Source organism: Notolabrus celidotus, chromosome 9 (genome assembly GCF_009762535.1).
Source record: "Notolabrus celidotus isolate fNotCel1 chromosome 9, fNotCel1.pri, whole genome shotgun sequence".
In the NCBI taxonomy this organism is placed as follows: Eukaryota; Metazoa; Chordata; class Actinopteri; order Labriformes; family Labridae; genus Notolabrus; species Notolabrus celidotus.
The window spans coordinates 32,667,843-33,229,167 of record NC_048280.1 but is presented as its reverse complement, the minus strand read 5'-3'; the positions used below and the strand labels follow the sequence as shown (position 1 = coordinate 33,229,167).

The window sequence follows — 561,325 nt, the reverse complement described above, 5'->3', positions numbered from 1 at the left end:
CACCCAGGGTATTTACAGTTGTGCTAATAAGTTTACATACCCTGGCAGAATTTGTAATTTTTTTGGCAATTTTTCAGAGAATATGAAAGATAAGAGAAAAACTTTTTTTCACTCATGGTTAGTGGTTGGTTGAAGCAAATTATTATCAAACAACTGTGTTTATTCTTTTTATATCATAATGACAACAGAAACTACCCAAGAAATCATAAATTCTTGCCAGGGTATTTATACTTATGAGCACAACTGTATCTTGTCCATCAGCTCCTAATAACTTTGAGACAATCTCTATTCCATCAAAGCAGGGCTGGATTAGTACCCCCAGGGGCCCCTGGACACTGAGGCGTATGTACCCCTCACATGCAGGCACACACTGGCACACACGCATGCGCACACCATAGACTATATAAAATATGGACGTAGTATCCATGGTCACCCATCTGTTCCTGAGAGCTGTTTTGAGGCCAATTGACGGCAGCAGCCATATTGGAAATGCAGAACTCAACCAGGCAGAGTGTGACGTAGTGTGAGCCTCCTAGCCAACAGTTATGTGTTCCCATCCAGGCCAAGTCAGTCATGTCCTTATTTGGGCAAAAACTCATAATCTTAATATCTTCTGAACTGTCACGTTTGAAAAAAATTCACCCCCTAGACAGTGTGTGCTGATAGAGAGATTAGCTTCATAGGGCCAAGCCGTTTTTTGAACCAGGCTGTAAACATGTTTATTAATGCTGCAAAAATCGTCTTTTTCCCATTCATGTCTATGTGGTTTCCTGTGTTTCTGCAGCCAGCCTCAAGCGGATTCTCAATGAACTGCAGTTTATAACACTTCCACATGGGCTTCATCGTTTGAGACCGGAGGTTGCCGCTTGGCGCACACACACCACACAGGCAACCGTTAGCTAGCTGCTCATCCTCCATCTCTTCACTTTGTTCGGCTTGTTGGAAAAAGCTACTTATAAGCGGGACAATTTTTATTAACACATACTGTATAAACCCTTTTTGTTGAAAACTGGTTCACCCATCTACGTTCCAGCTCTCACCTATGGTCACGAGCTGTGGGTAGTGACCGAAAGAAAGAGATCGCGAATACAAGCGGCCAAAATGAGCTTTCTCCACAGGGTGGCTGGGCTCGGCCTTAGAGATAGAGTCAGGAGCTCAGACATCCGGGAGAGGCTCAAAGTAGAGCCGCTGCTCCTCTGGATCAAGAGGAGCCAGATGAGGTGGTTCGGGCATCTGGTCAGGATGCCTCCCGGACTTCTCCCTGGGGAGGTTTTTCTGGCATGTCCGACTGGGAGGAGGCCAAGGGGAAGGCCCAGGACACGCTGGCGAGACTATGTCTCTCAGCTGGCCTGGGAGCGCCTCGGTATCCTCCCAGAAGAGCTGGTGGAAGTGGCCGGGGAGAGGAGTGTCTGGGCTTCCCTGCTGAGGCTGCTGCCCCCGCCACCCGGACCCGGATAAGCGGAAGAAGATGGATGGATGGATGGATGGATGGATGGATGGATGGATGGATGGATGGATGGATGGATGGATGGATGGATGGATGGTTCACCCATGGTATTTATCTTGTCCATCAGATTTGATAACTTTGAGACAATAATCTCTATTCCACCAAAGCAGGGCCAGATTAGTACCCCCAGGGGCCCCTGGGCACTGAGGCTCATGTACCCCTCACATGCAGGCATGCACTGGCACTCAGGCATGCATGCGCACACCATAGGAAAGCTACTTATTTGCAGGACAATTTTTATACTGTCTTTCTCTTCTTTTTCTTTTCATTTCTTTCTCTGACCAAACCCTGATTGGTTTGGTAAGCTGTTGCTGAACATAGTTATGCTTCAGCAATGCCCTCTTTTACTCTGACAAACATTCACACATCTTAACCATAGACTGTATAAAATATGGACGTAGTGTCCGTGACTTCACCCATCTGTTTCTGAAGCGCTGTTTTGAGGCCAATCGTTGGCAGGAGCCATATTGTTTCTGTCCAGCGATTGTGACGTAAAGAGGCGGGCTTTGAGCCTCCTAGCCAACAGCTACAATGTTCCCGCCTGTCAATCAAGTCAGCTGTGCCTCTCATTGGAAGACTCACAATCTTAATATCTTCGAAATTTCTGCTGTAAAGATCGGCTTCTTCCCATTCATGTGTATGGGGTTTCCGGTACTTCCGGAGCCAGCCTCAAGCGGATCCTCGATGAACTGCAGTTTTTAACACTTCCGCGTTGGACTCATATTTTTAGAGCGGAGGTTGCTGCTTGATCTTAACTGATAGTGGGTCAGGTAAAATCAATTAAATTTTTAATACAGACTTTTCATGAGAAACACATTTATTACAACCTATAAAGTGCATTGAAGTTTGTTAATTAGTCATCACTTTTTTTAGCCATCTGATAGGATGGAAATGCACCTTTTTTCCCCCACTTCCATCGCAGAGGGCGCTTACATGCTCAGGGGCCCCTGGGCATGTGCCCCTATTGCCGTTATGGTAGATCTGGGGCTGAATATAAGCATAATCACTGCTCATTGAAAACTGGTTCACTCAGGGTATTTATCTTGTCAGCCAGCTCCTCATAACTTTTAGACATTAATCTCTATTCCACCAAAGGGATATTCATTTCTTATTGATGCTGTATCCCTTCTTGTATTATTGTGATGCTTCTTAGAAACTCTGTAGTATCTGAAATTAAGTTGTTGGGGTCCGTTTGTCCGATAAAAGGTGCAATAATGACACTGATTCTTGATATAAGGGATGAAACATGCCCTACAAACAAAATGTATTGATGTCAAAGAATAAAAAAGTAAATTGTGTTAAAACTTGTTAAAAGTATGTAAGGATTGAGGACATATTTCATTAATTTCCTATTAAGAGATAAGTATTTGTGCAGAGTGTTAAATGAGAGGTAAATGTGGAAATGTAGCCTGTCTTCTTTATGTTTTGAAACGCCTGTAAATAAATAAAAGTTCATATCAAATGAGAGACAAGGGTCAAAAACATACCAAACACATAAAGTGAGCTTTGTAAAAAAAAATTCCATGAAATACTGGATATAAATTATGTGTCTGTCACTATCCATCAACTCTGTCAGAATTTAAGAACTTTGAATAAATCAGTCAGCTCTCACCTGAGGACCACCTGTCCACTTCTGTTCCTGGCTGATGCAGGGGCAGGACTTTAGGTCTTCTAAGTCCTACATGTTTTAATATCTTAAATGATTTGTCTTTTTCTCCTCATATACGTGCAATATTCATATTTTTCTATGTATCATTGTTTATGTATGCTGCTCCTTGCAGTCTAAATGTGAGTGTGTCTTATTATTGTGGCTGTAAATCTGAGACCTGGACCAGAGAAACAACATTTAGTTCCACCTCATGTGACAATAAAAAACCTTGATTCCCTGATGTTGAAAGCAGACACGGCTTTGACACTTCAATACACTGTTACCGTCTTTATAACCTTAGTGTATTACATATTTATAAGTCCTGATTTTCTGTACAAACACAGCAGGGGTCCATCAAATGCAGTCATGAAAACAGAGTGGCAAATTTCTCCAGGTTAAAATATTTCTCACCGACTTATTGTCATTGGATACTCTACATGAGGAGCAGAAAGTGTTCCCACCAACCTGTTATCAAATGTTTTCCTGTCATCACTCTAAAAATAGATCTCATTACACTCTAATAAACACTGCCACATTTCCTACAGTCAATGCTAATTCATTTTAAGACCTCCGTCTTCTTCCTCTGCCAACTTCATTAAAACAGCTTCATTGTTTGGCTGAAGTCCAAATAGCATTTTGATCTCACTCTCAGCATCGTGTCAGAGATCAGACACGTTCAGCTGGGCGTTTGAATGAATGTCTGATATTTCACCTTCAGATTAGTCCTCAGATGATTTAGTTCATTCTTTTTGTTTGCTCTGAGATGTGTGCTGCAGGATTCAGCATGTTGTTGACCCTTGTATCATCATTCATGTCAGCTTCACACTGATTTGTGTGTTTGTTAGCAGCCTGTATAACTTAAACAGGCCCTGCTTTTCAGAGAGTCTTATAAGATAGCAACTCTGAGAAACATGGGCATGGGAGGCAGAAGTCCTGGGGTTGCGGCAGCATCCCCTAAAACCAGACTTCATGAACCCCCAAGCTTACAAAAATGTGTCATCCTGGTTAAGCTGAGGGGGTATATGTGTGCACATGATTTGTGTACTCCTTGTGAGTGATGTGACTCAAGGAAGGAAGGAGCATTTCTCCTTGTCGCAAACTATGATGAGCATGTCAAAGTCTCTTACTGTGCACACTTCTCTAATTTCATGATCATCATCAGTATTGTTTCACTTGATGTTAAAGTGTAAGATGTTGTAAACCCAGTATGATCTGCTGTTAGTAGTTATTGAACATGAATAATCCCTGCTATCTAAGTTACTGCAAAAACTACAAATGTTGTGCAGCATAAGTTTGACATCATCATGGACTGACTTTGTATGAGCTCTCACGATCACCAGAAGAGTTGGTGAAAGGCTCTTCTTGTAAACTCTTACAGGGCCTTTAATGTAGGTGTTGCAACTTTTCAGTAGTGTAAACTAAAATGTATTCTTTTATTAGATTGAAATTGCAGTTTTAGCCTCATTTGAGCTCTTTCATTTATCCCAAGTTGAATTAAAAATGTGCCATTTATCTGATTTCAGTTAAAGTAGTCTGCTGCAATTAAATCAGCTGCAGCACGTACACACTGTGAGTGCTATTTCACTGCTCTAAGACATTTTACACAAGTTTTTTTGCATTATTTTGCTCATATATAACTGGAGGTATTTCCCATTAATGTTTCAAATATACACTACCAGTCAAAAGTTTGGAAACACCTTCTCATTCAAGGGTTTGTATTTATTTTAATTATTTCAAACACTGTAGATTAATACTAAAGACATAAAAAATATGAAAGAACATATTTTATTTTATTTATTTATTTATTTTATTATTTTATTTTATCATATTATATTATATTATTAGTATGATACCGCATTATATTACATTAAATTATATGAGCTATATTATTATTATTATTATTATTATAATTCATTACAACTGACCATGTTACTATTATATTGTACTTTTTTCTATTCTCTTTGTCTGCATACACAGACATATGACATAGCCAAATACACTACCAGTCAAAATTTTGGAAACACCTTCTCATTCAAGGGTTTGTATTTATTCTAATTATTGTAAACACTGTAGATTAATACTGAAGACATCAAAACTATGAAAGAACATATATGGAATTATTTAATGAACAAAAAAAGTGTTAAACAAAGCAGAATATGTTTTAGATTTTAGATTCTGTAAAGTAGCCCCCTTTTTCCTTCATGACAGCTTTGCAAACTCTTGGTATTCTCTCAGTCTGCTTCATGAAGTGGTCTCCTGGAATGGTTTCTAATGAACATGAGCCTTGTCAAGAGTTCATTTGTAGAATGACTTGCCTTCTTAATGTGTTTGAGACCATCAGTTGTGTTGTTCAGAGGTAGGGTTAGTACACAATGGATAGTCCTATTTGACTACTGTTGTAATCCAGATTATGGCAAAACCAGGTTATTTCATAGTTTTGATGTCTTCAGTATTAATCTACAATGTTGAAAATAATTGAAATAAATAAAAAAACATTGAATGAGAAGGTGTGTCCAAACTTTTGACTGGTAGTGTGCAGTAGAAGAAAAACTGAGGGAAGGAACCTGCAAACTGATTTCTGCAAGCCATATCTCTCAAATGCATCATGAAACAATCATGACCATCTCTTCGGGTTGTTATGCGACTGAAATGTTAATTAATACTCTAGTTAAGAGATACTATTTGGCAACATCCTCGCAATGAATAAAAATAGTAATTTACCTGGATAATTTCTAGGTGTAAATGTTGAGTTTTCACCCAGAACATGGTCCACACATCTGAAAACTTAATTTAATAGAGAAGCCCGCCATGATTTAAAGCTCGATGGAACTTCCTGGTTGATGATAACACTTAAATGTTGTGCTTATTGTCACCAGAGTTTCACTTCTGCAGCACTGTAAGCCCTCTTTAAACTCTGTAAATGTTGAATTCACTTTAATTAAAGGTAATGAAGTGTTGAGTTTGTCATGCAGTTGTTTGTTCTTCACCTCCCTCATCACAGCCTCCCTCCAGTCAACACATACACACAGGACGATTAAATATAACCCATCTTCTTTTACTCTCTTTCAGTATTTACACATGAGCATTTTACAACAATATTACTTTAGATTTATGGCTTTTTAACCATCTTTTACCTATATCAAAAATATACAAAAATAAAACTGCATCTGTTTCTTCCACGTCTCACAGCTCTGTCATCAGTCCTTTGCTGTTTCTGTGTGTTAGGAAGAGGTACGTGATTTCCTGTTCCGCTTCGCACGACGTGTGGACGGAAATCTGATGAACTCAAAGTGTTTGCTTTGGTCCGTGTTGGGGAAGGGAGGCGGGCCCGTGTGCAGCCTCTTGATGAAGTGGACCTCTCTCTGGTTCTCCCTCGTCCTCGAGGCTTTGATGGGCCTCCCTTTCCGGGTGAAAGCCACATACCAGCCCTCATACTTGGCATTCTGAAAGGCTGTGTAATTGTTTTCCAGAACTTTCTCTGTGAAGATACAGTCCCTGCTCCGGCCGTTGGGCTGCACATGGAGACACAAGAGATTTCTTTGGTTAGTACAGAAGGAAACATGCGTTACAGTTCAAGAAAACACGAAACAAACAGGTTTCTATCTATTTATATATCCTGCTTAAACTGTGTATTTCAGACAAAGTGCCACAGAAATGGGGAGGGTCAAGGGTTCAGAAAAGAGTATATTCTCCAGTTTATGTTGTTATGTTGTTCATAAAAATACCATAGACTGTATAAAATATGGACGTAGTATCTGTGACGTCACCCATCTGTTTCTGAAGCACTGTTTTGAGGCCAATCGGTGGCGGCAGCCATATTGCTGCTGTCGAGCGAGTGTGACGTAAAGAGGCGGGCTTTGAGCCTCCTAGCTAACAGCTACAGTGTTCCTGCCTGTCAATCAAATCAGCTGTGCCTCTCATTGGAAGACTTGTGATCTCAATGTCTTTGAAATTGACGTGTTAGAATACAAATCCCCCCCCTCCCGTACAGAGTGTGTGCCGATGGAGAAAAGAGCTATCCAGACTACACTTGTTTTTTGTACCAGGCTGCAAACATGTTTATTTCTGCTGTAAAGATTGGCTTTTTTGAATTGGTGTGTATGTGGTATCCGGTACTTCTGGAGCCAGCCTCAAGCGGATCCTTGATGAACTGCAGTTTTTAGCACTTCCACATTGGACTCATATTTTTAGACCAGAGGTTGCCGCTTGAAAATGACCAATCTTGGCAAAAAAATCACAGATCACTAAAATGGAGAGCATGAGTTCCTTTAACATATGTGCTCCTAACAGTTTCGAGAAATGATCAGGAGCTCTGTCCCTGAGAGTCTCAGGGTTACTCATTAACACAGTTCCCTCACATCTCTAGGTCTTTCGAGGGACAACAGGATCAGGTCGGGACGTGAGGTCAAAACGCATTCTGCAACAGTTTAATGTTTACGATCTGATGGCAGACAAAGCTACAGAGGTCTACACTATGATGACTGCGCATGAATGAAGAGATGAGAGACGTCTTCACTGTTCTCGTCTAGAAAATTATTCTCCTTTTCTAACCACAGACCTTTTTATTCATCTCATCACTCACTCACTTGAGGTTAATTTTCCTGAATGCTTCCTGCTGTGCTCACTCTGACTTCCTGTGGACATTTTACTAGAAACAGGAAAAGTCAGTGTGAAAAATCAGCTGTGTGTGTTCAGACATAGAGCTCACCCTAAAAATCTCAGAGGGTATTCAGGAGTTTTTTGCACATGTGAATAAAGCTTACATTGCACCGGTGTGACTACGTAAGTTACCCATAAGGCTACTTGTTAATGTATTTCTATATTGTCTACTATTTTCAGTGCAGACCAGTGTCTAGTCAGCTGTGTTACTCCGATTTATGTCCTGCAGACGATATAAAAAGGGTTAAAAACTTCAGGGCCGGTGCACCCTCTACTGGACAAACTTTGTCATGACACCCTTTCTTAATCACATGAACCACTGTTGGCTGCATTGGGGGGGAAAAAAAGTCAGTTCTGCTCTCCATCAAACAGCTGTTTTACCAAATCTATTCATCTCAATTCAACAAACTGACAAAGTTTTTTATACCACCAGAGGAATCTGCAGCTTTTATACACGGAAAACAAGATGTTAATTTGAGTTACGAGGAATACAGCACACCCGTATTCCAAAATTTTGACAATGACTAATGTTTGCAATCATTACAAATTCTTGAAACGCAGAAACAAAAACACGTTGACGCCCTCTATGTCCTGTCTGACATCAAGCTTTGAAGTTTCTTCTTCCTCTCACAAAACAACCGTCATGGATTTGTTAACTTCCAATATCTCGGTTAGGTCTCAGACAAGATCCAAGTTCAGCTGCTATAAGAACAAAACCCCTTTATTGTATTCTCTCTCACACACTGCTGCTGTTTCTTGTTGCCATCTTTAAATTGACGATTGGTTTTTCCTCCTAAAAAACAACCTGATGTCACCGTGATGACAAACAGATTTATGACTCCTCATGTCAGCCACATCTGTGAATCCTTCTTTTCCATTTCCATGGAGGAAGTTAGAGCGTTGACTTATGACCAAACACGCAGGCAGTGCATGATGGGAGGGAACTTTCCCCTCATCGCTATCAGCCAATCAGACTGAGCGACCATCAGTCAGTGCTCTGAGGATTCCTTGTTTCCAGCACATCATGTCCTGGGATGACGGACGAGTAATGAGAAGACAATGACAGTGGAGTGAAGGCTCGGTGTGGGAGCTGCCCTGTTTGTTTTAGTGGACGTGAGATCTGATAAAGAGAGGGCGTGTGCAGGCTCACACACTGAAGAGCCGTGTTTCTTTCCAGTGTCATGAAAGTCTTTTTCTCACTCCTTGAGCTGACATGGTTTTAAACACCTGTCTCAACTGTTAAATCAGAGACAGGAGCCCTGAGAGCCACATGGGGAATGTGTTCACTTCTTTAAATCTGAATAGATACGTTTGGTCTTCTTTTTTTATAACTTGAGACCTTTATGAAGAGAACTCATTCATTTAAATATCATGTGTTAAACAAAAAAAAGGTTCCAGCAGGTGGAAAACAGCTGAACGCTTCTTCATGTTTCTTTAACAGATTCAAAATGAGCATATTAAGCAACTTAAAAGGTCAATCTAATAGTTAAATTTAAATTATGTGAAGGATGGATGTATATTCAGTATTTGGGAAACAGCGTGTGTGGTTTTGTTTTTTTGTTTACTTGTCACTTCTTATATGTTTGTTTAACGGTGTCTTTTTTTTTGTTTACCCTCTGTCTTTGTCAACATACTATGTCTATGTTACACATGTGAGTGTATGTTCATGTAAGATGGATTTTTTTAATGTCTTGTCTTAAAATATATAAGAACTGTTGAACACAAAATGAGCATTTTAAAAATAAATCTGGTCATTTTCTTCTGATTTTGTTATTGTAATACTCACTTTGGCCACAAGGGGGTGAAATGCACAACTACCCCAAGTCCTGAGAAAGGATTCCAGGCTTCATCTTTTTTAACATTATTTATCCAGCCTGTCCAAACACAACTTTTACTAAGTTTATAATTCAAAAAGCTGTTAAAAATTAAGAAATAAAGAATTTCTTTATAAAAATGTCAGAATTTTTATCTTAAACTCAAATAACACATCTCTTTTTTGTTATTCTTTAACTGTAAATGTGCTTTAAACACAACTTTATACAAATTTTACAAATTAAACAGCCATAAAAAAACGAAGAAAGAAAGAATTAGTTTTAAAAAGTGTCAGAATTTTGATCTCAAACTCAAATAACACATCTCTTTTTTGTTATGCTTTAACATTGAATGTGCATTAAACACAACTTTCCCAAAAGTAACACAGATAAATAAAAGTCTAGCACTTTAGAAGTCCAACTTTATTCTTAAATTGTCCTTCAGATTATAACAGATTTATATTTCTTACCTGACTCTCAGAGCTCCCGTACTGATCAGGTCGGACTTACATTCTTTCTGTTCATTTAAGTTTACTCTTAGAGTCTCCTGCCTTGCGAAAACCTTTCTATGTAAGCTAAATGTATCTGCAACCTCTTTTTTAGTCTCACACAAATTAAATAAAGGAATGTTTTTAATGTACCTTTCCAACCAGTTTCCCTTTCCGGTTCATGCAGAGGTAGCGTCCACTCTCTGCTCCTCTTATCCTCACTCGACTGCCGAACGTGTCCGTCTCCACGAAGAGGCGAGCTGCGAGGAAAAAACAAGAGAGAAGAGGGTCAAAAAGCTGAAGGAAGACGGAACTCTGAGACATCCAACACATACTCATCACTGACTGTGTTAAGGTGTTTTTGAAATGTTGAGCTCAGACCTTCATCACAACATTTACACTCAAATTTTAGCTTCATCACACATCGTCAGATAAAAACAGAACATGATGTCATTGGATTTTTGTATTAAAGCTCATCTGCATTTGATACAGTGATGTCTACTTGAATACTCCTCCTGGCTCCTTTACTGTTATGACTTCTTCTTGTCCACAGGCTGTTTCATTTAAATTGTTCTGAGTATTTTTTTATTAGGATGCTCTGTTTATAGTTGATTTGTTTTTAAAGGAGTTTGCATGTCTTTTTTTTTTTTTTTTTTGCAGATGCATTTAAAAATGGCAAATAAGCTGAATCTTGAATCTTAAAATCTACGTCTGCACAAAACAGTCTGTCGACATATTTCAAAATCAAGTTTTCAAGTCAAGTCAAACTTTATTTATATAGCACATTTTAAAACAAAGTGCTGTACAAGCTTAGAAACACAATCAATAAAAACAAATAGTTAAAATAATTTAAAAGAGTAGATATCAAAAAATGTCACGATCTCCCCTGAAACTGCAGACAGATGTTACAAACTGTGGGCTTCATGAGGTAAACCTCTTGACATTAACCCTCTAACACCAAATGATTACCCAAACGTTATCACTTCACACTAAAGAGCAGAATAAACATCCTCAATTGAATTTGTCATGCAGTTAAATGATGCTTATTGGCATCACAACAGCTTTGTGTATTGGAGCTCAGGAGACAAAGACCTTGTCCTAATCAGCCGTTAGTTTGCCAGACAATGTCTTCATGGATGCAGCAGGGAGTGAATTAACATACAGGTCTGAGAGCAGCTCTCAGAGGGAGGGATGAGCGGGCTGCAGGTTAAAGGGATGGAGCGGCCTGAGGACGCTTGAGCCCAGCAGGAGCTGAGAGGTTAGAATGATTTTCACTTAATCCCTCTAATAAATACCTTCACGTGTTAATCTACTGTGCAGCTAAAAAATGAAAAAGGTTGACTCAGATTTTACATGAAGACAAATAAAGAGGATAATTCCTTGTTTGATTTAGCCTAAAAAAATGTAGTTTATTTGCATATTACATCTCTTCTGATCCACGTTCACAAAACTCATCATCTTTTTTGGGGTAAAGCTCAAACTTCAAACTTTAAATCAACACAGATTTTTTTTAATTATCCATAAATTGCACGCAAAAAATACCCATACATTCATATTATTTGAGTTGGGCTTATGAAAGTGTTAAAAAAGTTACACTATCAATATTTAATCAACACTTTACATTAAAGTATTGTTGAGGTACATTTTGGACACATGCAGACCTAGATATTCTGAGTCCTTAACTTTATGAGGATATAATTGAATTAACTATTTTGTTCTTATGATGTTGGGATCTTTGTCTGCAGCTGAATCACATCACATTATTTCAGTTTACTGAGAAATCCTGAGTCATGATCGTGCTTTAACTTCCTGCTGACACATCTACATACACATGAATTAAAACTCTTAACTTTCTTTCATTTAAATATTATTCATGATGGTACATTTTCTTGTATTACTTCAATATATCCACTTATTGTAGACCATCTTTTTATGAAGAGTTGTGGACATAGCTACCATTGTTGGTGCTGTAATGCGTTTATGTTGGCATGCTGTGATCACAGCGCCCTCTATGGGTTGTATAAATAAGGACGTCATGCACTCTACTGCTACCATGTCTGTCAGACTTCAATGAGACAAAGTCCTGATACATGTCGGTTCACATGATCGTTTCGGCCTCCTTGTTTTTAGTCTGCACTGCTTTATATCGAGGAAAATGTAAATATGTAATAAAGTGAGCATCAGAGGAATTGATTCTTAATCTACTCAGAGAAATAAATTCTACAATCTGCTACTGTCAATCACAACAGCTCTGCTGCAACACAATGCAGATTTTTTTTTACATACATAAAAGCTTAGAACCAACTTTTAGCAATGGGGGAAAACAAAGAACAATTAAAATACTAAATTAATTGAAATGTACAAAAAAAAGTGCGTGCTTAAAGTTAATGAACACATTTTCACAACAGCACAGCAGGTTTGTGAATAAAGTCATGTTCTGAAATGATTGTATCTGGACTTCAACGCCTTTAATTTACTGTTGCTTTGACATTCAGTTAAATTGTGCTCTAATATTCTACTTTTCAGACTAAGTTTTACATAATTGGACACTTTTTTTTTTACCTGAAGAAGAGCAAAAACATGTCCTTCCAAAGTCCGAGGATTGCAAAATAAAAGCGGCAACATGAGAGGAGATTAAAAGTGTTTCTACTGGTTTAATAATTTGGCAGTCAGGGAGTTTTCAGAGGTTTGGAGGATTTCATAAGATTAAATGTTGAATTTTTCTTCTTATTCTTTAAAGATCAGTAGTTGCGCCATATGCAAGAAAATAAATAAATAAATAATAGATCTGAGGCATGTCCAAACATGTTGGAGTTCAATATCCCTCTGTGTCGTTTGTAGGACGGTCAGTCCAGAACAAGATGATCGAGCCTCTTTGTGAGGCGCAACTGCTGGATGTAAAGGAGCACAGATAAGTAGGAATCAGCGGGTTAGCTCTTACCGTACATGTTTCCGTCCTCAGCTGTGGCCGTCACCCTCTTGCCCTGAATCTGGACGTGTTTCCCGCTGGTGCGGCTGTAGAGCTGGTACACCCTGACCTGTCTGCGGCTCAGCTGGTCCGTCACTGCGCCCTGCGTCCTCACATACTGCTTAAAATTAGGAGACGGGTGATTCTCCCCCTTTTTTTATGCAAAGGGAAAAATGAAATGTATAATTTTTTTCTTTCTAATCTGGAAATTTGGGATCAAGACACAAACTGAGAGCCGATTTCATAACAGGTTATGAGTGGAGTTTGCCCCTAAAACTTTTAAACAGACAGACTTAATAATAGGCGCTGTGTTATTCCAGCTTTTGTGTCTAGTCCTACTTTTAAAACACTCCTATGATACTGAAGTAAGGAAAGTTGTGTGCGCTTACCTGAGCATGGCACCACAGCACGAAAAAATGAAACGATCTGCAGGAGTGAACAATAAATGCATCATGAGTTGTCAGTTAAAGAAGTCATATATACAAATGATATTTTCATATTCATGTAATCAGTCTCCTTACATGTAAATACAGCGCTGGTTTATTCCATACATCCTCTTTTTTATTTCATCCGATCAGATAAATCCCAGAAGGATGCGGTAAATAAATCCAGCGGAGCTCCCACAGTGTCGCATATGCTCCCCTGACCTGTCCATCCACACCAGGAGAGTCTCTAAAGGAACTTATATCCCCTCACTTTGGTTAAAAACCTGATCCAGCTGATTGATGAGAGGTGAACACATATTCAGGAGATCCGCGCTGCAGTGCGTAAAAATCAGATCCATCCTGATCTCTTAAAAAAAAAGCTGTTTTAGATTTTCTCCCACATCTCCGGGTGTAAACTGAGAGGATCCCCGGCTCCGTGAGGGTCTGATGGGTTTAGTCCAGGTTTTGAAAAGCCCTCTGTGTCCTCGGGATCAGGCTGCTCACTGGTTAAATGTAGAAAGAAAGAGTCCCCTCCCTGAAATGTGCAGCCTGTGGTGGGTGGGCACAGGAACACGACCCCTAATGATGATTTAACAGGGAGAGGCCGATGTGTGATAGAACACTTCAATCACTTCATTTCAGATGAGCCAAACGACAAATTAATAAATCTAAAAAGATAAAGTAAGAAGAAAAGTTTAAGGTCACTCAAGAACTGTTCCTGCGTCTGAGCGTAACGTCGATCATTACTGCAGCATTGTATTTAAAGGTCAGATGCTTAATGGCACCTTATGGGTGTGGCAATTAGGTGTTAAAGAGACCTCCACCCCCCTTCCCCCTCACGTCCCTTTTATCTTATGTTAACTGGTCACACTTCCAGCTCATGTTAAAGGAGGCCGAAACAAATCATACAGACAAAAGGCCTGTTTCATCTCCACATTAGAAGCAATCAACATCCTGAAGATGAGCAGGAGACCGTCTTTCCTCTTTCTCTGACAACATTTAATTAACACAGAGGAGGAAAAAAAAGAGTACTTGTTTAGATGTGTCTGTTCTTTGGTATCTGCTGAGTTCAGATGAATCATGGTCTTATTTTGAGACATATAGGGGTCATTGGGACATTGGGGTCATTTAAAAACAACACATGTATGATTCAATGAGAATGCAGCCTGGAGCTGGCACCGAGGCAGACCCAGCCAGCATGTCAATGTAGGCCCCATGTGGGTTACAGTTGGGTTACATGGGTAAGGGGTGGGCATGGGCTTCAACTGGGAATAATGTGTGGGTCCCATATGGATTATGTAGTATAGGACCCACATGGGAAGCCTGTGTGGGCTGACCATGCAGGACCCATACAGAGCCTATGTGGGTCATGTAGGCATAGTCTAGACCTGGGCAGAATTATCTGGGACCCATATAGTTTAACACATATCGGCCCCACATGGGCAGCCTGTGTGGGCTGCCCAAGTGAGGCCAATATGTAGCCTATGTGGGTTCAGCAGACATAGGCTAGAACTGGGTATTATTAGATGGGACCTATATGGGTTTAGTTATATGGGTCCCAAATCACAAGCCCTCATGGGCTGCCCATTCAAGACCCATACAGAGCCTATGTGGGTCATGTAGGCATAGGCTAGAACTGGGCAGAATTATCTGGGACCCATATGGGTGAAGGTATATGGGTCCCAAATCACAAGCCCTCATGGGCTGCCCATTCGAGACCCATGCAGAGCCTATGTGGCTTAAGCTGACATAGGCTAGAACTTGGTTTCAGTACATGGGACCCATATGAGTTTAGTTATATGGGTCCCAAATCACAAGCCCTCATGGGCTGCCCATTCGAGACCCATACAGGCCTATGTGGCTTAAGCTGACATAGGCTAGAAACTTGGTTTCAGTACATGGGACCCATATGAGTTTAGTTATATGGGTCCCAAATCACAAGCCCTCATGGGCTGCCCATTCGAGACCCATACAGAGCCTATGTGGGTTAAGCAGACATCGGGTAGAACTGGGTAACATTACATGGGACCTATATGGGTTAAGTGATACGGGTCCCAAATCACAAGCCCTCATGGGCTGCGCATTCAAGACCCATACAGAGCCTATGTAGCTTAAGCAGACATAGGGTAGAACTGGGTATCATTACATGGGACCCATATGGGCTTAGTTATATGGTCCCAAATCACAAGCCCTCATGGGCTGCCTATGTGGGTTAAGCAGACAAATTGCAAGCAAATTAATGGGACCAAAAAGATAGTTTAAAGACTGTGGCATCAGTCTGCAACATAACAAAATTAAAAATATGCTAAGCGAGTCTGAATAGTTTCTTAATAAACTGTACAAAAAAACTCTCACTTTTTGAATGCCCATGATCCTTTTCCTTTATCTTCCTTAGGGTTGACAAATGTAGTGAAAAGTAGATTTCTGAATTAAAAAATACTTGAGTAAAACAATAAAGACTAATTTGGAACATTATAAATACAAGTATATGACCACTTCTTCTCCCCGGGCACTTCCCTGTCTCTCTCAACTGGACTGTGTGTGCCTGAAGGTCAGATAATCCCTGCTATATCTTATCTTAGACAGACAGACAGACAGACAGACAGACAGACAGACAGACAGACAGACAGACAGACAGACAGACAGACAGACAGACAGACAGACAGACAGACAGACCACAAAGTGTATGAAGACCAAATTGGAGAAAAATAAAAAGATAAATATTTTTCTTAAAATCTTTGATTACTTGTATTTCTTTAATTCACTCTATATGATTTTTTTTTAAGGAAAAGAGTGCTTTAACTTTGTGCTTTAATTACTTATTTGCATAAACTTTATTTCTTATCTGCTTACACAAACATTTCAATTAATTGAAGTTTTTAAATTCAAGTAAATTGAAGTTAAGTTATTAAGATACATTTATTGTAAGTAAATACATTTCTTGATGACCTAGATACATTTTTTTATTTTCCAGAAATGTATACCTTTTAAAAAAAATAATAGTCCAATATTTTATTCTTTCTTCTAAAGTATAGGTTTCAGTATCAGTATCAGTTTACTAACATCAAAAGATACCCAAATTGTATGAAATTTAAAAAAAATAAGAAAAAAGAAAGAAAAGAGACAGAAAAGAAAAGTATTGCCTATTTCTACATCCTACATGTGAAGCACTTAAAAGTATTCCTCCATTTCACTAAGTAGTGCCAGACCGAAACCTTTTGTGTGGTGAAATGTCATCACGTCTGGTGAAGGTGATGGAGGGGAGGCTGTGTATTGTGGCTACATCTGGGAGAAATCGGATCAGCCCATCCGAGCTGAGGCATCTGATTTTTCTCAATGCCTACATAATGTTTGCTTGAGTTTGGTTTTGGTTCTGTTCTATGGATATGTTTGCGTTTTTTTGTTAATTTATGCAATAAAAAAGTTTGATTAAAATACTAAACAAAAGTAAGAATGCTTTTGTAACAGAATAAATTCACAAAATTAGGCAATTTTAAGGCTTCTCATAAAAAAAAAACTGTATGTAAAAGGGTTTTCAAAACAAACTGTTAGTTTTTGCAAAGTTACAATATACGGCTACAAAAGATCCGACGAAAAAGTCGGCTCTTCTTTGTGAGCCAAATCAAAAGAGCCGGCTCTCTGAAAAGAGCCGCACTTCCCATCACTACTAGTTTGGTCCATGGTTTGGTCACACAGGCCTGACAACCCTGGCGGATGGATAATTTTGAAAAGACGCATTTCAGCGCGAATCTTGGCATCTACCTCATTCTTCCCTTTTCGTTTGCAGAGATATCCTTGCAAAAGGTAAGACAAATTGTTAAACTATTTTGAACAACTGGTTTTCCCGTATTATGGTCCATGTTATCGTTGCTTGATTTATGTGTGACATTAAGTTTATTATGTTCAGGAGGATCGGAGTTAGATGTGGCATGGTAAGCTAGCTGGCTGAACAGTCTGGCCTTACAGGTGGTGCAGCTAGCAGGTAACATTAGCCACGTAGACCGCGCGGGTTTTTGTAAAGTTGAGAGGATAATGTAATTGAGATAACGACACTATTTCTTGTTTAGTTCCAAATGAGTATCTGAAATAAAGATGAGATGAGGGACGGGTGGTTGACTCCATAGCTTGATTAACGCACGTCGGTGCCAAGGGCAAGATGCCTATTGAGAGGCTGATTCTGGTCTGTAGGTGTCTGACAGTGGGCTATAGCTGCTGGAGTGGTGCAGCGGGAAAGTGTTATTCAAAGGCTGTGCAGAAATTAAAGGCTGTCTGCGCTAAATCTGTCCGTGGAAATAGATTTCCACAGCAGATATCCTCGTTATAACAAGACTGACCTAGCAACGCATGTTTGTATTCATTTGTGCTGTGAAATTACACAGATGCACGATGTTGATATAAAGCCCAAAACCCACAGGATCCGTGCTGGGTGCGTTCCGTCAGCATCCCGTCCCGGCTCTGCCAGGCAGCGCTCGTCGTTGCGCAGATGCCCGCTGGAAGTGTGTTTGCAGCGTAGAAGCAGCGTAGCGCATCCCATGGCAGCTGGGCTCAGTATACAGAAAACAACATACAACAGGTTGATTTGCCTTTCTGTGATCTATTTCCTGCTAAATTTTGATATTATTCTGTGACCGTTGTGCTTCTACTGTATGTGAACAAGCAACAGTGTTTTTAAAATTTCGTTTTTCCAGGTTTATTCCTGTTTAGTAATGTAAACTATGTTCTACTTTACCTGTACCTTCAGACAGAGTTAACAGCTTTAAGTCCTGTTATGGTTGACATGGATCAGGGATAGACCATGGGGTTGTTCTATGTTAATGATAAATCCATAACCAGGGAGTATTTCTCATCTGCCTTAACTAATTAACAGTCAGGAGTCCACATATGGTGTTTTATTTTGGAATTCACCGGATGACATGGGCCTCTTCCACGCTTGACTTCCTGTCTGATGCTGTCTGCTCTGTGGAAGCATCAAAGATAGACTCAGGGTGATGCTGTATTGATTAGAATGGGAACGTCTTTACTGCGTAGCATGCAACGTTGACAGAGCGCACTCAACATCCTGTGGGTAAAAAAATAAAAATAAATTTATATATATATGTGCGTGTGTGTGTATATATATATATATATATATATATATATATATATATAAAAAGAAAGAAAGAAAAAATACATAAAAATAGGACTCAAAAATTTAATATAAGGTGGAAATAAATACAATAATATAAAAATACAATAAATATCAATAAATAGATAAATAAAAGGGCTCTGCGCTCATATTTATTTATTTGCTGAAGACACTGTCAGCATGAAATGCAGGGAGGCGGTCCGAAGTGTGTCTTGGGTTGATCAGCATGTGAGTGCAGAGATCTACTTTGCATGAAGTCATGAAAGTCTGCCCTGTGTAGGCTCACATCAGCCTGGTCTGTCCACGATGAATGCTAAACTAAATGAATGCTTAAGTTTTGTGAATATGATGCCTTAGAACTGTTCATTCTCTTCATTAACTAGTTGTTAATCTATTTTGTTTCAGATCCAAAAATGGATTACCACAGTAGCTCGCGGACTAAACGGAGACGAATTAAAGCAAGAGTTGCGGAGCACTTGCGGATGTTCGAACATTATGGTCTCAAAAATAGTGTCTCATCAAATCCAGGCCATGTCATCGAACCAGAAAGCCATATTCAAATGGAAGTGTTGGATTTGCAGGATTTTCAATATGAAAGTGACCAAGAACCGGATTATGACATGTTATCCAGTGACAGCAATGAAGAATTTGATTCTGAGGGTTGCATTGAAGAAACTGACCCTTGCACTGATGTCAAAAGGAAGTTGGCTGATTGGGCAGCAAGTCGCAACATTTCACACAGTGCCCTGTCAGAACTACTACAAATTTTAGTGCAGTGCGGCCTGGATCTTCCCAAAGATCCAAGGACTCTTTTATCAACTTCAAAAACATGTGAAGTCAAAGACATTGGAGATGGGTGTTATCATCATTTTGGGATATCAAATGCTCTAACTACATTGCTATCACAGCAATCTCAACCTTCAGTTGAGTCTCTAACTCTTCGTGTCAACATTGATGGATTGCCCCTCTTCCGAAGCTCAAAAATGGAGTTATGGCCTATTTTGGCCAAAGTCAAAGAAATTCCAGGATGTAATGTTATTATCATTGGTCTGTATGCAGGTCCTACAAAGCCTAATTCTGTTGAGGAATACCTGAAGGACTTCATCCAGGACCTGAAGCATGTAACTCAGGTGGGTTTACATTACAATGGAATACATTACAAGATTGCACTTCCTGATGCCTTTATCTGTGATGCCCCTGCCCGTGCCTTCTTAAAACGTACCAAGGGTCATTCAGGTTACAGCTCCTGTGAACGCTGTACCGAGCATGGAGTTCGAACAGAGAACAGGGTTGTATTTCCAGATCTGGCTGCACCACTGAGAACAGATGAACAGTTTGAACATATGGCAGATGAGGAACATCATCATGGTGTTTCACCCCTACAAGAGCTAGGCATGGGAATGGTGTCATGCTTTGTTCTTGACTACATGCATCTAGTTTGCCTAGGAAATGTGCGAAAACTTGTGAGTCTGTGGATCAAAGGACCATTACGGTGTAGGGTTTCTGCAGCCACCATTGCAGTTATCTCCAGCCACTTAAAAATAATCAGAGGACATCTGCCGAGGAATTTTGCTCGAAAACCACGGTCACTCATGGAATACAGTCAGTGGAAGGCCACAGAATTCAGACAGTTTCTGTTGTACACAGGCCCCGTGGTTCTTAAAGGACGTTTACCTCCAAGACTATACAAGAACTTTATGTTGCTGTCTGTAGCAATAAGAATTCTTCTTAGCCCAGCTTTGTGTAGCAAATACTGTGATTATGCGGACAAACTATTGAAATGTTATGTGACCAATTTTGCAAAGATTTATGGAACAGAGCACATTGTGTACAACACCCACTCTTTAATTCATCTGGCTGATGATGCAAGGAAGTTTGGTCCCCTAGACAATGTTTCATGTTTTCCTTTCGAAAATTATCTGGGAACATTAAAGAGGCTGGTAAGAAGACCACAAAACCCTGTCCAACAAGTTGTTCGACGCTTAGGTGAAAAACCCAGCTGTCCTCAAGGAAAGATCAAGGAAATGAGGAACAAGCCTCAACCACCACATGCATGTGGTCCAACTCTCTCAAACTTTCCTTCTTGTATACAGTACAAAAGGTACATATACGAGGGAAACATTATATCTTGCTCTCAAGGCAACAACTGCTTTGATGTTGAGGCCAAAGTTGCTGTTGTGAAGAACATTGTGGAGTCTGCAGCATCTGGAGAAGTGTATGCTGTGTGCCAGTTTTACGAGCGACAAGGATGCTTTTACAATTATCCTATTGACGTTTCTTGTATGGGGATCAGAAAGGTGACACAGCTCACTGACAGGCTTCATGGCGTGCTTCTGACTGACTTGACAAAAAAACTGATACTGCTTCCTGTTCAAGATGAAAAAGTGGCTTTTCCCCAGTTACACGACTGTTGATCTACCTAATATTAACTTTGCAGCATGCCCCTCTTCAGCATTGTGGAGTTCAGAGAGGAAGTGTCAAGTGAAGGAAGGGCTCTTGTGGATATTATTCCATCATGTTGGTTCACTGATGAGGACAAGACGGACTGTTTTTGGCCAGCAGGCCACAATCTTAATATCACCAAGGCAGTGAAACAGCGGCAAAGACCAGATGCTTCATGGGGGACATACAGTGTGCGTGCACTTGGACATGCAGGTAAAGAAAAGGGTTTTTTGGTTGTGGATGGCAGGGGGTAGGTGTAACAATTTAGCTGTAACCATATGTTTTGTTTTGTTTTTGTCACTTGACAGACACATATGAGGATGCTCGACGCAAGCTTGCACGAGCAGAGGCTACTTCTGATCTTCAAACAGACAACGATGTACCAAAGAAGAGACAAAGAAGGTAAGTGTACTTAAACACATCAAGTAAAGCACTAGAACTAAATGTCTGTCTAAGAAACTATATTCTCAGAGGCTTATACATTTTTGAGTACACCCCAGGTTCAATAGTCCTATTTATTTTGTAAGGATAGGAAGATTCCAAGACTGATTCCTTTACCTGAGCTTTGGGTATGGTATCTTCTAGTGGTGTAAAGGTAGGACTTCATACTGTACCAATTTGGTGCAGGTCTCTCGATACGGTACAGACATGTACCGAATAGGTACATGTTGAACAAAGCTCATACACAGATGGAAAACCAGAGAACAACTCACTGTCACACTGTCCTGGCAACCACACTGTTCAGGGTTCAGTTCAGAAGTGGTACAGTTCTATACATGCGTACTCAGACCTTTTTAGGGGGGGTCAGGGGCATGGTCCCCTGTAAGAAAATTTAGTACATTTAAAAGTAATAACATCAATCTTTTGAGAGTGAAATTAAAGGGCTAAACCTATGAAACAAATTTGTGCTCTAATTTTGAATGGTTTCCTGGTCTGACCTGAAAGATTTTAATGATACAAGCCTTAAAAAGCTGTGATTAATATCAGAAAGCTTTATTTAGCCTTTAATGCATGTTCAAGTTTGTATCCATAATAACAGACTCATTGTCTGCTTAAGTCTTTTGACCTGCATGACCATCTCTGATTTTAACTGAAACAAATTTCCACCAAAAAATTGTCTGTCACACCCTTTATTCCCGTTTATGCTGGGATTGTGTTTAAATCTGTTATTGCATTATTTATTAACTATTATATTATTCACATACTATTACTATAGATAATTTATTATAAGTAATACTTAATTTAATTTCTGGGTTAAGTTCACATTATACATGGATCAAAATTTTGTTTTTCCTCTTTGCCTAATATATGTATTTTTAAAGATAAATTTGAGTGTAAATGAATCCCAAAGTCAAAGCTGACTCCGCCCACTTACATTTTTGAAAAATACACACAAAATTAGCAATTTGGTACTGAGAGGAGGGAGGGGGAAAAGGACAGGTATTTTCAGATGAGATGGGAGTGACAGTGATGTCCCCTTGCCAGAAAGTGACAAATGGGGCTTTTCCATTACACAATGCTGCTCAGCCTGACTGCAGCCCAGCCCAGCAGAGGATTTTCTTTTTCATGTATGGCAGCATGGTTCGAAATAACTGGGCCTGATGTGAAAACGCCCTAAGTTGGACTGAAATTAAACTAAATGTTTTGAAAGAAGACATTGATTAAACTGAACTGAAGAGCATGAAAAAGACTTTTTGAGCAAAAAAGGATTTTAATTTATTTTGTCATTGTGAAATAATTTAATCTATGTTCATTTATTTTGTTGAAATTTTCATACAATTTTGAATAACCTTATCCAAGTCTCCTTGGTATGAATATTTATCAAATTTGTTCTTCCTCTTTTAGATTCTAAAGTTTTCTGAGTTAAATTAACCTTATTATTTCTAATGTTTGTTATGAGTTTATCCTGAACTAAAGTTGAAAGGTTAACTTGTGCTACATGACCTTGAGCACAATTGAACATGATGGGTCCCTGTCGACCCAGAAGTTTACGTTCTGCAGTGATAGCACCCCAGACCTGACTATCCTCCATACTTCATAGGTCCCTTCACCTTAGTTCCCTCTTCTCTTCACCCACACACTGGGTGCGTCTCAAAGCTCTTATCTTCCATCCTCGCATCGTTCACTCGCGTCTTAGCCCCGCCCACCAGAGATGCAAGGAAATGAAACGAGAGGAGAGAGGAAACGAGGAGATTTGTATTAAGAGAAATGAGACGTCCTTTCCTCCGGAGCGTCAAGTGAAGCGACGTCGGTTTGTGATGACGGCTCTAACAGCTGTTTGTGTCTGCACACATGTTCACTGTAATAACTCTGATCAATATAAACAGTAACAGAGCTCTGTCTCTGTGTTTACCTGTTTAACACACACCTGCACATGAAGAGAATCAGCTCTCTGTTTATTCTGTCCTGAAGCATCACGGATCGATTCACCGGTAAAATGCCTCATTATTAAATTATTTATTATTTTAAGAGAAAATATAAACCATGCACCTCTTTTCAAACCCCGTGCTCATTAATGATCAGCCTGATATGAACCTTTATTAACATGACGGGAAATATAACAAGTGTTTTTACTAACAGACAAACTTTACTGTCAGACTTTAATTCTCTTCATGAAGAAAACCAGAACAAACGGGGAAACTAACAGGAGAAATAACTGACCATGAATATATCTATTCTATCTATGATATTAGATGTTATGTCTCTATTTAATCAGACAGTGAATCTGAAATAAACAATCAGATATAAAACTCAGGAGTGATCCTGTTATTTTGATTTTATGTTCAGTATTTCGTGTTTGAAACTCACATCAAACACTTTTTAATCTCAGCTCATCACACACAGACGGATGTTTATGATCTGTTTCAGGGCACCCTTAGTGACTGTTTTAAGGTCCATCTTTTCATTATTATTAAACTCAGCTGAAGTTAAGTTTCAGTTAAGTCCGAGCCGCTGCAGCGTCCAATCAGTGAGAGGTATTTGTTAAGGGGGCGTGTCTGTCAGAGAAAAGACTTCCGTGAAGTCTGCTCCCGTGTCTCCTCGATTATCCCTCCTCCGATCAGTCTCCTCCGTCCTCACTCCTCTCTCCTCCAGCAGCGTTAGGAGCTTTGGGACGCAATTTAAAATGGCGGGTCAGTAACTACTTCCGGTTTGGCAGAGGAGAGAGGAGACTGCAGTTAAGAGCTTTGAGACGCACCCACTGTCCCTGCTTAGCCTGGGTCACAGCCTTAGTGCACCTTACTACCTCCTTCTGTCTATGTACCAGCTCCACTACCAGCCTCCTTCTACCTTTGGGACATGCTTTGTTCCATGCTGGTTGGCCTGAGCTTCCTCCCTGGGAGTCCAGACTCATCAGTAATTTCTAATCTTTCCTCTCCATATTTTCTAAATTGCTCCACCTGTTTACTATTATTAAGGTCCTCAATGTACCATCAGACAAAGACAATGAATTATAACAATTCAACTGATTCCTAAGTTATCAATGCAGCTGACAAAGAATAATCTGCCTTTTATTTATTTGGCATAAGACTTTTAAGACTCATACTTGTGGATAACACCGATAACACCAAGTGAAACGCCTATCAGATACAAATTGACCACATTTTCTTACTATAACCTGACTTTGTTCAGCTGTGTACTTTGATGCTGCGAGTTAATTAGTATTGTTAATTCAACAAATGGGAACAAAAACAGATGGGATGGAATGCAATGCAGTATTTGCATTATGTTAATGTATGTACGCCTAGCACTGTCTTGATAACATTTGAGTAACTTCTCTTTACTTTTATCTTAATGTAGGCGATCCATGAGAGCCCCACCCCTTGAATCAAGTGAAGAGGAATCCGATACATGTGGTGACGATGAAGTGCCTCCCTCTCCTCCCATTGAATTTGGTAGCCATTTTAAAGCATATAAGCCAATTGTAAGTGCGAGAGTAACCAGTCACGATGCTTACTCAGGAAGCACTAGTACACCATACAGAGTAAATGACTATAGTTCCACCCCGACTCTGCAAAGCCCCAGTGCCACCCCGACTCTGCAAAGCCCCAGTGCTACCCCGACTCTGCAAAGCCCCAGTGCTACCCCGACTCTGAGAAGCCCCAGTGCTACCCCGACTCTGAGAAGCCCCAGTGCCACCCCGACTCTGAGAAGCCCCAGTGCTACCCCGACTCTGAGAAGCCCCAGTGCTACCCCGACTCTGAGAAGCCCCAGTGCTACCCCGACTCTGAGAAGCCCCAGTGCCACCCCAACTCTGAGAAGTCCCAGTGCCACCCCGAGTCTGAGAAGCCCCAGTGCCACTCCAACTCTGAGAAGTCCGAGTGCCACTCCAACTCTGAGAAGCCCGAGTGCCACTCCAACTCTGAGAAGCCCGAGTGCCACTCCAACTCTGAGAAGCCCGAGTGCCACCTCATGTGTGAGCAGTGCCAGTAGCGCCTCCTCAAGTCTTAACAGTGCCAGTAGCCTTGGAGAAGCCATGTGTATAACATTGCTAACTTTACTTGAGGAAGTGAAGGACACACAGAGAGTGCATAGCAAAATGCTTAACACTTTGCTGAAGCAAAGAGAGGCTTCGACGTTGTCAGAACCACCACAGGGAGCAGTGTTTCCGTTAACAACTATTGATGATGTCCAGGCCATGAACGAGAAGCTGTCAGACTTGGAGTTCATGTCAAGGGTTGTAAGTTCAAGTCTCATTAACTTTTTACTGTATTTGCACTTGCTTCTTGTCAGTCACTTGTCAGTAACTCATCTATCAGCTGCTGGTTGCACGTATCATCTATCACAGTGGTTCCCAACCTTTTTTCCTTGGAGCCCCCCCTCCCCGATTTTATTTTATTTATTTTTTGAATAAATTACACACAAAAAAATTAAAAATTGCAGGTGCATTTAGAATTTTTTTATAATTTAATTTAATGAGATCAAAATATTTCAATGTTAATTTTATTTTCTGTATAGCGCCAGATCAAAGCACAAGTAATTTAAGGTTACCTCTCTTATAGATCAGGGCTATACTTTGTTCTTTTGTTTAACAGACTAAATAGCCTTATGTTATTTATCTTATTTACATGACTTATCTACATCGTTGTGCGTTCATATTTTCCTCTGCTCTCTGTATCGCGCACAACAGAGTTCAGCCCCGATGCGCACACAGAAACACAAAAACGTGCATGCACACACACACACACACACACACACACACACACAGACAGATGAGCACACTCCGTTTAGTGGATATAGAGTCAAGAAAATAATTTCACATCCAGCACAAGAAATGCAGAAAAAGATCTCTCGGTGAAACGACAACAGTGTCCGACAAGTCTGTCCTCATCGTTTATGATGTTGCTTGTGCTGTCATGGTCACAGAGTTTCAGAATTTACAGAGATGTGGTTACTAAATAGCGTCATATTTTATGTGGACAAAATTTGGACAAAAATATATTTCTAAATGGGTTTATTAATATTTTATCTATTAATTGTGCTATTATGATTTTTTTTTTTAATCTAACGTACAAATATAACAACCTCATAGCCTCAGATCATTCAAAGTCTGCCTTTTTCTTTTTCATGACATTCTTTCTTTTTTTTTTTTTTACTAAACCTGTATCCCATGGAGAGGAAGACAGAGAGGCATGGGGAAATGAGGATTTGGGGGGCATAGACAGAGGGTAATAAAGAAGAATTATGAAATGGTAGTATCATCCAACTGTTCAGTAACCATAGAATTTATTTTCTGTAACTTTCATTATGTATTCTCAGGTTGCCATGGTTGGAGAAATTGGAGGTTCTTCGATAGATGACGCAACCCGAAGAATGATGGCGTTTATAATGTCACCTGACCTGGCACTGCAATACAACCTCTTTGGACGTCATGGGAAGAAACCCTTCAGGGAGCTACGTCTATTTGATCTTGTTTACGGTAGTTCTCTTTAAAATTAAGTATCTAATAGGATGGACACTTTATGTCCAAGGTTTGAAAAATGATTTAAATGTTAGGTTAAAAGTTTATATTCAAAATTTAATTGGCTTTCAGACTCCAGATATTGATTTTATAAATGCATTTGGCCATGTAAATTGGTTTGCTGTGTGATCAAGCAACTTGACCAAATTCAGTACTCTGTACAAGATTAGGTCCTTACAATGCTGATTTTGACAGCTATTAAAAATGTAGGTGGCTTTCACAATAGAGGCCTGGTCAGTTTATATCAAATGCATTTTTTTTCATGGATTTAATGACTTGAATGCATTGAATTAAACTTATAAAAATCCAAAATACAGGGCTTTATAGACTACCCTATGATGTCATTGTGATTTCAAATGGTAGTTATTGTATTTCATATTATGATGCATGTCAATTTTTAGTTGCCTTGAGTCTATTGCTCTGATTATCTAAGAGAAAATAGATAATTAATTGTTTGTCTGTCAGAATTACTAGGTTGATACTTTTTTCATTTATTTCTAGGAGCACTGAAGAAGAACATCCTTACAAAGGACATAAACCACAAGGATGCGGAGAAGGCTTTCTCAAAATGGTTTACAGGAGCTCGGGACAGAGGGGGCAAGCGGGCCGTCAGAGCACAGAGGGAGTTCAACAGAAGGGGTGAAACACAGGCTCTTCAGTCTCAAGATGAGACACAAATCCAATAGAGGTCAACGATCTGGTACTGGAGGTAAAAGTCTATATACGGACAATTGTTTGTATACGGATTTAAAAAAATGTCAGTTGAGGGTTTGATTGGCAAATTTATTTTCAAAAACTAGAGCTAAAAAAAAGTGGGTGGGCAGCGTTGTGACTGTCCTCCTGTGTGAAGATTTGTGTGGGTTTTTTTGTTCAAAGTTGGCAATGTTCGTTTTCTGTTCAACCTTGTCACTCTTTTGTACCATCTGTTCTCAACATATGCAGTTTGTGCATTCACTAGTTACAGTGGGGTAGTTTAACTCAGACGGTGATGATGACACTGACTCATAGTCCGCAAGTTGTTCTGCCTATATAGCCCAAAACCTCTTATTCACACTGTTTTAAGTCAAACCAAAGCTCTACAAGGTTGAAATTTATACTTTTTTTAAAAGAACAGTGAAGACCTAACTATGGTAAAAGTAGTTAAAAATAGTTCCCATGCCTGCCATTGTGGTTTCTGTTATGTATTCCATGATATTTTGAGCAGTAAAGCGAAAGCAGCCATTTGCAATGCTTACAATGCCCAATGTTTATGCAGTAAAATGGCTAGTTTTTCATGATGGGACAGTTTATATTAAATTCAAGTTTGTTTTAAACACATCTGTGTGTCATAGTTTTCTTGTGAATTTTAGCACCGTTTTTTTTAAAGTGCATTATTTTACATTTTTGCCATTGTTTCAGGCTAGGAATCTGCTGACCTGCACCTGATGCAGGTAGTGCTGAAAATTCTCATACAAACCAACTTTCTAGTCTGTACAAATATCTTTAGTTTTACACAAAAGTACAAAAAATGGGTATCTGTTACTGAATACTGACTTAATTAACATGAATTTGTATTGAAAAGAAAATCTTGTACTTAGCATTTTATGACCTGACTTAAATATTTTCTTTGGTGTTTAGGGACCCACATGTAGAGCAGTATGGGAAACCCTAGCCAAATCAACATGGAACCCATTTTGAAACTCTGTTGGCCCCCTCCTTGAGGCTCAGTGAGATCTTTATTTCCAGGCAGTATTTGGGGCCTATATGGGTCTTATATCAATTGCCCAGATAGGCCCCATGTAGAGCTCGGTTAGATCGCAGTTGAGGCCCGTATAGACAATCCTAGGTGGGGCCTCCGTGAAACCTGCAGAGAAACCCACTTAGAACCTATTTTTCAACCCACTTGAGCCCCACACAAGGCCCAGTGAGATATTTGTTCAGGCAGAGATGGGCCCTCTATGATTCCCATATGAATTGCACTGATAGGTCCCATGTCAAGCCCAAGTAGATCCCACTTTAGACCCATATGGGCGATTTAAAGGTGGGGCCTCTATGGAACCTGCGGACAAACCCACTCTATACCCATATTTGCAGCCCACTTGGGCACCACGCAAGGTCCAGTGAGATATTCCTTCAGATAGAGATGGGGCCTATATGGGACCCATATGAAATGCCCAGAGAGGCCCCATGTAAAGCCCGGATAGATTCCACTTGAAGCCCATATGGGCAATTACAGGTGGGGCTTCTATGGAACCCGCGGACAAACCCACTTGGGACCCTTATTTGCAGCCCACATATAATCTATCTGGGGCCCACATGGAAATGCTGGCTGGGGACTTATATTGTAAATATTAAAGGCTAACAAACTAAGAGAGATCACAACAGGAGTCACATCTCTTTACAAACTTCTAACCAATCATGTTCAACAAAAACCTCTCTTAATGGAAGAAGTCACTATGACTACATGACACAGTTTACAGCGTTTATTTTAAATATACACCATTTAGATAAATATTTGATCCATACTGAAAAGTAAGGGATGGCATAAAGTAAGCTGCTGGTTATGAAAAGTGGAATCCATACTTCAATGATACAAGACCCTGGGGTTAAGTGTAGAAATGCATATTTAAAATATCTGTTACAGTTTTCACACATAAAAAGAGGGAGAATTACATTTAAGGAATGGGAAGTGAGCCATAGGAGAGATTATCAAGACAAAGATGTAAAAGAGAGTCTCAAAACGGCTCATTATAACAACTGAATCACAAATATGAGACATTAAACGACTATTAAGACCAACTAAACGACCAAAGTGAGATGTAAAGTGATGAAAGACACACAAACAACAACAGGATGTCAAATGAAAAAGAAACTCAAAATGACGACAAGTTTCAAAACAACAAGAAAGGACGCAAAAATAATGAAAGAAAGACATAACAGAGATACAACACAGTCACAAAGAGACATGAGAGGAACATGGAATGTATAACACAACTAAAATAAACACAAAACCACCACTGAAAAAAAAACATGAATGAAGATGAAGCTAAACAATTTTCAATCAAGAGACAACAAACAGATTTCATGGAGGAACAAAAATACACAAAACACCTTAAAAGTAACACAAAATGACACAAGAGAGGGGACATGGCTGCAAAGAGACTTCCTTCAAGTGTTTCAGAAGAACAACAAATACATTTTTTGTAACACTTTACAATAATGGTACACACTTTTTTGTTTAGCAAATTAATGTTTACATGTTAAAGTTTGTATCATGATGAAATCCTGTTTGAATTCATGTAAGATGCAGCATTAGTTCCTGTTACTCATGATGAACTAAAAATCAATCAAATGACTTCAGGTGATGACTACATGTTTAATATCATGATTGAAATTAAACATTAGTCATAGTAACTTGATTATTAGTTCATGATGAGTAACAGGAACTAATGCTGCATCCTACATGAATTCAAACAGGAGTGCATCATGATACAGGAAGTGAGCATTCATTTGCTAAAAAAAATGTGTACCATTATTGTGAAGTGTTACCAAAATGTCTTTAACTACACTTGAAGGAAGTCTCTTTGCAGCCATGTCCCCTCTCTTGTGTGATTGTATGTATTTATTTAACCAGGTTGGTCCCATTGAGATCAAAGATCCCTTTTTTTTTAGGGAGACCTGGGCATTTTGTTTCTTTTAAGGTGTTTTGTGTATTTTTGGGCCTCCATGAAATCATTTTTTTGTCTTTTGATTGAAGTTTTTAGCTTCATCTTCATTCCAATGTTTTGTGTATTTTGTGTTTCTTTTTATTTGTGTTGTACATTTTCTGTTCCTGTCATGTCTCTTTGTGATAAAGTGAAATTTGGTAAATCAAGTGGATGTTCTGAAACGAATGAATCAGGACTTTAACACCTTTATTTTATTTCTGCTGTAACATTCAAATAGATTAGGCTCTAATATTCTACTTTTTAGACTTAGTTTTGAATAATTGTACCCTCGTATTTTTCCTGAAGAAGAGCAAAGACATGTCCACCCAAAGTCAGAGGATTTCAAAATAAAAGCAGCAACATGAGAGGAGATTAAAAGTGATCCTTACGGTTTAATAATTTGGCAGTCAGGGAGTTTTCAGAGGTTACAAGGATTTCTTAAGATTAATTCAGGTAACGACAACATGTTTAGGATCGTGACTAAAATTAAACATGCAATCATTACCTGAAGTCTTAGTAACTTGATTTTTAGATCATGAGGAACTAAGGGTGCATCTTACATGAATTCAAACATAAATTAATCGTGAGTCATGCATTGATGTAACATGAAGTAAGCATTCATTTGGTGCTACCAAAATGTGCTTTTGGTTCCTCTGCAACACTTTAAGGAAGTCTCTTTGCAGACATGTCCCCTCTCTTGTGTGATTTTGTTTCTTTTGAGGTGTATTTTTGGTCCTCCATGAAATCTGCTTTTGTTTAATGTTCCTCATATGTCTCTCTTGTTTTGTCCTTTTTTTTTGATGTTTTGAAACTTGTTGTCATCCTACATTTCTTTTTCATTCGACATCATTTTGTTATTTGTGTGTCTTTCATCCCTTTAAATCTAACTTTGGTCATTTAGTTTGTCTTAATAGTTGTTCAATGTCACATTTTGTGTTACATATCTGTGTTCCTGTTGTTCTAATAAGTCATTTTGAGACTCTTTTTACATCTTTTTCTCTTTAATCTCTCCTTTTGCTCACTTCCCATTCCTTAAATGTATTTTTCCCTCTTTCAATGTGTGCATTGTATCTCTATGATTGTTAAGCTCACTTGTTTTAACTACAAATGAAGGGCCACTTCAAATTAAAGCTCCTTGGTCCCCTGTACCTTGTGGAGTCCGTTGGCAGGGTAGGGTCTATGTCCATGAACAACAGTGTAACCTGAAGCTTCAAGTGCCTTCACATCTTACCCTTCTCACGTTCTCTTGACCCCTCCAGCACCTCCGTCACCCCCGTCCTGGGCAATAAAGTGATAAAATGCAGCAGTTAGGCACCTCTGACATGTTGATCTGCTTCTGACAAGAGCGGCATCTGATTCCACTCGTCCACGTCACCTCTTACAGTAAGACACTCCGTCAGCTCGTCAATCCATCAATCGCTGCTCCTCCTGTATCACAACAAGCCGATGCCGTTTGAGGCTAAACACGCAGCAGAGATGTGAGGGAGCCACGTCATGATTTGCAGCATGATGCATGGTGTGTTTATCTGCATGTTCACACGCTAATGATGATGCATTATCCAATAAAAGTTTCAGCTCAAAGAGAGGTATATCATTTATTTCTGCTCTGTCTGAGGAGACTTCAGAGATCTCTGGTGGAGAAGATCTCAGGTGTTGGAATATAGAAAGAAGGGAATCAAGGAAAGGAAATGTTGTAAGTCTAGACCCCCTTTAAGCACTTAAACAGTTTGATCAGATCTAAAGTTAGCTGTGCTCTAATCTCTACTTGCAGGTTCTATTTATGAGGCAGGACTCTTGTACTTGTACAGTTATAGTCTGAGTGCTATCAACCAATCAGGCTTTGGTGTCTGCAGGAAAAACAGTCTGTAGGGAGAGCAAAAGCAGGCTGAACACAAACCAGTGTAATGACATCCCAGCTCGCTTCATTGGTAATCTGAGGAGGATTTCTTTCTCTCTATAAACAGATATCTGCATGAAGAGCAGCTAACAATCTCTTCTAGATCAAACATTTACACTGAGACACAAATCTGCTTGATGCTGTGTCACTAAAGGCAATCAGCATTTAGATTTCCTGGCGTCCTGGAATGCATCACAAATGATGGATCCCACCTCCATTCAACAAACAAACATTTGGAATGTAGTTTTCTTCTCCTCTTGAGGACAGACCTGACAAAGCTTAACGTTTTTCTGACTAATCTGCATCATGATGTTGTTGTTTCAGCAAACTTAAGAGATGAAAATCACAGGAGCATTAGTTTCTGTTTCAGGTTCATACCACTGAAGGAATCCAGAGGGAAGCCTCTGTGTGGCTTATTGTTTACAGTGAAACTGAGACCTAACAGAGACCGATGATCAGGCGCTTCACCAGAGATGTCATGAACCAAGTAATGATGGCATTTTTATCTCGAGGGCAGAATTTCACCCTGAGCCGAATACAAATGTCTAAGTGGAGCATAGTTATCGTCTGAGAAGTTGGCGTTGGCGTTCTCAGAGGCATGTATCGTTGACAGACATTAGTTGGTGGGTTTTGAGACTTGTTGTGTTCACACATACAAAGGTAATTTAGAGACAGGAGTAGATCAAACGTTTTGTCTATTCTAATCCCACAAATTTATTAAATATCAACTGTTACAAAATCTGTTGACTGTGGTGCTGAAGTTTTTCAACTATGAGATCTTCTGGCTTCCTGACATGAAACAATGAATGGTTGCTCGAAACTCCATCAACAAAACATGTATTTTAAGAGTTGTTTGCATGTTTCATATCACTGACAGAGCTGAAATGGTTTGACTGATAACCTTTGAAAAACCTGCATCCCTGTGCAGTTATTGGAGCATCCCTTTGTCCCGTTTATTGAGATTAAATATCAAAAACATCAGCTGTAGTTTAGATGTTCTCTTTGTTCCTTGTCTCTCTGAGCACTTTGATCACTGACAGAAGCTGTTACCATCTTCTGAACATACTCCTTCTTTGGGCTTCCTGCTGTTTTTCTCTACAAGTGTAAACTTCAGATCAACATCAGTAGTAGGGATAAAATGAACTGAGGCATGGTTTGACGTGAAACATTTTGTAGATGTCTCTGGGTACAGAACAGACTTGAGCTTGCTAAAATACCTGAGGCTGTGCAGCTTGATCTTCTTCATGTGTCCCTGAGGCAGCCCGTCAGGCACCCGGGCTGCAGGTACGACCTCAAGCTGAGGAAGACCTGGATGATGACAGAAATGCAGACTCCAACACAGTCAATGTAAGGATTTCGCTGCCATAGCCATATTGTACACTTCTTAGTGGGGACTCAGTGGAAACATTGAGAAGGTCTGATTTGGATGGCTGTCATTGGTAAAGAGCGGGTCAAACAGAGCAGAGTTTTTACCATAGACTGTATGAATAATGGATGTAGTATCCGTGATGTCACCCATCTGTTCCTGAGGGCTGTTTTGAAGCCAATCGACGGCGGGAGCCATATTGGAAATTTTGAACCGTATCAAAAAGAGTGTGACGTAAAGAGTCGGGGTTTGAGCCTTCTAGCCAACAGCTACGTGTTCCCGCCTGTCAGTCAAGTCAGTCATGTCCTTATTTGGGCAAAACCATCGACTGTGTAAAATATGGACGTAGTATCTGTGACGTCACCCATCTGTTCCTGAGAGCTGTTTTGAAGCCAATCAACGGCGGCAGCCATTTTGGAAATGCGGAACTCAACCAGGCAGAGTGTGACGTAGTGTGAGCCTCCTAGCCAACAGCTATGTGTTCCCGACTGGGAGTCAAGTCAGTCATGTCCTTATTTGGGCAAAAACTTGGAATCATAATATCCTCTGAACCGTCACATTAGAAGAAAAATCACCCCCCGTACAGTGTGTGCCGATAGAGAGATTAGCTTTGTAGGGACCAAGCCGTTTTTTAAACCAGGCTGTAAACATGTTTATTAATGCTGTAAAGATGGTCTTCTTTGAATGGGTGTGTATGTGGTTTCCAGTGTTTCTGCAGCCAGCCTCAAGTGGACGCTTGATGAACTGCAGTTTATAACACTTCCGCATGGGCTTCATATTTTGAGACAGGAGGTTGCCGCTTGGTTTTTACCCATGACACAAGAAGTTTGAGTTCTGAGTGTGGCAACATCTTTACTCAGAAGACTTGATGTTAAAGCTTTATGACAAGAAGGAAACACCAGATGCCAAAAACAGTTTGTGACAGGCATCATGTGAAACCTGGGATGAGAACAGATGCACATTTGTATGATGACGCATCAAAGCTACACGAAACAGATTTCTAAGAGTCGATAACTTTGTGCTGATTTAAGTTATTATAATTTGTGTCCTCACCAGGGTTTATCTTGCTGTGGGTTGTATTATAAGTTCATTTTCAAGTAATTTTCTGTGCATGAATATTCTGTGTGGTGAAAGGCAAGAGCACTAACCATGCCCTGAACGCCCCTATGATACTGAGGATCATTCCTGTAGTTATATTTGAATTAGTCTTCATCCTCTAATTTAGTTTTTCTGATGCCAGCAGAAGCAGAAGCAGTGAATGTTTGACTCTTCTTTAATTTGTCACACACTTCAATCGAGTGTTGACACATCCTCAAACCTCAAATCAGTATTTTTTATCTTCATTTCTATCCCTCGTGATCTTTGGCACGTTGAAAACATTTTCTCACTTGACATCATACTTTTGATCCGTTGCCAAGTTTCCCGACACTTGAAAACAGTGGAACTTGTTTCCCATAGAGCTCGGCCTCCTCGGGGCGACTGTAGTTGCAGTGACAAGTGAAAGGGGAACTGGTGGTCTCCAAACAGCTCTGACCACATCGTAAAAATCTCTGCCATAAAGAGCAACTGGCCACTCTTTCTGACCCTGCAAAAATAGAGGCAAGGGTTCAGAAAGTGGGTGGTCCCCTTTATGAATGATCAAAAGAAGAGAAGAGTTTTTTTTTTTTTTTTTAAAAAGGGGAAAAAGGGAGGAGGATTCACTTGGACGAGCAGCCTGCTCCTCCTCAGCAGCAGCAGCAGCAGCAGCGGGGCTCTTCTTGTCCTACACCACCCAAACCCTCGATCAGGTCAGTCTGGAGCGCTCCCACTTGACTGATTCAGCAGCCTGGGAATGTGAGCGGTCATCTGTGAATGCACTTTACTTTTTCATGTGGATGAATGCTGAATTTATACACTGAGAGGTGAAAATGTACAACTCTGTGCTTCTTACTGAAGCTGCTGACCCTTAGGTATCGCCCTGCCATTTGCAAGCTGACCATTTGAGCTTGCCAAATTTGACACAGCTGACGCAGGCAATAAATTTGAACTAGTTTCCCCACCCCCCCCTTATCCATAATGAGTGCTGCCCTGCAAAGCCTTTGAACACACACAAACACACTCATACACACATACCAGCAACCCTAATGAGATAATCACAGGATCAAGCTGTCTTTTAATATGAAGGACAATCTACAAAACCTGCAGAAGTGTGAAGAGGCACAACTATGTCTACCATCGCAGTACGTGTGAATATCTGAGAGGATATGTAAGAGTTATAGGTGACAGACAACATTGTCAGGGTGACCAGACTGTGCAAATCCCCTTCAGTCCTCGAGCGCTGCGATGTCCGACAGGTGATACCCGAGCTGCTGATCCGTGATTAACACCCGCCAGTCGCAGACAGGCGCTGACTGCTTCATCTACAGGCCAAGAAACTGGGAACATGTCGGACTTCAAAACTAATAAAGTGACTCACACAAGTGGCCTTCTGAGAGCCGCAGAGACTCAGCGAGGAGGGGGTGGTGGTGGGGGGTTACGAGGGGTGGTGGTAATGAAAATAGCCGGACATCCAGCTACGGCGAGGCTTCAGAGTCAGACAGGGCCCAGCATCTGTGTTATTTTTAAGGAGCAAAATGTCACTGAGCAATGAACATGCTCAAGGCGCATATCTAACAGGGTTAGATGCAAGGTCACGCCGAAGCCAGATCGCTTTCTGAAGACAGACGCTGTTGTAAATGGTAGTGACACACATGCTGCTGCTTTGAAGTCGTAACTGAAGATCCTGAGAAATTCATTGTTAGCTTTTAATTGATTGTGCTGGTATGTGCAACCTCGGAGGTTTGCACAAAGTCACAAACTCTCTCAGGACACCCAGCATACAGAACTCTGTCCTCAGTTTACTTTCTGCATTGAGTGAATTGATAATAAAGGTACATTTTAATATTTCTCAACCTGTTTTTTATTCTTAGATATGTATTTGTGTTTTTAGATAATAGATTACATGCAGGCCTGCTGGTCGTACCTAAGGTCTCTGAAAGTAATGTGGGAGGTAGAACCTTCAGTTATCAGGCCCCTTTCCTTTGGAATCATGTATCAGTCAGGCTCCGGGAGGCAGACACCCTCTCTACTTTTAAGAGTAGGCTTCAAACTTTCCTTTGTGATAAAGCTTATAGTTAGAGCTGGATCAGGCTTGGACCAGCTCTTAGTTATGCTGCTATAGGCTTAGACTGCTGGGGGAACTGGCGCACTGACATCCTTTCTCACCCCTTCCCCCCAACCCCCTCATCACTTACTTTAACTCTCCCTGTCCCATTAAAGTTCCTAACCATAGACCTTTCTGGAGTCCCTGAGCTCCATTGTCTTGTAGGTTCCCCTGAGCTGCTGTAGACGTCCTCCTGCTGTGGACGTTCCAGACTCCAGCTGATACGGACGTGCTGGACTCCAGTGACGCTAGCTACTACTACGTCTCATCACTATCACCGCTCCCTCTCTCTCTTATTCTCCTCTATCCCTCTTTCCAGACCAAACTCAGTCGAGGCAGTTGGCTGTCTAACATGAGTCTGTAAGAGAACAGATCATTAAAACTCCTGTTAGTAGTTTTTCAAGTTAGAAACAGACAGAAATTAAGTATGTTGTCTTTTTATGCTCAGAAAAATACATATTTTTTCAGGCCCAGGACCCTGCTGCAGGATGGATGTCAGACTAAGTGATTAACAGTGTGGTATTAACAGGTAGAAGTATATATTTTCATGGTTTTAGTTTTTTTTCTGATTTTCTAAATATCTCACCCAAGCTGGTGCAAGTCTGAAGCCTCTTTTCCAAGTGCACAGCACTCAAGAACATTTCCAGGAGGCCTGCATGTGTGAATGATAAAAGCCTAATTTGATAACTTTGGTTGAAGATTTTTTTTCCTGACATCCTCCTGAAGTCAATGTGAGGGTGAGTGGATGTGTGAACACAGCAGGTAAAAGTCTGGAATAATTAAAATACGCTCACATTCAGCAGAGATTGTGTAATATATCTTAGTTTAGAATCCCACTAATAGTATTATGTACTGCTCAAAGTTTAGTGATTTTGAAGAGACTCAATAATGGTCAGATATTAAGACAAGTCTTCACTGAAACAAGATGTAAGCCACATCACTGAACCCATAAGAAGCCCTCCTGAATCTGTGACCAGAGAAAAAAGCATGCAAACAATTTGACCTCTGCACACTCGCATTGGAAACTGGCCATTTATTAGAAATTAGTTATGGATGAAGAAACATGTGACCTCCTGCTCCCTGAGGACACATCAGGCCATTATATTTGACTGGTTTGGGATTTCAAGGACTGGTTGATGGCCATTTCCAAGATTTATTCTGTCATCAGTTGACGGCAGGACCACAGACATATGCCGCTGATGTCACTGGGCCCTGCAGTCAAAACACGTCTCACACCCCAAAGGAATTCCTCAGAGATACCCTTTTAGAAAAGAGACACAACGTGTGGACACATCTGAAGTCAGGAGGAAGGTTTCTCTGCCCTCCACACCAGTAGTGAAATTCTTGTGTGGAGAGGAGCAGAAAGAGGGAACCAAACATAGAATTTTAATGTTACAAAAAGAGTTTATCCTGTTAGCCTTTAACAAGAAGATATTACACAGGAATTCAAGTTTCAAATTGATGATGTTTCGACCATTCATGATTATTTTTATGGTGATCTGAAGAAAAAACCCAGAAAGGTTTGTGGGTAACACTTTATATCAACTACACACTTTTAAGCATTAGTTAAGCATTAATTAAGCATTAATTAATACTTAACTCATCATCTGTAAAGCATTGTTCATACATTAATACTCATTTATATATCATGTACAAACACAGTTATAAATGTTTTATTATTCATGAATATGACTATCTATAATGTGTTAACTAACTCTTTGTTCATACTTTATAAATGATGGATTCACCAATTACAAATGAGCTATTATGGTCATTATAAACCAGTTATAAACACATTTACGGGTTATGATTCTAACATTTAGTAAGAGTTAGTAAACACCTTATTACATAGCAAATTATGATTAATCTAGGTAATAAGGTGCTGCTGGTCTTAAATCACATTAATGAATTCTTTGTAAAGCATATAAAGTCCTCACTTTAGATCAGCTCACAAAACCATGAACAAGCAGCTTATAAGTCCTTTGTGACTACCTTAATTAATCATAATTTGCTATGTAATAAGGTGTTCACTAACCCTTACTAAATGTTAGAATCATAACCTGTAAATGTGTTTATAACTGGTTTATAATGACCATAATAGCTCATTTGTATTTGGTGAATTTATAAAGTATGAACAAAGAGTTAGTTAACACATTATAGAGAGTCATATTCATGAATAATAAAACATTTATAACTGTGTTTTTACATGATATATAAATGAGTATTAATGTATGAACAATGCTTTACAGATGATGAGTTAAGTATTAATTAATGCTTAATTAATGCTTAAAAGTGTGTAGTTAATATAAAGTGTTACCGGTTTGGGTTTTTACTTTTGACATATTTCTACACTGTGGCTTCCTTCTCTGTCTTAAGACCAGCCTGAGCTTCACACAGGGGGTCTGTTAAGACTGCTGTGTAACACACCAATAATAATGATAAAACTTCTGGAAAACTTTTCAGAATAAAAGCCTGATCTTTTGTTTCTGTTGGGAGGCTTAGTTTTTTTTTTCACAATGCTTTTATTTTGAAGTTCTCAGGACAGTTATTATGTGAAAGAAGTCTGCTGCAAAGCTCTTTATTCCAGTTTCTGCTGGACTTAAGTTAAAGGAAGTTTTTCATACATCACATGAGCCATAGGTAAGCTATGTTCAAATAACATCAGCTTACTTGTTGTGCAATCTCTCTCTCATGCCTTTAACATCAGACTTCCACCAAATCTGTGTCCAGTCCATCTCCGATCCGTGGTGGTCCAGCTCTGTGCTCTCTCATCCGTCAACCACCGGTTGCATCTTCAGAACTGAGCACGGTGCAGGACCACCGGATAGCTGGAGTCACAAGACCGTGTAATAACTGAATCAATGATTCTCCTCATCCTCTCCTCATCCATGTTGTCTTTCTGGTCCTCTGAAAACCTCTGACCTGTTGACTCCAGGCCTGGCTCCGCTCATCATGACGGTTTGTTGTTGTAGTTAAGTGAAATACGATCTGGTGATAACACAGAGTCTTTGATTCTGAAAATCAACTGGATGTTTTCATTTTGTTTTGGTGAAACCTGACTTCCTGTCCCGCTCCATCTGCTCTGTTGAGATTGATGTGTCATGCTCCGACATCCGGTTTTGCATATCTGAGACACAGCTGGAACACAACGGAATGGATCCAGTGGAAGTTAACACATTGACTAGAATAGAAACCTATCAGACCTGGTGCTGTGACGGATCAGAGACAGACCGGACACTGATCTGGTTAAATTTGTCTGTAATGCCGAGGTATGACTACACAAACTTTTCATGTGTTACATCAGTCACCGTGTCAGATTAGGCAATCACAGAGCAACAAATTCATGCCGTGACATTACCTGTTACCTGATCAGTCATCATAACCAACATGGTGATGTTGCTTAAGAGCTATTTGGCATTGTGTCTCTCTTTTCAGCCGAGGTTGCCCCTCGAACAAACGTCATATAGGCAGGGATGTCGCTTCCAGAGCTTGAGTACCTTTTCCTCTGTCTCATATCTCGCAGCACAAACTTCATCATTTTTCTTTTGTGCTTGCAGATCACTCAAAATCCAACATGCTAGACTTTCTGGTCAGAGGTCATGAGGTGTCCCAGATGTGGCTTTGATTGCCGTTCACTATGATGGACTTCACACACGAAACAATGAATTCTCAAAGCTGACACATCAACGACCTCGACATAAGTTATATTCTTTTCATTGTAGTAACAGTCTTTTAATACTCCTCAGTGTAAACATATGAGAGAACAACATCCCTTTATTTTCAGTTCATCCTCAGGTCTTTGTTTGATGATATTTGGCCCTATTCTACTAAAATGTGAGCGACCTTAAATGTAGTCTATCTTGTTAACAATGCTGACCTCACCACATCTCAATTTCAAGCTAACGTCTATTTTATATTTCAGTAGGATGGGGGATTATTTCTACTAAATCAGTTAACAGTGAATGTCTGCAGTGGGAGAGAAACATCCCTCTGTCTGCAGGGAAGAGGAAAAACGAAACGTATTCCTCTTGATTTTTCTACATCTGCCTGTGCTGATTGGTTCCAGCCTGGCATGGGGTGAAGTGCCAAACATTTCACCCCTGGGTGCAGATTTACACACTGTCACTCATGTTTTCTGGCAGCTCCTGAAAGTTTGACTCAAAACAGAATAAAAGCATGCACTGAACGAAAAGGTGCATTCAATTCCATCTTCTAGAGGTAAATTCAATACACAAGGAATCATTTTAAGTCCTTAGACCCTAAATTTTAAATCTGATAACCCCAGTTCCTCAAGTGAACACTGAAGGTCTAACTAATTGCAGCTCAGTAAAAGAAAACAGCAAGAGCACGATCAGGACTTTGAAACTGAATGCGATGGCGTGGGCAAGGGAGAGTTTGTTTCCATATCTGGAGACATGAGCAGAGCTTCAGTCGGGCAGCAGGGAGGAGAACCAAGCAAGAAAACGACAGTGCTTTGTTTCCCCCTATCGTTAAACTGACCTCCTCAGGCCTTGGGGCATCTTTTGGTACGGACATGACCTTGCCTTCCCCTACAGGCTCTTAAACACCCACGAACCAAAAGCTCCTGTGATTAAGGAGTCAACACCAACTCTTCCCTGTGCCAGGACATCCACATTTTTCAACCCGACCATTCCTGGATATTTTCCCGCCATGTAGGTTTTGCAGAAGTAAGTGACCTGACATGGGAGCATATCAAGAAATATTTGGAAAACTGATAGCAATGGGAAGGGTCTATAATGTTTAAATATGGGGCCAATGCAAGGGACACGTAAGAGGATGAATAAAACATCAGAGACTGAAGAATGAATCGTTTTAAGGAGGAGAACGGTCAGCCAATCAGTGTGCAGATCCTCTGGTGACGTATGATGTGACGTACGGACTGATGGACATTCATTCATGTGGAGTATATCGGACAAAATTCATTATATTTCCAGGAACTCTGTGACTCTACCTGTTTTTATGTGATCAGGAATAAACAGGAGCTCACTGTGAGGAAAGAGAGGGAGGAGGATTATCTGCTAACTTGTGAAAACCTTTGTCTGTCACTTGATTCCAGCTATGGGTTGTACTTCAAAGTTAGCACTACCCCTTTTTACATAACCGGCCAACTCGACCTTGTTTGATGGCAACAGACTGGAGTGGCTTTTGAAAAGAAGCCTACGGTGGCCCTGAAGGGAAAAAAGCAACAAGATTTCAGGAAAAACGACGACGTTATATACCAAATGGTATATTGAAAAAGACCTACAAAAACGAGCTCATCCAAGCAGTCCCGTGGAGTTTGGTACCTTGGTATCCAAGGTATAAGGCGGTATGCTCCTGGTGTCTATGGGTCAAAGTGACCCGCCACTGTCTTGGGTCAAAACGGCCCACCACTGAGTTCAATCCTCCTGTCGTCATCATGTCAAAGTGACCCACCACTGAGTTTAATCCTCATGTTGTCTGCATGTCAAAGTGACCTGCCTTTGAGTCTCGTCCCCGTGTTGTCTTTGGGTCAGAATGGAGGATTGTTGTGGTGAATGACAAAACTGTTTACTTTCACGGTCTATTGAAACCTAGTAAGATCCATACCAGCATAGGCGCCGATCAAGCACCAACCTCCGGTCTAAAAATAGGAGTCCAATGCGGAAGTGTTAAAAACTGCAGATCATCAAGGATCCGCTTGAGGCTGGAGGAACCGGAAACCACATACAAATTCAAAAAGCCGATCTTTACAGCAGAAATAAACATGTTTACAGCCTGGTACAAAAAAACAGTGTAGTCTGGATAGCTCATTTCTCTATCGGCACACACTGTACGGGGGGTGAATTTTTTTCTAACGCGGCAATTCCGAAGATATTGAGATTACGAGTCTTCTAATGAGAGGCACAGCTGTCCTAATTGATAGGTGGGAACACTGTAGCTGTTGGCTAGGAGGCTCAAAGCCCGCCTCTTTAAATCACACTCGCTCGACAGCAGCAATATGGCTGCCGCCGCCGCCGATTGGCAAAAAAAAGCTCTTCAGAAACAGGTGGGTGGCGTCACGGATCCTACATCCATATTTTATACAGTCTATGGCGCCGATTTATGTTTATGCTGGTGGTAATGAAAAGACCTACAAAAGAGAGCTCCTCCAAAGAACCCCCCTGGTGTTGAGGATAGACCTTAAAGCTGGGGTTGGTAATCAGATTTAGATACACTTTTTGTTATACTGGTTAAAATGATCTTTATGTCCTGATGGCAATCAATACATAATGTGTTCTTAAAAAAGAGTGAAGAAAAGCTGCTATCTACAGCCGGAGTAAACCTGGGAAAACACCAACCAATCACTGTTTTTTGGGTGCGAAAATTTTAAACCATTCAAATCCCGTCCTGCCGTTCTGTCCGCCTCCTGTTTGTACATTTCCCCAGCGTGCACTCTGAGTCCTCGTCCCCTGCCTCCGCTTCCCCTGACTCTATTTACTGCCCCTCTCGCTCGACCTCGGGCCTGTCCCCTCTGACCCGATGAGGTGCTTTGCTCAGGACTGTAGTCCGGATCAGAGTCTAAGAAGCTCTCACCACGGGGGCTCTGACAAGCAGAAGAATGAATGACATTTAGTAAGTCCTACAGAAAATGTAGATGTACTGTAGCGTCTGTTCAGATGCTGTAGGGATGACGAGCCGAGTGGTGAACACATTGATCTTTAATAACCGGTCACTGTCGGCCGTGGTCACGACAACCATCAAAGCAACAATCAATGTTTGAATGAATGAAGAACTTCTCCTCTTGTCTCTCCTCTCTCCAGCTCGCACTCTCTACACCTCTCCTGATGCCTTCACTGACTGTCAACACTGTAGGAATTAAGAACATCTACACTGAACACGTTTAACAAACAGTAGAGCTGTTACAGTTTTATTTGTGTTCTAACTTTTCTCCTGATATTGTGTCACCAGTACACCAGTACTCGCCTTGGAGGAGCTCCAAGGGAGGAGGGGAGGGGTTAGACGGAGTTCTGGGTAAATGCTACATTCAAATTCATGCTAGTTTTCTGAGACCACCAACCCCAGCTTTAATGCCTTTCAATCTGATGGTTCTGGGTTTAAATTCCACTAAGGGTTTCCCAATGTGAGATGGATATGAAACACTTTCCTCACAATCACTTACCAGCAGTGACTTAAGCAGAGCTTGTGTTATAAAGTTTGTATTTTGCAAAGCAGTCAGGAGTACATACTCTGCTTCAACTGTGTCTTTCAAAGTGTGTCAATATCAATAAATTCACAGAGTCTCGTGTTTTTCTTCAGCCTGTTTTCTGTGTTTTTTTATTTGCGTTTTTTACATTTAATATGAGCCCCTTCTCATTTCGATCCACTTGTTTCAGCCACTGGAGTCAAATTTCATTCCTATTCTAGTTTGTGTTTAGGATTGTTGCAAGTGTTTTCAAATTTGTAGGTGGCCACCGTGATGTGATTGCGACTTCTGTCCCTTTTGACCTCGATCCTCTCATCCCCAAATGGTCACTTCTAGCCCTGTTCAACCCAGGGCTTCATAACGGTAGTCCACAGACCAGTACATGAAGGCGGGGTGGCTGTTTCAACTTCTTATATAGAGTTTTTTTGGGGGAGGAGGAGGAGGAGGAGGAGGAGGGTGCAGCTTTTTGCCTTCATTTTGACAGCCTGCGAGAGACAGGAAATGTGGGGATAGAGGAGGAACTGACACACTGACGCACCGGCTGCCTGCTCCACCAACCTACCCAAGCTGGCGCCCCATGTAGAGCCTTTCTTACATCATCTTATAAATACATTTCTCAACTAATGTGAGAATCTGTTTGTTTCACATCAATTTACTTCGACGAGAGTAAAATCCTCCAAACTTGGTGAGCGTTAGAATAAATCCTATCACAGCAGCCATGATTAGATGTTGTCCCGCGGTCCTGCATTAGCCCCTCGACAGCGGGCGGTGGGCCCCCGTCCCAGCTGGTGTGCTGCAGTGGAAAGGCTTGATGTGAGGCTGCAGCAGCTGTCTGCTCCCTCCGCCCCTTCCTGCTCTGATCTCTGCTCTGCAGTTCACACCTGATCAACAGCGACTGCACTTCACACAGGAATTTTCCATTTTCTATTTTCTGTCACCCTCGACCCCCCTCCCCCCCCTCCTCACCACCACACAACAGTCCCCAGACCGATGGCAAGACAAGCGGTCCCCTACAGCGCAGTGGCTGGCGACAGCAACAACAACACCAGGCAGTGACACAACAGAACGCCTGGTATTTCAGTCCATGACTCAGTGTCTGCAGAGGGAACAGAGGGTAACTGGTGCTCTATTTAACTACAGCCTCCAACGTTAGTCTGATGACAGACAGCGATAATCACCCAGGAGGTGTCTGTACAGGGAGATAAGGGATATCATTAAAAGTGCTGTTATTAGCCCTTTAACATCTGTATATCATAAACATAATGACTAGTTACACATACTTTGACATTCTTAATTAATTACCTGTTAGCTGTTAGTACCTCAAACTCTGCTAATAAGCCTAATCAACCATCAAACAACAAATAAAGTAACTACTGTACTGTAAAGTATATAATGTAAAAATGCATTTTTGTAGTACTTGTGTAAATGTAAGTACTGTAAAAATGACACAATTAAAGGGATATTTCATTTTTCTGAAGTGGGTTTTATGAATTTTATGTCACTAGTAATTCTAGCCACAATGAATGCTGCTCAGCTCAGCCCCTTTAGTGAAAATCTCCAGAGAGAAACAGCACACAGGCTAGGCTACAGAATTCTGCAGACGTTCTTCGTACTTGGGATTTTTTCAGCACTTTACTTTGCCACCAGAAAGCCCATTTGTTTTGGCGCAAACTGCAGACGCAACACAGACGTGCTCTTGCGCCTGGTGGTAAAGGGAAGTGCTGAAGAATCCGTGGTAGAGCGTACACAGAAGTGCGTGGGTCGGAGTCTTCAAAATTAGCTTCATTACGTGGCAGAACTGACTCCGTCTGCAGAAATCTGCAGCCTAGCTTGGATGCAGTTTCTCCCTGCCACTTAAAAAAACGGAAATATCCCTTTTAGAAGGAAGAGGTTATCCCTGAAGCTAATATTTTCATTACGGGTTTTTTGTTGCTTACGCCTCCATGGTCCTCTGTTGAAGACTGTTTAAAGGTGACATATCATGCAAAACTGACTTTTTAATGGTTCTCTACCTGAAATATGTTTCCCTGGCATGTCTACAAACCCCCAGAGAATAAAAAAAATCCATTCTGCCCCTGTTCTGATTTCTCCACCTTTCTGTAAATGTGTGTGAAACGAGCCGTTTCAGACTTCCGTGTTTTTGTTACGTAACAACAATATCCGGTCTGTCACGGAGTCAGAGCTTGGAGCTTGTTCAGCCCATAGACTGTATAAAATAATACTGAATCCCTCCTCCGTTTTTCATTACCTGCACATATGTGTGCTAACAAGGAGCTTAGGAAGGAGGCATGCTAGTTGTAGGCTGTCTTAATAAACACAAAGGTCGGTTTTACTCCCCACGTCTGCAGATTTGAAGATCTAGTGGATGATTTTTATTTATCATGGATAAGTGCTAGCGCTAGTTAGCATAGCTACATAGCTACATGTTGTAGCTGTAGCTGTGTACCAAGACACACGTCGACATACTGACAAATAAAACAACAAGAAACACTAAATCTGTGACCAATGGTTCAGAAAGGTCCTGCTGCCTTTCTGGCAGAGGTCGGTTTTACTCCCCACATCTGCAGATTTGAAGATCTAGTGGATGATTTTTATTTATCATGGATAAGTGCTAGCGCTAGTTAGCATAGCCACATAGCTACATGTTCGTAGCTGTGTACCAAGACACATGTCGACATACTGATAAATAAAACAACAAGAAACACTAAATCTGTGACCAATCCTTCAGAAAGGTCCTGCTACAGGCGCCTCTCCATCAGCATCAGATTCAGAGGGTTGAAGTAACGTGATGTCTGAGCAGCCGGGTATATTCAGCCAACATGTAAACATTAGATCAACGTGCTGGAGAGCCGAGGCACATCCACTTCCTGAGGGGGCGTGGTCAGAGAGAAAACAGAGTGTTCTGAGGAGGACTGAAGAAGAGGGTTTTTCAGGCATGCCAAAATCTGATTTCAAAGTGTTTTTTTGAGCATAAACTTTAAAGACATGTTTTGGGGACCTCTTAGACCAATATATATTGATGAAAAAAGCGTGATACGTCACCTTTAAGTTTAGAAAAGAGCAGCATTGATAATTTCTTGTACCCGTCTGGGAAAGAGAGCTCTCTTCTTTTGTGTTACAAATCGGCAGCAACAGTTTTTTGTTGAACATACAGGTGTTTTAACCTGATTGTGAATGTCTGATGGTAAACTCAAGCTACACCCAAGCTTTATCTATATTTAGCCTAGTATCCACTCAACTCTAATATTGTGTTCAGGCAGGACGTGAAATAAAATGATTTGTTCACTTTTATCGAGCTTATTTGAATGACAGAAAATGTCATTTCGTGCAAATAACTTGCTCCATTCTCAAGTCAAATCGCAAGCACACGAGTACCAAAAGACCTGAGGGCGGTTAAGCTAATCCTACATTGCTAATACAACCATTAGCTGGAATCAAGTGACAGACAGGTTTTCACAACTCACCTCCTCACTCACTTTTCTCCAAGGGAACTCCTTTTTATTCCTGTCATGATCAAAAAAGTAAATAAAACAAGGGGTGTTATATGGGTCGGGACAGACTCGACAGTTTTTCCTCCATTTACCAGTTGAGTGAACCTTCGCCGGTCTGTTCTTCACATCTTACATCTCCATGCTGATTTGCCATTGCAGTGCATTCATTTGTTTCCACTCTCTTTAAAATGCAAATGAAACAAGTAGAGCGCTGAACCCATTGCAAACTCATGTCATTAGTGAGCACCATGCAATTCCCCTCATTTGCGTTGCCTGACAGGAAGTAGCATCATTTTACATTGACTTTACATGTAACTCATTCACGAGAAGAACTATATTCTTATCTGGTGTGAACTAACAGAAGTTGTGTTAAAAGTGAATTTTATATTTCCACATGATTGAAATCAAGCTTGGAAAATAACTATCATAGAGTTTATTAGGGATGTTCTGAGTCAACAAAGATCCTAGTCATTGAAATGGAAATAAAGGACTAACTGAAAACAGTGTCAGAGTCTGAGGGTAAATTATGCCAAATCGGTGTAGCTAACATTAGCAGAGCTAGCATCACTATCCTTCAGTCCTCCTAGCAGGTTAAAGTCCACATGCCTGTGCTGGTTGCTCATTGCTCTGGTGGAGTGGTTGTATGTTAGTTTAACCAGACACAGCCTACATACAACTTTATCTACATTTATTAGATCAGCATACTGACAAACCACGCCATGCTCTGACATCTGTCACCTGTGCATGTTTACATCCAGGTAGTAGAGCCCTGGTTAGTGGCGTTGGCTACGCTACAATTTGGACACAACACATGACCAGCATTTCAGGCCCACAATAATAAAAATGGTGTTGTGCAGTGAAAACATCAGATTTTAAATAGTTATAGATTCAGAACAAAAGCTAAGCGGGCTTAATGAGACACCTTTCCATCCTCAGTGAGGTGTGTCAGTATATAAAGGGCCGTTGACCGCCCTCTTACCTGGCTGTGACCTCTACAGGAGCTGCCATCGACCTGGGTCGATCTCTCCTCACATCTCGTCTCCACCAGCCGCTCGTTCCTCTGAACTCTAAAGCTGGGGACAGATGAATAAAGCCACTCAGAGAGGAATCAGTCACATGTTACTGAGACATAATGACATAAACAAACAAGAACTGTGTGGCGTTACCCTCAGACAGGAGGAGGGAAAACCGCCATCACTTAGCAGAGGAGGTGACAAGAAGATCAGGACTCAACTCATTTCTATTTATGTAGCACCTTTTATACATTCAAGCATGAAGCCCAAAGTGCTTCACAAAATAACAGAGACAGAAAACAGCAATAGATGAAATGATAAAAGACTACAAGGAGAGAGTGGAAGGTAATATGAAATACTTAAAAATAAAATAATTACATTAAAATCAATAAAATGAAATCAGAGAAATATCAGAAGAATAAAATAAAATAATTACATTAAAATCAATAAAATGAAATCAGAGAAATATCAGAAGAATAAAATAAAATAATTACATTAAAATCAATAAAATGAAATCAGAGAAATATCAGAAGAATAAAATAAAATAATTACATCAAAATCAATATAATGAAATAAAAAAAATCCTACAGATCAGATAAATAAAATAATAAATAAATATGTAATAAATACAATCATTACAATAGAATTAAAAAAGATGAATACCATAAAAATAAAATAATATAGAAATGATGCTTATAATGCAGTCCAGGGCTCAAATGAAATGAATCCAATTTAAAAGCCAGATTAAAAAGGCAAGTCTTAAGTTTACTTTTAAAAACACCCACACATACACATCTATATATCTGCTGAGCACAACCTCAGTCTTTCATTGGTCAACCCAATGGTCCACAACTCAAAGACTCTTCATGAACTGTCAGAAATAACAAAAAAGCCACAAATTCTCCCATTTGAGAAGCCAGAGATGGAAAGGTTTGATATTCCTACTTTAAAAATCAGTAAAACCATTCATTGCTTTTTCACAGGTCTATTTAACTTAAACCCCGTGAAGCGTCTTACCTGTGCAGGAGGAGGGGTGGGTTCAGGTGGTCACGGAGGAGGCAGAGTAACAGGACACTTTTAAAGACAGCACTTAAACACTTAAAAGAAAAAAAACACAAGTGCGTCTCTTGTTTCTGCTCACCTGTGAAGCCGCAGCATCGAGCCTGGGGCGAGTCTCAACAGGCCCTGAGGCTCTGGAGGAGCAGTGTGTGAGCGGGGCCATCACATCACCCCTCTGTTCTCTCCATTGGGCTCCAACAGGCCGCGTTAGTGCTGCCAGAAGCCTGGATCTCACTTGAGTCGTCAGCGGTCAAGTGGCCTCTATCTGAGCGCGCCCTGATAACAGCGTTTGATCTCCTTTGCTCGATGAGAAAGCAAACAGTGGTCGGGGTCAAAGACGTTTGCAGTAATGCCATTAGCCCCCTCGGCGGGGTCACAAAAGCATGAGCTGATAGAGGAATGGCAGTGGAGCTTCAAAAAGGTATTAGCACTATCATGCGGTAAATAATTGCCTTTTAATTACTCTGTAATTGAGGAGAGTTGGTTCTCATGATAAACATGACACCTCCTGAGGGAAAGGGTTCATTAACATAGCTGCTGAGAGAAAAGAGTTAAAGCTCTCATGTGGAAACCAAAATGTCCTTATTCAATAGAAAGAGATAAAACCAACACGGTCACAGAACAGCTTGAATTCACTTTTTTTTCTGGTGCAACTTGGCACAACTTGCAAATTAGTGGATTTAAACTATTTGCATTTAGGTTTCTCACTTGGGATATTTTATGGAGGTTGAAAAAGCTCTAGATTCTGCTGCACAAGTAGTCAGAGTGATGGACATTTTTGGATCACTGCTGCACTCACCAGTGTCGCTTCTCCCTCGTAGACCAATCATGACGTAAATATAGGCAACAACATTTGAAGAGGAGAAACCAATCCTGGCGCTTTTTAAGGGTTGAATTTCTGCGTCCAGAGCTGCTTCCCCCTGTTTTTATGTTTTTTCCTTGAATAAAAGTAAATATTAAGCACACAGAGTCATTTCAAATAGCCATTGGTCACTACACAGGGAAGAGGAATGGCTGTAATGTAGCGGCAGTAAGTGCTCATTAGAAAAGCTGTAGATTTGAGGTCATGGGCGCTGCTAGGGTGAGAAATGCTGTCAGTGGACACAGGCCCTCGTTGATGATTTCTTCAGGTTTACTTAATCGCATAATCACCTTTCAACACGATACATCAAGGTAATCATTCCTCATTGTTTATTCCACATAAGTACAGACCTCACTGGATTACATCTGTATTTAAATCTGTGTTTTATTACAATTTGTTGTACACTGCAAAAACTCAAAATCTTACCAAGTGAAATTGTCTCATTTTTAGTCAAAATGTCTTCTCCAACTTGATTTAAGATACATTTACTTAATAAGTAACATTTGAGCAAGATAGAGGGACTTGTTTTAAGACATCTTAAATATCTTGTTCAGTCAAACAATCTTGAAATGATCTTGTTTTGAGTTTTAATTTAGAAGAAACAAGGTTTATTTAACATTTCACACATTTTTCAAGCTGAGATCTTATTTGTAGAAGACGGATAATCTTGATTTAAGACAAACCTTTTACTGGATTTAAGTAAATGCATTTTATTGGAGAATCTATCAGAAAACAGCTCCATTCATAAAAGAAAGAAAGAATGAAAGGAAAAGGAATGAAAGAAAGAAAGAAAGAAAGAAAGAAAGAAAGAAAGAAAGGAAAAAGGAAGGAAAGAAAGAAAGAAGGAAGGAATGAAAGGAAAAAGGAATAAAGGAAAGAAAGAAGGAATGAAAGGAAAAATGAATGAAAGAGAAAGAATGAACAAGAGACAGAAAGAAAAACAGGAAAGAAAGAAAGAAAGAAAGAAAGAAAGAAAGAATGAAAGGAAAAGGAATAAAAGAAAGAAAGAAGGAAAGAAAGAAAGAAAGAAAGAATGAAAGGAAAAAGGAAAGAAAGAAAGAAAAGTTGTTGTTTTTAAGGGTGTGTTACAGTTTTCAGACAGTTTCTTCTAAATCAGATCAAAATATTCATCCTCAAACTACATGCACACAATGAAACACCTCCTTTAGAGCAGAGCTGGCTTATCCTAAAGAACAACATGACTGAATATTAGTATATCCAGCTCACTATGAGAAGACATTATATCTCAACATGAGACAATTAAACTTTGTCATCTTATTTCAATTACAAGATAATCTTAAACCTAGAGAAGTGCCGCTATAATACAACTCAAATTAAGGTGAATATATCTCAAATGAAGAAGTTGACATGAAATTTATTAGTGCAGAAATACTAATTGTTAGCATTCCTGTCTTTTTCTGAGACACTAAGCTTTAAAATACTGGTCAAATATTGCTTAAAATATGTTTTCCCTGCTAATTTTAAGATCACAGTTTTTTAAATATTCCGTCTTATTTTAAGACATTTACCAAGCAAATTTTCACTTCTTCTATTGGCAGATTTTTTGCTTATTTCAAGGTAAAAGTACCTTGAAATAAGTTTGGAGGGGCATTCTTTCCAGTGTAAGTGCAGCATACGTAGAGCATATTTTGATCTTGATTTTAAAGCTTTTTCTATATTTTAGTGGTGGCGTGTTTTGGCAGACCAAGTTCCCTTATCAAATAAAACTCCCTATCATGAGTAGCCCTTCTTCAGAGGAAGCATAATACAGAACAAAGACATTTGAAGGAAGCAGTTCACCTCCTGGAGCTCTTTTGGTTGAATCAAACAGCTATAAGGCTGCAGAGGGTGTATGAAGCAGTTGCTGAATGACATGCATTTAGTTTTTTTTAATTGCTGTATGATAAGTGAGAAACGTCTGCTTCTAATGGGACTGTCTCAATAGTTGTTATTTAGCCATGAAGAAGAGTTTTTGAGCTGATGGTCCATCTAAAGATGTGGTGAAGGTCAAACATCTTGTGTTTCAAACTTGTCATATTCCATATTTTCTGCTTTTGTGTCATGTTAACTACACGTTTATTACTTTAGAGCTGTTTGTTTTGTTTTCCAGACCCAACTTGGTCGAGGCATGATGGCTGTCTAACATGAGTCTGGTTCTGCTCGAGGTTTCTGCCTGTTAAAGGAAGTTTGTCCTCTCCACTGTAACTAGCTAAATACTGCGATGTGCAATGCTCATGGTGGATTAAGGTGGGGTCAGACTGAGACTTATCCTGTCTTGGTGTTGTGTCTCTGTTCATTATTTGACACAGAGTGGTCTAGACCTCCTATGTTTGTGAAAGCGTCATGAGATAACATTTGTTGTGATTTGGCGCTATACAAATAAAGATTGATTGATTTGTTGAAATGTGGACAAAGTTTAAGGACGTCAGTCATTTTGGGTAATCCAGTGAGGCAGTTTATTTTAAAAGAATTCATACTTTGAACACTTCAATGATCACACATCATGGAATTAAACATTACTGTAGAAACTTTCCGTCTTTATTGGGACTCTGAGAGTTTCTGAAGTCTTAAAAGATGCTGATGCAGTCATTAAAACCCACAGTGGTTTAGTTAACCAGGATGTCCTGATGGAAATGTTCCTGCAGGGATTGAAGCCGGAGAATCGTCTCCCAGCGAGGCTCTCAGGTTCAGACAGGAGGCATCAGCAGACTGAGGCAGCAGACTGAGGCAGCAGTCAACAGCAGCGCAGAGATAAAGCCTGAGATCTGACAGCGGATACGGTTACATGTCACTTCTGATAGCTCCCAGCATTCCTGAGAAAATGTCTGCTGCCTGTACCTCACTTCAGCACTCCCCCACCCTCACCCTCACCCTCCTCCTCCTTCTCCTCCTCCCCTCTCAGGTTGACAGGCTGAGCAGCAGACTCAGGGGTCCACAGCAGGGTGTGTGTGAGTGTGTGAGTGTGTGTGTATGTGTGGGGGCAGTGATGGACAGGCATCACCCCCCTCCCCATAGCTCCCAGTATAGCTCCAGTCACACTCCAGTTCAAACAGAGGGAGCTCCCGGCTCTCAGTGAGGCTGGGTGCAGACAGAACCAGACACCCACTCCTGACACTGTTTGTCTTTTACACCAAAGAAGAAGAAGAAGAAGATGAATGAGCAGAGCAGCTACTCCATCATGGCTGTTTGAGGGAGTTAACAGCCATCATGTAAATAAAATACTTAAAGAGTTCTGTGGATTTTACTGCTGATTAAGAACAAGAAACGTACAGGTGCTCAAATTTAAAATTTAAATCTGACTTTTTGTGACTTCTGTTTCTCCAGATGTTAGCGAGATATGCAGAAAAACCAAATGCCTTTGTGTCAACTTTCATGCTGTGCCTCAGTATAGTGGATAATCTTTCAAGTAGAAGGTTAGCAGTTGGATCCCAGGTCCCATCCCATTATACTGAAGTGTCATTGGGCAAGACCCTGAACCCCAAAACTGCCCTCATTGGCTGTGCCGGCAGGGTGTGAATGGGAATCGTCGATACTGATGGACGCTTCTCATAGTGTATGAATGTGGTGTGAACTGTTGAATGTGACTTGTAGTGTGAAAGCTCTTTGAGTGTTAAACACAGTCCATTTACCCTAAAGGAAGACTCTCCTCCAGTATTCATAATACACTTTCAGTTGCATATCTAAGAAGGAGCGTGGAGGATAAGTGCTGCCCCTCTGTCAAATCATCATGTGTGTACCAAGTTACCCATGTCCTATAAGTCCACAGTCCTGTAGTGGACTGTCCTGCTGGACTTGGGCACACAGCGTCTCCTCCTTGGACTGCAGAGTTAACTTTAGCTGCAGAGTAACAAGTCAGGAGTCCTTTTAAATTTCTGGTGCACGTCAGGCTACAGCAACGGTTCAACATAGGAGTTTAAACCAGGCTTTCCTCAGTAGGGCAATACCATAGATTATATATAAAATATGGACATAGCATCCGTGACGTCACCCACCTGTTACTCAGAGCTGTTTTGAAGCCAATCTATGGCGGCAGCCATATTGGCAATGCGGAACTCAACCAGGTAGGGTGTGACGTAGTGTGAGCCTCCTAGCCAACAGCTATGTGTTCCCGACAGGGAGTCACGTCAGTCATGTCCTTATTTGGGCAACAACTCTAAATCTTAATATCTTCTGAACTGTCGCGTTAGAAAAAAAATTCAGCCCCCGTACAGTGTGTGCCGATAGAGAGATTAGCTTCATAGGGCCAAGCTGTTTTTGGAACCAGGCTGTAAGATAAGATATACTTTATTGGTCCCCCATTGGGGGAAATTCTTTTGTTACAGCAGCTAACAACACGGGACAGGGGAATACAACACTGTACTAACATAGTTAATGATAGCAATGACAAGGATAAAATATAATTAAATGAAATAAAGAAGAAGAAGAAAGAGAGAAGAAAGGTACTTTATTAATCCCCAGGGGGGAAATTAATTTTTTTCACTCATGCTATTTTTGGTCATGCTACACATACAGTTTTTTTGGTATATACATACAAATGCACACACATGCAGTGGACATGCTTAGGGAGAGATGTAATGAAGATACTGCCGTCAACCAGCGCACCCAGGGCAGTTGGGTGGGCCACCAGTCCACTTGCCAAACTTCGTCCATACTGGGACTTGAAACCGGCGACCCTTCGGTTCCCAAGCCAAGTCCCTATGGACTGAGCTACTGCCGCCCCATAAAATAAAATAAAATAAAATAAAATAAAATAAAATAGAATAAATAAAATAAAATAAAATAAAATAGAACAAAATAAAATAGAATAAATAAAATAAAATAAAATAAAATAGAATAAATAAAATAAAATAAAGTAAAGTAAAGTAAAATAAAATAAAGTAAAATGAAATAAAAGATGGCAACTATCACAGATATATACAAACTATGTACACTTCTATCTGATAAATAGATAAGGTAAGTTATTGCATGATAAAAAATGCACCAGGTTATTTAAAAACAACCATAAAAAGTATGAAGAACAGTGTGATTCAGATGGATACAGTAGTTGTTTGTGAATGTGCCAAGTCACATAGTAACTTCCATGCAGTGGAATGAAAGATGAGAACAGATGATTAACGGGACACAGCAGTGCTGGTGTTAAACAGTCTGATTGTAGATAGGATGAAGCTGCAGGGTGGGAGTCTCAGTCTGCTGCTGAAGGAAAACATTTTTATTGATGCTGCAAAGACCGTCTTTTTCCCATTCATGTCTATGTGGTTTCCGGTGTTTCTGCAGTCAGCCTCAAGTTGATTCTCGATGTATTGCAGTTTATAACACTTCTGCATGGGCTTCATCGTTTGAGACCGGAGGTTGCCGCTTGGGCATTACTCACAACACTGGACTTCACGGTTGCACGCTAGCTTTAAGAGTTTGTCACGTTTGATTTCAGTGTCAGGTAAGATGAGTAAAAATCTTGTCATGGTTCAAAATTCCAAGAAAATCTCCTACAGTAATAGGTGGTTTAATCTAGCAACTTTTGGTAGTTATTATCAGCTGGTTAATTGTGATCCAGCATTTAATGCACGGCTAACACAACCCAGAAACACAAAACCAGCACACTGTATCAGCACAGAAGGCTGTAACACACTCACAGGAAGAAAAATGTTACCGCTCCATCATTACTCACATCTGAGAGGCACACTGTCTTTAGAAAAAGTGCAGGAAAGGGGAGAAAAATGCAGGACAGTGGTGAAATCCCACACACACGCGCACACACACACACACACACACACACACACACACAGACACACACACACACACACACACACACACACACACACCCTGTTTAACACATTCCGGAAGCAGCCGATGAATGACATCCTGTGAGGTACTGTATCCGCCAGGCCAACCCACCCACTGCAGATTCTGACCGCCTCAATACACAAGTGCACCTGAACCGTGAAAGGAAGGTGAAAATTAAGTCTACTCGGGGGCATTAAAAAAAAATCCTGCGGCTTATCTCCCGGCTGGAACGATGCCTTCCCCTATCTGACACACGAGGAGGCAGGGAAGCCGCGCTGAATGGGAAACAACATGGCCCTCCCTTTACAAAGGCCTGTTAGAAACAATTAGTCCTGAGTGCCGGGTTTTGATTTGACCGTGTAATTGCCGGTTCAGGGTTGAGAGAGTGTGTGAGGTGGGCTGGGAAGGCCGGGGAGCTGTGAAGGCCCAGGGGGAGAGCCGCTGTCACACAATAGCTGCCTTTATTTCACATTCAGCTTCTACAAAGTGGGTGTGCTCAAAAGATTTAATCCCACATTCAGACCTGACAAGAAAAGTCATTCATATTGAAAAGGTGGGTACAACACTGTTTCAGGTGCCCCCCGTCTGCTTCCCAACCCCCCGGATGAAGAGGAGAAATCACTGAAGTATAGTACAGTTTTTCCTTCTTCATATGAAGCAGGTAGCAGAGGAATCTGATCCCGCTCAGGCTCACCTCACCGGCACTCCTTTCAGTGGCTTTTCCACAGAGGCCAAATTGAGCAGGATCCCATTCCTGCAGCAGGATGTGTGAGTGATGAGTGGCTGACACAAATAACAGTAGACCATGCATGTAAAAGGATGGGACTGTGCTACAGGATTACAGGAGCCTCATCCACACTGGTTTGAGCCTCATACTTTCACCTCCTAACACAACCCCCCTCTTCTGTTTCAAGAAGTCCGTCCTCACATACCAAATCCCCCCTACTCTTAAATATCACCTGCTTTCTGCTCCTTTAATCACCTCAGTGGGCATTCCTTCATGCAGTTTACAGCAGGCTGTCGTGCTCAGGTAAAAGGGAAAACATTCTTTCAATCAAACATGAAGCAGTCTATGCAAGCTGCAACTACGTCTGAGGAACACTGTACCACAGGGAGCATTTCACTTAAACCTGCTCCCATTGTTGCTTTTCAAATGAAGTGTGGAAACAGCAGCTTTGTGTCAAGGACTCAAAATGCCTGCACAACCGTCCACTGTCCTCTGATTGTAAGGCATTTTTGTCATTTTTTTAAATCAACAGTTACATTTAACTCTGCAGACACATGCAGATATCTGCAACAAGATTATAAGGAATCTCAAAGGGAGCGAGGATTAGGTAGATATGAAGCAAGTCTCAAAGTAAGAAGAGAAACAAGAAGAGTTCAACATAAAATGTAAGAACATTCATCATACTTTAATGTCACAACTTTCATTTCTACTTTTCAAGGATCCTGTGTTAAAGCTAGAGTTGGTAGTCATGGACAACTAGCATGACTTTGAATGTAGCATTTCCTCAGAACTCCGTCTAACCCCTCCCCCCCTCCCTTCAGAGCTCCTCCAAAACGAGGCCCCCGCTCACATGCACGAGCGGTAAGAAACACCAAAACATTATCCTAGTGAAAGTTAAAAACACAAACAAACATGAAATGTACACTTTGAAGGAGGCGGGTAGAACGGCAGGACGGGATTTGATTGGTTTCATAGTTTGGCTCCTGATGGCAGGGATTGGTTGGTGTTTTCCCAGGTTTACTCCGGCTGTAGATAGCAGCTTTTTCTTTTTTAAGAACACATTATGTATTGATGCCATTGGAACATAAAGATCATTTTAACCAGTATAACAAAAAGTGTATCTAAATCTGACTACCAACCCCAGCTTCAACACCAGGAGTGCCGTTACCTCCACCTTGTTAGGACGGCTGAAGGACAAAAACATTCAGCTGTCATATTCAAAATCAGAAGTCTAGTTTCTAAGACACAATGAACCAAATATTAGTTGATTTATTCCCCATGTAAGTACTTTCCTTATGAGGTAATGGTCCTAATCTACTTTCAAGTCTCCAGCAACACAGCGTGGTGTCATTTTCTAAACCTTTTCAGTACCACTCTATTGATGCGATGGCGTTTCTGACGGCTGTAGTCTTGCCCGTACTTCTTGTTTTTGTTTCTGGGGTTACGTTTTTGTGGTGTAGAGTGTGTGCAGGAAGCAAAGTCAAAAGGGAATAATAAAAGCAGAGCATGATTGTTACCTTTCCTTGTACTTCATTTTTACCTTATCAGGGGAACTTATGTTTATGATATATTTATTGTGAGTTAGTCAGTTAGCAAGATATCTGAAAAATGTTTAAAACGAAGGCCATGCCGGACCCTCTGACTGCTCTGTTCGGTCTCCTGCTGACAGAAAATGTACCCTCAACTGTTCATCGCGTCTTTGCCTTCACCACCTTACTGGCCAGGCGCTCGATCTTTTTAAATGGAAACTCCCAGAGGAAACTTTTACTGCTCAAGGCTTTCTCTTCTAAGTCTCCAGAGACCAAATTGAGATTCTCACTTCATCCTCATTCATGTTTCAAATTGTTCTCATTAGTTTCTCATTAGTTTCTCCTAAAATTCACTAGGAGAAATAGTTGAGACCATGACATGAGTCTTATTTGAGACGTAAATGAGAGATCTCATTAATGGCTCATTTTCTTTAAATATATTTTTGGCCTTTTTGCCTTTATTTGACAGGACAGCTGAAGAGAGACAGGAAATGTGGGGAGTAGTGAGCGGGGGAAGACATGCAGGAAATGGTCGACCGGCCGGGAATTGAACCGGCGACCCCTGCTACGAGAACTGTACCCTCTGTATGTGGGGCGCTTAGACCACTAGGCCACCAGTGCCCAAAAGAGTCCACCCCTTTAATTGTAATAATCTGGATAAATCTGGTCAGCCCTTTTGCAGCCCATATTTTAAATAAATGGTCGGTCATACCTGTTGTATGAAATCTCTATCTTTTGTAATTTTCTCTCAAATCCACTAAATCTTTGTGAAGTTGTTTTGTTCCAAACAGACTTGTAAAGGAAGGACCATACTGTGAAGTGAAAGAAGAGATCATTTCACATCTAAATAGCTGATCTTGAAGTGGTTCAAATGTTTTAATGAGAATTGTAACTTTGTGGACAATTACATTGAAATCTTAATTTTGCAGGGCACTATAAATGTTGATGAAAAGATGAGCTCAGGCTCTTTCTTTGCTCCATCTGAGCTCAACTTGAGACACAAAAACTGAGTCTGACAAAAACACATGGATGAGGTTAGATTGAGACAATTGAGAGAGCTCCCTGATTCCTCCACCTGAGCTCAAAAGGAGTCACAACACTTGAGAAATACCTGAGAATCATTTCAAATTTGGACCAGATCTCCTTTTGAACTGAAAGGGAGACTAAGCTGAGACTCTTTACAACTTTTTTTTCTGGAGGCAAGAATGAGAAACAGGAGACATAAGCTATAGTCTCATTTTGCTTTCAAACAGATCTCATTGTTGTCTAGGAGACATAAATGAAACACTTTTGAGATCTCCTCTCTAAATTTATTTTCCTATGGGCTTGTATCTCCCCCGACTCACAATAAATGGTTACAGGACGTCTTGCACTGTTTGAAATTGGAGAAATGAAGGTGCTCACAGAAAAGGTCTCCAACATCCTTCAACAAGACTTGGGGCCCCCTAATAAACCTTATAAGAGACAAGCTCTCTATCACTCCTGATGATAATGGAGACACAGTGTGAGCAGAGTTAAGTGCTGGAGAGAGAACCCCCCCCCCCCCCCCCCCCCCCGTTTGCTTATTTGTTTATTTAATTTTATTTATTTATCTACCTACCTTGTTATTAATTTTACTAACTTTTGAACTGTGTGTACTTATACTTATGTTTATTCTGTGTCTACTTGTATTTTTTACTAGTATCTATAACGGGACGGTCGCTAATGGACAACTACCTTAAAAGCTGGGAGGGTGAGGGTTGGATTTCTTTTCTATTGTCTTGTCTGTCCTGTTTTTCTGTTTAATTGGGGATTTTTGTTCTATTCTACAAAGTTACAATGTCATTTAGCAGACGCTTTTATCCAAAGCGACGTACATACGAGAACAAGAACAACACAAGCAAAGATCTAGACAAGAGGAAACAATATCAGTAAGAGTAACAAAGTGCTTCAAGTCCATTTGGGTGCAGGTACTGCCAAGCAGTGTAAAGGCAATGCACACTATTCTATGCAGATACTCTGCCTTATCTCACTCTTGTGTGACATGTTTTTGTACTGTTTGCAAAAATCTAATAAAAAGATATGGGAAAAAAAATGAAGGCCGTGGATCACGTCATCTTCCAGATTCTTACTTGTTTATCTTATGTGCACCAAAAATAAACCACAGGGGACTGGAATAATTTTCTGCCACTAACGCTTTAAAGTGGAAATTTAACATTGTCAATTTATCTTTAAAAAAATCAAAGATCACATCGTGAACAAAAAATTATAATAAACGTTTCTTGAAGTTTTCATTTTATTCAAACTAATACTTTGTTCTGTTGAAGAGCAGAACATTTGAAGGAAGTTCATTGCTGTGCAAAAAAAGTGATGCATAGTGTACCAACACTTTCCAGTTTTCATCTGTCTTGGAGCTCCTTGTGCACAAGAGTTTGATCTCATTTAAAGTCAGATAGAAAAGAGAGAAAGTGATGCTCCAGCGTGGGGACATCTACAGCTGACAAGTCATGACCTTGTTCAGTCTTCAGGGCACTGGAAGGCTCTTTTGATTAAGTAGCCACTGAAGGTTAGCGCTGACTCTCTGAACGCCCATAATTTTCTTCATTAAAGTCTCATTCTCTTCAAAATCTTACGCTTCAAATACAACACTTTCTTATGTTGTTAACAGCATCAGTTACATTGATACCATGCCACACATCCACAACATAACATTTAGAGAACGAGAACTATAACCTGTGGAAGCAGCGTAATCATGGCTTCTCTTGGTCTCTGTGAGGAATGACCATGTCTTTGTCTATTGCAGAATCAGCAGCTTTTATCGCTCTTTCAGTCTGAAACGCCTCCACACATCCCCTCGCTCCCTCTGAGCTGATGCCAGAGATCTATAAAGTTTAGGACTGACAGGTTCCTGCTAAACTCTTTTATTGACTTACTGTTGTTATGTCTGATTTCACGTGTTTAAAATGACCAAACTCTTCCCTAAGTGGTCATAAAGTCTCCTGTCGTTTACAACCACAGAGCAAACTTGTTTCATGCCTGGTTTGCTGACTGTTATTAAATGAATATCCAATTAACTCTTCATTGTTACTTGAGTCTCTCAGCAGGCCGTGTGCACCCAAAGATTGTGCTGCCACACTCACATTCATCAGAGCAGACCCTAAACTTCTCCATTGCCCAGATCAACAGAGAAGGTCACTTCAAAGCAGGGACTGAGTCAGGGGGGCAACAGAAGCCTGGGACCGACAAATGCACCAGTTGTAAAACTTAACTAGGTGTGAATGCCCTCTGCGTGCCCTGACGCTCCAGCATGCAGGAGCAGCCTGTGGAAGATCTTAGGGACGGTGGTACGCTGCAAAAAATGTGGATTCTTCAGTTTTCAGTCAGAGTGAAGCGCTTCAGATGAACTGTCTGTCGACTCGTCCAATAAACAAGCCTTTGTTCTTTTAACTGAGTACTCTGAAGCTGTGTCTGTATATTGGAAGCCGGGCTAAGTGGATGTTAACTGATCAGAGGAAATGCTCAATGATCACAGTTAATCATCAGTTTACACCTCAAACGACACAATACACAAGTACTCTGAAGTCCATTGTTGTCTCTGAGGGGTGAAACTCTGCAGATACACGTCCACAGGGGGACGGCTGGTCAGGGTTTCATTTTTTAAATCAAATATCTCTGTTTTCATCCTGTGTTGACATTTTGATTTTCCATACCCACAAAAATATAAAGTTACAATGCGATATGAACAAAAAACAGTACAGGATATGATATGAAATGTAGGGATATGATGTGAAATGATACATTATGGCATGAAATGATACCATTGTATAAAAGATAATTCAAAATGATGCAGTTTGATACAAAAACAATAGAAAATGATACGATACAAATAATATTACATGATACAAAATGATAAAAAAGGAGGATATAAAACAGAACACTGTAATCTGATAAAAAACGTCATTTTATATGACCCTATTCGACACAATATGAAATTAGTAGATATAATGCTGATATGATAAATAGAAAACTGTGATGGAAGAATGAGGAATGACAAACCCAGGCTACCCACTTTAAGGACTACGGCTTCTGTACTCATGACTTCACTGCTGAGCTAAACCAGCGCCCCTCAAATCCTTTTATTTACCAGGCTACCAGACTTCTTCAGTTCTGCCAAACATTACCAGTCAAAAGTTTGGACACACCTTCTCATTCAATGGTTTTAATTTATTTTAATTATTTTCAACATTGTAGATTAATACTGAAGACATCAAAACTATGAAATAATCTGGTTTTGCCATAATCTGGATTACAACAGTAGTCAAATAGGGCTATCCATTGTGTACTAACCCTACCTCTGAACAACACAACTGATGCTCTCAAACACATTAAGAAGGCAAGTCATTCTACAAATGAACTCTTGACAAGGCTCATGTTCATTAGAAACCATTCCAGGAGACCACTTCGTGAAGCAGACTGAGAGAATACCAAGAGTGTGCAAAGCTGTCATGAAGGAAAAAGGGGGCTACTTTACAGAATCTAAAATATAAAACAGATTCTGCTTTGTTTAACACTTTTTTGTTCATTCAATAATTCCATATATGTTCTTTCATAGTTTTGATGTCTTCAGTATTAATCTACAGTGTTTACAATAATTAGAATAAATACAAACCCTTGAATGAGAAGGTGTTTCTAAACTTTGGCTGGTAGTGTATATTTTGTATGTTATATTTCTTTTATGTGGACCTCAGTAAGAGTAGCTGCTGCATTAGTGGCAGCTTATGGGGACCTGAATGAAGGAATAAAGAAATGTGATGGACAAATTAACAATAAGTGAAGTCACAAATGTAGTTAATCACTTTTATAGTAAGTTAATCCAGGTTTCTTGAGTTGTTGATGTTTTTCAGTTGAATGCTTGCAAAGGATTAACATTTATACTTTTCTGCATTGTGATAGCTTGCTAAAATATATAAATACTATGAGTGAGGTCCAGCATCTTTTCTCTTTATGTATCACATCAATAAAAAGATGAAAAGATGTGAATGTTTTTTCACTCTCTGATTTGAGATAAACACAAGATACTTGTGCTGAAAGAAAGGATGAGTGCTCAGTGAAGAAACCCAACCCACTATGCCATTAGTAGCCTACCCCATGGCTCCTGATGTCCCCCAAAAGACATGTCCCCCCTAAAGTTATATATTTTTGGTCTTTTTACACCTTAATTTATAGAGGAGAGGACAATGGATATTGTAGTAGAGTAGGAGAGAGAGGGGGAATGACATGTGGGAAAGAGGCCGCAGGCTGGAATTGCACCCGGACTCCCCGCTACATGGGCGCACAATTCAACCATTAGTCTAAATCTGCGCCCGTCCTTTCAAAGTTTTGATGTCTCCAGTATAAATCTACAGTGTTTCAAATAATTAAAATAAATACAAACCCTTGAATAAGAAGATGTTTCCAAACGTTTGACTCGTAGTGTAGATTAAAGCATTTTATGACGGGCTATGAGAGGGTATCATCCGCTTTTGGAGACTGCCTCAAGTGGACACTCGAGAAACTGCATCTGTTTGCACTCATGCATTGGCTTATTTTTTTGCATGACGATGTCCTAACTGTAATCATAAAGTAAAAAGTAGAAACTTTGGTAAAGCAGCTACTGTATGTAGAAGACGACAACAGGAAAGGTCCTGCTAAGAGACAGCACAATGTAAGCTGCAATGTTAGCCATCCCTCCTTGATGTTATCACACTCAGGGTTGTCTTTGTTGATCTTTTGTTGTGTGCTATCTGGGAATATGTCTAAAGGAGGAATACCTACAAAGCAAAAGAAGATGAAAAACAACAGAATTCAATGTATGGAAAAATCGATGCAACCTCATCCAAGTCGAACATTAGGATCTATGATTTCATGCAACAGTGTGTGTGTTCATTGCATCATTTATGAGATAGCTATTTTGTCTTTTTTAATTACCATGGGATGGAACATGTGATTGGCAAAATGGCCTCCAAGGTTTTAGTTCATAGATATAGATTATAAAACATAGCTGAGGATTGTTTGAGCACTGCATGCATACTCTTAAATCTCAACCAGGACTAAACACACAGAAATACTCAGAATATGCTGGTATGCAACTTTTGAAATAGCCCTGTAAGTGTAAACTATATTAAAGGTATGGTTCTTTGATGCTACATGTCACCACTGACTCTCTAACAGCAGCCATGGGTTAAAATGACACACAGAGTTGGACTCTTTTTACAGCGTGCAAGCTCTTTGGGGGAGGAGCGAGTGTTTGGAGAGGAAACATCAGGTGGCTGCTTGGACCTCTGGGCCTGGACTCTTCTGATTTATCTGTGCATTTCAGAATTATGTTGTCGACCTCTTCACCTCGCTGCCATTTGTGTCACCCCCCAAGTTCTGTTCAGGCAATCACCCCCTCCCCCTGATCCCCCACCAACCACACAGGAGCCCACCACAAGCTGCAGTGTCATCTATAGTTCGGTGCACACAGGGTCAGAAATCATAGCAGTGATATTTGTACTTTTCTATACTGTGGGTCTCTGCTCTAAGATCAAGGTTCTTCTTTAAGGTTCTTCCTCAGAGGCTCATTCTGTGGATTTTAACTTCTTTAAAATACTTTGACTGAAAATACAACACGATCATGGTCAGGGTTTATTTTGCCTCTTTACCTGCTCTATGACTGAACAGCAGTGTGAAGGGTTTAATACTGCAGCTCAGCACAGATAGAAGACCTAACTTCAACATCAATGTATGAAACTGAATGTTGTCATTAAGTCTCAGTAGAAAGAATTTAGTTTCTGTGTGATTCATATTGTCTTAAAGTGATGTCAGGTTCTGAATTCTTCCAGCAGGATGGGATGAACTGAAACATGAGCTTCATGGAGCTGCACATAATGAAATCTAGATTCTTTAAGGAGGGCTGGCAAACAGACAGTTTCATGTTCTGCTGATACCGTCTGGCAGAAATGAGAGTACAGCACCATCTAGTGGAAGGAAAGTGTGCAGAGATAATTCAAACACTTTCTGACCACACTTTAACAAAACAAAGCCAAGACAACCAAAACAAGGAAAACTATTCAATCATTTATTTGAGAGATAACAATCACAGAGAAATATCTTGTCACAGATTAATAACATTAATAGATTTAACATGTATAGCAGCGAGAAAATAACAGTAGTCAAACATTAAGTCCTCTTTAAAATAAATCCTTATACTTTGTGTTTTCTTTCATGTTTCTAAATAGAGCTGCATGTCCAGTTTGGTTAGGTATAGTAGAGTGTGCAGTTGTTGGCATTTCAATTATCAAAAGTTGGGAAAGGTGCAAAAAAAAAAATGCTCAATGCACAAAAGCTGCAGTTCCTCAACTATCCACTTGAGGCTGGCTCTAAAATTTAAGAAATCCTCATTAACACCCATTGAAATGCCAATTTCTACAGCACATATAAACCTGTTTGCAGCTTGGTGCTTTGTGGCTGGTTTCTCATAGAAAATGTGAAATATTCTTTTTACAACACATCTGTTTGATAATATTGAGGCTACAGTCATGCATTAATCTGGAAAGTCAGGTGTGCCCCGCCTCAACTCCTCCTCTCTGCCAAAATTGGGTTAAGTCAGTGTTGACTGCCATCGTTGGGTTACATAACACTTCTTCAGAGATGAATAAGTCACACCATTGACACTACACCCATGTTCGGTCTTTGGTTATGAACATAGACTGTATAAATAATGGACGTAGTATCCGTGGCGTCACCCATCTGTTTCTGAAGCACTGTTTTGAAGCAAATCGTCGGCGGGAGGCCATATTGGTAATGCTGAACTCAACCAAGATTAGTGTGAGGTAAGGAGGCGGGGTTTGAGCCTCCTAGCCAACAGCTATGTGTTCCCACCTGTCGATCAAGTCAGTCATGTCCTTATTTGGGCAAATCGTAATCTTAATATCTTCTGAAATGTCACGTTAGAAAAAAAAAATTCACCCCCCATACAGTGTGTGCCGATAGAGAAATGAGTTACGTAGACCCAACCTTGTTTTTTGGACCAGGCTGTAAACATGTTTATTTCTGCTGTAAAGATCGTCTTCTTTGAATGGGTGTGTATGTGGTTTCCGGTGTTTCTGCAGCCAGCCTCTAGTGGATGCTCGAGGAATTGCAGTTTATCACACTTTCGCATGGGCTTCATATTTTGAGACCGGAGGTTGCCGCTTGGTTATGAAGCAAAAAGATGGCGGCCGCCATGTTGGAAATGATGACAGCAGTTTTTCCTGTCACAAGCAGCTGCAACACACCCCACTATCAGTCAAATCAAACACACACCTAATTTTGAAATCTTATGCTTAACCTCTAACATGGTTTCATCAGAGTGGATAATATATAATAAAATTATCCCCCAGCACAGTTTATACAAATAAAGACATGAGCTGCACGGACTTAAACCATTTGTGCACCAGACTGTAAACATAGAAATGGACATGTCAACAGGGGTGTTACTGGAGATTCCTTCACTTCTGAAGGCAGCCTCTGGTGGACACTTGAGGAACTGCAGTTTTTGCACATGCACACTCTTTGTTTTATAACAGGAGAGTTTGAATCTTCTATGAGGAACTTGTGGTTTGTAATGATTTTGGAGTCCCTGTTGACAAAGTAGTTTTTTGTTGTGTGTGTGTGTGTGTGTGTGTGTGTGTGTGTGTGTGTGTGTGTGTGTGTGTGTGTGTGTGTGTGTGTGTGTGTGTGTGCGCGTGCCCACTCACCCACAATCTTTGCTGTAAAAAAGTAAAACAAAAGGCTGTTTTGGCAGAATGCTGCAAACCCTCCAGTCAGACACTACCCTGTGTCAGTGGTTTGAGGCATTGATGGTAATAATGAAACCCTCGGTCTTGCCACTGTCTGGTTTGCTTAGGTCATGCAGAAGCATCAGTATTCATTTCAAGATGCAAGGAAGTAAAAAGTCCTCACAGAAGTTTATCAGTTCCTTCTACTTTTAATTATGCATCCCAGGGTAAATGCATGCACAAACCCTTACTTCCACCTGAGCTGCATGATAAATAGATCTTTTAGGATCTGATGCTGTGTTTTTAGGATCCTGCTGAATTTCTGATTATTTACACACTTCAGGTCTCAATGGATCCTAGAAGAGGAGGATGATGACTTTGATCTCAAACATATCCAATACCCTCTGCAGACAAAATAAAGAGAAAATGCGACTCACTGGTTCTTCACATACTTTGTGTTAATGCTGTCCAGTGAAGTAACACCAGGTTCACCGGTCAAATATGTTACTTAAGGATATTCGAGAACACATTTAGCCCTCTGAGCTCTGTTTTTAAAAAAAAGTCTTGCACACCATGTATCCTGTGTTATCCCATATAATGGTATAACTCCGGATCAATAGCTCCTTATATGAACGGTAGCCTACTTAGATTTCACTTGTGCTTGCAGCGGGTACCGGAGCGTGCGTGTGGGTGGGAGTGTGTGTGGGTGCGTGCCGTGCAGGCTGAGAGGAAGCAAAATACGTTACCATGCAAATGAGTTAGACCAATCAAAAGCGGAGACCAAACCCACAGCTGTCAGCTTTTTAGTGCGCGCTCTGTATCCTTGTGGGTTTCTTTACTGAGTATAAAGTGCTCGATCCACGCGCCTTTACGCAGAGCTGCATCCGTGCGCACAGAACGTGTTGTATCCAGCCATGGGTCTCCGATGTGTCCAATTCATCCCTGCGGTGGTGCTGCTGATTCTGGCAATAGTTGGAATCATGCTGGTGGTGCTACCTACTACAGAGACAGAGGTCCCTCCTTCACACATGGTAAGAATTTCTGCAACTTCTCACAGTAGACGCGTGCTAAAGATGTGATCTGTCTGCGTGCAGATTAAGGTAGGGCACGGATGCACCTGCCATGTTCAAAAATATAGAATGTTGCTGTTTAATATGGGGTACCGTTTGTAAAGTTGTGCACACTGAAAATATCAGCAACAGTTCCCCACACTTGGCTCCTAAAGGTCATAAAAAGGTAGTGTGCATTTTTAAAAGTCACTTTTTAATTCACATTTAGAGCAATATGTGTGATATTTATCACATTTAATTTGTCATGACAAATATATTGAAGATAAAATGACTTTTAAATCTTAATTTTGAATATAAATCTATTTGTTAAATGTTAAATAAGAATCTAAATGCTTAATATTAAATGTTAAATGTTGCTCTGTGATCCTAGATATTTAGCTTTTATGCAAATGCATAATGCCGCCCAGAGGAAGTACCAAAATAAATCCTTCACAAACTCTGATATACAAACCATATCTGTCAATACTGTCTCCTATGATTACCAGCCAAACTGCCCGCCATCCACAAAGTGTGCTGATTCAGAAAATATTGTTTAGGCAGTTTTAGAGGCTATTCAGAGATTCACAACACTCAGAGACAGAACTGACCCGGTCTATGGTACAGACAAGGTAACTTGGTATTGCTAAGTCTGCATCGCTTTATGAAGCTTTTATTTGGTATTTCCACTAGGCGGCTGAGTGAATTTGAATAGAAGCAAAATATTTAGGATCGCAGAGCAACAATTAACATTTATATTAACATTAAAATTTTAGATTTAACATTCAACATTTATATTTAACATTTGACCATAGACTGTATAATGAATGGACGTGATATCAGTGATGTCACCCATCTGTTTCTGAAGCACTGTCTTGAAGCCGATCGTCAGCAGGAACCATATTGGAAATGCTGAACTCAACCGTGCTGCTGGCGAGATAGTGTGAGGTAAAGAGACGGGCTTTGAGCCTCATCGCTAACAGCTATGTGTTCCCACCATAGACTGTATGAAATATGGATGTAGTATCCGTGGACCGTGACGTCACCCATCTGTTCCTGAGAGCTGTTTTGAAGCCAATCGACGGCAGCAGCCATATTGGAAATGCGGAACTCAACCAGGCAGAGTGTGACGTAGTGTGAGCCTCCTAGCCAATAGCTATGTGTTCCCAACCAGGAGTGACGTCAGTCATGTCCTTATTTGGGAAAAAACTCGGAATCATAATATCTTCTGAACTGAACGCTGTAAAAAAAATTCACACCTGTAAAGTGTGTGCTGAGAGAGATTAGCTTCGTAGGGCCAAGCCGTTTTTTGAACCAGGCTGTAAACATGTTTATTAAAGGTGACATAGCACGCTTTTTTCATCAATATATATTGGTCTAAGAGGTCCCCAAAACATGTCTTTAAAGTTTATGCTCAAAAAAACACTTTGAAATCAGATTTTGGCATGCCTGAAAAGCACTCTTCTTCAGCCCTCCTCAGAACACTCTGTTTTCCCTCTGACCACGCCCCCTCAGAAAGTGGATGTGCCCTTGGCTCTCCGGCACGTTGATCTAATGTTTACATGTTGGCTGAATATACAGGGCTGCTCACAGATCGCGTAACTTCAACCCTCTGAATCTGATCCAGAATCTGATCCTGACGGAGAGGCGCCTGCAGCAAGACCTTTCTGAACCATTGGTCACAGATTTAGTGTTTCTTGTTGTTTTATTTGTCAGTATGTCGACGTGTGTCTTGGTACACAGCTACGAACATGTAGCTATGTGGCTATGCTAACTAGCGCTAGCACTTATCCATGATAAATAAAAATCATCCACTAGATCTTCAAATCTGCAGACGTGGGGAGTAAAACCGACCTCTGCCAGAAAGGCAGCAGGACCTTTCTGAACCATTGGTCACAGATTTAGTGTTTCTTGTTGTTGTATTTGTCAGTATGTCGACGTGTGTCTTGGTACACAGCTACAGCTACGACATGCAGCTATGTGGCTATGCTAACTAGCACTAGCACTTTTCCATGAAAAATAAAAATCATCCACTAGATCTTCAAATCTGCAGACGTGGGGAGTAAAACCGACCTTTGTGTTTATTAAGACAGCCTACAACTAGCATGCCTCCCTCCTAAGCTCCTTGTTAGCACACATGTGTGCAGGGAATGAAAAACAGAGGAGGGGTTGAGTTGTATTTTATACAGTCTATGGGCTGAACAAGCTCCGAGCTGTGACTTCTGTCACAGACCGGATGGCGTTGTGACGTATGAAAAACACTGAAAACTGAAACGGCTGGTTTCAGCACACATTTACAGAAAGATGGAGAAATCAGAACAGGGGCAGAATGGATTTTTTTCATTCTCGGGGGGTTTGTAGACATGCCAGGGAAACATATTTCAGGTAGAGAACCATTAAAAAGGCGATTTTGCATGATATGTCACCTTTAATGCTGCAAGGATTGTCTTTTTCCCATTCATGTCTATGTGGTTTCTGGTGTTTCTGCAGCCAGCCTCTAGTGGACGCTCAATGAACTGCAGTTTATAACACTTCCGCATGGGCTTCATCGTTTGAGACCGGAGGTTGCTGCTTGCATTTGACATATATATTTAGATTTAACATTTGACATATATACTTAGATTTAACAGTGATTGAAACTCAAATCTGTTCATCACAACAGAACCAGGCCGTATTTTGAACCAGGATGTAAACATGTTTATTTCTGCTGTAAAGATCGTCTTCTTTGAATGGGTGTGTATGTGGTTTCTGGTGTCTCTGCAGCCAGCCTCTAGTGGACGCTTGATGAGCTGCAGTTTTTAACACTTCCGCATGGGCTTCATCGTTTGAGACCGGAGGTTGCCGCTTGCATTTGACATATATATTTACATTTAACATTTGACATATATACTTAGATTTAACAGTGATTGAAACTCAAATATGTTCGTCACAACAGAACTAAATGTGAAAAAGGTCACATATGATGCTCTAAATGTGATAAAAGAAAGTGACTTTTAAAAATTCACACTGTTTTTATGACGTTGTGGAGCTAATTGTGGTGGATGGTTGCTGTTTTATTTTCAGTGTGCACATTTTACAGACGGCGCCCCATAGTTTAATGTTACAGATAATGTCCTCATTATTTTATTTGTGCATGCATATTTGTTCCCTGTGGTTGTCACTGATGTTCGAGCTGTGGTCTGTCGGAGTTTGATCTCCTGTGAGCGTGACATGAATTGAAATCCGCGGTTCAGTTGAGGTTGACGTTGTTCTAGGTTAGTTATTTGTTGTCTGATTGTAGAGTTACTAATCTGTCTTGAGGACGTTCCTTCTTTTTCTACTCCTTAACCAATATGTAGGCTACTCTCAACCCTTTGCAAAATTGTGATTAAATGTGGAATTAGAAATATAAAAATGCATGTTTTCTTGCACCACGTTTGAGATGTCATCTGATGAATGCAGCAAACCTCTTTCATCCCTTAGCATCTTTTACTTCTCCCCAAGCTCCCTTTATATGGACACAAAGATAAAACATGATGAGTGAAATACAGCAAAGAACAAGAAGACAAGGGTTTGTATGAGGTTGACTTAAAAGAGGTTTTCAAGGCTTAAAGGAGAGGGTTTTTAAAACAGAACATTTACATCCTGATTATTTCTCCTATTTGTTTTGTTTATTCCTGTACCTATAGACGGTGAGTAGACAATGAGACAAGTTTGCCGTCACCTTCTTTGTAGAGCCACTTAATTAACTCGTCATTAAGGGCAAACAGAGGAATAATAACATGTTACAACACTGACATTTTTCAGATTGCTTTGGCAGCAGTTTGTTAATCCCTGAAGGCACACCCTCCTTTTTCTTCTATTGACTGACTCTAAATGGGATCATAATTTACAGATTGAACATCATGCTGAATCAAATAAGACTTGTAATAGATATAAAGACCATAAATTCAATGGCAAAGTGTTTACCAAAGGGGTAAATCAGCTGAGAACAAGGAGTATTTTTATTAATTACTTTACAACCTGACCTCTGTGTGCAGCCAGTGGAGTCGCCCCCTGCTGGCCGTAAGAAGCAGTGCAGGTTAAAGACCTCCCTTGTGCTTTAACATCACTTTTAAACTCATGAGGGCTACATCAACTTCTTCTAAATTCAGTCTGCACTAATTTACTGTTTCCACACCACGTTTCATTGGGAGCTTGTATTACATTGTAAGATATATAAAGTAGTTATTCTGCTTCCATAATCACAGATCACATTTAAAACAGACAGGTAAGAATAAAAGAGGACACATTTACCTGCAGCTTCTTATCTCAGTCCAAATAGTCAGAATCTCCTCTGCTGTCATCGTGCATGTTGACATTTGTCATAAAGCTGTCACAATCTGAGCCTCTTATTGTCCTGATGTGAACTTAGTCATAAGTGAATCAGCTGAAGTCTTAAACTGAGATGTGACCACACTGCCTGACACGCCAACCTCAAAGGTTAAGCGCTATAAAACAGAGGAAGTTATGAAACACACAGACAAGAGAGTGAGACAAAACACACAGTTTGTATTAGAGAGACTCTTCCTACGTATACATGATTCAGGTGCTCTTCCTTTTTTTATGTTCCTTTTTGAAGCTGCATAGTTTGATCTGCTGTTACCTGCACTGGATAATATGTGAATAAACTGAGAGGCTTTGAAGATGAAAATAGCGCACAAAGGGCGGCAAAGTCAACACTGCTGCATGAGCTAAGACACATTGAACAATCAGACAATGTTGTAAGAGTAAATCTGTGACTAAGACTGCAGGTTCTTAGTATAGTAATGAATAATGTTTGCAGAAGGTCTCTGAGCAAGCCAACTAAGGATGCTTTTCTATGCCTGTCACACTGCCCCGTATCCCGGAGTTCGATCCAACCCTGCAGTCAACCTTCCTGTATTAGGTTGTTTTAGCTGCTTTTTGAATGTTTTAGGTTTATTTTTCTTGTTTTAAATAAATAAATCATAAGGTTTTCCAATGACCAATACAGTCTGTATTACCAGAAGGTCAAGAAGTCCAGTGACATTTGTATTGAATATCCACCATCCAAGATCCAGGGTTAGGGTTAGGAACACAGGTTGAGTGGTTACAGTTAGGGATATAGTCCACTGACAAATACCAAGGGTTAGGGTTGGGCATAAAGTCTGAGTGGTTAGGGTTAGGGTACGGGTTTGGGCAAGGTTAGTGCTTAAAAATTAAGATTTGAAAACCAAAGAAGAGAAAAAACTGAAGTGAGAAGAAACACAAAAACAACAAAACAAACAAACAAAAGTATTCCTAATTTTGGACCTATATGTCAAACAGGAAGGGAGGAGTCTAAGAATATCAATCCATCCATTCTCCTCTGATTATCCAGGCTAAGCGAGTTTCCCCAGACTTCCCTCCTCCATGGGAATCTGGGCGTTCCCAGACCAGATCAGAGGATTTGTCCCTCCATCTTGCTCTTGGTGTACCTCAGGGTCTCCTCTCAATTGAACATGCCCAGAAAATCTCCAATGGGAGGATCTTTACCAGATGTATGAACTACCTTTACCTTTCCATTTGGAGTGGCTGCTCTACTCCAAGTAGTCTGAGCTCCTCACACTGAGACTGAGCCTATAGCCGCCCTTCATAGGAAACTCATTTCAGTCGCTTGTACCAATGGTGTCATTCTTTTGGTCACTACCCAAAGCTCATGACCACAGGTGAAAGTCAAACTGTATGGCTGGTAAAGCCAAAGCTTTGCCTACAAGCTCTTAACCATACGCTGCACCAACCTGCCTTTCAACCTCACGATCCATGTTACCCTCACTTGTGAATAAGACCCTGAGTCCTTGCTTCTCCCTTGGTTCCTCTCCATTAAGAATCTTCATGAGGATAGGATTGATACAAAATTAGACCTGTTTTTTTGTGTTCACACATATTTTATTGTGCAACCTAAAAATAGTTTAAGGCATTAATGAGTGCGAACAGAAGCTGCAAAGTGCAAAGTTAGTTAGCAGGGTGTCGATTTTTAAGCCACACTCTGCCAGTAACCCAGCAAAGAGCAAATGAGTGAGAGTTCATGCAAGTAGAATAAAATCTTCAGGGAAATGTGTTGAATTTGACACTTGTACTTACAGGTGCAGCTGTTTTGTTTCTTTTTACCCCTTGTGAGGTCATCTTTAGCCAATTAATAAACCACCTTTTCAAACTGCATTTTTAAATCCTCACTAAAGGACTGGAGGCATGCTGTGCTGCAGGTTTTAGTTATTTCTGACATTTGACTCCTCTCTCTGTTCTAGTATGGAATCGTTCTGGATGCAGGCTCATCCCACACCTCCATGTACATCTACAAATGGCCGGCTGACAAGCAAAACGACACAGGCATAGTTATCCAGCACGGCGAGTGTCATGCCAAAGGTGAGTGTGAGATGAGGCTGACATTACACACGCTGCATCACCTTGAGAAGAAAGTTTCCCTGGTACTGTGCTGCAGAAACAGATGGGACAGGAAAATGTACAGTATGTGCAAATGTCAAACTGTGCAGTTACATTTGAGTTCAGGCTGAAGCATGTGGAATGGATGCTGAAAGGAGAGCTGTTTTAAAAGTGACTGTATTCTGCCTCACTTAGTTTTGGTAAAGTGAACTTTTGCTGAAAGTAGTCAGCTGTCCAAAGCTCTGGTTTATTCCCACAGTGTTAGAGGAGACAAGCTTTCTTTTATTTGAATGAAGCTAGTTAATGTCAATCAGACTTGCACATGTCTAAAAGGGTGGCTCAGCAGAGCAAATTAAACCCCTCCTTAAATATAAGAGTGTATTTTTGCTGCCTGAGATCAGCTAGAGTAAATTCATCGGTGATGTTCATTCTTACCTTCAAAAAAGACAATTTCACCAACTAATTTACATATTCAGACATTTCTCACAGCAAAAGAATGACTGATAGTTGCCTTGTGGAAAGTATTCACTGTGCCTGTATCTCATACAGCCAGGGGCATTGCAAGGAACCCTGACCCTAACCCTAATACTAACCCTAACCCCAATCCTAACCTTAATGCTAACACCAACCCTAACCCTAACCCTAATCACAACCCTAACCCTATAACCCTAACCCAAACATAACTCTAACCCTAACCCTAATCACAACCCTAACCCTAACCCTAACCCAAACATAACTCTAGCCCTAACCCAAACCCGAACCCTAATCCTAACCCTGACCCTAACCCTAAACCTAATCCTAACCCTAATCCTAAACCTAACCCTAACCCTAACCCTAATCATAACCCTAACCCTAACCCAAATGATAACCCTAACCCCAACCCTAACTCTAATCCTAACCCTGAAATCAGATCAGTCCATCCAAGCTGAGGCATCTGATTTTTCCCAATGCCAACCCAAACTGAGGACAGTCTGTTTGCTTTGGTTCTGGTTCTGTTTGCTCGAGTTTGGTCCTGGTTCTGGTTCTGTTTGCTTGAGTTGGTTCTGGTTCTGTTTGCTTAAGTTTGTTTCTGGTTCTGTTTGCTTGAGTTTGGTTCTGGTTCTGCCAGCTCGAGTTTGGTCCTGGTCCGGTTCTGGTTCGGTTTTTGTCAAGTTCTGGTTTGGTTCTGGTTTGGTTCTGGTTCTGTTTGCTTGAGTTTGGTTCTGGTTCTGTTTGCTTGAGTTTGGTTGTGGTTCTGTTTCTGTTTGCTTGAGTTGGTTCTGGTTCTGTTTGCTTAGGTTTGGTTCAGGTTCTGTTTGCTTGATTTTGATTCTTGTTATGTTTGCTTGTGTTTGGTTCTGGTTCTGTTTGCTTGAGTTGCTTCTGGTTCTGTTTGCTTAAGTTTGGTTCTGGTTCTGTTTGCTTGAGTTTGGTTCTGGTTCTGCCAGCTCGAGTTTGGTCCTGGTTCGGTCCTGGTCCGGTTCTGGTTCGGTTCTTGTCCAGTTCTGGTTCGGTTCTGGTGCGGTTCTGGTGCGGTTCTGGTGCGGTTCTGGTGCGGTTCTGATCGATTTGCTCGAGTTTGGTCCTGGTTCTGGTTCTGATTGCTTGAGTTGGTTCTGGTTCTGTTTGCTTGAGTTGGTTCTGGTTCTGTTTGCTTGAGTTTGGTTGTGGTTCTGTTTCTGTTTGCTTGAGTTGGTTCTGGTTCTGTTTGCTTAGGTTTGGTTCAGGTTCTGTTTGCTTGATTTTGATTCTTGTTATGTTTGCTTGTGTTTGGTTCTGGTTCTGTTTGCTTGAGTTGCTTCTGGTTCTGTTTGCTTAATTTTGGTTCTGGTTCTGTTTGCTTGAGTTTGGTTCTGGTTCTGTTTGCTTGAGTTTGGTTCTGGTTCTGCCAGCTCGAGTTTGGTCCTGGTTCGGTCCTGGTCCGGTTCTGGTTCGGTTCTTGTCCAGTTCTGGTTCGGTTCTGGTGCCATTCTGGTGCGGTTCTGGTGCGGTTCTGATCGATTTGCTCGAATTTGGTCCTGGTTCTGGTTCTGATTGCTTGAGTTGGTTCTGGTTCTGTTTGCTTGAGTTTGGTTCTGGTTCTGTTTATGTTTGCTTGAGTTGGTTCTGGTTCTGTTTGCTTGAGTTGGTTCTGGTTCTGTTTGCTTGAGTTTGGTTCTGGTTCTGGTTCTGTTTGCTTAAGTTTGGTTGTGGTTCTGTTTGCTTGATTTTGATTATTGTAATGTTTGCTTGAGTTTGGTTCTGGTTCTGTTAACTCGAGTTTGGTCCTGGTTTGGTTCTGGTCCGGTTCTGGTTCGGTTCTTGTCCAGTTCTGGTTTGGTTCTGGTTCAGTTCTGGTTTGGTTCTGGTGCGGTTCTGATCGGTTTGCTTGAGTTTGGTTCTGGTTCTGTTTGCTTAAATTTAGTTCTGTTTCTAATCTGAACCCTAACCCTAACCTTAATCTTAACCCTCATCCTAAACCTAACCCCAATCATAACCCTAACCCTAATCCTAACCCTAACTCTAACCCGAGCCACCAAATGGTATCATAACAATGGTGTATATCCTGTTTTGTAAAGCACAATTTTATAATTTATTAGAAATTTATTCAAATTATTTCACGGACCCCCACGCTATGGGAACAACTGCTCTAAGCTACACACTGTACCTTTAACTCTTGACATGTAAACAGGTGCAGCAGATTATTTTGTAAAGTGTTGAGAAAAATCTAGAAAATGGAGAGTAATAATATAAATCTGTTGCAGTTTAAATTAAAGAATAAAGGATAAATCAAACCAGGCAGCTTTTTACTAAATGCAACGCTCCACATGTTTAGCAGAGGAGAGAGGGTTCTCAAAGAAAAGCATATTTATTCAGTCAGTTTCACTTTGTGTGTGACTGCTTCTTCATTTCAGGCCCATCGAGGCCCCCTGTGTCTTATTTTGCAGCGCCCATGCAGACAGAGCTTCCTTTAAGGCTGCAGGCTAAAGGCTGAGAGGTCTCCTTCAAAGTTCTGTATTATTGCACATTTGAACATCATTGCTCGCCACTAAAACACAGATAAATGTAACTCTTGTAAAACTGCATGCTCTTGAAAAGTATGAGGACAAGGTATAATAGTAGAATGATTTTCTTTAAGGTACATATACGAGTCATTGCATTAAGAATGTACAACAAAGCTTTAGATGGCAGCAGTCCTGTTCAGCAGCTTTATAAAAACTGGTCAAATATGAATAAAAATACATTCAAATGTACAGTATTCATATCTGCAGATGCATGAAAATAGAGTTATGTAAGAATGAAATGAATATAGATTAGAGAATAGTAATGTGGAGTCCTCAGCAGTGCTGACTGGCCTGTGGTTGGTTGCTGCCTCTTTAGCAGCGCTGTTGTGAACTTGTTTTTGGTTTCACACACAGCTCTGCGGTGATTCTCTCTCTCCTAACAGAGCTCTGTCAACTTGAGGGATGCAGACTGCATGCTGACATCAGTCTGATTAGCTGCACCTGTATGCTTAGCTCGTATGATAGCTCAAACTCAAAGTACTTGTACCATGATGTTGTGAATCTGTTTGATGTGAAGTGCAGATTGATTTTGACTGATCAACATGGTCCACTGAGGGTTTTTTTTAAATGGGAAATGGGCTTTTTAAAAGTGCGTTTGGGACCTTAAGTGCATCATGATGAGTGCATCAATGCTGACAGCCCTCGTTGTTTTTTATGATATTTTAGCATTTTGAAAATAAAGTAAAAAAAGTTAAGAATAAAATAGATATCTTTCTCTTTTGATCCAAACTTATCTTCCTCTGGTGTAATCTCCCTGGTATTAAAAATGAAAGTGTTACTTAATTTTTTGAAATTATGCTTATTCTCAAAAAGCTTTCTCTTCCTTCTTGCTTTTAGTTTGTCTTATGTTTGGCCTTCCTTCTTTTCCATAGTTTATTTCTTAAAATAGTGTGAGTTGAATCAGTCCTGGTTTGTGTAACCGATGCTTCAGAGTGTTATGAAATAATCAGACCATGTAAGTGTCACAGCTCAGCAGTTTCCTGCAGTTTGCCACATGTATCCTGATACTTTTTAAACTGCTGGACTGAAGCTGAAAACCAAAGTACACATATCCTGATGTGCCCTGTGCAGTGGCATACTCAGGCTGTTTGACGGGCAGGGGCAAAAACTCCAAAAAGAGAACCGCCTTTCAAACCCCTGATACACACAGTTTAGGATGGACTATTTTGAAATTTTATTTGGGGGGCATCTGGAGGGCACTGTTTCATGCTTTTTCCACTCAAAGGGAACCAGAGTAGGCAATTTCTAATGTTGTATCTGCTACATCGAATACAAGAGGACACTTAAGCACAGTTTCTTTCGTACATGACTCCCCCCCCCCCCCCCCCCCCCCCCCCCCAGGTACACCACCTGCCCTGTGCATAGGACCATAGAGGTGGAAACTTAAAATTATGTTTATAAGTGAATAAATATAAATGCAAAAAAAAATGTACAACAGTTTGGTAAGATGTCAATGTAGCTTTGAGATTTTTTTTAAGATTATTTTATTGGTTTTTAAATCTCTTCATGATTTTGCTCCTTCTTATTTATCAGACTTGCTTTTATCATATGAGCCAGTGAGAGCCCTCATGTCTTCAGGTAGTGGACTTTTAATTGTACCAAAAATAGAACAAAGATTCCCAGTGAAGCAGCTTTTTATCAGATCTGAGGGCTGCACAGAGTATCAACATTTTGAAAAGGAGACTCAAGACCGACCTTTTTGGTCTCGCTTTTAACTGAGTCTTCCCCATCTTACTGTACTTATTGCTTTTTTATCTAGTTAAAATTCTATTCAATTTTAAGTCATATACTGTATAATTTTAAATTAATATATATATATATATATATACTGTATAATTTTAAATAATATATATATATATATATATATATATATATACTGTATAATTTTAAATTAATATATATATATATATATATACTGTATAATTTTAAATTTATATATATATATATATATACTGTATAATTTTAAACTTATCTATATATATATATATATATATATATATATATATATACTGTATAATTTTAGATTTACATATATATATATATATATATATATATATATATATAATATTTAATTTATTTTTCATTTGTATTTATTTTTACATTTATTTTGGATTTTAATGATTTAATTAGTTATTAATTAGATCTTGTGATTTTTACAGATGACCTCTCAGCTAAACTGTATTTACTTTTAGTGAAGCATCAGTTTCTTTTACTGGTTTAATCTTTGAGAGTTTTATTTTCTTATTAATTCATTTTATTTTTTAGACTTGACTACCCATCATCAGTTTTAACATCTTATTTTACCTTCAGTCTTTCCTCATTAAGATATCATGACAGCGTTTCCTCAGTTCGTCAGCTTCTTCATTATGTATTTATTATTATTATTATTATTATTATTATTTATTTATTTATTTTATTTTTTTATATATATATATATATCATGTTCTTATGGATTGTGGGGTGGGGCTGAGGTTAGGAATTTGGAGTCTTCTCCTTCGTGTATTTTTAATTTATTCTATTTTAGTCTTCCTATTATTATTTTTAGGTACAGCAATTTCATTGTATGAAAAGTGCTGATTGATTGATAGCCTCTATAAGAGAATACATTAACATGAGACTAATGAGTGACAGTATAGTGCATGGCAGGAGCAGTAATATCGCTGCATGGTGTTTGGTAATAGTACAAACCAAAAATGGGCTTTCTGACAGCAAAGTAAAGCACTGAACACTCACACCCGCATCAGTGTTTAGATCTAAGTTTCTTAGAATGAGTTAAATCACATGTGAGTACTTATCCTGTCTGCAGCGGCTGATAGCCTCTGTGTCTGTTCTCTGACAGGGCCAAACTGACCAAGATCATCCATGGGTAATAGACAGGCTATTGACAAGTACCTCATTCAATCCCACTTCTAAAACAAAGAAACTGTCCCCTCAAGGAGCATTAATGACAATAAAACCATAACAATAATCCAATGATAGCAGAATGTCTGAAAATTAACCTCTTAATTTCAAAACCATGCAAATTAATGTGTGGTGCTCCCACTGTCTTTTGATTTCCTTTATTATAAAACTTAGTGATTCAGTTTTCATAAACCGTGTTAAGTACCAAAATACCCCCAAAGGTAATTCAGAAGATAGGTCTTTCTGTAGTTGACCTCCTGACTCTTTGACCCCACACTGTCCTGGTTCTCAATGATGTTCTCACTCTGACTTCCACGACACCTTCCTGTTGAACTTCACCCAATGAATTAACAGAACTAAAGCCATTTCAACATGTTCTTCTTGTGTAAGACCTTTGTTTCTTAGGGTCTACTTCCTCAGCTGACAGTTCGTGCCATCTTAGTCAATACCATCTGTTCCTCTAATCGCCCGGGTTTGTTTTCAGAGACTCCTTAGAGACGTAAACTGGAGCTTCACTCCGGTACAATATTTAGAAAAAAAGAAGTCCAGGTCAAGGTCAAATCAAGTTTGTATTGAGAATAACTACTTTCTCTTCTCTGTTTTCTCTTTCTCCTTCAAGGTGGAGGGATATCAAGCTATGCTGGTGTTCGCGGAGGTGCAGCAAAAAGTCTGGAGGCCTGTATGGAACAAGCTACGAAACAGATCCCCAGCTTCAGACACAAGCAGACTCCTCTCTATCTGGGAGCCACTGCAGGGATGAGGCTCTTGAGGTCAGTGATAACTCCCATTAAGACAGGATATCTTACGTATAAGACAACCACTCTGCTCACCAAGTATGCATTAATGCATTAAGACAGACCTTAGAAGGATCTAACATTGTTACAACCTCCATTTAACTCCGGCCACTTTTTTTATAGCATAGTCAATGGCTCAGAGTCCAGGCGGGTTCTGAAGGAAGTGGAAACCAAGCTGAAGTCTTATCCTTTCAAGTTCAAAGAGGCCACCATCCTGAGCGGACAGGAGGAGGGCGCGTATGGATGGGTCACGGTTAACTACCTACTGGAGAACTTTGTCAAGGTGAGATCTGACTGCTCTGTTTCAAATCCATAGACTGTATAAATAATGGACGTAGTATCTGTGACGTCACCCATCTGTTTCTGAAGCGCTGTTTTGGGCCAATTGGTGGCGGCGGCCATATTGCAACTGCCGAGCTATTGTGACGTAGAGAGGCGGGCTTTGCGCCTCCTAGCCAACAATTACAGTGTTCCCACCTGACAATCAAGTCAGCTGGGCCTCTCATTGGAAGACTTGTAATCTAAACATCTTTGAAATTGCCGTGTTAGAAAAATTTTAGTCTCTCAGCTAAAAGAAATATGTTTAACTCTGACAGCTAATAGTGAGTTGTTTGTCCCCTCAGCAAGCAGACAGTTCATTGATCCTTAAGCCATTTTCTTTCAGTAAAAACAAGATACTTTAATACACACCAATCAATGAAAACATGGTAAAAAAATGCAGGTTGAAACTGAACCATGCAAAGAGGAAACCATGTATAAACATGGTCCAGGAACACCAGAGACTTCTCTGGACCTGAGCCCATTGAAGATGGCCTGAGGTGAATTGGAAAACTGTTCCGTGGTCTGATGAATCAAAATCTGACATTCTTTTTGGAAATCATGGACCTCCTTTTTGAAACATGTTTAAAATTACTTTATAATTCTGATAAAGCAACAGCGATGTATATTTTAACATAATGTCGTCTTTGCACTATTTTGAATTTAATAGAGGGTTTAAATGATTTGCAAACCATCAAATTCTGTTTTAAGAATGTAACACAGCGTCCAAACTTTTTGGAATTGGGGTTGTATAAAAAAAAATCAGCACTCAATAAAAAAAGGCATTTGAAAGGGTGCCAGTGCCTCTCTGCGTCTTACACAAAGGAAACATGTTGTTTGCATTAGCGTTGACTCAAATTGGATCATCTGGCCAGTTTGGGAAAAGGGTGAAAAACTTTAACCACAGAAAGTTGGACATTCACTTATTTTTTACATTAGATATTAGCTCTGTCTTTATGCAACAATTGTAAATGTATGCAGGGGCTCATTTACTTCCTTCAAATGAACTAAAGGAAAAACTGAAGCTGTTATCTCAGGTTGCCAAGAAGCCCTTAAACAAGTCAAGGCCCACGTTAAGAACTTGAGAGTGAAATTATACCTTAGCATTTCAAAAAGATGAAAACAGTTTCTTTCTGCCTCAATCTATCTAAATATTAAAACCCATCCACTCATTTTGAGTCTTGCAGTTGTTCTGAAATTCTGCTGCCAGGCTTCTGATTGGTTCCCAGAAGAGAGATCATATAACTACTGTTAAATCCTCTCTTCACTGACCTCCAGTCTGCATCAGGATTGATAAGGCCTCACTGTTTGCACTGCTTTAAAACCCTGAATGGCTTTTCAGCAGATTTGTAACTCAGAAGTGACTGAGCTTTTCAATCTTCAGTTGGATCTGACCTTAAACCTACCTCTAGATGTTGGCTGATGATCATAGACTGCATGAAAGCTCTATTCTTATAGTCCTCCATACTCAAAAGCTCTCTTGGCTTGTTAATGCTCACTATCCAAACTGTGACAGCTTTCCTCTGCGTTGTTCACTGTGTGGCTGGTGGTGTGCTCTAAAGCGAATCATGTTGATGCATTTAGGTAAGAGTGTTTAACGCTGATCTAATGTGCTGCGTTAGGGTCCATTTCAACGCACCATCAGGCCGTGTTTGCACGTGTGTAAGTGCTTATGGTCCGATGTATTTCTGGTAACTACCGCAGAGCTCGAGTTTCCATTAAGACCACAAGCATGAGGACGTTTCTATTCCAGATGATATAGTTAATGAGGCTGTTGGTTTGTGGTAACATTGTATGCTCAATTGATTTTAGATGATTTGGTGGTTTATTTCATTTCCTATGTTAAAGAAATGTTCCTGTTAGAGGTGGAGGGCAGCCCACACAGCAGCTGAGTGATGCAGCACTCATGTCAGTGTTAGAGGTGCAGGCAGCATGGGTTCATATAATTTTCATGTAGATACTGTCGGGTAAGCAGGAAGGCAACAAACCAGTGACAGGAAACAGAGTTATACGTTGATGCTTCCAGGTATGAGTGAGAAGCAAGACAGCGATGAAGGAACAGGCAAAGAAACAAAGACAAAGGTCATGAAGGTGGGGATAGTTATCAGGGGGTATCAGGTAAGAGCAGCCCTGATTAAAGTGGAGACAGGTGTGTAGGTGGGAGTGGGAGAGTAGGTCCAGTTGCACTATGGGGAGAAGGTAGAGAACATAGACATATAAAGAGTAGACGCCGCATCGACCGCTACTACCTATTGGCCTGGACAAGCCGTGGGGCCGCCATCTTGGTCCGGTCACCCGCTCCACTCAGTGTAATCTGTTTGGCAGGCGCAATTCAGTGTCAGTGCATTAATCAATCATAACTTGCTGAATACTAAACTGATTTTCATGCAGGGTTTTTTTTTTCTGCAAACATCATACATGTAGGTATGATACAGGACACATGGTTCGGTGTATTTTAATATTCATAGTGGGCTTAACAGTAATAGAATATTCTGATATGTGATATATGTGATGTAAGATAGGTAACTATTTTGCTGCACAGTGCTCTGGCATCTTGAAGTCTCTGCTGCTTCAGTTTACGTTTACAGGTAGGATCATGGGTAGGATGACTGGACCAAGATGGCGACCGTGTTTCTTGCGCCCATGCAGCCAATAGGGCGTCTACTCTTTATAAGTCTATGGTAGAGGAGGAACAGGAGGAACAGGAGGAACAGGAGGAACAGGAGGAACAGGAGGAACAGGAGGAACAGGAGGAACAGGAGGAACAGGAGGAACAGGAGGAACAGGAGGAACAGGAGGAACAGGAGGAACAGGAGGAACAGGAGGAACAGGAGGAACAGGAGGAACAGGAGGAGTAGAGTGATAATCAATAGAGCAGTAAAACTGAGTGAAAGACAAACATCAGGGTTTTAATATAAGATTTCTGTAGCTTGATGAATCAAAAGTTCTGATGAAAGAATCATTTATGATAATCATATCTGTGCTCTTATCATCATTGATTAAGAAAACATTGAGTGTAGCGTTCTTTCAGGCAGGCAGTGAAATCAAGCTCTGCCCACAGTAGGGAGAGTGGGGTAAAGTGAGACATTTTTTACATTTGTTCCCCTCTAAGCGAGATAAAATGATATATCAGTTAGATTTACACATTTCCCTTTAATTCAGGATGTTTCCTAGCAATGGAAATTATGAGAATGTATTCAGGATGAAGGGCAGTGAAAATATGATTGTTTTTAAAAAAGTGGTCTTGTGTCTCAGTTTTCCCCAGCTTAGGGGTAAACTGAGACAGGCCAGAGAAATCAAGGGGGTAAACTGATCCACTTCCTTTTTCCACTCTGAAACAACCATAATAACACATGTTGTAACAGTTAGAATCCTGACAGCTAGCTTGACAACCACACATTCCAGAACTAATGTCGGACAGTAACAGAATCATGGGGTTTGGTCAATTAAGCACATTTTTTTCTAAACACTTGAAAGTAACTCTGAACAAAATCAAATACAACGTAATATAATTCAAAATGTTTTAATTAACATTCAAATGACAGATAGAACCTCTTAGATTAGAACACAGTCTGGGGGTCAGAACACAGGACCCTTAGGGCCAGTTAGTGTCTGGGGGTCAGAGCAAAGGGCAATCAGAACCAGCTAGAACAGCCTGGGACTCAGAACACAGGACTAGGCCCACCTAGATTAGAAGACAGAGAGATGGCGACGTGCTAGGAAGCTGCCAAACCAATCTTCACCTAAAGTAGACAATTCATTATTATTAGATTTAGGTTTTTGGCAAGATCAGTTGGCCTTAGTTAACCTACATAATCATGTGATCTCTTGCACACCCTAGCCTACCTGCACATTGTGTCTTTGTCCAATTGGCAGGGACAGGGATATTGTTTTTCTCTGCGTATTCAAATGCCAGTTGACGGCACTTAAAGCTGGGGTTGGTAGTCTCGGAAAACTAGCAGGAATTTGAATGTAGCATTTCCTCAGGACTCCGTCTAACCCCTCCCCTCCTCCCTCAGAGCTCCTCCAAAACAACGCCCCCCTGCTCACATGCACGAGCGCCGCTGACTTGCGACCATATGATGGTGACTGATTCAAAACCGGTCCTCACCAAAATATTATCATAGTGAAAGTTAGAAACACAAACAAACATGGCTGCTGTTAGTACTCACAACTGTCATGCTAGCATTATCCAGTTGTCCTGGTGACACGATATCAGGAGAAAAGTTATAACACATATATAATACTGTAACAGCTCTACTGTTTGTTGAACGTGTTCAGTGTAGATGTTCTTAATTCCTACAGTGTTGACAGTCAGTGAAGGCATCAGGAGAGGTGTAGAGTGTGAGAGCGGGAGAGAGGAGAGACAAGAGGAGAAGTTCTTCATTCATTCAAACATTGATTGTTGTTTTGTTGGTTGTCGTGATCACGGCCGACAGTGACCGATTACAACTAAATGTATTCACGACTCGGCTCGTCATCACTACAGCGTCCGGACTGATGCTACAGTACATCTACATTTTCTGTAGGACTTACTAAATGTCATTAATTCTTCTGCTTGTCAGAGCCCCCGTGGTGAGAGCCTTTTAGACTCTGATCCGGACTACAGTCCTGAGCAAAGCACCTCATCGGGTCAGAGGGGACAGGCCCGAGGTCGAGCGAGAGGGGCAGTAAATAGAGTCAGGGGAAGCAGAGGCAGGAGACGGGGATGGAGAGTGCACGCCGGGGAAATGTACGCGCAGGAGGAGGGCAGAACAGCAGGACGGGATTTGAATGGTTTAAAATTTTGGTACCCAAAAAAGGCTGATTGGTTGGTGTTTTCCCAGGTTTACTCCGGCTGTAGATAGCAGCTTTTCTTCCTTCTTTTTTAAGAACACATTATGTATTGATTACCATCAGGACATAAAGATCATTTTAACCAGTATAACAAAAAGTTTATCTAAATCTGACTACCAACCCCAGCTTTAACTGGAGGAAGGCCATGGAACTGTTCAGCTAGCTGTTTCAAGTGTTTGGCAAGCTCCTCCTCCATCTCATCTATAAATATTCTCTTTGCCTCTGCTACTGCACCCCAGGCTACTAATTTTACTTCTCCTTCCTCTTTTTTCTTTATGAATGTTAGGAGGCTTGACTTGTCAATATTTCTATCCCTTGCAGCTGCTCTTATAGACTCCCTTCCTTCCTTGACCTCAGCGGCTGCACTCTCCATCTCCTCAAGGGGTGTTTTGCCCCAGGTTGTCTTCCTGGTGTATTGCCTTGGTATGATGGCTTTTCTACAATGTTTATGACATAAAAAATAAAACATATGTAATGTAATATTACATTCAAATATGTTTAAGACTAAACATAACTTGTGCCTCATGGTGGGGTAAAGTGAGATACTGTCTCACTTTACCCCACATCATTTGTCTCACTTTACCCCACTGCCACAATTTTAGAAAAAACGACCTCTCTTAGCAATTCAAGCTAATCTTCAGCTAGCATCACATGGTTTTAAATGTTGGTAGTTCATCAACATGTATGATATAAGTTGTTCTACCTGAATCAATTTGCTTTGGCACAACAGTTGATCAAGTTGACAGCAAGAAAATTTACTTTTATATGCAAAGAAATATTTTTGTGAAAAAAACATGCTTACCACAGCACCATGAGGTCCTCTCCTTTATGGCCAAGGGGAAATGGGAGGGGCTTGAAAACGTAATGGTCACATGACCACAAATGTGTTCCGTTGCCTAGATACAGGGGGTGTCTCACATTACCCGATGTCTCACATTACCCCACTCTCCCCTACATCAGCTGCTCTTCCCTTCAGCCTGCCTTCTCTTCCTGTTTCCCCTGCAAACCACTTCACCACCTCCACCTCCACCCCAGCTCCTCTTTTCTGCTGTGTCTGATTCCACCAGTGCCATACATATGGTCTCTGATGCTTGCTCTGTTCTGTACCCCGGGGGTCTTTGCTGCTGCTCTCCCTGCCTTAGCTTTTCATGAATGCACATGAAAGAGAGGGGAGGTGTTCTCTCCCAACGTCAGACTTTGGCATTCCATGTAGGAAAGTGGAGCTCTCAGAAAAGAGCCATACCACCAAATATAACTTATCACATTCAAATAATAATTCTTCTGACAGGATAAGTCCTGAACAAACTATCACAATTCAAATTTCTCCAGGTTCTGCCATTACACCATGTGTGGTGTGTGGAGTAAACTACAAATCTCTGCATGTTGTTTATCTTAAAACATCCTTCTTTATTGCCACCAGCAAGTGAGCTGTTGTTTAACTGCTAGAGGTCAGAGGTCACCCATAGGGTCTCCAACTGTCCCGTATTAGCAGGGACATTCCATATATTGGCCTAAATCAGTTTGTCATACAGGACCTCATTTGTCCCATATACTGACTGTTAACTCTTGTAAATACAGCAGACTGCACTCTACAGATCCTAGATCAGATAAAACTGCAGGCTCCATAACACCTCTTCAGAAACAAATGTATTTCACTGTCTATGTTTTATAGAGTCTTTAACTGGGACAGACCTTAGCTTAGCATATTAGCATGCTGAAATGTTAGCTGGGTCTCAGGAATGGGTGAGGGAATGAGAAACATCCGGATTCATCATGAATCCATGGAGTCAGTGATGCTTTGAGCCGAGTACTGTTCACCAGGGAGTCAGAAGATCAGCAACATCATGCAAAATGATCGGGAGTGGAGAATTGATGTCCACTGAACTTTCACTGGGAGTGAATGTGTGTCAGTCTCTGTTGTCCTTCATTGGTTCATATCTTCATGTCTCTACTCCTCCTTCCAGTACGGTTTCGTCGGGCGTTGGCTGAATCCCGGCAGAGCCACAATCGGCGCCTTGGATTTGGGAGGGGCTTCCACTCAGATCACCTTCCAGACCTCAGACCCGGTGGAGGACAAAGCCAATGGGATGGAGCTGAAGCTGTACGGACAGACCTATACACTGTACACCCAGAGCTTCCTCTGCTACGGACAGGACCAGTTCCTCAGGAAACTCCTGGCTTATCTCATCATGGTAATGTTAAAACCTGTTAACTCTAACTCGAAGGGTTGTATGATTTCTGTCTCATGGATTATCTTCTCCTCCACCATCTGAGTGGTCAGAGGTCAAAATCAGCTGAATAATAGCACAGACGCTTGGAACTTTCCAACAAGCTGCCATAAACTCCCTTAAAGGAATAGTTTTATATTTCAGGGAATGATCTAAGCTGATTTCTTTCTGAGAGCATGGTGAGAGGATCGATATCACTCTCCTGTCTTTCCTTTGAATAAACCAATAATGTATAAGTTGATTATTCATCTCCTCTGAAGTAGCTCGTAAAGTTCATATAAACATGTTTCTGTGCAGGAAGCTAAAGCAGAGGATTTGATGCAGATATTGATCGGTGTTCAGAGGAACAAAGAGTTGAATATGAGAACATTCAATCCAAAAACAAACCGACAGCTCCTCTACACCTGCTGCTGAGTCATCAGAGCTGTCACATGATACAAACGTTCTTTGTTGTTCTTTTTGTTCTCCTCACTTTTTTGCTTGTAAATACCCTGCACTGCACTAAGGCCGGCACCAATACAAATTTCACCTCTGACTACGCCTGTGGGTTTTTCGAAACGTCAGTGAAGAAGAGAACCTCGCAAGAACCGCTTATCCCGTTTGGGGTAACGGGAGCTGGAGCCAATTCCAGCTGACTTCGGGTGGAAGGCAGAGTACACCCTGGACAGGTCGCCAACCTATCACAGGGCAAACACAGAGAGACAGACAACCATTCACACACACACTCACACCTACAGGCAATTTGGAGTGACCAATTCACCTGGTGAGCATTATATTTGGACTGTGGGAGGAAGCCAGAGTATAGAACCTGCGCATGCACAGGGAGAACATGCAAACACACAGAACCAGGAACCTTCTCGCTCTGAGGCACTGCGCTACCAACCAAACCCCTGTGCAGCCCCAAGTTTTTATTATAGACTTTTAAAAATACCTTATTAATACATTTGCAGTGCTTCTTTTTCTACTCTGTAACTACACAAAGCTAAAAGAGAACAGCCTTTCTTATTATAAATAACTGTATTAAGGATAGCATAGCATTAAATACATTTGCATGTAAATCTAGTGCAGGCTGTTGACTCCTCAGTCACCTTGGAGCGCACTCTGTTGGACAAACTGTGTGGTGACACCACGATTCATTCACCTCGGGCATTGTTTTCTGCAGAGTGTGATCTTTGTGAAGAAGCGTTTCATATAAACTGAACTTCTCCCTCACATGTTTCACTTCTATGTTGTTGTTTTGTTTTTGCTTCCTTCAGACTCAAGGTGTGAAGTCCAAGGTGAACCATCCCTGCTATCCACAAAACTTCAACACTACCGTCATGCTGGGGCCGGACGTCTTTGACTCCCCGTGCACTAAGGGGTACAGACCGACCAAGTTTAACCCCCTGATGTCTGTGTCGGTTGTGGGCACAGGAGACTACCAGAGCTGCCTGGACAACGTCACAAAGATGTTCTCCTTCAACAACTGCTCCTTCTCCAAGTGCTCCTTTGAGGGAGTCTTCCAGCCCAACCTGAAAGGAAGCTTCATGGTGAGGGAGGATTTAGACCGAGGCAGGGACGAAAAATCGCGCATCAGTGCAGGATTGTTTTTACATTTTAACTTTACAATGGTTGTTTGTTTTTTTGCATTCTTGTCTTTGTGGATTTTTTAAAATCAGTGTGAAGGTTTTTTATGTCAAGATACTGTTTAAGTTGCAATGTTTCCTATTCCTTCACAGCAGATTAAGAACAAATTTCACCTGTAAAGTCAACACTAAACGTAACTCAGGCGTCAGATTTTGTTTTGATCAAACTTAGAATCATTTTAAGGATTTATTTTCTAAAATCTGTTAATAAAGCTCTGTTAAATTCTTAAAAACCATCCAAAAAGCAATGTTTTTCAATACGTTTAGTCTTTCAATCAAGAGTAAATAAGAGGCTTATCATTCCTACAACTTTTTTTTACTTTGAAAATATTTTGATATTGGTTTTCAAAATGTTTAAATCCCAATTATTTCAAGTTTAAGTTGATGCAGACTATGGGAGCTAAAATAAAAATCTCTCGTCATTTTCAAATTAATTTCAATCTCATATTGAACAATCCTTCGTGTACACCAGTTGCACAACTCGAATGTCAATATGAGTTGACACAGGATTTTGTCGCAATTATCTCATGACATCCATCATTGGTGCCTGAGAGATACAGATCAAGAGGATGTGAACAAGATAACTTTGAGGAAACATTGCTACATGATGTCAGCAGCCTTACTCAACTCCATCAGATGCTAACTGACCTGTTGTACATGTGGTCATTGTTCACCATGTTGCAGTGTGCATGGATACAGGGAAGCATGTAACAGTTCATCCACCATTATGGACTCCAGTCGGTATAAAAAGTGGTCCCAGCTGCCAAGGAGTCACAGAATGTTATTTGGAACATTGAAAGCTTTGCAATCCTACTTTTATTGACAGAATGGAGGATTCTGGCACAAATTCACCTTCTTCCAAGGTGCATAGAGATGAAAAGGAAGTCTTAAAGGGTCAAAACTCCAGCAACACTTGAAGTATAAAGAAAAACTTTATTCTTAGACTGACGCCTTTGTGCTTGTGGCCTTCATCAGGGTTATGATCTTGCTTTTATTGAAAGCCACGCCCTAATTCTCATCTTTTTTTCTTTACACCAAAACTGAGCATCATGATGAAATGAAGAAGACTGAAGGGTTGACATTTAGAGCAAAAACTGTCTCAGAAAATGCTCACCAAGGTAATAAATCAGCTGAGCGGTAGGCTTGTCCCTCGTAGACCTCTTTCATAGAACATGGACTTTTGATTTCTTCCCATTGAATTCTGAAGAGGTTATAAAGCCAAAAGATGACGGTCAGAATCAGAATCAGAATCAGCTTTATTGGCCAGGTATGCTTGAACACACAAGGAATTTGACTTTGGTAAACTGTGCTCTCTTTGTACAAGGCATAAGAATAAGACATACAAATAAAATAAAATAATAACAATAACATCAGCTATAAATACAAAAGAACAACAAATAGGCATGACTAATATGTACAGGCTAAAATAATATAATAAAAGTGCAGTGGTGAGTAGCAGAGGTAGTTTTTACATTTTAAAAAATAGTAGTTAAATAATACAAAAAATAGAAATATGGAATTCTGCTTGGAGAATTGTTGCATAGTGTATTTACAGAGAGTATTGATCCAACAGGTATGACACTGTTATGGTTTAGTGTTCATCAGAGTGACAGCCTGGGGGATGGAGGTGCACAGAACAGACTGGATGATGGAGATGTAGAACATGATCAGCAGCTCTTGGGGCAGGTTGAACTTCCTGAGCTGACGCAGGAAGTACATCCTCTGCTGGGCCTTTTTTCTGATTGTGTCTATGTGGGAGGTCCACCTCAGGTCCCGGGAGATAGTGGATCCCAGGAACCTGAAAGAGTCCACAGTAGACACAGTTCTGTTCGGGGGGGGGGGGGGCTTCCACTGTCATCTCTACCGTCAACATGTTGACTAAAATATACTAAAATAAACCAGACTTTCGGTCGACCTCGACACAGGCAAAGAGAATGAGCTGAAGCAGGCCTTAAACCCAAAACCAGACCAAAGCAGTGTTTTATTACGAGGGTGTAAGCATGTGTTTCTCTGCTGTAAAAAGGGAGGCCTCAAGTGGTCACTCGATGAACTGCAGTTTTTTGCACTTCTGCATTGGCTTCATTTTTCTACACCAAAGGTTGCTGCTTGTCTTCTTTACAAGCAGGCATTTTTTCAACTTGTGACATCAACCTCTGCTGGCCACTGTAAAGAATGCAGGCGTAAAGCACGAAACCTTTTCTCTGCTTTTGAAATCAGGAGGCTAAATATATATTTTATACACACTCATTGCACTCAAGGTTGAAATGACAAATATGCCAAACTGTAGGCTTCAACAAGCTGATGTTTGAAAGCATCCACTTCCTCTGTCAGTCAATGATTTCAGCACAAACTAAAAAGCTGCAGCTCCAGCTCAGGAAAAGAATGTGTGTCTCTGGACTGACTCAGTGTCTCCTCTCCACAGGCTTTCTCTGCCTTCTTCTTCACTCACAGCTACATCAACCGCCTCACCAACATCTCCCTCACGTCTCCTAATCGAATGAAGGAGGCAATCCGACTCGTCTGCAACATGAGCATCTCTGAGGTAAAGTCAGGCACGCTTGCACCCTGAGGAGAGAACATTTTATAAAAAGATTCTCAGTACGCACAATCTGTACCGGAAGCCTAACCCCTCATGAATTCAAATGCTTAAGATGTCATACAAATGGCAAATGGGACACACTTGTCTTTTTTACATCAGCTCACCTGCCCAGACCTTGCACAGAAATTTAACCAGAAGACTGGCAGGAAAAATGTGGGGTAAAGTCAAAATGAGAATTCCTCCCGCGTGCAGTTCAGCTCAAAAAGTTGGTGACCCTTTAAGGAGTTTTCTACTGTTTAAAAATAATATCCCAATACAAACTTTGCTGAATCGATTTTAACCCACCCTTATATGTATCGATTTTTTACCGCCTTGTCAAATACCCTTACATCCCTAGTAACAGATATTCCTAATGAAATTTGCAAGGTTGCATACCAACCTCTTGTCTACTCTGAGCTATGAAAGACTGGCATGCATACCGTCTGTACTCAGCCTCACACCCGATGGAGAGGCCGGAGCGAGTCTTGCAGCTTTATTTTGAGCTATTTGGAGTTCAGACTGATTTTTTTTGGCTGCACTCGATCAGACTGGGGAGCAGTAATCAAGATGAGATACAACTAGTGCCTGTGTCACCAGCAATGTAGTGGCAGGGGTGAAAAAAGGGGAAGATAAAAGATATCCCATAACCCGTTTTCTTAATGTTACCAATATGTTGCTCCCATGTTAGCTGCTCATTGAGTGTACATCCATGCTTGCTTTGTTTCCATGTAGGAACTTTATTGAACACTGCTTCAGTATACAAACATTTGTTTATCACACTAATTCACATTGAACACTGGCTCCCCCCTGAAGACTCTGCACTGATATGGATGGAGGAAAAGTGCACTATTGGCTGTTGCGCTCACGCACTGATGATTTCAGAGTGGGACGGTACCACACACTCACACACTTGCCGAGCCTAACGCGCCTCAAAGTCTTCGTCTTCTCACTCCTCTTCCTCTTCATCGCCCTCCTCTTCTTTGCACTGGGGTACATGTTGATTGTCTACAGGAACACGAGATCCAAAGAAGGCATGGTGTAAGAGGGAGAATCACACGCCTCCTGCTCCTCTCACATTAAGCACAATTTGATCTGAAACTCTCTCAAAAAGAAGACTGCATGAACATGTTCTAAAACGCGCCTCAAAGTCTGTGAGTTGGTGAGTGTGGAGATCAGGTGAAGTGAGGTGAACCTCTAACCTGATGTGTCATCCCTTTATTTTTACCCACAGCTGAGTGAGAAGACGAAGCAGCAAGAGAAGCACATGAAGAACGTCTGTGCCGTCGCCAATTTCGTCCAGGTGCTCTTGACGGAGGGATATGGCTTCGATGAGCGCTCACTGCCAACCATCACTTTTCAGAAAAAGGTCAGAGTAATAGAAACTATTCAAACACTGTTGATCATCATTTTCTGCTCTGAATCCCTCACAGCAGGATGTTTGTGCATGCAGTAGTTCTTTCCCTTTACCTGGTCTCGTGTGTCTGCAGGCTGGAGGAGCGTCTGTCGGCTGGGCTCTGGGCTACATGCTGAGTCTGAGCAGTATGGTACCAGCGGAGAGACTTGCACTGATGAAGGCTGTGCCCTCAGGACCCTGGGCTGGCGTCCTCTTCCTCTTCATAGCCCTCCTCTTCTTTGCACTGGGGTACATGTTGATTGTCTACAGGAACACAAGATCCAAAGAAGGCATGGTGTAAGAGGGAGAATCACACGCCTCCTGCTCCTCTCACATTAAGCACAATTTGATCTGAAACTCTCTCAAAAAGAAGACTGCATGAACATGTTCTAAAATGTAATCAAAGTATTATCATGTCCTGCATCAATTTGTCGTGTCAATCTCAAAACCCTCTCCTTGTTTCTGAGACACACATCTCTCTGTGTCATAGTTTTATGTAAATGCTTTGGACTGCTTGTTTTCGATTACAGCCAAACTGATCCCTTAAGGTGCATTTCGACCAAGAGTTCTGGGATCTTTTAGGCCCCAGAACTACATTACCCTGAACTAAAAGGTTCCTGTGCCCCCATTGTTGTCTGCGTTTTGACCGTGGGCTGAAGTCCTAAGTATATCGTGCAAATCAGGCCAGTGACATATGGAGAAAAAAAAATGTATTAAATAATATTTTGAAATCTTACTAAAAAACTGTGTTTCAACAACTGTGTAAACTCCACAAACACTGTTACGTTCAGCCGAAAGTCCCAGGACCTTTGAAAAGTACCACCCCCAAAGCAGGGGCTTTTCAGGGGGAGATTAACTACCCCTGAACTAAATTTAGAGCCTGGTTCCTCCGGTTGAAACGCATGTAGTTCAGGGGTAAAGTCCCTAGTTCCGGGGTAAAGTTCCTGCGGTTGAAAAACGCCTTTAGTTGACAACGTAAAGGTTTGCCTGTTTCCTCCAAGAATGTTCAGTCAGCTTCAGGTGCCCTCAGTAATTATTAGTCTTAATGGTTCAGTCTTTCTCTTCCACATGTCTTGTTACTTCTTTGTAATTAGACTGAAAATGTACCTTTAAATGCAGAATCTTAGCCAGGTATGAAGTGTGTCGTTTACACTTACAACCTTTTTTTTGTAATCAGTAATATCTGAATGTGTTTTTGTAACCTCTGTTTCTTTTGTCCAGTGTTTTTTGTAACATTTGATCTTTGCAAATTTTATTTTTTTACTTTTTTTTGAAGAACATAGAGTCTTTAATGTGCTGTAAAAATAAATTTGACTTGACTTTTCATCCTGTTATGAAAACATAAAGGAATTACCTCATCATTTTCTTCTTGTGACATGATTTAGTTTACATGACTAAGTGTCTGGCTGCACGGTGGTGGAGTGGGTAGCGCTGTTGCCTCACAGCTAGAAGGTTCCAGGTTAGACTCCCCGGCCGGGCGGGTGCCTTTCTTTGTGGAGTTTGCATGTTCTCCCCATGCATGCGTGGGTTCTCTCCGGGTACTCTGGCTTCCTCCCACAATCTATAAACATGCTCAGGTTGATTGATCACTCTAAATTGCCCGTAGGTGTGAGTGTGTGCATGAATGGTTGTCTGTCTCTCTGTGTTAGCCCTGGTTGGCGACCTGTCCAGGGTGTACCCTGCCTTCCACCCGAAGCCAGCTGGGATAGGCTCCAGCCCCCCGTGACCCCTAACGGGATAAGCGGTCAAGATAATGGATGGATGGATTAAGTGTCTTTCAGGAAATCTCAACTGCAACAAAAGATGCCTGATTTAAGAAAAATGTAAGAAATTGAACTGAGACCCTCACTGTGGTTACTGATTTTTTCATTTCATGTCATACCTTTATTTATTCTCAAAATGACATTGATGTTTCCCTTATTTCCAATGTAATTGAGATTAGAGGCATATTAAAAAAAACAATAAACAAACATGTGTAATCATTCACAAAACAACATTTATTTTATGAAAACTGCAACTCAGAACTAAAACAATACCTTTTAATTTTTTTATCTTACTGACTAAATTTTACATCCATGAAAATAAATTTAGCACCAGAGAAAAAAATAGTAAACGTAATAGTGAACTCCAACACTAGGCTACATAAACACACGTTTGCCCTTAAATGAAAAGTAGTATTAGACCATCTCTGTTTGCAATAAAGGGAAAATAGACTTCCACATGGTCATGTTTTGATCATTATCATTCATCAGCACATCACAGTTAATATCTGACTTGGATGGTACTTGTTATTGGAGATTTCAAGTAGTCTTTTTTTCACATCAACCTGGTTAGATTATTGCAACGCCCTGTATGCAAGGCTGTCGGAAGAATCTGTATGGCCTTAGCTCATTCAGAACGCAGCAGATAGAATCCTGACACACACAAGAACATTCAAACATATCACCCCTGTTCTCAACACATTCCACTGGCTCCCTGTTCAACACAGAATCACTTTCCAAATCCTATTATTAGTCCATAAAGCACTCGATAGTTCAGCTCTACAGTACATTTCTGACTTGCTCACAGGCTATAACCCGACCCGCACCCTTAGGTCACCAGGTGGAAGACTTTTAAGTGTACCCAGAGACAGATCAAAGTCTGGTGAAGGGGGCTTTAGTTACTATGGTCCTTCTCTCAAGAGCAAACTGCCTGCTGACCTGAGGTCTACCACAACTGTCTCTACTTTAAAACAAAACCCTCAAAACATAATGATTTTCCAGAGCGTATGAATAATATGATGACTGATGTGACTGCTGCATGTGTGGCAACACTATAGCTCTTTGTTTGATTTCTGTGTCTGATAGGTGTTGGGTGTATCTATTGTTTTTTTTTTAACGTTTTTATTCTCAATGGTAAGCACATGGAGCTTATGTGTAATGAAATGTGCTTCATAAATAAAATTGGTAATGCTATTATATATTTTATGATGAAGGTTATTACCATAGACTGTATATAAAATGGACGTCATCTCACTCGGCTCGAAGTGAGGCCGCCACAAAAACATGCCCCCCCTAGTGGCTGGCTGCAGGAGAGGTCAAAAACTTTGTGTCCCTCATTCATTTGAATGGGGGAGCAGTCAAACTTTAAAAAATAAATACACAGCATACGAATGTTTCTCACATCCGTATGCTGTGGTGATGTGTAGTTGGTATTTGACTGTTTTGTGTTCAAGTCCTCTTTTTTCTGAAAAGTTTATTTTTCGTTAGTTATTAGACGTTAAAAAACACGGTTTTACTTCCGGGTTTGCTTTGATTGACAGCCGCTGTAGAGAGAAACTCCGTAGGACCTCGGGATGGTACGCTGCAGGGTGGAGCTTGTCACCGTGGAAACACACAAATTCCTTACTGAGCAGACTGGCTGCAGAAAATTTACAACATGGCAGCGTTCTGGAACGGGACAGTTTGGCTTCAAAACCGGAAAATGGGAAAAGGCGGAGCGACACTGTCCATTATATACTGTCTATGCTTATTACAGGTCAGCTGTAAGGGCAAAAAAGTAAGACTTATTTTTTTCTTGTATTTTTAAAATAAAGTTGAAATTTCAAAAAACAATTCAAGCTTTTAGTGTAGGCTATTTGACGCTTTTTTTTTTCACTTGAATGAGAAAAATCTTCTTCTGTTTGTTTTCTTACAGTTAAAACCATAGACTGTAAATAAAAATGGACAGTGTTGCTCCACCTCTTCCTGTTGTACGGTTCTGAAGCCAAAAAATCTCACTCCTGGGCACCGCCATTGTGCAGCCAGAGCCTGTGAAGCCACTGTCACAAGCTCCGCCCTACAGCGTAGAGTCACAAGACGCTGTGTGTCCTTTGAAGTTTCCCTCTACGGCGGCTGTGAATCAAAGGAAACAGGAAGTAAAACCCCGTTTTTTGAACTCTAATAACTAACGAAAAAGAAACTTTTCAGAAAAAAGAGGCCTTGAACGCAAAACACTCAGATACTAACTACATATAACCACAGCATGTGAGAAACATTCGTACAACGTGTATTTATTTAGACAGATTATTTGACCTATACTGTAGCCAGCCACCAGGGGGCAGACGCTCTGCTGAAAGCTTCACCACCAGGGCCATGTCCGGCACGCTTGGTTAAAATACACAAAGTAAGAATTTAGTCGTGATATTTTTAGTTTATTGTCACAATTTCAACTATTTCTTAAATTCAAAACATACATGAATAGAGCCAAAAAGAAAAAAATCTCCATTTACCTTAAATTGATTAACGTATTGATTTATTTCATTTCTATTGAAGAGGATTAGGGCCATTGAAAAAAATAAATACAATTAAGGACCAATATATTTTTTTATTATGTTCTGATATTAAAGTCAGAACACTGAGATTAAAGTCAGAATTCTGAGAAAAAGTTAGAATTCTGAGAAAAAGTTAGAATCATGAAATTAAAGTCAGAAATCTGCCTTTTTCTCATAATAATAATAATAATAAAATATATTGGACCTTAATTTTTTTTTTCAGTGGATTAAAGTCAGAATTCTGCTTTTTTTTTTCTCGGAGCCAATTAAAAAAATGTATTTTTTATAGTGACCCTCAACCTCTTCCGTAAATTCCTAACACCACGAAGTCTGCTCGCATCAACCTTTTTATGGTCCATAAGCCGGAACCTTTCTGTGGCTGGTGTACCCCGCGGACTGTTTACGAAGTCGGACCAACGGATATCTGCTAGTTGACAGGGAAAAGTAAAATGTGTTTGTGTGTTGTGTAGTGATCGAGCATCTCTCTAGACTCTGTTTTACTCCGCGGGTTGTTTCTTCTCTCCTGAATCTTTGAGTTGATGATCAAAAAGAAAATGTTCGCGGGGCTTCCGGAGCTCGGGATCTCTAACGGAGAGGATCTGAAGGAAACTCTCACGAACTGCACAGAGCCTCTCAAAGCCATCGACCAGTTCCAGGTGAGATGTTTGTTTGGTATCTGGATACCAGCTGATCATTTGTGCAACAATATGGAGCTCTGAGTAACTTCTTAATGCACCGAAATGTTCCCTCCAAACGAGGAAGGTTACTGAAATAAGCCTGCAGAAACAATGGTACTCTGTTTATCTGCTGGATCCAACATCCTCCTCCTTATTTATACAGCAAGTATGGATTATTAAGGGTTAAACATTGACTTTAAACCTACATCACAGTCTAATACAGGTTGATTATTTTTATTTAGGCCCCATATTTGCATAGAAGACGCTGCCTACTCATTACAGTAGGGTAAATAACACTGAGGCAATAAAGTGCAGTATTCACCACATTTACACTTTTCTTATCTGGATGTCACAATATCTTTGAGATATGTTTTCAGAGGTATGAGCACTGACAGTGATCAGTCTGCATGTTTGTGACTAAATGATTTAGTTCGGGTTAAAGTTTGTTTGTTGAAGAAAACAGGAAGTTTTCGTTGAAATGTATGTATTAATTCATTTTGTGCTACAGAATTCTTTGTTATTATTAGTACAATCTAAAAGTTCAAACAGTACTTGACCTTGCACATTCAGAGCTGCACAAATAAAGCAACAATAATAATAATAATAATAATAATAATATTAATAATATTAATAATAATAAAATAATGCATGAAAAACTTAAAAATCAACTTTATTTATTAAGCACTTTTAAAATCAGAGTTAAAAATGTCTTTCTAAATGAAAAAATATATTAAATTTGTGGAATACTTTTAGAAAATTTAAGAATTAAAACAGAACATCAGGAATTAAGCAACATAAGAGACACAAAAAGACAGAGAATGAGAAGTAAGTAAAAAAGTTAGACCACGGAAGATGAGAAAGAATAAAACAGATTTAAAAAAACACTAAAACCAACAACAATAGAATATAGAAGATAGATAGATAGATAGATAGATAGATAGATAGATAGATAGATAGATAGATAGATAGATAGATCCCCATTTGGGGAACTTTGTTTCTTCCAGCAGCTTACAACACAGGACAAGAGAATACAACAATGTGCTTACATAGTTAAACAAAAATAAATAAACAATAATAATAATAACAATAATTATAAAAAATATATACAAAATAATAATAATATTAATAATAATGAAATAATACATGATATACTTAAAAATTAACTTTATTTATAAAGCACTTTAAATTCAGAGTTAAAAAATGTTTTTATAAATATAAAATATATTGAATTTGTGGAATACTTTTAGGAAATTTAAGAAATGAAAACAGAATGTTATGAATTAAGCAACATAAGAGACGCAAAAAGACAGAATAAGAAGTAAGTTAAAAAGTTAGCCCACGAAAAATGAGAAGGAATAAAACAGGTTTAAAAAACACTAAGCCAACAACAATAGAATATAGATAGATAGATAGATAGATAGATAGATAGATAGATAGATAGATAGATAGATAGATAGACTTTATTGATCCTCATTTGGGGAAATTTGTTTGTTCCAGCAGCTTACAACACAGGACAGGAGAATACAACAATGTGCTTACATAGTTAATAAAATAAATAATATTAATAATAATCCATCCATCCATTATCTTGACCGCTCATCCCGTTAGGGGTCAAGGGGGGGCTGGAGCCTATCCCAGCTGGCTTCGGGCGGAAGGCAGGGTACACCCTGGACAGGTCTCCAACCTATCACAGGGCTAACACAGAGAGACAGACAACCAGTCACGCACACACTCACACCTACGGGCAATTTAGAGTGATCAATCAACCTGAGCATGTTTTTGGATTGTGGGAGGAAGCTGGAGTACCTGGAGAGAACCCACGCATGCACATGCAAACTCCACACAGAGAGGAACCTGCCCAGCCGGGGATTAGAACCAGGAACCTTCTAGCTGTGAGGCAACAGCTACCCACTATACCACCATGCAGCCCATAATAATAATAATAATAATAATAATAATAATAATAATAATAATAAAAATAAAAATAATATTAATAATAAACGTAGTAAAAAAATAATAATAATAATAATTATTATAACAATAATGAATAATGATACAAAATAATGATAGTAATAATAATGATAATAATACATAATAATAGTAATAATGATAAGATGAATATAAAATCAAATATAGTAAATATAAGAGATATATCCACTGTGTACACTTCTCTTCTTCTATCTTATGAATGGATAGTAAGGTATGTTACTGCAGGGAGAAAATTGCACCAGGTTTTTATGAACACACACAGTATGAAAAACACACAGAGCGATTTAAATATGAGACATTTAATAATAAGTGATTCAGTAGAGCTCGCTGTGTGTTGGAAAGAAGAAACACCTTGCACCTTTTTCATATAGTGTGAAGAAAAGCTGCTCTCTGACTCTCTGATGCTTCACTCTCTGCAGATGGAAAATGGCATCCTGCTGCCGACCCTGCAGTCTGCTCTCCCCTTCCTCGACCTCCACGGGACGCCTCGCCTCGAGTTCCATCAGTCCGTGTTCGACGAGCTGCGAGACAAGCTGATGGAGAGAGTGGCCACCATCGCCGAGGGGAAAGAGGAGGACAGGTTTGTCATCATTTTTACTGTTTCGACTCTCAGAAATGTGGTCTGTCATCCCCAGCATGGATGCTTCAGTTTCTTCTTCCTCCTTCAGATACAACAAACTTGAAGAGCTGCTGGAGAAAAGTTTCCCTCTCGTCAAAATGCCATCCATTCAGCCCGTGGTGATGCAGGTGCTCAAACATCTACCCAAGGTAAGTGTAGGAGAGGCTGTTTCTTTCCTTTTAGAAACACATCACAGCAGAGTCTGCAGTTTAAACAGCAACAATCATTTAAAGTGGACCACCCCAAGCGTGCATCAGTGGAGCATCTGAATGCATCAGCTGATTTTGCCTGATGATCATGAGTCAGGGCCGGACTGTGCTGCTCTGGTTTCAGGGGTCCATTCACAAAGTATTTAACAAACTCTCAGTGCTCCACACTGTTCACTGCAGGCCGCCAGTCTCTCTCATGGCCGCTGGGATAAATAAGACTCTCTGTTTGTGTGGACGCTGGATGATCTAGGACAGGATACACTCATTCAGGACATCTCGCTTTTATCAGCACTGCTGCATGACACCTTGCTGAGATTATAACCTGAGATTGAAAGAGATCAGAGCCAGGTGGCTGTGACGGCTCCATGCTGTAGTTTTCTAAATCAAAGTTACAATTGATCGTCATGTTTGAGCGCTGACCTTGAACTAAAGCTCAAATTAATTCTGTTGAGGTGAGTTAATGGGTACGTAATTAAAGTTCAAAGTTAAACGTTTGAGCTGGGAAACCCATCTTATCATGAAGTGAGGAGAAGATCTGCTAATCTGTCCTGGATGAGAGCTTTAAGGATAACTCTCTGGGAGTCTTAGGTGTTGTGTGATTCAGAGCAGATGATGTTTATCACTCGCTCCCTCCTGCAGGTGCCGGAGAAGAAACTGAAGATGGTGATGGCGGATAAAGAGCTGTACAAGGTGTGTGCTGTGGAGGTGAAGAGGCAGATCTGGCAGGACAACCAGGCTCTCTTTGGGGACGAGGTCTCTCCTCTTCTGAAGCAGTACATCGTGGAGAAGGAGGCGGCTCTGTTCAGCAGCGACCTCTCCATCCTGCACAACTTCTTCAGCCCTTCTCCCAAAACACGACGTCAAGGCGAGGTGGGTCAGCGTCAGTAAATGAGACGTGTAGTAAACATGAAGCTGAGGGTTTGAGGTCTGACTCTAAGCTTTCTCTCTCTGTAGGTGGTTCTGAAGTTGACACAGATGATTGGGAAGAACGTGAAGCTGTACGACATGGTGCTGCAGTTCTTACGGACACTCTTCCTGAGAACGAGAAACGTGCACTACTGCACGCTGAGAGCCGAGCTGCTGATGTCTCTGCACGACCTGGACATCAGTGAGATCTGCTCCGTGGACCCCTGTCACAAGGTGAGAACACTAGCAGCGGTGGTGGATCAGAGCAGACGCTGTGTCACCTGTCTTTGACTTTGTGTTTAATGTCTCTGCCGTGTGTATCCACAGTTCACCTGGTGTTTAGACGCCTGCATCCGAGAGAAGTTTGTGGACGGGAAACGAGCCCGAGAGCTGCAGGGTTTCCTGGACGGAGTGAAGAAAGGACAGGAGCAGGTGCTGGGGTGAGAAAAACATGGCTTCATTAAAAGAAAAGAGAGATGTTGATCTCTGCTGAATGTATTAAATCAATCTTTGTGACATTCTAGAGACCTCTCCATGATCCTGTGTGACCCGTTCGCCTGTAACACACTGGTGCTGAGCATCATGAGGAACCTGCAGGAGCTGCTGAGTCAGGACAGTTTGCCCAGGGTGAGCATGCAGTGCACCATGAGACACGATCACACTGATGCTGCTGTGCATTCTTCATACTGACACCTGGTGGCAGTGACGGGCAAGAAAGTTGACGACAGGTGGAGCAGGCATGTTCTCTCTGAAGTGTAAGAGTTTGACCACCAGTGAGGTTTACAGCCGAGAAAATCAGGCATCTAGAAGGAATAAGAAAGCTGATCCAGAACCCACAATTTATCTGACCGGTCAGCAGGAAAATGAAGCACAACAAACAATAAACTTAACCTATATGTGTGATTATTTGAAAAGGGAGAACAAAGGCAAACAGCAGCACCGAAAAGTGGACTCTGCCATGCCACTCCGTAGCTAGTGGCATGCCGCGCCATGCCGCTGCACATTCTCTATCCACATGTCTCTCCTAAAGCAGCGGCAGGTGCCATTCTCTATCAACATGTCAGGGCCTAAGCTGCTTTTCTTGTGATCCATCTTCAAACAGTCTTACATGATCATGTTTGAAAACTGTCAAATATTGTCTTTTGACTTCACTTCTCCAAAATTCAGTACAAAATCAATGAAAAGGGAACAAACTAAAGACTGACCAAGTAATGTTAATGAAGTGTTCTAAGAGCCAACAGTATCTTGTCTCTAATGTGCTAAAGATGGGAGATCACTGTGGAGGAACCTGGCACAGACGATCAGTTTTTCGGCTGTGTATTCTGAAAACAACAGAGACAGTAGAGGTCTCTCACAGACTCCTGAAACAGCTGCTCAAACATGTGAAGAACAAAGACTTAGACCGGGGGTGTCAAACTCATTTCAGTTCAGGGGCCACACACAGCCCAAATTGATCTGAAGTGGGCCGGACCAGCAAAATCATAACATAATATGTTTGTATGGTGTTTTTTGTGAGTCTTTGATGAGTCTCACAGTGGGCTTTTGCTCTTTAAGCACTGAGACCTGCTGCGAACACACCAAACACACAAGTTATCCATTCACCTGACACCAAATTTAATGTTTACTGCAAAAGAACAGATAGATTATAATAAGGAAGAAGGTAAAGTTGACTAGTTTGGACTCCTCAGTTCCAGCATGAACAGTTTGCTTGCTGGACAGTGTTGTATGCAGCGGTGTAGTGCTAGTGTTAGTAGTTAGTGGATCATCTTATAGTGCCCAAAAAAATCTTTATGAATCTCAATCAGATTATGCAAACAGCAAGTCATTTATTTTATCACTTTGAGAAAAAAAAGTCCTGAAAAAAAAAAAACGCTTTTCAGCTTCTGGTTCACTCAGTCAGCACCATTGACTGTATACAATATGCTGCTCGACTGCTGTCAAGCTATTGTGATGTAAAGAGGCTGGCTGACTAGCCAACAACTACTGTGTTCCCGCCTGTCAGTCAAGTCAGCTGTGCCTCTCATTGGAAGACTCATAATCTCAATATCTTCCAAATTGCTGCATTAGCAAAAAACTCACCCCTACAGTGTGTGCCGATAGAGAAATGAGCTATCCAGACTACACTCGTCTTTTGTACCAGGCTGTAAACATGTTTATTTCTACTGTAAAGATCGTCTTGAGCCAGCCTCAAGCGGATCCCCAATGAACTGCAGTTTTTAGCACTTCCACATTGGACTCATATTTTAAAGACCAGAGGTTGCTGCCTGATCTCAATTGAATTTTGCAAACAGCAAGTAATCTATCTTCTCACTTTAAGAAAAAAAGCATTGTTCAGGTTTTGGTTTACTCCAGGTAAAGAGTCTGGGTGTCATCCTCGACAGCTCATCCTCGACAGCTCATCCTCGACAGCTCACTTTCTTTCAACTCTCACATCAATAGCATAACCCGGTCTGCATATTTCCATCTCCGCAACATCAACCGTCTCCGCCCCTCTCTCACCCCTCACACCACTGCCATCCTGGTCCACAGTCTCGTCACTTCCCGTATCGATTATTGTAATTCACTCCTCTTCGGTGCCCCTCACAATCCTTCCATAAACTTAAACTGGTCCAAAACTCTGCAGCCCGCATCATCACCAGAACCCCCTCCTTTCACCACATCACCCCTGTCCTCCAGCAGCTCCACTGGCTCCCGGTCAAACTCAGAATCAATTTCAAAATCCTCCTTTACACATTCAAGGCCATCCACAACCTCTCCCCCCCCGTACCTGTCTGATCTCCTCCACATTGTCACCCCCTCTCGCTCCCTCAGGTCCTCCTCCTCCCTCCACCTCTCTGTGCCCCCTGCCCGTCTCAGCACCATGGGGAGCAGAGCTTTCAGTCGCTCTGCTCCCCAACTCTGGAACTCACACCCACCAGACATCCGAAACTCCGACTCACTACCCCCCTTCAAATCAGAACTGAAAACCCATCTGTTTCAAACTGCATTCACTGCTTAATTTCCACTGCTTCATTTTAACTTGGTGTTACTTTGTTGTTGTTTTTGTTTTTATTTAGTTTATCGTGTTGTCTTATTTATTGTGTTTTATTCTGTCTGTAAAGCGACCTTGAGTGTTTTGAAAGGCGCTTCTAAATAAAATGTATTATTATTATTATTATTATGATTTTATGTGACCCCCCCCAGAGGACAAATCTGAAATAGTAGTTACTTTCATTGAAAAATTCCAGTTAATGTGTTCTCTGTAATTTCTTCACTTTGCAAAGTGGTTCCGTGGGCCAGATTTGAACCATTGGCGGGCCGGTTTTGGCCCGCGGGCCGCATGTTTGACACCCCTGACTTAGACTTTGTCCACAGGGGGGTCGCCAACAGAAGTTTGAACATCTAAAAGGAGAAGTTCTCCCTCACTTCCACTCAAACTCCACCCACAGGAAGTAACGTGTTTGTTGTGTTTGTGAGCAGGACAGTTCGGACCTGATGCTGCAGCTGAGGATGCTCTCGCTGGGTCAGGGGGCGTGGGACATGATTGACAGCCAGGTCTTTAAAGAGCCTCGTTTGGTAAGTCCCCTCTGATGTCTCAGTCCGTCAGTTCATCGGGGTTATTAAAGGTCAGAAGTGAAGATGTATCCTCTGAATAAAACAAATGTGTGTGTGTGCTCTCAGGATCTGGAGGTTGTGACCCGCTTCCTGCCCGCCATGATGTCAGTGGTGGTGGATGATCACATCTTCACGGTGGAGCAGAAGCTTCCCAGTGAGGAGAAGAGCTCTCAGTCGTACCCCACCACCCTGCCGGACGCCTTCAACAGGTAAATAACAGCCTGCAGGTGGAGGGAGGCTGACGGGAGGTCACATGACTGTCTCAGAGTGTCATCACAGAGAGGAGTAAACGTGTTCCTCTCCTCAGGTACCTGCAGGAGAACAGAGTGGCCTGTGAGATGGGTCTCTACTACGTCCTCCATATCGCCAAACTGAGGAACAAGAACGCCTTGCAGAGGTTACTGCCTGCTCTCGGTGAGTCAGCATCACGTGAATGAGCTCTCAGGGCCACCGTAGTGTTGGTGTTTCATATCGGGGCAATGAGATAGTAAGACAAATGAATCCACATGCATGTGAAAGATAACCCAGAGGAGTTGTGTGTGTGTGCTGCTGCCTCACAGTGGAGACCTACAATGACATGGCCTTTGGAGACATCTTCCTGCACCTGCTGACCGGACACCTCACGCTGCTCTCGGACGAGTTCGGATCAGAAGAGTTCTGTTCAGTGGTCTTCGATAGCTTCCTTCTGACTTCTTACTCCAGGTGAGCTCAGAGCAGCCGGTCCTCAGTGCAGTCTGCTTTAAGTGGTCTCCCATCATCGTTTTACAGAAGTGAACATTAAAGTCTGCATCCCGTGTCCTCACACGTTGTCTGAATGTCTTCCAGTAAAGAGAACGTCCACCGACACGCTCTCCGCATGCTGCTGCATCTACACCACAAAGTTCTGCCGTCCTGCCTGGAGACTCTGCTGAAAACTCTCGAACCTCCTAAGCAGGTGAGCTCAGCTGTGATTTTAACCAAGCTGCACTCGTAGTGACTAGTTGAATCCGCTCGTGTTGATGTCTGTGAGAGGATTCACACGGGATCAGAATAGTCTCATGTTTACTCGACTTTACCGATACTGTTTCCTAAATACGACGTCAGGGCTCTGCAGGCTTTCACTTAATAACATATGGTATGATCCTTCACTGTCATCAAAGTGAGACGAGCCTCTTGCCTCTGAAATACTGAGCTTTCATAAATCTTCACTTTAAAAAAGCAGCTGAAACCACAGAGAAGCTTTATGAGACTCTCATTACGACAGGACCGCTCTATTAGGTGAAAGTTGGAGGTTATACGCTGCTGAATTTAAGCTCAAAGAGTCATGGATGGAGCAGATATAGTGGATAAAGATCACAAACAGCCTCCTTCAGATCAGCAGGTCAAACTGTTCTGAGTAAAGAGCTTGTTTTGAAGTTTGTGACGTGGGTCAGTAGATTTTAAAGCAACTCGCACAACTTCAGATTAAAATGTCATCTTAAAGGTGACATCACGCTTTTTTCATCAATATATATTGGTCTAAGAGGTCCCCAAAACATGTCTTTAAAGTTTATGCTCAAAAAAACACTTTGAAATCAGATTTTGGCATGCCTGAAAAACCCTCTTCTTCAGTCCTCCTCAGAACACTCTGTTTTCTCTCTGACCACGCCCCCTCAGGAAGTGGATGTGCCTCGGCTCTCCAGCACGTTGATCTAATGTTTACATGTTGGCTGAATATACACGACTGCTCAGAGATCACGTTACTTCAACCCTCTGAATCTGATCCAGAATCTGATCCTGATGGAGAGGCGCCTGTAGCAGGACCATATGAAGGATTGGTCATAGATTTAGTGTTTCTTGTTGTTTAATTTATCAGTATGTCGACGTGTGTCTTGGTACACAGCTACTAACATGTAGCTATGTGGCTATGCTAACGAGCGCTAGCACTTATCCATGACAAATAAAAATCATCCACTAGATCTTCAAATCTGCAGGCGTGGGGAGTAAAACCGACCTCTGCCAGAAAGGCAGCAGGACCTTTTCTGAAGGATTGGTCACAGATTTAGTGTTTCTTGTTGTTTTATTTGTCAGTATGTAGACGTGTGTCTTGGTACACAGCTACAGCTACAGCTATGAACATGTAGCTATGTGGCTATGCTAATTATCGCTAGCACTTATCCATGACAAATAAAAATCATCCACTAGATCTTCAAATCTGCAGACGTGGGGAGTAAAACCGACCTCTGCCAGAAAGGCAGCGGGACCTTTTCTGAAGGATTGGTCACAGATTCAGTGTTTCTTGTTGTTTTATTTGTCAGTATGTAGACTTGTGTCTTGGTACACAGCTACAGCTACGACATGTGGCTATGCTAACTAGCGCTAGCACTTATCCATGATAAATAAAAATCATCCACTAGATCTTCAAATCTGCAGACGTGGGGAGTAAAACCGACCTTTGTGTTTATTAAGACAGCCTACAACTAGCAGGCCTCCCTCCTAAGCTCCTTGTTAGCACACATTTGTGCAGGTAATGAAAAACGGGGGAGGGATTCAGTATTATTTTATACAGTCTATGGGCTGAACAAGCTCCGAGCTCTGACTCCGTGACAGACCGGATATTGTTGTTACGTAACAAAAACACGGAAGTCTGAAACGGCTCGTTTCAGCACACATTTACAGAAAGGTGTAGAAATCAAAACAGGGGCAGAATGGATTTTTTTCATTCTCGGGGGGTTTGTAGACATGCCAGGGACACATATTTCAGGTAGAGAACCATTAAAAAGTCAATTTTGCATGATATGTCACCTTTAACTTGTTTACCGCACTGTGCAGCACTTTGCTAAACTTGATTGTTTTGGGTTTTTTTAAATGTGCTTTATAAATAATGTGGATTTGATTGGATCATTTAAAAACAAGATAAAAAGACCCAGAAATGAACTTGGCAGAACTTGGAGTGCACATTGAAGAGGTTCACGCCTCAGAGCATCCGGACAAATTCACAGAATGAGTGACCTCATATATCCGTCAAACAAGCCGCGCACGGCCGCAGCTGTCAGGGCAATATGAGGAAGTGACTTTGACGTCAGTTCAGGGGAAGAATGTCAGGGTTTTCAAGTCAAATAGAGGGTGGGTGTAGATGCTGCTCAGAGCAAAGACAGGGAGTGAGGACCATGAAGAACCAGAGTCTGTGAGCAGATCTCAAACCAGCCCTAGAGATGAAGTACAACCCTGCAAAATCTCCAAACAAAACAAGTGTGTTTGTCTTGTTTCTCGAAAAAAATGTCTCATTTAACTTCATGTATTATTTATTTAATTTAATATAAGCCATGTTAAACAGACAAGTCCAGAAAAATGAGGCCTGATTTGCAGAAAACCTGCCAGTGGTGTCAAAAAATAATTTTAAGTTTGTAGAGAGAAGACATTTTTCTGGACTTTTCAGTTTAAAGTGTCTTATATTAAATCTAATAAAACTTTTTCTTTTCTAGAAACAAGACAGACACACCAGCTTAGTTAGAGTTTAGCAGATATTTCCCAAGTGTACACGCCTTGAGTCTGTGTGTGTAACTGTGTGTAACTGTGTGTACTGACACTGCGTGTGATTGTGTCTCTGGTGACCACAGAGCAGCGAGCCGGTGAAGGAGCTCTACACTCAGCTGACGGAGAAGCTGGAGGCCCAAAAGAAGAGCCCGCCACCTCCGGAGGAAGCCCCATCCCTGGATCTGGGACTGCACCCAGTGACCGTCCCCACCACCGCCTCCACCCCGACCACGCCTCTCTGAGACACGTGCAGAAAGAACGACAGGACGGAGCGTTGAAAACAGCCAGCGCGTGGATCTCTCCAGAAAGACTGGACGTTTGTTTGATGAATCTTTAGATGTTTGTCTCTGACCGTGTAGGCCAGCAGACGAATACTTTTCTTCACTTTTCATTTCATAACTTTGCTTTCTGATGTTACATTCGAGTTTCTCAAACTGTAAATAAACTCTTATTTGGAAAAAGACAGTGTTCTTATTGAGTTTCAGGAAAGCCACATTGAGGTACAGACTCTGTCACCAGGGTGACTCTTAACAAGAGGTCTGGTTTCTGTAGACCACATTGACTAACTCTTGAGGCACTCGCACGATGAGAAGTGTGAAACAGAAACAGTCAGTGTGTGTGTTTAACCGGACTGCGCTCACACACACACACGGACGACGACTTCAACACTGCTGGTAAGACCTGCTGATCCTCTAATGAGCGTTTAAATGAACTTTAACCTGCTTTATCCTCACATTAGGGTCTATGTGTGCAGTTTTTAAGATATATCTGCATACCTCACACACCAGAAATTATCATGATGATATTTAAGGGGTTAACATAGTCAGATTTTGTTCATAATGATGAGCTGTTTTACATTAAAATGCAATAGGCAAGGCAATGCGAGGCAGCTTCATTTGTATAGCATATTTCATAAACAAGGGCAACTCAATGCTTTACATTAAAACATTAAAAGCATTGGAAACATTCAGACAAACATTAAAGAGCACAATTAAAATGACAAATATAATTAAACAGAAAAGAAAAGGAAAATTAGAAATATTTTAAAAGGTAAGATTAAAATTTGCATTTAAAACAAGTCAAAATTTTAAAGTTATTTATCTATTGTTGTTATTATCATTTGTTTATTTTGTATTTTTGTGTTAATCCTACAATCTTATTTTTATTAATATTATTTTGTATTTTTGTATGTACTTATTTGTAATTTTGTACTATCTATTTATTTATTGCCTTTTCAAAATAACAGCACTGCAAAGAAGGTTAGAGAAGCAGTTCTCTGTTTGAAACCCACAGAGCAGCAGGAAGGAGATTATAAACAAGGTTTCCTCTTTAGTTCATGAAACTGCACCAACTTTCCCTCATTCACAGGCTTTACATGTATGAAACCCCAAAGTGTTCAGTATCTATAAATAAATGAAAACATGAATGAATGAAAATAACAGCGTAATCATGGTGCCTGTGTACGGCTTGTTTTACCAGCAGAAGATAGAGGATTGAACAGCTTTGTGCTGCAGCTAACAGTGGCCAAGTGGCCTCTCCTTTAAGCAGCTGTTGAGCCGGAAGTCTACAATGCGAGACATTTGATGGACTAGGTGTTTGCCTCTGAGTCTGATGTCTGCATTGTTGTTTTGTGATGCTGGATGAGTCTAATAAAAACGGAAAAAAAGAAAAAAAGTTCAAATGAGCTAAGATAGGAAGGCAGTGGCAAATAAAAAAGTCTTAATCTTTGATTAAAAAGAGGTGAGAGTTGGAGCAGACCTACAGCTTTCAGGGAGTGTATTCCAGATATGTGGTGCATAATGACTAAACGCTGCTTCACCATGTTTCGTTCTGACTCTAGGGACTGAAAGCAGACCAGTACCTGATGACATCAGATGTCCAGATGGTTCATACAGTAGCAGCAGATCAGCAATGTATTTTGGGCCTAAACCATTCAGTGCTTTATAAACCATCAGCAGGATTTTAAAGTCTATTCTCTGACAGACAGGAAGCCAGTGTAGGGATCTAAGAACTGGAGTGATGTGGTCTACTTTTTTGGTCCTTGTTAGGACTCGAGCAGCAACATTCTGTATCAGCAGCAGTTGTCTGATGGACTTTTTAGGGAGTCCTGTAAAGACCCCGTTACAGTAGTCTAGTCTGCTAAAGACAAATGCATGGATGAGTTTTTCTGCATCCTGCTGAGACATAAGTCCTTTAATCCTTGATATATTCTTAAGGTGATAGTAGGTTGACTTTGTAACTGTCTTAATGTGGCTGCTTAAATGAAGGTCTGATTCTAAGACTACACCAAGGAAAAATAGAAACTCTTGCATCGAGCTCTGTTCATGGAGGTGTGTATTTAGGAGAGATTTGAAAGTGGATTTTCTTGCTCGATGTCTCAGTTGGATCTGTGTTTATGAGTCAGAGGATAGCAGCGTCTGATCTCTGCTCTCTTCATCTCTTCTTACCTGTTTCAAGGATCTTCTGACAAACTCAGGGAGAGAAGATCTGAGTGGTTTGTGAGTTAACGCTGAGAGAGTAGAGATAGAGGAGTCAGCTCTGAGAACCGGGCGGTGTATTTGTGAGAGTATTGTATAGTGAGATCAGCAGACAAAAATACTTCACAGGTGTGTGTGTGTGTGTGTGTGTGTGTGTGTGTGTGTGTGTGTGTGTGTGTGTGTGTGTGTGTGTGTGTGTGTGTGTGTGTGTGTGTGTGTGTGTGTGTGTGTGTGTGTGACATTGACAGGAAACCTGGATTAGGGGTAGTTGGTACTCTGAGTCTCTGTTCGTGCATTATCACTCAGTTAATTTCTCAGTTCCTCAGTAGTACTAGTTTCAAGTTTCAAGTTTCAAGTCTTGTTTTAAAAGGAGAGCTCTGACATTTTCACACGGAAGTTTCGTTTCCATGTTAGAGTAGGTACTAATAATTGTGTTAGCTTTATGTTAGGAAGAAGCCCTCTATGTTGTCTTCAGGGTGATCTCACTTTCATCTTCAGTGACTAATCTTGGAATGAGGCTGTGAGTTCAAACACAAGAAGCTATTTACAGACCAGGGTGGGTCTGTGTAGTTTCTGGACTGAGTAAGATCACAGTATCTTCCTCAGGGGGATATCCTCTATCCCCAGATGTCTGCTCTTGTCATCTGCTCACCTTTCACTTATTGGTCAGGATGTATGATATTACAATTTTGCTGCTGTGTGATATGCCGATCTGTCTCTGATATAGACAGCCAGTGATGTGTCTGCTCTGTTTCCACTTCAAAATACTTCCACATAGCTGACATGTTGAAGCTCATCGTTCATGCTCATGAGCTGTCATCATCTGTGCATGACTGACCGGCCGTTCGTATCAGAAATGTTCTTATCTGTCAATATCTGTGTGAAATTGAAAATGTGCTCACCGAGCAGAGGTCTCAGTACAGCTTGGTGGTCTACATGATGGGTCATCTAAGTTTTGTTGTTTCTGCCTCTCTGCTGTTGCATATCGTCTGAAAGCAGGACGAATGGTCAGTGATTTATTGTGTGACTGATATTTAGAGAGTTCATCAGGGAGGGGATGACATAGATTTGTGGACTGGCTCAGGTGTGGAGCTTTGATGTAGTTAACTTTTATGTGTTAATGATAAAACATCTAGAAGAAAAGTAGATCATCAGCACAGGGATACCAGCTGTGGCGGCTCTGGGGAGGGGCCAACAGGGGTCAGCGCCCCTGTAAAACTGAACCTGGCCCCCCCTGTGGCCCCCCGTCCACACCAAAATAATATAATACAACAAAAAAAGCTTTGGTACCGCGCTGATGTTACAGGCGGAACACATGTGTGTGGCACTTGGTTCCAGTCCTTTAGAGTGCTAAGGGACTCATGTTGAGTGTACAGTCATGGCCAAAAGTTTTGAGAATGACACGAATATTACATTTTCACAAAGTCTGCTGCTTCAGGGTTTTTAGGTGTTTTTGTCAGATGTTTCTATGGTATAATGAAATACAATTAGAAGCATTTCATAAGTATCAAAAGCTTTTATTGAGAATTACACAGAATTCATGCAATAAGTCAATATTTGCAGTGTTGACCCTTCTTTTTCAAGACCTCTGCAATTCTCCCTGGCATGCTGTCAATCAACTTCTGGACCAAATCCTGACTGATGGCAGTCCATTCTTGCATAATCAATGCTTGGAGTTTGTCAGAATTTGTGGGTTTTTGATTGTCCACCCGCCTCTTGAGGATTGACCACAAGTTCTCAATGGGATTAAGATCTGGGGAGTTTCCTGGCCAAGGGCCCAAAATCTTAATGTTTTGTTCCCCGAGCCATTTTGTTATGACTTTTGCTTTATGGCAAGGTGCTCCATCATGCTGGAAAAGGCATTCTTCATCACCAAACTGCCCTTGGATGGTTGGGAGAAGTTGCTCTCGGAGGACGTTCTGGTACCATTCTTTATTCATGGCTGTGTTTTTAGGCAAGATTGTGAGAGAGCCCACTCCCTTGACCGAAAATCAACCCCACACATGAATGGTCTCAGGATGCTTCACTGTTGGCAAGAGACAGGACTGATGGTAGCGCTCACCTCGTCTTCTCTGAACAAGCCTTCCTCCAGAGATGCCCCAAACAATCGGAAAGGGGATTCATCAGAGAAAATGACTTCACCCCAGTCCTCAGCAGTCCAGTCCCTGTACCTTCTGCAGAATATCAGTCTGTCCCTGATGTTTTTACTGGAGAGAAGTGGCTTCTTTGCTGCCCTCCTTGACACCAGGCCTTCCTCCAAAAGTCTTCGCCTCACTGTGCGTGCAGATGCACTCACAACTGCCTGCTGCCATTCCTGAGCAAGCTCTGCACTGGTGGTGGCCCGATCCTGCAGCTGTAACACCTTCAGGAGACGGTCCTGGCGCTTGCTGGACTTTCTTGGGCGCCCTGGAGCCTGTTTGGCAACAATTGAACCTCTCTCCTTGCAGTTCTTGATAATTCGATAGGCGGTTGACTGAGGTGCAATCTTACTCGCTGCTATAAACTTCCCTGTTAGGCCCTTTTTGTGCAATGCAATGATGGCTGCACGTGTTTCCTTGCAGGTAGCCATGGCTAACAGATGAGGAACAAAGCTGGTCCTTTTGTGGCAGGGCTGAAATGCAGTGGAAATGTGTTTTTGGTGATAAAGTTCATTTTCAAGGCAAAGAGGGACTTTGCAATTAATTGCAGTTGAGCTGATCACTCCTCATAACATTCTGGAGTATATGCAAATTGCCATTATAAAAACTGAAACAGCAGACTTTGTGAAAATTAATAGTTGTGTCATTCTCAAAACTTTTGGCCATGACTGTAAACATCCAAACAGCTGCTGTCAGTCTGCATGTTGATCTAGTACACAGTAGTATATATGTCTAGTATATAGGGATGCACTAATGTTTTGCCAGGTTGTTCTCAGCCGGTCCCTGCTCTTCTCAGTCTCTTTTGCCTGTGTTGAATGTGTCCCTCTGACAACACCCTTGGCCCCAGCCTGGCACCCCCCAGTAAAATTGGTCTAGAACCGCCACTGGTCACCAGCCATCGACTGATCTGCACTTCCTCAACAACCATGATCTGCCGGTTATAAAATGATGAGGTTGGTCTGACCACTGTGAGAAAGTGTTGTATAAGATGTGCTGTGCATATTTATAGACTTATTGAGATCAAACATCTCAGTTCCTCAAGAAGAGGAGATGATCTCATTGGTTTTACTTTTTTAACTTAAATTAAAAATACAGTTTAAATGTCTGATATGTTGCATTTTAACTTCCTTTAGTAATTACTATTAAGAAGTACCTCATACAACCACACTTATAACATTTACTGAGAATGAATATGTTGAAAGAAGAGGTCCATTGACACCAGGTCACTAAACTACCCATATCAAATCAAAGACTTGAGTTAAATTTTAAGTTAACACAAATAAACATCAGGTTTAATAGATCTGATCCAGAAGAGCTGTGATCAGCATAAACACAAAGAGATAAAGAGTCGTGTGTAACGTTCATGGTGGTCAGGCTGATTGAGGATCAGATCACGTAGCCAGTCAGAGGAAGCAAGTGAAGGAAAGAAGGAAACTTCCTTCACTGAGCTCAATAAAAGCAGCAGCACCTTGTTGGTCTGAGCTTGTTGGTACAAACACTTCACAGCAGCAGCGTCAAACAACGACCAAATACAGGTGCAGCTCAAAAGAAATTAGAATAACGTGAAAAAGCTCAATATTTTTTGAAACTCATATATCATATTTATTCAATACACATAGAGTGACATATTTCCAGCCTTTATTTCTTGTAATTTTGATGATTATGGCTCACAGATAATGAAAATGAAAATTCAGTGTCTCAGAAAATTAGAATATTACATAAGATCAATAAAAAGACGCTATTTTAAACATTCATTCCTATGCATCCAATACTTGGCTGGGCCTCCTTTTGCATGAATTACTGCATCAATGCGGTGCGGCATGGAGGTGATCCGATGAGTAGCAATGGAAGACATCTAATGCAGCCCCCGGGGAGGAGAGTCTCCAGTTTGGGGCCTCAGAATTTGATCTCTGCTTTTTGCAGACAATGTGGTTCTGTTGGCTTCTTCAAGCTGGGACCTCCAGCAGGCATTGGGGCGGTTTGCAGCTGAGTGCGAAACAGCTGGGATGAGAGTCCGCACCTCCAAGTCTGTGACCGTGAAAACGGTGGATTGCTCTCTCTTGTTGGGGAGTGAGTCCTTGCCCCAAGTTAGGGAGCTGAAGTATCTTGGGGTCTTGTTCATGAGTGGGGATAAAATGGATCATGAGATAGACAGGCAGATTGGTGCTGTATCAGCAGTTATGCGGGCTAGGTCCCGGAGCAATGTGGTGAAGAGGGAACTGAGCTGGAAGGCAAAGCTTTCAATTTACAAGTCGGTCTTCGTTTCAACCATCACCTATGGTCCTGACTGAAAGAATGAGGTCACGCATCCAAGTGGACGAAATGATTTTCCTCAGCCTTAGAGATAGAGTCAGGAGCTTTGAGTAGAGCTGCTGCTCCTTTTGCATTGAAAGGAGTCAGTTGAGGTGGTTCTGGCATTTGATAAGGATGCCTCCTGGACGCCTCCCTTTAAAGTTGTTCTGGGCACTTCCAATTGGGAGCTGCTGCTAGTGCATAGAACAACAATGTTTTATACAGTCTGTGCTGAAAACCTTTTTGATACTGTGTCTCTGTTGGTCTAATTCATGATTCTGATGTTCACAGTTTTCTCTCTTCCCTCCAGACAGACAGTAGGAGAGAAGAAGACCTCTAAGGAGATGGAGTCTCAGGGTTTTTCCTCTCAGTCTAGGAACAGCAGCAATGACTCAGATTCTTGCCTTCGGGAGAGCCAGCACGTGTCCATCCCCATCCTCATGTGCCTCGTCTTCTTCCTGGGCTTCCTCCTCAACATCTTCAGCCTCTGGGTCTTCTGCTGTCGGTTTCCCTGCTGGACCTCTGGAGCAATCCTTCAGTTCCACCTGGCTCTCAGTGGCGCCATCGCCACCCCGGTCACTCCGATGATGGCAGTGTACTTCGTGAAGGGCAACAACTGGATCTTTGGTCGCTTTCTGTGCCAAGTCAAGATCGCCTTGTTCAGCTCTCACGTATATGGCAGCATCATGTTCCTCACTCTCATCAGCATCCATCGCTACGTAGCTGTGGTGCGCTATAACAGACGCTCCTGCATGAAACAGAAGCAGTTTGTCAGGCGGCTGTGTGCAGGAGTGTGGTTTGTGCTTCTGATCCAGTCCCTGATCTATGCTTTCACCCTTCCTACGAGTAAAACGGGCTCTAAAAATCAATGCCTCTCCATCCACCAGAAGAAACTGACAAACTCCTACTTTGTCATTAACTTCATCCTCTTCATCTTTGGCTTTCTACTCCCCTTCATTGTGTCGGCTGTTTGCTATGGCCGCCTGGCAATCACCTTAACTCGCCTCAACATCAGCTCAGCTAAAGGTCAGAGAGTGAAGGAGAAGTCTGAGAGGATGATCGCCGTGTGTCTGCTGATATTCGGGGTGTGCTTCCTGCCTTTGAACGTGACAAGAACCGTGGCTGTGGTGCTGATAAAGTACTTTCAACGACAGTGCCATGTTCTCCTGCAGGCTGAGACGGCATACTACACATCCTGGATCTTAGTGGGAGTGAGGAGCTGTCTGGATCCTCTGCTGTACTGTTTTGGTTCACAAAAGTTTAGAGATGCTTTGCAGTCTTTCAGGGTTGGGCAGGTAGACCGTCCCAACAGAAGTGATTCAGAAATGACTCCAAATCAGTAACACTTTACACACACAGTTCAGATACTCAACTTACTGTTTACCTTTTCTTTTATTATCTGTTTTTATAATACTGTGGCCTGTTGCACCAGCTCTGCATAAGTCCTGTCCTAAGTTAGGGTGTTAAGTCCTCACTGAGCAAAACGTTGAACAGTTTGTTTGTAACTTAAGTTATGTCACTGTTTGGTTGCACCATGGAGACTTAAAGGTGCAGTGTGTAGAAATGGGAATATTAGAGACATCTAGTGGTCAGATGCTGGAATGAAGTCCTTTGACCATGGACGTGGAGGACGAATTGCTCTCCTGAGAATGGCAGTTAGTTATCCAACATTGTTTTACTGTCAGACAAAAGACTGAAAGACGTTATTAAACTATTAGGACATCCTCAGGTCTCACATCAAGTCTACAAGCTTGTGCATTTTGCAACATATTTACCTTCATACTTACCAACCACTCCATTGCAGCCCACTACGACACTTAACCTTCCAACAAGTGAACAGGTAAATACACTGTTTGAAGGTTTACGGAAACAAACACATTATTTGTTTCTTAAGCCGTTTGATCTGAAGTCTGACACATGACGTAGGTTTTTCCTGGAGACATGATGCTTTTTCATCAATCTCAACTCAATGGTGTGTTTAAGTGCTTACTCCCATTAGCCCCTCAAAAGCTAATGGCTAATAATAACATAAGATATGTAAAATACGACAACAGCAACATAAAGGTAAGTTAAATATGACAAAGCATTTCGATTTGGTGATCATTTATCAATAGAGTAAAATAACAACAACAAAAGTATAACAACATACTGTACATCAACATAACAGTACTCTAATATTGTGCAGATGAACAGTGGAAAACAAAAGTACCAGTTAAGATCAGAGTGATCGTAGATTTTTGATTCATGTTATCTAACGCAGATAACATGCTTTCAACAAATAACACCTGGTAAAACTCTCTGCTTCTCCTCACCCTTCAATGATCCCATCTTTGAATACAGAGCACCATGACACCTCAGTCTTTTATGGAGGACTTCACACCGACTCAGAGCTAGGCGTCAAATTTAAAGGTGACATATCATGCAAAATCGACTTTTTAATGGTTCTCTACCTGAAATATGTGTCCCTGGCATGTCTACAAACCCCCCGAGAATGAAAAAAATCCATTCTGCCCCTGTTCTGATTTCTCCACCTTTCTGTAAATGTGTGTGAAACCAGACGTTTCAGACTTCCGTGTTTTTGTTACGTAACAACAATATCCGGTCTGTCACGGAGTCAGAGCTCGGAGCTTGTTCAGCCCATAGACTGTATAAAATAATACTGAATCCCCCCTCCGTTTTTCATTCCCTGCACACGTGTGTGCTAACAAGGAGCTTAGGAGGGAGGCATGCTAGTTGTAGGCTGTCTTAATAAACACAAAGGTCGGTTTTACTCCCCACGTCTGCAGATTTGAAGATCTAGTGGAGGATTTGTATTTGTCATGGAAAAGTGCTAGAGCTAATTAGCATAGCTACATAGCTACATGTTCGTAGCTGTAGCTGTAGCTGTGTACCAAGACACACGTCAACATACTGACAAATAAAACAACAAGTAACACAGAATCTGTGACCAATCCTTCAGAAAAGGTCCTGCTGCCTTTCTGGCAGAGGTCGGTTTTACTCCCCACGTCTGCAGATTTGAAGATCTAGTGGATGATTTTTATTTATCATGGATAAGTGCTAGCGCTAGTTAGCATAGCCACATAGCTACATGTTCGTAGCTGTGTACCAAGACACACGTCTACATACTGACAAATAAAACAACAAGAAACACAAAATCTGTGACTAATGGTTCAGAAAGGTCCTGCTACAGGCGCCTCTCCATCAGGCTCAGATTCTGGATCAGATTCAGAGGGTTGAAGTAACGCGGGTCTGTGAGCAGCCGTGTATATTCAGCCAACATGTAAACATTAGATCAACGTGCCGGAGAGCCGAGGGCACATCCACTTCCTGAGGGGGCGTGGTCAGAAAGAAAACCAACCGTTCTGAGGAGGGCTGAAGAAGAGGGTTTTTCAGGCATGCCAAAATCTGATTTCAAAGTGTTTTTTTGAGCATAAACTTTAAAGACATGTTTTGGGGACCTCTTAGACCAAGATATATTGATGAAAAAAGCGTGATATGTCACCTTTAAGATGTAACTTGCGCTTATGTTGGAACGATCTCAGCTGGTGCAACGCCCAAAATATTAGTAGTGTGTAAACTCCATCTTAAATCAGAAATTATGTTCACACTAGGCTACATTTGAACAAACTCAGAGTTGGTGCAACCCAGCACTGTTCTGCTTACTCAACTACCACAGACGAGGACGTCTCAGTCCAAAACTCTCTGGATAAATGAGCCAAGATGTCCTCTTCTATGTGTCAGCCATTTATAATGTTTGACCAGCAACTTGTTCGTACTGTAGGTAGCTTGACTTCAAACTGTCAAACTGTCATCAAACAATAGCATTATCAGAGTTATATTTTAATCATAGCTACTCATTTAATTAGCTCTTTAAAAAGATGTGTTCCTGCAAACAACTGGAGCCGAAGTGTGTGAGGGTCAAATACAAAGAAAAAAAAATAGTGATAGTTGTTCATCAGTTATTAAGTGAAAAAGTGGAAAAGTTATGACGTTACATCTTCACTTGTTCTGACGGTTATTTGAGGGGGAGGTAAAAACTTACTGCAGATACTAAATATTTCATAGCATGCATACAATATTAGAATTACTTGAAAATTGGACTACTACAGCATCCAAGGGGGCACTTTAGCGCGTTTTCTTTCGGACATGATTTTTTCAGGACAAAATAAATATGAAAATGATCACACATATTTCTCTAAATGTGATTTCAAAAAGTGAATTTTAAAAATTCACACTGTTTTTAAGACGTTTGAGAGCTAAAGATGGAAGTTTGGTTTGTTGTTTCCATAAGAGAGGTATTTAAAAGTGTTGACTCAGAGTATTGTTATGATTTTATTATTCATTTAAGTGAAAGTGTAAAATATCTATTTCATAAAACATTTAAAGTTTTGTTTGCATAATACATGTTAGTCTGAGCTGAATTCCTTTGGTGGATGTAAATGATGTTTTTCAATCATTTTATTCAGTGTGAGATAAAAAAGACTTAAAAGTGTTCACATTAACAAACTTTTATTAAACATGCACTGACTCTGAAAATAAATGTATGTAATGAAATAAGTCCCAAAGAGAACATCCTGAGCTCTTTGACAGGGGACTCTGTCACTTAGAATAATTAAATATATAAATGAAGTCAAACTTGAGTATTTCAAATAAAAGTTTGTGTCAGTCTGATAAAAATACAGCTCAGAGAAGAAATTTAATTCCTTCAGTTTGTCCAATAAAGAAGGTATTCAGCCTGTCTTCTGACTTTGACTTCTGACACTGATTGTGATGAGTAAACTACGGTGGCCCTGAAGTGCAAATCACAACTGCATATCAGAAAACACTACAGCAAATCAGAAAACACAACGGCATTAACCAAACTGGAAGAAGAAGGTACCCTCTGGGGACATGACTCGTCACTGATTGGACTGAGTGAACCTACTTCTTCTGGTGCCGTTGTGTTTTCTGTTTTGCCGTTGTGTTTTTTGATTTGCCGTTGTGTTTTTTGATTTGCCGTTTTGTTTTCTGATTTGCACTTCAGGGCCACCGTAGTAAGCCATCTCCAGCATCCACCAGACTCAGTTTAAGACCAGGTTCACATTAAGTCTTTGAAATAAGACGTTAAAAGAAGATTGTGTGAAGTTGTGATAAATCTGAGGCAGACTCCTCAAAGTTCAGTAATCATTGTTCTCCGGCTCTCTCACCTGTTCCAAGGTGTTTCTGTGATTTCACTACTTTTTCATTCTTTAAACAACAGATCATGTGAAAATAATAATACAACTTTAATGAAAATGTACACAGTCAATCAATAAATGAGGTGAACAGATCATTATAAGAGCTTGTGGTGGATTTCAGAAGACGCAAGCCCCCTCCTCCCACACTAGTGAACATCCAGGGAACGGACGTTGAGATTGTGAAATCTCACAAGTACCTGGGTGTTCACCTGAACAATAAACTGGACTGGTCAGACAACTCAAATGCACTCTACAAGAAGGGACAAAGCAGACTCTTTCTGCTCAGGAGACTCAGGTCTTTTGGTGTGGAGGGGGCTCTTCTGAAGTCCTTCTTTGACTCTGTGGTGGCATCAGCCATCTTCTTTGGAGTGGTCTGCTGGGGAAGCGGCATCTCGGCTGCTGACAGGAAGAAGCTGAACAGACTGGTGAAGAAGGCCAGCTCTGTCCTGGGCTGCCCACTGGACCCTGTGGAGGTGGTGGCTGACAGGAGGATGATAGCAAAGCTCTCTTCTCTGATGGACAACACGTCAGTGACAGACTTCTTCACCAGCAGTGTCTCACAGAGAGATACCACAGGTCTGTTCTTCCTGCAGTGGTCAGACTCTATAACCAAATATATATATATTTTACTTCTTTCATTTTAATTGCTAATAACTTTTTAATAATTGATATTTTATAGGCTCTTGTTTGCTTTATATTTTTTGCACTGTCTACTTGCTACTGTGACACTTGAATTGCCCCGTTGTGGGACGAGTAAAGGACTATCTTATCTTATCTTATTACGACTGTCACGCACACGCTCACGCACGTGCGTAAGTCATTGTCATGGTAAGAACGGCTATATAAGGCCCTCAGCCCATTCTGAATCCCCTTTTGCATTTGACCTTGGAAACAAGTTGCTGCAAAACTCTGCTGTGAGAAACTCACTTTTGGAAAGAGACTCCTTTTTGGACAAACTAACTCTCCGGATCGATCATCGACTGTGGTAACCGGACGAGTCTGAATATGGCCCACAGGAGACCACCTCTTCACCCGGACCCCCTGCTGCTGGGAGCCGAGCAGCTTGACCCTGACCTTGACCCTGCAGGTAGGTCTACTTTTACCTGTGTCCTTATTTTATCTTTATATATTTGATTCATTAAGGATGCGTGGGTTTACCTTGATCAGTAAATCAAACACTGTAAAGCTTCATGGGTGCAGAAATCTGAGAGAGTTTTGTAAATGAAAAGAGGATTTCACACTGTGTTCATATTTCTGTTGGAGATGATTCCAACTTCGGACAAGTAGACTTTCACTCCACGATTTTTTTAGGGTAAAAAAAAAATATTTTTGAATTTCTCAAATCTCACGGGAAAGAGTGTGAAGGTGTGAACAGTTAGTGTAGTGGTTTAAAACTCTTGGATTTTGTTTCCAGGAAGTTCAAAGTTTCTACTTTTTCACTGAATTTTCAGATAGAATGTTGACTCCATCAAACTTTCTTTAAAAAATGCTAAAATGTATTTCGTTGATCTCCATGGAGACGATGGAACTCTGAGCTGTGAACGTCATGACATCAGGACGCAGGGCTCGTTCGTGTGTGTGTGTATGTGGGCCTGGAATCGACTGATGTCACTGTTAAAGCTTCATTATTGATCCGGAGCTGATCCAGAAACATGTAGTCCGTTTAGTGGGTTTATCTTCTTTAATGAATTCATGTTTTGAGATATTCCTGAAAATAAACCCAGAGATTCATGTTGCTGTGATGAAGTTATGTGAAACACGTGAGCGATGTCTGACTGCTTTGGACTTTAACTGATCTGTAGTGTTAAATCATCACACATCATGTTATTGACGTGTTGGTTTATTATTATTATTTATGTTATTAGAGTGTTTTATTTTGAAGGGGAATAGAGGGATTTAAGATGCAGCTGTCTGGATGAGCGCGCCCTGCGTCCAGCACGCGCCGTGACAGCAGCCTGTAAACTAGAACACAGATGAGTTTGAACTGTGTGATCTGCACAGAGGTCACTGTGGTGATACTGGAGGAGCATGCTGTTGCCTGAGCATGGTGTAACTGTTGACTGTATTGTAATGTATCCATTATTCGCCGTGCGTAATGACGCATGGAGGGCAAAGCGCATGTTTCGCAGCTTATTGTAAAATATGAAGATATTCCTCCGTATGAACAATAAAGGCCTTGATATAGTTCAGTTGTACAGGTGCTTCATTTACCTGAGCACCTCTTCAGCTTCATATTAAAACGTTGTAAAACATTCAATCTCCTTTTGAGGATCATTGTGAACAAAGAGAAAGTTTCTTTTTAAGAAATACTTTCACCTGAGTTCATTCAAAATATTCATTTGTGACTTTTGTAAATATGTTTTGTGAATATGTGCATTAGTTGTACTAAGTCCATGTGGATGATATTTTTCTAACCTTTACTCAGTTTGTCATTTATGTAAAACAAATCTTCATCATTAAAGGAGATGTGAAAATATGAAACCATGTTCTCAAACGCTCTGACTCTTTCTCAACAGATGACGTGGTCTTCATCAACGAGCGTCCTGGACATATCATGGTTTTGAACGACGATCCAGGTGATGATGTTCCAAACTTCATCAACCCTGATTATGATGATGATGATGATGATGATGATGATGATGATGATGATGATGATGATGATGATGATGATGATGATGATGATGATGATGATGGTTTTGATGATGATGATGATGATGATGATGTGGTTTTTGTTGCAGGTGGAGAGCCAGGCATTCCCCAATACGTCATCGATGACATCAACGAGATTCTCTGACTGTTAGCGGAGCAGGACACTGACGACACTGACGACACTGACGACACTGACGACACTGACGACTGGAGCGACGGAGACAGTGACGACTCTGGCTACGACTCCATGACTGAGGCTGAAGATGAGGAAGATGAGGAAGAGGAACCCCTCGAGGAGGTGCTCCCACCAGATGGCTTCTGGATGAGATGGCGCCAGGTGTCTCCTCCCGTCCCTGTTGGTCCTCCTGTCCCCGCTGGTCCTCCTACCGGTCCCCCAGTCTGTCCTCCTGCCGGTCGTTCCGCTGGTCCCCCCACTGGTCCTCCCCCTGGTCCTTCTTCTGGTCCTCCAGGTCCATCCTTCATCCCTCAGAGTCCAGAAGAGTGTGTCCCCTCGACCTCAGGCCTCGGCTCCACCTGGAAGAGGAGCAGGGAGGAGAGCAGCACGGAGCAGGTAAGTACGAAGAGGAAGAGGACGAGCGATGAAGACCTCCCCGAAGACTCGGCTCCTTCAACGTCCGGCCTCGGCTCCAGCACTAACGGGAAGTTCTGGCACGGTCCTTCTCGGTTCACAGGATGGAGCGAGGACACGGACTCTGACTCTGACTCTGACTGAGACTAAGACTTTGTTTGTTGCAGGAAGGGAGAGTATACACACACACGTGTGCACACACACATACACACACACGTGTGCACACACACATACACACACACACGTGTACACACACACACACACACACTTAATCACTGACAGTACAATAACTGCTCTGATTGTTGATTTAATGAAATGTAGATGTCTGCAGAAGAGGTGAGTAGCTTAAATGTCAGCGTTTCCAATGTTCTTCAAATCTTCAGTGAATCTTCTGCCTCCTGGACGCCTCCCTTTAGAGGTGTTCTGGGCACTTTCATTCTAGTGCAGGGGTGTCAAACATGCGGCCCACGGGTCAAAACCGGCCCGCCAGAGGTTCCAATCCGGCCCGCAGAACGACTTTGCAAAGTGAAAATTTACAGAGAAGACAATGCAATTTTGAAATAAAAGTAACTACTATTTCAAATTTGTCCTCTGGAGGTCGCATAAAATCAAAGTGCTGACGGAGCACACCTGAATGGCGCTTTTTTTTTCCTGGACTTTTTTTCTCAAAGTAAGGAAATAGATGACTTGCTGTTTGCATAATCCAGTTGAGATTCATAAAGACTTGTTCGAGCACTATAAGATGATCAACTAACTAATAACACTAGCACTACACCTCTGCATACAAACTGTTACTGTTGGAGCTGAGAGGTCCAAAATAGTAAACTTAAGCTTCATTATTATAATCTATCTGTTCTTTTGCTGTAAACATTACACTCTGTGTCAGGTGAATGGGTAACCTGTGTGTTTGGTGTGTTAGCAGCAGGTTTCAGGGCTTAAAGAAAAAAATATTCTGCCCACTATGAGACTCATCATTGCAAAAAATACAACAACTGTTTTTGTAGAAAGATAGTTCATTAAGTGTGAACATTTTCATGTACTTGTATTTTTTTGCACTACAACAAAGGGAAAAATTTAGAGTTGTCATTATTTATAGGTTATTATGTTTAATTTTACTGGTCCGGCCCACTTCAGATCAACTTGTGCTGTATGTGGCCCCTGAACTGAAATTAGTTTGACGCCCCTGTTCTAGTGAATATTTATCAGACCATTTGTGCTGGAAACTGAATTATAAAAAAAGGACAACACAAAACAATGTATTTCTATATTATTGATTATACTACATCATTAACTTATTAAAATAACATAATGAACTACATGTGCATCCAGAGCACACTTTTCTACATTTTACACATTTAAGGGGCTTCCAGGACACTTTTTTGTGTTTGTTTTTTTTTTTTGTTTTGTTTTTTTACATTTGATGGACATTGAGAGGGCACTTGTGGGGCATCCTGAGTGCACTTTCATGCATTTTCCTCTGAAAGGGCACCATATAAGGCAACTTTTAATGTTCTATCTACTACAGTATCCAAGGGGGCACTCTAGCGCATTTTCTTCCATACATGATGGCACCAAGTGGGGCAATCGCCCCCCCGAGTGTACCACTGACTGTATTTGCCGTCTTTCAGCCCACCTGCCTCCTATCAGTGTGCAAGACTTAAAAACTACAACAAAGTGCAAGTAGGGATATTTTGAATTTTAGTGTTGGGTTTGAAGGAAGAATATGATAATACCTCAGCTCAAGTAAGTCTCAATAAGTCAAAAAGCAATAAGTGGCATTAAGTCATTAAAGATCAGTCTTAAAAATAAAAAAGGTACTTTTAAAATAAGAACAGAAACTATTCAGCTCTGCCAGAGAGAGAAACACATCAGAGTTTTTACAGATTTATTGAAACTCAGAACATTCAAAACAATAAATAAATAAAACGTTGACTTTCTGCATGTTTGATGCATTCAACATGATGAAGAGACATGTATCCACAAAACTCTTGGATTAAGATAAATAATGTGAACAACATCAACCGAAGGGTTTTTGTATTTTTGTACAGAAAAAAAAAAAAAAAATCAGACAAAGACGAGACGATTGGGGAAAACATGACTACCAAACATCCAGCAGAGAAGATTCATATCAAACAGGATCATCTCTTAAAGCTTCTGTGAGGAGTGTTTGGTTAGAAAGAATCAAATGAACAGTGATACCTCTCTATGAGCTAAAAAAGCAAACAGATCCATCAAAGACAAAATGAAACGTTTCTCTGTTCTAAATGTAAAAGCTGTAAACCGCTGGCTCGCTGAAGAAACAGACTTTCTCTACACTAATTATTCACAGTGAGTGATTTGTTTGACTGTTTTAAGGAAGCATGATGATGTAAGCCCCACTTACAATATACAGGGTAAAATAAACAAAGATGTAAGAGTTCCAGCTTTGTCCACAGGGGGCGCCAAACTCCACACAAACAGAAAGTTCCTCACAGGAGCTTTAAAGGAAGTTGAGGTATGGTGAGCCATTTACTCATTACAGCTGTTATTTATCTAATCTAATTGTAGACTAGTATGAATGTTAATTGAAGGCTACAACATTCTTAATTTGTTGCAAATATATTTCCACATTCAATTTTAACTGTGAGCATCTGCTTCAAATCAACACAAGAGCCTGATCTGCTGTGGACTGGACCCACCTGAGGGAGCTTTGGTGCTACATCTGGAAGTTAAATGTGTCTTCAGGTTAGAGGAAAGGCTGGGACATCAATCTAGGAACTCCTGCAGCAAGTTCACTCCTGAGCATGCCTCGACTACTAAATATGTCACCATGCAGAGCAATGTATCAGCGCCCATCACGGCCGTATTTCAACTTCTTTGTTTGTTATTTACAATGGAAGGAGATGGAAGCACGCCGTCTTTATTAATATCCAGTCAATTGGCGAGTTCAGGTATTTCTTCATGATAAAAGGACTCAAGCCTGAAGTCTGAAAACTAAAAACACCTCACCATGAGAAATGAAAACCATCTTTCCAAAGCAAACATCTACTCAGTCTAAAATATTCAAAATGAACATGAATTTCAAAAGATGATTCCACATGTTCATCAAATAAACACATCCTCAGGTTAGTTATTGACAGGCTTTTAAAACAATGAGAAAACATCAGACCAGATCAGATGGTTAGTTTTGCACTCATTTTATACATAAAAAGTGACATCACAGACGCCATTGAAGGGATTTCTACATAACTCCCAACTAAAAACAGGGTTCCTGTACAAAGACTAGCAAATAAAATGAAGCATTATCCCCTCCTCTGTCCTCTCATTCAAAGTGCTAAAAGTAAAAAAAAAAAAAAAGGCGTTAAAAAATGGAGACTAAATGGAGATTGGTTAAGTGAGGGTCCTTGTTCACAGGGCAGGAGAGAAATAAAATAAAATCCTGATCTTTAACTTTTTAAAAAAGGCTCGGCACTGATTCACAGTTGGGGATCTAAAATAACCAACTGTGTGTTAAAGTAGATCGCTGTTTCTTGCAACCATTTTTGCCAATTTAGTTACAACTTTCTAAAACAGTAGGATTTTTGCACAGGTACATTTTGGCAACATGGTGCATGATCTGCTGTTTGAATTGACCGTCATCCTGGAGGAGATTCTCTGGTCCTTCTTCTCTGTGTTCATGTGTTGCAGCTCTGGTCATAAGTAGGAGGAGCCTCTGTAACACACAGACACACACTCTTTTAATTATTTATTCAAATTTCATTATCTTAGGTATGGGGCCTTATGAGAGATCTATATGTCTCATTATTGTTATTGAAACTCAAGGTTATGACCTCCTCTCTGTTGGTTTCACAGGTTCTTAGACAAAGCTCTTTAAAAGGGACAATCTACTGCAGGCTGCTGTTGGTTGTGTTGGATTGTATGTTTATCTTATTAAATTCATTATTGCATCATTTGACTGACATCTCCATCTAGTCTAAATCACATCCAGAGTCTGGATGGTTCAGAGTGAGCATGTGCACCTAACCGTGAGGATAAGACATCTCCATCTAGTCTAAATCATATCCAGAGTCTGGATGGTCCGGAGTGAGCATGTGCAAACTAACCTTGAGGATAAGACATCTCCATCTAGTCTAAATCACATCCAGAGTCTGGATGGTCCAGATTGAGCATGTGCAAACTTACCTTGAGGATAACACATCTCCATCTAGTCTAAAACATATCCAGAGTCTGGATGGTCCGGAGTGAGCATGTGCAAACTAACCTTGAGGATAAGACGAGTTGCTGTAGTCTGGAGGCAGGATGTGTGCTGATGGCATGGCGTCGGCCCCTGCAGGGGGGTACGGTGCTGAGGCCCCTGTTGACCCACCAGGCACTGCACCAGGACCGTTTTGCTGCTGGTTCGGGAAGAAAAGGCCGGGGGCGTAGCTGAAAGCGTTAGGGGACACCAGCTGAGACTGGCGCTTGTTGGGGTAGCCATCGTTCATGTGACTCCCCCCCTCGGCCCCCTGCGGGTAATCAACCGGAGGGGCACTGGGGGAGTTATGGGAGGACATTCTGGGGCGAGGGGTGGGACGGGGAGCAGGTTTAGGGGCAGGGCGAGGTGGCAGTGAGGGCATGGTGTCAGAGGTGGAGGTGTTGGGGGTGGCTTCGGGGATAGCTACGGGAGCTGGTGTAGCCTCAGGTGTGGAGGAGGAAGAAGGAGCTGATCTTTTGGAAGGGCGCATTTTCTTGTCCAGGGCGACGTTCCCGATGTGGATGGGTAAAGTCAACATGACGTCTGGAGACTTTAGACTGACCTGATGAACCAAAGGAGAGGACAAAGTTAGTGATGGTCACATTTCATGGAGGAACAAACTTTCAGTGCAACTTCATCTGGATACTATTGTGTTTTTCATAGTAGAAAACAAAACCTAAAATATTTTTGTGCAACTTTCTCAGGACAAGTTTGGTTTGGAGATAATTGTGCGAAACTGAAAGTTTTGTGCTCAGCTTCAGTAGAGTGGGTTTACATAACTCAGCCTGTAGGAATCTAGTTAGAAGAGGCACATTATGCATTTACTTATTTATATTTATAACCTTTACTTAACCAGGAAATGCTCATTGAGATTAAAAATCTCTTTTCCCAAAGAGTCCTGGCCAAGATAGGTAGCAGCACAGTTGCAAAGTTACAACAGACATAAATACAAATAGCAGACGCATACAACAACTACACAACATATACCTCTAGAAAAACAGCATGAGTGACATTTAAACTAAACATCTGCAGACATATATCAGCCTCCAAGTCGTTTAAGGACAGCTTCAAAGCGTTCAAAGTTATCAGACCACAAAGTTTCAAATCCTTCTGTAAGGCGTTCCAGGTCGAGGGAGCAGCAAACCTGAAGGCCTTTTTTCCAAGTTCAGTCCTGACCCTTGGAACAGACAGTAATAAAAGATCCTGAGATCGAAGTCTAGGAGTTCCTGAGTTCTTTGGCACAATGTAGGTACATCACAAGAGCAGGCATGAAAACTCAGGGGCTTATTTAGACACGAGACACACAACAGCAAGATGTACTAATATAAGGAAGGAGGTGTATGAGTGGATGAGGCCACGTTGAGTCACAAGATGACAATAACACGACCAAATCATGATTACATGAGCACAAAGATACACAGCCGATCATCATTTCTTACCTTGACATAATATTCAATCTTTATCAGATCACAGCCAACGAGGGACGACTGAGGAAGAGGAGGAATGATGATCTGCTCCTTCCACTCCACCTCCTTACCAGCCTTCACCACCCCGCCCTCCACCTCTGCTATTGACCTCAAATCATGGACAGGCCTCTTCATCTCGTAGGTCACTCTCTGATGATGAACACAGGTGGATTTGTGTGAAGATAAGCATTTTCAGGCATTTATTTATCCCCTTTCAACAGAGTGTATAATCAAACAGTGTATTGATCCATTGGTATTGTGAAAAATTTGATCCTGTTTTGCGCCACATCTTAATTTATTTTTTAAGGAGAACTACGCAGAGTAGAACAGAAACATTTGTTCCACACCTGCATGTTTAATAATTCCAAAAACATAAACGTAACCTCATGTTGAAAGGTGTGATACCAAACTCTCAGAGCAATCTAAAGTTTGACCTGAGCAGCAGTATTTGAGACCAGATTAAACTGGCATATTGGTCACATCTTCAGCAACAGCAACAGCAACCAAACTCAACGAACGAAAACCTTTTTTATTACCTTGTAATTCTCAGATCTGGCTGAAACCACAACACACGCTTGGTTTGGGACTTCAGTAAGAGTACAAAACAGACTAATGCATTCCTGTGTTTTTCGTTAGCACGCAATCTGTGGCATTTTAACCATACAAACAAAAAACTCTGAATCGGCTACTGTCTATCGGGGATATGTGTTTTCACGGTAAATCAGCATTGAAGGACTTCTGGCTAAGACTTCAAAGTCCAGTTAACAGCCTGACTTTGTGTTTGGATCAAAATCAAAGTGAAATTTCATCCTGCCTAAAGCACCCATTCATCTGTTTCTAGTGAGTCTCAGTTTCAGTGTGAAGAGTAAGTTCCAAAGAGGCTTCACTCTGCCTTACTTCAGCGGTATGAACCTGAAACAGAAACTGATGTTCTTGTGATTAACGGGTTTTAAGTTTCCTGAAATAACAACATCACGAGGCAGATTAGTCCAAAGTCAAGCTTTGTCAGCTCTGTCCTCAAGAGAAGGGGTTCCTAAAGTGTGGGTCGGGACCCCCTGGGCGGTTGTGAGACACAAATGGGGGGTTGTGAGATGTCTTCAAAGAATGTTTTTTTTTTCTAAGTTATCTAAAAATAGTAAATTATACCGATTATAGTAAAAAATATCAACATAAGTAGTAGCTAAATTTGAAATAAAACCTTGAAAATAGAAAATGTAATGAGTTTTCTGCCTTTCTTTGTTGCCACATGACTCCTAAGTTTAGGGTTAGTGAACAGTTAATTATCAAAAGCATCAGTAGCAGTAGGTTAATTCATAACAACACAGGAAACAGACACATGCTCATATAGGTAGGCTGATTTTCTGAAGACCAGCTAAATGAAGCCACATTAAATCACTTTGAGGGACAGTGGGGGTCCTGAGTCTTTGGCACCTATATCTTGGGGGTCGCGAGCTGAAAAGTTTGGGAAACCCTGCTCAAGAGGAGACAAAAACTACTTTTACAAATGTTTGTTTGTTGAATGGAGATGGGATCCATCATTTCTGATGCATTTGAGGAAGTCAGGAAATCTTAACGCTGATTGTCTTTTGCCACACAGCATCAATGTAGTGTAATGTTTGATCTAGAACAGATTGTTAGCTGCTCTTCATGCAGATATCTGTTTATAGAGAGAAATAAATCCTCCTCAGATTACCAACGAAGCAAGCTGGGATGTAATTACGCTGGATTGTGCTCCTCCTGCATTTGCTCTCCATACAGAGACACTGTTTTTCCAGCAGACACCAAAGCCTGCTGACCCCTGATTGGCCAAAAAGAGGTATAAAATAATCCAACCAATCAGCTCTACATAGACTTCAGCTGCTTTTGACTAACTTGTTGAGCTTCACAGATGCTTATTGTATTAAGTTTACACAGTGAGAGGCGAGGTTGTTGTTAAATGTAGTGCTATTGTAACAAGCAACGTTGACAGCAAATATTGAAATATTGCAAAGATAACTAAGCACACAATTTTTTCAGAGCAGAAGAAGCAGAAAATATTCAGATAAAATATAAAAACATTTGTATAAATAAATGCAGATATAGTTTAAACATTAAGTTGTATTTTAATGGGAGATTTAGAGGATTCTTTATGTTTGGAGGAAGTTCTTTGACACCGTGTAAGCCTGAAAATTACCTGCAGGTTCTCAGGTGTTGTTAAACAAGCTGTAAAAAGTGTTTACCTGCATCAAGCTGGCGGCCATGATGCCTGTGTTCTTCCCGGATTGGTTGTGCATGGAGGCCGTCACCTGGATGATCTGGCCAGGTGTGTAACCCCTCATGTCCGACTGAGCCTTCAGGACCATGGTGCCTGTTTTCATCAGCATGTAGCTGAACTGCTGAGTCACTGCAGACGAGCTGGTTCCCTGCAGGAAGGAGGTGAATTATGAAAGTCAGTGCACCGGTCTGATACCTAAAGCAATTAGCCATCCAAAATGTGACTAGTTTCAGGTATATCATCTTGTGGTATGAGGATTTACTCTGGGGGTGGGGATCAGTATCTGGAATCTTGACCATGACCTCTGTGATTTTCTTGTAAGTGGACTAAGAAGTGCCTTATACCTGCATTCTTTCTGATGGTCGCCAGGGGTTTTCACTAGTGTGAGAAAGTCTGATTGTATAAAAGTCTACCAAAAAAAATCCCCCCCTTCTTCTTCTTGAGTCAATCAGTCAGCAGACATACCCTCAATGTGTTTATGTTTATGACCTCAATCTAGTTTAATGTCTTCTTTAACACAGCATGATGTTTACTGTTTTAATTACCATCCCATTGAGAGGACAGTGGACAATTAGGCACAACATGCTTCAGGGTGTGGCTACCTTGTTACGGACAAGTCATCACCACTATACAAACATAATGATGTGTATCCACCCTCTTGTTTAATTCAATTCAAACACCAAATAACAAGTAGTGACGCAAATTGCCGAAATTAAGGCTTCGGGAAGTAGTCTTCACTGAGGCCACACCCCCTTCCCGTACACAGTCTACTTAATGAATCAGAGAGAAAAGGGGTGGTCATGGTTTGGGACTAACATCTCTATCCCTCATTATTCTAAACGTGCTACAATAAATTATGAACCTGCATAAAGTCCATCGCCTCAGCTAAATAACAACCATAATATGTAGCCTCTATGGTGATCACTCATTCACTCTCCTGTCAGTGTCTTGGAAGCCGCCGCTTGGGGGACCATGGTGACAGCTGTTTGATGTCTCTGTTGCATTAATAATGACTACTTTTAAGTCTGCAGGGTAGCTCTGAAGGTGTCTTGGCAAACTTGGCTCCAGACGATCACTGTGTCTCTCCATCCCTCATCCTCCTGGCTTTGTCTTTGTGAGTGACAGCTGGCCTCAATCATGAGGGATACACTCACTTAACAGGTAAGTGGCGCCATCTACTGTGGCGAACTGATATTGGCACTCAAAAGTCTAGACCAGGGGTGTCAAACATGCGGCCCACGGGCCAAAACCGGCCCGCCAGAGGTTCCAATCTGGCCCGCGGAATGACTTTGCAAAGTGAAAAAACTACAGAGAAGACATTAACTGCCATTTTTCAATAAAAGTAACAACTATTTCAAATTTGTCCTCTGTAGTTTGCATAAAAGCATTGTGCTGCGGGGGGTCCATAATAGTCATCTTTACCTTCTTCATTATTATAATCTCTCTGTTCTTTTGCAGTAAACATTACTCTCTGTGTCAGGTGAATGGGTAACCTGTGTGTTTGGTGTGTTCGCAGCAGGTTTCAGGGCTTTAAGAGTAAAATATTTGGCCCCACTATGAGACTCATCATGGCAATAAATACAAGAGCTGTTTTTGTAGAAAGATAATTCATTAAATGTGAACATTTTCAGAATATACTTCTACTTTTTTGCACTAAAACAAAGGGAAACATTTAGAGTTGTTGTTACTTATAGGTCATTATGTTGTGATTTTACTGGTCCGGCCCACTTCAGATCAATTTTGGCTGTATGTGGCCCCTGAACTGAAATGAGTTTGACGCCCCTGGTCTAGACCCTGATTATAGACTGATCCCACTTTTTCACATTTGTTTAAGGTAAAAGAAATACCAAGTCTTTATTCTGTTCTCACCCAGATGTCTGGCACTTCATTCAGGTTCAGAAGTCGCAGCATGTAGAAAGGTTTCTCTACGTTGTAGTCCTTTGAAAACCGTGGCGTGTCGATGAACGACCTCACTCTGTAAATGGTCCGACCATAGTTTCCTTCAAAAGATGTCGGAGCAGTGTCTGTGGGAAAAAAATGAAATATGCATTAGTTTGATTGCACAATGACAAACCAATACAAATTACTAGAGGACAATTATGCAAAGGAATGTTTGGCAGACACCTGGGCTTTTGTGTAATCATGAACGTCCTCAGAGAATAAAGAGTGACAACAACCAGCAGCCACAAAAAACGTTTCTATTTAAAGTTTCCTAAACCTGACGTACTACCTGCTACTTCTCAGACCTTTTATTCTAACGTATGAACAAAACTTAAGAGAGTTTGCTGACACATCTACTGTCACTCTCATGGTGGAAAACCTGCAAACACGTCAAGTGATATCTTTAAAATCACAAGACTAAACAGACCGGTTGAGCTGCTTTTGAGTTTCAGTGTTGTTCCACTCATCAGACCGCAAACAAGGCTTCACCTGGAGAGGAGAAGTGGCCAGGTAAAGGGTAAACACAAGGACTGGCTGTCTTCTATTGTGCATGAAAGCACACCACAAGTAATGATGGAAACATTGTGTGGATTGAAAGAGAGGAACAAGGTGAACACTTGCCCTACAATCATGACTGTGCCAAAATTAAAGCAGGTGATTAGTCTTTGTGTGGAATACTGGACTTAAAATACCTTTAAGAGCATCACAGTGCCAGAACCGGTTATTAATCCGATTACCGTAACACACAAAGACAGTTTCTTCAACTTTTGCAATACTGTTTAAAGTTTTCAGATTATACTTCACGATCAAATACCTCAGCATCTAGGAAAAACAGAGACATGTTTTCAAACTGCATTCTTGTTGTTTTACTGTCGACCTAAAATTTCCTGGGACGTCATCAGGGAGTGTCTCAACATTGCACTGTTATGACTGAGTGGAACAAAGTGACAGCAGCAGCTTACATCACTCTGGACATCAGGTGACATTAAATCCTCACGGAAATCTTGAGGGGAATCAGCAGCGTGAGAGAAACATGAGAGACACGAACACATCTCTTATTTTATTTAAATGCTACTTTGACCGTATTCCCACGGTGCCGGTTTCCCCTGACATGATTATGATACATACATAACGATGACGTAGTGCGCATGCAGTTTGGCAACAGTAAAGGATAACTGTGTGAAGCTACACAAGGGGTTTAAATATCAAAGATGGCTATTTGGTACCCAAGCAAAATCATTTTGACGAATGAAAAACAACCTCTAGATCCATTTGGTATCAGGGTGTGGATAGAAGACGTTAACAAGTGGTCAATCCAAAGCCCGGACCTCCTTTGGTCGCACCTCCTGCCAGTTTTCAGCTGCAAATGACTGGAATCACCTGCAACAATCCCTAAAGCTGACCTCTCTCATTCCACTCGCCACTTTCAAAAAACTTAAAGGTGACATATCATGCAAAATGGACTTTTAAAAAAAAATCCATTCTGCCCCTGTTCTGATTTCTCTACCTTTCTGTAAATGTGTGTGAAACGAGCCGTTTCAGACTTCCGTGTTTTTGTTACGTAACAACAATATCCGGTCTGTCACGGAGTCAGAGCTCGGAGCTTGTTCAGCCCATAGACTGTATAAAATAATACTGAATCCCTCCCCCGTTTTTCATTACCTGCACACATGTGTGCTAACAAGGAGCTTAGGAGGGAGGCATGTTGTAGGCTGTCTTAATAAACTCAAAGGTCGGTTTGACTCCCCACGTCTGCAGATTTGAAGATCTAGTGGATGATTTTTATTTGTCATGGATAAGTGCTAGCGCTAATTAGCATAGCCACATAGCTACATGTTCATAGCTGTAGCTGTAGCTGTGTACCAAGACACACGTCGACATACTGACAAATAAAACAACAAGAAACACTAAATCTGTGACCAATGGTTCAGAAAGGTCCTGCTACAGGCGCCTCTCCGTCAGGATCAGATTCTGGATCAGATTCAGAGGGTTGAAGTAACGTGATCTCTGAGCAGCCGTTTATATTCAGCCAACATGTAAACATTAGATCAACGTGCTGGAGAGCCGAGGCACATCCACTTCCTGAGGGGGCGTGGTCAGAGGGAAAACAGAGTGTTCTGAGGAGGACTGAAGAAGAGGGCATTTCAGGCATGCCAAAATCTGATTTCAAAGTGTTTTTTTGAGCATAAACTTTAAAGACATGTTTTGGGGACCTCTTAGACCAATATATATTGATGAAAAAAGCGTGATATGTCACCTTTAATACATCCCATAACTCAACATCTCTGCACTTGCTTTTAAATTGCTTTTAAGTTGTTCACTGCTGTCATATTTTTGTATTGTACTGTTCTGTCTCTAGGTTTCTCTGTATGTCCTCTCTGTTTTTTGTTTTGTCTTTTATTTATTGTCATGCCACCTGTGTTGCCTTCTCGGCCAGGTCGTTATTGCAAATGAGAATTGGTTCTCAATTAACTCACCTGGTTAAATAAAAATAAATAATCGATCAAAAGCTGTCCCATTTCAAAGGCTCAAGTATGATTTTTGAATACTTGAATAATCATTCATTTATAAAAAAAGCATATATATATATATATTTTTTTTTCAAACGAGGAATGAATGAATTGAAGAGGTGCGATGAGTCTCATTAGGCAGAACATGACTTCAGAATCACACTACCAAAAGCTACAGTGTGATGTTTACAACATGATAGCGAATGAGGAACAGGGACCTGAACTGTTACAGTATTTGCTTCTGCATCAATGCTACATATACACAGACATCTCCACTGTTCTCATCTTGAAAGTAACTCATGACTCTTTCTTCAGCCTCAGATATTTCTACTCATTTCGCGTATGTCACTCTTACAGGTTCACATGACATCAACATCATCACCTCTGCCCTCCCTCCCTCGCTCACTGAGAACATTCCACAGTGTTTCCTTCATTCTCACATCAGCTCATCATGACCTCTTGCAGAAATGTTACTAAGTGGCTGGCAGGGAAATATTTTGATAACGTTGCCATGAAAAAAGTGTCTGATTGTGTTCAAGCAGCCAAACGTAAGAGTTCAGGAAGTTTGAAGGAGGTTTGAGCGACTGTGAAGAGAAATGAGTCTCACTTATCAGCCTTGCTCTGATGAATGACAAGTTTATGGTCCCAGTCTCCACTTTAAGTTTTCAGGACAACATTTTGTAACTTACAGTTCACTTTAAAGCAAAATAGATGATGCAGCAGACAATGCTTATGGGCTTGTAAACCTGTGATCCATAGTCTCTAAATGTCTCAGTCAGTGATTAGCTGACCAAAAAGAGGCTTAAACAAAGACTTTAAGTTCTTCAGTGTGAGCATTTTGATCAAAGCTTTCTTTGCAAGCCAAACCCAACATACTGAACTGAATTTTGCAGTTATCATTGATTACAGAAGCACTTTGCTATCCAAACTACAGCAGCTGTTGTTGAAGAAGCATGTGCAGTGCACACCCTTGCTCCTCTACAAATCCCCTGTTATCTTAATATTCTGGCTGTCACTTAAGTCTCCCAAAACCAAGCTTCCAGCAGCAAAGATGCAAAACTCAAAGCTTCAGAACATCTGTGTATTAACCAGTGTAGCTCCAGGATGACTTTTTTGACACTGCAAGGTCAGATACTGGCCTATCAGCAAGATTTATGTGCTGAAAAACAAATCAAAACTACAATATCTGATGGGATTTCATTGGAACTTTGAATGTTAGGTTCAAACAAATATTGGAAATCGGTGCAATGTTGTACTGGACTGAGCACCAGTGGATGATGGGATAAGAGTCCCCAGCACTGAGCTGTAAGCAAATGAGGGTAAATATCGACACGCCAGGACTCGTCCGTCGGGTTGGGAGCTGCCGGGAGACGACACACACAAACAGAAGAAAGAATGAGAGCGACAGGAGTTAATCCCATCACTCCATGCTCTTACCTGGTATGAGAAACTTGAAGGGGAAAGTGTGTTCTCCCAGTTTCAGGGTTCCTGTACAGGAAACAAAGAGCACAGATAACATCCGTCAGTGGAAACAGGAACAATCGCTCTGCTGTGTCCCACCAGGCTGATCTGCCTCGGGGCTGTGTGCACAATCCACAGTGGAAAATGGGAACCTTCACTTCCACAGTCTTTATGCTTCAGTTCTTTTTTCCACAGAACTTCAACTTTTCACAACGTAAAGGGAAAATATGTTGTTTCAGGTTCTTGCGTGTGTGTGTGGTTTTTGTCACATTGTGCATTGATACAATTCCTATTTAGAAAAACAAACATAAAAGTAATTTCTCTGATGTGTGACTTGATATTTGGCTCCATAGGATTAGCTGTAAACTGCACCTGAACCATACTTATTGCAGCTTAGATCACAGCGTTTGGTTCAGTTTAGCTTCACCTGTACGTACCTTTGTCTGCGACAGAGACGGTGCTGTTGAAGTACTGCTCCTCCATGGTCCAGGCCGTGTCATTGACCTTACTGGTGATGCCACAGAATCCATTGCAGTTCACTTTGATAGCTGCAGATAAAACACACAGACATGAGATTGGAGCGTTTCACCAGCTGCAGCACGAAACACAAGGCATAAGCAAATGATGTGGCTCGGTGGAGACATTTAACCCAGATACCAAAAAACATTGGGGCATTGTGTGAAGAGTAAAGGAAAGAGATTGTGATTGATGTTATACGCAAATGATTGAAATTATGTAATATTTAACGGACACTATAACAAAGACAACAAATCAAATACAGAACTGGGAAAGTTTCAGAGCTTTTGTAAAACTGAACAACCAGTCTGGATTTGATGCCAGCAGCATGTTTGAAAAAAGTTGGTACAGTGGTCATAAAAGACTAGAAATGCTGTGAAATGGACCAGGTGTAGTATGTCATGATTATTGAGGTTAACAGGTTAGTAACATGAGCGGGTATAAACAGAGTACAACGAGAAGCTGAGTCTCTCAGAGGTAAAGATGCAGGGGTGTTCACCAGAAGGAGAAAGATGGAGCTGGCATGAATTCTCTACAGTACAAAAAATCATAAAAAGATTCAGAGTCTGGAGACACCACTGTAGGAAAGGGACAAGGAACAAAACCAATACTGGATGGACCTGATCTCCAGGCCCTCAGGCAGCACTGCATTAAAAACAAGCATGACTCTGTAGTGGAAATCACTGCATTAAAAACAGGCATGTCTGTAGTGGATGTCACTGCATTGAAAACAGACATGACTCTGTAGTGGAAGACACTGCATTAAAAACAGACATGACTCTGTAGTGGAAGTCACTGCATTTAAAACAGACATGACTCTGTAGTGGAAGTCACTGCATTAAAAACAGACATGACTCTGTAGTGGAAGTCACTGCATTTAAAACAGACATGACTCTGTAGTGGAAGTCACTGCATTAAAAACAGACATGACTCTGTAGTGGAAGTCACTGCATTTAAATCAGACATGACTCTGTAGTGGAAGTCACTGCATTAAAAACAGACATGACTCTGTAGTGGAAGTCACTGTATTAAAAACAGACATGACTCTGTAGTGGAAGTCACTGCATTAAAAACAGACATGACTCTGTAGTGGAAGTCACTGCATTAAAAACAGACATGACTCTGTAGTGGAAGTCACTGCATTAAAAACAGACATGACTCTGTAGTGGAAGTCACTGCATTTAAATCAGACATGACTCTGTAGTGGAAGTCACTGTATTAAAAACAGACATGACTCTGTAGTGGAAGTCACTGCATTAAAAACAGACATGACTCTGTAGTGGAAGTCACTGCATTAAAAACAGACATGACTGCAGTGGAAGTCACTGTATTAAAAACAGACATGACTGTAGTGGATGTCACTGCATTAAAAACAGACATGACTGTAGTGGAAGTCACTGAATTAAAACAGACATGACTCTGTAGTGGAAGTCACTGCATTAAAAACAGACATGACTGTAGTGGAAGTCACTGCATTAAAAACAGACATGACTCTGTAGTGGAATCACTGCATTAAAAACAGACATGACTCTGTAGTGGAAGTCACTGCATTAAAAACAGACATGACTCTGCAGTGGAAGTCACTGCATTAAAAACAGACATGACTGTAGTGGAAGTCACTGCATTAAAAAAAGACATGACTCTGTAGTGGAAGTCACTGCATTAAAAACAGACATGACTCTGTAGTGGAAGTCACTGCATTAAAAACAGACATGACTCTGTAGTGGAAGTCACTGCATTTAAATCAGACATGACTCTGTAGTGGAAGTCACTGCATTAAAAACAGACATGACTCTGTAGTGGAAGACACTGCATTAAAAACAGACATGACTCTGTAGTGGAAGTCACTGCATTTAAAACAGACATGACTCTGTAGTGGAAGTCACTGCATTAAAAACAGACATGACTCTGTAGTGGAAGTCACTGCATTTAAAACAGACATGACTCTGTAGTGGAAGTCACTGCATTAAAAACAGACATGACTCTGTAGTGGAAGTCACTGCATTTAAATCAGACATGACTCTGTAGTGGAAGTCACTGCATTAAAAACAGACATGACTCTGTAGTGGAAGTCACTGTATTAAAAACAGACATGACTCTGTAGTGGAAGTCACTGCATTAAAAACAGACATGACTCTGTAGTGGAAGTCACTGCATTAAAAACAGACATGACTCTGTAGTGGAAGTCACTGCATTAAAAACAGACATGACTCTGTAGTGGAAGTCACTGCATTTAAATCAGACATGACTCTGTAGTGGAAGTCACTGTATTAAAAACAGACATGACTCTGTAGTGGAAGTCACTGCATTAAAAACAGACATGACTCTGTAGTGGAAGTCACTGCATTAAAAACAGACATGACTGCAGTGGAAGTCACTGTATTAAAAACAGACATGACTGTAGTGGATGTCACTGCATTAAAAACAGACATGACTGTAGTGGAAGTCACTGAATTAAAACAGACATGACTCTGTAGTGGAAGTCACTGCATTAAAAACAGACATGACTGTAGTGGAAGTCACTGCATTAAAAACAGACATGACTCTGTAGTGGAATCACTGCATTAAAAACAGACATGACTCTGTAGTGGAAGTCACTGCATTAAAAACAGACATGACTCTGCAGTGGAAGTCACTGCATTAAAAACAGACATGACTGTAGTGGAAGTCACTGCATTAAAAAAAGACATGACTCTGTAGTGGAAGTCACTGCATTAAAAACAGACATGACTCTGTAGTGGAAGTCACTGCATTAAAAACAGACATGACTCTGTAGTGGAAGTCACTGCATTTAAATCAGACATGACTCTGTAGTGGAAGTCACTGCATTAAAAACAGACATGACTCTGTAGTGGAAGTCACTGTATTAAAAACAGACATGACTCTGTAGTGGAAGTCACTGCATTAAAAACAGACATGACTCTGTAGTGGAAGTCACTGCATTAAAAACAGACATGACTCTGTAGTGGAAGTCACTGCATTTAAAACAGACATGACTCTGTAGTGGAAGTCACTGCATTTAAATCAGACATGACTCTGTAGTGGAAGTCACTGTATTAAAAACAGACATGACTCTGTAGTGGAAGTCACTGCATTAAAAACAGACATGACTCTGTAGTGGAAGTCACTGCATTAAAAACAGACATGACTGCAGTGGAAGTCACTGTATTAAAAACAGACATGACTGTAGTGGATGTCACTGCATTAAAAACAGACATGACTGTAGTGGAAGTCACTGAATTAAAACAGACATGACTCTGTAGTGGAAGTCACTGCATTAAAAACAGACATGACTGTAGTGGAAGTCACTGCATTAAAAACAGACATGACTCTGTAGTGGAAGTCACTGCATTAAAAACAGACATGACTCTGCAGTGGAAGTCACTGCATTAAAAACAGACATGACTGTAGTGGAAGTCACTGCATTAAAAAAAGACATGACTCTGTAGTGGAAGTCACTGCATTAAAAACAGACATGACTCTGCAGTGGAAGTCACTGCATTAAAAACAGACATGACTCTGTAGTGGAAGTCACTGCATTAAAAATAGACACCATAGTGTAGTGGACATCCCTGCATGGACAACTCTTGTCTGAAGAGGAGATGGACCACCCGGCTTGTTATCAGCTCACAGTATAAAGCCATCATCCACTGCACTGGAGCACACCTTTATAATCTAATTAAGTTTTGGAGCAACATTATGCTGGCAAGTAGATTGCATTTTTTAAGGGAGGGACTTGTTTATTTTTCAGGAAGGCAATGCCAAACTACACCCTGCACGTATTACAACAGCATGGCTCTGCAGTAGAGGAGTCCACGTTCTAAACTGGCCTGCCCATCTGAAGTCCTTACTTAACCTCTTAAGCAGTCAAATAAACAAGACAACAACCAGTCTGTCTTAAGTTTTTGGATTAAAGTACACGTCTGTTTCCTACAGCACAACATTTTATGAGATTATGGCAAAGTAAGTGATTGTTCTCTGTGAAAGAGAAACATGAGAGCCATGAGAAAAATGGTGAAAGGGAAGCTGAGATTATTGAAGGCTGAGAAAATTGCAGATTAAAAGGAAACAAACATCAAATTTTACATTTGTGGTTGGGAAAAAAAATCTTTGGATTTCATGAAAAAGTTCCCTCCCAAAGAAACGTAATACTTGAGCACTGTCTGGATGTCAAAAACAGAGCTTCCTGTTGTGGAGACTTAACTTAACTAAAAAAATCTACTTTATTCTCAAAATGCAGAACAAAGACATATTTTTGCTCTTCTTATTTTTGCTTTGCACGTACACTAATACTCAGCTGCAGGAAAATCATGAAATTAAACTCACTAAGAGAGTTCAAAGCTTCAGAGAAAGGAGATGTGACCAATAGTGAAGAAAAATGTTCTGAAGGCATCCATCTTTCCTCACAACATCTCAGCGTTTTAACCCTCAGTTTAAATAGAAAGTTAAGTTTATAGTCATCATGAGAAGCACCCAGTCACTGGTGTCATCTTATAAACTGTTACAAACCCTGTAAGGCAAGGCAAGGCAGCTTTATTTGTACAGCGCATTTCATACACGAGGGCAACTCAATGTGCTTTACATTAAAACATTAAAAGCATTAGAAACATTCAGACAGGCATAAAAGAACATAATTAAAATGACAAATATAATAAAACAGAAAAGAAAAGGAAAATTAGAAATATATTAAAAATTACATTAAAATTTTAATTTAAAGTGGATTAAAATAAGCTAAGATAGGAAGGCAGTGTCAAATAAAAAGGTCTTGGTCTTTGATTTAAAAGAGGTGAGAGTTGGAGCAGACCTACAGCTTTCAGGGAGTGTGTTCCAGATATGTGGTGCATAATGACTAAACGCTGCTTCACCATGTTTCGTTCTGACTCTAGGGACTGAAAGCAGACCAGTACCTGATGACCTCAGAGGTCGAGGTGGTTCATACAGTAGTAACAGATCAGCAATGTATTTTGGGCCTAAACCATTCAGTGCTTTATAAACCATCAGCAGGATTTTAAAGTCTATTCTCTGACAGACAGCAAGCCAGTGTAGGGATCTAAGAACTGGAGTGATGTGGTCTACTTTTTTGGTCCTTGTTAGGACTCGAGCAGCAGCATTCTGTATGAGCTGCAGTCGTCTGATGGACTTTTTAGGGAGTCCTGTAAAGACCCCGTTACAGCAGTCTAGTCTGCTAAAGATAAATGCATGGACCAGTTGTTGTTGTTGTTCTTATGCTTGCATTTATTTGATTATACTAAACAGTGAACTTTAACCTCTCCGATTCTGGTTGCACAGTAATCTATTTTCAAAAGTGTTAAGATTTTGCAGCTGTATTCAGGCCAAGAAAGTCAAGTCGAGAAAAAAAAAATTAAAGTTCAGGATTAGGGAAGGAATCTGCAAATTTAATTAGCTTTTGAAGATCGGCTGTTTTTATGCTGGGGATTCCAACAGTCAATGATTTGTTCCAAAATATGTCTGTACAACATGATCAAAATCATGTGAGCAGCTGAAATTACCCCACTGACCATGAGACTGAAGAAAACCAGCCTTTATCAGGGAGAAACAAACTGCTGACAGAAAGTGTAAAAGACTTTTTGATCTGAAATATCTCTGGTGTTAAATAATGAAGATGTCCATTCAATGGAAAGAAAGTCCAAACCAAATCCAACCGACAAAGACAAAAAAAGTCTACGTTTATCCAAAATAAATGCTTTAACATCCACTCCGAAACATTTTGCTAGTTCAAATAAACACCAAACTCCTCTGTCAGCCCACATCACACACACTTTGACGTGTGAGGAGCAGACTTTATATACAGAAAAACATGTATTAAAGTTGTGTTTTATGCTATTTGTTGTAACTTCTTTTACCATTTGTCCATAGGAGACTTTACTCTACATCCTTTGCTTCTTCTCTGTTCTCTTATCTCTTACACACCTGCAACTCTCCCCTCTGAACCAAAACAGCAGCCCATCCTCCCTCTTACCACTTCTCTGTGACTGCTGTGTGTCTGCTCTGTTAGAATATTTGTGGGCAGTTTATTTTAAAAGTAGTCCGAAAATGCAACTTGGACAATTCTTTCACGTCAGCTAAATCCTCTTTTGGATGAGGCTTGTTGTTTATGAAGAAACTGTGAGTAAGGCTGTCAAAGTTTGATACTTCAATACTCTTCACGTTCTTCAGGACGACACAATATTTTTGTGTGTGTGTGTGTGTGTGTGTGTGTGTGTGTGTGTGTGTGTGTGTGTGTGCAACAGTATCAGAAAGCAGTGAAGTTTGCAAAACAAAGTTCTACAGTCATATTTTTCACTGCAGTTTGGACTTGTTGAGAGCAAAAGAGAGAAGGAGGGGCAAGAACCAGGGCAGGATCAGACATAAAGTGAGGGCGGGAGCGCTTTTAAAAGGAAACAAAGCAGAATTAAGACATTATTATCTGATTGATTCACAGTGGTTATAGTTTTAAGAACTTCCTAACATGTCTGCACAAACATGCAGGGTTCCGTTTGCTGCTGAAGTTGAGCACCGCCCTGCCTGCTGTGTCTCTGCTCCGCCCTTTGTCACAGCCAATACACCGCTAACTCCTCTTAAGGCCAAATTCCACCAGATCCGTGTCCGCTCCGTCTCCGATCCGTCACGGCACCGGATCTGATAGGTTTCTATTCTAGTCAATGTGTTAACTTCCACTGGATCCGCTCCGTTGCATTACGGCTGCGTCTCTGATCCGGCAGGTCGAAACGCAACAGTTCAGATATGCAAGACTTCTATTTTTGCTGGATGCCGGAGCACCACGCATAAATTCAGCACAGAGCAGATGGAGCGGGACAGGACGTCAGGCGCCAAAACAACATGAAAACCCGGTTAATTTTCAGAATAAAACACTGTGTTGTCGTTAGATTGTTTGATGAAAAAAACGTCATTTTGAGTGGAGCCAGGCCTGGAGTCAACAAGTCAGGTTTTCAGAGACCAATAAAGACAACATGGAGGGGGAGAGGAGGAGGAGATGCCTTGATTCAGTGATTGCCGTGGGAAAACCTAGGTCACAGGACTCCAGCTGTCCGGCAGTCCTGCTCCGTGCTGCGTTCCGAAAACACAACCAGTGGGTGTTGACGGACGAGAGCGAAAAGAACCGGACCGCTGTGGATGTGGTGGAAGTCCTGTGTCAGGCAGATATCATCCTGGCGTTATGTCAAAGCAGGGGTAATGATATTGTTGGATCTTATATTGAAGTTTAAAATTCTGGTATTGTGACAACTATAGAAGCTGACAGATTAATACTGAAAGAAACTCAGAAAAAAAAACATTTAAAACACGGCACAAGAGGGATCAGATTTAACTTCAGTCGTCGCTCAACAATCAATGCATTCCACCCTGATTACCAGCACAGTATGCGTCAGACGCAAGCGACAACCTCCACTATTAAAAAATTGATGACAAAATGGAAGTGAAAAAACTGCAGTTCCTCAATTGTCCACTTGAGGCAGACTCCAAAAGCAAATGAATCAAGAGCCTTTTTTTTTTTTTTACAGCTAAATCAAATGTTTACAGCCTGCTTCAAAATTATGACTTTTGGTATGTTGCTTATATATTCATTTAAACACAATGTCAAATTTTTCCCCTCAAAATAATTCCCTGTAATGACATAGTGAGATTTATTGAAAACTTAAACCACTTCAGGAAACGTATAGAAAAAAAGGTCGAGGGTGAAGCGACTTGAAGCAAATGTAACTGACTTGTCAACATTGTAAAGTGTCTTGAGAGTTGGTATTCTATAAATTGAAGATTGATTATCAAATTGTAGTGATGTTAAAAGATATGTTTGTGCTGTAGTAGTAGCCACACTGCAGTAAAGTCTAGCTAGCTTGTTAGGACAGGTGGGTCCATCAAACTTGCTGTCAGCTCCACCTCTTTGTCTATTTCCAGGTTGCTCAAAAGTTAGCATGAGTCGGCATTTCCAACATGGCGTCCACCAACATTGGCCTTCAAACGGCTCTCTAACAATCAATGGTTGCCATCAGAAAGACCATATCCATGTTTCATGCAGTTTAGAGTCAGAGTGAGGGGAGTTCACCTCCTGGCTCATTGATTCGCAGACGATAAAAGGACAAATGTTGAATGGTTGGCAGATACACCTGGGCAGGCCTCCAAGGTGTAGTCTCTGTGTGGGAAACACTGATTCCAGATCAGCGTCTTGACTGCTGGACTCATTAATATTCAAGCTGCATTTTAAGGTGAAACCAGATACTGGTGTGAGTGCCAGATCGGCTCCATCTGACACCTTTGAAACTGTATCATCATGCTCATTAGCTGGAAACAATGATTGATTTTTAATTTGATGTGATGTAAGTGTTTGCTCAGTCATAAACATGTCTCTTGTGTTTCATAACCGATCAGTGACTCAAACTGTTGCCTAGTGAGAGAGTTTGTTTCCTGGGACGCGGCCCCGCTGTGAAGCTGACGGTCGGACCGGCTCTACCTGAAGAGGAATGCAAACAGACTGGAGGCTCCGCAAACGTTCAAACAGAAACTCTGCTGAACACATGAAAGCTGCTCTCAGCAAGTCGACACACACAAAGAGAGAGAGAGAGAGAGAGTGAGAGAAAGAGAGAGAGAGAGCACCTGAGAGTGATCTGAAGGAGAAAGGGTCACTTCATGGGCATTGAGGCTGCATCACAATAACAGAACAAAAAGATCTGGAGTTTTTCTAACGACGTGGCTCAGGAGTTCTGGGGGTTTTGGTCACGCCATTTCTTATTCTGACTGCTACTTTTTCATTTGTCAAATTCAAGCTTTTGATAGCCTAAAGTTCAAAGATAATTTGGATGAGATGCTCTGAAAGAGTTGCTCACTTTTCCTGTTTGACCTCATTAAGTTTCAGTTTTTTGGCTCGTGTGATTTCCTACCCTTCTTCATGGAAGCATTGAGTTTGAGAAGTGAATACAATCAAAGTAATACTCTTTTGTTAACTAGTCTCTACCACCAAAATAGTGTTAAATACAGCAGGTTCATAAATGCAGCCAAGACTTTAACTGGAACACTCAATCTTTATTTGTTTGGCGCCAAATCACAACAAGCATTATCTCAAGACGCTTTTACAAACATAGGAGGTCTAGACCACTCTATGTCAAATTATGAACAGAGACCCAACACCAAGACAGGGTAAGACTCAGTCTGACCCCACCTTAATCCATCATGAGCATTGCACATTGCAGTATTTAGCTAGTTACAGCGGCGAGGAAAAACTTCCTTTTAACAGGCAGAAACCTCAAGCAGGACCAGACTCATGTTAGATAGCCATCATGCCTCGACCGAGTTGGGTCTTGAAAGACAGATAGAGGGGAGTAAGAGAGAGAGGTGATAGTGATGAGACGAGTAGTAGAAGCTGTTGCCGCTGGAGTCCAGAACGTCCACAGCAGGAGGACGTCTACGGCAGCTCAGAGGGAACAACAAGAAGCCATACCAGCCCAGTTAGCTAACCTCTATTCAGGAGTTATTTTAAAATGTCTGTCTTTGCTTTAATTGTTTGGGATGGGCCTAAATCCTTAATTTGATGCTTACAGTCTCTTCAATCCTCAGCGGCCTGTTTACTAAATACAAAGTGACACACAGATAAAAAAAAATCAAAAACAAGCCGTCACTCTCTTTTGTTTTATTCTCATCTTTTACAAATTAACTGATCTTATGCGATCTTTGAGACTGGTTCTTCTAAGCTATGATCTAGCTGCATTTAGTCTAAAGCAAATTCACATATCCCCAAAAGTGTTTGGTGTTAGGATGTTATCAGGAGCAGAGGAGATTTGTATCATACAAAGAACTGAACTCCTTCTTGTGAAATGGATCTCTCATCTTCTTAACCCTCGTCATGTAATGACTCAAAGAACTTGATTCCAGCTCTTAAAAGGTCAAAGTGAGCTTCCTCTGTGAGTTTGAGGGCTCAGAGAAACAAAAAAGGAGCTCACAATAAGCTGCTGCGTTTTCACTGTGAGTTGTTTTGATAGCAGCGTGAGTAAATTCCCATCTCTGAAATTTCCAGGAGGTCTTCGAATGTTTGTGGAGCCGTTTCTTTCCCATGCACAAAATAATGTCTCAGGTTAGAAAACTGGGAGTCTTTCAATGTCAGAAACATTAAGAATATTTGTGAACTGTGTTTAAAATTTGAGGGTTCGAATGATTAATAAAACATAAACATTATAGCCTTTCTTTTCTCTAACATTCTTACTGATCAGACAACAATTTAACCTGTAAATATTTTGATCAGGGCTGCCTTTGAAACCTTGAGGATAAGCTGTGTCATTGTAAACATGACAGGCTACAAAACAGGTCTAAAACTGACGAGTCATTGTTTGGTGTGTGAGCTGAATGATCTGCAGATGTTTTCTCCTCTTTAAAATAAGAACCAGGGTCTGAACTTGTGAATACACACAGAAAAATACAATCTCTTCACAGAGTCGATGGGGTTCCGGGAGCTGAGCTGCTGCTCACTCGGGTTGATTCATTCTGATTAAATCATAAAATGAAAGCACTTTTTTCTTGATGTCTGGCCAGTCTTGCTCTGAGGAAAAGCTCTGATAAACTTGAGTCTCACAGGTGAAGCTCATGTGGCGAATAGAGGAGCTTGACCTCAAACTTGGCTCTACACAATGGGGTGGCTGACTGTACTTTCTCACTCTGTAGTCCATTTAATTGTGCCTTAAATTCTGAGTCATGTCCAGCTCTTGTTTACTTGATGAGTTAATTGTTTGAGTCACTTTAAAACCAAAGAAGAAAAACATTTACTGGTCTTTCAAAAGAGGAAACGCAGCTGATTTCACACACAAAGACTTTTACAGTGTTCTCCAGGTTTTATAGTCAAATACTGAAGCAGCAGTTCACTATAATCGTCCTTTTGTCCTTTTGTCCCAGTAAGAGCTGTTGTCAGTCAACACCTGTTTGCTATCTCATCCACCATCTCCAACAACATGTGTCATATTTCAAAATAAACTATCTCCAACGTCTCTCTGACCACTTTACAAAGAGACACAATGCAGATCAACAAAAGACTGAAGGCATTAGAGTGCAAGTGCAGTGACCACAGAGGCATGGAGGGATCAAACCTGACAAAGAGCTACAGTAGACTCAACACTAGGTCACAGTATGAGGAGCTGAAGAAGATCATATCATCTCAATATTTCCTGATTCAGAATATTTGAACATTTCAGACCCAACTCAGTCGAGGCATGATGGCTGTCTAACATGAGTCTGGTTCTGCCTGAGGTTTCTGCCTGTTAAAAGGAAGTTTTTCCTCACCACTGTAACTAGCTAAATACTGCGATGTGCAATGCTCATGATGGATTAAGGTGGGGTCAGACTGAGTCTTACCCTGTCTTGGTGTTGGGTCTCTGTTCATAATTTGACATAGTGTGGTCTAGACCTCCTATGTTTGTAAAAGCGTCTTGAGATAACGTTTGTTGTGATTTGGCGCTATACAAATAAAGATTGATTGATTGATTGATTGATTGATTGATTGATTGATTGATTGATTGAACATATTTATTAAGAGTTTTGTCCCTTTTTTTAGAGTCATACATTAAGTGTTTGTTTCACAGACTGATCTGTCATTTCCATTACTCACAATATTTTGTATTTCTCTATTTTTGTAAGCCAATTTAATAAATGGGTCATTGACAAATAAGCCTCAAAAAAAGTTGTTTTTTTAAGTATTTCCAGAATGGTCGCAAGGCATATTTTTGTGTCTGGAATAATGTGTTCTAACAAGGCTTGTACGGCTTTTTTAAATGTTTAAATATTTTTTTTTACCCTTTTCTTAACTTGAACACCAAATAAAAAATGTCAGTTGGCGCAACCAGATATTTGTCAAAATATATGTACTTACCTATCATTTCTTCTAACTGAAAGTTTTAGGAAGTATCCCTTAGAGTTCTGGACTCCTGCTGATATGGACGTGCTGGACTCCAGCGGCAACAGCTTCTACTACTCGTCTCATCACTATCACCTCTCTCTCTTACTCCCCTCTATCCCTCTTTCCAGACCCAACTCGGTTGAGGCATGATGGCTGTCTAACATGAGTCTGGTCCTGCCTGAGGTTTCTGCCTGTTGCCACTGTGACTAGCTAAATACTGCGAGGTGCAATGCTCATGATGGATTAAGGTGGGGTCAGACTGAGTCTTACCCTGTCTTGAATTTGGGTCTATGTTCATAATTTGACATAGAGTGGTCTAGACCTCCTATGTTTGTAAAAGCGCCTTGAGATAACGTTTGTTGTGATTTGGCGCTATACAAATAATGATTGATTGATTGATTAGAGTGGTTACAGTGCTTTACAAATTTGTATTTTGTGAGTATATTTTTTATTTACAATATAATAGGATTTTTGCATTCTATTGGCCAGGTATGAAATATCATTTTACAGTTTTAGGTTGGTTGTACCACCTGACATGGAAAGTGTTACCATCCACCTATAAGTTGATTAAAGCTTTTTTAATATTATTTAAGAGACATCTACAAACCTTTTAACTCAGCCATGACAATTAGTAAGGTCCTCTGAATTATTTAATATGTTGAAGTCCATTATAACTCCTTACTTTCAAAATAAAAGCTCCATGAGTACGGTGGCGACACCCTGACATTTGAGAACAAGCAAATTGCCGGACAAAAGTTTTTAAATAATCTTAGGTGCCTTTAAACTATTGATATTTATGAAATTATGTTTAGTTCAAAGCTCTTATATGTAAAATCATGCCATGGTGTTTTAATTTGAATTTATTATTATTATTAAAATGCATTTTAAGTCAGTTCACTTGCTCGGACAGTTGCGCCACCTGACATTTTCAGGGTTTGAGATACTTCAAAATAAAATAAATCTCAATATTTGAAATGTACTGAAATTGTATTTAAAATAAGCAGGTTTTATAGAATTAATTGATGTATGTCTTAAAAATAACAAATTATTTCAAAAGAAAATAATGGATTCAGACACAAAAATATGCACGTCATGTCAATGACCCAAATAAATACAAGTTTCATTGGTCTACCTCCCTGCCATATTTTATCATCTGCCAGTAATGAGTGGAGTCACGGCCAAATCATCCAATTCAGTTCAAATTACACAACTTTATTGATGCCTCGAGGACAAATAGTTGGAGAAACTCTTGCAGAGAAAACACAGATAACCAGAGATCTACTAACAATACATTTTAAAATGAGCTAAACTCTAAAACTTATACTGAGGAATACATAAGCAAATGTAATAAGAACTATTAAAGGGTCTGTCTTTTTAAAATGATAGAAACTCCATGAAGAGAAATGAAGTCTAATGAGCATTTAGTGATCTACCTGCAGAGGGGATGGAAGACTTAGAGTAATGATTAGTTTCACAAGCAGGTTTTCTGTGCAGATTTGGCGAAAATTTACATAAATTAAAGGATTATCCTATTTATCTTTTAATTGGATGATAAACTTCCTATTACTTGTAGAGAAAAATGAAACGTCAGATACAATCAGCACTATATTTTTTTTTTGTATGTACAACTGAATCTCTCTGAAACCCAGAATCAGTCCACAGGATAGTTTAATCTGTCGTGCGTAATGCCATAAAAAGTCCACTAGCACCAACATATAGTCTAAGTGAATTTAAAATAGGTCAGAATATAATCCATAGCGGGAACGGCCTGGGTTCAGCTACTCAATATGCAATCTCTGGGGTTAGATGAGACCGCTTACTTCCTTGTTAGCGCGGCGACCTTTTCCCACCAGGTGCGCACAAACAACCCTCGAAAGAACCCAGTCTTACCTTTACACAGCAGCGCCTGGGCCAGTTTAATCCTCACGGTCCCGGAGATGGACTCTCCCGGGCTGTAAACCTCTTTGTTATTATCAAACGTGATCTCGAACTCCTGAAGTTTCCCCATGTTTCCCCTGATCCTCACAGCTAAGACTAAGGCACAGCTCACCTGAGCGCACAGCCTAACAACAAGCACGTTTACGACTCCGCGGCCCCGCCCCTTTCACGTGACGTCAGTGGTTTCTCCAGAGAGGAAAATAAAGGTACAGTAAGGGAAAGTCATGGGTTAAAAGTTACCATTGACGGTTTTATAAACCTATACTCTTTGTGGTTCCCAGCTCCTCATTATATTCCCAATAAAACTGTAAGTCTCATTTTTGTTTAACATGGTTCTTCATACCAGCAAACTTTCTTTATTGAAGTTTTTGTCAGTCTCTTTAAACCTGAAGTTATGATACACCCATAATGTTGAGCTTTTTGTGGTGTCGTGATAATGAGCTTAAAGAATAACTCCCATTTTCCTGACCTACAAAGAAAAAATGATCTTCTAATCTGACCAACAAATTCTTTTCAGATGCATCACCATGTCACATCAGTTTTGACCTCGACAGACGAGTAAAGTTAGGATGAGTCAGACCAGGAATGTAGCTTTTGGACATATTTGTCAGCTCTCTAAGCTAAAACCAACTGTACCTTTGAAATGTAATTGGATTTTATTTTTAAAAGAAAGAGAAAATGTGTGATTTCTAAAACAAACTTATGATGTATTAGAGCCATCTTATAAAAAAGTCATAGAGGTTCATTTGAGTTATTTATTTCTCTTAAAAAAAATCTTTGACGACTTTAAATATGTACAACCTCAATTCAAACACACTGTGTACTTTGGTGAACCCAGGAGACCAGTTTCTGGAGTTGGAAGTGAGATGTCTCTTTCTTGCCTGATAGAGGATTTCAACTGTTCAACAGTTCAGGGTCTCCTTTGTTGTATTTTTAGTTTCATGATGCTCCAAATGTTTTCAATGGATGATAAGTCAGGACTGCAGGAAGGCCAGTTTAGCACCTGGACTCTTCTACTACAGAGCCATGCTGTTGTAATACGTGCAGAATGTGGTTTGGCGTTGTCTTTCTGAAATATGTAAGGTCTTCCTGAAGAAGTCATTGTCTGGATGGCAGCATATGTTGCTCTTAAACCTGTATATATAGTTCAGCACTAATGGAGCCTTCACAGATGTGTAAGGTCCCCATGTCATGGACTCTTATGATCCCCATACCATCAGGGATGCTGACTTTGAGCTGTGAGCTGATAACAAGCTGGGTGGTCCCTCTCCTCTTTTAGAGTGGAGGACACAGCGTCCATGATTTCCAAAAAGAATGTCAGATTTTGATTCATCAGACCACAGGGCAGCTTTCCACTTCCCCTCAGTCCAGAGAAGTCTCTGGTGTTTCTTAATCGGGTTTATATGGTTTCCTCTCTGCATGGTTCAGTTTTAACCTGCATGTGTGGATGCAGTGATGAACTGTGTTTACAGACAATAGAGTGGAAGTGATTTTGAGCCCATGCAGTGATTTCCACTACAGAGTCATGTCTGTTTTTAATGCAGATGCTGATCAGTCATCCAGTCTTTTGTTTTTGTTCAGGGATGTCTCCAGACTCTCTGAATCTTTAAATGATCTTGCGTACTGGATGGGGGATAGGAGTATGAAGTTTTTCCGGAGCATGTCAATTAAATGACCCAGATCCAACTAGTATTAATCCCTTACAAAGCAGCTTATGTGATATGTCAACAACTATTAACAGGTGTAGAGTTTTCTGCTCCTCACAAACAGTGCTGAGAGATGAGGATGACAGTGCAGAGATGATGGCTGGTAAAAGATGTGTTACATGTAGGTCACTGAAAACTCAACACTACCAAGCATGTTTCTTTTTTAAGGAGAGAAAAGATTGATTGTGTGGCTTCATGAATATCTGTTCATATCAGAAATGTTCGTAGATGTTCGTCTCTGTGTATAGCTTCTGCAGGGACAGCTTAAAGTTGGTGTTTATTGCACTTTTGCAGATTCACATGGTTTATGTATTTCTTTTGTGGGATTGCCTCATTGATGGCTTCATGTCACAATAGTGGCCTATGCATTTCTATGCATGTTGAAGTAACCCCTGACCTCAAGAGCCAGAAGTACATGCAGAGCCTCCAAAGACTTCTACACAGTGTCTTCTCACTGTATATCTCTGTAACAGTAGAAGAAAACTAACTACAGGAACTGCCAGAGAGTCACAATCAATGGAATAATAATCTAAGAGGTTCAGTGATGGTAATCTCCGCTATAATACATGTTTATATTATTATTTTTATTTTCATAGCTTTTAGATAAAGGTATTACTCTAACATGTTTTTGCATTACAAGTGACAACAGTTTATCTATAACCATCTGAAAGGTAATTTTTGAAGTATTTCTTCAAGAAGGTTTCATTACTTCTTTCATAATGAGTATAATTGATTCTATCCATGATAGAGCCATTCGTTTTTACGTCGGTCCTGGCCGTGAATAGAAGTACGGGATGGGAGTATCCAAATTTCAGACACAAATGTGAAACGCTTCTTTGTGAAGTTGTCTGAACAGAGACTCACAAAATGATATTTGATTAGGATACTTTTTATTTCCATCCTTGGACCGATGAGTTGACATCTTCATATCATTTTAATAACATACCATTCATTTATTTTACAACAGTAATGTTCAGGAGTTTAAAAGGAAAATGTTTCTTATGTATAGAGAAAAACAGATGCATGGTGTAAACTAAAACAACAAACGTATTCATTTGTTTCGTATATCTAACTAAAAGACAATGATTCCTCTGAGCACAGTTACATTCAGGGATGCTACCATGAGCTTCACAGAGTGACATGTTTGACCCCACTGCAGATAACATCCCATAACAGAGGAACCTGCCTTTGCACAGCAGCACAGGAAAAGAAATACTGTTAATGCAAAGAATTGCTGAGCATGCAATATTTCTTAATTGATTAATCCCCAGTATAATCAATAGAATACTCAATCAGAATAATCAATTACTGCATCCCTGATTGTGTCCAATAATACTTTCAGAGTTATTTTGTTCAACTAATTCTAATATTGTACGCAAACATTTAATATCTGCTGCATACGTTTTTACCTTCCCTTCAAATAACAGTCAGAACAAGGCAAGGCAAGGCAAGGCAGCTTTATTTGTATAGCGCATTTCATACACGAGGGCAACTCAATGTGCTTTACATTAACACATTAAAAGCATTGGAGACATTCAGACAAGCATAAAAGAACACAATTAAAATGACAAATATGATAAAACAGAAAAGAAAAGGAAAATTAGAAATATATTAAAAATTACATTAAAATTGTAATTTAAAGTGGGTTAAAATAATCTAAGATAGGAAGGCAGTGGCAAATAAAAAAGTCTTAGTCTTTGATTTAAAAGAGGTGAGAGTTGGAGCAGACCTGCAGCTTTCAGGGAGTGTGTTCCAGATATGTGGTGCATAATGACTAAACGCTGCTTCACCATGTTTACTTCTGACTCTAGATACTGAAAGCAGACCAGTACCTGATGACCTCAGAGGTCGAGGTGGTTCATAAAGTAGTAGCAGATCAGCAATGTATTTTGGGCCTAAACCATTCAGTGCTTTATAAACCATCAGCAGGATTTTAAAGTCTATTCTCTGACAGACAGGAAGCCAGTGTAGAGATCTAAGAACTGGAGTAATGTGGTCTACTTTTTTGGTCCTTGTTAGGACTCGAGCAGCAGCATTCTGTATGAGCTGCAGCCGTCTGATGGACTTTTTAGGGAGTCCTGTAAAGACCCCGTTACAGTAGTCTAGTCTGCTAAAGATAAATGCATGGACCAGTTTTTCTGCATCCTGCTGAGACATAAGTCCTTTAATCCTTGATATATTCTTAAGGTGATAGTAGGCTGACTTTGTAATTGTCTTAATGTGGCTGCTGAAGTTAAGGTCTGAGTCTATGACTACACCAAGGTTTCTGGCTTGGTTTGAACATTTCATCATTGCAGATTGGAGCTGAGCAGTAACCTTTAACCTTTCTTCCTTGGCTCCAAAAACAATCATTAACAAGTGAAGATAACTTCATAACTTTTCTACTTTTTGACTTAATAATTGATTTACTCCCATCAATATTTTTAGTTTCTTTGCATTTGACTGTCACACACTTCGGCTCCAGTTGCTTGCAGGAACACATCTTTTTAAAGAGCAATTACAGTTTAAATGAGTAGCTATGATTAAAATATAGCTCTGATAATGTTATTGTTTGATGACAGTGTCGTGTCTTAACAGCCCGTGATGTGTAGATGTAGAATGAACCTCGTGACACTGGCCAGCTTGAATAGTAATTCGATTTATTACAATCAAACAGCATCAGCATCAGTAACAAGCATCGCGACTGCTTGGAGGACGACCGGGCCAGATGAAGTCGCCCCCCTTCTGTCTCCACGTTCTGGCTTAAATACTATGAAGGTGTACTCAAATTAGAATGAGGGTGTCCTTCAAACATATACAAATATGGACTCTTCAACACAAGTTTCAAGTTAGCTGCTATTTGACTCCATTTATGGACGCCTTGTTCTAAGTATTGACAGAGACGTCAACTGTCACTGTCAATCATATATTTGCCTATATCAAAGGTGATCTTTTTTAGGCCCTCCCTAGAGACTTCTGGAGCCTACTATTGTAACTCATTCTTGTGGGCCCCTGGACTTATTTTAAACAACACAGACTAGCAACATATACTTAATCTTATGTGGTTGAATATCAGATACTTCAACAGCTTGAATATTTTTAGTCAAACTACTTACAGCACAAACTCAATTTTTGCATCTCAAGTTGCTGGTCAAATGTTATAAATGGCTGACACATAGAAGTGGACATCTTGGCTCATTTATCCAGAGAGTTTTGGACCGAGACGTTCTCGTCAGTGGTAGTTGAGTAAGCAGAACAGCAGTTTAAAAACAGATAATAAAAGAAAAGGTAAACAGTATGTTGAGTATCTGAACTGTGTGTGTAAAGTGTTACTGATTTGGAGTCATTTCTGAATCACTTCTGCTGGGACGGTCTACCTGCCCAACCCTGAAAGACGGCAAAGCATCTCTAAAATTTTGTGAACCAAAACAGTACAGCAGAGGATCCAGACAGCTCCTCACTCCCACTAAAATCCAGGATGTGTAGTATGCCGTCTGAGCCTGCAGGAGAACATGGCACTGTCGTGGGAAGTACTTTATGAGCACCACAGCCACGGTTCTTGTCACGTTCAGAGGCAGGAAGCACACCCCGAATATCAGCAGACACACGGCGATCATCCTCTCAGACTTCTCCTTCACTTGCTGACCTTTAGCTGAGCTGATGTTGAGGCGAGTTAAGGTGATTGCCAGGCGGCCATAGCAAACAGCCGACACAATGAAAGGGAGTAGAAAGCCAAAGATGAAGAGGATGAAGTTAACGACAATGTAGGAGTTTGTCAGGTTCTTCTGGTGGATGGAGAGGCATTGATTTTTAGAGTCGTCGTTACTGGTAAGAAATGAGAAAGCTGATCCAATCAGGGACTGGATCAGAAGCACAAACCACACTCCTGCACACAGCCGCCTGACAAACTGCTTCTGTTTCATGCAGGAGCGTCTGTTATAGCGCACCACAGCTACGTAGCGATGGATGCTGATGAGAGTGAGGAACATGATGCTGCCGTATATGTGAGAGCTGAACAAGGCAATCTTGACTTGGCACAGAAAGCGACCAAAGATCCAGTTGTTGCCCTTCACCAAGTACTCTGCCATCATCGGAGTGACCGGGGTGGCGATGGCTCCACTGAGAGCCAGGTGGAACTGAAGGATTGCTCCAGAGGTCCAGCAGGGCAACCGACAGCAGAAGACCCAGAGGCTGAAGATGTTGAGGAAGAAGCCCAGGAAGAAGACGAGGCACAAGAGGATGGGGATGGACACGTGCTGGCTCTCCGGAAGGCAAGAATCTGAGTCATTGCTGCTGTTCCCAGACTGAGAGGAAAAACCCTGAGACTCCATCTCCTTAGAGGTCTTCTTCTCTCCTACACCTGTCAGGAGGGAAGAGAGAAAACTGTGAACATCAGCATCATAAATAAGACCAACAGAGACACAGTATCAAAAATGCTTTCAGCACAGACTGTATAAAACATTGTTGTTCTATGCACCAGGGGCATCTCCCTGCTTGTAGGGCGTGCCCAGAACAACTTTAGAGGGAGGCGTCCAGGAGGCATCCTTATCAAATGCCTGAACCGCCTTAACTGACTCCTTTCAATGCGAAAGAGCAGCAGCTCTACTCTGAGCTCCTTCGGGATGTCCAAGCTCCTAACCCCATGTCTAAGGCTGAGCCCAGCCCCTCTTTGAAGGAAACTCATTTCAGCCAAAGGATCCATAGGTGAGGCTAGGACCGTGTCATCAGTGTGGTCAGTGTGGTCAGTTTGGTCAGTGTCATCAGTGTTGTCAGTGCCGTCGCTGTCGTCAGTGTCGTCGCTGTGGTCAGTGTCGTAAGTGTTGTCAGTGTCACACATGAAGCCAGCAGAGAGAAGTGAGGAAAGGAGTGATGTGATGTTGTCTGTTAAAACCAGTAAGAAGCCGAGCTGCTTCGTTCTGGACCAGTTGGTGGCGAGATAGTTATTTATGGGTGATGAGACCTTTGATTGACTAATAAAGAGACTGTTAATGGTGGTTTCAGTGCAAAGAACTCGGAATAGTCTGATTATTTATTCACAGGTCAGATGTATGCTCCTCTAGGAGTGACACACACATCTGTTCCTCAAAGATCAAACTTCGATTTTGTACTCTCTGACTTTTCACTCGTGTCATCATCAAGTCAGATATCATTCTCATATCATTACATCCTTCAGACTGCTGCTAAATTCACTGAATGCATGCCTCAATATAGTGTCCTCTGTTTCTACTGTTGTTTTTGACAGCTTTCCCATAATGTAACTTATAGGCAACTTGAGTTTAAAGCCATTTCTCAAAACCAATGAAAAACAGATAAAACACTGAAGTATTATTTCAGCATAAACAAGAATCCTTCTCTTCACTTCTTCAGACTCTGACTGCTGCACAAAATGAATTCATAAGTGGTTGATCGCTTTGTTTTCTGCACCAAAGCTACCATACTGAAGACAGAAACTGATCCCGATCCAGACTAAAATAACTGATTTAAGACTTACTACAATGAGTACAGCAAAGAACCTCTCTTTTTGCTAATGGGCATCATTTAGTGTATCTAAAAAATCATTGTTTTTAATCCTTTTTTTTTGACATATTTCAAAGTAAAGGGAGAGAAATGTAACTGTATCATCATAAATAAATGATCACAAACAAATATAGAATCATCTCTGTGCGAGGTCACAGTCAGGTATGAGCTCTGCCATGAACATTGATATGAATGTTTCTTTTTAGCATATATGTTTTTCATGCAATATTTGGTTTGTTTGTAACTCTGACTATTGATGTGATTTTAATTGTACCTCACATTTAAACCACATTTCCTTTATTTTGATTCATTTTATCGATGTTATATTGTATTTCAATAGAAAACACTTCATCATTAGGATAAAAATAATCTGAGTATATTAACTCCAAAAATATCATCATGATAATTTCTGATGTATGAGGTATGCACACATATCTTCATAAACTGCACACATAATTCCTGATGTGAGGATAAAGCAGGTTAAAGTTAATTTAAATGCTCATTAGAGGATCAACAGATCTTACCAGCAGTGTTGAAGTCGTCGTGTGTGTGTGTGTGTGTGTGTGCACAGCCCGGTTAAACACACACTGACTGTTTCTGTTTCACATGTCTCATGGTGAGACTGCCCGAACAGTTACTGAATGTGGTCTGTAGAAACCAGACTTTATTTTAGAGTCAGTAAGGTGCAGGGCCGTGGCACAATGCGAAGAAGAATAAATAAGAAAATGTGTTTATCTATCACTTTATTACTTTATCTGAAAGAAAAGGATATCATTTTCGTGGCATTAATTAGCAATGTTACAAAATAAGCCAAGGGAACATAACTAGATCAAAAAGGCCCTATTTTCTTGTTCCCTCCTTGACCCTTGCACATCATAACACTGCTGCACATTTCCTGCTCCTTACCTGCTCATTGTGCAGGGGGAGGCAAGGCAAGATATCAGTGAGTGACACTTTACAGATCCAGCCTGTAAAAAAAACCTAAAAAAACAAAGCCATCAGGGGGAAGAAGGAGAAAAGCAGAGGAGGAACAACGTGAAAAGACAGAGGTAGTTTGACAAAGTTACCGATTATTTATGTTTCATCACTCCAAATCAACAGATGGAGTTAATGTTATTTCCACTGTATTTTTACACGGGGAAGGTTTTTCATGTGTTAAGAAAATAACAAGTGAGGTTTCTGCTTTCTCCACCTCTGCAAAAACAATCAATCAATCAAGCTTTATTTATATAACACATACAACTCAAATGCCACCCAAAGTGCTTTACAGTGATTGTAAACAAGAAAGAAGCAGACATAAAACAAGGGCAAGACATATTAAAAAACAAAAATAAATAAAGACTAATGCACAGCAACAACAATTAAATATGTTTAATTAAAATGAGTTAAAGCATCAAATCAACAATAAGAAAATAAATAGTTAAAATAAATAAATTAAAAAGGGTAAGGATAAGAGTTGAAGATAAAATTAAGGCTAAAAAATATCAGTAAAACTGAGTAGATACATTAAACAATAAATGAATAAATAAATACAAATAAAATAAACAGTTAAAATTAATAAAATAATAAAACAACACTAAAATCAATATAAAAGTAAAAAGTAAGTAATAAAATTGTTAAACCCTACATAAAAGCCAGACTGCATAAATGTGTTTTTAGTTTACGTTGAAGACTCTCAACATCTCTAGCTCCTCTCAGCAGGCAAGTAGTGCTCCATCAGGGTCCTCTGCTCTCTCTACCTCTGCACAGGCAAGTGGCAAAATGGCTAAACCATTAGACCCTGCAGACTGGCCATCTGTTTTAACTGATACAATAAAAACAGAGTTTGTTCAAAGAGGACCAGACCAAATAAAAAATTAGGTTCACATTTTCAAAAGAGCAAGATGGGAGAGGGTATCAACATCAGAAGAGTCTTGATCAACAGAAAAACTTCAAGAAGCCTGCCGATGTTTTTAAAAAATCATGCCTTGTACTGCTTCTGCTGCAAAATGTTTTCTCAGAGAGATTTTAAACTGGTTAGAGAAAGTCTAAGAGACTGGAAAAATGCTAGAAACTTGCTCAAGACCCACAAGGCTGGCCAGGAACATACTACACACATGGGAACATGGAAGGATTTGGAGGTCCGACTTGCAAAGGGACTAACAATTGACAAACAAGAGATGGCACGAGCTGAGGCAGAGAGGAACAGGTGGCGTGAAGTTGTCACAAGATCAGTGGGAATAATTCAGTCTGAACGAAACATAGCCTTAAGGGGGTCCACAGACACCTTGAACAAATCGGACAACAACTATTTTCTTAAACAGGTGGAACTTATGGCCACATTTGATCCAGTAATGAAGCAGCATGTTGCCAGGGTGCAAAGTGGAGCAGGCAGTCGTGCACATAACTTGGCAAACAAGCTCAGAGATTCCATTAGCACAGCAATTCTAGAAAAATAAGTGGAGATAGAAGTGTCAAAGTATTTCTCCATTATTGTGGATTGCACCCCTGACCTGAGCCAGAAGGAACAGCTCTGTTATTTTGAGGATTGTGTCCCTTGATAACATTACAGAAATCAAAGAACAGTTCACTCACAGGCTTTCTTGTGGCAGAGGAGTCAACAGGCAAAGGTTTGTCAACACTTATCCTTGAGAGGCCGGAGGAACTTAACATCCCCTTTAAGGACTGCAGAGGACAGTCTTAAGACAACGATGCCAACATGAAGGGAAGGAACAAAGGTGTTCAGGCCGGGCTGCTTCAACAAAACTCAAGAGCCTTTTATGTACCATGTGGGCAAGACTTTAAGGTGGTTTTGACATGTCTCACGAGGATGTTCCATCTATAGAGGGAGGCTGCAAAGAGTTTAAATAGTTTTGTTAAATGCCCAAAATAGCCAACGGCATCTGGTGAGCTCTTAACAGCATCAGCTACTACCAGACTTAAAGGGATATTTCAGTGTTTTTAAAGTGGGGCTGTCTGAGTTTTAAATCACTAGGAAGTGTTCTAGACATAATGGATGTAGCTAAGTTCGGCTCCTGTGATGAGAAACTCAGCAGGCAAGCTAGGCTACAGATTTCAGATTTCAGCAGACAGGGCCACGTAATTAAACTAATTTTGAAAGACTCCAACCTGAGCACTCATCTCGGTTTAGGTGTACGCTCTACTTGTGGTTTCTTCAGCACTTCACTTTGCCACCAGAAAACCTGTTGGTGTTTGCACTATTTGTTGACACATCACAGACGTGCTCTTTCACCTGCAGCACAGTTTCTCATTACAGGGACCGAGCTGAGCAGCATCCGTTGTGGCTAGTACACTTACTAGTGACTTAATGCTAGGGTTGGAAGTGAAAGTTATAATTACAAACAAACATTAAATGTATGCGCAGGAGGCGGGCAGAATGGCAGGATGGGATTTGATTGGTTTCATAATTTGTATCCTGATGGCAGGGATTGGTTGGTTTTTTCCCAGGTTTACTCCGGCTGTAGCTGGCGACTTTTTTTCACTCTTTTTTAAAGGCACTATGAGGAGTTTTTAACTGGCTGAGAAACAGACTGAACCTGATACTGATGCCTCTTTATGACAATCAAAAGCAAACAAAACCACCTACAACAACACTGATACCTTCTCTGTTGTCATTTTTAATGCCTGACACTGATCTGAGGGGGGTAGGTGTCAGAACAGATGATTGACATCTCGCTTTAGAAACATCCTTTTTTGGCAGTTTTCATTGCAAATAATCACATTGTGCGATACATCTAAATGTTAAAAGACAACAGGATGAGGCTATTGTCTGAAGACACTTATTTTGCATGTACAGGACAAGAGATAAGAGGTATCACTTTGACCACAAGGGGGGGGGGGGGGGGGGGGGGGGGGGCAGAATCGATACAAGCTAAAAGTTCCTCACAGCAGCTTTAAGAACACATTATGTATTGATTGCCATCGGGACATAAAGATAATTTTAACCAGTATAACAAAAAGTGGATCTAATCTGGCTACCAACCCCAGCTTTAATACTCATACAACCTCACTTCAAAAACACTGAAATATAAGTCTGGTAGTAGCGGATGCTGTTAAGAGTTCACCAGATGCCGTTGGCTATTTGGGGCATTTAACAAGACTATTCAAACTCTATATATGGAACAACCTCATGAGACATGTCAAAACCACCTTAAAGTCTTTGTCAGAGTTTAGGTGAGAAAGCCACATCAAGAGCAAAGAGGAAGTAAGATATCAGGCTGGGCAAATCAGACAGGCCCTTCTGGAGGTGAGAGACAGTGCATCAGACCCTGTGGTGAAAGTCGAGGCTCAGTCTTTGGTTGAGGAGATTGTCTCAAACCTCATTTCTATCTGCACGGTCATATGGTATGACATTCAACATGCAGCTGGATGTGGCTGTTGATCTCCTCAAGATAACCAGAGATTCTCTCACCAACTACAGAGGCACTGGATTTTCTGATGCGCAGACAGCTGCAATGGGGACGTGCAAGCAGATGAATGGGGAGGCCGTGTTTAAACAGAAGTGTGTGAGAACCACAATAGGGCACATTGTGTATGAATGTCCAGATGAGCCTGTTACTGATGCACTTAGAATGAGTTATTATTTTGTCATTAGCTGATCTTGTTTAATTTTGGATTTTGGGGTTTTTGTCTGTCTGTTTCCTCTTTGATGTTGTAGATGTACCTTGTGTTTCATGCCTTGGTTCCTCCCTGTGTTTATTCTGTGTAAGTTCTAAGTTATCCTTTGTCTTCCTCGTGTTATTAGTGATCCATGTCTTGTGTTTTAGTCTAGACTTGTGTTTCCTGTTTTATTTTGTAGTTCCCGATCCCTGTGTTTCCAGTTTAGTTTTACTTCCGGCTCTTGTGTGTTTCCCTCCTTTTTGATTAGCCTGATTAGTTTCACCTGTGTCCACACCTGAGTTAATTACTCTGTGTATTCAGTTCCTCTGTTTCCCTTCCTGTGTGGAATTGTGTCTTCCCTGTGTGTTGCTTTTTCCCAGTGTTTATTGTGTTTTCTGTGTTTTTTGGGGGGGATTCAGTTTTCTGAACATTTCAGTCAGTTTTCTTTGTACTTTTTTATCTTTTGTTTATTAAAACCTTTTTACTTTAAATCTGCACATGGGTCCTCCTTCCAGTTTTCCCTTAAGGATGTAACTTTTTATTATGGCAGCAAGAGCGACACAAGTTTTATTTGGAAAAATTCACATTCATAAGATGTATTGATTCAAACTCCTCCTTTCCCCTTTTTTGATTGAATTCAACTCCCTTTATCCTTCTTAAAACAGACTTTTATTGCAGAGCCTTTTCTAATAACCATGTAAAATATATATTTTAAAAGAACTGTATTCCTCTAGAGATCTTTTAAGTTACATTTATCTCTTTTAAAATATGTTTTATCTCTTAACAGTTTTATTGAGTTTTCCATTAACTTCACCATAATGTATTTTGTTTGCAGCACACATTGCAGTTAAACAAATACAAAAACAGAGAACAGCTGCTGCAGTTTTTTGGTTACAGTATTTAAGGTTGCCATCCCTAACCTAGCCTTTTGAAAAGTGCTCTATGAACAAAATTATTATTAATTATTATTATAACTTATTATAAGTCCCTGGCCCTGAGAGATAATGAAAAAAGTATTATGTTTTTCGTAAAAACACCCTGTTTAATGAATTGAAAACCATGCTGGTATGACTTTTAAAAAAAAATGTATTTATTGTAACAGATATTTGCTTAGTTTTATTCTTTTTTAACCCTCCTTTTATGTTGCGGGTCAAATTGACCCTTTTTAAAGTCCGTTTAGGCAATATGTGCCTTCCAAACTAGCTAAATACAGCATACAAATCTGGGCAGCATGTGACAGAAGAGGTGTCGTGTTAATTCATCAACATCACTTCTTAAAAAGAAAAAAAATAGAAAGGTAACATAAAATAAACAAAAATCTAAGTCATGTTAAACTATTGTATTTCTATTTAGGTCTTTCTAATATACATTAAAACAAGTTTTAACATGAATTTTCATGAAAAACAAGTGAGTTGTCCTCATTGAACCATGATCTGTGAGAATTAAAGAACACCATTGCACTAAATATTGATTTAAATGGTCAGTAATGGAGTTGATAATTATATTTAAAAACATGTTTATTGGGATTTTTTGGGGTTCTGACTCTTTTGGATGATTGAATATGCTTAGGGTCAAATTTGACCCAGGAACATTATTGCTGTTCCAGAGAAACAAACATAACAGAAGGGTTTAAACAGTGTATTGTGGTTGTAACTAATTTTCAATGTTTTTTTATTCATTTTGAAATGTTTTTTTGTTATTGTTGTAGTGTATTGCACTCTCTATTTGTTACTGCTTTGTGTTATTTTTCAACATCTCTCAAGAGTTATGTGATCTTGTATGCCTATTTGATATGTAACATGTAAATTAGCATGGTTAAATAAAGTAAAAGAAAAGAAAGTAGGCTTGAATATTTAAATGAACACATCTGTCATTTTTATTCACTCCCCTCTCCATCAAGCTCCAAACCGCACAAGTTTATCTGTAGAGGGGCCCCACCTTCAGGAAACCACTAAATATCTATAGATTTGGTTGTACAAAATACAGCTTACCCATAAATTCATATAAATTAACAATTGCATCATATAATTCTTGATGTGATGGTATTAATTTTAAATCCAAACTGGTTATTGTACACCTATATCCATTTGAGTACTTTTTTCCTGACAACAAAATGTAGGTACTACTTACCAAGAATGATTTATAAGACTGACATTATATATGAGTCTGTTGTTATTATTATGCTCTAAGATGCTTTCACCACTGTAGTTATCTGTGTCAATAAGAAAGAGAGAGGTCAAAGTAAGATATTCAGTCGTCTATAAAGATTATTCATATTACCTGTGGCTCCATCGTCACATCAGTCTGGATTATGATCATCCAGAAGCCATGACAGCTTATTCTCAGGTGGTCTGTGTTGGTACCTCTGACTGCTAATATCTGTGTTGATGGATATGATTGGTTGTGTTGATTTTGACACAGCTGTTCACAAGTAAAATCATTTCACTGCTGCCATCTGCTGATGAAGCACTAAACTGTTTTACTCATTACACTTAATAAATAAAAAATAATGATGAAGTATATATGTTCTTTAAAAAAAAGATTTGTTTATGTATGCTTCTTACTTGTTTAATATGACATTATTTTGACTTTCAGTGAATAATTGAATCTGTGTTTGTTGGCTCTCCTGAGACCCAGCCTATTAATTCATGTTGTCTGTATGGACACTTGTTTTTGGTCTGTACCTTTTGACTCATTTGAGCTACCCTACTAAGTCTTTGTGTGCTAAATAAATGACATCCTGGCCTTTCCAATCATATCTCATGGTTTTGGGTGGGATAAGGGGAATTTGTTTTCATGCTGAGACAAAAAGGAGACTGCAGCAAAACGCACATGCCAAGAAAAGAGAAAAGGTAAGTCAATTATTGTTAAGATATCTATTTTTATACCTATGGTAATCATATATTTTCTTGTTTATGAACATGTCAGGAAGAATAACATGGGATCAGAGTTCAGTTGAACTTTTTGTTATAAAATATAAGTGATGTGTATATACGGACATCTCCTTATCATGCGATGGATGGATGGATGGATGGATCTCTCACCCATCTTGTATCATTATGCAACACTTCAATTAAAAAAAGTAAAGAAATAGTAGTTACCAACTTATCACATTTACAATGGTCCAAACTTTTATTTGTCTTTGTGAAATTCATTTAAAGACATTTGCTTATGATGAGAACTATATCCTCAATGCACTTTGGAAAATAGCCCAGAGACAAGTTTCTACTTCATACATGAGTTAAACCATAAAAACTCTCAGCTTTGGATATATCTAAGACCCAAAACTCCTCCTCCTCCAGTCGGACTTCAAAACAGAAACAGAAACAGACCAAGACAGACCAGAGCTCCACTCTGTTTATGACTCAGCACAGATAAACCAGGAAACCGTTTTTCTCTCCACACACACGTACACATGCAAAACAGAGGAGAAGTCACTGTGAGGAATTATTAAAAGACAACGTCCACAGAGGGAGGACAGCTCCAGGAGGGAATCCAGGAAAAACTGGACTACTTTTACTTCAACCAGTGACTGACTGCAGACTGTACAGAGCTTTAGAAAACACACATGTCAAAGTAAGTTAGAGTAAACTCTGAGGAGGAGGGAGTGGAGCCTCACCTGTCTGACCTGTTTGAACTGTCTGCCTGTCGGGACTTTTGCTTCAATCAGAGAAAAAATGGCTTCTTTTTCAGAGGACGATCTGTGCTGTTCTGTCTGCCATGACATCTTCAAACATCCTGTGATTCTGTCATGTAGCCACAGCTTCTGTAAAGCCTGTCTGCAGAGCTGGTGGACAGAGAAACAGACCCAGGAGTGTCCAGTCTGTAAAAGCCCTTCAAAGTTTGAACCTCCTTGTAACTTGGTGTTAAAGAACCTGTGTGAGGCCTTCTTACTGCAGAGAGTTCAGAGAGCTTCATCAGACTCTGAGGCTCTCTGCAGTCTGCACTCTGAGAAACTCAGACTGTTCTGTCTGGATCATCAGCAGCCAGCGTGTCTTGTCTGCAGAGACTCTAAAAAACACACCAACCACACATTCAGACCTATCGATGAAGCTGCTCCAGATCTCAGGGACCAGCTCCAGGAATCCCTGAAACCCTTAGAGGAGAAACTGCAGCGGTTTAAAAAAGTCAAACAAGACTGGAATAAAACAGGAAAACACATCAAGGCCCAGACTGCAGACACAGAGAGGAAAATAAAGAAGCAGTTTATGAAGCTTCACCAATTTCTAGAAGAGGAAGAGGAGACCAGAATCTCTGCACTGAGGGAGGAAGAGGAGCAGAAGAGTCAGAAGATGAAGAAGGAGATGGAGGTTGTGAGCAGAGAGATAGCAGCTCTTTCAGACACAGTCAGAGCCACAGAGGAGGAGCTGAGAGCTGCAGACGTCTCATTCCTGAAAAACTACAAGGCTGCAGTGGAAAGAGTCCAGCAGGGCCCCCTGCTGGAGGATCCACAGCTGCCCTCAGGAGCTCTGATAGATGTGGCTAAACACCTGGGCAACTTGAGCTTCAACATCTGGAACAAGGTAAAGGACATTGTCTCCTACAGTCCTGTGATTCTGGACCCAAACACTGCTGGTTCAGAACTCATCCTGTCTGAAGATCTGACCTGTGTGAGAGAAGAAGAGGTGATACAGCAGCTTCCTGATAATCCAGAGAGGATTCATTACAGCTGTTCTGTCCTGGGCTCTGAGGGCTTTAACTCAGGGACTCACAGCTGGGACGTCGAGGTTGGACAGAGCATGTGGTGGGAAGTGGGTGTGTGTGAGGAGACTGCAGACAGGAAGAGAAACATTCACTCTGGATTATGGAGCATAAGGTTTCTTAATGATGAATACAGAGCATTCACCCTATCAGGTGAGGGTGTTGGTCTGTCAGTGAGAGGACGTCCTCAGAGGATCAGAGTTCATCTGGACTGGAACAGAGGAAAGCTGTCATTCTCTGATCTTGACACCAACACACACATACACACCTTCACACACACTTTCACTCACAAGATGTTTCCATACGTTTATATTAATCAACATCTTCTGAAGATATTACCAGTGAAGGTCTCTGTATCAGTGAAACAGAGAAGGTAGATGATGAGGATGATGATGATGACGATGTTGATGATGTTGATGATGATGTTGACAAGGATGAGGATGTTGATGTTGTTGATGATGATGACGATGATGATGATGTTGACAAGGATGAGGATGTTGATGTTGTTGATGATGATGATGATGTTGATGATGTTGACGATGACGATGTTGATGATGACAATGATGATGACAACGATGATGATGACGATGATGTTGATGATAATGTCGATGATGATGATGTTTTTGGAGATGATGATGATGATGATGATGATGATGATGATGATGATGTTGCAGGGAAGATGATGATGTTGTTGTTGATGATGATGATGATGATGTTGATGATGATGATGTTGATGATGATGATGTTGATGATGATGATGTTGATGATGATGATGATGATGATGGTGATGATGATGATGTTGATGATGATGATGTTGATGATGATGATGCTGTTGATGATGATGATGATGATGTTGATGATGATGATGATGTTGTTGTTGATGATGATGATGATGATGATGATGATGTTGATGATGTTGATGATGATGATGTTGATGATGATGATGATGATGATGTTGACGATGAAGATGATGATGTTGATGATGATGATGTTGATGATGATGATGTTGATGATGATGATGATGTTGATGATGATGATGTTGACGATGAAGATGATGATGTTGATGATAATGATGATGATGTTGATGATGATGATGATGATGTTGATGATGATGATGTTGATGATGATGATGATGATGATGATGATGTTGATGATGATGATGTTGACGATGAAGATGATGATGTTGATGATAATGATGATGATGTTGATGATGATGATGTTGATGTTGATGATGATGATGTTGACGATGATGTTGATGATGTTGATGTTGATGATGATGAAGTCAGTTCAGTCTCTCATGTCGTTCTGATCTCATTTTTCCAGCTTCAGGATCAAAAGATAAAACTTGTCTTAGTTTCAGTCACAGAAGTGGATTTTCTCCCTCTCTCTCCTTTTGTAATCAGGTTCTCAGATATTTTGTTTCAGGAGCTGAAGTTTCTACAAATCTGTGCTCTTCTCAGATCAATGAAGGTGAATGGAGTTGTTGTTTCCTCTGCTCAAAGTGTAAATATGGACATTAATATGTGTATTTAGAAAGGTTTTGCATGGAGCTCTTTTCAAACAGCATGTAGACAGCTTTTGTGTGATGGATTTAAAGAGCTGATTGTTCGCTGTGTGAGGAAATCATAACGATGATAAGTCAATGAGTAAGTGTAATAAAAGGCTGTGATTATAAAAAAAACACATTAAGTGACTCCATGCTGGCTGTTCTTCTTCACAGAGTTAATTTTCTTTATTCAGATGCATTTAGATTTAAAACAGATTAAATGTTGGATGAATGAGCAAAGAGTGGATATCAGCAACATTTTAAAGCTTTTATGAGCAACTGGATAGACATTCACTTGGTATGTTTGTATGTATGGCTGCTCTTGGTAAATGTGGTAAATGGACTTGTACTTAAAGTGCTTTTCTAGTCTTTCAGACCACTCAAAGCACTTTTACTCTGTTTGTGTTGTTTGCCGCCTGTCTCGGCTGGGAGATTCTTGAAAAAGAGATTTTGGAGCTCAGTGAGTTTTTCTCCTGGTGAAATAAAGGTTGAATCAAAATAAAATTAAAAAGCAAAATCAATGAAATCATCTCCCCTTCTTGATGAACTGAGATGTTTGTTATTGATAAGTCTATGAATACATGCAGCACATCTCATACAACACTTCCTCACCGTGGTAAGACCAACCTTATCAATAACCTGCTAACTATCCTCAGCGGCTGGTCGTGGTTGAAGAGGAAGCACAGATCAGTCGATGGGAGGTTTTTTTTCTTCTAAATATTTGATCAATAACACATAAAAGTTAACCACATCAAAGCATCTCTTGTTTGTCTTGTCTTGTATGTACCATGTGGCGCCCACGCTCAAAAGGGATATTTCAGTGTTTTTGAAGTGGGGTTGTATGAGTTTTAAGCATTGACTGTATATAAAATGGATGATATCTCCCTCGGCTCGAAGTGATGCTGCCACAAAAACTGCTCCCCTTAGTGGCTGGCTGCAGTATAGGTCAAAAACTCTGTCTTACTAATGTTTCTCACATCCGTATGCTGTGTTGACATGTAGTAATTATTTGAGTGTTTTGTGTTCAAGGCATCTTTATAGTTTCTTTTTCATTAGGTATTAGAGGTAAAAAAAAAAGGGTTTACTTTGATTGACAGCTGCCGTAGAGAGAAACTCTGTAGGACCTCGGGATGGTACGCTGTAGGGTGGAGCTTGTTACCAGGGAAACACACAAATTCCCTACTGTGCAGACTCTGGCTGCAGAGAATGAAGATGTCAGCTTTCTGGAACGGGATATTTTGGCTTCAAAACCTTCCAATGGCAAAAGGTGGAGTGACGCCGTCCATTATATATACAGTCTATGGTTTTAAGTCACTAATAAGTCACTAGTAATAACGGATGCTGCACAGCTCATTCTATACACTTTTAATTTACTGCTCCAATAAGTTTTTAATTTGAATGAAAAAATATTAGAGGACAATTAGGAAGAAAAACCCCTCAGGCTCCATTCAAAATGTGGTTGTTTGATGGAGAGTTGCAGTCAGTTCAGAGCTCGGATAGAGTTTTGATAGTTTGGATACTAGAGTTTGGATAGCGTTTATATAGTTTGGAGAGTTTAGAGAGAGAGAGAGAGAGAGAGAGAGAGAGAGAGAGAGAGAGAGAGAGAGAGAGAGAGAGAGAGAGAGAGTTTGAAGATTTAGGAATGAGAAGAGGACAGGTAAGACGGAGCCAACTAGAAAGAGGAGAATTCCGTGCTGACTTAGTGTGAGACTGGTGCAGACTTGGCCTAATGGTTAAGTTGCACGCCCTTGAAATATATGGCTCGGGTTCAAGCTTAGCTTGCAGCTTTCTTACCACATTTTCCCCCCACTTTTTTCCCACTCTCCCAGTTTCAACACTGTCCTCTCCTCTATAAAATAAAAGGTGTAAAAGCCCCAAAAAATATAACTTAAAAAAAAGAAAGAGGAGGATTTCCCCTGTGTGGGAACATTTTGATATTTTGGCTTCAAAACCTTCCAATGGCAAAAGGTGGAGCAACGCCGTCCATTATATATACAGTCTATGGTTTTAAGTCACTAATGAGTCATTAGTAATAACGGATCCTGCACAGCTCATTCTAAATACACTTTTAATTTACTGCTCCAATAAGTTTTGAATTTGAATGAAAAATATTAGAAGACAATTAGGAAGAAAGACAATTAGGAAGAAAAACAAACAATAAAACTAGGGCGAGGGTTGAAATATAAGGTGTTTAAAAACGGACAAATTGAAATATTATTTTCCATTATGTTTAATGGTTGATGTTCCAAAAGTGTCACAAGGGTTCACTGTCCTCAACTTCCGTGTACGCTTCAATTGCGTCTGATAGTCTGAGAAAAGACTTCTATCTCTGTTATTAATCGTCGATATTTAATTTCTCGAGGTTTGTAATGAGCTGAGAAATCAATCTACATGTAGAAATAAAATCAGCTGGTGTGGTCGCCGTTTCAGCTTACAAAACAACAACAACCAGCTCACTCCTGAAGTTTGTAAAGTGATGTACCCGGACCCTGAACGCAGCACACACAGAGCGAGTCACGTGGGTCTGCTACTTTGGGGCGGAAGTGGAAACAGTCGTTTTCCGATCTCATCCCTCCTCACCTCCTCACCGAGTAGAGCTGCAGACTGGAACTGGTAGGATGCACTTTTACACATTTCACTTGTCCTAAAGATGTCTTTATAACTTCCAGCAGCGTTTATAAGCGGCTCGGTTCGTGTCACATGACTTTCTGATGAGACTGAAGCTCCAAAGCGCTGAAGCTTTATCCCTTCTTCCAACTTTAAACCTCATTATTATGCAAATACGCGCTAACTAACTTTGTTTTGAACCTTTCCTCCCTAAACAGGAATGAACGTGTTGTAATGTGGCTTTTATCTGGAAACAAAATCAGTTATTAAAGAGAAGAGTAAACTTGTTCAAACTCCTCCTCAGGTGCAGCTAAACACCCTGAGAAATAAGCCTCCTTCAGGTCCAACCATGGATCCCAGTGGTGCCAGTAAGGGTCCCGGATCAGGCAGGAGACCCTCCAGTCCCTCCATAGGGACATCCAAGGGTGCACCTCATCGGAGTGTTCAGAAGCCCAGGGCGAAGATAACCCCCTTCCACAGCTCACCCATACTCAGCAAACACCCAGGCTTGTTTCTGGACACCCCTGGTGGTCTGGCTGCACCACCTGTCAGAGAGAGACCACCTGCTGCTGGGATCTCCAAGCAGCCTGGTCCAGGTTCAGGTTCAGGCTCCGCACTGGCCACAACGAGAGAAAAAGTTCAGCCGAGCCGTCCTGTCGTGAAGGTAAACTGATAAACTCATGAAGGCACTGAAGGCTGTTCATCGCCTCCCCATTCATGATGCAGATAATGCTTCTTTTTAATCCCTTGCTCTGTGACCAGGAAATAATCTGTGGGAGGGAACTTCCCTGAGAGTCACATGGTAGAGACAATGTTGATGCAAAAATCTACTTTGTCTCGACTAATCTGTCTCTCCAGCGCAGCATCCTGTGGTGTGAATCATTTTAGTTTACTGAATGCTTTAAAAATGTAATCTAAATGCCTCCACAGCCTGCTGCTAAGAAGGCTTCAAAGTCCGGCCTGACGAAGTCAAAGAAGTCTGGACCTCCATCGAACACAGAGCATCGCCACAACCAGAAAGGTAAGAAGAGAGGAGTGCCCCCCGCTTCAAAACCTCACTCAGGTGAGTTTTTAGTCTCTCTTCAACTTGATCAAAAGTTTCAGTTTCTGTTTAACTTTGTTTTTTAAACTCAGCCAGTGTTTGTTTTTAGCTGGGGAGTCTGTTATGAGGCTGTGATCTCACACTGAGGGTCACTCTTAATAATCATGTCTTGGTGTTAGTTGTTTAAAGCTCCTGTGAGGAGTTTTTATCTGTTTATGAAACAGACTGAAAGTCAACTTGATGACGTACAAAAGCAAACCTGATCATAAGTAACAAGACGGTCTGTTTCTTTGTTGTTATCTTCAAAGTCTGAGACAGCTGCTGCAGGGTAGAAGTCAAGTGAAGCATAGGTTTTCAATAAATGAAACACTGAGCTGTTAAAAAATATCAGGGTGAGATTTTTGTGAAAAGCACAATAGTTTTGACGTCTTCAGTATTAATCTACAATGTTGAAAATAATTAAAATGAATAAAAACCATTGAATAAGAAGGTGTGTCCAAACCTTTGACTGGTAGTGTATTTAGGCACAAACTAACAGCATGTATTTACTCTTGTTGTCTCTACTAGTCATTTACTAACATTGAAGTATGTCACAGATGTTAAAATCCTGTGTGTACCTGTTTGGTATTGAAAAAGAAGATAGATGTCCTTAGTCACAATTTAAGGCACTCCTGCACACTGTCCAAAAAAACATCATTTGCAATGTTTCTATATCAAGTTATTCCAAATATCTTCAATTTTGACAGACTTTCATTGAGTACCAACAAAAGTAAAAAAAGCTTCATTGAAATCCAGAGACTACTTCTGAAAACATGTCACAACACAGTCACGGTCTTGGACTTTGGGGTGGGCACCTGGGATGGCATGCCACCTCTCTGGACATGCCCCTGCCGGCACTGACTCTTCGGCTCCATCTAATCTCTCTCTTTCTGTGTTTTTCTCAGCAGTGAAGAGGAAGAAGAGGAAGATGGGGATGTATAACCTGGTCCCCAAGAAGAAGACCAAAACCCTCAAACAGCCGGAGAAGGCAGGTTCATCACCTATTTATGAACATCTGTGTGTCTGTACTGTATTTTATATATATATAAGTTAAGATAAGATAAGATAGAATAGTCCTTTAATTTAAGTGTCATAGTAGCAAAGTAGACAGTGCAAAAGAGTATAAAGCAAACACGAGCCTATAAAATATAAATTATTAAAAAGTTATTAGCAATTAAAATTAAAGAGGTAAATAAAAGCATTTCTTATAACATATATATATATACATATATTATTGGTTATAGAGTCTGACCACTGCAGGAAGAAAAGACCTGTGGTATCTCTCTGTGAGACACTGCGGGTGAAGAAGTCTGTCACTGAACGAGCTACTTCGTGTTGTTATGGTCTCCTTGAGGGGGTGTGACGTGTTGTCCATCAGAGAAGATATCACCCTCCTGTCAGCCACCACCTCCACAGGGTCAAGTGGGCAGCCCAGGACAGAGCTGGCCTTCTTCACCAGTCTGTTCAGCTTCTTCCTGTCAGCAGCAGAGATGCTGCTTCCCCAGCAGACCACTCCAAAGAATATGGCTGATGCCACCACAGAGTCAAAGAAGGACTTCAGAAGAGCCCCCTCCACACCAAAAGACCTGAGTCTCCTGCTTTGTCCCTTCTTGTAGAGTGCGTTGCAGTTGTCTGACCAGTCCAGTTTGTTGTTTAGGTGAACACCCAGGTACTTGTGAGATTTCACAATCTCAATGTCCGTTCCCTGGATGTTCGCTGGTGTGGGAGGAGGGAGCTTGCGTCTTCTTTCCTGCGTTGAGATGGAGTTGGTTTCTCTGGCACCAGACTTCAAAATCCTGCGTCAGTTCTCTGTACTCCCTATATATGTTTTCCAAACATGAACATACCAACTTTAGGTGACAAACTTACACCAGAGGTCCTCAAAGTCAGTGTCAAGTTTCTGTCTCTGGAAGTAGAATAGTCTTCACTTTCCTCTCTCCTCTCGATCCAGAAACATGTCCTTCCTTTATTCTAAGAATGACACCCCGAGTATTCATGAGTTCAGACATTGGCCTCAAACATGTCTGACTAATGATTTCCCTTTGTTTCCATCAGAAAGAGGACCAAGCAGCCAGTCAGGTGAAGAAGGACGGAGCTGCAGCAGATGAGAACCCTGCGACTTCACCAGAGGCTGTAAAGGTTGTCAGAAATGAAGCCGTGATGGGGGAGGAGCCTGAAAACAACAGCCATGTTGAATACACAGAGCTGGCTTTGGACTGTCTGGACCTGAAGGCTCAGGAGGAGCTCCTCTCACCTCCGCTGTCAGGTGACTGATCTGTTTTCAGAGGATCATGTGAAGTCATCCTGTCCCTCTGTTCTTCCACAGAGAGTGGAATGTGATCTGTTATATCCATCAGCTGTTTGGTGTGATGTGTCTGCAGGTGCAGGGATGGGAGATGAGATGGCAGAAACAGACCTGGTGGAGGAGCTGCCTCTGTGCTGCTGTCGTATGGAGACTCCTTACAGCGGAGGAAGTCTGTCAGCGATGGATAACACCTGCATGGCCACAGAGAGCACAAACGGAGCGGTAAACATGATGTGACGTTTTCATGTTGGCCCTATTATTACACATTATTTGTTTTTTAAAAGATGATTGATGGACAGCTCTGTTGACCAATGAGAGGAGGAACAGTGAGAAGAAATGTAACAAACACTAACACAAGAGTCAGTAAACTTTCAAAAACTGTGAGTGTCTGCTTCAAATCCACACAATACTCTGTTCTGCTGTGGACTGGACCCACCTGAGGGATCCTTGATGTAAAGTTGGACATGTTGACACAGGGCTCTGTGAGACATTTAGTGGACACTGGAGGAATCTGCAGTTTTGGTGCTTTCAGCCAATCAGCTGCAGCGAGGTCATTTTTCAGTGTGTGTTGTTTTTGTTTTCTCGCCACAGCTGAGTCGTTGTCAGAGGAGAGTGATGAAGCAGGAAATGATGAGACCCTCTAACCAGGTCTGCCTCCTGGTTCTGTGTGAGGACCACAGAGCCGGCATGGTCAAGCACCAGTGTTGCCCCGGCTGTGGACTGTTCTGCAGGACGGTGAGTGGACACACAGAAGGCTGACATTAGTGCATACTCTACCTTGTTCATGTTTTTTTTCAGTGGACTTGATGAGGATCTCGCTGGTAAAATATGTCATGTTTTAGTAATTGGCCTGAAAAAAATGTATATAGGAATTTAATTCTTAGTATAAATAAAGAATATTTACAATCGCCCATGTATTTATCTTGAATGTATCGTATTGATGTGCGTGGCTGAATGAAATTCAATCTACACAGTTTTTGCACTTAACATAAACGTAAAACTAACAGGGTTTCCCATTATTGGCCTTAAGCTACATAAAGATGATCTAAGTCAGTCTAAGTCTAACCATGGACCTCATTGTAAAGTAATCCTGCGTCCACAGGGAATCTTCATGGAGTGCAGACCGTACGGCAGCATCTCCCACCGCTTCCACCGTGACTGCGCCTCCCTCCTGAAGGACGTCAGGTTCTGTCCTCACTGCGGAGAGGACGCCACTGGAGCAATAGAAGTCACCGTCCCGAAACCTGATCCGTCTCCCTCTGTACCCAGATCCAATCCTGGCCCGTCACTTCCAGCCGTGCCCACTGTGGCCACCCTGCCGTCCCTATCCAACACTCCCGCTGTGCCACAGGTGCTCCGGGCTAAGAAGACCGTGGAGCCGCAGAGAGGCAGAGAGGACAGCCCGAGCAGGTATCACACCACAAACGCCTCTTTGATACAGATGTGAGGAAACAGGAAGTAGTTATTCACAAGGAATGATTTTATATCTCTGGTTCTTCAGGTTGAGGAGTGAAACTGTGTGTGCTGCTGACAGACCCACTAAAGAGTCCCTGGAGACCATCCTGACAGCTCTGGATGATGAGAAGTGAGTTCACTCTGAAATACTTTGGTATCAGATGCCAAAGCAGTGGGCTGTGGCATGACCTTTTGCACTTCTTTAAATAATAAATTGAGACTTTTTATTGCGTTCCAGTCTGAAGCCAAAGAAAGTGAAGTACCCGACTAGACAGCTGTACATCTCTGCCAAACAGGGAGAGCTCAAGAAGGTCATCCACCTCCTCGGTAACTGCACTTTCATATTATTTGACATAAAACAGTTTTAATAAATGAAACTCAATGTCGGTTTTCATCATTGGATGTAACCTTCTTTTCTTCTTGCAGTCGATGGGAAGGATCCTAACTTATTGATGGAAGGCCAAAACAAAGTTACCCCTCTTCATGCAGCGGCTGCTGAGGGTCACCAGGAGATCTGCCACATGCTGGTGCAGGTGAGGAAGAGTTACAGGGGGGTTTGAGAGTAGGAATAAGTCCTCAAAAGCCATGACCTGCAGGTTTTGTTCTTCTTTTATGCCTTGGTGTAATTTTGTTGACTTTTTTTTGGCTTTGAGAACAACTGCCTCTAAAACATGTTTTAAACCATGACCCCATGTTTTGGAGACAAAATGTAAAAAGCTGTGAGACCGACCTTTATGGCTGCAGCGTAGGTTCAAAGGGGGAAAACCTCTTCTGGAAGGATGTCCACTAAGAGATAGGGATGTAAGGATATATCACAAGACGGTAAAAAATCAATACAAATAAGGGTGGATTAAAATCAATTCAACAAAATTTGTATTGCGAAATTATTTTTAAACAGTAGAGGGCGCTATCTGCATTTCAATCCGCTTGTTCAACATCACTAAGTCTCTTGCGCTGCTCTCTCGTCACTCGCTGAGTCGAGCAGAACAGACATGGCGGCAGCAGGTGAAGAAAGCATTTTGGCTTTCCCTGATATTCCTGAAGAAAATCATGTGGGAATTTGGGAATCCTTCACTGTCCATTTCTCTATAATTGTTCTGAAATTTTCCAACAAGATTTTTTGTACGGTCAATTTTAGTTTATTTGCAAGGTGCTGAAAAAAAGTGTGCAGTGGTTTTATTTGAGTTACAACACACCTTAAAAATGAAAAAGGATTACTTTGTTTACAAAGAAATATAAGATTAAAGTATATACTGCAATTGTCCATATCTGAGAATTGAAATAAAATTATAGTTATTTAAATTTTGAGTTCAATCCAGTTTTCCCATAAAATCATTAAGGTCTGCCAGGTCTGTCCGGCATCCTCCCCCGCCACCTGATCCAACTCACCACCAAGTGGTGATCAGTTGACAGCTCTGCTCCTCTCTTCACCCGAGTGTCCAGAACATACGGCCGCAGATCAGCCCACACGACTACAAAGTCGATCAGGGATCTGCGACCTAGGGTGTCCTGGTGCCACGTGCACTTATGAACACCCTTATACTGAACATGGTGTTCGTAATGGACAAACTGTGACTAGCACAGAAGTCCAGCAACTGAACACCGCTCAAGTTCAGATCAGGCAGGCTGCTCCTCCCAATCACGCCCCTACAGGTTTGCCAACGTGAGCATTGAAGTCCCCCAGTAGGACAATGGAGTCCCCAGTCGGGGCGCCTTCCAGCACCCGTCCCAAAGACTCCAAAAAGGGTGGGTACTCTGAACTGCAGTTCAGTGCATAAGCACAAACAACAGTCAGGACCCGTTCCCCGACCCGAAGGCGCAGGAAAACAACCCTTTTCGTCCACTGGGGAAAACTCCAACACACAGGCAGAGAGCTGGGGAGCTATGAGCAAGCCCACGTCCTCTTTGTTTACAAAGAAATATAAGAGTAAAGATATATATTGCAACTGTCCATATCTAAGAATTGAAATAAAATAATAGTTATTTAAATTTTGAGTACAATCCAGTTTTCTTGAAAATCGTGAGTGAATCGTATCGTGAACCACAAATCGAGTTGGAATCGACTCGTGGGTTGAGTATCCTTACATCCCTACTAAGAGGGCTTGTTGTGTCTGACAGGCTCAGAGTTTCACCCTAAATATCTGAAGACTCAGAGGAACAGACGTTGTCAAAAGCCATTTTTACACCGCCTGTTCAAGACGGGGCTGCAAAGGCTCCATCGCCCCTGGTTCTCAGGCACATCCAGGAGCAGCTGATTGGTTGACCTCAGTCTAGCTGTAGTATGGACACAGGGACACTTAATCCATTAAGAGCCTTTAAGGTCAACAGCATCATTTTGAAATGGGTCCTGTGATGGACAGGAGGCCAGCAAAGGGAGAGCAGCACAGGTGTGATGTGGTCTTTGTGTTTCCAGTCAGGAGGCGAGCAGCAGCTCTCTGAGCAAGCTGCAGACGTTGAATAGATGACTGGTCTAAGCCCACACATCAAGAATTACAACAGCCAGAGCGAGATGTTTTATACATAGATCTTTGGGAGAGAAATAGACCTTTACTTTAGCCATGAGACTTGATTGAAAGAAGCTGGAAACATCAAGACTCTACTAGAAGAGAGAGTACAAGTGCAGGTTGTCTAAATATCAAGACCTGATAAGTAATACTGGTATATCATATCCTATTCTGTGTTATTGTACCTTAGTGAATTGTGATGTAGTGTAGTTTATAATCACATTTAATGATTTGTTACTCAGGCTGGAGCTAACCTCGACACGTTCGACGAGGAGCAGAGGACCCCTCTGATGGCTGCCAGTGAGAACAACCACCTAGACACAGTGAAGTACCTGCTGAGAGCTGGAGCGTCTGTCAGCCACAAGGTGTGTCCTCCTCACACACTCGCCTGCCCTGTTAGATCTTGTCAGACAGCGTTCACTCGTCCTGTCAGTCTGATGTGAACACATGTCAAACTCTGCTTCTTCATCCATCACTCAGTCCAGTCTCACTCGATCACCTGCTGCCTCTGCTCTGTCCTTCTTTACTGCTCTGTAATTTAAAGATCACAGCGATGATGGTGTTCATTTACCTCAAGAAAAACATGGAGTTGGTGTGTGATGTAGCAGCTCGATGATAGGAGAGATACTGTACTGATGTGAGGGCCTTTGTGCTGGGAATAACATTTAAAAATGATTAAAGCAGCTTAAGTCACACTTCAGTGTCAGAAGGAAATAACCCTTATAGAAGCAGAGAGTGTAAGAGATAAGGATTACCTGTGAGGACACATTAACTGCTCATCCTCTGAACAAGTAGAAACATTGAATTGTCCTTTAAAAGTTTAAAGTAATTCTCCAGAGAGTTTGAGTTATTTGCTTTGACTCTGTCTCTTCAGCCTAGCTGTTTGACTCCAGAAACAGATGAACCACTCTTTCTTTCGTACCTGGACAGAGGTGGCAGTAGTGCAGTGTTGTTCATTGAATCATGTTGTCATCTCAGGATATCATGGGTTTCACCTGTCTGCATCTGGCTGCTAAACTGGGACATTATGACATAGTCCATCACCTGCTCTCCAAGGCATCCAAACACATCAACAGTCAGGTAACGTCACACAGGACTCCAAAGAACACGTATTTTACCCGGATGGTTTTGCTCGCTGTCAAGCTCAGTGTTTCTCTTCACTCAGGAGATCGCTCTGACACCAAAATACAAGGTGACTTATTTTTGATGATCTTTTCTGGGTCATCATCTTAAGCCTGCTGCATTGATGTGAACATACAGACCTCCTATTAGAGTAAATACTTGACAGACATAATACAGATCATGTAGATTAGTAATGATTATATTTCAAAGTCAATTAAGTGGAACATATTTTCCATTATAACAGAAAAAGTCAAAACATCTGAGGTCAGATGAAGATGCAGTTGCAGCTGTAATGGATGATCACAAACAAAATCCAAGTCGTATTAGTTTTTTGTAACAATAAGCTGTGAGCTCTCCTGTAGGTTTAATCTTGGGGTTATTCTAAAGATAAAAATCTAAACCACTTCTTCATTTTCTAATCTCAGAACCCATAAGCTGTCATCTCATGACTGTATGTGCCTCTGGCAATGATGGAAAACTATTTGGGAAATCTGGTGAAGCCAGTAATAATAATAATAATAATAATAATAATATTATCCAGCCCTCTGAGTAGGGGAGAACGGGGTTGGTTGTCACACTTTTTACTGTTTTGATGATTGCTCATCATCAAAACATCTTTCAATAGTCATTCCTATATTAAACTGAAGCTTAAGGTGTTGGCTTGAAATGTGTATCCCTCTCATTTTCCAACTCATTGTAACAAAGAGGCAATTAACTATCAAAGACACCCTGAGACATTGTGACAACCAACCCCATCACGGGGATGGTTGTCACACTCTATGGGGTTGGTTGACACACACTATGGGGTTGGTTGTCACACACTATGGGGATGGTTGTCACACACTATGGGGATGGTTGTCACACTCTATGGGGATGGTTGTCGCACACTATGGGGTTGGTTGTCACACTCTATGGGGATGGTTGACACACACTATGGGGTTGGTTGTCACACACTATGGGGATGGTTGTCACACACTATGGGGTTGGTTGTCACACACTATGGGGTTGGTTGTCACACACTATGGGGTTGGTTGTCTCACACACTATGGGGTTGGTTGTCGCACACTATGGGGTTGGTTGTCACACTATGGGGTTGGTTGTCACACACTATGGGTTTGGTTGTCACACACTATGGGGTTGGTTGTCACACTATGGGGTTGGTTGTCACACTATGGGGTTGGTTGTCACACACTTTGGGTGGTTGGTTGTCACACACTACGGGGTTGGTTGTCACACACTATGGGGATGGTTGTCACACACTATGGGTGGTTGGTTGTCACACACTACGGGGTTGGTTGTCACACACTATGGGGTTGGTTGTCACACACTATGGGTGGTTGGTTGTCACACACTACGGGGTTGGTTGTCAAACACTATGGGGATGGTTGTCACACACTATGGGGATGGTTGTCATATCCTATGGGGATGGTTGTCACACTATGGGGATGGTTGTCACACACTATGGGGTTGGTTGTCACACACTATGGGGATGGTTGTCACACACTATGGGGTTGGTTGTCACACTATGGGGATGGTTGTCACACACTATGGGGATGGTTGTCACACACTATGGGGATGGTTGTCACACACTATGGGGATGGTTGTCACACACTATGGGGATGGTTGTCACACACTATGGGGTTGGTTGTCACACACTATGGGGATGGTTGTCACAAACTACGGGGTTGGTTGTCACACACTATGGGGTTGGTTGTCACACTGGGGATGGTTGTCACACACTATGGGGTTGGTTGTCACACTATGGGGATGGTTGTCACACACTATGGGGTTGGTTGTCACACACTATGGGGATAGTTGCCACACACTATGGGGTTGGTTGTCACACACTATGGGGTTGGTTGTCACACTATGGGGTTGGTTGTCACACTATGGGGTTGGTTGTCACACACTATGGGGTTGGTTGTCACACACTATGGGGTTGGTTGTCACACACTATGGGGTTGGTTGTCACACTATGGGGATGGTTGTCACACACTATGGGTGGTTGGTTGTCACACACTATGGGGATGGTTGTCACACACTACGGGGTTGGTTGTCACACACTATGGGGTTGGTTGTCACACACTATGGGGTTGGTTGTCACACACTATGGGGTTGGTTGTCACACTGGGGATGGTTGTCACACACTATGGGGTTGGTTGTCACACTATGGGGATGGTTGTCACACACTATGGGGTTGGTTGTCACACACTATGGGGATAGTTGCCACACACTATGGGGTTGGTTGTCACACACTATGGGGTTGGTTGTCACACTATGGGGTTGGTTGTCACACTATGGGGTTGGTTGTCACACACTATGGGGTTGGTTGTCACACACTATGGGGTTGGTTGTCACACACTATGGGGTTGGTTGTCACACTATGGGGATGGTTGTCACACACTATGGGTGGTTGGTTGTCACACACTATGGGGATGGTTGTCACACACTACGGGGTTGGTTGTCACACACTATGGGGTTGGTTGTCACACACTATGGGGTTGGTTGTCACACACTATGGGGTTGGTTGTCACACTGGGGATGGTTGTCACACACTATGGGGTTGGTTGTCACACTATGGGGATGGTTGTCACACACTATGGGGTTGGTTGTCACACACTATGGGGATAGTTGCCACACACTATGGGGTTGGTTGTCACACACTATGGGGTTGGTTGTCACACTATGGGGTTGGTTGTCACACTATGGGGTTGGTTGTCACACACTATGGGGTTGGTTGTCACACACTATGGGGTTGGTTGTCACACACTATGGGGTTGGTTGTCACACTATGGGGATGGTTGTCACACACTATGGGTGGTTGGTTGTCACACACTATGGGGATGGTTGTCACACACTACGGGGTTGGTTGTCACACACTATGGGGTTGGTTGTCACACACTATGGGGTTGGTTGTCACACACTATGGGGTTGGTTGTCACACACTATGGGGTTGGTTGTCACAATGGTATTTTAATGGGAAAAATCTTCTAAAAAAGGGAAGAAGGCAGAACTAAATTTGAAAGTTTAATTACACTGACAAGTGATAGGCCTACATAACTTAATGCATTTTAACATAAAATGAGCAAGGACCATGAACAGGAAACACATCTTTAGGCCAGCCTATATAACAACATAAAGAACAAAACAAATAGGCCTAACAATAATGGCCGACTCAACTAGGCTACATGCAGTCACTCTCTGAGTTACAGTGATGGCAAATGTAGGGTCTGCACACTCCAACTCATTTAACTATACATGATTTTGCCAACATAGAGGTTGGTTGTTACATGTGGCAACCAACCCCAAAGAGAAGTTGACGACCAACCCAAACTGGATTTTTTTGCTAGCATCAAGGCTAACAACCATCTAACAACTACTTAGCTTGCTATTAAGACTCTAAACTATAGCTTTCCCCTCACACTTGTACCTGTAAGGGTAACACTTGTTTTGTTATAAACCCATCGTTTAAAAGCCTAGAAGAAAAATACTGAGGAGCTGAATATTTACAATTTGACATGAAAAACACAAAAAGTCCTCTCACCTCAAGTTCAGCTGTCTTACTCCAGAGAAGACTATGTAGGTGAACTCTGATCCTAATTCTGGAAATGTCCATACCACATTTTGAGAGACAGCGCCCTCTGGTGGCAAGATATATTGAGTGTGCCAACCAACCCGTTTGACAACCAACCCTGTTCTCCCCTACAGATAATTTGTTTTATGTAGAATCAGTTCAAATAGTTTCTGGTTTTGGTTTCTGATCCACAAGTGGCAAAACATCCCGATGTGAGCCGACAAGATTGCACATCAGACACACGTCACTCTAAAGCAGGATGTAAGGCTCGCCTCCGGGATGAAATACTGTTCTTTTGAGTCCTAGATTCACACTGCCTCATTCACTTACTGCTGCTGACAGCTTTTCTATGCATGAAAAGGTGTTAGTGTGATTCTCTGCAGCAGGTTTACAGCTTGTGTCTCTGCAGGACGACGGGGGATGGACTCCCATCACCTGGGCCATCGAGTACAAGCACAAGGAGCTGGTCCACCTGCTGCTGAGCAAGGGGGCCGACGTTAACATAAGAGACAAGGTCAGTGCACGCAACGCACCGTTCACTTTGACACCACACACCATTACACACTGGTTTTCACACTTATTACAGCCCTGCAGCTCGGCTCTCTGATGAGTGTGATCTCTGTGGACGCATGGTATTTTTAACCTCTTAACTGAGTGAGATTATGAAGACTACATCAGAAGATCAGATGGAGTGTCACCTTCTGCCAGGAGAGGAGGAGACTGCACTCCTTTTATGTGGTGGTTAAAATCAGAGGTGATTTCATCCTAGACAGGAAGTCACAGTGTCACCAAGTCCTCAGACCTGGAGTCCAGGTCAAGTCTCAAGTCCCCAGCATTCAAGTCTGAGTGAAGTCACAAAAGAAGAATCATAGTCGAGTCCTCATTACCTGAGGTTACATGGGACTTCCACCAGATCCTTGTCCGGTCCGTCTCTGATCCACTGCGGTCCGATGCAGGCCCGCCAGACAGCTGGAGTCATGTGACCCAGAAAAGAACTTTAGATTTTATGATCAGCTTGGAGGTCTTTACCAAATTCAATGAGTATAAATTCAATAAAAAAACACTCTGCTTGAGAGTTCATGTTTTTTAAGGTGTGTGCGTTTAGATCAAGTTGTAGATCTTCTAATTAAATGCTGATTAAAGGGGACATATCACGCTTTTTTCATCAATATATATTGGTCTAAGAGGTCCCCAAAACATGTCTTTAAAGTTTATGCTCAAAAAAACACTTTGAAATCAGATTTTGGCATGCCTGAAAAGTCCTCTTCTTCATTCCTCATCAGAACACTCTGTTTTCCCTCTGACCACGCCCCCTCCGGAAGTGGATATGCCTCGCTCTCCAACACGTTGATCTAATGTTTACATGTTGGCTGAATATACACGGCTGCTCAGAGATCGCGTTACTTCAACCCTCTGAATCTGATCCTGACGGAGAGGCGCCTGTAGCAGGACCTTTCTGAAGGATTGGTCATAGATTTAGTGTTTCTTGTTGTTTTATTTATCAGTATGTCGACGTGTGTCTTGGTACACAGCTACGAACATGTAGCTATGTGGCTATGCTAACTAGCGCTAGCACTTATCCATGATAAATAAAAATCATCCACTAGATCTTCAAATCTGCAGACGTGGGGAGTAAAACCGACCTCTGCCAGAAAGGCAGCAGGACCTTTTATGAACGATTGGTCACAGATTTAGTGTTTCTTATTGTTTTATTTGTCAGTATGTCGACGTGTGTCTTGGTACACAGCTACAGCTACAGCTACAGCTACAGCTACAGCTACAGCTATGAACATATAGCTATATGGCTATGCTAATTAGCGCTAGCACTTATCCATGACAAATAAAAATCATCCACTATATCTGCAGACGTGGGGAGTAAAACCGACCTTTGTGTTTATTAAGACAGCCTACAACTAGCATGCCTCCCTCCTAAGCTCCTTGTTACCACACATTTGTGCAGGTAATGATAAACGGAGGAGGGGATTCAGTATTATTTTATACAGTCTATGGGCTGAACAAGCTCCGAGCTCTGACTCCATGACAGACCGGATATTGTTGTTACGTAACAAAAACACGGAAGTCTGAAACGGCTGGTTTCACACACATTTACAGAAAGGTGGAGAAATCAAAACAGGGGCAGAATGGATTTTTTTCATTCTCGGGGGGGTTTGTAGACATGCCAGGGACACATATTTCAGGTAAAGAACCATTAAAAAGTCCATTTTGCATGATATGTCACCTTTAATTAAATCCCTGGCTGATCTTAGCCGTCATCTCTATGACTGGAACCAGCAGGGAGTTAATAACACAGTGCTTATTTGTGAGTGCGTAGAACAAAAAAACATCATGCCTGTAGCTCATAAAGTCCCTCCTCTCTCTGAACATGACGCTTTTTCTGCAGGAGGAGAACGTTTGTCTTCACTGGGCGGCGCTGGCGGGCTGTGATGACGTGGCTCAGGCTCTGCTGGAGGCTCGGTGTGACCTCGGCGCCATCAACGCTCACGGTGACTCACCGCTTCATGTCGCTGCCAGAGAGAACCACCTGGAGTGTGTGATGTGAGTCTGGAGAGGATCATAAAAATGTCCTGACCCTTCACTCACTTTTGAACCTCAGCTGTCAGGCTGGAATCATTTGTTTCAACCCTTGTCTCTGTAAAATGTTTCCTTTGTGTTTCATTTTGAATGGTGCATTCACTGACTGACCAAGAGCACAAGAAAGTCAGCTCTCTGTGTGAAGACAGTGGGAAGCAGCAGCAGCAGCCAGGGGTTGGTTTCTCATTTCTGCAGATGTCAGTGAAGTTATTTCGTGCACAGCAGGACTTAATGATGAGATCTAAGTTTTAATTCACTCCTCAAAGTCATGGCTGGATCTAAGAGGCATAAAGTCCTATATAAACTAAATCCAAAGATACATAACCCTTGGATTATGTCATTTTGTGACAGCGTAAGAATAGAGTTAAACTCCATCCATCCATCCATCCATCCATCCATCCATCCATCCATCCATCCATCCATCCATCCATTACCTTGACCGCGTATCCCGTTTCGGGGTCACGGGGGGCTGTAGCCAATCCCAGCTGACATCAGCCGGAGGGCAGGGTAGGGTACACCCCGGACAGGTCGCCAACCTATCACAGGGCTAACACAGAGAGACAGACAACCATTCATGCACGCACTCACACCTACAGGCAATTTAGAATGACCAATTAACCTGGTGAGCATGTTTTTGGACTGATGGAGGAAGTCGGATTACCTGGAGAGAACCCACGCATGCATGGTGAGAACATGCAAACTCTACACTGAAAGGCAACTGCCCGACCGGGGACTTGAACCAGGAACCTTCTCGCTATGAGGCAACAGTGCTACCCACTGCACCACCGTGCACCCTTGAACTCTTTTTTGGACATGGCTACCTCCATGAAAGTCAGTGACAGTGTCACCATGTCCTCAGACCTGGAGTCCAGGTCAAGTCTCAAGTCCCCAGCATTCAAGTCTGAGTGAAGTCACAAAAGAAGAATCATAGTCGAGTCCTCATTACCTGAGGTTACATGGGACTTCCACCAGATCCTTGTCCGGTCCGTCTCTGTCATTTTGTGACAGCGTCAGAATAGAGTTGAACTCCATCCATCCATCCATCCATCCATCCATCCATCCATCCATCCATCCATCCATCCATCCATCCATCCATCCATCCATCCATCCATCCATCCATCCATCCATCCATCCATCCATCCATCCATCCATCCATTACCTTGACCGCGTATCCCGTTTCGGGGTCACGGGGGGCTGTAGCCAATCCCAGCTGACATCAGCCGGAGGGCAGGGTAGGGTACACCCCGGACAGGTCGCCAACCTATCACAGGGCTAACACAGAGAGACAGACAACCATTCATGCACGCACTCACACCTACAGGCAATTTAGAATGACCAATTAACCTGGTGAGCATGTTTTTGGACTGATGGAGGAAGTCGGATTACCTGGAGAGAACCCACGCATGCATGGTGAGAACATGCAAACTCTACACTGAAAGGCAACTGCCCGACCGGGGACTTGAACCAGGAACCTTCTCGCTATGAGGCAACAGTGCTACCCACTGCACCACCGTGCACCCTTGAACTCTTTTTTGGACATGGCTACCTCCATGAAAGTCAGTGACAGTGTCACCATGTCCTCAGACCTGGAGTCCAGGTCAAGTCTCAAGTCCCCAGCATTCAAGTCTGAGTGAAGTCACAAAAGAAGAATCATAGTCGAGTCCTCATTACCTGAGGTTACATGGGACTTCCACCAGATCCTTGTCCGGTCCGTCTCTGTCATTTTGTGACAGCGTCAGAATAGAGTTGAACTCCATCCATCCATCCATCCATCCATCCATCCATCCATCCATCCATCCATCCATCCATCCATCCATCCATCCATCCATCCATCCATCCATCCATCCATCCATCCATCCATCCATCCATCCATCCATCCATCCATCCATCCATCCATCCATCCATCCATCCATCCATCCATCCATCCATCCATCCATCCATCCATCCATCAATCTATCAATCTGTCCTTCCATTACCATGACCGCTTATCCCGTTTCGGGGTCACGGGGGGCTGGAGCCAATCCCAGCTGACATCGGATGGAGGGCAGGGTACACCCTGGACAGTTCGCCAACCTTCAAGGGTGCACGGTGGTGCAGTGCTACTCACTGCACCACCGTGCACCCTTGAACTCTTTTTTGGACATTGCTACCTCCATGAAAGTCAGTGATTCAAATCATCTGTCCAGTAGATGTGCATCACTAGTTATTTTTCATCCTAATTTGTGCCTTTTGTTAGCTGTTTCATTGCACACACAACAATCTTCGCTTTCTAAACAATGATCATTCAATGTGATTATCGCTCAGTAGATTTTTTTAACCATGAGCTAAAACTCAAATACCTGCAGACAGAGATCAATCTTCAAACACACACAGGGATTTAAACTTGTTTAGAGAAGAGGAAAAATAAAGTTCTGACAGCCATCAAGCAGCCCTGAGCTCAACTTCTGGATAAACCTCAACACCAACTTTAAACCAGATCTAACTTTAAAGTTGGCCCTCACTGACTTTGTGTCTGAATGAGAGAAAACGTTGACACTGCTGGTTTAATGTTGCGCGGTTGGAGCGATGGGGTCGTTCAAGACTTGTAACAGGCCTGCCAGGTGATTGGATCACAAGTGGACAGCTCTGGGCACGAGCGTTCGCCTCCGTATGTGGCCAGAGTGATCAGATCTCAGTCCATCCTCTGGCAGCACTGAGTGTGTTTACACCCGTAGTTCACGTGTAATCCAGTCACCAAGGATGGACTTGACGTTGGATATGAACAGGGTCTTCTACAGTCATACAACTTCACATCCAACATCATGTTAAAGAATCATATAGTTTGAGTTTAAAGTTTGCCCAAGTTTTCACATACTTCTGGTGTCTCAACAACCTGGATAATCCAGTCCAGAAATATCTGCAGGATATTGGTTTCAGCCTCAGCGTCCCCTTATTACTCATCCTCTGATGATCCGCTTTATTGTGTTTTTAAGCTCACCGTGTTATCTCTGCGCCTCAGACGTCTTTACTTCCTTCCTGTGCAGGTTGTTTCTGTCTCGAGGAGCTGACGTCAACCAGAAGAACAGGGAGGGGGCGACGCCTCTGGACTGCTGCGCCCACAGCTCCAAAGTGTGGACGGCCCTCAACACCAACAAGAAGCTGACGGACGCGAGGAGAGGGCGAGACTGTCAGGGGGAGAGGGTGCTCAGCAGGTAGACTGTGACGCTGCTGTGTGTGTGTGTGTTCATATTAATGTTGATTCTTTAATATTACACATATATATATATATACAGTATATATATACATACTGTTATTTGTTTGCTGTCTGCTCTCTTCTCTGTTTGATTTTGATTGGAACTGTTCCTCTGTGGGTTCACACCTCTCTCCACGTCTGTCTTATGAAACACTTTAAACTGAAGAAACAAACAGAAAGCGCAATCACTCTGAAGAAGAGGATGCTTTTATGTTTCCATACATGAATCAAGGCTCTGCTTAAACTAGCTAGCTTTGAAAGCATGGTGTCGTGTTTGTTGTCTGAGTATTATTGACCTGTTACGTTTGAGCAGGTTTGGTAAGAAGCAGAAGAAGCAGTCTGAGGAAATCCTCCTCCTTTTGCTCTCCATACAAACACATTCTGTGATGAAGCAACAAACCAAACTCTTTAAAATTCATCCTGACAAAGCAGTGTTAATTTTGGCTTCTATTTTAGATTTAGTATTAGTCTTAGTCTTTAGAGGAAAATGCGAGTTGCCTTTAATTTTTGCCAGAACATTTTCTCTCTTTAAAATAATTCATGTAGTCGCTCAGATATCGGTATCAGGGTCTGTTTGAGTTGTGGTTCATTCAAACTCAAAATGAATTATTCTAATATTTTGATTTATATTTTTTTAAGTTTTTTTTCTGAAAATACACTTTCTCAACTGAAGTGAAAATATTGAAGATTTGTATGATATTCTATGTCGTTGAGATGCCCCTGTACTCATTATAACAGATATCTTTGAATGAGTGCAGATAACAATCTGATCTGATCTTTGATGTTGTCTCAGTACTTCAACTATATTATGTGTCCCATTGTAGACGGCATCATGAACAGAGGAGAGAGTCTATCGCTGGGTGTTGGCTGAAGTTTGGTGACTCACTGTTGGATTATTGTCTGAACAGAATGAGAAGCACCACTTGGAGCCCAGTTGAAGTCTTCAATTACAAAATCTTTTCAAAACAGACTTTTAAAAACATGGACTGTTAGCAGATATTTGAATTTCAATGTATTAAACACAAGAAAGGGGAATGAAGCAGAGACTTAAGGTGTTGATAGGAGTGTTTTTTCACTTTGGACTGAGCCACGAGAGGATTAGATTAAGATATCTGACTGGATGTAATCTGAAAATCTGGTTGTTCAGTCTGAAAAAGAGGTTAATGAAATCGAGCCAGAGCAGACAATCCAGTCTTGTTATCTTTATGAAACCTCCAGTTTGTGTTGTCAACACCTTTGAATATGATCAAGATAACTTTGATCCTGACGTCAGCAGAGGGCTGGATTCAGACCGGTTTACAAGAACTAAATGTTAGAAGATTATCAAATGAAACATTCCTAAAATAATGTTGATATCTTGACATTTTTTGTGTTAATGTTTTGCACAGGAATTAATGATAACAGTTGATGAAGTAATGTTTACATGTTTAAGAAATAATGTTGTCTTTAGAAAAAAATCCACCAAACAGCATCAATATGAAATATGAAGAAGAGGTTCTTTCAGGTGCCCCCTGTGGACAAACCATGTGGCTTGTGTTCCCATCTAGTTTAAGATAGATCAAGTTTAAGCTGAACGAGGAGTTTGAAGAGACTAGATTCCCATCTAAAGAACAGGTAGTCTGCCTTTGGTCATCCAGAAGTCTGCACCTGGATCAGGATGATCAGATTCATCAATTCATGTTTTGTTTGCGATCCACATCCAAAAAACACAGGACTTCTACCTGATTCGTATCCGGTCCATCTCTGATCCGCTGTAGTCTGGCTCCGCGCCCTCTCGTCCGTCAACACCCAGCGGTTGCGTTTTCAGAACGCAGCACGGAGCAGGACCGCCAGACAGCTGGAGTCATGTGATCGAGGTTTTCCCACGGTAATCCCTGAATCAAGGATTCTCCTCCTCCTCCTCTCCTCATCCATGTTGTCTTTCTGGTCCTCTGAAAACCTCTGACCTGTTGACTCCAGGCCTGGCTCCACTCATCATGACAGTTTGTTGTTGTAGTTAAGTGAAATACGATATGGTGATAACACAGAGTGTTTTATTCTGAAAATTAACTGGATGTTTTCATTTTGTTTTGGTGCCTGACTTCCTGTCCCGCTCCATCTGCTCTGCATCCAGCAAAAATAGAAGTCTTGCGTATCTGATCCGACCTGCTGGATCAGAGGCGCATCCGGAACGTAACAGAGCAGATCCAGTGGAAGTTAACACATTGACTAGTATAGAAACATTTGGCCAGAAGGTGGATTGCCCGGCCGTGGATAGCAAAAAGTAGATTTCCAAATCTGGATTATTCTTATCCAAATGAAAGAACCCTGGTTTAGTCTTTGTGCTAAGCTAGGCTAACCACATCCTCACACTTACTCTCTTCTCAACACCCAGACATGACGAATAAGTCTTTCATTCTGTCCTCCACCTTTCTGCTCAACAACTCTTCCTTCCACATGGTGAGATCAGATTTTAAAACTCTCTTTTCTTCCTCTCTCAGGGACATTTCTCACGGCTACGAAGCTGTTCCCATCACCTGCGTCAACGGTGTCGACAGCGAGCCGTGTCCTGAAAACTTTAAATACATCCCAGACAGCTGTGTCACCTCCCCGCTGAACATAGACAAGGACATCACTCACTTACAGGTGAGACTTCAGGTGTCTGTGAATTTTATTACTGTGCTCTGAAGAGGCCGGGACATGACACACATTTAATATCCCTTCCTGTTTATTTAGAGAAGAACTTTGATGATATTCCATATTTTCATTATTGTCTGCAAATCCCATGTGCGGAGGCGAAACAACAACGAAGACTGTGTCCCGTTAACAAGTATCTTGTGTGAATCCCCAACCTGACGCACCTCCATCCTACAGCGCTGTACAGATCCTGTGCTAAAAGCTGCAAAGCCCCTCAGCCTGATTCATGGACCATTCAGAGCCTTTTGGTCAGTGATAATCAAGAAGACCAGAGTCAATCAGCGTAATCGCTGCACTGTATTATTTGGGCATTACTGTACTCAAAGCATGCAGGAGCAGCAGTATGGCAGGCTGTAAACTCTCAAAGGTGTCCTGACTGGTAGCTGGATTATCCAGAGAGCACAAGTTTTAATTAAAACATGCAAAAACAGGAAGTAAAGCAGCTCCTCTTTAAAGTTCAGTCTCTCTCTGATGATCTGTGATGAGACTTTATGGTCTGCAAGCTGCAATTCAGTCATTACAGTTGCTCTATACACAATAAGTTATACAAATACAACAATAAGCTCTGTAGAAAACAAATACATGGTTGAAGTCCCCAGAGATCAGGAAGAGGGCATTCTGGTGGTCTGTCTGGAGTCTGGCTCTGGCAGCGTTGAGAACGTTGGACGCCGTAGTCGGGTTGGCAGAGGGGGGATGTAAACAGTTACCAGTATGACGTGAGATCAATCAATCAATCAATCAATCAATCAATCTTTATTTGTATAGCGCTCAATCACAACAAACGTTATCTCAAGACGCTTTTACAAACATAGGAGGTCTAGACCACTCTATGTCAAATTATGAACAGAGTCCCAACACCAAGACAGGATAAGACTCAGTCTGACCCCACCTTAATCCACCATGAGCATTGCACATCGCAGTGTTTAGCTAGTTACAGTGGAGAGGAAAAACTTCCTTTTAACAGGCAGAAACCTCGAGCAGGACCAGACTCATGTTAGACACACATCTGCCTCGACCGAGTTGGGTCTGGAAAGAGGGATAGAGGAGAATAAGAGAGAGAGGGAGCGGTGATAGCGATGAGACGAGTAGTAGTAGCTGTTGCCGCTGGAGTCCAGCATGTCCACAGCAGGAGGACGTCTACGGCAGCTCAGAGGAACCTACGAGACAAGGGAGCTCAGGGACTCCAGAAAGGTCTATGATTAGAAACTTTAATGGGACAGGAAGAGATAAAGTAAGTGATGGAGAGTTGGGGAGGGGGTGATATAGGATCCCAGTGTGTCAGTCTAAGTCTATAGCAGCATAAATAAGAGCTGGTCCAAGCCTGATCTAGCTCTAACTATAAGCTTTATCAAAAAGGAAAGTTTGAAGCCTACTCTTAAAAGTAGGGAGGGTGTCTGCCTCCTGGACCCTGACTAGTAGATGATTCCAAAGGAGAGGTGCCTGATAACTGAAGGTTCTACCTCCCATACTACTTTTAGGGACGTTAGGTACGATGAGCAGGCCTGCATGTTGGGAGCGTAGTGTTCCAGAGGGGTAATAGGGCAGTATGAGCTCTTCGATCTCCCTGTGCAGATATGGTCAGAGTCCCACAGTGCTCTCGGTGCTATCCTGGTCAATCGGACAGTCTGGAAGCCGTCAATGGAGATATTGTGGTTCCTCCTGTTAGCTCGCCCATCTTATTATCCAGAGATCTCACTTTTCCCATGATGAGAGGGGAGAGACACAGCTTCTATCTCCTCTCCATAAACCTCGGTCTTCTCCTCCCACTTAACTCTATGCCTCCTCTGCCTCTATGCGTCCTAAATCTCCAGAGTTCTGCAGGAACATCCAGCGTTTAAAGTTTATGGTTAAAAAAGCTTTAAGTTACTCGGAGCAATGAGAAAGTTGTTCACACAGGAAGTGTTTTAATGCCAAGCTGACAGGTTGAGAATGAAAACTCTGATGAATGTGGTTCATACAGTCAGGATGTGAGACTTGTTGAGGCTGTTAGAAGAAGGAAAAGGAACAGTCAAAGCTCTATCAGAATGCAGAATCTACCCGGACTGAAGAAACGTAGACTTTATTTTTCAATTGGGATGGGTGTCTCTATCTTTTGTTATTTTGCAGAAGCTGTGCAGCTCATCCTGTTCAGAGGATTATTTGGGAACAGACTTTAAAAGTGTATCAAAGGGATGCATCACGATTCTGAGTTCATTGACTGTGAGTCAGAACACTTTTCAGCTGTGTCATTGCACACAGAGCAACGCTTTCCAATTTACAAACCCTGTCACAAAAGGACAGAACCATAAAATGGGCTGTTACAGAGACAGAGGGCAGCGTGACTCCAGTCTGTCTGCTGCTCTCCTGCTCTCCTGCTCTCTGCTGCAGGTCTCAGACCTCTTCTAAACCAGACCATACAGACTTTCTGTAGTTGTCCTCTGTGATTGTCTGCAGACTCTCTCAGTGCTGTGTGTGGGTTTAATAACTGAATATGAGCTGGACCAAACTGAGCTGTCTCTGACTGTGGGGAAATCTGATGTTTTGGCGTCATAGATGACAAAGAAACGTGCATCTCACAGGTAAAACATGAGAGTCATGCAGACGAAAGAGAGGCGTTGATTTGAAGCTCTGATGAAGAAGTCGATTGTTTTGTTAAAGCTCCTGTGAGGGGTCCTGAAACAGACTGAAAATGACAGTGATGCCTGTGAAGACCTACAGTAGCAGACAAGACCACCAGCTATAAGATGAGGAACATCCATGTTATAGTTTTTAATGCCTGAAACACTCTGAGGGGGGAGGTGTCAGACCTGAAGGAACAGCTTTTCTCTACTTATTCTGCTGCAAACATTCACAGCGAGAGATAGCTTTGACTCTTAACAGAGGGCAGGAGGAGGTTTAACTACTCCCACATGAACGCGACAAGATCAGCAAAGAGATTATAAGTTTGGCTTTGTCCACAAGGGGGCGCCAAAATCTGCACAAACAGAAAGTTCCTTACAGGAGCTTTAATTTAAAACATTTGCTGAGGAAAATATAAACCCATGCTGCTTTAAAGCTGGGGTTGGTAGTCTCGGAAAACTAGCATGAATTTGAATGTAGCATGTCTTCAGGACTCCGTCTAACCCCTCCCCCCCTCCCCTCGGAGCTCCTCCAAAACGACGCCCCCCGCTCACATGAACGAGCGCCGCTGATTCTCGACCATATGATGGTGACTGATTCAAAACCGGTCCTCACCAAAACATTCTCATAGTGAAAGTTAAAAACACAAACAAACATGGCTGCTGTTAGTACTCACAACTGTCATGCTAGCATTATCCAGTTGTACTGGTGACACGATATCAGGAGAAAAGTTATAACACATATAATACTGTGACAACTCTGTTTGTTAAACGTGTTCAGTGTAGATGTTCTTAATTCCTACAGTGTTGACAGTCAGTGAAGGCATCAGGAGAGGTGTAGAGTGTGCAAGCGGGAGAGAGGAGAGACAAGAGGAGAAGTTCTTCATTCATTCAAACATTGATTGTTGCTTTGTTGGTTGACGTGGTTACGGCCGACAGTGACCGGTTATTAAAGATCAACGTGTTCACCAATCGGCTCGTCATCCCTACAGCGTCCGGACGGACGCTACAGTACATCTACATTTCTGTAGGACTTACTGAATGTCATTCATTCTTCTGCTTGTCAGAGCCCCCGTGGTGAGAGCTTTTTAGACTCTGATCCGGACTACAGTCCTGAGCAAAACACCTCATCAGGTCAGAGGGGACAGGCCCGAGGTCGTGTGAGAGGGGCAGTCAGTAGAGTCAGGGGAAGCAGAGGCAGGGGACGGGGAGTGGGGAAATGTACGCGCAGAAGGCGGGCAGAACGGCAGGACAGGATTTGATTGGTTTAAATGTTGGGACCCAAAAACGGTGATTGGTTGGTGTTTTCCCAGGTTTACTCCGGCTGTAGATAGCAGCTTTTTTTGGTTCTTTTTTAAGAACACATTATGTATTGATTACCATCGGGACATAAAGATCATTTTAACCAGTATAACAAAAAGTGGATCTAAATCTGACTACCAACCCCAGCTTTAAGAAATCAGTTCATGCATTCATTTCAACGACATTAGATCACTGCAGTGCCCTGTATGTGGAGATATCTGGACAATCAGCAGGACCATAGAATGCACATCAATCTGAACCCACATTTTGATTCTGTCACTGACCTGTAAGCAGATGCTGCATTATTAAAATTTACTGCATAGAAATAATGACTCTTGTTGTTGATGATCTGTTGAGGTTAAGGATACTGCATCTGCTGAAGGCAAGCTGCATCCCTCCAGATTCATCAGTCGTCGAAATTTGTTTCATGAGAAATCTGTTACTTCCCTCTTAACACAGAAAAGCACAAGTTGTAAACACAGAGTGACACGTGCAGCTTCTTCATTGATGAGGAAGTTTGGCTGCAACATGCAGATATGTTTGAATGAGTTAGAGTTAGGGACCAGTCGGGGTCTGATACCCTGATAGAACAAATCCTAAAGTCATGCCTGTGAATATGATGTCATTCAGAGGTCTGCACACTCTGATGACTCTTCATGCTGTTTGTGTTAAAGAAGAAACCGTGAGATTGCACCAGTCTCTTTCTTTGACACGGTGCTGCTGCAAACTTCCACTTCAGACTAAGCTGAGCTGGAAACATAAATATGTAACGGTCTCACCGCTGTGACTTCCTCTAAAAGTGAATATGAGGAACTGCTCTTAAATCTGCTCACAGGAGGAACTTCTGTCCGCCAAATATTCAAGATAATTTGATTTTAACTCCAGAGAAAAGAGAGTGAGCGACTCCAAAAAGGACTCCTGTTTCTGTTTGACTGAGGCTGTCTTATTTGATCTAAAATGTTTCAGTCTTTAAACATAAAAGTTAAGAAACGCCTCAACAGCTGACTTGTAATATCTCTCTGATTGTACCTTTCAGCACTGCAGCTGCACAGACGACTGCTCCTCCAGTACGTGTGTGTGTGGTCAGCTCAGTCTGCGATGTTGGTATGACAGCGTAAGTGGACACAAACACAAACTGCAAACACAATCAAGATTCATTTTGATTCATTGAAAACACTCAGCGGCTTCAACTCAAGACAGTTCAGTGGAAAATTTAATTAAATTGCATTCATGTCTAAAAGTTTTCACACTGTTGAACCTCCAGGTCGAGACTTCTAACTCTTGAACACATTTTCTGACTGACTCTGTCTCCGTCTCTTTGTGTTTTTTCCGTGCAGGAGGGTCGACTCCCTCTGGACTTCTGTCAACGCGAGCCCCCGGTCCTGTTCGAGTGTAACCACGCCTGCTCCTGCTGGAGGACCTGCAGGAACCGAGTGGTCCAGAACGGACTGAGGTGAGCAGTTCCACTTGCTCAGGTGTCGCCCGTGGCTCTTTAGTCCTCTCTAGTATGCTGCTTCATTTCCTCTAACAGAATCCCCTCAGGTACCTCCTGGGAAAGATAGAAAGTATGATGCAGCAGAAAAACCTGGTTGAGTCTGCAGCAGAGGCGATGGAAATCAGCAGATGTAGCTTTAATGTAGCTTCAGGAGAGGAGATTAGGAAACAGTAATGCTGCTGTCTGTGGGAGGAAAGTGAGAGCAGGTATAAAACGTTAAAGTAAAACTCTTTGAAGTTATAAAACAGCTGCATCAGCGCTTAACCGCTCCAAACTCTCTGTAGTGTCCACAAACCAAATCAAGACTTTGATTCACACCTAACAAACTACTACTGATGGGTCTGCTGCTAACAATTGATCACATCTGTCTTTCACCCAGTGCTTGATGCAGATCATAGTCTCAATGTTAGATGCACATTGTACTGTTTAAAAGCGGACTTATCAATGCATAACAGAGGTTGTTGAATCTTGATCCTGTGGGGACATGGGGATAACTGTCATCAGGGAGAGGTTGGGTTAAGAATCAGGAATAAAACGTCAGTTTTGAAGTATAAATCAAGCTGCAACATCTGGTCCTAAATATGAAGTTCATTGCGGAAGTGTTAAAAACTGCAGTTCCTCGAGTGTCCACTTGAGGCTGGCTGCAGAAACACCAGAAACCACATACACACCCATTCAAAGAGACGATCTTTACAGCAGAAATAAACATGTTTACAGCCTGGTTCAAAAATAGAGTGTAGTCTGGATAGCTCATTTCTCTATCGGCACACACTGTACAGGAGATGAATTTTTTCATAACACAGCAATTTTGAAGATATTAGGATTACGAGTTTTCCATAATGAGAGGCACAGCTGACTTGATTGACAGGCGGGAACACTGTAGCCGTTGGCTAGGAGGCTCAAAGCCCGCCTCTTTACGTCACACTAGCTCGACAGCAGTTAAGTTGAGTTCAACATTTCCAATATGGCTGCCTCCGCTGATTGGCCTCAAAACAGCGCTTCAGACACAGATGGGTGACGTCATGGATACTACATCCATTATTTATACAGTGCATGTTAGAAATATGAAGATTATTTAGTGACAAATGTCATGCCAAAATGATGCACACATAATTCTGTGGTGTTGTCACGCAAATCACGGACACTGACTTCAAAACAGAACTGTGGTTTCATACAGAGAACAATTCTGTAGAAGATTTCTTTACGTCCTAGATATATACATATATAGATATATTTTAAAGTTATATTTTTTGGCCTTTTTGCCTTTACCTTGTAGGACAGCTGAAGAGAGACAGGAAATGTGGGGAGTAGAGAGAGGGGGAGGACATGCAGGAAATAGTCGACCGGTCGGGAATCGAGCCGGCGACCCCTGCGACGAGGACTGTAGCCTCTGTACGTGGGGCGCTTAGACCGCTAGGCCACCAGCCCCCCACGGCTAGATATTTTAGTCATGTGTTTGACTAGCTTCACTTTATTTCTTGCAGAAAGCTTATAGGTTTGATTATCACAAAGCTTCATCAGATCCAGGTCAAACTATTTGGCAGATACTGCAAAGCTGACTTTTTTTTTGTGTCCTTTAGAGGTTGAAACATTGTGTTTTCTCCTCTCCAGGGTCCGGCTGCAGCTCTTCAGGACTCAGAAGATGGGCTGGGGAGTCAGAGCCGTGCAGGACGTCCCTCAGGGAGCCTTCATTTGCGAGTGAGGACACGCTGCCGTAAGATAAAAATGACTGAATTGAGTGTTTCACAGCTGAAAGTACTGAAGGAAAAACCTTAATCCTTCCACAGGTACGTCGGGGAGATCATCTCTGACTCTGAGGCCGACAAGAGAGAGAACGACGCCTTCCTCTTCACCCTCGACAACAAGGTGAGAAACTGTTTCCTCAGGTGGTTCAAGCTGTGACAGGAGATTACATGTTGGTGTTGGGACATAACTGCACACGTCCACACATTCACAGGTGTTTACCAACTTTTCTCTGAGGGAGGAGGAGAAATGACATCAACTCAGAGAGCTGGGCTTCATACCCACATGATGTTCTTGTTGTCTGAATATTGTTTCTATTTCAGTATTGACACCAGTATGGAGCCACAAATGTTAACACTGATATGTTGAATTTGTAGAATGATTTGCAAATATGTTGACCAATTTGTCAAAGTGCACACAGTGATAAAGGCTAAAAAGGTATTTTTGATCCTCTAGCAGAAAACACACGCATCATCAGTTTCTCTGAGGAGGGTCTCTCTGTGGGGTCTTACAGGAGACTTTTGCTTCAGTTTTTCAAGCAAGATCCACAAATGTGTGTGTGGCGAGGGTTCGTTTGCCCTGACCTCAGGCACGACGGCTCATCATGCGTATTGCTAGGTATCCCAGCATGCTTTGTGCACACTTAAAGGGATATTTCAGTTTTTTTGAAGTGGGATCGTATGAGTTACAGTACACTCATGCTCCTGTTAGCCACAATGAGTGCCGGTGAGCTCTTCCCCTTTAATGAGTAAATCCCCAGAGGACCGACAGGTAAGCTAGGCTACAATTCTCTGCAGACAGGACCTCCTATTTCACGTAATTTTGCTTAAGTTAAGAAAAGATGGTCCAGGAACTCATCACGGTGCAAATGCATGCACCAGTAGAAAAAATTGGAGCTCTTCAGTTTGCCTTCAGTCTTTGTTTTGGCACTATTTTCAGACGCGTGTTCGGTTATGGAAAACTCGTAATCTTAACATCTTCGGAATTGCAGCGTTATGAAAAAATTCATCTCCTGTACAGTGTGTGCCGATAGAGAAATGAGCTATCCAGACTACACTCGTTTTTTGAACCAGGCTGTAAACATGTTTATTTCTGCTGTAAAGATCGTCTTCATTGAATGGGTGACCGGTGTTCTTCCGCTGCATGAGCAGTTGATCCAAACAGCTGATCGGCGTGTATCCGTGCTCATGCAGCGGAAGAACACCGGTCTGTGAGGTGCGTCTGAAAATAGTGCCAAAACAAAGAGGGTTTCTGACGGCAAACTGAATAGCTCCAATTTTTTCTACTGGTTCATGCATTTTCATCGTGATGAGTGCCTGGACCATATTTTCTCAACTTTAGTGAAATTACATGAAATAGGAGGACCCGTCTGCAGAGAATTGTAGCCTAGCTTACCGGCCATTCCTCTGGGAATTTTCTCATTAAAGGAGAAGAGCACACCGGCACGCATTGTGGCTTGCAGGAGCAATAGTGTACTGTAGCCTAACTCATACGACCCCACTTCAAAAAAACTGAAATATCCCTTTTAAGCTTGATTTATACTTCTGCGTTGAATCAACGGCGTAGCCTACGCTGGAAGTCCACGTAACTTCTGTACCTACGCTGAGGCCTACGCACGTAGCTGACGCACATCTCCTCCAAAATGTAACTATGCTAACCCTAACCCAACCTGTCCACTTTCAAAACACTCAATAAAACCCTCCTATTTAGAACTGCTTTTAATGTATGATTGCTTTTAAATGTATTTCATGCTTTTCATTCATGTTTTTATTAATCTGTTGTTTTACATGATGTTTTTGTCCTCTGTGCAGCGTCTTTGAGTATTCAGAAAAGCTCTTTTAATTAAAATGTATTATTATTATTATTATTATTATTATTATTATTAGTTTAACTTTGTATAAGCTGGCAAGAACATTTAAGTCATGTGACTAGTTTCAAACCCAAAGAAAGGCTCAGAGCTCTGCACCGAGAACACTTCAGAGTCCAGAGAATGTAAACAATGGGGCAAAAATTCAAACGTCACTCAAAAACAAATATAGTACATGTCTCATGCAAACAGAAAAAAAAATGTATTAGAAATAAAAGTGCTGTTACGTTTGGCCATAGGGTGGTGCTGCAGAGTTGATCATCCAGGCTCTGCTCAGCTGTTGATGCTGTCTCTCCTCTGCAGCGTCATTCATGCTTTCACAGACTGTCGTTCATATAATGATGGAAGCACAGCAGACATGTAGACAGAGGAGTTCAGACATCACACATCAGACCTATTCTTCCCCCACACGCCTTGTCTTTATGATCAAGAAGCACACAAGAGATCGGGTGTGCTTTGTGAGATTCATGCAGCCAGCAGCTGCCAGACGACCCGAGGCTCAGATTGTTTCATTCACCGATAACACATCACAGATCCCACAAAGATAGAGCTTATTTATGAAGAGGTTCATGCTGTACCCAGACACAGCTCTTAAATCACTCCTTTAACGCCACCACACTCCATAGAGAGAACTGAAATCTTACCTCGCAGGACTCCCGGTCTACCAGGTTGTTTGTTCCCCCCTCAGACTTAAGGGGTGAAACCAGGTCAACCCCACAGAGAACACGTGACTGTGACTCTCTGTCTGCAGGTGGAGGACGTTCACTGCATCGACGCCAGACTCTTTGGCAACATCGGACGCTTCATCAATCACCTGTGTGAGCCCAACCTGCTGGCTGTGAGGGTGTTCACCATGCACCAGGATCTACGCCTCCCCAGAATCGCCTTCTTCTCCAGCAGGCCAATCAAAGCTGGAGACCAGATAGGGTGAGTGAAGGAGAGGGGTGTAACCTCAGGCCTGATGACTCGACATAAATGAGCAAAGAGGAGTTGGAACAAAGGAGAGTAATTTTCTTTTACATGTTGCATGTCATGGGGCAGTAGTTTGGTTCAGTTGGTAGGGCAGACACTCATCTACAGATCCTTTAGACCTCCGGCCTCAGCCATTTAATGCAAGTCCACCCCTGAGCTCATCTCCCCACATATCCTGCTTCTCTTCATCCCTCCTGAGTGCAAAGGCAAAAATGGTATTATAGTTGTTGAAGCCAAAGTTAATATATCAAGAATTAGGTTGAAATTTTGAAGCCAAACACCAAAAAATAAATAAACTTAGAGTGTAAGATCACAGAAAACAAAAAACTAAAGGAGGGAAAGTTTTTGATATAATGACTTAAAGCTGGGGTTGGTAGTCTCGGAAAACTAGCATGAATTTGAATGTAGCATGTATTCAGGACTCTGTCTAACCCCTCCCCCCCTTCCCCTTTGAGCTCCTCCAAAATGACGTCCATGCTCACATGCAGGAGTGCCGCTGATTCTCGACCATATGATGGTGACTGATTCAAAACCGGTCCTCACCAAAACATTCTCATAGTGAAAGTTAAAAACACAAACAAACATGGCTGCTGTTAGTACTCACAACTGTCATGCTAGCATTATCCAGTTGTACTGGTGACACGATATCAGGAGAAAAGTTATAACACACATATAATACTGTAACAGCTCTACTGTTTGTTAAACCTCTTCAGTGTAGATGTTCTTAATTCCTACAGTGTTGACAGTCAGTGAAGGCATCAGGAGAGGTGTAGAGTCTGTGAGTGGGAGAGAGGAGAGACAAGAGGAGAAGTTCTTCATTCATTCAAACATTGATTGTTGTTTTGTTGGTTGGTGTGATCACGGCCGACAGTGACCGGTTATTAAAACTCAACGTGTTCACCAATCGGCTCGTCATCCCTACAGCGTCTGGAAGGACGCTACAGTACATCTACATTTTCTGTAGGACTTACTAAATGTCATTAATTCTTCTGCTTGTCAGAGTCCCCGTGTTGAGAGCTTTTTAGACTCTGATCCGGACTACAGTCCTGAGCAAAGCACCTCATCAGGTCAGAGGGGACAGGCCCGAGGTCGAGCAAGAGGGGCAGTCAGTAGAGTCAGGGGAAGCAGAGGCAGGGGACGGGGACTCGGAGTGAACGCCGGGGAAATGTACGCGCAGGAGGCGGGCAGAACAGCAGGACGGGATTTGATTGGTTTAAAAATTTGGGACCAAAAAACTGTGATTGGTTGGTGTTTTCCCAGGTTTCCTCCGACTGTAGATAGCAGCTTTTTTTCACTCTTTTTTAAGAACACATTATGTATTGATTACCATCAGGACATAAAGATCATTTTCAGTGTATCTAAATCTGAATACCAACCCCAGCTTTAAAGCTCCTGTGAGCATGACGGCTGATTATTGATACATCCAGGAGTAGTAGTTCTAATTGTATTAAACTCAACTTAACAACATACAAGGGGATATCAGAGGAGCAGAGCGTCTCCTGCAATGAAACAAGGAACGTGGATCATCAACAGAGGTTGCAGAAGCGTTCTGCCCATCAGCCTGTCCTGCTTTCAGAAGATACTCAGTTTTCATGATCAATGAGCTCAGAGTCCTGATACTCCTGTTCATGTGGTGCTGATGTGCTTAAAGAGTGAATATTCAGTTATTTATGAGAACTGTAATATAGTTTAACTTCACAAGATGCTCCAAGTTCCTTGTTTTAGTTCCAGAAGCTGCAGACTGCTCTTCAGATCTGTCCCGTTCAAAATAACATGCAGACTAAATTTAAGACTTTATTTTCCCAGAAATGTACAACTTTAGTCTTGAGAAATCTCGTAAATATAGGAGGTTATCCTCGTACCTTTACAAAAGAATCCCAAAATGATTGAATTGAATCGATGAGGTGGCCCTGATATTCTTGTATTTGAATCATTGAATCCTTGAATCTACATTCCAACCCTCACCTATGGTCATGAGCTGTGGGTCATGACCGAAAGAGTAAGATCTCGGATACAAGCGGCTGAGATGAGTTTCCTCCTAAGGGTGTCTGGGTTCAGCCTTAGAGAGAGGATCAGGATCTCGGACATCCGGAGGGAGCTCGGAGTAGAGCCCCTGCTCCTTCGGGCCGAAAGGAGTCAGCTGAGGTGGTTCGGGCATCTGATAAGGATGCCTCCCGGACGCCTCCCTTTAGAGGTGTTCCAGGCATGTCCAACTGGGAGAAGACCCAGAACTCGGTGTAGGGATTACATATCCTGCCTGGTCTCGGATCGCCTTAGGATTCCCCAGGAGGAGTTGGAAGTGTTGCTGGGGAGAGGGATGTATGGGTCAATTTTGCTTTGACTGCCATCTCCGCGACCCGACCCTTGATAAGCGGAAGAAAATGGATGGATAGATGGATGGATCCTTGAATCTTGTGAGGGTTTTTGGTGGATTTTGGCAACCCCTATGAACTAATCTGATTTCCCCTCATTTCTTTGCTTGTAAAGTGCATAAAGGAAATCTTCCTCCTAGTCCTTCAACCCGTCACTATGATGCTGTCTTTGAAATAGAAAAGGTAAATTAATGGATGAACTTCTCCTCCTCTCCAGGTTTGACTACGGCGATCACTTCTGGAGGGTAAAGAGCAAGTTCTTCAGCTGCCACTGTGGATCTCTGAAGTGTCGCCACTCAGCTGCCGGCAGATAGAAACTCCCCCGTCTCTCTAACAGGACTGTTTTTTTTAGCTGTGACTTTTTCCAAAGGTTGAATCTCTGCCTGTGACGAGGTAAACACGTGAGATACGATTTATTTATACATCCAACACAGATAGTTTTTTAAATGTAGTTTGCCACCAGCCATGAATCCTTGCTGTGAGAGTCAGTTTAACAATCCTGGACTCAACCTTTAGTACTGCAAAGTATTACACGTGTAGATTAATGAAGTATGTTTTTGGTAGTTAGTTCTCTGCGTTTGTGCTTTTACTACATGTCTGATTAGTAATTAAACACATTTTTAAAGCTTCAGTCTGTCGTGTTTTTATGGCTGTCTTGGTCTCAGTTCACGTTTATCCTAAATGTGTTGAAGGGGTTTGACGTCTGTCATTCAATCAATCAATCAAGCTTTATTTATATAGCACATTTCATACAAATCAAATGCAACCCAAAGTGCTTTACAGTGATAGAAAAACAAGAAGCAGAAGTAAAACAATGGCAAGACATATTAAGGGAAAATAATAATAATGATAATAATGAAAATATTACTAATAAAAATAAAAATAGAAATAGAATAAAATAGAGACTAAAATAGAGACCAATGCACACAAACAATAAAATACGTGTTATTAAAATAAGTGAAAGCATCAAAATTAATTAAGAATACAAATAGTTAAACTAGTTTTTAAAGGGGTAAGGATAAGAGTTGAAAATAAAACTAAGGCTAAAAATATCAATAAAAATTGAGTAGATAAATAAAATAAATTAATGAATGAATAGACAAATAAAAATAGAATAAGATAACAGTTAAAATTGCTAAAATAATAAAGCAGCATTTAAATCAATATTACAGTGAAAGGTAAGTAATAAAATTGTTAAACCCTACATAAAAGCCAGACTGAATAAATATGTTTTCAGTTTAAGTTTAAAAGTCTCAATATCTCCATCAGCTCCACTCAGTTCCATTGGTGCTGAGTACTTCCACACATTCTATTGTAGCTTCATAAGGTGTGTACTTATAATAATAATAATAATAATAATAATAATAATAATAATAATAATAATAACTTTATTCATATAGCACCTTTAAATACAAATGTTTCCAAAGTTATCAGACTAACAAAGCATGGTTAGAGTAACAAAGTAAACCGTTTGACAGACACGGAGGAGGAATTTTAACAATGCAAAACAAAATACAAAGTGAGGTTAAAAAGAATATATTAAACAGAATGAAGTGATGTGACAATAGACCAATAAATCATTGTTAAAGAGGTTTTTCAAACATAAATAAAATAAATGAATAAAAATGGATAAGTAAATAAAAACATTAAAAGGACAATAAAAGAGGTTTTCAGAATAAGAGGACGACATCACATCGGGAAAATTACAAAGAGTGAAAAGGGTAAATAATAAATAAAAAATAAAAATAAATTAAAACAATAAATAATCAAAGAAAATAATCAAATAATATTAAAAACAATTAATTAGTTGCATAAAAACTAAAAATAATGATAAAATAAAAGTAAAAACGGTTGATGAAGGATGAAGTCACATAAAAGCAAGTCTGTAAAAATGTGTTTTAAGAAGAGATTTAAAAGATGTCACTCTGCGTGGTTTATCTCCTCAGGGAGGTCATTCCAAAGTCGAGGAGCTCTGATGGAGAAAGCTTGATCCTCTTTATTTTAGATAAGCTATCACTATTACCTCTACCTGGCTGATTGGGACCCCTGACTGCCACAGGTTTTGGGAGTTCAGTTTAACACCCCAGAAAGTGTTTGTTGATTTAAGTGTTTTTTTGTTTTTTTTTGTGATTACATTTTACTTTATTGATATTTGCATGCAGGTTGTTAAAAGCAATATAGTGACCAGCACAAGTAGCAACATCATGCATGTGCAAAAAGATACACTTATACTAAAAAGGAAGGGGAGTAAAAACATAATAATAATAATAATAATAATAATTATTATTATTATTATTATTATTATTATAAGACTATTTTAATAAATCATAATAATAAAGAACTTAAACCCAGAGTTTTGCAGAAATCAGTTGCCAGTTGATTTAATTGTTTAATATTTTTAATCTATTTTTATTTTTATTTATTTTTGTGATTTTTTAAAAATATTATTACAATATATTTTTTACCTTCAGTTTTAAAAAGACCTCATGAAAAATAACAGATCACATTTTACTAGAATGTAATCATCTTTCAGTGATATGAATTAATTTCTTTGTGATATATGTATCAATAATTTGTGTTTTCCTTTCACACAATGTAATTTCCAGCACAAATGGTTGCATAAATATTCACCTGAATGTAGGGAATTAAGTGTTAGATGTTCAACTTTTTTCATTTTAATTTTAAATTAACCCTTAAATGTGAGCATCAGGTTTGAGAGGGAGTGCTCTATCTGTGTTCCTCTTCTATTTCCCTCGCCCCTGCCCGAGGACACCACTGATCATTCTTATGTTTAATTCATGTGTGATCAAAAGTGATTAAATGCAAGTGTATCTCGCTCAAACCGGACACTCAGAGTTGGCAGCCCTGAATGAGGTAAAGTATATTTTTAAAGTGCCATATAGTTTAATCAATGTGTTAAAAAGTCATCAGACAGCTTTTTTGATCTTATACAGTTTTTAGTTTCACCTTACTTGTAAATTTTGTGCAGACATATATTTAGAATAGTATGTACTTTTTTAAACCCAGAAGGGAAATTCAGTTGTCTGGCAGATAAGATTATAAAAATCACATAACACAAGTAATTCAGGTGTCTGTCAGCTCATCTTCCATTGGCTAGAGAGTTGGGATGCCTAATGTCTGCAGGGATGAATGATTTTCTGTATCTCTCAGTCCTGCAGCGCACAGAGATGAGCCGTCCACTGCTGCTGTTTCTCTGATCCACAAAGAAGTTGTGAAGTGGATGATCTGTGTAATTTAGAATGACCTCTATCTTCTTCTGTGTGCATCTCTCCACCACAGCCCCCAGTGAGTCCAACCTGGTTCCAATCACAGTGCCAGCTCTTTTCACTAGTTTGTCCAGTCGCCTCACATCCTTGTGTTTTACACTGCTTCCCCAGCAGACTGCAGCAGAGAAGAACACACTTGCCACCACAGACTGATGAAACATCTGCAGCACCTTTCTGCAGATGTCTAAGGATCTGAGCCTCCTTAAGAAAAAGAGGCAGCTCAGCCCCTTCCTGTAGAGTGCATCTGTGTTAAGGGACCAGTCCAACTTGTTGTCCAGGTGTACACCTAGATAATTGTAGGTTGGCACCACCTCGATGTCCACCCCCTCAAATGTTAACTAGCTGACGGCAGAGCCTGGATCTTCAGAAATCTACTATCATTTCCTTTGTCTTTGAGGAGTTCAGTAGGAGGCAGTTTGTGTGACTCCAGTCACTAAAGATCCCTGTATTCAGATTCCTGTCCATTCCGGATACACGCCACAATAGCAGCAGCATCTGAGTATTTCTGGATGTGGCAGGACTCAGAGTTGTATTTGAAGTCCACTGTGTCCAGTGTGAACAGGAATGGAGCCAGAACAGTCCCTTGTGGAGCTCCTGTGCTGCTCATTATTGTCCCAGAGACACAGATCCCCGACCTGACAAACTGTGGCCTTTCTGTGAGATGATCTGTGATCCAGGAGACAAAGGAGGGGTCCGCTCCTATCTCTTTGAGCATGTCTCTGAGCATGATGGCCTGGATGGTGTTAAATGCGCTTGAAAAATGAAAGAACATTATTGTATTTAATATTACATTTTTTAAAGATTAATGCCTTAATTGTATTTTTTTACACTACAACAAACACCTCCTTGTATTTCAATTCCATCTCATCCTTTGAGTAATCTTACACTACATCTTTGTTTGTTGTTCTTTGACCGGAAGTAGTTTTATTTTGTAAATCCACATATAAAGAACATAGTACTTGTGATGCTCATATTTGTTGACTGTTTCTAGAAGTCTCTGTATCACTCCGTGTACTTTAGTTCCTCATTGTGGCCGGCTTCCTCTCACTCTCTCTCTCTCCTCCTCCTCCTCCTCCTCCCTGTTGCTATGGAAACAGGGCCGGTCCAGGTGGAGCCACTGACTGGCGTCTCCTCGGTCACGTGGTTCTCCTCTCTGAATAAGGAGCGGTGGAGAAAGTAGAGTCTACATTCAGCGGCTCGTTACCGGACTGAGCTGCAGCTGCTGCCGCTGCTGCTGTGATTGTTTTTCTTCTTTAACAACAGAAAGAAAACGGGGTCTGGTCTCTGAACCGGACCGGGGGACCACTCACCGAAGAGAGTCTTCATGGGGGGACAGAAATAATCTTTGTGGACGGTCTGAGGGGGAGAATATATGTTGACTCCCTCCTGATTTTGTAACAGCTGAGTTAAATTGTTATTTCTAAGAAGGCGCTTCACGGAGCTTGGACTTCAAGCAGTAACCAGGATCTTCCTTCTGAAGGGGGACTGATGGGGCACTGAACCGGAGGGGAAAAATGATGCATCATGGAGTCTGATCACTTAAACTTTTAGCAACAATTTTCACATGTGACAGCATGGGGACCAGCAGAGCCGAAGAGCTGACAGACTAATGAAAACCACCTCCCTGTCCGTGTCTGGACCCGTGTGAATGTTTGACTCTCCTGTTGGCGGACCGTACACGCACCTAAAGGACTCGGGGGACGGGACGACAGTGTGTGTTGTGATGCTTCTTCTTCTTCTTCATTTGTTTTCTGGTGTCAGTTTTGGTTTCTCCTCCAGAAAGATCTGTACTCTCCCGGAATGGCTCGCTTTGAAGACGAACTGTCCAGCCGCTATGGAGGCAGCTGTCCCGCGGGCCCGGCCAGAGGGGCCATCCGGCCGCCGGGGCCTCCGGGGGTCCAGGGGATGTACAAGCAGACGCTGGCCCAGAGAGCCCGGACCATGGCTATTTACAACCCCATCCCAGTCAAACAGAGCTGCCTCACCGTCAACCGCTCTCTGTTCATCTTCAGTGAGGATAACATCATACGGAAATATGCCAAAAAGATCACCGAATGGCCATATCCTTACACAGCGTGCATGTCTCTCCATCCTGCACATCCTCATGCATGCAGAACTCCCATGAAAAATAACTCCATTCCATTCCCCATGCATGCACGCAGGGTATGCATGAATCTTTTTAGACTGTGTGCCTTCTCCAGTAAGTCTAAAACACTGGAGCAGTATTTCGGCACACATATAAAGGTAAAAACCAGAGTTTATATCAACTAAATGTAGAAGTTCCACAGTTGGTTCTCCTGTTGTTTGCACAGCCTTCAGCACGGAGGTAAGGGCGGAAGCGACAGGGGGTTTTCTGCAGAATGAAAATGGGTTTCTGCACAGATTTCACTGTTGGCAGGCAAGTTCTCCTGAAAGAGAGATTTTATTAATGAAGTTCAGGACGTGTTGCTGTGCGTTAATTTAAGTTAACAGATGCGTCTTCAATCACAGCAGATTCTTGTTTTTTTTGCTGTAGATATTTCTGTGGTAAGCCTCTGGGTCATAACGTCCTGCATCCACTGCACTCCTGAATTTATGAATCAGGTTTAAATAGACTGTAGAGCATGTGAGGTGCCATGGTTCCGTTTCTATTGTGCAGGCTCGACTTGGTGAACAATGGTCTGGCTGACTTCTCATTGCAGTAGCCTGTTGTCTGCAGAGGGTGCTGTCCATGGTGCTGAACTCCCTGCAAACAGCAGGCTGGCTTCAGCATCCAGGCACACTGGCAAACTGCATGGGTGTGACAGCAAACAAACAAGCCGGAGCAATGAAACGAAGCAGGCAGGACGCAGGCTTGAAATGAGCTGCTGGTGCATATTTAATGGATTTGCTGTGAATGATCATGAGAGCGGGGATGATGCCACCTGTTGCCTTTTGCCTCACCAACAGAATAGTCCCTCACTGCTGCATTTTTTGGACACTTTGTAAGGAAAATGCACCTCCTACATAAATGTTGGTGTTGCAATTAATTCAAATTATATGTGTAATTGCCTCCATTACTTCAGTCACTGGTTGGTTAACCCTGGTGCTGAGCAGACATTTATCATACTGTCATGTCACAGTGCATTACAGAGCCTGGCTTTATCCTGATGCACAGCAATAATGCACTGCTGCAGGAAGAGCTATCGCGCCCCCAGCAGCTGGAGACCAGCAGTCGGCACCTCCTGGCATAGCTGGAACAGTCCTGAGGGGATGATGGAGTGCTCAGTGCTAATGACACAACAGTGGTGCACTGCAAGGAGGGAAGGTATCTAATAACCTGTACAAATCTGTGCATCATTTCAGGGAATAGAGCTCTCCTCCTCAGTGCTGCAGACATGTTGTTGCAAAGCTATGACGGCCCCCATGGGCTCTGACTGGCAGAATGCTGGTTCTTTATCTGACAGGTAGAGAGGAGATTTGTGAAGTTGTTCCTATGATTCATGGAGGATTGCATTAGAATTTAAATAGCTTCTCAGCAGCTTTATGCATATTAAGGAGCAGTTTGTTTGACATCAGGAGTACTAGTCACCGCTAAAAACAGGTTTCAGTAATGCCTTTTTGCGTGATCTTGCCAAAATCTTACACAAAACAACCCTCTGTGATGTCATGAGGGTTTTCTCAGCCTGGGCTTGTGACTTAAAATATTTAACAGGAAGTCTGCATTATAAATCAGGTCTGTGGCACTTGAAAGAAGTTAGTATTAATGAGTTGGGGAGGCCGGGGGCTGATGGGGGAGAATGTTCTAATGAAAGACGCTCTGGGAAATGTAGCATCCTGTGATTGGGAGGTCTGACGGGTTCAAGGGCTTCAACTGTCTCTGAATTTTCTCAGTTGAACAGATTTTGCTGTTCAGTACAAGGATGAGGCAATGCTCATTCATTCTTTCAGTTCACTGACACACCAGACTCATTTTTCAGCCGACATGGGTTCCATGTTTTTTTCTGGGAGAGTTACTTCTGCACTCAGCCAGGCGTTTTATACATTTTGAGCTTTTTAAGATATATTTTTTTAAGTGTTTCAAGTCCCATGCAATATGCAGTGTGGACTGAGGGGTACAGTAAGTCTACATGAGAAAATTCTTCTCTGTTGATCTTAATCTCTAGTTTCTAGTTTCCTTTTGATACAGTACGTTTTTACTTTCTTTATATTAAAGTCCCCTTTTAGAGAGAAATAGACCAGAAAGCAGAAGACGCATCGCACTGTAAACCTGAACAAGTTGAAATTACTGAAAATGTCTATTGTAAGTGATTACATAAGAGTTTTAAGTAGCAGAAAACTGACATTATAAAACATGATTTCAGTTTACTCAATTGTTTTTTAATTTTTTTTAATTTTCAAGTTTCCCCAACTCAAATTTATTAGTTACATTTCTTTACATTTTTAATTCATACATACTAGATGAAACTGAGTCCATCTTATGGTTAGTTTAGTTTGTTCCTTGTGTTTCATGCCTTGGTTCCTCCCCGTGTTTATTCTGTATTACTTATCCTTTGTCTCTCTTCAGTGTTTAGTGATCCATGTCTCTTGTTGTGTTGTCTTAGTCTACTCTTGTGTTTCCTGTTTTATTTTGTAGTTCTGAATCCTTGTGTCTCCAGTTTAGTTTTACATTATGCCCTCACTGTAAACCTGAACAGTACTTCTAACTCAAAACCAGCTGTTCAGTTGAACCAACAATTAATTATTGAGTTATGAGAACTATTAATGTTGTTTTAATTATATGTGGATCGATTTTATTGAGTTAATATCCATGCCAACTTTTGAGTGTCAACGTCACCACGTAAGTCTTCACACACTAGAAAAAACACAGTGGCTGTGCTTCACAAAGCAGAAAAACTAAACTGGAGACACAATGATTCAGCACTACAAAATGAAATAGGAAACACAAGACTAGACTAAGACAACACAACAAGAGACATGGATCACTAAAGACTCAAGAGAGACAAAGGATAACTAATACAGAATAAACATAGGGAGGAACCAAGGCATTAAACACAGAGAAAAACTAAACTAACCAAACCATGACATGGACTCAGTTTCATCTAGTGTATATGAATTAAAAATATAAGAACTGTAACTAATACATTTGAGTTGGGGAAACTTGAAAATATAAAATAAGACCACACCTGTGTGATGACTTGATGACTGTGTATTTAGTTCCTCTGGTTCCCCTGTCCCTTGTTGGATCATTGTTGGTCCTCCCTGTACTGGTACAGCGGTTTGGCGTTGTCTTTCCTTGTTACTTGCTTCGTGAAGCACAGCCATTGTGGTTTTTGAAGTGTGTGAAGACTTACTTGGTGACGTCATACGCAACATCCCTCTGTACACTCAAAAGTTGTTATTAGGACATGGATATTAACTGAATAAAATTGACCCCTTTATAATTAAAACAACATTAATCGTTTGGATAACTCAATAATTCATTGTTGGTTCATCTAAATAGCTGATTTTGAGAGCTGTACCCTTAATGGCTATGAGTTAGAAGAACTGTTCAGGATTAGATACCAGTTCTTATCAAGTTACTACCTCAACAACCTGTCAAAAACTCATGGCTTCAAAACGTTGGTCCAGAAAAGAACAGATGACGGCTCAGTGAGTCTGTTCCTTTCTGGGCCAACGTCTATACAGTCTTTGTTTTTGTTTTTTGTGACGTTGCAGAAAAAAGCTCTTCCTCTCCCAAATGTGAAGCATGCTGCTCAAAGAGAATCTGCTCTCACACATGGCTGATGTGTTTGTTAAAGTTTGAGGATGTTCTGTGTTCTGTGACCCTGTTTTTGTTTCCCCCTTCTTCATCTTTCCTTTCTTTGCTTTATGTTCATTCATTTAACAGCGTGGCTCATGTTACATGTGTTACAACCTTTCCTGAAGTCTTCCTTAACTCCTCTCTCACTCCATTTGAGTACATGATCCTGGCCACCATCATAGCAAACTGCATCGTGCTGGCTTTGGAGCAACACCTACCTGCCTCAGACAAAACCCCGATGTCAGAGCGTCTGGTGAGTGACTGCATGACTGCTTTTCTCTTTCTCACTGTGCAGCTTTTCATATCTCATACAGCAGAGTCACACTGCATCACTGTGAGACTCTCCTTTGGAATCAGTCTGACCAAACTGAGCATTTTGATATTTATGATGAATAACTTCTGCTTAACCCAATCTTTACCTTAACAGCACGACTGCGTAAATATCTATATCTCCTGAGGTACAGGTAGCATCCCTACCCTGAAGCTCTGCAGGTTAAGCAGAGCCCTACAGAGCTGCTTTGATCCCCCTCTTGTATCATCACCTCAGGTTACCCCTGCTGTGCCCTCCCCCCGCCCCACTCTGTTGTTAAATCTTTCCATTAGAGGAGCGAGTGCTGTTAGGCCTTCTGTCCAATCAAAAAGCCGGCAGCGACAGGGGCAGGGCTGTTATAAGAAAGAAGTGTCAACCCCCTGAGGCCTGAGCATCCCAGCTGCCCACTTTCATTGATCCGTCTCCCTGAGATGGGCTGAAACTCAGACTGACAGATAAACCACAGAATCCACGATGATACCAAGTGATCAGATGTGTCATCAGGTCTATGTCGCTGATTTATAATAAAATCCCTCAGCCTCTCCGTCTCGATGTAACAATTATCCTACCCATAACCATTCAGGAGACAATCGAGCATTTACTGACTCTTGTCAGGGAGCTGCAGCTGAAAATAACAATTATTTTATAACAATTATTGATCCACCTGTCAATTATTTTCTCTGAGTCAGATAATTGTTTTAGAAAAATCATTCCTCAGAACGAGATGTGATCGCCTGATATTGTTTATTTCAACATAAAGATGACTTTCCTTTAAAACCCTCCTTCTAATGTAACAGAAGAAGTCATCTTTAATGTTGTCTTTACTCATAGAAATGCTTAAAATAGTCTAAAATGATTAATCATATCAGAGAGGACGGGATGAAAGTGTCAGAGATATAAAGATTCAAAGCCATTAAATGCAGCTTTAGCTACTCAGCTCGTTTTTAGATTCAGCCAGAGCAGAAGTATACTCCGATTCAACACAAAGCTTTGAGTGTGATGCATTATGAGAATTAAACCACTCCAGTAAGTTCATGTCTCAAAAACCTGACATGCTTTGAAGACACTTTTTTAAAGATGAACACTGCAGGAAAAAGGAAGTTGAGAACCAGAAATGATCAAAATCAACCATCAAGATCTGTTCATGTCAGGACTTTGAATATGACTGCTTGATGACGACATTTTAAAAGGTTTTTTTTTCACATTAAATCGACAATTTTGATAACAGATGAAAAAACAGGCTTGGCCAGGATAGGATAAGAAATGCTTCAAGGGGAACCACAATTTTAAAAGCCCTCTTAAGAATGTGTGTGTTGATTTTGGCGCCCCCCCCTGTGGACAAAGTGATACCTCTGACATCTTCACTGATCTTGTACATATTTAAGTCATGACAAAAAAATCTTATCCTTCTTTCTTTTACTTTTCAGCTGTATCAGTCTTAAAACTTAAATAGCGGTCGCAGGCCCAAAAAATGTCAAATCAAGTCAAGCTTTCTTTATAAAGCACATTTAAAACAACCTCAGTTGACCAAAGCTCTGTACAGTTATTAAAATACAATATAATCGTACACAATATAACAATAAATTAAAACAATAAAAGAATAGTAAGAGCTCAATTTAGGAATTAAAAAGAGTAAATAAGTAAGAAGCCAAGGATTCTTGTTTAGCTGGGACTGAACGCCAAGGAGAAAAGATGGGTTTTCAGCAGTGTTTTAAAGTGCTCAATAGACTGTGCAGCTCTAACCTTGAAAGGTAGGCTGTCCCACAGCTTTGGGGCCACCACTGAGAAGGCTCTGTCCCCTCGAGTAGAGAGTCTGGACTGAGGTACTGCCAGGAGCAGCTGGTTTGATGACCTAAGTGCTCTGGAAGTACTGTGAGGCTGTACAAGGTCTGATAAATAAGACGGTGCCAGACCATTTAAACACTTTAAAACACTGAATAAAACCTTGAACTGGATCCTAAAGTTAACAGGCAACCACTGCAAAGATGCAAGGACTGGACTGATGTGATCATGCTGTTTCTTTCCAGTCAGCAGGCGGGCGGCTGCATTTTTGGTGACCTGTAGACGGCGCAATGCTGACTGGTCGAGACCAACAAACAAAGAGTTACAGTAATCTAAGCCTGAAGTAACAAAGGTGTGAATAACTCTCCTGAAATCATTTCTGGGAAGATAAGCCTTCACTTTTGTTAAAAGTCTTAGCTGAAAGAAGCCTGTTTAACAATAGAGCTTATCTGCTTGTCAAACTTAAAGTCACTGTCCAAAATAACACAGAGGTTCCTTGCAAAAGGGTGACAGTAATGTTAAAATATAGTAAGTGTCCATCTTTAGCTTATGGTCTGGTTAGCTTTTGTACGTCAAGAAGAGATGGCACAGTTAATTCTAGTCTGTTTTATAGTCACTTTAAAACTCTTCATATGAGCTTTAATATAAATGTAACTTAATTCATATTCAATCCTGTCAGAATTCTATTTTGCAGAATCATTTGCTTACCATACATCACCCTGTTCTTGACACGTGGTGACAGTTTTTTTGCTCCAGCTTGAGCAGCAGGCACAAGATGCATGGACAAGTACTTCCTCTAAAGCATTTTCACAGCGACAGAATGACTTTGTTAAAGTCTTACATTATAGATAGAATCTCTACACTGTTAAAACCAAAAAGCTGTGAAAACTCCAATTTCAAGGCAACTGTCTGCACTAGTTTTTTTAATTATAACTAGGCTAACTAGAAATCTTACATTTGAGCCAATTGATTAGTTTTGTTGAGATAACTTATGATTCATATGTAGTGTAACTTAAGGTTTTGAGTTCTACATACTAAGAAGTGAAAGTTGTGCCAACTTATAATTTTTTGTTCAGAAAATGTCCCTTTGTTGCTGCACGTTAGGTAGCTAGCTAATGTTCAAGGCTCAAGAATAAAAAAATACAATTTTTCATTATTACAATTACCTTAGATGCATATGTAATTTAATCTTTTCCCTGATTATAGTTCATAGGAGTTGTTGATGCTGCACTCTTCATGGATAGCAGGTCCAAAAAGTCTGCAAGCCAGTTATGTATATTGAAGCAGTCCTGTTTTCGAATTTTCCAGTTCATAAGTACTGTCCTTATTACAAACATAAAAAGCTAGAACAACAATGTGTTGGGTTGCTCTAGGCTGTATGTTGTCCATCATATTTCCAAGTATGCAAACAACAGGGCGTTGAGGGACATGAACATTCATTAACATCTTTAAAGTTATATTTTTTGGGCCTTTTTGCCTTTATCTTGTAAGGCAAGGCAAGGCAAGGCAGCTTTATTTGTATAGCGCATTTCATACACGAGGGCAACTCAATGTGCTTTACATTAACACATTAAAAGCATTGGAGACATTCAGACAGGCATAAAAGAACACAATTAAAATGAAAAATATGATAAAACAGAAAAGAAAAGGAAAATTAGAAATATATTAAAAATTACATTAAAATTTTAATTTAAAGTGGGTTAAAATAATCTAAGATAGGAAGGCAGTGTTAAATAAAAAAGTCTTACTCTTTGATTTAAAAGAGATGAGAGTTGAAGCAGACCTGCAGCTTTCAGGGAGTGTGTTCCAGATATATGGTGCATAATGACTGAACGCTGCTTCACCATGTTTCGTTCTGACTCTAGGAACTGAAAGCAGCTGTAGGACAGCTGAAGAGAGACAGGAAATGTGGGGAGTAGAGAGTGGGGGAAGACATGCAGGAAATGGTCGACTGGCCGGGAATCGAACCAGCCACCCCTGCGACGAGGACTGTGGCCTCTGCATGTGGGGCGCTTAGACCGCTAGGCCACCAGCGCCCCAATCATTAACAACTTTAAAGTATCAATTAAAGTCTCAGCAGCTGCTTCTTGTTAAAAACATTTATCTTTTGTTTTATCAGGAAGGTCTTATCTTCAGGGATCTTATCTTTATTATTAACTCACAGGATAACAACCTTTATCCTGCCAGTAGTAAAACTTTTAGTGGATATATTTGGATCATGGAATTCCCAAACTCTACAGATCATTTAGAGCCCAAAATATTTTTAAAAGAAAAAAGACACATTTTTCAAGACTGTAATTCTTATTTGGGTCATTTCATCCGTGTCCTCCAGCAGAAAAGGCCTTAAATATATTTAATATGTTTGTTAATATTAATCTGAAGTGTGTTCAGTGTGAAATTAAAGCTTTGATCACAGTTCTGTTTCCAAACCGAGCTCCTGACTCCCTCAGTGTCCTCAGTAGTGGTTTACTCTGATGATTCTCCATCGTTGGAAGTGATCACAGGAAACTGAAGCCCCTGAAGCTGCCTTTAAAAATCATGAGTTATTGAGGTTTGACGTTGACGAGCCATATCTGTTTTTATTGACTCGTCGGTAATCCCCTGTCTTCTCTTTCTGCTTTCTTCACTACAGGATGACACAGAGCCCTACTTTATTGGAATATTTTGTTTTGAGGCTGGCATCAAGATCATCGCTCTGGGCTTTGCCTTTCACAAAGGCTCCTACCTGCGTAATGGCTGGAATGTAATGGACTTTGTGGTGGTCCTAACAGGGTGAGTAGCACCGGCCTAATGGCTTCTACAGCTGCTAACTGACAGAGCTGATGGGCAGCAGCGATTAATGATGGGAGGGGAGAGCTCTGCTGTGCGTGCGTGTGTGTATGTGTGTGTGTGGGCCGTGTTTCTAATGATCAGGAAAACCAAGCCATTCCAGATGGCAGGGTGTTTTCTTCCTGTCTTGATAAAGTGGTGTTGTCTAAAGTCGTTGTGCAGAAAACAGTGAAAAAGGAAGAGTTTACATAGAGAGGTTTAAAGTTTGTGTTACCTTATCATGCATTCAGAACACATACAAACATATCAGATTGAAGCTTTTTTTAATTGAGATGATTTTCAGTATCTGGTAGTGTGGGTTAGAGCTTGTTTCTGCTTTCACGCTGATATCACCCTCTGGTTTCAAGTTTGACATTTTGTGGGTTTACATTTTGGCTTCTGAGGAGCCAGAAGTGACCATATTTAAGATAAGATAAGATATACTTCATTGGTCCCCCATTGGGGGAAATTCTTTTGTTACAGCAGCTTACAACACGGGACAGTGGAATACAACAATGTACTAGTATAGTTAAAAAATATAAGAACAATAATAATAGCAATGATAAAGGTAAAACAGAATGTAATAAAATAAAATACAATAGAATAAATAAAATAAATAAAAATAAAATAGAATAGAATAAAATAAATTAAAATAGAATAAAACAAAATAAAATAGAATAAAATAAAGTAAAATAAAATAAAACAAAATAAAATAGAATAAGATAAAATAAAATAAAATAAAATAGAATACATTTTGGCAACTATTACAGATGTATACACACTATGTACACTTCTATCTGATAAATAGATAAGGTAAGTAATTTGGACGAGGTGTGGAGCTGGACAGGCCCTTAAACATTCCCTACATTAAGTTAGACGTTTAACATCTCCATCATGTCCAAAATAAACCTCACAATGTGTTGAAGAAGACTTAAAACTTGAGAGTGAGAACTTATAAGAACGTGTTAAACGAGGGAAATCAACCAGTGGAGTCGCCCCCTGCTGGCTGTTGAAACAAACTAAAACCCACACAAGCTCGTCCTGAGCACTCTGAGTTTTTCATTTATTCCTGTTCCAAAGCAAACATTTGACTTCCTCACACCTTTTTCCAATCTTCTCAGGGAATAAAACTTAATGACAGACTTATTTCTGAATAACTTGAACCAGAAAACATGAAAACATGTCTGAACTGAGTAAATACAAACTGTGGACAGCTGTCATGGCCCTAGAGTTTTCCATTTTGGGCGTTGACCTGTAGATCTGACTGAGCAGGACTTGGTTTGGCAGTTCTGTTTGTATTGCACATGTCCGACACAATATTGACATTTAGTCTGTGCTGTAAAAATTCCCAGCAGGCTTGCTTAACCGGTTGTAAGCTCCTCTTTCATGCTATGGTCTGAGATCGTCTGTGGAGTAAACACAGAGCATCCCTTGGCAGTGGAGGAGAAAGCGAGTGCAGGAGTAAGGCTCTTGGTGCTGGGGGATGGAGAGATGGAGAGCAGGGCGAGTGTTGTGATGGGGGTTGTTGGGGGAGGGCTGGTGTGGTGATGGAGGATGCTGTTATGCTGCAGAGAGTCCCCGGACACCTGCTGGTTCCACCGGGGGCCGCCCGGCCTCTCTTACATAATGATACAGAGATTTATTTGGCCTCTCTGTTGGGGCTGGTGTCAGGAACCACACTGCAATAAACAGATCCTCCACCAATTCCCAAACCCCTCATCAACGCCCCCGCCCCTCCCGCTGCAAGTCACTGGGAGTCTCTGAGCCTTTGTTTCTGTTTGCTGAATATAATAGAGAGCAGTCAGTGGAAAATGTAATGAATGTCATGCAGCAGGATGAGTCTGGTTTCTCTGGAATGACGCAGACATCTGTCTGCATTTGTGCGTGCATACAAACCCACAGGAGTTCAGTTTTCTTTATAAATGTTTCATCCCCTCCCCACCAAACATGAGTGCCATGTCTGTTAGAATGAGGCTTTAGGATTTCAGATGCTCAAGTCGCTTTTTTAGCTTCAGGCAGCAACAGATTTTTTTTTAATCTCTCCAGCATAGAAAAAATTAAACTTGCAGATGTACAACTTTTTAAAGTCCTCCAAAACTTACATTTTTATTACAGTAATCATTTTGTTCTCCTGAGACCAGGCTGCTGTTTGGTATGCAGTTTGACTTTCTCCTGGCTGTTTTTATAACAGATAACAACCAAACTTTTATCATGAAACAACTCTAACAGAAAGGTCTCAGCTGGGACCAATAAGACGGAATAAGAGTACAACACAGTGAGTATACTGTGTGTGTGTGACACTGAATGAATGAGTTCATCTCAATGCAGCACAAACACTTCAAACATGTCTGTGATGAGGTTGTTTCCTCCACACCTGTATTCTCTCCAATTACTGCTTCAACACACTTGTCTGCTCTTGACTTAGAAACATGTCCATGATACATATCTGTTTTGTAGTCTCCGTGATGTCACCCATCTGTTTCTGAAGCACCGTTTTGAAGCCGATCACAGACGGGTGCCATATTGGAAATGCTGAACTCAACCTAACGTCTGTCGAGCTAGTGTGAGGTAAAGAGGCGGGGCTTTAGACTCCTTGCTTACAGCTACAGGGTGTCCACCTGTCAATCTCGTACGTTTAATATCTTCAAAAATAAAAGTTATAAAATAATTCCCCCCCTGTACAGTGTGTGCCGAGAGAGAAATGAGCTTTTCAGACCCAAACTGTTTTTTGAACCAGGCTGTAAACATGTTTATTTCTGCTGTAAAGGTCAGGCTTTTTTGAATGGGTGTGTATGTGGTTTCTGCAGCCAGCCTCAAGTGGACGCTCGATTAACTGCAGTTTATAACACTTATGGCTTATTTATACTTCTGCATTGCCCCTATGCAGTAGGGATGCACCAATCCGATCCTGGTATTGGATATCCGCTACATCGCACTCAAAAAGCTAGATCGGATATCCGTGACAAGGGGCCGATATATAGTGCCAATCCATATGGCAGATCTATTCATCTCAGTTCTATGATTTTCTGTGCTTACAACAGCCATGTGCGTCTCCTACGTCATCAGAGACGGCCGGTCTGTGCATTTTAGCCCAGTGGAGCATGATGGAGGATAACAACAGAGACTCTGCAGTTTAGGTGCATGTCACGCTTCTTTTGCTAACAACTCCGCCGGAAACTCGCAACATGTGCAGCGCTAATGTTTCCACGCATGTTAGTCGCGCTGAAAACATTAATGGGAGCCCAAAGGAAGAAGTTTACGTGAGCTGTAGCCGACTGGAAAGAAGCAAGAAACCTTCTATTAATGGATTCAAAGTGTGAAAAAACGAAGAGGTTATTGGATTGAATTGTTCCGGGTCCTTGAAATGAAAGGATTCCAGCCTTTGGTTTGGCACTTGGAACCCAGGTACAGTTCACCATCAAGTCAGGAAACCCTGAAGTTGCCAAAACATGATTCCATCCTCACATTAAAGCTGGGGTTGGTAATCAGATCTAGATACACTTTTTGTTATACTGGTTAAAATGATCTTTATGTCCTGATGGTAATCAATACATAATGTGTTCTTATGAGTAAACCTGGGAAAACACCAACCAATCACCGTTTTTGGGCCCCCAACTTTTTAAACCAATCAAATCATGTCCTGCCATTCTGCCCGCGTACATTCTGCCCGCGTACATACTCCTGCGCGTACATTTCCCCGGCGCTCACTCCTCGTCCCCGTCTCCTGCCTCTGCTTCCCCTGACTCTACTTACTGCCCCTCTCGCTCGACCTCGGGCCTGTTCCCTCTGACCCGATGAGGTGCTTTGCTCAGGACTGTAGTCCGGATCAGAGTCTAAAAAGCTCTCCCCACGGGGACTCTGACAAGCAAAAAAATTAATGACATTCAGTAAATCCTACAGAAAATGTAGATGTACTGTAGCGTCCTTCCAGACGCTGTAGGGATGACGAGCCGATTGGTGAACACGTTGATCTTTAATAACCGGTCACTGTCGGCCGTGATCACGTCAACCAACAAAGCAACAATCAATGTTTGAATGAATGAAGAACTTCTCCTCTTGTCTCTCCTCTCTCCTGCTCACACACTCTACACCTCTCCTGATGCCTTCACTGACTGTCAACACTGTAGGAATTAAGAACATCTACACTGGTACAACAGGTTTAACAAACAGTAGAGTTGTTACAGTATTATATATGTGTTATAACTTTTCTCCTGATATCGTGTCACCAGTACAACTGGATAATGCTAGAATGACAGTTGTGAGTACTAACAGCAGCCATGTTTGTTTGTGTATGATAATGTTTTGAGGTGAGGACCGGTTTTGAATCAGTCACCATCATATGATCGAGAATCAGCGACGCTCATGCATGTGAGCGGGGGCGTCGTTTTTGAGGAAGGGGGGGAGGGGTTAGACGGAGTCCTGAAGAAATGCTACATTCAAATTCATGCAAGTTTTCCAAGACTACCAACCCCAGCTTTAAGGAATAGAAATTGTTAAATCAATACCAGGATCGGATCGGCTAGTATCATAATCGGCAGATACCAAAGCCCAGGTATCGATATCGGTATCAAGACCTAAAAAGTAGGATCGGTGCATCCCTACTACACAGCAGGGGCTGACACAGACATGAGCACCACATACCTGTGCGTCGATGTGTCCGTGTCGCGCAGCAATTCTCCTCCTAAACACTAGAGGGCAGTGTGGTCTCTCTGATAGTCGGTCGCCTCCTTCCGGCCCCGCTACGATCTCTGTTTACTTTTCCACAGAGATTCAGAGCGTGTTATGTTAATCTACATCTGATACATGTTGCTGTTTATCATACAGACATGATTACATGAAGAATAGAGATGAGGAGATGAAAGGAGGAGTAGTGGCTATTTCAAGACCGTAGGTTGCCGCCTGGTTTTCACTAATAATCATAATAATAATAGATTAGAGAAAATGTGTTACATTTCTGAAAAACAATGTCTCTGTTGAATCCTTCCATGTTTGTGTGATTCATTTTAGTCAAAGGAGTAATGCTAACAGAAGCAACTACAGGAGCCAGAAACATTTCTTCTTCTTCTGTGTTTCTGTACGTATGCATAAGCCAGATAAGTTGCATGTATGTTGGTGTGTGTGTGTGTGTGTGTGCAGCATGTAATCAACACCTGAGCCTGCTGAGTGTGGAGGTGAGGGTTATTGACGGGTTGTCAGGGCTTGTATGAAGCCACAGTGTGTCCTCTTTCAGTGTGTTTGTGTGTGTGCGTGTATGTGTGGGTGTGTGTGGACAGAAGCAGCCCGGGCTGGTCTGATTGAATTGGGGTGGAGCAGGCTGACATGATAACTGTAATTGAAGGACATGGTGGTGGACGGAGGCCATTACAGCTGAGGTCTGGACATCTTATCACACTGCACTGTCGGGGTGGACAATGTTGTACATATCAGTTTGCTCATATCCAACACACACACACAGAGCCTGACACACTTACACATGCATGAACACACAAGCACACACACACACATGCCAACAAATCCTGTCTCATGATGATGTCCATTTCCTGCAGGATGTGCTGTGTAGAAACCCGCAGCAATTAGGCATCAGTGATGACTCAGATGATCTGTGCCTTCAGCTCATTTGGAGGAGACTCAGAGCCATCAATCAGCTCCGCAACATGTTAGAGGATTCACATTATCTCAATGTTACAGGGGAAATGAGGTTGATCGTCAAAAACTATCACTCTAAAGTACCATGAGAGTCTAACTAACCTCTCTTACATGACTCCTCCATGTGTTGTTATTTTACTGCAGCAGCATAAAGGACCACACTGTATGAGTTTTCACCTGGCTGTGTGAGAGTGTTTATTATCAAATAGGGCGTGATGTGCTTCCAGTGTAGTCAAGGATGGTTTGTGTTGGAGGAAAAACAATGACCATAGTGTTTATGTGGAAGCTGCAGAATTCACAAAGTCTTTCATGTGCACTTGGATGCAGTCAGTTAGTTTAGAGGTAACTGTGAGGTCAGCTAGCATAACGCTGAAGAGAGAAAACCCTTCATCGAAGAGGAAAGACAGAAATTAAATATAAATATCAACATGTCTTAGAGTCATTTTAAGGATCCTACAATTTAAAATCCGTTAATTAACACCCAAGGATCCTGGAAGTAAAGAAGTCAGTTTGTTACCATGTAGCCATTAAAGGTGACATATCATGCAAAATTTACGTTTTAATGGTTCTCTACCTGAAATATGTTTCCCTGGCATGTCTACAAACCCCCTGAAAATGAAAAGAATCCCTTCTGCCCCTGTTCTGATTTCTCCACCTTTCTGTAAATGTGTGCTGAAACCACCCGTTTCAGTTTTCAGTGTTTTTCATACGTCACAACGACATCCGGTCTGTAACTGAAGTCAGAGCTCAGAGCTTGTTCAGCCCACAGACTGTATAAAATACAACTCAACCCCTCCTCCGTTTTTCATTACCTGCACACATGTGTGCTAGCAAGGAGCTTAGGAGGGAGGCATGCTAGTTGTAGGCCGTCTTAATAAACACAAAGGTCGGTTTTACTCCCCACGTCTGCAGATTTGAAGATCAAGTGGATGATTTTTATTTATCATGGATAAGTGCTAGCGCTAGTTAGCATAGCCACATAGCTACATGTTCGTAGCTGTTTACCAAGACACACGTTGACATGCTGACAAATAAAACAACAAGAAACACTAAATCTGTGACTATCCTTCAGAAAGGTCCTGCTGCAGGCGCCTCTCCATCAGGATCAGATTCTGGATCAGATTAAGAGGGTTGTAACGCGGTCTGTGAGCAGCCAACATGTAAACATTAGATCAACTTGCTGGACAGCCGGGGCCACATCCACTTCCTGAGGGGGCGTGGTCAGAGAGCTCATTCTCATTTAAAGGCACAGACACAGAAAACAGCCTGTTCTGAGCAGGGCTGAAAAAGAGGGGTTTACAGGCAGACCAAAATCTGATTTCAAAGTGTTTTTATGAGCATAAACTTTAAAGACATGTTTTGGGGACCTCTAGACTAATATATTTTGATGAAAAAGAACATAATATGTCATCTTTAAAGAGGGGCTGTTCTGCTAATTTCAGGCTCCATATAGTCCCTCTGATTCCTCTGTAGCAGCTTCACATGACGTACAGCTCAAACACTCTTTCCTTATCTCAGGCTGCCATCTTTGAATCCCTTCATTTCATCCTCTGTCTGAAATGCTTCATTCCGGCTACTGTCTCTTTAAGACACCCCGCCCCAGCATTCCAGGGCTCAGCTTTCAAGTAGCAGCCTTCACTGTTACCATGCAAAAAAAATGTGTTTCTCTCTTTAAAGTAAAAAAATTGCACTTTTGAGGAGATTCACCAACTAATGATGTCACGATTTGAGCAAATCTCGTTGATATCGCTTAAGTCACATGTGACTTCTTGAATGAGCCATTCAGAGCAGCCTGGGATTACTCCAACACACGTTAACCCCACAATTTGAGGCTTTGCTTACTATTAGTACTTACATGCAACATTTGTAATTAATGTTTCTCTTTAAAAAGCACCAATTTAAATCTTGGACCTTGAATGAGCAGTGCTGTTATCTGACACTCTGTATATTTACCAGCCTTTTTTATGTAACAGTGAAATAAGCTCTCTGGCGACATCTTCCTCCCGTCACATGACCCTTTATTTCTGTCTTATCTCAGTCCAGTTTTAGGTTTCTGTACATCATGAATTTTCAGTATTAATACAAGATGTACAATTATTTCAACTGTCCTCCTTCTTCCTGTTCTGAATGTATTTCTGACTCTGACTTCCTACTTCTTCAGTCAGTATTTCCATGGCTTTCCCAGAATGCCTTTTCGTGAATCCCAAGAAAGCGTGGTGAACTCTGCCGGGGATTCATCTGTTATTTATACACACAAGAGGAGGAGAGAGAGTTACAGTCACGGCATAGTAACAGGAGGAGAGAGAGAGAGAGAGAGAGAGAGAGAGAGAGAGAGAGAGAGAGAGAGTTTCCACAGAGAGAGGGATTTTCTCCTCTGCTGTAATGTCTTCTCCGGGACAGGCCTCTGCCCCGCTGTAATGAAACAATATTTTTTTACATTTATTTTCACAGCAGATGTTCACATGGTGTAGACTTTAGACTGCTTTATATCTCAGGAGCAGAATGACACAACATGACATCCTCAACAGCCAAATATCATTCAAGAGTGAAGGGAAGAGACAGTCGTCCAAAACTGCACAGAGCTTTGACATCCAAGCTAAAGTCTGCTGCCATCAGAGAGAGAGGGAGAGAGAGGGAGGGAGAGAGGGAGAGATGGAGAGAGAGAGAGACAGAGAGAGAGAGAGAGAGAGAGAGAGAGAGAGAGAGAGAGAGAGAGAGAGAGAGAGAGAGAGAGAGAGAGAGAGAGAGAGAGAGAGAGAGACTGTGATTATTCTGTCTTCATGGCTGTGTCCAGACATTTTGATTGGGGTGGCTCAACTGGAACACATTTTCTGCAGGGGTGGCAAGAAGCTAGTCTGCATACAAGTGATGCTTTAATCATAGCTCATGTAAAAGTACTACAGGAGATGCAAATGTAATCATTTAGCCCACGCAATGTGATTTATCAAACCTGAAGCAGATAGCGGGCGGTCTTTTTGCGTCTATATTTAGCACGTTTGAAAGGCAGGTGCAAACTGGCACAGCGTTACGCACACATGGCTGCGGTCACTGTAAAGCTCATCATAACATCGCTTTACAACATGCCCGCAAAAGCTGGGCTAACAAGCATTACTACATGTTTTAGTCAATCAAACCAAGAGAACAAAATAATAATAATAATAAAACAACACAAATTCAAAGCAGTTCAGCACCACGGATAGCGACCGCATCATTCTGACACCCACTTTAACTTTTTCATATAATGAGAGCACAGTAGGTCACTGTATCAACAGATATAAAGTTTAGTAAAATTGGCACAGCGGCCCACATCTTTACATACAAACAAAAAATCAATATGAAGTACTCGGCCTACTCACCACTGTTTGGACGAGCCTTAAGCTCCACGGACTTATGGCAGGCATTAGCCTGCCATAAGTTGTAGGCAAGTTTATTTGATTTATTTGATTTATTTGTAAAGGGACCATGTACAATATTTAATATAAATATCACTATTTGATGCATTGTACCAGAGTTAGCTTAAAGCTAATTTACATCTGCAGTCCCTTGGCAGGTCACAATTAAAGCATCACATTGTTAAAAACAGTCGCACAGATGCATGCGCACGCACACACGCACACACACACACACACACACACACACACACACACACACACACACACACACACACACACAAACAATACTGTATATCATGTTAAAAGTATTGAATCAGTGGTTGCAGTGTTGAGTGTCCTTTAGCAGACCTTTCAGTTTGGTTTTGAAGCTGCTGAGAGATTCACTGTTCTTAATATCCTCTGGTAAGGTGTTCCACTGAGTTGTGGCGTTCACAGAAAAAGTTGACTGCCCAAAGGCAGTACGGCGAAAAGGTACATTGCAATTTCTAAACAAAGATATTCTTGTTGATTTAATGGAGTCCTCTGAGCGGAAGTTAAACTTACGCAGTGGAGGCGGGGCCAAACCAATTAAAATCTTATACACAAGACACACATTTGAAAACAATTTAAAATTCTCAAAGCTCAAAAGATGATGTTTCTCCAGTTTCCTGCAGTGGTGATATTGCATTGATTTTTTTGTCCAGTATTTTTAAGGTTTGTTTATACAGAGAGTGAAGTGGTTTAATGACCGTCTCCCCAGCCTGACCCCAGCATGTGATACAATATGACATATGGGAACGGATCATAGTATGCATAAAAGTCTTGGCTGCATCCACTGAAAGACAGCTTCTTATGTATAGCTATAGCTTATGCGATCATTGACACGTTCACACACGTAGAGCTGTGTGTCTGCGTGTGTGTGTGAGTGAGTGTGAGAAGCCTTGGAGCCCTCACTCAGTGTCAAATAGCAGAGCCTCTGAAACAGAAGCTGAAGCCAGCATGTCGGAGTCTGCTGGTGATCAGCGATAAAGCTGCTGTTGTTGAATTCAATGAAGTTCATAATGTTACGTTTTTGAAAGCACTGCAGTCAATAAGTCTAACTTATAAAGAGCAGAGACTGTGTTCCTGCTGGTTTCACTCCTCTGACACTCTCCATGGCTCATCATGTTCTTACAAAGAGAGACTGCAGAGTTTTTAATAACACATACGTTTTTTAATCACCAATGAAGTGCATCTCATACATTGTCATTAACGAGCGGCAGCCTTTTTATGCACTTCGTCTGCGTTATTACACTGCCTGGCACTTCGCAAAAGTGAACTATAGTTGGGCCTAAGTTATGAATACGCTATGTTGCACCCAAGATTGGAAAAACATCAGGGTATGTCAGCGTTTTAGAGGCATTTTGATACGTCAGGAAAAAGCTGGCTACATAGTCAAGGTGTGACAAGGCCATAAGCTCAAAAAAAAATAACACAACATAGAAACATGAATCTTCTGAGCTCAGTTTTAAGGACCTGTAAAGAAGTCACATTTTCAAAGTCACATTTTAAAGTAAAACCAAAAAGATAGTGAGTTCATTGAATTGCACAGAAAGTTACTGTAGCAGCTTGTTGTAAACATGAGCTGTATTCACACAGGTGCCAAACTCCAACACACACAAGTTGAGCTGCATGTGTGAACACAAACAGACACAATCTTCACCCCAACTTCACCCAGGCTTTATTCTGCCAACTTCCTAATAAAATTATCTTCAAGAAGTGAGGGTGAGCTGATGTGAGAACGCAGCAGGACATAATCAGTAAATTAATTTAAGCATGCAAGGTTGCAGAAGGAGAATCATTGCAGGAGAGATGTCTGCACATCCTTCCATTGGCATAAATGTAAAGACTTTCATCACACTGCAGGTCTCTGTTTTTGCTAATTCTCCATCATGGTGGAAACTGTGGCTTCCACTGTGTGCTTTGGATGTCATGTCCTGTCTCCTGAGACTCTCCCCACCCCAAACCACCACCACCACCACCTCCCCATGTCCAACAGGAAAGACTTCACACTGCGGGAGACGAGTGTGAACAAGCAGCTTCACAGGATATCAAGGGCAGAGCTCCAGCTGCTGACAAGTTCAAGAGTGGAGAAGTGAGAGATGTAATAGACTTTATAAAACATAGACATAGTCTCAGTGCTATCACTCATTGGCAGTGTTGGGAGTAACGCGCAACAAAAGTAACGCAATTATAGTAATGTATTACTTTTTGCTGTAAGGCCGTAATATAATGCATTACTAATCCAATTTCAGTAATATATATTTTTTTAAGTTATATTTTTTGGCCTTTTTGCCTTTATTGTATAGGACAGCTGAAGAGAGACAGGAAATGTGGGGAGCAGAGAGCGGGGGAAGACATGCAGGAGATGGTCAACCGGCCAGGAATCGAACCTGCAACCCCTGAGACGAGGACTGTAGCCTCTATATGTGGGGCGCTTAGACAGCAAGGCCACTAGATCCCCAAATTTCGGTAATATTATGCTCGTTACAAATGTCAGTAACGCATGTTACAACTCATTTCTGAGGTTGGTGCTGGTACCATCGACAGAAAACGGAATCTTCTATAACCGTTTGTCTAAAATCATAATCATAGAGGTTTACTGTAAAAGTCAGACGCTCCATGAGCAACTTAGCTTTCCGGTGGTACTCTGTGTGTTTCTGCGACACCCAGTGTTTTCTGTGCATCTGAGAAGATCAGTGTATTTTCAGAGACTACCCGGATCCCGTCTGTCCAAAACTGAAGGTAATCCATGATGATTTATGGACACATTTGATTGAAATATGATTATTCCTACAGTTCACAGAGCTAATTTAAAGCTGCCATGTTTGTTTGGACTGTCAACCAATCAATGGCTGTGTCTGTGACCAGAAATCAAATAAACCTTGGGACTCTCTAAGACCAATAAGAGATATGGGCGGGCTGGTACAGCCCACTCATACGTAGGAGAGGGGAAAAAAAAGGACGTTTTACCTGAAGTTAAGTTTAAATATTTACAATATCTTTATCATAACTTACCAGACTTTGACTTTGTCTGCTTTTGTGATCCTGACGGTCATTATTACTTATTGTATTGCACAATGAGCCTTCACTGTGCCTATTATATTAAGCTGTTAGCAGCCTTATGGCCTACACAGTCATCATGCTATACCACATCACCCTTCACTGGATTTATAACCAGCTGCATTAAACTATAAATTAGCATTTTAGAATGCTAGAATATGTCTGCAGTTATTTTGGTGAAAGTAACTCAAAAGTAGAGACAGTAATGTAGTAATGTAACTAATTACTTTCAAATGACAGTAATATATAATGTATTACATTTTAGATTGTTTTGTCTTTTAGTTATTGTCATGCCACCTGTGTTGCCTTCTCGCCAAGGTCGTTATTGCAAATGAGAATTGGTTCTTAATTAACTCACCTGGTTAAATAAAGGTGAAATAAATAAATAAATTAATAAGTAACTTGCCCAAACACTGCTCATTGGTTTCTAAAGAGGCGTTATGAAGCCCAAAGAGGTCTGGAAACCAGCCGAGTGGTAGAAGAAGCCTTAGTAGCTTCAAAGCGCCTACCTGTCAATCAAAGCAGCCACACCCCTAACCAAGCCACTGATTCCTAACTCTTATGGCCCTTTTCCACTACACAGTTCCAGCCCTACTCGATTCGACTCGGCTCGACTCGACTCTACTCTGTTTGGGTACCTTCTCCACCAGCCTGAGTACCGACTCATGGTGGGCGGGGTCGTCATAACACAGCTGCTTGAAACCGCGTTCACGTCATTTTGAACGCTACACAAACACAACAATCACAAACAATGGAGGACATGGAGGCAATGGTGTACTTGCTGCTTGGTCTGTGGCTTTTATGTCGCAGGCCGAGTGAGAGAGGAAAGCAAAAGAAGAGCAAGAGTATGTGATGTACTGATGTCGTTTTTAAAAAAAATGGTGGGTTTGATTCCTGTGTTGGGAGTCGCACTCATGACTCTTTGGTGACGACATTCTCTGACCAATCAGTGGCCGGCAGTCTGTCGACGTCACCTTTTAGTATCGGCTCAGCTCGCTTGGAACCAGAGCAGAGCAGGTACAAAAAGCTGGTATCTCACACAAGGTACCGCGCACGTGGAAATGCAACACAAACCGAGTAGAGTCGAGTCAAGTAGAGTAGAGCTAAGACGGGCCTGGGGGCCATTAGTCTTAATAATACATTTTATTTATATAGTGCTTTTCAAAAATTCAAAGACACTGTACAATTGTTAAAATCAATACAAAGAAAATAAACAAATAACAAATAACACAGGTCAAACAAAACAACACAACAGTACAATCACAAATGAAAAGCTAACTTAAAAAGGTGAGTTTTTAAAAGAGATTTGAAAGCTGGAGGGTCAGAGCAGTTTTGTATATGGGAGGGGAGTGAGTTCCAGAGGGTGGGGGCGGCTACTGAGAAGGCTCTGTCCCCCCAGGTTTGGTGCTTGGTTCTGTGAGGTGGGGACAGGAGGTTGGCGTGTGAGGAGCGCAGGTTACGGGAAGGAGTGTAATGGTGGAGGAGGTCAGTGAAGTAGGAAGGGGCCTGGTGGTGGAGGGCTTTGTGGGTGAGGAGGAGGATTTTAAACTGTATGCGGTAGGGGACGGGGAGCCAATGAAGATGTTGGAGGACGGGGGTGATGTGATCACGGGAGCGGGTGCAGGTGAGGAGGCGTGCAGCAGAGTTTTGAATGTATTGCAGTTTATGGAGGACTTTGGATGATGTGCCGTACAGGATGCTGTTACAGTAATCTAAACGGGATGTGATGAATGCGTGGATAAGGGTTTCTGCGGCAGAGAAAGAGAGGAATGGACGGAGGCGGGCGATGTTTCGGAGGTGGAAGAAGGCCGTTTTAGTGAGCTGGGTGACGTGGTGTTGAAAAGAAAGGTTGCTGTCAAAAATGATTCCAAGGTTACGGATGTGAGGTGCAGGAGATAGAGTAGAGTTATTTAAAGTGAGAGTGAAATTTGGAATGGGATTTGTGAGGGACTTGGGGCCAATGATTATGAGGTCGTAGTTCAGTGATAGGAAGTTGGTATGCATCCATGTTTTTCTTGATATGAACAAAGCGGATGAGTTATGAAAAAAAGTCTAGACCCTGCACAGTTGGCACAAATCAATAAGTGAGACCAAACACAACTTGTTTTTAAAGGAAAGTGTCATACTTTGATGATGGGGAGTAACATAAAGATTACTGTAACCAGGAGGTTTCAAGAGAGTCTGACCTGGACTCTGACATCAGAAAGACTAAGGCATAATGGTGATGGGAGTGGGATGTCAGGTCCCTGCCTCAGGACACTTGAGTCCAGGCTCTGTGTAGGCAGACAAATACTTTCAGTTCCTGATACCACTCCTTGTAGGTGCTGCTTCACAGCAGGCACAGACTCTGTTGAAATCTTCCAAAGCAAAGACTCACAGTGAGTACTAAAACTGACTGTCAGGAGAAAGCAGACTTTTTCATCAGAACTGCTGCCTACACATGTTCAGGACTAAACCAGACAAGAGATCCGACACACACGTTTGTCCACAAGAGGCGCCAAATGTAACGCAACAGCAGATGAAGCTGGAGGATTAAAAATCAATCTACAAGATCACAGGTGACAAGACGCTGCTCTGTCCTGAAATATAATCGAAGCTCAGTGTATGCACTGTCACACAGTGTGTATGTAACCTGAATAATGTGTGTGTGTGTGTGAGGCAGTTCAGACCGCCTCATTTTAACACCATCACCATTTTGAACATGCCATCAATTGATCCGGTGCACATACGTGTCTGCTCTCATGGACATCTTTCTCCAGCGGCTAATCAGATCACATGTAGGTCTGCATGGACAGCAGGGTCTGGAGTCAGGTCCTGTAGGCCGGGCTCGGCCTCTTCCTGTTCCAATAAGATGTAGGGAGTTGCTAATAAGAGCATATATCTTCCTCGCCGTGCTCCCACCCAGATCAATAGTGTATCGAGCTGAAGCAGAGGGAATAGATTCACTTCAACTCTCCTCTTTATACCCGGCTGGATCAAAGCAGCTGCTGCTGGATCTCTGCAGAGGCTCGCTCGCACAGAGCAGCCTCCCTCCTGTCACACACACATGAACACACAGAGCAGGAGATCGCTGCTCAGGAGTAGCTGTTATATGTTTTAGAGCCTCATAGCAGCATCAATGTCTTTGAAGGATTTATAGTTCTGACCTCAAAATAAAGAATCAAATATGTTTGATTGTGTATTTGTGTAAGTCTCCTGTAAGGCCACATTTCAGCATTTGAACCTCAAAACATAAAGTTAGCATCTTTCAAATGAGGAGGAAGTCAAGTGTTTTAGGTTGAGTCCTAAATCAAGATCCCAGATGAAGTGCACACATGAGGAGGTAATTTAGCCGTCTGCCAGTGGATACTTTTCGTCTGATCATCTGTTTATTTCCTTGTTTTATGTCTTGCCCGTTCTCAAGCTTGGAGCTTGGAATTCATGCTTGGCAAGTTATTAATTTGGGTGGATAAAGTTTTACTCTGAGTAACCTAAAGGGAGAGTTCAGACTCCGTGGAGATGTTTTAGAGCAAGGTTATGTGAGGTATATATATCAATAATAAGTGTGTTACATACAGCAGATGAAGGACAGCCCTGTTCCTGTGTGGAGGAGCTGTCCTGAGCTCAAACATGGAAAATAATCAATGTACTGTACCTCTGTGCACGGGGGGAAAGTACCTGACTGTAATGTTTTAAACTTCAATCAAACTTTTGGTGCATGACAGTCTGTCACATTGAGCTGAATTGGAGATGTGAGCACCAGTCTCTGTTGTCTCTGCTTCAGAAACTCTACAGGGAGCTTCTTGAAAGTCCTCCTCAGCACACCTAACATCTCTTAAGATACGTTGTGAATCACTTTTATCTTTACAGAGATGTAGTCTTTCCTTTCAGGGGAAAACGCCATGATTTTTATGATTTTCTCAGAAGAAGGAGATCGTCTTTGTACCGGGAAGCTTTGTGAAAACGCCCACTGTTACCATAAAGCTTTTACTGTGCTGTGCTGAGTGATGGTGGCCTCAGACAGCTGTGGCTAGCTGCACTGAGTATATACAATTTTCCTCGAATGCTACACAGAGTGATCACTTTCTGGGGATGACATAGACAAAAAAAAAATCCTCCTATAAGCCAGACAGACTCTCACTCTCTAAAGAGCTCCCGACCATCAGGAGAGAGCAGAACACACATCCATGAGTGAAAAACTCACCTGACAGCAGCAGAAGTTTTCCTTCCCCCTCTCTCTCTCTCTGTTGGCCCGTCTAACTCCCAGAAGTTATTTCTCTGGCTCATAAAAATCTGTCTCCAGCATTTTATATCTCCTGTGAAGGTCACTCATTTTTATTTGCTGGTTTTGGTTGGAAACAGTCGTGCAGTTTCACAAACACTGACAGAGGAAGGACATGTCTGACAGCAAGAGGTAGCAGAACTGGCACTTTTCTTAATTTGACTAAAATACGTTTTCTGTGAAAGTTTCAGACGGAGAAACTCTTCAACACGGGCTTTGCTAGCTAAAGGAGCTAAACGTCTATGAACAGGATTTAATCCTTCACTGCTCTTTGAGGACTAAAGAGTTAAACCGTGTGCAAAGTTACATTAAAGGTATATTTCAGTGTTTTTGAAGTGGCATTGTATGAGTTTTATGCGTAGACTGTATGAATAATGGACGTAGTATCCGTGACACCACCCATCTGTTTCTGAAGGGCTGGTTTGAGGCCAATCGGCGGCGGCAGCCATATTGGAAATGTTGAACTCAACATAACTTCTGTCAAGCGAGTGTGGCGTAAAGAGGCGGACTTTGAGCCTTGTCGCTAACAGCTACAGTGTTCCCGCCTGTCAGTCGAGTCAGCTGTGCCTCTCATAATGTAAAACTCGTAATCTTAATATCTTCGAAATTGCAGCGTTATGAAAAATTTCACCCCCCATACAGTGTGTGCCGATCGAGAAATGAGCTATCCAGACTACACTCAGAATCAGAATCAGAATCAGAATCAGCTTTATTCGCCAAGTATGCTTGAACACACAAGGAATTTGACTTTGGTAAACTGTGCTCTCTTTGTACAAGGCATAAGAATAGGAATAAGAATAAGAACTACAATAAAAAATAAAATAAAAATATAATAACAATAACCTTAGCTATAAATACAAAGAAACAACAAATAGGCATGACTAATATGTACAGGCTAAAATAATATGATAAAGTGCAGTGGTGAGTTGCAGAGGTAGTTTAACATTATAAAATATAGTAGTTAAATAATACAAAAAATAGAAATATGGAATTCTGCTTGAGAATTGTTGCATTGTGTATCTACATGTATATTTACAGAGAGTATTTATCTGACAGGTATGACACTGTTATGGTTTAGTGTTCATCAGAGTGACAGCCTGGGGGAAGAAGCTGTTCTTATGGCGGGTTGTTTTGGCGCACAGTGATCTGTAGCGCCTGCTGGAGGGGAGGAGTTTAAAGAATTTGTGTCCAGGGTGTGAGGGGTCAGCAGTGATGCTACCTGCCCGTTTCCTGGCCCGGGACCGGTACAAGTCCTGGATGGGGGGCAGGTCGACACCGATGATTTTTTCTGCAGTCCTTATAGTCCGTTGCAGTCTGTGTTTGTCTAGTTTGGTTGCTGAGCCAAACCAGACAGTGATGGAGATACACAGAACAGACTGGATGATGGAGGTGTAGAACATGATCAGCAGCTCCTGGGGCAGGTTGAACTTCCTGAGCTGACGCAGGAAGTACATCCTCTGCTGGGCCTTTTTTCTGATTGTGTCTATGTGGAAGGTCCACTTCAGGTCGCAGGAAATAGTGGATCCCAGGAACCTGAAAGAGTCCACAGTAGACACAGTGCTGTTCAGGATGGTGAGGGGGGGGAGTGGAGGGGGGCTTCTCCTGAAGTCCACTGTCATCTCTACCGTCTTGAGCGGGTTCAGCTCCAGATGGTTCTGACTACACCAGAGAGCCAGCTGTTCCACCTCCTGTCTGTAAGCAGACTCGTCTCCGTCCTGGATGAGACCGATGACGGTGGTGTCGTCTGCGAACTTCAGGAGTTTCACCGAGGGGTCCCCTGAGGTGCAGTCATTGGTGTAGAGGGAGAAGAGCAGTGGGGAGAGAACACATCCCTGTGGGGCGCCAGTGCTGATGGTCCGGGTGCTGGATTTGATGCTCCCCAGCCTCACCTGCTGTCTCCTGTCCGTCAGGAAGTTGGTGATCCACTGACAGATGGAGGCCGGCTCGTTTTTTGAACCAGGCTGTAAACATGTTTATTTCTGCTGTAAAGATTGTCTTCTTTGAATTGGTGTGTATGTGGTTTCTGGTACTTCCAGAGCCAGCCTCTAGTGGACACTCTATGAACTGCAGTTTTTAACACTCCCGCATTGGCTTCAACTCTCGCGACCGGAGGTTGCCACTTGGTTTTATGTCACTAGTAATTGTACAAACCACAATCAAAGCAGCTAGCTCGGCCTCTGTCATGAGAAACTGCAGGAGAAACAGCACGCAAGCTAGGCTACAGATCTCTGCAGACCGGGTCAGTCCTACCAGGTAAATTAGCTAATTTCAAAAGATTCTGACCTGAGCACTAACCCCTGTTTACTTGTGATTTTATTCAGCACTTCACTTTGACACCAGTAGTGTTCATTTCGTTAACGAAAATTATGACAAAACGACTATTTTTTCATGACAAAAACGAGACTAAGACAGACGCGCTAAAGTGCATCACTGATAATAAAAACTCTGACGAACGTAGGTTTAGATTTCGTTGATGAGACAATGACGAGATGAAAACATTAGTGGCGGACTGCCGGACATTCAGAATCCATGTTTCCCCCGCTGTGCGACTTTAAAGATGGCGTGATGACTTCCTGTGACAGGCTGAGTTATTATCTGAGGGGCTCAGTGTTAGCTTGGTCTCTACCTGCAGCAGGTGTGCTTTATGAACCAGCTCTCCTCGCCTCCATGCATCTGTCTCATCTTCATTGAGGATTTTTACCCCCGGTGTGCGTTAGTGACAAAGACACAACCGGGGGACGTCTGTTTACTATTTGACGTTGTTGCCGCTCTCACTGTAAAAAGCTCTGCGTCCACAGCTTGATTTAATCCAGTTTGGTGAAACATCAGACACATTTAGTAAGTTTGGATCAACTCCTCGTCATCAAAGATGCAGATGCATTTCAGAGTGCCGTGAACTGACTGACTGTCCAGTGCTTCTGTCGCTGCGAGGTGCATTCAGGGACCATTGTAAAAGTGCAATACGGCCCTTACATTGTGTCCATGGCATTTTTATTTGAATCAAGAGAATCAAAATATCTTTTTTTTATCATATCTTTTCTTTTTACTTTTTAGCAGGCTAAATCATTAAACTTCAATTATTTAACCAACTTAAGTAAAATTTGTTGCTGAATAATTTTCAAATTGCGTCAACTAATTGCTGATTTGGAGCCATGTTTCTTTCCACCTCGGATTTCAAAAAAATAATATTCAATATTTTCTTCAGAATAAGGTAATTAAAAAAACGGTCCGTCAGACAGAAGTTGCACAGAGTGAAAAGACAAAGTCTGGGTCCCAGAAAAGGAAGGAAAGAAAGGAGAGAGAGGAGAGAGAGAAGAAAGGGCGACAGTATGTCACCCAGGAAAGGTTGGTATAGTCTTTGAGTGGTTAAAATCAACCTGTTTGCTAGTTTCATGTCCACAATGAGATGAACTACACTTTAGCTAATTATACTAAATGGGTTTCCCCGCCCTCCCTACCAGACTCAGCAGATGATATGTCAGCAGGTACACTGTCTCCACACAACTCCCCACAACCCAATGAACAAGAAGGTGGATGTAGCAGGCTAAATCATTAAACTTAAGATATTACACAAAAGTGTTAAAAGAGTGAAATATTGACTATTTGAACACTTGGTTACCCTGATACTGATATCTGATCGACTACATGAATTATTTTAAAGAGAGAAATTATATAGGCAAAAATCAAAGACTAAAATGTGACTAAAACTAGACTACGACTAAAAAGGGCTGAAAAGACTCACATGTGACTAAAACTAACAGGCATTTTCGTCTAAAGACTAAGACTAAGACTAAATCTAAAATAGCCGCCAAAATTAACACTAGACACTAGAAACGCCAATTCATTTTTGCATTATTTGCGGACACAACACAGACGTGCTCCTCCGCCTGCAGCGCACTGATCAGCTGTTCAGGTCTGCAGCTTCAAAGTCACAAAAATACAAACAAACTTGATAACGAGTGATTCTGATAAAGCCAATGTCATGCCTTTTGCTGCAGACACATGTGGACACCTTTTATGAGCTGGAGTTTACAGAGGAAAAGGCAATTCAATACACCGGAGGAAAAGTGGAGAAACTTCTGAGCTGGTTTTATTGGGACCCTGGAGCTCACATCATGGCACTGGGGCTGTGACGGGTAACTTTAAACGTCTGCTCACCTTTTGTAAGGTAGCTAACAAATCAACACATGACCTCATCACTTGAAAGTTGTCTTTATCAAAGAAAAGTAGGATTAAAAAGGAGAGCTGTATGAGACTCATCTTTACCTCAGAGGGGGATGGTCTTCATCTTTGAAAAACACTACCTAACATGAAAGCTCCTCACTGTGCCTTTAATTTGAACACATCACAACCCCAATGCAGTCTGTGCTTGTTTCCCATGTTTGTGAGATCAGCTGATTATTTTCTATAATTGCATTTCAGTAGCAGTCTGAGCTCTTGAACTTTCCTTCATCGTCCCTCAGAAATATATACATGATACATCCTTCATGTAAAAGCAGTCTGAGCTGTTTTAGTTCTGTGGATGGAGTGTGATTGGTGTGATGTAAGAGAATAAGATCTCAGAAGTTTCCTGATTTGGGTGTTCAGTTTCGTGTTGAGAGCGGAGGAGAAATCTAAATGTTTGTACTCCTCTGAACCCCTCAGTCTGTTTCCTCCACTCTCTGTTGTCTCAGATGTGCTGTGGAGTAGCACCGCCTCAGCACAGACGTATTGATGGGATTATGATAAGAGCTGGTTTGTGTGCTGGCTGTGTAAATGCCTTGTGCTCTGCAGAGGATGGTGGCTCTCTCTGGCAGCATCCACACCTCCCCGTGATTTGACACCAGGGACTGCCGGCTCTCTGCTGGATCACGCTCTGTTACTACCATCAGCATGGGAGCCTGTATGCTACACACAAAGAGCTGCAGAGCCTTTGTAGCTCCAAAGTGAGAGGAGGGAAACCCAAAGAGAAAACACTGAAGAACTGGATCATAATGAGAGCTTAGGCAAACACCAGGGACCGCTGCTAAATCAATATTTTTAGTTCCATTTTAAAACTGAACGTCTAAAAATACTTGAGTTGACTTGAATTTTAAAGTAGGAGGACTTAAAATTCCCTCTCTCTGCTCTGTTGAAATCTCTTGCACTCTGAGGAGGAGGAGGTGGCACACCCTGAGTGACTGTGATCTGCATTTGAGAACCAGAAGAGGAACAGTGTATTTGTTTGTGGACAGCCGAAGGCTCACTGACTGTAATATGAAGCTATTGTTGGCACCTTTACTCATGCTTGGCTGCTGGAAACTCTTGCCACACAATTAAATCCTAATGCTATACAATAAAACTGTGCAGCACAGTCTCTATAAATAATCTGTGTGACAGGGATGGAGTGTGTTTTTTCTTTTTGAAGCATTCAAAGTTAATAATGTGTTTAAGGAGGCCTGTTGTTGCACAGTCTAAAGCAGGATCCTATTATTTTAATAAGCAATATTTACACTTAAAATATAAAATAAATTCAGCATATTTTGAGTTCAAAGTAACTTTAAGAAATAAAATAAATTGGCTCCTTCTCTAATTTTTCCATGTTTTAATGTATCCTCTATGCATATTACTGCAGGTAGTCCTTTTCTTCTCATACTTGAGGGTGAAATGCTGCCAGACTTCAGAAGTTTCAGTATGTGCTGGTGTTACATCAGCTGCTGCTTTTTTTCTTTGTTGTATTTGCCTCTCACTTTCAGTTGCTGTTTCACTCAGCACCAGAAAATAATGTTCACGGCACGAAAACCAAGCAATTACTTAACCAACTAAAGTAAAATTTGTTGCAACTAATTGTTGCATCCCTTGAGGAAACAAACTTTTAAAATCCAGTAACTTAGAAAAAGTGACGCAAATTTGGAGCCATGTTACTTTCCACCTCGGATTTCAAAGTTCAGATTTCATTTCTTTTCTGGCTTCTATTGGAGAAAGATTTGAGATGCCATTTGATGCATTATTGAAATCTCAGAAGTAGCAGACATGACTGAGTCCAGTTTTGAAGACGAAGGGCTGCTGAGACTTTTATTAAAGGCACTATGAGGAGTTTTTAACTGGCTGAGAAACAGACTGAAACTGATACTGATGCCTCTTTATGACCCTCAAAAGCAAACAAGACCATCTACAACAACACTGATACCTTCTCTGTTGTCATTTTAATGTCTAAAACTGCTCTGAGGGGGTAGGTGTCAGAACAGATGATGGACATCTCGTTTTGGAAACACCCTTTTTTGGCTGTTTTCATGGCAAATAATCACATTGTAAGATGAGTCTGAATGGTTAAAGACAACAGGATGAGTTTATTGTCTGAAGACACTTATTTTGCATGTACAGGACAAGAGATAAGAGGTATCACTTTGTCCACAAGGGGGCGCCAGAATCGATACAAGCTAAAAGTTCCTCACAGCAGCTTTAACAATGACTTAAAGAGAGAAAAACTATTATCATTTGGCTCTTTAATGAAGATTTAGCTGATGTATTAAGAATCAGAAATGTGAAGAAGAACAAAGTCTTATCTTCAGTAATATTGGCCTGTTGGCTGTATGATTAGTTTTTCGTCAGTGGTCATTAGGATGATTCTGAGGGCCCATGACTGACAGGGGGACGGAAAATAATAATAATTAAAAAAAATCAGAATTGATTTGATTTGATGACTTTATTTCGAACATGTGAAAGTAAAAATACAAAAAAAAGCATTCAAGTAGAAAGGAAGAAAGAGTTATACAAACATACAAGAAAAAAAAATCAATATTAGCAAGCAGTGAAACAATTTACTTTACATGTGCGAAAATAATATTTAATATTTTCTTCAGAATAAGGTAATTAAAAAAACGGTCTGTCAGACAGAAGTTGCACAGAGTGCAAAGACAAACTGTGGGACCCAGAAAAGGAGGGAAAGAAAGGAGAGAGAAGAAAGGGCGGCAGTATGTCACCCAGGAAAGGTTGGTATAGTCTTTGAGTGGTTAAAATCAACCTGTTTGCTAGTTTGATGTCCACAATGAGATGAACTACGCTTTAGCTAATTATACTAAATGGGTTTCCCCGCCCTCCCTACCAGACTCAGCAGCTGATAAGTCAGCAGGTACACTGTCTCCACACAACTCCCCACAACCCAATGAACAAGAAGGTAAGCAAGGTAGAATGTCAATTAGCATTATTGAAGGGGGTCTGTGGGAATCTCTTATTTCTCTCTCTATCTGTTCTATTACAATAGCCTATAAAAACAAAGCTACAGCTAAGCCATGAAAATATAATAAAAGAAGGGGCAAATCAGTCACCTTGTGTGCAGGGAATCCTTCATGTTTGCCAGTCATACAGTAAATATTTGACTCCAAGAGGCAAGACAGCTGAAAATGTAGAGTTATGTAAAGCTTTGACTGGGTCGAGTGGATCCTGGAGATGTGGTTACAGCAGTTGCACACAGTCCTCGTGGCCTTTGGTGTTGGGGCCCAATGTGGTATTTTTTCATGGGGCCCATAATCCCTGGCGGCTCCCCTGTGCGGCACCATGACTCAGCAGACTCTTACAGTAATTTCATGGACAGTCTTCTGCAGAGTATTTTGGGATCAGCAGTGAAGGAAACAGTTTCATTTATTTATTCTCCTGTCTGCAGGCTGAACACTGACGGCAGGTGTTGTGGCTCCTCGCTTGGAGCCGCTCGGCTGGCTGAAAGAAGCTGCAGCGTTATCAGAATGTGGACTTTGGACATTGTGATGATAGCTCTGTGGTCAGGACTAATGCACACAGCCAGACTGTGGCGTATGTACAGTGAGCTCCTCTCTAATCAGCCTCTCTCTGAAGAGAAAGGCTGGAGCAAATGAATGAATAATTGATTAGGTTTCACTGTGGATGAATTAGCCCAGTTAGAGAGTGCATTTTATCCACTTTGATGAGCACTGTAAGCTCAGTAATGCTACAGTATACTGAGCCTGAAGCATAATATACATTCTACTATAAATAACCTTTTAAAATCTCTTATCTGACCTTTGAGCTGGAAGAGGCTTTAGATATTTCTTTTTATAGCACCCAGAAAATGAACCGTCATTGTCAGACAATTCAACAAGACGTCAGTAGATTAAAAAAAGTCTGGTTAATAGAGTTTTCGTTGACCTGTTCATCACAGGAAGCAATACAGGAAACTTCTGGAAGCAGCTTCTTGTTTGTTTTCTGCAGTGTTAGCAGAGCGGCTGAGCCTTTCCAATTTTTGATGTCTCGTAGGTAAATGCAGGTGAAGCATATGGTCACAGCATGTGTAGGTAATAAAAAGCATGACCCCGTGCTGAGGTCACAATGAAGTGAGCATTTTTTTCCATGTGAAATAACAAGGAGATTGATTCTGTGGCTATAACCCATTGGTTTCTGGGAAGGCGTTATGAAGCTCAAAGATGGCGGTTGCCTTATTGGAAATGCTGACTAATTACAGAAACCAGCAAAGAGATGAAGCTGAGGTCATAAACCTGTTAGTCTGAGGCTGTGAACACATTTATTTCTGCTGAAAAATAAACATTTTGACATTGACTTTAATGGACGCAGTATCTGTGACGTCACCCATCTGTTCCTGAGCGCTGTTTTGAATCATCAGCGGGTGCCATATTGTAAATGCTGAACAGTGTTAGGTAAAGAGGTGTGCCTTAAGCCTTTTCACTAACAGTTTCAGGGTGCTTGCCTGTCATTCAAGTCAGCCATTTCCTTATTTGGGCAAAACTTGAAAGTTTAACATCTTTGAAAATACCAAGTTATAAAAAAAGTCACCCCTGTACAGTGTAGCTGATAGAGCAATGAGCTATTCAGACCTGAACTGTTTTTTGAACCAGGCTGTAAACATTTTTTTCTGCTGTAAAGATGGTCTTCTTTGAATGGGTGTGTATGTGGTTTCCTGTGTATCCGAGGACTGAGGAGGACTCTGTTCTCTGTGTCCTTGCTGAACATGACATTATGAGAGAAAGAGTATGACCTTTACTTAAAGTTTGGACTCAGAGGTAGCAGGTAGTCCCAAGGTGCTTTTCAACTGCAGGAACTTTCCCCAGGAGCCTGGACAATTTTGAGGAACTACAGGCTTTTCAACCACAGGAACCAAGTTCGAATTTCACCTGTTGGGTAGATAATCTCGCTCCTGAAAAATTCCTGCTTGGCGGTGTGGTGGCGTGGCCCGGCGTGAGGTGATCGTCCAGCGGAGCAGTGACCAGAAATGAGGCTTCGAACTCAGTATAAAAGTTTACACACAACGTTTATTCATGCAGCATGAGAGAGAAGTTACAGCGTACTCAAGGAGCATCTGAAGTTCTCTGTCCGATTAGAGAAGCATTCAGTTAGTTATACATCTCTCCGTGCCCTGGGGAGGAGGGAAGCGTGTGGTTTGCAGTTAAGGGTAAAAGGTGTCGATTAGAGCAATAGCACACGGGAACAATAGAGACATACATCAGTCTTGTGACCTATAAGCCACAATGCATAGAAGACTCTAAATGTGCACACATCAGCACATGTGGTTATTCATTTAGCATAAAACGCGTGGCATTGGTAGCCAGAAATCCCCTAAGCTTACATATAACCGTAATTAAAAGCACGAGCTAACATTTCCTGTGCTTGCAAAGCAACTCAGCAAAGATGAACTACCACATCCTGGCTGACTGACCTTGTGATACAGAGGCGAATAGATCTGACCTCGGTCAAACATGTCATACAAAAAGAAAACATATGAATATAACTGTTAAGAGAGAATACATGAATATAACAAGAAAAATACATGAGTATAATAAGGAAATTAAGCGAGATTCCACAGCGGGTAGTTCTTTTCAAAGGTCTGGGAACTTTGGGGGGGCGGAGCCAACAATGCTTGACGTTTCTGATTGGTTGAGTAACCGCAGTGTTCTCATTTTACCCTCCTTCCACAACAACATCACACAACTTTGATTCACTTTACAGTCGTCTTCTCTGAGCCTACCTCAAATGTGTCTCTCTATCAGCTCCCGGTGTTACAGTTTTAAAAGTGACCCCGTTAACTGGAGACCTTTAGCTGAAGGTGTGAGTGTTTGTGGAGTTTACACAGCTGTTGGAACACAGAAGGAGTCCTCAGGAATGCTTCCTAGTTTAGTTTTTATTTAAAGATCACCTAAAGACGTTTGTGAGGGACGCATTCTGCTGAAATTGGTTAGTTAACAGAGTCTCTCTGTAAACTGAAACACCGGGTCAATCTCTGCCATGGCTTTTACAATTGATTAAGATTTAAATAAATTTTAAAGCCATGCTGAAATGGCATTGCTGTTCGCACTTGTCTCCTTTTAAATGTTGATTCAGTGAAAGTGAAAAGTTGAATCTCCTCCATGCTAACAGGCTAACTGGAGTGAAGCTCTTTACAGTGCCGGCCTCTCTGTCTTGTTCGATGGTGTCATATTTGTTGCATGGCCTACATCTTTATCTGTACTGCCCTCTACTGGTCTGGCAGTGTAGTGAAATTACTTTTTTCCCACCCTGACGTCTCTGGCATGACTTGCATGATCTCCACTGGACTTCAGGCCTTGGTGGAAACGTAGACAACAATGGGCTACAGGAACCATTTAGTTTTCCTGGAAGAGAACAAAAAGTTCCTGGAACTTCTGGTCAAAAAGCACCTCTAGTGAATCCATTGGAGTCTGAACTAGAGATTAGATGACAGAAATGCTCTCGAGCAGCCAATAAGCTCATAATGCTAAACTAGCTGCTCCTGTTTCTGCTCTGTTGTGTATGTTTCTTCTTGTGAATTTCCACCAGGAGCATGATGGGAAATAATTGCAACAGGTAATGATAATAATAATAATTCATAGAATTGATATAGTGCTTTTCTAAGTACTCTAAGTCGCTTTACATAAGGTAAAACTTGAAGATTAAACATATAAATAAAACAAAACAGGGACAGAGGTGGGGCAGGGGGAGAGGTCATGTGTTGCATGCTTTTTGGAACAGGAAGGTCTTGAGGTGGTTTTTGAATGATTGAAGTGAGTCAGAGTTGCGGATGTGTGGAGGGAGAGAGTTCCAGCGATTGCAAAGGCTCTGTCCCCCAAGATGCTGTGCTTGGACTTGGTGATGGGGGACAGGAGGTTGGCATCTGATGATCTGAGGCGGCGAGATGAGGAGAGGTGTTTGAGGAGGTCGGACAGGTAAGAGGGGGCGAGGTTGTTGAGGGCTTTGTAGGTGATGAGCAGGATCTTGAAGTGGATTCGGTGCTGAAGGATGGGTGTGATGTGGGCTCTGGAGCAGGAGTGGGTGAGTAATTGGGCAGCTGAATTTTGGACATATTGAATTTTTTGAGGTCGGTGGAGGGACGGCCGTAGAGGAAGCTGTTGCAATAGTCAAGTCGGGAGGTTATAAAGGCGTGGATGAGGGTTTCTGCAGCAGAGGAGGAGAGAGAAGATCTGAGCCGTGCAATGTTGTGGAGGTGAAAAAAGGATACTTTGGTGACGTTTCTGATGTGAGGTTTGAAGAAAAGGGTGGGGTCGAGGGTGATGCCAAGGTTACGGACTACTGGGGAGGGTGTGACTGTGTGGTTGTCAATCAATCAATCAATCAAGCTTTATTTATATAGCACCTTTCATACAAATAAAATGCAACCCAAAGTGCTTTACAGCGATTGAAAACAAGAAAGAAGCAGAAATGAGACAATGCTAAGACATTTTAGTGGAAGATAATAATAATGATAATAATAAAACTAATAAAAATACAAATTAAAAATAAGAACAACATAAAAATAAAATAAAATAGAGACCAATGCACACCAAAATAAAATATGTGTAATTAAAATAAGTTAAAGCATCAAAATTAAGAAATAAAAATAGTTAAAATAAATAGATTTAAAAGGTAAGGATAAGAGTTGAAAAATAAAACTAAGGCTGAAAAATATCAATAAAACTGAGTGGATAAATAAAATTAAATAAATGAATGAATAAATACATAAAAATAGAATAAGATAACAGTTAAAATTACTAAAATAATAAAGCAACATTTAAATCAATATTCTAATAAAAGGTAGGTAATAAAATTGTTAAACCCTACATAAAAGCCAGACTGAATAAATATGTTTTTAGTTTACGTTTAAAAGTCTCAATATCTCCATCAGCTCCTCTCAGATCCTCCGGCAGGCTGTTCCATAGTTTGGGAGCGTAGTGGCTGAAAGCAGCGTCACCAAATGTTTTAGTTCTGCTCTTAGGAACAGCTAAAAGAGAGGAGCCGGAGGATCTGAGAGACCTACCTGGTTTATATACTAAAAGCATCTCTGAGATGTAGTCTGGTGCAAGGCCATGCAGTGCCTTAAAAACTAGTAAAATAATTTTAAAATCAATACGAAAAGCAACAGGCAGCCAATGTAAAGATTTTAAAATAGGCGTAATGTGTGCTCTCCCTCTGGTCCTCGTTAAAACTCTAGCTGCTGCATTTTGTATTAACTGCAGTTTGTTAATTGTGTTCTTTGGAAGACCAGAAAGGAGAGCATTGCAGTAGTCCAGCCTGCTGGTTATAAAAGCGTGCATTAGTCTCTCTGTGTTGCTCAGAGAGAGAAACGGCCTCACCCTAGAAATGTTCTTTAAATGATAAAAGGCTGTTTTGGTGATAAAACGAACATGTGGTTTAAAATTAAAATCAGAATCAAATAAAACACCTAGGTTTCTGGCTTCTTGGCTTTGATTAAGTCCATGAACATTTAGTGTGGAGGCCAGTTTCTCTCTCTGAGCCTACGTCAATGCGTAGTGAGAAGTTCTGGGTGGAGGGGAGGAGGGATTTTGGGGCCAATTAGAATGATTTCAGATTTACTGCAGTTGAGTTTTAGGAAATTGTTACTCATCCAATGTTTGAGGTAAATCTTTAAGTCTGTGGGTAAAATTTCTAAAGATAAAGAGGGTGTAAATATGATTATTCCATATCTTGTAGTTTTTTGACATGAACTGTTTGTATTCACTTTTAAACACTAACATATCACATGTGCTAAAAACTATACGTCTGTAAACACTCAGAGAGTGCTTTATGTTTGCACAGTGACTGATTCTGACTAAGAGCTCACAAATCATTGAACACAGACTGAAACTGATAACCCAGACGACATTATCAGGGATGTTTTATTATCCTTGATATGCCTTAGTGAGTATAAAACATGTTTTACAAGCTGGTTCCATCCTTTGTCTCTTAAATGTGTGGATTGTCTCTTTAAATCACTTAAGGTAAATCATGCCCATGCCTCATTTGTCATTTATGTAGCTTAGTTATCAGTGAATCAGTTTAAATTGATACTGTTCTGCACAGCATGCTGGATAACTTATGATTTGGAGAGGATGATTTTGTGGCGTCTGAAAGTGTCTCAGATTCTCAGTAATGATTGTGTCTTCTCATCTTGCCCTGCTGACAGCTCATAATGAAGCAGGCATGTGTGTAAGAGATGTGATGAAACTTCTAAATAAAAACGGTCAGTACTTTGGGATTATTTGGAGCATAAAACAGGGAACTGGACATACAGTGGGATCCAGGATCAATGCAGCCTCCGTCAGCTCCAGTCCTCCAGTAGTGGTATCAGCTTCCTGAAACCCACATCAGTCAAACTCTGCGTTTGCTGTGCTCAGCTCAGCAGTGAGGAGACCCGTTGGGGATTGAGGTGCTCGACTGGCAGCCGTGACTCTTTGAGCCATTTGTTTAAATGGACGTTATTCTCAGGAAGTGGAGGATTGTGCTGGGAAATGTGCGTCTAACTCCCTCACCTCGACCTACCGGGAACAAAGAGTGTGGAGAGGTGACCGGAACAGAACAGAAACCGTGTCAGGACACTTTCTGTTAATGCCGGCCACATTTCCTGTTCAGACACTCAGTGGAAATGTGGATACTGGGTTGTTTACGACATGTGGCACAGCTGCATCTTCTATCTGTAGACTATATTCACATGGTGTCCGTTTTCATGTGACATCAGGATCAGGGTGGAAGATCAAATGTCATCATGTTCTGGGAAGACATATTTGACAAATTGTTTCAATTCAAGCATTGACACGTTGTTAAACACAAACACAGATAATCTGATATTTCTAAATGTATGAAGGAACACCACCTTCAGCTCAACCTGTCTAAAACTGAGCCTCTTGTCAACCCAGCCAGTCCCTCCCTACAACCACGGATCGATGTCCAGCTTGGATCAACAGAACTTAATTCTGGCTGCATACTGTGTAATGATTGTCAACAAGCTGCCCTTTAAGGTTCACGTGGCCTCCATTGCTCAGTCCCCCTATAGTTTAACACCTGGGGGATCAGATCTTACCTGTGAGAGCATGAGGCACAGTTTCTGGTACAGGCTCTCGTGATATTACACATTGACTACTGCAGCTCCTGACTGGCATGCATCTCTGCAGAGATTCAGATTGAGCAGCTCCACTGATGATTATGGTGAAGAAATGTCACTGAGCTTTTCTTCCATGAGGAGGAGGAAACTATGATTACTTACTTGACAGACAGGTGCTTCTACTTCAGGTGTTTTTAAATCTGTAGTGTTTTTTCCTCCATAAAGCTCTCAGGCCTCACCGGGAAAACCCCCCACAGAGTCTTGTGTTCAGTATTGATATAACAAAAATGTGTCCATAGGTCTTTTTTTTTTATTCCTTCACTTTGTACGGGCCGCTGGTTGTTATGATCATTTTTCCAGATGTCAGCAGGAGCTTTGTTAGGCTTATGATAAGCTAGCTAATTGCTAGCTAGTTTTGGCTTACCAACCAGGGTTGCCACCTTGGGTTTGTGAAAAAAAGGGACCAATTGTTTGGGGCGGAGGGCTCGGACAATATTATTACCAGTTCAGAGCATAGACTGTATAAAATATGGACATAGTATCCGTGACCACACCCATCTGTTTCTGAAGAGCTGTTTGAGGCAAATCGTCGGCGGCAGCCATATTGCTTCTGTCGAGCCAGTGTGACGTAAAGAGGCGGGCTTTGAGCCTCCTAGCCAACAGCTGGAGCGTTCCTGCAGGCAGCTGTACCTCTCATTGGAAGACTCGCGATCTCAATATCTTCAAAAATGCCGCATTAGCAAAAAATTCACCCCCCTCACAGTGAGAGCACATCGAGAAATGAGCTATCCAGATTACACTTGTCTTTTGTATCAGGCTGTAAACATGTTTATTTCTGCTGTAAAGATCGGCTTTTTCCCATTCATGTGTATGTGACTTCCGGTACTTCCGGAGCCAGCCTCAAGCCGGTCACCCATCTGTTCCTGAGAGCTGTTTTGAAGCCAATCGACGGCGGCAGCCATATTGGAAATGCAGAACTCAACCAGGTAGAGTGTGACGTAGTGTGAGCCTCCTAGCCAACAGCTATGTGTTCCCGACAGGGAGTCACCTCAGTCATGTCCTTATTTGGGCAAAACTCGTAATCTTAATATCTTCTGAACCATCACGTTAGAAAAAAATTCACCCCCTGTACAGTGTGTGCCGATAAGAGAGATTAGCTTCATGGGCCAAGCTGTTTTTTGAACCAGGCTGTAAACATGTTTATTAATGCTGCAAAGATCGTCTTTTTCCCATTCATGTCTATGTGGTTTCCGGTGTTTCTGCAGCCAGCCTCTGGTGGATTTTCGATGTATTGCAGTTTATAACACATCAGCATGGGCTTCATTGTTTGAGACCGGAGGTTGCTGCTTGGCCTGATCTCATCTTTATCCAACATGAGCAGAGCACTTTGCAGGGATTTCCAATGCGTTTTTCCCTTCATATATTACAGAGATTTTCACCGGACACAAAATGCATGTGGCGGAAAAATTGTCTCCCTGGGTCGGCTGTACCCATTCAACCTCTGGCAGTGTTGCAGAGTCAGGATTGTAACTGGTATATGTTTTTTTTTCATGTATTGCTCCATCTCCTTCCTCGTCAGTCGTCTCTCCTCCCCTTTCTCAGCGTGGAGTACGTTGGTCAGTTCATCATGCTGTCTCTCTTCGGTCAAGTTTTGATCACAGCTTGAGCCGCTTTGAGCAGTATGGCGGGTGCGTGTGACACACGTATAGACAGGAAGAAAACAGAGACAGTTTTTAATAGACGCAGAAGCACGGGGGACCTTTCTAGACTACAGAACAAAGGAAATCAACTAATTATACAATTAACAACATACACCAGTTAAAGTTAACCAGAGCTGACTGTTTCGTCTCCTCATTACTCGTCAGGACTTTATGAACTGACAACACCGTTTTTGTTGTCAGTTCATGTATGTTATCATCTCTATTTATCCATGAAAAACAAGCACGTCTATAAATACTTGTCATAAACATTGTTGTTGACACTGCATAGCCTGTGTCTGTCTGAAAGATGGTCTTTCCCATAATAGTAACACAATGTTCAGTGTTTTTATTCAGAAAATACACTTTGAACACCCATTTATAATAAATATAGCGGTGTGGATGTACAGTATCTAAGGTGGGCGGTGAGAGTCATTGTTATCTGTGTTTGAAAACAGGCTTCAGTCACTCAGGTGTACAGTGACTCTCACTAATGAGGCAGAAACAACCACAGTGATTGAACTTTGGACCCTCTCAGAGCACACGTGGGACATTTCTCCTCTGTGTTCCCTTGTTACCATGAGGGGAGGAAACTGCTGCCACTTAGGATAACGGAGCTCAGCCTTCTTCTGCTCGTCGAACACGTCGTCAGAGCAGAGAGAGGCCGACAGACAATCTCTGCACTGATGTGTTTTCTTTTTTGCACCGATGTGTCTGAGACAGCCGATCGATGGGCCGGGGAAGGTGTCTCACCCCCTCCCTCTCTCTCCATCATCAGTACCAGCTCCTCTAGGGATCAGATTGATCTGAGAGGAGCTGGTTGTCAGGGGGGTCGGGACCCTGCAGGCGTCCGGGCGCTGCTGTCTCCACTCAGCAGCTAGCTGTGTCTCTCTGCGAGCTACCGTGCTCACGCTTTCATCTGCAGGGGAAGCAGGCAGAGAGCATGCATGCCAATCAGTATCTTAGCTGCAGAGCCTGAATGAGTGTGTGTGTGTATGTGTGTGTGTGTGTGTACAGAGGGATCAGATGAACCAGGCAGCTAATGCACGCTGGCTGTGTGAGAGGGCCACACCCTGATTGGAAGTCTTGAATAGGCTCTTTCCAGAATTGGTTATTTTGGCCCATTCAGCCATGTTATCTCTTTGTCTGGATGCCAGACAGTGATGAGTGTTTTTTATTGAGCGTGGCCTGTCATTATGTTAAGCTGATGTCCATTACATGAATACTGGCTTCGGCCCCAAGCTCTAACTGAACTCATAGCATTGATTTGCACTTACTGTCCATCACAGAGACCATCCAGTCTCAGTTTATAGCAGCAGTGAAAATAAGAATTAAAAAAGCAGTGTGACGTTTAACTGGGGATAAAATGTTGTCCTGTGAGCTTCAGTGACTCTAAAGGCTGGCACACATTACAGGATTCTTCAAACCTTCACACATTTATGGCCCTTTTCCACTATACAGTTCCAGCCCTACTCGACTCGGCTCTACTCGACTTGACTCTATCGGTTTGGGTACCTTCTCCACCAGCCTGAGTACCGTCTCATGGTGGGGGGGGGGAGGCAATGGTGTACTTGCTGCTTGGTCTGTGGCCTCTATGTCACAGATCGAGCGAGAGAGGAAAGCTAAATAAGAGCAAAAGAGTACTAATGTCGTTTTTTTAAAAAATGGCGGGTTTGATTCCTGTGTTCGGCGTCACGCTCATGACTCTTCGGTGACAACATTCTCTGACCAATCAGTGGCCGGCAGTCCGTCGACGTCACCTTTTAGTATCGGCTCAGCTCGCTTGGAACCAGAGCAGAGCAGGTACGGAAAACTGGTATCTGACACGAGGTACTGCGCCCGTGGAAACGCAACACAAACCGAGTAGAGTCCGGTCAAGTCGAGTAGAGTAGGGCTAAGACGGGAGGTGGAAAAGGGCCAAATGAGAGCTTATCTCACTCTCATCTTATTCTCAGAATTGGAGCTCGACTCCTTCAGCAGACAACCCCACACAGTTTTTAAACTCATCCTCTCCAGTCTTTATTAACATTTACATGATGTCTCTTTGGGCTGCAGGGTTTGTTCTTGCATTAGCATTATGATGATCTCATCTCTCACTACTCCTCATTATTTTGTAGTAAAGGGAGCATGTGCATATTTATAACCAGTGGTTATGATTATTCGGCTGTACTTTGTTTACAAGTTGTTTTGATTTATTTTCCTATCAGCACATCATTTGAAACAACACGTTTTGTGAAGCACTCATTTCATATTGCATCGTACCTAAACTATAAGCTGCTCATGTTGCTGAGTAGTTCATGTGCTCAGATGTGTGTGATGGAGCACAGTGGTGTTTGCTGTATGATGTCAGATCGCGTTTCGGCTGAAGGTGGCCCAACCTGATGAACAGGTTTGTGTTGTTTGACTCCTGGGCTGCTCTCTCCATCCGTCTCCATATAAATGAATCAGGTTGTTTCCTTATGGAGGGCTGTTTTGTGATTTAGACAAGCTAGCAGTGATGTGTGGAGATGCTTTTTCATTTATAATCTTAATATTCTGAATCTATCTTTTTCTCTTTTCTCTGATGTGATGTCGTCCTCAAGCGTTCCGGACACGGCCCTGGTGGTGAGGCTTTCAGCAGTGTGTCTGCCCCTTAGTGGCTGGCTGCAGTATAGTTCAAAAAATCTGTCCATTCATTTGAATGGAGGAGCAGTCAAACTTTAAAGAATAAATACACATCGTACGAATGTTTCTCACATCCGTATGCTGTGGTGATATGTAGTTAGTATTTGACTGTTTTGTGTCCAAGGCCTCATTTTTCTGAAAAGTTTATTTTTCGTTAGTTTAAAAAACGGGGTTTTACTTCCTGTTTCCTTTGATTCACAGCCGCTGTAGAGGGAAACTTCAAAGGACACACAGCGTCTTGTGACGCTACGCTGTAGGGCGGAGCTTGTTACAGTGGCTTCACAGGCTCTGGCTGCACAATGGCTGCGCCCGGGAGCGGGATTTTTTGGCTTCAGAACCGTACAACAGGAAGAGGCAGAGCAACGCTGTTCATTTTTTTACAGTCCATGGTCGTCTTCTCAAAACCTTCTTATTGTCCTTTTTTAAAACCTCTATAATGATGATTTATTGGTCTACAGTTTCATCTCTTTATTCTGTTTATTTATTTATTTATTTTTTAATTATTTTTATTACCATTTTTAAAATGTTCTACACTCCTCTTTGTCTGTTAAAGGTTAAAGTTGAAAAAGGAGTTTTGAAAGAGCTAAACACCAGATCCAAAGACAGCACTGATTCATTCCAACAAGAGCTGCTTGAGTTTCTAGCTGCAGGAGTGTTTATCTTGCCGGGCTGTTTGACTTTAATCATGAACATTTTCCAGACTATGAATTTATTTTGTCAGTTTGGAAAAACTTTGAAACAAATGCAACTAAAGCCCCATGCATCAGAACGTAATTGAAAAATATGAGTGGGAATTTCAACTCGCGATACCATACGAGAGACGAGACAAGAGTACTACTACTCATCACTATCATCTCTCTCTCTCTTCATCTCCCTTTATCCCTCTCTCCAACACGGTCTCAGCAGATGTGTGTCTAACATGAGTCTGGTCCTGCTGGAGGTTTCTGCCTGTTAAAGGAAGTTTGTCCTTGCCACTGTAACTTGCTAAATGCTGCAAAGTGCTCTGCTCATGGTGGTTTAAGATGAGATCAGACCAAGCAGCAACCTCCGGTCTCAAACTATGAAGCTCATGTGGAAGTGTTATAAACTGCAATACATTGGCTATTAGGTACCCTCAGGATATCACATCATATCATATGGCTAAAGCAGCGGGTCAGTCCTCAGTTCTCTTGCTGCTGGATCTCAGGGTCTGCCCTCCAGTGGTTCAAGTCCTACCTCACAGGGAGATCTTTTAGAGTATCATGGAGAGGAGAAGTGTCCAATATGCATGGCTTATCAACCGGGGGAACCTCAAGGGTCAGTGCTTGGTCCCCTCCTGGTATCAATATACACCACATCACTTGGTGCAGTGATCCGCTCCCATGGCTTTCCCTATCACTGCTATGCAGATGATACACAGCTTTTCCTGTCTTTCCCACCTGACGACACAACTGTCTCAGCTCGGATCTCATCCTGCCTTGCTGACATTTCTAAATGGATGAGGGAACGTCACCTACAGCTCAACCTGTCCAAGACTGAGCTTATTATCATTCCAGCCAGTCCCACTATGGACCCATAGATCAATATCCAGTTTGGATCACAAAACCACATGCCCACTAAGTCTGCCCGAAATCTGGGTGTCATGATCGATGACCAGCTAACCTTCAAGGTTTGTGTTGCCTCGATTGCTCGGTCCTGCCGTTTTTCCCTCTATAACATCAAGAGGATTAGACCCTACCTGACAGAACACGCAACACAGCTTCTGGTTCAGGGTCTTGTAATGTCACGCATTGACTACTGCAACTTCACAGTTAAACCTCTGCAAATGATCCAGAACGCAGCAGCACGTCTGGTATTCAACCAGCCTAAGACAGCTCATGTCACTCCCCTGCTCATTTTGCTACACTGGCTTCCAGTTGCAGCTCGGATCAGATACAAAACTCTAATAATGACTTACAAAGCAGTTACCAAAACCGCTACAGTTTACCTGGAACCCCTCATCCTCATTTTTTCTAACGTGACGGTTCAGAAGATATTAAGATTCTGAGTTTTTGCCCAAATAAGGACATAACTGACGTGACTCCCGGTCGGGAACACATAGATGTTGGCTAGGAGGCTCAAACTACGTCACACTCTGCCTGGTTCAGTTCTGCATTTCCAATATGGCTGCTACAGTTGATTGGCTTCAAAACAGCTCTCAGGAACAGATGGGTGACGTCACAGATACCACGTCCATATTTTATACAGTCTATGGATCAGACTGAGTCCTGTCTGTAAGATGGGACTGGATCTTTTCCTGTCTTGATGTTGGGTCTTTGTTAATAATAGAACATGGAGTACGGTCTAGATCTGCTGTGTTAGGAAAGAGTCTTGAGACAATGTTTGTTGGGATTTAGCGCTTTATAAATAAAGATTGATTGATTGAGACGAGACGAGACGAGACGAGACACCATATGAGATGAGAAGATATAAGACAATATAATATAATGTGATATCCTGAGGGTACCTAGTGTCATGAGTACCATCACAGGAAGTCATGGAGTCATGCTGTGAGTTTAACTGGTTTAAATGTAGAGATCAGTATCATTTTAAAACAAGAATATTCATTATTGGCACCAGCATTACAGTAATTGTATTGTATGAGTCAGGACAATCATATTCAGTCAGTCATGTTTTGTCTTGACTGTAAAATAAAGAGTAAAAGTGTTCCTGTCCTCTCTTTTTAAACCAAGCTCTATGTGCATTTCTTTCTGCAGAACCACAAGTAGCCTCAGGGCGATCAAGGAAGCAGAGCTGTTCACAGGTATAAACTATGCATGTTGTTCTCAGAGGCGCTGCTACCTGAACTCTAATGTCTGTAAAATATCAGGCTCACAAGGACAATGCTTACCTGCTGGTTTTAAGCAGGTGCATTGTCTTCTGTGTTTACCTCTCCTGTTCGGCCGGTTATCATGCTTACATATGTTAATTCATCCTAAAAAACAAAGCACAGCTGAGGGCAGCAGGAGTGGGATTAAGTTCAAGTAAACAAAGAACTATTATTTCATTAAACATTTCACAGAATGATCCTCTAAATGACTGCAGAGTAAGGTCCCTTTAAAGGTGAGGTGGTCCATTCAGACCGCCCGCTCTGGTTTACATTACACAGATTCACACATCAGAGTAGTGTGAGAGCGGCTGTCAGACATCTCACATCAGGCTAATTATAAAGCTGCTTTAGGCTACAACAAAGACGCAGTTTAGAAGCAATTTGCCCTTTCAGTAGCTAACAAAGGGGAGGATTAGCTAGGACAAAGCGGGCTCATTTGTGCCACATCAACATTTACATACAGTAAATGTCAGATGGTGTTGAAATTTTGCTCGACAGCTGAGGGAGAAAGACATAGACTGTATAAATAATGAACGTAGTATCCGTGACGTCACCCATCTGTTCCTGTTTTGAAGCCAATCGTTGGCGGGAGCCATATTGGTATTCGTGACACTGGCTTACTTGCATAGTAATACGTTTATTACAAGAATCAAAACCAGTATTGAAAAAGCAACCAGAATGCTTGGGAGAACAGCTCTGCAAATCTGCTGACTCCCAGAAGGCTGTTAAACAACAACCTTTATAGGTCTGAGAGCCAGTGACATAGCCTCATACAGAGTACATACTTATCTTAACATCTGGTCTTTTATTGTACTGTCCTTCAGCTCTGCTGACTTATTTAAGGTGACATATTATGCTCTTTTTCATCAAAATATATTGGTCTAAGAGGTCCCCAAAACATGTCTTTAAAGTTTAATGCTCAAAAAAACACTTTGAAATCAGATTTTGGTCTCCCTTTAAACCCCTCTTTTTCAGCCCTGCTCAGAACAGGCTGTTTTCTGTGTCTGTGCCTTTAAATGAGAATGAGCTCTCTGACCACGCCCCCTCAGGAAGTGGATGTGCCCTTGGCTGTCCAGCACGTTGATCAAATGTTTACATGTTGGCTGCTCACAGACCCGCGTTACTTCAACCCTCTGAATCTGATCCAGAATCTGATCCTGATGGAGAGGCGCCTGCAGCAGGACCTTTCTGAACGATTGGTCACAGATTTAGTGTTTCTTGTTGTTTTATTTGTCAGTATGTCGACGTGTGTCTTGGTACACAGCTATGGACATGTAGCTATGTGGCTATGCTAACTAGCGCTAGCACTTTTCCATGATAAATAAAAATCATCCACTAGATCTTCAAATCTGCAGACGTGGAGAGTAAAATCGACCTTTGTGTTTATTAAGACAGCCTACAACTAGCATGCCTCCCTCCTAAGCTCCTTGTTAGCACACGTGTGCAGGGAATGAAAAACAGAGGAGGGGTTGAGTTGTATTTTATACAGTCTATGGGCTGAGCAAGCTCCGAGCTCTGACTTCAGTTACAGACCGGATGTCGTTTTGATGTATAAAACACTGAAAACTGAAACGGCTGGTTTCAGCACACATTTACAGAAAGGTGGAGAAATCAGAACAGGGGAAGAATAAATTTGTTTCATTTTCAGGGGGTTTGTAGACATGCCAGGGACACATATTTCAGGTAGAGAACCATTAAAAAGTCCATTTTGCACGATATGTCACCTTTAAGGGTCGCAAAAACTTGTCCTTGCAAGTCACAAAACAGGAAAGGGGTCTCTATCTAAATGTATATGAGAGTCTGAAACAACATAGTCTTCTCCTTGACTTGTTTTATGTCAGATACTTCAGCGGGAAATACAATGCCGCCGAGCAGACCAATCACAAGGCTTGTGGTCTGCGTCGATTCTACGGGTAGTTACAATTTGGAGGAGGTGCGCTTCAACTATGTGCGTAGGCCTCTGCGTAGCTATGGGAGCTACGCAGAGGCCTACGGCTTAGGCTACACCGTCGATTCGATGCAACAGTATAAATCAGCCTTAGTGTGAGGTAAAGAGGCGGGGTTTGAGCCTCCTAGCCAACAGCTACAGTGTTCCCGCCTGTCAATTAAGTCAGACATGTCCTTATTTGAGCAAAAACTCCTAATCTTAATATCTTCTGAACCGTTGTGTGTGAAAAAATTCCCCCCTGTACAGTGTGTGCCGATAGAGAGATTAGCTACGTAGACCCAAGGGTTTTTTTTGTACCAGGCTGTAAACATGTTTATTTCTGCTGCAAAGATCGTCTTCTTTGAATTGGTGTGTATGTGGTTTCTGGTGTTTCTGCAGCCAGACTCAAGCAGATTGTCAATGAACTGCAGTTGATAACACTTCCGCATGGGCTTCATATTTTGAGACCGGAGGTTGCCGCTTGGAGAAAGATGAGCACATTGCATTAAGCTATTGATGAGTTTCACACACATGTAGCACGGCGGTAACATAGCTGAGCTCACACATGTAAAAACTGTGAATTAGAGCAGTTTTCCGTTTTCCCATTGCTCCCTCTTCATCCCCCAGCCTCATTAAAGATTCATTTGTTGCCATGGCACTGAGTTGGGATGATATAGGCTCAGTTATTGTACATTTTGCAGCTCCTCTGTACATGAACAATCTCTGGGTATTTTTCATTAACTACAAGCAGCACCTCTCCATGTGTGCTAACAGAAAGCGCCTGGTGAATTGGGAGTTCACAAATACAGCAGAGAATACACACACACGCACAGAAACACACACACACACACACACACACACACACACACACACACACACACACACACACACACACACACACAGAAGCACACACACTCACTACTCTCACACATAACCTCTCTTCAGAAGATGAGATCACAGAGCTGCTATGAAAGCCTCTCCACTCAGGTCAGGTGAGCTTAACAAAGCTAAATAATCATGCAGGAAAAGTCAAGAGCCCTCCTGATTTTATGAAAGGTAGTTCTCGTGAAGCAGAGCCGATGTCAGGCACTGAGCCTCGATGGAGGAACGATGCTGCATAATAGAGTCACACAGTTATTTATCTTCATGTCATCATGCTGTCTCAGTGGAGGAGACTGCAAGTTGAAGGCAAGAGCTGAAAACAGCCTCTCTGTTCACTCCGGCTGTTTATTGTCTGCTTCTGACTATTTTCAGGAGTTTCATCATGTGATGTGGAATATTTTTGGTCAGATTGTGGATTGTTGTTCTCCTTATAGTCTGAGCACTTGGATTCAATAGGCAGATAAGTCAGACAGGGAATGCAGTTTGAAACAGATGAGTTTTAAGTTTGGATTTGAACAGGGGTAGTGAATCAGAGTTTCGGATGTCTGTTGGGAGTGAGTTCCAGAGTTGGGGAGCAGAGCGACTGAAAGCTGAGACGGGCAGAGGGGGCACAGAGAGGTGGAGGGAGGAGGAAGACCTTTAGGGAGCGAGAGGGGGTGACAATGTGGAGGAGATCAGACAGATACAGGGGGTGAGGTTGTGAATGGCCTTGAATGTGTACAGGAGGATTTTGAATTTGACTCTGAGTTTGACCGGGAGCCAGTGAAGCTCCTGGAGGACGGGGGTGATGTGGTGAAAGGAGTGGGTTCTGGTAATGATGCGGGCTGTAGAGTTTTGGACCAGCTGAATTTTATGGAGGGATTTGTGAGGGACACCGAAGAGGAGTGAATTACAGTAGTCAATACGGGAGGTGACGAGGCTGGGGACCAGGGTAGCAGTGGTGTGAGGGGTGAGAGAGGGGCGGAGACGGTTGATGTTGCGGATATGGAAGTATGCAGACCGGGTTATGTTATTGATGTGAGAGTGGAAAGAAAGTGAGTTATCGAAGATGACACCCAGACTCTTTACCTGAGGGGAGGGGGACACTGTTGAACTGTCTGTGGTGAGGGAGAAACTGTTGGCTTTGGATAGGGTGGATTTGAGGACGATATCCATATACATACTAGAAAAAGACACATTTCCAGCAGACTTCAGAGGAAATAACATTTATTTTTGTTAGGGGAGTTTTTCTTCTGGACAACATTTTTTCAACTGAGCCGGCCGTTAGTTACTAGAGCCTGGCAGCCGATGGTAAAGATGGTGGCAGCAACAAAAAAGTAACACGACTGAAACCAGTGAATAGGTTATAAAGCCCGCCTCCTTCAACATGGATCAAACTGTCAAATCTAAGTTCACCTCAAATAAATGTTCCTCAAGCCTGGTTTCTGTCATTTAAGTCGGTTCATATCATGTTGATTTAGGTCTCAGGGAGTTTTAACAAAGCGCCAACCTCCAGTCTCAAAGTATGAAGCCCATGTGGAAGTGTTATAAACTGCAATACATCGAGCAGAAACACCAGAACCCACATACACACCCATTCAAAAAAGACAATATTTACAGCATTAATAAACATGTTTACAGCATGGTTCAAAAAACAAATTTTGCTAATTTCTCTATCAGCACCAATATGGCTGCCGCCGTCGATTGGCTTCCAAACAGCTCTCAGGAACAGATGGGTGACGTCACGGACACTACGTCCATATTTTATACAGTCTATGATCGGCACACACTGTACGGGGGGGGTGAATTGACTGACAGGCTGGAACACATAGCTGTTCGCTAGGAGGCTCAAACCCCGCCTCTTTACGTCACACTCTTTTGGATGAGTTCAGCATTACCAATATGGCTGGGTTTCAAAACAGCGCTCAGGAACCGATGGGTGATGTTGGAGATACTAAGTCCATTATTTGTACAGTCTATGGTTTTAACTTGTCAGTTAATGCTAAACAAAGGGGACTGTCACATCATGGTTGCAGCTCTGTTGTCCAATGAGGCTCATTCAGCACTGTCTCCACTGGATTATCAGGGTAGAGGAGGAACGGTGAGAGGAAACGTATCAAACACTAATGGTGCGTTCACACCAAACGCCATTTTTTTTCTTGAACAAATTCCATAAAAAGTCAATGTATAGATGCAAATTCACACCAGGCGACACGATTGAAGCGACACCCGACTAGATTGACGCAAATTTCGCATCTATCTTGTCTTCATGCAAACTCAAAATATTCAACTTTTTAAAACAAATTCACATAAGAATCTGTTGAGAGAGCTCTGAGTTGTTATCTGTAAGTTAAACATTAGCAGAGAGGTTGGCTCCAAAACATTAGCACCAGATGTCTGCCCACGTTGCAGCGGGACGTGGCTTCATTTTTGTACATCAGGAAGAAGTGGAGATGCGTCGTCCATCTTTACATGCAGTCAGTGTCTCTTTCCAATGACTAGCTGATATTGTCTTGTAGCTCTGATTCTGTCAAAACGTCGACTTTTCAGTGAATGCTTATCTACATTGTGTATGTTGAGAAATGTACAGAACCACACAGACTCTCTCTCTCTGAGCCCGTGTGGGTCTCCTGACTGTTTGTCTCTAATGAGATCAGTGGAGCCTCCTTTGTTTCTATGGCGACACCTCCAGTCATCTCCGCTGTGGTTTCCCATCGCTGAGCATCCCTATCGCTCTCCTCCCCTTCCTTCCTCCCTCCCTCTCTGTGTATTCTCCTTTCTCCTCTCGTCTGATCGTCAACCTCTCCGCTCCTCTGTCAGGTCTACACAGCTCTACCTCCATCATCAGGCTATTACAGGGGCAGGGGGGAGCTGAATGAGAGAGTCTGTGCTGAAGGAGGCGACATGAACGTGGAGAAGTTTAGATGTTGTTGTGAGAGCGTCCAGAGATGAAAACAGTATTAACCCTGTGTCATTTTGGATGGTTGTTACTGCCACCATGGGGTAGTCGATCAAAACGATGATGTGCTGAATGCACCAAAGGAGCAACACAGACGGCTGGAGCCCTGTCAGAGGGTGTGCAGCAGTTCTGCAGGAGCCCTCTGAGCCCTCCTGTTGACGAGTCTCAGAGCTGAAAGTGACACATGTGGAAGAAAGACGGGGCTGGTCTTTGGACAGGTGATTCTGTTTGTTTTAGCATCAACAAAAACATGGAAATCACACTAATTAATCCAAGATTATGATTTATTGTATGGGTGGAAATGATTTTTTCCACATTGACGAACAAAAAAAAATGTAATTCTTCATTAAGAGTGCTTCTCTTTTGTTAATTCAATCAAGCTTTATTTCTTGAGCACCTTTCATACAGATCAAATGCCACAGATGGCCTTCCAAATCGTGTTTCTAACACTGAGATGTCTCTGCTGGAGTTCACCAATGTGTTTATTTCCCTCCTCCACTAAAACCTCCAACTCCATGACTTCAAACTTCATTTATCCCTTAAGACCACTCTGCTCTCTCAAACTCTCCATGGTGACAGCCGATAGCACACGCAAAATCCTCGTAAAATAGGGCGGTCCGCACCACTTTTGCACTCGTTATCATTTGCGCACGCAGTCTTAGTAGATCACCCGCAACACGCCCAGAAATAACACGAGCAAAATTATTATTTGCACACGCAAATTAGCACTCGTTATTTGGGATCTTAGTAGATCAGGCCCTTTGAGCTTTAGGAGCAGATTTTGTCTCCTGGCACACCCCCAGCAGCAGGGTATTATATTGTAGTACACTGAGGTCTTAGGTGATCAGACTGGGCATGGTTCAAGTTTACGTCCTGCTAGCTAACATGGATAAAAGCTGAAACAATGTAGCTGTTCCTGGTAAAAGAAGGACAGAGCAGATCATAATTAGGTCTGTTGTTTTGGCCTTCAGGTGTTTCTGTAACACAAATTGGAAAGTTGTAAAATAACTATGATATATTTTCTGTAATTGCCGCAGTTAAAGGCCGCCTGAAGGAAGATGCAGCTCGTTTACATCTCCTCATTAATGGCTTTGTGAATAATGTTTCTGCAGTCTGTCTCACATTCTGGCTAGGCTTGCTTCTAATACTCTGTTTAATTCCCCTTATCATTCCTCGATTACACCTCTTACTGTCTCTTTCTTGGCAGAAGAGTTTTCAGGGGATTGAAAGAAGTGGAGTCAGAGCAGAGTAACAGTTGTAATCTGATTTGTCACCCAGTCTGAACCCTAGAAACCCTGCTCACCTCCTCACTGCTGCTGCTGGATGATATTTTCTTGGGACCAAGCCAAGTCCAAGTATGGTGCTGTCATGAATATTCAATAGAATAAGAAATGTCAGGGTCAGTCAGATGTGGAGTGCAGCTTTGAGCGTTCAACTCTGCTTAAATCACAACACTACTTCAGGCTGGATCTGAGGATCCACGGGTGTAAATACATAATTCACTCAGTGTTCAGTGATGGAGAAAGGATAGTTTCTTACAAAAGGACTGTGATGATTATACTACTGCTGATGAAGGCTGTCAAAGCTTTCAATACTGTGATACTTTCCAATATCACATCCTTAAAAACAATACGGCGTCCATTTTTTAACGTTTGATAGAATCCAAATGCGCCAAAGCTTGAAAATACAAAACCTGATCCAAAGTCACATTTTTTATAACAAGTAGAAGAAGGAAAGAGAGAGAGGGAGCAGTGGGGTCTATCGACATCAGGATATATAACACTGAAATAAGAAGTAACAATAATGTAACGTATCATAATGTAACTTAACTCAACTCAACTGAATACAAAGTAACTTAACATAACGTAACATAACGTAACATAACATAATGCCGCAAAATTTAACAACATAACTTAACATAACATAACGTTACATAACGGAATATATTGTGTCATAACAAAACATAATGTTACATAACATAATATATCATAACGTAATATATCGTAACGGAATATATCGTAACATATCAAAACAAAAGGTAACATAATGTAATGTAATGCAATGTAACAAAACTAGATGCACTATAATGTAGCACAACATAACGTAATGCAACATAATATTATGTAATGTAACATAATCTAATCTAATGCAACATTACATAACGTAATGTTATATAACGTGACATATTGTATCATGACTAAATATATGTTAACATAACATATCGTAACGTAACATCCTAGTCTACGTAATACAGTATAATGTAGCATGACATAACTTAACCCAACATAAGATTATGTAAAGTAACTTAACATAATGAAATGTAGTGCAAAGTTATATAATGTGACATAACTTGACATTACGTAATGTAACATTATGTAACGTAACATAATGTAATGTAACTCAACACCGTAACTTGATGCAACTTAAGATAAAGTAATGTAACGTAATGCAACGTTTTTACATGTAACAGAACCAGAACCAAACTTAAGCAAACAGAACCAGAACTAAACTCAAGCAAACAGAGCCAGAACCAAACTCAAGCAAACAGAACCAGAACCAAACTCAAGCAAACAGAGCCAGAACCAAACTCAAGCAAACAGAGCCAGAACCAAACTCAAGCAAACAGAACCAGAACCAACTCAAGTAAGTAGAAACAAGAACCAAACTCAAGCAAACAGAACCAGAACCAACTCAAGTAAGTAGAAACAAGAACCAAACTCAAGCAAACAGAACCAGAACCAACTCAAGTAAGTAGAAACAAGAACCAAACTCAAGCAAACAGAACCAGAACCAACTTAAGTAAGTAGAAACAAGAACCAAACTCAAGCAAACAGAGCCAGAACCAAACTCAAGCAAATAGAACCAGAACCAAACTCAAGCAAACGGAACCAGAACCAACTCAAGCAAACATAACCAGAACCAAACTTAATCAAACAGAACCAGAACCAACTCAAGCAAACAGAACCAGAACTTAACTAAAGCAAAAGGAACCAGAACCAACTCAAGTAAACAGAACCAGAACCAAACTCAAGCAAACAGAACCAGAACCAAACTTAAGCAAACAGAACCAGAGCCAACTCAAGCAAACATAACCAGAACCAAACTCAATCAAACAGAACCAGAACCAACTCAAGCAAACAGAACCAGAACTAAACTCGAGCAAACAGAACCAGAACCAACTCAAGCAAACAGGACCAGAACTAAACTCAAGCAAACAGAACCAGAACCAACTCAAGCAAACAGAACCAGAACTAAACTCAAGCAAACAGAACCAGAACCAACTCAAGTAAACAGAAACAAGAACCAATCTCAAGCAAACAGAACCAGAACCAACTCAAGCAAACCCAACCAGAACTTAACCCAAGCAAACAGAACCAGAACCAACTCAAGTAAACAGAAACAAGAACCAAACTCAAGCAAATAGAACCAGAACCGAACTCAAGCAAACAGAAACAAGAACCAAACTCAAGCAAACAGAACCAGAACCAACTCAAGTAAACAGAAACAAGAACCAAACTCAAGCAAATAGAACCAGAACCGAACTCAAGCAAACAGAACCAGAACCATCTCAAGCAAAGAGAACCAGAACCAAACTCAAGCAAACAGAACCAGAAACATTATTAATGTCCTCAGTTCAGGTTTGCATTGAGAAAATTCAGATGCCTCAGCTTGGATGGGCTGATCTGATTTCTCCTCTCAGTGAGTATTTGCCCGGTCTTCGAGAAGACTCTCTCGGAAGGAACAGATGTAGCCACGATACACAGCCTCCCCTCCATCACCTGTATCCTATATCCTCACATGTGATTGGCCGCATGGCCGCCATGCTAACCAATCAAAACAAAGTTCTGCTGTGAGCAGAGCTGGGGCTGAGCACTGAGAGAGCTAAGCAGCAAAAGGAAAAAACTGGGACTGAGGCTCTCTTTCGATGCGAGCCGGCTCTTCTGATTCACTATAAAGTATCGGCTCTCAGAGCCACAGCTTTTGATCATGACACATCACTAGTGGACGGATTACAGATTATCTTGACCTAAAGACACATACATGCTGAGCCGTGTGTTTCAACTGAACCATGTACAGATCAGAGTATTCCCCACTGCGCTGGCCTGCTATGGTGTTTAAAGAACAGCCCTACATGTGCCCTCTTGATGAATGGGTTTCTGTCGGTCTCCAACTTTATAAAACTGCACATACTCTGTGTGAAGTGGGGCACAGTGGACAACATTAACACACAAGTAGTTGCATTGTTAGCTGTAAATTTTACCTTAGTGTCTTTGATTCTTTTGATGAATTTTCTTCATGCCTTTAAACCTGTATGTCATGAAGGTTGGCTTATATGAAGTCAGCATTCAGTTTAGTTGAACTTGAGTTTGACTGATTCACTTCTGTTCGGCTGTGATCACTCTCATGCTGTGCTGGGTCTGTCTTCAGTCAACGTGTATTTTCTTAACCAAAGTTAAGGACAATCACTCTTTGGTGTGTGTATGAAGTTCCATTAGTTCTAACCTAACACTTGACTTGCCTTCCTCTGCATCTGATACAGACAAATTCAAAAATGTGTAGCGTCTGTTTAAGGTTTTCTTCTTTTCTGACTCATGCTCTGACTCTATATTGAGCCACGTTTTTGTGTTTTCTTGCAAAGTGCTGACTCAAGAAAATCTAAGTTGAGGTAACACATCATGGGGAGTCATGTCTTTTGATATCACATGGAGCTTAAACTTTAGTCTCCTTGTTGAAAGCCCCACATTGTTGGACTCATCCCTTGTAACATGAGCTTCACAAATGACTGTACCTTCTTTTATACTGATATGAAAACGCACATGAAATAAGAACAGTCTGCTTCAATTCAGAGCAGGGGAGAGGACATGGCTGGTCTACGACCTGACTGCATGGAGAAAAAGTGAGCTGGGCTCAATCCAAAGATGTGAATCACACCGATCTGAAGCTGCTTAGATTACATAAAGGGATTGTATATCTGCTGAGCAACACCTAGTGTCTGTGTGGACCACAGACTGAAGAGTGGATATAGCTACTGTGACATCCCTCTTTGGCTTGTTGACTGCTATTAAGAGGCCTCATGTTTTCTATTTTGGCAGTCACTTTCTTGTTTTAACTTAAGGAAGGGTTAAAAAGTCAGCCTATAAGATGGCTAACAAGTGTTGTGGTAGGGAAAAGATCTACAACCACCCAAGCAAGCTTAAATTAGAAGAAACATGCTGCAAATTCAGAAAGGAGGCCAATCTCCTGTCCCCTATCACCAGGACCAAGCACACAGCCACAGTCGTTTTCATGCCTTATTTTGCTCTAAATGGGACCTTGATTTATACCATAAACTCTCACAGCTAAATTAGATGGTAAATCAAATGAGTGGTAGGGACAGTTATCTAAAGACTTACATACAGGCTTGTTATCAATCAATCAATCAATCAATCAATCAATTAAACAATCAATTAAACAATCAATTAAACAATCAATTAAACAATCAATCAATCAATCAAGCTTTATTTATAACAAATTTCATACAAATCAAATGCAGTTCAAAGTGCTTTACAGCGATTGAAAACAAGAAAGTAGGAAAATTAAAATAATGGCAAAATATTAAAAAACAAAAATTGATTTTGAAGTAGAGACTAATGCTCAACAACAACAACAACAACAATTCCAACAATAAAATATATGTCCTGAAAAATAAGTTTAAGGATCAAAATAACAAAAATAATATAAATAGTTCAAATAAATAATTAAACAGTGAGGATAAAAGTTAAAGATAAATAAAGGGGCTAAAAATATCATTAAATCTGAGTAGGCAGATAATAAAAAAAATGTTCAAAATGAATAAAATGATAAAAGAACATTTAAATAAATATAAAACATTACAGTCATTAAAAAAATGCAATCTGTCTGTAAGGATTAATGCAGATTTAAGGCACTTTAACATGACCTTTATTTTGAAAATCTTCATGTCACTTTATATACTGTCTGTGTTCTTATCAGTGACCTTAATGCACTCCTGAGCTGTGTGTGTCTGTCTGCATATATCTTCCTTTTCATTTCAGCATGCATGGAATAGTAACACCGCGATAATGCAGCACAGAAATGTAGAGAATAGATGCACCGAGATGAAATAAAAGCAGGATGATACCAAAGTAAGGATTTTTTATAGCGTCATACATGATGTCAGCAAAGAGTTTGCCTGAACCATCTTTCCTGAGGACGAGCTTCTTCTCCCTCCATGTGTTTCCTGACTCACAGCAGAATCATGCAGGCCCTTTATTTTCATGCCCAGTGTCTTTTTTACAGTGAGATCATAAATTATACACACGTTGAGGCTCTTTGCTCAGTTGCACTCATCCTTCACCTCACTGCACAGACTTAGAGCTCAGGATGTTCACACGACTGCAGCTGATGCCTCTCCATCTCTCCTTCATCTCAGATCAGTTTGAGCTGATGTCTTTCACGCCCATCGCTCTTAAATCCCTTTATTTGAATCAGTTAATGCTACACATGCTCATCATTTTCAGTAATTCAGTGACAAACTGTGGAAAGCTTTAGTGTTTCCTCTTCTGAACACCTGCCGTCTGGTAGTTCTCTCGTGGGAAACGATTCATTTGAGTGTATTTGGTTTGTTTGGGATTCATCATAAGTCTTTGTTGAGCCAGAGCAAGTTAAGCTCCGTCTTCATGCTTGTAAATGGATTTACATGTAAGGCGGCTTGTTGCATCAGAGCTACCCAAATCTACTTACACCAAAGTCTGCATGAATGAGTGTTAATCCAGGCCTTTAAAGGGAAATTACTACGTGTCACATCAGGGTGGTGTGAGACTCGTTATGTTTACAGACAGTGTCGTCAAAATCCTTTCATATTCTATTAATTACCATCTATGGAAATTAACATTTCTGTTGTAAGAGGCATATCTTTTTTAAAGTACCATCTCCTCATCATTGGATGCAGCTGGGTTTGTTCTCTCACAGGTTTTATGAATGAATATTGTGAGATTTGTTATTCCAGCCAATCAAGAAGCCGCTGTTTGATTTGACTTTAAAGGTGACATATCACGCTTTTTTCATCAATATATATTGGTCTAAGAGGTCCCCAAAACATGTCTTTAAAGTTTATGCTAAAAAAAACACTTTGAAATCAGATTTTGGTCTGCCTGAAAAGCCCTCTTCTTCAGTCCTCCTCAGATAACTCTGTTTTCTCTCTGACCACGCCCCCTCAGGAAGTGGATGTGCCTCGACTGTCCAGCACGTTGATCTAATGTTTACATGTTGGCTGAATATACACGGCTGCTCAGAGATCACGTTACTTCAACCCTCTGAATCTGATCCAGAATCTGATCCTGACGGAGAGGCGCCTGTAGCAGGACCTTTCTGAAGGATTGGTCATAGATTTAGTGTTTCTTGTTGTTTTATTTATCAGTATGTAGACGTGTGTCTTGGTACACAGCTACGAACATGTAGCTATGTGACTATGCTAACTAGCGCTAGCACTTATCCATGATAAATAAAAATCATCCACTAGATCTTCAAATCTGCAGACGTGGGGAGTAAAACCGACCTCTGCCAGAAAGGCAGCAGGACCTTTCTGAAGGATTGGTCACAGATTTTGTGTTTCTTGTTGTTTTATTTGTCAGTATGTAGACGTGTGTCTTGGTACACAGCTACAGCTACAGCTATGAACATGTAGCTATGTGGCTATGCTAATTAGCTCTAGCACTTATCCATGACAAATAAAAAACATCCACTAGATCTTCAAATCTGCAGACGTGTGGAGTAAAACCGACCTCTGCCAGAAAGGCAGCGGGACCTTTTCTGAAGGATTGGTCACAGATTCTGTGTTTCTTGTTGTTGTATTTGTCAGTATGTAGACGTGTGTCTTGGTACACAGCTATGAACATGTAGCTATGTAGCTATGCTAACTAGCGCTAGCACTTATCCATGACAAATAAAAATCATCCACTAGATCTTCAAATCTGCAGACGTGGGGAGTAAAACCGACCTTTGTGTTTATTAAGACAGCCTACAACTAGCATGCCTCCCTCCTAAGCTCCTTGTTAGCACACATTTGTGCAGGTAATAAAAAACGGGGGAGGGATTCAGTATTATTTTATACAGTCTATGGGCTGAACAAGCTCTGAGCTCTGACTCCGTGACAGACCGGATATTGTTGTTACGTAACAAAAACCCGGAAGTCTGAAACGGCTCGTTTCAGCACACATTTACAGAAAGGTGGAGAAATCAAAACAGGGGCAGAATGGATTTTTTTCATTCTCGGGGGGTTTGTAGACATGCCAGGGAAACATATTTCAGGTAGAGAACCATTAAAAAGTCCATTTTGCATGATATGTCACCTTTAACTTACCTTGGACAAAGTGGTCACCACACACATGGGCATAATCCAACTCCGCTCCTCCTGACCATAAACACAGGTTTGCTATCCACTGTTTCCTCGTTTTTCAGAGTTTTTTTTTGCATTTTCCCCCTTGAGAACCACTACCTTTTGGACACGATAAACACTTGTCGACTTCTCTCTTTTATCGGTCAGGGAAACCGTAAAAAACGCAAACCGTTGGCATTTTCCTGTGTTTATGTGTCTGCGCAGACATGTGTCTGCTGCAAATCACTTCCTGACCCCATCTGCATTTCGCGCCACTGCCACGCAATGGAAATTACATCATATGCAAACAACCTATAAACAGGAATATTCAGCTAACATGACGTGGTGTCTCAGGTTTGCACATCCACTCAAAAATGTGCAGTGTTCTTGCAGCTGTGGATGCCTGTGTGCTCTGCCTGCTTATGAATGTCAGTGAGTGATAGTTTAATGCGGCTGAGCTTAATGCCTCCACCTGTCATAATTGTCTGTTTTCCTCTGCACCTGACTTCACCTACTGCAGCCTGATGCTGCTGGAGCTCCCAGGCTGTGCAGGATGAGAGCTGTGTGTGTGTGATAATCTTTTCCACAGTTCTCTAATTCAGCCTGAGTGTGTGCTGCCCGTCTGTGTCACTGGATACAGGCACAGTCAGGTGTGTGTGTGTGATGAGTGTTTTCCCACACAGCAGTGATTACAGAGTCAGTGAACCTCTCCTGGAATGCAAATAACAGACTTGTAATTCACGTAGGATGAGTTGTTGGACAAACTGGCAATGAAACGGACAAAAAGGAGCATATTAGGCACTTATATGTCAGAGCCAGACTGGTGTGTGTGTGTGTGTGGTCCCACTAAAAACCTCCTCTAATGGAGTGTGAAGGATCCACTCTTTCTCTTCAAGTGGTGTAATAGACACTTTAGACTGTGATGAAGCAGTTCAGCATGAATGAATGAAGCTTTCAGCTCTGATGTTGGCATCAAATCCCGAAACTCTGCACCGAGCGCAAACACAGACACAGTCCCAGAAACTCTCCAAACCTCCTGAAGATGTAGACTTATAAAAAATGTCACCTGCTTCGTGACAGGCAGTAAGGATCATATTCACACCGCAGCCATCTTCTGTGTGACGACATCATGCTCGGGATGGGCCTCAAAGTGCTCCACCATAAAAAATGAAACAGGCAAAACAGAGTGTTGGCAAGAAGACATTAGATACTGACAAACACGTAAAACCAGACATAGACAGATCAAATAAAGGCGAGTGTAAACATGAGGGTCTTTGAGAATGTCCGTCCACAGCTCTCAGATCCAGAGGGAGACAGTTTCAGGGTTTAGGAGAGTCAGTCTCAATCGCTCAGTCTGCTTTAGTTTTTGGTCTGAGAAACAACCAGCAAACCCTGATCTGACGTCCTCAGAGTCCTGCTGGAGTTATACTGCTTCAGCACCACTTTGATATAGTGATCAGCCATGCAGCGCTCTGTACACACTGACAAAAGCCTTATACTGGGTTACACATATCGCAGGTCTTTTCTTCCTGCAGTGGTCAGACTATATAACCAATAATGTATATATATATATATATATATATATATATATATATATATATATATATATATATATATATATATGTATATATATATATATATATATATATATATATGTTGTAAGATATGCTTATTTTTTACCTCTTTAATTTTAATTTTAATTGCTAATAGCTTTTTAATAATTGTTACTTTATAGGCTCTTGTTTGCTTTATATTTATTTATTTATCTATTTCTACTTTGCTACTGTGACACTTAAATTTCCCCATTGTGGGACGAGAAAAGGACTATCTTCTCTTCTCCCTTCTTCTTCTTCTTGGAATTGATTGGAAACCAGTGCAAAGACAGGAGGATGTGTGTAGAGTGGGACCTTTTACTGTAGATGATTCTTTCAGCAGCTGAGCAACAGCATGTTGGACCACTTGTGGGTGGTCCAGTGATGCATTGCTATGACATGTGAAAAAGAGAGTTAGAGATATCTGTAGCTCAGCCTTGAGCACCACAGATCTGAGTTCGAGTTAACTGGCGATAAGAGGAACAAACAAACTGGTCCAGACTCAAGTCCTGACCCACGTGGACACCAAGATTACGCAGGGCAGGTTTGAAAGCAGAGGCTAGAAAAGTGAAGACTTCTCTTCACTTCTGGAACAAGATCAGGAGCAGAGATGAAAACCTCTGTGTGAATAAAAGTATCTACATCAATGCTTTGATGCAGTTCACAGTCCAGTGGACTGACGACTTAGAGACACATTGCATGTTACAAGCAAGCGGCAACCTCCAGTCTCAAATCAAAATATGAAGCCCATGCGGAAGTGTTATAAACTGCAGTTCCTTGAGCGTCCCCTAGAGGCTGGCTGCAGAAACACAGGAAACCACATGCACACAAAATCAAGAAAGCCGATCTTTACAGCAGAAATAAACATGTTTACAGCCTGGTACAAAAAACGATTCAAGGGGGGTGAATTTTTTCATAACGCAGCAATTTCAAAGATATTAAGATTGCAAGTTTTCCATTACGAGAGGCACAGCTGACTTGATTGACAGGCGGGAACACTGTAGCTGTTGGCGAGCCCGCCTCTTTTTGTCACACTCACTCAACAGCAGTTACAGTGGTGGAAAAAAGTTTTTGGACACCCCATGCATTTGTGATATAGTGCATTGAGAATCACTCTTAGGTCTTCAAGTGCAATTTCATTTAGTACAGTCACAGCCAGGTTTATTTATTTTTGGTTCAGTTTTGAACACATTCTCTGTTATTTGTTGACTTTGATACCGTCAATGTTGAGAACTGACATATTGAAACTGTCAAGAATTTAGCTTTGTTAGTTTTTCTTGTAAACAAAAAAATTTAATTTGTATTTCTTTATGTCTGTCTAATGCTTTAAACACAAAAAATATATATTTTTCCACAAATATTTCATGACAATATTTGAGATTGTGTCAAATTTAAAGGGTGTCCCAAAACTTTTTTTCCACCACTGTGTGTTGAGTTCAACATTTCCAATATGGCTGCCACCGCCGATTGGCCTCAAAACAGCGCTTCAGAAACAGATGGGTGACGTCACGAATACTACATCCATTATTTATACAGTCTATGACCAGGCATCATTCCAAATTGAAAACATATTCAATAACTCATTGGCTACAAACAGAACACAGCTAACATTAGCATTCAGCCTCTTTCTGACTAACATTTACATTTGAAAGTCAAGAAAGAAAGGTGAAACGTTTGCACTAATCTGTTATTTTATTAGATGAATACTTGAAGTATGCTATTGTAGATTTAACCAGACATTTTGACCTCAGGTTAGTGAGTTCAAAATAGAATGTTCACAGCACTGCTACAGCAGCAATATAATCCTCAATCCAGTTGCTGTTTCTTTTTGGAATCTTTCTTGGGAATCATTTTTTGATTCATTTAAAGGAAAAATATGTGAAGTTAGTTTGAAGATCTTGAAATTATGCTTTAACTTTGACTGTCAGTTCACACAGTCCTCTCTCTCTCTCTCTCTCTCTCTCTCTCTCTCTCTCTCTTTTATGTTCTGTCTGTTTGCACAGCGCTCCCTGAGAGAGTGATCTGTGATGTCTGTCTTCATTGTGTTGTGTTGTCTGGTTCTTCCTCTCTTGTCCGACAGGAATAAGAGTTGTACAGTTCCTCTCTGGTTCATGGCTGAAGAGAGAGTAGAGGTTTCAATCGATGAGACGTTGGAGATATTTCTCTCTTTAAACTGAGGTTCTGTCTGCTTTCTAGTTGTCTGAGTTCAGGATTTCACAGCAGCCGTGATGAAGTATCTTAATTTGCCTGCAGAGGTTTTCCCCGGCTATGTTACACGTTATTTCCTGAGCATGCTGTTTTGAATATTTGAGTTTTAAGAGCTTTTGTATGAGAATAAAAAATGTTATCTCTAAAGCCTGATCCCCTGATGGTTACTAATTCTACAAAGGGTCCTTATTGTTGATCATTTTACGGCACAGAGCTCATCTCTCATTTTGGCAGCTGGTGAATGATCACATTTGTCCCTTCATTTCAAAAAGCAATGGAACATTTTGAGCTGAGATAACAATTTAATCATAAAAGAATATTCTTATTTTAATGAGGAGTTATAATTTAATTATAATAATCTTCCCTGGTAACTGATAATCCTATCAGCAGTTTTGGTCCTCCTCTCACTCAGGAACTATCCCGTCCAATTTTCCATTCGGATGATTTTACTAATTAAAATTTGCTCAATTGAAATGATCATCAGGGAATAACATGATAAAATGAAAGCATACTTTAAAGAAGACGGTTAACTGTGTGTCTTTACCTTATTCATAGTAAAAGAACTGACTCCTCACATAACCCCGGTGAATCAGACTAATCAAGAAGAGCTGTTCTTATTGTGCCTTCAGACGAGACAAGAGGAAAAGAAACGAGGACATGACAGAAAGAACTTCACTTTTCAAGAAGTGAGCCAATCATCTGCTGATTCATGAACCCCTTGACCTTTTTACCGAAACCATCTTGGTTTGCTGGAGTTGCTGGTGACCATATTTGGATGAAAGAGTGAATGCGTTTTGTCACTATCCTAGTTCCAGTACTCCATGTTAGTCCTACTCAGTTTAAAGGTGACATATCACGCTTTTTTCATCAATATATATTGGTCTAAGAGGTCCCCAAAACATGTCTTTGAAGTTTATGAAATCACTTTGAAATCAGATTTTGGCATGCCTGGATAACCCTCTTCTTCAGTCCTCCTCAGAACACTCTGTTTTCCCTCTGACCACGCCCCCTCAGGAAGTGGATGTGCCTCGGCTCTCCAGCACGTTGATCTAATGTTTACATGTTGGCTGAATATACACGGCTGCTCAGAGATCACGTTACTTCAACCCTCTGAATCTGATCCAGAATCTGATCCTGACGGAGAGGTGCCTGTAACAGGACCTTTCTGAAGGATTGGTCACAGATTTAGTGTTTCTTGTTGTTTTATTTATCAGTATGTAGACATGTGTCTTGGTACACAGCTACGAACATGTAGCTATGTGGCTATGCTAACTAGCGCTAACACTTATCCATGATAAATAAAAATCATCCACTAGATCTTCAAATCTGCAGACGTGGGGAGTAAAACCGACCTCTGCCAGAAAGGCAACAGGACCTTTTCTGAAGGATTGGTCACAGATTCTGTGTTTCTTGTTGTTTTATTTGTCAGTATGTCGACGTGTGTCTTGGTACACAGCTACAGCTACAGCTATGAACATGTAGCTATGTGGCTATGCTAATTAGTGCTAGCACTTATCCATGACAAATAAAAATCATCCACTAGATCTTCAAATCTGCAGATGTGGGGAGTAAAACCGACCTCTGCCAGAAAGGCAGTGGGACCTTTTCTGAAGGATTGGTCACAGATTTTGTGTTTCTTGTTGTTTTATTTGTCAGTATGTAGACGTGTGTCTTGGTACACAGCTACAGCTACGACATGTAGCTATGTAGCTATGCTAACTAGCGCTAGCATTTATCCATGATAAATAAAAATCATCCACTAGATCTTCAAATCTGCAGACGTGGGGAGTAAAACCGACCTTTGTGTTTATTAAGACAGCCGACAACTAGCATGCCTCCCTCCTAAGCTCCTTGTTAGCACACATTTGTGCAGGGAATGATAAACGGAGGAGGGGATTCAGTATTATTTTATACAGTCTATGGGCTGAACAAGCTCCGAGCTCTGACTCCGTGACAGACCGGATATTGTTGTTACGTAACAAAAACACGGAAGTCTGAAACGGCTCGTTTCACACACATTTACAGAAAGGTGGAGAAATCAGAACAGGGGCAGAATGGATTCTTTTCATTCTCGGGGGGTTTGTAGACATGCCAGGGACACATATGTCAGGTAAAGAACCATTAAAAAGTCAATTTTGCATGATATGTCACCTTTAACAAGATAACACAGCTCATCGGAACATTAACCCTTTCCATGTTTGGCCATGTTAAATAAATTATTTTTCTAAGTAATTCTAAGTGTTTTATTATCTTTAGACTCGTTCACAGGATTAAATTCAAAGTCCTATTTAACTAACTTTGAAATTAATACTAATAATAATGATAATAATAATACTTTTATTTTTATAGCACTTTTCAACACTTTTTTTTTTGCTTCACAAAAACAATAAAAACAGACAATAGAAGGAGAGAGGCAATGAAAGCAAAACTGACAGTAAAAGCAGAGAGGTAAAACGTTAAAAATAAAAATACATTCACAAAATAAAAGCTTTACTATAAAGGTGTGTCTTGAGTAGTGAAATAAAATGAGGGACTGACTCTGCAAGTCTGATTTAGTCTCTCAAGAACATCCCCAACTATCAACTCATCGTACAATTAATAAGAAAGCAAATGTGTGTGACCTGCTTCACCACATCTCTCTGCTGACAGAAAGTAAAACTAGGAGTGCGTTCAATGGATCTTTTGGGGCCCATGTTGATAACCTGCTTCTGATGGTCGACAATGATAAGATTACTGATCATTTTTACATGTTTGTGTTTTAAATGTGTAGTTTCTGCACACCTGAGGGTAAAAAGGCCCTCAATAGGCTCTAACTGGAGCCACTATAGTTAACATTAAAACAAAGATCATGCCTGACTCTTCACTTGTCATTTATTAAGTTACTGTGAACCGGAGCTCTCTTGAGCTGCAGTATTGGTTCTTCATGGTAAAGTCTTCATGCAGCCACTGAGCCGTCATTCTCAGCATCCTCACTGGACTAACGTCAGAAGTCAAAATGCCTGTGGTCAAACTTCTGCCCCTGACGTTGTTGTGGATCAGACTGTGAATGTGTGTAGAGATCACATCATACAGGGCAGGTAGAGATAAGTCTGCAGAGTAGACTTAGGATAGTGTTCCAAATATTAGCTCCTTGGTCTACTACCTGGAGGAAGGTGATCATCGGGTGCTGTTAACTCACTCATTTTATCATTCACTGCGTTAGCTTTGGATCATCTGATCATCATGCTATATTGATACGAATGCTAGCTGCAGTTCTTTATTGACGACCTTTTAGGTGACACACGTTTTGTTTTTTGAAACTTAGAGACTTTCTTCCCCTCTCTGAATACTTGCAGCCAGGGCGTAAAATTAACTACCCCCAAGCGCCAATGGCGGGTAAAAAATGTGTTTGGTGTGTAAAACAAAAACACACACCCGCCAGTGGCTGATGTTTTTTTTTTTTGTATTGCCTGTGAGGTTTTGTTTTCATACTTTCGCCTATTTCTGCCGACTGTCAGGCTATTTTGACTAGTGGTGCAACGTGATCCGTAGGGATGCCACAGTTTGACACGGGCGTGGTCCTCGGATTGGTTGATGAAAAAAAAGAAAAGTTGCGCGTGTTCACGTGATGACCGCACGTTCAATCCACACTCACTCGTCAAGTGCAGCGGTAGTCATGGCAAGTTAAGGAGCAGAGGAACTTGAAAAACCTCCTGCATCTTTTAAGTCACATGTGTGGGAGCATTTTGGGTTTCCCTGTGAAATACAGTGAATGCTGAATGTGCTTGAGCCACGTAATGAAATTCTGTCACGCACCCACTAGACCAGAGGCCCTCAATCGGCGGCCGCCTATTTGTGGCCCCCGAACTGTTATTCTTTCACTCTGTGTTTTGGTCGGGTCACCATGTGTTTTCTGGGACCTTTCTCCATGTCAACGATACACAGACAGGCTGTTACTGGGTCACTTAGAGTCCAATGCTGCGAGTGCAATTTTTAACTTCCACTTTCATTAATGGAGCAGTTCATATATTGGCACTTTGCCAGCTGTAGGACCCTAGAATGCACGAAAACGGTGTGTTCCAGGTTTGCAGCTCAAAGAAAAGTGGACGGTAAAAATCAGCGATTGAAAGAAGAATGGAGTGAAACTTTTGATGTTCCTCTGCTCCTTCACTTGCCATGCCATGAAATGCAGTGAATGAGGCAGGACTGGGCCCACAGATAGGGTGCTTTGCACAGGCAGTACATTTTGAGTTGAATGTTGTTTTTATTTAAGGGCAAAAGTTTACAAGTGTTTTACAAAATAAATGGAGGACAAAGTTATATTTGTCTTATCTTCTCTCTTCTTTTTTTGCTGATCCGAAAAATGATCTGATCCGGGACTCAAATTTGTGATACGATCTGACCCGTGGGTTTTTTTGATCCGTTGCACCCCTAATTTTGACCCTTGCGGCACACTGTACTTGTGTTGTGATTTGGTAAGGCATGATTTTTTATTTGGCCGGTGAAAAATATTTTTGGCCGGTAATTTTTTGGGGATCACTAGCCAATGGCAGATGAGGTAAAAAGTTAATTTTGCGATCATGTCATTGATCTCTGAAATGGAGAAAACATCCACACCAGTGACGCCATATTTATTGTAATGGTCTAATGGTCAGCTAGTTGCAGCCGCCACTGACTGAGTCAGAATGTGTAGTCTTTTAAGAAGTAAATGAAAACTACTTTTAGTGTTGTTTTCAGATTTGATTTGAATAGTAAGTAATGCTAAGATATTCCAATCATCAGCTCATTGGACTGTTGTAAACCATGCACAGATTAAAGGTACCTGTTACCTCTACAAGGATAAGTCAGGCTGTGTTCAGTCATCAACATGCAGGGCACAGCGTCTGTCAGAAAGGTTACACAGGAGGAGGGTGTCCTTATTGTGGATGCAGAGCGAACAGCAGGGCTCCAGACTGCAGCTTCTCTGAGAGTGTGAGTTCAAATGAATATTATTTTCTTGTGAGATATGTGGGAGAAAAAAGAGCAGTGCTTCTCCCCTCAGAGTCGTCTGCAGGAGCTGCAAACAAACAGCTCTCACTAATTGATAAAAGAGCTCATTTGTTTCACTCGTACATTTATGTCACGTCGTCTGAGTTTAGGTTTGCAAGCAGAATGCTTCATCACGCTCTCCCTGTGGTGCGTAATAATTCTGCTGCTGAATAAATGAAGGCACATCATCATCTTTAAAGACGTAATCATACATTTATGTAATCTTTCATACATTTAACAACAGCTTTTTGTCAGCACTGTATCCTCCTCATCCTCTGCTGTTCAGATCTCTGTGGGGATAAAACAAACAGAACAGTGTCACCTGCTCCTCCTCTCCCTCATCACTACACTCACATCCTTTCTTCTGCTATGAATACTGAAGGATGTTTATTAAAGGGTAATTCTGCTGTTTTCAAACTGGGGTCATATTTGTCACATGCAGTCAATGATAGAGAGAAACAGATTCACTTGGAGCTCCAAACTTGGCTGTAATATCTGCAACAGAACTTTCAGGTCAACACACCTGATGAAAGAAAGTCCTTCAGAGGTTTTGTTTTCATCAGACGGGCTCAGATTGTGGTTAAAGCTGTCAGACAGCGTTTAAGAAGAACGACAGAGCAGAGAAGGAGCATTTCATAAAGGTCACATCTTTTTTTCTAACCAAACTGGTGTTGCATTGTTCTCCTTAAAGTCACCACACTCCACAGATAAATACAGTCGTGTTACCTTGTAGAACAAATTAGTTTCTTGTTCACTGCTGCTTCCACTCTCATTTTTTAATCACATTGTATTTTTTGGTCTTCATGTCTCCACTTTCTCTCACTCCATCCTTCCGTCTCAGTGCTGAAAAGTGTCAGGCAGGGAAAATCAGCTGCACTAGCAACAATTAGCATAAGAGGCACAGGCAGAACATTGAGAAATGTTGCAAAAGTCAAAAAGACATGCTGTGCTGCAAATGTGTTAACATGCTGCGAAGAGTCAGAACACTGTCCCTGATGAAGGCCACAACCCATGTTGGTTCAAAATTACAGTTCTTTATGCAGAAAGTGTTGCTGGAGTTTTTAGCTTTTTAAAACTTCTCTTCTTTTTCAACGATCCTCCACTCTGCTTCTAAAAAGCCAGAGCAGTAACATCTAAGGGTGCCATTTGTAAAGCTGTGCACACTGAAACTAACAACATTTCAATCAGGAGAGACACAGTTTGAAGATTAAAAGTTATTTATTACAACTTAATGAATAATGAGACTTCATGAAACTTGACAGACAGGAATTGAAGACTTTGCGAAGACCAGGTGAAGATGGGGAGGTGGAGGGGTGCACACCATCACTACAAGAAGGAACTAGCAGGAGAGAGAGACACATTTAAAAAGACAGCAGATAGTTGATAGGCTGGGGATAAGGGCGTGCCACTGAACTATTGGATGACAGCCGCCGCTGATTAACCAATGACAGCTCCAGAGCGTGCAGCTGGAAGACGAGGAGCTATTGAGCGAGGGAGAGGAGAGTTAAACAACTGCTGTGATTGCTTTTATAGTCTTCCTGTCTGAACTTTCACTAGAGTTACATTTCTCCACATTTAGCTCTAAAACATAATAAATAAGAAGTCACATTTTTATCTCATTTAAAACAATGTGTGATCTTTTTCACACTTATTATTGTTGTGACATATATATTTAAATACAATCACTGTTAAATCAAAATTCTAAATGTTGCTCTGCAATCCTAAATATTAAGCTTATATGTAAATTCAAACTACAGCCCAGCAGAAGTACCAAAGTAAAAGCTTCATAAAGCGATACAGAAATCCCAACCATAGTCTGTCCGTATTGACTCCTACAGGTTGCTCACAGTATTGCCCGCTGTCAAAAATAGAGCACTAATTTAGCAGAAAATGTTGTTATGGCAGTTTTAGAGTCCATAAAGTGTTTCCACAACTCTCAGAGTCAGTACTGACCCAGTCTACGGTACTGACTGACTATGGATGGGGTATTTGTATCGCTTTATGGAACTTTTATTTAGGTACTCCAGCTAGGAGGCAGTGTGAATTTACATATAAGCTAAGTCTTAAGGATCATAGAGCAACATTTAATATTTAGATTTAAAATTTAGATTTAACATTTAAAATTTAGGTTTAACATTTAACACTTTGATATAAATTTTTAATCTAAAATTAATATTTATATAAAAAATGATTTATATTTCACATTTTGGTTTAACGTTTTGATTTAAGATTTAAGATTTAGATTTAACATTTGACATTTAACATTTAGATTTAACATTTATCATTTAGATTAAACATTTTAATATAACATTTTATTTAAAATTAATATTAATATTAAAAAATGTGATATATATTTCACATTTTGGTTTAAGATTTCGATTTAAGATTTAAGATTTAGATTTAAGACTTCGATTTAACATTTGACATTTACATTTGACATTTACATTTAACATTTAACATTTCGATTTAAGATTTAACATTTCGATTTAAGACTTCGATTTAACATTTAACATTTGACATTTACATTTAACATTTCGATTTAAGATTTAGATTTAACATTTAACATTTAGATTTAATATTTAACATTAACATTTAACATTTAGTTTTAACATTTAACGTTTAGATTTCACATTTTGATATAAAATTGAATTTAAAATTAATATTTATATTAAAAATGCGATTTATATTTCACATCTTGGTGTAACATTTCGATTTAACATTAGACATTTAGATTTAACATTAGACATTTAGATTTAACATTAGACATTTAGATTTAACATTTAACATTTCGATTGAACATTTAACATTTTGATTTCAAATTATAATTTTAAATTCATGTTTATATTAAAAATGTGATTTGTTTTTCACATTTTGGTTTAACATTTCGATTTAACATTTCGATTTAACATTTGACAATTAGATTTAACATTTCACATTTCGATTGAACATTAATCATTTTAATATCACATTTTAGTTTAAAATTTATATTTATATTAAGAGTTTGATTTATATTTCACATTTTGGTTTAACATTTCGATTTAACTTTTATATTTATATGTATCATTTCGATTATTTTTCAAAATATATTGGACACGACAATATCAAGTGTGAAAAAGATCACAAATTTAGCTCTAAATGTGATTTTTAATACGTTTTAGAGCTAAATGTGGAGAAGTGTTGCTGTTATTTTCATGTCCACAACTTCACAAACGGCGCCTCATAATCATCAACAGCAAACACGCTTTGGAAACCATACAAATGCAAAGTCAATAAAACACTGAAACCTGCAACAGAAGAACTCTGCAAACTCCGGCACAAGAGCCGTGCTCAGGGCCTGTAAGGGTTGTTTAATGAAACAGTGTATTATTGACGGGGAGAAAGAGTGAAAGAGAAAGAGAGAGAGAGAGACTTGACCCTGAATGTGTTATAGATGGGAGACTGGCACAGCTTCAGAGCAGAGCGAATCATAAAATTCACAGTTTCTTGGAGATTTACAGCGAGTCCGGTCTGGACTCTGACACCGGGGCAGATAAATGTGGGGATAAGAGAGGAGTGAGAGGAATATCTGGCATCTCTTTATCCACTTTCTCCTGACCTGAGCGGGGTTCAGTGGAGGCAAGTCTTGCCTTTATAGGCCACCTTAGCTTTGTTCCAGCATCAGCCATTATACACATTACATCTGCCCTTAACTCTAAACAGCTCATGATGAAAGTCCTGTCAGAAAAACAGAGGTACAGATTTTTAAAACATTTTGTTTCATCGTCTCATATCATGTGACAACCTGGAAAGTGAAGCAGCAACAGGACCTGATCAAGTGGACAGAGGGAATATTGGTGTTTCTTCACTTCTAAAAGTGACTAATCATTCAAAAACCCTCAGGCTGTATTTGAAACGGTCTACACTTGCAGTACAGTGTTCACATACAGTCAGTATGCATTCTACCTCGGGCACTGTTTCCCACAACTTTTTTAAAATCATAAGTGATGCTAAATAAGTCATTTTGCAATCAGCTTGGACGTTGTTTACTTCCTCTTCTGAAAACGTAAATCCAGCAATGCCTGGCTCGGCAATCCTGCAGAATAGATCCAACAGAAAAGACATACTACTTACTATCTTTAAACGCAGTATGTAGTATGCAGTACATACTGCATGGAAGAAGAAGAAGAAGAAGAAGAAGAAGAAGAAGAAGAAGAAGAAGAAGAAGAAGAAGAAGAAGAAGAAGAAGAAGAAGAAGAAGAAGAAGAAGAAGAAGAAGGAGAAGGTACTTTATTAATCCCCAAGGGGAAATTCAATTTTTTCACTTGTGTTATTTTTCGGTCATGCTACATGCAGTGTTTTTCGTATATACATACAATGCACAGTTGGGGGTTCGTTGCCTTGCTCAAGGGCGCCTCAGCAGTGCCCAGGCAAGTGAACCAGCACCTCTCCAGCCACCAGTCCACCAAACTTCGTCCATACTATGGACTGAGCTACTGCCGGCCCCCCCATTGGCAGGTAGTATGGAGCAGACGGTTTCAAAAACAGCCTCAGCCTGGCCACACACTAGATGATATTAGGCCCATAAGGGCGCCATAGACTGTATAAAATATGGACGTAGTATCCGTGACGTCACCCATCTGTTTCTGAGGAGCTGTTTGAGGCAAATCGGCGGCGGCAGCCATATTGCTTCTGCGAGTCAGCTTGACGTAAAGAGGCAGAGTTTCAGCATCCTTGCCAACAGCTACAGCGTTCCTGCAGGCAGCTGTGCCTCTCATTGGAAGACTCATAATCTCAATATCTTCGAAATTGTGGCGTTAGAAAAAAATTCACCCCCTTCACAGTGAGAGCACATCGAGAAATGAGCTATTCAGACTAAACTCATCTTTTGTACCAGGCTGTAAACATGTTTATTTCTGCTGTAAAGATCGGCTTTTTCCCATTCATGTGTATGTGACTTCAGGTACTTCCAGAGCCAGCCTCAAGCCGATCCTCAATGAACTGCAGCTTTTAACATTTCCACACTGGACTCATATTTTTAGACCAGAGGTTGCCGCTTGAAGGGCACAGTTGATCTGGGGGGCGTGGCTTGATTGGAGGCCTTGATGTGTGATGTCAATATGACGATTGTTTCACTCTGACTTTGGATCGTAAATATCAAACATGTTTGATATTTCAGTAATAACCAGTGAGAAGAGCAGACTGAGAGGCGTCACTAGTTTGATGTTGCGTTTTAACAGGGCTCACAAACATGGCAGCAAACGTAAACACAGCTAAACCTGAAGTCAAGGGAATATTTCAGCTTCTCTTTTTTTGCTGCGAAACAAAACACACGCCAAGCGGCTGACGATGACGATCGTCCGCCATGTTTGTTTGTCTTCTGAACTCACGTTTGAGTAGGCAAGTTTCTGTGAGATTCCTGTTGAGACGTTAAGAGCGTGGATTCTGGATCTAGTGTGCATGTTCAGAGGATTGTGATGTTTAAAACCTGTCAAGACTATCCTCATGTGTGTGGTCTTCCACTGTTTTTAAATCGGTTAAGATCTGAAAGTCATCTGACGTGGAGCCGGCCTTGCAGAACAAGAAGATCCTGACTCCAGATGCAGTTTGAGTTTTTCTCCTATCTGTGCTGAAGCTCTCAGTGATGAAGGAGAGGATGTTTTTGGTATCATGTTGGCGTGAGCGTGCACTGTCATGATAAAACTTTGTTGTTGGCAGCCTGTTGCACAAAGTGTGGACAAAGTAAAAGCAAGCAGAGAATTTGTAAAATCAATCAATAAAGGTTATGATCTGTCATGTCCTCCCTCTGCAGCAAATCTTTGTTTTCCTGGAAAAAGAGCAGAAGTGTTTTCTTTCCCTGAATATGAGAAACAAAAATGAAGAAGCATGTTTGAGAAAAACCCTGTCAGTCAGTTTTGAGTGGGAGGATTTCTTTCTCATGTCACTCTGAAACCTGCTGGTGGTGTCGTGTGTCTGTCAGAGAGTGAACGCTTGTTGTGGAGAACAGACAAACACAGGTGTTGTAGAAAGAAAGAAGGTCTCTGGGGATGTCATTTACTTTACAGATATGCTACAGATATAATTTTTCACCAGATAGGCTACTGTTCTTATTCTGAATGTGCTGAGCAGTTCCCTCCGCTCAGCCCGTCTGTCTGGAGTCAGTAATGAGCAGAGATCCAGCAGGGAGGGTATTAAAGCTGGATTAATTTGCAGTGAGGTGGAGAAGGCTCTTTTTTTTTTTACGCTCAATAATTAGTGCGTCTTGTTCTCTTCTTCTCACAGAGCTGTTTGCAAACCACCAGAAAGAAAGATTTAGAGCTGACCATGAAAACATTGTTTACATGAAAATACAGGAAAGACACAAACAAGAGGAAGTTTCAGCTCAAGGGGAAATTAAGCTTCTCAAGAAAAAAGATAGAGATCTGTTCATACTTTGTTTCTTTATTATGTTATTTTACAGATTAGACAGTGAAGCTATTTTATTACACCCAACTGAAAAGACTCATCTGATTGTTTATCTTATCTTGTTCAGCAGTCTTTTTTAGGTGACTTGTGATCTTTCCAGATCTCGGTGAGAGAATCTGGATGTATCTGTTTAAGGACAGAAGCAGGATGGATGGGGACCAGTGGTGGTTCTAGACCAATTTTACTGGGGGGGCCAGGCTGGGGCCAAGGGTGTTGTCAGAGGGACACATTCAACCCTGACAAAAGAGATGGAGAAGGGCAAGGACTGGCTGAGAACAAACTGGCAAAACATCAGTGCATCCCTATATACTAGACATATATACTACAGTCATGGCCAAAAGTTTTGAGAATGAAACAAAAATGACATTTTCACAAAGTCTGCTGCTTCAGGGTTTTTAGGTGTTTTTGTCAGATGTTTCTATGGTATAATGAAATACAATTAGAAGCATTTCATAAGTATCAAAAGCTTTTATTGAGAATTACACAGAATTCATGCAATAAGTCAATATTTGCAGTGTTGACCCTTCTTTTTCAAGACCTCTGCAATTCTCCCTGGCATGTTGTCAATCAACTTCTGGACCAAATCCTGACTGATGGCAGTCCATTCTTGCATAATCAATGCTTGGAGTTTGTCAGAATTTGTGGGGTTTTGATTGTCCACCTGCCTCTTGAGGATTGACCACAAGTTCTCAATGGGATTAAGATCTGGGGAGTTTCCTGGCCAAGGGCCCAAAATCTTAATGATTTGTTCCCCGAGCCATTTTGTTATGACTTTTGCTTTATGGCAAGGTGCTCCATCATGCTGGAAAAGGCATTCTTCATCACCAAACTGCCCTTGGATGGTTGGGAGAAGTTGCTCTCGGAGGACGTTCTGGTACCATTCTTTATTCATGGCTGTGTTTTTAGGCAAGATTGTGAGAGAGCCCACTCCCTTGACCGAAAAGCAACCCCACACATGAATGGTCTCAGGATGCTTCAGTGTTGGCACTGTTTCACAGGTTCAGTTTTACAGGGGCACTGGCCCCTGTTGGCCCCTCCCCAGAACCGCCACTGGTGGGGACAGTCGTGGTTACTTCAGTGCAGGCTGAAACAGGACCGTGTGAATCTGCGTGTGATGATATCTGGAGCAAAACATTCCCAGTGACAGTGTTTGTTTTTTGCTGAGTCATCGTAGAGTCAAAGGACGGTGGAGGCTGTAAACTGAGTCTCACGCAGAGACCACACAGCTGTGATAGAAAGGCCTGGTTCATGGATTACACATGCTTTTGTTTTCAGGATATGTGACTCATAGAGGCGGACTACAGCGTGTGAATCCAGAGAACATAAATAAATAAAAGGATAGATGTAGGAGGATGAAAGAATGAATGAATAAAAGAGACATGTCGTATATCTTTGAGTCATAATAAGATCCTATCAGAGAGGAGACTGAAACCCATCTAGACTTAAGGTCCCAGAGTGAAGCCCCTCCCCCTGACTGACTCTCAGTCTCCTCAGCATACATTCACAAGATTGTTCAGTCATGAGATGTTTCAGTCACTTGAGCTATTGAGGCTTTGACAAAGTCTGGATAGCTCATTTCTCGATCGGCACACACTGTACGGGGGGTGAATCTTTTTCTAACGAGGCAATTCCGAAGATATTGAGATTACGAGTCTTCCAATGAGAGGCAGAGCTGACTTGATTGACAGGCGGGAACACTGTAGCTGTTGCCTAGGAGGCTCAAAGCCCGCCTCTTTACCTCACACTCGCTCGACAGAGGTTAGGTTGACTTCAGCATTTCCAATATGGCACCCATCGACGATTGGCTTCAAAACAGCGCTCAGAAACAGATGGGTGACGTTACGAACTACGTCCATTATCATACAGGCTATGGTCTGTTACTGGAGCAAATGTAGTAACACCAGAACCAAAATGTACGCTTTGTTTTATTGGATATTTGAGAGCAGCCCCTCGGTACACAGAGCTCTTAGAGGTCTCACCAAACTGCACTCCCTAATGTAGTTAAGTTCCTGTTCCAGTGTTACTCTTCCAACACAAGGAGCAACCTCCGGTCTCAAAATATGAAGTCCATGCAGAAGTGTTATAAACTGCAGTTCACTGAGAATCCGCTTAAGGCTGGCTGCAGAAACACCAGAAACCACATACACACCAATTCAAAAAAGACGATCTATACAGCAGAAATAAACATGTTTACAGCCTGGTACAAAAGACGAGTGTAGTCTGGATAGCTCATTTCTTGATCGGCACACACTGCATGGGGGGTACATTTTTTCATAACGCAGCAATTTCAAAGATATTGAGATCGCAAGTCTTCCAATGAGAGTCACAGCTGACTTGATTGACAGGTGGGAACACTGTAGCTGTTGGCTAGGAGGCTCAAAGCCCGCCTCTTCACCTCACGATCGCTCGACAGCAGCAATATAGCTGCCGCTGACGATTAGCCTCAAATCAGCGCTTCAGAAACAGATGGATGACGTCGCTGATACTACGTCCATTATTTATACAGTCTATAGTCTGGCCACACACTAGACAACATTAGGCCCAATAAGGGCACAGTTGATCAGGGGGGGTGTGGCTTGATTGGAGGCCTCGATGTGTGGTGTCAATATGACAATTGTACCGCTCCTGACTGAGTCCGTCTTCCATCCGCCGCGGTCCGGCTCCATGCGCTCTCGTCCGTCAACACCCACCGGTTGGGTTTTCTGAACGCAGCAGGGAACAGGACTGCCGGACAGCTGGAGTCATGTGACCGAGGTTTTCCCGTGGCAATCACTGAATCAAGGATTCTCCTCCTCCACTCCTCATCCATGTTGTCTTTATCAGCCTCTGAAAACCTCTGACTTGATGACTCCAGGCCTGCCTCTGCTCTAAATGACTTTTTTTGTCAAAGTTATAGTTAAGTGAAATACGATCTGGTGATAACACAGAGTGTTTTATTCTGAAAATTAACCGGATGTTTTCATTTTGTTTTGGCGCCTGACTTCCTGTCCCGCTCCATCTGCTCTGTGCTGAATTGATGCGTCATGCTCAGGCATCCGGCAAAATATGCAGAAATAAACATGTTTACAGCCTGGTACAAAAAACAGCTTGGGTCTATGTAGCTAATTTCTCAATCAGCACACACTGTACAGGGGGTGAATTTTTTTCTAACGCAACGGTTCAGAAGATATTAAGATTACGAGTTTTTGCCCAAATAAGGACATGACTTACGGTCGGGAACACTGTAGCTGTTGGCTAGGAGGCTCAAACCCCGCCCCTTTATGTCACACTCTGACTGGTTGCGTTCCGTATTTCCAATATGGCTGCCGTCGTCGATTGGCTTCTAAACAACGCTCAGGAACACATGGGTGACATCACGGATACTACGTCCATTATTTACACAGTCTATGTTCCAACATGATCCATCATTCATCAGCTTCCTCTATTGATTCTGGATGTTGTGTGTTAGTATCTCTGCAGCATGCTGTCTGAACCTTCACCTATAGCCTCTTTTACAAATCCTCCACATTCAGCCTGAGGCTGTAGAGGGTTTCAGGACCTTGGTACGCCATCTCATTGCTCCATCCCTTTCTTATTTATGAATCACATTTCCTTGTATCCTAAAGGGAATCCCATCACAGTGTGTCTCCACAAACATGGTGTGTAAACATCTTTTAAAAAAGACAGTTTTATAACTATTTTCAGGACACAGGTCTGTGAATCTGTTAATCATCTGCTTTTCATTATTTTATTATCTATTCCATAAAGGATTATGGAAACTCCATTATATTTAGTAGTGTTACCTGGCTTGAATGCAGCTCATCTACACTGATGTGGAGAGTAAGTGTCAGCCTTGGCTCTAAGACTCTAAAATTACTCCCGTCCTTTTCAGTTTTTAACAAAGACCACAGTTTTTACACCTAAGACTTAAGTGAGAAAACATCAGGATCAAACCCTCAACGAGAGGAGCATCCTCTGCCTCAAGAAGTGTTAGTATGGGGAGCTCTTTGGATCTGGGTGGATACACCGTCGTTTGAGGACCGTGCTGAGACAGTAGAGGTGTTTAGATTGTTTAATTGTGATGAAATAAACAGGATCAGTTCTCATGTGGTGCATCTGGCTCCCGTGGATCCCTCTGCAGCAGCTGTTAGAGGAGGAATGGAGGAGTCTGATTGGACAGACTCGATGTGTACCTGCCTCTGCTCTTTTTTTCCACCTTGTTCCTGCACTCATCTGTTTTCTTTCCCTCTTTTTCCTCCTCCACTCGCTGAAATAATTGAACAAAGAAAATGAAACCTGTCTTTGTTTAACATGAAGATTGAATCACGTTAGTCTGGTCTCTGTCATCCTTCAGAGTTCTCTCCATCTCGTCTTGGACTCAAGCATACTGGTCTTGGTCTACCTGTTTTTGGTTTCCGTGCTCTTTGAGATATCCCATCTTCTTGAATCTCTCAGAGAGAGCGTGCTCATCCTCCCGTCTCTGAGGCAGAACGTCTCAGCTCCAGCTCTTCACCTCTGTGCTCCCTCGTTTGACGGATGAGATACTGAAATTATGTAATCCCAGAATCACACAGTGTCTTCAAATATCTAAAAAATCATCCCCCTCTCTTCATGTCTGTTCACCCCCCTCTCCCCCCTTCAGAGAGAACCCCAACCTTTCATTCCACCTGCCCTTTTGTATGCACCTGCAGACTCTGTGTATCTTTTTGATCTGCTGTGGCTTTGATTTTACCTTGAACATACACATGAATATAAATCCCTCGCTCTATGCAAAAGGAGAATGCAGATGCGAGTGAAGTGCAGGCAGATGGTTGGAGAGGTGGATGTGGGGCTGAATTGTCCTGAGAAACAGAGCCCCGCTGGCAGAAACAGACAGGGGAGTCTCATCAGGCTTCTGAAGAACTTCTGCTGAATGATTCATGTTTACAGTCAAACTGCTGCCTGCTGGATAACACCTCCACAGAAACACAGAGGGACTGCTGAACGTTTTAACACCTCTCTCTCTCTGATCACATCAAAGTGTCTGTTTTGTGGTATGACTGTGATTCCCTGCACCACGTGAGGTTTTGTAACAGCATGTGAGTTCAGTTCTCACAGTCATTGAGCACAGGATGGGGGGTTGAATGATTGTGAAGTTTGAAAACATGCCAAATTTTTGTGCATTTATTCCACCAGACAGGAGGAGGCTCACTTTAATCACAGTGGAGTAAAAGATGTCACCTAGCAAACGGATGGACCCTGGAAGTTTTGTTCTAAAGGATGTTTTTGGATCTGACCCCAGTATGGTCCGATTTTATCTTCACGCTCACGCTCTACTTTTCTTCACAGTGAAACACAGTAAAGCTGCAGCAGCATGACAGGCTTTAAAATCACATCCTGATCCTTTAAATGTTGACCTTTAAGAGGGTTTAACAGAGAGAGGAGTTCTCCACAGAAGTGTCCGTGTCTCCAACACAAACAGGTCTCATAATAACAGCCTGTAAAAACACCGAATAAAACTGGTTCATGCTCATGGAGGTGTCTCTATGATGCTCTTCTATGATTGTTAGGTGCCTTGACAACTTTTAAAGGGATAGTTTCTTTGTTTTTGTTTGTTTTTCAGTGTGGTTGTATGAGGTAGGAAAGAGAATTGATGTGTGCACTCAAAAATACTCAAAAAACTCTAGATGCTGACTTAAAGTGGACAATACAAGTGAAAACTGTCAGTGCTCCCTTTAAATGTCATTAAATGACAGCAGCTTGAAGATACGAACGCAATTTACGGCCAAATTCCACCGGATCCGTTCTATTCTAGTCAATGTGTTAACTTCCACTGGATCCACTGTGTTGCGTTCCGGCTCGGTCTCTGATTCGGCAGGTCGGAGCCCTCCGGATCAGACTTCTATTTTTGATGCCTGGGCACGATGAATCAATCTCAACAGAGCAGATGGAGTGGGACAGGAAGTCAGGTTTCACCAAAACAGAATGAAAACATCCGGTTAATTTACAGGATCAAACACTCTGTGTTATCACCAGATCGTATTTCACTTAACTACAACAACAAACCGTCATGATGAGAGGAGCCAGGCCTGGAGTCAACAGGTCTGAGGTTTTCAGAGGACCAGAAAGACAACATGGATGAGGAGAGGAGGAGGAGAATCCTTGATTCAGTGATTACATTGGGAGAACCTCAGTCACATGACTCCAGCTGTCCTGCGGTCCCGCTCTGAGACAGACTGGACATGGATCTGGTGGAAGTCCCGGGTTATCCTTAGGCAGTCATCAGAAATTCAGCAACAATTGTGGCCAATTTATCAGCTATTGAAGCAAGGTGGCAAACCACACAAAAAGCTCAGTAATACATAATGATAGCAAAGAACAATGTGAATCTGTGAAAGGTCAACAGCTTGAGGACTCAAGCCAAAAATCAATTAATTAATTAATTAATAAATAAAGGAAAAAGGCCGCCATTATACTTACTCCATCATAGAGATTTCCAAGTGCATGCAAACCATAAAGAGTCCCTCTAAGCTGCACTGAAAAGAAAGTAAGATAGATAAAGAAACAGTCAGCTTAATGAGGGGGTGGTGTTGACCCCGTCTGTAGCTGTTAGTGGTCTACCTCCTGTTACAACTCTCTGTCTGGTTTCTCAACAGTGGGGGCAGAGCCGATAGAGATCCCCTGTGAGTGATGCACTTACTGTTGACAAGTACCTCATACAATCACACCTTCAAAAAACTATTACTACTATTCCTTTTAGTCAGGAGTCTTTGAGTGTCCATCAATCATGAGGGTTTTAAGATGAGCTGAATGATCCGCAGACATCTCCTCTTGTCCTAAACCAACAGAGACAGATTTTAAGTATGAAAATGCTTTATAATTTTTTTAGGTCCCGAGCACTGACGAGCAGTGGCGGCGATTATTCTTTGTCGCGCGACCGAGATTGCATTTGTGGAGCCTTTAACATGCATGAAAGCGCGCATTTGAGCAAAATGAGCATGCTCATCAGGCCTGGTGAAAAATTTGAGAATTTATGGGTCTTGCGCAAAATTTCTCAAAAATGTGCTCAGTAGCGCCCCCTAGAGTTTTCAAAAACCCTTCCCCATAGAGGTTATTTTGAGCTACATGCTTGAAAATTAATAGGCATATCCATGTCATCAGGACGCACAAAAAAGCCTCTTACACCCATATCCGAAAATCAACAGGAAGAGCGCCACCTCGCTTTGAAAATGCAAAATGGCGCCCAAATAAGGGGGCATACTTTTGAGAACTCGTCCGAGGGGTTTTCTCCAATTCAGTCAAAACAAGGCATATTCTATAGTAGACACATTGATGATTCAAACTCACTAAAGGCATTCCGTTCAGACTAAGATTGTGGGCGTGGCAGACTTTGAGGCGGTGCATCAAACGCACATACAGCTTTGAATGTGAAGAATGACGCCCAAATAAGGGTGCATACTTTTGAGATCTCCTCATAGGGTTTCTCTCCAATTTAGTCCCAAAGAGGCACATTCTATAGCAGACACATTGACGATCCAACATGATTAGAGGCATTCCGTTCATACTAAAATTGTGGGCGTGGCAGACTGTCAAGTTTGGAGGTTTTCTTGGCAATCGGCCAAAAACTTGGAACACTAGCACCACCTAAGGGACACAGGCGGTATATACTCTCAGATCTTGCTTGGCTTATATCAGGCGGTGGTTTACATTTGGCGGTGACTCACATAGGCAGTGGCTGCAGGTGTGCGAGGGCCTGTTCATCGCCGTTTGCGGCTTTAGTTTTCCTTTTCCTTTTTTAGAAAACATGACATAAAATACTAAAAAACTGTTTCTTCAAACTGTTTTCATGTCTGAAAGAAGGCCTGGGCTTCTTGAACTCTAATGTGCATCTTACAGGTGTTATGTCGGCTGATATCAGAGTTTGACTGAGCTGAGGGAGGAGAGATGTTTGTGCTGAGTTGTTTTCATTGAAGTAACAGTCCTTTGATACGTGCTATAGTTCACAGTCATCACTGTCTGATTGGTTTCCGTGTGTCTGCTCCCTCATGAATGATCTGATTTTGTATTTACCTGATCATCTTTTCTCCAGACAGGCGATTGTTGTGAATAAGAAGAACCTGTTGTCCTGACCCTTCGCTCTTGTTGTTTGTTTTTCTGTGCAGGATCCTGGCTACTGTGGGGGCAGATTTCGATCTACGAACACTGAGGGCGGTGAGAGTGTTGCGGCCGCTAAAACTGGTCTCTGGCATTCCAAGTAAGTAGTCTTCCCATTTTATATATACGTCTTATTTTTTCATGCATAAAACACACTGTCTGTGAGAAGCTGTTTTCAGGTAGCTGTCATAAGTCTCACCTCATGAACTCACTCAACCTTTGACAGAAATGCAAAGACAGAAAATAAATCTTTGTTGTTTCCTCTCCTTCAGGTCTTCAGGTGGTGTTGAAGTCCATCATGAAAGCCATGGTACCTCTGCTGCAGATCGGCCTGCTGCTCTTCTTCGCTATCCTCATGTTCGCCATCATCGGCCTGGACTTCTACATGGGGAAGTTCCACCGCACCTGCTTCAGGAACGACACAGGTGAGCATTAGGACTCAGAGGGATACACGGGGTTGAGGTGTTAAGCTCACCGTAACATGATTAAACCTATTTCACGGCTTAGGACTCAGGACTCAGGTGCAGTGTTAGGAGGGACTTAAACACAGAGGGGGCGCTGACAGACAAACAGGCTGTTTTCTGACAGTGAGCAGAATTACATTTAGTTCTTAGTTTCTTCCCAGTGACAGTTTCAGATGTTGCACACCATGGATGCTGTTGTAAGAGGTGAAACAGCATTTATACGTATCGATCATGGTTCAGAGAGACCGGATTACACTCTCCGCCCAGCAGATCCACTGTGACGCTCCTTTCTCTGCAGACCACTGTAGGGACCCTCTGCATGAAAACTGTGATGCAGTGCATGTTCTATTTATTTGGAAGACTTTATCTCTGGTGTATTATCCTGATAGTTTGCAGCTGTACAGACAAAACAAAGCATAAACATATATACTGTAGATAAAGAAGCCCTGGAGATGGTGTTCTTCTGCCTACAATCAGTCAAGTCAATTCTAGTGTACAAGATTTCAAGTTTTCCATACAATCTTTATGATACATTTTTATATGAGAAATAACAAAAACTCTGGGAGAAATGTGATGTGCACAACAGATTAACATTTTCTGAAAGACCTTCAAATACTAAAAATATCAAACTAAACTCTTTAAGTTAAAATCAAACGATGGAGAAATACAGCAACAACATCAGCAGCAGGCCTGAGTGAGGAAAGTGTGATGATAATAAAGAATTGAATGGAGTCAAATATAACCCCTTACACTTTACAATCAGAGCATGATCATCACTTATAGAAAATGGGAAGTTATAAAAGCAGAAGTCCAGCGTTCATAAACGATGGTCTTCTAATTGTGAGCATCATAAACAATCTAGTTTCAGCTCTATGCGGTCAGCTAATAACACGTTTCAGGTTGTGTGATATTGAATATCCATCTCACTCCTGTTAATAGTTTGTTAGATGTTGTTAATGATGACTTTTCAAAGACACACCTCCTCCATACGAGTTAGGACGGTCCATGTCTTGCCATGAATTTCCCCATTGTGGGACGAATAAAGGAGTATCTTATCTTATCTTATCTTATCTTATCTGAAATCAACAGAACAACGCCGATCTGGAGGCTGATCGTGTTTCTGTTTGGTTTCCTGAAGGTGTTTGTTCTCTCACTTTGAACTTCAGCCATGCAGGCAGCTACACAAGCTTAGCCTGCTGTGTTTTGTGAACTCTGCATGTGTTCTCTCAGTGGGCACAGTCTTACCCACAAGACTGAATCATATTCAGTGAATGTCTGAGGAGTCTCAAGGAGTGTTTTGACTATAGATTATCATTTTGCACATCTTAGACAATGAATATAGTGCACACCTCTGAGCATAATTATAGTACAATTTTAAATAAGAAGCACTGTTGGAACATTTTACCACCATTAGTCGTCTGTGTCTTACACAGCTGTACAACCAATACCTGTATAATCTGCTCACCACTATCATCTCTCTCTCTCTTCATCTCCTCTATCCCTCTCTCCAACACGGTCTCAGCAGACGTGTGTCAAACATGAGTCTGGTCCTGCTGGAGGTTTCTGCCTGTTAACCCTCCTGTTGTCCTCAAATTTACTAACAGCTTTTATCCTTGGGGTCAATTTGACTCCAGCAATTTAAACCTCCAGAAACTGATTGTTACCTAGGTTTATGTGTCAGGTAATTTATGTTTCTTTGTTGACTACCTCAATAGCCCTTTAAATAAAAATATATTTAAGCATAAACACAATTTAAAGCATTTAGAAGGACTTTATTTGTAAAACAGAACATCAAACTGCTGGGAGTTTGTCATGCTCTCGTCGGCCCTGCCTTGTTTCTATGTTATCAAAACATATGACACAGGACTCATCATTGAAAGTCTTTAGAGACATGGTTATGTTGTATTAACTCTTGATTAGGAAATATTTGACCTCAATCTAAAGGTTGAGGGGGGCTGTTTTAGGTTTTAAAAATGTATGTTATAGGTCACTTATATGTTATAGTGACCTCAATATCATCCAAAACAAGAGCCATTGTGTTAAATGTTGATATGTCTTATGTTCTATACAGCTAAAACAGCCTGGGGTCAAATTGACCCCAAGGAACATCCGTGCATAATTTTTTTTCACAGGAAATTGGAACACATCAACATTTTAATTTTATTATTTCCCAGTTGTCCCTATTAAATTAGGAGAAGTCATGAAATATGAAGCCAAAAATATGATGTTAATCATTATGGGGTCCAATTGACCCCAAGGGTAATAGGAGGGTTAAAGGAAGTTTGTCCTTGCCACTGTAACTTGCTAAATGCTGCAAAGTGCTCTGCTCGTGGTGGATTAAGATGAGATCAGTCCGAGTCCTGTCTGGCACTCCAAGAAGGAAGTGACCGCTTTAATTCAAAGCATGCAGGATGAATAGTGAGGCCACTTTTAAAAGCTGCCTCCCTTATTGGGTTGTAATCATGCATATTAAAAAAAAGGTCGTATACAGTTACCGTATAAAAGCTCCTAGTGGAGTGCTGGTTTGATTGAAAACACTCAACAATCCAAAAGAAGTAAAGGAGACAGGTGCTGCAAGTCTCAGAGAGTTGGTTGCAGGCACTGGGTTCATATTGAATTCACAGCTACCGCTACTGAGCTACTGGCCGCTAGTGAGGGCATAAAAATGGGACACTCGTAAAAAGATTTTCCACTTTATCATCCAGCGACGGTTCAATAAGGTGGAATAAAAAAACAGGTAAACCAATAGAAACTTAATCCATAGTGGTCTCCTGTATATTAAAATCATTTATCATTCTCTATCAGACCTTTTAGTTTGTAATAAGTCGATCTGGATGCTTCCCCTTATAAAAATGTGTTCCTGTATCCTTCTACAAATCCAGATTACAGTCCCTGGTTTGTATTGAGATTAAGAGTGACTTTAAGTGTTAGTGACTCTGGATAGAAACAGGTAATGATGTTGAATGACCTTAAAAGCTGCCGTCCTCTGTATCATGTCGTTGAACACATGTATAATACATAAGGCTTATTTCTTCTGTATCCCAGCACGAGAGGAACTTTTACATAATACATCTCCAGCCCGCTCTAAAAATACCTCTGATGTGTGTGTGTGTGTGTGTGTGTGTGTGTGTGTGTGTGTGTGTGTGTGTGTGTGTGTGTGTGTGTGTGTGTGTGTGTGTGTGTGTGTGTGTGTGTGTGTGTGCTGTAGGCGAGCAGGCAGCAGATTTCCCCTGTGGTATGGAGGCCCCGGCGAGGACCTGCGCTGTTGGCACCGTCTGTCGGGAGTTCTGGATCGGACCCAGCTTCGGCATCACAAACTTTGACAACATACTGTTCGCTGTTCTCACAGTTTTCCAGTGCATCACCATGGAGGGATGGGTGGACATCCTCTACAACGTGAGTCCACTTACACCAGATATGAGCACTGATGTTTCTAAAGCACTGTGTATGTCCAACCACATGGATGGGGTAACCTGTAGGCCTGATTTAGGCCCTGAACTCATACTCCTCTCAAACTCGCTGTTTGTTTTCATACTCTATCAGGTAATTATGAGTCCTTTCATCCTTTTTGGAACTCGATGACACTCTGTTCTTTTCCTTAAAGTTATATTTCTGGGCTCTTTGCCTTTATTTGATAGGACAGCTGAAGAGAGACAGGAAATGGGGGGAGTAGAGAGCGGGGAAAGACATGTATTTTTTTTTTCAAACTCCTTTTATTCTCATTTGGTTTTTCCAACAAACACAAAAGAACAAACAGAGATCATGATCTCACCGAGATCAACAAGACACAACACATAGAGAGACTAACACATGCTCAGCACAGGATGTTCCCAAACACCAGCTCCTGGTTCTCCACAGTGCACAGCACCTCTTTGAGACCCCACAGGTGTGTGAACTCATCCAGGCCTTGGGTCAGACTGAAGTACCTAAAATCGATCCTCAGCCTGACCTGCACCATCCTCACAAACAGGACCTGAGGATCCACGTCCTCAGAGCGCTCCAGCCGGTCCCTCCTGCTCACATAAATGGCCAGCTTTGCCTGACCCAACAGAAAGTTCATCAGCTGACTCTTCACCTTGTCACACTTTCCGTACCTGCACCCAAGGATGAACACCAAAGACATGGGGAAAGACATGTAGGAAATGGTAGCGGGCGGGAATCGAACCGGCGACCCCTGTGGCGAGGACTGTAGCCTCTGTATGTGGGGCACTAAGACCGCTAGGCCACCATAAAATTGTTAGACCCTACATAAAAGCCAGACAGAATAAATATGTTTTTAGTTTACATTTAAAAGTCTCAATATCTCCATCAGATCCTCTCAGAACAAAACTGGCGTACGCCAATTTTCACGCCAAGTGTTGTGCGTAAGCAATGTTTATAAATGAGACCCCTGGTTTTTGTTGCTTTGAAGTGCAGACTCTTTCCTCAAGATAGCAACACGTCGCCTTTGCAAGTGACCACACTTCAGTTTAAGACGTACGCACTACCAGGTGCTAATGTTGGTGCAAGTTCATTCAGTATTTACACCACTGTACATACATGAGGACTGTGCCAGGTGGTAAATAACAATGATGCTGCAGTGCATGCCAAAATGCTTCTTGCCCATTGTCTAATAGAGGAGCACCTTTCTACAAAAACAGACACCTGATTTAAACACAAAGAAGTCAAAAACCGTCATGCAGCATGTATGAATGCTCCCACCAGCCCGGCCTGTTCATGTTTTCCAAGACCCTGTGCTGCTCTTCCTGCCTGCTCCCTCCCTTCCTTCCCTTCCTCTCGGGGATGATTAGAGGAGAGCACAAGAGCCTGCGGAGGATGACTAACACAGCCACAGCTCCCATTAGAACCACAACACAGCAATCTCACTGCTAGCATGAAACAAATCACAGCACTCTTCCATTTGCATAAACTCTGGCTTGTATCGTACCAGGGAAACAATTATGCAATAGGTTAAATAATTAAACAGCTGTAGTGGTAGAAGAATGTGTGTTTATCAGTGTGAGTTTCTGCTGAAACAGAAACAGAGAGAAGGGTAGAGGCAGAGAGCGATCGATAGTTTGGTTGCTGAGAGAAGGAAAAGGCGTGGTGGACGGATGTTGCTTTGATGCTTCTTTTAAGTCAAATAATTGTTTCCCTGCTGTAACAGAGACTCATTTATCAGACACTGAAACACTGATACAAAGACTGCAAATGAACTGGTTCATCAGAGACTCTGCTGAAGATCAGATATCTTATGTTTTGATTTGGCATTATTTATCGTCACTGATAGATTTCTTTCTTTGGATTTTAATTCTTTAGAATGCCTTACTGAAATAAATAAATAATAATAATAATCAGAGGATCAGTGCATAAATTGACCTAAATAGAACTGAATGACAAAAATGGCCACAAATGTTAAATGGGGATGTGTTTTTTTTAACCTTGTCAGGTCGCACGCAGTCATGCTGGAATAATTTTCCAGGACAATCTGTGATTTTCCAGGACATTTTACTTTTTCTCCCATTTTCCAGGTGTTTTCCAGTACTGGAAAACTGGCCAACTGTTTTCCAGGTTTTCCAGGATGCGTGGGAACACTGCATTTTCTGAGATTAACCTCACACATTTTGAGGGTTATAAAATGAAGAATTTTGTGAGAAGAAACAGAAAAGTTTTTAAGAGCAACTCATCACTTCTCACTTTTTCACATCAGATGCCACTGTCGTGCATTATGTCTACAGTGCTCAACCTTGTAAAATTGTACTTTTCAATCAGTTTTCGGACTTTATTGTGATCATCTGTCCTGAATTACAGAAAATCCTTTAATTTGAGGTTAGGACATGACCATGATGGGGGAGTAAATACATATTAGGATAACCTCCATACTCCTATTCTGGAAAATGTGTAAATTTGTTCTTACAAATGTGTGTTTAATCTCCAAAAATTTCACTACTCAAGCTCCGTTTTTCTTAATGGCTCTAACCTGGGGAGTCCACAGGATGGGTGTGCGCCGCGTTACGGCTGTGACACGGCTTTGCTCTGTCCGAGGGCACGCGCCCTGGTCTACAGGACGAGTGTTGGGAGTGTAGCGAAGCTCAGAGCAGGCAGGATCAGCTAGGTCCAGTATAGAGAAAACAACATACAAACAACAGGAAACAGAGCCTTTCTGTGGTTGGATTTCTGCTCATTTGGATAGTATTCTATTACTTTTGTGCCATTACTGAGTTTGCTGCAGAACTTTTAAGTTTCGAACAGTTAACACTAGGGGGGAGCCCGACTAAGGATTTGCTTAGTCGAATCTGATTCATCAGATTTTACCCATAGTCGGCGAATAGTCGAGTGTTTTTTGTTTTTCCTTATTGACCCAAAGTCTGCATGACAATATTACGCATAACCCTTTACAATTAAGAGACTCATAGCTTAAAGAAAAAGGGACAACAGAATATTATAAGCATAAAACTTAGATTTTTTAAATCTATATTGCAAAAACAACGAGGTGATGAAGGAGAGAAAACTCAAATAAGGCCACCATCCATTAAACATGGAACAACGCGCCGTTATAGAATAAGGAATCAGGAGATATTTAAACAGTGTTCACACAGCGGAGAGCAGCACTGCGGAGGGTAGTTTGTCCAACTTAAGACTAAACATTTGTATAATGTTCAAAATCAAACCTGAACCAGCTAAAGGGTTTTTAAATCTCTTAACAGAACCTTTTAAAACAGTCCTTCGTCTTTGTCCGCTTGAGTCTTTTCAAATTGTACGTGAGGAAAACCATCGTGTGTACAGGCAGAAGTGCGCTCCTTGCTTTGTTGACTGTAAATCCTGTCTTTGAGAATATCCTCTCTGATGGTGTGGAGGTGGATGGGATGCTGTGGATTGTTTTTGAGGCTTCAGACAGCTTTGGGTATCCTTCCTCGTTCTTTTGGCCCCGTACAGTTTTTGTGTGGTCCGGTAATCCTTGATCTCACAGCCCTCTTCATGAAGCTGCTCCTCATCTTCATCACTATTTTTTAGAATCAACTGAAGTTTTATTTCCTGAAATTTTGAGCTGCCATGAACGTAGAAAGATTTAAAGACCAGCTGAGGTACGTCTGCTCCACAGGTCCCTACTAAATAGGAGAGTCCACCTTTAATTACCAGGGGAGATTTAATTACCACTTTAAGAAGATTTAACACTTCAAGACCTGTTCTCAGAATTACATTAAATAAGTCTATATTTATATCAAAATAGGATTTATGAGACACTGTTTTTAAGGGAAACAGGAAAATAATGTAAAATTAGACATTGAGCACCCCCATGGTTTGAATGGAATGATCCACATTTCATATGCAAATATTTGACTATGAGATTGGCAGTCGACTGAGGCTCGTTAGAACGAGTCGTCGAATATTCCACTATTTGGGGTCACCCCTAGTTAAAAGTTTAACAGTGAGTTTAATAATTATTATTCGGCTCTATTTTGTTGTCCTGTTACCTTCTGACACAGTTATCTTAAAGTCCTGTTGTAGTCGACCTGGATTGTTGATCCGTGGCTGTTTGCAGCATACATCCATAATCGATGAGTATTTCTGATCTAAACGGTCTTTAAATGGTCGGGAGTCCGTATATGATGTTGTATTTTGAGATTGGTGGAAGTTGCATGCGATCCTGGTGCCTGACTTCCTGTACAGGTCGTTCTTTTCTGTGCCTTTTTTTGTTTTGCAGATACACAATCATGAGACCTGCTGTCGTCCCCTGAGAAAAGCTTTAGTACATAGCTTTTCCTGAGAACCAGGCTTTTGTTATTGCTTTTACTGAAATGACCAATGATGAGGAAATGAGTGTGATGACTGCTTTATTGATTGAGATGGTACAATCAAAAAACAACTACAGCACATTTATGATCAGTCTGAGTGAGAAGCTGCTTTTTCTTTTCCTGCTTTCTGTTCTTATTTAACCTTACCTCATGAATCTGATGATCCGGCTTGTTATGTTGATTCTGGCTCACGTTCTAATCCTTCATTTACATCGTCTCCATCCAACATCTCTAAGATTTAGGACCTTTGCTCCGTCACTATCGTCTGAAAAATCCCCATTAGACTGAGGTGTTAATCAATAATTAGTCCATATGGAGCAGGTGGGTTTGAGAGATTATGACCACTCTGTCATCCATCATCAGTCGGCTCCTCCTCCTGTCTGCTGGATCACTGTCAGACGGGTAATGTGCTCTGACCGCGGGCACAGGTTGCTCCTCTGGTTGAATATGATTGGTGGATTCTCGAATTGAATTGTCGAGGTAGGATTGACGGCTGTCTCATTCCCTGCCGCTGTGGGACCCGGCTGTGTCCTCTTCATCAGAGTGGCCATCCATCATGGCTGGATGTGCTGCTCGTCAGTCTCTGCCAACACTGCGACTCTGTGATGGGGATGGAGGGCAAAACTCAGGCTGTCAATTCCTCATTAGGAGACCCCGAGCCCTTGCAGCCATAAACTATGGTTTCTGACAGACATGTTGGGTTTTATGGTGTCTTACAGCTCTGTGTGCAGAAAACATGAACTAAATCAGCAGAAGAACATCGGAGGAATATTTATACAAAGGAGATAAGACTTTGAACCAGACAGAAAGGAGTGACTGAAGCAAAGAAGACTTGGTGTTGAATCCAATATTTATTGTTGGATTTTATATCTTAAAGGTCCTGTGAGGAGTTTTGGACCGGTGATGAAACCGACTGATACAAACAGGGATGCCTCTTTATGAGCTACAAAAACAAACATGACCATCAGCAACAATTTGTAATGCCTATAACCACTGTAGGGGTGTGTGTGAGGGGGGGGGTAGGTGTCAGACCAGACTACTTACAACATGCTCAAGAAAAAGCTGTCTTTACTTTTCCCTCAGCAAATATTCACAGCAAGCCTTACATTTCACTGTTAACAGAAAGCAGGATATGATTTTACATAACAGTTCTTCATTTCTACAGGACAAAACCAGCCGAGGGACAAAAGCTCACTTTGTCCACAGGGGGCGCCAAAACTCACAGAAGTTCCTAACAGGGACTTCAAACACAACAAAGGCTTATAGGAAAGATAAACGTCCTTAGAAGGACTTATCAAAGCTGTAAGTCTGTGTTCTTACAATCTCCGAGCCCTTAAGCCGCCATCTAATGACTTGAAATGTCTCGCGGAGCGATGGCTAACTTCTCTGTAATAGAATAAAATATGGTAATATAATAAAATGACTTCAGCTGGGGCGCCGTTGGCCTAGCAGCCTAGCAGCCTAAGTGCACGCCCCACATACAGAGGCTATAGTCCTCGCTGCAGCAGTTGCAGGTCAGAGTCCAGGCCTCGACCATTTGTTGCATGTCTTCTCCCGCTCTCTGCTCCCCACATTTCCTGTCTCTCTTCAGCTATTTTATCCATTAAAGGCGAAAAATGTCCCAAAAAAATAACTTAAAAAAGAAAATGACTGAAGCTGAGACTTCCTATCCATTGGCTGCATCGTTAAGCAACTTGGGCTGCAGCTGTGGGTTCAGAGCAGGAATAAAGTCTGTCATTACTTTATTCATTACATCCCTTAAAGGTGACATATTATGCTCTTTTTCATCAAAATATATTGGTCTAAGAGGTCCCCAAAACATGTCTTTAAAGTTTATGCTAAAAAAAACACTTATAAATCAGATTTTGGTCTGCCTGTAAACCCCTCTTTTTCAGCTCTGCTCAGAACAGGCTGTTTTCTGTGTCTGTGCCTTTAAATGAGAATGAGCTCTCTGACCACGCCCCCTCAGGACGTGGATGTGGCCTTGGCTGTCCAGCACGTTGATCTAATGTTTACACGTTGGCTGAATATACATGGCTGCTCACAGACACGCGTTACTTCAACCCTCTGAATCTGATCCAGAATCTGATCCTGATGGAGAGGCGCCTGCAGCAGGACCTTTCTGAACCATCGGTCACAGATTTAGTGTTTCTTGTTGTTTTATTTGTCAGTATGTCGACGTGTGTGTTGGTACACAGGGACGAACATGTAGCTATGTGGCTATGCTAACTAGCGCTAGCACTTTTCCATGAAAAATAAAAATCATCCACTAGATCTTCAAATCTGCAGACGTGGGGAGTAAAACCGACCTTTGTGTTTATTAAGACAGCCTACAACTAGCATGCCTCCCTCCTAAGCTCCTTGTTAGCACACATGTGTGCAGGGAATGAAAAACAGAGGAGGGGTTGAGTTGTATTTTATACAGTCTATGGGCTGAACAAGCTCCAAGCTCTGACTTACGTTACAGACCGGATGTCCTTGTGACGTATGAAAAACACTGAAAACTGAAACGGCTGGTTTCAGCACACATTTACAGAAAGGTGCAGAAATCAGAACAGGGGCAGAATGGATTCTTTTCATTCTCGGGGGTTTGTAGACATGCCAGGGAAACATATTTCAGGTAGAGAACCATTAAAAAGTCGATTTTGCATGATATGTCACCTTTAAATGAACTGTCCGTTCATCTGTTGTTGAGGTTCTCAGTTTCACTGTTAATTGTAAGCTACAGAAAGATTAACTCTGGCCTCCTGTAGGGGTATGTGATTTTCTTGTAATGAATGTGGCTTAAGTTTGCTGAAATATCAACATCATAATGCAAATTATAGAAAGTAAAAAGTCCAAATTTGTTAGGTGTGTCCTCATGAAGAGAAGAAAACAACTTGTTTGTTGAATGAAGGCCGGATCCATCGGGAAAAATGTATCTTAACCATTCAACCTGCCTCCCTGGTCTGTAGATTTATAGACCCCATTGACACCTTGAAAGCACCATCAGGATTATAGAACACATCCAAATCTTTCATGCCTGTATTTATAAAATACTTAAGCCTGGTTTATACTTCTGCCTCAACCCAAGCAGCAGTGGTCGACACGGACGTAAGCACTATATACTTTTGCGGCGATATGCCCGTGACGCACAGCAATACTCCACCCAAATGCCTGAGGGCAGTGTGGTCTCTCTGATAGCAAATCGCCTGCTTCTGGCCCCGCTATGATCTCTGTTTACTTTTCCACAGCGATTCAGAGCGTGTTATGTTCATCTACAGCTGATACATGTTGCTGTTTATCATGCAGACATGATTACATGAAGAATAGAGAAGAGAATTCGATCACCAGGCTTGCGGTCTGTGTCGATTCGATGTGTAGTTAGTTTTTGGGAAGGTGCTCATCGGCTACGTATAGGCCTCTGCGTAGGTACAGGAGCTATGCAGAGAGCCATGCAGACCTATGCGTGCAGACTACGCCGTCAATTTGACACAGAAGTATAAATCAGGCCTTACACTCTCATATGCACAGTCCAAAGGGAAGAGTTATTGCTGGTTTAAGGTGTCCTTTCTCTTCATTTATGTCAGATTTTGCCCGTTAAATCAGCTTGACTCTACAGTTCTCAGAGATTTGTTCCTTTCTTCCACTCCAGTCCACACCAACCTGCGACATCAGCCAACATGAGTCCCAAGTATAGCTTTCTATCACACTTCATGATCCCTGATGTGGTCTGTTATCTTCTCAGTCTGTTGCTGAATTTGTCTCTGTGCCATCTATCGACACAGTGGGCCCTGTTTACTCCACCTTCAGATTGTCCCGATGCTTGTCACAGGCAGTAAGGGTCAGTGTCATGAGCCCTCTCCCCCTGTGACACAATATCTACTCACCTGTGCACAGCAGGCGGACTTTCAGATCCTGACAGAGTGAAGCTCTGGGGAGCAAGATGTTTACAAGGCAGCTACAGGACAGCAACAACAAGATACTGTGCAGGCCACTCAGTGCCACTTTTCATCCAGCAGTGATTCCTCTGTCCCTGAAACCTACTAACAAAGATGTCAAGTGGAGGGCACATTGCAAAGAGACAAGACTCCCTTAAATGAGGAAGATAAAATATGAACATGGTGTATTTTTAATGACAGGGATCACACTTCTGCAGAGGAAACTGATCTTGTCTTGTTTACCAGCAGTAAGCTCTTTAGAAAATCCCCGGCTGGTTGTTCATGAAGCACAGTAAGAGTTTTTTTTAAGCTGAGTTGTTTGGCTGCACCCAGGTTATTAGATTCAGATTAACCAAGCAGGTAAAGCTATCGGCACAGATAGAGCACTCGATCCGGCTGCAGAGAGAGGACAGCCCAGCTGGTCTATGTGGGACACTCTAAGACCAGCATTGTTAATTCATACCCCTTTGCTGTTGTTGTCCAGGGTTTGTTAATGAGCGATGTGATAGCTGAGGTGTTTGTGAAGAGAGCAGCATAGAGCTCAATGATATGTTTAGCTGGTGTGTCTCAGTCCATCAGACTTTGGGTGTGGTACATTGCTGCTGAAGTGATAGCCGTCCTCAAGATAACACTTTTAGGGGAAGAACAGGACTACTAATGGTTTTTCTATTTCCTGGTTTGCTCCCACAATTCTGTCAGCCAAGACCTGAAGCAGCCTCACTCCACACCAGCTAATGCACCGATACACCCATACCAGCATGCAGCTACATTATGATAGATGATCCCACCTTCCTAATACAACGCCTCCGTGTAAGGATTCACTGGAATAAGATCCATCAGGCTCCGACTCCCTTAAAGCACCTGGGATAACTATGAAAGGAGGCTATACATATTTTATACCTTGGCTTGCTTCAGATTCAAACTGTTGTTGCTGACCATAAGAAGGATGTTTTATTCAATGACCTGTGGCTTGTGTGATACATTATATATTTGTATATACATGTTAATTCTGAAGGAGAAAGGATTGGGTGGTTGTATTTTTTTGCAAATAGCAAATTTATTTTCTGAAATTCCAACTAGTTTTAAAAACTGAAGTAAATCAAAACAATACTCATATATATTAAAGAAGATTTAATCTCATCATGCAGAAAATATTGACTGACAGCCACATTTAGCTATGGATGAAAAGGAGTAAAAGTGGATGCTGTTGGTTGGGACGATCACAGACTGCTAACTTTACAGATTAGGATGCTAATTGCGGATTCAGTGAATGATTAAACTTCCAGTATTCAATTTGATGCTACAGTTTTTTTTTAACACAGCTGAAGTTTTTTAAAATCTGCAGATGATGGTTGTGTCCCGATTCAGGGGCTGTAGCCTTAGACAGCAACAATTCAACGTGTCACTGTGATGCGTTGAAGGCTGGTCCTCCAAATGCAGCCAACAAATGTGTCCTGCTTTTCTGCAGAGGATGCATCAGGTGTATGCTTTGTGGCCCGACATGTCCCTTGCTTATTTGCGGCAATTCAAACGAAAAGTCGGACTTAGTTTTAACCAATGACTGTATGAATAATGGACGTAGTATCTGTGAGGACACCCATCTGTTTCTGAAGCCCTGTTTTGAGCCAAATTGCAATTTCTCTCCAGCATTTCTCTCACATCAAGAATGGCTGTTGCTGACATGTTTGATAGCAGGCAGGACAGCAGAATTGAAGAACAGATGTTGAAAGGCAGACTTTTTAAATATTGAACAGTTTAGATGACAGGTATTCAAGAAACAGAAAAATACAGAAGAAGAACATCAATTAAACTGGCCTCAAAAGAAGAAAATTGAGAGTTATTTTTGGAGTGAGACTGATTAAAGTACAAGGAAAGAGAGGTCAGGTGTTTAGAGTCCATCATCTCATCTACAGTATCTCACAAAAGTGAGTACACCCCTCACATTTCTTCTAAAGATGATGCACAAGAAAGCCCTCAAACTGTTTGCTAAAGACAGCAAACTAAGCACATGGATTACTGGAACCATGTCTTGTGGTCTGATGAGACCAAGGTAAACTTATTTGGTTCAGATGGTGTCAAGCATGTGTGGCGGCGCCCAGGTGAGGAGTACAAAGACAAGTGTGTCTTGCCTACAGTCAAGCATGGCGGTGGGAGTGTCATGGTCTGGGTCTGCATGAGTGTTGCCAGCCCTGGGGAGCTACAGTTCATTGAAGGAACCATGAACTGTGACATACTGAAGCAGAGCATGATCCCCTCCCTTCAAAAACTGGGCCGCAGGGCAGTATTCCAACATGATAACGACCCCAAACACACCTCTAAGACGGCCCCTGCCTTGCTAAAGAAGCTGAGGGTGAAGGTGATGGAGTGGCCAAGCATGTCTCCAGACCTAAACCCTATTGAGCATCTGTGGGGCATCCTCAAACAGAAGGTGGAGGAGCGCAAGGTCTCTAACATCCACCAGCTCCGTGATGTCATCATAGAGGAGTGGAAGAGGATTCCAGTGGCAACCTGTGAAGCTCTGGTGAACTCCATGCACAAGAGGGTTAAGGCAGTGCTGGAAAATAATGGTGGCCACACAAAATATTGACACTTTGGGCCCAATTTGGACATTTTCACTTAGGGGTGTACTCACTTTTGTTGCTGGTGGTTTAGAAATGATTGGTTGCGTGTTGAGTTATTTTGAGGGGACAGTAGATTTACACTGTTATACAAGCTGTACACTGACTACTTTACATTATATCAATGTTTCATTTCTGCAGTGTTGTCCCATGAAAAGATATAATTGAATATGTGCAGAAATGTGAGAGGTGTACTCATTTTTGTGAGATACTGAATGTGTCTGATGAAACCGCTTCAGGAAGAAAGAGTCTTGTCATTTCAGAGAGGTTTCTGTCAAGTGAATATGACAATAATGGAGCTTTATTGTAGAGAGGAATCCACTTCAGACAGATCTCTGAACTGTTACAGGTAATCTCTTCATCTTTAAAGTCTTTATTGGAGCTGAGCTTCAATTTGATCTGCTCACTTGGAAGAACACTTCTGCAGAAACCCATAAAGACAGATGTGAGAGAGGCTTTTAAACGGCAGGTATGACCTCCTAAAGCAGCTTTAAAATGTCTGTTGTGTGTGGATAATAGTCTCTGCTCCTCTTTTATGATATTGATTAAATGCAGAATAAAAGTTGGACACTTTTCTCTGCACCAAAGAAAATCATAACCCAGTAATCTCCTCCATGTGTGACACAGTTTATGTTGTGTTACTGTTTTATTACACCACAGCTGCACCGTCCTCTGTTGGCTGCTAAAGTGAGTCTTAAAATTCATACGAGTGCAGCCTTGTCAGCCCGAGCTCAGCTCCACTGCCCTGATTGCTCTATTGATAGACGAGGTTAAAAGTTTAAAAATAGCTCATGGGGGAGCAGAGATGGATGATGAGACTGTGCAGGGCTCAGACTCTCTTTGTCTCTGTGTCCTCATGAGAATCATAGCAGCTCTGTGAGGTAGAAGTTTAGGACCATGAATGCTTCACTTGAGATAACTTTGTGTAAAAAAGAGTAAAATGTTTGACCGTCAGTTAGGTAGAAATTCTAAGAAGAAAGGACAGAACTGACATTTTCATTTTCTAAAATGAATATGAATAAGTGTTACCTGTCAGCAGGTGGGATCTGTCAGGCAGCAAATGAACATGTTGTCCTTGAAGTTGATGTGTTGAAGTAGGAGAAATAGGCAAATGTGTGGATGTGAGGGACTTTGAGAAAGACCAAACTGTGATGGTTATGTGACTGGATCAGAGCGTCTCCAGAACTGCAGCACTTGTTGGGTGTTCCTCCTGGTCTGTAGGGTTCAGTACCTACCAAGAGTGGTCTGAGGAAGGAAACCAAGAGAACTAGAGACTGGGTCATGGGTGCAGAAGCTGATCCAACAGAAGAGCTACTGGAGCTCAAACTGCTGAAACAGTGAATGCTGGTTCTGCTAGAAAGGAGTCAGATCACTGAGGATCACAGTTTGTTGTGTATGGGTCTGAGTAGTTGTAGACTGGTCAGAGTGTCAATGCTGAACCCTGTCCACTGCAGGGAGCTGAGGAACACAATGAATTCAAGGCGCTGCATGGACTACACTTTCCCCAGATCTCAATCCAGTCCAGCAACAACCAGTCCTACAAGATTAATGATACAGTTTCTTTCATGATTTAGTGAAGTTCAGGAAATTGATCTTTGGTTTGGGGTGATATTAATATGATAGAAGACTTTTGTTAAATGTCATGAGATCACCAGAAAACCATGTATTTCTTACACTAATGGATAATGTCAATCTGGTAAGAACTCTTCAGGAAATCATCAGGGACGTGTTTTAAGATGAGAATCCTGACATCTGATCATACATGACTTTTTTTTTTTAAACAATATGTTTATTGAGTTTTTTAACCATTTCCAAAGACACACAATTACAATTAAAGAAATTCTAAGGAAATAATAAATAAAGAATATATATATACATACACATGCACATATATAAAAACAAACAAACAAACAAAAAAACCTTAATTACAAAATGTTACAACATTATTATTATCTGTATTAACTAAAGATAACCAAAGAAAGTACATTGGCATAGATGATTTGTTTATCACAAATATTCTGTCCGAAGACAGTTTTTACAAAAACGACCACAATTACAGACATTGCCAGCTCTTTCCCAGCCTAGTTCAATATTATAATTATATTATATAACAATATATAATTATTGTACTGTACACCTTTTTGTTTGCTGCTGTAACTCCAAGAATTTGCCCATTGTGGGACAAATAAAGGAGTATCTTATCTTATCTTATATGTGTGACAAATCCTTATCCTGAAGAAAAGTAATAAATAGGCCTCAGTTACCGTTAAATAATTCTTGTTTGTCCTTAAGTGTATGTTATCTTTTCCAGAGCCAAGCACAAAGACATTTCATTAAACCCCCGTATAATACTCGGCCTACCACTGTTTTTCCATGTTAATGCTATTGTTCTTTTAGCCTATAATATGCAGAGGTCTACAAAGACCTGTTCCCTTCGGGTCATATTACATCCTTTTGTGTAGATACAGAGAAAGAAAAACTTTGGTTCTGCAGCTAATTGAAAAGATAAAAACTCCGGCATTACACGTCCGACTTCACCCCAAAATTCCTTTATCTTTGGACTTTCCATATGCAATGGTAAAACGTACCTTTATCGTCCCCACACCTGTTACATAGATCTGGGATGTTGGAGTTGAATTTGTGGAGCTTCTCTGGCGTTATATAGACTCTCATTAACCATTTGTATTGCAGCAGTTTTAAACAAGTGTTAGCTGTTTGAGTCTGTTGATATTTCCTCTTGTAGGTTTTCTTTCCATGCTTTCAGTTTATTTTCGATCATACATGACTTTTAGTTTTATTAAGAAAGTAAATGAGTGCCTGTAGGTACAGATTAGATTTTGAAACTATCCCACATCAGACTCAAAAGTCCATCAATCAATCAATCAATCAGTCAGTCAGTCAGTCAGTCAGTCTGTCAGTCTGTCCGTCCGTCCGTCCGTCCGTCCGTCCGTCCGTCCGTCCGTCCGTCCGTCCGTCCGTCCGTCCGTCCGTCCGTCCGTCCGTCCGTCCGTCAGTCAGTCAGCAGAACTCTATGTTCTATTATTAACAAAGACCCAACATCAAGACAGGATAAGATCCAGTCCCATTTTACAGACAGGACTCAGTCTGACCTCATCTTAATCCACCATGAGCAGAGCACTTTGCAGCATTTAGCAAGTTACAGTGGCAAGGACAAACTTCCTTTAACAGGCAAAAACCTCCAGCAGGACCAGACATCATTAACGAAACTAACCAAATAATATTAAATAGACTGTCACAACAATCTTTGTTTAATGAAATAAAAACAAGGCATTACAGAAAACCGTAACTAACTGACGCTGTATTGTGTGTTTAAAACACTTAAATCAAATAAAATGATGCAGTAAATGTCCTGTCACTCACTTCACTGACACACCGATATTCTGACTGACACATGCTGAGCTTCAAATAACACACTCTTCATTGTTTTTCTATAAATGATGAAGACTTCTCCATTTATCTCGACAGAAACATTCAGTTTGTGCTTCAAAGTCAATGTAGAGACACTCAGACCAGGCAGAAACACTCATCATTTCCTCCTGTGAGCAGTGCTGTGATCATTCGTTAGATATGAAATTAGGCAGTTACACACCAGAAGCAGAGACTGTCACTGTGGATGAGATCGATGAGGCATTCATCCTTAAAGAGGTGACTAAAGCTGAGTCCCAGTCTTTTCTGTGGCCCTCTCTGTCCCAGAAACAGAACCCTCTGACTATATGGATCCAGAGTGACATGACGTACAAGTAACAAGCCTCCTGGTATGAAAGGTGTTGGACTGCCGCGCCACGATGAAGGGTCAGCTGAGTTTGTTTGCAGCCTTCGATCGTACTGCTTTTTACAGTGGCTGTGAAGTGCAATGCAAATTCACAAAGGATGAAACACTTTTACAAAGTTGGAGAACAATTTGCATTTTAGAAAACATTTTTACATTTTATTAAACACCTTTACCAAAGCCATTTTCTAAATCAGATACACTTTTACAAGTGGTGAGACAATTTAACAAGCAACTGAACATTTTTACCAGCCCTGAAACAAATTTACAAACAGCAGATTCCACTGGAAAAGGAATGTACCAATGATTTTCAAAATAAAAGATGTCTCTAATATGAAAATGTGCAACATCCAGGGAATTAATATATATTTGATATCAACAACCCTGTTTCCACTTAAATATTATGATTCGGACTGATAAGAGGACACCTCAAAATATGTGGCTGCCAATCACAGCTTTATTTGATTTGGAATTTTGAAATAAATGTATTTGCTTAAAGCTAGGGTTGGTAGTCACAGAAAACTAGCATGAATTTGAATGTAGCATTTCCTGAATACTCCGTCTAACCCCTCCCCCCATCCCCTCGGAGACGCTCGGAGCTCCTCCAAAACGACGCCCTCGCTCAAATGCACGAGCGCAGCTGATTCACCACCATATGATTGTGACTGATTCAAAACCGGTCCTCTTGAAAGTTAAAAACACAAACAAACAGGGCTATTGTTAGTACTCCCAACTCACAGCGAGCTGGAGAGAGGAGAGACAGGCAGGAAAAGTTCTCCACTCATTCAAACATTGATTGTTGCTTTGTTGGTTGGTGACTGACAGTGACCGGTTATTAAAGATCAAGGTGTTCACGAACCGGCTCGCCATCCTTACAGCGTCTGTATGAACGCTACAGAACAGATATATTTTCTGTAGGACTTACTAGATATCATTAACTCTTTTGCTTGTCAGAGCCCCCGTGGTGAGAGCTTTTTAGACTCTGATCCGGACTACAGTCCTGAGCAAAGCACCTCATCGGGTCAGAGGGGACAGGCCCGAGGTCGAGCGAGAGGGGCAGTCAGTAGAGTCAGGGGAAGCAGAGGCAGGGGACGGGGACTCGGATTACACGCTGGGGAAATACACGCAGGTGGTGGGCAGAACAGCAGGACGGGATTTGATTGGTTTCATAAATTGGACCCTAATGACGGTGATTGGTTGGTGTTTTCCCAGGTTTACTCCGGCTGTAGATAGCAGCTTTTTTTCACTCTTTTTTAAGAACACATTATGTATTGATTACCATCAGGACATAAAGATTATTTTAACCAGTATAACAAAAAGTGGATCTAAATCTGATTACCAACCCCAGCTTTAATGGTTTTTATTTTGAAATTTTCAAACCAGATGTAGCTGTGATATTGTTTGAGGTTTCGTCTTATCAGTCTGAATCAAAATATTTAATTGGAAACGGGGTTGTTAATGTCAAATATATATTAATTCCCTGGCTGTTTCACATTTTTATATGAGAGACATCTTTTATTTTGAAAATCATTGGTACATTCCTTTTCCAGTAGAATCTGCTGTTTGTAAATTTGTTTCAGGGCTGATAAAAATGTTCCGTCTCTTGTAAAAAAAAAGAAGTGTTTTGCTAATGTAATTTCGTTTATTAAATGTAAAAATGTTTTCCGGGCGTGGACTTGGCCTACTGGTTAGTTGCGTGCCCATGTAGAGTGCAGCCCAGGTTCGACTCCAGCCTGAGGCTCCTTTCACGCATGTCATTCCCCCACTCTCTCCCAGTTTCCTATACTATCTATTGTCCTCACCGCTATCAATAAAGGTGTAAAAGACCCAAAAATATAACTTTAAAAAATAATAAATAAATACATTCAAAAAATGTAAGAATGTTTTCCAAAATGTAACATTACCTCCAACTATGTAAAAACATTAAATTTGCACTGCACTTCTCAGCCGCTGTAGCTTTGACCCTCAGATGCTCACACTGTGATGCTCTACACGTGTTACGTCTCGTTCTGCGTTTGATTCTGGCCTCCAGGTTTCACAGACTTGAACTGTTGGCAGTGAACGGATGATTATTTGAAGCAATGGTGATAATTCTTCTCCAATGACGTACGTCACCCGCAACATGAGGAATCACAATCCTCTGGGGAACATATAATAGATCCCCACATCATGAATGATGAAGAAGGATGGAAGCCGCTGACAGCAGAGCAATAACCAGCTGTGGCAACCTAATCCAGGCTGTGCAGCTGCAGACACCATAATCTTGTTATCCTGCATCCTGGAAGTTTGGGTCAATATGACCCCCAGCAGGAGAAGATCAATCTTAACAAGTCATTTAAAGTGAAATAGATTCTCCAGTCATCTGCAGCTCGCTCTATCTGACACAAGCAGGGACGTTTGTTCACACTGACTCACAGTGTGTGTGTGTGTGTGTGTGTGTGTGTGTGTGTGTGTGTGTGTGTGTGTGTGTGTGTGTGTGTGTGTGTGTGTGTGTGTGGCTGCAGCACCAGCTTGTTAACTGTCGATCTCTTCAGCATGAGGTGTACTTACATCACCTGACAACCACATGATGAAAAACATGATGTTTACTGCATTAAACAACAGCTAAGTCCTCACCAGAACTTCACTTCAGTGATGTTTACATCTATCTAGGTAACAAATTTTCTCCTTACACCACGGCCAGGAGGAAGTCCTACAAAGTACTGCCAGTTATTTGTATTTAAGGTTGTTTGAGAGGTGAAGGGCAAGAAATCCTTCATCATCAAAGCAAAGGTAGAGGATATCATTCCTGCAGACTAACAAGACGTAGGACAGTCATATGCTCGCACCAAATATGTAATATTTTAATTTAAACGTTCACTCCTTAGTCTTACCATCTCACTACTTCATGGCTCCTCGTGTATTATGTATAAACCCTGTATTTCACCTTTTTGGGGCAATTTCGATTCTTTATTTAAAGATATAGTGTCTAAAAATTTGAACAAGTAGTGATACCTAGCAGTCAGATTGTAGATCTAAGCGCTCCCTTGCTTACCCCTCCTGTCAGTGAAGTGTCCAAGAAAAAGAAGCTCCTGTGATGCATAAGTTTGATCCTCCATTTGTTCAAAACGTCTTTCAGTAAAAATCCATCTGTGCAGAACAACTCTTTTCTTCTTCTTCTTCTTCTTCTTCTCCATCTGTGCAGAACAACTCTTTTCTTCTTCTTCTTCTTCTTCTTCTTCTTCTTCTTCTTCTTCTTCTTCTTCTTCTTCTTCTTCTTCTTCTTCTTCTTCTTCTTCTTCTTCTTCTTCTTCTTCTTCTTCTTCTTCTTCTTCTTCTTCTTCTTCTTCTTCTTCTTCTTCTTCTTCTTCTTCTTCTTCTTGGCACTGCAAGATTGCAGACTCTGTGGAAGAAACCACTGTAAAATATTCAGTTTCTCTAATTTTGGAATTTATAGGTTTGTGTTTGAGTAAAATGAACATTTTAGTTTTATTCTTCAAACTACATTTCTCTCACAATCCAAATAAAACTGTTGTTTCTTTGCATCATTTGAGATCTGAAAACTCTGCATCTTCTTTGTTATTTTGAAGACTTGTCACTGCAAATAAATGCTCTAAATGACAAGTTCATATGCATTTTTAAACACAATACTAATGGTTTAACTTAGGAAGAGTTCAGAAATGAATATTTGGTGGAATAACTCTGATTTTCAATCACAGCTTTCATGCTTCTTGCTGGCATTGTGTCCACCAGTCTGTCACAGTGCTCTTGGGTTATTTTATGTCACTCCCAGTGCAAAAGTTCAAGCAGCTCAGCTTTGTTTGATGACCATCCATCTTCCTCTCAATCCCATTCCAGAGTTTTTCAACAGGGTTCAGGTCTGGAGATTGGGCTGGCCATGACAGGGTCTTGATCTGGTGGTACTTCATCCAGACTTTGATTGACCTAGCTTTTTAATTTGTGGATTATTTCTTTATTAATTAAGTTATTAAATAGATTGTATAACCTTATTCCAGTGATTTTTGCAGTTTACCTCTCAGCATTTTAATACTTTATACTGTTTAACTTTGCTGTAGCATCTTCATTTATTTTACTGATTTATTATTATTATTATTATTATTATTATTATTATTATTATTATTATTATTATTATTATTATTATTATTATCAATTAATTAATTTATTATTTTATTATTATTATTATTATTATTATTATTATTATTATTATTATTATTATCAATTAATTAATTAATATCATTATTATTATTATTATTATTATTATTATTATCAATTTATTTATGTATTATTATTATTATTATTATTATTATTATTATTATTATTATTATTATTATTATTATCATCAATTAATTAATTAATTGTCATTATTATTATTATTATTATTATTATTATTGTTATTATTACTGTTATTGTAATTGTTATCACATATTATACCTTTAAATCAGATATCATGGTGGGTCATTATATGATTGTCAACCTTCTCAGAGTTGCATCATGTTGCGAGTTCCTTATTGGAACTGCATTGACTTGCACCACCCGTATTTTATAACACAGATTCAAATCCAAAGTCAAAATGCAAACCAGATGACAGCAGAGGTCTGTGGAGGTGAAGGCTCATAGCATGCCACACCGCATGTCAGCATCTTATCCTCTAATTAACTTGTATAATACCTCTATTGTGTGGAATGAGCGATTATAGCGGCGCTTAGTTCATACACACAAAAAATTAACTTATGAACGATAAGGAGGCATCACAATGGGTCGCAGTAAATGAGGGCATCAGCAGACAATTTCCAGGAATCAAATTAACCTCTTGGAGTAATAATCAGAGAGAGAGACAAACAATCCAGCTCACATGAATACAGCAGAAAGCCCCGAGGCAGGCTGGGAGTCACAATGAGGAACATGAGCCTCAGATTGTGACCGCTGCGTGTGTCATTACTGCTTCACCATCAAACAACACACACCAGCAAAACACCGCTCCACAACAACACAAGCACTCTTGTTGTCTTGTATTTCCAGAGAGAGCTGCTGATTAGACAACAGAGACCGGGGAGCAGGAGTGAGAACAGGATCCATTAAAGCCGTGGAGCTGAGTGAGAAGGCCTGTACGGTTCGATGCTCTGCCCCTGTCAGCGTTTTTCGTGATTACGGGTCTTTAGAGGTGTGGAAGTTATCTTCTCCTCGCCATCAAGATGTAAAGCTGTAATGTGTTTGAACCCACAGAGCGAAATGTGTTCTCCAGTAAAAGGCCAGAAGACTGCAGGAGCTCCTGTCAGGATTCTGTGCTGCAGATTTTCCATCGGCTGTTTTCCTCTCTGGAGAGCACTCATAATATCTCTTGTACATTTAGATGCACATCCAGAGTGTTTGTTAGCAGCATTGAGGAACATTTTCTATCTGGAATACCTCAGAGTTTCATCATTAAACAGCTGGTATGATATCTTATGGAAATGTATACATGTATACAATACTCCACGTGGAATCAGCCAAAGTGCACCACTCACTGAAATACTGACACGTTTATCCACGCTGCTCTGCATCAACTCCTTACAAGGGACTTTCACCAGATCGGTGTCCGGTCCGTTTCCAGCCCGCTATAGAGAAGGACCGCCGGACAGCTGGAGTCATGCAAATCACTGAATCAAGGATTCTTTTCCTCTGGTCCTCATCCATGTTGTCTTTCTGGTCCTCTGAAAACCTCTGACCTGTTGACTCCAGGCCTGGCTCCGCTCATTATGACGGTTTGTTGTTGTAGTTAAGTGACATACGATCTGGTGATAACACAGAGTGTTTTATTCTGAAAATTAAACGGATGTTTTCATTTTTGTTTTGGTGAAACCTGACTTCCTGTCCCGCTCCATCTGCTCTGTTGAGATTGATACGTCATGCTCCGGTGTCCGACAAAAATAGAAGTCTTGTGTATCTGATCTGGAGGGCTCCGACCTGCCGGATCAGAGATGCAGTCGGAACGCAACGGAGCGGTTCCAGTGGAAGTTAACACATTGACAAGAATAGAAACCTCCCAACTCCTGTGTCAAAAACAGACCGGATGCGGATCCGTTGGAATTTGGCCGTAACAGTGAAGAGCTCCACTGATCTGTAAAGCGAGTTGGCCAGCTGTCACTCACAGCAACAACACCACAGGGATGAGAGATGAAGAGACAAGGTGATCGGAGCAAAGAGGCACAAAGACAAAGACATTAGAGGAGGAGTTGTGATGCATTTTTCTAAGAAACGGTTGGAAATGTCGCAGACATTTAACAACGATCAAAGTGACAAAAAATGTTGGTGTCACCGAGAGTAATGTCCAAGGATGCCTTCATCTGACTCTAGGACATGCTTCAAAGAATAAAGGTAGCACCACTACATTTCAGTGCAGCAAAGGAACCACAATAGTTAAGTGAAAAATGATCTAACGATAACACAGAGTGTTTTATTCTGAAAATTTACTGGATGTTTTCCTTTTTGTTTTGGTGAAACCTGACTTCCTGTCCCGCTCCATCTGCTCTGTTGAGATTGATGCGTCATGCACCGGCCCCTGGCAAAAATGGAAGTCTTGCGTTTCTGATCGGTTGCGTTACAACCTGCTGGATCAGAGACGCATTGAATTTTCAGGACGTCTGCTCCTGATATGTTGCAAAGTTTATCCCACATGTCCCTGAAATCTTCCTAATGAAAAGGAGGATCTGTCACATTGTTATGTTTTCTTTCTACCTGCATTAATGCATTATTAAAATCCTGACTCTTCATTGTCTTGTATGTTTGTGTGTTTAGGCCAACGATGCCTCAGGGAACACATGGAACTGGCTCTACTTCATCCCCCTCATCATCATCGGGTCCTTCTTCATGCTCAACCTGGTCCTGGGTGTGCTGTCAGGGTGAGTTTACGCTGTGTGGAGCTGAGTTGATCTTTCTGTACAGCAAACCTGACTGATCCTGCAAAAACTGCTTTTACATCCTCTCATATATTTGTGTTTATTGCCCATCATTGTGAATCTCTAGAACACACTTTTATCCAAAGCAGAGGCTGAGTGGAGTGGTCGTTGACATGCCGGCATAGTCCAGTTTCTCTCTAATCCTACTACCCAATGATAACTCTTTTTTATTCACATTATTAAAGAAGTCAAGAGACACTGAAAGTGCAAAACAACAGGGTGTTAAGGCTGCATCAATTCTCCTCCTCAGCACCCGGCAGTAATATCCTCTCTCAGCAAGATAAAGGAACGTAAGCTGAGAGGCCGTATTAAAACTGATAAGTGAATAATCCCTCTAAATATTCATATTCAGGGTGAGATCAGATCATCACCTACTCAGATACATCCCAGGTAGGATTTGGAGCTCTGTGACTTGGATTCAAGTATCACACGTTCCTCCACAGTCTTCACTTCTCTTACATTTATTAATTTGGGCAATTTGTTGATCAGGTTTGAGATTTTTTGATAACAGCTACATGTGCCTGTCAATCAAGTCAGCCATGCCCTTATTTGGGCAAAACTCGTAAGTCTAATTTCTTCAAAAATATTGAGTTATAAAAAAAAAAATCACCCCCAGTACAGTGTGTGCTGATAGAGAAATGAGCTCAGACCTAAACTGTTTTTTGTACCAGGCTGTAAACATGTTTATTTCTGCTGTAAAGATCGTATTCTTTGAATGGGTGTGTATGTGGTTTCCTGTGTTTCTGCAGCCAGCCTCAAGTGGATGCTCAAGGAACTGCAGTTTTATAACACTTTCGCACTGGCTTCATATTTTAAGACTTGAGGTTGCTGCTTAGCTGAAACATGAGCTCAGGAAGAATCTGCTAAATCACGTGCACCAACAAACACTTGAAATGATATACAAAATTAGAACCCCAGTTTGTGAAGATGCAGATAAGCATCACGAACAATATCACTGTTTTCATAAAAACTTTTTAAGATCAAAATCTGACATATTTATCACCAAAGACTCAATCATCAATCAATCTTTATTTGTATAGCGCCAAATTACAACAAACGTTATCTCAAGACGCTTTTACAAACATAGGAGGTCTAGACCACTCTATGTCAAATTATGAACAGAGACCCAACTTCAAGACAGGGTAAGACTCAGTCTTATCTCATCTTAATCCATCATGAGCATTGCGCCTTGCAGTATTTAGCTCAACTCAACTCAACTCAACTTTATTTATATAGCACCTTTCATACATAGAAACATGTAGCCCAAAGTGCTTCACAGAGTAACAGACAGTAAGAAAACAACAGCAATGGTAGAATTATAGAAGGCATGAAAAAAGAAGAAATACTTAAAAAAGAAAAGAAAATCAACACAGTAAAATTAATAAAATAAGTAAGAGTGGAAATAAAAGTTAAAAATAAGGTAGAGTTAACGAGATCAGGTGAACACAATAAATAAATAAGATAAATAAATACATGTTAAAACAATGGTTTAGATAATAATGATGAAAATAATAAAAATGATAATAAAATAATAAAATAATAATAAAAATAATAATAATAATGATACTGATAATGCAGTCCAGGGCTAAAATAAATTACTTCACATTAAAAGCTAGATTAAAAAGGTAAGTCTTAAGTTTACTTAAGTTAAAACACCCAGAGAGCTCGCCGTTCTCATGTCCAGAGGCAAAGAGTTCCACAGCCTAGGAGCATAAAAACAGAAAGCCCTCTGGCCGGTACCTGTGTGAGACACACGAGGAACATTTAAAAGGGAAGCATTCGAGGACCTCAGTGATCGGGCTGGAACATAAAATGACAGGAGATCAGTAATGTATGGAGGAGCAAGGCTGTTAAGAGCTTTATAGCTAGCTAGTTACAGCGGCTAGGAAAAACTTCCTTAAACAGGCAGAAACCTCCAGCAGGACCAGACTCATGTTAGACAGCCATCTGCATCAACCAAGTTAGGTGTGGAAAGAGGGATAGAGGAGAATAAAAGAGAGAGAGAGAGAGAGCGGTGATAGTGATGAGACGAGTAGTAGTAGCTGTTGCTGCTGGAGTCTGGAACGTCCACAGCAGGAGGACGTCTATGGCAGATCAGAGGGACCTATGGGACAAGGGAGCTCAGGGACTCCAGAAAGGTCAATGTTTTTGTGCCACAATGTTTTTATTTGTCTAATTCTTACATCATCCTATTATTAAATCCTTCAAAGACTCAACATATTATGGACATGAGGTGTCACTCATTGGTTCCTTACTGCATACATGAAGACTTGACTTCAGCCTGTGGCCGTTGCCATGTTTTACTCCAGCTAGGAGTGATCACATTTAGAGGAGAGGGTGGTGTAGGAAAGGAGCGAGGGGTTAGATGGTCAGCCGCGCTCTCACAAGAGAATAACAACAATCCTGACTATGTAGCCTACTGGATAACAAGCCAGGAAATGCTAGCATAGTTTACTAACTGTGCAAAAATAAAGGGACAATAATACAAGATATCCCCTAATAGAAAAAAGCTGGAGCACAGACCTCTTGGATGGTCATTAAGTTCTATAAATCACACAGAAATAAAGATATCTTATTTCATTTCCAAGTTTTTGATGAAAACATCCTGAGCAATCATGACTGAGAAGTTTGATGGCTGAGTTTGATGTGTTGATGTCGAGCAGACAGGTGGTAGGACTCACCAGCCAGTCAACATGTCCAATCACTTTAAGGCTGATATTAAAAAGGTTAAGTTGAGTAAAAATTCCCTTCCTGTGCTGTTCCAGTGAATCCAGAGAGAAGCTTCACATTTTAACATTTTGCTCTCCATAGTGACTGATTTTGCTCTCCATACACCAAAGCCTGTTGAAACATCAGTTAGTTCTTCTCAGACCACAAACACACCAAAGACAGAAACCAGAATACGTCCCAAACTAAAGTCCCAAGTACAGATTCTACAGTTTATGTAGTATGTAATGTACCATGTCATGAAAGACATCATTGCCAACATGGTACGGCTGTAAACCTCACAGGTTATAGATGCTGTGATAAAAATAGATATTACAAGGCTGTGGCTAGAAGAGGTGTTCAGGTCTGTCTGCTTAAAGGTGACATATCATGCAAAATGGACTTCTTAATGGTTCTCTACCTGAAATATGTGTCCCTGGCATGTCTACAAACCCCCCGAAAATGAAAAAAATCCATTCTGCCCCTGTTCTGATTTCTCCACCTTTCTGTAAATGTGTGCTGAAACCAGTCGTTTCAGTTCTCAGTGTTTTTCATACGTCAGAACGCCATCCAGTCTGTAACTGAAGTCAGAGCTCGGAGCTTGTTCAGCCCATAGACTGTATAAAATACAACTCAACCCCTCCTCCATTTTTCATTCCCTGCACACATGTGTGCTAACAAGGAGCTTAGGAGGGAGGCATGCTAGTTGTAGGCTGTCTTAATAAACACAAAGGTCGGTTTTACTCCCCACGTCTGCAGATTTGAAGATCTAGTGGATGATTTTTATTTATCATGGATAAGTGCTAGCGCTAGTTAGCATAGCCACATAGCTACATGTTTGTAGCTGTGTACCAACACACACGTCGACATACTGACAAATACAACAACAAGAAACACTAAATCTGTGACCAATGGTTCAGAAAGGTCCTGCTGCAGGCCCCTCTCAGTCAGGATCAGATTCTGGATCAGATTCAGAGGGTTGAAGTAACGCAGGTCTGTGAGCAGCCGTGTATATTCAGCCAACATGTAAACATTAGATCAACGTGCTGGAGAGTCGAGGCCACATCCACTTCCTGAGGGGGCGTGGTCAGAGAGCTCATTTTCATTTAAAGGCACAGACACAGAAAACAGCCTGTTCTGAGCAGGGCTGAAAAAGAGGGGTTTACAGGCAGACCAAAATCTGATTTCAAAGTGTTTCTTTGAGCAATAAACTTTAAAGACATGTTTTGGGGACCTCTTAGACCAATATATTTTGATGAAAAAGAGTGTAATATATACGGGTATATGGAGTTAAAGTCATGATGTGCTGATACCTGATGAACTCTGATTATATCAGGGATTTCAGACAGGTTGTTCCCTCCTTTTAAGCCACCTAATGCTGCCATTACTCTAGTTCGATCATTTAGTCGACTAAAGGTGGAGTAAGCAGCAAAAAACTCATTAAACTGAGACAGATCTTTAGAACAGGGACATCAACCAGTCTATACTACTCTCTTACTGATGTAGAAATACGTGAAACTATAAAATAAGATCTTAAACATTAAATCTAACTGATTTTCAATCTTGTACCTGTCTCATTTATTCAGAATCCCTCTGAACCTTCATCTTCAATAAATGAGAGAAACATGTCTGAAGATGTTTGAATCACTAAGAAACGTCCGTGAGGAGCCAGCACAGAAGCCGAGCCCTGTTTCTCACTTTATTTTATTATCTCATTTTATACTGAGTGAACACAGAAGTGTGTATACGATGCTCGCTCTCCTGTTATTTAATGCTAAGATGATTAATTTGAGACAGAAACTTCTGCACTCTCTGCTCCAGCTGGCTGCTCTTCCCTCGCTGATAAGGCAGCGCTTTTTTCACCACCGCCGTGAAATCCCATTCTTCTCTCTCTTCTCTGTCTCTCTTTTCGAAGTGAAGGTGAAAGAGGGACCGTCCCTCAAAGACTTGAAGTAATTTGTGCAGTAACTTTATTTTGCTGGATGGAATAATGAGTTTCAACTTTTTCTTGGTTTACTTAATTCTGACAGCAATTAATGCGGAGCCGCTGGGAGAAGAGTTTGATGACTGCACTGAACAAAGTGCAGCGTCAGCTCAGCAGAGTCATTACTGTGTTTGTTTCACATCGCAGTCATTTTCATCAAAGATCTACTTCACGATTATTCATGTCAGCTTTAAGTTAATTTTCTTATCACAAACTGAAACAAATGGAAACTTTGATAAGGTTTATTACAGACAGCCTGCAGGTACAGATTATTTTTCACAAAAAAAACACATTTTCATGGTTTCAGTTTTGGATCTCATATCTTTCTTTTCTAGACTCACCCTCACAGACTTAGATCTAACTGAACCTGTGTGGGGCAAGAAAGAGAAAGCATAAAATATCATTTTCTGTCTGATCTAAATTATTTTCTTTCCTGTTTTTAACTCAAGTACAAGTGAAAAGGACGAGTGATGTCATTCTTTTGTCTGTGAGAATTTGTTATTTTATTGTAATTTAGCATAACTGAAAACATCTACCAACAGTTGAAGTCATGACAGTCATGTTAGAAACATGCTTACTTATTATCTAGTCTGCAGCTCCTTTGTTTTGAGAAGAGACATATGATATTTAGTCACCTCTAGCCTTTTATGCTGTACAAAAACAAACACTTTTATCTAGCAATGATTTATTTTTTAACTGTTTATAACCAAACCTTAACTTCTAGAGCTAATCTCAAAGTGCCAAAAGTGCAGTACCTTGAGTGGCCACTGGAAACTACCCCCAAAAGTGAGTCAATCCTGGTAAATCCCAGATTATCGGTTAAATTATGTTTGAAATCTCTAAAAACTATACCATGGAATAAAAACAGAAACTAAGTTACTCTAAGTACAGACAAGTTAGTTTGAAATGTTCATCTTGAATGAAACAAACGTTACGTAGCTGTTGGAAATAGGATTTTACCTCATCCTGTTTATTTGTGATTAAAAGTAAATCTGACTCCAATTAATCCTTACCTATTTCGTTGATCGTTGATGGGGAAGGATGAGGCAGGAGTCAAGCTGAGCTCAGTTGAGTTGACAATTTATTACAGAAGCCGTCAAAAATTGTGCAGTTACAGAGTCTCTGGGTTTGTACTACGCGTCCCTGACTGCAGACATGTGCATTGGGTCAGTTCACGAAGTCTGAACCCCGATCTATCTTTCCCTGAACCGTTTAAAGTCTAACATTGATTACCTGCGTTGGGTTGGGTCTCCTTGGGGTGATGTCTCAGTCACATTGGCTGTCAATCTCCCATGCGTCACTCTTCTGTTATCACTGAGCAGACTTTGTACACGCGCTTGGCACATGTTGAACTTTTCACCTGCTTTCTCGCCTTCAGTCGAAAGAGCATGAACTTTCCACATCCTGTTTCACCGTCTGTAAAAAAAGGGCATCAACCACAAGCAGCCTATGTCTACTACTAAAACTGCTTAGACCGCTAGGCCGCCAGCGCCCAAAAGAATCCACCCCTTTAATTATAATAATCTGGCTAAATCTGGTCAGCCTTTTTGCGGCTCATATTTTGAATAAATGGTCTGACATACCTGGTATCAAATCTCTATCTTTTGCATTTTCTCTCAAATCCACTAAATCTTTGTGAAGTTGTTTTGTTCCAAACAGACTTGCAAAGGAAGGACCATATTGTGAAGTCAAAGAAGAGATCATTTCACATCTAAATAGCTGATCTTGAAGTGGTTCAAATGTTTGAATGAGAATTGTAAGTTTGTGGACAATTACATTGAAATCTTAATTTTGCAGGGCACTATAAATGTTCATGAAAAGATGAGCTCAGGCTCTTTCTTTGCTCCATCTGAGCTCAACTTGAGACACAAAAACTGAGTCTGACAAAAACAAATGGATGAGGTTAGATTGAGACAATTGAGAGAGCTCCCTGATTTCTCCACCTGAGCTCAAAAGGAGTCACAACACTTGAGAAATACCTGAGAATCATTTCAGATTCTGACCAGATCTCCTTTTGAACTGAAAGGGAGACTAAGCTGAGACTTTTTGCAACTTTTGTCTGGAGGCAAGAATAAGAAACAGGAGACATAAGCTATAGTCTCATTTTGCTTTCAAACAGATCTCATTGTTGTCTAGGAGACATAAATGAAACACTTTTGAGATCTCCTCTCTAAAATTATTTTCCTATGGGTAGAGCATTGATATAAAGTAGAGGAGTAACAAGTACAATAATTGTCTCTGAATGTAGTGGAGTAAAAGTAATACATTTCCCAAAAAATAATACTCAAGTAAAGTACAGATACTCAAAAAATATACTGAAGTACAGAACTCAAGTAAATTTACTCTGTTCCTGTCCACCACTGCATATCGTATTGTTACACAATGCATATTGAATCGCATCACATTGATTTGAACATTTCATGAGAGGACTAGTTATTTAAAGTGACAGTGTTCATGTTGCTACAGTTAGAGATGGATGAGCCGATGACGAGTCCCAAACATAAAACAATCTCTTTAGATATTTTAGTCCAAGAAGTCAACATCGACCGTCAGCTGTTGCACAAACACTATCCTAAACTCGCTTACTTGACACCGAATACATGTAATCAGTGTTCTGTTGAGTCTGTCAACCAATCAGAGTCTGTGTTCCAAACTTCCCACCAATAAGAGGCTCTTTTATAAAAGTGAGTCAGCGCTGATTTCAGAGTTGTACAGTGAGAGAGTAATTTGTTTCTGATCTGTGGTTTTATAACAGAGCAGAACAAAAAATAACAAGAGGAAAACTTGAATTACTATTTGTGCTTTTTGATAGCATCACTGTGGTCATCTTTTACACCTTTTTTTGGCGTCTTCTCTCAGAAACTGACCTGAATCGATGTCAGGGGACAAACAGCTCGCTCAGCCAATAAACAGTGATATTGGATCTCTTGTCCCAGTCGCTCACAGTTGATATGTATGGTGCCAAACTAGGAAAAAGCCTCAAACATCACAGCTTGCATTGCAACTTTACAAAAAAGCTGCTGCAAAATCAGACCTTTTAGACCGTGACAGTCACAGTAAATCCTGGAAGTGTCTGCTGACCACTTTCCCCTAGTCTTCTCCTTCCTGTTGTTGAAATATGTCCAAAAAAGCAACACTTTAATGGCCAAACAACTTGGAGAAGTTTTTCCTGTCATTGGCAGCTTCCTTCTTTCTGCACAAGTCTAACAAAAACTTGATAAAAGATTTGGAATGCAGGTAGCCTTTAGCCGCCTCCTCTGTTGTTATCTTGTCTTCTCCATTTCCTGCTCTCTGCGCAATGGTTGTCAGATGGTTTTACTGTTACTATGGAGGTGGAAGGTCACTGTTGCTGTCTGGCAGGGGCATGCAGGGGGCATGTCATTGTTTAAAGGCCACGATCTGAGCTTCAGAGCAGGCAAGAGAGCAGATACATGCGGGGTTGAGAGGCTGCAGATCCCCAGGGGAGCTCTGAGCCATTCACTCAGCTTTTATCCCATCAGCGTGGGCAGGCAGGGATAAGATGTGATCAAAGTTGAACTCCTGACCGTCTGCTCTGAAACCTCCTCTCACTCATCTCCAGTTAGTCTGACTCATCCTTGTACCGTAAATGACAATGTGTCTCACGTGTCTAATGAAAGTCAGATGGGAGAATAGCTGTCCTCCGGGTTTTGAGATTCGTCAATGAGACGGCGTGTCAGAGTATTTCTCTACATATTTTGGGAACTAAATGATTAATACTAAAAGTTTGTAGAGGTCTCCTGGATTGCTTCAGCTGCAGCTCTTAAAGGAGCTGTAATGGCTGCTTGCAGTGTGGTCCTTAGGATCAAATGAACCTGATCAAAATTCATCCATTTAAAGTTCTTGTTTCTTTTTTTCCCTGTCTGAGACCAACATGAAAAATATCTCCACAGAGACTCTTCTGTTTAAGAGTAAGTCCCATCTTTGACCAAAATACTCCACATCTCCACTATCTTTACTGTCTCTTAAACCCCTCAGATGTCATTCACAGAGACAGTTATTTACACTCTGAGCAGGTGAGTTGTTGGTCTCCTCCTGTCTCCTTCAGTGATTTTGTTTATTTTGTGACTATGGCATGTCAAATGGTAAGCAACCCAATATTTGAGTAACACACAAACTCAACCTCAGGTCAACTTGATTGCCGAGCAGACGCAGTTTCAGAAGTAACAAAGGAAACATGCTGGCATAAACATAACAACAAAACTGCAAGATTGTTTGCTCTGGTTTGTAGATCTTACTGTCCGTTTCTTTGCACCTCTGAGGGTTAATTGCTGGGACTTTAGAAATCTTCCCAGTCACTGTTTTGAATCAAGCAGCAACTTCTGGTCTAAAAATATGAGTCCAATGATGAAGTGCTAAAAACTGTAGTTCCTCGAGGATCTTCTTGAGGCTGCAGTTGGAAGTGCCTGAAACCACATACACAACAATTCAAAAAAGCCGATCTTTACAGCAGACATAACATGTTTACAGTCTTGTACAAAAGACCAGTGTAGTCTGGATAGCTCATTTCTCGATGGGCACACACTGTACGGGGGGTGAATTTTTTCATAACGCTGTAATTTCAAAGATATTGAGATTACAAGTCTTCCATTGAGAGGCACAGCTGACTTGATTGACAGGCGGGGACACTGTAGCTGCTGGCTAGGAGACTCAAAGCCCGCCTCTTTACTTCACAATTGCTCAACAGCCGCAATATGGCTGCCGCCGACAATTGGCCTCAAAACAGTGCCTCAGAAACAGGTGGGTGACGCTACGGACACTCCGTCCATTATTTATACAGTCACTGATTTGAATGTGCCTCACTCAGCAGAGATAGTGAGAATGGGAGATGTCTCACTTGTCAGCATTCCGACTCTAGAACATGATGTTATGTCCGTGCAGAGCATGAAAACGTGCAATGACATCCCCGACTAATTATTGACTGATGAATATGTTGGCAGCTTGTTTTGTCACTAATTGCTGTGGACTACATTGATGAGTCGTTGCACCTTCAATGTCAGGTTTAATGTAATAATTCACTCCAAAGATTAAAGCAGATTCTGATTATTTTGCTCAGCCTTCACAAAGGGGCAGTGACATGATGTGTCTTCATGTCAGATATAACTCTTCTATTAAAAGTCACTTTGACTGCAGTTAGCTTTGTTGTACACTAGATTCTTGCAAATACACAGTCTTCATTCCGTGCTCCTGGTTTGTGAAATTGATTCAGGTCCTAAGGGCGGCTGTGGCTCAGTAGTAGAGTTGGTGATCTCTCAATCGAAGGTCAGGGGTACAAGGTATGCTGTCCACATGCCAAAGTGTCCTTTGGCAGGACACTTAACCCCAAACTGCCTCCAGTGGCTGTGCTATCCATGTGTGAATGGGATTTGCTAATACTGATGGGCTCTTTACATCCATCAGTGTGTGAATATGCGTTCAATGTGTGAATGTGGCATGTACAGTATCTCACAAAAGTGAGCACACCCCTCACATTTCTTCTAAAGATGATGCACAAGAAAGCCCACAAAGAGTTTACTAAAGACAAGCAGACTAATGATTAATGGAACCATGTCTTGTGGTCTGATGAGACCAAGATAAACTTATTTGGTTCAGATGGTCTCAAGCGTGTGTTGGGGCAGCTAGGTGAGGAGTACAAAGACAAGTGTGCCTTGCCTACAGTCAAGCAAGGTGGTGGGAGTGTCATGGTCTGGGGCTGCACGAGTCCTGCCGGCACTGGGGAGCTACAGTTCATTGAGGGAACCATGAATGCCAACATGTACTGTGACATACTGAAGCAGAGCATGATCCCCTCCCTTGAAAAACTGGGCCACAGGGCAGTACTCCAACATGATAACAACCCCAAACACACCTCCAAGACAGCCACTGCCTTGCTAAAGAAGCTGAGGGTGAAGGTGATGGAGTGGCCAAGCATGTCTCCAGACCTTAACCCTATTGAGCATCTGTGGGGCATCCTCAAACAGAAGGTGGAGGAGCGCAAGGTCTCTAACATGCAGCAGCTCTGTGATGTCATCACGGAGGAGTGGAAGAGGATTCCAGTGGCAACCTGTGAAGCTCTGATGAACTCCATGCACAAGAGGGTTAAGGCAGTGCTGGAAAATAATGGTGGTCACACAAAATATTGACACTTCGGGCCCAATTTGGACATTTTCACTTAGGGGTGTACTCACTTTTGTTTCTGGTTGTTTAGACAAGAAAGGCTGTGTGTTGAGTTATTTGGAGGGGACAGTACATTTACACTGTTAAACAAGCTGTACACTGACTACTTTACATTATATCAAAGTGTCATTTCTGCAGTGTTGTCCCATGAAAAGATATTATTGAATATTTGAAGAAATGTGAGGGGTGTACTCATTTTTGTGAGATACTTTAAGTGCAGGGATTGAAATGGCATACACAACGCCATGTCACTGTGCAGCCGTTCTCTACCAACATGTCGCTCCTAAAGCAGCAGCAGGTGCCGTTCTTTCAATATTTGACAGTTTTCAAAGCAGAATTATCATCCAACATGATAATGGAAGACTTTTTGCTCAGTTCACAGATTTATTTGAGGTCTCATTTAACTGTGCATATTTAACACTGACCTCAGGCCCCTCATGTGCACACTGCAGCACACCTAGAGAGTCACACTGTGTTTGAAAGTGATACAGAAGGTGAAGTTGCTGCTCAGACAGCTGAATGAGCTTGGATTGAACAGGTGTTGTCGTGCCAGTATGTAGAGCCCTTTGTGTCGTTTCATGATGAAACTCAGAACTGCACAAAAGCAGCTTATTGTAGAGATCTGTGTGTGCCGTGAGAGCTGTGTGTACCGTGTTTGTGTACTGTAATCGCCTAATTTACTGTGGCTCTGACTCTGTGTAATGTTTATGTTTGTGCTCATGCTGGCATATGTAAGAGTATGATTGTGTGTGTGTGTGTGTGTGTGTGTGTGTGACTCTGTGAAAAGATGCTACAACACTCGGAAATCCTGTCTGCCACCGTCTCTCCATGTTTACACTCACAGCACACTCACAGCCAACACACCACTCACACATCACACACAGAGAGAAATGTTAAGGCACCAAATTAGATTAAGATACACTAGAAGGCACATATACAAACACACACACACACACACACACACACACACACACACACACACACACACACACACACACACACACACACACACACACACACATACACACACACACGCACACCCTCAGGAAGGCAGACAGCCACTGCAATGCAGAGCAGAGCTTCCCCCTCTGCTGTGTGGGAGACACACCAATCACAGCGCGACGGGGGTGGACTAGAGATCCCTCGCTCGGTTATTTCATAGTCCTCTTCTTCTTCTTCTTTTCTCTCTTCTTATTTATTGGTCTCAGTCTCTCTACACTTCTGTTTTCTTTTTTTTTGTCTTATTCTACCTCCCCCTCTCTGCCTCATCTCCTCTCCTCACCTCGACTCCTTATTTGCATGACATAACCCTGAGTAAAACAGTGGCAATAAAGATGATTTTACAAGATTTTACAAACTCATAACAGCAGTAATAATGCCACATTACCACAAATTATGTTATATGCATTTTAATACTCACATACAGTATATACAATACTCAACCACCCTCTTATTTCATTCATCATTTCTCTTTCTATGAATTAAGCATTATAAGAATGGGAATAAATGCACTGTCAGTGAGTCAGTCAGCAACATACTGACGTGTTTGTTCTCTCATGTACATTGTGTCAGGTCTCTGCTGCTGAGTCACTACGCAGACAGGATGTGACTTTAAAAAGGACAGATTAGTAGGAGTCCCCTGTGCAGCTGCAGGTTGATTTAGCTGTTTTAACACATGCTCTGCATTAGTGAACATTTCAAGGGAGGACGCATGTGTAAATGCAAAACGCTGAATACAGTCACATTGTCTTTAAGCAGAAGTTTCCCTGTGAGCCCGGTAAAGGTCTCTGTGAAGAGGTCTTTGTGATCAATCAATCAATCAATCAATAATCAATCAATCAATCAATCAATCAATCAATCAATCAGATTTTATTTTTAAAGCACTTTTCATACAATGACATTGTAACACAAAGTGCTGTACATAAAAGCAACTTAAAATAAAATAAAGATATAAAAAAGAGGCTGCCATCCTAATCCCAAACCCCAGCCCCGACCCCAAACCCACCACACAATCCTAAAGTTAAGAACACAATAAATGCAACAATAATAATAAAAACAATAAAATAAAAAATAAGTTGCTGAACGAACTTAGGAAACTCTCTCATGATATCTTAATGAGGAAACAATGGAGGTAAAATAAGATGTTAAAACTCAACACAGGAAATTAATCTCCCCAAAATAAAATACATTTCTAAGATGATAAAATATAAATAATATACTAAGAAAATAAAATTAATAAGTAATAGAAAATAAGAAGAACTAATACATGTTATTGTGAATGATTGCAATAAAGTTCTTCAAATAAAATTTGGCAGACAAAGCAACAGAGTACTGCTCTTTGACAACATGTTCTGCCTTCATATCATTCATATTTAATCACTCATAGCTCTGAGTGACTGAAGGTATCCACAGCCAGTGGCGCCGTATAGGGGGGAAAAGTTAGGATGATTTTAAGGGCCCATTACCGACAGGGGGGGGGCCGAAAATAATAATAATTAAAAAATAAATCATAATTAATATTTTATTCAGAATAAGGTCATTTAAAAAACGGTCCCGTTGTCTTCATAAAATGTATATCAGAAATGGTACAGCCCAGTCAGACAGAAGTTGCACAGTACACAGAGTGCACTAAAGGCAGCTAAAATGTCTGGAAAGACAAAGTCTGGGTCCCAGAAAAAGGAGGGAAAGAAAGGAGAGAGAGAAGAAAGGGCGACATTATGTCATCCAGGAAAGGTTGGTATAGTCTTTGAGTGGTTAAAATCAACCTTTTTGCTAGTTTGATGTCCACAATGAGATGAACTATGCTTTAGCTAATTATACTAAATGGGTTTCCCCGCCCTCCCTACCAGACTCAGTAGCTGATATGTCAGCAGGTACACTGTCTCCACACAACTCCCCACAACCCAATGAACAAGGAGGTGAGCAAAGTAGCATGTCAATTAGCATTATTAAAGGGGGTCTATGGGAATCTCTTATTTCTCTCTCTATCTGTACTATTACAATAGCCTATAAAAACAAAGCTATAGCTAAGCCATGAAAACATAATAAAAGAAGGGGCAAATCAGTCACCTTGTGTGCAGGGAATCCTTCATGTTTGCCAGTCATACAGTAAATATTTGACTCCAAGAGGCAAGACAGCTGAAAAGGTAGAGTTATGTAAAGCTTTGACTGGGTCCATTGGATCCTGTAGATGTGGTTACAGCAGTTGCACACGGGTCTTGTGGCCTTTGGTGATGGGGCCCAATGTGATATTTTTTCATGGGGCCCAAAATCCCTGGCGGCTGCCCTGTCCACAGCAGAGCTGAAGATATTTGTCCGACCCCGGGTTGCGCTGTAAATGAGCGGTCAGTTGAATCTGGACTCCCCTCAGCAAGCAGTCGTGTGTCAACGGCACGAGCACTGGCTTGCGAGTTAAGTGATAATACAGGACCTCTATAAGATCGCATCATTCCTCTGGCCAAAATTTAACCAGCTGAGAATGTTGTCACACTCAGACAGGGAGGACGTACATGCTCATGGCCTCACTCTTCTGCAATCTATGCACGGTGCTGCAGGTGCACGATGAGATGTGAAATGTCAGGTGTTGATGAGTAAAGGAGGTTTTCTGCCGTTCTCCTTTAGCTACTTCCTGTCCAGACAGTATCTACTTCAGGTCTTCTTCCTGTCTTCTTCACATGTAGCAGAACCAATGTCATTTCTGTCACACAACTACAGCTGTTTATTCCTGTTCTAAATTTTGCTCCCATTATTCCTCGCGTAGACTCTTCTCTGTTGTGAAAGCGTGATGTCTACCTACTGCTGTGGTTCAGATAATCCACAATGTGACAGGACACTGACTCACTCCTACCTGCTGGAGGCCGACCTGCTGCACACCTGTCAGCGGAGGAGTGCTCCAGGGTCTGTGTGTAGGCCTGTCAGATCTAATAAACATTTCTGTGTGTGTGTGTGTCTTCAGAGAGTTTGCCAAGGAGAGAGAGCGGGTGGAGAAGCGGCAGGAGTTCCTGAAGCTCCGCAGACAACAGCAGATAGAGAGAGAACTTACAGGGTACCTGGAGTGGATCTGCAAAGCAGGTCAGACTCACACACACACACACACACACATACAGCCTCTCTCTCTCACACACACACATATAAAAAATGCAGTTGGTTTTGACACAAGTTGTTCTGACTACTTTGAACTCAGGTGTGTGTGTTTGTGTTGCAGAGGAGGTGATGCTGGCTGAGGAAGACAAGAACGCAGAGGAGAAGTCTCTGGATGGAGCGTGGTACAAAAGGAAACAACACAACTCTGGTGAGCGCTGCCTTCTTCAAGACACTGAGGATAAAAAAGAAAACTTGAAGTTCATAAAATGCATATTTTACTATTTTGGTTCACTGAAAAAGAACAACAGGAAGTTGAACATGAGGAAGTGTGTGAGTACTAAACTCAGTGTCAGAAACCTCCTGAATCAGGTGGAGAGAACCGGTGTCAGCAACGTGACGCCTGCACAGTCAGCATTAAAGAGTTCTCCCAGTATGCCAAACGGACGTTTATTAGCTTCATGATGAACAAGTCACTGAATTAGATCTCTAAATATCTGTCCGGGTCCAGAAGATAAGGAGGTGGTTATTATCACAGAAGAGCAAAAATGACAAGGACCGGCACAAAGACACAAACGCACGACTCAGTCAAAAAAGGACTCTTTGTTAGGGTAAGTAAACAACACTGGAAAACCTCTAAGGACAAACTTGACAGTCCTGGACAGAACAACTTGACAAACGCGGACCTTGACAGCACAAGACAGGATGATCTGGCGATTGTGACGTAAAGAGGCGGGCTTTGAGTTCCCTCGGAAACAGCTGTGCTCCCAACTGTCAATCAAGTCAGCTGTGCCTCTAATTGGAAGACTCATAATCTCAATATCTTTGAAGTTATCTTTATTTACACTTGAAAATCATTGAGAGCAAGCCCTCATTTACAATGACGACAAGCATATAAAAGAAACACTAAAGGTGACATATTATGCTCTTTTTCATCAAAATGTATTGGTCTAGAGGTCCCCAAAGCATGTCTTTAAAGTTTATTGCTCAAAGAAACACTTTGAAACCAGATTTCGGTCTGCCTGTAAACCCCTCTTTTTCAGCCCTGCTCAGAACAGGCTGTTTTCTGTGTCTGTGCCTTTAAATGAGAATGAGCTCTCTGACCACGCCCCCTCAGGAAGTGGATGTGGCCTCAGCTGCCCAGCACGTTGATCTAATGTTTACATGTTGGCTGCTCACAGACTCGCGTTAATTCAACCCTCTGAATCTGATCCTGACAGAGAGGCGCCTGCAGCAGGACCTTTCTGAAGGATTGGTCACAGATTTAGTGTTTCTTGTTGTTTTATTTGTCAGCATGTCGACGTGTGTCTTGGTACACAGCTCCGAACATGTAGCTATGTGGCTATGCTAACTAGCGCTAGCACTTTTCCATGAAAAATAAAAATCATCCACTAGATCTTCAAATCTGCAGACGTGGGGAGTAAAACCGACCTTTGTGTTTATTAAGACAGCCTACAACTAGCATGCCTCCCTCCTGAGCTCCTTGTTAGCACACATGTGTGCAGGGAATGAAAAACAGAGGAGGGGTTGAGTTGTATTTTATACAGTCTATGGGCTGAACAAGCTCCGAGCTCTGACATCTGTTACAGACCGGATGGCGTTGTGACGTATGAAAAACACTGAAAACTGAAACGGCTGGTTTCAGCACACATTTACAGAAAGGTGGAGAAATCAGAACAGGGGCAGAATGGATTATTTTCATTCTCGGGGGGTTTGTAGACATGCCAGGGACACATATTTCAGGTAGAGAATCATTAAAAAGTCGATTTTGCATGATATGTCACCTTTAAAATGCATGACAAGCAAATAAAAGATGTAACCCTAAAAGAATGATGATCAGTTAAAAACAGACAACAATTAAAAGTAATGTTACAACCATTGAAATAATGTTACACAAAGTCAGTTAAAACAGGTACAATCAGAGGTTAAAAACTTAAAACTAATGATTTTAAATGATTCAATGAAAACCGGTGCATTCATTTTTAAAGTGCTTTGAAGTGAGTTCCTTGCAGATGGTGCAAAGATCGGCATGTTTGAACGGGTGTGTATGTGGTTCTACCTCTGGAGCCAGCCTCATGTGGATCCTTGATGAACTGCAGTTTTTAACACTTCCTCATTGGACTCATATTTTTAGACCTGAGGTTGCTGCTTGAGAACAATGCACGTCTGCACTTACAGCCGTCCTTCAACAGATCGTTTGTGAACACTTGTCTCTGTTTATTTTTTTGTATTCATATTTTCATCAACAGTTTGTATCTAATGAGTGGGATGACGTCTCAGAGTTAGGGTGATAAAGGTTTGACTTCCAGCACGTTTGAGATACCATCAATGAAATCTGTTAGTCCCACTTTAACTCAGCGCCATGTTAATCAGCTGTTCACCATCTACTCTTAGCATAACAGCATCGAACCAAAATGCAGACACAGCATGAATGTAAAAGCTTTGATCTGTGATACACAAACTGACTCAGGCCACATTAATTCCCTTAAATCAATCATGTGACAGATAAATGATCCGATAATATGTGTTCATACTTCATAAATCAGCACATTATGCTCTTGTTTATAGCAGCAGGATAGCCTTTTTACCAGCTCTCAGTGTGAGTGTGTGTGTGTGTGTGTTTGTGTCAGTGTGTGTATGTTCTCCTCTTATCAAGGCTGCACCGCCTCTCCTCTGCAGCCTCACCCAGGGTAACAGTCACAGTGATTATGGGTGCGGGGTTGGAGGGTAATGAGATTAGAGTGAAGAACAGAGAGCGAGGCTCACAGGAGTTCAGAGGCATCATGGGAGTACGAGGGTCCTTCACGCATTTTGAACGCTCCTCTCTTCTCTTTAGTTTTTAGACTCCTCCTGATTTCTCATCAGCTCTCTTTAGAGAAATTGAACTGCCAACAAAGGGCTGCAGAAAGTTTGTCAGCACTTAAGTTCAGGATGCTATTTTTAGAACGCAGACCGACTTTACACCTGACACACCAAGCTGGATTTAGTCCTCTGTTTGTCACTGTATTATTATGTATGTCACCTTAAAACCACTGACCAGTCCAGTTTTCTATTCATCTATTCTTTGAGAGTTATTTTACATTTTATATCAAATGTTTTCAACCAGGAGGGTTCTGGCCTAGATCAACAGCAGCACACTTTACAAGTTCACAGACTTACAACACATAACAGTTACTAACACATGGAATTTATTCCAGATCACAGAAAGTCATTATTCAGGGCACCTACAGCCTGATGCATCCTCCTCCACACCTTCAGTCTACTCATTTAACCCTTAAAGACCTAGATCGTTTTGGGGGGCGCCAGACTCTCCTGTATTTATCTTGTTTTTCTAACCTATTGAAGCACTCAGCATCAAGTGCCATACATCTTTTTATTCAGGAGAACCTTATCTTTCACTGTGTTGCATTTAAAGTACCAGTTTTACTTTAGTTTTGTCTGATAATGGATGAAAATACTGAAGTTTTTTAAAAATCGTCTGGAAATTTAGGTCATTTTTTACTGTGAACTCAGACAAAACATCAGGAAGTTTTGTTTTGTTTTGTTAGAAAGTTGTACTTAGGTATTTTAGACTTCCAAATGAATTTGTGTCACTATCAAACCTTTACTGAGCAAGCTACAGCCATTTATTATAGTATTTTCTAAGGCGTTTTTTAGTGGAAAAGGCAGGTGTATTCTTATTTTTGATTTACTGACCCTGTGGATGTGTGTAAAAAAGGTCTGAGAGTAAGTAGAGATGTTATTATATCATAAATTAAGACACAGAGGTAAAAGTGACTTTTCAGATTTACATTTTGATCATGAACACATGCAAACATGGTCACAAATACAGGAAACTGTGTTCATAAATGAATTGAAATACACTTAGTGCAAATAATCAAATTGCAAATTATTTTCACTAACTAAGAACATAATGAGAGATGTAAATTATTTGGTAAAAATGAGCAAAAAGTTCAGACGATCTTCATCAATTATACACATAAATTACAGAAACATATATACTATATATGTCCTGGAAAGGATCCATGCAGCTGCTGCACTCCTCTCTGCCCCAGCTGTGTCTGCGTCAGAATCAGATGACTCCTCGGCAAAATCGCCAAGCTGGTCATTTGATAAAATTAGAAACAGTGCCTCTTCTGTCGTGTACCTTTGTGTTGTCATTTTTATTTTGTGTTGAGTTCAAATAACGTGCAAATCTGTTTGATTTTGCTGGCCGGTTTTGTGTACGGATTCTCCTTCTTGTTTTCCGCTCTTTACATTCAAATTTCCCCCAAAAAACACGTTTATTGGTGGAGTAGATGGTTATCATGGTGAAACACATCCTGGACATTTACATTTTGAACCAATCGATACACAGGGGTGGGACTAAGCATCTACACCCATTGCCAATTGGCTCAGAGGAAGAAACTACGTAGGTTTCCCTGACGAATCAATGCTGCTAAATTTACCACTAATGTGGTATCGATGGAAAGCTGAGAATGTCCGCTGTAGCTGAGTTTTTAAAGCTTGTTGATAGGATCAGCGGTTCAAAAGTTATTAAACATTTAAGAATAAGAGCTATTTGTGGCCGCCGGCGGCCGTCTCGGTCTTTGAGGGTTAAAGAGAGCTAGCTCCCTCAGACACAAACCCGAGCAGCGTACCTTAAATTATTTTTCCCCCATCTTGAGCTTCACTCTGGGGACAGAAAGTAAAAAGAAATCTAGACTGGAACTTCCAACATTTTGCAAATGAATGAAACTTCTTCAAGAAGGGAGCAAGATTAGATTACTTTATAAATAAGAACACACTGGTGATTGAGTCTGCTTGAGCAACTAATGAGTCACTAAAATATCTTATTCATTTTTATGGAATCATCCTTTAAGGTTTGAATATATGACAAAATCTACATCAGTGAATTCAGTGAAAAGCCAGTTATTCATCTCTCTTAGAATTAAACCAGCAGACTACTCATATTAGATTTTTAGTTTCTAAATGAAACCACACCTGATGAAACAGTACATGTTATCTGTAACATCATGTTTGCTTCCTTTTAGGAATGTTTTAGCCCAATTTTAGCTCGGGCTGGATTTGGCCTACTGGCTAAATCACGCGGGTTGGCCGGCCCTTTACACGCATGTCATTCCCCCACTCTCTCTCCCTGTTTCCAGCTCCACCCACCGCCCTCCCCTCTCTAATAAAGGTGCAAAAGCCCCAAAAAATATCACTCAAAAAAAAACACAAAGGATGTTTCAGCTCATCAAGTGTGAGCTGTTTTCACCTCTCTGTGTTTGATGCTGTCGTCTCTGTGATACATTTATTAGAGGAGCTTGAGCAGTGCTATGTAACTGTACAGTGGATTCAAGGTGACTGTCTGAGCAGCAGGTCAATAATGAACAAAGTGAACTGGATGGATAACCTGAGCAATGTCTGTCAGTCTGGTAGAAGAAGAAGTTGTTGTGATAGATGCGAGTTCAATCACTCGTTACTTAAAGATGAGTTTCTTTTCTTCATTTTGTATTCCCAGTGCTGAAAAGGACGAAGAAGAGTAAGAACGACCTCATCAACGCAGAGGAAGGAGAGGACCACTTCACTGACATCTCGTCTGTTGGTGAGGATCACACACGAGACACAACACGTTGACTCAAGATCTGCTGTTTTCTTCAAGATGAAAGTCCTCAGATGACGACAAACAGCTGGTTGAAGGATGACTCAGCTGTGACTAGTCGTTTATATTCTGAAATATACAAAGCTTCATAACAATGTGGATTCAATAATACTCCAAAAATGAGAAACATGAGCTCACGGGCAATACATTCTGCATGTTCACACAGTGACGGTTTACCTCAAACTTTATCTTCAGTTTACCACCCCTCCCTTTCCTTCACTGCTGCTGAAACACTCATCCACACCTTCATCACCTCAAGACTAGATCATTAATGATAATAAAAAATCATAGAATTTATATAGCGCTTTTCTTCGTACTCAAAGTCGCTTTACATAAGATGAAAACTAAAGAAAGAAAATGAAACACATGAATAAAAACAAACAAAACTGGGACAGAGGTGGGGCGGGGGGGAGGTCATGTGTGGTATGCTTTTTGGAACAGGTAGGTCTTGAGGTGGTTTTTGAAAGAGAGGAGAGAGTCAGAGTTACAGATGTGTGGAGGGAGAGAGTTCCAGAGAGTGGGGGCAGCGATGGTAAAGGCTCTGTCCCCCAAGGTGCGGTGCTTGGACTTCGTGATAGGGGACAGGAGGTTGGCATCTGAGGATCTGAGGCGGCGAGATGGGGAGTGGCGTTTGAGGAGGTTGGTCAGGTAAGAGGGGGCGAGGTTATTGAGGGCTTTGTAGGTGATGAGCAGGATCTTGAAGTGGATTCGGTGCTGAATGGGGAGCCAGTGGAGGTGCTGAAGGATGGGTGTGATGTGGGCTCTGGAGCGGGAGTGGGTGAGTAAACGGGCAGCTGAATTTTGGACATATCGAAGTTTTTTGAGGTCGGTGGAAGGGAGGCCGTAAAGAATGCTGTTGCAATAGTCCAGTCTGGAGGTTATGAAGGCGTGGATGAGGGTTTCTGCAGCAGAGGTTCACCCAACACCCTCCTCAACAAATTTCAATACATACAAATCTCAGCTGAACGCCTCCTCACTCACTCCTGCTCCAGAGACCACATCACCCCAGTCCTCCAGAACCTCCATTGGCTTCCCATCCCCTCAAGAATACAGTACAAGATCCTCCTCATCACCTACAAAGCCCTCCATAAACTAGCTCCCTCCTACCTCACCGACCTTCTGCAGCCATACAATCCCTCCCGCAACCTCCGTTCCACCAATGCCATCCTCCTCAGCCCTCTCACCAGACCCAAGCACAGAACCTGGGGGGACAGGGCTTTCTCTGTCGCTGCCCCCACCCTCTGGAACTCTCTCCCCCAACACCTCAGATTCTCTCCCTCACTCACAAAATTCAAATCAGGACTCACAACCCACCTATTTACAAAGGCTTTTAAACTAGAATTGGTTGATTTTTGTTTGTTTTGTTTTGTTGCTTTCCTTTGCTTTTCTATTGTATAATTTATTTTCTTGTGAAGTGTCTTAGAGAAAATTTCAAAGCGCTTTTATAAATAAAATGTTTTATTATTATTATTATTATTATTATTATTATTGTTATTGTTATTGTTATTATTATTATTATTATTACTTTATTACAATGTCACAATGTTACAATGCCATTTAGCAGATGCTTTTATCCAAAGTGACGTACATAGGAGAACAAGAACAACACAAGCAGAGATCTAGACAAGAGGAAACAAGATCAGTAAGAGTAACAAAGTGCTTCAAGTCCATCTGGGTGCAGGTAATGCCAAGCAGTGTAAAGGCAATGAACAAAAGTAAATAAGGATTTTTTATTTTTTTTTTAAATAAGGAACATCTACAATGAAGCAACCAAACCATTTAAGACCTTCCATTATCATCAACAATTAACTTGTCATCACCACAATAATGACCAAAGTACCAAGTGCTGGGTCACTCCAGAGCTGAACACAGATTCCCAGAGTAGACAGTGTGAGTCAATCGTAGCTGGACGACATGATCTGCCACTGGGGACAACAGTGGAGAACAGTCTAGCTAAGTGCATAGTGCTTCCTAAAGAGCTGGGTCTTTAGCTGTCTTTTGAAAGTAGAGAGGGACTCTGCAGATCGAATGGAGTTGGCCATTTGGACCCAGTTGGAGTCCAGAGAAAAACAGAAGCAACATAAACGCTGGTGTTTTCAGGCAAACAAGAAACAATCAAAACCACACAAATCCATCAGCGTGGTTTGTTAAACTGCAAACACAAATGACGTTAACACGGGGAGAATAAGAAAACAATCTAAACCTTGTGCCTAAATCCCCCAAAACACATAATGAGGGCCTCAAAGTTAACATCAAGTACTATGAGAAACTAAGTTACATTAATGAATCTACCAAGAGAGACACGTACATGAGTTTCATCCAGGTATCTGTGTATCAACACAGAAGATGAGTTGTTTTTTGAGGATAAGTTGGAGGGATAACCTACGGCAGGTGATTGGTGGATTACAGTGGAAGAAGGTGGAGATGCAGGATCGGGGAAGCTGGATGGTGGATGTTGTGGCGACATTGCTTGCAGGAAATCCCAGCTGAAACTGCTGATGATGTTACGCCCTGGAATCCTCTATCCAGGATCCCTAATCGTTCCTCTCCACCTTCTTCTCCTGTCATCTACCAATCACCTGCCGTACGTAATCCCTCCAACTCCTCTTCAGAGGAACGACTCAGCCTGCACGTTGAGAGGCAGCTACAAACGCTGAGTCACACCTCACTCCTCTGAACCTACCGGGCACCAAACTACACCAAACAACAAAAGCACAGCAGGACCATAACACCAGTCCAAATTGAAATGTTTGTGTGTATAATGTCCTGCTGTGAGAAAAGGACCAGGATGCCAGACTCAGGGCACAAGGCAAAATGTCAACGTTTGTTTTGTCAGAAGCAGAGGTCGGCACACAGGTGATCAGAGACGAAGGCAGAGGCTGGAGGAAAGGTCCAAAGAACACCAAACACTGGTCTAAACAGAAAGGCAAACATGAGGAACAAGGCTGGACCACTGACACAAGGTGCGAGATGAACTGGCACAGGGAGGGAAGATTGAACTAATACACACAGGGAGGGAAGACTGAGCCAAGCACACATAGGGAGCAGGATAACAAGACTCATATGAGGCACATTAGTGTCATCAGGGAAGAGGGACAGGCAGAGGGCAGGAAGTCAACAGACCTGGAACAAGAGACAAGGATAAGTATCAAAATAAACCAGGAGGAGAAATGTGGTTGTCACAATCAATCATTAAAAGCTTCTGAATGTACAAGCAGCCAAAGGTCATAGGACACCAGACCGGAGGATGTGTTTCAGGGTTTAAAGGCCATTCACCAATCTGTGACATCACAAATTGAGCAAGTTTCTCGTCTGATCTCATCTTAATCCACCATGAGCAGAGCACTGTGCAGCATTTAGCAAGTTACTGTGGTAAGGACAAACTTCCTTTAACAGGCAGAAACCTCCAGCAGGACCAGACTCATGTTAGACACACATCTGCTGAGACCATGTTGGGATAAAGGGAGATGAAGAGAGAGAGATACTGTATATGATAGTGATAGTTGTAGCTGCCAAAGTCTGGCACGTCCACAGCAAGTCCACAGTCCTCACTAATTTAATAGCAAATGAAAAAAATCCTGGGCTTAGATTACCTGATCTATTCCATGAACATTGTGTACATTATTATCACATAGAGCCCAAAAGTATGTGAAAGTAGGGTCTTGGAACCAATAATACAATTCTTCTTTAAAGCTTAGCAGACGAAAATATACAGAAATCAGATCCATTATGTCCATTTTTTTGTTACTAAGAGGTTAGACCATGTTAAAAAGTTATGTATTCAATTTTATATCTACAAAGTAACTGTACTGTTTTTCAGAGGTGTGGACTCAAGTCACGCGACTTGGACTCGAGTCAGACTTGAGTCCCGATTTTGATGACTTTGGATTTGACTTGACAATATCATCAAAGACCTGCAACTCAACTTGGACTTTGGCATCAATGACTCAGGATTTGGCTCAGGCTTTAGTCTGATGACTTGTAAATACTTGAGATTTTCAGTGAGCGTGTTGAATGAAATGTGCTCCCATTCAAAGTATTCAACTAACATGACTGTAATGCTGTCATTTCCAGCAAGACAACACATTTGTTCCCACAGAATCTACCTCATTGACTGCATCTATTAATGTCCAATCAGGTTTAAGAAACAAACAAGAGGGTGTGGATTACGTATGGCCAGGCTGCTGGAGAGTGGCAGTTTTTAACACCGGGATGTGTAATCATGCTACCGAGGATAACTTCATTTGCGTTCTTAAATTACGAGGTCTTAAAATCGTAAAATCGCTGTGGCTAGAAACGGTGACACTGAAAGCATGCATTCATTGTATCAAATTTGATAGATTGTTACATTGTTAAAATGGCATTTTATTTGGTAAACGGTCCTCATGACTTGTAGGGCGGCAGTAGCTCATTCCATAGGGACTTGGCTTGGGAACCGAAGGGTCACCAGTTCCAGTCCCAGTATGGACAAAGTTTGGCAAGTGGACTGGTGGCTGGAGAGGTGGTGGTTCACTTGCATGGGCACTGCTGAGGTGCCCTTGAGCAATGCACTGAACCCCCAACTGCTTGGGGTGTGCTGGTTGATGGCAGCATCCTCACTCTGACATCTCTCCCAAAATACATGTCCACTGCATTTGTGTGTGCATGATTGTATGTATATGTACCAAAAAACTGTGCGTGTAGCATGACCGAAAAACAACACGAGTGAAAAAATTGAATTTCCCCCCTGGGGATTAATAAAGTACGTTTCTTTCTTCTTAAGGACTTTAAAATTTCAAGCCTATGACTTCGGACTTGACTCGACTTGTCTTGTCTTTACTTGAGACTTGACTTGTACTTGCACATCTTTACTTGAGACTTGACTTGTACTTGCACATCTTTACTTGAGACTTGACTCAAGACTTGGGATTAAAGACTTGGGACTTACTTGAGACTTGCAAAACAATGACTTTCTCCCACCTCTGCTGTTTTTATTCATGACTGTGTCTCGCTGCTCCTGACTTTTGATCAGGCACTCCAGTACTAAAATAATCAGAAAAAACATCTGAAGCTTGCTGTGTATTATCAGATGTTTTTAGAGGACAATTTAAAATATTGATTCATTTTAATGATATCACAAACACATGTAGAGAGTTACGATGTGGTTTTGCTTCAGGTCTCCAGGTGTTGTGAGGTGACTCAGGTGTCTGGATTTAAAATAGATCAGGAAATGATGAGGCCACCCGTCTTCCTGTGCTCGTAATGAAACTCTAATAGAACCATTTTTCTCCCTCCCTCCTGTATCCACTGCTGCTTGACATTTGGGCTTAATTTAAAGTTACAGAAGGTTTAATTTAGTCCAGACTAAATGAAGAGGACCTTGGCTCTGTGTCTAAAATAATCCAGGTCTTCACTCCAGTCACGTTGCACATTTTAATCTGTTTGTCCTCATGGTTTGCTCAATGATTTTTACAGCACTGATGGACCTCATTAATCTGAAATAAACCTGACTGCACAGAAACACATCTCTGCAGTCACATATCTGAATCTTGATGTGAAACACGGCTCAGGTTGAAAACAACCTCGCTCAGGTGACCTCAGTGTGAGACCTGGTCACTTTACTTCTGCTTGGTGTGTTTTGTCCCAACAGCCCCCCCAGGGTCACCGTTCACCCGGACCAGCGTGAAGAGCAAGAACGACAACTCGTCTTACTTCAGGAGGAAAGAAAAGAGGCTCCGCTTCACCATCCGCCGGCTGGTCAAGTCTCAGAGCTTCTACTGGACTGTCCTGTGTCTGGTGGGCCTGAACACGCTGTGTGTGGCCATCGTTCACTACGACCAGCCCGAGTGGCTCACGTTTGCTCTGTGTGAGTACCAGCAGTTTCGGACTTACAGACCGATGTGTGAACCATGTACCTGATCAGTGTTTTTGCATTTAATCACTCATCCAAACGTTCACATACAAGTACTCAGTCTTCTCAGTCATCCACAGACAGGATGGAGGATTTAAAGGCTGAATCATAATTTAGAAACCACAGTCTTACTGCTGCAGCCTCTCTTGGTCTACTGTCTTCGGTCGACTATATTTGCTTGACCCTCCTGTTATGTTCGTTTCTTAGGGACAGCAATAATGTTCCTGGGTCAACTTGACCCGGGGCATATTTAATTATCCAAAAGTGCCAGAACCAATGACGACAACTCACTCATTTTTCATGTGTGTGTTCATAATTGGGGTGAAATATGTCACACAGTTGCAAAGAAACAATTAGTATTTGACACTTCTGACCCCTTTTAGACTCCACTTTGACTGCTGGGTCAAGTTGACCCATGAACAGTATCTATGTAATAGATATAAACATGCAGGGGGGTTGCAAATATGTTAAATGAACCATTTTGATGTTAATTACACAAATTGAGCCAAGCAGAAGAAGTTTCATACCGAAAAAATACTTCTAACAATTTATTTTTTAAGATTTTGAACTTTGAAATGGGTCAATCCGACCCGGAACATAACAGGTCAAACTTATGCACAGCTGGTGCAACCAAGTGCAGATCTTTCTTTAAGTGCAGAGGCTTTTTTTTAGTTTCATTTTTAAGTCCTGAGGAAGTACTCTTACTTACTCTGATGTCACTTCCTGGAGTAAAGCTTTGTTTGCCTAAAATCAACACATCAAAGATTATTAGAGTAACTTAATCAGGCTCTAGGTATCATGATTTGCATCCTAGATGACGTTAAATAAGCACACTATGACCTTCATCTCTGGATGTTGAAGGTGGTTGCCTCTTGTTTTAACGTGCACAGAGCTCAGGCCTCTGACTTCACTCCTCAGCAGCACAAAGAGAGGTGGAATTGATATCCAGGTCTGCATTAAGCCTGGTGTTCCCTGGTTAAGCATAAGTTGACAGCACTAGCTTTACCAGCAGCCTTACCTGCATGCTGATGCGAAGTGCACATGATATCTGATACTTGTGAGTTTTCTACTCTGTAGTCCTGCTGTGGATCTGCACAGGGTCACATATGTAAACAGAGATCACTTGGGTTCCATTGTATGTTTCATTCACACACATGAGCAAACACACAGCTCACACACTGCATCATGGGAGGATACAGCAGTTACTTCATCAAACAATGGAGTCTTTCTGTGTATTATTTGCAGAGTGCACAGCTGAGCAGGCAGCAGCAGCCCAGCTCTATTGAGCAGTAGGAATCAGCAGGGAGGCCTCTTTAACCCGGGGCATTGATCTGTGTTTTCTTTTGTCCCCTGACAGACCTGGCGGAGTTTGTGTTCCTGGGCCTGTTCCTGGCAGAGATGTCCATGAAAATGTACGGCCTCGGACCCCAGAACTACTTCCACTCCTCCTTCAACTGCTTTGACTTTGGGGTGAGTCCCCCAGAGGAGCCAGGGTCTATGGAGAGGAAGTTAGCTTTCAATTTGCAGCTTGTGATCCAGCTCTGATGAGATCTTAACTTGCACTGCCGAGCATCGGATCTTGTGTGTTTTGCACCTTTGACTGTTTAAGAATCATATGAGTCGTTTCAGGTAAGCCTCGAGGGTGTCTAAAATCCACTTTGCATCAGGAACAAAGACGTGAAATCTGCCTTTGTTTTTATTTTCACAAATAGAATAAAGGTTTTAGAAAAGTTCAAGGTGATTTTTAGACACTGTCAAGGCTTTATCCATATTTATTTACACGATTTCAGAAGAGTGAAAGAGGCAAAACATAGAGCATTAGATTCTCTGCATGACAATTTAAGATCCTCTTAACTTTCCTCTGAGCAGCCAAATCAGAAGCTAAGAACTGGCAGCTAACTTCAGCGTGGTCCAGGTCAGAGCTGATGAAGAGTTTCAATCTGGATAAGAGTGATCCGGATTTGGAAATCCACTTCTTTTTAAACTCTAGAATTATCAGATCCAGATTACTTTTGTCCTGGTGTTTCAAAGAAAATCTGATAGAATTATCAAATCTAGATTACTAGCCCTTTAAATGGGACTACACTTGCATATTTTGTCCACAGGGGGCGCCAAAAGCCACATAATCTGAAAGATACTCAGTTTCTTCCAATTAGATATTTTATTTTATATTATTGATGCTCTCCGCTGAAATATTTAATGGGGACAGAAGCTTTTATATGTTTAATACTATTTTACTTTTAATGTCTGCTTCGTCAAATCAATCAATCAATCTTTATTCATAATGTGCCAAATCCCAACATATGTTATCCTCAGACTCTTTCCAAACAGAGCAGGTCTAGACCGTACTCTATGTTCTATTATTAACAAAGACCCAACATCAAGACAGGATAAGATCCAGTCCCATCTTACAGACAGGACTCAGTCTGATCTCATCTTAATCCACCATGAGCAGAGCACTTTGCAGCATTTAGCAAGTTACAGTAGCAAGGACCAACTTCCTTTAACAGGCAGAAACCTCCAGCAGGACCAGACTCATGTTAGACACACATCTGCTGAGACCGTGTTGGAGAGAAGGATAGAAGGAGATGAAGAGAGAGAGAGATGATAGTAGTAGTTGTAGCAGCTGGAGTATGGTATGTCCACAGCAGCAGAGATCCAGAGGAACCTACGAGACAAGGGAGCTCAGGGACTCCAGAAAGGTCTATGGTTAGTAACTTTAATGGGACAGGAAGAGTTAAAGTGAGAGACAGGCAGAGGGAGGAGAGAGAGAGCAGGCTAAGCCTATAGCAGCATAACTAAGAGCTTGTCAGTAAGTGACAACTCTGATGGGACACTGCACACAGGTGAAGTGCGACTGCCGATACATCTGAAGAACTGATGGTGGAGTCACCTTAGCAAGTTACAGTAGCAAGGACAAACTTCCTTTAACAAGCAGAAACCTCCAGCAGGACCAGACTCATGTTAAACACACATCTGCTGAGACTGAGTTGGGGTGAGGGATAGAGGGAGATGAAGAGAGAGAGAGAGATGATAGTGATAGTTGTAGCAGCCAAAGTCTAGCACGTCCACAGCAGTGACTCTGCGTCTCTGTTGTGGTTCACTAATCTAATAGCAAATGAACAAAATCCTGGGATTAGATTACCTGATCTTTTCCAATTTTGTGATCCTTTATTTTTCTTTATAACAATCCAGTTTTAAGATTTGATGTAATCTGATCAGAAAAGCTGTAAAATCCCACCAGATTACTTTTGAACATCTTGTCTCTGGAGTTAAACGAGTCCACAGGAGGTGTAAGAGTGAGAGCATGAGTAGAGTTGATGTAATGAAGCAGCACTGACGCTCGAGTGAAAACCAAGATTATAGTGATGTAATCCTATTGATGTATACCCCGTTCTTGTAAATGTAATCTGCTGAGTTTAAATAATCCTGCTGTGTCCTCAGGTTATCATCGGCAGTATCTTTGAGGTGGTCTGGGCCGCCATCAAACCCGGAGCCTCTTTCGGGATCAGCGTCCTGCGAGCTCTGAGGCTGCTCAGGATCTTCAAAGTCACAAAGTGAGCATGCAATGTTTCCTCCACAATGGGGACACATATAACACTTAGATATCTGAATATTTAAATGTGTGTGTTTTTGTGTGTGTGAAGGTACTGGAACTCTCTGAGGAACCTGGTGGTTTCTCTGCTGAACTCCATGAAGTCTATCATCAGCCTGTTGTTCCTCCTCTTCCTCTTCATCGTGGTCTTCGCTCTGCTGGGCATGCAGCTGTTCGGTGGACAGTGAGTCTTTGGTGTTTCCTCATATAGAAATAAAACACGTCTTATGTTGGGGATAAATCATTTAAGGAATCCTGGAGTACAGGCTCAGTCCTGCCAGAGGAAACCTCCTCTCCAAGTAAAGATCAGTCTCACAGTCACCGTGCCACCAGAGGCAGAAAAGTCAGGCCACACTCTCTCTGTAGGAGCATCAAGCCACAAAGTTTCTGTAAGCCTGAGCACATTGAGTTCATTAATATTTAAGGAATAATGAATATATCGATGTTACATTAACCTGCAGAGGGATCATACTGCCCCTCTTCCTCCTCAGACTCAATCATTCACAAAAAGAAGTTTCACCTTTACTCCATTTTTAAAATTTGATTTTCTCTGAGAGAACTTTCAGTTTCAATTTTTAATCAGCATTTTCTTCATTGTTTATGTACTGAAAACAAAAACTCCTCAAGGTGTTGAACCTTCAAAAGTTATCTTTCAGGACAGGAGTGCAGCAAGTTCACACACAAGGAAGAGAACCGCAGATAGTCAGAACTGTTTTTGTAAGAAAAATGAACACATTGATATCCATTTCTTAGACATTATAAAAGCCCACAATGACTTCAATTTGCTCAACTGTATCCCTACAACTCTTACACTCTCCTCTTTTCAACCAAATGTGTAAATTTGCTACGTGCTAAAAGTCCAAGACAAACAGAAGAAGTCAAAGGATGACATCCTGAGTAAAAACAACAATCCTCCCTCTGTTCATCTCTCCTCTCTTCTCTCTTTGGTCTGCAATGAAAGCGGTTACAGCAGGAGCAGTGAGTGTCCACTAATGGCGTTTCATGCTCTGGCACCAAACATCTTTCACAACACTTCCACTTCCCTCGGTAGTGATCGTTTGGTCTGCTGTGATTTGTGTTCAGCAGCTCTACGCCTGGAAATTATTCCTGCAAAGGAATATAAAGGAGTCTGATTGGTTTCCAATTGTGATACAGTTCACATCAGAAGTCCCGCCCTTCTTGGTTTTGATTGGTCAGGGAGTGACTGATGAAAATAGAGATGTTTCAAAAGTTGAGATGGGACAAATGGCTGACATGGAGAGCGTTTCTGTGCTCAAGGCGCTGCACTGCTTTGTTTTTCTATTGCAGGAAAAACACTGTTAGTCCTTATATGTGTCATGTGGAAATGTTATGTTCAAAACTTGGTGCAAACACTTAGGCACTACCAAACTGACTCTGGGAAATCAAAGTAGCCTGAGTCTGACCTCAGTTGCCTCCAGGTAGAGCAATCCTCTCTTTGCCATTACATAAATGATATCAGTGCAGGGACAATAAATAACTGATTTATTCATTTTATCTAACTTTATATAAAAAAAAAAAAAAAAAACATCTACAGTCTGGTTTGATCATTCAGCAAAATTCAAAACTAAGCAGAAGACTGTTGAAGCAAATATTCCCAATATCAAAAATAATATACCAATTAAAAAAGCATTTCTGTGAATGCATTTTAAATTTCAAATTTTCTTTTTAATTTGAATTATGATACTAATTTAGCAGGGCATTTTTTAGAAAGCAAGAAAGAAAATGCAAATATCACTTTATTTTTCATTTTAATTGTGTGAAAGAATTAGGATTGTTGAAGATTAAAATAAAAATGAAAATTGGAGTATGAGTCACATTATGCACGCATATTTGGAAAATGAATATGCATTTCTGTTAATGCAATATCATTTTCAAATTTGCTTTATTATTGTAATTTTGGTAACTATTTGCTTCCATAGAATATAAAAGAGCCACAAGGCCAGAAATGACAAAGATTCAGTATGAAGTCAGAGCATGAGGACAAAATATGCAAACACATGAAGACACACCAGAGGACAACAAGGTGAAATTGGCAAGAGCAATGAAAGCGAAAATACAAATCATGTAAATAGTAAAGAATAAAAGCAGTCAATTGAATGAGATTAATAAATGTGCTAACAAAATTAGAATGCAATAAAAAAGGGTCACAATAAAGAAAAGAATAAGAAGAAATTAAAATAAGATAAATGGTTTAAAAGACATCAGAAGGCAGTAAAACGACATCATAAAAAGCAATGTAGTGTGCAGGTTCCACTCTTTACGCCTTCACACTCTGCTGAGAACAATGAGAATATATATACGTTATATTTCACACTGTCCTGGAATAAGCAGAGTTTTCCTCCCTTCTCTCTGCGGTCGTCTTTTAATGAGATCCAGACTGAAAAAATAAAGCTCTCATGGATTTTAAAAAGTGTCAGACAAAGTCTGCTGGCAGTCCGGCCTCCTCCGTCTGAATCCCTTGCTTTGTGTGGAGATGTAATTAGGTCCCAGCAGACAGACAGAGATACCAAATGTCAGCATTAACGCAGCTCGTCCATCTGAGGAGAAGACCCACCATAAGGTCAAACACACGGGGTCCTCAGACGTGTCCACGTAATGGGCTTATATTGTGTTGAGATAACGTGGAGCGGCCTAATGAAGAAGACAATCAGCTGCAGCAGGTAAAGACGGACTGAGAGTGAGTGTGTTTGGAGCTTTATTACATTCTGTTTGTTTCCTCCCCTGCAGGTTTAATTTTGAAGACGAAACGCCGACAACCAACTTTGACACATTCCCAGCGGCGATTCTCACCGTCTTCCAGGTAAAGGTCATCTCCATCACGCTTTGTTTTTCTCCTCTGCTTGTTTCACTTAACTGGACTCTGTCTCGCCCTCAGATCCTAACTGGGGAGGACTGGAACGCAGTCATGTACCACGGGATCGAGTCGCAGGGGGGCGTCCGTGGTGGGATGTTCTCCTCCATTTATTTCATCGTCCTCACTCTCTTTGGAAACTGTATCCTCCCCCGTTTGATCCTCATTGATTCCTCTATGTGGCCGTCAGTCAGCCTAACAAACACTGAGGAAGAATCTGGCATTGATCTGAAGAACTGCTGCAATTGTAAATATTGACTTTGTGTTCAACAAGCATTTGATGTTTTTTTTTTTCCTGAGACCACAAAAACCAGACACACTCCTCAACGTGTTCTTGGCCATCGCTGTGGATAACCTTGCAAATGCCCAGGAGCTCACTAAGGTACAGTTTCTCTTTACAGTCTGAAATCTGCTGGGTCTACAGCAGTTAAAAATAAAGAGTCTGGCGATAAAAGTCCTTCCCTTTAAATCAGATCTCTGTTTTTCTTTATGAGACACGGGGATATTTGTAGGATTTAAGTACACTCTGGTTTACAAGTTTCATAAAACTGCACACTGTTGAAGAGGAGGCTTTTTTTAGTCCGTGAAAACGTCCCCGATGAACCTGAAGGATAAGCTCGAAATAGCTCCTCACAGATTGTTTGGTGAAGTAATTGCTAATCACAGCGGGAACCATCCAACCATCCTATCAGTGCATGCAAACTAATAGGAAGCAAATTCATGCACACAAGATAAGTCACTGTAAGTTGCTGTAAAGGTCTTATTCGTTGCAATATGAGCCTGCAAGTGACAAATTCAGGTGTTGCTCTAAAAGTTGTTTGCATAGTTTGTCTTGATCGTGCAAATCTGCATCATGACACACTTCTTTGTCTTCTCTCAGCTCAGTTATTGCAGATAAATCTCTTTATTTATTCACCTGACGTTCGTGTGACTTGTCCTTACACACAGTAACTCTGCAGCAGCTCTGAAACACAGTTCTGCTGTCACCACACCCCTGTACTCACACATAGCACCCTGAAACGGTGTAATATTTGGTGTTCCAGAGTATGATTGTAAAAAGCTTGTAAACACACAGTGGGAACGCCACATACACACTTAGACATGCACACACACAGCCCTGTTGTGCCCTACTGGCTCCAACACTACACATCATCACCCTCTTTCCCCCCCCGTTCCACCTCTGTTACTACCGCCAAGGGAAGATCAGAGGTGGAACGACATTGATATGGCAGAATGTAAGAACTATGAGACTCTTTGATGACAGATGTACAGGCGCTTATCTCTTAGACTCTTTCCAAACAGAGCAGGTCTAGACCGTACTCTATGTTCTATTATTAACAAAGACCCAACATCCAGACAGGATCAGATCCAGTTCCATCTTACAGACAGGACGCAGTCTGATCTCATCTTAAACCACCATGAGCAGAGCACTTTGCAGCATTTAGCAAGTTACAGTGGCAAGGACAAACTTCCTTTAACAGGCAGAAACCTCCAGCAGGACCAGACTCATGTTAGACACACATCTGCTGAGACTGAGTTGGAGAGAAGGATAGAGGGAGATGAAGAGAGAGAGAGAGAAATGATAGTAGTAGTTGTAGCAGCTGGAGTCCGGCACGTCCACAGCAGCAGAGATCCAAAGAAACCTACGAGACAAGGGAGCTCAGGGACTCCAGAAAGGTCTATGGTTAGTAACTTTAAAGGGACAGGGAGAGTTAAAGTGAGAGACAGGCAGAGAGAGGAGAGAGAGGGAAAGACAGGATCCCAGTGTGTCAGTTCCCCCAGCAGTCTAAGCCTATAGCAGCATAACTTAGAGCTGGTCAGTAAGTAATGACAAACTCTGATGGGACACCACATATAGATGAAGTACGACTGCGGATAATGACTGAAGAACTGGTGGTGGAGTCACCTTAATTTAAGTGTGTCACATCAACATACCAATATTATTTCCTGTGTTGTTCTTCTGTGTTTTCACTCACACTTTGACCAGGATGAAGAGGAGCAGGAGGAGGCCATCAATAAGAAGCTAGCACTCCAGAAAGCCAAGGAGGTAAAGGAGGTCAGCCCCATGTCGGCCGCTAACATTTCCATCACAGCGTAAGTCCTCTTCTTCTCTGATCTCCTGTTTACTTGTTTAACAGACACAAACGACACAGAGACACACAGGTTCTCTCAACCAGCTCCTAAACTCCACAGACTCCACACATAAACACTTTTTATTTGATCCTGCAACACTGTGGAGTCAGAGGACAGAACAGAATGTGACAATTAAGATTAAAAGGTTTAGATAGACAGAGTCAAAATATGAGAAAAAAGAGAAAACGTCCAAAAATTATTTTGATTTTTTTTTTTTTTTTTTTTCATATTTTTGTTGATTTTTTTATTTTCTTTATTTTTATTTGTTATATTTATTTTATGTGTTTTTTTTTACGTTTTATGCTCATTCATTGTTATTTATCAGTCATTTGTTACATTTCAGAAATATTATTTTTTTAATTTAATTATATATATATATATATATATATATATATATATATATATATATATATATATATATGTTTTTAATTGATTTAATTGATTCCAGTCTGTGGCGAAAGGGGCCACAGACTGGAATCAAACCTGGCTGTGCAATTAACAATTGGGCTAAATCCGCACCCTATACTATTTTGTATTGGCCTGTTCATGTCATCTTTTCCCTTTAAGGAGGAGTAAAAGTAAAAGGTAAAGATTTAAGGAAAAACAGGGGATACAAATTACAATCTTATATGAAGTTTAAATATAAAAAAATAGACATGAACACAATAAAATACTCAATTAATATGCAAGAAAAATAATGCATATTTATGATGTAAAAAAATAAATATAGATAAATACTAGAATAAATAAGAAGATACATTTGACTTCAAGTGAAAATTTGCAGACATTCATTCTTTATATTTTAACATTCTGTTACTTAAATTTATTTCCCTGTATTTTTTTTTTATTGCACTCCCCGTTATTCGTTGACGAGACTAGGTGTTTACTTGAAGTACAAATGTTTAACTCATGCTGAAAATTAAAGACAAAAACATCATTGTGAAAAAAAGAACTGAGAGTAAGAAAGAAAACAGATTTGCACAGAACAATTCCAAATAATAAACACATAGTTCATCAGTGAGTATTTCTAATCTGGACACAAATAATCTCTAATAGTTGTTATTTCCCTTAACCCTATTAGTAGTTGGGGTTACGTGCTTTAAAACAACTCTTCCTGTTTGTAATTCTAAAATGTGACAGTGACGACTTCTCTTTAAAACAATATTTAGTTCAGTATTCAATTCCTTCACACCTGAATCATTTGGAGAAGTTGTTCAGAAACAGGAACTGTTTCCCTTCTCGGCCTGGGTCGTTTGGACAAATGTGAACACAGCAATCGTTCTCTGATGCGGAGCAGAACAAGCGAGCTGACATCGCCTTAAAGAGGAGGTCCCTGCTCGCCTCTAAATCGAACCCTGGAGGGGTTTGTCTGCAGCGAGGACGCAATCAAGCCAACAACCGGAACAAACAGCTGCTGGACTCATTACACTATTAGGAGAGGCTGGAAGTAAAACATGCAGGATACAGCTGCTGGGCAATTTCAGTTACGACTGATGGTCAACATCAAAATATTGATAGGCTGGCGTTACTCACTGTATCCATCCAATTTAACATCAGCATCACGGGTCTCTTGGTTCAACAGCTGGGTTAGTTCATAGAGTTTAGTCCAGCTGGTGGAATAAGTCATCAATCAATCAAGCTTTATTTATATAGCACCTTTCATACAAATCAAATGCAACCCAAAGGGCTTTACAGCGATTGAAAAAAAGAAAGAAGCAGAAATAAAAGAATGGCAATCAAACAAGTAATTAAAATAAGTTAAAGCATCAAATTAATATTAAGAATATAGATATTTAAAATAGATAAATTACAAATGGTAAGGATAAGAGTTGAAAATAAAGTTAAGGCTGAAAATATCAATAAAACTGAGTTGATAAATTAAAATAAACAAATAAATAGATACAAGTAAAATAAACTGTTAAAATTAATAAAATAATAAAACATCAGTAAAATCAATATAATAGTAAATAGTAAGTAATACAATTGTTAAACCCTACATAAAAGCCAGACTGAATAAATAGGTGTGCATGTGAAGGTGGAATGCACAGTGCATGTAGGGGCCGTGGTCTTAATAGCTCTGCAGTAAGCAGTGTGCTATGCGCATGTGATTGAGGAATAGCATAGATATTCAAATGTACTTGCATGAAATCTGGTTGTTTTTGCTAAAATATATTTTCCCCAACTATATTTAAGTTCCCTATTAAGAGCCAACCTTCAATTTAGTCAAATCCTGGTTTATTCCTGTTTATTCCCATGGAAAGTTTCCAACTATGACATGTCCCTGAACTTTGCAACCCTATGCGACTTTGAACAAATCGAATGATCTACAGGTGTGAAAAAGCATCCTTTAAAAACCTCTTTAGAGTCTCACTTACAGTCAGTGTTAATATCCTCCCTAACAGTCTGCTCCTGTCCTCTGCCTGAAGAATGACCTCCGCTGTAAATCTCTGCAGGGAAACGTTTTAACATCCACACACAGAAAACTCCTCTAAAGTGATGTCAGATATTTCACACCCTCTTAATAATCCAGTTAATGCGACTACATGATGTGCTGCTGTATTTATTATAGTCAGCACGTGTTAACACTCACGTCGTACAGAGTGGCATGTACGATCTGGCAGATGATCAACAGAACATTTTCACTACAAGCTGCTGTTTGACTAACTGTTGCTGTTTATATAATCATGCTCTAATGCTTCTTCCCCCCACAGTACAAATTATTATAGAGTGTATTACAATGTTGGTTTATGCATCACTCAGTCAGTCGTCCAGTTCTTTCACCAGGTCCCTCCAACTTGAGTATTATGTCTACTGATTTATTCTTCCTTGTTTTCAATCACTGCGTATAAAAAAACCTGATCTAGCATCGTTCAAACAGCGCCATGTTGAAGTGTCCTGACTCTATGAACGCTGACACTGGGTGAAAACAACCCACTGCGAGTGGTCCAGGTGACTCCAGTATAAGACAGTGATTTTTAGTCACTGTTATTTATTTATCTATTTATTCTGTATGCTGTTTTATATTCTCTAACTGTCTGTGTTAGATTTGAGTTGTACACAAACATGACGGTGCTGCTCAGGAAACATAAATACTGTCACTGGTGGAGCTGAGGAAACCTTCAGAGTCAGACTAACGGCAGAGGCGGTCGGGAAAAAGGGGAATGGGTAACACCCGATGAAGTTCGAAGTCGCTGTTGAGAAAAACAGACAGTATCAGAACTTTGCATGACTCTATAACGTTAGGGTCAACATGCTCCACTTTCATAGATCCACTTTTCAGCAGGTGACTCTTTGTTATAGCAAACAAAACCTTTCAATAAACCACTGTACGCTACCTGATTTCCATCAAACAGCCAATAGACAGATAAGATTTCCCCCATCTGTACCCATTCCACTCCCACTCTGTCTGAAGGGACACTAAGCTGAGTGGATCTTGCTTCATTAAAGAGGAAGGTTCAGATACAGCAGGGAGCTACCCTCTCTCTTAAATAGATAAGAGTGCTGTGCAACAAAGAAGTATAGATTAAATAAAAACCTCTCTTCCTTTTTTGTAGGATTATTTTTTATCAACGTCTGTTTTCAATCTGAGGTTTAGACCTGCTCATGTTTTGCACGCTCCTTTAAATAACAAACACCACACAATCAAATAAAAGCATGTGCTATTAGCATCAGAGGGGGTTTGATTAGATCCTGGATAAACAGTCAGTGTTTTGATTTCTACATTAGTATGATTGTTTTCAATTATAAGGGTGTAATCTGATGTCTGCTGCTGCTTTGTCTCTCTCCTCCTCAGAGTGAGATGAGTTTAACAACAAAGTTTTAACTTAACTGTGAATGGGTTTTTAAATAGAGGAAATTAGCAGTTAAACACTAGGTTTTCAGTTTTATTATAGTGTTTAGTTTGTGGGTTTTTTAACCCTCCTATTATCCTAGGGGTCAACTGGACCCCATTCAATGTTTAACGGCTCTAAATTAATGATTAACATTTTTTTGCCTTCATATTTCATGAATTTTCCTAATTTAATGGGGACAACTGTGAAAATGTAAAATTAAAATGTTGATATGTTCCAATTTCCTGTAAAAAATAATTATGCATCGGTGTTCCTTGGGGTCAATTTGACCTTAAGGAACATTGAAGGCTGTTTTAGCTGTATATAACATAAGAAATATCGACATTTTACACATGTGTTTTGGTTGTTTTGGATGATATTGAGGTCACTATAACCAAGGACACTTCCGCATGTGACTGCAGGAGCTGGGATCAAATCACCAACCTTTACATTGAGATATAATATTTCCAGCCACCATGTCTCTAAAGACATTCAATGATGTGTCATACATTTTGATAACATAGAAACAAGGCAGAGCCAACGAGAGCATGACAAACTTGCATCAGTTTGATGTTCTGTTATATAAATAAAGTCCTTCTGAAGGCTTAAAATTGTGTTTATGCTTAAATATATTTTATTTACAGGGCTGTTTAGGTAGTTTAGGTTTTTAAGTACCTGACATAAACCTGAGTAACAATCAGTTTCTGGAGGTTTAAATTGCTGGGGTCAAATTGACCCCAAGGATAAAAGATGTTAGTAAATTTGAGGGTAACAGGAGGGTTAAAGAAATTTGCCTTGCAGATAGAAGGCTTTCATTGCCGAATATTAAAACCTCCTCCCTCAAAGTGAGACAGAGACAGACTGATTCACACTCTGTGTTCAGCCTGCTGCCTGCGTGTAGAGGGACAAGGTCCACTACTTTAACCTAAATAACCTCAATGATGTAGATGACATGAAATGACTTTTGTTCAATTATTTATTTGCAAAACAGTGCACAGACAAATATAGTTATAGACAACAACAGACATTAACATAACAAAAGATGTGAGACAATTACAAAGACTACAGGTCACTTAGATAAGGGTGTTAGATGTTAGTGGATTTAAGGGGGAGGGGGACATTTTCATTTTTATTATTATTATTATTATTATTATTATTATTATTAATAATAATAATAATAATAATAATAATAATAATGATAAAATCACAGATAAATACAAGATAAAAAATAAAACAAAAAAGCAATCAATCATTAGTATCTTCATCATCATCATCCTCAAGTTAGATAGAAATGAATGATATATTTTAATAGTAAGAAGCTGAAATGACATGAAATTACTTTTGGCAAGGGCTTTTTTAAAGTAGGACATTAAGACATCCTGCTAAAACATTAGTTCCTTAGCTTTATTTAGATAAACAGAGTGCTGCAGAGGTTTAGGTGAAACGAAGCCCCAGCCTCAGTGAGTGAATCCAGCAGGGAGGGGCAGAGGAAGAGGACTGGAGCTGCAGGCCTCAGGCTGGGCGTGCTGCATCAATGAGAAGTATAATGTAGAAGAAAAATGAAGTAATTAAAAAACTTCTGGATTATAACGAGCATATTTGATTATATAAAAAAAAATATCCATCTCATTATCTGGGCTTTTATGAATTCATATTCCAATTCAGGTCCATCACTTTAATTTCAAATTTTTTTTTAAGTGTTTTAAATTTGTGCCGGTATGGTAAGATAATTTTCATAATGCACTATGAAAGGAGTATCACCTGCTCAGTAAGCCAGAATCAGTGCAGACTTCCATTGTAAAAAAAAAACATAGCTGAGGGTTTGATCTCACGCTTCTTCTTTTAAAGAAATCATTTGAAAAATTATTTGATAGGTAATTTTATTTCAAAATTTGTCCCATGTCCCATCTGTTCACATGGAGGGGGAGGCCTTTATGAGCTTTATTACACATCCAGTCACCAGGGGGGGGGTTTGGCTTCACTTTTGGTGAGCTGTTGTGCTGCCCAGGATTTTATTCAGTCTACAGTCATGTCCAAAAGTTTTGAGAATGACACAAATATTACATTTTCACAAAGTCTGCTGCTTCAGGCTTGGAGTTTGTCAGAATTTGTGGGTTTTTGATTGTCCACTCGCCTCTTGAGGATTGACCACAAGTTCTCAATGGGATTAAGATCTGGGGAGTTTCCTGGCCAAGGGCCCAAAATCTTAATGTTTTGTTCCACGAGCCATTTTGTTATGACTTTTGCTTTATGGCAAGGTGCTCCATCATGCTGGAAAAGGCATTCTTCATCACCAAACTGCCCTTGGATGGTTGGAAGAAGTTGCTCTCGGAGGACGTTCTGGTACCATTCTTTATTCATGGCTGTGTTTTTAGGCAAGATTGTGAGAGAGCCCACTCCCTTGACCGAAAAGCAACCCCACACATGAATGGTCTCAGGATGCTTCACAGTTGGCAAGAGACAGGACTGATGGTAAGCAGCTGTAACACCTTCAGGAGACAGTCCTGGCACTTGCTGGACTTTCTTGGGCGCCCTGGAGCCTGTTTGGCAACAATTGAACCTCTCTCCTTGAAGTTCTTGATAATTCGATAGACGGTTGACTGAGGTGCAATCTTACTCGCTGCTATAAACTTCCCTGTTAGGCCCTTTTTGTGCAATGCAATGATGGCTGCACGTGTTTCCTTGCAGGTAATCATGGCTAACAGATGAGGAACAATGGTGTCATGCACCATCTTCCTTTTAAAGTGTCCAGTCACTCAATCATGACAGATTGATCGCCAGCCTTGTCCTCATCAACACCCACACCTGTGTTAATGTGTGTGACACCTGTGTGTCATTGAAATTATGTTAGCTGGTCCTTTTGTGGCAGGGCTGAAATGCAGTGGAAATGTGTTTTTGGTGATAAAGTTCATTTTCAAGGCAAAGAGGGACTTTGCAATTATTTGCAGTTGAGCTGATCACTCCTCATAACATTCTGGAGTATATGCAAATTGCCATTATAAAAACTGAAACAGCAGACTTTGTGAAAATTAATAGTTGTGTCATTCTCAAAACTTTTGGCCATGACTGTATGGTGCAGATTTACTGTTGGAGGGTTTAACATCCCACTCCCACTCAAGTGAAGGTGCTGAGGGAGGTGTTTTTAGAGAGGCCCTGAGGGACCAGCTGGTAAACATGGTGCAGTAATAAGAAGCTTAAAAGACAAAAACAGGGATTAAAAGAACAGTTAAAAAGCTTTCCCATCCTACAGTGTGAATGATAAAGCTCCTGATTAGTAAGGTTGCTCCATGTTTGATGAAATCTAAAGTTTGGTCATACGCATCGACGCAGTTTTTAAATCGAGTTCCTCTGACAGACCTGAGCTTGTTTATAAAATCAGCAGACAGTAGACAGTGTGTAAACAAACATTATAAAGCCACATGAGGCTCCAGCTTTACTCTGCCTAAGACATCTTTTCTCAGCTCCACTCCTGACATGATTCTCCAGCAGACGTGTGTACATGTGTCTGTGTATTATAGTGTAATTCTGTTCCCTCATATCTGGACGTTAATGTTTTTCTTTCTATTTCATTGTAACTAAAAACTAAAGAAAGGATCCACACGTCCCTGATGGTCCATTTATGTGACATTTCCTTCTGGTTCAGTCTTGTATTCGGAGCTTTGACCACTCATTGCATTGAGAAGTGATGGGAGGCTACCGGACCCCAGAGAAGACATGGAAATGTCGAATGGTGTCCGACTGTTTTCGCTGACTTCATCCTATATGATGTTCTCCCTCCCCCATTTTTGTTTTGTGCATGTACAGTTTTCTAACACGCAGTCGAGGTAACGCGCACTCTAGCAGCTCATCCATCTGCAGCGTTAACTCACTGTGAGTTATTACCTCTCTGTTACAATTTAAAACCCTCCCATCACCCTCCTCTCACTCCTCTTCTTCCTCTGCTGCCATCACTGAATCCATGCTCTGTTTGAATCGTCCAAAATGATCATTACCGTTCTTCCTCCCCTTTCACAGAGCCGTGTGTGTGTGTTTGTGTGTTTCAGTAAATCCATCCATGTGTTTTTGTTTGTGAGTGTTTCTCTGTGATCTACACGTCATGAGTGTTTGTAGCTGTGATCATCCAATCATCTGGGATCAGCCTCCCTCTGTCAGAGAATGATTTTAATTCAGTGACAGAAACTTTTCTTCTTCAGCAACAAGATCTCATTCTTCAAAGTGTTTGTTCATGATTTATTCTTGCTGTCATAACGGTTTCTACACAAAAAAGGAAACCTGGTTTCTGAGTTTTCTAAGTCTGACCGAAAACATTTTTTCTCATGTGTTAGTGACTGAAGAGCAGCTGGTGTGTCTTTTATTTATTCTTTTTTATTCTGCAAACAAAGAAGAGGACATTTTTTTGCAGTTCTGATAACAAATATTTAATGTATCATTATCTAAGTTGCTTTTTTGCCATTTCTTATGCTGAAGAAAGTTTTAGCAAGTGAAAAAAGGTGAAAAACAAGCCTTTCATTTAGGTGTGCATAATTTGTTTCATTTTGCAACATATTAAAGGTACAGTGAGTAGTGTTTAGTGACATTTAGCAGGGCAGACTTGGAAGAAATGGTAGAAATATAGCATTCATAAGTATGTTTGATTTAGCGTTCAATCACCTGAATATAGAAATTAATTAGTTTTGGTTATCTTACGGCCAAATTCCCCCGTGTCCATGTCCGGTCCGTCTCAGATCCGTCACGGCTCCGGATCTGATAGGTTTCTATTCTAGTCAATGTGTTAACTTCCACTGGATCCGCTGCGTTGCATTACGGCTGCGTCTCTGATCCGGCAGGTTGGAGCCCTCCGGACTAGATACACAAGACTTCCAGAGCAGATGGAGTGGGACAGGAAGTCAGGTTTCACCAAAACAAAATGAAAACATCTGGTTAATTTTCAGAATAAAACACTCTGTGTTATCACCAGATCTTATTTCACTTAACTACAACAACAAACCGTCATGATGAGCGGAGCCAGGCCTGGAGTCAACAGGTCAGAGGTTTTCAGAGGACCAGAAAGACAACATGGATTAGGATTGGAGGAGGAGAATCCTTGATTCAGTAATTACCGTGAGAAAACCTCGGTCACATGACTCCAGCTGTCCGGCGGTCCTGCTCTGTGCTTCATTCTGAAAACACAACCGGTGGGTGTTGACAGATGAGAGAGCACGTAGCCAGATCACAGCGGATCGCAGACGGATCTGGTGGAAGTCCCGTGTTAGAATGAGCCTTTTATATCTACATAAGGAACGGAGGCCGCCATCTTCATTAATTATTCTACAGCAGCACAGAACAGACAAACTAGGAACATATGCTTTCTTCATTTAATGATTGCTGGTCTGAAATTCAACGGCTGAAAGACAAAGATAAGGAGGAGAGCTGTTTTTATACACTGACTAATTTGTACTGATAGAAGTTGACAAATGGAGGATCATACTCATCATGCTTCACAGGAGTTTGACCAACAGGAGCGAGGGAACGTTTCAGTCCAGAATCTGACTGCTAGATATCACAGAATATTCTCATTTCTACACACTGTACCTTTAAACCTTTAACTGAGCACTTCAGCCTCTCTTGAAGAAGTTAGTGTTACATCAAGAAAAACTTCAGATTAGTGAAAAACTAAAATATTTTTCACTGGTTATCTCTGATTAAAAAAAATAACCTGAAGATGATCAATTTGGGAAAACTTCTTTAACTGCTCAGTAAGTCAGAAACCCAGGAGAGGAAACACAGTTTGATCAGACCTAGAAATGGGTCACCCTTTTCTTTCTCACTTACCTTTCAGGGCTTCTCTAGTTTTACTTAGCAGGTTTAAAAACTTAGCAGTCTTATTAATTCTTACTGGGTTACATGTCTTCTGTTGGGAATGAGCTTGGGGGCTGAGAGCATCGGACAGAGTAAATAATCCAATGTGTCGTGAGAGACACTCAGCTGGTTTTGCTCTTTTTACGAATATACAGAAACCAACATATTTAAAATCTTCATATGTCACAATATTCAGTGAAAAATAAACACTACAAGACTCCTCACCAGCTTTTAATTTTTCTGTTACATTGCTCCACCAAAACCACAAGACTCCAGTAAAAGATCCTGTAATCTTACCTCTCACAACACAGGAGTTGTTGTTCTGCTCTTGTCTCAGTCTTGTGTCATATTTGTGTGTAAAATGTTGTCATGCATTGGGACTTAAAACAACCCACACCACAAATTGACCCAAACAAACTAAGAAAATGAGCAAAACTCCTCAAATTACAAGAGGTAGAATTCCTGGATTTGTAATTGGAGTCTGGTGGCTTTGAGCAGAACAAGGTAACAGCTGTTTCTCTTGAAACTATAACTGTGAAACAAAAAGTTCTCCATCTGTAGGAATCCTCTCTGTAAGGCCGTACTTTGATCAGACTCATTCTCCTCCTGAGGTTACGTTGCAGCCATCACTTCCTGTTTAACAGCTGCAGGCCGACTCAATCTAAGAAGGAGGGCCAATCAAAAACTTTCAGTACCTGGAAAGATCTAAAGTCTGACCCAGATTTTTAAAAATACCAGCTATCTTTCTAAGTTACATTAAGCCATCTCACACCCACGCAGAGTTTGCTTGCTGTGCAGCCTGCTACTATTCCTGCTATATTCAGACTTTGATGCCAGCAGGCAGGAGAGGGTTTATCTCCGCAGTCTCAGATCTGATCTTATCGTCACTCTCCAGCTAGAAAGCAGCTTCAGGGCGGCTCAGTAGATATTCTTAACTGCTGCAAGACAGAATTAGAGGTTTTAATCTGCTTTGGAGCTTTATTTTTATACTATTATGAAGGTTTTTTTCCTGTTATTGATATAAAATGTATTTTGATTCATTAACAAAGAATGAAAACTTCATTGTAAGCCCACAAAAATGAGATAGAGAGATACATGTACACAGCATGGACGTGTGCTATTAACACACAGGAAAAAAATTCCCCTGCAAAAACAAGAAGAAAAAACGTATTTCAAGGTACTTTTACCTTGAAATAAGTGAAAAAATCTGCCAATAGAACAAGTGAAAATTTGCTTTCTTAAAAGAAGACGTAATATTTAGAAAACTGTGATCTTAAAATTAGCAGGGAAAACTTATTTCAAGCAATATTTGACCAGTATTGTAAAGCTTAGTGTCTCAGAATAAGACAGGAATGTTAACAATTAGCATTTTTTCACTAAAAAAATATATTTTTGCACTAATACATGTTATATTAACTTCTTCATTTGAGACATATTCACCTTAATTTGAGTTGTATTATAGCAGCACTTCTCTAGGTTTAAGATTATCTTGTGCTTGAAATAAGATGACAAAGTTTAATTTGAGCATTTTGAGATATAATGTCTTCTCATAGTGAGCTGGATATATTAATATTCAGTCATGTTGTTTTTTAGGATAAGCCAGCTATGCTCTAAAGGAGGTGTTTCATTGTGTGCATGTGGTTTGAGGATGAAGATTTGTATCTGATTTAGAAGAAACAGAGCCTGGAAACTGTAACCCACCCTTAAAAACAACAACTTTTCTTTCTTTCTTTCTTTTATCAATGGAGCTGTTTTCTTTCTAGATTCTCCAATAAAATGCATTTACTTAAATCCAGTAAAAGGTTTGTCTTAAATCAAGATTATCCGTCTTCTACAAATAAGATCTCAGCTTGAAAAATGCATGAAATGTGAAATAAACCTTGTTTCTTCTAAATTAAAACTCAAAACAAGATCATTTCAAGATTGTTTGACTTCACAAGATATTTAAGATGTCTTAAAACAAGTCCCTCTATCTCACTCAAATGTTACTTATAAGCAAATGTATCTTAAATCAAGTGGGAGAAGACATTTTGACTAAAGATGAGACAATTTCACTTGGTAAGATTTTGAGTTTTTGCAGTGTAGGTAGACATAGCATCTATTATAACCCTGATTCTCTGAGTGAAAGCCAAAGCTCTTGAACTCTAGCATCATTACTGTATTTGAACCCATCCCTGCTTTTCTCTGCAGACACTGTTTCTTTTTGTTTTCTGTATAATTTCAGCGCTCTTACTTCACATGTTTCCCCCTAAAGCTTATTTCCCCCCTCTGTGCTTCTGTCTGTAACCTGCTTCTGTCCCTTTAAAGTCACTTCTCTCCTTCTGTTTGTTTCAATGTTGCTCCCTTTATGTGTTCGTAGGAGTTATGTCTGCACCCCCGTCCATCACTACCTGAGGTAAACACAGCCGCCTTAGAGCGAGGTGGTCATTGATGACAATGAAAAACACACACACACACACACACAATCATGTTGTCATGAGTTACATTCTCATCCATGTTACAGGCTCCTCTGTTCATTCAGTGAGTCCTGTCCCATGTTGGCCATCCACTTTACAGCAGGAGTGAGGAGAGTGTAGCTCAGTGAGACACGTGAAGATCTAGTCCTTGATTGTTTTTATTTTAAAGGTTTGCATGAAGACTAACGCTGCAGGGTAAGCTTTGAGACCACGGGGTACACTGATTTGACCTTTGACTTTTCTTTTGTAAGAGCTGGCAGTGTAACTACTGCCTGACGGAAATGTACTACGCAATTGTAGCAGGAAAAGTTCATTAACTGCTTATTTGGCAGCTTGTGTCGTGAAAATTTGACCCAGAATGAATACAGACGTGTTTTATGGGGTTTGTTCAGTTTGCTTTGCCTTCACAAAGGTAATTTGTTCTTTGAAACATACACTACCAGTCAAAAGTTTGGACACACCTTCTCATTCAATGGTTTTTATTTATTTTAATTATTTTCAACATTGTAGATTAATACTGAAGACATCAAAACTATGAAATAACCTGGTTTTGCCATAATCTGGATTACAACAGTCAAACAGGGCTATCCATTGTGTACTAACCCTACCTCTGAACAACACAACTGATGGTCTCAAACACATTAAGAAGGCAAGTCATTCTACAAATGAACTCTTGACAAGGCTCATGTTCATTAGAAACCATTCCAGGAGACCACTTTATGAAGCAGACTGAGAGAATACCAAGAGTGTGCAAAGCTGTCATGAAGGAAAAAGGGGGCTACTTTACAGAATCTAAAATATAAAACAGATTCTGGTTTGTTTAACACTTTTTTGTTCATTAAATAATTCCATATATGTTCTTTCATAGTTTTGATGTCTTCAGTATTAATCTACAGTGTTTACAATAATTAGAATAAATACAAACCCTTGAATGAGAAGGGGTTTCCAAACTTTTGACTGGTAGTGTACATTTATTTAAAAATACTTAAGAATACTGTTCATTGTACTCACTATTGAGAAGATTGTGAAATCCAAAGTGGTGACACCATTTTTTAAAACACCCCAAGATTTGTTTTCTGCTTACTTTGTTTTCTAAAAAGTTAAGATGTTAAGTCGTGTCAGAAAGAAGAACTTTACCCGTACCTGCATTTCCAAAAAAGCTCCATATCTGCCGGTTAATTCAGTCCAGGCTCGTTCTGTAACATTTATCTTCTTTCTGTAAAATCAGAAGAAGACTTAGCGCTGTTTAAGACCTAAGTTTCAAACTGCAGGCGTTCAGATACTTCAGGGAAGTATAAAACAACATGTCCAAGCATGGTGATACAGCCATGCTTGCCGTTTGTTCAGACACGTTCATGGACGAGCTCTCTCCACAGTAGACTGTGATAAATGGACCCAGTGGATGGCTGTGTTGAAAGCTTCATTGCACCTTGGTCATACAGTAAATCATCCAGCATGTAGGGACGAAGTGCCATCATGAGATGTAAAGTTGAATTTACTGCTGGGTTTATGTGCCATGAAGTCATAAAGTGAGAAGTACATACATACTGAATGTGTCACGCCTCAGAGGAAACCATTCATCCATTGGAAACATTTCTGCCCTGTGTGAAAGTAGCAGGATTAATGGGGATGATTTGTACAAAGGTTTACACAGTGGTTTATAAAGCTTGATCGGTCTCTGTGGGTTTGATTTGTTTGGTTCTTCCCCCCGCAGTAAGGAGCAGCAGAAGTCCATGAAGGCGATGTCTGTGTGGGAGCAGAGGGCCAACCAGCTGAGGAGGCAGAACTGGGCAAGCTGTGAGGCCCTGTACAGCGAGCTGGAGCCCGCAGATCGTATCCGCCTGTCCTCCGTCCTCAACATCCGGCCCGACATGAAGACCCACCTGGATCGGCCCCTGGTTGTCGAACCTTCTGACGTGCCTTTGCTGGGGGGACACCAGCATCACCATCACAATCCTGAGGAATCCGAGACCACGGCAGATCCTCCTCCTCCATCTGCGGGGCACCAACAGCCTCGCCGACACCACCGGCACAGAGACCGAGCCAGAAGGAGAGAGGAAGCTAACGAAAACGGTAACACCAACAAGGACGGAGGGCACCATGTCCATCACAGCCGCTCCAAAGACCACGAGTGCAGCCGCAGGAAAGAGGACAAGAGCGAGAGGTCCCACAGCCGAGAGGGAGGCAGGAAGCATCACCATCAGAGCTCAATGGACGACAGCGGTGGAGGAGGAGAGAGGGAGCACCGGCATCATCACTCACACCGGCAGTCCAGAGGAGGCAACGGGACAGTGAACAGTGGAGGGAGGGGGGAGCGGAGATCCCGACACAAAGATGGACGTTCATGTAACAGGGACGGGGATAAGAACTCTCGAGGGGAGGATGGAGAGAAGAGGAAACATCGGACTCATGGATCCAGAGGACAGTCCACTGTTGAAGGAGAGGAGTCCAATGAGAGGGAGAAGACCCACGGTCACAGGTAAGAGTCAGAACCACTGTAAGGCTAAACAGCAACTATGAGTCCAGATGAGGGCCCAAGGGTTCGGCTACAGATTCAGTTTGTAGCTTGATTAGCGTCGGTGCAGTCAGAAAGTAGTAGGACAGGAAGCCTCACATTGGATCCCAAAAGGAGCCAGTACTCCGGTTATATCTCTCGTGTATCTTCAGATTTCCCTCCTCTCTCCTTGATCCTCTATCCTTTCACCCCCAAGCTGCATTAAGGGCCATGAGATGCTCCTAAGCATTGTGGGTGTATAACTATACATCCTAGGAGTGAGGAGACATCAATTTAGAGAACTGAGATGCAGGAACAGAGAAATGAAAAACGATTCCTAAGCGGCTGACATACTTGAATATTTCCTTATATTGAGTGCTCGGTCGTAAATTCTCTGCCGTTAATGTTTACAGCCAGGTTTATGTTTTTGTACTGTCAGTGTTTGTGTTGAGCAAGGGATGTATTATAAACACCAAAGATAGCCCCAGCCCATTTTTTAAAGGACTGCTCTCCTGGCACTCAGTCCAGAAGCGTGTAGAGCTTCAGGTTTACTCATTATTAATATGATCTGCGCAAGTAGCAAATTCATTGTGTTGGATCAAAGGGAAGCATTTAACTCACTAAAGTCACACAATAATACAAACAGGCTAACTAGGGAAGAAGGAGAAGGAGAAGAAGAAGAAGAAGAAGAAGAAGAAGAAGAAGAAGAAGAAGAAGAAGAAGAAGAAGAAGAAGAAGAAGAAGAAACATACTTTATTAAAAGGCGTTTATTAATCCCCAGGGGGGGGGGAATTCAATTTTTTTCACTCGTGTTGTTTTTCCGTCATGCTACATGCACAGTTTTTTTGGTATATACATACAATCATGCACACACACATGCAGTGGACATGCACTTAGGGAGAGATGTCAGAGTGAGGATACTGCCATCAACCAGCGCACCCCGAGCAGTTTGGGGTTCGGTGCCTTGCTCAAGGGGACCTCGGCAGTGCCCAGGCAAGTGAACCAGCACCTATCCAGCCACCAGTCCAGTTGCCAAACTTTGTCCATAATGGGACTCAAACTGGCACCCTCTGGTTTCCAAACCAAGTCCCTATGGACTGAGCTACTAGTAAGACAGTGGAAGACAAGCAACCTTCAAATTCTCCAGAAAGTGAAATTACTTCTGTTTTCAATTCTTCAAGGGAGCAACCCAACTGCTGTGTCTGCTCAAAAAATCTACTTCATCTACTTCACCTCCGTCTTTGCAAAAGCTAAAGTGTTTCCACACGCTGGACCGCAATGGTGGCTTGATCATTTCTTGTTTGCCAGCTTCTCCTCTGACATCCTCCATGCTATGTTTGATGTCTCCTGGCGATGACGTCACAGACAGGCAGCCTGAATTGAGTAACGTTTAACATCTTTATCATTAAAAGTGCAAAAAAAAAACACATCCATATAAAGTCTGCCGTGCTTAAATCTAATGTGTTGTGTCCTAGAATACATACAATCGATTTATTACCTTTTAAAACGATGTTACATCGATATATGTCGTCAGGAAGGCCAACTTGCTGAGCACAGATCGATGTAGTCGGATCATAGGAATATAAATCGATACATCGATCTAGTAGATGAATCTTAACACCCCTGTTAAGAACCCAATAAGTTCACCTTTACAAATGCCTAAACTGCCCTTAAACCAAGAAGTAAGTTGAACTCATCCATAATCATGTCTCAAGGCATGGAACACACAGCAATGAGGGATAAAACAACTTCTATAGACACTGCTTTGTTTGCTTTATGTTGGTTGTTATTAAGCTGCATGCTTTGGTGTTTGTAGAGATGTTACTGTACAACATGAGACTCTTGAAAGTCAATGCACATACAGGATGATACAAATCAGTGAGATGAAAAATAAATATTGATACCCAGGTTAAACACTAAGGGGTGCTATCTGCCTTTGACTTCTCTTGTCGGCATCATCATGTCTCTTCTGTCTGGAGCTGAAAAGTGGCATGCAGATGCAGTGGCAGCAAGTCGTTTATTAAGGGGTTAATTAATCCCCAAGGGGAAAATTCAATTTTTTTTCTCCATCATGCTGGAAAAGGCATTCTTCATCACCAAACTGCCCTTGGATGGTTGGGAGAAGTTGCTCTCTGAGGACGTTCTGGTACCATTCTTTATTCATGGCTGTGTTTTTAGGCAAGATTGTGAGAGAGCCCACTCCCTTGACCGAAAAGCAACCCCACACATGAATGGTCTCAGGATGCTTCACTGTTGGCAAGAGACAGGACTGATGGTAGCGCTCACCTCGTCTTCTCCGAACAAGCCTTCCTCCAGATGCCCCAAACAATCAGAAGGGGATTCATCAGAGAAAATGACTTTACCCCAGTCCTCAGCAGTCCAGTCCCTGTACCTTCTGCAGAATATCAGTCTGTCCCTGATGTTTTTACTGGAGAGAAGTGGCTTCTTTGCTGCCCTCCTTGACACCAGGGCTTCCTCCAAAAGTCTTCGCCTCACTGTGCGTGCAGATGCACTCACACCTGCCTGCTGCCATTCCTGAGCAAGCTCTGCACTGGTGGTGGCCCGATCCCGCAGCTGTAACACCTTCAGGAGACGGTCCTAGCGCTTGCTGGACTTTCTTGGGCGCCCTGGAGCCTGTTTGGCAACAATTGAACCTCTCTCCTTGAAGTTCTTGATAATTGGATAGACGGTTGACTGAGGTGCAATCTTACTCGCTGCTATAAACTTCCCTGTTAGGCCCTTTTTGTGCAATGCAATGATGGCTGCACGTGTTTCCTTGCAGGTAACCATGGCTAACAGATGAGGAACAATGGTGTCATGCACCATCTTCCTTTTAAAGTGTCCAGTCACTCAATCATGACAGATTGATCGCCAGCCTTGTCCTCATCAATACCCACACCTGTGTTAATGTGTGTCATTGAAATTAATTTAGCTGGTCCTTTTGTGGCAGGGCTGAAATGCAGTGGAAATGTGTTTTTGGTGATAAAGTTCATTTTCAAGGCAAAGAGGGACTTTGCAATTAATTGTAGTTGAGCTGATCACTCCTCATAACATTCTGGAGTATATGCAAATTGCCATTATAAAAACTGAAACAGCAGACTTTGTGAAAATTAATAGTTGTGTCATTCTCAAAACTTTTGGCCATGACTGTATACATACAATCATGCACACACACATGCAGTGGACATGCACTTTGGGAGAGATGTCAGAGTGAGGATACTGCCATCAACCAGCGCACCTCGAGCAGTTTGGGGACAAGTGAAGATCTATCAGTTGAGGATGAATCGCCTGTGTTAATAAAGACGAAACCTGAGTGGCCGACAAACGAGAATAAACCTCTGTTTTGGCCTTGTTCCTTTTTTTTCTTCTTTACCCGTACATGATTGTATCTGCTAGCTATCTCGATCAATTTCACTCTCAGCTGAACGCCTGCAGGTGTTACAGAACGTGTTACAACAATGTGAGAGCTTATAACGCTACAGGGAGAGTTAATACTTCCAGCATTTTTTCACTGTTACTCCTTTAACTTTACGATTGGCAATGACAGATGAACTCTTTTGTCCTTCAAAGTAAAAAGCACATTTGTCTCTTTTATAAAGCTTTTCCAAATAATTTATTGTATCACAAGTTGAGTTTATTATTATGTCCTTAGGTCTGAGTTAATATAAAGCATAGAGAATAAAGTAACAAGTACAAAAGGCTCCTCCAGGCTCTGATCACAGACCATTTTAAAAGCAGCAGTGCTTCTGGAACGCTCTCTGGACGGCTGACAGTAATGGTTTGATTTATATTTCGCTGAATCTTTGCCAGAACAGTGAAAGTATATCACTTGTCAAATCTTTTGCAAGTTCACAAATATTTTATGACTAAAACGAATCTTAAATGGTTTTGACCCTGCTGTATTAAAAAGAATGTTTCCACTCTACATCATTTAAGTAAAATTAAATGACTGACTTTGGCGAGTAGCACCATGGTGATATTATTTCATAATGTGTGTCCATGTCTAAGAACTGATCTTTGTTCTGTGGACAGGTTTGGGGACTCAGAGGGGGAGTCCCTCACCGTCTCCCCCCAGCAAGGCTCTGATGGAAACAACTGGCCTCCAGAGGACTCAGACAACCAGAAGAATGTGAAACGCACCGGCCACGCCCCTCCTGTGACCATCACCTCCCCACCCGGAGAGACCACCCTCATACAGAGTCAGTACCAACCCGGGCATCGTACCAATATCAGACATCCTGTTACTCTGATGACTGCATGGCACAATGAGAGGCACTAAGAATGCATTGCAGATGCTAGTGTTCACAGGAATTGTGCATCACCTGCTACCTCACTCCAGTTTATTGATTTAACAATGTTCAAACACAAACACGCCCATAAAGCTAAGTTTGGGATGGGAAACCTTCTTTTGAGTTTATCACAAAGTCTAGATGGGATTCAAGTTTTGATTCCAGTAAAAGCTTTCTTCCTGTAGCCTGAAAGCTCATGCAGCTCTCTTGTGGATATAGTCTCCCCGTGCATGCTCTAGTTGAGCCTTAGACAACTGACTGAACCCCTGTTTATATTGCTAACAGTAATATCCAGATATCCACACACTAAATTTACAGATATATTGGTTTAAGGTCAAACAGAGCTGGAACTGTGGTGGTGAACATTAGAGAGTGTGAACATGTTGGCCATTACAAATCCTGCAGTGCGTTCACCATCAGCTCTCTGCAGACGTTAAATATTTCACTCGAGCTGCACATGGCTCGAGAGCACTCCTGTTTTAGTATTTACAGTGAGGCACATTTGCATAGAAAGGGTTTAATTTTATCCCAACTGGATGCATAATGGAGTATTTAAATGCCTGCATGTAGCACAGAGACTCAGAAGCACAGTTTGGGTGCATCTAACCCTTTGCATGTGCTTTGAACATCCCTCTATCAGGCAAGGCAAGGTAAGGCATGTTTATTTATGAAGCACCATTCATACAAAGAGCAATTCAAAGTGCTTTACAGAGTTAAAAACAAAAACCAGAATAGTAACAATCAATAAAAACATACAGCAAACACTTCAAACTTTAAATTGTATATGTGGCTAGTTATGTTTGATGTACTCTCTCTCTCTGTGTACTTACAGTATCTCACAAAAGTGAGTACACCCCTCAAATTTCTGCAAATATTCAATTATATCTTTTCATGGGACAACACTGAAGAAATGACACTCTGATACAATGTACAGTAGTCACTGTATAGCTTGTATGACAGTGTAAATTTACTGTCCCCTCAAAATAACTCCACACAGCCATTCATGTCTAAACAACCAGCAACAAAAGTGAGTACACCCCTAAGTGAAAATGTCCAAATTGGGCCCTAAGTGTCAATATTTGGTGTGGCCACCATTATTTTCCAGCACTGCCTTAACCCTCTTGGGCATGGAGTTCACCAGAGCTTCACAGGTTGCCACTGGAATCCTCTTCCACTCCTCCATGACGACATCACGGAGCTGCTGGATGTTAGAGACCTTGCGCTCCTCCATCTTCCATTTGAGGATGCCCCACAGATGCTCAATGGGGTTTAGGGCTGGAGACATGCTTGGCCACTCCATCACCTTCACCCTCACCTTCTTTAGCAAGGCAGTGGCCGTCTTAGAGGTGTGTTTGGGGACGTTTTCATATTGGAATACTGCCCTGTGGCCCAGTTTTTGAAGGGAGGGGATCATGCTCTGCTTCAGTATGTCACAGTACATGTTGGCATTCATGGTTCCCTCAATGAACTGTAGCTCCCCAGTGCCGGCAGGACCCATGCAGCACCAGACCATGACACTCCCACCACCATGCTTGACTGTAGGCAAGACACATTTGTCTTTGTACTCCTCACCTGGGCGCCGCCACACACGCTTGACACCATCTGAACCAAATAAGTTTATCTTGGTCTCATCAGACCACAAGACATGGTTCCAGTAATCCATGTCCTTAGTCTGCTTGTCTTTAGCAAACTGTTTGCAGGTTTCTTGTGCATCATCTTTAGAAGAAATGTGAGGGGTGTGCTCACTTTTGTGAGATACTGTATGTAACTTAACGTACATAGTAAACAGTGTTGGGTCTTATTATCTATTTAAATTAGGAGGGATTATTCTAAATAATCAGCCCCCTTCACTGCTCTGAAGTTCGTAACTTGCAGAGACTTACTGTCCCACTGGACACAGAATCACAACTGATCTTGTCTCAACCAAAATGAACCTTCAATCATTCGATTCATCTCAGAACTTCTTCCCAAGGATTAAGACTCACACACTGAATCTTTCCTGTGTCAGCCCGAAGCTGGCTCAGACATCTTGACATATCTGCAGGGTGCCTGCATGACCAACATTTAATTGTAGCTCCAATATCAGGTTCATTCCATAATGCCATACCTTGTCAGAAAATATCCAATTTATAATGTGACATTAAACAAACTTAAGCATTAAAACACATTTTATTTTAAAATCTAAGATCAAGAAGGAAATAAAGTAATATTAGCGTGTTAATAAAATAAATTAAAAGTTTGTAGTTACAGAAATAAAAACTAAGGTTGAAAAATGAGTTTGCATCCATTTAAGGGGTGGAGTAAGCAGGTAAGAGGAGTGTTTTTAAATCTGTTGGGTCTGTTTTTTAATCTGGGAGGTTTATTATAAATATTCAGCCCCCCTCACTGCTCTGAAGTCCGTAACTTGCAGAGTCTTACTGTCCCGCCAGACACAGAATCCCAACTGATCTTGTCTTAACCAAAATTAACCTTTAATCATTCCATTTATCTCAGTACCATGAGAGGGAGATGAAGTTGTGATTTGATGCTACAACTTTATGACTGATTTGAATATCATACTGTGAGTTTATTGTGTGAAGTCAGTGTGAGTGAACCTCGTCCTCATTGCTTTTATCTGTCCTCTCAGTGAACAGTAGGGACTGTGAGACGATGCCCATGACCGAGAGGAACCTGGAGGATCTCGGCCCAATTGGACCCAGACCCATCCTGCCTTACAGCTCCATGTTCGTCTTTGGACAGACCAACCCGTGAGTCATCTCAACCTCCTTCAGATAGACCGCAGGGTGTTGTGTGCTTTGTTGTTTTAAATCTGTAAACTATCATGCCACCACAGGAAGCATCAAGGTTTGGCATGCTCCTCTCTGCTTCCTCAGCTTAAAGCAGTGAAGTGTACTCCCTTTAGAGACCAGTGCCTTATTACCGCTGTCCTCAACCCTGACCCTGCTCCTGACCCTCATTTACAAACTGTCCTGATGAAGACTTTAACACTGGTGGATGATTAGTCTAATGTCAGTGAGCTGGTGAGATCCAGGTGAATGAGGCCAAGTCAGTCTTTATTTCTGGCTTGTAATATCTTGAGCTAAGTTGTTATGTCCTTACTGGACGAAGAGATGTTGAACGTTACTCTCTGGCTCTCTTTAAAGGGTCACCTGTGCGTTTCTACACTTTGGTCCTATTTTTAACACATATGTTGGTGATCTGCACGACTAATGTGTTAAAAATAGATCAGAGTTTGTGATGTGACAGCTGTTTACGGTTATCAAAAAGCGTATTACCCTCAAAGAAGAAGGTCTATCTCTGCAGAGAGTCTTCCTGTAATGTTTTCAAATACCTGGAGAGACGTGTGAGCCCGTCTGCAGCACAAACACGCTCTCTCAATGCTTTAAGTTTGATTGGACTCATATGCCATTAGATCATGTTGTAGCGCTGACAGCCTGTTTCACAGCTGTCAGCTGAGGCAGGAAACTGGAGCCATTCCCAAACTTTTAGTGCTTATCAGTCGTTTAGAAGCTGAAGTGTATAAATAGAGAGCCCAGGTTTTATGAAGAGTCTTTCTTTTAATGACTAATTACTGCCACGCTTTCTCTGCACACATCCTGGTATTTCTGATCTGACTCTGTCTACATGTCAGCTCATTGCTCCACCATTTGTAATAATTTGCGGGTGAATGTTGCACAGTTTATCGTCAGCATTACGTCCACCCTGTACCACTTTGCAGTTACAGTCCTCAGGTCCAAATCCATAAAGCTCCATACTCCACTGTGACACAAACCCCGAGAAGAAAATCAATAGAGGAAAATAGACCTGATATTAACTTCATCCCGTCTGTATCCTGAGGGTCTAGATGTGGATTTAGATCTGACACTGATGCTATATTTGGACTTTACCTCCGGGTTTAAGAGATGCTGTTTATGATGTGATGTACATTTATGGGTTTATTATTTAGATGCAATGAAAATTATCTCCCCTGTGAAATAATACCAAAACAAATATCAGAGATTCAGCTTCTTGAGCTTTGAGATTTGCTGTTCTTAAACTTTCTGTTAAGCGACATAGATCCTGGATTTATTCTAAGCTTTAGCTGCATGTGTTTTTTTTAGGATGCACACTACCAGTCAAAAGTTTGGACACACCTTCTCATTCAATGGTATTTCTTTATTAGGGCCCGAGCACTGACACGCAGTGGCGGCGAAGGCCCTATTGAAACCCTCCCTAGGAATTACTCTTATTATTTGTTACGCCTACGTGATCGCATTTTTGGAGCCTTTAACATGCATGAAAGCGCACACATTTTTGCATGCTCATCAGGCCTGGTGAAAAAATTTAAATCTATGGGTCTCGCAAAAAAAATCTCAAAAATGTGCTCACTAGCGCCCCCTAGAGTTTTCAAAAAACCCTCGCCATAGAGGTTATTTTGAGCTACACACATGAAAATGAATACGCTTATTCATGGCAGCAGGACGCACAAAAAAGCCTCTTACACCCATATCCAAAACTCAACAGGAAGAGCGCCACCTAGCGTTGATAAATTAAAAATGGCGCCCACATAAGGGTGCATACTTTTGCAATCTCGTCCTAGGGTTTTTCTCCAATTCAGTCCAAACAAGTCACATTCTAAAGTAGACACATTGACAATCCAAAATTATTAAAGGCATTCCATTCAGACTTAAATTGTGGGCGTGGCAGGCTTTCAGGCTGTGCATCAAATGCACATACAGCTTTGAATGTGAAGAATGACGCCCAAATAAGGGTGCATACTTTTGAGATCTCCTCCTAGGGTTTCTCTCCAATTCAGTCCAAACCAAGCACATTCTATAGCAGACACATTGACAATCCAAAATTATTAGAGGAATTCTGTTCAGACTAAAATTGTGGGCGTTGCAGACTGTCAAGTTTGTAGGTTTTCTTGGCAATCTGTCAAAAAACTTGGAACATTAGCACCACCTAAGGGACACAGGTCTCAGATCTTGCTTTTACATCATGTGGTGGCTTATATCAGGCAATGGCTCACATAGGCGGTGGCTGCAGGTGTGCGAGGGCCCGTTCATCACCGCTTGCGGCTTTAATTTTAATTATTTTGAACATTGTAGATTAATACTGAAGACATCAAAACTATGAAATAATCTGGTTTTGCCATAATCTGGATTACAACAGTAGTCAAATAGGACTATCCATTGTGTACTAACCCTACCTCTGAACAACACAACTGATGGTCTCAAACACATTAAGAAGGCAAGTCATTCTACAAATGAACTCTTGACAAGGCTCATGTTAGTTAGAAACCATTCGAGGAGATGAAGCAGACTGAGAGACCCCTTGAATGAGAAGGTGTGTCAGAACTTTTTACTGGTAGTGTATGTGAAGAGAGATTCTTTGTCGTGTTTGTGTTCTCAGGGTGAGGCGGTTGTGTCACTACATTGTGACCCTGCGGTACTTTGAGATGACCATCCTGGTCGTCATCGCTATGAGCAGCATCGCTTTGGCAGCAGAGGACCCTGTGTGGACCAACGCCCCGCGCAACAATGTGAGACACACACTCTACATTCAATCCTTGCAAGACTCCTCAACACAAAACAGTGTTTCTAAAATGAGTTATATATGTATATATACAGTCATGGCCAAAAGTTTTGAGAATGACACAAATATTACATTTTCACAAAGTCTGCTGCTTAAGGGTTTTTAGGTGTTTTTGTCAGATGTTTCTATGGTATAAAGAAATACAATTAGAAGCATTTCATAAGTATCAAAAGCTTTTATTGAGAATTACACAGAATTCATGCAATAAGTCAATATTTGCAGTGTTGACCCTTCTTTTTCAAGACCTCTGTAAATCTCCCTGGCATGCTGTCAATCAACTTCTGGACCAAATCCTGACTGATGGCAGTCCATTCTTGTATAATAAATGCTTGGAGTTTGTCAGAATTTGTGGGTTTTTGATTGTCCACCCGCCTCTTGAGGATTGACCACAAGTTCTCAATGGGATTAAGATCTGGGGAGTTTCCTGGCCAAGGGTCCAAAATCTTAATGTTTTGTTCCCCGAGCCATTTTGTTATGACTTTTGCTTTATGGCAAGGTGCTCCATCATGCTGGAAAAGGCATTCTTCATCACCAAACTGCCCTTGGATGGTTGGGAGAAGTTGCTCTCGGAGGACGTTCTGGTACCATTCTTTATTCATGACTGTGTTTTTAGGCAAGATTGTGAGAGAGCCCACTCCCTTGACCGAAAAGCAACCCCACACATGAATGGTCTCAGGATGCTTCACTGTTGGCAAGAGGCAGGACTAATGGTAGCGCTCACCTCGTCTTCTCCAAACAAGCCTTCCTCCAGATGCCCCAAACAATCGAAAAGGGGATTCATCAGAGAAAATGACTTTACCCCAGTCCTCAGCAGTCCAGTCCCTGTACCTTCTGCAGAATATCAGTCTGTTCCTGATGTTTTTACTGGAGAGAAGTGGCTTCTTTGCTGCCCTCCTTGACACCAGGCCTTCCTCCAAAAGTCTTCGCCTCACTGTGCATGCAGATGCACTCACACCTGCCTGCTGCCATTCCTGAGCAAGCTCTGCACTGGTGGTGGCCCGATCCCGCAGCTGTAACACCTGCAGGAGACGGTCCTGGTGCTTGCTGGACTTTCTTGGGCGCCCTGGAGCCTGTTTGGCAACAATTGAACCTCTCTCCTTGAAGTTCTTGATAATTCGATAGACGGTTGACTGAGGTGCAGTCTTACTCGCTGCTATAAACTTCCCTGTTAGGCCCTTTTTGTGCAATGCAATGATGGCTGCACGTGTTTCCTTGCAGGTAACCATGGCTAACAGATGAGGAACAATGGTGTCATGCACCATCTTCCTTTTAAAGTGTCCAGTCACTCAATCATGACAGATTGATCGCCAGCCTTGTCCTCATCAACACCCACACCTGTGTTAATGTGTGTGACACCTGTGTGTCATTGAAATGATGTTAGCTGGTCCTTTTGTGGCAGGGCTGAAATGCAGTGGAAATGTGTTTTTGGTGATAAAGTTCATTTTCAAGGCAAAGAGGGACTTTGCAATTAATTGCAGTTGAGCTGATCACTCCTCATAACATTCTGGAGTATATGCAAATTGCCATTCTAAAAACATGAAACAGTAGACTTTGTGAAAATTAATAGTTGTGTCATTCTCAAAACTTTTGGCCATGACTGTATATATATATATATATATATATATATATATATATATATATATATATATATATATATATATATATATATATATATATATATATATCGATTAGCCTTTTACTGTAATAGAGTTAACTGCCTAGCAGTTAGTACTGTATTATAACTGGTTTGACTTCACGGCCATGTCCTCCCCCTCTTTCTGCTCCTCACAGTTCCTCTCTCTCTTCATCTGTCCTTAAAACAATGATCTTAAACATTCAGAGTCTAAAACATTGAAACATGCTAACTGATTTCACCTGATTATCACAGACACAGCTCAATCTGATAAGTTTCTTCATGTTTTCTTTTGCAGGTGCTCAAATATCTGGATTACGCCTTTACGGGTGTTTTCACGTTTGAAATGGTGATCAAGGTAAACTTTGAGAGTACTTCTTTGTTCATGAGTTGTGACACTTTTTGCGACCTTTGGGATTGTTGAAGTGTGTTGCAGACTATTGAGCTTATAACTTCACATTTAAACACCAACAACCTCAGGACTGTACATCTCTTTACTTTACTTCCTCAGAGTGTTGAACATGTGTTTGATTTAGTCTCTCACTCTGCACATGTTGCACCCACTGAAAGCACTTGATTGATAAATGTTGAGAGGACATGAAGGCAGTCAGTGCCAGGACGTCATGGATCATTGTGATCAGGACATTATGCTGCATTAGTGTTTATTTTAAAGGTTAATCAGCTTTGGTCAAGAGGAGGAAAACAATGTGAGTGATGTTAAAACCCACGAGGTGGTAAAGTGAAAGAGACGTTGACATAATTGAAGTAAACAGACACGAAGCAAATAGAAACCACAGCAGCAGGAAAGAGGACCTGACACAGGTACTGCTGTTTATTTCTGCATCTGTTGAAGATGCCAACGAAAAAACGCTAATGTAACGACTTTACTGTGAATGAAAATGTTCAGTTTCCTGTGATTTATGAGAATAAAGCAGACTAACAGGAAGTAAAAAAATAAATGAACGCACTTTAGACGTCTATGTTTTTAAAGCTGCATAAATAAAATATTATTTAACCTTTTAGTAATCTCTAGATGAAAACTTAGCATCAGCTTGTTTATACCATAGACTGTATACATAATACACGTGATATCCGTGACGTCACCCATCTGTTTCTGAAGCGCTGTTTTGAGGCCAATTGTCGGCGGCAGCCATATTGGAAATGTTTAACTCAACATAACTGCTGTCGAGCTGGTGTGACGTAAAGAGGCTGGCTTTGAGCTTCCTTGCCAACAGCTACAGTGTTCCTGCCTGTCAGTCAAGTCAGCTGTGCCTCTCGTAATGGAAAACTCGAGATTTTAATATCTTCAAAATTGCAGCATTATGAAAAAATTCGACCCCCCTACAGTGTGTGCCGATCAAGAAATGAGCTATCCGGACTACACTCGTTTTTTGAACCAGGCTGTAAACGTGTTTATTTCTGCTGTAAAGATCGGCTTTTTTTCATGGGTGTGTATGTGGTTTCCGGGACTTCCAGAGCCAGCCTCAAGTGGACACTCGATGCACTGCAGCTTTTAGCACTTCGGCATTGGCTTCATATTTTTAGACCAGAGGTTGCCGCTTGGTTTGTATGTTGAGTTGGCAGCAGAATAATAAGCAGGATAGTGTGCAGTGAGCAGGTGCTTATGTGAACTAGAATCCCTCCATGGTGTCTGTATTATCCCTCACTTTATAATCTACTGTAACATCATGAAGCAGTGATGATTCATCTAGTCTGTGTTAAAATGTCTGTGTGTATCATTAATACTGAAACATACTATATAACCTGTGTACTCATCAACAAACTCATTTAAATTGTGTTAATGTGAATCTTCCAACACTGTGTTGTGTTTGCTGTAGATGGTGGACCTCGGCCTGCTGCTTCATCCAGGAGCTTACTTCAGAGACCTGTGGAACATCCTGGACTTCATAGTGGTCAGTGGGGCGCTGGTGGCTTTTGCATTTTCGTAAGTTTGATGACTCCTTCTCTGACGATATAAAGTTTTATGCTTTGTAAAGAGTTTCTTCCTGATTATCAGAGTTAGTGGAAACACTTTGAGGACACTGGTTTAATAAAGTGCGCCAGGGGGAAGACCTGCAGCGTCAAGTCTGCCAGATGATCATTAGCAGCTTGTTTAATGAGACTCATTCAAAAGTATTTCACTCAGGCGGGGTGCTGTGTGGGTTTTCAGGATGCAGCAGTGCACACTTGGAGTTGTGGATATCCTTAATTTTAAAAAGGAAAAGAGAAGACAAGAAAAAACATCAGGAAGAGAAAAATGATCAAATAAAAAAATCAAAGTGATCAAATCAAAACAGTATGAATTAATTTAAAGCATCTTTGAAAGCCTGTTATTGTTTATCAATGTGTTTCCTGTCACACCAGAACATAATGTTGACACATTGAAAGATTGAAACTTCACAGTCAAAGTGTTGTTAGGTTTAGGAAAAGATGGCAGCTTCAGGCCTTCTACGTATATATGTATATATGTACTATCCACCTCTCATTTTGTGGTTGGACATACAATACCAGTCAAAAGTTTGGAAACACCTTCTCATTCAATGTTTTTTTATTTATTTTAACTATTTTAAACACTGTAGATTAATACTGAACTATGAAAGAACATATATGGAATTATTGAATGAACAAAAAAGTGTTAAACAAAGCAGAATATGTTTTATATTTTAGATTCATGACAGCTTTGCACACTCTTGGTATTCTCTCAGTCTACTTCATGAAGTGGTCTCCTGGAATGGTTTCTAATGAACATGAGCCTTGTCAAGAGTTCATTTGTAGAATGACTTGCCTTCTTAATGTGTTTGAGACCATCAGTTGTTGTTCAGAGGTAGGGTTAGTACACAATGGATAGCCCTATTTGACTACTGTTGTAATCCACATTATGGCAAAACTAGATTATTTCATAGCTTTAATGTCTTCAGTATTAATCTACAATGTTGAAAATAATACAAATAAATTAAAACCATTGAATGAGAAGGTGTGTCCAAACTTTTGACTGGTAGTGTACGTCTCTAACATCTGTAGCAGCAGAGGATACCTTATAAATGCTCCTGCACAGACGATACCTGGCCATCCTGCCATGCTGAGCATCTTAGACTGCCATTTGCTGATAATATACAAGTAAAAAAATATAGTTTTCATGTAGGCTGTCACTAGTATTTCTAAACCTGCTCTGAATGTAGCAAGCAACAGAGGGCCAAAGCCTCTTCAAGGGGTGCAAACAGTTTTTGCTTTTCATCATTCTCTCAGTTGTTTGTTTTTCCTCTCCACCTTCTGCATCCTCAATAAAAGCATGTTTGTTATCATAAAGGAAATACAGTTACCTACATTTAAGGTATAAAAAAGCAAATTAAAAGCTTAAAAATTATTATATATCTTCTCTGAAGAGTGAACTTGAGCTGTGTTACTTATATCCTGAAAAAGAAAGGGGATAAATCAAGTGGTGAAAAATCCCAAGAGAGCTTAAAGAGAGCCACAGGATGACTGCAGCACCCCTGGGTGAAATACTGTGTATTAAGGAGTCTAATGTTTGAACATCTTACATCTGATTCACATATTTGGGTCTAATTATGGTGCAAAGTCTATGTGAGAAACCACAATCCTTTAGTCTTATATCTTAAAATCTATGAACACATGTGAGTCTGAGTCATCTCACCAACTTCTGTGAAGTGAATCAAGAATAAGTGAACGCCCCTCTTTTCAAAAGGACTCATGTTAATAGACTCCTGCAGGTGAGATAGCTGAGCATGCAGTATGCTAATTCAGTCATGGATCCACTGAGATGAGAGCGTAAGAGCACGGAGCGATAGGGAAAGGCACTGCATGTGTTCATAGAGTTTAAACCTCTCAGTGTGATGAACTCATCTGATGTCTGAGTTCATTAGGAGGCTGTTTTGTAATTAAAGGTTTTTGAAGTGAGACTTCCTGAGCCGGGATTTCTACGATCTGAACGCTGTCGTCACTTCTTTCATCTTGATATTTTATTCCAGGATTTGTGGATTTCATTTCATTTTGTTGTAATGTGTATTAATATTTTTCCTTTAACCTCAGCTCACCAACACTTAGACATATCCTGATATACTAATCAGGGATGCTAACATCAAAACAAGCTCCAAACGAATCTACGTGATGAGAGGTGGAACTAAAATCCTGAAAAAACTCTGCAAGAGCAAAAGTGTGTCTTTGTGTGTCTCTGTGTGTGTCTCTGTGTGTGTGAGCGTTGTGTTGATCTTCAGTGTATTTATTGACCTGATCCTCTCCCTGTTTCTGTGCCGGGATCGATTTGAAGGAGCTTCATGGGGTAATGCTTCCTCTACCTCTCTCATCCCGCCTGTCTGTGTCATTCTCTGTGTGTGTGTGTGTGTGTATGTATGTGAGAGAGACGACATACATGGCTTGAACTGCAATACCAAGTAATTTCCTCACATATTCAGTCTTACTTCTTCTACTGTGTCCAGCATTTCTCTAAAGAAGTGTAAAAGAGTGAAGAATGCAACTCTGTTTTTTTACAAGATACAGAGTTCTTCAGAGAGAAACGGATGCAGAGACAACCTCTTATGTAGAGATTATCAATAATTTCAAGTTGTGCTTGTTTTTGCCGCTGACAGACTTTTTGTTGACATCAACATCACAAAGAGAAACTCTATGGAGACAGACCACTGTGCAGTCAAATAACATGTTTTAATTTTAACCACAAACAAGACGTAACATCAGACTCTACAAGGCCACCAGACTCCATTAATCAGAACCAGAACCAGAATCAGAATCAGTAATACTTTATTCATCTAGGAGGTACATTTGGTCATCACAGCTGCTCTTATAAACAATTAAGTTCAATCAGGAGAGACACAGTTTGAAGATTAAATTATATTTGTAACAACTTAATGAATAATGAAACTTGACAGAAATCTTTGGTGTAAGGACTCCAGCAGAAGAAATCCCCCTAGAGTCTAGACTCTGGTGGTGATCAATCAATCTTTATTTGTATAGCGCCAAATCACAACAAACGTTATCTCAAGACGCTTTTACAAACATAGGAGGTCTAGACCACTCTATGTCAAATTATGAACAGAGGCCCAACTTCAAGACAGGGTAAGACTCAGTCTGACCCCACCTTAATCCATCATGAGCATTGCACATCGCAGTATTTAGCTAGTTACAGTGGTGAGGACAAACTTCCTTTAACAGGCAGAAACCTCAGGCAGAACCAGACTCACGTTAGACAGCCATCATGCCTCGACTGAGTTGGGTCTGGAAAGACAGATAGAGGGGAGTAAGAGAGAGAGGTGATAGTGATGAGACCAGTCGTAGAAGCTGTTGCTGCTGGAGTCCAGCATGTCCGTATCAGCTGGAGTCCAGATCGTCCACAGCAGGAGGACGTCTACAGCAGCTCAGAGGAACCTATGAGACAATGGAGCTCAGGGACTCCAGAAAGGTCTATGGTTAGTAACTTTAATGGGACAGGCAGAGTTAAAGTAAGTGATGAGGGGGTTGGGGGGAAGGGGGTGAGCTAGGATCCCAGTGTGTCAGTGTGCCAGTTCCCCCGGCAGTCTAGGCCTATAGCAGCATGACAAAAGCTGGTCCAAGCCTGATCCAGCTTAACTATAAGCTTTGTCAAAAAGGAAAGATAATGATGGTTGATGGTTGATGAATTCCAGGAATTGAAGTCTTGTAGAGACCAGGTGGAGATGGGGAGGTGGAGGGGTGCGCACCATTAATGCAAGAAGGGACTAGCTGGAGACACATTTAAAAAGACAACACAAAGTTGATAGGCTGACGATAAGGGCGTGCCACTGAGCTATTGGATGACAGCCGCCGCTGATTAACCAATGACAGCTCCGGAGAAGTTTTGAACGAGGGAGAGGAGAGTTAAACAACTGCTGTGATTGCTTTATAGTCTTCCTGTCTGAACTTTCGCTAGAGTTACATTAAGAATATCAGAATATTAACCCATAAGAACCCCACAGTGACACGGGTGTAACATACACGTTAAATGCCCTTGAATCTTCCTTATACAACTTTATGCCTCATTAAGTCTTTAAGTGACATATACTAAACATCCTGGTGTGGTTGTGATGTGATAGTTATGTGACTGGGACAGGATGTGACTTGTAAACAAAAGTTAAGGAACTAGCTAATTTTGAAAAGCTTGTTTTTTGATACTATAGGCAAGTTTAAACCCACTTAACACTTGTAAGGCTTCAATAGTGAGTCCTGTATTACAGTAAACCAGTTGTGAACATATTCCTTCAACAAATTAATATCAAACAAGTTGGAAAAAAAATCGCTGTGATATATAGGCCTATGTCACATCGGGCAAATAGTAATGAAAAATCTGATGTGACCTCTGTGTCACAATGACAAAAATGGTTAAAACCCACTCAATTAATTTAGCTGTTTTAATTATTTTTAATTTAAATGTGTTCTGTTGTTCAATTTAAAGTACATTTGAAAAAATATAAACTCAAAGTAATGTCAAATTAGGTTGATATAATATAAATGGATTAAAAAAAGCATTTTTTTATATCTTTAAAGCTGCTGTGAGGAACTTTTGGTTTGTATCGATTTTGGCGCCCCCTTGTGGACAAAGTGATACCTCTCATCTCTTGTCCTATACATGCAAAATTTGTGTCTTCAGACAATAATCGCATCCTGTTGCATTTAACATGCAGATTTATCACACAGTGTGATTATTTGCCATGAAAACAGCCAAAAAAGGGTGTTTCTAAAGTGAGATGTCAATCATCTGATCTGATACCTACCCTCTCAGAACACTTTCAGGCATTAAAAATGACAACAGAGAAGGTATCAGTGTTGTTGTGGATTGACTTGTTTGCTTTTGAGGGTCATAAAAAAGCACCAGTATCAGTTTCAGTCTGTTTCTCAGCCAGTTAAAAACTCCTCATAGTGCCTTTAAATAAAATAATTTTACTGTCCTATTATTGTCCAAATTTTAATGGTCTGAATGAAAATAAGCTCTACAGTCTTCAGAACATACTTGAGGTCATCTTCAGAGATGATAGTGAGTTTGAGGGATGTGACAATAGCTTCACTGAAGACCAGTGTGACCCTAATTACTCTCCCAACAACAAATACTTGGAGAGGGAAAATTAAAACTAGCCAAAAACACTTTCTAAGATTTGAGTTGCTGCCGTGGAATAACAGTCTGTCACTGGTGAAAACAAGAACTTTTATAGGACTAGTGTTGCAGTCAGTTTACAGTCCTCTCTTGGCTTGCAGGCTGTAATGAACTACAGGAGCGATTACAGGACTTTTCAACCTCAGACAAACATTATGTACTGTATGTCTTTGAATGAGGCCCAGCTTTAAACATCATTAAGAGGTACATGTTGTTGAGACGCTGTAAGACCTGCAGTATATGAAGTGAAATTGCTTGTGAGAATGGGTGTTTGTTTGCAGTGTGCACCGTTTGCCCGACACGCACTCACATTACGAGGTCCGTCTGAGACCTTCCTGTACTCGACCCTCGCGGTTCTGGATACAGGTCCTTCCTTCATGCTCTCTTCTTCTCTGGAGGAGCATGTCACCTGCGTGTTCATCATCCTTATCTTCCCCAAGCCTCTGAAGGGGAAGTGCTTTCATCAGCACTCTGCCCCTGCCTCAGCTCTGCTCTGACTGCAATGATACCATCAATATCACATCCTCTATTATTAATTCACCAGAGGCTCACTAATGTAACAGGCTGCTGCTGTGGAGTATTGATCTTCTTTTTGATCTTAGCATGTACATTACATAGACTGTATGACTCGTGTTGTAGACTATAGGTTTGTAATGACTGCCCTATGACCATACCGTCACATCATCATCATTCACACACAGTCTGCACATCACAACCTAACTTTACCTGTACCTGTCAGACTCAGTGTCACGCTGCAGATGGGGATGAATTAATATGGTTTGTTTCCACACCTGTGCTGATTAGCATTACAGAAGCACACAGCACTTTTCAGTGAGTGTCAGCCTGCATTAAGTGGAGCCCTGATGTTCAGTATGAAATCAATAAATGAGACATTGTGAAAATTTGCTGACCTCCACACTTACTCAAAGTTATAGGAGTGCCTTTGAGGGAAGAAGGGGGAATTAAAGGAATAAAGAAAAACACTTAAAGCTTGGCCTCTCAATAAAAAGTCGAAACACAAGGGATAGGAGAAAAAAAATGAAATAGTTAAATAATAAAGAAATATAGTAAAAATATTAAATAATTGAATTTAATTTGTTTTTCAAAAATAAAATGTAAAAAATAAATTCAGGTGTTTTTGGATAATACAAATGCATATAAACTAGCAAAAATGATTATTATTCAGAAATATGTTTTTTTTGTTCTACTTTTTTTTACTTTGATTTGAATTGTCTTATATTTCCATGCTTTTATAAACTTTTGGTCTTATTATTACTACATTATTTTATTTTTCTTTAAAACAAGAGGTATTCTTATATATGGCACTCCTGTGACTCAATCACTTTTTACAGTATTTATTTATTTATTTATCTATTTATTTATTTATTTATCTATCTATTTATTTATTTATTTATCTATTTATTTATTTATTTATTTATTTATCTATTTATTTATTTATTTATTTATTTATTGCACATATAAAAGAACAAAACAAACATTGCATGTTCAATAACACGAGCCAATATATAACAGATCAAATTCAATAATAAAATTAACCATTAACATGTTATGTGCAGGAGGAGGCAAAAAAAACCCTAACAGGCTTGTCGAGTGGCCCTCCATAGAAATAATCAACACAGAGACAAAGTATCAATGTAGAAACAGAATATCTACATACATAACAAAAAAAGATTAATAAGAGGGATTAATATTAAAAACAATGAGGAAAAGAAAAGAAGTGAAAGTTAAAAAACAAACAAAACACAAAAGAACAGAATATTTATTTATTTATAAGTTAGGGAAGTGGGGAGATTTTGTGTTTGTAAATATGCATTAAAATTGAATCATGTTGCACAGTGTTATCTCAAAGGCTACTTTTTCATCAAGAGTGACCTTTACTCGAATTGATTCGGTTTAATCTACTTCCTTTTTCATTCCTGTCACTCTGCCGCTCTCAAGCTTTATCCTCCATCAGAAAACCAAAGCTGTGTTACTCTATGTCGGTCATCAACTTAAAAAACAGAATTAGAAATATTTAGTTTACTCCAATTTAGCCATTACAGTTCCTCAGAATAAAACAGTGAGAATAAATTAATATTAATGCAAAAAGGAAGAAGAACCAATGAGATATAGAACAATCAGTAAATAAATAACAGAGAAAGAAGAAATAACAATAAATACAAAAAGAGCAGTACTCATTACTGCACCTAAATTATGTTTCACAATACAGTTGCACATAAAAGCTCATTAGCTGTGCACTCCCACAGTTTATTGTGATTGCTGTTCTTGTAGCAGGAGCATAAAGATGCTAACTGTGAAAAAGAAAAGCATTTCAAGTGTCAGCGTTAGTCCCTCGACCAATTGAAGTGAATAATTTTCAGATGGCCGGGCTTCATCCTTGTCCTCAGACGACTCAGACATGAGAAGCTGCAGCAGCTGATGTCCCATACGTTGTTATTTTGTGCGGAGGCAGACAGATTTCAATCAAGACGAGGGAAATGCCAATCAAAAACTAAGTTTGGACTTCAATTCTTTCAACTATATTTTGTAGAATAAAGCTATGAACGTTTGATTTTTCTCAGCTTTTGTGGGACTGATAAAACTTTGATATTTGCTTCTTCTAACATTCCACTTTAATTTGTAGAAGCCTCTAAAATTGTTATGAATTAAATGATCTGCCATTGTATTCTTGATTCAATTTGTTATACTATATGTCTTCTTAGTGCCATCATAACAATGTATATTCTAACGCAGGTACATGATGTCTGATTTTTACATTTAATATTGAACATTTTAGCTCTTCAAAGGTTAGACTCTGCCTCTTTATAATGCTTTAATATCCACACGTGATACCTGACAGTACTGGCTGAAGAGTCCTGTTTGATAGGCAGCTGTTGTTCACTCATCATGCATGTCTCCAGAGCTCATTCTGCCTGCGATCCACATGATTGACTGCCTGTAGCAAGGACAACAAACCATAGCATCCCCATCACAGCCCAATCTGTCAGCCTGTCATCTCACCTACTTGAGCCTCTCAAGTGTTGAGCCCAGTCTGCTGTGCAATTTTCAAATGATGCTACAAACTGCAAACTGCCTCTTGTTGTCAGCCTCAGACACTGTAGTGATAACCTTGGATGATATTTCTTTTGCTTTTATCGTCAATAGAAATGTTATTTTGAAGGAATCTCCCAAGAGGCCTGTTTTTATTTGATGTTTTGGTTTAGACTGAGCAGTTTTAGCAGCATGCAATTACAGAACAAAACATGAGCAGGTGCCTGTCATGTCCCTCAACAGTCTTGTTTTGTGTGTTACTCCACTTTGAGGCTACCTTTTAAAAGTAACAGGCATATTAACAGCATCCGATCACACCTGCTATTACATATATGTTAGCCTTTTCTGTATTAGGATGTATCCCTCCAACCAAAACATAGCTCAGCAGTTCATTCAGAGGAACTAAGTGATGTCATTTGATGCAAACATATGCTTTATTTTGTTTGTGTGTGTGTGAAGCATCCATAAATGTGCTGTACCTTGTTTTACCACTGTTTTCCCCCAAGTAGATCGCAACAAGGTGTGACCAGGTGGGGAACCTCTCTATGCCACCATGACTCCACCCCCTTACACCCATACCTGTACCCGTCTCCCAACCCTTTCCCCCCTCAAATCCAATCGTCTGTAACTATCATTCTGCTTAGATCAGCATCATGTGCATAATAATCTAATCCATAATCCAGTCGATGAAATGCCTTCTTAACACGACAGTAACCTTTGAGTGAAACCTGCCTCTGCTGTCTAAAGCCACGAAGGGTTTTAGCTCTTTCATTCCAACATGCTTTGGATAAAAACTGAGATTTATTTTTGTATTTACTTTGTTCAAATCTTCACTAATTAGAGATAAAAGTTCCTCAAATGACTTTCAGAACTATTTGATGAGTCAAAGGAAGAAATAAATTACTAATCCACCTTTGATAGAAAAAAGTAAGATATGCATGTTGGAATGAAACCTTTCATTTGTAGGTGTCTTTAAAAAAAAGTATTCTTCCTCATGTGTCAGCCAGTCCGTCTTTCCCTTTAACAGCCAGTTGTGAGCTCTGCAGCTCGGGTAGTGTACAACAAGTTGTCAGCATGAAGTGACAGGCAGCTTGTGAGTGGTTTTTAAGGAGGTTAAATATGATTAGTATTAACTGATAGATGCTATGGTCTGGAATAAGGAGAGAAAACACCTGCAGATTTGAGAAGATTTTAGTACAATAGACTGTATAAATATAGACATAGTATCAATGATGTCACCCATCTGTTTCTGAAGCACTGTTTTGAGGCCTATTGTCGTCGGCAGCTATATTGCTGCTGTCCAGCGAGTGTGACATAAAGAGGCAGGCTTTGAGCCTCCTAGCCAACAGCTACAGTGTTCCCGCCTGTCAATCAAGTCAGCTGTGCCTCTCATTGGAAGACTCGTCATAGACACTCCGCAGGGTAATAGAGGTTAAAAATAGCTCAGATTTGAGAGAGAGGTTCCAAGAAAATGATGAACAGTTGTGGCCTCAGCTTCATCCCAGCCAGATGTCCTTATTATCATTTGATCCTTGACATCCCTCTTGGCTTCAGGCGGAGATTTGTCACATTTTGAACCCTGTAACAAGTCCAAAATCACTTACTCTCCTGCCTCATCACTGTATGAATATTTGTTTTGGGCACAAAGGTTTATTCTTTGAGAGTTTTCTGAATATATTCATGGTTGGTTTCTTAGCCCTTATTGTAACTGTTTGAGAACCCTCTGGCTAAATGTCACTGTGATCGCATGCGAGGCTAATGTGCATCAGAGCATGGGAATAGTTGCATGTGGAGTACAAAGAGCTCACAGGGTTGTGCAGAAAAACAAAAGCTATGACAGGGTTCTGTATTTTTGTCACCTCAGGGCTAATTAAAGAAGTTCTCATATTGAAGTCCAGAATCTTTTAGAGCTTTAGAAAGACTGTGGGATTGTTGGAAATGTTCAGTGATCTGTTTTAGTCAGTTATGTGATCTAAGACCTACATTTGTATGCCATGTAGTATTGGGCAGTCATTTATCAGCAGGCCTGGGTCTATGCAGGAACAACATTCTGTATGGAGAGCAAAAGCAGGAGGAACACAATGCAGCGTATTGACGTCCCGGCTCCTATCAGAAAACAAAATCCTTTCTAGATCAAACATTGACTGTTCATACCGCTGAAGGAAGCCAGAATGAAGCCTCTGTGGAACTTACCATTTACTGTGAAACTGAGACTCACCAGAAACAATGGAACACACTCTCCTTCAAGGAACCATGAAATTTCATTCTGCAACATTTCTGGAGGGTTGAATTTTACTTAACTTTTCGTCTGAACATGGTTGCTTCTGAGGTTGCTGATTGGAATGTAAAGAAGGAAGCTCACAGAGAAGGAAGTTGTTGAAGCTGTAAGTTTGACTTTGGCAATTGTTCTCAGAGATTCTCAGAGGTTGATGGATTCAGAGATTATACACAGAGCCATGTAGGAGCAACAGGATGGTATGCTTTAGACCCTAGGAAGAGTTTATACTGCTTATCCCATTTCGGGTTTATGTGGGATTGTGCCAGACCCAGGTTTCATTGGGCTAGAGGCTGGGTACACCCAGAACAGGTCGCCAGTCGCTCACAGGGCTGACACAGAGAAAGAGAACCATTCACAATTACAGACACGGACAGTTAAGACTCATCATTTAACGTAACAAGCAGGTCTTTGGACTGTAGGAGAAAGCCAAAGTACATGGAGGGAACACCCATATGTACATATGTACCCCATTTCGACCGAGGCAGTTTCAAGGCCAGTTCAGAGCCAGCGCTCAATTGAGAACCGTTTTTTCGTGTTTCGACTGCGAGTGAACCGGCTCCCGGCCGGGAAAACCGGTTCCAGATCATCTCCAACTCTTTGCTGGTCTAGAACCGCGAACCACTTTCGTGAGGGGCGGGCTTGCCGTGATCGAAAACACAAACCAGACAGTTTCCGCCATTGTCCTGCAGCAAAAAAATTTAAAAGACTAATGTATTCCAAGACAAAACAGTGGTCAGCCGAGGAGACAACCTGCCGTTGTCCACCATTGGTCTTGTTGTGAGGGGAAGTTCGCACTAGCGCTGCTGGGAAAAGCGGTCACGTAAATCTGTCCTCATGACGTGCCTCTTCCACAGGCGAGTAGTAGTAGTTCATAGAATATATAGCAGAACTTTTGTCTTCAAGCAATCAATTTGATTCACTAGGAAAAGTTCTGATGGGCTCAGCCTATAAAGCAATCCTCATATTCTGCCACCTCCAGGTGACATGGAGAGGCTTGGCAGCTAAGACAGCCCACTTGCACACCTCACCTGGAGGGTCATTCCTTTCCTCAGACTTTTGCTCGGGATATGGGATAGGCTTCTTCCAATCAAAGGCTTTCTTGATTCTCTTAACCCTGCCTCTGAAACATACAACATGTAGGTGGGGTTCACGGTTCCCTAGAGTCCTCAGCCCTCAGCCTGATAGAACCCAGAGTACAAGTTTGCAGGTCTCTTGGGCCAAGGAAACCAGTCTGACTCTATCAGACATGATGCCTTACAGCAGACATGGGTACACCTCAGGATCCCTGAGGAGGAGCTGATGGATGTTGCCATGAAGAGGCAGGTGTGGACTACATTACTGAATCTGGCCCGGCTGGAGATGAGCTATGGAACAGGACTGAATGAACAATAAGCACTTTTTGTGACTACACAAGATGTTTCAATTCTAAACCCCACGGTGAAATTCTAGTCATATGGAGGCAGAAGCTTGAATCTGATTTCCAGGTTATAAACACAGTAAATCCCATTTTAGAGCTGCAGAGGAGGATGAATAATCTAATCAACACCAATGAGAGATGTAAAACAGGAAAGATTCTGTAAGATGCTGTGCGGCATTATTCCGCCGGTTTCATCTTGTTAGCTTTTTTCTTTTTACAACCATGTTGCAGATTTCAAAATAAATCGGCCGAGCAGTAGTCAGGATAAACGCAGCACATGGCTGATGAGTGGAACAAGAACTCACAGTTTGAACCTTTCTGTAGGATCCCTACATCACAGAGAGCAGCATACTACCTGTGACATTTTCTGTCTGCATATTCTTTCACTTTCATCCTCCTCAGGACTTCTTGAAGTGCTTATTCAGCAGCGGCCTATCAGGAGCTGTAGACTGAACGTTTATGACTTTCGGGGATTTTAAAGAACTCTTCATATGCCAAAGGATTTGTGGCTTATCCTTCCTCTGTGACCAGGATTTTCAGTCTTTTCTTCAATTGCCTTTTCAGACATTCTGCTCTACATCCCACATCTTCTCTCCATCTGCTCTACATTAAAGCTGAGCAGAGGAAAACACTCAGTTGTATTCCTTCTCTCGTCCTCCTCTTCTGGATTCATAATAATGCAGAGTTCAAGAGTTCAATTCAATTACTTTTTCCCTCCCTTGGATATCTACTCAGCAACACACTCCTGCCCTCCAGAAACATCCAACTATTGGATAAAATCACACAAAGTGAACAGTCACTGGTTCAATCAGTACCTCCAGGATTTCGCGGGATTTTTTTGTGATTGTTGCGGCCCAAAAAGCCTGAATTTGCGACAGCTTTTTGAAAAAATTGGGGTGAAAGTTGCGATTTTTTTTTCTTTTTTCCCCCAATAACATCTCAGGGGCAAGTAAATACGCTAAATTACAGTTGTTTTTAGAAAACATTCTTGATGGGACCACTGTGACTATATTTTGATTCTCTTGATTTTCAGAAAATTGCCATGAAAGGACTGTATTGCACATTTACGACGGTCCCTGAATGCACCTCGCAGTGACAGAGGCACAGACAGTCAGTTCACGGCACTCTGAAACGAATCTGAATCTTTGATGACAAGGAGTTGATCAAAACTTAGGCCTATGTGTAACAACACTTTACAGTGAAACTGAGACTCACAAGAGACAGATGAACAGCGCTACTTTGAGAAATGCAATGAATCAAGACATGGTGGTGTTTATTTTGCAGACGTATCTTGAGGGGCAATTTAAGGTCACTTAAGATAAGATAAGATACTCTTTTATTCGTCCCACAGCGGGGAAATTCATGGAGTTGCAGCAGCAAACAAAAAGGTGTTCAGTATAAGAATTTCAACAAGAATATATATAGAAAAGAAATGTTCATCAAAATGACAGATTGGCCATAATTCTCCTGTCAGCCACCACCTCCACAGGGTCCAGGACTGAGCTGGCCTTCTTCACCAGTTAGTTCAGTCTTGCTCTCCTGTATCCTGTCCGCCCACAGCAGGTGAAATCCTTCCAATGTGGCGTTCGTGTCCGGTGTTAGCTCTGTTAGCATGATGCTACTCTGGTGCTGGGTTAGCTCATCCACCTTAGACGAGAAATGAGCTATCCAGGCTACACTCGTTTTTTGAACCAGAGTGTAAACATGTTTATTTCTACTGTAAAGATGGGCCTTTTTTGCATTGGTGTGTATGTGGTTTCCGGTACTTCCAGAGCCAGCCTCAAGCAGATCCTCAATGAACTGCAGTTTTTAGCACTCCCGCATTGGACTCATATTTTTAGACCAGAGGTTGCCCCTTGCTTCAGAGCTGCAAACTGAGCTTGTCAGCTCTCTGGTTGACTAAAATCTTTGGAGCAGTCTGGTGGTACGGTTGGAATTGGCATGACGTTAAATCTTGATGAAGTAGTGTAATTGGAGTCGTAATGTCTGACCATCCAAGCAACAGGTAGTGTGTTCCTTTGAGTTTATTAAAGGAGTTCTTTAGCTAAGCTGAGCTTGGTGTTGCTGTAAACTAAAAGAAAAGAAACAGACAGTCTGAGCTTTGTTGTTTCCTCCTGATTCGGATTTTGAGTAAGTTACAGCTCTCCTCTCTCTGACAGTAAGCTCCTGGTATCATTACCACTCATCCTCTGTGTATCAGTAAGGTTGATCTACAGGGTTGACTGTTCTCAAGTACTCTCCTCTGAAAAGGCGAATAAGAGAAGTACTTGTTGCAAACATTGTCGATTTAAGATGGACGATACATCTCCACCTCCCCCAGTAGTTCAACATTGATATCAAAACTGCACAGTAAGGATCGACTGGTTGGAGCCGCGGTATTGACGTTCCACCACAGCCGCAAACTCAAACACACATTCAACTTACCAATGAGTTGTCAAAGGTCAAAGGTCCCTCAGGTGATTCAGCCCACTGCAGAACAGATCGTTGTTTCAGCTTGAAGCAGACAGTCGTGCTTATAGAAATCTCAGCGACTCATGTGGTTGTGTTTGATAACTTATTCAAACTAAACTTGGTAATAGTTTAAGATGTATATTTTGATGTTAAAGTCTGACCCATGTCCCATCTGTTTACATGGAGGAGGCGGCTTTATGAGCTATACTGCAGATGGTCAGCAGGGAGAGCTCTGCATGTTTTGTCTTCTCTATGAGGGAGCTGTAATATTTCTATCTTGTTACCTCTTCCATGACTCTCTGCTCGTCGTGACGTTCACTGTGGTGACTCTGGTTCGGGGTTGTTTGAGGGGACGGATTGCTTTTTGACTCAGATCTCAATCACTGAAATGTCCTCTCACATGTCGTTGATTGAGATCACTGGTGCATACTTTGAAGTGTCCATGCATGGAACATGTTGAAATAGAGTTTTCTAAACAAAGGGAAGGATGCAGCTTTCCTGCAGATGTGTTTAATGATTGCATGTGTTCAAATCAAGGTTTCAAACATGTTCATGTAAACCAGGGTTACATGTAACGCAAGCAGGATGTGCATGTTCCTGTTTGACGTCAGTGTTGTAGACTAATCTTTGCTTCTGATAGATTCAGCTGACTAGACTGTGACAGTGGGTAGAGTAAAGGGCAGTTACGTGGGATTAATCTTCTAAATGAACGCTCTTTTTACTTAATGTAAGTTTATTTTGGAGGTGAATTTTGCATTTGCATTTTGCTCTTATGATAATAAGTCAAAAGACAAGTTTTTAAAAAGCTTAGTGTTCCTTTTTTCTGAGGTTGAGATGCAAAGATCGATCTCAGTCTCAACAGTTTCTAACGCCAGGCTCAAAGAGTTCAGGTTTACGTCCTGCACATGAGTGAAGCAAAGTCCTGCTGTCATTATATGTTCCCTAACTGAACTCATCTAGGATAATTCATCATCATGCATGACACAGGAGCTCTAGAGACTTAAGACAACACAGGTTTTTTTTGTTTATCTTAGCAAAATTATTTGTAATAATAGGAATATAGAACCAGATTTATTGATTGATGATGTTTGTAACTGCGTGGGCGTGAGGTCTAACTGAGTCTGCTCTCCACAGGGGGACCAAAGGCAAAGACATCAGCACCATCAAGTCTCTGAGGGTTCTCCGAGTCCTCCGGCCTCTCAAGACCATCAAACGCCTGCCCAAACTCAAGGTTTTGCTCCAGTCTTGCTTTCTGCTTATTTACCTCTAAAGTTTGACGCTAATGAGACACAGAACAAATATTTGTCATCAGTTTGGAGAGAAAGAAGCTCTCATCAGCTCATTAAGGCTGTGTTAGATATCTGATATCTTGTGTCTGTAACAACTGTACCCAACCAATGAGAACCACAGTATTTAAGTGCAAAGCAGTTTCAAGTGAGCTTTTGAGGCAGGGGGAAAGTAAAGGTGAGTTGGAAACCCTGGATTACTTTGAACTTCTTCAAAATGTGCTCTGTTTTTAAAAATCATCTCTACAGAGAGGGTGTTTTGGTTCTCATGAACCTGCTTCACAGCACAGACTTCTGCTTTCAGTGAGGCGCAACAATAGGAACTGAGAAGGTTAATACAACGCAGAACGTCTGTACCTTAATTAAAGATAAACACAATACTCATACCCTAAAGCAAATGAGGAACAGTCCCTCCTCCTCTATCACTGTGCCCTCATCCCAGCCCACCAAACGCTGTGAGTGGCCTCCACAACCCAAGCAGCACCGCCGCCTCTAAAGACTCAGGCTAAATTTATACAAACTACAGGGAATGATTATGCTGATACATCCTACCCTTTCAGTCAGTCTCCGATCTATCACAGCACCGGATCTGATAGGTTTCTATTCTAGTCAATGTGTTAACTTGCCCTGGATCTGCTCCACTGGGCTCCGGCTGCGTCTCTGACCTGGATCAGATAAGCTAGACTTCTATTTTTGCCAGATGCCGGAGCATGACGCATCAATCTCAACAGAGCAGATGGAGCGGGACAGGAAGTCAGCCACCAAAACAAAATGAAAACATCCGGTTAATTTTCAGAATAAAACACTCTGTGTTATCACCAGATCGTATTTCACTTAACTACAACAACAAACCGTCATGATGAGCGGAGCCAGGCCTGGAGTCAACAGGTCAGAGGTTTTCAGAGGACCAGAAAGACAACATGGATGAGGAGAGGAGGAGGAGAATCTTTGATTCAGTGATTACCACGGGAAAACCTAGGTCACATGATTCCAGCTGTCCGGCGGTCCTGCTCTGTGCTGGGTTCTGAAAACACAACCGGTGGGTGTTGATGGACGAGAGAGCACGGATCAGAGGTTCTCCTGTACTTCTGGTGGAAGTCTGATGTTAGAATAAGAACAGGGAAGGCAGAGCCGGGCTGAGAAGCCTGTTTGGGTTGGAGCTCACCTCCAGACTGTACGCTCTACCTTCCTCTTCTCCATCATTTTAAAGGGAATATTTGTAACTTGTTTATTAATTGTGATGTGTTTGTGTGTCCTCAGGCCGTCTTCGACTGTGTGGTCAACTCTCTGAAGAACGTCCTCAACATCCTCATCGTCTACATCCTCTTCATGTTCATCTTTGCTGTCATCGCGGTTCAGCTCTTCAAGGGAAAATTCTTCTACTGCACGGACGAGTCCAAGGGTCTCGAGAAGGACTGCAAGTTGGTCTAAATTCCCCAACTTACTCCTTACTTTCCTCTAAACCCTCTTATGAAATACCAAACCCAGGGTCAGGCTCCAACCCCACTCAGCTTTATTTCACCTTTATGTCTTCCAGAGGACAGTTCCTGGACTACGACAAAGACGAGGTGGCAGCAATGCCCAGAGAGTGGAGGAAATACGAGTTCCACTACGACAATGTGCTGTGGGCCTTCCTGACGCTCTTCACCGTGTCCACTGGAGAGGGGTGGCCAACGTGAGTTATAGAGATACGCTTCACTGTCATGATTCTGATGTGGATCCAAAGTGGACTGATCTTTTTCTACACTCTGGATTCATGAATGTAACATGAATGGTTTCTATAAGAAGGTGGTTCACTGAAAGTGCTGATGAGACAGAGTGTAGACGAAAGCTTAATCCAAACAGTTCAGGCTCAGGGGAGACATGTTCTGTCCTTCTTTATAGAGGTTTGTATTTCATTTTAATCTTCTTCATATTTTTTCACCAAAGACACTACCATAAAACACCCTTTACTGAAGTGTTTCTAGAGAAGCTAATCTTAGCCTTAACCCTGGGTGAGCATATTATCAAACCTCTGATAAAAGGCACTTTAATTTTAATGCAAACCCACATGTATGAACTCATGGTGCATCTTTACTTCCTGTCTGCACCCACCAAGGCGTTAAAGACTACATACTTTTATCCTGGAGCCTTTCCTGATTTATCTGAATTTTATTGTATTCTATTTTATTTTATTTCATTTTATTTTATTTCATTTTATTTTAATTCATTTTATTTTAATTCATTTTATTTTAATTTATTTTAATTTATTTGAACTGTTTTAAGAAATATATTTTTAAATAATTGTATTATGATATTGTATTGTATGATTCCTTAAGAGTTATTTTAGGGGAATTTTTCTGTCTTTTAAAATATGTTTTATTTCTTTAAAGGTGACATATCATGCAAAATGGACTTTTTAATGGTTCTCTACCTGAAATATGTGTCCCTGGCATGTCTACAAACCCCCCGAGAATGAAAAAAATCCATTCTGCCCCTGTTCTGATTTCTACACCTTTCTGTAAATGTGTGCTGAAACCAGCCGTTTCAGACTTCCGTGTTTTTGTTACGTAACAACAATATCCGGTCTGTCACGGAGTCAGAGCTCGGAGCTTGTTCAGCCCATAGACTGTATAAAATAATACTGGATCCCTCCTCCTATTTTCATTACCTGCATAAATGTGTGCTAACAAGGAGCTTAGGAGGGAGGCATGCTAGTTGTAGGCTGTCTTACTAAACACAAAGGTCGGTTTTACTCCCCACGTCTGCGGATTTGAAGATCTAGTGGATGATTTGTATTTATCAAGTGCTAGCGCTAGTTAGCATAGCTACATGTCATAGCTGTAGCTGTGTACCAAGACACACATCTACATTCTGACAAATAAAACAACAAGAAACACAGAATCTGTGACCAATCCTTCAGAAAAGGTCCCGCTGCCTTTCTGGCAGAGGTCGGGTTTACTCCCGACGTCTGCAGATTTGAAGATCTAGTGGATGATTTTTATTTATCATGGATAAGTGCTAGCGCTAGTTAGCATAGCCACATAGCTACATGTTCGTAGCTGTGTACCAAGACACACGTCGACATACTGATAAATAAAACAACAAGAAACACTAAATCTGTGACCAATCCTTCAGAAAGGTCCTGCTACAGGCGCCTCTCCGTCAGGATCAGATTCAGAGGGTTGAAGTAACATGATCTCTGAGCAGCCGTGTTTATTCAGCCAACATGTAAACATTAGATCAACGTGCTGGAGAGCCGAGGGCACATCCACTTCCTGAGGGGGCGTGGTCAGAGGGAAAACGGAGTGTTCTGAGGAGGACTGAAGAAGAGGGCTTTTCAGGCAGACCAAAATCTGATTGCAAAGTGTTTTTTTGAGCATAAACTTTAAAGACATGTTTTGGGGACCTCTTAGACCAATATATATTGATGAAAAAAGCGTGATATGTCACCTTTAACTTGACTTGTGTGTTTTTCTGAACTGTCTGTTTTATTTTGCTGCCCATGTTAAGCACTTTGTAACTTGTTTTTTGAAAAGTGCTCTACAAATAAAACATCATAGTCCTCGCCTGGTACTTTTCAAAGGAAGCTGTAACTCTCCTGGAGCTCTTTGTAAAACGCTGACTTCCTTTTCGTCCTGACAGCTAGCTGACCTCATGTCACGGAGCATGTCCTGTCAGCATGATAAGTTGGGCTAGCTAAACATTCAGAGAAATTATTACTGAACTCTGACCTGAGGTGCATTAAGGATGTTTCCTATAAGTTGAATCAGAACAGCAGCAAGATTGACTGACATATTTACAGACATGCCAGCATAGCAGGCATAATGCATTGGTTTAAAACCAGGAAATATTAGTGCTTCATAGATGTTTGTTGGGACTCAGTTGTGTAGCTTGAAATGGGACAGTCCAGATCCAACTAGGAGGAACGACCACCCTACCTTCACCCCTAGATTTAAGCTATAGCAGAGCCCGATTTTAACATCACACAGAGATGGTTTTATTTGTTTCTGATCATCAATGAGCATCCATAAATGTAGACTTAGATTTTAGCTTCTTGTAAGTTCACTGCTGAGAAAGCTGAAACCAAGGACTAGACCTTCTGCAGATGTTCAGATGACTGCTTGATCAGTTCTCACTAACTGGCAGAACCGGAAGTATGTACGACTAAATAGTGCCTGAGTATGATCATCTCTGTTAACAGATGTTACACAGGGATTAACATCTGTACTCTATTGACCAATCACGTGTCAGCAGGCTGTGGTGTTTGCAGGCACAGCAGTCTGCCAGGAGAGGAAGATCAGGCGCTTTGTGAAGGCTTATATTAGGAGGGATGAAAGTTGTTTTAATTTAAATACAGGAGTTAGAATTTGTGCTGATTGGAAAAAGAAAAAGGTGATGAATATTTAAGTAGATGATTCTCATTCAGATCATTTTGTTGCGAATTCACAAACTGCTGTGAGACTTTTAGGCCTCTGTCCTTCATCAGCCGTTCTTTCTGTCGTCCTCTTCTCTCCCTGCAGAGTCCTGAAGCACTCAGTGGACGCCACCTTCGAAGATCAGGGTCCCAGTCCAGGCTACCGGATAGAAATGGCCATCTTCTACGTGGTCTACTTTGTAGTCTTCCCTTTCTTCTTTGTCAACATCTTCGTGGCTCTGATCATCATCACCTTCCAGGAGCAGGGAGACAAGGCGCTGTCTGAGTGCAGCTTGGAAAAGAACGAGGTAACACACGAGTGTAACAAACTGTCAGCATCGTGCTGCTTTTCACCGAGACACACTCGCATGTTGTTGAAAGGATTTTCAGCACAGTTTGGAGATTCTTCATCCTTTCACTGAAGATCGTTTGATGTGAGGAGACACTCACTGAGATCTATTTACTCCATAATTCACCACTGTTTGATTTAAGTGAATGATTTTGACATATTGAGGAAGAAAAGTTGTGCTGCCAGGAATCCTGAACGCTCTGCTCAGCGGGGCGTCTCTTAGTAGAACACACTGAAGGGGGCAAGTTTTTCAAACCTGCTGTGGGTCCACACTGCATGTCTGCTGGATACAGATCCACAGTAATAAGAGGCAGCTCTTCTGTTTGTGCGTGTCCCTGTTGCTTGTTCATGCTGTGGCTGTAAATGCATGATGTAAACAGAGGAGGCAATGTCAGCAATGTTTGCACCTGCAGCTCTGGCATGGTGTGATTTTGTGTGAGTCACAAGCAACACAAGACGCTGATCCTTTGTCTCATCCATTTAATGTCACAGTGTTTGACCGGCAGATGAACTAGACACTTTTTTATTTAATGGTTGACGACAGCTTTAGAAAGCACTGCTCTCTCCACCTCACACTCTGAGCTTGTGTCAGAGATGCTGTCGGGGTTGGAACCCTCTGTGCAGCAACAATAAAGGAATGGTTTGTTTCTTTGCAGAAAAGAGACTTTAAGTCTGAGATAATTTTAGAAATATAGATTGATTATTGTCAGTTATGATTAAGGATGGGTACCTTTCACATTTGAACCGATGTGGTACCGATACCCGGTACCTGGGAATCGGTACCGGGACTCAACTGTACCAATTTTTGGTACTTTTGTGTTTTTATGTGGTAATAAATGTTAATTTGTTTAATAATAGTATCTCAATTCTTTTTAATTTAACATATTTATTTCATTTAACATGAACTGAACAGAAACAGGATTATATAGGTGATTAGATATATTAGCTGACACGTGCTCGTGGCGTCTAATTGCTCTTTTGAGAGTTTATCAATGAACACATGTGAATGCCTGCAGACTGGAATAAGTCAGTTCTCTGTCTCTTTATAATAACAGGACACACAACTTACTTGTTGGGCATTCACGCACACAGGAACGGTGACAAACAGGGAAGGTAGTCGGAGCGAGAGAGTCCGTGGTCTCAACTTAATCCTCCTGCAGCTCTGCCTCGCAGTGAGTGCGCGCACCGGTCAGCTGCAGGCTCCGTTTGGCGTTCTCCTGCGCAGATGCAGAGTGCAGATAGCAGAGAGTAGAGACGTCCACCCGATCAGTCTCAAACTTTATTACAGGGTGAAAGTATGGAAAATCGCCTCCTCTTCCACTCCCTCACAGTCACAAGGATGTGTTTAGGTACCGAAGCAGGGTACGGTCTGATTTTACGTGAATCGGTACTCGGTAGTACCAACGGAATTTGGTACCCATAAAAGTACCGAATTCTGTACCCATCCTTAGTTATGGTATTGACAAAGGTTAAAAAACACACTGTACTTACTATTATTATATACACAGGGGTTCCCAAAGTAGGGGTCATGACCCCCTGATTGGTCGCGAGATGTCTTCCAGAATGTTTTTTTTAAAGCTAGGGTTGGTAGTCCCAGAAAACTAGGGGCTCCTCCAAAATTAGGCCCCCGCTCACATGTGTGAGTGCCTCTGATTCCTGACCATATGATGGTGACTAATTCTAATCTGGTCCTCAGCACATTGTTTGTGTTTTGCACTACGTCAACTCATGTCTCACTCAGCTGTAAGAAAATACCAAAACATTATCGTAGTGAAAGTTAAAAACACAAACATGAAATGTACGCGCAGAACTGCAGAACAGGGTTTGATTGGTTTCATAATTTGGCTCCTCATGACAGGGATTGGTTGGTGTTTTCCCAGGTTTACTCTGGCTGTAGATAGCAGCTTTTTTTCACTCTTTTAAGAACACATTATGTATTGATTGCCATCGGGACATAAAGATAATTTTAACCAGTATAACAAAAAGTGTATCTAAATCTGACTACCAACCCCAGCTTTAAGTTATCTAAAATTGCATATTTCACACATTATTGTAAACATTTAGACAAAAATTTTGTTTGAAATAAAACCATGCAAAGAAAAAAGTTTCATTAGTTTTCTGCCTGTCTTTGTTGCCAGAGAACTCCTGAGGTTAGAGTTATTTAACAGTTAGCATACATAGCAGCAGGTTAATTCATAACAGCACAGGAAACACAGACACATGTGCATGTCAGTGGCAAATTTTCTTCAGACCAGCTAAATGATGTATGAAACAACATTTAATCATTTGGAGGGACAGTGGGGGGGTCGCGAGTCTCCTGCACCTACATTTTGGGGGTCGTTGGCAGAAAGGTTTGGGAACCCCTGATATACAGTATACACCACAGAAAAGTCTTCTCCAGTTATTGTGCAGCTCCTTGAGGAGATGCAGGAGAGCTGGGAAAAACCCAGTGTGTGAATTATGAACAAAAAGTGAACAAAAGTACTTCTGACATGTTATTCTTTTAATCAATATCTTTTCAAACTGCTATATACGATAATTGGACGGTCGACCACTCTTTAAACGTTGTACTACAACTTGGGGCTCTAGAATATGTGACACTGCATGAAAGGACTGTCTTTGAAGGTTTTGATCTAGAAGTCTGTTTGTGTCTCATAAGCCCTCAGAGTTTCTTGTTCATTGAATGTTTAATGACCGTTTTCTCACAGACCAGAATGAACAGGTGTCACATCTCCACAGTTATGAAAAACTGGTTTTGATCAGTCCTGGATGCCAGTGGCTCATAGCGGAGGGATTCTTCCATGATCAGTTGAAAACTTCAGCTTTCATTCTCTCTCTGATGACTTTCATTCAGTTTCTCTGACTCAGATCTTTGCTCTCCGTGTTTCAGAGAGCCTGCATCGACTTCGCCATAAACGCCAAACCTCTGACTCGCTACATGCCCGCGGACACGCAGTCCTTCCAGTACAGGATGTGGAGGTTTGTGGTCTCTCCTCCGTTTGAATACTCCATCATGATCATGATCGCTCTCAACACCGTGGTGCTCATGATGAAGGTAAGAAGAAGAAATGCTGATGAGCTATGTTTGTAAATCGTAACATTTAACCAGAAAAATGCTTGTTTTATTTTCTTACCCATGCAATAATGACACCACTCTCTGTAAATGTCTGTAAAAGCTGGTATGAAGCTAGCACATCAATCAATCAATCAATCAATCAAATCAATCAATCAATCAATCAATCAATCAATCAATCAATCAATCAATCAATCAATCAATCAATCAATCAATCAAGCTTTATTTATATAGACCCTTTTCATACAAATCAAATGCAACCCAAAGTGCTTTACAGTGATTGAAAAATAGGTAAGAAGCAGAAGTTAAACAATGGCAAGACATATTAAGGGAAAATAATAATAATGATGATAATAAAAATAGTAATAATAAAAATAAAAATAGAATAAAATAGAGTCTGAAATAGAGACCAATGCACACCAACAATTAAATATGTATTATTAAAATAAGTTAAAGCATCAAAATTGATTAAGAATACAAATAGTTAAAATAGTTTTTAAAAGGATAAGAGTTGAAAATAGAAATAATTAAAAAAAAATAAAAAATACATAGAATAGAATAGAATGTACTTTATTAATCCCCAAAGGGAAATTCAGCAATTCTAACATTAGCATGGCACAAACACTAAAAGCAGGTGGAAACAGCTTGTCTGACTGGATGTAGAGTTATCCCAGATCAGATGAAAGCAGCAGACGCTGAAACATCCCAAAATGTGTATTTGAAGTCACCCTCGAGGGGGTTGTCTGAGAGACTTATTTCACAACAAGTCTTCGAGTTAGCACCTCACATGCAGGCGTTTAACAGGGAGAGGAGATGACACATATCTGGCAGGTTTCTCATGTTCCAAATTTAGATGTTTGTGAGAAGCTTCAGGGATTACTGTTACACACTTTGATTTAGACTAAACCGAAGGAAGATGCCGCGGCAGACTCTGACTACTACTTAAGACAATTTATTCAGCCCTCCTGTCCATGAAATACACATACATCACAATACCAGAGTTCTAAACTATGATGCTATATTAGTAAAAATCAAATAGTATGTTTGGATGAGCAGAACATTCCTGGTAAAGACAACAGAAGACCAACATTTAACCTTCTGTTATAGGTTAAGAACTAGGACGCCCATCCCATCAAAGACTAAGCTGTCTCATTCCATTTTCAAAGCTTCTTATCTTTGACGTATCATCATGCAGTCATTGTGCATCACTGTGGAGCTTCCTGTCAACCGCCTGCAAGTTATGACTATTACAACACATTTAGAGATCAGGTTACCTTTCTGTCTCTCTCCTCTGCTCTCTGTTTGCAACATACTGGCAATGTGTGCATTATTATGACACGAAAGAGGCTTCACGAAACACTAACAATTGCCGACCTGTGAGTTAGAACAGTTTGCGTTGTGTCTGGGCTCCAGGGCATTTTTCATTTTTATGCTCTGGTTCGGTACAAAAGCTAATCTTTTAATTACACCCTGAAGTCTGGATGTTTCATAGTTTTAAAATCTTGTATTGTGCGAACCTTGGAGTTAAGAGATGCATCTGATTTTAAAGAGGGATGTGAAACTCCTGCAGACAGAGTCCAGCACACCGGAAATACTCTCTGGTACACATGATGATACTGTTCTGAAATCTGAAATCTGAAATGACAACACCAAAATACAGATCATTTGAACCATAGTTACTTTTAATGTTGTAACATCTCTTTTATATAATCAGTTCCCAATTAAAGCTGAAAAATCAACCATTTGTATCTTTAAAGGTAATTTAAGATAATTTGTTTGCATTTCTGCAATGTAGTTTTGGGCGAGACCCAGGGGAGCTTTAAAAGTAGTCAGTAAAATGTAATGTTTTTTCCCATTTAACTACATGAGAGTGTATGTAAACATCTTACTGGTGAGTCAATCTTAAAGTAATGTTTATTTTGTATCAAACAGTATAGCTGTAATGAATTTTGGTAAAGATATTCAATTTTATTTATAATGTTTCCATATAGGGGAGAACGGGGTTGGTTGTCACACTGTTTTGATGATTTCTCATCATCAACATATCTTTCAATAGTCATTCCTACATTAAATTGAAGCTTAAGGTGTTGGCTTGAAATGTGTATCCCTCTCATTTTCCAATTCATTGTGACAAAAAGGCAATTAACTATCAAAGACACTGACACATTGTGACAACCAACCCCATCATGGGGATGGTTGTCACACGATATGGGGTTGGTTGTCACACACTATGGGGTTGGTTGTCACACACTATGGGGTTGGTTGTCACACACTATGGGGTTGGTTGTCACACACTATGGGGTTGGTTGTCACACACTATGGGGATGGTTGTCACACACTATGGGGGTTGGTTGTCACACATTATGGGGATGGTTGTCACACATTATGGCGTTGGTTGTCACACACTATGGGGATGGTTGTCACACATTATGGCGTTGGTTGTCACACTATGGGGATGGTTGTCAAACACTATGGGTCTGGTTGTCACACTATGGGGTTGGTTGTCACACACTATGGGGTTGGTTATCACACACTATGGGGTTGGTTGTCACACTATGGGGTTGGTTGTCACACACTATGGGTCTGGCTGTCACACTATGGGGCTGGTTGTCACACTATGGGGTTGGTTGTCACACACTATGGGGATGGTTGTCACACACTATGGGGTTGGTTGTCACACACTATGGGTCTGGCTGTCACACTATGGGGCTGGTTGTCACACTATGGGGTTGGTTGTCACACACTATGGGGATGGTTGTCACACACTATGGGGATGGTTGTCACACACTATGGGGTTGGTTGTCACACACTATGGGTCTGGCTGTCACACTATGGGGCTGGTTGTCACACACTATGGGGTTGGTTGTCACACACTATGGGGATGGTTGTCACACTATGGGGTTGGTTGTCACACACTATGGGGTTGGTTGTCACACACTATGGGGTTGGTTGTCACACACTATGGGGTTGGTTGTCACACTATGGGGTTGGTTGTCACACACTATGGGGTTGGTTGTCACACACTACAGGGTTGGTTGTCACACATTATGGGGTTGATTGTCACACACTATGGGGTTGGTTGTCACACACTATGGGGTTGGTTGTCACACTATGGGGTTGGTTGTCACACACTATGGGGTTGGTTGTCACACACTATGGGGTTGGTTGTCACACACTATGGGGTTGGTTGTCACAATATTTTTTTAATGGGAAAAATCTTCTAAAAAAGGCAAGAAGGCAGAACTAAATTTGAAAGTTGAATTGCACTGACAAGTGATAGGCCTACATAACTTAATGCATTTTAACATAAAACGAGCAAGGAACATGAACAGGAAACACATCTTTAGGCCAGCCTATATAACAACATCAAGAACAAAACAAATAGGCCTAACAATAATGGCCGACTCAACTAGGCTACATGCAGTCACTGTCTGAGTTACAGTGATGGCAAATGTAGGGTCTGCACACTCCAACTCATTTCACCATGCATGATTTTGCCAACATAGGGGTTGGTTGTTACATGTGACAACCAACCTCAAAGAGAATGTGACGACCAACCCCAACTGGATTTTTTTGCTATCATCAAGGCTAACAACCATCTAACAACTAGTTAGCCAGCTAATAACAATCTCAACTATAGCTTTCCCCTCACACTTTGCAAGGGTAACACTTGTTTTGTTATAAACCCATCGTTTAAAAGCCTAGAAGAAAAATACTGAGGAGCTGAATATTTACAATTTGACATGAAAAACACAAAAAGTCCTCTCACCTCAAGTTCAGCTGTCTTACTCCAGAGAACACTAAGTAGGTGAGCTCTGATCCTAATTCTGGACATGTCCATACTACAATTTGAGAGACAGTGCCCTCTGGTGCTGAGAAATAACGAGTGTGCCAACCAACCCGTGTGACAACCAACCCCGTTCTCCCCTACAGGGGCGTTTCAGGTAATGAATTGTCATGAAAATGTGCCTCACAGATGCTGGAAAGTCAAGTGTTGGAATAATGTATACGACTCCAATGTTTGGCACCACTGTCCCTGTCTTTCAGTTCCATGGAGCTTCAGACTTTTATGAGACCATGCTGAAGAACCTCAACATCGTCTTCACCACGCTCTTCTCTCTGGAGTGCATCCTGAAGATCATAGCTTTCGGTCCACTGGTGGGTAACATTCAGAGAGACCCTTTAAAACGTGGAACAAAGAACAGCTAATGATTGAAACTGTCCTTCCTCAGAACTACCTGAAGGACGCCTGGAACGTATTTGACTTTGTGACGGTGCTGGGCAGCATCACCGACATCCTGGTTACCGAAATCAATGTAAGAGCGCCCATTTCCACACACAGTCCCACCCACTCCGCCCTCACCGCAACCCGGCTGAGGGCTTTGTTTCAAACAACAGAGCTGTCGTGGTAATGAGCCGGGGCAGGGGCAGCCTGTACAACAAGCTTTGTGCAAACAAGCTAACAGCCACATCAGCATGGCAGCGGTCCAGAGTTGTTCCAGACTTTAGATGAGAGAGAGAGACGTCTTTAGTGGAGTGGATCGATGAATCACGGGGGGCTGATACAGACACTGAGAGAGTGATGTGTGTGCTTCAACGTGGAGTGACACTGTGCCGTGCTTTCATCATATACAGCTCCTCTATGTGCACTTACCCGTGTACATGTGTGTAATGTGAAGTGTGTTATCAGTTAATGTTGTGCAATATAACTGTTCTCTCGCCTCTCTGTCTCCCTCTGCCTCTCTGTCTCCCTCATCTTCCTCGACTCTCTCTTTCTCTCTTCGTCTTTCTCTTGCCCTCCACATTTTCATCTTGTTGATTGTCATCTCTGGTGTTGCCATGCCCCCGGTCCAAAACATCACTAGACTACGGTGAGTGACTTTCTGCTGCCATTCTTTGCTTTTCACTCACCTTGGGAGAAATCCACAGAGGACTATTTCTGCAGCAGCTTTAAATGCTGTTTGGTCCCTCTGTGGATTCATCCCATGGTGTTGTATTTATACATGACATGTTAATATTGTGTTGGTCTGTTAAAAGACATCTGTGGAGCTTGTGTGAACCACACTAAGATTGAGAATGCTTCAAATTAATGCAGAGAGGCTCAGCCGTCCTTCCTTGAATCCCTTTTGATGATGCACTTTTGCCTCAAGGAGTAAATATAAAGAGTATTTTACAAGTCCTGAATCACCTGTTGTGTATAGACTTGTAAGATTCTTGCAGCACATTCAGAGCTGCACAAAACTGAATTGAATGCTGAGTGCACACCTGGTTCTGAAATGTAGTGGGTACAGATATCTCCAAACTCACTGTCATTTTCTGACAATGCTATGCTTTATATCTACATGCACCACAAACATCTTCCTTAATGTCCTGGTATATCCTGTGTAGTTATGTGAGCTGGAACAATAAATCTTGTGATTTACTTTTTCACCAGGTCTTAAATTTGCTGGAATAGCATCATCATGCAGATTTCTAAAAAGTAGTCGGTCAGGCTTCATCAGGTCTGTCCCCAAGAGGAGAAGTAAACAACAAGTGTTTCTTTCTCAGAGGTCATATCGATAATTTCTGATGCATTCAAGTAGTCAGGCAATCTAAATGCTGTTCGGCTTTTGCTACACAGTGTGAAGCAGATTTGTTGCTCTATTTGAAAATGTTCGACTTAGTTTGGATCGTCAGCAGAAATAAACATGTTTACAGTCTGGTACAAAGAACAAGTGTAGTCTGGATAGCTCATTCCTTGATCGGCACACACTGTACTGGGGTGAATTTTTTCATAACGCGACCATTTCAAAGATATTAAGATTAAAAGTTTTCCATGAGAGGCACAGCTGCCTTGATTGACAGGCGGGAACACTGTAGCTGTTGGCGAGGAGGCTCAAAGCCCGCCTCTTTAATGACACTAGCTCGACAGCAGTTATGTTGAGTTCAACATTTCCAATATGGCTGCTGCCGACGATTGGCCTCAAAACAGCACTTCAGAAACAGATGGGTGACATCACGGATACTATGTCCATTATCTATACAGTCTATGGTTGTAACTAGGGCTGAACGATATGGACAAAACTTAATAACTCGATATTCATGCCAGATATCTCTATATCGATACGATACGATATGACTATGGGTTCAGTGAAAACTAAGCATTTTTCAGAAGAATAAAAACATCATAATACAGAATGATGTGGTAACAGCAGTTGTATTGATGAGAACTCTGTCAGTCATCAGCATTAAAGCTGGGGTTGGTAATCAGATTCAGATACACTTTTTGTCAAATGATCTTTATGTCCTGATGGCAATCAATACATGATGTGTTCCTAAAAAAGAGTGAAAAAAAAATGCTATCTACAGCCGGAGTAAACCTGGGAAAACACCAACCAATCACCGTTTTTTGGCTCCCCAAATTTTAAACCAATCAAATCCCGTCCAGCCGTTCTGCCCTCCTCCTGCGCGTACATTTCCCCGGCGTGCACTCCTCCAAGTCCCCGTCTCCTGCCTCTACTTCCCCTGACTCTATTTACTGCCCCTCTCGCTCGTCCTCGGGCCTGTCCCCTCTGACCTGATGAGGTGCTTTGCTCAGGACTGTTGTCCGGATCAGAGTCTAAAAAGCTCTCACCAACAAGCAGAATAATTAATGACGTTCAGTAAGTCCTACAGAAAATATATATTTATTGTAGCGTCCGTCCGGACGCTGTAGTGATGACGAGCCGATTCGTGAACACGTTGATCTTTAATAACCGGTCACTGTCGGCCGTGATCACGCCAACCAACAAAGCAACAATCAATGTTTGAATGAATGAAAAACTTCTCCTCGTCTCTCCTCTCTCCCACTCACACACTCTACACCTCTCCTGATGCCTTCACTGACCGTCAACACTGTAGGAATTAAGAACATCTACACTGAACAGGTTTAACAAACAGTAGAGTTGTTACAGTATTACATGTGTTATAACTTTTCTCCTGATATCGTGTCACCAGTACAACTGGATAATGCTAACATGACAGTTGTGAGTACTAACAGCAGCCATGTTTGTTTGTGTTTTTAACTTTCACTATGATAATATTTTGGTGAGGACCGGTTTTGAATCAGTCACCATCATATGGTCGAGAATCAGCGGCGCTCGTGCATGTGAGCGGGGGGGCGTCGTTTTGGAGGAGCTCTGAGGGAGGAGGGGAGGGGTTAGACGGAGTCATGAGGAAAAGCTACATTCAAATTCATGCTGGTTTTCCGAGACTACCAACCCTAGCTTTAACAGAAATTCACCAATAAATAAGAAGAAATCAAACATTTTACTGCAGCTCTGCTTGAACAATTGAGGCTTGCTCATGTGCCACTCTCTTTTTCAAGCTGTTTGAGAAGTGGCACACCAACTTTTTTTGCACACTGTTGCATGGCTGATCCGGTTGTCACCTTTCACTGCATTTTCTAGAGAAATAGATGTACAAAATAATACATAAATATATCACAACACAGCTAAATAACCACATATTAATGCAGATTGTTTCTCTCTCTCTCTCTCTCTCTCTCTCTCTCTCTCTCTCTCTCTCTCTCTCTCTCTCTCACACACACACACACACACACACACACAAACCCTTGCACGGTCATCACTGTGATGAATTTTCCACCATGTAACACAGTTAGAAACAGTATGTCTATAAATCATTGAAGATGGTGTTTGGATGGTAAGAGTGTGATGTTCTTTGTCTAACAGGACCGTCTGCTGAACCTGAGTTTCCTGAGACTGTTCAGAGCCGCTCGGCTCATCAAGCTGCTGAGGCAGGGCTACACCATCCGCATCCTGCTGTGGACCTTCGTCCAGTCCTTCAAGGTGCTCACACACCAACATGTCCTCGCACAAGCTGCATTTAACCATCATCAACATCTGTATTACTGTCACACACAGTGACCGCCTGCACACAGAAACCTGAGCATCGATTGTGGGGAATAACTCAGAGGTGGTGTTAATAATTAAATGTGTTTCTCTTTTGTCCCCTTCAGGCTCTGCCGTATGTTTGCCTGCTGATTGCTATGCTGTTCTTCATTTACGCCATCATTGGGATGCAGGTGAGCGATGCAGCTCTGAAGTGGGTACAGAGGCCATGATGTGTTCATGATCAAAATGTGGTCTGAACATGAGAAAGGTGAAGTGCTCCTTGATAAGGATTACAGACCTGTTTCCCTCTGTGTGTCCGTGCTGCAGGTGTTCGGCAACATCGAGCTGAATGAGGACACGGCCATCAATCACCACAACAACTTCCGCACTTTCCTCCAAGCTCTCATGCTGCTCTTCAGGTATATCAAGATTTATTATGTTTATCTAATGAGCACCATACATCACCGTGTCAGACCGATACAGACAGTTTACAATGAAAAACAAAAACATTTATCAAGTTACTTCTGCATGGGAATCCAGACGAGAGGAAATACACATCAGCATCAAATCCAAAGTGTTGTTGAAACGTGGCAGGTTGAAGAAAAGAGGAAGAAGATGCACGGGCACTTTTATGAGCTTGGGTTCAAAGCCCCATGCTGTGCTACCACTGATCTTTACCATCAAAACCCATATTGCAACACTGAATTCACAAACGAAGCTCACACGCTGGTTAAACTTTAGATATAGCTTTTTTTCCTGCTGAATTAAATAAGTTTCTCACACAAGGCACGCTGATAGAACAGGTTTTCAGAGTGCGATGTTACATCCATTAGGTTGTGATATGATAAAAATTGGTGGAAGTGACTTTTGAAATGTAAAACTGGATTTGGAAATCAAATCTGCAGACGCTTTACTTGAAATACGAGCAGAATAAACAAGTTTAGCAAATCAGCTGAACTTATAACATCATCTCTTAGCTCTACTTTATTGTAGTTTCTCTGGAAGAGGCATAACATCATATAATTATTTAATAAGTTCAACCATGTCTCTTGAATGTTTTTAAATCTTGTGTATGAACCATAGACTGTATAAATAATGGACGTAGTATCCATGATGTCACCCATCTGTATCTGAAGCACTGTTTTGAGGCCAATCAGCACCATATTGCTGCTGTCGAGCAGTTGTAACGTAAAGAGGTGGAGTTTGAGCCTCCTAGCCAACAGCTACAGTGTTCCCGCCTGTCAATCAAGTCAGCTGTGCCTCTCATTGGAAGACTCGTAATCTTAATATCTTCGAAATTGCCCCGCTAGAAAAAATTCACCCCCTCGTACAGTGTGTGCCGATCGAGAAATGAGCTATCCAGACTACACTCGTCTTTTTAACCAGACTGTAAACATGTTTATTTCTGCTGTAAAGATCAAATTTTTTCAATTGATGTGTATGTGGTTTACGGTACTTCCGGAGCCAGCCTCAAGCAGATGCTCGATGAACTGCAGTATTTAGCACTTCCACATTGGACTCATATTTCTAGACCGGAAGTTGCCGCTTGGTATGAAGCTACAATTAGCTTCCAGAGCTCTGTGTCTCTTCAGTCAAAGCTCCCCGTCTGTCTGTTTCTGTGTGTCAGGAGTGCAACCGGCGAGGCCTGGCACGAGATCATGTTATCCTGTTTGAGTCACCGGGTCTGTGACGAGAAGTCAGGGTCCCAGGGGAAACAGTGTGGAAGTGATTTCGCCTACTTCTACTTTGTCTCCTTCATCTTCCTCTGCTCCTTTCTGGTGAGTCCTGAAACAGCTGTTATGCTGGTAACACTTTACAAATAATGGAACAGTTTTCTTACCAACATAATGCTTAGTTCATGTTGAAGTAATGCATGACTCATGATGAACTTCTGTATGGATTAATAATTAATTCCTGTTGTTCACCATGAACTAATCATCCTGTCACTATGACCAAAATTTGCAGGACATAGCAGTTTTTTTTGGATAATTGCATATGAACAGCCTCTCAGGCTAAAACGTCATATTTCTGAGTACAAACTGAATGTTGTGTGTTTTTATAGACATATACTTATACATATATATACAGTATATAAACACACACATACAAATACTCTGTATATATACATATATCCAATCACCTGAATCTGTTGTGCATCAGAGATGATTGACGAAGTGAACCCTTCCTGCAGCAACCTACAGTTGTTATTGTAAATGCTCTGTTGTCTGTGTTCCAGATGCTGAACCTGTTTGTGGCTGTCATTATGGATAATTTTGAGTACCTAACCAGAGACTCCTCCATCCTGGGACCTCATCACCTTGATGAGTTCATCCGGGTTTGGGCTGAGTACGACCCGGCTGCATGGTATGTTCAGGCCTCCCTGTGGGCTCCAGAGAATGTAATTACAGAGTGAAGTAGAGGTCATAACTTTACAGCTCTCCTCCCCGTTTGTGGTAAAGGTAACTGAATGAGGCCTCGTACTCAGGCCTTGTTCCCACACCTTGATGTAGCAGTCAGCCTACTGATGATCTCTGTTTTATTGAAGCTGTCCTGAACGTGTGTTTATTTATGTGCTTGTTCTTTTCCACAGCGGACGGATTTCCTATAAGGATATGTACAATTTGTTACGCGTTATCTCACCCCCCCTTGGCTTAGGGAAGAACTGCCCTAATAGGGTAGCATACAAGGTTTGCAAATACCAGACATTTCTGTCACTAGGGTGCTTTGTGTACCTCTATGCCAAGAGACTTTAACTGAATGGCTGTGCACCAATGAAATCGCCTCTACACTAGCACCCGCCCCTTCAAACTGACTGGCTTTGGTTGATGATGCCGGAGAGGAAACAAAGCTTTCAAAGCCACGGCATGGTCCCAACATGCCGCCTGCCATGCCTACTTTCTCCAGTCTGTAAAGTTTAGATGACAGACAGAGGGAAGTTCTCATTTCTAGCAGATTCAACCTGAAAAAGTCTTTAAAGAGATGTGATCAGTACATTCAGATCTTTAAAACATCTGAATCAGATCAAAAGCTCTCAGCAGAATGTGTTGTTACGTCAGAGCAAAGCCAGGCGATGAGTGAAAGCCCAAACCAGAGCTGGGGCTGGCATTGAAACCTTTGTCTCCGTGCACCTTGGTTGAAGTACCAGTGGGATGTCTGCTAGCATGCTGAGGCAGACATCCCTGTTACAATGCAGTCATTTCTCTTCCCTCTCATCATCAGCATCCTGTGTGTTGGATCAATCCACCCTCCCATCTTCTCTCCCCTCCTCCCCTCACCCTCCACACTCACTCTTTACCATCCCATGTTTCCTGTCAGGGATCCTGATCTCCACACTGATGCATCCCTGTGCCCCGACACAGCGGCTGAGGATGACATCCACCTCACATCTCACTCTTGGAAATCTATTAACACCAGATTTCTGTTTTTCCTTTCCATTGTTCTTTTGGTTCTTTTGGTTTATTTCCTCCCTTTGTTCCTCTCCTCCTTCTCTAACTCCCCATCCTTCTCTGTTTGCGTTTCTGTGTTTTGGTTTCTTTTTGATTTCCTACCCGGTGAAGTGGCCGTATCAAGTACCTCGATATGTATCAGATGCTGCTCCACATGTCCCCACCCTTAGGTTTGGGAAAGAAATGTCCACCAAGAGTCGCCTACAAGGTAGACCCTCCTCTTCCTCCACCTTCTCCCCTGTGCTCGACAACCTTTCTCCCATTGGCGTGACCTTAAGCCAACGTCTGTGCTCTGCAGTGTTCCCTCGTTCCTTCTCTTTGTTTTGCTAGTGCTCTGATATTTTTGGTGTAAGCCCCTTCCTCATCTCGACCATCTTTCCTCTTTCTTTATGGTAGCTGCTTTTTCCACTAATGATAACCTCACAGAGCTTAAGACTTGACGTCATGGTGGTTAAGAAATATTATGTCTATGGAGGAAATTTGCTCTCCGATATCTCTGTTTCTTTTGATTGTACGCTACAGCTGGGGTTTTAATTTGTGGAGCAGTGTGTGCTTGTGTGTGCACAGGTGTGTGAGTGTGTGTGTGTAGCTTCTTTAGCTTTTAGAGTAATACTTTTTATATGTGCATTAAACTTTGCTGTTCTGTCTTTGCTGCTCATTCACTCTCATCCTCTCTTTCATCTCACCTCAGTCTCTCCACTGTTGGGAGTATTTGGGTGTGTGTTGGTGTGTTTGCGTCTGTGTGTTTAAATGTTTATTATGATATTTAAGAGTTTCATTCATCTTGATGAGTTTCGATTCAAATAGTTGAGATGTAAAACCTTCTGTGACCCCTAATATAAACATATGATCTGCACCTGAATGTGTTATTGCAGAGCTTGAATGATAATGACATCAGGTGATTGATATGCATCCAAATTATAAAGGGAAAATTAAACCAAATTTCAGAGTGGAGACACATTTTATCACTGAAATTGATCAAAATATCAGATTTTGCTGGCAGCTGGTTTTGCACTTTTTGAGCTGGAGCATAAATCTATTTTCTCCACATGGATTGTGCATAGATACAGTCTGCACCCCAGAAAACGTCACATCCGGTCGGCGCTCAGGGGAAAACAAACTACAAGCCACAGTGCAGAAGAGCTGCTGTGTTCCATTCTGCAGGATAAAAAACTAAAAATCTGATGATGGCTTACTACAGTAGTCAAATAGGGCTATCCATTGTGTACTAACCTTACCTCTGAACAACACAACTGATGGTCTCAAACACATTAAGAAGGCAAGTCATTCTACAAATGAACTCTTGACAAGGCTCATGTTCATTAGAAGCCATTCCAGGAGACCACTTCATGAAGCAGACTGAGAGAATACCAAGAGTGTGCAAAGCTGTCATGAAGGAAAAAGGGGGCTACTTTACAGAATCTAAAATATAAAACAGATTCTGCTTTGTTTAACACTTTGTTTCAAATAATAAAATACATGCAAACCCTTAAATGAGATGGTGTTTCTAAGCTTTTGACTGGTAGTGTATCTAGAAACATGAAAAACAATTGTGATCATTTCTCTATTTTCTGTTTCAAGTGTCTTTTTAAGCTTTTTTTTTGTTATTTCAAGTTTTTATTGACTTAATCACATAAAAAGCAAACAATATAGTTGATACATGCATAACGAATGTACTGTTGATACACAATACAGCCAATTTTTTGGTGAAAGAGCCATTTCTGGGAAAAAAAGCAAAAAAAAGCAAAAGACAGACAAAAATAAAATAAACCCCCCACCCAAAAAAAAACAAAATAAACAAAGAAAACTTAACCCTTAAAGGCATCACCACAATAAAAGAATACATTATCTATACCCTGCCACTCCAATATTTCATACATTTGTTATTCAATCAATCAATCACTCAATCAATCAATCTTTATTTGTATAGCGCCAAATCACAACAAACTTTATCTCAAGATGGTTTTACAAACATAGGAGGTCTAGACCACTCTATGTTAAATTATGAACAGAGACCCTACTTTAAGACAGGGTAAGACTCAGTCTGACCCCACCTTAATCCATCATGAGCATTGCACCTCGCAGCATTTTGCAAGTTACAGCGGTGAGGAAAAACTTCCTTTTAACAGGCAGAAACCTCGAGCAGAACCAGACTCATGTTAGACAGACATCTGCCTCGACCGAGTTGGGCCTGGAAAGAGGGATAGAGGAGAATAAGAGATAAAGGGAGCTGTGATGTCCACAGCAGGAGGACGTCTACGGCAGCTCAGAGGAACCTACGAGACAAGGGAGCTCAGGGACTCCAGAAAGGTCTATGGTTAGTAACTTTAATGGGACAGGAAGAGTTAAAGTAAGTGATGAGGGGGTTGGGGGGGAAAGGGGGTGAGATAGGATCTCAGTGCGTCAGTGAGCCTGTTCCCCCGGCAGTCTAAGCCTATGGCAGCATAACTAAGAGCTGGTCCAAGCCTGTGCCAGCTCTAACTATAAGCTTTATCAAAAGGGATCTAATCCAGTTAAACATCAGATTAGGATGACATTTATAAAAGAGTTGGTGTTTTATTGGGATTAAAGTTTGTGTTGTTGGAAACTTAAGAGCAGGATTGGCATAACTTCAGACCAAAAATTAGCGAAGGGAAGGATTCAGGTTGAAGCTAAATACGAATATCAAACTAACAAAAGTATTTTTGTGGCTCCTTAATGCATATTTTGATCTTGAATTGCAGCATAGGGTTTAAAAAACAGATCATATCAAACAGAAATATCAAATCAAAGCAGCAGTGAAGATCTTGCATTATGTGTGACTTTGGCGCCCCCTGTGGACAAAGTATGTTATAAATGTAGTCACATTGTTAAAGGTCTGTATCTGGATCAGGTTGATCCAGTCCTGTATTTCTTTGGAACAAAAGTCATCCGGATTGCCTAATCCTTGTTAGCAAGAAACATATATTCTCAAATCCAGATCCTCCTTATTCAGATTAAACCTCTGAACAACCAGGCCCTGGTGACGACCGGCCTGAGGTGTTACCAGAGGGCAGTGATGACCAACATGTTGACCCAACAGTGGGGACCCTACTTTAAGACAGGGTAAGACTCAGTCTGACCCCACCTTAATCCACCATGAGCATTGCACATCACAGTATTTAGCTAGTTATAGTGGCGAGGAAAAACTTCCTTTTAACAGGCAGAAACCTCAGGCAGAACCAGACTCCTGTTAGACAGCCATCATGCCTCGGTCAAATACCATCTACACATCTATACACACATTCCCTGGCAGTATATACAAACCCCAGGTATATAAGTCCTGCCCCTTGGTACACTGTGCCCTCTTTAAGATGTCTCATCCCAACATAAGTTAAAAAGGTCTTTCCATATCTTCAGGCTTTTAACATCCAGGTGCTCACAAAGCAGGAGATGACAAGCTTAAAGCCCCTTAACGCTGCTCGTCTGTCTGTGAGTCTGCTGGAGGCTTTACCTTCATCAAGCCAGAGCTGATCAGGTCTCAGGATTTGAGTTCTGTTTTCATATCCTGTGTTCATTCTCCAACAAAAACAGCAACATCTAAAAGCAAAGACGTGTGGTCAGGTGGTGACATAACATGTCCGGGTGCAGATTGCATGTTCATACAGGTGTTCATCAGGCTCATGTGGAGGATTCATCTGTAAGGTTATCAAGATTAAGAATGATAATTATTTTATGACAACATGAATATCAAGTCAAGCAGCTCCAATTTTAGATTAGTGTCGTCTCTAAAAGAAATGTCTCTGTTCTGTTTTTCTGATTGATTGTGCAGTCTTTTGTTGTTTGTATGTGCTGGTCTCTGTGTGGGTGTGTGTGTGTGTGTGTGTGTGCGTGCACCTCAGCTTTCCATCCCCGTCTCATTCTGACTCTGCTCTTTCTTACTTTCTGCCTTCCTGCCACTGATAGCACATGTAGGCGAATGCTTTTTGTGTTCAGGGGAGCTCAACTCTTACAGCAACATTCCCACAGCATTCTGTTTATGCACTCAGTGGTGATAAACTCCACGTCCTCTATGAACCAAGTCTTCCTGCTCAGGCTGCCCAAGCTTGGTAGAATGGACTCTCTGTATTTATAGCTTTCAGTGCACATGTAGAGTAAACACAACCTCCTCAACTCACTGTTGACGATTGTTAGGATAGACACACAGAGTCGAGCTCCTGCGACTGTCGAGGCACCTCCATGGTTATGCGTTACATGCCTTCTCTCACCTTTCTTTCGGTCAATGTCAGTCTTGCACCAGTGCACTTTGACTTGCAGCGTAGTGCATACTGTAGCCTTTAGCAGTGAATGTGAATGTCTAGTTTGTCTCCTCTGTTTGTTCTTGAAGAGAAGGCTTTTTGTGTGCTGAACTGAGTCTCAGGAACATTTCACCAATGTGGCCAAACATGCACAACAAAAACTGAGGAATATAGAGTTTGATATGTGGAGGGTTAACACGTGGAGGGGACTGGATCACAGCAGCACACAGATTGAGTTCTCTTGCCGAGTTCAGTGTTCTGATGGGGATGTTTGCTCTCTCTGAGTCCTCTAACGTCTGTCACCGCTCATCTCCTCTCCTCAGCGCCTCGTCAAAATGAACATGCCCATCGCTGAGGACACCACCGTCCACTTCACCTCCACCCTGATGGCCCTGATCCGCACCGCCCTGGAGATCAAACTGGCTTCAGGTCAGAAAAAAACAACACAAAGAAAAAACAGAATGAAAATGAGCAGGATGAAAAAAATTACATGAATGTTTAACATGTGTCTCCAAGCGTCTTTGCAGTGAACTAAACATAAATGTACCATGCACTTGATAATCTCAGAATAAGAGGTCAAATTATTGACCCATGTGCAGTAAAATCACTCACCCTCCCCCCAGGTTAAGAGTCTGGGGGTGTCATCCTTGACAGCACATTATCCTTTCAATCGCACATCAATAACATCACCCGGACTGCCTACTTCCACCTTCGAAACATCAATCGTCTCCGCCCCTCCTGCCACCATCCTTGTCCACAGCCTTGTCACTTCCCGTCTGGACTACTGCAACTCTCTCCTCTTCGGCCTCCCTCACAAAATCCCTCCATAAACTCCAACTGGTCCAGAATTCAGCTGCCCGTATCATTACCCGAACCCCCTCCATCCACCACATCACTTCTGTCCTCCAACAGCTCCACTGGCTCCCTGTTCCGTTCTGTATTCAATTCAAAGTCCTCCTGTTAACATTCAAGACCATCCACAACCTCGCTCCCCCCCCCATATCTGTCCGACCTCCTCCATGTTCCCACACCTTTCCGCCCCCTCAGATCCTCTTCCTCCATACACCTGTCTGTCCCCTCTGCCTGTCTCACCACTATGGGGAGCCGAGCATTCAGCCGCTCTGCTCCTCGTCTCTGGAACTCATTACCACCTCAACTCAGAAACACAGATTCTTTCCCCCGTTTCAAATCACAACTCAGAACACATCTGTTTAAAACCACTTACTCCGTCTGATGCCAATTGCACTGTCACTTTTTATTGTTTCTATTTTCTTACCACTTTGTCAGTTTATATTGTTTTCATTTTGAATTTGATTTTGTTTCCTTTAATGTAAATCCGTGTATGTATATATATATCTGTGCGGTGTCCTTGAGTGCAGAGAAAGGCGCCTTTAAATAAAATGTATTAATATTAATATTATTATTATTATAAAATCAAGATGTGATAACAAAAGAAGAAAGAGGACAAACAAAACTTACTGGAATGTAAAAGAAACTAAATCCAAAAAGTCCAAAAGAAAACACGGGGAACACACAAGAAGACATAGGCTTCTTTTGAAACGGCCTGTTACATACTATCTAGAAATGTAGTATGCAGTACGTACTGCATACTAAATACTGTGTTTGAAGGTAGTATGCAGCCTACAACAATCCCTGCTAGAAATCTTAGAAACTGCCTGTTTCTGTGTAAAATCTAGGCTGTTTTTGAAACCACCTACTGTACTAGTACATACTGATTTGTCCAAAATTCAGAATGTAGTAAGTGAACAAGAACAAAATCTGCAGTATGCCAAAACTACCCAGATGTCGTACTGGTTCAAGGAAATTTCTCAGTCTGCATCAGACCAGTCTCCTTGTGTACTGTTTCCCACAATGCACAGGGCTAATGTTCTTCTTCTTTTTTCTTCTTCTTTTTTTGACGGGGGCACTCAGTTTTTAAGTGCTGTGAAAATTATTGAATTCCATACAAACCACTTCCTCACTTTTTAAATCATAAGTGATGCTTAAGATAGCTTTCCTCAGATGTGCTTAAGTTCACAGTGACACAACTCCTTTTCCTCTGTTACACCTATTAATGAGCAACAAAATAAAAAGTAAATAGAGAAATAACCTTGCAGAATAAAAACTGCAGCCTGATATCAGTGACATTGATTTATCATATGTCCTTGGACAGTTTCAAAGACTTTGGTGTAGACGGTTCATTTACTGACAGTGACAGAGTTCTGCATCAGGGAGTGAAAGCAGATAAACAACTGAGATGATAATATATAACATAGAATAAGCATACTATACTGCACTTCTTCTACCACCAACTCTATGTAGATGCAGCTGCAGAAGGCTGTTAGAGCTGATTTACACAGAACGAGGCCGTCTGCACTGAGTGTATGCACATTGCTTGGTTTAAATAGGTGCAATCAGAAACAGTGTTTGCCTTGCAGCACAGTTTGGGATGCATTTGACCCTTTCTTTTGTGCTTAGACGATTAAAGGGTTTCATTTAGTCTCATATGCACGGTTTAATAACTGCACGATTATCTCTTGAACTCCCTCCTCTGTGTGCATCCCTGTGCTTTGTTTACTCTGTGCAAACTGAGGAGATGTGTGGGGTCTGATGTCCTCTCCCTAAACATGATGCACAAATGATACAGGAAGTTAAATATATACAGATATATCGGGGGCCACTTCAGCCTTTAGAATGTTCATTGATGAGGTTGATGTTGCATGAACTCTTAAGCAGGGCTTTTAATGGGTTTCTGTTCTCCAGCAGTGAGACAGATAGATTGTAAATTCACAACCTCAACAGAAATACAGACGTAATGCTTCCCCGACCTAATGAAAAGCTTCAAAGAACATTTGTTGATTTGAGTTTCTGTGTGTTTGGCTTCATGAGGTGTAGAAATCTCAACCTTATAAGACCAAATGTTCCCGTGCATTCAACATTTTGCCAAACAACTGATACAGAAAGCAAATTTCTTAACCTCTCTGTGTTGTCTTGCCCCTCTCAAAGTCAGCCGGTCCCAACCAGAGTAACAGATGTGTTCAGTAGCCAGCTGCTTCATCACTCTCAGAGTGGAAAACAAGCACACGCGGCTCCCATTTGCAGCCATTAGAAGCTCTGTGCTGTGCTAGCTCCGCTGACTTTATCTCCACTTTTATTCCTCCATCGCCTCATCGCCTCAGGAGCAGTCACTGGTTTAAATACTCAGAGCTTAAATCTAAAATGAACTAGTACTAAGATGTTTCTGTCACTTTTATGTCTCTGTTATTAATCAGAACAGGTGCTTTGTCAGTCGGGTGACCTGTGTGCTTTAATGGATGTGTGTTTGCAGGCATGGTGGCTCAGAGGTTATCTGATGAGGAGTTAAAGAAGGAGCTGTCCACAGTGTGGCCCAGCCTCTCTCAGAAGACCATGGACCTGCTGGTGACGCCGCATCAACGTACGCATCTCTTTTTATAACCTCTAACAGTCACTTCCTGGAAATATCTGTTTCCTCTCAAGGTCCAGATGAACGAGAGACAGTTTTATGATTGGATAAAGAGTTTAATTCAACTTAAGTTATTTACATGTCTGGGCTCCAAAAAGACGTCTGCAGTGTCGGGTCTGCATGGAGGGGAAAACACGCTGTCACATAACCAAATGAGCGGCTGCAGAGAATGTGGGGAATCAATCAATCAATCAATCAATCAATCAATCAATCAATCAATCAATCAATCAATCAATCAATCAATCTTTATTTGTATAGCGCCAAATCACAACAAACGTTATCTCAAGACGCTTTTACAAACAGACCAGGTCTAGACCACTCTATGTCAAATTCTGAACAGAGACCCAACACCAAGACAGGATAAGACTCAGTCTGACCCCACCTTAATCCACCATGAGCATTGCACCTTGCAGCATTTTGCAAGTTACAGCGGTGAGGAAAAACTTCCTTTTAACAGGCAGAAACCTCGAGCAGGACCAGACTCATGTTAGACAGACATCTGCCTCGACCGAGTTGGGTCTGGAAAGAGGGATAGAGGAGAATAAGAGATAAAGGGAGCTGTGACGTCCACAGCAGGAGGACGGCTACGGTAGCTCAGAGGAACCTACGAGACAAGGGAGCTCAGGGACTCCAGAAAGTCTATGGTTAGTAACTTTAATGGGACAGGAAGAGTTAAAGTAAGTGATGAGGGGGTTTGGGGGGAAGGGGGTGAGATAGGATCTCAGTGCATCAGTGAGCCTGTTCCCCAGGCAGTCTAAGCCTATGGCAGCATAACTAAGAGCTGGTCCAAGCCTGTGCCAGCTCTAACTATAAGCTTTATCAAAAGGGATCTAATCCAGTTAAACATCAGATTAGGATGACATTTATAAAAGAGTTGGTGTTTTATTGGGATTAAAGTTTGTGTTGTTGGAAACTTAAGAGCAGGATTGGCATACTTCAGACCAAAATTAGTGGAGGAAGATTCAGGGAGACTAACTACAAAAGTATTTTTGTGGCTCCTTAATGCATATTTTGATCTTGAATTGCAGCATAGAGTTTTGAAAACAGATCATATCAAACAGAAATATCAAATCAAAGCAGCAGTGAAGATCTTGCATTATGTGTGACTTTGGCGCCCCCTGTGGACAAAGTATGTTATAAATGTAGTCACATTGTTAAAGGTCTATCTGGATCAGGTTGATCCAATCCTGTATTTCTTTGGAACAAGAGTCATCCGGATTGCCTAATCCTTGTTAGCAAGAAACATATATTCTCAAATCCAGATCCTCCTTATTCAGATTAAACCATTGAACAGCCGGGCCCTGGTGACGACCGGCCTGAGGTGTTACCAGAGGGCAGTGATGACCAACATGTTGACCCAACAGTGAGGTAACAGGTGTCACTCAGACAGGCGTGGCACTGCAGGACGTGGTGGTGCATACTCGTTCATGTTTCTCTTTTTCACCCTGATACTGCTGAGATGTCTGTGGAAACAAACTGCAACAGCCACGTCTGATTCAGGCTCAAACACGTGAATATGAACATAAAAAAATACAAGGCACAGAAAAATAAAAGTGTTGACATTATAGAAACCTGTAAGTGGTCTGAAATCTGTAACAGAAGACATTAAAGAAAAACCGTACAAACAATTAAATATAAGAGTTTATATAAAGGACAGATGGAGTGGAGCTCAGATGAAAAGTCTTTTCTAGGTTGCATGTCCAGATTTATTTATTCATTCATTCATTCTGTCTCTCCTTGTGAGACAGCACATGTGTGCACATGTGTATGTGTGTAGAAGTGTGTGATGTGTGTGTGAGGAGACTCTCCCAGCTTTGCTTATGCTGCCACCTTTTGGTCAGGGCTGTGTTCCCCACACAATGACATGAAGACACGTCCAGCCTGTAGACATTTATTTTGTTTACCTCAAAGATCTACTTTAATCCATTAGTGTGAAAAGAGATGAAACAAATGTAATTATCTGCTGTAAGTATTATTTTAAACTAAAGCGTTTAGGTGACGAGCGGGCGAGGAGGGATGAAATGAGGAGGAAGGAATGAGTCAGCAGAATTTCCTCGCCTCCTCCTCTGTCTTGTACCTCTTTTTTCCTGTTGTGTCCTCCTTCCTTACATCGTTTCCTCTCTCCTCATGTGAACAGCCAATGAGCTGACGGTGGGGAAGGTGTATGCTGCCTTGATGATCTTTGACTACTACAAGCAGAACAGAAAGAGGAGGCTGCAGCTGCAGCTTCAGCAGCCACAGGGCGCTTCAGGATCCGGGGTACAACATCCTTTGCACGTATGCCTGCATACCACAAACACAGACACAAACACACACACACACACACATTATGAAGCACACACACTCTGAAGCACATACACACTGGATGCAGTGATGCAAACCTGTATGCATGTGCACACATTTACAGCCTGCAGATACACACTCTGACTGTATGCCTGCATGCATACACACCTACAGAGATGGTACTTTTGTGTCCACCAGCTGTTCACCGGTGGATCACAAAAATTGCCCTCTTTCAGAGCACAGGCGCACAGTGACTGGTTACCTGCCAAATGAGCTTCTATTAAAACACATGACCAATCTACAGCCAAAGGTGGACCTGGGTTTGGCTGCAGGTTGGTGGTTACTAGCAACCTTCAACAACAACTGCACAGGTGCATGCTGATTCCCCCCATAGACTGAATAAAAGTTTGTCACAGAGACGTCACACACTGGTTTGTGACGTCGTGATTTAGAGCCTTGAGTTTTGCATTTTGACCTTCTTTTGTGAAGTCACAAGTGACCAGATTTGGATGTGAGGGTGGAGCTTGAGAGAAGTTAGAGAGGTCATATTCATAGGGTTATAATGCTATGCTAGTGCTAATTTGGTTGGCATGGTGCTGTAAGACACCTTGACTGTTCTATGAATTAGGATGCTGATTATGGCCAAAACACAGGCTTCAAATAAGTTGCTCACAGAGGAGTACTTCTGTAGAGTGAGTGACCTGCCTGACACGCCTCTCCATAGTGTGCAATTTAAATTTACAAACATAAACTGGCAGTATGGCCAAATTGCAGGTCATACAATGATATTGTAACACAAAGGTTACAAAAAACGACTAAAAATAGAATCAATAAAAAAAAGAAAGATAGATATAGAAATAAAAAGACCCCCCGCATCCTTATCCCAACCCAAGCCAGACTCCAAACCCACCACACAATCCTAAGGTTAAGAACGCAATATATGCAACAACAATGAAAATGAAATAAAATAAATTCATTCATCCATTCATTCAAAATAAGTTCCTGAACGAACTGAGGAAACTCAACACAGGAAATTAAACTCACCAAAATAAATTAAATTTTCTAAGATAATAAAACACTAAAATATTAAACCATTAAATGAATATAAGAAGCTATACTTAAAATATATAAAAAGTGACTATAATTTGAATTAAAAAATAAATAAATAAGTTAATTAATTAAGTAAGTAAGTAAGTAAGTAAGTAAGTAAGTAAGTAAGTAAGTAAGGTGAAATAATACTGTTAAAAGAATAAAACTCAGTTAAAGCAAGACTAAAAAGGTAGGTCTTTAGTTTGCTTTTAAAAATGATCGTACTGTTCACTTATTAATCTCACTGCAACAATGCAAATTGAGTCCATAACTGTGGAAAATAAAAGATAATATCATCCAGAAACTTGCACCTTACACAAGGAAAAACTTTGCCTGAAACCATTATCCCTTTCTGGATCACAAACTGGACCTAGTCAGTCTCAAACCTTAGTTGGCACACAGCGACACCTACAGTATGTTCAAAACAATACATCAAGGTGCTTTTATAGAGATCCACAATGACCAGCTGACTCCTCAGCAGTGTTGTTTCATTAATGAAAGTTATTACAGTTTTTTTTTACCTTAAGGAAAAATACATCTTTGGTATACAAACTCAGGGTGCCAGTTTGGCCTTGTGGTTAAAGTCATGCAGGTTCTACTACTAGAGCGGGGAGCCTGGGTTTGATTCCAACTTGCAGCCCTGTACCCCATACTCTCCTCTAGTTTCCTGCTCTTCTCCGCTGTCCCATCCTCTCTGAATAAAGGCAAAAAATACAGAAAGAAAAACTTTCAAATAAACTCTGAGGAGCATATTTTTGTGAGGTAAAGATAAGATGGAACTCAAACATTAGTGGTTGGGGCTGTTGGCTCATTATATTTTTTCCCGCTATGTTAGAAATAAGACAGGTTTGAGGTGCTTCCTCTCTGGCTTCACTTTTAAATTCAAGAGGCTCTGTTGACTTCTTTTATCCCCTCTATGATTTCCACACACTCACACACACACACACACACACACACTCCCACAGCTACACACTGGTTGTGTACTACACTCAAGCATGACTGCGAGATATGAATATTCTGGCCCAAGACTCCACATCTTGGTGGGGCTGAGTCCCCCACTGTCAGACCTGGGTCCAACAATATTCTGCCTGCTGCCTCTGAATGTCTTCAGCATGGTGCCATCCGTCTCTCCTCCACAGAGCAAGGTCGGGGCTCTGTTTAAGCCATTGCTGCCTCTGACTTACATGCAGGAGAAAGATCGGACTTTGCCAAACAGTGTGGAGCCTCCCAGCAAGCCCAAATCCCAGGCCAAGACCCAGCCACCGCAGACTAGACCGAGCTCCAACTCTCTCAACAACGGAGGCACGCTGTAAGTTCACACTACATCGGGAAGTAAGCACATGAAGGTTAAATAAAGCCTGAGTGGAAAGCACGGTATCATGACATCAAAGCTACAGCAGGTTCAGATGGAGTTCATGATCTCAAGATCAGAAATTAGGTCATGATTAAGCAGTCAAAAAAGCTGAAGGCCAGATTACTTCCATAGTGATGCACAAATGTGCTGCAGACATTGAGTTTCTGATCCATGCCTTTGTGATGGAAGCACCTTATCAATAAAGACCAGGATTAGTTCCAGGAGTTTGGAAGAGGAGTGTGGTCTTAGACCTCAGGGGCTGTAAATGTTCTGCCTTGTTATTTAGGACTTAACAGACCCAATGTTAAACCCTCTAAATGGAGGTAGACTATCAGACCTGTCACACTTAGATTAATCATATAGATATATCATATAGATATATTTCATTGTGTAATGCTTTTTTTTTTTGTGAACTTTATTTCTTTATTTTTTTTTCATTAAACATGGAAAAAAAAAACAACACAGAACATTCCTTGACAACATCACAGAAAATGTACGACAGTAGGAGGAAAAAGAAAATAAGAAAGAGAAAGAAAACACATTGCGGCCTAGAAAGCTGAATAAAACTAATGAGTGAAAAATAATGAAGTAAGTGGATAGTTAAGACATTATAGCACAATGCACAGTCCCCTTTAGTTAAATAGATACGTTGCAAGGCAAGGAAAGGCAGCTTTATTTGTATAGCGCATTTCATACACGAGGGCAACTCAATGTGCTTTACATTAAAACATTAAAAGCATTGGAGACATTCAGACAAGCATAAAAGAGCACAATTAAAATGACAAATATGATAGAACAGAAAAGAAAAGGAAAATTAGAAATATATTAAAAATGACATTAAAATTTTAATTTAAAGTGGGCTAAAATAATCTAAGATAGGAAGGCAGTGGCAAATAAGAAAGTCTTAGTCTTTGATTTAAAAGAGGTGAGAGTTGGAGCAGACCTACAGCTTTCAGGGAGTGTGTTCCAGATATGTGGTGCATAATGACTAAATGCTGCTTCACCATGTTTACTTCTGACTCTAGGGACTGAAAGCAGACCAGTACCTGATGACCTCAGAGGTTGAGGTGGTTCATAAAATAGCAGCAGATCAGCAATGTATTTTGGGCCTAAACCATTCAGTGCTTTATAAACCATCAGCAGGATTTTAAAGTCTATTCTCTGACCGACAGGAAGCCAGTGTAGGGATCTAAGAACTGGAGTGATGTGGTCTACTTTTTTGGTCCTTGTTAGGACTGGAGCAGCAGCATTCTGTATGAGCTGCAGCAATGGGTAGCCATCTCTTCACAACGATATCAGATCGGAATTGTAATTGAGCAGTTAAAGCCTCCATTCCATTCACCTCCCTCAGCTTCTGTTCCCACTGTACCACTGTAGGTGGCTGTGAGTTCATCCATTTTATTGTCACCATTTTCCTAGCAGTCATCAAGAGAATATGTAACAGGTACTCTTGGTCTCTGGTGTACTTGTCTTCAGGGGTTAGATTGAAAAGAAACTGGCTTGGGGTGAACAGTGAATCAATTCCCAGAACTTTATCTATCTCGCTCTTTACCCCTTTCCAGAAAGGAAGTAACCTTGGGCAATCCCAAAATATGTGTGAGTGGTCACCAACCATTCTACATTCTCCCAGCAGTGTATTGCAGCTGGGTTATCTACAAATTTGGAGACCACCGAAGGCGTCCGAAAGAACCTCGTCTTCATCTTCCAATCAAACTCCTTCCACATATTACTATGAATACCCTTATGACATCCAATGCATATTGTTTCCCACTCTTCATCCTGAATTATTACATTTAACTCCAGCTCCCATTTAGTTTTAATATAAAAAGTACTGTCTGGTGTATCCAATAACAGCTTTCTGTATATATGGGAAACATGCTTTTTGCTGGGTTGCTGATGTTTAGTTATATTGATAAAGTAAGTTTCTATGTTTGATGGGGCATTTTTAAATATTCCAATCTTTATGGCTTTTGATGTAATGCCTAATCTGAAAATACCGGAACATATCACTTTGGGGTAGGGAGAATTTTTCTTGGGGGTATGAGAATGGCTGTAAAACATTGTCATGAAACAACTGGTCAATAACATTGTATAATGTTTAATGTAATATTAAGTGCTGTGTTGGGGCGCTCTCACACTAGCCAATCTGTATCGCGCCTAAAGCTTGTTGACGAGTGTGACAGCTCCACCTTGTGCTCAGGGACGAGACACATCCTCGGCATGGGTCACTTGGAGGGAATGCACAGGTAGGCAGCCTGGATATGATGTATAATGATGAGGCCACTCCCATCACTGCCTTGCATAATTGATACAAATGATAAATAATAACCATATCTATACAAAAGGGGTGTTTTTGTCCTTGAAATACTGTGCACCAGATGTTTTTTTTTTTACTTTCGCCATAATGCCACACGCCACACTGACAAAGTGATGAAGAGAAAGCAGTCGGACCAAGACGCTGTCAGGCTGTCCGGTTTGCTCAACTAAAGCATCAGGAGAACACGTCTCTGCTGAAAGGATTAGAGGAAACATAGCCAAACTTAAACTTCTGTCACTGATAGGCAGTAAGAGAGGTTGTCTCCCGTCCCAGTGACAGGAGGATTAACATCCTTGTCTGCAGCACGTGGTCAATCTGCATCACAGACAATATCCACAAGTTGATCAGGACAAAGTTGGGTGAAATTGACCACATAAGAAATGATGAGACAAAATGAACTTTATGTTTACATAACATAATATGATAATGAGCTGTGACTGTTACAACACAGGCCAGGTCACGACCACATCAAGGTTTCACCTTCCTGGGTGATGGACAAACCCAAGGAGGCTCCCCGAGCTAAACCTAAGAAAACCACATCCAGAGGCCCGTCAGAGGACACGCCGGACAATGATGCCAACAAGGTGCAGACACTCACTGTGAAGACAGAACTGTGATTTACTCATTGTTAGACAGGTTAGGGATGACATGGATTCTGAACATGTTATCAGAAATGGAAAGAGGTCTGATTTCTTCAACTTAAAGTTTCTCAACTTTATTTTGAAAGAAAAAAACAGACAGGTTTGGAAAATCTTTGTGTCAGCGTTTACACATCTAGAGACTGATCTTAAATACAATATGCCAACTTAAAAGTGCGGGACCAATGTAGCAGTATAAAATACATTGAGGTATTTTATTATAGTTTCTGGTTCTGAAACAGACAGTAATGAAGGCCTCTCTGTGACCTACAAAGGCAAACAAGACCATCAGCATCCAGATCAGGATCTCTATACTGTCATTTGTAATGCCTTTTTAACATCATAATGAAAACAGGATGAGATCTCTTGGTTAAAAACAGTCTACACATTTCAGTAACGATTGAAGAGGGACCATTTTGCCCACAGGGGGGCGCCAACATTGACACAACCAGAAAGTTCCTCACTGGAGCTTTAATTTAAAACTCTCTGCTATGTATCAGAACATGTGTGAACAATTTATAAACTCTTGTAGTCAATAGTTAGGATAAATATAGGGAATGTTAATACAACCCCTTCCCTAACAACTACAGATAATATTTAAACTCTGTTTGTGTCTTCATGTGTCCAGGAGTCTGTAGAGATGAGGCAGATGGAGACCAGTGCCAGCAGTACAATCCCAGCTCCTACGCCAGGTTTGGAGAACCAGGGCAGAGCCGCCTCCATGCCTCGACTCAACGCTGAGCTGCAGGTAACACCTCACCTGTTGTAGACGGGGAATGAACTGTATTTATAGAGCAGTTCCTCTAGTCTCCTGGACAATCAAAGCACCTACACACTTCTGTACATGTCACATTCACACAACAGTCATACACTGATGGCATAGGCTGCTGATCCCACTGGTGATCAATTGATACCTCTCACATACTGCTGGCTCTGTCACCGAGAGCTTCAGGGATTATTTTAGATTAACGGTTTGGTTATTTAATACCAATATTCATATGCACATCAGCGGACTACTGTGTGTGTGCTCCTCAGCTGTCACTGAGAGATAGAGAGACACAGTGATCGGAGCAATGTAGTACTATAGTAAGCTAACAACAGAGGCAGAGGTATGAGCATAGACTGTATAAATAATGGACGTAGCATCCGTGACGTTATCCATCTGTTCCTGAGAGCTGTTTTGATGCCAATCGTCGGCGGCAGCCATATTGGAAATGCGGAACTCAACCAGGTAGAGTGTGACGTAAAGAGGCGTAGTGTGAGCCTCCAAGTCAACAGCTATGTGCTCCTGTCCAGGAGTCAAGTCAGTCATGTCCTTATTTGGGCAAAACTCGTAATCTTAATATCTTCTGAACCGTTGCGTTAGAAAAAAAATCACCCCCCCTACAGTGTGTGCCGAGAGAGAAATTAGCTTCATAGGGCCAAGCTGTTTTTTGAACCAGGCTGTAAACATGTTTATTTCTGCTGTATAGATCGTCTTCTTTGAATGGGTGTGTATGTGGTTTCCTGTGTTTCTGCAGCCAGCCTCAAGCGGATTCTCGATGAATTGCAGTTTATAACACTTCCACATGGGCTTCATATTTTGAGACCGGAGGGTCCTGCTTGGGTCTGAGGCCTTTTTAAAGGAAACAGTTATCAGTGCAGCAGAGACATTACACTGTGGTCGCACAGAACAAAGAAATATGGTGTCATGGAGGGATGTCAAAACAAAGAAAGTCTTAAAATGCATGTACGGGTACTAAAATACAGAAACCAGGTGTACCCGTTACAGCAGACCTGTTGTGTATTCGATAGACTGCAGGTTATTTCATTGTTATGGTATTATGATACTGATACTTTAAGTGGCTCCATTAAACATGTCATCACGTTACATTTTATTTAAGTGCAAAAAATTTACTTTAAAAAAAGCTGAAAACCTAAATTCTTTTTTAAAAAGGTGTCAAAAAAAATATTCAATTTTTTTGTGTTTGTTTAATCGTAGTTTTTTTCAAGCTTTCTTCTTTCAACTACTACTATCCATCTCACCACTATCTTTCTCTTCATCTCCCTCTATCCCTCTCTCCAACACGGTCTCAGCAGATGTGTGTCTAACATGAGTCTGGTCCTGCTGGAGGTTTCTGCCTGTTAAAGGAAGTTTGTCCTTGCCACTGTAACTTGCTAAATGCTGCAAAGTGCTCTGCTCATGTTGGATTAAGATGAGATCAGACTGAGTCCTGTCTGTAAGATGGGACTGGATCTTACCCTGTCTTGATGTTGGGTCTTTGTTAATAATAGAACATAGAGTACGGTCTAGACCTGCTCTGTTTGGAAAGAGTCTGAGGAGAACATTTGTTGTGATTTGGCGCTTTATAAATAAAGATTGATTGATTTGTAAAGATAAGAGTTGGTCTTCAGAAAGTCTTTTCTAAGAACTAGTCTTGTCGTCTGCAGGGTCCACTTACAGTTGGACCATTCAGCTGCTTCACTGTTAATCCAGTTTAAGTCCTTTTCCCTGCAGTACATCGCTTACAGTCCACTTAAAAGTTTGAGAAGTGACAGTGAGTTCAGATCAAAAGCAAAGTGAAAGTCAGGACACATGCTGTCATTTCTTGGTTCATTACATCCTCCAGCTGTTCATATGTGTCTTGTGAGTCTCAGTTTCACTGTTAATAGTAAGTTACATCATTTGTTGTCCTGTTTGGTTATAGAAAAGAGCCGTCAGTGAATTATTTAACACCGTGACACACGTTAACCCCTTCATCTCACCACTCACACACATCCCTGTGTTCTTTAGAGATGTTGAAGAGTTTCACTGTGAGCTGAAACAACACTGAAAAGTCTTTCTCCTGACAAAGCTTGAGGCAGCTCTGACTCATCATTCATCCTATTAAGGCTGAAAAACTCTAAATGAATCTTTCAGTGGATCCTACCAAATATGATAAGCTTCTCATTTCCTGAGTGATGTTGATGTTGATCGATTTGTGCATTTAAAGTGCACTCCTTTCACAGCCACATGTGAGGAGCTGTTGTTGATCCTACCCTCAGTGCAGAGGAGAAGACTACAGTGATCAGATTAGACTCTGGCGGGCAGCCAGCTTTTTGTCCTGTATCGTTTTTCTCCCTCTGCCAGCCGAAAAGATGAGAGTGGCTCCAAATGGCTTTGGGCCCAAGAATCAGGGGGAGAGGAAGATGGTAATTGGGTTACTGTAGAGGAATGGGAATCTGGAGAGGGGGATTAATGAAAGGATGTAAGGAACGAGAGCGGGAGGTTGCTGTGTTGACTTGCTGTCTTATTTTTCTCACCTTTTGGAAAAGAGGGCAGGAAATCCTTCAGCCAATTCAATTAATGCTGGCCTTTTGGAAATTGACAGGAGCTGCGGTGTGCAGTCTGAGCTCTGCGGCTCCGGCTTCAGTCACAGCCGTTTATCTCTCATTTTTGCTCGAGTGCTTTTCTTTTGCTTAATTTGAGCTCAGCCATCGCCGGGCTCAGGAGATGACATCTGCTCTCCTCTTTGAGATCCCTCTTTGTGCCGCTGTGACATCCAAAACCTCAGCAAGTCTTCTGTTCACACCGAGGTCACAGAGAAGACAAAGCCCACACTTAGCTGTGTAACCCGGCTGATATGGGACATTAGACCCTGATATTGCAGTTTCATCACCTTTTAATACAGAATGTGCAGAAGCTCTTTTTAATTTGAGGGCTATGCTCTTGTCGGACGCTCTCCAGATAACAAGCCTGGCTGGCTGCAGCAGAGAATTAAAGCTGATGTGTTCTTAGTGATAACTAAGAGCCTCCAGGTTGTGCTGAAAGAAGCAGTAGAAAGTCTGTGTGGGCAGAGGCGCACAGAACCACGTCTCTGTGGCTTCCTGCAGTGCATCCTTTGTGTTGTTTTATGCTTATGAAACATTTCATCCAGGTCTGAACTGATCGATTACTGGTGATTTAATATGCAGAATAAATGAAGCTAGTTCTCTCATGGTGTGGAGAACAATATGGTGTTCCAAAACCTTGCAGGTAGAGCTGGGCGATATTGAAAAAGTTATCCCGATAACATTTCTCATATCAGTCGATAATTACCGTGATAAATATCAAATCATAATTTCCCAAGTGAAAGTTGAAGACGGATTGTTAGCTTGTACCTGGATTTGGTTCTCTAATAAGCTTCTTGAATCCCTCATTTCTGACGGTGCTAACAGGAAGTAGGTATTTTGTGTAAGATGAGATTTTTGTAAAGTTTTAGTTTGTAGATTCTTATTTTTCTCAGGTTGAGATAATTTGCATAATTTGATTTAAAGCTACAACAAATGACTGTAAGCCCAGCTACCTCTGACCCTGCAACATGATTGGCTGTTCAATGACTCTGTCTTATTCTGTTTAATGTTGGGTGGCAACCATAGGCTGTAAGATTAATGAACGTAGTATCCGTGATGTCATCTATTTGTTCCTGAGCGCTGTTTGGAAGCCAATCGGCGGCGGCGGCGGCCATATTGGAAATTCAGAAATCTACCAGGCAGAGTGTGACGTAAAGAGGCGGAGTTTGGGCCTCTTAGCCAACAGCTATACGTTCCCTTCAGGGAGTCAAGTCAGTCATGTCCTTATTTGGGCAAAAACTTGTAATCTGAATATCTTCTGAACCCCCCGTACAGTGTGTGCCGGGAGAGAGATTAGCTACATAGAGCAAAGCCGTTTTTTGTACCAGGCTGTAAACATGTTTATTAATGCTGCATAGATCGTCTTTTTCCCATTCATGTCTATGTGGTTTCTCATGTTTCTGCAGCCAGCCTCAAGCGGATTCTTGATGTATTGCAGAATATAACACTTCCTCATGGGCTTCATAGTTTGAGACTGGAGGTTGCTACTTGGTGGCAACTAGCGTTTAAGACACATTAGCGCCCCCTCCCTTTCCAGTGGTTTGGAGTGTAACTCACAGGTTTAAATATACCTAATTTTATCAAACATTTGTTATGTTTATATTGAGAAAAATTATATATCACGATAATTATCGTTATCTATTTATCGCCCAACCCTACTTGCAGGTGATGAAATTATTAGTGCAAAAGTAGGACAAGAGGCTGACGAATCATCACCGAAATCAAGTTTGCTCAAGTCCATCCGGCAATGCTGGGATGGTGACAAGGCAGGGGGCGCCACTTTTTAACAGCTAAGATAAGAAAAGATAAGATATTCCTTTATTAGTCCCACAACAGGGAAATTTAAAGTGTTACAGCAGCAGAGTAGACAGTGCAAAACAGTATACAGTAAACAAGAGCGTATAGAATAGCAATTATTAAAAGTTAGTAGCAATTAAGATTAAAGAAGTAAAATAAGTATATCATACAAACGTACAAACACAACTAAATAAGTCAATTTACAAATATTTACAAAACCAGTGATGCAGTGAAAAATGTGCACAGACTGAGGTTAAAAACAACATCCAGAGTTTTCACCCTCATTAGTTAAAAAAAATGCTTTTAATAATCTGTCATTTTACTACAAACTAAAACTCTTCAGATGATGTATGGCTCTGATCTTGCTAAATGTCTGATGTCTTTCTCTCCTCTTGTTTATTCTCTCTGTTTGTCCGTCCTTTATTCTTCTCATGCACAGCGGAGCCACTCACGCCACGCTCCAGGGACCCTTCTAGCTGTATGTACACACTTTCACACGACACGTACACACCTCCTGGTTTGACTCTGTGCAGATTGATCTGGTCCACCCTGGTAGTCGTGTCAGAGAAGAGTTGCTCGTGTTGTGTGTGAGACTTCACTCCTGTGCACCAACAGACCAAATGTGCAAACTTCATTCTCTGTCTTATATCCTGACAGAGCTGCATGTTGTGGTTACACAGTCTGCAGAGACACAGACAACCTGCAGCTGGGTGTTACTGCTTCTGCTGAATCAGACATGATGCTCTGTGAGCCTCACTGTTTCTCTCTACTTCTCGTCCTCCTCCCTCAGTCTGTCCCTGATGCCAGCCCCATGAAACGCTCAGCCTCCTCTGTGGCGCCACAGCGGCCCCAAGAGGTCAACCTGAGGGACTACACCCTGGAGAAACCCAGCCAGGACCGACCCCACCACCACCACCACCACCACCGCTGTCACCATCGCAGAGACCGGGACAGAGATAAAGACAAAGACCGAGAGAAGAGGCAGAGGTCTCTGGATACCCCTCCAGGTGGACAAGCACCCGGCTCTGCTGGTAGGCCAGCTCTGTGACATGAACTGAGGTTAATGAAGTCCGAGCAGAGCAGGATACGTGAATCATATCAGAGTCAGCTGAAGTCTTAAGACTTTTTTATTGCTCAGAGATCCCTGAAGGAGGTTTTTAAAACAAGTGCCCTTATATGGCATCAAAATAAAGAAGAACAAAGAAAAACATCGATCCACAGTCTCCTCAGTGTTCAGAATGCACTCAGCATCTTTAGTGTTGCAGTGAAAGGTGGCTCCCCTGCAGGGTCTCAGCTGTGATGGACAGCGGTGAGGCTGCAGCTCCACATACATGCTCTCTATAACTCAGATAAAAGAGACTGACAGACGAGAACAGCCAATGACCCGGTGATTTATTGGCAGCGTGTCTGCAGGGCGAGGCTGTGCAGAGAAGAATGTCAGCAGAGAGGATGAAAGCTTTTGGTAGTGCTGTTAGAACTCTGAGCTCTGCAGAGTTTACTGTGACAGTGATGAAGAGGGTGGACGTAGATAAACGGTTAAATGTATTAATATATAAACAGATTACAGACCCCAAGGTTTACTGTATGTAGAGTCCCATTTATTGATATCACCTTAAAAGTGTCCAACCTTCCAAGACCTACAAAGCCAAAGTTGGTTTAAAATTTAGTGTGACGTCATCAAGTGTCTTAAACTGATGAAATCAATGAAGTCCTCAGTTTTGCTTGAAAAGTTGGGATAGAGTTGAAATAGATCCAACAGAGTCATTAATGGGGTAGCTCTGTTTTTGAGGTGTGGTTGTGGTTATGAGGTACTAATAAACCAAAGCGCCACCACACAAGGACCTTTAATGTTCAACATGGTAACACAACACTTCCCCCCCCCCTCATCGTCCTCCTCTCCAGGAGCTCCAGGAGAGCCAGCGTCTGACCCGGCTGCTTCCAGAGAGAGAGCTCACAGCCGGGGTCGCTCCCAAGAGAGGAAGCATCACCACTCCTCCACGGATAAACAACGCTACTACTCCTGCGACCGCTACTGCAGCCGGGAACACTGCCACACCAAGTCTGCCACCGCCAGCTGTGCCGCCTCCCCCATCGAGGGCCAGGACACCAGCAACAAGCAGGTGGGAGGGCAGGGACAGGTACAGGAAGAACAGTTTGTGATGAGCTTAGAGTTCAGGGTTTATAATCTCTTTTCTTCCTAGAAATACATTCATATAGAAATAAAATAAATGAATAAAGACCAGGACTCTGAATACTCGGAATATAACTTTAGAATATTCCTTTTCGACCTATGTGACATCTGATCAAAGTATTTACTTCAGGTTTTGGACTCTATTTTTATCTCAGAGGGATCAGGTGAAGCAAAGACTATCAATGCTATGTGGTTTATTAAGCCCTGTTAGCAGGGGATTAGTCGTACCTTGGGACCTCTGGTAATCTGTAATTATTGGGGACCATTGCTTTATTGTGTGGCAGTTAAAACTTTTTTTTTAGCTGTTTATTATGATTTTTCACAGCTGGACACACATTTTCTACATTACTTACCAACTATATGATAAGAAAAATAAAATAAATAAGAAAGGAAATTTTTAAAATAAAATAAAATAAACCTTTATATATAAATTAGATATTTATAAATGAAAATAATAATAATAATAATAATAATAATAATAATAATAATAATAATAATAATAATAATAATAATAATAATAAAAATGAATGGTAAGAATTCTAAGAAAAAAATAATAAGTGTGGTAGTTTTTTAAAACTGTTTATTTAGATTTTTCAAGGCTTGACACATTTTCTACATAACTTACCATCTATAGTATGAGAAAAAAATTAACAAATATTGGAAATTAAGAAAATTTAAAAATTTAAAAATTTGATGTATAAATTAAATATTTATATCTAAAAATATATAATGCTAATAATGCTAATAATGCTAATGCTAATAATAATAATAATTATAATAATAATAATAATAATAATAATAATAATAATAATAATACATAGTAAAAATGATAAGAATAAGATTAAAGTTTTGTACATCCTGTCCGAAAGTTTTTTTTCAATACTCATTCTTTGAGGAATTTTATTGGATGTTGACATCTTCTCTGTATGAAATTCCAGCAGGCTGCACGCTGCAGATCAGGGGTTCCCAAAGTGTGGGTCGGGACCCTCTGAGGGGTCTCGAGACACAAGTGGGGGATCGTGAGATGTCTTTCAGAATGATTTTTTTTAAAGCTATCTAAAAAAAAAAGTAAATTTTACGCATTATAGTAAAAAATATCTACAGAAATAGTAGCTGAACATGAAAGAAAACCTTGAAAATAGAAAATGTAATGACTTTTCTGCCTCTCTTTGTTGCCAGATGACTCACAGACACATGCTCATATAGGTAGGCTAATTTTCTGCAGACAATCCAAATGAAGCCACACTAAATCACTTCGACGGACAGTGGGGGTCGCAAGTCTTTGGCAACTATATTTTGGGGGTCGCGGACTGAAAAGTTTGGGAACCCCTGCTGTAGAGTGTGATGCTGCCCCCAGAGAGGAGGTGGATGTCGTGCAGCTCCTCTACATTTTGAATCGGAAATGTTCGGGAAGTCAAGTAAATTACAGACTGTGCTTATCAAGTGTGAAACGGTGACATCAGAGGGTGTTTCACGAATCACCAGAGGTCCTCAGGGAAAACTAATCCTGCGTGATCGCTGCATGGACAGATAATCTACATTTTATCAGATGTATATGGAGGGAAAATGTATGTCTTATATTTAGGTCAATATTTAATTACTAAGCTAAATGTATACTTTTAAAATAAGAGCAGACATAATAATAGATAGATTAGATAGATCGGTCTTCCTCACAGTGGGCTCAGTGCGTCAGTCTGGGCTCTTCAGCTGTGTAGGAGAGGCGGTTCAGAAGGAACTGCGTATCACTGTGATCACTCTTTACGTGTTCTTACTGCTTCTTTCTCCTCTGTCTGCTTCGGTGCAGCCTCTCATGGCCTCTCACTTCTTTTCCCACTTTCTCTTTTCATCATTTCCACCATTACCTCTCCTTCATCGCCTCTTTGTGTCCTCTGTCTGTCCTCTGTCTGTCCTTGGCTTGTCGATGTCATCTTTGTATCATCTCATGTCACATGTTGGTGTCTGTCCTTTCCTTTCCTTTCCTTTCCTTTCCTTCCTTCCTTCCTTCCTTCCTTCCTCTGTGGCCTTGTTTCCTTTCCTCTCTCTCATGTTTCCCTCATCGTTCTATCGTTTCAAATTGCTTGTCCAATTTTCATCTAGGCCAGTGGTTGGGTTAAAGGCAGCTCAGTGGCTATGAGCTCCAATTCTAGCACGCCAAGCCGCGGACGTCGGCAGCTCCCCCAGACCCCCCTCAGCCCGCGGCCCGGGGTGGCCTACAAGACTGCCAATTCTTCTCCCGTGCACTTTGTGTCCAGCCAGGCTTCTCTGAGTCCCGGCCGGCTGAGCCGCGGCCTGTCGGAGCACAACGCCCTCCGTCACAGCGGCTCCCGCCACTTCCCCTGCCCCGTCACTCGTATCAGCTCCGAGCCCTTCCTGGGCCAGGGCCAAGGCGAGGCCCTGGACAGCCTCTACGGCAGCCTCCGGGACCAGCTGGACGTCTTCCAGGACGCGGGATCGCTGTCGCCCAGCCCTCGCTCCGGGCGCTCATCTCGGACCGCACTGCCTCGTACGATGGGAGCCCTGCTTCCCGCTCCACAGCAGAACCTCGGAGTGCCCAACGGGTATCACTTCAGCTTCGGGGGCAGCAGCAGCCCGAGTTCTGGCAGCAGGTCACCCAGGTATTACCAGGAGGCAGAGGAGGACGAATGGTGCTAGCATGGCTTTAAACCAACCTTTTAATGCATTTTGAGGAATTGTGATGAGTTTTATCATCTTCTTTGAAGGCTTTAGTTTACATTGTCCAGTGTGTGTTTATTCTGTATTTCAATCCTAACTTGAAGACTCAACGTTAGCGAGAACATCTCAATGGGGAAATTAGAAACCTTTGAATGTGAACAAGAATGATTACCTTTATCTTTGGGCGTGTAGCATTATGAGACTGAAGAGTGGACCTCGGTCCAGTATCAGATGTCTTAACGGTAGCTTTGTTTTACTTCAGGGTTCTGTTGAAACCACCATACTGACTCTCACACAGCTACAGAACAAACTTCAGACTCTGCATTAGAGTTAAAGAATAACCTGACACAGAAGATAGGACCCAAATAAATCTCTACATGCTGGGTGTGATCAGACTCTGTTAAATCCATCCCTGTGAACATGAGTGTGGATCCCTTTTGATGGGGATACAATGTCAATAAAACCGGTCTCTGTCTGCTCTGACTCAAACAGGATTTAAGCACATATTTAGAGCTGCAGTGTTTATTTTCTGCCACTAGGGGGCAGCACAAAACGCTGTTATCAAAACATTAGCATATTTTTATTGACAACACTTTGGCGCAAGATCGTGTAAAATGAATAGGTACTTTTTTCTTTTCTCTATAATAAATCTCAATCTTAGTGCAACATTAACAGTGGAGTCTAAACATTTAAAGGTTTAATGACCTTTTATGTAAACTATTCTCACTACAGGGTCTTGATTTAGAGTCTGTGGATGACAGATATTGTCTAAGTCTGACTAGGAGTTGGAATTAATGGAAAAGTCTGTGACCTGATTGCTACATGCATTCAAAAGCAAGCGACTGTAAGAGACATAAATACTACGAACTCGTCTCTGGTCTCCCCACACAGACAAAAGCCAGCTCAAGTCTAATTGGTCAGTAGGGGAGAATGGGGTTGGTTGTCACACATTTAACTGTTTTGATGATTGCTCATCATCAAAACATCTTTCAATAGTCATTCCTACATTAAATTGAAGCTTAAGGTGTTGGCTTGAAATGTGTATCCGTCTCATTTTCCACCTCAGTGTAACAAAGAGGCAATTCACTATCAAAGACACTCTGACACATTGTGACAACCAACCCCATCACAGGGATGGTTGTCACACACTATGGGGTTGGTTGTCACAATGGAAAATTCTTTCATAAAAGGCAAGAAGGAAGAATTAATTTGAAAGTTGAATTGCACTGACAATGATAGGCCTACATAACTTAATGCATTTTAACATAAAATGAGCAAGGACCATGAAGAGGAAACACATCTTTAGGCCAGCCTATATAACAACATAAAGAACAAACAAATAGGTCTAACAATAGTCAACTACTCAACGACTCAACTAGGCTACATGCAGTCACTGTCTGAGTTACAGTGATGCAAATGTAGGGTCTGCACACTCCAACTCATTTCACCATGCATGATTTTGCCAACATAGGGGTTGGTTGTTACATGTGACAACCAACCCCAAAGAGAATGTGACCACCAACCCCAACTGGATTTTTTTGCTAGCATCAAGGCTAACAAACATCTAACAACTAGTTAGCTAGCTAATAAAACTCTAAACTATAGCTTTCCCCTCACACTTTGTAAGGGTAACACTTGTTTTGTTATAAACCCATCGTTTAAAAGCCTAGAAGAAAAATACTGAGGAGCTGAATATTTACAATTTGACATGAAAAACACAAAAAGTCCTCTCACCTCAAGTTCAGCTGTCTTACTCCAGAGAAGACTATGTAGGTGAGCTCTGATCCTAATTCTGGAAATGTCCATACCACAATTTGAGAGACAGCGCCCTCCGGTGGTGAGATATAACGAGTGTGCCAATCAACCCGTGTGACAACCAACCCCGTTCTCCCCTACTTCCCTGACATGATTTCTGCAATTCTGGCACAAAAAAAAAAAAAATCTTGTCATTCACCCAAAGAGAAAACATTCATTTAATAAAGCAGCTTTTTCCACATTATAGTAAAGCGTGCTCACACAAGACGAGTTAGTGTCTCTTTAAGAGTTTTGTAACTGAAGTCGATCCACTGATTGGCTGTAGCTGTGACGTTTGAGAGTCAGTGTGTCCATCTCAGCAGAACGTGACTGAAACACGACATTAGTTAATGAGTTGTGACGTGATGTCAAAGTACAAACAGCTGAGTTGATTACCATTCCATGATGATGCCTAATCCTTTACTACATTCCCTGTGTGTCGCTCAGACAGATGACGTGCTGTCAGACAGACAGACAGACAGACAGACAGACAGACAGACAGACGGCCGTGATTGTTTAGTTTTTCCAGGTTTTGAAGACAGCAGCGTTGCATGGTGGTGAAAAGTACCCGACTGACTGATGTGGTTTCTATAACTGTCCTTGTAGATGTTCTCTTTTCATTGTGTGCATTGTTTTGTACGACCTTAAAAAAGAAAACTACGGTGTGTTTTACGTGAACTGCTTACGGTTTGCCATCGTTTCAGGTCTAATGTTTCTTACAGACTTCTTTGCGATGTTTTAAAACAAAGTGCCTCTCCTTTTAGATATACTGTAGAAAAAAAAGATGCAATGTCAACTGTTTTCTAATGCATCCACTCTGGAGTAGATGTTCGGTTCATTCTGTTTGTAGCTCTGCAGGAAAACACGTTGTACAGAAAGCCTTATCTGCAAGCGGAGGAATGATACGTACGTAACATTAAGATGACCTCGTGACAGTCCGCCGTGTTTCTTTCTTTTGATAAAATCAAGTCAGGGTTGGGGAGCAAGAGTCTACTTTGTGAAATGGCAATGTGAGCATTTAATAGCTGCATAAATATATCAGTCCAGTAACACATTCTGCATGTCTCGATGGTCGGCGACCTGCTCGGACCAATCTGTAGAGTTTATTGTTTTTGTACTTCATGAGGACGGGGAGAGTTTTTGCCTTGCAAGCACAAGCAAGGAGGGGGGTTAGAGGAAGAGCACTTCCTGATCCAGGACCCAGAGTAGCAAAGAGGGATTCAGTCAGAGTTTTTATGCAGTCACACCAGGCCCTGTGAGAGTGTGTGTCTGAGTGTGTGTGTAAGGGTTAAAACTAACACTGTTGGAGATGTGTTTTATATGTTTATGTCCAGTTTGTTTGTTTTTTTGTTTCACATGGATAACTGGCAAAACATTGGAGTGGTCACGTCATGATGAGATGTTTCCAGCTGCTCATTTACCACAGAGCTCAACGACACGAGTCATACAACAAGATCATTTATTCATAAGATACAAACTCCCTAAAACAAACTTTTTTTATGCACATCAGTCAGGTGTGACTTAGAATTTTTCCTGCCTGTTTTACAAAACATTCTTAAAAAGTCACAGTTTAGGGTAAAAAAAAAAAAACTTTCTGAGTGTATAAAAAAAAACATTTCTTGCTTTTAAACATCGACTGTGTAAAAGATGGACGACATGACAACTCCCTCAAAAACAGAGCCAAAACTTTAAAGCTCCTCCCACTGACTGGCTGCCATAAAGCCAGCCTCTTCCATTTTATCAGATAGCACATGGGTCAAGTTTTAAAATTCAAATTAAAGCTGGGTGATAATTCGATAACAATAATTATCACAATATAATTTTTCTTGATATAAATATAAAACATTTTCGATAAAAAATTTGATATAAATAAACATGTAATTACACCCCCCGGCCACTTAAAATAGAGGGGGGCTCTAATGAGCAATAAACGCTAGTAGCCGCCCAACATTAGACAGAAGAAGAAGACGGCATTGAACAACCAATCATGTCGCGGGGTGAGAGGTAGGCGGAGCTTAAAGCCGTTCAGAGCTGAATGTAAACACATGTGAGACGAGGGACAGCGAGTGGTTAGTCTGACACTTTGCTGACTGCTTTAACTATTAAGTTAGTACACTTCATTAAATCTACTTTCAGGATGTGGGTAAAGGAAGAGCACAGAGACAACTTCTGCTGTGCATTTCAACATGTTTAATGTCCACCGCGAACGTAACACAACGGAGCACCGAACGAGCGTGATGCATTCACTGTACTGTGGGAAACAATATTACTCTGCCTGTAACCCTTAGTAATCTTAAAGGGGAGAGCACAACTCAAAACAATACTCTACTAAACTGATACACAGAATACAATTTGACATATATTTGCTGTAAATGTAAATCAATTTATGGAAATAAGCTCAATCTGAGAAAAATAAGAATCTACAAACTAAAACATCACAAGAATCTAATTTTACGAAAAAAGACCTGCTTCCTGTTAGCTCCACCAGAAAGGATTGATTCAAGAAGTTTAACAGAAAACTAAATCCAGATACAAACTAACAAACTGTCTGGTTTCTTCAACTTTCACACTTTCACAGAAATCTGCTTTTAAATTTAAATGAAATAAAACTGATATGAAATATTTTATTGTGATAACGTAATTTTCCATATCGCCCAGCCTTAATTCAAATACATGTAATGTGAATATTACTTTAACTTGGTTTTGGTCTTTAAAGATGAAGAGTTAATTTACAAAAACACATTACTCACTTTAAAAAAAAAATTGAAATTTTTTCAAAAAACACATTTTTTCTTTTACTAGCTTTCCATCAACTGAAGTCGACTGAAGTGGCTTTGACTAAGTCAAGATGGCATTACTAATTAGAAGATCATCTTAAAAATGTTACTTTATTAAAAAATCTATATTAAAAAGAAATATGTTTTTTGAAAATGTATAAAAACTGAGTTATCTGTTTTGCAAATAAAATCCTAAGATAGTTCTTCTCACACTGATCAATGTACAAGTGCTGAGAAGTTAAGTTTAACTAGTTATTTGAGGTTAAATTGAGGTGTTAGCCATGATTGACAGCTCTGAGAACTGTGTGAACCAGATTTTAAAGAAGAGGTGCGACAGTGAGAGGAAACATAACAAACACTAACACAAGAATCATTTAACATTCCATCACCGTGAGTGTCTGCTTCAAACCCACACACAAGACTCTGTTCTGCAGTGGACTGGACCCACCCGGGGACTGGACCCACCTGAGGGGTCCATGATGTTTTACCTGTGAGTTAAATCTGTGGTTTGGCTAGCAGAAGGAGCAGGATGTCAATACAACCAGTCCATCCGAGCTACTTTGGCTCTTCATGCACAATACATCAAGCATCCATCACCGGGTTACTCCGGCACCAGTTTTGTATGAAGGGGGCGTGTCGTCCATCTTTATATACACTCAATGGTTTTAATCTATGAGTCAACTACACCGACATCCCAACACAAACTGGTTACGCTAGCAAATCCAAATAAGGCGCCATCCTGCAGCCAGATATTATTTCTCTCTTCATGATTCCAAACATCCAAAGTTTGCATCAGACTTATCAGCTGTGTCCCAGTTTTACACCACATACCAGCTCTATGCAGGTTTTTGCAAATGTAGCGTGTTTGCACTGGACAAAAAACGTACGACATGAAGCTCAAAGATGTCATCCATACGAAACCTGCAGGTCTCTCGGGTGTGTTGTCAAGGACAATGTAACGTACAAGTCAGACCTTTTTTTGTAGAGCTGCGACACCTTTATTTCAAGGTATAGACGCACCAAATAACCAAAGTTTGTTTTTGTTTGTTTTGTATGGACTCTGCTTATGATATCAGTAAACCTCTTTTTTGAATAGACTTCACTTTCTCTGTACGATAGAGCAGACATTTCACAACGTGGTGATGGAGCAGCTCCTTGCAGCAAGAGGATCACGACTGAAGTGAGCGAGAGGCAGGCCGAGAATCAGTGGAGATTTTTTGCACTAGTACATTTATTTTCCTTCTGTGAGGTTTATATTAGCTGTGTTTTTCCAGCCTCACAGTTCGTTTGGACTTATTTTTGTACAAAAATATAAAGTACATTGATGTCTAGTTATATGATCTGCAAAATATTACAATGCTGGATTCTTAATAAGGACGGTTGTTGTGACGTAAGATTTCAAAACAGGATACTACTCCGGACTCTGACGGTGTAAATACAAACCGGCTCTTTAAGATACGAGCTGTGTGACGTTGACGCTGTTTTAAAGTGAGTTTGTGAATCTTTAGCATGTCTGCACTGATATTTAGCTGTACTGCTACTGTTACAGATAACCTAATATATCAAAACATCATATCTCTTGTACATTGTAACTGTAGGTATGTTGTGAAGACTTGGGACACAGCTGATATATGCACACTCACACTCTTACACACACACAGACACACACACACACACTGTAGTTTGAATACAAAAAGTTGTTACCTTTTGTTTGGACTATTTAAGAGCACATTTTTAGATTCCCTTCAGAATCAATACTTTGGAGGCAGAGGGTGACATAAATTTGAAAGTTTACCATTTTTACACAACCAAGTTTTTTCCTCCTCGAGGTTTCAGGTTTGGGGATCTGACAGATTGCAACCATCGCACTGCCTCTCTGTTGATTAGAAACATAAGAGACGATACATAAAACCCAGAGGAGCATGAGGCCATTTTTCAAGCTTGACAACATATTTGAAGACTTACAGTGAGGGTTGTTACAATCTGTGGTCATACTGATATTTCGAGCGCCGCCTTGGTAAATAGTACGATAGTTTGAGATTTCAGACACAGCCAGGCCAAAATATTAAAGGTGACATATTCTGCTCTTTTTCATCAAAATATATTGGTCTAAGAGGTCCCCAAAACATGTCTTTAAAGTTTATGCTCAAAATAACACTTTGAAATCAGATTTTGGTCTGCCTGAAAACCCCTCTTTTTCAGCCCAGCTCAGAACAGGCTGTTTTCTGTGTCTGTGCCTTTAAATGAGAATGAGCTCTCTGACCACGCCCCCTCAGGAAGTGGATGTAGCCTCAGCTGTCCAGACCCGAGTTACTTCAACCCTCTGAATTTGATCCACACAGCTCCGAACATGTAGCTATGTGGCTATGCTAACTAGCGCTAGCACTTTTCCATGAAAAATAAAAATCATCCACTAGATCTTCAAATCTGCAGACGTGGGGAGTAAAACTGACCCTTGTGTTTATTAAGACAGCCTACAACTAGCATGCCTCCCTCCTAAGCTCCTTGTTAGCACACGTGTGCAGGGAATGAAAAACGGAGGAGGGGTTGAGTTGTATTTTATACAGTCTATGGGCTGTATAAAAAAAACACACAGCACCTTTAAAACGTAAAAATAGTAAGATCTCAAAATAGTGGAGTCAAACTAGAAAAGTTAAGATACTCTCCAAAAGACAAATTACAAAACAGTTCTCAAAATTCCTGACACACACACACACACGTGATACCGCAGATTCATTTCTGTTTATAGTCAGAGGTGAACATGATCGATTTAGAGGGTGTCTTTTTTCCTGACTGGTCTGCACTCGACCTGCAGCCTCACTCACTTCCTGTTCAGTTTGCAGAATGAGATTCCGCCGTGTGTGACTGCAGCCTGATAGAAACTCTGTATCTGTAACATGCAGCTTGATTCACACGACCGGCCTTGGTGTCATATCTCTTTCATGTCATGTTGATCCGTGTCGTGTTACTGCAGCGCAGCAGTCTGCGATTTAAACTATCTGTATGGAGGTGAGGTGTTTGTGATTGATTACTCCACAGACTGTAAACCCTCAGCAGGTCATACTGGAGCGACAGGGGGCTTCTTCTTCTTCATCTTCTTCTTCACAGTGACACACACTGCAGGGGCCAGACACAAGCTGGAGACATGAGAGTAGGGCTATGCAACAAGACAAACCCATTCTCCATCCGTTCTGTAGCTTTACATGCTGGTCTCTTCGGATTCAGGCTTCAGCATGATTGTGACCAAATGTTTTGTAGAAAATGCTATGAAGAAAAAAACACTTAAAAAAATGCAAAAAGGCACAAAGTGTAGACAAGAAACAGATTATCTAGGAGTACAGCAACTTTATATGTATATTTGCATGCAGAACATTTACCCAGAATGACAGGTCAAAGTGGGGGGAGGGATTTTTTCTTCTTTTAAAGACAGGAAGACCTTTTTCTGCAGACTCATCAGTTCTTTTTAAAGACTTTGTTTTTTGTTATGGCAAAAAAATCAACAAAATACCTTTACCTTCTTTAACTATGCGGCCTCCGTATTGCATAACGTACCTGTGTTCAGGTCTGGACCTATCTGCCACCAAACATTACGAGTGATCCAATCTCCTTATCTGCAAACCATGGGCGGTGTTGACGTGGCTTTCTCTTGACGGAATAAAAATGTTTGCATGTTCTAAAGATGTATGTGCATGTAGAAGACTTAGTACTTTTAGATACCATGTGTTCTTTTGTTGTTGATTTTTAATATTTGATATAAACTGTGGGGTTTGCTGAAAAGACAGATTTCTATTCAAACAGTATTGAACATTGTTGATGGTTCCCCGCTGTGCAGCAGAGCTGGAACATTCCTTTCTTTGGGTTTTGGGATTCAGTGAAATGTTTGTTTGCCTGATTTTATGTTTCTTGGCCAGACTTTGAACTCTGCGGTTGTTTCTACATTAAACATTTTGTATGAAGCAAAGCTCATTGAAATAAAAAAGAATGAAATTAAGCTGTTTTGGTTTGGCGGAGTGATTTCAGTGTTTATATGCAGCTGTTTCACACTGACTGTTCACATTAGCCTCCAGGTTCACTGTCGAGGATGTTAACTCCACTGTTTTCTCTTTTAATGGCTTTGTTGAATCCTCAGCTTCGTTCATCAGTCTCATCACACAGCTGCTACTTGCTATATGAGGTAACTGGAACGATCCAACAGAAGATCTGATAGGGAAAAAGGTGACCCTCTTAAATGGACCTCACTTTTAATAAAACTTAATCTTGGGTCTGCTGGTAACTTCAGGGTTAACTCTGGGCTGTCAGTGCTATGAAGGCAGTGTACTTCCTGCCACTGTTACTTACAATATACTTCTCCAGAGCAGGTAATGTTTGAGATGTGTTGTATAATAAATTACCAATTAGACGCTTGGTCATGGAGCCCTGCAAGCTGATTGGGCGAAGGGGGAGAGGAAGCAAAACTGACCAGCAAAATCTTTCTCATCTGATTTTCTTACAATACAGACCCTATGAAGCACTGAAGCCTTGAACTTGTAGGATATCAATCAATCTTTATTTATATAGCACCAAATCACAACAAACGTTATCTGAAGACTCTGTTCTATTATTAACAAAGACCCAACATCAAGACAGGATAAGATCCAGTCTCATCTTACAGACAGGACTCAGTCTGATCTCATCTTAATCCACCATGAGCAGAGCACTTTGCAGCATTTAGCAAGTTACAGAGTGTGGAGAGAGGGATAATAATTATGCATAGTTTGAAATTGACTTTTTTAGCTTCATATTTATCTGGTACTGTCAGGGCTGCGAAACATGCCATAAGAAATTATCTCCAAAACAAATCAATCAAAGGAAAAAACAAGAACTATGATTGCACTAACATTGAAAACTGATATTATAAGCTTTACTTTGCATTTGCATTCCTTTGTATCTGCAGCTTTGTAGACTCTATTCTGGACTGGGGTATCTAAACTTCTTCAACATTATCTCATACTGTTTGCTTTGAGTTTGTAAAATATTACTATCTGCTGACAGCAGATATGTTCAGGCCTGTGATTGGTCAGATGCAGTAAGCCCCTCCCCTTTTATTATACGTATAAAAGAAAAAAAAAAAAAAAAAACACTGGGTTGATTTTGAACAGATGAAAATGTACTCAAAAAAAACAGGTATAGATATCCAAACCATTTTTATGCAAGGATGTAAACATGTCTCATTCTGCTGTTGAAATTGAGGTTATATATTTTATATGGGCTTCATTGGGGGTATCCATGGCTTTTGGAACAATCTCTAACAAGCCAAGTAGCCAATAATAGTTTGGATAGATTTTGGGGTGGCCAATAAGAAATCAAAGATGGCCTCTCTGACATGCCCTTGCCTCTGCACACAGGTTAATGTGCACAGAGATGCTCATTCTGAGCTCTGACACACCCACTATATGAAAAGAAAATACCTAACAGTAGGCTGCACATAGTTTTAAGTCCAACATGATCACTAAATCAAAAAAATCACAACATTTTAAGACTGTATGTGTCTCAGGTGTGTTCTTTCTACCTCAGGGGTCGGCAACTAAGTTTGGCCTGGGGCCAAATTGTTTTCTAACCAACTCATTGGTGGGCCAAAATTACATCTTCATCAGGCAATAATTTTCCAGGTCTGTCTCTTGAACTTTTTTTCTCATCTATAGGCTTATATCTTGTACAAAAATGTAATTTAATAAAGTTAATTATTTAAAATCAATGAATTTGCTACAGGCTGTTATTACTGTTTTGGCTCGACTCTGTGTCAGCCTGATTAAACAGACAGTAATAAAGCTGCTGTCTTTGATCACTTAAACATGCACTGTCTTTTAAGACTTAATGGTTACATAATTGTCATTTTAATAATAAACATTTCAGCTGGACCTTATTGATTTTCAAACAAGCTCCCTGGTCAGCGATGCGCTCAGTGCGCAATCCGTGGAGGATATTTGGATCGCATGCTCAGAGGAGTACAGGTGGATTAAGAGACTCGCCTTTTATGTGCTCACGATGTTTCCCTCTACCTATACTTATGAGTTGAGCTTTTCTTCAATGAATGCCATCAAGGTTTCAATTTCAGGTGCGCAGCTGCATATGTCCCAATTTCCCATCGCAAGCATGTGCGTGTCCAAAGTCAAGCAGAACTTGCTGCTTTTATTAATTTGATCTTTGTGCCAAGCTGGCTATTGGTTTTATTTCAAAGAAGCAGATTTTGAACTTTGTCTGTTGCTGTGGCAAACAGAGAGCGAGTTTCCTTTTTTCCTCCTTTTTCTCAGAACGCACATGAGCGGTGTGTGTAAAAAGTCAAGCAGAACTTGCTGCTTTTGTTTAATTTTATTTCATTTATTTGATCTTTGAGCCAAGCTTGTTATTTTGAGATTCAATGAAAGGGATTTTGCATTTTGTCAGTTGCAGTGTCACACAGAGAGCAAGTTTTCTTTTTTCCTCCTTTTTCTCAGAGCGCTCATGAGCCAATAAAGTTTAAGTCAGTGTGCATTCGAAGTCAAGCAGATGCTACTTTAATAAATTGTTTGAAATTTGTGTGGAATTGTCGTTTTTGTGATATCAAATATACATTTTTTCAACTCAGTTTTTAATCCAATGGATCATAATCATCTGGAGGGCCAGGTATTATTGGGGGTGGGCCAAATTTGACCCGCGGGCCGCCAGTTGACTGGGTGCAAACATCTTACAGTGCAGCAGCAGAGCAGAAGGGGTTAACCAATAATACAAACCAGTAAAAGGGTCCACACCAGTCTGAGATTACTGTGACGAGCCAAAACCAGAACATCTTCTTCTAGTGAATCTTTGCTGTCTGGACGGAACTTGAACAGGATAGCACCAGGTGGGATCCACTTCACAATGTGGTCAAGTGTCAAAAAATGAGAAAGGGTTGAACTGACGGAAGGTAAAATAAAAGCACACACTTCATTCTCACAACTCATTCATTCATGTTTATATGAACACGTTTGGTTTAATATATTTAATATATATACTGGTAAGATAATGTGGTGTCGTTGCTTTTCTAAAACATGCCAGTTTTGATATTTCATTCAAAGAACAGGTTTTGTTTTGAAAATCTTGACAGGAAGTGACCCTGCAGCTCCTTACAGCTCGATAGAAAGAAGAGAAGAGGACAGTTCATGTCTTCATGATGGAGAAGGAGAAGAAGCAGCGACCTCATTGAGACTAAAAAGGAACTTAAATAGGATAAAACATTTGAACGTTGCAGATTTTCCTACTCTTCAGATTTCACATCTTTGTTTCTGTGAGACAGACATTTAAAAAAAAAAAGGAGACATGTTTCCTGAAAGCAAAATACATTTTTTATTGCTTTATTTCTGCCTTATTGGATATGCTGTGGACGGGATATCTTCAGGCAGCACGTGGAGTTTTCAGAGGACAGGTAAGACACACCTTCATCCAAACAGTATTTTCAGAAGAGGATTAAAAATGCATCTATTTGACAGTAGAAGAAAAAAGGTGAGAATGTGAAGTTTGTTGAGCTCATTTAATCTTTGCTCTAAGTTATGTTAACACACTTTAATACCTCACATAAATTAAATTATTTTGTAATATTTTATTTTAGGTAAATGTAAATGTCTTATTTGTCAAGGTGAGCACTCAGGCCTCTTTGAGAATAAATTAAACAAGTGTTGTTATTAATATTTATAAAGTCTCAAGCTCGTGCAGTTCTTCATCCTCACAAATCTGGCACTTTATGAAAAGTTCTGAGTTTGCAGATGTTGCCCTCTACTGACTTGCAGTACCAGCTCCTTCCACCGAGGGCAGCTGTTGCAGCATGCAAACATCTGCTCCTGATGTGGCTTTCTGTGAGGCTTTGATTCAGTGTTGGTAATATATTTAGGGGATACAGTTTGGAGGCTGTGCATGGAGTGTGAGCTGTACTCTCTCTTTTGGACAGCAGGTCCAGATTAAGTCCTCTGCAGCTCAGGGCACACATTTTACATGTCCATATAACGAGGGACAGAATGAGAGTGTTTGTTGTTTGATAAATTTTAAGGTAAGGTTAAAGGTTCATGGTTCACTTTAACTTTCATTCAATCATGTTAAAAACAGGTGGAACAAAAATAGTTTCTCAGGTCCAGAAGAGTTCCAAAAAAATAACAAGCTAAAACATAGACCCAAATAAAAAGATACATAACCTAAAAGCCTTCAGTAAATCAATATGAACATAGTTTAACCCTCCTATTATCCTTGGGGTCAGTTGGACCCCATTCAATGTTTAACATCTTTAAATTTATGACTAACATCATTTTTTGGCTTCATATTTCATGACTTTTCTTAATTTAATGGGGACAACTGGGACAATTTAAAACTAAAATGTTGATATGTTCCAGTTTCCTGTTAAAAAAATGACACATTGGTGTTCTTTGGGGTCAATTTGACCCCAGGCTGTTTTAGCTGTATATAACATAAGAAATATCAACATTGTACACACATTTGTTTTGGTTGTTTTGGATGATATTGAGGTCACTATAACCAAGGACACTTCCACATGTGACTGCAAGAGCTGGGATCAAACCGCCAAGCTTTTGATTGAGATATAATATTTTCAGCCACCATGTCTCTAAAGACATTCAATGATGTGTCCCGTGTCGTATGTTTAGATAACATAGAAACAAGGCAGGGGAGACGAGAGCATGACAAACTCGAAGCAGTTTGATTTTCTGTTTTACAAATAAAGTCCTTCTGAATTCTTTAAATTGTGTTTCTGCTTGAAATATATTTTATTTAAAGGGCTGTTTAGGTAGTCAACAAAGAAACATAAAGTATGGGAGAACGGGGTTGGTTGTCACACGGGTTGGTTGGCACACTCGTTGTATCTCGCCACCAGAGGGCGCTGTCTCTCAAATTGGGGTATGGACATTTCCAGAAGTAGGATCAGAGCTCACCTACATAGTCTTCTCTGGAGTAAGACAGCTGAACTTGAGGTGAGAGGACTTTTTGTGTTTTTCATGTCAAATTGTAAATATTCAGCTCCTCAGTATTTTTCTTCTAGGCTTTTAAACAATGGGTTTATAACAAAACAAGTGTTACCCTTACAAAGTGTGAGGGGAAAGCTATAGTTGAGATTTTTATTAGCTAGCTAACTAGTTGTTAGATGGTTGTTAGCCTTGATGCTAGCAAGGTTGGTCGCCACATTCCCTTTGGGGTTGGTTGTCACATGTAACAACCAACCCCTATGTTGGCAAAATCATGCATGGTGAAATGAGTTGGAGTGTGCAGACCCTACATTTGCATCACTGTAACTCAGAAAGTGACTGCATGTAGCCTAGTTGAGTCGGCCATTATTGTTAGGCCTATTTGTTTTGTTCTTTATGTTGTTATATAGGCTGGCCTAAAGATGTGTTTCCTGTTCATGGTCCTTGCACATTTTATGTTGAAATGCATTAAGTTATGTAGGCCTATCATTGTCAGTGCAATTCAACTTTCAAATTTAGTTCTGCCTTCTTGCCTTTCTTAAAAGATTTTTCCCATTAAAATACCATTGTGACAACCAACCCCATAGTGTGTGACAACCAACCCCATAGTTTGTGACAACCAACCCCATAGTGTGTGACAACCAGCCCCCATAGTGTGTGACAACCAAACCCATAGTGTGTGACAACCAACCCCATAGTGTGTGACAACCAGCCCCCATAGTGTGTGACAACCATCCCCATAGTGTGTGACAACCATCCCCATAGTGTGTGACAACCATCCCCATAGTGTGTGACAACCATCCCCATAGTGTGTGACAACCATCCCCATAGTGTGTGACAACCAACCCCATAGTGTGTGACAATCATCCCCATAGTGTGTGACAACCATCCCCATAGTGTGTGACAACCATCCCCATAGTGTGACAACCAACCCCATAGTGTGACAACCAACCCCATAGTGTGTGATAACCATCCCCATAGTGTGTGACAACCAACCCCATAGTGTGTGACAACCAACCCCATAGTGTGTGACAACCAACCCCATAGTGTGTGACAACCAACCCCATAGTGTGTGACAACCAACCCCATAGTGTGTGACAACCATCCCCATAGTGTGTGACAACCATCCCTGTGATGGGGTTGGTTGTCACAATGTGTCAGAGTGTCTTTGATAGTTAATTGCCTCTTTGTTACAATGAGTTGGAAAATGAGAGGGATACATATTTCGAGCCAACACCTTAAGCTTCAGTTTAATGTAGGAATGACTATTGAAAGATGTTTTGATGATGAGCAATCATCAAAACAGTAAAGAGTGTGACAACCAACCCCGTTCTCCCCTACCTGACACATAAACCTGGGTAACAATCAGTTTATGGGTGTTTAAATTGATGGGGTCAAATTGACCCCAGTGATAAAAAATGTTACTAAGTTTGAGAGTAACAGGAGGGTTAAACCAGCATTCTAAAAAAAAAATGGTAGTAGTATTTGCATGCTGCTGGAAAGAAGCTTCACTTAAGGTATGAACGGGAGCTGCACATTAAACCGCAGTGACATCATTATCAATATGAGCTTTCAGAAGAAGCACATAGCGGAAGTCTGATTTGAACAAGATATTGATGTAAAGAAGTAATGCTTTCTCAGGCAGCACACATACATTTTACTTGTTTGAGGACATAACACTGCTTTTGGGATCAGGAGGAGAAGTCACAAACGCAGGGGCTCAGGGCTCAGGGTTTAGGGAGGACATTGAGATTGGGCCAAACACAAAGGGAAAAGGGAAATAGAGGAAAAAAATGAGACTGGAAACCTCACAGATGGTTCATGGGAAAGTCTTTATTTCAAACACTGCCAAAGGGGGCGCCAGAATCAACACAAGAAAACTCCTCACAGAACCTTCAAACCATGCAACACATGTACATGCACAGAGTTGACTTTTGTCGGTTATGTCATTAGCATTGCATCATCACTGCATGTGTGGTCAGCTCCCAGTGGGCAAAACCACATTTAATTACCCCCAACCAACTTTCTTTTTCACAAATACTGAGTCAGATCTGAACTGATCACTTCAAACACTGAAGTCGCACAGTAGCACCGACAGACATACCAGCAGCTGAAGATAGACCACCTCTGGTTTCCCTAATCCAAGCTGATCGTATCAGCTCTGGACAGATCATGTGACTGCTGTGTCTTCTTTTTTTTCTTGCTTCCAAAATAAGTTTGTTTCAGAGAGATCTTTTCTATATTTCTTCTGGCTCTTGCAGCTGATGGATGAAGAAAACTACCACAGCCATTCAAAATCTCTGAGTACTTCTTCATTTAGTCTCTAAAGTATGTGGAGAAAAGTCCCTGATGTAAAGATTTGAGAATGCTCCTTTAATGTCAGTGATAACAAACCTGCTTGAGTCTGTCTTTGGTAACACATCATTCATTTGTAGTGAAAACGTGAAAATGCATCCTGTATTTCAGAGAGGATTTGATGTCAGCATGTTGTTAACTCTGCCACACATTTCTGCTCTGTTTGGTCAGTACAGTCTGAGCTTGGTGTTGTCACTGTGGCTCACAGTATTCAGGTGGATGTGCTACAGTAGCTCTCTGATGTGCACATAAAAAATGCACAGAGGTATTTCTCCTGAGGGATTTCCTTGTTCTTTGGGTGTGCGGCGTGCAGACAGCGAGTGTTATCAGCTCTGTTGGATCTGGTGTAATGTTTGAGCAGCACACCGGGAGAGAGCTGATCTCTCATCTCACATCAAAGTGGCCGCTGTGGAGCTCCCCGACAGCCGGCCGGGCAGCGGCCCAAGTCTGCTCTGAGTGTTGAAGAACAGACGGTCGGTAATTAATGTCAGTCACCTTTCAGAGCTGAGCCATCAGCAGACTGAGATGCTTTGTACGCCTGCCAGCTGACACGCAGCGTGTTTCATCAAATCATAATCAACGAGTCGAGGTGCTAAAAGGTGAGGGGACCTGGAGTTTAGACCGCTCTGCTTTTATCCTGGATGAAACAGAATGCATCTTCAGATTACTGCGGATGAATATTCAGCGTGAGGATTCACAACGAACAGCAAGGAGCCGTCAATTAGCAGATCGATCCCACTCAGGACCGTAACTACCATTTAAGACACAGAGGTCATGTCCTCTGTATTTTTTTCAAGTGACAAAAAGAAGGTGATATAACTGACTGCAAATACACTTTGTGAAGGACATCATTTGCACCCTTGATCACCGTGCAGTAGATCATCCTGTCGTAGCTCTATGATCTTTGGTCATCGCAGTGGTTTGTGGGTGGACTGCCTCAAAAATCTGCTAGATTTGTACTGATTTCTGATGTACAGACCGCGACAACAGCCAAGGTAGCGCAATAAAAGTTCCTGATTACATTTAACGTTATTCCCAACGGGACAGGAAGAGGATGATAGGGGGATAAAACATAAGAAAAGTGGTGAGTGAGAAGTCAAGTGCTGCCAACAGTTCCCCCACCCAGGACAGGATTATCCTTGTACCATACACTGTACACACACACTGATGTTAAACAAGCAAAACTGTCCTCATCCAGTTCAAACAATGTAATGACCATAGAGGTTTTCTGTGGAAACATAATGGAACTTATAGGCTATAGCCTAAATTGAACAACATACCAACTGTAAGAGTAATGGGATCATTGTATAACCTACATTTTACTTTTACTTGTGTTGTCACTATTTAGTATTTGAATGATTTAAATGTGTCTCAATGTTGATATGAAGGAGGTGTATTTTATGTTACTTTATGATCCTCCTTATAATTTAGCAGGAGAGACAAGTGAGGACGGACAGGAAAGAGGACAGCGTGGAGGCAGCAGAGCGAAAAGAAGAGACACAGAAAAGGAGGCTGAGGGAAAGAGTGAAGCAGACTCACGGGGACAAGAGAGGGAGAGCAGCACTGAGGGAGACAAAGATGGAAGAGAGATGACAGAAGAGGGGAGAGTCTGTCTACATGAATTGGATCCTGCCAGGTACAAAAAATGAAAAGCTAAATGAGGAGAAGTGCAGCCTTCTGAACAACAAGTGGGTTAATCAAAGCCACAGTTACCCCCAAAGGAAGTTTGGTCAGAGGCTGTAATGATACAGCGATAAATGGGAGGATAAATATCCATGGTTGAGGTATTCAGTGTCAGAAGATAGTGCATACTGTGCCATCTCTATGCAAAATTGTGTGCCATCTGTACCAAATTTTGACCTCGGTATTTGTCAAATCCTGGTTACGGCCCTGATCCCACTCTGATATCTTTACCTGGGTTTTAAGTCTCACAGATCTGGGATCAGTGTTTCTTTCTCTTTGTGAGGATTACACTGGAAATCATCGATCTATATATCAGCATCAGGCTTTTCTAACTTGTAAAGCTTGGAAACGTGACACCCTGGATTTCACGCAATGTTACTTGAGCAAAAACGGTAAAACTTGACGACTCTCCAAGAGCTTTCAAAGCTTGATGTATTTAATTGAGCTCCTCTTCATTACAGCAGCCTCTACCTGCAAACCAGCACAGCTTACTTCCACACTCTGTCTCAGTACCTACCAGTGCATCCACTTACCCATTGGCTTCAATTCTCGTGGCCGGAGGTTGCCGCTAGGTTGAGCCATTCAATGTTAGCAGGAGCCTGAAAACGAGCATTGACTTAATCAGCTCTCCAACCACTGAGCAAGTTTTTCCTTGATGGCAGATGAAATCAAGTCACTGGTGATATGTTGAATTGTGTAACTCAAAGCATTGCACTAGACTGCACTATGTTTTACGTGTGTCCAACAGGTGTACTGTTAAATATGACAACAGGCAAATGTCAGACTCCAGATATCTGCAGTGAAGCTCATCCCTGTTACATCTTTAACTCTGCCCAAGTGTTCAGACATGATCACTGGAAGCAGCATCCCTCGTTTTTAAAGAGTTGCAGAGGTTGCTGGTTCAGATCTGAATGCATCTGAGAACCTTCTGATGCTTTCAAATCATTGGATGTTTTCCTTTTGTTTCTGCAGCTGCCAAAGTTAACTGCTTTGTGTTGTCTGCCTATTAGTTTGGTTGAATCTGTTGTTTTCTTTGCCACGACGCCCCTCAAAACATCAACCGTGAGATTCTGCTAGAAGCTGTAGAGTGAAATTGCTAACCCCTCCCTGTTACCTCCCTCCATACCATGTTGGCTCCGCTTACTGCATGCTGATGATATGTGAGGTAGTTCATGTTGATATCAGGATCGATCAGTGTATCCCTATTTGCAACCAGTTACATCACATACATGCCAGGGAAAGATAAATACATCAAATAACAACTTGTTCAGCTGCATCAAGTCTGAAAACGACTGTTCACTGTTTATACGTCTTTTACAAAAACAAACAGATCAGTGTTCTCCTCTCTGAATGTGTTCCTACGCAGGAAACCCAACATTTACATGCATCAAAAATAATTCAGATTAATAAAACCATGCACATGCACGCCTGCACACAAGCTTTCAGATGATGATCTGCATCATCTATAAAGAGACCCGCCTTCATAATGTGTGTACCTGAGGGTCAGAGTTTGCTTATCAATGCACACCAGCCATGCTTGTATTTATCAATCACAAACTATGCATTGGAAGAGGCGTTCAACACGTGTTGACTCTACTGACTCTCAGCTTGGCTCGAGAATGATCCTGAAGGTTGTCCAATGTGAGGCGTTCATTGTTTGGTGTAAACCCTCCTGACTTGAACTCTGTCGCTGTCACTCTGTGTTTTTGTCTCCCTCCTGCCATCACTGAATCGGCTTCCTAAACACAGGGCGGGGAAGGTTTGACTTAAAAGCTGTTGTTTCTTTTCGGTGAAGGCCCACAGTTTGAGGTTTGGTGACATCCAAGAACAACAGCAGGCTGAAACGAGGTGCTGAAAGGAGCTTTAAGTGAACAGAAGTCTTCTTTTCTTCTCAGTCCATGACCTTGGCACCTTCTGCTCCTAAGGAAACACTCACATCCTTATCAGGTGTCTTCATAATGAGCCGTCTGAGCAGCTGAGCTGGACCGAGTGCAAACTTTCTGCTTAGTGTAGGACACAAATGTCACTCGATGCAGGACGCAGATGACTGCTGCAGAACTGCTTCATTTTCAAGCTGTGAATTCATCCAGAGACACACTGCTCACCTCCACTGGTCACTTGTTGTCTTGATCCCTAAAACTCATTCCTCAAGTCTGAATCCTGGCCTCAAGTACTACAACACATGCTACAGCTCTGAGTCATAATTCAAGTCAAAATGCAGTAGCTTGCGAAATCTGAGTTTTGAGTGACGAATAAACAACAAGATGATCGACACTGTTCCTAACAGTGGAGCAACACTTCAGTGTGTGATGTGGCTCAGCAGTTCTGAACATCAGCTGTTACTGTGCCCTGTTCTTGTGTTTGACATGAACGATCTCTACAAAGTGCCGTGTTGACTTGAAGTGTGTGAAACCTGAGCTGATGGCAGCAGGAGGGGTCTTGCTGCCTGCCGGCTCTTGTTTCACCGTGATCCTGATCTCTGAGACTGCTGTCTCTGCTGATGCTCGGAGCCGTCGGTTGCTCTGAATGTTTGGCTCTGAGCAGCTGGCACCAGCAGGGGTCCTGGCACCTCAGCTAACTAGTTGGCAACATAAAGCCCTGCTGGCAGCCAGAACCTGGAAAAAAAAAACCTATAAGTGTCAGCTCTGTGGGGATGAGGCTGCATGTCAGATTAGCTGAATAATGTTTGAATCAGATCTTTTCTTTTCAGGTAAACTGAGTATTAAGAGAGGTTAAACATGTTGGCTTTGGTTGATTTTTTAAGGAATAACACTTTACTGCAAAGAGTGAAAAGAGGCTAAAAGATCAGTCCCTCTAGGAAGTTGCCATTTCGCGATCGCAACTATCAACGCAACTTCAACCAATCAGCACGATTTTTGCACGGCCTTGCAATTTTATACAATCACTGCAACTTTCCTGCAAATTTGACCTATCAGCCCCTGCATTTTTATTCTTAATTTTGATGCTTTAACTTATTTTAATTACATATATTTTATTTTTGGCTTGCATTGGTCTCTATTTTATTTTATGTTGTTCTTATTTTTAATTTGTATTATTACTATTTTGCTTATTATTATTATTGTACCCAAATATGTCTTGCCATTGTTTCATTTCTGCTTCTTTCTCGTTTTTCAATCACTGTAAAGCACTTTGGGTTGCATTTGATTGGTATGAAAGGTGCTATATAAATAAAGGTCGATTGATTGATTGATTGATTGATTGATTGATTGATTGATTGATTGATTGATTGATTGATTGATTGATTGCATTGGTTTCATCATCAATTTCACTCCCTTCGAACATAAACGTAAGTCTTCACTTGATCGGCACTTTTCAACAGCAAACGGACGCACTGAGAACGGGTGAAGAGCGAGGACAGCAGGCAGGACAAGTGACAATGACAACGTTGTTATTTGTAGATTGAGGGGCACAGTGTTAGCTTGGTCACCTATCTGCAGCAGGTGTGCTTTATGAACTAGCTCTTCCCACCTCCATGCATCTGTCTCATCTTCATTGAGGATTTTTACCCCCAGGTGTGCGTTAGTGACAAAGACACAACCGGGGGACGTCTGTTTAATATTTGAGGTTTGATGTTGTTGCCGCCATTACCGTAAAAAGCTCTGCGTCTACAACTTGATTTAATCCAATTTGGTGAAACATCAGAAACATTTAGTAAGTTTGGATCAACTCCTTGTTGAAAGATGCAGATGCATTTCAGAGTGCCGTGAACTGACTGTCTGCCCAGTGCGCCTGTCACTGCAGGTGGTGTGCAGGTGCATTCAAAGACCGTCGTAAATGTGCAATACAGTCCTTTCATGGCATTTTTCTGTGAATCAAGAGAATCAAAATACAGTCACAGCGGACACATCAAGAATTTTTTCTAAAAACAATTGTAATTTAGCGTATTTACTTGCCCCTGTGATGTTATTGTGGGAAAAAAGCAAAAAATCAAATTGCAACTTTCACTGCAATTTTTTTCAAAAAGCTGTCACAAAATCAACCTTTTTGCGGCTGCAACAATTACAAAAAAAAAAACACGACATCCTGGAGGGACTGAAAGATGTAAAAAAAAATGCACATTCACTAAAGTTTAACAACAATGCATCATCAAGTGTGCAAGTAAATTTGTTCTAGAGTTTGACTTTATCAACCTCATCCTGCTCTGACATCTAGTGACATGTGAACATTACTGCTTTATTTCATGCTGATAAAGATAGAACAAATAAAAACAGATTAAAGAAAGAGAAATCAAGTGAATCACACGTGTGATGTTATTATGGACGGGGGGGTGAAATAAAAACACTTTGGGTAATCTACCAATCAGAAACGTTTAAGCATTACAGGCCCCGCCCCCAAATTTCCTGGACGTTTGAAAAGTTCTACCCCCCAAAGCAGGGGGCTTTTCAGGAGGGAGATTAACTACCCAGGAACTATATATAGACCCTGGTTCCTGTGGTCGAAAAGCACATGGTTCCTCAAAAGGTCCCTAGTTCTGGGGTAAAGTTCCTGCGGTCAAAGAGCACCTCTAGAGTTTCCTGTCATGAGGTTTTGTGAAAGTGACTTCATTAGAAAATAGCAGATAACATCCCCCTTCCTTTCACATCAAGCTGTAGAAGTGTTTGCTCTCAGAAGTCACAAACAAAGGAGTCTTTTGGTCTGTAACTGTGTTCAGATTTCAGTATTAGCTAACACTCGTATCATCCAAAGCCACCAGAGTTCAGAGCTCCTCGTGTTCCCTGCAGACAGGAATGTGCTTCTTCCTACAGTAGGCTACTTGTGATCCCATCAGTCAGCACACAGGCTGACCAGACTGACCCTGCACTCGCACTGACGCCGTGCACTACACTGAACAACCCCGAGGAATCACTGCTGTTCACATACTACAGCGAGAGAGGAGGGATCTGACACACTGTCCCTTCTCTAACTCTGCATTCAAATGTGCATCCACTGTTCGTGCATAAGCAGTCTAAAAATAACTTCTGAAGAACCGATCACTGCATTGTCTGAGCTGGAGAATCTCTTTGTGCCAACTGCAAATATGTAGTCATAACATGAAACAGTTCAGAGCATCATAAAGCATAAAGCGTTTTACAGACACCAGAGAGCAGATGTTCAAAACTCAGAGCAGATCTGTGTCTACTAAAAGACTCAAACTCCAAAATATGGAGCTAAGTATGCTTTCTTCAAAAGAACGAAGAGGCTGAGTGAATACATACTAAGTTTTATGAATCACAAGAACTGACAAAAAACACTGTGACACTTCCATTCGAAAACTAATGGCTACATTTAGGGAAGAGCGATGTCTGAATGAAGACTATGACAAAGGAGAAAGAAAAGCTTTTTTATGTCAGTACTTCTCTTTAAATGACTATAAATCATCCTTCTGATAAAGTAGTGCAGTGTATGAAAAGACTTAATTTATATTTATTAAAGGCACTGTGAGGAGTTTTGATGTAGGATTAAATCTGTAGTGTTTATCTGGGATAAAGACTACATTTCCCATGAGCACCGTCACCCTCAGTGGTAAAGAAGTGCCTCATACAGATCTTCTTTTGAATCCTACTTTTCTTTGTTCAGACTCTTTATCATGAAGCAGAGTGATGAGGTCATGTGATGATTTGTGGCTACGTTAAATTATGAACTGTAATGAAAACAACGACTAAACTTTATAAATCAGATTTATTACCATTAGTTAGATTACTAAATGGACTGCAGTGACACAGGACTTCCACCAGATCTGTGTCCGGTCCAACTCTGCGCTCTCTCATCCATCAACACCCACCGGTTGTGTTTTCAGTGCGCAGCATGGAGCAGGACCACCGGACAGCTGGAGTCATGTGACAGAGGTTTTCCAGCAGTAATTACTGAATCAAGGATTTTCCTCCTCCTCCTCTCATCATCCATGTTGTCTTTCTGGTCCTCTGAAAACCTCTGACCTGTTGACTCCAGGCCTGGCTCCGCTCATCATGACGGTTTGTTGTTGTAGTTAAAGGTGACATATCACGCTTTTTTCATCAATATATATTGGTCTAAGAGGTCCCCAAAACATGTCTTTAAAGTTTATGCTCAAAAAAACACTTTGAAATCAGATTTTGGCATGCCTGAAAAGCCCTCTTCTTCAGCCCTCCTCAGAACAGTCTGTTTTCTCTCTGACCACGCCCCCTCAGGAAGTGGATGTGGCCTCGGCTCTCCAGCACGTTGATCTAATGTTTACATGTTGGCTGAATATACACGGCTGCTCACAGATCGCGTTACTTCAACCCTCTGAATCTGATCCAGAATCTGATCCTGACGGAGAGGTGCCTGTAACGACCTTTCTGAACCATTGGTCACAGATTTAGTGTTTCTTGTTGTTTTATTTATCAGTATGTCGACGTGTGTCTTGGTACACAGCTACGAACATGTAGTTATGTGGCTATGCTAACTAGCGCTAGCACTTATCCATGATATATAAAAATCATCCACTAGATCTTCAAATCTGCAGGCCTGGGGAGTAAAACCGACCTTTGTGTTTATTAAGACAGCCTACAACTAGCATGCCTCCCTCCTAAGCTCCTAAGTATGTGTTAGCACACATGTGTGCAGGGAATGAAAAACGGAGGAGGGGTTGAGTTGTATTTTATACAGTCTATGGGCTGAACAAGCTCCAAGCTCTGACTCCGTGACAGACCGGATATTGTTGTTACGTAACAAAAACAAGGAAGTCTGAAACGGCTCGTTTCACACACATTTACAGAAAGGTGGAGAAATCAGAACAGGGGCAGGATGGATTCTTTTCATTATCAGGGGGTTCGTAGACATGCCAGGGACACATATTTCAGGTAGAGAACCATTAAAAAGTCGATTTTGCATGATATGTCACCTTTAAGTGAAATACGATCTGGTGATAACACAGAGTGTTTTATTCTGAAAATGAACCGGATGTTTTCATTTTGTTTTGGTGAAACCTGACTTCCTGTCCCGCTCCGTCTGCTCTGTTGAGATGGATGTGTCGTGTTCCGGCATCCGGGAACAATAGAAGTCTTGTGTATCTGATCCGGAGGGCTCCGACCTGCCGGATCAAAGACGCAGCTGGAACGCAACAGAGCTGATCCAGTGGAAGTTAACACATTGACTAGAGTAGAAACCTATCAGATCTGATGCAGAGACGGGTCGGAGACGGATCAGAGACATGGATCTGGTGGAATTTGGCCGTGAGCTAATCAAAGAAGTGCTGCATGTCTTCCCTATAGGCTGGGAAAAAAAACATGAGACTAGTGAACTTTTATGAAGACGGATTAGCAAATGTAACTACTCAGGGATGATTATGTGGAGCTGTTTATTTCTAAACATAACCACCATAATCACATTAAAGATATTAATCACACAAAGCCTGTACAGAATACATCACTACTTATGCTTCACACAACTGTGTTTAAAACAAACAAACAACAAAACTTGTGTGTTTTTTAACCTTCTCCAAAACTATGACCTGGTCTGCTTCAGTCCACTTGGATCCACTTTCTCTGTGGTTTAGACGGTGATAGTTTTGGATGGCACTGGGTCACCCACTCATGTCTCAATATTATCTTTCTGGGAGGGGGTACGAGCCAGGGTCAATCTGTGAATGTGGAGAATGTGGAGAATCTAGACGTGTGTCTGTATGTGTGCTGTTAGAGTGAAGGTCATTACTGCGGGTGAATACAGAGCTGATGATCCCAACAAACAGTGGATGAGACACGGGTGCACTCACTTTATCTTTATTATGTGAGTTCATGTTGTATTTTGTGAATATTATGAACGTTTTCATTCACATGTTTTATTTGCATTTCTATATGTAAAGCAGAAAAGAGCAAAATCATCACGTACATATCTTCACAGTTGGCTGAAGTGGAAACGTCGGTGTTAAGATGAAAACGACGTAAACATCCCTGAAGCTGCAGCTCAGTTTAACAGACCAAAAGTAAAACAGATTCAACATTACATGTGAGTGAAACTTTAGAAGGAACCGTTACATCTGTCCATTTTATTTACAGCAGGCAAACATTGTAATGTTTGTCACAGGGGCCTAAATCTTTCACAGCACCCCTGGAAATACAGCATCTGGAAAAATGATCTACTTTGTATCAACAGTTGGGTTGTTTTCTTGATTTTAACTTATGATGAGAAGACGGGGCCGTAACTCAAAAAACCTGCACCAAACGTACAGTTAATAATGAGAAGTTCTCCTTGTGTTGCTGACTTTGGAACATTCATTGCACAGAGGTGTGTAACGCAATCAGACGACACCTCTGTCTCTGTCTGCAACAGTCGCTCATATAAAGAGGCGGGGTTTGAGCCTCCTAGCCAAAAGCTATGTGTTCCCGTCAGTGTTGCCAATTTATTTTTAGCGAGTTTTCAGACCCCTCTGGTGACTCTTTTTCAAAAAAGCCAACTAGCGACAAATCTAGCGACTTTCTCTGGTGTTATTGGAGACTTTTGAAGACTCTGAAATGAAAGCATGTATCATTCTAAAGGAGCAGCGGGTGTTGCAGTGGCCCCCTCCCCGTCCCAAAGCATTCACAGACGGCTCAGTCCTTGTCGCGCAGCAGTCCCTCGTACCTGCAGTCAGAGCAGAGGTGTTAAACCCCCTGCGTCCAGACTGCAAAGGAATCGCGGATGTACAAAGACACCGCTGGCTGATCCATTTAGATAGTTAATGTAGATTGTATACAATAAATATTTTGAACATTATATTATTGAAAAATGTAATGTTTTACGTTGACTTTTTTATGCTCCTAAGTGTATTTATAAACATATTTAGGGTGTTTTTTAACATCTTTTTGTGTCTCCCTCGACGTTACACGTCTCTCTGACAGCGTTTATTACAATTCAGATTATGCAAATTAGCTGATGACGTCACTGAGCAACTTTTAGGACAGCCAATAGCTGCTTTCCTCACTGAGGAGTTGGCAACACTGTTTCCCGTCTGGGAGTCAAGTCAGTCATGTCCTTATTTGGGCAAAAACTCGTCATCTTAATATCTTCTGAACCGTCATGTCAGAAAAAAAATTCTGAAATTGCAACGTAGACCTAAGCCATTTTTTGAACCAGGCTGTAAACATGTTTATTAATGCTGCAAAGATCGCCTTTTTCCCATTCATGTCTATGTGGTTTCCGGTGTTTCTTCAGCCAGCCTCAAGAGGATTCTCCAATGAATTGCAGTTTATAACACTTCTGCATGGGCTTCATATTTTGAGACCAGAAGTTGCTGCTTGGTAATTAAGCATCTTTTAAAATCTGAGTGAGGCTTTCAGCCTTACAGAGATGCAATTGCTTTTGCATCTCTGATAGCCCGCCGTCTCATTCTACTCAATTGGAAGAGTAAGACCCCCCGCGGCCTTATCTCGGTGGATTCATGACCTGATTATGTTCCTAAAGTTCGAAAAAATGAGGCACTCCCTACGAGGGTCAGTTGAGAAATACAACAAAACTTGGTCACTATTTCTTTCACATGTCCAAAGCTTAGTGCTACCATAAGGGGTGTGGCTATTTTTGTACTTATGTAGCTGTGTATTGCATCATTAACAGTAAGAGAGATTGCGTGCTGTAACATTTTGCGCACCTTCTCATGACGTTGTGTTGACTCGGCAGAAGTTTGTGTATAGCGGCCTCCTCTCCAATTTTGTTTGGTCAATTTTGTATTGGTGTGTATTTTGACATGTGGGTCAATGTGTGCGCCCGTGTAGATGTATATGTATGTATGCTTGTGTATTTCTGTGGGCATGTATATGTGTGCACTTGTGTGGACGTGCCTGTGCTTGTGCATGTCTGTGCAGGCAGATATATGGTGATATGGATAAGGGGGTACCTGCCTCTAGATGAGGTTTTGGTCAGCTAGGCATTCTTTTCTTTTTTCTTTTCAATGGTTGTGATAGGTTGGTACTGTTGTTTTTGATTTCAGTGATATATTGTGAACCCTGACTTTACATCCTGATGGGGGGGGGGTCCAATTATTCCATGATCACTCAATTGAGTATAATATGTGAATAAGAATGTGAGAAAAACAAATAAAGTCTATCTAAAATCTGAGTGAAAACAAACCATCCATTACAATGAAAAAAAAAAACTTGGTTCAAAAGCCGTTCGGGCTACACTCTGAGCTGTCTGGGGATGGTTAGTGAACTGGTCCTGGGACTGCTTTAGCCACTCTGCAACGGCTCAACTCAACCACTTCCCAAAGTTTCCCCAAATCGGCCACAGCTGGTAAATAGAAGACAGACAAGCTGTCATCTTCGCCAGTGGATATACAGACAGATTACAGTACGGGATTAGCAAACAAGCTAACAGCTAATGGAGGATGATTAGTTAGATATTTATGTCGTAATAGATCTCCAAGTAAACCCGGTCCACTTTAACCTGCAGTTAGAACGTGATCGATAACTTAACATTTAAATGAAATAAAGTTCAGCTCTAATATTTTCATATATTTAAAAGTATGAACATATGAATATCAATATCCTAGAAAGTTTTTGTTGATTTGGGTTACCAAAGGGTTGAAAAGTGACCAATAACCCCCTCGTCCTGGCCCCAGTTAGCTTGTCATTCAGCTGCAAACACTGATGGTCTCACACTGCGACTTGAAGTGTTGGTGGAGGCATGCACCTCAAAGCAGTTGTTCTCCTCCAGTGGAAGAACCATGAGTCAGTGATATAGAGAGGGTAGAGGTACCTTGGAGTACGGCTGCAATACAGCTGAGTTTATTCTCCTCTCCATGTTTTCACTGTGTATCCACTCTGTCCCAGGGTGAATAATGAATACATCATATCAAATACACAGCTCTAATGTTGGCCTGAGCAGCTCCCATCTACAAACACAAAGCAGAGTCTCTTCTGGAATCCTAAACAACCTGCCCTGAGATTCATCAGAGTTAAACGCCCTCCATGTGTTCGGGACTTTCTCTTCAATCAAACTGCAGCTCCAGACTTCACGCTGCAGCCATGAAGCTGTCAGTGATGGTCTGCCCTCCTGGGAGAGAGTTAACTCCTGACTTACCTCTGGCCCTCTCTCTACACATGGAGTCAAGATGCCAGCTCCTCTGCCTCCACCTGCACACATCCAGCCAGTGTGTCTGCTTTGAAAACTAACACCTCTCCGTCTGACCTGCTGCCTCCTCCTCTCTCGGTGAGCAGTAATTGGTCTTCTCAAATACTTTTATGACTCAGGAATGCAGCTCATGGTTCACGGCAGACCTTTCATCGCATTATCAGCGCTCAGTCATGTGTGGCAGCTGCAGCGGCGGCGATGCAGGAAGGATGAGAAGGACAAACGCACTGAGTGATGAGCTCAGTGTGGCTGAAGGTAGACAGCAAGTCTTTCACCACGCACAGAGACAGGAAAGGACACTTTATGTCTGGACATGCACAACTTTTATTAACAGACATGCAGTTTTTGGAGTCTGAATTATGCACAACCTGCAAAGATGGGACGGGATTTGGTTTGAGAAGTGTGTTGGTTTCCACTTGTGGTCCAAATATCAAGGGCCCTATGATTTCCGCATTCACGGAATCGCAGAATTGGCCAATAAAAACGGAATCTACTGTTAAACGCGGAAATTGACATAATGTGACTGGAATGCTGTCATCATGAGGAGAAGGAACGTTTGTCTGGGGCAATGTTTCTGGGGACTGCTCATTCATGGCACCACCCCTGCATCTCCTCACATAGGCTGTTTCCGAAACGGCCTGCTACATACTACTTACTAATGTAGTAGGCAGTAGGTATAGCCTACTACATACTGCATTTGAATTTAGTATGTAGTATGACTGTTCTGTCCGATCTGTCATGCAGCATGCTGAGCCAGACTTCGCTGGATTTCCGGTTTCGGAAAGCGGAAGTAAACAACGGCGAAGCCGATAAATAAAATGCTTATTTAGCATCCATTTATGATTTAAAAAGTTAGGAAGTGGTTTATATGTAATTTGATAACTTTCACAGCACCCAAAAACAGATTTCCTCCCGTCAAAAAATGAGGAAAAAGAAAAAGCAGAACGAGCGCTGTGCATTGTGGGAAACAGTACGCGAGGCTGACTGGTCCGATGCACACTGAGATATTTTCCCGAATCAGTAGACATCCGGGGAGTTTTGGCATACTGCAGATTTTGCTCTTGTTCACATACTACTTACTACATACTGAATTTTGGACATATCAGTACGTACTGCTAGTATAGTAGGCGGTTTCGGAAACAGCCAAACACTCACCCACCCCCTTCCGAAATAAACAACATGTCGAAGCGGCCACCAGAAACATCGGCTAAGTCTGCAAAAAAAAAAATACAAAACTCATCTCTCACTCCAAAATACAGAGCTGAACAGTTCCCAAATGACTTCTTTGTGTCCGATGACATGCTTTTTGCAAATTCTGCCAACATACTGTTGACTGGAAATGTAAAAATACATGTGATGACCACTTGTCGTCCAAAAGCCATGTGAAAAACTGAGAAAAGCACTGTGCTGCTAATGCTAGCCAGACCAACCTGCACACACTATATGGTGGTAAAATAAGTGTAAAGGGTAAAAAACTGAATTCTAAAAAATTCAAATGGAAAAACAGAATTTCGAAAATAATAAAACAGATTTCATAAGGCCCTAAATATCGTCCAAAAGTTGGTGTCTGCAGGAAAACAGTCAGTATGGAGAGTAATAGCAGGCAGAACACAATCCACTCTGCTGATATCCCGGCCCCCACCAGAGGTCGTCTGATGTCTGCATGCAAACGATATAAAGGATGTAAGATATCTCCAGCTAACAATCTGCTCTAGATCAAACATTAGAAACATTCGATTTCCAGACGTCCTGGAATGCATCAGAAATGATCAAGCTTGCATTTCTGCATATAACAAATCTACATCATGATAGAATAGAATAGAATAGAATGCCTTTATTGTCATTGCAATAAGTACAACCAAATTGAAAAGGTGAAGTCCTCATTAGGTGCCATTTAAAAGAGACAAAAACAACAACAATCAAGGTATAAAAAGTACATCTAAATACAGGAATAAAAAAACACTGTCATACACACACAACATACAAATCAAATCACGAAGACTTATTATTGCACTTGTGTTATTGAACAAAAGTCACCATTCAAAAAGCCCATACTGGTGCAGTGTTGAGAGCGGTAATGGCTCTTGAATAAAAACTGTTTTTTAGTCTGTTTGTTCTTGTTTTTAATGTCCTAAAACGTATGCCAGAGGGTAGCAGCTCAAAAAGTGCATGTCCAGGATGAGTTGGATCCCTTAGGATGTGTTTTGCCTTCCTGAGGCAGTGCGAGCTGTAGAGTTCCTCCATGGAAGGAAGGGAGCAGCCGGTGATCTTCTGGGCCATGGTGACGTTGTGTGTTGATTGAAAGTGTGTCACAAACAAATCCGTTTCTTTTTCTGGTTCATACCGCTGAAGTAAGCCAGTTTGAGGCGTCTGTGTAACTTTCTGTTAACAGGCAAACTGAGACTCACAATCTGAACAGGCACTTCTCTCTTAATTACAGCCGGCTACTTTTTTCTGCTTTACTCTGTACGATTTGGAGGCACGCACCTTGAGCAACAAGAGCTCCTCCTTGGGTGCTACCATCTGGGAGGTTTCCCAGAAAAGTGTCACTCAGTTCATCATTGTTCCCCAGATTCAGAAACTTAAGTGTCACCTTTTCAGACTTGAGTTTATGTTCTACTTTTTGCTTTATGAATAGATTGGGCTGGTGTTTTTGGTGTTATGTGCTAAACTACATACTTCAAACAAAACATCAGGTTTGGTCTATTCCACAACCCACAGGATTGGCCCTATTCTTGATCTAAGCTGCCCTCTGGTTCACTGAGGTGGTCATCATTCTGTGGCACGAGCTTCTTGCATGTGAAGCTGTTGTCTGTTCTCACTGTAGCTGTGCTGATGTATCTGTACTACACCATCTGTAGTAATAAAGTCAACTCCCACACAGCACAGGTTTTCATGCTCCTCATGCCGAATAAGGAATGTAGACTTCAGCTGCGGAATGACTTCAGATGTGAAGATTTGTGAGCCTGCCCAAAGAAAATCATCTGCATGAAAGCACTCCAGGAACATTAGACTGCTGGATCCACCTGTGACCCTCTAACACCTGTCTTTTAAGGGATTTATTTCACTTGCACCAACTTAGTGATGCATCAGGGAGATCATACGCATTTTTGTCTCTATAGGACAATTTCATTGTTAGCTTCAGGAAGGGGTGGACATTGATACCTCTATAGAGCTCCATGGCCTGTAAGAATGCAGATGTCACATTGGTAAAAACAGAGGAGGACCCATGTGTAAAAAAAAAAAAGATTTAATCACAAAAGATCAAAAGGTACAAACAAAACTTACTAGAATGATTAAGAAACTAAATCCAACAAGTACAAATTAAAACAAGGGGAGCACAAGGAAACACCGGGGCAAAGCAACAAATGGAGAACACAGGAGGCGACAAAATGTACAATGAACTGACACAGAGGGGAGGAAGCTGTGGCTGTTTGTAAAATGCCTACAATACTAGCAGTATGTACTGATTTGGCCAAAATTCCATATATACATAGTATGTGAACAAGAGCAAATCTGCAGTTTGCCAAAACTACCCTGATGTCGTACTGATTGAGGAACATTTCTCAGTATGCATCGGACCAGTCTCCTTGACATACTGTTTCCCACAATGCACAGCGCTAATGTTACGCTTCTTCTTTTTTGACGGGTGCACTCAGTTTTTTAGGTGCTGTAAAAATGATTAACTTCCATATAAACCACTTCTTAACTTTTTAAATCATAAGTGATGCAAAAGAAGCAGTTTCTCTCTCAGCTCGGCCGTTGTTTACTTCTGCTTTCTGAAACCAGAAATCCAGCGACACCTGACCCAGCATCCTGCAGAATAGATCCAATAGAACAGTCAGACTAAATAATAAATTCAAACACAGTATGTAGTATGCTCTACGTACTGTACACATACATTCATAGGTAGTATGTAGCAGGTGGTTTCAAAAACAGCCACAGAGACTGAATAGTGACAGGGCAATCAGACACAGGTGAGACAATGAGACACAGGTGGAGCGTATTAGGGTGCAATCAAACTGGAGGGAAACACAGGGCAGGCAATCAAAGTAAACCAGATATACAGGGGTGAGGCCTGACAAAAGAGACTGACTAAATTACACTAAATTGCCCTTAGGTGTGAGTGTGTGTGTGAATGGTTGTCTGTCTTTCCATGTTTTTCCTGTGATTGGTTGGCGACCTGTCCAGGGTGTAACCTGCCTTGCGCCCAAAGTCAGCTGGGATATGCTCCAGCCCCCCGTGATCCAGACGGGATACACGGTCAAGATAATGGATGGGTGGTCTACAAACACAATAGCACACCAACAAGGCTGATAAATCAAAATAAGTAAATGAGTGTTACTGTATCAGTGAAATATCAAGATGAATGGAACACCCGCATCAACACATTATATAAGAAGGTTCGAGGTTCAAGGGCCTGAATTCAAACCCTGATATTTTAACTGTCACAAATATGAGCAGTTTAGTGTCCTGAGGAAGAAGCAGCAACGCTGTCTGCTGTTTGACCTCTGGAACCAGATTTAGTTTTTGACCATTTGATTTTTGCATTTAGTCAGCAAAGACTTGTTGATAATCAGTTACTAAAGATTCTATCTATTAATATTACTTCAGATTATTATTTATTACCAGGGCTGCAGGTTTCAAGGAACCACTCTGTAAGTGAGTTTTAAATGTAGGCCTAATTACTTTTCTTTTTGAAACACAAAGAGTTGACTTGTATTGGGTGTAAAGAGTTACTAGCCCTTTGAGAAGAACACAGACCCATAAGCTGATGTGAGTTGGACCTTGACATTTAGCTGCCATACAACATAAATCCTTGACTTCAATGATGCATTTAAACACATTTTAGTGCAACACATTCACAACAACTACAACAACTTAATGCTGGCAAAAGCCAAATTTTATTTTGCAGTGAGCCCCAGATGTTGATGCTTGGGCTTATTGTCTTTGTTGTTTGTTCTATTTGTTTTTCTTGAAAGGTTTACAGAACCAAGAGATGATTCTGTTCATCTTGGTTTTCTCTGTATTGACCTTCTCTCTGGCTCCTGCCTGCTGCTCCTGCGCATGCAGCTCCAGCTGGGTCAGCTCTCTGCCTGGTTCTGTCGTTTCCCTCTTGATGGGGATGTTGAGGCTGTATGGGGTCTCGTCTCCTGGCTTTGTGTCAGACGCAAAACTCACAGATGGCTTGAGATAGTTCATGATCTCTGAAGATATGAGACTGCAGGCTGACAAAGCAGCCTGAGCGTCCTCCATGAGGTCATCTCTCTTCAGGCGGGTGTTCGGCAAAACATCTCTCAGTCTGGCTTTGATTGGCCGTTGCAGTTTCTGGCTAATTTTGACCTCTTCTTTCGGGTCTTTCAGGCGGTTGAGGTGTTCAAGAAAGATTTGGTTCTTCGCGTACTTCTTAGCCTCCTTTTGGAGCAACATGTGGATGTGCTCCACCATCTCATCATCAAAGTCCAGGCTCCTCTGGCTCCTCGGTGTGCAGAAGTTAGGGGGTTTAAAGAGCTTCAACAGGACTTGTTTGATAGTGGATTGCTCCACCACAGCTCTGTTAGTCAGATTTTGTTCTGCAGTTTGCTCATCATCAGCCAGAAGCTGGTCAACAGACAGTTCAGGTAGTTGTAGGTTTTGGGCTCCATCATCAGATTGTTGTTGTTCAGAGTCAGAGACTTGTTTGTGGTCCTCACTGCAAGGTTCTTGTTGCAGGCAGCAGGTATTATCTGCAGTTTTCTCCTCCTCTTCAGAATCAACCACAAAGTCCTTTTCATCCCCAGACTCAATGTCCTGGATGGACTGAACAGGCTCAATAAGAGGTTTCTGGTTCTCCAGGATCTCCTCGTCAGATGTTTTTGGGAATGCACTCTGGAAGATCTTCATGCGTCTTATCCAGGGTCCATACTGCTCCAACATTTCCTCCTTGATGTTCTCAGGAAGAAACTGGGAGAACAGCAGGCCGTCTTCATCAAAGGGTATCTGTGGGGGAATCCACACATCTTCAGACTGGTCCTTGTAGATTTGAAGGACAGACTCAATGATTTGGTCCGGGATGAAGCTCAGGAGTGCCAGGTCTTTGTTCAACACTAGCTTCCTTATCCTGTACGTTGTCCCAAACCTCTCCATGAGGCTGCAGACGAGAAGCGCAACAGCTCTCCAAACCTCACAGGAAGGAGGAGGGAGGTCTTCGTCCACAGAAACACCAGGGTCTTTCCTCAAGGTCTCCAGAGTAGTTGCACTCAAGTGGAGACAGAGTGTCAGCAGTTGTTGTTGGTCTAGATGTGCGCTAGTGTAGCTTTCCAGAGGGTGCAGCTTCAGTAGCAGCTGGACCAGCAGATCCTCAACCAGGTCAGTGCTGACAGTGACCACAGCAGGGACAGAAAGGCTGGAAACATCTTCCACAGGGGAAGCGTTGAAGCTGTCGCCGGTTTGATGCTCAGCTCTCTGCATGTTGGAGTTCATCATCTCAACAAAGTGGATACCAGTGGAAGTTTGCAAGAAGCAAAAGTTAAAACACAATAGCAAAACAACGAGCAGACACGATCAGTGACTTGCTTGTAGAGAGGGTTTGTGTGAAATGAGACATTTGAAATTTTCTCCTGAAACAGAATGTTTGGACTGTGACATCACAAAGTTACATTATTATGGAATGTGATGATATCACAGTCTTCCCTGGTGGAATTGAACCCAGGACCCTTGCATTGGATTCAGGCAGCAGCCCTGTCCACTTTGCCTCTGTTTGTCTCTTTAGGTCTTTCATGTATATCTTAATGGCACTCCCAAATCAAAGCTTCCTTTGTGATGAAAACATTACCTGTATACCACACAATAGGTCTCTGTGGATTTGAACCCTAAACTATATCACCGAAAGCACACAGGTCCTGTTACCTCACCACAGGCCTGCCTGGCAGTGCATATCTAACTGAGATTAAGGTGTTTTCATTTAAACATTTTTAAAAGCACTTTTTTTAGACAGTGTGAAAAAAAAAGTTTCTCACATTGAAAGCCTCAGTCCAGGATGTGAACCAAGAATTATCATGTTGAAGATTGTCAGTGCTAACCACCACACAATTGACATGCCTGTAATGATCAGAGTTCTTTCGCCAAACTAATCAGAAAGACTACCATCCTGTAACTGTTCCTAAAGTCATCAGATTACTTGTTATCAGAGTACTCCAACAAAAGCATTCAGATTACATCTAATCAGAGTACTTTCCCATTTTATGATGAAAACTTAAGTAACTTGTAGGAAAGGTGGGGTAGTATCCTCTCTCTATCCTATATAAATATATACGAGGGGTCTAAGTTAAAACTGATCAAAAACCACTTGAGGAGCACGGTGGGACAGGAGAGACTAAGCGGACTTGCAATGTTGTCCATTGAGAATGAAAGAGCAAAGAAAATGGACATACAGCACATCGTAGACGAGTTCGCGGAGCGCAAGGCTCGTCGTATGCCCTTCAAATAGTAGTGAGTAGGCCTAGTACATATTGATTTTGTGTTTGTAAGTGAACATGCGGGCCGCTGTGCCAATTTCACTAAACTGTATAGCTGTTGATACAGAGACCCACTGTGCCCTCATTAGCTGAAAGAGTTAAAGTGGGTGTCAGAATGATGCGGTCGCTATCCGTGGTGCTGAAGTGCTTTGAATTTGTGTTGTTTCATTATTTGGGGCCAAGTAGCCTAATGTTTTTGTTGTTCTCTTGGTTTGTTGGACTTCATGTCCGTTTGATTGACTTAAAAATGACATAACTGTGTGTAAAAAATGTAGAAATGCTTGTAAGCCCCGCTGTTGCGGACATGTATGTTGTAAAGCCATGTTATGATGAGGGTTTTAAGGGCCCGGTCATGTGCCCCGCCCCCGGCCCGGCAATGATATGTTCCGCTAGTGGGTGCAACAATACGTATATCTGTATTGAACCGTTGGATACAGTGGTCACGGTTCGGTACACCCTATGAACTGAACAATACGCAATTTTATATTTATTTGATCAACTTCTGACGAGGCGCTCTGTGCTGAAAGTCCAGTGGATCTGCGCTCGACTCCTCTGGGCTGCATTGTCGAGCGCAGGTCCACTGAACTGCGCGCTCCTCCCACATTCATTCAGTCTAAGCTGGTCATGTTTGTTTTAACTTTGCTTCATCTGGAAATCTATATTTCACCATACGACGGTCTGCTGGGTTCATATGTTCACGTATGTGTGTAAGCACGCCCGCATGAGAGGGAAGTACTAGTGTCCTCGGAGTTGTTCGCAGAGTTGTTCTGTGGTCCTGTAGTGATGCTAGACTGGGTGATGTGGTTTTAAAGTGTGTATATGCATTACTTGTGGTCTTATACTGCATGCTGTATAAGACTTCAGCCTGATACCGGACAGTGTTTTCCCAAGCATGCCGGACACGGCCCTGGTGGTGAAGCTTTCAGCAGAGCGTCTGCCCCCTGGTGGCTGGCTGCAGTATAGGTCAAAAAATCCGTCAGTCAAACTTTAAAAAATAAATACACATTGTACGAATGTTTCTCACATCCGTATGCTGTGGTGATATGTCGTTAGTATTTCACTGTTTTGTGTTCAAGGCCTCTTTTTCCTGAAAAGTTTATTTTTCGTTAGTTATTAGAGTTTAAAAAACGGGGTTTTACTTCCGGGTTTCCTTTGATTCACAGCCGCCGTACAGGGAAACTTCAAAGGACACACAGCGTCTGGTGACATTACGCTGTAGGGCGGAGCTTATTACAATGGCTTCCCAGGCTCTGGCTGCACAATGACTGCGCCCAGGAGCGGGATTTTTTGGCTTCAGAACAGTACAACAGAAAGAGGCGGAGCAACACTGTCCATTTTTATTTACAGTCTATGTGTTTTCCCGGCCAATATATGGGTGGCGCACCCGCTGGGTCCCCCCCCCCCCCCCCCCCCCCCCCCTTGGAAGTCAAAGCAGAAGTGATTTAAGGTTCCCTCCCTCATAAATCAGGTCTATACCTTGTTCTTGTATTTAACAGACTAAATATCCTCATGTCATTTATCTTATTTACATCATGGGATGTCACTTCTGTCTCTACATGGTCACGCGTTCACAATTTTCCTCTGCTCTCTGTATTGCAGACAGACAGACAGACACACACACAGACAGACACACACACACACACACGTGCATGCAAGAAAAAATAAACTTGTTACATTAAACCAAACAGCAATATAATGGCTTTCCCCTCTGTATTGTGCAAATGTTCTGTACATTCATTCAACTGCACATTTCCTAAAACTGCTCTCTCTCTGTCTTTCGCTTTCTCTCTCTCTCTCTCTCTCTCTCTCTCTCTCTCTCTCTCTCTCTCTCACTCTTACACACACACACACACACACCACACACACTCTTTAAGCAAATGTTTTTGTTTCTTTTCCACATCACAAACCTGTTGGTCCAGTGCTTGTGGATGCACATGGATCCTCTGTCTGTGTCTCAAACTCTGCTTGCATGTCTCCCTTCGGCTCTTCTTTTTTGTTCAAACTGAAGATCTCTGTGAGGAAGTGAAAGGCTGCAGATTAGTCTGTTTTACTCTGATGAGTTTCATAATATTTATATCTAACTTGGCAAGCAGAGACACAGTAACACACCTCTTCATTTTAAATCAGCTGCAGGGAGCCCTGTTTGTAACCCTGTTTATTTATCCACCAGCAGCTCTGCATACCACACTGCTGTAAGAGTGCAGACCAGAGTCTTCAGTACTGGAGGAGTCTCAGGACTTTTCTTTGAGTGTACTTCAGTGTTGGCTGTAAGGACTTGACAGGGTTCAGGGTTGGAGTGGTTTTGAAAGCACATTGGTCATGCCAGGAGACAGACGTACTGATATGCATGATGGATGTGTCGTCTACAGATCTTTACTCCCATCAGTGAAACAAACTCTGGACTCTGCGAACATGTGGTGGATACAGTTTCATCTGTGTGAGCTGCTGACTCACTGATGAACTGTGGAGCTCCTCTGTGGTGGCCATGCATGTGTTTCCTTTCTTCATGGCTGTTACATCAGCGCTGAGCTGCAGCTCGTTCAGAGAGTGTATGGAGATGTAAAGACTTCATCAGCCCCCTACTGTGGGAGTTAGATTTCACTGCACGACCATGGTAGATGACTGCAGAGGCATGAAACAGAAGTTCAAAGGTCAGGAGGTGAACTAGTGGGGAGACGGGTGAATGTGGCTCGGATTGTATGTGATCTTTCTTCACAGATTTTGGTACTGGAATTTTAGTGTAGAGTAACATGGTCCCCATTTCTGGGAAACAGAACACAATCCAGTTTAATGAAATCCTGAAATCCCTCAAGGGTCATCTGATGATTACTTTTGCTTTCACATCTTCAAACAGATATATGAGTGAAAGTGTAGCTACTAGTCAGATCTTAAACATCACCTCAAAACGTCAGCTTTAACCAGGCTTCCTGAGAGGTTTGTTGGACAATACGCAAAGCCAAAGGTCGCATTCATAGCAGAACTGTTTGTTCCAATTTAAACAAACTCTGGTCCGTTTCCTTTGATAGCCTGGTATGTATGGAGTGGTGTGAAAGCTAATTTGAACTCTGGTTCAGACTGAAGGAGTGAACTCTGGTCCAATAAAAAACGGAGCTCTGGAAAGAAAGAACAATCCCAGGCACAGTTCTTTTGAGGTGTGAAAGCAAACCGGAACAACTTTTCACCAAAGACAGAATATTCAAATATTCTTTCACTTTTTATAAAAATCAATGAGTTTTTCTTGAAATATTTTCTCATTTTAAAAGTACAATTTTCATCGTTTTTACCACTGCCTGGTTGTGATTCGGTATTCCTGCCAGACAGTGGCTATAGAGCGTCTTAAAGCTGTTTGCTAACCGTGTCCAGTAACAGAAGAAGAAGAATGTTAACTGCATTAAATAGCAAGAGAAGAAGAAAACATGAGTGACAGTCGCAGCAATTTTCTCCGCTTCTAAATCTCACACTACTACACACGTCTTACCCAAGTGGCAACCTCCGGTCTAAAAATATGAGTCCAATGTGGAAGTGTTAAAAGCTGCAGTTCATTGAGGATCCACTTGAGGCTGGCTCCAGAAGTACCGGACGTCACATACACATGAATGGGAAAAAGACGATCTTTACAGCAGAAATAAACATGTTTACAGCCTGGTACAAAAGACGAGTGTAGTCTGGATAGCTCATTTCTTGATCAGCACAGACTGTGAGGGAGGTGAATTTTTTTCTAACACGGCAAGTTCGAAGATATAGAGATTACGAGTCTTCCAATGAGAGGCACAGCTGCCTGTGGGAACGCTGCAGCTGTTGGCTAGGAGGCTCAAACTCCGCCTCTTTACGTCACAATCGCTCAACAGCAGCAATATGGCTGCCGCTGATGATTGGCCTCAAAACAGGGCTTCAGAAACAGATGGGGGGTGTCACGGATCCTTTTCAGATTCAAAGGTTTTTATAGTCAATTTTCACTGTATATACGAGACATACAGGAAAAACGAGATGCTGTTTCTCTCTTCCAGCTTTTAAATATTCCAAGGGGCAGAGGGGGGAGGCGTCCATATTATATACAGTCTATGGTATTTCCAGAGACTGAGCATGGCTGTAAAATGTAAACATACACGCCACGTCACAGAAACACCAACGTAGAGATCGAGACAGGCGCTGTCAGTGCCCGCTACTAGCAGCACTTCATCCTGCTGCTGGGTTCATCAAATAGATGTCAATGATAATGAGGCTTAAAACTTTCCTTTTTGATAAAGCTTATAGTGAGAGCTGGCTCAGGCTTGGACCAGCTTTTGTTATGCTGCTATAGGCCTAGACTGCCGGGGGAACTGGCGCACTGACACACTGGGATCCTACCTCACCCCCTTCCCCCTGAACCCTTCATCACTTACTTTAACTCTTCCTGTCCCATTAAAGTTACTAACCATAAACCTTTCTGGAGTCCCTGAGCTCCATTGTCTAGTAGATTCCTCAGAGCTGCCTTAGGCATCCTCCTTCTGCGGACGTTCTGGACTCCAGCTGATACGGACGTGCTGGACTCCAGCGGCAACAGCTTGTATTACTTGTCTCATCACTATCACCTCTCTCTCTTACTCCCCTCTGTCCCTCTTTTTTGAAGACCCAACTCGGTCAAGGCATGATGGCTGTCTAACATGAGTCTGGTTTTGCCTGAGGTTTCTGCCTGTTAAAAGGAAGTTTCTCCTCACCACTGTAACTAGCTAAATACTGCGATGTGCAATGCTCATGATGGATTAAGGTGGGGTCAGACTGAGTCTTACCCTGTCTTGGTGGTGGGTCTCTGTTCATAATTTGACATAGAGTGGTCTAGACCTCCTATGTTTGTAAAAGCGTCCTGAGATAACGTTTGTTGTGATTTGGCGCTATACAAATACAGATTGATTGATTGATTATCGAATAGTATTTTGGCTTGAAATGCCCATCCCTAGTATAAACAGCCCAGTCCGAGGACACAAACCAAGTTTGGGAATAACTTTCCTGTAAGATTCAGAAAAAGTGAACACTAAACGTAGCTCACTCCCTCAAAGTGTTCTTTGGTTCATCAACAGAGAAAGTGGATTTGGTGCAGAAGTTCTCCCACATGTTGGTTAAGACCACCAATGAGTCTTCATCAGCAAACATCCAGAGATGTCCAACTCTCGAGGTCGGCTTCTACGACAGTCTGGTGATGGCCACACAGCAGGTGATTGGAGCAAGGTACCATGTTTATTTACTACTATTTACAGTGTTCCTATCATCTCACTCCTATGATTAAGTTGATTAAGTTGATGAGTCTTATGTTTTATTTCTTTAATCATCACATTTACATTACAGAGTCATATAAACAGATTTCAGTGTTTTTTTGGAGTCATCTTCAGAAATATCCCTGTGTTGTTTTTCTGAGTCTTTGTGTCTTTGCTGCAGGTTTTCAGAAGAGTTCAGTCTGCTGATGGAGCTGCGGAGCTCTCAGAGAGAAGAGAGTAATGTGCTGACCGTGTTAAACTCCCAGCATCACATCCACCTGCAGCTCCGCCTTGGCCCACATTCACTCACCTTCATCTCCACACAGCACAGAGAATACGAGTACGTCTGATCCTCTGCTGAACTGCTGCCCTGTGATTAACCTCAGCAGCACACTGTGCAGCGTGAATGTAGAACTGTAGAGCTGTGCTTTCACACTTATAAATGTTCTCTATTTACTTAAAATATGCATTTATTGGTCAATCAATCAATCAATCAATCAATCAATCAATCAATCAATCAATCAATCAATCAATCAATCAATCAATCAATCAATCAATCAATCAGTCTTCCTTTAGCATTTAGAAAGTTACAGTGGCAAGGACAAACTTCCTTTAACAGGCAGAAACCTCCAGCAGGACCAGACTCATGTTAGACACCCATCTGCTGAGACCGAGTTGGAAAGAGGGATAGAGGGAGATGAAGAGAAATGATGATAATGGTGTGATGGATAGTAGTAGCTGGAGTCTGGCAGGTCCACAGCAGCAGGCCGTCTACAGCAGAGATCCAGAGGAGCCTACGAGACAAGGGAGCTCAGGGACTCCAGAAAGGTCTATGGTTTATAACTTTACTGGGACAGGGAGACTTAAAGTAAGTGATGGGCAGACAGAGGAGAGAGAGGGAAAGACAGGATCCCAGTGTGTCAGCTCTCTCAGCAGTCTAACTAAGAGCTGGTCCAAGCCAATTTTGAGCATTGATTCTGGGCTGATTCAGATTGAAGGATTTCTCAAACACAAAACTATAGCTGCAGATCAGAAGCCAGCTTCCACTGATTTAAACGTCTCCTGTTGCTTCATGTCTCCTCTCTGAATCACATCCAGGTTCCCAGTTGGGTCTCTGTGTGACGGTCAGTGGCACCAGGTCTCACTGGGGGTCTCTCCGCTCTGGCTGGAGGTGCATGTGGACTGTTCTCTGGTGGAGAGAGTGAACTGGGCCTATCCTTGGCAGGACATCTCCAGTGACGGCCTGCTGATGATCGGAGGCAGCCTGGAGGCCTTTGAGACACCTTTTGAGGTAAGCACTTGTTTATTTTCTATCCTGCCTACTGTGTGTGTGTCTGTGCTCTGCCTGCTGTCACACCTGCAGCTCTCATACAGCCACGACACTCTGCACGTCCCTTTGGTGTCTCTTTGAGATTTTCTTTTATTCCTAACCTGCAGACTGAAGGATCCAAACAACTTCCCAATAATGTGATCCCGGTCATAATAACAGGGCTTCACTACAAATTAAATACTGCTCTTTATTTGAGGATTTACAGTGTGAAATATAGGAAATAAAGAAAGAGGACTATACTTTGCAGATAGAGACATTGTGCACTTAAACACCTGACACTCATTCCTATAAAGACTATTTGAAATATTGTTGTGTGTTTCATGACTTTTTATGTCAGGAAATTTTGCAGGTTGATCATTTAAACTGAGAAAATCGCCCTGTTTTTCTATGCAGAGAGCTTCTCTGATTTTGTGAAGAGGTATCTTTCTTTTTTAATCAAAATGTAAACTTCAGGTATCATGGCAGAAAAAACAAACACTGTCAGTGGACAAACTTTGCTTGATCCCCAGCAAGGGGTATGCTGCTGCCTCTACAGCTTAACACACAGCGTTATTAAACAGGATGCAATCTCAAAACTTTTTACCCATCAGTCATTTTGACGAATATGGTTTGAGAATTCTCCTTTAAATCATCCGACCCGTCTATTTCTGAGAACTCATCTACACATTAACTGAATCCAGAGCTATAGTTGCAGTCTGAAGGTCATCCTCTGTCTCTGGATTCATTTATCATTTCTGTAAAGTTTTGGTGTCTGACCCAAACATGCTGAAGTCAGGGTCACAGACACAGACAGCACCGGGGGAGTCTAACAGCCCTGATTTCAGACAGCAGCTAATCTTGATTGATGTCTTTTCCTTGCTCTCCTGACCTCCACGTGGTTATCAAGTGGAAGTAAGAGTTCATATGTAGGGTGTGGGGTTGGTTGGGGTTACCTGTGGATGACCTGTGGATAACCTTTGACCCCTCCTTCCTGTTGGTGTCCTCAGGGAGTGGTGAGACAAATGACCTTTGTGATGGGGGATCCAGACGCTGCCAGAGACCACTGTACTCTCCACCGGCCGGCCTGCAACCAAAGCAGTGCACTCTGGGTAAGAGGAACATTCATTTGAAATACCTTGTAGACAGAGCGTGAGTAACTTAATCATTGGGTTTCTTATGGCTGTATCCCCTGTGCAGTCAGCTCAGCTCTGTGGTCATCAGAGACATAAACTCTGAGGAGGCAGACGCATCGGTGTTAATTAAATGAATCATGAATCTCCTGTAAGGCTGCATTGTTCAACTGGACCATGTTTCTGTTGTAGTGAAATGATTCCACCTCTCAGCTGTCTCTAGGGATCTTTTTGGGTAGCTCATACCTGAGGTTGCCAGCATATATCTTTAGTCATGTTCAGTGTGACTGCATCAGTGATAGCTTTCCACCGTGTCCTTTTCTTGTCAGATGCAATGAGAAAATCCATCCATTATCTTGACTGCTTATCCCATTAGGGGTCACGGGGGGCTGGAGCCTATCCCAGCTGGCTTCGGGTGGAAGGCAGGGTACACCCTGGACAGGTCGCCAACCTATCACAGGGCTAACACAGAGAGACAGACAACCATTCACGCACACGCTCACACTTACAGGCAATTTAGAGTGATCAATTAACCTGGTGAGCATGTTTTTGGACTGTGGGAGGAAGCCGGAGTAGCTGGAGAGAACCCATACATGCAAGAGGAGAGCATGCAAACTCCACACAGAAAGGATTCGACAAGGAACCTTCTAGCTGTGAGGCAACAGCACTACTCACTGCACCACCGTGCAGCCGCAATGAGAAAATGTTTCCTCTAATGTTGGCTGCTTTTTAGCTTGTGTTTTTGGGCTGTAACAGTCGTGTACATCTCGTGGTGAGGCATATTTCTCTCTTCCATGCTTCTGTTTAAGGTGTTGAAATAAATTTGGTCGTGTTGCTGCCTTTAGCTGCAGCAAACTTTGAGCAAACTTCACAGTGGACTGAGGTTTGTTGAGTCAAACCATTTTCCAGGCAACTGATGAGACTTTGGCACTGTGCCTCCAAACTCTTCATTCTCAGCTCACACCTGGACGGATGAATATTCAAAAGTATAAAAAAAAACACATGAAAATTACGTTTATGACAATAAATGGAGGATAAATTATATTCAAATAAGTTTTTCTGATTATTGCGTTTTAAATGACGAAGACCAAACTCACCTGAAGACATTTGAAAACAGAACTAACCTCCGGTGTACTCGTAGATATCCAAGATTCTGTTTAGTCGGGAATCCGTTGTGATCGCAGTATATGCTCTTTAAAAATGAACAATCAAGTCTGTAGGTTTTCTGCGGGATGGCGGGTGGGTCTCCTTTCTTTTCTCTCAGTTAATGTACATTTTTAAGAGATTTGTTGCCACAGCTGTGTGATTTGTGACTGTATTGAAAAGATGAAAAGCAAACATTTATATTTTTGGCATTACCCTTTTTCCATAAGCCTGGGCAGACATGTTGTTGTTGTGTTTTTGTGTGTTTGGAGGAAGTAAACGAGGAGGTAGGGTGTGAACTTTGTGAGCTGAAGGGGTGCGGCAGAGGAGGTTAAGAGAAAAAGTCAATTCTCACTTCTGAAAATCATCGTGAACCACAAAAACGAATTATTAATGGATGAAATCACTGTATCGCTCAGCCATAGGTTGTGCACATTTGTTGTAGGTGAATCAATGACAACCTTTGCACTAATGTAAGTATGCTTATTAGTGCAATATCTTTATGTGCATATAAAAATGGACTATGACTCTGAAAAGTACAGAGCTCACAGAACCAGGGTACCAAAGCAGGCCCTGTGGGGATTTTAGTCTGCTGTTTTTAGGGGCTTGAAGTTTAAGTTGAAACTCCTCAAATCTGTTTCTTCTTGATGTGACGTATGTTCAGTTTTTACATTAATTCACCACATCTCAGTCACAGTTTGTTCAACAATCTAAAATAAGCTTCAGCATCATTCGTCATGTCGTGTAACGGTGCAGCAGGATCCTCAGACCAACAGTCCAGACGTCTGGTAGGGTCTACAGAGCAGAGCCTGTCCACGGATGATGGAGAGACTCTTTTTTTTTTTTTTTGGCACTGCACTCATTTATATTTCTTTTTGAGTCCTGTCATCCTCTCTCAGTGTGAGGACAGTGATTGTGTTTGTTCTTCTCCAGTCCATCCGTTGGTTACAAGCTCAAACATAACAGCTCCAACACAGAGAGGGAGGAGAAGTGAGGAGGAGGAGGAGTGATGAATGGTTTTAAGTGTTCCCAGGAGTTAATTATAAAAGAAGTTAAACTCATTTTACTGATTTATAGTTCGTCTTGAAACAGTCTGTCTTTATAACTGCTGATGTGGAAGAGTCATAACTCATCAGCGTGGAAACAAGGCCTGTAAGAGAGCTCACTTTAGAGGCTGAACTGAAGGATGTGTTTGCTGTGATGGACGCCCCCTCAGGGAGGACTGTGGTTTCTCCCTGTGTTCATTCATTACACTTCTCGCTGCATCCTCAGAGCTGCCACGATGATACCTGCCAGCTCTTGGCACCCTGCAGAGGATGTTGTTTTCAGGGCGGTGGGAGCCGAACGGTTGGTGGTTCAGACGGCCGCGAGGGTTTGGATGATTAAAGATCTGCTTACAAAGATCTTTTATTTGCATTCACTACATTTTGAGCCTCCTTCACAACATGACTGCTTCTTCTCAGAGAGGTTTCCTTGAGTTTTGAAATGAACAGGGTTGATGATTTGGAAAACAAGACCTCTCTGTGCGAGTGTCCCAACTGTATGTTTAGTCTTTCTTATAGGAGAGGTGAGTTTCCATACTTCAATCAATCTTTATAAAGAGCCAAATCACAACAAAGACCCCACATCAAGACAGGATAAGATCCAGTCCCATCTTACAGACAGGACTCAGTTTGATCTCATCTTAATCCACCATGAGCAGAGCACTTTGCAGCATTTAGCAAGTTACAGTGGCAAGGACAAACTTCCTGTAACAGGCAGAAACCTCCAGCAGGACCAGACTCATGTTAGACACACATCTGCTGAGACCGTGTTGGAGAGAGGGATAGAGGGAGATGAAGAGAGAGAGAGAGAGAGAGATGATAGTGGTGGGACAGATAGTAGTTGTAGCAGCTGGAGTCTGACACATCCACAGCAGCAGAGATCCAGAGGAACCTACGAGACAAGGGAGCTCAGATACTCTAGAAAGGTCTATGGTTAGTAACTTTTATGGGACAGAAAGAGTTAAAGTAAGAGACAGACAGAGAGAGGAGAGAGAGGGAAAGATAGGATCCCAGTGTGTCAGTCTAATCCTATAGCAGTATAACTAAGATCTGGTCCAAGCCTGATCCAGCTCTAACTATAAGCTTTATCCAAAAGGAAAGTTTGAAGCCTACTCTTAAAAGTAGAGAGGGTATCTGCCTCCTGGACCCTGACTGGTAGATGATTCCAAAGAAGAGGTGCCTGATAACTGAAGGTTCTACCTCCCATACTACTTTTACAGACTTCAGGTACGACCGGTAGGCCTGGGTAATAGGGCGCTATGAGCTCTCTAAGATATGAAGGTGTCTGACCATTAAGAGCTTTTTAGGTCAGAGGAAGGATTTTACATTCTATTCCAGATTGTATGGGGAGCCAGTGTAGAGAAGCCAACACTGGAGAGATGTGCTCTCTCTTCCTAGTTCTAGTCAGAAAAACACCTTCAGGGAAACATTACCAGTGAGGTACAGATCAGATGTAACCCAACACTGGCTCTAACTGCAGCTTTAAAGATGAGCACAGTTCAGCAGCAGCACCTCTCTGATGCAGTGTAAGACCTACACCTCCTCTCTCAGACAAACTGATGAGCTGTTGTTGTTTGCAGCAATCAAAACCATGTCACAGACTCCTTTACAAGGGTCAGAGGTCAGGAACTCTGTTTGACTCTTTATACAGCGTGTCCATGGTGTTGATTTGTAGTTTTACGAGGTTTAGACTTGCACAAGTGCCCCTGGGCTTCCCCCTCCCCCCTTTACACACTCACACACACTGCTCAGAGGTCAGGCAGAGTGACAGATGAGTTGAAAATGTCTGTCCCCCTAAATGTTACAGCGCTCAGGACTGAAACAAGGCCTGAAGGTTTCCTAATAGTGTCTGACTATTCACAGTTTTGGTTCAAAATAAGGCCGCATCTAGCTCGGCTAACGGTGCCAGTGCTTTGTTTTTTACCAATATGAGCCAGTAGAAACAGAGACATCAGGACCCCAGTGGCAACAGCTTCTACTACTCGTCTCATCACTATCACCTCTCTCTCTTACTCCCCTCTATCCCTCTTTCAAGACCCAACTCGGTCGAGGCAGATGTGTGTCTAACATGAGTCTGGTCCTGCTGGAGGTTTCTGCCTGTTAAAAGGAAGTTTTTCCTCGCCACTGTAACTAGCTACATACTGTGATGTGCAATGCTCATGATGGATTAAGGTGGGGTTTCAGACTGAGTCTTACCCTGTCTTGCAATTTGGTGTCTGTTCATAATTTAACATAGAGTGGTCTAGACCTCCTATGTTTGTAAAAGCGCCTTGAGATAACGTTTGTTGTGATTTGGCGCTATACAAATAAAGATTGATTGATTGATTGATTGATTGACCCGGCTGAACCACTCCAACGCACAGATCTGCTGTTATTTTGTCTGTTAGTATTTCTAACTATATTTAGCATTCTGTACATTGTCATGTGTATTTCAGAACTCTGTTTTGATTGTGTCAATATTAATGTTCAAATTGGTTTATATTTAGATTTGTGTATTGTGTTTTCTTCTAAAAGGTTCATCAAGGTGAGCCGTGCTGCATGTCTCTTATGCACTATGGCCTGAGGTGAAAAACAAAAAACAAACCTGGGGGTCAATGTGTAATGGTGCGTTCACACCAAACGTGAATAGAATAATTCAAGCAAGTGACACAAGTTAAAAAATCTGAACTCTGGCAAATCATTCGTCCTGCGATAGCCAATCAGCATGCAGGTCCTGCGGTGATGTACGATGTAACATACGGACGAGTTTCATTCATCTGGAATATATCAGACTCACTATACCTTCTTTTTTATGGGAATAAAAAGGAGCTCACTGGGAGGAGACTGGATACATTGTGAAAAACTTTGTCTGTCACTTGAGTCCAGCTATTGGTTGTACTAGGAAGTTAGCACTGCCCCCTTTAGCATAACCGGCTGGTTGTCGAGCTCAAACTTGTTTGATGACAACAGACTGGATTGGCATTTGAAGTGATCCCTTCCCCTCTCCGCAAAATATGTGTCTTGGGCACTCGCGTACATGCAATTTGAAGTGTGAATTGAGTGAGTAAACATAAAACATACTCGTACTTGTATTTGCATGAATTGAGTGATTGTTAGTGTTTGATGTGAACGCAACATAAGTGTGCGCTCTGTGTAGAAATGTATCAGAGCTTTACCCTGCCATCACAACGCCTCTTTGTTTTAGTGCTATAGTGCTAACCTGCAGACCTGAACAGCTTGTCAGTGTGCAGCAGGCAGAGGAACTTAAATGTGGGCTGTCTGACTGCAAAGTAAGGCACTGATGATGAATTTCCAAAGAGAGCAAACACTTAACACTGACATCAATGTTTGGGTCCGTTTTTCTTGAATTCCATCCGCCTCACCACTATCATCCCTCTCTCCCTTCATCCCCCTCTATCCCTCTCTCCAACACGGTCTCAGCAGATGTGTGTCTAACATGAGTCTGGTCCTGCTGGAGGTTTCTGCCTGTTAAAGGAAGTTTGTCCTTGCCACTGTAACTTGCTAAATGCTGCAAAGTGCTCTGCTCATGGTGGGTTAAGATGAGATCAGACTGAGTCCTGTCTGTAAAATGGGACTGGATCTTATCCTGTCTTGATGTGGGGTCTTTGTTAATAATAGAACATAGAGGACAGCCTAGACCTGCTCTGTTTGGAAAGAGTCTTGGGGTATTTTTTGTTGTGATTTGGTGCTATATAAATAAAGATTGATTGATTGACTGACTGCAGATGATGATAGAGCAGCTTTAGTTCCAGTTTCTCAACAAAGGAGTTGAGCTGAGCGGGATCTCCTGTAGGTGTTAGACTTACTATTTACAAGTACCTCATACAACCATGCTTCAAAAAACCTGAACTATCCCTTTAAGTATTACAGTTATTGTCTTTGTGGTCCAGTTGATGTTGGTCATGTTTAAAAGGTGAGATATTGTTTGTTTTATAATCCACAGAGCAGCAGAGATTATAACACAAGTACAGCAAACATGTCAGATGGGTCAGAGCGACATATTTAACTGCTTAGTTTAAACACTTACAGCTGAAGATGATTACAGAAAGTAAAAACGTGCTGATCTCACAAAGTGTTATTTAATAAACGGCAGAGTCATCATCACCAGCTGTCTACCCAGCAGTCAGAGTCACAGTGAGGAAACAGACTGTGGATCTGAAGCCTCCAAAGAGGACTACAGGACAGATTGAAACAGAGTTTAAAAGTCTCTGACAGAGGAGGGAGACCACGAAGAGACTGTCTCAACACAGTACCTTTACATTGATCCAACAGAAAGTAACATCACACACTGCAGATAGTAGATTGAGTTCTTATTTGACGCTGTTGAAGCTTCAGAATTAAGCACGAGTGACACATGTTTGAACCACGTGTTGATGTATTTGATTTGGAGGACAATTAGGAGAGATTTGGACCACTGACTCCAGAGAGTGGAGAGAGAGATCTATGTTAGACATCAGCTGTCCAGATGCAGAGTTTAACAACACTGAGCTGTTTCACATCCAACTCTTCTCAGAGTGAGAGTTAGAAAAAGAGAAATATACCTCACACAGCTTTGATCGACACCTAGACTTATTCAGATCCTCTGTGGTCCTCATGCTGCAGAGGATTGCCCGCTGATGTTCCACCCTCTGTTTACCCTGTAGGTGACATCTAGATGTGCCTCATTCAGATGTTTATTTATAAAGAGTAGTTGGAAGTTGGTGAGTTGGCAGTCTGCATGGAAATATAACTGAGCTTCAGAGCTGGTCTTTAATGCCCGACTCCTCTGACATGCACTGCAGAGTTGAGACCATGAACCATGTTTGCTCTGCATTTTCCAACTCATTAATGCCCTTAAGCCATGGAATCAATGCATAGCCTTAATCAGGTCTCATCATTGTTTCAGCTCACACATTTCCAGCATCTCTTTGGAGGATAGAGGGTAGGAACCTTGGCTTTAGCTCTGAGCATGCTCTGTTTAAACACCCCCGTGCAGTTTTGTGTCAATATCATTGTTTACAGGATTTCTAGAGTCCTGCAGGTGTCCTTGAATGAGTGACTGTTGCTCTTTAACTGTTGTATGTGCTGCAGACAACTCCACATCAGCTCTCATGAAGGTTGTTGCAGAGGAAGTATCAGGGTGGTGGAGCTGAATTTGCTCAGTCTGTAGGGACTTGGCTTGGGAACTGGAGGGTGGCTGGTTCAAGTCCTGGCATGAATCAAGAAAGAACTGGTTGGTGGAGAGGTGTAAGTTCATCCCCAGGGCACTGCTGAAGTGCTTCTGAGCAAACACCGAACCTCTAAATGCTCAGAGTGGTCATCCATACCGCCCCCTCACTCTGACATCCCTCTAGTCTTGTTAATGCATGTGTGTGTGTGTGTGTGTGTGTGTCAGTCTATGTCTGTATTATGATTATTAACAAAGTGAAGAAAGTGCATTTCTCTGCAGGGATTCAGATAGTTAATAAAAAAACAAGGCCAGTAGTCTCTTCTTTTGGTGTGATTGAATGTCACACCAGCTTTGCTTTATGATCAATCAGCCGATCTAACACTCTGCGTGAGGTCACCACGCTGCAGATTGTGAGGCTTCTTCTCTAAAGACATATGCTCTGAGTCTACATGCTGGCTTTGATTATCTAACTACTGAGGTTTGCTGACTCCTGTTGAGCACACTGTAAGAAGTAAGACCCGTGGTGAGAGCTTTTTAGACTCTGATCCGGACTACAGTCCTGAGCAAAGCACCTCATCGGGTCAGAGGGGACAGGTCCGAGGTCCAGCGAGAGGGGCAGTCAGTAGAGTCAGGGGAAGCGGAGGCAGAGGCAGGGGACAGGGTGTGAATGCCGGGGAAATGTACGCGCAGGAGGCGGGAAGAAAGGCAGGACAGGATTTGATTGGTTTAAAATTTTGGGACCCAAAAACAGTGATTGGTTGGTGTATTCCCAGGTTTACTCTTTTTTTAGGAACACATTATGTATTGATTGCCTTTGGGACATAAAAATCATTTTAACCAGTATAACAAAAAGTGTATCAAAATCGGATTACCAACCCCAGCTTTAAGGTGATATATAGGACCACAGGAACCTATAGAGTACACTATGGCATTAATTTGACAAAGTATACACCAGGCTTTAGTTACACAGTGTTACTGTATGCTCTTGATCATTCCAATAATCCAGCTGTTTGCAGGCAGTGTTTTTACCTTATCTATTTATCAGATAGAAGTGTACATAGTGTGTTACTTTATTTTATTTTATTTTATTTTATTTTATTTTATTTTACCCTTGTCATTGCTATTATTATTGTTCTTATATTTTTTAACTATGTTAGTACATTGTTGTATTCCCCTGTCCTGTGTTGTAAGCTGCTGTAACAAAAGAATTTCCCCCAATGGGGGACCAATAAAGTATATCTTATCTTATCTTATGTGCAGTTAAATGCTGTCAGTTATTCCACAGTTGCAGTGAGATGATTAGATTGCAGATTCAGCAGAAACGTACAGAATGAACCACGAAGGCCTCTAGTGCGACTGCAGTTGAACTCATACAGGAGGGGAAAACAAAGAGCCCACAACAAATGCAAAGCCAATCTGTGGGAATAATCTATGTGATGTGAGGTCGGCTCTGAGTCAGCAGCAGCAGCAGAGGAAATCAGCAGCAGAGTCTGGGTTCAAAGTGGAGCTGATGTTCTGCGATCGAGCCACATCCCACATGTCTGCACTCTTTTTCAACTGGCAGTGCTCCTGTATCATCTCAAACCTCAGATCAACCCTGTGGACTATAATTTAGTGAAACCAACTTGAGCTGAGTGCAGATTGTGAGACAGAAACACGACTACTATGTTACCAACACACACAGTCTGATCCTGATGTCCTTTTCACACCAGACGTAAGCCTTTCAATCACACCCCAACCTGTGTTATAATAGGAACCACATGTGTCATATACCCAGTATATATATACGAAAGGGCTTAGCAGGGCTGGTTGTAGGTCTGTTGGCTCCGTCCTGGTTACACTGTATATTTGTTGGGACTTGAGGCTGTTTATTTTCCCTCTTTAACACATACATAGTAGAGTTATGAAGAACCTCATGCAGTAGAGACAGTCTCAATGAGGTGCCCCCTCTCTTACTGTACAGCGGATGTTGTGACCACTGTTTAAACCCTCAGAGTCGCTCACTGTGTGTGACTGAAGCTGCTGTAGGTCTCCTCTGTGGTTCTTCTGTGTAAATCAAACTACCCTCAATGAGATCATCAGGGTGTTGATGTGGTTTTATGAGACCACTTATAGGCTGTCTGTCAATAAATTATCAGGGGGAATTATTTAATGACACCAGCAGGCGTCGTGAAACTTCCTGAAAGAAAGCAGAGTCAGCAGGAGATGTTTAGATATCCAGACCTCGATTGTTAAAAGGTTTAATCAGGATCAGAATGATCCAGATTACGATAATACACCTTTTCATAGAAAAACTGGATTAATCAACATGGTCCAGATACAGACTCTTAGAGACGACCAAGCCTGGATTAATAGGGCTCGTAATGGGACTTTAAACTGCACACTCAGTCCACAGGGGGCGCCAAAATCCACACAAACATCACAGAAAGAGACTGAACAGAGATCTTGAAACAGTTGTGAGTTTGCAAAAGGTGTGGTGGACTCGGGTAGGCAGATTGCAGGAGTCAAAGTGGCACCTCAGACACACAGTCAAATAAAGTATGATGGATAATGGCTACAATGGACTGTTAATTAAAGTGTGAAAAAGAGCTCTCTAGACCTCATCATTCAATAGCTAAGGGTCAACGTCAGGATCAATGTTAATTGTCTGGATGGCAGTATATGTTGCTCCTAAACCTGTATATATTCAACATTAATGGAGCCTTTATAGATGTGGGAGCTATGCCATGGACTCTGATGATCCCCATACCATCAGGGATGCTGGCTTTGAACTGATAACCTGCATTTATGGATGCAGGTTAAAACTCCCCATGCAGTGACTTCCAATACAGAGTCATGTCTGTTTTTAATGCAGTGACTTCCACTACAGAGTCATGTCTGTTTTTAATGCAGTGACTTCCACTACAGAGTCATGTCTGTTTTTAATGCAGTGACTTCCACTACAGATCCATGTCTGTTTTTAATTCAGTGACTTCCACTACAGTCATGTCTGTTTTAAATGTAGTGACTTCCACTACAGAGTCATGTCTGTTTTTAATGCAGTGACTTCCACTACAGAGTCATGTATGTTTTTAAAGCAGTGACTTCCACTACAGTCATGTCTGTTTTTAATGCAGTGACTTCCACTACAGAGTCATGTCTGTTTTTAATGCAGTGACTTCCACTACAGAGTCATGTCTGTTTTAAATGCAGTGACTTCCACTACAGAGTCATGTCTGTTTTTAATGCAGTGACTTCCACTACAGATCCATGTCTGTTTTAAATGCAGTGACTTTCACTACAGAGTCATGTCTGTTTTAAATGCAGTGACTTCCACTACAGAGTCATGTCTGTTTTAAATGCAGTGACTTCCACTACAGAGTCATGTCTGTTTTTAATGCAGTGACTTCCACTACAGATCCATGTCTGTTTTTAATTCAGTGACTTCCACTACAGTCATGTCTGTTTTAAATGTAGTGACTTCCACTACAGAGTCATGTCTGTTTTTAATGCAGTGACTTCCACTACAGAGTCATGTATGTTTTTAAAGCAGTGACTTCCACTACAGTCATGTCTGTTTTTAATGCAGTGACTTCCACTACAGAGTCATGTCTGTTTTTAATGCAGTGACTTCCACTACAGAGTCATGTCTGTTTTAAATGCAGTGACTTCCACTACAGAGTCATGTCTGTTTTTAATGCAGTGACTTCCACTACAGATCCATGTCTGTTTTAAATGCAGTGACTTTCACTACAGAGTCATGTCTGTTTTAAATGCAGTGACTTCCACTACAGAGTCATGTCTGTTTTAAATGCAGTGACTTCCACTACAGAGTCATGTCTGTTTTTTAATGCAGTGACTTCCACTACAGAGTCATGTCTGTTTTTAATGCAGTGATTTCCACTACATAGTCATGTCTGTTTTTAATGCAGTGATTTCCACTACAGAGTCATGTCTGTTTTTAATGCAGTGACTTCCACTACAGAGTCATGTCTGTTTTAAATGCAGTGACTTCCACTACAGATCCATGTCTGTTTTAAATGCAGTGACTTCCACTACAGAGCCATGTCTGTTTTTAATGCAGTGACTTCCACTACAGAGCCATGTCTGTTTTAAATGCAGTGACTTTCACTACAGTCATGTCTGTTTTAAATGCAGTGACTTCCACTACAGAGTCATGTCTGTTTTTAATGCAGTGACTTCCACTACAGAGTCATGTCTGTTTTTAATGCAGTGACTTCCACTACAGAGTCATGTCTGTTTTTAATGCAGTGAATTCCACTACAGAGTCATGTCTGTTTTTTAATGCAGTGACTTCCACTACAGTCATGTCTGTTTTTAATGCAGTGACTTCCACTACAGAGTCATGTCTGTTTTTAATGCAGTGACTTCCACTACAGAGTCGTGTCTCCAAATGACCTGGTTCACTAGGATCATAGGTGAGGTTGTTTACCTGAGAGAGAAGGGGATCTACTAAATTCTGGATGAGCTGTGCCCACCTCTAGTTGCATGAATAATATCCACTATAGGTAGTGTGTCACACCCTCATAAAACTTTAACACAGCCAATGAAACAACCTCTAGATCTCATCACAGTGTGTTATACATCATGTTTTCGTATCTAACTCTTGGAGAATTTCCCTTCATCTCTTTTGAAATTGAAGCGTAAGATGTGCAGGATTCAATGCACATCTCTTAGACTGACTGAAAACAAGTAGAGTACAGTAAAGTTGCTGCAGACACTTTTTGTTTGGGGGTGTGAGAATCCTGTTTGACCCTTTGAAGATATTTCATACGATAAATGATCACATCACTCTTTGTGTGGCTGTTCTTCTGTGTTACAGCAGTTCATATCCTCCAATAATCAGCACGTTTCTATGTGAATCATTGTGCTTTCATTCTCTGTCGCTGCTTTCCTTTTCTCTCTACCTGTATCACCTTTAATCCTCTCGTGGGTAATGGATGTTCGGACTGTAAAATACTTGGACACATGCCAGTGGGGTTTTAAAATTCTTCAGCTTTATGGTGACGACAGTGAGTGACCCAGCTTTGAAGTGACAGCATACTTCCTCTTGACTCAGGAGATAAGCATCCGTCCTCCTCCGGGGCTGACTGGGATGTTTGGGGTGTGGTAGCATGCAGGCTGGTGTGTATGGCAGCAGAGTCCTGGGTGTGGCTCTGTGAGGTCCAGCAGGAGGAGGAGAAAGCCAGCAGCTCCTGCTCTCGCAGGGCCAGAGGGCTGCATATGGGCCGTGGACTCTGTTTGACACGAGCACAGCTGCAGTGAGGACATGCTGTAGACATGTGGATTATGTTAACCTGCGTGCTGGGCTGCCTTTGTCTGCAGGACCCTCTCCACATGGGACTGACAGTGGATGGGCAGCAGACAGATCTGGTATGTACAGTATGGGAGTAGTCAGGGTGGTGGCGTATGGGATGCAGGTTTATGTAAATGAATGAGTCAGAAATATTTGCATGGTTTCTGTTGTGATTGTTGAACTCCATCATGTATCAGAACGGACTCTCTCATTCTTTCAGGAGTTAATTTAACTCTTTTTTTTTAAATATTCTTTGAAATGCCGTCCAGCTGTTAACGCCCTGTATTCATAGAAGCCGGTTTAAACCGATCCATATGAAGCACAACACTCTCTGCCAGCACATATGTGCATTTGTAAGCTTTTTTTTTGTCTCTGATCAGATGTTCTCTGATGATCTGTTGCTGCACGCGAAGAGTGAGAGCATGTGAGCTGAAGTGTAAGCTTTGGCGCCGGAAATTCTCCTTCTAAGTAAAACAACAATATGAGGGGAACACGTAGACCCTCAGATGTTAATACGCCTCTTGACCTCCCCCGCTGACCTCCCTCTGAGCCGGGTACATGCAGCAGCCCTCCTCCAGAAAAACCCTCCACATGGTGCCTCCTCAAAGGCATCCTATGCAAGCTGTAGATGAGGGGGATGTGTTTGCCCAGCAGTGCAGTTTTACAGAGAACACTGTCTAACACAGAGATGTGCAGGACTTGTTGCTCAAACCTGATAGAAGTTTTCAGACAGACACTACATTCTTCATCTCCATCAGTCCACGTATAACTGTGAGGTGAAGGATCAACGATTTAATGATAGAAATTTGATTCTGAACAATGTTGTCGCTCACTTCTGAGGGGTTGTAAGCGGGTTATGAACCTGACTGCAATGAATACTGAAGTGAGGCCTCCAGCTGGACTACAGTACAAGAATGAGATCATAATCAACAGGATTGTTTATTTCAATACCGTCATTATGGTGCGTGACATCAGGACAAAATCATTGATGAAAGAAAAAGGTCGACTTTGTCCACAGGGGTCACCAAAATCAACACTAGCCAAAAGTCCCTCATAGGATAACGTACTTTAAGCCAAGAAGGGTCTGTTAGATAAATATCATGAGTGGTTTAAGTTTTTCGGTACGCAGTGATACAATAGCTTTTCTCTTTGCAGAACATAATAATACAAGTAATAATGAAGAAAAAAAACCTCCCTGTGATGAGGGAATAATGTCATCATGATGTTTGTCCAGCAGAGGGCACTGTGAATCCATGTTTACAATACAATCAAAGTAATGTTTGCAGTGGTGACCAACTCACCAATATGATATTTTAAGAGAATAGAGCCTCATTCAAAGATCATCAATATAGTGAGAGTTATAGTGTTTGTGTTTGTTTGTTTTTTTAAAGCTGAGAAAATTTTATTTTATTTAATTTATCATTTACAGCCCCAATTAAGGAGGCCAGTTTCTAGAGTTTAAAGTGAAATGTCGTCCCTTTCTTGCCTGATAGAGGATTTCAGCTGTTCAACAGTTCAGAGTCAGCTTTTTTATATTTTCAATTTCATGATGCACCAAATGTTTTCAATGAGCAACAAATCAGGTCTTCAGGCAGGCCAGTTCAGCACCTGGACTCTTCTACTACAGAGCCATGCTGTTGTTCTACATGCAGAATGTGGTTTTTGCTGAAATATGCAAGGTCTTCCTGAAGATGTCAGTGTCTGGATGGCAGCATATGTTGCTCCTAAAGCTGTATATATTGTTCAGCATTAATGGAGCCTTCACAAATGTGTAAGCTCCCCAGGCCATAGACTCTTATGATCCCCATACCATCAGGGATGCTGGCTTTGAACTGTGAGCTGATAACATGCCGGGTGGTCCCTCTCCTCTTTAGAGCGGAGGACACAGCGTCCATGATTTCCAAAAAGAATGTCAGATTTTGATTCATCAGACCACAGGACAGTTTTTCACTTCCCCTCAGTCCATCTTAAAGGGATTAGGTCTAGAGGGGTCTCTGGTGTTTCTGCGTCATGTTTATATATGGTTTCTTCTTTGCATGGTTCAGTTTTAACCAGCATTTGTGATGAATGGTGTTCACAGGCAATGGGTTTTTAAGTGATTTTGAGTCCATGCAGTGATTTCCACTACAGAGTCGTGTCTATTTTTAATGCAGTGCTGCCTGAGGGCCACAAGATCAGGTCCATCAAGTCTTAGTTTTGGTCCTTGTCCCTTTTGTACAGAGTTGTCTCCAGACTCTCTGAAACTTTGAATGATATTATGTGCTGTAGATGATGAAATCCACTCATTCTTTTGTCCTTTTTATATCAATTCATGTCGATCTTTAACCTCATTAGTTGATGTTCCTCAAGGTTACTTCACAATTCTATTTGTTGTACCTGTCCCATCTGTTTTAGAAACGTGTTGCTGGCATCAAATTAAGAATGAGAGTTTATTTTTCATAAAACATTTTCCTTTTTTCAATTCAAACATTTGCTTTCTTCTACTTTCCAATAAATTTAGGGTTTTACAGTACATGGGCCACTACCCGGCTGTAGAAAAGGCACTAATGTGCGAACCATATCTATAATGGATATTGCTTTTTATCTTAAAAATCAAGGGTTTATGGGATGAGCTTGAGACATTATCACTTTCAATACTATGATATAATGCTTAATTGAAATAGAATATGGCGGTTAAACAAATAACAAAAGCAACTTTTCTGTCAGTTCAAATAATGATAGATCAGTCTCATTACTGAAAAAGAGGAAGGGGGTTGATACTCACATCAATGAGGTACAGGACAATCAAAATACACCAATAAGACCAAATGTCACAGGACGTTCAATAAATCACTTGGTGAGGAGCTTCTGGTCTTCATCAGGTGGAAGCTTTATGAAGATGAGGGCCACACTGACATATCTAGATTTTGCAACATGATGGCAGGTCTAGTCAAACATGTAATGAGCCCCAAGGTGAAATACATTGTCCATCATTAAGGGAATTGGATTCAGCCATGGTATTAGTTTGTGGACTGATGTTTTAGGGCTTGGGTTTGGTATCAAAGCTGTCGTCTTTGTGGTGTATTTTAACCCTGAGTGGCCATGTTTGCACAAAGGGATGAGAGGTTGGAAAAACTATATTCTCAAAGCTAAATAATGAATGCTCTGGTTGATAATTAGCTAATGACATTACTTGCAGAATGATTCTTCTGATATTTGCATGAAGATCTGTTAAAAAAAACACAATCAGCACAGAGGAGGCCGAAGTGTTCGGTTAAGTGTCTGCATTAGTTCATATTCTGGCCCTGGGAGCAACCACCTGCTCCTAAGAGGGCCTGAAACTGAGCCTTGATTTCATCAAACAGGTGAGATGTTTACGAACTCATTCACACTTTGCACGATCAGAGAAATGAGTTGTAACATGAAAACTGGAGGTAAGCAGGCAAAAAAAAACCTCACTTCTGCCTCACTGTTCTACATTTTAACATGAACATGAGGGAGTCACTTTTGGTGCTGGCCTCTAGTGGACTTTTTGGGGTACTGCAGTTTTCGGCACTTCAAGGTTAGCCCAGGTTTTGGCTGAGGACACTGCTGCTTGCTGTAATATTGTACAGTAATATTCACTGTTCATGATTTTGCATTGGCTTCAGTTGTTTAGTCTTTGAAGCTGGCTCTTGAGTGTCATCATGTGTCTTTGTTTATGGTGCACAGTTGATTTAAATTACCAATCCAGTGAAAATGTTTGCAAGCCTGCGGGACCAGTCTGACCGTTTGTCACTCGGTGCAGTCTCTAAAGAAGCACAGAGCGCGATCTTCTTGGTTCCCAGTGGTCTCAGTCTGTCCGAGTGATGGGCAGTGTTGGGAAGATTAGCTGGACAAATAGGCTCAGGTGCAGAGCGATCAGGTGTCCGCAGGCTCAGAGAGCTGCAGCAACAATGGCAGCCTGTCTGGGATAAAGGAGCATTGTGTGGCGGTGAATACGGGGAATTTGCGCTTGTGCTGCCTCTGTATTCTGCCTCTTCTTCATGTCCCTCAGCTGAGCACGGTTATCCTCTCCTCATTTTCGTGTCAGCTGCTCTTTGAAGTCTATCAGCTCCAGACTTGTATTTCTGACCTACTAAGAGAGCCTTCATGCTGCCAGATTATCAAGTTTTATTGGCACATGTGCTCTGTGACTTGCTTTCCAGAGAGTTACAGTGGAATCTCAGCTTTATTTTAAACACAAGCATCGGTGGTATTTGCAGATTTCTCACAATGAGTCCAAAACTGAAAGGATTTATCACCTGGGAGGCTTACATGTGCGTTTTGTTGTTGACAGCATATTGCCTAATATTTATGTCCTGTGTGAATGAAGTGATGACTTTTTGTGGAACAATGCTGTAAGAGAAGAAAGTGAAGAAACCTGCATCTCAGTACCATGACTATCCACAGATAAAGTCAGGAAGAAACCCCATGGTGGACAACAAGGCTGTGTATAGACAAGTCTGTCTACGCTATACATATCACGATACAAGCGTGATCTGATTTATGGTTAAGAGTTTTATTGATAACTGTAAACAAAGCAGTTTATGGGACCATCGTGACGCATGACAGTTTAAGATGCCGGTGTTTTGTCTTTATGTAAGAGCTCTGCGCTGGATTCTTCCAGTCACGTCGGTACATTGGAGTCAAATATCTGAACATAGATTACAACACTGCCATCTAGTGGAGGAGGGCGAAGACTGTGCTGAGACAAACAACATGACAGTTCCACCAGAGTGAAACCAAAACATTTAGAGCTCCCCCTGCTGATTGGCTGCAGTATAGATCATAAGCCCCGCCTCCTCCATGTAAACAGATTGTACATGGGTCAAACTTGAAAATGTCAATCAAGCTAAATTATGTCCTAGTGTTCATTTGATCCATGATCCATAAGGGAATTGGACTGGTAAGAAATTCTTGAAGACGTTTCACCTCTCCTCTGAAAGGCTTCTTCAGTTCTGACCAGACTGGGGAAGAGCTCGAAGATGTAAGCCACTAAAAGTCGTGGGTGTGTCCAGGAGTCACAAAGGGTCCTAAGTCTAGTTCCTGACAGTCGTTCTGTACCTCCTGACAATCGTTTACCTAGTTCCTGACAGTCATTAGGGTGAAAGTCAGCTGTGAGTCCTTAGAGTCACATGGTCTCTGGTGCGAGTATGGTCTTGTTTTGAAAGAGAGTTCAAAACAGCATTGTATGTAGGAGACAATTTGTTTGAATTAGTTATTTATTAGTTATTAGTTGTTTGAATTAGTTATTTCAAAAAAGGATGTGGCATCATGATTGACAGCTCTGTCAACCAATGAGGCCCCAGCAGCATTCTCTACTGGATTATCAGATTAGAGGAGGAACAGAGAGAAGAAACGTAACAACACTAACACAAGAGTCATTGTACTGTCCATAACTGTGAGTGTCTGCTTCAAACTTACACAAGAACCAGTTCTGCTGTGGACTGGACCCACCTGAGGGAACCATGACACTGTATCCGCAGGTAAAGTGTGTGTTTAGGTCCACTTAAAGTTATACTCTACTCTGTCAGCCAATTCCTATTAAACAGACCCTGGCTGCCAGTCTCAGGGGTGTTTTTCTTCACTTTGGTACATCAAGAAGAGTTAGATCAAAATTGATCAAAACAAAGTTTCTAGAATTGCTCTAAGAATGTATAGTTTCACAGACATTATATCATGACACTCAAATGTTTCAGTATTTTTTAATTGACTTATATTTTCATCAAGAAGTCTGAAACTGGCAGGGCCGCTTTACAACCAAACTCAGTTTCTACCACAGTTTATCATCAATTATTGTTTAGACCAAGGAAACCTGCTTCCAGTGTTGAAGCTAACGTTGAAGTGGAAATAAACAGTCCTTAAGGCTGTAGATTATCCCAGCTGCTATCGGGTGAGAGGTAGGGTACAACCTGGAGAGGTTGCCAGCCTATCACAGACTAATATAACACCCACGATCAAATACTCATTATTCACAGCATGTTGTCCTGAATAGTTCAAATCTTAGGAGTTTTTAAGAGATAAGGACTGAGGGTTCTGCAGAGGTTTGACTGACAGGTGGGTACTGAGTAGCTGTTTGTTCAGAGGCTTAAAATAGACTCCACTTATTTGCATATTTCTAAGTTGACTGAAAGCCAGGTTGAGTTGGGATTTCCAACATGGCGACTTCCACCTTTGGGCTTCATCTTGCCTCTTTTAGAAACCAACAGGTGACGTCACTGAGGTTAGACCATCTCTGGTTAGTTTGTTTTTCTTGTGACTTACTTTCTTATTTTACATTTTTTTCCTCTCCTGCTTCGTTCTGCTTGTCGTCCTCTCATAAACTGCTGTCTACATGAACTTATTAATACAGACAGAAATCTCTGGAAGGTTTATTTTTTTGTATTTTGTTTCATGCAAAGCTGTCTAGGTTCATTTGAGTGGACTGGCGGATTAACAGGGCTCTGTGCAAGCAGAGTGTTGAGTTCGAATTTTGGAATTCTTGAATTGTTGTATTTGCAGAGAAAGTATGTCCTCTCTTTACATTTGTTTGTTCCCTCTCTTTTAATATGGAAAGCCTGTCCACCAAAGATTCAGTATTAGATAAAATCCATTTGGGATCCTTACATTGGACTTTCTTGAATGCTAGCAAAGTTATCCAAGCTGCCTAATGAAGCCCACCCTTTTTTTAGTCTTATTTGCACATGTATTGCTTTCTACAACTTCCTGATTGCACCCTCCCTCTGTCTCTCCTCTCAGGTCGACCCATCAGAGTCAAACCCTCAGGACTCCACCCGTCATGCTGCGGACCTCGGCTTTAAACTTGTTGATGAACCTCAAATCATTTTGTCCTCAAACACTGAAGAAAGAAGGGATCATATCATCGACTCCTCTACGACCATCAAAACGCTGAGAGAAAACATCATCCACAAAGATGCTGCAGACACGGCCTTATACACCGTGGTGGACTCTACCTCACCGGACTCACACAGGTCAGAGGTGAAACCAGACAACGTCACTTCACTGATGCATGAAAACATGATAGCATCAGCGGAGTCTGCTGAAGATCTCAGGACAAACAGACTTTTAAGGAACAATGTTGAAGGGCGGTACTCTAATACGCCGCCTGCTCTACCTGTGAGTGGAGCAGGGAACCTCGTCTATGGGTCAGACCAGAAGATCTACAGAATCAAACAAGGCCCGTCTGGTCCTATGGGACCTCGAGGAAGAAGAGTAAGCATCTCTTTTCTAACTATTTTTAACCCTCAGTTTAAACTGCACTAAAAAACTAAAAGTATACACGTTATCACGGCGCCTGTCTCTTTTTCTGAAAGCTCACTGGTTTCTACTGAATCTTTAAAAAGTAGTCCCAGTTATCGTTCCACAATGATAGATTCTTATCTTCCTGTTGCGGTCGATTTAACATGAAACTGTCCTCATTCAGCTCTTCTTCTTCTCTCTTCTTCTCAACGAACGTAAACAAAATGTGGTGGAACTCTTTTCTGTGGATTGATTTGACATGACGTGTGATCAGTTTGTCTCTGGTGTTGCTCATGTTAGTGAATGTTAATCACAGTTGGCAAGGGGTTTTGACCAATCAGAATCAAGCATCTGACACAGCCGGAAGATCAGTAAGAAACCCGGGTAATAAGCTAGATTAATCATGAAAACTGGTGACAGCATGAAGTATTTCGTGTCATAAGACATCCAACAAGAGAATGTCACTGATGTGACCGTTGCACATGCACATATTGCAACTGTAATTCAACCTCTAGTTGGGACCTGACGTAAAGCAGTTCCTTCTCTGTAGCAACGTGCTGACGTTACATCATCTGGATTATTCTGGGATTATTATTCATCCACTTTCTTAAAGACTCAATACCTATAGACTAAATATTGATTTCGAACTGTTTCATTACTTTAAAGGTGACATATTATGCTCTTTTTCATCAAAATATAGTGGTCTAAGAGGTCCCCAAAACATGTCTTTGAAGTTTATTGCTCAAAAAAACACTTTGAAATCAGATTTTGGTCTGCCTGTAAACCCCTCTTTTTCAGCCCTGCTCAGAACAGGCTGTTTTCTGTGTCTTTAAATGAGAATGAGCTCTCTGACCACGCCCCCTCAGGAAGTGGATGTGGCCTCGGCTGTCCAGCACGTTGATCTAATGTTTACATGCTGGCTGAATATACACGGCTGCTCACAGACCTGGGTTACTTCAACCCTCTGAATCTGATCCAGAATCTGATCCTGATGGAGAGGCGCCTGCAGCAGGACCTTTCTGAACCATTGGTCACAGATTTTGTGTTTCTTGTTGTTTTATTTGTCAGTATGTCGACGTGTGTCTTGGTACACAGCTACGAACATGTAGCTATGTGGCTATGCTAACTAGCGCTAACACTTTTCCATGATAAATAAAAATCATCCACTAGATCTTCAAATCTGCAGACGTGGGGAGTAAAAGCGACCTTTGTGTTTATTAAGACAGCCTACAACTAGCATGCCTCCCTCCTAAGCTCCTTGTTAGCACACGTGTGCAGGGAATGAAAAACGGAGGAGGGGTTGAGTTGTATTTTATACAGTCTATGGGCTGAACAAGCTCTGAGCTCTGACTCCGTTACAGACCGGATAGCGTTGTGACGTATGAAAAACACTGAAAACTGAAACGGCTGGTTTCAGCACACATTTACAGAAAGGTGGAGAAATCAGAAAAAGGGGTAGGATGGATTCTTTTCATTTTCAGGGGGTTTGTAGACATGCCAGGGACACATATTTCAGGTAGAGAACCATTAAAAAGTCGATTTTGCATGATATGTCACCTTTAAAAATGTTTGTATTTCTCTCTACACTCACAGCTTGAGTTTCATCTAGAGAAACGTGAACTCTGGAGTGTTTGTCAAATGAGTTAACTGAGCTGTTATTACTCACATTAAACTGAACATGTCCGCTGATGCCGAAGTAAAACAAGATGAACATGACTTTTAGCAAAGCTCATCATTGAGTTTCTTTACCTCTTCACTGTCAAAGTCTGCGACTCACTCATCATCTTTAAACACAGACTCCTTTCTGCATATCAATATGATTTCATATAGTCTGCCTGAGTCTGTGAAAAGAGGCGCATCCATCTCAACGGTCTGTTCTTCATGGTACCAGTCTGCTATGATGCCATTAAATGCCCAATCAGAATCAAGTATTGATACTAAGCTATCTGTAGGTCAGTATCTTCTGGAAGATAAATAACTGTTATGGTGACAGAGGATGAAACGGCGATGCATCGGGTTAAATAAAAGAGATAGTGTCTCATAAACAAAGTTCTACCTCTGCAGAGATCCTTTCTGTGATGCTCTCAGAAAACAAGCACTGTTAGTGGAATAACTTTTCATCCCCATTGATTACACGGCAGCCATCACTGAAGGCTTTAGGTAGCAATCTGCTGTGCATGTTGTTTTTTTAGTCATTTAGACCTCATAATAGGAAAAATTGAGCCCAGGTTTAAAAAAACAACCCACAATCCCCCTTTAAGGGACCATTCAAGTTCACTTTAGAGAACCTCTCAAACAAACAGCTCTTGTTCCTGGAGAAACCAAAATATCTTCCATCTTTCCATACAGAGACTTTCCCTCGATAGCTTATGTAATTCCTCAAAGACCGCCCTTTAACAGGCCTGTACTTTGGTTGTAAGTGGAGGTTTTGGTTAGTCTGTGCAAACAGTGTGGTCGCATCAACCCAAGAGAAATTGACTCATAGTGGTGTTTTATTCAATGTGTACAATTGCAGGGTAGAGAGGTTGCTTTAAACACATTAATAGTGGCCTGCAGAGTAAACAGCTTCCTTTCTTCCTTTTTGTAAGATCGTCACACTCATGCAGAGGATGCCAGAGAGCTGACAAGCTTGTGTAAACAAAAGGCTGAAATATCTCACAATGCCATGTTGTTCTTTCAGGGGTGTGCTGGGAGAGAAGGCTACGTTGGATTTAAAGGCGACCAGGTAAGATGTGCAGAAGTATGTGTTTGCTTTTATAGTTTTAACATGAGATGAGAGGGCATGCAACATGTTCCAGGTTACATGTCTGGAAAAATAAGCAGATAACATGAGTAGGTCCTCGGTCTGTACAGGTTTTTAGAGGTTCAGCCCATCACACCTCGTCTGCAATGTTTATCGGGCAAAGTCAGTCTGCCTCTGATCCACCTTTGGAGGTAGTAACAGGCTTAATGGGAGGAGGATGGTTCAGTGTGCAGCATTGGAGCTGTCTTCTCCCCCTTAAAGCTTCTATCAATGCCTCCAACAGAGGATCAGCACTGTGTTTACACCCTGTGTCTTCTTCACTGCAGCGATGCAATGTGCAGTCAGATGCTGGGACACCAATATAAAGACGTTACAGAGTTCAATGTGTTCGTACAGAGGCACAGTGACAGAGGAGCAGGAATTGCTGTGTGTAAGTGGCTCATGTTACTCAGCAAAGTTTTCTGTTAGCTCAGTAAACCTGGCTTAACTCTGCACAGTAATGACAGAGAGCCACATCACAGAAAACCAAACTCTCAGGAAAAATCTCTGCACCCGCTGACCCACACACATCACCAAAGCCACCAAATAATCTGACCTTCTTGTATTGTACACACTGTGTTGCACTAATCATTCAAAGTACAACCTGCAGGCTGGATCCGCTTGTGTATCTTAACTCCCAGAGGTCCAGAGGTACTGTTTTTTACAAAGTCTCACTCATGATAGCAAGTAGTTTTCTTAGTTTGTCTGCATTAGCTTGCAGTTTACACACCTGCACCACCAGTTCACTCTGAATCTTCACTTGCTCTGCTTTTTCCTCAGGTGCATCATGCCACCTTTTCCTCTATAGACACCGCCTTAATTTCCACTTGTGTCCAAAGTAAACAGCATGTCATCCACACATTGAGTATCACTCTTTTTTTTTTCTTTTTTTTTTTAAGTTATGTTTTTAGGGATTTTTGCCTTTATTTTATAGGACAGCTGAAGAGAGATAGGAAATGTGGGGAGTAGAGTGCGGGGGAAGACGTGCAGGAAATGGTCGCGGCCAGGAATCGAACCGGCAACCCCTGCGATGAGGACTGTAGCCTCTGTATGTGGGGTGCTTAGACTGCTAGGCCACCAGCGCCCCAGAATCACTCATTTTTAAGTCTGGTTGTATTCTCGAAGTCCACCTGAATCAACCATTCAGGTGGACTTCACTGTGTTACAGTGCAAAAACAAATACTTTTCTGGTGGCAAAGTTAAATGCTGAAAAATTTCCCAGTGGAGCGTACACCTGAACTAAAATGAGCTGGAGTTTCTCAAAATTAGCTAAAAACCGGTCCTGTCTGCACTTAATTGTAGCCTAGCTTGCGTCTCCAGGCAGTTTCTCATTGATGAGGCCGAGCTGACCACCATCCATTGTCACTAGACTACTGACATGAAACTCATACAACCCCACTTCAAAAAATCTGAAATATCCCTTTAATAAAGCTCAAAAGGAAAAACACAGCGGTTACTCAAAATGTCCAACAGAAAATCCCCAAATCCTCAGGGAAAAAAAACACATAGCCATGAGGAGAATCACAAGGACACACAGAAGGGTAAGACGCACGTAAGACGCAACAAACTGACCCAGAGGGAAGAAAACACAGGGACTAAATACCAGCAGGGTGATCAACACACAGGTGGGTCCAGCAAGATCAGGGTGGGGGACACAATCACCAAGGAGAGTAAACTGACAAAGACAGGAAGTAAAACTAAACCTGACCATAGACTGTATAAATAATGGACGTAGTATCGGTGACGTCACCCATCTGTTCCTGAGAGCTGTTTTGAAGCCAACTGTCAGCGGGAGCCATATTGGCAATGCTGAACTCAACCTAACTTAGTGGGAGGTAAAGAGGCGGGGTTTGAGCATCCTAGCCAACAGCTATGTGTTCCCGCCTGTCAGTCAAGTCAGTCATGTCCTTATCTGGGCAAAAACTCACAAACTTAAAATCTTCTGAACTGTTGCGTTAGAAAAATAACATCTTAGTGATACCAAGAACTGTGCTTATTTATTTATACTCTGAAAGGTTGATATCTGTCATGAATCTGGGTTTTACTTCCCGCTCATCCCTTCATCTCATGTCTTCCAGGGCTCTCAAGGTCTTCCAGGACTGGATGGGTGGAGAGGGGATCAAGGGCCTCCAGGACCTCCAGGTCTTCCCACTCTCTATCTGTGGAGGAACACCGAGGAGGACTGGACTGCTTTCAGGGTGAGTTAAAATAAAACACCCACACTACAACCAGCTGGACCTGCTGTGAGCCCTGTTAGATCTGGACCAGGATTAAACAGCAGTGTTGACTGCTCCTCAGCGTCCCTTTTACTTGAGTTGTCTTCTTGAGGTTGTCTCAGACCAGACCGTCCTGAAAGTCCTCGCCACACTCTGCCTATTCCTGACTGCTAATGTCACCCTGTCTTAATACCACAGAGCTCCTGTTCACTCAGTATAGCTTATTTATAAATCAGTGAACACATATATACCAACATGCTGAGTGATGCCAACGCCACGCTAACAGCTTCTTTCTTCAGTTCCACGTTTTTATTTCTCCATAACATTTAATTTGTACAGGATAAACAGTTATTATGAACCATGAGTCACATCTCCTTGACTTTAATGATTGGTCATCTATAATAAGCTGATCAACTGGCTTCAGCCCCAAGGTAGAGATCCTCCCCTATATACATACACTACCAGTCAATATTTTGGAAACACCTTCTCATTCAAGGGTTTGTATTTATTTTAATTATTGTGAACACTGTAGATCAATACTGAAGACATCTAAACTATGAAAGAACATATATGGAATTATTTAATTTTTTAAAAAGTGTTGTTTTATATTTTAGATTCTGTAAAGTAGCCCCCTTTTTCCTTCATGACAGCTTTGCACACTCTTGGTATTCTCTCAGTCTGCTTCATGAAGTGGTCTCCTGGAATGGTTTCTAATGAACATGAGCCTTGTCAAGAGTTCATTAGTAGAATGACTTGCCTTCTTAATGTTTTTGAGACCATCAGTTGTGTTGTTCAGAGGTAAGGTTAGTACACAATGGATAGTCCTGTTTGACTACTGTTGTAATCCAGATTATGACAAAAGCAGATTTTTTCATAGTTTTGATGTCTTCAGTATTAATCTACAATGTTGAAATGAATTTATGTAAATCAAAAATATTGAATGAGAAGGTGTGTCCAAACTTTTGACTGGTAGTGTATTTTAATGTTTGTTGTTGCCTTTGCCTTTTGAGTGATCAGCTGTCACCCAATACTGTTAAGGATTAAACTAGCATAAATAGGGGTGCTGTTGGCCTTGCGGTCTAAAGGCTGATTTATACTTCTGCATCAAATCGATGGTGTAGCCTACACCAGGGGTCCATGAAGCTCCCATACCTACACAGAGGCCTACGCACGTAGCTGAGGTGCACCTCCTCCAAAATGTAACTACGTTTCGAATTGACGCAGACCGCAAGCACAGTGATTGGTCCACTCGGCGGCTTGTATTTCCAGCATTTATATCACTTCCGGGATCCCTGCTCATCGGCCGTGTATTTCATCTCCTCCTCTCTATTCTTCATGTAATCATGTCTGTATGATAAACAGCAACATGTATCAGCTGTAGATGAGGAAAAGTAAACAGAGATCATTGCGGGGCCGGAAGCAGGGGACCGGCTATCAGAGAGACTATACATAACAGACAGAAGTTTAACCTGCGCATCTTTAAGAGACTCCATATGGGCTTAACTCAACATCTTTATTTGCCACCCTTCAAATGTGAATGTTTGCGGTGTCATGGCTGTTCAGGAGCTGCGTGTGTGACAGAGAGCAGAGCAGAGACACACAGCATGCAGGATGGAGCACAGCTGCATTTAAACAGAACCCAGCAAGTCTGTGTGGAGGTGTGGTCCTGTTCATTGGTTCTTTAGAGTTTAATCACTGTAAAATATTAAGAAAATAACATCTTATAATCACGTTTTAGTCGCTTCTTATTCATTTGTGGGGCTCGCTTGACCCCAGCTGCTCTTTCTCTATTGCTTGCAGCAGCATTGGGTTGAAAAGCTGACTGAACATCTTTAGTTTCTTTAAAAGCTTTTGGTACTTCTGACACAGTAGTGAGGGGGAGCTGTGGCTCGGTGGCATCACTTTGATAATGGATGAGCACACATCATTAACAATTAGACAAATAACCAGGATTATATAGGACGTGTTGTTTGGAAAGGAAAATGCAAGTGTGCGCTCAGTCGACAAAGTAATTCAGTTTCCTCAGCTCTAAAATGAAAGGGCCCAACATTTGATGAACAACATTCATCCTTTAGTTGTTGTGACAACATAAAGATCTGAGGTTAAAGTCAGGCTCATGCAGTTTCCTCGTGATGACAGGGACAAACAGATGCAGTGATTGTACATGAACGACGATCACACGGGTAGAAATCAGCTTCTATTTCAGGCTGGGCTGAGTAATCCTCTCCCAGTGTGTCCACAGTGTATTTAGGCGCCCACAGCTCTCTATGAGCTCTCTCAGGCTGTAATAAGAGCTGAAGGATCTGCAGGCATTGTAACTGGAGCTCATCCAGACCTCAGTCCTGGGTCAGGCCCTGCGCTCTGCGTGTTGACCGGCTCTACGAGCGGGTCAGGCTGGCTGTGAAAGGCCTCAGTGTCTCTGCTGTCTCCGAGCACACTGAAGGCTCTGACTGCTCGTCCACAGAGACACAGAGAGACTTTAGGGAGGTCCAGGCCTCCCTGCCAGCCTCAGCTTCACCTTGACAGGATTGGCCTGCCTCCATTTGTACCCCCGCTGCTGCTTCACTGCCAAGACAAATATGAGCGGGAGCAGCAGAGCTGGGTGGTGTAATGAACTAGAAGGACTCCTGTGTACTGGAGTTAGTGCAGTGACAGCAAGCTTTGTGCTGCATCACTCAGCATCCATCAAAGAGCTACAAAGTACTCTACATGGGGCTTTTAACACTTTGTCACACACTTTGAGGTCTTTAGTCTCCATCTGCAATCTCAAGTGCAACAAGGAATACAGTTTTAGGGCCCAGCCCACCATATAGATGTAAGAATCTCCTCAAATCAGAGGGAAATTAAGTCAGTTGTGTCCCGACTGGTTCTGAAAGTCTGAAGTGTTTCATGTACAGAAATGTACCAGACAATGGACGAAATATGAAAGCTTCCGGTTCAGACATCTGATGAAATTGAAGCCAAGGCTGTTTCTGTACTAATGAGAGTCAATCATTTAGATGCAGTATTAAAAGTCTCCTGAATCTCATGCTGATGGGATTTATCACTGCATTATTTTCTGATGAGGCCCAGAGCTCTGTCTTTAGGTGCATTTGGACCAGAAGTTCCAGGGACTTTTAGCCCCCAGAACTACTCTTCCAGGAACTAAATAGTTCCTGTGGACCATTGTTGTCTAAGTTTCGACTGCGGGCTGAAGTCACATAGAGATTATGCAAGTCAAGCCTGTGATGTACAGAGAAAATAAAAGTGATTGCACTAAACCACCAGATCAATAGAGGGGGCAGTAAGACAAAGACAAAGGTCGTTCAACACAAATGACACCATAGGGTGCTTCTCAAAGCTCTAAATGTCCATCCTCGCGTCTCTTCCTCGCGTCTCAGTCCCGCCCACCAGAGATGCAAGGAAATGAAACGAGAAGAGAGGAGAGAGGAGATTTGTATTTAGAGAAATGAGACGTCCTCTCCTCCGGAGCGTCACGTGAAGCGAAATTGGTTTGTGATGACGGCTTTAACAGCTGTTTGTGCCTACACACATGTTCACTGTAAAAACTCTGATAAATATAAACAATAACAGAGCTATGTTGCTGTGCTTTACCTGTTAAACACACACCAGCACATGAAGAAAATCTGCTCTCTGTTTATTCAGGCCGAAAGCATCACAGATCGATTCACCGGTAAAATGCCTCATTATTAAATTATTTATTACTTTAAGGGAAAATATAAACCATGCAACTCTTTTCAAACCCTGTGCTCATTAATGATCAGCCTCATATGAGACTGTATTAACTTGATAGGAAACATAAAAAGTTTTTTTACTAACAGACAAACTTTACTGTCAGACTTCTCTTCATGAAGAAAATGAGAACAAATGGGGAAACTAACGATATATATTCTATCAATGATATTAGACTCTATTAATCTATTTCATTAGACAGTGAATCTGACAAAAACAATCAGATATAACATCCATCCTCTGTAATGTTGAATTTCATGATTTTGCGATCAGTATTTTGTTTTTAAAACTCACATCAAACACTTTTTAATCTCAGCTCATCACACACAGACTGTTTAGAAACCAACGTATGTTTATGATCTGTTTCAGGGCACCCTTAGTGACTGTTTTAAGATCCGTCTTTTCTCTGTTAATAAACTCAGCTGATGTTAAGTTTCGGTTAAGTCCGAGCCCCTGCAGCGTCCAATCGGTGAGTGATATCCGATAAGGGGGCGTGTCTGTCAGAGAAAAGACTTCCGCAAAGTCTGCTCTCGTGTTTCCTCGATTATCCCTCCTCGGATCAGTCTCCTCGCTCCTCGCTCCTCTCTCCTCCAGCAGCGTTTAGAGCTTTGGGACGCAAGTTAAAATGGCGCGTCGGTAAGTACTTCCGGTTCGGCCGAGGAGCGAGGAGACTGCAGTTTAGAGCTTTGAGATGCACCCTTAGTGACTGTTTTAAGGTCTGTTTCAGGGCACCCTTAGTGACTGTTTTAAGGTCTGTTTCAGGGCACCCTTAGTGACTGTTTTAAGGTCTGTTTCAGGGCACCCTTAGTGACTGTTTTAAGGTCTGTTTCAGGGCACCCTTAATGACTGTTTTAAGGTCTGTTTCAGGGCACCCTTAATGACTGTTTTAAGGTCTGTTTCAGTTCACCCTTAGTGACTGTTTTAAGGTCTGTTTCAGGGCACCCTTAATGACAGTTTTAAGGTCTGTTTCAGGGCACCCTTAATGACTGTTTGAAGGTCTGTTTCAGGGCACCCTTAGTGACTGTTTTAAGGTCTGTTTCAGGGCACCCTTAATGACTGTTTCAAGGTCTGTTTCAGGGCACCCTTAGTGACTGTTTTAAGGTCTGTTTCAGGTCACCCTTAGTGACTGTTTTAAGGTCTGTTTCAGTTCACCCTTAGTGACTGTTTTAAGGTTTGTTTCAGGGCACCCTTAATGACAGTTTTAAGGTCTGTTTCAGGGCACCCTTAATGACTGTTTTAAGGTCTGTTTCAGGGCACCCTTAGTGACTGTTTGAAGGTCTGTTTCAGGGCACCCTTAATGACTGTTTTAAGGTCTGTTTCAGGGCCCCTTAATGACTGTTTTAAGGTCTGTTTCAGGGCACCCTTAGTGACTGTTTTAAGGTCCGTCTTTTCTCTGTTATTAAACTCAGCTGATGTTAAGTTTCGGTTAAGTCCGAGCCGCTGCAGCGTCAAATCAGAGAGTGATATTTGATAAGGGGGCGTGTCAGTCAGAGAAAACACTTCAAACTTTCAGTCTGCTCTCGTGTTTCCTCGATTATCCCTCCTCGGATCAGTCTCCTCGCTCCTCGCTCCTCGCTCCTCGCTCCTCGCTCCTCGCTCCTCGCTCCTCGCTCCTCGCTCCTCGCTCCTCGCTCCTCGCTCCTCGCTCCTCTCTTTGAGCTTTGGGACGCAAGTTAAAATGGCGCGTCAGTAAGTACTTCCGGTTCGGTCGAGGAGCGAGGAGACTGCAGTTTAGAGCTTTGAGATGCACCCATAGAAGCAGACAGACAGGCCAGCATCTAAATGAGCGACACAGCAGTAAGCCTGTTTGTATGGTTCATTCATGGTTTGAAAATCTGCATCATATTTTTTACATCTCATTTACATAAAACCATAAAAAAAACACATTTCTACCACTGTGTGACTTTACTGTATTTATTGTTTGAGTTGATCAGCAGATATCAAACATACGATTTTCATTTCTAACTCTGATTATTGTTTTGTCAGAGATCATCCGTCTATCAGATGCTCCGAGCCGGCTGGCCGGTAAGTCCTTCAGCTTGTTGATTGGATCTGAGACTCTCAGTCAGACAAAGTTACTCATCTGTATCTGCTCCTCAGGTGATGCCCGGTCCTCCTGGACCCTGGGGTGAAGTGGGCAAACCTGGTCCTCCTGTGAGTGTCACATTCATCATGCTTATCATGCTCTTTATTCTTGTCTTCTTGTTTCTGTCCTTTATTTTTATTCATGTATTCATCATTCAGGGTATTCATGGAGAGGCAGGGAGCAGAGGGACACCGGGTCAGAGAGGAGAGATGGTAAATATCATGACTAAAATCCTTTCTGTAACATCATCATTACATCAATACACCTGTTGACCTCATCTCCTCTCATCATGTGTGTTTCAGGGTTATCCAGGACCAAAGGGCCTTCCTGGGAACCCAGGGAGGTGGGGCAGGAACGGCAGTCAGGGGGTGGACGGGCGCCCTGGTCCACCAGGACAACCTGGACTGAAGGTGAAAACTACCAGTGCTCACTTTTTGAGAATCCTTCACTTAGTCCTTGGACTCAGTGCTGAGATTAGCCTGAGTCAGGTGTTCATGTGTCTTTGTCTCATCAGGGCCCCAGAGGTTTTAAAGGTGATGCAGCTCCTCTAGGGGAGAAAGGGGATGAGGTGAGCATCATACTTCACAAGTTACCAATTAGCAATGAGACAAACTTAATTTCCACACGGTTACAGGATTGTTTGTTTGTTTTAAACAGTGAGGTCATCACATCCTTACTTTACCTACACTTCCCCTCTCACACTAAAACGATTAGAGAGCTTGAACCACCAATCCAGGCTTTCTTGGTGTAGAGATGATTGTCATAGGCTTCCTGAGATGTATGTGAGGAAAAGGGGTGTTCTTATTCTCAGATGCACGCTGCTTTGAACTAAAGGGTCTAAAAGTTAAATTGTAACTCTGTACCTTTCAAATAGAATCAGTCCCTAATTTCATTTCACTACTGAAGACACACCTTAATATGAAAGCTTTTATTTAGTGAATTTATTCTAATTTCTAAGGTTTTAACTCTCTGCTTTTAATGTCTGTTTGAATGTTTTTGAGAAGCACATGTATTTAAAATCACTGAAACATCTGACTGCACCTCAGGAGTGAACTCTGTTTGCTGAAGAAGTTTGCTGCCCTCTTCACTTTCTAAGTACAGAGTAAACACGCCCCGGGTCATATACCAGTCAGTTTGTAGCCAACATATATACTGTATGTTTGCATCATCGACCGACAGACTGCTCTGACTCTGTGAAGACAATGAATGAGAGCTGGATGCAGCTCTAAGGTTTTCTTTCTCTGTGTCCTGACCTGCAGGGATTCACAGGTGAGCCTGGACCAGGTGGAGACAGGGGGCGAGCCGGGGATAAGGTGAGTGTGAAAAGAGATTTTAAGAGAGAATCTTCTTCTGTGATCCTCTTTTTCTTTTTAGGTGAGCTGCTCAAAAAGTGTCCTACACCCCCCTCTAGTGGCTCCAAAGATAACTACAGCTGCGATACTCTAAACCAGGCATGTCCAAAGTACGGCCCGGGGGCCAATTGCGGCCCAAGGTCAATTTATTTATGGCCCCAAGCTTCCATCTTAAATTGTGTTATTTATAGCACAGAAATGAATCCCATTCTCAATCATCTATGCATTTGCAGTTTCTTTCAAGCTCACAAAAAAAACTAAAGTCAATCCAGAAACGTCCAAAAAGGTTCATATGGACATAAAAAATGTTCTGAACTCAGGAAAATAATTATTTTGTTCTTAAAATGTTGTCTGCTGGTCAGAAAAGTTTAAAAACAATGTGAAAAAGAAGCGTGATGAAATCCAGATCTTGATCCTGCCATAGGAAAATAATGAGACAATATTTTTTCCAACATTGCCTGACCCCAATGAAAAACATTTTCTGCCAGAAGAAGATAACGTTTGCTAATGAACTTCCTAGTTACTATTTGATTGAGAAAAAAAATAAAATAATTGTTCTTAAAAAGATATTTCATATATAACTTTTAGGATTCCAAAGTCTCAATAGGAGCCACTGGCCCTGAGGTATTCTAACAACATCATATGTGGCCCTCTGTGAAACAAGTTTGGACACCCCTGCTCTAAACAGTTACACCGATCACTACTCCTACTTTGTCTGTACAGCCATAACTTACATGGAGTTCTGATAGCCATTGATTTGTGTCTTTATGCATATATTTGGATCTAAACCATAAAAAGGTGTGAGAAGTTTTAGATTTGCTGCACTGGATTTATTTAGGATGTGGCTTCAATACTGGAGTTCTAATCTTTCTGTTCAAATCCATCCGGTCCAAGTTTAACGTTGAATAAAGATGCTTCTTTTGGCTTCTGACAGGCTTTATTCCAATCATCAGTGAGTTTGGTGTTTTTGAAAAAAAATAAAAATATTTTTTATTTTCAGAGCAGCTGCATTCAGACAGACAGCAACAGTTTTACATCATTTTTAATCATTATGACATAAAGTTTTCAACCATTTCACAGTCTGCCAGTATCCATATCTGCCCCTCTTTTCATCGTCCAATCCAAAGCAGCCCCCCCCCCCATTTTTTCCCCCCCTCCACAGGGCCTCCCAAAAACAATGAAAATAAATGATTTCTCTGATAGACAAATAACAAGAATCAAAGCAAAATATATAAGTCATATATAAACAGAAATAAATAACGCAAATAATAAGTTACATGTACATTTCGGGGCACTCATGTGTGCATGCACCCCAGCCTGTACCCACCCACACAGCCCCACCCCACACATTTGTACATAAAAGTTCCCATGCCTATATCCTCTTCTGTGTATGCCTACATAGTTATCTGAGGGGCCCTAGTGGGGTCATTTTTTAAAACATTGAGAAGATTTTTAGAACAGGATGTATCAGACCGAAATAAAAAGAAGAGAGAGAAACGGTATCCCTCCGGGGGGATGATTTAAGTTGTTCAGCCATAAAGATTGGTTTTATTAATGCTATTTTATATTACTGTATGGTTGACAACCTTTACCCTCATTTCAATAGTGGGAGAGCTGGTCTTCCCCTTTTATTTCCCCTGAGTGGGTTGGCTGTTCTTCTGGAAGGGTACCCATTTTGACTATATCTTATGAAATCTGTCTATTTGTAAATTAAGTGTGGTAGCTGTAAAGCAAAATAGAAAAGTCCGGTCAGAGAAGCATAAGAAGTAACAAACACTTCAGGGCATTGGCTGGCTCAGCAGTTAAAGCACATTTCCTGTTTAAAGAGCATACTGTTCAGTTTGTCGGTTCAATTCCCAGCCTCCATCTTTTGCTGCATGGAATGCCTCATTCCAATCCATTTATTAGAGCAAAAATAACTAACTAATAAACCCAACATATTTAATGACATCAAATGCATCCAAGAGAAAAGGTGAGGGGGCGTCCTTCTGTAGCGTTGACACTTTAAGAAGCCTGTCAGTAGTGAAAACAAGAATTTGTAATGGGTTTAATCTGAAGACTCATTACAGATGTGTATACAGATGCTGGCTGTAGCAGTTTACAGGAGCAACGTCTAAACAGTTTTGTAAGGATCAGTCCGTTGGTCCTCAGATTATGGAGATAAAATAGGGCTCACTTTGAAAAAATACCACAATTCCCTTCTAATGTTTGAAACCTTGCATACAATACTTGTAATTACAATGAATACAGTGAAAATATTTTGTTTTTAATGCAAATAAATTGAAATATATGGATTTATTTTCATGTTCTGTTGTTTTTGTCTCCTCCAGGGCTGTAAAGGTGAACCAGGAGAAGACGGACCTGTTGGAGATCCTGTAAGTGTTTTAAATAGTTAAAAGAATGTTTGTTGTTGTTGTTTTTTTTAAGTGTGGTTGTCTGCTGTAATTGTCAGCCGTAAGTTTATTACCCAGAGGGGATCTCGGTCAGCTCAGTCCCTATGTTGGGAAACCGTCTGGAGAACCAGAGCAAACGTTAGACTATCACCCTCTGCAGACAGGGTCAGCTCTGCACCCTCATTTAGATCAGTTTTTACCCAAACACTAATGTTGGTGTAAGTATGTGCTTTGTTTTGGTATTTTTAGTGCTTTACTTTGCTTCAATTTTTACATTTTCACATCTCAGTTTTGCATTATGTTAATTATGAAATGCCTACGATTGCCCGGCGGACACAGTAATGTGTGTGGAGTTTGTTATCTCAGCTCAGTCCTCCCCTTCAGCAGCTCACACATTGTCTTTTGAGGTAAAATCATGCAGTCCATGGGTTACTTTGGAAAGATTCCTCTGGAGACGCTCTTCCATGTAGCTTTTCTGATGTAACTTCTGAAAAGTGAAGAAAGCGGGAGGAGGAACTCTGGATGGTGAGTGATACAAACTGCAGCAGTATGTGAGCAGCTGGTATCCTTGGATTCAGAAAGGTCCTGAGGTACTGTTGTTACCAAGTCCCACACCTGACAGCAGGAGCTCTCTGCAATCATCATCTCTCCTGGTCTCATAGAAGTTTCTCCAATCTCTCCTACGGTATCGTTGAGTCTTGTTCTTCCTCTGTTAACTCCGGTTCACAAAGGTGTCCTCTCATCATCTGTGTCAGATTCCCTCAGCTTTTTGTTTGGTTTTATTTGTGTCTCTTTCAAAGCCAAAGCTGATCAGTGGAGGAGGAACACGTCTGAGAACAGTACAAAAATGAACAAGCTGAAAAGTCCAGCTTCTGTTCTGGTTCTCTGGCTGATTTCTCAACAAAGAGGCCGAGCTGACCGAGATCCCCTGTGGCTGATACACTTACAAGAACCTCATACAACCACTATTCAGAAAAACTGAACAATCCTTTTAAGATGTTTTAAAGGGGTATTGGCATTGCACATATTTTGTTTACATGCAGATGTATTAACTTTTACTGGGAATTTACGTCTCTATCCCAGTGAAACTACCCTGAAGTCTCTGAGGCCTCAAATGTTGAACAGTCTACAAGCATTGGTCCAAAAGTTTAAAAAATTCTGAATCAGTAAATATGAATGTTTAGAGTGAAGGTCTTTTTTTCATTTAGTCATTAAATGTGATGAACAGTTGGTCTGGACTTCCTCTTTTTTCAGGGTCCTTTGGGTAAAAGAGGCGTTAAAGGGCTTTCTGGACCTCCAGGGTCAAAGGTAGGACACACACGGAACCACTTTGATTGTGTTTGTTTCCTCCTCATTAAATGTCTCACTGTTTCTAATCACCTTTATAACCAGGGAGACTCTGGACACGACGGAACAAAAGGTCCTCCAGGGCCTGTGGTGAGCACAGATAGTCTCTCTACTTCCCACATGATGATGCTTTGAGTCATTTTAAGAGAATAAGAAACGCTTATACTCAGTCTGAATCTTCACAGGGTGCACCTGGGGCCACAGGGGGAATTGGACCATCAGGAATGAACGGGTCTGAGGTGAGTTTATACGGCACTGTTTAAGTCAGTGAAGTCAAATACATGTATGATGGTTTACAGTGTTTTCTTTCTGACCCTCACAGGGGGATCAAGGTCCAACTGGTCCACGAGGTCGGAGAGGCCCTCCTGTAAGTCATTCACCTCATCCACTAGACTTTACGTTTGCATGTTGAACAGTACCCGATCATTTATTTATTAATCCTGTTTCATCTCTACCAGGGACCGTCAGGATTAAGAGGAGGGATGGGGTCACCTGGACCTTTGGGAAGTCAGGTAATGTCATGAGAGGAATAATTCAAGATGAATTACCAAGCTCCTGTGTCTTACAGATGTCCCGGATTTAAATGTGTGCTGTCAAGGTGCTGCCCAATAAGACACATTTAAAAACACATATACAGTCAAATACAAGCATCAATAAATGATATTTAATAACTCCAGCCTCCACTACAGTTTGTGCTGGGTATAGTCCAATGATATTTACGTATGTCAGGTGAGTCTGAGTCTAAGGTGCTTGCCTGATGCAGCATGTGGATCAGCCCAGTGTGTTTACTGGGGCATGATGCAGATCTTAAAACCCCTGAATACTGAAAAGGGCTGATAGAGTATAAATAACCACCATAGGATTGCAAATTTTCAGTATGGGAAATGTTTAAGTCATTTTCGCCAATCAGGTATCAGCAGGCTTTGGTGTCTGCAGGAAAAATCAGGAGGAACATGATCCAGCATAATGACATCCCAGCTTGCTTTGTTGGTAATCTGAGGAGGATTTCTCTAGAACAATCTGTTCTAGATCAAACATTTACACTGAGACACAAATCTGCGTAATGCTGTGTCACTATGCATCTTGGAATGCATCACAAATGATGGATCCCACCTCCATTCAACAAACAAACATTTTAAAGTAGTTTTCTTCTCCTCTTGAGGACAGACCTGACAAAGCTTGACTTTTGACTTTTGACTGATCTGCATCATGATGTTGTTATTTCAGCAATTTTAAGACCTGTTGATTACAAGCACATCACAAGAACATCAGTTTCAGGAAGCCAGAGTGAAGCTTCTTTGTGATTTACCAATTACAGTGAAACTGAGACTCACCACAAACACGTGAATGGATAACATGAACCAAGACATGACGTCCTTAACTTCACATAGGAAGGGGACTTTTGCCTGCTTCTCAAGTTGCTCATTGGACCGTCAATAATGCAACGCACAGAAAAGAACATCTTCACATATTTATCCCTAATTCCCCTAAAAGTAACCCATCATTCCCAGAGGTGTATATTGTGGTCAGAAAGCTGAGGGGTTCTGAGATTTAATGTTGACCAACATACTGAGAATCAATACATAGTGCCAGTAGAGGTTCCAAACTACCACAGAAGGACATTTTTGGACAATTTAGTCAGTCCCACCTTTCACTGGATACAGTTTTTCCTTATTTCTTTATGGACATGAAAAACCATGTATTTTGTCTGTCATTGATAATCAGGTTGTCTGTCTTTTGGCTCAGTGTTCTAAAAACACACGCTCTTCTTATTTCACAGAGAAGAATCTGGCCCTGAGGTGCTTCATGTTTTCAGTTTCTAATGCATGTCTTTTTTTGTTTCCTTTATTTCAGGGCCTAACAGGAAACGACGGCCCTCCTGGTCAGAAGGGGAATATGGTAAGAGTCAGAGTAATAACCTTCCAACATATTATACATTAAAGACGTCTTCAGAGACTCTGATGCCCTCCTTGTCTGTTACAGGGTGAAATAGGGCTGATGGGAGTAAAAGGAAATCCTGGCAGAGATGGCGCTATGGTGGGTGTTTTCATTTTAATATTAAATGATAACTTTAGGTTTCTGATCACACAAATGTTTCACACACTTCACTTGGACCTTACCTGACAACACATGTTGAAATCGTTACTCAGAAGAGAAGACAATCAGGTCTGAAGTATTGAATTGTTAGATCTATGGATGCAGGTTTTAAGCTCAGAGCACTTCTTATACAACTTAACAGACTAAATGATCCAGTGTATGATTCTTCAAGGTTTACATGCCTCAACAGACTGGGGAGGCACAACGTTGCTCCAGACCTAAGCAGATTTGAGACCAGACCAGCTCATAAGACTGGACTCATTGTTTTGCTGGTCATATCTGAGACTCTGCACTGAAAGTCCGTCATAGTCAGAGGACCCTGAAGGAACATCATTTAGCATAATAAGCAGATATGTGGCCATCGAGGACATTTAATCAACTCTAGAGTTAAGCAGCCTCCAGTCACTGGTGCTTCACACTTGTGACTGGTAAATTGAAATACATAAAGACAGATGATAGTGTGACGTCGTAACTGTTAAACTTCAACAGCGTTAACTAGAAACTTCATTAATTATACTTGAGGGCTGTGGGGAAGTAAAGAGCACAAGAGCTTCTACTGTGCGTTGTGATGCCTTTAATGACTCTTTTTTAACCTTGGACAACAGCACATCGAACTCATGTGACAGCTTCACTTCAACTGAAAACCATATCACCCTGAGCAACCTTAAAGAGGCAGTGCAATATATGAAATAGAAGTGTTTTGAACTTCCTTAAAGAACTCAATGATACAAATACAATTAGAATTAAATAAGGACTATTTTTTGACACTTAGACCAAAATAGATCTCATCTTAAAATAGATTGTGATTTTCTATCTTGACTCCTTCACTCTCGCACACCAGCATACGCTCCTTTTCTTTCTGTATCTCTCTCCCTCTCTCTCTCTCTCTCTCTTGGAACATTTATTTTTTATATTGAATTAAATATCAAAGTTATCTCCCAATTTTACAGAAACATGCATTTTCTTTAAGAAAAAACCCCAACAACTAACAAATCTACAGATAATGAATGCACAGAGTGAGTGTACAGTACAGCTACAGGACTCAATGTAAACTCTAACCACAGTAAACTCACACGCTGCAGCTTTTTCTCTGATCAACTGATCTCTCTCTTCTGCTCTGCCTGGATGATGAGCAATGTCGAGTCTTTTGTTACTCTCTCCAAATCACCTAAAGTCTTCACAAGCAGGGCGAAGTTTCATCCTGAATAGCAGTCACCGTTTTAGATCAATCACACTTTTAACATCAGAACAACAGTGATCCTGAAGTCCCATTCAGGGGAGCCAGGGATTTGGGGCCCCATGAAAAAATACCACATTGGGCCCCATCACCAAAGGCCACAAGAACGATGTGCAACTGTTGTAACCACATCTCCAGGATCCACTCGACCCAGTCAAAGCTTGACATAACTCTACCTTTTCAGCTGTCTTGCCTCTTGGAGTCAAATATTTACTGTATGACTGGCAAACATGAAGGATTCCCTGCACACAAGGTGACTGATTTGCCCTTTCATTTATTATGTTTTCATGGCTTAGCTATAGCTTTGTTTTTAGAGGCTTTTGTTATCTGTTATCTATTTTCATTTTCATTGTCCATTTTTAAACTATCACTGCACTACCTGCACTGTGTACACAGGCTGTTTTTATAAAACAGTATTTTATATTTTATTGCATTTTCTATTTAAATTTTAGATATTTAAAAGCTGGAAGAGAGAAACAGCATCTCGTTTTTCCTGTATGACTCTGAAAATTGACTATAAAAACCTTTGAATCTTGAATCTTGAATCTATTGTAATAGCACAGATAGAGAGAGAAATAAGAGATTCCCACAGACCCCCTTCAATAATGCTAATTGACATGCTACCTTGCTCACCTTCTTGTTCATTGGGTTGTGGGGAGTTGTGTGGAGACAGTGTACCTGCTGACATATCATCTGCTGAGTCTGGTAGGGAGGGCGGGGACACCCATTTAGTATAATTAGCTAAAGCGTAGTTCATCTCATTGTGGACATCAAACTAGCAAACAGGTTGATTTTAACCACTCAAAGACTATACCAACCTTTCCTGGGTGACATACTGTCGCCTTTTCTTCTCTCTCTCCTCTCTTTCCTTTCTTTCCCTCCTTTTCTGGGACCCAGACTTTGTCTTTCCAGACATTTTAGCTGCCTTTAGCGCACTCTGTGCACTGTGCAACTTCTGTATGTGCGGGGTGGGGGGGTGGGGGGATTTGCCCAAATAAAGTAGAGATATCTGATATACATTTTATGAAGACAACGGGACCGTTTTTTAATTACCTTATTCTGAATGAAATATTAATTATGATTTTTTTTAAATTATAATTATTTTCGGGGCCCCTGTCAGTCATGGGCCCTTAGAATCATCCTAACTTTTCCCCCCTATATGGCGCCACTCGTTCGTTCTAAACAAATTTGGTCCATATTTAAAGGTTCCTCTTTGCCCTGTTTGCTCCTTTAGGGGATGACTGGAAGTCCTGGTCCAAGAGGGTTTCCTGGTGGAGCTGTAAGCATTCTCTTCTGTTTTCCATTACATGTCAACCTTACACGTCAGGAGTTTCCTCAGTGGTTATTCCAGCTATATGAATCCATTTTTGACCACAGAGACAGAAACTTCCACCAAAACAATCTGAATCATCTCCAACTCCTTACGTACTGCAGACCCTAAACTCAAGATAATTTGGGTTAAAGACAGTTAGAGCTTGAGTGATGTGTTATAACTGAGTCAAACTGAAAGCAAAGTCAACTGAGATGGTAAATAGAGACGATGTAATGTGATGTTTACATGCAGGGCTTCAGAGGACTGGATGGTGACAAAGGAGAGGCTGGACCCAAAGGAGACAAAGTAAGAGCTAAAATAAATCAATCGAAGCCTTTCACTGTAAAATAAACATTAGAGAGTGCTTTTTAAACCTTTTGCAACATTGATATTATCTTGATGTAATGATTGGAAACAAATTCGATCACCCAGACTATCTCCCTCTTGTGAAAGTTGTACCCCAACAGAACACTTCTGATTACCTTTACAACAAGGACTAAACCTCTTACCTTGTTCTTCCTTCAGGGCCCTACAGGTGCTGCGGGGATCCTCGGCCATCAGGGAGAGAGGGGGGATCGTGGCATCACGGGTCTACCAGGGGTCAGAGGTCCATTTGGGCTCAGAGGAAAAGAGGTACAGATCACTATATCCTTACTGCTTGTGTTATTAACACTAGTTTTCATTTGTTAGAAAAACATACTTTGATCAAAGTGTTACATGAAATGAAGACGTTATCTTGTCACGTATTTCTGATTTGATACTGTTAAAAGTTTTTAGAGAGCAACAACGTCAAAGCTATAGATTCAAATTTCTTCTTTTTATCGTATTATGAGTTGACAAATGACACTTTTCTTCGCTTCTTTGAAAGTTGTGCAGCAGCTTTTAAGAGAGTTAAGTCGCTCCCAATAAATGTCACATCCACACAGTATCATGTGTCCAGTTTTATGGAAAAGTCAAGGTCTAAAGATAAGTACAAAATGAGGTCCACGAGGTGTGGCTGAAAGCTTCTTCAGAAATATAGCTTGTGTTTTTTGTTGTTATTGTTGGTTTCTTAACAAACTTGTATTTCTTTGGTCAAAACTTAACACTGACTTTGCCAATAAATAATCCCAAAGAAGTAAAATTCTAATATAAACCTGAATGCTTTCTGGATACTCTAGATCAGGGGTTCCCAAAGTGTGGGTAGGGACCCCCTGGGGGGTTGCAAAACACAAATGGTGGGTTGAGAGATGTCTTACAGATTTTTTTTTTTTTAAAGTTATCTAAAAATAGTACATTTTACCAATTATAGTACAAAATATCAACATAAGTAGTAGCTAACCTTGAAATAAAACCTTGAAAATAGAAAATGTAGTGAGTTTTCTGCCTCTTTTTGTTGCCAGATGACTCCTAAGTTTAAGGTTAGTGAACAGGTAACTATCAAAAGTATCAGTAGCAGCAGGTTAATTCATAACGGCACAGGAAACACAGACACATGCTCATATAGGTAGGGTCCTTTTCTGCAGACCAGCTAAATGAAGCCACATTAAATCACTTTGAGGGGCACTGGGGGTCGCAAGTCTTTGGTACCTATGTTTTGGGGGTGAAAAGTTTGAGAACCCCTGGTCTAGATAATACATAATAAATAATAAAACAAAGAATCTAGAAATAGAATAGCATACTTAAACTTTGTCACTTTACTTTGTTGTTGAAAGATAAAAAATATTGAGTTAAAGCCTCGTCACATTTTATCCATTCACTCTTAAAGCCTGTCACCATGAGCATGTAATGTGTGATAGTTCTAATGTCTGCCTCTGTTGTGTGTCCTCAGGGTGAAGATGGAGAGGTTGGTCTTCAGGGAGCAGTTGGGAAACAAGGGTCAAAGGTCAGACGTTGTTATTGCTGCCTCTGTGTCATATGTTGTTGTCGGTCTAATAAGGACCTTAGTTATATTAAACTGCATTCTTCAAAGACTAACAAAGATGTGGACAATGTGATGGCCATAGATAGTTAAAACTGGTACCGACAGGATTAGTTCCTGGTATTGGTGTACAAAATGTCAACAACATGTGTGCAATGGCTGAGTAAGGAATGCTCTCTCAGACCTAACATACCGAATCTTAAACAACCATCTAACTGCTTTTATAAATTCTCCCTCTTATTGCAGCAGTGTGCTTATAAATGATTCAGCTTGTAGCTAAGTGTCTGTTTGTAATCACATTTAAGGGGGACAGAGGCATTCAGGGACCAAATGGGAACTCAGGACTCAAAGGACGGAGGGTAACTTTCTCTTGGACAGAACAAACTCATTTGATACAGAATCTATCAGATCTCTATCTGTCCGTCTTAAAAGCTGGACTTATTTTCTTGTCTGTTTCAGGGTCACACTGGAGTCCCCGGCCTGTTTGGTCCTCCTAGTCTGCCAGTAAGAACACTATAACAAATAAACAAATTACATCAAATGTTTTAAAATGAACCTGTTAATCGTTAACCGTGTGTGTGTGTGTGTGTGTGTGTGTGTGTTTCAGGGCTTTAAAGGCAGAGTTGGGACTGAGGGAGCAGAAGGAAAGCCTGGTACACAGGTTCCCATTTTATAACTTTTCATCTCACATGTCTCTGACTTTGTTTACTTTAATCCAGCTCAGTCTCAGCGTTGTGCTTTAAACAGTTGTAATGTCACATGTCTTCATGTGCAGGGCGTTCCTGGTTCCGTTGGTTTCCCTGGGCCTAAAGGAGACAGAGTGAGTTCCTAAACCCTGACACAAAATACACACTGCCTCAAACAGTCTGTATCTGAGAGGTTCACTGAGATGGATGTTTGCTGCTTCACTGACAAGTTTGTGATGTCTTTGAGACGTTTTTGCCCGTGGGTTGGCTGCTGTCTGAGCTGCCACACTTGTTTCCTTTTACAAGCTTGTAAATGTGATACAATCTGACAGCACCCTGTTAAATGTTTACAGGCCTGTTTCAGACCTCGTAGATTTAGTCTAATACTGTTTTATGGATGTAAAAGCATTATTTCTTTTTAAAGCTGACAGTCAGAGAGGGTTGCCATCAGCACTCCTATTAGCTGATAAAAAAATATGGATGAGACTCAGTATTCAGTCTGCTTTTGACCTTGCCTGAATACTGTGGACTTTATGTCTGATACATAAGCCTAAGGGATGTTAGCATGTGAGACCTTGTGCTGGACACAGAGACAGGGACTGGATGGAGTCAGGAAAGTACAGTCATAGCCAAAAGTTTTGAGAATGACACAAATATTACATTTTCACAAAGTCTGCTGCTTCAGGGTTTTTAGGTGTTTTTGTCAGATGTTTCTATGGTATAATGAAATACAATTAGAAGCATTTCACAAGTATCAAAAGCTTTTATTGAGAATTACACAGAATTCATGCAATAAGTCAATATTTGCAGTGTTGACCCTTCTTTTTCAAGACCTCTGCAATTCTCCCTGGCATGCTGTCAATCAACTTCTGGACCAAATCCTGACTGATGGCAGTCCATTCTTGCATAATCAATGCTTGGAGTTTGTCAGAATTTGTGGGTTTTTGATTGTCCATCCGCCTCTTGAGGATTGACCACAAGTTCTCAATGGGATTAAGATCTGGGGAGTTTCCTGGCCAAGGGCCCAAAATCTTAATGTTTTGTTCCCCGAGCCATTTTGTTATGACTTTTGCTTTATGGCAAGGTGCTCCATCATGCTGGAAAAGGCATTCTTCATCACCAAACTGCCCTTGGATGGTTGTGAGAAGTTGCTCTCGGAGGACGTTCTGGTACCATTCTTTATACATGGCTGTGTTTTTAGGCAAGATTATGAGAGAGCCCACTCCCTTGACCGAAAAGCAACCCCACACATGAATGGTCTCAGGATGCTTCACTGTTGGCAAGAGACAGGACTGATGGTAGCGCTCACCTCGTCTTCTCCGAACAAGCCTTCCTCCAGATGCCCCAAACAATCGGAAAGGGGATTCATCAGAGAAAATGACTTTACCCCAGTCCTCAGCAGTCCAGTCCCTGTACCTTCTGCAGAATATCAGTCTGTCCCTGATGTTTTTACTGGAGAGAAGTGGCTTCTTTGCTGCCCTCCTTGACACCAGGCCTTCCTCCAAAGGTCTTCGCCTCACTGTGCGTGCAGATGCACTCACACCTGCCTGCTGCCATTCCTGAGCAAGCTCTGCACTGGTGGTGGCCTGATCCCGCAGCTGTAACACCTTCAGGAGACGGTCCTGGCGCTTGCTGGACTTTCTTGGGCGCCCTGGATTCTGTTTGGCAACAATTTAACCTCTCTCCTTGAAGTTCTTGATAATTCGATAGACGGTTGACTGAGGTGCAATCTTACTCGCTGCTATAAACTTCCCTGTTAGGCCCTTTTTGTGCAATGCAATGATGACTGCACGTGTTTCCTTGCAGGTAACCATGGCTAACAGATGAGGAACAATGGTGTCATGCACCATCTTCCTTTTAAAGTGTCCTGTCACTCAATCATGACAGATTGATCGCCAGCCTTGTCCTCATCAACACCCACACCTGTGTTAATGTGTGTGACACCTGTGTGTCATTGAAATTATGTTAGCTGGTCCTTTTGTGGCAGGGCTGAAATGCAGTGGAAATGTGTTTTTGGTGATAAAGTTCATTTTCAAGGCAAAGAGGGACTTGTGTGCTTGTGTACTCAATGTGCTTTTCCCACATTTTGAACAAAAATAGTTCCTCGTATGTCAAACTGAAAAGGCAGCACTTTTAAAATTTGGTTCATTTTTCAGTGTGAATTAAATAGAGTTTTGTTGTTTTCACAAGTATTCCCCCTGTATTAAGATAGCACTTCTAGTTGCACCTGTCAGGGATTAAACCCTGAGCCCGTGTGAATAAGTTTGGATCATCCTTCCGTATTTGGACTCATCTTTGTAAAAGTTCTGCAGCTCAGTCAGGTTGTGACTGCAAGTGAACAGACTAGAGCGTCCACTGTTTGAGACCAGGACTCTGACTCTGCTGCTCCTAGGAATTCATGTTGTTTTTCAGCCATTTCAGTTTAGGTCTGCTTTTATGATTTTGGTCATGATCATGTCAGTAATCTTCTTCCAAGCTGCAGATGTGTTGCTGCCTGCAAAGCATGCTTTTACCTTCATGTATTTGTCCTTTCTGCTGGAAAGCTCAGTCTCTAAACTTTTACTATTTGCAGGGTTGCCAATTCTCACTAGTCTGCACACAAATCTCACGGCAGAACACTACACTATAAAAACTCTGGTGGTATGCAATGTCTCTGTGTTGATCAATCAGCTGCTCAATTTTGATCTGCCTTACTTTGACTCTGATTGGCTCCTGTCAGAAACAATGGCCAGGAGAGACAATTTAAAATGAACACAAAAACACACAAAAATAAGTAAGGAATGTTTTTTTTATATATTTTCTTTTCCAAAATAAGGAACATCTACAATGAAGCAACCAACCAATTTAAGACCTTCCATTATCATCATCAACAATTAACATCACCACAATAATGACCAAAGTACCAAGTGCTGGGCCACTACAGACCTGAACACAGATTCCCAGAGTAGAGCAGGACAGTGTGAGTCAACTGTAGCTGGAAGACATGATCTGCCACTGGGGACAACAGTGGAGAATAGTCTAGCTAAGTGCATAGTGCTTCCTAAAGAGCTGGGTCTTTAGCTGTCTTTTGAAAGTAGAGAGGGACTCTGCAGATCGAATGGAGTTGGCCAATTCATTCCACAATTTAGGGGCAACAGAAGAGAAGAGTCCAGCTAGTGATTTTGAGGCCTTGTGTGCTGGAAGCACTAGGCGCTTTTCAGAGGCTGAGCGTAGCGGGCGAGAAGGGCAGTAGACCTGGATGAGGGGTTCCAGGTAAACTGGAGCAGTTTTGGTTACTGCTTTGTAAGTCATGATTAGAGTTTTGTATCTGATGCGAGCTGCAACTGGAAGCCAGTGAAGTGAGATGAGCAGGGGAGTGACATGAGCTGTCTTAGGCTGGTTGAAGACCAGACGTGCTGCTGCTTTCTGGATCATTTGCAGAGGTTTAACTGTGAATGCAGGGAGGCCTGCCAGTAGAGAGTTGCAGTAGTCAATGCGTGACATTACAAGACCCTGAACCAGAAGCTGTGTTGCGTGTTCTGTCAGGTAGGGTCTAATCCTCTTGATGTTATAGAGGGAAAAACGGCAGGACCGAGCAATCGAGGCAACATGAACCTTGAAGGTTAGCTGGTCATCGATCATGACACCCTGATTTCGGGCAGACTTAGTGGGCATGTGGTTTTGTGATCCAAACTGGATATTGATCTGTGGGTCCATAGTGGGACTGGCTGGAATGATAATAAGCTCAGTCTTGGACAGGTTGAGCTGTAGGTGACGTTCCCTCATCCATTTAGAAATGTCAGCAAGGCAGGATGAGATCCGGACTGAGACAGTTGTGTCGTCAGGTGGGAAAGATAGGAAAAGCTGTGTATCATCTGCATAGCAGTGATAGGAAAAGCCATGGGAGCGGATCACTGCACCAAGTGATGTGGTGTAAACTCATTCAGAATAATGTGAAAGAAAATACTCCACCTTAACATTTTTGGTAGCTGCCAAATAGTGACCTTAGGTTGTACAATATCGGCACAATGAATTTGCTTTAAAGGTGACATATCATGCAAAATTGACTTTTTAATGGTTCTTTACCTGAAATATATGTCCCTGGCATGTCTACAAACCCCCCAAGAATGAAAAAAATCCATTCTGCCCCTGTTCTGATTTCTACACCTTTCTGTAAATGTGTGTGAAACGAGCCGTTTCAGACTTCCGTGTTTTTGTTACGTAACAACAATATCCGGTCTGTCACGGAGTCAGAGCTCGGAGCTTGTTCAGCCCTTAGACTGTATAAAATAATACTGAATCCCTCCCCCGTTTTTCATTACCTGCACAAATGTGTGCCAACAAGGAGCTTAGGAGGGAGGCATGCTAGTTGTAGGCTGTCTTAATAAACACAAAGGTCGGTTTTACTCCCCACGTCTGCAGATTTGAAGATATAGTGGATGATTTTTATTTGTCATGGATAAGTGCTAGCGCTAATTAGCATAGCCACATAGCTATATGTTCATAGCTGTAGCTGTAGCTGTAGCTGTGTACCAAGACACACGTCTACATACTGACAAATAAAACAACAAGAAACACTAAATCGGTGACCAATCCTTCATAAAAGGTCCTGCTGCCTTTCTGGCAGAGGTCGGTTTTACTCCCCACGTCTGCAGATTTGAAGATCTAGTGGATGATTTATCATGGATAAGTGCTAGCGCTAGTTAGCATAGCCACATAGCTACATGTTCGTAGCTGTGTACCAAGACACACGTCTACATACTGATAAATAAAACAACAAGAAACACTAAATCTATGACCAATCCTTCAGAAAGGTCCTGCTACAGGCGCCTCTCCGTCAGGATCAGATTCAGAGGGTTGAAGTAACGCGATCTCTGAGCAGCCGTGTATATTCAGCCAACATGTAAACATTAGATCAACGTGCTTGGAGAGCCGAGGCACATCCACTTCCGGAGGGGGCGTGGTCAGAGAGAAAACAGAGTGTTCTGATGAGGAATGAAGAAGAGGACTTTTCAGGCATGCCAAAATCTGATTTCAAAGTGTTTTTTTTGAGCATAAACTTTAAAGACATGTTTTTGGGACCTCTTAGACCAATATATATTGATGAAAAAAGCGTGATATGTCCCCTTTAAGGTGCATTTTGACTAAGAGTTCTGGGGTCTTTTAGCTCCCAGAACTTCTTTACCCGGAACTAAAAGGTTCCTGTGCCCCCATCATTGTCTGCGTTTTGACCGCAGGGCCAAAGTCCCAGGAAGGTTATGCAAATCAGTATTGGTAACCCTGCTAATGGGGAAAAAAGAGCAAAACTAACGGGCATTTTCATCTTAAGACTACGACTGAATCTAAAATAGTTGACACATTTAACATGTCCATTTAAATGTAACCATTGCATTAAAAAAAAACAGTTTATAGTTAACATCAGATCATGCTTAAATGCTGTCAAATGTCAACAGTTTTAGAGCATGAGCAGTAACTCCATGGTCTGTGTGCTCATGAAGGGGTTTCCAGGTGTGGCTGGTGATGCAGGGAAGGCTGGTTCTCCTGGAGCTCCAGTAAGAAAACACTTTTTATTATTTACTGATATTAATATATCTCAAATTCTAACCAATCAGAAGTTTTCAGTATGAAAAGGAGATTTTTCTGACTTGAACAGGGTCCTCGAGGACAGCCAGGCAAAGACGGGATCCCTGGACCAGCTGGAGAGAGGGTAGGTAGATCACTTGTTTATGATTTTGAGGATTGGATATTTTCAGCCCTCACTGAATTATAAGTTTAAAGTTATAACATTATCTTGTTGAATTTACTCCCATTATGGGCTGTAGCAATTTACTTAAAAGACCATAACAAATCTAGATCATGAAGTAGTTCCTTTGATCGTTGGTTTGCAGGTTTTAGGATTTGAAATAATGAATTGTAATGTGTCTCTCTTCAGGGCTTCACAGGGACACCAGGGTTGTTTGGCCCTCAGGGACCGGTGGGCATGTATGTAAGTGACCAGTGTTAGCTCTTTATGTTGAGCTGTTTCGATCTTATTTCCAACTCTGAAAACTCTGCTTCTTTTCTATTTAGTCTCTTTTTAAGTGTGAACAATTCCCAGTCTAGAAACCTGTTTCTGAGCAGTATGTGATGTGGGGACAGAGTGGATGTTGTGTGTTTTTACGGCATCGATTTTAAGGAGATTTAGTTATTTTGAAATGAGGCTGAAAACCACATTAGGAAGTGGCCCTAAAGATGTATAAAAAACTGACCTTCTTCACAGGGTTACCCAGGAGCTTTGGGTCTGACTGGGAGACCAGGCCACATGGGACAAAGGGTAAGGCATGAATCTATCAGGATCTATTATGAAACACTGATACAATATTGGACAGAACTGGGATAAGGTGCAGAGAAAAAGTCCAGGACACAGTATAAAGTTCAGAAGGCAGGTTTCTGTACTTGACAGTCCTGGGGTCATACTCAGCAAGTCAGTCAGCGAAGGCAAACAAATTTAGCAAGGGAAAATCCACAACATCAAAATCCAAAGATCCAAACAAAGGTCAGGAAACAGGCAGGCAAACACAAGGAAAACAAGGTTTGAGAGCATGAAAGCACAAAGGTAACAGTGACAACCTTGCAGAGGGTGAGTGGAAGCACAGGGGTGTATGCACAGGCCAGTTTAACTGCAAAAGAGACACAGGTGTTGCAAAAAATAAAACAGGAACTCAGTGAAGTCAAAACCCATTAAAACAAACTAAACATAATATTACAAACACAACAATTGCATATCCCAATCAGCAGATTTTTATGTGTAACAACTATTTCTATATACTTAAAGTCACATTAAATAACACACTCAGTTTAAGGCAAGTGATGCAGAATCAATTCACTTATAAAAATTACAGATGCATCTTGAATTACTTCAAATCAGGACAAGACCAGCAGCAAACCCCAAATGTATGACTTGTTCTAACTGTATGTATCTTCTGCATCTTCAGAAAACCGGATTATTGTAGTTGCACGACTTAAAATGTGTCAGCTACATGATACACTAATCAATTTCATGATCAGAATCATGCTTCAGCTTTGTTCAGTCCCATACGTGACAGCAGTGTGTTTTCTGACTCTGCAGGGAGACGCTGGTGTCAGAGGCCTACCTGGTGTCTTGGGGAAGCGAGGACCTCCAGTGAGTGTGTTTGATTTAACTTCATGCATCTGTGTTTGGACTCCAGCTGATGTCCACTGACCTGCAGAGTCTTTACATATTTATTGATCCATGTTGTTGTAGGGTCTGCAAGGTCCTCCTGGTGATAGAGGACCTCCAGGTCCACAGGTGAGGACTAGATGAGACCAAATGTCTCTCAAATGTTCAAACATCTTTTCCCTCCTTAATGCAAAAGAGACATCACTGTTCTTTCATCCCCTCTTTCAGGGCCGTCAGGGAGAGTTTGGATCTAAAGGCGCTCAGGGACTTCCAGTGAGTAGATCTTCCACAAACATGACATGTTTCAGATTGTATTTTTTCAGGTATCTGTTACATCTGTAAGTGCACACAGAATCTGAGTGAGCTTTTGTTGTATGTGGGAAAACAGTCTGTGTGGAGAGCAAAAGAGACATGTCACTTTGACCGAGACGCCATGTCAGACGTCAAATTAAATGTTTTTGTGATCTCTTTAAAAATATTTCTGCTTAGAGGAGCCAATAACAGCCCAGTCATATAAGTACATAAATATACATATACACTACCGTTCAAAAGTTTGGGGTCACCCAGACAATTTTGTGTTTTCCATGAAAACTCACACTTTTATTTATCAAATGAGTTACAAAATGAATAGAAAATATAGTCAAGACATTGAGAATGTTAGAAATAATGATTTTTAGTTGAAATAATAATTTTGTCCTTCAAACTTGCTTTCATCAAAGAATGCTCCCTTTGCAGCAATTACAGCATTGCAGACCTTTGGCATTCTAGTTGTTTATTTCTTGAGGGAATCTGAAGAAATTTCACCTCACGCTTCCTGAAGCACCTCCCACAAGTTGGATTGGCTTGATGGACACTTCTTGCGTACCATACGGTCAAGCTGCTCCCACAACATCTCAATGGGCTTGAGATCTGGTGACTGCGCTGTCCACTCCATTACAGACAGAATACCAGCTGCCTGCTTCTTCCCTAAATAGTTCTTGCATAATCTGGAAGTGTGCTTTGGGTCATTGTCCTGTTGTAGGAGGAAATCCAATCAAGCGCTGTCCACAGGGTATGGCATGGCGTTGCAAAATTGAGTGATAGCCTTCATTATTCAAAATCCCTTATATCTGGTACAAATCTCCCACTTTACCTGCAACAAAGCAACCCCAGACCATCACATGACCTCCACCATGCTTAACAGATGGCGTCAGGCACTCTTCCAGCATCTTTTCACTTGTTCTGTATCTCACTAATCTTCTTCTGTGTGATCCAAACACCTGAAACTTTGATTCATCTGTCCATAACACTTTTTTCCAATCTTCCTCTGTCCAATGTCTGTGTTCTTTTGCTCATATTAGTATTTTCCTTCTATTGGCCAGTCTCAGATATGGCTTTTTCTTTTCCACTCTGCCTAGAAGGCCAGCATCCCAGAGTTGCCTCTTCACTGTAGACGTTGACACTGGCGTTTTGCGGGTACCATTTAATGAAGCTGCCAGTTCAGGACCTGTGAGGCGTCTATTTCTCAAACTAGAGACTCTACTGTACTTGTCTTCTTGTTCAGTTGTGCACCGGGGCCTCCCACTTCTCTTTCTACTCTGGTTAGAGCCTGTTTGTGCTGTTCTCTGAAGGGAGTAGTACACATCGTTGTAGGAAATCTTCAGTTTCTTGGCAATTTCTCGCATGGAATAGCCTTCATTTCTAAGAACAAGAATAGACTGTGGAGTTTCATATGAAAGTTCTCTTTTTCTGGCCATTCTGAGAGTATAATCGAACCCACAAATGTGATGCTCCAGATACTCAACTAGCTCAAAGAAAGGCCAGTTTTACAGCTTCTCTAACCAGCAAAACCGTTTTCAGCTGTGCTAATGTAACTGCACAAGGGTTTTCAAGGTGTTTCTAATCATCCATTAGCTTTCTAACGCAATTAGCAAACACAATGTACCATTAGAACACTGGAGTGATTGTTGCTGGATATGAGCCTCTATACACCTATGTAGATATTCCATTAAAAACCAGACGTTTGCAGCTAGAATAGTCATTTACCGCATTAACAATGTATAGAGTGTATTTCTGATTCATTTAATGTTATCTTCATTGAAAAAAACTGTGCTTTTCTTTCAAAAATAAGGACATTTCTAAGTGACCCCAAACTTTTGAACGGTAGTGTAAATACATCAATGAAGCCTGTAGGTAACCACTAATGAGAGAGGAGAAAGTTTGTGACCCTAAAGTCTAATATAACAGTCCTCCAGATATCAGCTGTCTACTCTAGAGTCTCTGAATGTTGGTTGTGGATTTGTTGTTTCATGCTGAGATTGAATCTACAGTCACATGAAAGCATCATGGTGAGATATTGCCTCTCTTCCATCAGCCTTTTTCAAACACTTTAGTGACACGCATGCTTTCCACTTCACCTACATGCTTTCAGATCATCTCACTGTGTTCACGATAATCTGCTAAAGGACACCCAATTTGTCAGAAGAGCTGTCAATCATGATGTCACATCCGCTCTTTTTAAAATCAAATTACTAATGAAAACGTAACTCTTCAATCAACGTGATAAGAACTGACTGTAATGACAGAAAGCACGTTTGATGTGTGTTTTAAATTTATAGTTTGACCCATGTCCCATCTGTTCACACGGAGGAGGCGGGCTTTATGACCTGTTTTGCAGCCAGCCAGCAGAGGGACCTCTAAATGTGCTGGCTTCTATTTTGCAGAGCTATCATGCCATCCATCTTTTCATACAGTCTATGGCTAATACTCTGACTCTGGTCTGGTCAAGTCCTTCTGTAGCTACTCTGCTCAGAAGCATGCAACCTCTAGGAGTATAGGAAACATCTGACAGAAGGAACTACCACCTCTGCAAATTCTTCTTCTTAAAGTAAAGTAAAACCCATATCCTTTTCTTTCTAAATGGCTTCAGGGTCCTTCAGGTAAACCAGGACCAGGAGGAGGCATTGGGAGTCCTGGTCCCCCAGGGAGCCAGGGGCCTCCAGGGCCACTGGGACTAGCTGGACCCAGAGGGTTTCCAGTGAGTGGGTACTCTTCACCTTCCTCTTGCTTGTGTTGTTATTCTATTCTTCTATAAAACTCTGTTGTACTACTGCTCTCTTACTACTCTTAAAAAAGCATGCATACTTCATCATAGCATCGTCATCATCACGTTGTGTATCTTTGGTGCTAGGTCTTTTCTTTGTCCTGATCAGGGAACAGTGGGGAAACCTGGACTGACGGGTCAGGCTGGAGAGAGAGGAGAGCAGGTACCTGACTGAATTATTAACTTGAATATCTTTACTGTTGTTAAAACATATTAAATCAAATCAGTCAATGTCTAAAAATGAACAGTTTCAGTGACAGGAGGTATTAAATGTGTTGTTTTTAGGGAGCACTGGGTCCTGCTGGAGATGCTGGTCCTGCAGGTCTGGGCGGACAGCAGGTCAGGAAGCTTGCTGAGCACACTGCACCAATTAGAAACACATAAACATCAGCTCATAATGTCATGCAGTTTCTGGTACTTCTTCATAAATCCCAGAGTACACGTAATATTGATAAGTGTGATTGGTTTCAGGGTCCTCCAGGTCCAGCTGGTGAAGAAGGGACTCCTGGGACAAAAGGTGACCAGGTCTGTGATATGTCCCTTAATTTAAACACATGTTTATTTTAACATATTGTTATTATATTTAGCTAAAGATACATTTCTGCAGGCTGAGAAACAGAATTACAAGTCAAACATGCCTTACCCTTAGATCTCTAGTAGTTTCAAGCCTTCTTCATGCAGCAGGATGTGTATTTTTGTTTACTATGCTCCCTTTTATTGAGAACACAGCGGATGAAATAACTCAGATTGCCACAGAGGACAAAGTCTAATGACTTTCAAACACTGTGCTCTTCTCAAACAGGGCACTCCAGGTCCGCAGGGACAATTGGGACGCACAGGACCAAAGGGAGAGCCAGGACCTCAGGGCTCCCTGGGGCTGCAGGGTGAGCCTGGGCAGAGGGGCAAAGAGGTTAGATGTGCTGTCTTTCTACTAAAGCATTTTATATAGAGCTGCAAATTACAAGTACTAGAGTTCTAATGAATCTTGAATTGTTTTTAACTCATGAGGCTATAACATTTTTAGTAAACATCAAAGAATGTCCATCGGAATATCCTACAGCTCAGTATGAGTGTGTCCGGTCTCTGACAGTCCTGAACAGACTCACATCCAAGCACCTGGAACTTCAGATAATTTCTACTTGAATGATAGCTCTTATTTTATTCAGTCACTTGTTTTCGTTGTTGTTGTTTCTGTGGTTGTTGTTGTTGTTGTTTTTGTTGTGCTAGTTTCATGCTTCATTGTGTTTCTTTATGCAGGGAGAAGGTGGAGAGCCTGGTGTACCTGGGGGTTCAGGTGCTAAAGGAGCAAAGGTCATTTTTATCTTTGTCTGTCAGTCTGTTGTTCTATATAGCTTCTTATCCATCCATCCATCCATCCGTCTTTCTTACTGCTTATCTATGTATGAAATTCACTAGATTTCAGTATTCAATTACAGATTAAAACTGGAAATAAGTTTCAGTGCTGAAGACAAGTAACGATGTCATGTATCTCACAGGGCGTTTTGGGAACTCGAGGTCAGTCCGGATCAGAGGGACCGCCGGGAATTCCAGGCAAACAAGCACCAAGAGGGTCAAAAGGAGAAAAGGGTTACACAGGCTCTGTGGTAAATTTCAGCCCTCTTCATGATCATCTGATAACAAAACTTGACATCATCACTACTGTCTTTATACTGTCAGTGCTTGGTCCTCTGCTATTCATTCTCTACATGCTCCCCCTCGGTCACATCATACGCAAACATGGTTTCCATTTTCACAGTTATGCCGACGACGTCCAAATTTACATCTCCACCAAATCCATCACCTCCGCAACCCTCACCACACTCACTGACTGTCTTACCGAAATTAAGACCTGGATGCAAAAAAAACTTCCTTCAACTAAACTGCGACAAATCAGATATTATCATCATTGGCCCCAAATCCCTCACCACAACCACCCAAAACTTCTCCGTCACATTTGATAACACCACTCTGACTCCATCAACCTATTTTAGAAACCTCGGTATAATTTTTGACACCAACCTCAACTTTGAAAAACATGTCACTGACATCACCAAAACCACCTTCTTTCACCTGAAAAACATCGCCCGACTCCACCCACTACTCTCCTTCGCTGCAGCTGAAACCCTGATCCATGCTTTCATCACCTCCAGAATTGACTACTGTAACAGCATCTTATGTGGTTCATCATCCAAAGTCCTCAATAAACTCCAGTACATCCAGAACTCAGCTGCCCGCCTACTCACTCACTCCCGTTCCCGTGATCACATCACCCCTGTCCTCCAAAACCTCCACTGGCTTCCTGTCCCCCAACACACTCACTTCAAAGTCCTCCTCTTGACTTACAAAGCCCTCCATCACCTGGCCCCCTCCTATCTCACTGACCTGCTTCACCCTCACAACCCCTCCCGTGCTCTCCGCTCCTCTGATGAAAACCTCCTCTCCCCACCCTGTAGGACCAAGCACCGAACCTGGGGCGATAGGGCTTACTCCATTGCTGCTCCTGCCCTCTGGAACTCCCTCCCCACACACATACGCAACTCCACTGACCTCCAAACATTCAAATCCCACCTCAAAACACACCTCTTCAGAACTGTTTTTTACTGTTAATGTTTTTATTTCCACTGTGTTTTTAACTTGTTTCTTTTATTGTCTTTTATTGTGTGCTATTTGTGAAGTGTCTTTGAGTTCTGTGAAAAGCGCTATATAAATAAAATGTATTATTATTATTATTATTATAAGTGGAGCAGAAAGCAACAAAGATATATCACTATATCTTCTGCATACATGGTGATACTTGTAATCCCTCCATGTGGCAGCATCCCTCATAAACACCCTCTAAACCAGTGTTTCTCAACTGGTGGGTCGCAGACTCAATTTGAGTGGATCACAGCCCTTTGGCTGGGAAAAAAAAAGTAAAGAAAAAACCCTGTGCTTTTATTTTGAAGGGTACTTTTTTTAGCAGAGTACCATCTATTCACACTCCAGGACAGTAGGTGGTGATAATGCTCTGTAATGCTTAGTGACACCGTGCAAGTATGTTTTTTTCTTATGGGAAATAAGCATGGCTAAATGCAAATAATACAGCGACTACAATAAATATGTACTTTATCATATTGATAATAAAGGATGACAAAATCCTCAGTGTGTTGTGTGCACCGAGTTGTTGGCAAGTGAAAGTATGATGCCATCAAAATTTGGGTCGCAGCTTATCGCTAAAGAGTAATGGTGGATCCCGAAGCCAGACCAGTTGAGAACCACTGCTCTAAACAAATATTCTTTATTTGCATTTCTGCATGTGACCACTTCTTCTGTCACTGTAGATCATGTACATCTATCAGCCCTTCACTTTTGTAAAGACAGCGAGGCAGCAGCCATGTTTGTTTCTGGGAGGTCTTAACTTTAAAATGCTCTCTACTTCTTTCTGTGAATCTTCACTGAGGAGCAGGACAGGCAGATTATGTGTTTATGCCTTATTTATCAACCATCTCATGTGACATCAGGGGACCATGAACTATAAACTCAGTGGCAGAGCTTTCAATGGAGAAAATGCTGGACTGGATTGTTAAAGGTGCATGACCATGTTTCTTTATTTCAGGGTCAGACAGGCCTGAGGGGAAACGTTGGACCGTCAGGGTTATTAGGACTACGGGTGAGTTAATCCTGTCTCTTTACATGTTTCTGTTTAGATATTTTCTGGCACTGCAAATCTACTTTTTTATCTTACTTGCACATGAAAATGCACATGGTTGTGCTGTTCCTTTTCTTGTTAAATATTGAGGCCGTCTTGTGTTCAAGATGAGATCAGGTTTGAGTCTATGAGATTACATTTCTGCGGGACACTGTAAACTATAGCACACTAAACGGCCTGTAGTCTGGTCCTACAGGTAGTCTGACACCACTAACAGCATCCTGTCCTGAGGTTTATTTTCTCACTCTCATGGTTCCCTGCTGGAGTTCGGCCTGTCAGCTGCTGTCAATCAAACACAAACATTAGCACGAGAAGACGTTCCACAAACCATCCTGCTTCCTGTTAATAAAAACAAACTATCAGCATTCATTTCATGAACAAGTTGGCTCTGTTTTATAATCCAGAAATTGTGATTTAAAAGGATTTCAGTTTGATGAATCACTTCTTATCACAGTTTAATGTCACTGTGCATCTTTTTTCAGGGGTTTCCAGGTATTTTTGGGACTCCAGGACCTGATGGACCACCAGGACAGAAGGTAAAGGATTTCATGGTGTTGCCTGCAAACCTTGTGAATCTTTTCTTCTATCCCTCAGAGTAAACTTCTGTAGGAACTGAACCGGTATCTTTAAAATGTCTGTGATAATGTAAAGTAACTTTTTGATAAACTAAACTTATCTTCCCCACAGGGAGACAAAGGTCCAGCAGGTCTGAGTGGGGAATCTGGCGCTCCAGGACCTAAGGTACAGTTTACATGTCTGTAACATGAATCAAAAGCCTGTCTTATGCAAGTGTTGGCTTGATGACATTTCTTGTAACTCTTCTCTGTCTAACTTCAGGGGCCCACAGGAAGCCAAGGAGTGAAAGGGGACACAGGAAAGCCTGGACCGATGGTGAGAGGAGTTTAGAAATCTGTTATAAGTCGAATAGTGTTGCTTCTCAGGGATCCTCCTAAGCTATTGTCATATGTCAACGCTGATGACATTCAGTGTTCATCCCGTCTGTGACAAGGAACACCTGGAGAAAACATCTTCAACAATACTTTACTTCTACTGTACTTATTCTGTTTTTCTTTTATATTATTCAGGGGTCTGCAGGGGGCCGAGGTAAACAAGGTGATCCTGGACCAAAGGGCTTTCCTGGACCTGAGGGGCTGAGAGGAGAGACTGGGCAGGAGGGGGACTCAGGAGAGACAGTGAGAGTTCACATTGTTATCAACTAATAAGAACCCGAGGCAGCTTTTACTGAGTGACGTATATAAGAAACAAACTTCTGATATCAAAGTGTGTGAAAGTCTGTAGTGATGGGTCTTCTGTCTTTTTGCAGGGTCCTGATGGTCTGCCAGGAAACACAGGACCTCCAGGACTACTAGGACCAGAGGTAAGACCACAGACATGAGGACCAATGGACTGAAAGGATGATCTGCAGACTGTACTTTCATACAGGCTGCAGGATGCTAGATGTAATAAATGGATGTATCTGTTAACTGCTTCATGTGATAGTCTGAGTGCAGCTAGATAGTCTTTCCTCCAGTTGGTCCTGTCTTTAAACGGCATAAATGATTCAGAGCTTTGTTTTCAATCTAAGTCTAAAAAGATCAGCTCCAAAAACTTGTGTTCAGTGTTCACAGTTTAATCAAAAAGGTTTATTTACAGGGACTTTACATTTATTACACCAACAGAGGAATTAATCTGGACACACTTTGGGCTAAATTAAGGCCAGAAAATAACTAACAGGGTAAAAATGAACAGGAAATAAACACATTATCACCAGTTGTAAGGTCATTAAACTTGGCTGTCTCTAGCAGTCTCCATGATGTGGCCACTAGCTGTATTTCATTTACATTAACAAACAACGACACCACTGAGTTCTGTTTCTATCCTTCAGGGTGTCATGGGTGAGACAGGACTTCAGGGTACTGTTGGCTCTCCAGGATCCCAGGTCAGTACTGCCACTGTAACACCACACACACATGACCCTGGCTTATACTCTGAATACTGTTTCAAAAACACTCAACACCTTCACCTGTGTTGCTTTCAGGGACCTAAAGGCAGCCCCGGGCCCGACGGCAGGGAAGGAATAAAGGGTCAAAAGGTAACCTCCTTATCAGCACAGATGTGTGTTCATGATCAATCATTAACTCGGGCACCTTTTCAGCATCCTACAGTTTGCTTAATTCTTCCTTTTCCTCAACTTTGAGTCATTTTAGCTACAAACCCCAGTGTGCAGCTATAATAAAGCATAATTCAATGTTATTTTAAGGATGAAATGTTAAAAAGTCCACATTCTGCTTCAGACAAAAGACGTTTGAACTTTATGCAAAAATGAATTAGTTGAATATATTCTAAAATCAAAGATAAATTCAATTAAATGAGCCATAAGGACACATTTCATTGATCAAGATGAACTAGCCTCTTGTAGTTAGCATTTTGAATTATGAAACCATATGTTTGTTGGTTGTTATGTTGCTTAAAGTCTGAGTTAAGGAAAAGGTGGAACTTGGTTGCAATAAAAATATGTTCAGAATCAAAACATCTATATCATTGAATTTTAGGGGGAAGAAGGAAAAAGTGGACGTCCAGGGAAGGATGGAAGAACTGGGAAGAGGGTAGGAGGAAACATCCAACAGCTGACATGGAGGATATCTTGAATTTCAGATTTTAGAATCTAACAGAAACACTCTTTTTTAAAGGGTAAAAGAGGCAAAGCTGGAAGCAGAGGGATTCGAGGAAGACATGGTGAAAAGGTCAGTTGTTAAAGAAGAGAGCGTCACAGTTAACAATAGACTGTATGAAAACATGGACAGCACCGCAGCCAACCTAAAGTAAAACCAAAACTTGTAGAGATCCTGTCCGTATAAACATAGAGTTAATGGAGGCAAGTTTGAATTTAATGTTTATGTTTGCAGTCTTAAAAATGACTTTTGAATAGTTAGAGCTTTAAATCAAATCAAGTCTAATTCTATCTTTGGTCCTGCAGGGGAAGATGGGAGATTTGGGTGCATTTGGTCCTCCTGGGAGACACGGCTTTTACGTACGTTTCTTCATCATCATATTTAAAAAAGAAACAGTGGCAAATAATTATTTTGCTGTACTTTAGTCACTGTTTTTTTTTCTTAAATTGAAGTGAACTGTCCCATTAAAGCAACATTTCTTACAGTCATCTCTTCTCTTACAATCTTTTACAAAAGGGCGAAGCTGGTCTTCGTGGGGAAAAGGGTGAAACGGGTAGCCCAGGCTCAAAGGTAGGTACATTAACTTCACCCAGAGGAAAATTTTACTGCTCAAGGCTTTCTCTTCTAAGTCTCGGTAGACAAAATTGAGATTCTCACTTCATCCTCATTCAAGTTTCAAATTGTTCTCATTCATTTCTTGTTAGTTTCTCCTAAAATTCACTAGGAGAAATAGTTGAGACCATGACATGAGTCTTATTTGAGACTTAAATGAGAGATCTCATTAATGGCTAATTTTCTTCTCTTTTTTTTTAATATATTTTTGATTTTTAAATACATTTATTTGAGAGGACAGCTGAAGAGAGCCAGAAAATGTGGGGAGTAGTGAGCGGGGGAAGACATGCAGGAAATGGTTGACTGGCTGGGAATCGAACCAGCAACCCCCACAATGAGGACTGTAGCCTCTGTATGTGGGGCGCTTAGACCGCTAGGCCCCCAGCACCCAACAGAAACCGCCCCTTTAATTGTAATAATCTGGCTAAATCTGGTCAGCCCTTTAGCGGCCCATATTTTAAATAAAAGGTCTGTCATACCTGGTATCAAATCTCTATCTTTTGCAATTTCTCTCAAATCCACTAAATCTTTGTTAAGGTGTTTTGTTCCAAACAGACTTGTAAAGGAAGGACCATATTGTGAAGTCAAAGAAGAGATCATTTCACATCTAAATAGCTGATCTGAAGTGGTTCAAAGGTTTTAATGAGAATTGTAAGTTTGTGGACAATTGTTTTGAAATTAATTTTGCAGGGCTCTATAAATGTTCATGAAAAGATGAGCTCAGGCTCTTTCTTTGCTCCATCTGAGCTCAACTTGAGACACAAAAACTGAGTCTGACAAAAACAAATGGATGAGGTTGGATTGAGACAATTGAGAGAGTTCCCTGATTTCTCCACCTGAGCTCAAAAGGAGTCACAACACTTGAGAAATACCTGAGAATCATTTCAGACTTTGACCAGATCTCATTTTGAACTGAAAGGGAGACTAAGCTGAGACTTTTTGCAACTTTTTTCTGGAGGCAAGAATGAGAAACAGGAGACATAAGCTATAGTCTCATTTTGCTTTCAAACAGATCTCATTGTTGTCTAGGAGACAGAAATGAAACACTTTTGAGATCTCCTCTCTAAATTTATTTTCCTATGGGTGTTAGCGTGTAATTGTGTGGGTCCCTTTGATATAAATCGGTGGATCATCAACAACAGCTTGATGTCTACAGCATGTCAGGAGGGAAGGAAGATCAGCACCAGAAAAAACATAAGACTGTAGTCTGTTTGTACATTGTTGAACATATTCAGGTTTTTAACTGTTTTCTGCTTCATGCAGGGAGAACCAGGTGTGATAGGACCACTCGGCCCTCCTGGTGGAGAAGGCTTAAAGGTAAAGTAATATATCATTTTGCTTTTTTTGTGATCACATTTCTATTTTATTGGTTATTTCAAATAGATTCATACAGAAAATATCAACACAAACAGTGACAGCATGCATGTGAGAAAATAGAACGTTATTATAACAAAAAGAAGGAAAACGCACAATAAGTCCATCCCCCCCATTTCCGGCCTCCATTCACGGACATGCAAACAATTATTTTAAAAACTATAGATTAACAGTGAAGGCATCAAACTATGAAAGAACATATATGGAATTATTTAATAGACAAAAAAGTGTTAAACAAAGCAGAATATGTTTTATATTTTAGATTCTGTAAAGTAGCCCCCTTTTTCCTTCATGACAGCTTTGCACACTCTTGGTATTCTCTCAGTCTGCTTCATGAAGTGGTCTCCTGGAATGATTTCTAATTAACATGAGCCTTGTCAAGAGTTCATTTGTAGAATGACTTGCCTTCTTAATGTGTTTGAGACCATCAGTTGTGTTGTTCAGTGGTAGGGTTAGTACACAATGGATAGCCCTATTTCACTACTGTTGTAATCCAGATTATGGCAAAACCAGATTATTTCATAGTTTTGATGTCTTCAGTATTAAACTACAATGTTGAAGATAATTAAAATAAATACAAAACATTGAATCAGAAGGTGTGTCCAATCTTTTGACTGGTAGTGTGTTTGTTGTAGCGATTCAGACCAGAAATATTTTTTGAACAAGGCTGTAAACATGTTTATTTCTGCTGTAAAGATTGTGTCTTTTGAATGGCTGTGTATGTGGCTTCTGGTGTCACTAGAGTCAGCCTCTAGTGGACACTCAATGAATTGCGGTTTTCAGTTCTTCCACATTTGCTTCAGGTTTTAACACCACTAGATAAGAAAGTTCTGTAACCAGCCAGTCTTTTTTATTCAGTTTGAACCCTGTGTTAGAAAGATCTTTAAGATAGGATTAACAGAAGAGTGAGGAAAACTGATCTCACATACCTCAGATAAATTGGAGGCCTCTGGAGAGCATTCCCAGAACATGTGAGAAAAGTACTGGCTATACTTTTCACGTCAGCTTTCTCTCTAAATACGACTGTAATGCTGTTTCACGTGAAATAAACAGTGTGTTATTGTTGTTTCAGGGATTACAAGGATTGACTGGCGACTCAGGAAGAGCTGGTCTAAAGGGAGAACAGGTGAAGTAACTCAGTGTTAAAATCATGTACAGTATATAACATTAAACAGAAGCTGATTGAATAATACATGACATTTTTCTTTCCAGTCCATGTTAAGGAGTGTTTGTTTCCAAATGTGTGTCCTTACTTTGTGTTATTGTTCTATGATATGTTATTTATGACTGTTTCTCAGGGGGATATCGGTCCACCAGGTAGACAAGGTGATCCAGGCCTTCCTGGGCTGCCTGTAAGTCTCCTTTGGTTTCTGACATATTGTCTAACAATAATTACTCCTTGAATCTTTCTGATCGTCTGCTCCTCTGCTTTTCTGTCTGTTCAGGGATTGTTTGGACACAAGGTGAGTGAATCCAAAACAAGACTTCCTTTAGTTACATCCTGAGAGCTGAAACATGAAGCATTTCTAACTACATACTGATTGTGATCTCCAGGGCCTGAAAGGATTTGCTGGACTATCAGGCGTTATAGGACAGAGAGGTTTGCCTGTGAGTATTTGCGTTTGTGCAACAGACAGGAAGTAATGCAGTTAAGTCTAAACTGAGTGGATCTTTAATGGTTTGAGGAACAATCGGTTTTTCAGGGTCCACCTGGCCCACCAGGACCTCCAGGAACCTCCCTGAACCTCACCATGACTCAGATGAGGGTGAGTTTGACTCATATCTGTGTAACTATCATAGACTGTATAAAATACGGACGTAGTATCCGTGACATCACCCATCTGTTTCTGAAGAGCTGTTTTGAGACCAGTCAGCGGCGGCAGCCATATTGCTTCTGTCGAGCCAGTGTGACGTAAAGAGGCAGAGTTTGAGCCTCCTAGCCAACAGCTGTAGTGTTCCTGCAGGCAGCTGTGTCTCTCATTGGAAGACTTGTAATCTTAATATCTTCGAAATTGCTGCGTTAGCAAAAAATTCACCCCCCTCACAGTGAGAGGACATTGAGAAATGAGTTATCCAGACTACACTGGTCTTTGGTACCAGGCTGTAAACATGTTTATTTCTGCTGTAAAGATCGTCTTTTTCCCATTCATGTGTATGTGACTTCCGGTACTTCCGGAGCCAGCCTCAAGTGGATCCTTGATGAACTGCAGCTTTTAACACTTCCACATTGGACTCATATTTTAATACCAGAGGTTGCCGCTTGGTAACTATGTCCAATTTCAACCCCCCAACCTCAACAATTCTTCAGTTTTGGAGTGAAATCAACAAGGTGTCAACCCTTCAGAACATACTCCCCTCTTTACAGGATATCTTTCATGCTTTAGGACATCAAATAACTCGAAAACTTTCATTAACATCAAAGTGTTATTGCATCATGAGCATGCTCTTCATGTCCGATCACATATCTCCACACATGTACTACATGAAACCTGAGGAAACTGCACAGGATTTTTAAATGTGTCATGATTAGTTGCACAAATAAAATGGCTTCACAGGCAGTCATCAGTGCTGCCAACAATATTTAGCAAGTTTTCAGACCCCTCTAGCGACTCTTTTTCAAAAAAGCGACTAGGGCAAATCTAGCGACTTTGCTGGTGTTAAATGGAGACTTTTGGAGACTGACTTGAAAGCATGTACTCTTCTCAACAAGCAGTGGGTGCTGCTGTGAGTCCCTTCTAGCTGCATTCAGAGCAGTAGGCGTTTATTCCTCCGCATGCAGACTGCAAATGTGTCACACATGTATGAAGACACAGCTAGCTGATCTTGCCTCTTTTTGGTCTATTTAGAATGTTTTTTTTTTTGTTTTTTTTTAATTTGGAATCACGAGTTCACAGTTGTACAAATTGCATTCGTTACTCATCATCTATAGTGATCCACCTTGTTTTTTTTTTAAATGTTACAAGACAGAACTCAATAAGAACAAAAACAAAAACAAACAAACAAAAAAGAAAAGGACAATGACAGAACGTGGGGTGTCTGTTTCACAAGAAAATAAAAAGTACAAATACTTTGGTACATAGAAGTAAGTTTGAATACCTTAAACAAAAGAAGGTGTTTTTATAGAAATATAAGACATCCACTTACTCCATACTTCCTCAAACTTGTCTTTCTGAAGCTTCAAAGAAAAGGTAATCTGTTCCATTTAAAAATGTCATAAATGATATCATACCAGTCATTGATAGATGGCGGGGCAGGTTTATGCCATTTTCTGGTTATTGCTTTCCTGGCTGCTAGGCTCATTATTCCAAATAAATAAATACTTTTTCTATTATTGGATGTGTGAAGGTGTCCAACAAAGAGCTGGTCCCAACTAAAAGTCACATTTGTTTCAAACACCTCCCTTAGTTCTTTATGTACATCAAACCAAAAAGGGTGTTTTTTGGGACAGGACCAAAACAGGTGATCATGATTTGCTTGCTGACTGCCACAGTTCCTCCAACAGTTGGAAAAACCTGTGTGGTGTAATTTCTGAAGTGGTGTTATAAAATATCGGATAAGGCACTTCCATCCAAAAAACCTCCATGAGACTGAGCTTGTTTTTTTTTTTGTTTTTTTTTAAGTTATGTTTTTGGCCTTTTTGCCTTTATTAGATAGTACAGCTGAAGAGAGACAGGAAATGTGGGGAGTAGAGAGTCGGGGAAGACATGCAGGAAATGGTCGACTGGCCGGGATTCGAACCGGCGACCCCTGCGACGAGGACTGCAGCCTCTGTACATGGGGTGCTTAGACCGCTAGGCCACCAGCAACCCGAGAGACTGAGTTTGTTATCTTCCATTGCAGTTCACAATATTTTTCCCACGTCTCCTCAGAAATACATACATTAAGTTATTTTTCCCATTTTTGTTTTACGTATGAGGTGCTTTCTAATCTCATCACTTGTAGACCTTTGTATAACCTTGAGATTACTTTGGTCCAGAATCTGACCTATAGGCACTTATAAAGATTTTTAACAGATCATTTTGAAACACTTTTTGAATTTGCAATCCCAAGTTGTTTATGTGATGGCGTATTTGAAGATATCTAAAGAAATCACCATTATTCAACCCATACAGTCTCTTCAATGTCTATATTTAGAATGTTAATGTAGATTGTATACAATAAACATGTTGAAAATGATAATGTTGAGAGATGTAAGGTTTTACTTTGATTTGTTGTAGGCTCTTAAGTGTAGTTATAAACATATTTAGGGTGTTTTTTTAACCTCTTTTTGTCTCTCCCTCAATGTTGCACATCTCTCCTGCAGCGTCCATTATAATTCAAATTATGCAAATTAGACAATGACATCATTTAGCGACTTCTAGAGACTTTTAGAGCAGCCAATAGCTGAGTTGGCAACCCTGGCAGTCATGGTCTGGTTTAAGTTTAGTTTGTAAAGCATTTAGTGTATTTTCTCCCGCTCCTCCGCCCGGACTCTTCACCTGCATTTGGAGGTTTTGATGACAATTACCGCTCAGTCCCCAAAAAGATATGGGACAACACACAAAAGAGAGGGGAAGAACAAAGTGATGTGATGAAAGTGCAGGGATAGAAATGGAAATGCACATGAGGGCTCACTTTGGTGTTTAGCTTTTTATTTTTCGAGATGTTTACACCCTTGGAAATGATAATTGCACATTATAAAACTGTGTTGAAGTAGTCATCTGAAACAGGAAACAAATCTTGATTTCAAAACTTGGATTGTGTCTTCTCTGCCATGCACATTATACAGCCCTCCATCACTACAGATATTTATACACTTTGACATCAGAAGTTTGTTTCACTCAGTAAAACTCTTTTAGTGCAGAGAGGTGCTGCCACAGGTTCTTATTGGTTGATAAAATTGCTCCCCCTCCTGCCCAGTCTCTCCTCTCAGCCTCTCAGGTCCAGGAAAGCCCTTTGGTCCAGGATCGCCTTGTTTACCTCGGCCCCCTGCAGACCCCTAAAGACTCTTAATACAATTTAATATGTCAAATTGAATCAAGTTAGATAGATAATACAAGAGATAAGGGTAAATTAATTACTATTTTAATCAAAATCCGACATGACTCTGTAGTGGAATCACTGCATGTACTCAAAATCACTTCCTAAAGCCATTGTCCGTGATCACAGGTTGTTACTGCATCCACAAATGCAGATTGAAACTGTACCATGCAAAGAGGAAACCATAAATAAATGTGATCTAGAAATTCTGACATTCTTTTTGGAAATCATGGACTCTGCATCCTCTCGCTCTAAAGAGGAGAGGGATCACCTTGTTATCAGCGCACAGTTCAAAGCCAGCATCCCTGATTGTATCGGGATGCATAAGTGCCCAGAGCTTGTAATATGTCATCTCTGCAGTGTGTATTAAACACCCCTCTTTCTTTTGCCATTAAAATCCCAGGAGCTCATGTACATGTCAGACAAGCCTAACTACCTCCTGGTCCAGACTCTGTTGGACTCCCTCCAGAGAGATCTGCGCTGGTTCATAGACCCTCCAGACGGCAGCAAACTGCACCCAGCTGCTACGTGTATGGAGCTGTGGCTGGCTCACCCTAACTCCACCAACGGTGAGCCTGACACAGGATCAATCAGCTGCTGCTCTCTGATGTTAGATTTACTCATTCAGAAGTCATCACATGCTATATTATCAATGTTATGAAATATATTTTTCTAGCTGTTGTGTAAAGTTTGAAAATAAAATATAAATACTTCTTCTTTTAGGAATGTACTTCATCGATCCAAACCAGGGTAGCCCCGCTGATGCTTTCCAAGTCTTCTGTGACTTCACAGCTGAGCCGAAGACGTGTCTGTCTCCCATCCAGCCTCAGGTAGACTTCATTTAAGAAGCCACTTTAAGCCACTTTAAGCATTTCAAGCTTTACATTGTTGAATCTCCCCCACCCCAGGTTCCAGTGAAAGCATGGCTGAAGGACTCTGGCACCAACATGTCATTTCACTGGCTGAGCAGAGCTGCAGACGGCTTCCAGGTGACTTTCTGATCCAGATGTTGATTTTGTTTGTCTGATATTGGATTCCCGCCTTCCCTCGTCTAAGTGACAGCTCATGTGTAAACCTCATGTCTCTAGTTTGAGTACCCCGGAGGATCAGATGTGGTGCAGATGAGGTTTCTGCGTTTGAACAGCCGGCTCTCCACTCAGACCATCACTTACTCCTGTCAGCCAGGAAGTAGACAGAGCCGCACAGAGAGGGAGGTCAAGTTCCTGGCTGACACACGGAGGCAGAGTTACCTGGGGGCGCTGCAGGACTGTGAGGTAAGTTAGTGATTGATTGAAGAACTGATTGATAGTGCTTTATGATCAGATAATGATGGATCGCATGAATCCTAGAAGAAAAGGTCACAATCAACAGCAAAGACATTTTTGATTTTAACCTACGAAGCCTGCTTTAAACTCTTAAACTGAAAGCTGTTAATGTTAATGTAGCCATGAACATGCACATAGTCTGACGTGCACATGCTCCAAAATGTAACTACAAATTGAATCAATGAAGATGGAGGGGAGTTGCCCTGTGATTGGTCCGCTGGGCAGCATGGTATTTCCTGCGTTTACAACATTACCGGAATCGCAGAACATCAGCCATACTTTCCATCTCCTCCAACGCCTCCTCTCTCTCTTCTTTGTAATGATTGCTGCACGATCAACCGCAACATTTATCAGCTCCAGTTTAACATGACACGCTCTAAAGCTCCATAGTCTCCTGTGGACAAACAAGCAGAAAGTGTAGGGGGAACGGAAACAAGCAACCCGACAAGCATATCAATCACACTGTCTACAGGAACTAATAATCATCCCAATTCTTAAGTTGGACTGACAGAAGACTTCTGCAACATTTATTGCTATAATGTTTTACAGGAAAAGTGAGAACTTCAAAATAAATAGAGACTTTAAAGAAACATGAATAAATATTTTTTACTGATCATTTTCAAACCCTGTTTTTCCCTCAGAAGTCAGAGCCGCTGCAGTCTGGAGCTCAGGAAACAGTTTTTCAGTTTGAGAGTGAAGACCTCGACCTGCTGCCTCTCAGGGACCTGGCAGTGTTTGGAAACAACAACCTAACGCAGGAGTTTGGTTTCACCATTGGACCAGCATGCTTCAGCTAGGAGCGCCTCCTGTCTGTAGCTGGGAGGATTGCATCGGTGTGGTCATCTGCAGCTTCTGGCACTTTTGCACTGTCTTCTATAGCACAACGTCGTTTTTGAGCTACCACGTTTGTTTTTTTCCAAGAGTGCTGACCAGATTATCTTTGAGCAAGTTATTGTTCAAGACAGACCAAGCAACAAAAAGGAAGAAAAAAGACGCACAATAAGCTGAAGGTCGTCCAGAAGAAAGACTCTCTCCTCCTGAACTTTTCCTTCTCACAGACCGACTGTAAGCTCACCCTCTTCATAGACCAGGGACATTTTTAACCTGAAGTTCTGGACAATCAGCGTTTTTTTTGTACATTTTGTTTTTTGTGTTTTTGAAACCTGCTTATTTATATAAATGTTCAGCATTTATTAAGTCATGTTTTATTTTGATTCAGGTGCATTTGTCTTGAGATTGTATTCACATGAAAACACATGGTGCTAGGAGCTCGGTCGTGTAGTAGCACCTCTTGAGGTCATGCAACAAAGATAATATATTTTCTGCAAACATTTGAAATCATTAGTTCTCGACAATGCCAGAGATTAAGGTCAGATTTAGCTGGATTTTCAATTCAAGGCATTACTATGACATGAAGTGACTTCTAATTGTGCATCCAGGGGAATGACACTTTAACTGAACCCTTAAATCTGGGATTGCAGGTACACCTGAGATCACAGGGCCATGACTTCCTCCTGCAGAACTCTTGTTTCTCTGCAGTAAACTAAAGACAACTTCTTGTTAGACCAATGCAGAAATTGACAAACAGCAACTAAGCAATTAAAATCAATCCCATCCCTGTGTTTGAAATAGAAACCTCACAGTGAGTTCGCTCAGACACTTAGTGTGCAGACATATCAGTGTATGCAGTTCTGAACTGTATGGTTGAGTTCATCTAGAAACAGTCATGCTCAGCACTGGGATTTGATTTGATTTAATGACTTTATTTCAAACATGTAAAAGTATAAATACAAAAAAAAAGCATACAAGTAGAAAAGAAGAAAGAGTTATACAAACATACAAGAGAAAAAAAAACACTTACTGTACATACAACTCAACAAACTAAATTAAACTTTGAAACCAAATCAACAGTACACTCTTTAAATGTGTAACACCAGTCCACAAATCCCTGTTGGATCTTCAAATATCAAGTATTTATATCTTCCTCAAAAGTCCAGCATTCGTCATTTTAGAACATCTGTTTCTCTAAGTTACCTTGGTGAGTGTTCTCTGAGACATTTAAGCCAGGGGTTCCCAAACTTTTCAGCTCACAACCCCCAATATCTAAATGACAAGGATTTGTGACCCTCACTGTCCCTCAAAGTGACTAAATGTTGCCTCTGATGCTGTTGTTAATTAACTGTTAAATAACCCTAACCTCAGGAGTCATCTGGCAACAAAGAAAGGCAGAAACTAAGGGGAAAAAAAGGGTTTATTTCAAATGTAACAAAATGCATTTTGACAGTATTTTTACAATAATGGGTAAAATATGCCATTTGAAAAACATTTTGGAAGACTTCTCACGCCTCCACTCTGTCTCGTGACCTCCCAGGGTGTCCAGACCCCCACTTTGGGATGATTTAAGCCTCAAAATCAGTTTCTGCTGTAGTTCATCTTCCTCTTTTAAATGCTGATTCAAAGTGTTTACAATAAAGCCTGACACGTTCATCTGTTGGCAGGTATTACAGGCTGACATGGGCCTACTTTGGACATCATTATAAGCATGTAACTCCAATCGGTGCAATATTCAAAAAGTATTTTAATCAACATGTTGTGAGGAACTCAGAGCTTGGAGTCATTTATGAATGGTGCACTCAACAGAGATATACTGTAATCCTTTCAGTGCTGTCTGCAGCACATAGCAGAGGATCAACACTGAGCAGAGAGATGCCCATAACAGGTGGTCGACTTATGCTTAACTTTACATAATCATATTAGTGCAATGTCCTTCCACGCTCATCATGGATATGGTCTATTCTTGATGCAGCTCAGACATTGACAGTACTCACAATGTTGGACAATGTAGCCTGTGACATCAGTGTCCCATCTCAGTCAAGCTAAAGTTTACCCCAAACTTTATTTTGGTGTTTTTAAGTGATAACTTTAATTCCTACCTCATGGGAAATAACTAATTTAAAGGCCAAAACCAAAAATGTATCTCATTAAGATATAAAACATCTAAAAATGATTCATAAACATATACTTTTATTTCTTAAGACTTTCAGTATGGTGTTGGAAATTTACAGTTCTTGCTTTCAATGCATCACAATCAGGTTCTGTCACATTCACTGTTTCCGTTTGAAGAATAATGAACAGCGTTTGTTTGTTTTCACACACATGGTTGTGAGAAAATCAGGTTAAGTATCATCATCATATATCTAGTTTCATCAGGGAAGTGTCTAATAAGTTATCAATCTGTCGACTTATTGTAGCTGAGGATTCTGTTAACTCTGTGTATCAAGATTTTTACAAATTGTCACCATCTGAACCTTCATGTTGGAAAGATCTATTGTAAATACTTCAGGTGGCTGTTGAACTTTATTCGTCATCATCTCTGTGCATCTCAATCTTTTTTTCCATTCTTTTTTGTTCAACTTTAATTTATATTACTTTTGATTTTCTGCTGCTTTCAGGTTTCTTGTCTGGTCTTCAAGGTTTCTCAAGTTGTCGATGCTGCTCGGAAGTAAAATAATAATGCAGTACTTGTGTTGTTGACCACCAGGGGGCAGCAGAGCATGATGTGGGGAAGTAAACAGCTGCCTAATGAAACTCTTAAATGCATTTCAATTCAGATGAACACATTCAGATTGGTGCTCTACTATGTTTTCTCTAACTGTGTCCGTACCCTTGGCACTGCTGCAGATGCATGACAATTGAAGGAGAGAGTTGCAACTGTAAAAATCGGATAATGCTCTTGAAGAGGTTCAAAGTTCTGTAGAGCTGAGCTGACCCACAGTAGGTAGCTGATTTATGTTCCTGAGTGCAGCGTTGACCAATAAATGAAGGGAT

The 561,325-nt window shown here is 41.3% G+C and overlaps 13 protein-coding genes and 1 long non-coding RNA gene across 25 annotated transcripts; 10 read left to right on the top strand and 4 right to left on the bottom strand.

Moving 5' to 3' along the window:
- Positions 1-6,189: 6,189 nt before the first annotated feature.
- On the bottom strand, positions 6,190-14,247 carry fgf17 (fibroblast growth factor 17). Of its 3 annotated transcripts, none has more exons than XM_034691007.1 (5): positions 13,603-14,247; positions 13,471-13,507; positions 13,055-13,232; positions 10,267-10,373; positions 6,190-6,667 (listed from the first exon to the last, which is right to left on the bottom strand). In XM_034691007.1, exons 1-5 carry the CDS (start codon positions 13,632-13,634, stop codon positions 6,377-6,379), a joined length of 645 nt encoding a protein of 214 aa, XP_034546898.1. In that variant the 5' UTR covers positions 13,635-14,247; the 3' UTR covers positions 6,190-6,376. The 3 variants fall into 3 exon arrangements, with proteins under 3 accessions (XP_034546898.1, XP_034546899.1, XP_034546900.1); XM_034691008.1 differs by having other exon boundaries at positions 13,055-13,202; positions 13,603-14,244; XM_034691009.1 differs by having other exon boundaries at positions 13,055-13,199; positions 13,603-14,244.
- Positions 14,248-17,124: 2,877 nt separating this feature from the next.
- On the top strand, positions 17,125-29,334 carry LOC117818241 (uncharacterized protein DKFZp434B061-like). 3 transcript variants are annotated; one of them, XR_004632330.1, is made up of 9 exons: positions 17,125-17,310; positions 19,691-19,761; positions 21,069-21,286; positions 21,382-21,475; positions 24,872-25,751; positions 26,831-26,990; positions 27,534-27,741; positions 28,431-28,462; positions 28,650-29,334. XR_004632330.1 is itself a non-coding variant. In XM_034691005.1 (7 exons), exons 3-7 carry the CDS (start codon positions 21,070-21,072, stop codon positions 27,716-27,718), a joined length of 1,536 nt encoding a protein of 511 aa, XP_034546896.1. In that variant the 5' UTR covers positions 17,126-17,310; positions 19,691-19,761; position 21,069; the 3' UTR covers positions 27,719-28,349. The 3 variants fall into 3 exon arrangements, 2 of the variants coding, with proteins under 2 accessions (XP_034546896.1, XP_034546897.1); XM_034691005.1 differs by lacking the exons at positions 28,431-28,462; positions 28,650-29,334 and having other exon boundaries at positions 17,126-17,310; positions 27,534-28,349; XM_034691006.1 differs by lacking the exons at positions 28,431-28,462; positions 28,650-29,334 and having other exon boundaries at positions 17,126-17,310; positions 19,037-19,761; positions 27,534-28,349.
- Positions 29,335-68,235: 38,901 nt separating this feature from the next.
- LOC117818356 (ectonucleoside triphosphate diphosphohydrolase 2-like) lies at positions 68,236-96,034 on the top strand. 4 transcript variants are annotated; one of them, XM_034691196.1, is made up of 9 exons: positions 68,236-68,579; positions 74,861-74,978; positions 81,540-81,690; positions 81,838-81,997; positions 88,833-89,060; positions 90,353-90,625; positions 93,144-93,263; positions 94,531-94,665; positions 94,787-96,034. In XM_034691196.1, exons 1-9 carry the CDS (start codon positions 68,463-68,465, stop codon positions 94,991-94,993), a joined length of 1,509 nt encoding a protein of 502 aa, XP_034547087.1. In that variant the 5' UTR covers positions 68,236-68,462; the 3' UTR covers positions 94,994-96,034. The 4 variants fall into 4 exon arrangements, with proteins under 4 accessions (XP_034547087.1, XP_034547089.1, XP_034547090.1 ...); XM_034691198.1 differs by lacking the exon at positions 68,236-68,579 and adding an exon at positions 69,528-69,542 and having other exon boundaries at positions 94,787-95,386; XM_034691199.1 differs by lacking the exon at positions 68,236-68,579 and adding an exon at positions 71,834-71,848 and having other exon boundaries at positions 94,787-95,386.
- On the bottom strand, positions 94,102-94,934 carry LOC117818357. The gene is made up of 3 exons (XR_004632348.1): positions 94,767-94,934; positions 94,499-94,651; positions 94,102-94,304 (listed from the first exon to the last, which is right to left on the bottom strand). It is a non-coding gene; the product is annotated as an uncharacterized LOC117818357 (long non-coding RNA).
- Positions 96,035-99,362: 3,328 nt separating the features above from the next.
- Positions 99,363-110,933, top strand: nelfb (negative elongation factor complex member B). Its single transcript, XM_034692561.1, has 13 exons — positions 99,363-99,639; positions 102,069-102,229; positions 102,318-102,417; positions 103,117-103,347; positions 103,432-103,617; positions 103,711-103,823; positions 103,908-104,010; positions 106,843-106,938; positions 107,044-107,186; positions 107,285-107,391; positions 107,538-107,679; positions 107,803-107,911; positions 110,556-110,933. The coding sequence occupies exons 1-13, from the start codon at positions 99,523-99,525 to the stop codon at positions 110,712-110,714; spliced, it is 1,767 nt and encodes a 588-aa protein (XP_034548452.1). The 5' UTR covers positions 99,363-99,522; the 3' UTR covers positions 110,715-110,933.
- Positions 110,934-117,703: 6,770 nt separating this feature from the next.
- On the top strand, positions 117,704-119,286 carry LOC117819279 (P2Y purinoceptor 4-like). The gene has a single exon (XM_034692560.1). The coding sequence runs from the start codon at positions 117,724-117,726 to the stop codon at positions 118,720-118,722; it is 999 nt and encodes a 332-aa protein (XP_034548451.1). The 5' UTR covers positions 117,704-117,723; the 3' UTR covers positions 118,723-119,286.
- Positions 119,287-123,455: 4,169 nt separating this feature from the next.
- On the top strand, positions 123,456-125,977 carry LOC117818632 (proline-rich protein HaeIII subfamily 1-like). The gene is made up of 3 exons (XM_034691584.1): positions 123,456-123,682; positions 125,112-125,171; positions 125,334-125,977. The coding sequence occupies exon 3, from the start codon at positions 125,492-125,494 to the stop codon at positions 125,975-125,977; it is 486 nt and encodes a 161-aa protein (XP_034547475.1). The 5' UTR covers positions 123,456-123,682; positions 125,112-125,171; positions 125,334-125,491.
- Positions 125,978-127,704: 1,727 nt separating this feature from the next.
- Positions 127,705-154,180, bottom strand: arrdc1a (arrestin domain containing 1a). Its single transcript, XM_034692590.1, has 8 exons — positions 153,975-154,180; positions 140,116-140,226; positions 139,655-139,705; positions 135,636-135,790; positions 133,732-133,914; positions 131,486-131,662; positions 130,074-130,608; positions 127,705-129,524 (listed from the first exon to the last, which is right to left on the bottom strand). Exons 1-8 carry the CDS (start codon positions 154,090-154,092, stop codon positions 129,487-129,489), a joined length of 1,368 nt encoding a protein of 455 aa, XP_034548481.1. The 5' UTR covers positions 154,093-154,180; the 3' UTR covers positions 127,705-129,486.
- Positions 154,181-159,036: 4,856 nt separating this feature from the next.
- Positions 159,037-160,544, bottom strand: LOC117818631 (P2Y purinoceptor 4). The gene is made up of 2 exons (XM_034691583.1): positions 160,283-160,544; positions 159,037-160,067 (listed from the first exon to the last, which is right to left on the bottom strand). The coding sequence occupies exons 1-2, from the start codon at positions 160,542-160,544 to the stop codon at positions 159,037-159,039; spliced, it is 1,293 nt and encodes a 430-aa protein (XP_034547474.1).
- Positions 160,545-169,494: 8,950 nt separating this feature from the next.
- Positions 169,495-170,901, top strand: LOC117819255 (zinc-binding protein A33-like). Its single transcript, XM_034692535.1, has one exon. It carries the CDS (start codon positions 169,501-169,503, stop codon positions 170,899-170,901), a length of 1,401 nt encoding a protein of 466 aa, XP_034548426.1. The 5' UTR covers positions 169,495-169,500.
- A 3,650-nt stretch (positions 170,902-174,551) lies between these two features.
- ehmt1a (euchromatic histone-lysine N-methyltransferase 1a) lies at positions 174,552-208,197 on the top strand. Of its 5 annotated transcripts, none has more exons than XM_034692025.1 (24): positions 174,552-174,683; positions 174,982-175,341; positions 175,608-175,698; positions 176,667-176,746; positions 177,814-178,024; positions 178,140-178,285; positions 178,655-178,798; positions 179,166-179,473; positions 179,565-179,648; positions 179,757-179,845; positions 179,945-180,051; positions 182,265-182,387; positions 183,001-183,102; positions 183,188-183,214; positions 187,128-187,232; positions 189,120-189,274; positions 192,334-192,501; positions 195,023-195,167; positions 200,154-200,231; positions 200,455-200,570; positions 202,224-202,310; positions 202,400-202,478; positions 204,974-205,149; positions 207,784-208,197. In XM_034692025.1, exons 2-24 carry the CDS (start codon positions 175,027-175,029, stop codon positions 207,878-207,880), a joined length of 3,033 nt encoding a protein of 1,010 aa, XP_034547916.1. In that variant the 5' UTR covers positions 174,552-174,683; positions 174,982-175,026; the 3' UTR covers positions 207,881-208,197. The 5 variants fall into 5 exon arrangements, with proteins under 5 accessions (XP_034547916.1, XP_034547915.1, XP_034547912.1 ...); XM_034692024.1 differs by having other exon boundaries at positions 176,664-176,746; XM_034692021.1 differs by having other exon boundaries at positions 175,608-175,740.
- Positions 208,198-211,956: 3,759 nt separating this feature from the next.
- Positions 211,957-446,668, top strand: cacna1ba (calcium channel, voltage-dependent, N type, alpha 1B subunit, a). Its single transcript, XM_034692917.1, has 49 exons — positions 211,957-212,913; positions 216,762-216,867; positions 221,339-221,478; positions 296,883-296,974; positions 297,147-297,299; positions 300,547-300,734; positions 322,216-322,319; positions 337,196-337,311; positions 337,445-337,531; positions 342,824-342,907; positions 348,594-348,809; positions 350,212-350,324; positions 352,299-352,411; positions 352,502-352,633; positions 355,198-355,270; positions 355,346-355,463; positions 355,636-355,703; positions 357,309-357,415; positions 369,482-369,517; positions 371,293-372,057; positions 376,105-376,271; positions 378,988-379,108; positions 381,756-381,885; positions 383,870-383,929; positions 385,410-385,516; positions 401,038-401,134; positions 402,450-402,610; positions 402,727-402,864; positions 405,692-405,893; positions 408,825-408,989; positions 413,055-413,165; positions 413,240-413,323; positions 413,873-413,878; positions 416,717-416,833; positions 417,004-417,069; positions 417,206-417,297; positions 418,506-418,656; positions 419,115-419,242; positions 419,469-419,565; positions 424,904-425,009; positions 427,909-428,016; positions 430,202-430,323; positions 432,576-432,745; positions 435,559-435,691; positions 436,374-436,493; positions 441,333-441,371; positions 441,684-441,924; positions 442,796-443,013; positions 445,182-446,668. The coding sequence occupies exons 1-49, from the start codon at positions 212,654-212,656 to the stop codon at positions 445,734-445,736; spliced, it is 7,083 nt and encodes a 2,360-aa protein (XP_034548808.1). The 5' UTR covers positions 211,957-212,653; the 3' UTR covers positions 445,737-446,668.
- Positions 446,669-457,658: 10,990 nt separating this feature from the next.
- Positions 457,659-517,035, top strand: LOC117818630 (collagen alpha-1(XI) chain-like). The gene is made up of 9 exons (XM_034691582.1): positions 457,659-457,748; positions 486,944-487,091; positions 487,299-487,457; positions 488,216-488,408; positions 489,434-489,535; positions 508,926-509,399; positions 512,107-512,151; positions 514,287-514,406; positions 516,889-517,035. The coding sequence occupies exons 2-9, from the start codon at positions 486,976-486,978 to the stop codon at positions 517,033-517,035; spliced, it is 1,356 nt and encodes a 451-aa protein (XP_034547473.1). The 5' UTR covers positions 457,659-457,748; positions 486,944-486,975.
- A 2,810-nt stretch (positions 517,036-519,845) lies between these two features.
- Positions 519,846-558,694, top strand: si:dkey-61l1.4 (collagen alpha-1(I) chain). Its single transcript, XM_034691581.1, has 60 exons — positions 519,846-519,953; positions 520,143-520,181; positions 520,257-520,310; positions 520,401-520,454; positions 520,545-520,652; positions 520,757-520,810; positions 521,502-521,555; positions 523,925-523,969; positions 525,242-525,295; positions 525,380-525,424; positions 525,520-525,573; positions 525,657-525,701; positions 525,793-525,846; positions 527,189-527,233; positions 527,318-527,371; positions 529,903-529,947; positions 530,233-530,286; positions 530,506-530,613; positions 531,791-531,844; positions 532,186-532,239; positions 532,340-532,384; positions 532,488-532,541; positions 532,656-532,700; positions 538,044-538,097; positions 538,199-538,252; positions 538,478-538,531; positions 538,805-538,858; positions 539,654-539,707; positions 539,810-539,854; positions 539,954-539,998; positions 542,634-542,741; positions 542,917-542,970; positions 543,093-543,146; positions 543,279-543,332; positions 543,610-543,717; positions 544,065-544,118; positions 544,304-544,411; positions 546,403-546,456; positions 546,978-547,031; positions 547,183-547,236; positions 547,333-547,386; positions 547,581-547,688; positions 547,820-547,873; positions 548,381-548,434; positions 548,534-548,587; positions 549,048-549,101; positions 549,186-549,239; positions 549,473-549,526; positions 549,684-549,737; positions 551,043-551,096; positions 552,226-552,279; positions 552,452-552,505; positions 552,599-552,616; positions 552,708-552,761; positions 552,857-552,919; positions 556,576-556,741; positions 556,896-557,002; positions 557,081-557,161; positions 557,261-557,446; positions 558,139-558,694. Exons 1-60 carry the CDS (start codon positions 519,939-519,941, stop codon positions 558,292-558,294), a joined length of 3,828 nt encoding a protein of 1,275 aa, XP_034547472.1. The 5' UTR covers positions 519,846-519,938; the 3' UTR covers positions 558,295-558,694.
- The last annotated feature ends 2,631 nt before the right edge of the window (positions 558,695-561,325 follow it).

Bases quoted from the DNA above. Each gene is read 5' to 3' on its own strand.
- fgf17 (XM_034691007.1), bottom strand. From the start codon at position 13,634: ATGTATGGAATAAACCAGCGCTGTATTTACAT. The intron at 13,508-13,602 runs GTAAGGAGACTG...TCACTCCTGCAG, and splicing joins AACCAGCGCTGTATTTACAT to ATCGTTTCATTTTTTCGTGC. The intron at 10,374-13,054 runs GTAAGAGCTAAC...TTTTCCTCGCAG, and splicing joins TGAGGACGGAAACATGTACG to CTCGCCTCTTCGTGGAGACG.
- LOC117818241 (XM_034691005.1), top strand. From the start codon at position 21,070: ATGCCCCTCTTCAGCATTGTGGAGTTCAGAGAGGAAGTGTCAAGTGAA. The intron at 21,287-21,381 runs GTAAAGAAAAGG...GTCACTTGACAG, and splicing joins GCGTGCACTTGGACATGCAG to ACACATATGAGGATGCTCGA. The intron at 25,752-26,830 runs GTAAGTTCAAGT...ATGTATTCTCAG, and splicing joins TGGAGTTCATGTCAAGGGTT to GTTGCCATGGTTGGAGAAAT.
- LOC117818356 (XM_034691196.1), top strand. From the start codon at position 68,463: ATGGGTCTCCGATGTGTCCAATTCATCCCTGCGGTGGTGCTGCTGATT. The intron at 74,979-81,539 runs GTGAGTGTGAGA...TTCTCCTTCAAG, and splicing joins CGGCGAGTGTCATGCCAAAG to GTGGAGGGATATCAAGCTAT. The intron at 81,691-81,837 runs GTCAGTGATAAC...CTTTTTTTATAG, and splicing joins GCAGGGATGAGGCTCTTGAG to CATAGTCAATGGCTCAGAGT.
- nelfb (XM_034692561.1), top strand. From the start codon at position 99,523: ATGATCAAAAAGAAAATGTTCGCGGGGCTTCCGGAGCTCGGGATCTCT. The intron at 104,011-106,842 runs GTGAGCATGCAG...GTTTGTGAGCAG, and splicing joins GTCAGGACAGTTTGCCCAGG to GACAGTTCGGACCTGATGCT. The intron at 107,912-110,555 runs GTGAGCTCAGCT...TGGTGACCACAG, and splicing joins CTCTCGAACCTCCTAAGCAG to AGCAGCGAGCCGGTGAAGGA.
- LOC117819279 (XM_034692560.1), top strand. From the start codon at position 117,724: ATGGAGTCTCAGGGTTTTTCCTCTCAGTCTAGGAACAGCAGCAATGAC.
- LOC117818632 (XM_034691584.1), top strand. From the start codon at position 125,492: ATGACTGAGGCTGAAGATGAGGAAGATGAGGAAGAGGAACCCCTCGAG.
- arrdc1a (XM_034692590.1), bottom strand. From the start codon at position 154,092: ATGGGGAAACTTCAGGAGTTCGAGATCACGTTTGATAATAACAAAGAG. The intron at 140,227-153,974 runs GTAAGACTGGGT...TTTTATCTGCAG, and splicing joins CCAGGCGCTGCTGTGTAAAG to CTATCAAAGTGAACTGCAAT. The intron at 135,791-139,654 runs GTAAGAGCATGG...TTTTTCCCACAG, and splicing joins CTTCAAGTTTCTCATACCAG to ACACTGCTCCGACATCTTTT.
- LOC117818631 (XM_034691583.1), bottom strand. From the start codon at position 160,544: ATGTGTGACACTGACAACACTTACGACACTGACCACAGCGACGACACT. The intron at 160,068-160,282 runs GTCAGTTAAGGC...CCCTCCTGACAG, and splicing joins GCTCTTTCGCATTGAAAGGA to GTGTAGGAGAGAAGAAGACC.
- LOC117819255 (XM_034692535.1), top strand. From the start codon at position 169,501: ATGGCTTCTTTTTCAGAGGACGATCTGTGCTGTTCTGTCTGCCATGAC.
- ehmt1a (XM_034692021.1), top strand. From the start codon at position 175,027: ATGGATCCCAGTGGTGCCAGTAAGGGTCCCGGATCAGGCAGGAGACCC. The intron at 200,232-200,454 runs GTAAGTGGACAC...TTTTCCGTGCAG, and splicing joins TGCGATGTTGGTATGACAGC to GAGGGTCGACTCCCTCTGGA. The intron at 202,479-204,973 runs GTGAGAAACTGT...CTCTGTCTGCAG, and splicing joins TCTTCACCCTCGACAACAAG to GTGGAGGACGTTCACTGCAT.
- cacna1ba (XM_034692917.1), top strand. From the start codon at position 212,654: ATGGCTCGCTTTGAAGACGAACTGTCCAGCCGCTATGGAGGCAGCTGT. The intron at 381,886-383,869 runs GTGAGACACACA...TTTCTTTTGCAG, and splicing joins CCAACGCCCCGCGCAACAAT to GTGCTCAAATATCTGGATTA. The intron at 413,166-413,239 runs GTGGGTAACATT...GTCCTTCCTCAG, and splicing joins TCATAGCTTTCGGTCCACTG to AACTACCTGAAGGACGCCTG.
- LOC117818630 (XM_034691582.1), top strand. From the start codon at position 486,976: ATGTTGGTTAAGACCACCAATGAGTCTTCATCAGCAAACATCCAGAGA. The intron at 487,458-488,215 runs GTACGTCTGATC...AATCACATCCAG, and splicing joins ACACAGCACAGAGAATACGA to GTTCCCAGTTGGGTCTCTGT. The intron at 514,407-516,888 runs GTGAGTTAAAAT...GCTCGTCCACAG, and splicing joins AGGACTGGACTGCTTTCAGG to AGACACAGAGAGACTTTAGG.
- si:dkey-61l1.4 (XM_034691581.1), top strand. The intron at 547,387-547,580 runs GTGAGAGGAGTT...TATATTATTCAG, and splicing joins CAGGAAAGCCTGGACCGATG to GGGTCTGCAGGGGGCCGAGG. The intron at 547,689-547,819 runs GTGAGAGTTCAC...GTCTTTTTGCAG, and splicing joins AGGGGGACTCAGGAGAGACA to GGTCCTGATGGTCTGCCAGG.